Source organism: Pipistrellus hanaki (genome assembly GCF_964339955.1).
Source record: "Pipistrellus hanaki genome assembly, chromosome: 1".
NCBI classification, from domain to species: Eukaryota; Metazoa; Chordata; class Mammalia; order Chiroptera; family Vespertilionidae; genus Pipistrellus; species Pipistrellus hanaki.
In genome coordinates, this window is record NC_140503.1 from 10,444,664 (window position 1) to 11,014,277 (window position 569,614).

The following is a 569,614-nucleotide window of genomic DNA, read 5'->3' on the forward strand; positions in this document are numbered from 1 at the left end:
TTTATAGAAAGACAAAAAATTCCATACACAAAGCAATGTAATGTTTATAATCACAATAAAATGTTACTAGATATTCTAAAAAGCAGGGAGATATAATTCATAACAGGAGAAAAATTAATCAATAGATACAGATCCAGAAATGATAGAAATAATGGAATTATCAAACAAGAACTTTAAAACAGCTCTTATAAATATTCTCAAAAAAGCATGATTATCATGAGATAAATACAATTTATAAAAAAGAAAGGAATGGAATTACAATATAACCAAATGAAGTGAAAAGATTTGCAGGATATATTTAACAAGAGTTTAGATACCACAGAAGAAAAGATGAGTAAACTTGGAGAAACTAGGAAAAAAAAAAAAAAAAAACCTATTTAGACTGAAACATACAGAAAAATAAAATATGTAAGAATTCCAGTGGCCTGTGGGGCAAGATCAAGTGATCTAATGTATAATATATGAAATGGAAGACCCAGAAAAGGGAGGACAGAAAATCTATTTGAAGAAATAATGGCCAAAATTTTCTCAAATTTAATGAAAACTATAAAGTATAGACCCAAGAGATTTAATAAATCACAAGCAGAGAAAAAAAAATACAAACAAAAACATATTACTAGACCTCAAAATAAAATTGCTGAAAACAAGTGATAGAAATGTCCTTACAAGTAGCCAGAGAAGGAAAGACCATTACATTACAAAAACAAGAATTTCAACAGACTTCTTGTCAGGAACAATGAAAGTCAGAAGACAATAAAAATGCACTGTCATAGTGTTGGAGGAAAAAAATTGTCTAAGTAAGTTCTATATCCAAAAAAATATAACCTTCAAAAATGAAAACAAAATAAGACTTTTCATCCAGGAAACCTACTTTGCAAGGAATGTTAAAGAAAGCTTTATAGGCTGCGGGAAAATGAAACGTGGATCTACACAAAGTAAAAAAACAGTGAAAGTGTGTGTATAAATATGAATTATATTTCCCTAATTTAAATGTTCTTTTTAAAAATAATTGAACGTTAAAGGAAAAAATAACACTATTGTGGAGTTTATTATATATGTAGAAATAAAGTGTATAGCAACAATTGTATAAAGGGCCTAAGGGGAGAAATGGAAGTATACTATTGTAAGGTTCTTAGGTGATATATTAAGAAGTATATTCTGATTTGAAAGTAGACTATGATGTTAATGATGCATATTATAAAATCTATAATCTACTCTACCAAAAAAAAATAGCGCAGGAGATATAGATAATAAGCCAGTAGAAGAAAAATAGAATCTAAAAATACTCAATCCAAAAGAAAACATGAAAAGAGAAGAAAAATAATAGAGAACCACATAGGAAACAAAATGTAAGTTGGTAGAATTAAATCCAAACATATCAGTAATTACATTAAATAAAATTTTAATTAAAAGCCAGAGACTTAATTAAAGTCAGACTGGATAAGAAAGCAAGATGCAATTAAATGTTGCCTACAAGAAGTCTAATTTAAATATAAAGGTACAGAGAGGTTAAAATAAAGGAATGGAAGGAGATATACATTCATTACAAGAAAGCTGAAGTGGCTATATTTAACATGAGACAAGATAAATTTTAGGGTAAAGAATGTAACCAGGAATAAAGAGGGACAATTCACAATGATAAAAGGATCAATTCATTAAGAAAATATAACAGTCCTAAATGTGTATGTACCTAGTCATAGAACTTCAAAATACACAGACAATGAAATAACTAGGAAAAGATTTAAAAATTCACAGGGATGAGTGATTTCAAAACGAAATATGTTTGTTTTTTTTCTTTCAACAAATGGTGCTGGTGAAACTGGATATGCAAAACATGCAAAACAACCAAGTTAGACCCTTATCTTACACTACATACAAAAATTAATTCAAAATGGATCAAAGGCCTCAACATAAGTGCTAAAACTATAAAACTCTTTGAAGAAAACTGAGAGAGAAAAAAAATTCCTGACACTGGATTTGGTGATGATTTTATGGATATGACACCTAAAGCACAGGCAACAGTAAAAAATAAATTGGTCTACATCAGAATTTCAAAATTTTGTTCATGAAAGGACACTATTTACAGAGTGAAAAGACAACCCATGAGATGGGAGAAAATACTTGCTAATCATACATCTGATGAGGAATTAATATCCAGAATATATAAAGAACTCTTAGAACTCAGCAGTAAAAAAACCAAAACACCAGGTTAAAAATGAGCAAAGGACTTGAAAATGGGCAAAAAAAGATATACAAATGATTCAATAAACACATGAAAAGATGTTCAACACTACTAGTCATTAGGGAAATGCAAATGAAAATCATAATAACATACCACTTTACGCTCATTAACATGGGTTATTTAACATTATTTACAAAAAACGAACAGAAAAGAACACATTTTGGTGAAGATGTAGAGAAATTGGAATCATTGTGCATCACTGGTGGGAAAGTAAAGTGGTATAGCTGCTGTGGAAAACAGTATAATGATTCCCCAAATAATTAAACACAGAATTATCAGCAATTCCACTTCTAGGTATACAGGTAAAAGAATTGAAAGCTGTCAGTCAAACAGATATTTGCACATCCACGTTTATAGGAGCATTGGTCACAGTAGCCAAAACATGGAAGCAACCTAAGTGTCCACAAACAGATGAATGGATAATTACAATGTCATACGTGCATACATACATACAATGGGATATTACTCAGCCTAAAAAAAGAAGGAAATTCTGAAACATGTCCCAACGTGGATGAACCTGGAAGATATTGTGATAAGTGAAATTAGCCAGTGACAAAAGGATAAATACTGTATTATTCCTATAATAAGAGATTCCTGGAGTAATCAAATACATAGAGACAGAAAGTAGAATGGTGTTTGTCAGGGGATGGGTGGGGGAGGGGGAGAATGAGGCGTTGTTATTTAATGGGTATAATAGGATTTCAGAGGAGAAAGATAAAGGTTCTGGGATGATGGTGGTGATAGTTACACAATAATGTGATGTGCTCAATGCCACTGAATTTTGTTATGCTTTAAAATGATTACTATGGTAAATCTTACATTATGTATATGTTACCATAATAAAAGGGGGGGGGAGGAAGAGGAGGAGGAAGAAGAGAAAAATAAAGAGTTTGAGAGAAAAACTTCAATATGTTTTGACTAAGATGATTGCATTTCTTTTTCTTTCTTTTTTTTCACATCGCACTGACATTCTTATATTGCAGTCTGGCCCAGTTCCCCTCTGAGAGAGCTGTGTGCTAGAAATCTGTGGCCAAGTGGGCCTGTGGGGGTGTGTGCTGGTATGTCAACTAGTTTTTTCTTAACTTCCCAGTTTAATTTAGGGGAAGGCACTTCACCAAAGTGCTTAAACAGGAAGGAAAAATTACCAACACTGTTATTTTCTCTTAACACAGCTTCAAGATTCTAGCTAAAGCTACCATTATCCTTTTCTCTCAGTTCCTCTAAAAATACCCATTTCCCTAGTGGGTTCCACAGAGAATGGAGCTTCGGCTAGTCCTGCAGGGGCAGGTGGAGCCCTTGACCTGGCGCTCCTTATAGGCTATTGCTGTGATAAAGGACCTTGTCCTCTGAGGCCTCTAGTTTATCCTTGGGCGCTCCTTTTGAATTCAGGTGTCAGGCCAGATCCCAGACTTAGATATAGACTTTTCAGATGATTGAATAAGTGATTAATATATCCAGTAACTAATAGACCCCTTGGATAGTTCATTAAACATGGTAGCAATTCAAATCCAACGTGGTGCCTTCCCATTGAGCAATAGGACTCCGGCATTGATGTAGTAATTTTTAAAATGGGAATGACAGTTGGGCAACTTTTCACGTGTTGGTTTATTTAATTCTCACAATAATGCTATCAGGCAGGTTTTATGATTATCTCCATTTCACAGATGAGAAAACTTTCCCAGTCACACGCTCAGCCATAAATGTTTTGTTTCTCTTGACAACTACTTTCACCATGAGATGTTCCACTGAGAAGCAGACCAGTTTGGGAATTGCTCTGTGTTGCTGTATTACTCAAATATTTTTGCTAGCAAACCACAGGAAGCCAACCGAAAATTTGCTGAAGTAAGTCTGGGAATTTATTACTATTATAACCAAGACAACTGAGTGAATCCTAGCTATATCCAAGGAACCAAATGGTGGCTCTGTCTTATGGGCTTATCTTGAGTTGCCCAGTATCATTAAGCCAATCATTGTGGTTAAGTGGAAGGAAATCTCGGATTGGCCCTGGCTGAGCCTATTGCCCATCTTCATGTCTGGTGTGGGGGAGGGGTTTACCTCCACCTAACTGGTGGGAATCAAGAGCAACAGAGGCAAATTGAGTTGCTGTTACCCCAAAAAGGAAGATTACATATGCAGGCAAACAGAAATAACTGACATTCGTTGCTGCTGCCCCTGGCGGACACTGGATAATATCTGACCTCAAGGTGGAGTACTGGGAATCTCTGTGTCCTTAGATTGGATGTCCAGTAGCCTGTTCATTGTTTTTTTCCTACAAAGCTTGCTGGCCAAAGTCCTTTTAAAGATTTTTAACAGCTTTGAATTCATGACTCATGCATCACTCAAGAAACTGAGTCGCTGCCATATTTTTACTTTTATTTTGCTATTCATTTATTCAACAAATACTAATGGAAATCTAAGGATATGTGAGGACCTTGCAGTACAGAAGTGAGTCATTGTCATGGCCCTGGCTCACCTTCCAGAGCGGGTTAATGTCTGTGGCCATTTAATGTAGATTTGCTTAAATATGTAAATCACATGAAGCTCTTACATAAAAGGTTGGATTTTTCTATAACACCATGGACAGAATTTCAAAAAGTAGCAAGTAGTCAATGTATGTTTGCTGGTTGATTGTTTGATGGTAAAGCTTCATCCTTCTGTATCGTTATTTTCTCTCTACTTATCTGCTCCTCACCCAATCATATCATGAGTGATGGAAGCCGTGTTTCCAAGAATAGTGATGTAACGCTATTTCTTATATGTGGTGGAAATGGAATTCTTTGCAGTGGGAACCCAACATAATTAATCATTTGTATGGTGGTAATCGTGTGTGGAAATGGGAAATCTTAAAACTGCTTTTTTTCCCTTTCTGTGTTTTTGCTACCTTTGATCTGGAATTTTAATTGTATTGGGTTATTTCTGATGAGATGTTCACAGACTTTCAAGTATCTCTGACTTTTTTTGGACGTTAGCTTTTTTGCGGTGTGTTTTTTCCTAATTATTCCAAATGTTGTATAAGGAGCATGGAAACAGAAAAAAAAGAATGTCATATTCTTGAATTTGATTTCGTATTCAGGGCTTCCACTTAGTACCGCTTTTGTTATTATGTACATTTCAATGTCATTTCTCAAACTCTTTAGCTCTATGCCCTACGGTGCACTTGGGTTTCTTTCTAGCTCTATTGTTCTACAACTTGATCCCTTTTCCTGTCCCTCCAAGAAATTCAAATTTTTCCTGAATTTAAGGGTTTTAGCAATTTAGATTTCTAAGAAAGACGGTTTATTAGGAAACCTTGTGTTTACTCAAGCATACAGCAAATCCCACTTGGCCAGCAGGCTAAATGTGATTCCTTGAAATTCGGTTCTAAGCATGAGCTCTGGGGAGCTAAAGTTAACATTTAGTCATCAATAGGATAATTTAGGTTCATTCTTTCTACTTAGCTTCTTAAGAATGGATTGGGGTTCATGCTGGTATTCTCTGAAAAGCAGAACGACCTCCCTGCCCCGTAGAGGTGTGTTATTATTGAAAGAGCCACCCATTTCCTGTGTTGGCTTCCTCTATGTGTTTGGATTTAGGCATCGTGTCTTTTCAGACGTGCTGACTTTTTATGGCTTCAGCAAGGTAATGGTGTATAAATGCCGTTGGCCGTTTACCATTTGGGATTCAGCTCCATGTCTGGATCTTGTTATGTAGGCATTTTCAGAGCATTACTGCTCAGCTGTGAAAGCACTCTGGCTTAAAGCGAAAACGCAGTAGAACCTTGCTAATCTAACAACTTAATAACACTTGCCACCCCTTCACAGCAAGGACTTAATAGTAAGACTCAAAGTGAGTCTTCATTGTTTCAGAATGCACCAGAACTCATTCCACTGGTGACTGTGTTATCATAAGTAATTTCTAACTTTGCCTTTATTAGAGCAAATGAAGCAACATTACCTTACCGCCCTGCGATCCTTTTAATTCAGCCATCAAGGACGGTGACATTCTGGCTTATGCTTTGCATTCTATCCTTCAGAACCAAGACTCACTGAAAAATGTGTTGTGGTGCTAGGGCAGTGGTCAGCAAACTGCGGCTCTCGAGCCACATGCAGCTCTTTGGCTCCTTGAGTGTGGTTCTTCCACAAAATACCACGGCCTGGGCGAGTCTATTTTGAAGCAGTGGCGTTAGAAGAAGTTTAAGTTTAAAAAATGTGGCTCTCAAAATAAATTTCAATCCTTGTACTGTTGATACTTGGCTCTGTTGACTAATGAGTTTGCTGACCACTGTCCTAAGGCATTGGGTTTCTTCTGGTGCCTAAAGACAATCTTTAGAGGAATGTTTTAAGCACAGTTTAGACACAGAAATACGTATTAGATTATTTCTTTTACTAAGGGCTTGAGTCCCACATATAGAATTCTAATTATTTGACCAGAATAGGTTAGTCCATTTTCTCTCCTTGTGGTGTGAGAGTGAGGGAAGCTTTTGTATTCATCCTAAAGTTGTTTCTAGTTATCTCTAGATGATTCCATGGCATATACTACTTAAATTTTTTATTTATTTGCCATCTCCCTCTTTCATAAAACAGAAGACAGACTGAAAAGGTCTGTGTTATTTTTTAAATGTAACTGATCTCTTGTAAAATTTTACTAGCTGTAATCAGGACATTAGAGTTGAAAGTGTGTGTGTGTGTGTGTGTGTGTGTGTGTGCATGTGTGTGTGTGTGTGTGTGTGTGTGTGTGTGTGTGTGTTATTGTTATAGTATTCTTTTGTATGAGGAAACTATGTACAGATACTGGAAGGCAGCTCTCAGTAGCGATTACTTAAATTACTACAGACCAAATCATCAAAACCTTTTCTTCGAGAAAAGGGTGTTCTTCCATTTATGCAAATTGAACTAGGTGTTTCTCTTGTCTTAAATTCAGCATCATGGAATGTGGTAGGAGAAACCGCAGCAGTAACCCAGTATTCCAAATACTTCTTAGTTGATATCAACCTACAAGGGAAGGAATCCTTGAAAGTCAGTGAGAATAACCTCTGAGGCCTGCATCTTAACTGTTCCAAGAAACTTTTCTAGGTTTCATGATCACTATGATCCTTTGCATTGAGTTCTTGGGAGTATACAGAATATCTGTTGTAAATTTTATAATTATCTGTTAAAAGCTTATGTGAGATTTACCTCCCTGCGTTGCCCAAGACACTCCTATGAATTCCTATGACATTCAGAGGAAAATTCAGTCCTGGCCATGCTCCCAAGGTTCCTCATGAGCTGGCCTCTGCCGCAGCCTGTGGCACCCATACCCTCCCTGATGGGCGTGGCCTGTTTGGTACTCCCACCTGGAACCTGTGCACTCAGGGTTTGCCCTACGGTAAGTCCTCTTCCCCAGATGACTCAGCCTTGGCCATGACCCGTTCCCTCCTCCAGGTCTCTCCTCAGCTTTCTCCCCTGATCAGACAGCCCTTCCTGCCCCCTGTTGTGGCTGAATTGTGCTCCACATCCCTGCCAATTCATATGTTGACACTCCCATCCTCAGTATCTCAGAATGTGGCTGTATTTAAGGGTCTTTAAGGAGGTGGTTGTTAAAATGGACTTGTTAGGGTGGCCCCTAGACCAATATTACTAGTGTCCTTATAAGGATAGATTCACATAGAAAGAGACACCAGATATATGCATGTACACAGAGACAACCACATGAACACATAGCAAGCATATGGCCACCTGCTTGGGACAGAGACCTCAGAAGAAATCGTACCTGCTGACACCTTTAAAAAAAAAATATATATATATATATATTATTGATTTTGTACAGAGAGGAAGGGAGAGAGATAGAGAGTTAGAAACATCGATGAGAGAGTCATCGATCAGCTGCCTCTTGCACACCCCCTACTGGGGATATGCCCGCAACCAAGGTACATGCCCTTGACCGGAATCGAACCCGGAACCCTTCAGTCCCCAAGCCGACGCTCTATCCATTGAGCCATACCGGTCTCGGCCCTGCTGACACCTTGAACTTAGACTTCTAGTCTCTGGAACTGAGAATATTAATTTCTGTTGTTCAAGCTGCCTTGTCTGTGGTATTTTGTTATGGCAGCCTGAACAGACGAATACACCCTCCAATCTAAAAGTTCTTCCCCGACTCTACCCTATACGCTGCTTTATGTCTCTTCAAAACACATTAATATGAACTGTTTACTTACACATTTATTGTCTTTCTCTCCCGTATAATGAAAACTCCTCGAAAGTGGGAACTTTTTGTTTGGTGCTGTATTTCTGATGCCTTGACGTAGTACCTGACACAGCGTAAGTGTTTGATAAATATTTGATTAGAAAAGTAATCAATATGTTAAATAATGCACAGTAGCCCAGCTTCAGGTATAAATAACAATGAGGTTTCTGTCCCCAAGACCCAGTTCAACAGGTAGTATTGCAGCCTTGCCAGCTCCAGCTGGTGGCAGGTTTGGGCTTTTTAGAGGATACTCTACTCAGAGGAACTGCTTGCTGCTCAGATGGGCCAGCAGAAAGGTTCAAGACGAGAGAAAGAGCAGCAAGGAAGTGAGCCGCCAAAGCCCCCACAATGAGGAAAGGGGGCTTATGGAGCCCACAGCCTTCAGCTTTAGTCTTCCTGGCTCGGGGGATTTGAGCATGGCCACTGGAATCAGCTCTGCCACTCGCTGCCACCGTGGTCAGGTTTCCAGCTGGTGCTGCAGGGCTCAGAAAATACAGGCTATCTTCTGCACTGCTGTGAGACTAATTTCCAAAAGCACAGCTTCGAACCCATCCTTCTGCTGCTCAGAAATGGCTGTGGCTCCCAGCTGCTCAGTGGAGTCTGTCCACTGCAGGCTTTGGAGACTGAGTGAGTTAGGGAACCCTCCACACCTCACTCTCTTCTATGAAGTAAGGATGATAATAGTCACTGTCTGTGCTGGGATAGGGTACAGGCTTTCAATTATTGCTCAATGAATAAGCCCTCACAAGCGTTGTATACCTGATGGTGGCAGAGATAACTGGCTTATTCATTAGAAGTTGAGCTGGAAATAGACCTTAGGACTTGTGTTAGTTCAGAGGTCCATGCCCAAGCCCTTGACAGAAGCCACCTGTCCACAGGGTCTTAGGAGAGCCTGTCACCCTCTCTAGAGTTCTCTTTCATGGCCTATAAAATTAGGAGTTTAGACCAGATGACCTGTGTTGTATCTTCCAGCTCTCACATCTTCAATTCAGTAACACCATCCAGATAGTGACCAAACACCAGGATATGGAGTGTAGAATTCATAGTGATAAAAGGAGACTCAGGGAAAGATGCAGCTTGACTGCCATTCCTTCTCTACTTGATTTCAGAACAATTGCCTCTCAGAGAGATGAGACCAGATGAACAATGCTTTGCCATCCTAGGATCTCATTATCCTATCTAATAAAAGAGTAATATGCAAATTGTCATTCCAAGACACAAGATGGCTGCTCTCAGTGGTCAAAAATGGCTGCCCCCATGTGGACACAAGATGGCCACCACAAGATGGCCTGCAGGGGAAAGCAGTTGTGGACAGTTAAGGGTGACCAGGCCAACAGAGGAGGGCTATTGGGGGTGACCAGGCCAGCAAGGGAGGCCAGTTGTGGAGGACCCAGGACTGGAGGGGAGGGAATTTGGGGGGGACCAGGCCTGCAGGGGAGGGTAGTTGGAGTGGGATCAGGCCAGCAGGGGAAGGAAGTTGTGGACAATCAAGCAAGCAGGGAGGACAGTTAGGGGTGAATGGGCCAACAGAGGATAGTTGGGAGAGACCAGGTCAGCAGGAGAGGGCAGTTGGGGGAGACCAGTACTGCAGGGGAGAGCAGCTGGGGGCAGGGGACCAGGCTTGTAGGGGAGGGCACTTGGGGGAGACTAGGCCTGCAGGGTTTAAGTTAATTTTCTGTGGCAGCCCTAGGAAGCCAATACAACCTCCGTATCTTAGACTCTCTTTCATTTCATTCTTGTTTCCTGGCTTCCGTGGTGAGCCATTGAAGGCCTTTTTAGCAAACCTTGGAAGTCACTTCTGGTAAGTGGGGTCAGGACTACTTCAGTTTCCTGAACAAGAATGTCACTGGAGTATTTCCCCGAGTAAGAACTACGTGGTGTACAAATTGGGTCCCCTGACTCTCAAACTTCCGACTGATAACAGCAGTTGAAGACTATATGGAACCCCAGGAGTGATTTATAGCTTTATCAAGTATTTAGACCAAATCTCATCAGAATCTTCAAAATGAAAATAGAGCCATGACTTCATCAGGCACCAGTTTTAAAGTCGCTGGATCCAAATAGGAGCACACCTACGAGTAAATTACTGTCTCATCTTTTCTCTTTGGTCGGACTGTTGCTGCTGCTGCTAATATCGAGGAGATACCACAGGCAACAGTGTCCACCGCAGGGAGAGAATTCTGTTCTAAATAAAAATCAATTTTGCTCATAGCACTACATTTGAGAAGAGTTCTTTAGATCTTCTTAGCTATTTTTCTCTCCTGAACTAGCACCAGATGAAGCAAATCTTGCTGTATTTCCCCTTCTTTTCATTATCATGCTAGTAGGAAGAAAATGCATGTTACCCTTTCTAGGAAAATTTGTGAGGGAGGGTGAGAGGCACATCCTCTGTGTGGGCTTTTTCCCATATGATGAGGGGCGTGGGGTGGGTCTGTACAAGTTGAAAACAGATTGATTTGGAGGCAGTAGTGGAGGCATTTGAGAAACTTATTTTAAAATGTGTGCTTTAAATTACAGAAATAGATTCCATGCGGTTTAAATTTTCAAAGTTAATTTAATTTTGTTTTCAGGAAATTTTCTATTGTGCTAATAGCTTTGATTTTACTTAAAATGTCATTCATTTTGGAATGAAATTTACACACTGTACTAATTGCAATGTAGATCCCAAGCAGAGACATGAAGGTTACAGGAAGTAATGAGAATATTTACTAAAGAGAGTTTTTTAAAATTGATTCAGAGAAGGTGGGGGAGAGAGATGGAGAGAGATAGGAACATCAATGATGAAAGAGATTCACTAATTGGCTGCCTCCTGCACACCCTACACTGGAAATTGAGCCTGCAGCTCGGGCTTGTGCCCTGACCGGGAATCAAACCGTGACCTCCTGGTTCATAGGTCGATGCTCAACCACTGAGCCATGCTGGCAGGGCAGATTTTTGTTGTTTAGTTTCTCCTGTGAACCAGGCCCCTTTGCTGGGTGTTTAAAGTTTGACCCCCCAGGACCTCACAGGCCAGGAGGAGGAGAAGGGACAATGCTAATGAAGTGGGACTTTGGTGGGGTGGCATCCAACCTCAGGGCTTCCCTGACTTCAGAGGCTGCAACATTTCAGTGGGAATCTGAAGACTAGGTCAAGGCCAGGGGCTGGGAAAGGAAGGGTCAAGACAGAGGGAATGGCCGAGACCGGTTTGGCTCAATGGATAGAGCGTCGGCTTGGGGACTGAAGGGTCCCCAGTTCGATTCTGGTCAAGGGCATGTACCTTGGTTTCGGGCATATCCCTAGTAGGGGGTGTGCAAGAGACAGCTGATCCATGACTCTCTCTTATCGATGTATCGATGTTTCTAACTCTCTATCTCTCTCCCTTCCTCTCTGTACAAAATCAATAGAATATATTAAAAAAAAAAAAAAAAAAAAAAAAAAAAAGACAGAGGGAATGGCATATGCAAAGGCCTAGGACTTTGGAGATCATGGAAAATGTGAGAAATCAAGAATAGAGCCGAAGGACAAAAATATGGAGGCTGGGGAGTGGGGAAAACCTTTGAGAGTCTGGTGACAAAAGCCTTGAGACCAAGAAGTGTGCTCTTTGTCTTGAGGGGACCAAGAGAGTCAGTAAAACATTCTCAGCAGAGTGGGATGTGACTAGATTTGTGTAGCACATCTGGGATGGCAGTAAAAGAAAGGTTAAGGAAGGAAAGCTCAGAGGCACCAGGCTTATTAGGGAGCAAAATGTACTCCCTCAAAAGGTAGAGTCCACTTTTATTTGTTTTGTTTTGTTAATCTTCACCTGAGGATATTTTTCCATCAAGTTTTAGAAAGAGTGGAAGGGAGGGGGAGGAGACAGGGAGAAACATCGATATGAGAGAGACACATCAATTGGTTGCCTCCCACATGTGCCCCAACCAGGGCCTGGGATAGAGCCTGCAATTGAGGTCCGTGCCCTTGACAGGCAGTGAACCCAGGACCCTTCAGTCTGTAGGCCAAAGTTCTATCCATGGAGCCAAACTGGCTAGGGCTAGTCCACTTTTATTAAGTAAAGAATGACCACATTGCTAATGGAACTCTCCCATACACATTTTGTCTGTGTTAAGAAAGCAAAACCACTTGATCATAAAATCTCTAAATAAATAATTATTATTTTGAATCTAGTCACTGAAATGAATAAAAACTCAGAAAAGACTTTAGATTTTTTTTTTCCTGACTCTGAAAGCATGGTATGGCTAAAACTCTTGGCTTATACAGGAGCCAGCTTTCATTTCATATACCTTCGTAGGGCAGGCCTAATGAAGGGTGATGTTTGAACATTTCAAACCAAGTTCTCTCAGTGGAGGGTGTTAAGCAACTTGTTATTTTAAGCAATTTGGACAGATATTTGCATATACAAGTGAGCATGTTCTTTGAACCAGCCCATTATATAACATCACTTATCCCTGCAGGTAATAAACTGCTATAAATGGGAAATTAGTTATAACCCAGGGTTCTCTGTGCATACATATGTAGTCAGACCAATCAGAAATAAACACACTGTTAAGAACAATAGCTGCCTTCCACTTCACTTATCTCTTATGAATTATTTCTCCTCTCAATTCCATATCAAGAAAGACACATCATGTTTCCTAACACTCTCAGATAAGCGCCATAGGAGCTAATATTGATGGTAACTATACAGAATGTGTTTGAATGAGACATGTGCATATGCTGGTATAATATCTATTGCTCCCTTTTCTTTTCTCCCCATCCTACTCAAGGTATTTCATTCATTCACTCATCCACTCATTCAACCAGCTTTTTAAGGGTCCTACTATGGACACGTTTTGAATATAAAAGGTGAGATTCCATGTCTAATAAGATATATTCCTGACCCCCAACAGTTAACAACTCCAATTGAGGAGTTGGAATTGTTAATAATGCACCAGAAAAGGACATGTGTGTATGGTATGATTTCGTCTCTTCTCTAAGAAGCAGCACACACTCTCAGGCCAGGCTCTGCAGGGGTGAATCCCAGCACTGTATTCATCAGTGTTGGACCATGGCAAGTTATCCATCCTCTATGAGCCTTATTTTTCTCATCTGAAATGAAAATCCCAATAGACTCTTCTGATGTGATCATTGCCTAGAACAGGGCCTGGCACATGGGAAGGACTCAATCAATTTCTGTTATTATCATAAATGCCTGGAGTTCCTGCCTAGGAATAATTTACTGTGTGACTACTATGTGCAGGGCCTCTCCAGCTGCTGCATGGGGACCCAATGGTGGGCATTGCATTCTGTCGGGTAGATATAACCTGTATATAGGTAAACCATTTATGTATAAGGTAGATGTTCTCAAGCCTACAGGCCAGCTGCAGAATGCTAGTATTATCTATTGCTACAAATGTAGTGGCTGGAAACAACATGCATTCATTATCTCAGAGGTCATTTAGGCCAGGGATCTGGGTGTGAGGGTCTCTCACAGGCTGTTGTTACGGTCTTGGCCAGGGCTGGGTTCTTGTGTAAAGGCTCTGTTGGGAAAGGGTCCTCTTCCAAAGTCATGCTGGCAGAATTGAGTTCCTTGAGGGCTTTTTGGAATCAGGGTCTCAGATCCTTGCTGGCTGTTGGCTAGAGGCCTGCCATGTGAGCCTTTCCAACACAGCAGCTTGCTTTACCAAAGCATGCAATCCAAAAACACAACAGCTAGTCTACCAGCAAGATGGAGGTCACAATCTTATATAACCTGGTCACAGCAGCTAATGATCTGCTCAGGGCAGTGAGGGATGCAAAATGCTCCACACTACCCATCTCTCTGATGCTTTGAGTTCCATGCACTGTGCCCAACACCCCCCTCCCCATGAGGGTCCCCATGTTGGGTTCCCATGAAAGTCAACTTATCTATGTCTCCCTAGTGGTTTTTTCAAAGTTAGATTCTGGAAGGAGGCAGAAGCTCAGCTTAATTTACCATCTTATCAACAACCAGAAGCTCCATGTCAGTTGTTCACTGTTAATCTTGGGTCCTGTAGTAGTTGTGGTACTCTGTCTAGATCCCTGTTATTCTCCCTTATTGGTCCAGTATACCCATCCCCCAGTTTCCACAGCCTTTGCTCCAGAGAGCTCATCTCTATAACTTCCTTCAGGGAGGTACCCTTGGTACCCGAGAACCACTTCACTCAGATGTCCCAGAACCAAAAGAGCCTGGGAACTTACACACACCCATGGTGGCCTGTAGCTAATGGCCAACTGGTACAGAGGTGTGAGAATCTAACTCCCTTACTTTCAGGCAGGATACACTCTGCTGGGTAATTTATTCTTGAAAGCTCCTCAGGAGTTCAGATTGAGTCTGGAACTTGTATCACAACCTTGCCTGGCTAATTTTTGTTCCGTATTCTGGCTTTCCCACTCCCTTATCATTTTTTCCTGGGGTAACTTGCTTAATAAATTACTTAAACACAAATCCTCTCCTCAGGGCCTGCATCTGAGAAACCTGCCAGAGACAGTTGGTGCCACCCGTAGTCCCAGGATGCTGACTTTTAAGATGGGATTCTGGATGCAGCTCATTCACCAGCAAGACAAGAATGGGAATCCCATTCCTGGTGGTAGGTGGCGTCCTGCATTTTCTGTATGTGTTAGAAATTCAGCATATCTTTATTTTATAATAGAGGCCCAGTGCACGAATTCATGCAAGGGTAGGGTTCCTCGGCCTGGTCTGCGATTGGGGCTAATTGGGGGTAAGGGGGAAAAGGGGTTCTCAGCTGGCCTGGGGAGGAACTGTGGGAGGTTGTCTGGCTGCAGGAGGTTGGCTGTGGGAGGTTGGCTGTGGGAGGTTGGCTATGGGAGTGCACTGACCACCAGGGAACAGCTCCTGCCCCCTGGTGGTCAGTGCACATCATAGTGACCAGTCGTTTAGTCGACTGGTCGTAATGGTCACTTAGGCTTTTATATATATAAAGAAAAATTGCATAGAAGAATATCTCATTTTACTTAGATTTAAGAGATATATACAAATAAATCTTTAATTAGTACTGTATGATAAAGCATCAAGGAGGCAGATGTTTTTATGTACCTGGTGTTCATTGTGGGATTCTGTATCTTTGTATCAGTGCAGTTATTAGGACTTTTACTTTTGGTGAACTGTGATAGGATACAAATGGGAGGAGACGCAATAGCTTGTGCAGTATCTCTAGCTTTTGAGAAATACAGAGGAAATCACAATTATAAGGGCTATGTAATTAGGTGAAACTGGACTTGAGCAGGCCTAGAATATATGAGTAAACTGCATCAAATGTGTGGGGGTGTGCAAACCTCTATGTTATTCCCTAACCAATGCACCTACATCAGCTCACAACTGTGGCCTCACAGAGTATCCCCTGTGACCAGCTGACAGAGGAAATATCCCAAGTTTGGTTCACAAATGGATTGATTCAGTATATTGGTGCCAACTAAGAATGAACAGCTGTACACGATAGCCTTTTCCAGAGGTGGCTCTGGAGAGACTAAAAAGGTTACATTGTTGTAATAAGCAGAGCTTTGGGCATTGCACATGGTCATCCACTTTGTTTGGAGAGAGGGGTGGCCCAATATAAGGATATAGACTATCATCAGTAGTAAATAACTCCACTGGATGGTCAAAGGACTGGAAGGAGCATAGTTGGAAGGGGGTTTGGGGAAGAGGGGCTATGGGAGTGAAGATCTTTGTTTTGCACATTGATGCCTACCTGAGAGCAATCACGGCAGAAGAGGCACTAAGCAACCAGATGGACAGGATGATGTCAGCCAGCCTTTGTCTTTAGCTGCCATAATCCTTGTCCAATATGCACAGGCCCATGAATGTAGGAGCTACAGTGACAGACAATTGGAGACTATGCATGAGTCCAAAAGCATAAGCTCCCTCTCACCAGAGCTGATAGCTGCTGGCATTGCTGAGTGTCTCTATCAACAAGAGAGACAAACTCTGAATCCCCAGCATAGTGCCATTCCTTGAGAAGACCAGAGACTTGGTGGCAAGGCTCTTTTGGATATGGCAGCATTTTGTTTTGACTTCAGTTGACCAAATTCTGTGTATGAATTCACCTTGCCTGTCTGTAGTACCTTGGCATGGTCCACTATTTGAGGATACAGAATGTCTGATTTACGGACCTGGAGTCCCACAAGACTATCTTTTGGAAAAGGAATTATGGTAATGGGCATGTGACTGTGGGATCCACTGATCCCACCATTCAGAAGCTTCTATCATCTTATATTATAACCATCTTTTGAAGGTATAGATAAGCACTAGCTTAGAAATGATATCCTGTGAGGTTGGGGCACCATCTTTCAGGATGCAGCATGTGCATTAAACCATTAGCCATTGTATTGTGTTGTTTCTCCAGCAAGTGGAATACATAGGTTTGGGAAGAGGGATGGCCTGGCTTACCATCACTCTCAGTGACTTTCTTGGGAAATGTATCCTTCCCATCTTCACAACTCCAGGCATTGGGTCTAGAGGTTCTAGTTGCAAGAGTGAGAATGCTTCACACAGGGCACATGTGAAGAGTCCTACCAAACTTCCAGCTACAGCTGTAGTTTTTATCATTGTCAAAGCAAGCAGTTACCACAGTGGCAGGGATAACTGACCCTGATCTTCATGGGGAGATAAGGCTGCTGGGAGAAATGTGTTTGGCACTCAGCTAATTCACTGGAGTCTCTTTTACTGTTTTAACTGAAAAGAGGCAATCGCAGCATCCACTACCTGATAAACATGGTAGTAAGACGCTCAGACCCCTCACAGATGAAGACTTGGATTACTCTACCAGGCAAGTGACCTAGACTTGCAAAAGGGCTAGCTGAGAATGAGGGGAATCTAGAATGGAAGAGAGATAATAGGTATTAGTTATAGCCTTAGGACCAACTGCAGCAGCATGGAGCTGTGGTTGGTCCCACTAGATCTGTGACCCATTAGAATCTGGATAAGCTGTGACGACAAGATGAGAATAACAAGAGAGGCATGTGGATCTGCGTGGTGCAAGGGGTGCACTATAGTTGATGCTTTTTGTGCTCTACCCAGATCCTTTCGGATCCCCTTTACTGGTTTATTGTATGTATTCTCTGGCTTCTGGGTGCCTCTCTCCTAATGGCTTACACCTCTAACCTCCTCCAGATAGCTACCCTCCCTTAATCTACAGAAGCTTCTCCACTCAGACTCACCCCAGAACTAGAAGTGCTGGGTATTTATGGCTCCCACCCACTCCAGGAAGGCCTGTAGCCAATGACTGACTGGTGCTGGGGTATAAAAACGTAACTTCCTTGCCTCAAGGTGGGATCAACTCACTGTGCAATTTGTGTTCCAGAACTGCCTTTGGATCAAGCTTGAACACAATCAAGCTTAAATTGTTCCCTTGCTTGTCTTCTTCTCCTGCCCTATTTTGTTTCCTTCACATCTTTGCTAGTTTCTCCCGGAAGCATTTTCTTAATAAACTGCTTGCACACGAATCCTTGGCAACACAAGACAGTTCCCTAGTAGAATACACCCTCTTCGTGAACAGACACCATTCAGACACCGGTTGCTGCGTGTGTGTGTTTTTATTTTAATCTCAGTATCTAGCCCCGCATGGAATAGATAACTAGGGAGTCAATATGGGTTTTTGGCAAAATCTTGGGTTTAGATTCTATTTCTTTAGTAAGAATCTGAGGATCCTAACTGGCGATTGCAATAGGACGTTACAGCCTGGGACATCTGTAAATTATCAGTGATCCAGCATTATAAACAGTATGCCCCAGGTTTTGGGGCAATCCTGATTCCAGTTTTTCAATCCCCTTGCCAGACCATTTCCAGACAGTGCATCCCAGTTGGTGTGGCTGTTTGGACAGCAAATGGGATCATGTGCTAGCCAAGAGGCCGCTGAGGAAGGGCACTCACTTCCTGAAGCATTGTAACCACTCAGAGGCCTTGAAGTTACATAAGCAAGACCGGACCTCAAACCCTTGCTCCACTCCAACCAGCTGTAACACCCTGGCCACATTTTATTGTTCATGTCCAGATGAAGTTATACTAGTTCTTCCTTTACAGAATTGAAAACGAGCTCATGTATGCCACGTACTTAGCGTTGCTCCTAGATATATTGTAGTAAAACTCGAGAAATGGTTCTTTCAGAGTGGGGAGTCTGGGACGTCACTGTCCTTATGGAGCCAGCGCGGGGAAAGGCAGCGCCAGAGGGTGTCCGTTCATTTTCCTTCCAGCGCACAGAGCACAGAGCACAGAGCACAGAGCACAGTCCTTATAAGCCGAAGGGAAGGAGGCCGCCCTCTGGGCCGGAAGAAAGAGCCTGAGATCGCGGGGCCCCCACGTGGCTTCTCGACCGCCCTCCCGACCCTCCCCCACCTCCACTTCCCCCTCCACCGGGGCCGAAGTAGGTGAAGGGTGGAAGCCCAGACAACGCGCCCCGGAGGCGGACGCCCTCGCCAGTTTCCTAGCAACGCCCGCCCCGCCCCGTCCCGCCTGGCGTGACGCGACGGAGCCGGGAAGCGAGGGGCAGGGGGAGGGGCGCCGTTGCCATGGCAGCGGGGCCGCCGCGCCTGACGCCGGCGGCGCCTGCGGGAGCTCGGGCTCCCGGCCGCGCGTGGGTGGTGGGGCGGCGTCCCCGCCTTCGCTCGGGCTCCAGCCGGGGCCGAGGCACCAGCTTGCTTGCTTGGAGCCGGGAGGGGCAGGGCTGGGTCCGTGCGTGGCCGGGCCGCCAGGTCCGCTGGCCCCACTCCCTTCCCCGCCTCCCAGGCCGTTCAAAGGCCTGGAGGCTTTTCATCCTGTCTCCTGGGAAGGAGTTGGTCATTCAGGGCCTGGGCTGGGCTGAGTGAATTGTTTTGGTTTGGGCAATTCGTGGGACCTTTTCCCCTACCTACAAGAGACATGCACACACAACACACACAACACAACACACACACACACACACACACACACACACACACACACACACCCCACAGCGCTTGGCCCAACCTCCTGGCCTGTTCTCTCATGTGTTTCACCAAAGGGTCTTTAATCTTGGAAAGAGAATATGCAGAAAAAAGGATCCCTTTCCAAAATCAGCCTTTCAAAAACAACACTGAAAATAAGTATCCTATTTCTCCAGGGCCATTTTCAATTGAAAACGTCCAAGCCTGGAAGGGTTTTCTGGATTCCGGACTTGCATTTGCATTCTCCTCAATCTCTCTCTGCAATGAACCACCTTTGGAGAATCCAGTTATGAGAGTATTAAATTTAAGCATATACTCCTCTAGCTAGTGTTACGATTACTCTGCTGAAGGGCCCACTGTCAAAAGACAAAGCAACAAGGATCTCAGTCATTCTCTGGCTTGGGAGTATTTTTAACAGAGGCGGAGTCAGTCACGTGTTTGTGAGTTTAATCAAATTGACAAGGGCTCTGAGCGAGAAAAGCTTGCTATCTACTGCGAAGACAGCATTAGGAACGTGGAGGTGCATTCTCTTTGGACTTATTTGAATCAGAGCTTTTCAAATAGAATCTTCTCTTGCATATATTTCTTCTCAATCTGCTGCAACTGGAAAATTTAAATCAAAATCCTATTTCTTATATTCATTTTTATGGTAAATGTGTCTAAGCTGAGATTATGCATTTTCTTGATCAACAAGAAAATGCGCAGCAATCACTGGGAATTGAGCACCTTGCTGATTGAGCAACACTTGAACCTGGAGGCAAGATAGACCATAATCTTAGAAGAGGAGCCCTCCATGGCATTATTTCACAAGCATATTCACAGCTAACCTTTCTCCACTCCAAAGGATCCGTTCACTTGGAACTTTTTTTTATTCTTCACTTTGTCAGAGTATTTAATCTCTTCGAAAACCACTTTCACCTACTTTTTAGTTTGAAAATGTGACTGTGGTTGGACAAGTAATCATTTAATTTATAATATGATAATAAATTATAACGAATATAAATATATATTATTCTCTCACTCCTAGATCATTCCTCCCTCACCCCCAAGTATCAAAACAGAACCTTTAATTTGCAAGCTGGAGAATAGAGGATAAATTCTGAAAGTTAATTGAAGGACCTGAAAATAATAGTCTCATGTTTAGCACTATTGGGGGGGTGGGGGGAAAAGAACTTAAAAACTGATTTGTACCTAATGACATTTTTGTGCATAAGGCAAATCACTAAACTATTCTGCCTCGGATTTGGCAGTTTAAATGTTACAGTAGCAGACATAATAACAATATAGTGTGTATTAATTTTTATCTGGTAATTTTTAAAGTGTCTGTAGTGTCTGATTATTCATTTGTTATTATAAAAGTGTGTGTTTTTTTCACGGATGTTATTAATCAGTATAAGGCCAGACCCACTTGACTGCAAGACATTGATTGGTAAGGGCACACATATGCCTGGCGCAGCAAATATTGTACAACTGACCTGATCAGCTATTTGATAGGTTGTTTTCTGTAGAGAGAGGGTTAGTTGCACACATAAGTTAGCCCAACCTTCATATTTATACTTCATTGACCACTTTGGAGAGTTCAATCAACACCAGAGGAGCCCATAGGATTTATTGCATGTCCTGCTTTATAAATAATATGTGAATGTCGAGAACCTCACTAGAATTTCTGCATAATTTGCTAACCTGGGAATGATCTCCATACAGCTGGTCCATTTAGTTTCCAACTTTACAAGGTTTCTATCTTATCACTTACAGTTGCTGTTTCCTCATGAACCTTATATTTATAAGAACCAGGTTCCTACTTTGCATGCTCACCTTTTCCTCTCTCAAATAATCAGTGACCTTAAACTTTCAGCATCCTATCGTTATTATTGACTACCAGCCGCTTAGCTAATCCTGCATTAAACTCGATTTACTGCTTTATCTATACTATTTTAATCTTTTAGAAGCTTATTCTAATATGCACTCTTAAATGAAATACTGTATCATAGAATAAGCTAACCGAAATTTCTTCATTTTTCCAGATTCCTTTAGTTTTGCTCATTTACTTATATACCTTTATCTTTCTTTAACTATTCATAAGTTTCCCAGTTTCATTTTGTACACAATGAAATAAACCAAAATGCTTATCTTGTTACTACAGAATGATTGTGTTACCTCAATATGTGGAATGCTCTTGTTGAACTCTTAATGACTTATTTAACTCTCCTGAGCTCAGTAAATTATAAATGCTTTTGTTGCTAGAAGACGCCCCCATCCTGAAATCTTAAAATATTATCCCCATCAAGCTGTAAGGCCACCTAATATTCTCATATCATGCCTTTGGATTTGAAGAGGCAATAGAGTATAGTAGTTAGGAGACCAGATTCGGGACTCAGACCAAGATTCTAGTTCTGATTCTAACACTTACTTGCTATGTGACTTTAATCAGAGTTTAAAAAAACAACAAAAAAAACTTCTCAGGGCCTCAGGTTCCTCATCTATAAAATGGAGATAATAGCACTTAACTTACTAGGTTTGGGAATTTTTAAATACCGGTATGTTTTTATTGATTTCAGAGAGAGGGAGAGAAAGAAACATTAATGATGAGAGAGAATCATTGATCAGCTGAGTCCTGACCACCCCATCCCCTGCCCCCTAAGCTGGGAATAGAGCCTGCAACTGGGTATGTGTCCTGACTGGGAATCGAACTGTGAGCTTCTAGTTTAGGGGTGTCGAACTCAATCAGAGAAGGGGCCAAAATCTAAAATCCAGCCTAAATCGCGGGCCGAATGGTTTACTGAACAGTCATAAACTGACAATGTCATAAACTGACAGCGGAGTGCAGTGATGACAGCGCGGTGCAGGCCACATTGCAAGGCCTGGCGGGCTGGATTTGGCCCGCGGGCCTTGTGTTTGACATATGTGTTCTAGTTCATGGGTTGACACTCAACCACTGAGTCAACACTCAATAAATGTCAGCAGTGGCTATCATTATTATTATCAACTAGTCTGAATTAATTTTTTGATTAGACTATCCACAAATAGAGAGGATTCTGACAGGGCATAAAATAGACATTTTAGTTAAAGAGGGGAGGAGGACAATGAGAAGGGAAAAGTCCAGAGCATGAGCCAATGCTTGAGGAGGAATGCACAGAGATATCCTGAAAAGTTAAAGCACAGCATGGGGTCACCAGGCACCTAAGGTAAGAAAGTGAAATTCAAAATAGAGCCCAAAGTAGAATAATGTTCATAAAATTAACCATGACTTTTAAATATATGTAAGGTTGTGAGACCTACCATATAGAAAAAAAAAAAAAAAGACATGAAAAAATTGAGGATTCTGATGCATGACAAAGACATAAGACCTAGATGGGAATAATGAATAGATGGATTATATAGATATAGATATAGATATAGATATAGATATAGATATAGATATAGATATAGATCAGGATACCATGGTAGAAATCAGATCTATTGAAGGGAGTAAAACAGAAAGAAATTTGTTACAGGTGATAAATGGCCTCCAGATTTGTATTAAGGATTGAGGAAAGACTCTAGGTTGAGCTTTAGGACTGACTCTCCATACTCCCACACAGAACAGGGCCATGGCAGGAACTATGCCCATAAAATCCTTTATAAAATATTAGGGGCAAAAAGGGAAATAAAAAGGAAAGTGGAATACACACACACACACACACACACACACACACACACATCCTATATAATAAAAGGCTAATATGCAAATTGATTGAGTGGCAGAATGATCAGTCGCTATGATGCACACTGACCACCAGGGGGCAGATGCTCAATGCAGGAGCTGCCCAACTGGTGGTCATGGTGCTCCCACAGGGGAAGTCCTGCTTAGCCAGAAGCCGGGACTTCTGAGTGAGTGCAGCAGCGGTGGCAGGAACCTCTCCCTGGCACCGCTAAGGATGTCCAATATAAAACACTATCCTGGGTGAGAGACTCTGACAAAAAGATAAGGTTATGAGTAAGAAACTTTAACCAGTTAACTGCCACAATACTTTGAATTTAATTTAAAAAGGTCTGCCGCTTACGTCTACAGACATTTATGGCATACAAATGGTTAGACCCACTCCCCCTAAGCTGTCAGTTGGACATCCCCTGAGGGCTTCTGGACTGTGAGAGGACACAGGCCGGACTGAGGGACCCATCCTGCCTCCTCAGTGTACAAATTTTGTGCACCAGGCCCCTAGGTGTGTATATGTAAGTATATATATGTGTGTGTGTGTGTGTGTGTGTGCATGTATATGTATATGTATATGTATATATGTATGTATATATACTAGAGGCCAAGCGCACAATTAAATAGTGTGCGTGTAGAGTCCCTAGGCCTAATCTGCCATCAGGGCCGTGTCCACCATCCCTCAGAGCTTCACACGCTCTGCAGATGCTGCTGGCAGCTCACGACACTCTTCAGACACTGCCAGTGGCCTGTGATGCTCCAGAAGTCCCACCCATCGCAGCTGCTGTGGGACCCATCAATGCGTCTCCTGGTGAGTCTGGTAGTTAGTCATGATGCCGTGATGGAGGCATGACCACAGGCCTTTTATGACATAGATATGATACATAAAGAGAGCAAGAAAAAAAGCACGAGTAACTACTATACTTCTTGCTATCTGTCACAAGTCTATAGTCAGTATTTGTAGCTTCCTTCCTCTGCTACCCATTCCATGTAGTCTTTGCTTCCAACAGGTTGGTCAGTGGACCAGACTTCTCTGCCTGTTGGCATGATCTAAATCTTTATTCCTGAAGTGTCTGATTTCTGTAGTTGTTGGCTGAATTGTTTTCTAATGTTTTCCAGTGGAATATGGCGGTCCTAGAAGGCACTCAAGAGAATCTACTGGCCCTCACTGCATAGCCACAACCTTAATTTTCCATGATAGTAGGAGCCAAATGATCATAAGAAACCCAGTGACCAAGTGTAAGTCTCAACTTCCACTGTAGTGAGCCATCTGTTCCCTGATGGACTCCACAAACCTCTAAACCAACAAAAACTCTAAGTCACAGAGATGTAAAATAAAGATCTTGCATGTCATCAGACTTAGTAAGGAGAGGTGTCTTTCTCATTTCTATCCTTCGGTTTCTTCTAGTTTATAGAACTGTAAGACAATTAATTTTTTGTTGTTTCAGTCACCCAGGTTGTGGTACTTTGTTATAGCAGCCCTAGCAGACTAATACAGACTTTTTGATCACCTCTTCCTGTAATTTATTGTGGGGCTCAGTATGTCTCCTCAGGATTGCTAAAAAAGTCAAGTCAGTGTCTTCTCTATAACTGATAATTCTGCAAGGAAGTTCCCAAAACCATTTGGGATGACATAATTATTTCTTTAACAAATAGCAGTATTTTAACTCTGAGATGCTATAGAATTTATAAACATTTAAGATGATTCAACCTATAATGTTTATATTCCATGTCAAGAAGGAATTTGTTCATATTTGTATATATAAAAGGCTAATATGCTAAGTGTCCATTCAGGTAATGATGTCACATAGCAATGCCCAGCTTCCTCTAAGGTCCACCAACCTCCTCACAGTTTCTTCAGCCCAAGAACATGACTTGCTTTATAGCCAGGTGCAAACATTTCACACTAACCAAATGTCTTTGAAGCATTTTCCTGTGCCTCATCTCATTTGATCCTCACAGAAGTCCTGGAGTAGTAGATAGGAGACTCAGTGGAATCCTATTTTCTTTTCATTACTAAAAAACAAAGATTTAGAAAGCTTAGAAACTTGACTTGACTGAAAAGAAGTAAGAAATGGTGGACCTTGAAAATGACTTCAGGTTTTCTCACTGTGCAGAATATAGCCAAAAACTGCTGCAGTTAAATATTTTACCCTTTGTTCTTCCTGCATGTTCTACAATAATAATCTATTTCATGCTGAGTGAACCCCTTTCCACTCTCCCCCCCACCCCCCAGTGCACAAATTTTGTGCAGTGTGTCTCTAGTCTTTCTATATTTATACAAAGTACTGGAACATTTAAGAGAGCTTAAGACTCAACATAGTTATAAGATTATAATAGCTGTAAGTTATAAATAACTTATAATCAATATATAAGTATTATATATATGTCATAATCATATAATACCTCAATATAATTATATGTTTATAAATATGGATTTATAAGATCCAACATATTAAATTTACAAGACTAATACAAACACTTGGGAATTTTTTGTTTGTTAAGATATATACTTGACATATTAAAAGTAAATATCTGTATGTTGAATCCAAGACAAGGGTTGGCAACTCTCTCTATAAAGGTCCAGATAGTAAATATCTTAGGATTTATGGGCCCTATTGCACCTGCTTCAACAACTCAAATATGCCAATGTAGCACATAGAAAATATGTAAATAAATAGGTATGGCTATGTTCTAATAAAACTTTATTTACAGCCAAAACTGGTTTGGCTCAGTGGATAGAGCGTTGGCCTGCGAACTGAAGGGTCCCAGGTTTGATTCCGGTCAAGGGCATGTACCTTGGTTGCGGGCACATCCCCGGTAGGGGGTGTGCAGGAGGTGTTGATCAATGTTTTTTCTCATCGATGTTTATAACTCTCTATCCCTCTCCCTTCCTCTCTGTAAAAAATCAATAAAATATATATTTTTTAAAACTTTATTTATAAAAATAAGCATCCAGCCAGATTTGACCTACAGACTGTAGTCTGCCAACCTCTTACCTAAGATATTGAAGATGTTCAAATGCAAGTTTTAAAATATATAATTTCAATAAATCAAATGTTAATTATAAGAACAAACATAATTGCTGACTAATATTTCCTGTGCACAGAAGCCACCTTTAAAAGCATCTAACGTCTCAGACTGTAATGAGCTAGATGATATTGGTAAACAAGTGTTATAGCAGAAAGAAGGTGAATTTTGGAGTTTGAGACCTGGTTTCCAGTTCCAGCTCTTCGACTCAAGTAACTAACTATTTGGAGAAAATCATTTAGCCTCTGATGTTTGTAAAGAAGTTAATATAATCTCCATTGGATCTACACTCATAGGTTTGTGGTGATAGTCAAATAAGCATATTACATCAAGTGTACATTGAAACAAAAAAAAATCTCTTTCAGAAATAGAGTATTATCATCATGAAGTATAAATGCATTTACACAAATTATAGTCCACAAAATATAATAGGTATTTAAAATAATTTCTTATCATATTTATCACTTGAAATTTTTTTTTACCTTGGTTGTAACTAAGCTGTGATGTTTCTCTAATTAGAATTTGAATTAATTTAATAGTCAGAAATTTGTCTCTTTAACATAAAAATATTAACATAAGCATTGTATAATTTCTACAGATTCAACATGGGTTGTTTCCTGATATCAACTTGTGCCCAGTATTTTTTTCATTTTTAAATGTATTTTTATTGTTGGTAGTCCTATAGATATCTCCCATTCCCATACACCCCCCTTTCCTCCTCCTCTCAGCCCCTATTCATCTCCCAGATCTTCACTATGGGCCATAGGGTAGTGCCAAGTATTTAAATTTAATTTATATTTTTGTACCATAGTTTGCTACATTAATCTTAGAGCTAGAAAGAATCTTAAAAATCATTCCATGCAATCCCTAAAACTGTTTACAGATTACAGTCCTGAGGATTTGATGGGCTAAGTGAGCTGCCCAAGAGCACATTAATATGATGTTATGAATTAAAGTACAAAACCAATAATGATAGACCCTTTGTATTCCCAGGGCCTGTTTGCTGTGTACGATCTGAACCTTGCACAAATAAGGTACAACTAGAAAGAGCAGATAAGTGATATACAGCTAAGAATGCATACTACAGTGCTTTCAAAGTCCATAAAAGTGAAATATTTGGAATCACATCTGCAGGGAAAAAAATGATCACTCATTCCTTTGGGTTTTTTATTTTTCTCATTTGTGCTATAATTCCTCTGTAGATTTCCTAGGGTATATTGATAGGAGAAAATAGTAAACAAATCAATTCTCACATTCTTTTTCAGTGTTTGTCCATAGAGGGTTTGCTTATTTAAGTTTACCTCTTTATTTTACTTGGTCTAATCGGGTCCCTGTAAGAAATGCCACTGAGGAAGATTGTCTAAAGGTATTTGTTTTTATGCTGGCATTGAAAAGCGTTAATAGAAGTTAAATGTGGAAATCCCAGCATGCTGAGATAAGTTTACAACAGTAAAATATCATTTCCTCCTAAGTCTTTTCAAATCTAGAAGGTTGAGGATGGCTTGTTAAACTCAAATATTTATGTAGTTTTGAAAGTATCAGAAAAAGGACCTTATTTCCATTTTTTCTTTTGCCTTTGTCTTCTTACAAAGTTTATAACACAATCTATTCAGCTGGGTTTTCCTCAGTTTGGGGGACAGAGGTCTCACATAGATATACATGCACTTGTAAGGCCAGCATGGATGACCGGCATAAGTTGGGAGATCTTTCCCCTCACCAAATTGCTATTCAGAATCTTCTGCATGCACAGGTTTATATGGTCTGGCATAAAATTGGCATTATGCTTATATATTGTTATGTAGCCTGCTTTTGTCACTTAATATGGATGTTTTCTCTGATGATTAAGTGTTCTTTTGCGGCGTGGTATTTAACGGCCACATAGTATTTCATCAGCAAGATGAACCATCATTAATTTGCGCACTCTATTGTTGGACATTTGTGTTTCCAATTTTTCACTCTTATAAATAATGTTGTGATGAATATCCATGTACATAAATCTTTGTGCTCGGTTATGATCATTTTTATAAGATAAATCCCTAGGCATAAAATTGCTGGTCCGAGGAATATGAGTATTTGTGTAAAATTCAATATGTAATGATCACTATAATACCCTTTTTTGGACTCTCTGTACTGGGCATGGTGCTATAAAAATAATCTCATTTAAATTTCATAATAAATGTATAATATAAGCACTGTTAACATCCACATTCTTTCTCCAGAGGAAACTGAGGCTTGTGCCCAGAAAAATGGTTAATACATGAGAGTGGTTGGCCGACCCAGCCTAAGTCTGTCTGACTTCAAGGCTTATTCTTAACGACTTCCATATTGCCAAAATATCTTCCCCCCAAAAAAAATTATTACAATTTAGATTTCTACCAGTGATACATCAGTGTGTCTGTTTCCCTGTACTGTTGAGTATACTTTATGAATGAGGCTGAGCAGATTTTTCTCATGTTTGTTGGCCGATTATGGATTGTCGTGCCCTTGGCATAGAATACATGTCTGAAATCTTTGCTTTTGAGATAGACAGTCCAATGACCTGAGTTCTAATCACAGTTCTGTTCCTGATTAGCTATGCAATGTCAGGAGAGAGAAAAAAGTCACTGCAGAGTTCTGAGTCTCCATTTCCTCTTGTGGAACATTAGGTGGTTAAATTAAATAATCTCATTGGCCATCTTTAAAGTGCTGTGATTCTATCCATCAGTCCACCCACCATCGGTCCTTGTCACTGGGCAATGTGGGAGGAATTAGGAGGTCACCTACGCAGTATATCTTCCTTTATATATTTAAGGAAGGGCCTTTATTCCAGACCATCTCTCCCAGGCCTTGGGAGTCTTTTGAGTTGCTCTCTGCTTGAAGGTTTCTTGTTCTTTGGCTTCCCTTTCTTATGGTTTGCTCCTGCTCAGATTCCTTCTCAGGCTCCTCTTCTTTCCCGCCTGAAATGTTGGCATTCCCCAGGTTTGCCCTTGGCCCACTCCTCCTTTAAACAGATCACTCAGCCACAGCAATCCAGGTGGGGCTCTCGGAACATGTCATGAATCTCTCGCCTCTGAACCCTTGGACGTGCTGTTCCGCCTGCCTGGAAGACTCTTTTCCTTTCTTTACTAAACCGAGTCCCCGTGGGTCTCCTGGAAAGCAGTCTTGCTAAAACGTGTCACCTGGATTTGGAGTCTGTCAAACCCAGGTTCCAAATCTACCACGTACTAAACGTGTGACCTTGGGTACATTGTGTATCCTTCCTTACCTCCATTTCCTCCTGTGTATAATGAAAGTAATGAATGTATCTACCGCTTAAGATTATTATGAGAAGGACACGAGATAATCCAGGCAAAGCCTGGCCCATGATGCTGGATTTTTTTGAGTTTTCATAAGCTCATGTGCATATCTATCAAAGCACTTAACATACTACATTCTGAATATTCGTCTTTATCTCCATGCATTAGCACTGCGTCTGGCACACCAGAAGCACTCTGTGGCCGATTGTTGGAGAAATAAATGAATCACATTGCAAATACCTTTAGGAGACTTTTTTATGGGGTGCTGGTTGTTGTGTGTTTTTGTTTTTTTTTATTATTGTTACTTTGGTTTGTTTATTGATTTGTTTTACTAACACCCGATCAGGAATTGCTTTTCAACAAAATTAATTCCCTGAAATGCTTAGATGGTTGGGGAACAAGAGTGCCCAACCTAGAGAGACAGAATAGCACCAAATAGGGAGGTAACAGAAATTTCCCTAATGACCCTGTGTTTCTCCCTAATTCTGGCAGAACCTTTGGCTGTCTTAGTTCATCATCATGGGCAAGTTCACGTCCATCCATACTTAGACATACCTAATGTTACCTGTTTATCAACACCACCTCATAGAGCAAATGAGCAATAGAATATCTCAAACCAAATATTGTCACTAAAAGTTAAAAAAAAAAAAAAAATAGCATACATGTTTGGAAAATGGTCTGCCTGGGAAGGTGGCCAGAGGCTAGAGATAGCAGAGAAAGCGAGGATAAGTGTATATGGGAAGAGAGAGGCCTAGAGGCTTATTGAAAATTGAGATGTCTTTGGGGGAAGAAAAATCAATATGGGCTATGAATCTTTTAGTATAGACTGATGGTGAAAAGCCTTACAACAGTTTTTTTTTTTTTTTTTTAAGGATTTAAAAATAATTATCCATGCACATTAGCTGGTGTTTCTCTAAGGAAGAGTCACAAGTACTGTATTTCAAGAAGATTTTAAAATAGCAAAATCGCCTCCCATGTGCAAATCAATGCCTGGCCCCTCCCTAAAGTGCTACAAGGGGTTTATCATCAGTTCTGAGAGCCTCAGACACAGGGCTCTCATTAAGATCAGCTCTGGCACTCACTTAACAGCCAATGCCTCGTCAGTTTTAACAAAAACATCTACCTTCCCTCCAAATCCCTTCCCACTTCCCACAAACCCAGCCTTCCTAATGCCGTTAGAGCGCTGGATATATTTTGTGGAGTTCTGCCCTAGAAACGTAATGCTTTTTACTGATTTGTTGCCTTCCCATCTCCCTTGTGGTTTTCATTAGGTCTTCACGGTCAATGACCTTCCAAGACTGCACGTTATGAATGCCCTGAATGACAATTCGAGGCGTTCACATAAGCGGAACAGCAAAGAGAGTGTGGGTGGTAGAGGCAGGTCACTGAGGACACAGGACTAACTTTCTGGCTTGAGAAATTAAAACTCATGGCGAGTCCAGGAATCACTCATGATATAGAAAGATACAGCCCAGCCTTCCTTCCACATACTTACATTCTTTAGGAATGCACGTAGCGTTACATATTCTTTTGACATTTTATAAAAGCATTTTCAAAATACTTTTCTTTTGCTACGTTCTAATGTTTTCCCCTCCATTTCCCCCCATGTTGTATCATTAATTTTTACAAAGGAAAAGAGAATTGGTGTGGGATTAAGGGTGTAAAAGGGACAAGAGGAAATGCTTCTCTTTGCCTCTGCCTAGAATTCCCTCTTCTTACTCATTTGTTTTTATTGAAATATAGTTGACACACAATATTATTTTAGTTTCAGGTGGACAACATAGTGATTTGACATTTTTATACCTTACGATGTGATCACCAGGATAAATGTAGTAACCGTCCAAAGTTGTTAGGATATGTCATTGACTATATTCCCTATGCTGTACATTATACTTCTGTGCTTTTTTTTAAATTTTATAACTGGAAGTTTTTGCCTTTTATTCCCCTTTACCATTTTTACTCCCTCTTCTGTGGCAATCAGCAGTTTGTTCTCTGTGAGTCTGTTTTGTTTGTTCATTTGTTTTCTTTGATTCCACATAAAAGTGAAATCGTACGGTATTTGTCTTTCTCTGTCTGACGTATTTCATTTAGAATAATGCCCTCTAGGTCCATCCATGGTGTAACAAATTATAAGATTTCATTTCCTTTTTATGGCTGAGTAATATTCCATTGTATGTATGTGACACATCTTCTTGATCCATTCATCTATTGATGGATACTTAGGTTACTTCTATGTCTTAACTGTCCTAATATATAAAAAGCCAGGATGGTGACAACTAAAATAACCGGATGGATGACCGAACAACAGGCTGCATTGGGACGAAAAGCCAGCAGGGGGGTTAGTGAGGGACAAACAAACAACTGAACAGCTGGCTGCATAGGGCAACCAGGCCAGCAGGAATGACCAATGACTGAATAGCAGGCTGCATGGCAGCAGGGGCAGTTGGGGGCAACCAGGCCGGCATGGGGGGAAGTTAGGGGTGATCAGGTCGGCAGGAAGCGGTGGTTAGGGGTGATAAGGATGGCAGGGAAGGCAGTTAGGGGTGATCAGGCAGGCAGGCAGGCAGGTGAGCAGTTAGGAGCCAGTTGTCCTGGATTGTGAGAGGGATGTCCAACTGCCAGTTTAGATCCAATCCTCAGGATCAGGCCTAAACCGGCAGTCAGACATTCCCTGAGGGGTCCTGGATTGGAGAGGGTGCAGGCTGAGGGAATCTCCCTCCAGCCCCCACGCATGAACTTCATGCACCAGGCCTCTAGTTATAAATAATGCTGCACGAAATATGGGGCGGGGGGGGGGGGTGGTGCATATATCTTTTTCAATTTGTGTTTTTGTTTTATTTGGATAAATGTGCAAAGTGGAATTTCTGGTTTATATGGTTGTTTCTATTTATTTATTTATTTATTTATTTATTTATTCATTCATTCATTTATTTATTTATTTTTAGGAATTTCCATACTCCTGATGTCATTAGCATCCACTCATCTGAAAGATACAGGTGAGGCACCAGTTTCTCTGAGAATTACTCCTAGACTCAACAATCTCTGCTAGACATTGCTCCTCTGAGGTGCTGGAACCCCCTCCCTATTCCATCATATCATTTCCCCTAGTGAAATGCACAATTCTGTATAGCAAGTACTGGATCTTGCCTATCTCTATCCACAGTGCATAACCTGCCACAGGCTACACCTCAACCAGTATTCGTTAAGTGAACAATTGAATGAATGAATGAATGAGTGAGTGAATAGATACTCAAAGAAGAAAAATTAAAAAGGTTCTAGGTGGTAAGCAGTCTTCATAAAGTAAGAAACAGGAGCGTGAACCCTCACTCTAAAAATTTAAACATGAAGAAGATCTGAAATAAAACCTGTTTTTCAGCTTCCACTGAGAGATCTGTTATACAAATTCTTGCCCAAAGTATAAGTCACTTCTGAGTAAACCACAGTCCCAGTTAAAACTGTGAAATGCAGAAAAGCTGAGAGTCATAGTCAAGCATACAGTTATAGCAATTTGATTTAGATACAGTAAAAGCTGCATTTCCAGAAATTTATTCCAGAAAAAGAGTTCTAGGAAAAATCTATTTCTGTTACTTTAAAATGTAAATATTCAAAAGAGAGCATTAGCCTCCACTGAAGCAAATACATCTAAGTGATCTATACAGTGGAAAAACTTCTGTGAACCCTGAGGGGGGAAAACAACACATGTACCAAGAGGGGTTCTTGGTGGCTAGCTGGGCTCACATGAAAAAGCAGAGCCTAGCAGCCATTTCTCACACAAAGTGTGCTTCAGTGGGCAGAGCCTGCACTGAACTGCCTGCCTGCACAGTGTTTCTGCATCCGAGCCAGGCCTTATAAAGGTTTCCTAGAATCCCGTTTCAACCAATATGATTGAGGCTTTTGCTATCCACTCAGAGCTGTGCAGCTCTGACCAATCAGAGTGGCTCTGTTTTGACAGTGTCTTTTGGGTCAATCCAACTTCCAGGATTCGGAGCCATCATTTGCATGAGGATGGACCAATCAGGGACCAGAGTGGAGACTTCTGTCTGTCTAAGCCAGCTCCTCTCTGGCTCTGGGAGTGCACTTTCCCCTTCCACAGAGTCTCCCTGGCCGAGCTGAAACGCCAAAGGTGTCTCATGACAACAGAGCAGGTCAGCACAGTACAAAGCATGGCGCAGAGCTGAGCTGGCTGGCTGGAGCGGGCCAGGCCCCCTGTTTTCACAGCCCTGCTGTTTTCACAGTTGAGCTGTTTTGCTCTGAATAAAGTTTCCCTTCTTCACCACACCCCAAATTAGGGATTCTTATTGGGGTTGACTTGGTGCTAACAACTGTTGGTTGACACTTGGATGACAAAAGCAAAGGTTGACTTATTTGCTTGGTAGTGCTTTTGGCACCAAATGTTTTCCCTTCCAAAATGTTTACTTTCCCCTTTCCTAGTACTTGAAATTCTCTTTATCAGGAAGCCAGGTTTTTTTAGGCTTGTCATTACATTTCTAGGAACTATTCAATTTAACTGAAGTTTAATTAAATTAACTTAGTGCTTAAGAATAAGGCACTAAGGTAGCCATTGTGATACACAATATACTCCCTTGTACTGATTAGAAGGGAGCAGGTAAGTTTTGCTAAAATAAGATGTGTGAATCACATGATGCATTCTTTACATTGCTACTGGAACTTTCCTCCTAGAATGTAGAGCTGATTGGGTCACCCCCTTGCTACTCCCACAACTCAAATGCCTTTGATGACTTTGTCTCCTACAGAATATCAGATTCCCTAATGTAAAGGATGTTCATCTGGCTTATCCAGACAGAAATGCCCAGGTCCTACCCTAACTTGCCCCAATACTCCATTCTCACCCAACTTAGAAGCTAATTATCTCAAGAATGTTTACCAGGACAAGAACATAGAGACCTGGTTGATTAGATATCCCTTCCTTTAAAATCTGAAAGAGCCCTGGCTAGTGTGGCTCAGTTGCTTGGGTGTTGTCCCAGGCACCAAAAAGCTGCCAATTGGATTCCTAGGCAGGGAGCATGCCCAGGTTTCAGGCTGTAGGGGGTGTGCAGTAGGTAGCTGATCAGTGTTTCTGCTCTCACGTTGATGTTTCTTTCTCTCTCCCCCTCCCTTCCTTTCTCTCTAAGAATCAATGAAAAAAAATTTTTTTTTAATTTTAAAGAGTTCATAAAATCAGAGCAACAAACAAAAGGAATTATTGCAAAATTTCTAAAGAAAAACTATGGTTGATATCAATATATAATTATTGAACAGCATGTTAACAAGCATCCTCTGAAACAAAGCATATTACTGACATGATCTACCTTGTTCTATGTGCAACTGTGGTGTTAACTGCCTGCCTCTCCTCAGTCAGCACCCTCTATTTACAAGGCCATTGTGATAGCTGTCATCATTGTCTGAAGTTTACTTCTGCAAATCTCCCCCTGTCCACATGAGATTCCTCACCCCCTTTGAATTGGTGCTGAGATGTGCCAATTCGTTGAGAGCATTCAAACCCTCTTCTCTGCAGCTTCTCAGACCTGTGCCTTTAAATTCAGTCTTTCTGCCTCCATTAGAGAAGATTAATCAACTACCATTAATAGATCTTTCTAATCCGCTCCTATTTTGTATTGTTCTTGATTCCTGGCAAATCCAACGAAGCAGTGAAACAGGGGATTCTGCCTTACAGGGTCCTGGGAGGACAGGTTCGGTGGAGTCTTTGCAGTTTGACCATTTCATGCCCACCGCATGTGGGTGACGTTAACACGCCTTCAAAGCCCTTCAGTGCTTGACTCTTCCTGCTGTGCTATTCCGTCTCTGTTGCCTCCTTCTTCATCCAGCTGCCTCCAGGCACGTTGGCATGATCATTTTTTCTGTTCCACATGTATATCTAGAATGACAGCTCTTTCTAAGGGCTTAGTGTGTGCCACTTGCTTGCAGGAAGGCCACATGCAGTAGATTTAAACCGAGGTTTAAATTGGGTTCTTGGGCACGTCTTCCGGAGTTCTCAGGTTCACTTCTCAGAGCTTCTACTTCCTTATCTGCAAAATGGCAATAAAAACTACCTCGTGGTCTTGGAATATACAGGATGTCCCCCCAAAAAATGTATACATGTTTTGAATGATTATAAAGTCAGTGTCTATTAACATGTAGTTCATTTTCAAATTTTAAAAGAATCTACAGAAATGAATTAATTTTTTTTTGTCAATGCCTGTTTTCAAACTAATGACCATTCTGGTGCAGGCTCTGCTGATAATTTGAAGCAACGGAATTGCAAATATCAAGAATCATTTCGTTCAGTATTTGTGCACCTTCAATTCGTCCACTGTTACCAGTTTTGTACCATGTATTTTATCTTTTATGTATCTCCATATTAAAAAGTCTAAGTGGCAAATTAGTGTAAATATTCTTTGTTCAAAGCTTAGTCTGGCTTCACCATTATTTCAAGACAATTAAACCTGAAAAAGGAGTGAAAATTGAGTTATCAGTTGTTAAAGTGTGTAGACATTTTTTGGGGACACCTATATGTGTATATATGTATATGTTACATGTTTATAAAATTGTTCATCTCATTCCTTTATGTTTAGTGTTTTTGCTTTTACTGTTTCTTCCTCTTAGAATGCAATGTGCCTCCATCCTCCATCTGTCAAAACCCTGCTCATATTTCAAAGCCCAGTAAAAAATGCCTCCCTTTCTAGGAAGGCTTCCCAGATCTTACAAATCTATGTCCCATGGGCTCTCATAGCTCCCTATTCACACAGTTTGTAACCTGGGCTTTCCAGGTACGTAGACCTGGTATAACAACAGAGCAATCACAACCAGCTTTTCTCCAGTCCTCCCTACCTGCACTGCAGGAACTTCTCCACCCAACTCCCTTTGCCTCAGGAAAGGAATTTTATAACCTCCCCGATGACCTTGATCCTAACCTCTTCATACTTTCCCAATCCTGTACTTTTCCTTCAGAGTGCTTATTCACTGACATAATCATTTATGCAAGAACGAGTTAATACATCTGTTTGCCTCCAGCAGACCATAAACCATTTGAGACAGGGGTCAACGTCTGGGTCATTGTATCTCCAGGGTCTAGTCCAGCGCCCCCCACATGGGTGATGCCCAGGAAATGGTGGGGTCGTAAACGAACACAGGCTCCATGGTTGTCTCAGGTTGTTCACCCTCCTGGATCTCTCATTCCCCACCTTCCCACCCCCGTTCTGCTACCTTTGATGTTACTGTCGCTGTGAGGACAATATTGCTGACACCTGCCTCTGCCAAAGACAAGCCTTTCAAAGGAACTTCTGTCTTCTGAAGCCCCAAGGATGCCATTGATGACCGCAGGGCAGATTCATGCGGTCCTGCCATGCATCTTTTTTTTAATCCAACTTCTGGCTGGACTGTCCAGCTTCTTAAAACTGCGGGTTGTGCCAAGTCCATCTGGGTTCCAACGATAACCCCAATGGGAGATGAAACGACCCCACCAAGGACACAGTGTGACCTTGGGCACTGGATTCTCCCCAGACATGTTATTGATGGGAACATTTTGTCTCCTCAGGCTTCACTGTTAAGACTCAAAGGGGTGGCCGAAGACCATCTTGTGCCCAACCTGTCTCATGACTCCGACTTGGAAGGGCTGGATTTGCATCCATCTAATGCATCCCTACCCTATCTCCCCAGATGATTATTTATTCCCGAAAGGTCTCTCAGTCCATTGGACATACAGATTTCTACAGGCATATCCCATGGGCCTTCTAGACACTCTGAGACACACCCTCTCCTAGGGTGTTTTCCTGCCACACAACCGTAGCCCTGGATCCTCTCAGTATTTTCCTGCAATCTTACCCATCTTCCTTAGATTTTAGGTTCCTTTAAGAAACGTATTGGCCAAAGCCGGTTTGGTTCAGAGAATAGAGCGTTCGTCTGCGGACTGAAAGGTTCCAGGTTCGATTCCGGTCAAGGGCATGTACATTGGTTGCGGTCACATCCCCTGTAGGGGGTGTGCAGGAGGCAGCTGGTCGAGGTTTCTCTCTCATCGACGTTTCTAGCTCTCTATCCCTCTCCCTTCCTCTCTGTAAAAAAAAAATCAATAAGATATATTTTAAAAAAAGAAAGAAAGAAAGAAAGAAAGAAAGAAAGAAAGAAAGAAAGAAAGAAAGAAACTTATTGTATCTAACTTGTCTCTGCATCTTTCTCTCCCTTTCCCCACGAGCTCCTCCCCCAGGTCTTGCACACATTAGTTGTTTCGTAAGTATTTGTTGCATGGATTGGTGAATCAACACCTGAGCAGTTATCAAGGTTAGAACAGGCTCAGCAGAGTTCGTGTGAAATCTCAGAGGAAAAAGGGAGGGCAGAGAGCAAAGGGGCACCTGAGGAGATGCCTCTCTGACCTGGCAGTCATTTCTATGTCAGAATGTTTCCCTCCTTCCTCTTGCTCCCCACGATGAAACGGGAGGAAGGAAGCTATAGATCTGTGCCTTACAGGGCTCCGGCAAAATCAATACTTTCTGTTTACAAATTATTTTCCTTCCATTCATGTATAGGTCTTCCAAAGAGAAAAGGAAGTAAAGAGAAGACAAATAACCAGAGACGTATGGCTGGGGAGAGGTCGACATGAATTAACCAGACCCGCTGGCCAGGTTTCTGGACGAGCTGATGTCCGTCCAATTTCCGAACATCAGGTAACAAGGCTTTTACTCTACTAATGTACCATCCATTTTTCTTTAGGTTGAATTTTTTTTTTTTAAATACATTTGTCTAGCGCATTTTTTTTTATAGTTCTACGTTTGCGTGCACAGTTGTTCTGTTCTAGTAGTTTTCCACCATTAAGCAATGAGTCTTTCACTTCTTCAGAAACACACAGTCTATTTTTACAGTTTCCCCCTCTCTGTGGTGAATGTTAGAGTCCCAGGAGGAGCGTGCAGAGAAAGTACCGATTTATGTACTAGCCACACTCCTGCTCAGAGCTTCCTGGTTTGCTTCCTTCTTCGTAATGTTGCAGGTGACATGGGTGATGGGAACTTATTTACGTTAATCTACGGTAAGTTTTCTCATTTGAACATCTTTGGCTCATTAACGGGGCCATTCTTTATAGCTGAAGGCTTGGATTTCTATACAATATATACAAAATAAATGTGTCCTCTCCACCCCTCCTTTTCTTTTGAATGTTGAAATTAAATTCTCTCCCCCCCGCCCCAACTGGCACTAGCATTGCCCTTGATTAAAATACTTTTAATGCCAAATTCAGAAGTAAGCCTTCTTCTGAAAAATGGACAAACAGTAAGTCTTTGACATCAAGTGTTTTTAATTACTGTGCCGTGTTTCTTAAAACTCGAGAAATGGAAGACCTGAAATTTTAAAATGGCACTGCTTTTAATGAAATATGACTCCTGGTTGACTGAGGGTGCTTACACCTTGGTCTATGCCTTATGGTTCCCCTATGAAAGAAAAGTGCTGGATCCCAAGGTAGGTGTGATCTGACAGATAGTCTCCAGCACAGGAAAGTTCCTTCTCTTGCTGGGTTGGAAATAGGACATACGTATCGGAAGCAGGACTAAACATTCGGCCCTCATTTTTCACAGAACCCTATGGTACCTTCTCAGTGTCATGAGCCAATCCACCAAAGGAAGAAGGTTAGAGAGAAATATAGATTATCCTTGAGATTCAGGTTTACTGCTCCTGGTTTCAACTATTTGGGTGTGTCGCCGTGTCCACCTATGTGACATGCTGGCAATTCGTTGTGCATTTTCCTGACCCTCCAACCCTCGGTGTGGAAGAGGGGGCTGTGTTACAGAGTTTGTCTTACGAGGTCTGCCCAGCTGTGCTCACTTTGCACTTGCCCCTCCCTTTTAAGCCTCTGTACTCTTTTCCTTTCTCAGGATTTCATCATCTAGCTCAGTGGTGACACGTATATATGTCTTGTTAGTTAGGGCCCTTGGCTCTGTTAAAACCTGTTAACCGGGGAGTTCCCTTTTTAATTACGCAACGTACAACGGGCGCATACTCTTTCACTAGGACGTGTCAGTATGTCACGCCCAGTGGACGTAATTTTATATTATTATTTTTTTATTTATACTTAATTAAAATAAATGAAATATATATTTTTTCGTTTATTTATATATAAAGCACAAAGGAAAATACAAAATTACAAACAAATAGAAAAGAATACCAACAAAAAAATGGAAACATCGAATTAAAAAATTATAAATTTTACAAACAATTATAAAGATTACAAAAAATATATACCGTCCCTCTCAGGGCGTAACATATATTTCAAGGACGTATTCGTACATCCTACCCATTCCCAATATTGTTTATGTTTGACGTATTTATAGGTCCCGCTCGGTTAACAGGTTAACTGGTTAACCTTGCTTGTCTCTCTCCTACTCTCTGGCCCACCTAATTGGAGCCATCTCAGAATTTATCTCTTGTCATATGTGTGTCTCATAGGTAATTTGACATTTTCTAATAGCCATCTTAAAAACAGTAAAAAGAAACAGGTGAAATTAATTTTAATAATAATAACATTTAGTAATATATCCAAAAGATTATCATTTCAACATGGAATCAACATATACATTTGAATGAATTTTATGTTCTCTTTTTTACACAAGTTTTGGAAATCCGGTGTGTATTTTATCCTTACAGTGCATCTCGATTCAGACATTTCAGGGTGGGACAGCTGTGGGTGGCTAGTGGTACCTTATTGGACAGCATCGATATAGAATATTTCCATCCCTGCAGAGGTTCTATTCGACGGGGCATATCTAACCATTCATGAGGATTTTTATCTAGAAATTTGTTCTCTGAAGAAGGCATCACCTGTCATCTTCACGTTCTAAGGAGCCTTAGGCAGTGTCTTTCTAGTTAGCAGAATAACAAGAAAGCCCATTTCTGACTATTTGGACCTGCTTTTCCTCCGGGCTCAAACTACACTACCATCCCCTAAAAGCAAAGAAAATCAGTCAAATGCTCTCGCCTACCTGATGCAGCCCCAATGTTACTCCCCCAGGAAACTTCTTTCTGGTGTAAAAGTGAATTTCCAGGTCATTCCTTAAAGCTTTCAAGTCTCATTTTAAAAAGGCTCACCTTTCATCCACCTTCAAAAGTGCTTAAAGAGGCAGTGTGCTTATAAGTGTTGTATACTTCACTCTGAGGATGAAGTCCTGCCTTGTAGCATTTGCCAGCTTCTGTCATGTAAACACTCCTACTATGGTCAATGCTTTCAAGCTACCAACGTGACGTCTCTGAGCACGGAGGTGGGCAGAGATGCCCACAATATGGTAGGAGATGTTGCCAACACATCACTTAGAGAATAGGGAAGTATGTGATCCCTTCTCCATTTTTAGGAACCTATAGCACATACTTCACATACGAAGCAAAACTGTCCCAAGGGCTCCGTGTATTGGGTAAAAGGGATTTTAAGCATATTGAATTTAGTAAAAAGGCTCACAAATTAGCTTAACAAAATATATAGCACAGTATGTATTTATCATGCTTATATTCCATGTCTATACTCTTAACAGTACTGATCTAATCAATTTACTCTGTTTAAATGTGGCTGTGAAAAATGAGATAAATCAGACAGAGAAAGACAAATACTATATGATATCATTTATATGTGGAATCTAAAAAAAACAGAGAATAATGTGGTGACTACCAGGGGATGGGGTGAGTGAAGGATAACTTGGAATGAAGAGTAACTAAGCCATAGAGATCTACTGCATAGTACAATGAAGAGATAATAATACTATACTATAGTTATGCAATATGATAAATGTCACTACATCATATCACAGTAGATAACTGTACCTAACACTAACACATTGTCAATTTTGTTCAATTTTTTTAAAAAGGTAGTTAAAAGTAAGATCAGCTTTCATTAGCACTATATATACTGTGTTTCCCTGAAAATAAGACCTAGCGCATGGAAAGATAAGACATCCCCTGAAAATAAGACCTAGCGCAACTTTGGGAGAAAAAATTAATATAAGACACTGTCTTATTTTCGGGGAAACAGGATATATATATGGTTAGATGACAACTCTACTATCCATTGTTCCATAAAAAGAAATATATATTTTTTTAAATATATTTTATTGATTTTTCACAGAGAGGAAGAGAGAGGAATAGAGAGTTAGAAACGTCGATGAGAGAGAATCATCGACCAGCTGCCTCTTGCACACCCCCTACTGGGGATGTGCCCGCAACCAAGGTACATGCCCTTGACCGGAATCGAACCTGGGACCTTTCAGTCCGCAGACCGACGCTCTACCACTGAGCCAAACCAGTGCTGGCAAAAAGAAATATTAAATACATAAATAATTTGAGAATTCATCTGGATTTCTCATTGATCCATTCTTCCAGAAAAAAAAAGTATGAGCTTTGTGGGGCTGAAATAAATGATGTGAAGGCAAGATAGTCTGTCTTAAATGTGAGATTGTAAATCAGAGTCCTGACTGCCTCTGACAAACCATGAGATCATGGGTAAACCTTTAAAACTACTTAAGGCCTCATTGTCCTCATCTATAAATTAGGGTTGGACTAATTCAGTGTTTTCCAAAATTTGCTCATTCTTACATAACTCTTAATATTTTAGTCATTTTTTAAAATGCTCACCTGAGGATACCTTTTTATTGATTTTAGAGAGAAAGGAAGGGAGGGAGAGAGAAACATCTATCTAAGAGAGAAACATTCGTCAATTGCCTCCAGCGATTGAACCTACAACCTAATTATGTGCCCTGACTTGGAATCAAACCTGCAACCTTTTGGTGCATAGGACAATGCTCTCACCACTGTACCACCAGCCAGGGCTATCTTTGTCATTTTTATATGCCACCTACACTATTCTGTTCTCAATATTTTTCTTTAATCAGCTCATTTCCTTTTACTTAAGTACTGAGCCTTTTCTTAAATAAAACATTTACAAAATCATAGCTTCAATATGCTAGTTGTGTGTTGTTGTTGTTGTTGTTTTTTTCAGGTACACAGTGATACAAACATAACTGTAAATTTAACCAGTGTGTGTACTTCCTAAAATTGTTTACCGCATATGGCTAGCATCCTGCAGATGAGATGATATCTGTGGGTCCACAGAGTTATTGGTTTGAAAGCTGTCATACATAATGTCAGACAGTTTGGTGCTTACTGTGGAAATTTCAGGATTGATTCACATTGCAGGGACACTTGTCAATCAAGGAGATGAGTGAAACTACTGGATCATCTAGCCATACTGTTATTCACGTCTCTCATTACAGATAAATATGGTTTGAGACTAATATGCTTAAATGTATTTGCTCCTATACCAATATAACTTTCTTGCTCCATCAAGCAGCAGAAAAGTCTGATAAAAAATTTAAATGAATGCATTTTGCATATAATACTTTGTCTCATTATTAAGCTCCGTAAATAGGTTGAAATCTGCATATAAATCACTTATATTTGCCTAGTTGTCTCTATGGGGGTTGCAGTGATGGTGCAGTAAATATCATGCAAAATGTTAAGTGATTGCTGAGCATGAGAGAACTATGAAATTATTTTTATTAAAACAATAGGAATTAGAAAGCAAGACTTTCTTTAGAGTTGATGTAGCTTAAATAATTTCAACCAGATGAACCGTTGTCAACAATTTGCATTTAAAATATAATTAATTATGTTAGTCTGCCTGCTGTTATACTAGGAAATTAAGATACCATGCATGTTTGTAATAGGAAATTTCTCAATTGTCTTTTTGAATCCACCACGAAGCTGCACATTTATTTCCACAGGAGGAAAGAAAAACATATTATGCTGCTAACGTAATACCAGTCTTTTTTAGGATTAAGACGCAGTGGATGGTTTGTGGGATTAGTGATTTCTATTCTCAAATGAAAACCAGATGGGCCAAACTGACAGCATAAACAGTTGAGGGGGAAAAAATTGGCAGAAAAAGCCACATTTGATTATTACATTTGTTTTTACACATTCTCTTATTTGAGATAGTCAGAATGTCGGTTTGTAAGATATTGTAACTCCTGAATTATGATTTAACCCAATAAAAGTTCAGACTCTATTTCACATGTGAATTATTAGGTAACAATTTGACAATCAAGTAGTTCTTTTATGAAAATCTTTTTGGCCACAAAAAGATTTCAGAAAATGTTTATTCAATTGTTCATTTAAATGTGTAACAATGAGTTTATATATATATATATATATGTTTATACTTAAAAAATAAACAGATTTAATGTATACCCTCTATTGTAAATGTATTAGCAATACCCATGTAATTACTAACCATGCCTTTTAGTAATATTTGATGTGTTAGCATAAATACAAGGAACTAATTTTAAACTGGAGAGTAGAAACAGTTGTTAATCATGCAATATTTTAGAGAACATGATACTGAAAACATAATGCATAGCTTGCTATTTAATCAGGGCAATTTGTCTAGAATCTCAGATACAGGGGCTCATACATTCACCCACATTCCATGACAGCTTTCCATGAATTGAATCCCATCGTTATCCCCACTTTCTGAAGGAGACTGAGACTCTGAAGGGCTAAGGTGATTGTCTAGGTTTGCCCAGCCAGCATATGGCAGAGCTGGGTTTGTACACAGACACCCCACAGTGGAGTGGTGCTTTGAGTTCCTGCTGGGTGCCAACCCCTGGGCTGAGTTCTGGGGACTCCCAATGAGTAAAGCATGGATGCTGATCTTAGGAATTTTACGCAGCCCTTCACATAGAATCTCCAAAATTGAGAGTTGGAAGACACCATGGAAGTTGCCTGGCCAAACTCCCTTTTCTCACAGATAGGAAAACAGTGGCCTTGCCCTAGCCGGTGGTCAGAGACCTAGAATCAAACCTGCAACCCTTTGCTGCAAGAGATGATGCTCCAGCCAACTGAGCCACATTGGCCAGGGTCAGGATCATATTTCTTTTTCCTAAAAATCTTTCTTTCATATTCTCAGTAAAACATATGTTACTAAAAAAATATATATCTTGTTTGCCTGAAAGTGTTTTCATTTTACTTTCGTTTTTGAGGAATACTTTTTCTGGACATAGAATTCTAGATTGGCAGCTCTTTAAACACTTGGAAGACATAAGCCCACCATTTTTCTGAATTCCATTGTTTATTTTTGTTGAAAAGTCAGATGTAAATTTTATAGATTATTGCTTCATTGAAGCTAATATGTTATTTTTATTCTGGATGTTTTAAGATTAAATCTTTGTCTTTTCTTTTTTACTTTATTGACGAGAGAGAGAGAGAGAGAGAGAGAGAGAGAGAGAGAGAGAGAGAGAGAGAGAGAGAGAAGTGTAGCTGGTTTGGCTCAGTGGATAGAGCTTCCTTCAGCTTGTGGACCGAAGGGTCCCAGGTTCAATTCCGGTCAAGGGCATGTACTTTGGTTGCAGGCTTCTGGGCCCTGGTCAGGGCATGTGCAAGAGGAAACCAATGTATGTGTTTCTCTCACATTGATATTTCTCTCTGTCTTTCCCTGTCTCTTCCACTCTCTCTAAAAAACATAATGGAAAAATATTTTCAGGTGAGGATTTAAAAGAGAGAGAGAGAGAGAAACAGAGAGAAAAACATTGATTTGTTGCTTCACACTTACTCGTGCATTCATAGGTTGATTCTTATAAGTGCCCTGACTGAGTATCAAACCCACAAGCTTGGCACACCGGGACAATGCTCTAACCAACTGAACAACATGACCAGGGCTACATCTTTGTCTTTGATTTTTAGTTGCTTTACTATTAAGCATATGCATCTATATGCATTATGCTTGGGTGTTTATAGCACTTTTTTGAACCTATGAGACCACTAACATCTCTGCTTACCTTCTCATTCTCATAGCACACTCCACTCCAAATACCAGGCTTACCTCTCTTGGATTTTCTTTTATTCATATACTGATCATTCACATTATCTCTACTTTTATACTTATATAGTATCTTCAGAATTTTTGACATATGTATGTTTTAAAATTCTCTCTAGGTCTTCTAATTTTTCTCATAAGGAACATTAGTGTAAACCACCTAATTAGTCACTGCTAGAAGTTTTGATTAATCTTTTAAAAATTTTTACCTAAAATTGAATATCAACATGTGTCTAAATGACCACAAAGTTGTTTACAGTTATCCAGCTTCAGAGAAACACATCGTTAATGGCCTGATAGGGAGAAAAGTAAAGACAATCAAGAACTGATTTGAAACAGACTTTAAGGATTTTATTTTTTTTAAGTTGGTAAAGTGTAATACAATCATGAGTGTGTAATAGAAGCCATTGGAGTTTGTGTGGGGTAAAAAGAGTGAGGGTAGGATTTAGACAGGTTACCCACATGGAAACCGAGAACCCCTGAATTGCCTCTAGGACCCAGGATGGAGAGGGAGACTGAATTTTCTTTTATGAATATGGAGATCAATAGGAATTATATTGATTATGTCACGAACTTCTCCATTTATGAAGAAGTGCCTCTACTATGCTAGTCTCTGTACCAGTAAATGACAGACACGAGGAGTGATAAGGGGCCACATAATTGGATGGCATGAGGTTCAAAGAGGAAGAGAAGACCGCGTGAAGGTAGAGTGATGACTTGAGACGCTTAGAGAATGCCAAGCCCTTCTGGCCCTCACCCCACCTCCACCTCCACCTCCACCTCCACCTCCCTCTCCCTGCCCCACCACACATCTGTCTTGAGAGAATAAACAACTTCTGCTTGACTATAAAGAACATCCATGTCCTCAAAAGAGAGCAGATTTCAGTGATAACTAGGAAGTGGAGGGAATATTTTGTGATGTGATGGATTATGTTAGAAAATTTGCTTAGCATTTAGCAGAGGTTCCAAAGGATGAAATGGAGGACTTGGGAGAGAGACGAGTTCCCCCCAAAAACACTCCTTTGCCATTTGAAGAGTGTGATGATGGAGTTACAGCTGAGATATTCCAGCAATCAATATTGAGGCCAGTGATGTTTATTCATGACAGTGTGAGAGTAAATTGAAAAATGGTTGCTGACAACACGGCATCCTTCAGATAACTTAGAGGCAAAGAGATCTACAGATGGCCCTAACCAAATTAGGAAATGAGTAACATCATAACAAGGCATAGATTTTATAAATTATGTACATGGATAAGAATAACTTGAAGTATAATGATTTACTTGTTTGACTTAAATTGCTATAAAAATAATCCCTTAAAGAAAAAGATGCATATTAGCATTTGGCATTATATAGTGTGCCACTATGGTATTATATGACATATATATAGGGGAGAGCAAAAGTAGGCTAATAATAATAATAAATATAATAATTAATGCATAATAATATAAGAATGAGCTCTGTGTTTTGTGTACTCACAACTGTAAACCTACTTTTATCCCACCCCTGTGTATTGAAGGCAAGTAACAGACCAAGCTAAAAGGAGGAGCAACAGTATTAAAATCATTCTGACTTCTATTGGACACATGGATGACATTTCCATCTTTAGAAAGTAACCAATAGGAAAAGCAAGAAAGGACAAGACCACAAAGAGACTATGAGGACATGGAGAGGAAAGGTTTTAAAAAGCTGTTGTTCAAAGAAAATACAGTGTCAGAGCAAGAGGCACGTCTGGAAAGAGCAATCACTTGTTAGGAAGTTGCTAGTGCATGGGATCCTACTCACGTGGGCATACTCAGGCTTGAAACCACCATTTTGCCTTTGAGAAGCCAAGGGCTAACATGGCACATGTGGCTCATGAATGCAGAAAAGTATAAAGTGTAAGTCATTGTTACATTCCTTCCCTGTCTTTGTTTACAGTCAAAGGGGTCATTTTTATGGTAATAAGTTCATGGTTGAGAGTGGACACAGGGATGGCATATAAAGCCTTTTGCAATAACATTTTACAGCCAGCATATTCTTTGATTTTTTTTTTTTTTAAAGACCAGGCTTTAATCTTTTCTTCCTAAGAATCCCTCCCACCCCCCACCAACTCCCTCATATAAGTTATCTTTAAACAATAAAACCCTTTTTCTGACTGGTATGCACAGCTTGTAATGACTTCAATGAAACATTTAGGTCATTTGGAGCACAGAACTATTTTGTGATTCACCTCGTTACAAACTATTTCCCATTAAGATGATGCACAAGCTGAACCGGAGTTAATGAACCTACATTCTTACAGGATAATTCAAACTTTAAGGGTGATATTAACTTAAACGAAATAGGAGAGGGAAGGAAAATCAGGTTCATTGTACACCAGAGATCGTGATCTTTATCCTCTCAGTTCATAAAAGCTTATCTGCAGCTCAGTTACTCTCAGTCCATTATGAGAGTGGTTGTAGAGCACATATATGTTTATAATTAAGTACCCCTCTGTGGCCATAAAAGGGCTGCATGTGCTTCCGCAGGGAGTGCATGTGGAACTTGATTCATAGGAGAGTGGGTATCTTTAACCTTTATGGAATGCTGCATGAAACTGTGGCCTATCCCCACGTACTAGGCAAAGCAAGGGTCTGAACACTAGATAGCCCATGGCCAAATCCTCACAGCCGATTTTGTAAATAAAGTTTTATTGGAGCACAATCACACCCACTCATTTACATATTGTTTATGGCTCCTTGAAACCCTGTACCAGCAGAGCTGAGTCGCTGCAGCAGAAATGAGATGTCCAAAAAGCCTACAGTGCTTTTTGGATTCAATTTCACAGTGCTTACTACCTGGCTCTTTAAAGAAAAGGTTTACCAACTCCAGACTTAAAGAGAAACCTTTATTCTAAACCTGTTGACAATATACGGAATTGCAAAGTGAGTAAAATCTACATTAAATTAATCAAATCTTATTTCAGAGCACAATATTTACATTATATACAGCGGCAAGGTCCTAGGGTCCCCTGGACCTACTTAGAAACGTGCCTTCTTCAAAAGCCTAGACATGGTATTTTAAACTCTTCTGCTGTCAAAAATGAAATTAATTAATTGCAACAATAGCTACTAGTTTTTAAACCCCCCCTGAAAGACAATGTCTCGTGTTCCCCTCCTGACTCTCTGTGGCAGCTGTTAACTATCAAATACTATTTCTAGAACTGTGCTGACATCAGTCGACGATCATACACAAAGCTGTTTGGCAGGACATACACTGTGTGAGTTGAGGTTGTTAAAATGAAACAGCTCTGTTAAAGTTAACTCTGTTCACATCACAGAGAAAAATATCTAAGTTTGCCAAATCAAATCTTTCCTATATCAGTGGGAAAGAGCCATTTCCCAACCTCTAAAAAAGGTAATTCAGGCACAGGAGGGGGAGAAAAGAGAACCCTCGGAAATTAAAATGATAAAACAAAAATTTGCTTGACAGCAAAAGTACTTCCAAATGTATGAAATTGAATCCAAATCTGAGCCTGCAACAAATTTAACTGACAAGAAAGTCTGCATAATGGACTTGGTTTTATTATTAATGCTAATATGGGTACATTTTTGTTCTATTGTGCTGATGGCAAGAAGATAAATGGCCACCGAAGGCACTAAAATATCTCCACTCTGTTGAAACACTGATTGGAGTTAGAATGCAAACACTTATTCTTCACTTGTGAGGGGAAAAAAGAACTTCTTTAAAGGAAGTGCTACCGTAGAGGCCATTTCAGAATCAGGTATAGCTTTGAAATAGAATTTCTTAAAATAACTAAGTGCAGTATTTAAAAAGCTGTTTCTTTTAGAAATTCAAAATCACGTAGATATAATTTTATCAAAATGATAAATATATTCCTGACATGATTCTTAATGAGAATTTCTTGGGAATGAATAATTCGCCTCACATAGCGGGTGACGTTTACATTCAGGGCACCCAAATCCAGCTCACCTCTCCCTGAAAATCATCGTTGAAAGTCCTCTCATCCCCTGAACCCACGTCTCCTGGGAGGTCAAGCGACGGCCAGACAGGGACTGGGAGAGACTGGGTCTGCGCCCAACGACATCTGGCCATTTTCAGGTTCTGGAGACAGGGACAGAGGATCCACAGTTGTTTGCAGGCTGGAGAGCCAAGGGTCAAGAAGCCAGGGAGTTCGAGCCAAAGCCAGAGTGTGTCAAGCCAGTAGATCAGCTAATCTGAGAAGGAGCAATTGGGTTTTGGAGATCAAGACGAGCAGAAGGTCAGACACTCTGGGAGGTTAGTAACAGTGAGGAAATAGAATAGGCATGTCAGCCCTTAAGCTACCGTCTATTTGTGTTTGCTTTTACGAGTCTTGTGTATACTCCTCCGCGGTTGCATGCAGAGCAGTGGTTACTGCTACTTTGGAGGGAAACTACAATGGATAAATCCGGATCCTGGCTACAGCCGGCCTGCAATTACAAGATAGCTGTTGCAGAACTCGCGCTGTCGAGATTATTTAAATAGCAATGACGCCTGTGCTAATGCAAGCCTGTGCTAATGGTTCCAGATTCTCCTGCCACGTGCCTTCTCTATTAATTTACTTAACCTTTTTCTACTTTCTAGATGAGTTCGGTCTGTGGTAGACAGAATTTTAAGATGGCCCCCAAGATTCCTCGCCCCTTGGTGTACAGATCCTCTAAAATCCCCTTCCCTTGAGGATGGGTGGACCGGTGAGTAGGATGGGGTATCACACCTTCCATTAGGTTAGGCAGCAGAGAGTCCTGAGTTAGTCAAAAAGGTAGTTATCCTGGGTGGCCTGACCTAATCAGGCAGCCCTTTGAAAGCAGGGGAAGCCTCAGAGAGACCATATCCTGAAGACTTCGAGGAACAAAACAACAGCTAATTGCCATGTTGTGAGAGGAAGGGGATATGTGGTAAGGACCTCAAGGTGGCTTCTAGGAGCTGTGGACACGCCCGTGGCCATACAGATACAACAAAATTCTACCAGTCACGTGAGCTTGGACAAATACCCCAGGCTTCAGCAGATCCCAGCTCATACGTTGATGTCAGTCTGGGGAGACCCTGAGCAGAAGACCCTGATCCGCGGAAGCTATGAAATAACGTTTGTGTTGTTTTCACCACTAAGTGTGTGGCAATTTCTTCTGTGGTAATAAGAAACAAACACACTGTTTAATAGAACTTGCAATCACAATGGAAACACCCTATATTAAGTTGCCAGTATGGTAGCCACTAACCACACGGGGCAATTGAGCACTAGCCACATGAGGCTCGTGCAACTGAGGAACTAAATTTTTATTTTATTTTATTTAATGTTAACGCATTTAAACTTGAATAGCTGTATATGGCTAATGGCTACCCTACTGAACAGTGCATTTCTAGATTAATACTAAGGAAGAGAACAATCCTTTGATCTTAGTGTTCTTGATTACAAATGGCTCTCCTCTGAGTTTCATTTTTGAAATTTAATCTTAAACTAATTCTTTATGAAGACCATATGAGAAGCCATGCGTGACCTATCTCCAGCTCATTCCCTTCTCCAAACCACAGGGCTTCTTGTATCAAGTTCTTTCTCCACAGAGGGCTTCCCTCTATCCAGACACTTTCCTTTGTTCTTCATCTGTGTAACACTGATTTAGTATTTACATCTCAGTCCAAGTGTCACTATCTTAGAGAATTCCCTGATGCCCTGCATCTGTCAGCTATTGCTGTGTAACAAATGATGCCAAAATGGCTTCAATAATCATTTTTTACTGTAGTTCATGCAACGATGGGTCAGCTGAGTCATCTGATATAAACTGGTCTCACCCTTGTGAGCTGGAGGCTCTGCTTTAAACTGCTTTGACTAGGTCAGTGGTCGCCAACCTTTTGGACTTCACGGACCACCAGTGGTTGGCGGACAACCGGTTGGCGACTGCTGGACTAGAGCACATCAGCAGGGCCAGGCACTCACCTCCTTGGGCCAGGAGGCTAGCCTGGGCACGTTCATCTCATGGCACTGACAGAAGTAAAATAGGCAAGTGTAAGTCACAGGGACTGGAGGCATAGGCTTAGGACTGATACAACATCACTTTGCCTCGTTCTATCTGTCTAACTGTCCCCAGGCCAAAGCCGGAGTTTAAGGGTGAGAAGTGTACTCTGCTACTTTTGTGGGAGGAACTGCAACACCTCTGTGGCCCAGGGCTCAGATACAGGAAACGTGAAGAATTGGGGTCAGTGATGGGAATCTTTCATATAATATCTCACAGGAAAGGTTTTTCTTTCAAGGCACTTGTTCTTGGTAATTGTACATTTATTTATGAGATTATTTGTTTACTGATATTCTCCCCCATAATGCTGAGTGAGCTCAGTGAGGTCAGAAATTACATTTATTTTATTCACTTCTGTGTCACCAGAAACTGTGACGCTCAATTATTTATTGAATAAATGAATAATCAAAATGTCTAAAGAACATTTTAAAAGCTAAATATGTTCTGATAAGCAGGATCTGAGAATAGATAGTTAAAGTTTGAGCAAAATTTGGTAGCTATTATCAGAGCATGAGGAGGCATCATTTAACAAGCTGATATATGAATGTCAAGGGAAGTAACTGAAAAATAGGACAGTGTGTGTGTTTGTATATATAAAAGCAAGAGAGTCGGAAGGAAGGAAAGAAGGAAGGAAGGAAGGAAGGAAAGAAGGAAGGAAGGAAGGAAGGAAGGAAGGAAGGAAAGGAAGAATTGATAGGTATTAGCAATCACAGACAAGGTATAGCTATCCTTGGAACTATAATATAAAAATTCTGCAATAGTCAATGAGTAATCAACCAGAATATGCTTCACATAGGAACCAATAGTATAATGATGGAGGCACTATAGCATCTGGTTTGCATGTGAAAATGCTGCTTTTTAGGTGTCTCTCCAGAGGCAAGTTAGGACAAATAGTTCTAAGATCCATAAAGTCTGCTTTTTACTTACAACCATATCAGATGATCTAATAGAATCTATTTTTCCTTCCCCCCCAAACCCCCATCCCCGTCTAGGCAGAATCACCAAAATTTATAAATCCCTCCATCTCCTATCACCATACTCAATTATTTTTTATTGATTTTAGAGGAAAGGAGAGAGAAAAAAACATTGATGTGACAAAGAAACATCAACCAGCTGCCTCTTGTATGTGCCCTGACTGGGGATCGAACCCGCCACCTTTCAGTGTACAGGACAACACTCCAACCAACTGAGCCACACCAGCCAGGGCAATTATTTGGTTATTTGGGAATACTCAGCAATGTTCTCAGCAGTGTTACTTGGGAGTTATCCTGTTGTTTGTGTTTTTTGGAAATTCATAAAAGGCATATGGAAAGAATCACTGAAATATAGCTGCCCTTGCTTGGATGCTGCATTGCTGGGATGAATGTGGAACCATCTCTGATTTTCACTGAACCATACGGAATTTCAAACACCACACAAATTTTGGGTTGAAGTTCATCTAGTCAGTCTTAGGTTCCAGTAAAGATTTCCTGTGTTTCTTTATTTTCCTTGCAGGCATGGTGTATACATGTCCTTTTTCATCAGAATCACAAATAGCTGCAGGGTGTTAATGACATTGCTTTCTTTGCTGCAAGCAGCATCTTGAATTCTGAGTCACGGCCAAATATCTAATCGTAGTGATGCAAGCCAGTAAGCTGCAGGGTTTCTAACTGCCTTAAAGACAGCGTCTTTTGAAAGTTGTCCATTTGCATATGGTGTGAGAAAGTGATCTGGTTTCATTTGTTCCCATGGAGCTGTACAGTTTTCCCAACACCATTACTTGATCCCAACACCATTACTTGAAAACACTGTCTTTACCCCACTATATAGTCTTACCTCCTTCATCATAGATTAATTGACCCTATAGGCGTGAGTTTATTTATGAGCTCTCTATTCTGTTCCATTGATCTGTACATCTGTTTTTATGCCAGTGCCATGCTGTTTTGATTACTATTGTCTTGCAGTATAGTTTGATATCAGGTAGCATGACACCTCCAACTCTGTTCTTCTTTCTTACGATTGCCTTGGCTATTCAGGGTCTTTTGTGATTCCATATAAATTTTAGGATTATTTGTTCTAGTTCCGTGAAAAATGCCATTGATATTTTGGTAGGGATTGCTTTGGCTAGTATGGCCATTTAATAATGCTAGTAGGTGTATAAAAATGCAACTGATTGCTGAATATTTCTAATACTTTACTAAATTCATTTATTCTAATAGTTCTATTTTGGTAGAATCTTCAGGGTTCTCTATATATTATCATGTCAACTGTAAATAATGACAGTTTTATTTCTTCCTTCCTGATTCGGATTTGCTATTTATAACTGATGTGAAAGCATGCAGAAATACTTATTGAGCACCTCCTATCTTATGCTAGAAACACTAAGATGGATGACCCTATCCCATTTTCTTAGGGTACATAATCTAGGGTGTGAGGCACATGTGTGTAAACAAAAGACTCCAAAGAATGTGTACAAAGTCGACAGCACATTCAAGATGAACTGATTCACTTTATCTGGAGAGCATTCTGAGATGGGGGGGATGCTTAGGCTTCAGATGAGTGGGAATTTGGCAAGTGGGCAAAAGGCAAACAAGGCAGGAGAGAAAATCTGAGAGATGCCAGGGTCTAGACCATCTCTGGTCAGAGCGCATACAAAACCTGAGAGATGTCAAGGGTTGTTATAAGAAGTCTGGGCTTTCCCCTCTAGGCCAAAGGTTCTCCATGTGTGGTCCCCAGACCAGCACCAGCGCCCTTACCTGGTAACTTGTTAGAAACGCAGATCCTTGGCCCCCACCTCAGACTTCTTGAGGCAGAAACTCTGGGATTGGAGCTCCATCATTCAACCTTCAAGTGAGCCTGATGCATGCTCCAGTGTGAGAACCACCGCTCTTGGCGATGAGGCCATGAATATGTTAGTGGCTGGATCAGCTGTAGACTTTCTGAAAGGTATTCCTGGCCAGAATGAAGGGGGTAAATTAGAACTGGGATAGGAAGTGAGGGTGAGTGGAGGCCGTGAGACCAGTTAGGAAGCTGTGGAGAGCATCAGTGGCAGCCGTGATACATAACTGGGGATCCAGAGAGAGGACCTTGCATTTGCTCGGATTAAGATGCAGAGACCTTTAAGGCAAAGACCTTAAAGACCAGGTCATTGAGAGGCTTCACACTCCATTAATGAAAAGAGGAGCCCTGCAGCCACGGAGAATTACTCGCTCGTGAACCCATAGACCCAAGGTCAGCAAACTGCGGCTCGAGAGCCACATGTGGCTCTTTGGCTCCTTGAGTGTGGCTCTTCCACAAAATACCATGGCGTGGGCGAGTCTATTTTGAAGAAGTGGCGTTAGAAGAAGTTTAAGTTTAAAAAAACTTGGCTCTCAAAAGAAATTTCAATCATTGTCCTGTTGATACTTGGCTCTGTTGACTAATGAATTTGCCGACCACTGACCTAGACTTAACCAATCATGGAGCGCACACACAGGGGTGCTGCTGTTCCCAAGAATACACAGTTGTTTGTGAGTAATAATATGCACCTTCATTTAAAATAAATTCCAAATTCTTAGTAACTTGTTGTCATTATGTATGTTTTACATCCATGTTTTACACTAAAATATGGCCACCATTCTATAAGGATTTTAGACATATTATAGGGAGTCCCCCTACTCATAAGAGTTCCCAACCCTAAATGTGGGTCCAGAGTGCCACTTGGTTATACCTATGGGTAACAGAGGCCTGTTACAGCGTTTGACATTCACACTGAGGTGGGCATTTTAATGTGTTGGTTCTCTTTGTGGGGTTGAGTTTGTAAGCCCGGCACTCGGAAGATTGCTTCGTTCCTATTAGTGCTTTGTAGGTGATGAGGGTACCTGCCGCCACCTAAGTGACAATTCTTTCATTGGAACTTCACAGTCTGAAAACCCACGTCTCCCTAAGGTATGATTAGCGGAGAGATTAATTTGCTTTAGCTTCTAATTGTAACTTCTTTTTGCAAAGAGGAAATCTCTTTATTAAAACAGATAGCAAACATTAAAGAGCAACGAAGATAGCCCCACAGAGTCAATTACTAAAAACTATATAACTAGCTAGATTTGCTACATTTCTGGCCCATTCTTAATTTCCTCTCAGATGTTGCTGATCTTAGTTTTATTCTTAAAGCTTTATACAACATTTCTTTTTTAGTCATGGGAGTCTTTATGCTCTCAGTCGAAGCCTCTGTCTGGCCCTGGCTGGGTAGCTCCATTGTTCCAAGGTCGCAGGTTCGATCTCTAGCCATGCCACATACGAGAAGCAACCAATGAATGCATAAATAAGTGGAACAAAAATATCCAATCTCCCTCTCTCTCTCTCTCTCTCTCTCTCTCTCTCTCTCTCTCTCTCTCTCTCTCTTCCTTAAAAATTAATGAATTAAAAAATATTTAAAAAAGAAAGCCTCTGGCTATTCTGTAGCTTTCTCCAAAGCTCCTGGCTCTCAGAATTACTAGGGTGCGATCTGCTTGGATGCAGAACCATTGTAAACAAGGAAGAGTTTTCTCTCCCTCCAAGAGATCCTGAGGAATGCCCTGAGGCCTTAGGTACAGGGTGGTATGACACAGGTGGGAACCCAGGGAGGAGTTGATGCTGAAGTCTGACTCCAAAGGCAGTCTTCTGGCAGAATTCTCTCTCGTTGTGGGACAGCCTTTTCAATTAAGGCCTTCAACTGATTTCACAAGTCCCACCCTTATTATGAAGAGTAATCTGCTTTACTCAAAGTCTACTGTTTCAAATATTAATCTTGACTGCAAAATATCTTCACAGAAATAGCTAAAATAATGTTTTACCAAACATCTGGTTATGGTGGCCTAGCCAAGTTGACACATACTATTAACCATCATAATAATGTTCTTTCTTAATAGGGAAAAAATCCTGTCCTTCCTTCCACCCCCTCCTCCTCCTCTCCTTTCTTTCACTCCTTCTTTTTCTTTCTACAAATATTTCCTGAGAGCCCTCTAGATTCCCAATCCTAGAAGCCTACTGATGAAGTTGAGCTGTCTCCTTGGTAACCATCTCTAACCCGAATGGAATACAAAGTACTTTCAGAACCAGACTATCTTCTTTAAAGGGATCATATATTCCTTTCCAATTTTAAACCCTACCTTACAAGAACACTATTTTGCTATCTCTTTTAAACAGAAAAATAACTGTCTTTAAAAAGAGATTAATGACCGACACCATTGTTTAGCTTGTAGGTGCACTAATTTAGATGCTTCTGATTTAAAATGTCATGCTTTGGTCAGAGATCGGCTCAGAGAGTACTCTTATATCATAGGGTTTGTCATGGAAATGAATGGTTTAAAAATATTTCTGAGGGAAACATGAAACCCACTTTAGGGGAAAAAAAACTGTTTTCAAAGTGATTGAATGTTTAATTAATGAAATATGTAAGTTATACTACATTTAAAAATAGATGTATAAAAGCAAATCCAAAGATGTCTTATTTTTTCAAAACAAACAGGGGAAAAAAACTTTGTAAGTCTCCTCCGAATTAGTATATTGCTCATCAGCTTATTTATCATGGGGGTTGCTTTTCTAAAAATGGGACCGCTGCTCACACCAGTGCTGGAGGAGACTGATGACGCTCCGACCCCATGCAGTGTGTGCCCAGCATTGCCCGTTGCCATGCGGCCAGCCCACGTGTGTTCTCTCCAAATCCCCTGGAAGAGACAAGCCCCCTTCTGCGGTGTTCCCCCACCCCGGGCTGTGGTGATGTTCATGATGCTCTTCATAGCATCAGAGGTTTCCCGCCAAATCTAAATCAGGAGTCCAACATCCCTGAATATTTAAATACTAAAGGCCCAGTGCATGAAATGCTTGCAGTTGGGGGGCGGGAAGGTGTCCCTCAGCTCCGCCTGTGCCCTTTCACAGTCTGGGAGCCCTCCGGATGCTGGCAGTCAGACATCCTTAGCACTGCCATTGAGGTGGGAGAGGCTCCTGTCACCACCAATGCACTCGCAAGGTATGAGCCGGCTCAGGGCTTCTGGCTGAGTGGCGCTCCCGCTGTGGGGGTGCACTGACCACCAGGGGGCAGCTCCTGTGTTTAGTGTCTGCCCTTTGGTGGTCAGTGTGTATCATAGCGACAGGTCCGTTCACTGTTCGGTTAATTTGCATATTAGCCTTTTATTATATAGGATAGTTGTGGGCCACATAAAGATGTTTTCGTCCAGTAACCGCATATATGACCGTGGTATACCATAGAGCCTAGCTGTGTAACAGACTATACCATTTGGTTTGTGGAAATACACTCTATGATGTCCTCAAAAACACGAAATCTCCTAATGATGCATTTCTCAGAACATGTCCCTGTCATTAAGCGGCAGATGACTGTATAACATTCTTTCTTCTCTTTCTTTCCTCCTCTGATTTCTTCTAAAGAGCTGTCCCCCTTCCATTTCATTTCAGTCAAATATACCTTCAAGCATATGGAATTATGTAGATAATTAGTGACTATGCTTTGAGTCATGTGTCCTGTTGATCAGTTTTGTCAGTCCTTCCCCTTTCTTATAATCTGGTTGAAAAATGGCTCTCTTTGATCTACATTTTTAAAAACTGTTCATAAAAGAGAGTCTGTCAGGAGCTGGGTTAAGCAATGGAGAACGCTTTCATTGAAACATACATAGATTTTGTTTTCTGTGAGTATTTGTGTGTGGCATTAAAAGTATATTTGTGTTAAATTCTTTAGTCACCTTAAATTATGTCCATATTTTATATAATCTACCCATCAAGTAGCCAAGAAACACCATCCTTGTCAAATAAAGTGACAAAATCCTTGCATTTCCCAAGGCAGGCATTGGATAGAGGTGGCTGGTCTTTCTAATAGACAGCGAGCCCAGGGCCAGAGAGAGAAGTTGAGCGTGAACCAGGCCTCTCTTGGTTTACTGCAGGCAGAAAGCAAGAGCGGATGGTGATTTTTCTGGCATGCATATTTCCATTACCTCTCTCTTGCCCATGAAGGATATCATTAATCAACGACTACATTCCTTCCTGCTGAGCACACATGTGAGCTCAGAAACTTTCTAAATGTAACACTCCAGGAAGGCACTGTTGGATGATAGGAGTTGGCATACAACAGAAGACCTGCTTACCATCGCTGGTACACAAAGTAAGGTTTAGCATCTGAGACAGTGATTAAAAGATAAGAAGCTGCTCTTATTTTACAATAAAATATCCCTTATGGTCACCTATAGTTCTGAAGGGTAAGGGGGTGGGGAGGAGAGGGGAGAAGGGCAGTAAATAAGATGATAAGATGTTTTGTCCTGGGGCAGGTAAACAAAGGGCAGCATTAAAACCAGATAAAGGCCATTAAATCATTTACAATTTTTTTTTGTCTGTTTTTGTTTTGCTAATCCTCACCCAAATATATTTTCCTTTGATTTTCAGAGACAGTGGAAAGAAGGGAGGGAGAGAGAAAGAGAGAAACAACCATGTGAGAGAGAGAGAGACACTGATTAGTTGCCTCTGGCATATACCCCGACCAGGGCCAGGATTGAACCTGCAACCCAGGTACATATCCTTAGCCTGGAATCGAACCCATGACCCTTTGGTGTGTGGCTGACACTCTAACCACTGAGCCACACCAACCAGGGCACACATTTTTTTAATTAAAAATTTATTGAACAATTAGCAAGAATATAAACATCTGAGCTTTTAGGAGTTTTCTTCCCATTTTCCTGTTCTAAATATTTTACCAGAAGTTTTCATTTTCAAATTTCTTACTATACTTGAAACTACAGAATTTTTAAATAATGGAATCTATTCTGAATAAAGCCATCTCTTCCCCATCCTCTCCATTCAAGAGCACTTGATGTCTCATGAATAAGTTTGACAAATCTATTTATACACCAATTTGTTCTCTGTATATGTAACCCTTCTAGGCATTGTGCTTATTGCTATTGCTTTTGTTTTGCTTGGTTCTTGTTTCTTAATTACAAAGGACATCTAAATTAATATTGGTCCTGCTACTATGAAGTTCATTTACTGTTTATTGACTTTTCAGTGTTATGAGCAAAACAACATTTATTTTCCTATCAGCTGAGCTATTCATATAATGTGACTCACTTTACGTCTTCTTTCCTAGAGTATATTGCTCCACCTTTTTAAAAATGTCTTATTGTTGGGCTTCTTTGTTCTCTTATTTTTAAACAAAGAACCCATTCCACAAAGAAGACAGAATACTGTATTAGCTGCCATTCTTATTCCTTTTAAAGGAAACAGTGCCTTTTTACAGCAGTAACTCATCCACCCAGAGGTCATTTTTCCAATAATGTCAGTCAGAGAGAACACAGCTAGAGGAAAAAGGCCTCTGAGAAGTTGAAATGAATGCCACAGATCTCATTCATTTTATTTTCACCTTCTTACTCTGTCATTCAGCAACTGCCTTCTCCCGTTTTACACACAGTTGTAACCAACCTTGTTACCTAGTTTCTTAGCCCACAGAAGATGAGAAACAACTAGTTAGAAGGAGATCAAAGGCAACATGATGGCTGGTGACAAAGGAGAAGATAGAAAAGGAACCAGACTTAAGGATTCAAAATGTATAGCAACCAGGAGCCCTTATATGATTGTCAGGTAGTCCTCCAGTCTGTAGTCATCTCCACGACACTGGAAATCACGTTCCTAACTCCATCCTGGAGTTGTTGAGTCTGTCTCATGATCAATACTTTCTGTTTAAGAAGAAGTGGGTGTGTGATTTACTTCAGGAGACTCCTGGATGGTGGAGGTAATGTGGTAAAAAGGAAAGAGGACAGACCGGAACAAAAAAAGATCTCTTGGCTTCCTGCCCATTTTTATTTCCTATGGAACCTGACATCTTTTAGCCTCATTTTCTTTGTCTGTAAAATAGAGGAAATAATCAATGAAATACTATTGACAAATAATACCTGCCTGAATAAACATGGGTGCTGGAATCCCAATATAAAGTTTCAAGTCCAAAGGCAGAAGTAGAGAGAAAATAACAGAATCAAATGGGAAGGGTGGGATGAAGGAAAGGTAAGATCAAGTGGTGGTGGGGGGGGGGGGGAAGGGAAGGGGGGTGTTAAGCTATGGGACGGTTTTTAGGTGGGGAGGGAATCTCTAAGGACACTAGCTAGTTTGCGAAATTTTTTAAAACAATCATTTAATTGAGGTCTGGACATGGTGTGGAGACACTGGGTGCTGCATCAGACTCTGTGTTTAAGTTGGGAAAAGGAGTTCAGGAAGCATTTCACCTCATTTCTCTTTTCTGAGTATTATTTAATATATATATAATTTTTAAAATAGACTGTTTTTGAGAGCAGTTTGAAGTTCACAGCAAAATGGAGAGGAAGGTGCAGAGATTTCCCATCTACCCTCTGCCTCCACACCTGCACAGCCTCCCCCATTTGCAGCATCCCCACCAGAGCTGTCCGCTTGTTGCAATCCTACATCCACACATCATCACTCAAAGTCCACACTTTACATTAGGCTTCGTTCTTGGTGCTGTACATTCTTTGATTTGGACAAGTGTATAATGACTGACAGGCTTCCATCATATGTATCCTACAGGGTAGTTTCACTGCCCTAAAAATCCTCTGTGCTCCGCCTATTCTTCCCTCCCTCCTCCCCCACCCCCTGGCAACCACTGATCTTTTGACTGCCTTTTCCAGAATGTCATATACTTAGAATCACACCGTGTGCAGCCTTTCCAGCCTAGCTTCTTTCACTTAGTAATACATATTTAAGTTTCTTTCAGTGGCTTCAGAGCTCATTCTTTTTGAGCACCGAATATCATCCTTTGTCTGAATGTACCACAGTTTATTTTCCCATTTACCTACTGAAGGACATCTTGGTTATTTCCAGGTTTTGGTAATTATGAATAAAGCTGCTACAAATACCCATGTGCAGTTTTTTTTTGTGGACATAAGTTTTTAACTCCGTTGGGTAAATACCAAGGAGCGCAATTGCTGGATCGTATGGTGAGAGCATGTTTAGTTTTGTAAGGAACTGCCAAGCTATCTTCCCGAGTGGTTGAACCATTTCGCATTCCCACCAACAGTGAATGAGAATTCCTGTGGTTACACAGCCTCATCAGCATGTGCTGTTGTCAGTGTTCTAGATTTTGGCCATGCTAATAGGTGTGTATGGTATCTTGTTGGTGTTTTAATGTGTGTGATGTGATACGATGTGTGCCAGCTTGTGAAATTTTTAGGTGAAAAGCAGTTCCTTTCTCCACCCTCAAACCACATATTTCTTCACTACACTATAAGGATCTCTTTTCATTCACGTATTCACTCCGTGTTTAATAAATGTAATGTGCCTACTACATACCAGGTACTGTGCTATTTGCTTGGTATGCAATAGTAGAGTAACTATAGTTGTTTAAATAATAATAATAATAACAATAACAATATAAGGAGTGTTTCCTACTTTACCACTACCAAAATCCTGACAAATATGGAAACTCCCCACTGTAATACTTGGCACTTGTCAAATCTGAGTTGATGTTAAGTTGGGTCAATCCTATCAAGTCCAAAGGCTTCAAATGGCATGTTGGCGATTTCCAAATCTCTGTCTGTAGCCTAGTGTCTCTCTGGAATGGTAGATGCACCAGAGTATGTATTTGTGATCTCCACTTGGACTGTAGGCATTTAACATGACCAAGCAGAATTTCCAGCTCACCCTCCTAGCTTCCAACGTTTTCCTTAATTTTCCTTAGTTTGCCTTAGTTTTCCCAAATCAGTGGGATGGTTTAACTGTCCACCTACTCACTTAAGCCAGAATTCTAGGGGTTGTCCTCAATTTCTCTCTTTCCCCACTAACATCCAGCTATAACTTCAAAAGTTATCCTCAGCCTTTCTACTTTCATTACCCTCATCCAAGCCCTCATCTTCCCTCTCCTGGGGCACTACAATTACAGCCCAACCTGTTCTTTACCTTCTCATCTTGCCTCTCTGCAATCTACTTTCTGCACAGAAGCTAAGTGAGCTTTTAAAAGTACGCATCAGATGCTGCTCCTCTCCCGCTGAAACTCCTCAGTGGCATCTTATCACACTAGGAATAATGCCGAGCTCCTCACTCTGACTTTAAAGCTCCAGATGATCTGGTTGCTGCCTTGTCCACTGCCTCACTTCCTTCACATTCAGCTTCCCCCATTTCACTCCAGCGACTCTGACCTTTCCTTCCCTTTAACATGCCTGTATTCAACAGGGTTCTCCAGAGAAGATCAATAGTATATTTATAGGTATATTCATAAAGACATTTATTTAGTATAAGGAATGGGCTCACATGCTTGTGGAGGGGGCAAGTCCCACAGTCGGCCATCCATAAACTGGAGATGAAGAGAGCCAATGTGGGGATTGCTGTCTGAATCTGCAGGCCTGAGAAGACGAATGTCCCAGCTCAATAGTTGAGGCCCTCAATGGATTGGGTGATGCCCACCCACAGTGGGGAAGGCAATGTGCATTATTCAATCTACTGACTCAAGTGCTAACACCCTCACAGACACACCACCCAGAAAAAATGTCTTAACCAAATATCTGGGCAACCAATACACCATGACCCAGTCAACTTGATGGAGAAATTTAACCATCACACATGCCATCCTAATTCCTTACCTGGGGTCCTTGTGCTAGTTCTCTCTACTTCCTCAAATGCTTTCCCCATCATCACATGGCTGGTTCCTTCTTGAATGACCACCTTGGGAGTTACCTTTCCCCAAAGAATCGTTCCCTAGCCATCCAATGTGGAGTAGCCACCCAAGTTTCATCCACTAATTCTAACTTCGGGATTAAGGTTGAAACTGGAGGAAGGGGAGAACAGTTGAATGGTTTCACAGGATCTTTTTAACCCGAGGGCTTTGAACCCCACAGTTCCCCTGAAATGGTTGCCGTGTTTTATATGTCTTTGTTTATGTATATGGTTGCCTCAAATTCTCAAAAAAAAAAAAAAAAAAAAAAAGTGTGAGATCCACAAACGTTTAAGGGACATTCAGAATGGACCTGGTGGCCCGCTGATTAATGTCCCGTCTCACTTTGCTCCACATCTTCCTTTGTATCTAGAAAATTAGCATTTACATTTTATAAGGCATCACAGGCCATTTCCCCCTCCAGGCCCGCTCCTGCATCCAAGCAGAGAGAGAGTGCCTGTTTCCACTGTGGGCAACAACAACAACGAAGTTCAGTCCCAATCATTCTGCACCAATTATGGGAAGGCACGCACCACTACATTTCTGACAGGCTCTTACAATCGGTTTTATTATTCTGCTCTTACTAAAATGCTAATCCCCTGGGAGGCAAAACTATCTCCGTATGAGTTCTTGAACACAAACAAACATCTTAAAGGAAATGTGAATGAAAAACACCACGTTGACATAATTTCAAAGCTACAGCAGGAGAAGGAATGACCAGAAGCCGTCCATTGGCATTGAGAAGGGGAGGGGCGGGGAAGTAAGCCGCTTATATAAAGTAGGGTGAGCTGAATTGGAAAGTGGGAAGATAGGGGGCCACATGTTCCCAAATCCAGGAGCCGTGTGACAATAGAGTAATCCACCAACGAGAGTTGAGACTGGGACTTTCTAGTGGCATACATTCTAGTGTGATGGCCCAGCAATAATTTTTAGAGCAACGTTCAAGCATATCCACTCAAGGGAGTTAATGTCTCTCTTTTTTTTTGACATTAACGAAAGCAAAGCCCACCTACCACATGATCTAGGCTATATGGTGTCCTGCCAATAAAAAATATAAACACATCCTGGGGTTTAAACCCATAACTACCAGAAATGATGAACTTTTCATTTTTTAATTTCCCCTGGCAATACCAGTAGACCTGCCCTTGGAATTCTGTCCTAGAAATTAAAACAATAGTCTCTATAGCTAATATCAGTGCTTTAATCGGTGCTTCTAAAGGTCCTTGTCTCCACCAAGTTCCCATGAAAAGGAAACATTTACTGAGAGAATGAATGTAAGGCTCTTGTTGTGTGACTCACTGTGTTTCTAACCTCATTTCCCCCTTCCGAAGATACACCCACGGTGATCAATTCCCGTTTTCAGATAGCATGAACCAGGGCATGCAACATGAGAAAGGGTGCCATTTTCATAGTAAAGACATGTTATATGTTTCAGGCAGTTGGCCTTTGGACCTAGAAGAGTATCCACAGCTGCCTGGTTTACCCTCCCTCTGTTCTACTTCAGCCCTAGGATGGGTCACTGTTCACCTCTCTGAATCTCATATTGAGGATCAGAAATAGGGCTCTATCTATCTATCTATCTATCTATCTATCTATCTATCTATCCATCCATCCATCCCCATTATCCAGGGCAGCTGAACACTCTTCAAGCTCGGTGGAGGAAACCAGACAGCCCTCCTGCCCTCTTTCCATCCCCTCCCTCAAACTCAGACCACATGTGCCCAGCTTCCTGGAGGTCTCTTTTGTGGCTCACCCAGACAATAGAGTCTCGGCAATATGAAGATACCCCATTGGGTGACAAAGGCTCCATCGCCCCTGGGCTGAGGTTGAGGACCTTTTCTTAGATTCCCCCATTTGCTAGCACCACTGTAGGGTGGATCGCACTGTAATGTAACTTCCTTTTCCTTCCCCATCCATCTTCCCCAGGGGATTAGGAACTCCTCGAGGGGACAGATTTGTCTTCTTCACTGGAGCTGAGTTGGCCCTTGGTTGGCTCTCAATCAGTGTTGGTTTAACAAATGAATAATCCTGTGTGATCCAAACAAACTGGCTTGAGGAATTACAGGGCAGGATTTCAGGAGGAGAAAAGGCATAGGCACAATTTCAGAGGATGGAAAACCAAGGTCAGTAGCTAGGAGTGGCAAAGGAGAAAGATGAATTTAGGCGAGTGCGTGGAGATACATGGGAGAGAAAAGCCATGAGAGATTATGGGGGTCCTGGATTGCTCAGAGGGGATGTAAACTGTCTGCTGTGTACTCTGTGGATGACGGGGAGTCACCAAAGCTTGGGGGCCAGAAGGTGCAGGAACTAAAGTGGTGCTTAAGGCAACTAAGCTTATGGCCACAACTAAGTAGGAGGCTAGTGGAGGCAGGAAGCGAGTGGAGGCAGGTGGTGGTGTACAGACCCTGGGAGTAGCAAGCGATTGGCTTAGCTGCTGAGAGTAGAGGCAGAGCTTGCTGAGATCTCATCACTCTATCAAGCATCAGAATTGTCCAGGGTCCTGACCCTCCGGGAAGTTTCTGTTCTTTTTCTAGCTCCCATCTGCTTGGAGGCCCAGGTCTGATGGGCTTTTCTCCTTTGGCTACCCAAGCAGCACATGTCATCTCGTCTGAGAATAACTAGGAAGTGGAGTGGAGTTCACGGAGTGGGGGGTGGGGAGTGGCAGAGGTCAAGAGATGGACAGGGGCTGAACCAAGGCATAGGCTGCGGGGATGGAGAGGAGGGGCCTGCTTTGAGAACAGTTTCCAAGGCAGAATCTGTAGACGCAGAGGGAAGGACATACTATGGGTCATTTTGTGGTTTCTGGGCACTGAACGTAGGGACACAGAAAGAAGAATTTTAGAGCAAGAGGATAAATAATTCCATTTCAGACATATTAAATCTGGAGCGACAGCAGAATTCCCAGGTGGAGGAGTCCAGAAGCCTACTGGAGACAGATTTGAAATTCATGAGGGAGCTGGGTGCTGGTTCGGGGTTAGTGCTGATCATTCAGAGGCACAGACATGGATGCGATCACCCAGAGAGAGCACGTGGAAAGAAAAAGAGGCAATGAGCCTGGCCTGTGTAGCTCAGTGGTTGAGCATCATCAACCTATGAACCAGGAGGTCATGGTTCCATTCCCAGTCAGGGCATATGCCCGAGTTGTGGCCTCGATCCCCAACGTGGGGCATGCAGGAGGCAGCTGATCAATGATTCTCTCTCATCATTGATGTTTCTACCACTCTCTCCCTCTCCCTTTCTCTCTGAAGTCAATAAAATCAATAAAAAATACTTTGTTTAAAAAAAAAGAAAAAAGAAAAAGAGGCAATGATAGAACCCCAGCCTTAGAGGAAAGGTGGGGGAGGAGGAGCCAGCGACAGCATCTGGGAAGGACGGGCCAGAAAGGTAGAAGGAAGCAGAGCTGAAGGACGGCAAGAGTTTCAGAAAACGAAAGGAGCAGCCTCACGCAGCGCAGCCAGGTGGAGTAAGCCGTGGGGGATTCATTAGTGTGTGAGGGAGAGCGGTTTCAGTAGGAGCCAGGTTGAGGGAGGCGTGAGAGGACGGAGGTGGAAACCCTGGCCCCACCTTCGCAGCATGTGGGGGATGCTCACCTTCCTCGCTGAGCCTGGGTCTCTGGACCACGGAGCGCAAAGGAATTCAGCATGAGGCAGAGGGCGAGACCTGCCTTTCCTTGAGACCTCCTCCCGGATTCCCTCCCATCTAGCCCGCTTTCATCTGAGACCCTGAGCCTCGGTGCCCGGTCTTGTTCGTGGCTGCTCACAGTGGTGTAAGTGAAAGCCTTAACAATGTTTTTGCTCTCTTGTTTGTAAGAAAATTATTCCACTTCCGCTTTTAACACGCAGGGGGAATAATATGGAAACTTGCCTGCCTGGTTTTCATCAATGAAAGGTCTTATCTTCTGAATCTCTTAAAGAGTCCGTTCTTGGCTCCTTGAGACAAAAGGATTCTGTCTCACGTTGAAAATTCCTGATCGTCAAGTCCAATGTCATCAAGAAGAGTCAGTAGTGGACGGATTATAAGTACCCACCACAAGGTGATTTCTGTAGAACAAAGAGGGAAGCCCGAATAAAGAACTGAATATCGAAACTGTTTCTTCTCTATTAAAGAAAAAAAAACCAAAGCAGCAAAAATTGTGTTTTCTCTACCACGATGGAGGTTTGTTTTACTTTTTGTTTTTGGCCAAAACTCTCATGTATTCCATTCTATAGTGTCATAAAAAGACTCTACCTGGCCTGGGGCATCAGAATCATGTACAGGAGACCCCTCCTTTTCTATGGGGATGCGTTCCAAGACCCTCAGATACCTGAAACCACAGGCAGTACTGAGCCCTATAGAGGCTACGCTTTTCCCTGTGCAGACACACCTTTTCACGCGGGCTTCTCGTGAATTGCCAGCATCACTCTTGTGCTTTGGGGCAATTATTAAGCAAACTGAGGGTTATTTGGACATGCCGCCCCTGTCAATCTGATCACTGAGATGACTACTAAGTGTCTAATGGGTGGGTTTTGTGTATCGGGTGGATATGCTGGGCAAAGGGATGCTTCACATCCGAGTGGGGCGGAGCAGGATGGCTCAAGATTTCACGACGCTACTCAGAACAATATGCAATTTAAAACCAATGCTTTATTTATTTCTGGAATTTTTCTATTTAATCCACTTGGACCACAGTTGACTACAAGTAACCATGGGTACATGAGACTGTGGAAAGCAAGACCATGGATAAGGGGGAAACTACTGGTCATAGCACATTCTCCATTCTGCGCACGCAAACGTGTATCTGCGATTACATTTGCTTACATTGTGGCTGCTCCCCTCTTAGCTGGATCAAGAGGGGCAAACAAGCCTAGCCAATAGGTCTACTAGTATGAGGAGTTTTTGCTTTCTTTCCATAAGGTTCTCTTGTCTTGGTGGGACCTCGTCTTAGTCCCTCAGGGTCTTCCAGGACCCCGTGTCCTTGAGGAGCTACAAGGCTGAGGGTAGGAAAGAGGTGGCTAGAGCTTGTTGGGAGGAAAGTTGAAAGGGGCCAAGTTTCAGGATCAGCTGGCTATTCAAGCTGACCTGGGAACCTGACTCCGGAAGACAAGTTCAGGGTAAGAGGAGGGTCCCAGGCAGAGGGAGCAGAGTAAGAAGTAGAGAGTGGAGGCATGGGTGAGCAGTTAGGGTGCAAGCAATGGAGCTGGGAGCAGCCGAGGGTAACTCGCTAAATCCCCCAGGAGAGCTACTGTCTAATTCTGTGGCCTCAGGCAGCCCTCACCTAGTGTGTGCAGTTATGACAAGAGGAGTCCGGAGAGAGCGGGGGATCCATGCAAACTCAGGGCTGCTGCTCAGAAAGCAATGGCCGGTTGGTATCCAAGAGGGAGCCTCTGGGGCGGGATCCTGATGTCAGCCGATGGAGGCTGACTCTGGTTGATCTAAGTAGAAAGGGCACTTACGTACAGCATGGGGGTAGCCCCCAAGGATTCTCCAGAGGGCTGGGGCACCAGCCACCACGTAATGCAGCCTGGATCAAGGCCCAAACCAGTGCCACAGGCCGATCTGGGGATGACCCTGCAATGTCCCCTGTACTGCTGCTCCCTGCCCTGGGAGCCGAGGCTGCCCCTGTGGCTGCTGAACCTGGTGCCGTCCCCCTCCTTGGTCATGCTCCTCCCCCTCCGCTGCCAGGAAGCCTGGGAACATGGTCTCAGGCTCTCTCTTCCAGTCTTCAATGGGGAAGTGGTTTTGCCTCCTCAGGTTGGGGATTCCCCAGGCACAGGAAGGAGGTCACACCCTGGGCAACCAAAAGGAGTGACAAATGTCACTCTTGTGCTTGAGAACTAGGAATGTATCTTCACCTTCTTGCCGGACCCTGAACCCAGCACAAGGCCCGGAACATGGTGCCAGCAAGACTTTCCGTTACGAATGCTCTGGCTACAGATGTTCAGGAGTGAGTTACAGCTCACAGAGAGCCAATAGCTTAGAGAGCCGGCAATTTGAAGACACCGGTAGTCTTTGCTTTTTGTTTTGTTATTGTTGTTAATCCTCATCCGAGGATATTTTTCCCATTGATTTTTAGAGAAAGGGAGGGAGGTAGGAAGGGAGGAGGAGGGAGAGAAAGCGAGAGAGAGAGAGAGAGAGAGAGAGAGAGAGAGAGAGAGAGAGAGAGAGAGAGAGAAATCGACATGAAAGAGACTCATCAATTGGCTGCCTCCCACACGCACCCCAGTCCGCCCTGAGGATCAAACCTGCAACCTGAATACTTGCTCTTGACCAGGAATTGAACTCAAAACCCGTTGGTGTGCAGGCCAGTGTTCTAACCACTGACCAACACGGGCCAGGGCCATGTTTACTTTTTAAAGTTGTGGCTGTTTTGCCGAACCTGTTGTCATGTGGCCATATTATACTCACGTTCTTTGATGGGATCTATGCCAAAGCCATTAACAATACTCACCCTCCACTCAGTGAAAATCTCTTTCTGCCCCCTCTCCCCGACTCCTTCACACACACACACACACACACACACACACCCCGCTCCCGAGTACATCACAGTTTGCGTGGTATAGGAAATAAGGAAATACAAGTGTTGAAATCCTCTGGTCTCTATTTAAAGTTGGAGAAGGAAAAAGATACCCTTGGCATTTCCAGATGAACATCTCAAAACCTGTACTCAAGGCGGCGAGCGGTCTAATCCACGGTGTTATTTGACAAGATTGTTCTTGCTGGACGCTGCCCACCAAAACGGAAAGCGGGGAGCTGATGGACTGGCCAGCCATCCATTTCCTGTGAAACAGGGAAAGCACCCGGGGCTTAAACGGTAAGGTTATCAAATCTCTCCATCCGAACAGCTACCTGAAAATGACTTCCACACGGGCAACATTTTTTCCCCCTGACAGTAATGTCTGCTGTTTTCACGTACAATACGGTGCCTCGCAGACACTGGAAACTCAATGACTTTTTTTTTTTTCTTTCTTGGAGGTGATAACAACTAGAGATAACATAAATTGCCTCTTATTTTGGTAACAAAAACTTGCTACCTTTTTGGACCCCGAGGGGGTATTTTCGTACAGTATACTAAAAGTACTGGTGAACTGTTAGACCTACTGTGGAGGCCTCACAGACGTGGATGCATTTTAATAAGGTTATTGCTATTGTTAGTTGAGCATTTGTTGCCAAGACAAAATTCTTCCTGCCTACCACTCACCCACAGCTATTTGCCATCATGTTAATATGGCAAATAACTGCGCTACATTTCTCAAAGCCGAGGAATTGACATGGAGACAGCTGACAACTAGACTACAGATCTCATTTGGATCTCTCTTCTCCCCCCCCCCCCCCCCCCCCCATTTCATGTCAATGTCTTCAGTCCTAATTGGAGCTGGAGGGTCCAGCTTGCTATAGAGGAACAATATTAGTTCAGAAGGACTGGGATTAGCTGTAGAGATGGCTCAGGAAGACTATACAACCGACCGTCTTATGTGCCAAACATAAACATGTTTTAAGTTCTGGCCCCCAATATTTTGCGTGTGTGATCTGACTTCATCCTCCTCCCAGAAACCAACGGGGCGATGGCGGATACTGACAGATCCGCTTCACAGCTAAGATGGCAGATTCCGGATTCTGAGCCACGATTGCAAGACAGATCGGCCGGGAAGTGGCAGAGCCAGGATGTGGACTGAAACCTCTCTGATCCCCGAGTCCACACCTGTGCCCGTGAGCACTGCAGTGCCGACTGAGGCCCTGGCACAGGTGGGGTACAGGTCCCCCCCGTCGGTCAGCGCTGTTGCCCAGGCCTCGCCTTCCAAAGGTTGTCGGGATCCACTGTGCCCCCAGGTGGGAGGTTGCCCTGTTCGAGCACAGTGACTCGAAGTGAAAAGGGTTATGTGCGGAATCGTCTCAGCCCCCGACGCCCTGACCTCGCCGGCGGGCAGCGGAAGCCCTCCCTGGCCCCTTCCTCGGCGGGTGAGCCCGCGCCGCCTGCCAGAGCAGCTGAGAGGAGCAGGGCCCGAATGCCGGTCCCCACGTGCCTTTTGCTTTTTCTTTCCTGAGTGTTTCGAGGCTTAATTAACGTGTGTAAAGCGATCTGAAACGCAGAAAGAAAAGGAGCCGGGGAGCTGCAGAGTGCCAACCGCGATTACCTGGGGCGAGGCAGCTGAGAAAGGGAGGCCCGGGGAGACAAAGGGGGTCTGGGGAGACGCAGGGGCCTTCGGCTCAGCAGCCAGCTGGTTGGCCCCGAGCCAGAGCTTCTGGCAGCTTCTGCCCCACGCTTCCCTCCCAAGGCCTACATGGCAGCTCCGCTCGGGAGTCAGACCCCAGGATAAATAACTCCTAAAGCGCTGAACCGGAGCCGAGGAGAACGGGCCTGAGGACGCGCGTGGCAGCCGGTCCTCTCCTGGCCACGTGGAGGCGGCCCTGGGATGTCGCCCATCCTCCTGGCACTGCCCGCGCAGCACGGTCCCCGAAGTGCTGGATTGGGCCAGGGAGAGTCAATGTGATAAATATCAAAGACGGGAACGGAGCTAAGCGAGCTTTGCTCATTCCCTTTGACAAGCCCGGAGTCGCGGCCGTGATGGAGTACTGTCACCCGGGGGAGGTGATAAATCCCGGGAAAGTGGTGGGTAAGGTAATGAAGGCTGGGTCACGTGCCGTCTCACCGGCTCCTGAGCGTGCGTTCCCGAAAGGGCAGGCCTGTTGGTCTCACCGAGAAGCTGAGAGCTCGCGACTCCACAGGTCGGAGGCGGGTGGCATTTGATTGCGGTGGAAAGCCTACAAAGCAGCAAGTGGAAAGATCTTCCTGTCCACCTAACCTGATACAACCGCCTGCATCCGGAAAACGAGCGAGGGAGGATTGCTGTGCCTCTGTGCATGCCCGGTGGCTATGTATACAGCCCAATCTAAACTGTTTACGACAATGGAGGGGGAAAGGTTTATTTGGGTAATCCAACGTTTATATTAGGCTTTCATCCCGGTTTTTTTATCCTGCATGGCCTAATCGGTGGGTTGTTATCCTTCTCCGGAGCCCACAGACGGAGGATGTGGCTGCTGGAAGCCCCCTGCAGCTTGGCAGCCAGGCTGGAAAAAGGCCCCCTTTCCTGGCTTCAGTCAGAGAATTCCGGAGGACACGGAGAGGCCTGGCCTGGGGCCCAGGGCCCACTCAGAGCCAATCCCATGGTCAGCCAGAGAGGGTCTCACCCTAACAGCCCTGCTCCCATTCAACACCAGGGCCATCGTGTGACATGGAAAAATCCCCCAAAGGAGAGGCGGGCAGACAGACACCCCCACTCATGTCTGCTCCCACTGAACAGAGAGGCCAGAAGATGCTCTGGTCCCCAGCTTGCAGGGGACAGGTCCTCCAGTCTGTTTTCTTCTGGACATTGGACTCTGACGAGTCCCTCTTGGACTTGTGTCTGCACATACCTTTGGTGCATGTAACCTCATGTGGCACCCAGAGGTCACTGGGGCACGGGGGGGGGGGGGGGGGTAGTATCTGAAACTGCCGATGATGGCTTCCTTCAGGTCTGCATCTGTTCTTGCCTGAAAGCCTCCTGCCTCTAAATTATCCTCCACAAAGGTCCTAGGAGGATCCTTGTAAAACACAGAGCCCTCTCAATCCTCAGATGGTGAATATATATTTTTAAAAATATATTTTATTGATTTTTTTACAAAGAGGAAGAGAGAGGGATAGAGAGTCAGAAACATCGATGAGAGAGACATCGATCAGCTGCCTCTTGCACCACCCCCACTGAGGATGTCCCCGCAACCAAGGTACATGGCCTTGACCGGAATCGAACCCGGGACCTTTCAGTCCGCAGGCCGATGCTCTATCCACTGAGCCAAACCGGTCTCGGCAGATGGTGGATATTTTAGGAGTGTCAACATGCCTGGGCCACGGAGGGCCCAGATATTTGGTCAAACCTTATGCTGGTATGTCTGGGATGGTGTTCTGGATGAGATACACATTTGAATCTGTAGATGGAATAGAGCAGATTGCCCTCCCTAGTGTGGGTGGGCCTCATCTAATCAGTTGAGGGCCTGAATCGGACAAAAGGTTGAGTAAGGGAGAAGCATCCTGCCTGGCTGCCTGGAGCTGGGACATCCGTTTCTTTCCTGCTTCCCGGGTCTTCGTCTGCTGGTGTTTGGACTGGAACCACAGCATCGGCTCTGGGTCTTACCTTGCTGACTGGCAATCTTAGAGCTTGGCAGCTTCCATAATCAATTGGTTCTGTTTCTCTGAAGAATCCCAACTGGTACAAACACCTTCTTATTTACTAACTTCAGTCATTCATTTGTTTAAAAAAAAAAAAGAGAGAGAGAGAGAGAGCCTTCGAAGGGGCCAGAAACTGTGTTTGGAAATGATCCCTGAACAAAACAAGGATTCCTAGCCTGTGGGACTTTGTTCGTGTGTGTGATATGTGAAGGTGGGGGAGGCGGAGAGGGAGAGAAATAATAATTAGTAATGTATTAGAAGATGATAAGTGCAAGGGAAGAAGGAAAGAAATAGAGCAGGATTGGGAGGATCAAGAGAAGCTGCTCAGGGGATGTTTGAGCAAAGGTTTAAGGGAGATAAAGCGGTTTGCCATGTGGAAAGCAAGATAAAGTTCAGACCGGTGGGCACTGGCCGGGCCTCCTCTCCAGCGGGATCCACGGGCGCTTCCTCGTTGAAACCTCCGTTTTGGCCACGCTGCTCCCCACGCAGCACCCTGACCTGCCTCCAGTTTTCACCCCTCCATGCCTTGCCCTATCCTGGGATGTCCCCTCCATGGGGACCTTCTTCTCCCCACTCTTGTTTACATCCTGCCTCTACTTGTCCTCAAAGATCAATGTCATAGCTTCTGCCAAGCCTCTTTTGTTGTCCAGTGGACTTGGATTTGAGCTGTAATTCTGCCCCTGAATATCGATGCAATTTTGGGTAAGTTTGCTCACTTGTGAAATGGGAATAAAATAGTACCTTGCTTATGAGGAACTAGAAATGAGAAAATGCAGGTAAAATGACTCAGGGACCCTTAGCTGCTATGATTATTGTTCTTCCTCTTCCCCTCCTCCACCTCACGCCCCTTCTCCCCTCTTCCTCTTCTGTCTATGCTCCCAGAGAGCTCAGGGCCAGCCCCTCTCTCACCCCGAGACGTTCTGACTGAGGGTTGAAAGCAGGCTCGAATCTCCCTCCTCAGGCATGGGCCCTAGGCCCTGGCTCCACACCATGGCCGGCTGCCTTGGTTTCCTCAGTCATAGCCCTCTCCCCTGTCCCATCATCCTGGTCCCAGATCCCCCATTCTGGCTTCAGATCCAGGCTTTTTCCCCCGTTTCCCAGAGCGGCCTGATCCCTTGCTGGGATGTTTCTTGACATGCTGACTGTTAAACTTCCTGCTTATCTCCCTGTGAAAAAGCTCGGACCTGCTGGGTCAGGCCTGCCCCGGCTTGGGAAGGGAGGCAACAGGGGTTTCTGCAGGTGGGAAACAAAACCACTTCAAATGTGTACTGTGGAAGGAATTTTTAAAAATAGAATTTTTATATTCACAGAAAAACCGAGAAGATAGTACAAGGCTTCTCACATATCTCACGCTGTTTCCCCTTACTTATTACTGTGTGATATTTTGTTACTCTCCACAAACCCATATTGATACATTATGACTAGGTAAGCCCATGCTAATTCTGAGTTCCTTAGTTTTTGATCCCATACAGCACACCCAACGCATTTATTGGCATGTCTTCTTAAAGCTCCTCTTTGCTGTCCCAGTTTCTCAGCATATCCTTGTTTTTGGTGACTTTGATCGTTTTGCGGAGTCCTGCTGAGGTATTTTGTAAGATGCTCTTCCACTGGAATTCACTGGTGTGCGCAGAAGGGATTTAATACAGGGGATTGCTCCTATGGGTGAGGGAGGATCTGAGATGCAAACGGGAGAAGGCGAAGCTACCCAGAAAGCTTTTCATCAGGAAGCCTTTACCATCCTAAGCTGGAGTATTAGCAGGAAGTGGCAGAGTTACCTAAGCCACGGGCTGGAGTCACTGAGCCTCAGCCGCAGCCACATGCAGCCAATGCTGGGAATGCGAGCAAAGTCAAGAGGGCAGGGGAGAATTTCCTTAGCTTTTCCTTTCCTCTCACCTCCAGTCGGTCTGTAAGAGGCTGCTCCTAGCAATACGGAGCTCAATGAGAATGGCTCTACAGACTAACGGGCCCAGCACTGGGATGGTTGGCATCGAACACACAGCACCTGAGATACGGTTTTGTTGTAGCACTTACCCCACTGCTCTGCAGTTCAACTGTTTGCCTGCCCACAGGCTCCAAGTGATGACTAGTGCTTTGAGGGCAGTATTTATTATTATTATTATTTTTTATAGCTGTAGCCCTTGCTCATAGTATTGTTTTCAATGTTTGAAATATACACAATCAATGAATGAATAAGTGGGTATTTTTTTTTTCTAGCTCTAGCTTTGTGTAATGCTCAACACCAGCATTTCTTTTCAGCTTCATCACCTCGTATTGGTGTTGAGGTTACTTTGAGCCTAGCATTTGCAACATTTGAAAGCCATATGGATGGTGTCACTGTAAAGTAAGTAGACCAGTTTTCTCTTTCTTTCTTTCTTTCTTTCTTTCTTTCTTTCTTTCTTTCTTTTTCTTTCTTTTTTTTTTTTTTTAAGATTTATAAACTGAATTTTAGAGAGAGGATGGGAGAGAGACAGAGAGAGAGGAACATCGATGTGAGAGCACACATTGCTAGGCTGCTTCCTGCTCCTTTCTCCCCCGGGAATCCAACAGCCAGCCTTCGGGTGCCCAGGATGATGCCCAACCAACCATGCCACACCGGCCAGGGCTAGATCAGTTTTCAACAAAGGAATGAAGTGGTGCATCCATCCTCCACGTGCTTCCTGAGGAAGGTCATCCATATCTCCCAGTGAGGCTGCCATGCCTGGCTTCTTCCTTATGAGCCGCACCAAACAATGGAACGACTCATTTTTAAGAATAAAAATGTGTCTGTCTTTACAGCTAAATGTCACCCATCCCTCACCGGGCTGGCACTGAGGTTGGGACACACGGTCGGAGGAGTTACATATCCTTTCGGCGGAGGGGAGGAGGAAGTGGACTGCCACAAGCAGACACGGCTGGTGACTTTCCCACGGACAGCCCGGTAGTCACGAGGTCTAAGCAGGGACATCACGAATGGGCCACCGGGTCTCTGAAACGGGTCTCTTCTGGGGTTTTCCAGGGCTTTCCGTGCTGAGATGGCACCTAGAAAACTAAGTTCCACTTGAGAAAACCTCACTCCTCTGCGTGTCAAGTGGAGGCCCTGATTAGTGTCTGACAAAGAGCAGACAAGTGCCTGGGCGGCAGGCGCATGCTCAGCCCTGCAGCCTGCAGTTTTCTGTCTGCCGGGTGCCCTGTGACCAGCCCCAGGACAGAAAGCTGGCCAGCCGGGCCCTCCCTTGCAATCTTGATCAGCAGAGACTAAGAGATTTTCAAGTAGGTAAATTGCAGCCCTAACACAGAATGACTACAGGAACCTCCTTGCATTTTTGTTTTGTTTTGGAAACCTCGTTTTCCACAGTAGTTGTGGAGAAATAATAGTTTGGAAGCCAGTAGTGCACTAGAAGCAGCAGTGATCTGTTGGAAATATGGTTTTTGGATAAGTCACTTTATCTTTCTATACCTCCACTTTTCTCACTTACAAATTGGGAATTACATGTCTGTCGTATCACAAGGAATGTGATAGAGATCACATGAGATGTATGTGCCAGTACTTTGAAGATCGACAAGTGTAACGTAGTACGGCTAGTCCTTTGCATGGACGTAAGGCAGCAGGAAAGATGCCTTTGATGTTTAATTAATACTAAAAATCCTCCATTACATTTATTTAGCTATCATTGGGAAGGAGGAAGGCAGGACTCATTTCAAAGGGACTTTTTCTGCTCCAAAAATAGGACTCAGAAAACACATATTTGATTTTCCTTTTGGTGTCAAACCACGTACCATTGTTATTAGCAGTTTTACAGAATCGTGACCTTCAAACTTGGGGATATCAAAGATAGACAAGAAAGCTTGCCCAGTCTTAGAGCCCTTCAAACAGGCTTTTGAAACGAAAGCAAGCGCTGTTGTTTCTTATTAAGGGCTAATAGAATTGTCCTCTTAAACGAGCACTTGCGAGTTTAAAAGTTGCCTTTCCAGGTGGGCTGCAGTGAGAAAATGTGCTGAGAGGTCACCGAAAGCCCTTTTGGGGGGCAGCGTGGGTAACCTGTCACAGGGGGTTCACGTAACACCCTTTCCCCAGTTAAAAGAAATGTAGAACTTGTACTTTCCCTAACTGTACACACACCGCTCTGCATTCACATCTAGGATCATAATTTACGTTCAGTTTACGGAATTTGTAAATTTTTGCAATTGTTTTAACTTGTAATTAAGTTTTCTCTACGAGGCACACCATATGCCACCATTAATTCTTCCTTGTTGATTTCTTAGGAGGCACACGAGTGCATGCTTTGATGCAATTTTTGAGGTCTTTTGAAAATCAGGCGACTACGTGTTTAGCCAGATGGGCCGTTGTTATTTAAAATGGCATATGATATTAATAAGAGAAGGCAAAAATGCAAAAGGACCTGTTAGGAAAACAAAAACCCACAAATAATTGAAAAAAAAAAAAAGGTTGTCAACATTGTTAAGTCTTTTTTCTTTCTTTTTTTTTCGTGATATTTTTGAAACCTGTCTTTGTTGACCCCGCACTGTTTCTTGTCTGTGACTATAGTAGTATACGATCACACGTGCACCGGGCAAACATATGGGAACCCTCGGTTTACCTGGGGCTGCAGATATGCACAGCCGCCTTCCCTGAGTCCAGCTGCAGCCGAGCGTTTCTTTCCCATCCTCACGCCAGCGTTTGACGGTGAGCTCCGGCTCCCCCGCACGGAGTCCGGCTTTGAAAGGGGCAGCCAGGCGGGTGTTTGGGTTTTCGCGGGGATTCACGGCTCTCTGAGCAGCCTGCCTGCCGTACGTGCGGGCACAGACCCGGCCCCCGGCCGGCGCGCACTAGGACCCAGCGGGGCTCCGGGCCGGGTAGGAACAGCCGCCGACCCCGGGCGGGCGGGCGCCGGGGCTGGAGCCGGGGTTCCGGCCGCGTTGGGCTGCAGCTCCGCCGGGAGACAGCACGACCCGGCGGCGGGCCACCCGCGAGTCCACCCGCCGCAGCCCCCCAATGTAGCCGCGAGGAGCCGCGGGGGGGCCGGCGATCGAAGGTAACGACAATGGGGCTCATTTCCTGCCGCCTGCTCTGCTGCTCGGGTTCAGCATTGTCACGAGCAGCCTCGCTGCTCAGGCGGCTGCTGCATTTGGGGGCACCCTTTGGCTTTTTTTTTTTTTAAGGTGTCCGCCCCGTGTTTCCACCTGGCTTGGCTGATGGATAGAGCACGCAGCCCATGGGGGAGCGATCCAGGGATGGCAAGTTGCATATTTTCATTAGTTTTGTCTCCAAAGTAAGTTCATTTAAAAAAAAAAAAAGTTTTTCAGGAATTTGTGGCTAGTCGTGTTTTTTTTTAAAGATTTTTTTTTCTTAAAAAAAGCAAATGGATCATTTTTAAAATTCAAATAATTGGGATAATTCCGTTAACGACTTCCTCGGGCTTTACTTTTGTGGGCTCCCCGGGGCGCTACTTTTTTTTATTTTCAAGGAAGCGCGGCCGGGGTGGATGTGGAGTTGGGCTCGGGCAGTTGCCAGCATTGCTGTCGCAACTGTGTTTGCCATCAATTACCCGCGGCGGCCCCCCTCGGGGGGCAGTCCCCGCCTCTGCTCCGAGGCTGTCACTGGCTCCGCCGCCGTGACACTCCGGGCGGAGAGTTCCCTCGGAGGGCAGTCACACTCCTTCTCCTTCTGGAGAAACATTGTTTGCAGGAGAGAAAACCATTGATGCCTGGCGTGGGGGGGAGGCTGGAGAGAGACTGTGTCTCACTCAGGCTTTGTTTATACTCCTGGGATGACATTTGGGGAAGGGTAACACCCCTTCTTCCCGGGCGGCTTTGAAAGGGTGAGGATTCTATTCCTGGATTTCAATGGATTCGTTTCCCCGGGCTGGGGACGCGGAGCCCCTCTGTCACAGGATGTGCTTGAGGTGACGAGTTCGCCAGCAGTTGGGACACATGATCGCCGGTGCACAATGTGCCTCCTCTGCAAGGACCGGGGCTGCCGGGAGCTCCCGCGGGCAGCGGCGGTGGGCAGGGTGCGCCTGGCTCCCGGCGGGGAGAGGGCATCGTCTCCCCCGAGCTGAGGAGGAGAGCCTGTGTGCTGTGCCTTTTGTTCCCTGTTTTTCATTGATCGCCAGCTCTGCCTTCCAGAGGGGAGCGCAGCCCGGAGCTGGCAAAGCTGGGGAGCCTGCACCGAGGGCCAGGGCTCCCTTGAACTCTCACACGGATTGGTCGCGGGTGACCGGAGACTTGGGAACACAGCCACCCCCCCAAAACCTTCTTTTCCAACCACGCTGTCAATTCAGAGGAGCCTCCTCGTGCACAGATTTCCGCCAGGTGGATTGTTGTTAAGTCAGGTGCCCTGTGCTCGAGGTACCTTTAAGTTTAATTTATTTATTTTTTTTGCCTTTATTTCCATGCAGATTAAAGTAGGCCATTTTGGTGGCAAATTTCTTTGCAGATGTCAGCGACTAGCACACATGGAGAGACGTATCACTTTACAGTTTGGTTTTGTGTTTTTTCTAGATCGTTTTTTTCTTCTCAGGAGTTGTAGAATGCTAAGTTATTCAACTTGGGATGATTTTTCGTACGCATTTTTTTTTTTTTTTTTTTTTTTTTAGATTTGAATATTGAAATAGCACCATCCGCGGATGGATGCTTAACTGTATCTTGACTTTGGTCCTGTGTCTGAGCACTGGCGTGGAGCAGGCACTAAGTTTCCGTCTGCAACAGTGAAACATAAAGGCAAAATCGGCTTGCACGCTGTTATAAGAAATTGTGGCATCTGGTTTGAGGAGAATGCATTTCAAGTCTAAGAGAGAAAAAAAAGTCATTCTTTGCCTTCTAAGAATATGGGCTAGTAAATACCGTGGCGTGTCATATCCATAAGAGGAAAAATAGAAGGCCGATGGGGATACCTCCATTTGAGCCTTAAACCACCTCAATTAAAGGAGCAGCGTCCCAGAAGTTGTTAAATGTATAAACACTTTTCTGATTGGCTTAAAAATTTAGACACAGGAAGTGGATGGTATCTAGTAACCATGAGTGGAGACATGGTTGTCATGGAAACTGAGAAGAGTACTCCCCCCCTCCTCCTCCACCATACATACACATACACTCCCATAACCACCACTTTAAAAAAAAAAAATCCTGCATGTCATCACAGATGCCTGGAGAACATGTTGGCCTCTGTAAGCTTTCCCACAGCATCTGTTGAAACCTGAGACTGTGCCTGTCAAATCAAGGTCATTTTACAACAACAAGCAAAAATGCAGGCTCCTAGATTTCATAACTATTTTATTGAAAATGTGAGGGAAGTGGAGGGGGGGGGGGACCTTTAAAGCAAGGATGAACACACGTGCTTAGCTGGCATTTTGCTGCTTCTGAGTTGTGCATGGAAAGGCCAAGAAGGTATGCGGGCGCGTAATTGTGGCGTCCAATTGATTTGTCCCTCTCCTGCTAGAACCAAACTCTTTTTAGAGCCGTGAAGACGAGTAACATAACGCGTTACCTGAGGAGGAAGAGGCGTGTGGGGGACCATGTAATGAGGACCTGCTGTTTGCAGGAGGGTTCGGAGTTGAACTTCTCACCATTGAATTCCAAGAAAGGGGGCATTTTGGAACCTACCCGTGTTTCCCCGAAAATAAGACATCCTCCGAAAATAAGACCTAGTGCAACTTTGGGAGAAAAAATTAATATAAGACACTGTCTTATTTTCGGGGAAACAGGGTAGTGCAGGGGTAAACGGAGAGTGCCTGGGGCTTCGGGGAGGATAAGGGAGGTGTTCTCAGTAGCTGAGCCGGAAGGGGAAACCGAAATTGAAATAAGAATGGTTTCCAAACTGAAACTATGATTATTGGGTGAACTTAGAAAAAGTTTCCTGTTCTTTCGCGAATAGAGAAGAGTGCTTTAGTTCTTAGCATCATTGAGAGGTGCCCCTGAATCAAGTTGGTAAGTATTTTCAGTGTCTTGGTTGGTACTGGTTGCAGGGAGGGGAGTAAAGAAAAGTTTGGCGATCCCCCTTACACCCCCCCCCCCCCCATTTCACTTTGCTAAGTGACAAATACCAAGGAGGCCCTCTCCTGAATGTTGACTCTGGGGATGGACACTGAACCTTCTAAATATAGAGCCAGTACTTTCCTGTGTTTCTCTCATCTTGCCGATGGTAGACTTTTCATGCTAAGTTCTGGATCTTCATTTGTTAATAGCTTCCCATCATGATGATTTAGAGCTTCGGGTTGCTTTATCTTAATTGAAAATGGTCAGTTTTAAATCGCATTTCATTAATACTGATTTTTTTTTTTAAAAAAGCAACAAATGTGCTTTGTTTTCATCAACTAATTGCATTGGGGGAGGGAAAGGTAGAGAGGACCCTAACATTGCGGGGTGATTTAGGTATACTTCATGATCTCAGGTTGTCCTGTAGTTAATGGATTTGGTGAAAAAGGTTAAGTTTCATGGCACAAGGGTTCTCTTTGAGCAAAGGATTTCCTGTAGGGAGCTTTCTTATCTGTGACTGTGTTCATTGGCAGGAAACTTGTCAGTTGCTTGTTTTTACAAACAGAAGGAAATGAATGGGATTTGTTGGTTTCTAGAGTCTGCCTTCATTCTCCATGGCCTGTCAGACCGTTTGCTTAGAACAAAAGTCCTAAAGGGACTTTGAGGAGCACCATGAAGTCCCTTCAAACCTCTGGCATGTCTGTTTACTTAGTTTTTTACTTTGGGATCATTATGCTACCATGTACAACGTCTTTTACCAATACAAGTTAACAAGACACTCACGTTCCAACTCATTTTCAGTTGTCAGACGCACACATACGCACGTTGGCGGGCATTTTTTGATAGCGATGCCCAATTTCTAATAATTAGTCTAGAATACCAACCACACGCCAGTCTTGATTTTGGGTTAACCTGGAGAGGTAAAGGGAGAGAGGAAGCTTCGTTCTCTTTGAGTGTAAGGGTTTCGGAAAATGCGCCAAGACTGCCTGTCAGGTATATGCCTTTTCTTTTCTTTTCATCGATTTAATGGAATTATTTATAATGTTTTTACTTTATTGATTAAGGTATTACATATGTGTCCTTATTGCCCCATTGTGCACCCCTCCTCCCCCCACTCATGCCCTCACCCCCTGTTGTCTGTGTCCATTGGTTAGGCTTGTATGAATGCACACAAGTCCTTTGGTTGATCTCTGATGACAAAAACTTGATGTTGGGGGAGGGTTGGAAATTGGGGGTCGGGGTGGGGTTTTGCGTCCAAGTAAGGAAACAAATCTTAACTTTGAAAAGATTTATTGTGCCACAGTCTGGCTTATTTTTGGATATTGTAAATATACATATATTTGTTTTAATTCATACATGTTTCAAATTCTAGAAGAAGTAGTAGAGTGAGCTTCTTTAAAGGAAAGAAGGATGTAACCTCCGTCTGAAGGGGCAGCCTGGCGAGGGGGTCAGGAGCACCTGAGAGAGAACCATTTGTAGTAGTTTCCATGGTGTTCATGCCCTTTTGAAGGCATCACTTTTTATTTATATTTAGCACCAAATGAAATCTGATGTGAGACTCTAATATATGAGTGGAATGAAAGCAGTTACTTTGAGGGAACCAAGAGCCTGCTCTCTCCGCCTCTGCCTGGGACATGCCCTAGGACCCTAGCCCTGCTCTGGACACAAGTTGAGAAGCTTTTAAAGTGCCCAAAATACCCTCTAAAGAAGGCCGGAGGGGGATGGCTTGCAGAGTCCTGGAACATCTTAGCTGCAGAGGGAAGTTTTGTCTTGACAATTTAAGAGGGTGCTTGTGATCAGAGTGAGCAGGAAAAAGGTCTGCAATACAGTGTGTTAAAATAAGCCAGCAGGTAGATAGTGAAAGACTGGACCAGCCATAAGCATGAAGACAGCCCTGGTCTAGTCTCTAAGGAGGGAAGGACAAAGAATGTCTTATGAGGTTGCGTACAGACCAGGGCCCCCTTTCCTTATGAGGCGCAGAAACATAGCACGGAGGTGTTTGAGATCCGTTGGTTATGATTGTACTCAAATGCAGGGCTCTATTCTCTTACCACCTCAGGATATGTTATGTCCCTGTTATCCTGTCAGTGAAAATTATTTCATATTGTCATTCATGAAAGTTTGCCAAGCCATATAATCTGCCTGGCAGACTCACTGGTGTTTTGAGTGTTGCGTAAAATGATAACACACAGTTGATATTTGCATATCGTCAAATACTAGAGGCCCAGAGCATGGACTCGTGCACTGGTGGGGTCCCTCAGCCTGGTCTGTGGGGATTGGGCTGAAACCAGCTCTCCGACATCCCCCAAGGAGTCCCAGGTTGCGAGAGAGTGGTTCTCGGGTGACGTACCCTGGAATCGGGCTCCCTTCTCTCTGGGTCTGGGGTGCGGGTGAAACAGATTTAGGGTTGACAGGTGCCCCACCAGCAACCTAACCTACGGCCGATTCTGCAAGGAATTGGGCTCCCTCGTCTCTGGGGCTGGGGTGTGGGTGAAGCAGGTTCGGAGCCCATGGTGCCCCAGCAGCAACCTAACCCACTGCGGAATCAGGCTCCCTCCTCCACTGGTCGGAGCATCTGCCCCCCTGGTCGTCATTGCACACCATAGGTACCAGGCAAATGGATGGATGGTCGCGTAGGCTTTTATATATAAAGATTATGTATGCAGATATTCAAATTATCTCTATTATGAGATTGACTAAAATGGCAGTGTTGGGATTGGGCTTGGTTGGTTCTCCTATTTTACATTCCAGAAACTACAACTATTAAGATTTCCAGGGGTGGCAGACAGAGGAATCTCCTCTAGTTCTACTCTTGATTAAAAAAAATATATATTTTTATTGATTTCAAAGGGGAAAGAAGAGGGAGAGAGAGAGAGAAACATCAACGATGAGAAAGAATCAATCAACTGCCTCCTGCTCAGCCCACAACTTAGGCATGTGCTCCGACTGGGAATTGAACCGTGACCTCCTGGTTCATGGGTGGGATGCTCAACCATTGGGCCACCCATTGTTACGGAACTGAGGAGAAGTCCGCAGAGATGGCAGGCAAACCGAGTGGCATTGTGCTTCTCCTGCCAGCCCCCCTGCGTTGTTTCCTGGAATATGTGCAGTTGGGGCATTTGTGGAAATAGAAAATACAGACCCCTCGCTCCATTCTCCTGTTATTTCCACCACCTTTGCCTTGTTTCTGTTGCCTGCGTGGGGTTAGAGATGGCGATGAAATAAGCAATGTCCCAAGAAGCCACAGGTCTCCCGACAACTCGTGCTGGAACTTTTTCTTTTTGAAAGAAAATCTTTCCTCTGCAAAGATGAAACCAGTACAAGCGAAATAGTTGCTTGTGGTAGTGGATGAAAATGATTGTGATTAACTTTTATTTGTTGAATTGTGTTGAATCAGGTTTTCCTGTGTAGCCTGTTGGAAGCTCTCTTATTCCTCCTCCCACCTGAAATAGAAAACCAGCAGAACTGTCCCAGGGTATATTCACGATAATAGACCCGTGGTTCTTCTCGAGTGAGTGTTTAAACTCTGATGTTCCCAGGGACTTTTGTTTTGGAACTCATGCATTCCAGTTACCAGGACATTGCTGAAGCCGCCGATTACTGCAGGATTCCAGATGTTTTACGGAGTTCTTTTCTGGTACCTTCGCAGATGTTATTTTCTTAAGATTCCGATAGTAGCAACTCCTACTTGGATTAGTAGATTATACAAGGTTAGATGTTAGATAACCTCAGATATTTCTCCGCACTCTGAAATTTTCTGATTAGGTGAACTTAAAGTTGTTGTTTTTTTTGCAGCCTTTCAAATGAAAACAATGACCCCTTAATGACTAGTGAATACATGCCCAAATTAGGACAGTCATAGTAGGACTAGATTTAGCATTTAGAATGGTCTCTTGAAACAGATATAAATCTCTCTGGGTAAGTTTGGCAGTGTTGGGTGATCTAGAAATGTCACATCGCACTGGTAAGGGGCTTTCCTATGTCTGGTGCTGCTCCTACATTATTTTAATTGATTCTCATAATAACCTAGTAATAATATACCACTACTACTAAGTAATGATAATATACGTTAGTATCCCATTTTACAGATGAAAAACGCAGGCAACTATGTTCACAGAGCCCCACTCTTTGGTACCAAGTAGTTCTCACCCTGACTCCAAATTCCAGGCGTTATCCACCCCACTGACTCTCATAGCCGTTCCTCTGTTTCTGTCCCAGGGTCCCTGACTGCCCCTTCCAAGCTAAAAATGGAGTCTCCTCTTGGGAAGAATGGCAGTGCTGGGCGGGGAAAATTTGTTGTGATTCTGGCAAGAAATAGGATTATGCTTCTTGTCATTGTGTGCTCTCGGACCATTAGTGATGGGAGGGACTTTTTAGTTCCCTCTCAGTGATTATCTCCCTTAAATCATCTTCATCTTCTGCATTTCCCTTCCTCTGCCTCTGAGCACATTCACCCTTTTGGTCAATGAAAGGCCCTTACCACACGGGTATCTGACTTTCCTGAATTACCCAGATAGTATTACTCGAAGTTTTTCTGTTGGTGGCATCCATAGAAACGGATTTCCTAGACCACATTCAGTTTTATACTTCATATGACCTGCCCAACAAATTCAAGGATGCAAATACAATGACATCTCTTTTATTTCTTTCTAAATAAAAATAAAAAAAATGGGCTTAGGTTGTCAGATTAGCGGGATCCCCACTATCCCCTTTTTGGGTCTCCCTTACCCATAAATCAGGGGTGGGGAACGTCTAGCCCACGGGCCTTGTATCATTTGGTCTGGCCCTGCCAAGGCATTAGGGATGAATTAATCAAATGTTTGACCAAATAAAACAGGCTGATTCTTAAGCTGATAATTTTGTATGGCCTGAGAGTGATATTATAAACATCCAAATGTCCCTTGGCAGAAAAAGGTTCCCCAAATGGCTTTATACAGTCCCAGTGGAGCAGGCCAGGCTGACTTCCTCATCTAAGCGGGGAGCTCTGAGTCGGGGACCCGCTGTGCCTAGGATACGTGGTGTGCAGTGGGCACTGCAGTGGGAACAGGGCAGACATTTTTGGTGAAGTGGGTGCTAGCACTTTCTCAGTCTTTAAAGACTTCAGGTGAGAATGGTCAGAACCTGATGGAACTAATTCATATTTCACATGCATACCGTCACAGATTTCACATGCATGCAATCATCTTAAAGAATTGATCCAGGACGTGAAGCTATTGACATATCTTCACAGTAGGGGAGACAAACCATCCAGCTACTCATTCCGTGAGCAGTTAGTGAGCACCTGTGGTGTACTAGGAGCTGTGCTGTGTGAACTCATTCCGTGAGCAGTTAGTGAGCACCTGTGGCGTCCTAGGAGCTGTTCTCTGTGAACGGGACATAAGGGTGAAGAGATCACTCCGGGATATCCTACTGTCTGCTCCGTAACTCTGATTGGCTTCTTAGTCTGTAAATATTGCTCTTTTAAAAATATTTTTATTTTTATTTTTATTTTTATTCTTGACACCATTACAGATGACCCCATTTCCCCCTAAATACCCCTCTTTTGAAGTTCACATTCGGAGCTGATGTTGAGGGGTGGGAGTCCTCCCTCCCTGAGCTCCTCCCCGAGGTGTGTGCCTTTTGTTTTTGTTTGCAAGCTGACCCTGTGCTGTCTCCAGGACGGGTACTTGGGAGACGATCCCAGGAAGACACCAGTAGGGGGCGCGTGGGAGATGAGGAAGAGGCATCCAATAGTGACTGTGTCTCGCCAATTACCACTGTGCAGGGGCGCTCAGGGTACCGCAGGCGGCCGGGAGCTTGTGTCCAACAGGCCACGTGCCGCTTTCAGTCACAGGTTGATGGATGCTCTCAGGGGACCTGGATTCCCAGCACTCAAGGGTGGTGGGCAAGTTGGCAGAGTGGGCTTTGGCTGAGAAGGTCCTCAGGGGCTTGATGCCGTGGGTTGCTGTTGAAGGCCGGGTGGGTGTGCACTAAGATAGGAAGGCCTCAGAGGTGTGTCACGGCCTCAGCATCTTCTATCGTCTATCTCTACTCTTTAGCTCCTCCCACAGTCTCAGAACTAAGCGTTAGGAGAATTGTTTGACTGGTCCTCCAAACTTCAAAATGAAGGAAGATCTCGGGACAGTGGTCTTTTTCAGTCTGAAAAGTGGGCATAAGAGAAATTGACCTACGTTCAGAGTCTAAACATTCAGGCGGGAGTTTTCGAGGAGGGCATTCATTGTGTTCGTTTGTTTTCCTTTGTTTCAACCATCGTCCTTGTTTTCCAAGTTGGAAAACTTGAGCACCCACTTGTTCTGCATTCCCCCATAACCTAAGACTCAGTAATGTGGAAATCCTGAAGGGATTATTGCAAAGGCTAATCAGAAAGCCCCTGAAAAGCCCTTGGCACAGAGCCTGGCACGTAATTACAGCTTACGTTGTTTTTAGCTATTTTTGTATGTTGTTGTCGTCGTCATGTCTCTATTTGGGACTTATGGTGGCTCCCTGTTGCTCACCTTACCAAGCCTGTCCTCCTCTGCCTAACATTCAAGACCTTCCTTAATCTGGCCCTACCCATTAGTGCTCAGGGAGTGCCCCCACAGCTGGTCAGGGTCTGTTGTCTCTGCGTCTCTGAACCGGCCTCACTCCTTCCGGCTCCTGCCTTTGTTCATCTCATCCCCTGACCACAGCCTTCACCTTCCTCCCTTCACGCATCGTGGAGTCCCCTGTTTCAGCCGCTCTGCAACGCCACTGAGTAGGGAACATGCAGTTTGTTCATTTTTGTCCCCAGCAGATCTTCCTCCCCAGTAAACACCAATGGGTTATCAGGGAAAAGAATCATCGCTTTTGATCCCATCCATTTTAAAACGTAGTTTGATCTGACAATCCAAACAGTTGCTTAAGATAATTGTGTCTTCTGCCAAAACCGGTTTGGCTCAGTGGATAGAGCATCGGTCTGCGGACTGAGAGGTCCCAGGTTCAATTCTGGTCAAGGGCATGTACCTTGGTTGCTGGCACATCCCAGTAGGGGGTGTGCAAGAGGCAGCTGATCGATGATTCTCTCTCATCGATGTTTCTAACTCTATCCCTTTCTCTTCCTCTCTGTAAAAACAATCAATAAAATATATTAATAAAAAAAAGATCATTGTGTCTTCTTGGGAAAACAATGCGCATTCCTTCTTTCATGGTGTCTGCTTTGCCTGTGATGGCATGTGTGGGAAGGGGTGGCGAGCACACTTCTTCCTTTTATTCCGTATGAAGGATGGACAAACTCAGGCCTCTGTTCTCGGGAGCTAGGTTACTGGCCCATTGGTACTTCCTGTTCTATACAGCAGGTTCTTGGATAACACCGTTTTGTTCACAGTCGTTTTGTTGTAACATGATAACATTTTTAATGTTGATGAGATGCTCTAGGAACTTAACTCTTGTTTATATCACTTAGCCTATGGTTAACAGGGTTTTGTTATAACATTTCCCTCTTAAAGTCATAGGATCTATTGATGACATTGAAGACTCACCTGCACCAGCAGTTGAAGGCTGTGGCTTCTCTATTGCATAATCTAGTCTAGTGGTTTTCAAAGACCCACAGTAAGATACACATACGTTGTCGTGAGATTCTAGTAAGCAGACTATAATAATAAAAGGGCAATATGCTAATGAGACCAGATGTCTTCCAGATGTCATTCCGGATGTCCTTCTTGACGAAGCCGGCCTGGGGGAAGCCAGCCCAGGTGCCGGGTGCCTGCTGGTGGCCAGAGGAGGGAAGCAGCCTGAGTCCTGGGTGCCAGAGGGAAGCCAGTGCCAGCAGCTGGGGGAAGGAAGGCCTATCCTTGCATGAATTTTAGTGCATCAGGCCTCTAGAAGGATATATGTAGACATGGACAGGCCACACAAAGTTTTTACTAAGTAACATGTAAAAAAGGAAACATGACTTTCACAATATATTATTATTATTGCTACAGTGGGAAGCACTTTGATCTCATCCATCTATTTTTTTTTTTTAATCCCCACCCAAGGATATGTTTATTGATTTGAGAGAGGGGGGGAGAGATTAAGAGGGAAAGAAATATCAATGCAAGAGAGAAATATCAATTGGTTGCCTCCTATAAGTGCCCTGCCCAGGGATTGAACCCACAACCTAGGTAGGTATGTGCCCTGACTAGGAATTGAACCTGTGACCTTTCTGTGTATGGCATGATGTTCCAACGAACTGAGACCCCAACTCCACAATTAAGGCCCCACATGTTAGACATTTTCATTGTAAAATAGAAATGTTTATTCAGATTTACCCACATGTTTACTACTTTCCTTAAAATACCTTCCCACATCCCTACTCCTCAAATTACTTTTCTTAGATTTCATTTAGTGAGTATCAATTGAGGGAAAATGATTTCAGTTACTATTTGGTGGAAATTTTAATTTTTTTCTATTTCCTTAAAATATAGTTTTGCTAGGTATAAAAATATTTTTTGCTAGGTATAAAATTCTAGTTATTTTCTCTCAGAACATTAAAGATGTCCCTTTGTTTTCTGGATTCTGCTTCTGAGAAACCAGTGTTAAGTCTAATTGTTACTTGACAATGAAGGTATTCTTTTTTCAAGAGTACTCATGGCTGCTTTTTGTCTTTGGTATATTGCAAATTGTCTAGATGTGAATCTCTTTTTTTATTTTTTAATCCTCACCCAAGGATATGTTTTTATTGATTTTTATAGAGAGAGGCAGAAGAGAAACAGAGATAGAGAACTAGAGAACCATTGATGTGAGAAACCTTGCCTCCTGTACGCCCCCTGGGGATAGAACCAGCAACGTAGGTATGTGCTCTGACAGGGAATCAAACCTGTGATCTCACCCTGGCCCAGTTTTTCTCAGTGGTTAAAGTGTGGGCTGATGGACTAAAGGGTCATGGGTTCAATTCCCAGTCATGGGCATGTACCTTAGTTGTAGGTTTGATATCCCGGTCTAGGTCAGGGTGTGTGTGGGAAGCAACCAATCAATGTGTCTCTCTCACATCGATGAGACCTTTTTATGTACAGGATAATGCTCCCACCAAGCCACCCAGCCAGGGCATGAATTTTTATTATTATTATTATTTTTTTAATCTTGGGATATGTGTGTGTGTGTGTGTGTGTGTGTGTGTGTGTGATTTCATGGACTGTTTTTTTCACTACTTTTAGAAGATTCTCAGAATTTGTTCCTGCTTTGTAACTTCTCTTTTACTTTTGACTTTCAGATGAGGTATATGTTAGATTTTAGTTCTCTTTTTTATGTTTTAATCTCTTTTTCATGTTTTCTGTCTTTCTATCTTTATGTGCTATAGTCTAGATAATTTTTTAGACTTCTTCATTTCCTGTACATACTCTGTTTGATCCTGTTTACAATTTATTTATTGTTAATCCTCACCTGAGGACATTTTTTTCCATTGACTTTTAGAGAGAGTAGAAGGGAGGAAGAGAGGAAAGGTGCAGAGAGAGAGAGAGCGGGGAGGGGAGGAGAAACATTGATGTTTGAGATTGATTAGTTGCCTCCTGCTCGTACCCTGACTGGGGATTGAATCCACAACCTGGGTATGTGCCCTGACTAGAAATTGAAACTGCCACCTTTTGGTGTATAGAACAATGCTCCAACCAACTGAACCACACCAGCCAGGGCACAATGTTTCATTTTTAATTTATGTTGCTATTGGGCTTAGTAAATGAGAATGACATATGGAACTGAGTTAAATTGTTGGAATCATGGTTTGTTTTCTTTTTCATCGAGTGGTTTTCTTTCTCTACTACACCGTGTCGTGGATGGGAAAATCCCACAATAGATTACTAACGTCTTAGTAACTAATCTATTATCCACCTGCTCGGATGCAAACACAGTACATGTGGAAAATTACTTTATATGCTGAGAAAGCCCATGTTTTGGAAAAATGTTGTGCTGTTTATATACAAAACATTGTTTTGAATCAAGCCATCTAAAATATGCAGATGAATCACAGGGAGTTGTATCTTGGATAGGATCATCAAAATTCCAGAAATGGCCAGGCTACAAAGTACAAGATGTGGTGAGTCTATATTTAGGTATCGACCATGTTCTGTTTGCGCATCTCCTTGGGCTTGGCTCTGGCATTGGTCAGAGAATAGCTCTCCAGCCGCAGCTTTCACTCTAGATCAGCAGTTTTCAACCTCTTTCATCTCAGGGCACACATAGACTAATTACTGAAATTCTGTGGCACACCAAAACATGTATTTTGGTGATCTGACAAAAATAGGTATAATTTTGATTCATTCACAAGAGATAGCTACTGTTGCGTTGGCTGTTGTCATTTTTTTTTTTTTTTTTTAATCCTCACCCGAGGATATTTTTCCATTGGTTTTAAGAGAGAAGGAAAGACAGAGAGAAACATTAATGTGAGAGAAACACATCTATTGGTTGCCTCCTGCATGAGCCCCAGCCAGGGCCCTGGCCAGAAAAGAGCCTGCAACTGAGGTATGCTCCCTTGATCGGAATTGAACCTGGGACCCTTCGGTCAATAGACTGATGCTCTATCCACTGAGCCAAACTGGCTAGGGCTGTCATTTTTCAATTTGACAACCTAAGGGAAAAGAGGTTAGTGCCCCTGACTAAATAGTCAGGGATAGCATGTTTTAGAAATTCTTGTGCATGCCGGTTGAAAATTGCCGCTCCAGATGATGACTCAGGTGGCCAAACTAGCTCCCTGAGAGCCAAGACAGACAAGCTCTCCACTTGTTATGCTGTTTCCTTCATGGAACAGGGCGTAGGATTTCTGACATGTGAGAGCAGAGCACAGCATTTCTAAGAAAGTAGATCAGGTTCAGGAGGGACAGTACACAGTGCTCTTTTTGGAAATTATGTTTAGTACTTTCTTCTCAACGTGAAGGCATCTCTCTTATCTTTTTAGAAACATTTCTCTCTTGTTTAGAAAACTTTCCAAAAGCTACTCTTTTGTAGGTACCGAGTCTCAGCCAAGGACTTGAACGAGAAACAGAGTTCAGGAACTAGCAGGTTGAGTGGAAGAGTTAACACCCTCTGTTGATACAGTGAGCTACTGAATAGTCTTTCCCCCAGTGAGCAAGGCTCATTCTGCCCTAACTGCCAAATATTCAGTCATTACAAGGGGAAGAGGCAAGACTTCCATGTTCTTGATGTGGCCAAAGTGATTTTGAAGTTAATTTGTATTTTTTAAGCAAAGTATTCCCTGCATTATTATCGCGAAGACCATATAACCCTGACTTGTTTGTGATAGATTTGGTGTATGCCCACTGCTACACTGTTGTTATTCACAGTGAGTGCCTCCTTTCATTTTTCAAGTGTCCTGGTGTGTAAGATAAATGGTCATCACCGCACTTACAATGGTAGTCAATGTGTCTCTCAATAGTGGATCAGCTTTGTTCAGACCCACTGTTGCCAAGAAAAGCTGCATACAACGAAAATGAAAATAAAATGTCAGTTTGGATGCATTGGAGAGGCATCAAGGCAACGAGGAATGGCAGAACCAAGATTCGGGAGGAGGAAAACCCTCACTGGAGGGCCTGGCTTCTGGGTCCTATTCTTGAGATAACTGTCAGCTCGGAAAGTGGTGGCTAAGAAACTTAGCAGAAGTTTCAACAAACCCATGGCAGTGGCAGCGTGGTAATTGTATTCAGGCCCTGCCAAAGAGCAGGAGCCCTAATAAACAATCGAGACTTCCATTTGGAACCCTAAGTCCAGATGAGCCAGAAATAGAAACATCCTCAGAGGGACTGAAGCCAAAAATCAAATATTTTCAGATTAGTGTCCCCAGCTGAAGTGCCTGCCAAAAGCCAAAGTAAAAAGCCTCTTGGGAGAAAAACACATCTTGTTATCACCAGAGTCTTTCACGTACTATATCTGTTACCCAATGAAAATGATGGAAGATGAGTAAAAACAGAGAAAAATGTTGACAAAATGAGATACGCCTTATCAGGATTCAGATGGTGGGTTTAATAATTATATGGTCTCTAAAATAACTGTGGTAAATATACTCAAAGAATTGAAACATAAGGTTTAAAAATTTGCCATAGAACTGAAAATTATAAATAAGAACTAGGTTGGAAAAATACAGACGAACTTTTTAGGATGATGGACATTCTCTAAGACTGCACAATTGAATTAATATATTGAAACCACTGAGTGTACATTTGTAGTAGGTGAATTTTATGAATTTTAATAAAGCTATGAGTTAAATGGAGTTGATGCAGTTAATGATAGAGTTAATGAACTAGAACATAGGACAGAAGAAAATACCCAAAATAAAACATGGAGAGGCTAAATAAAGGATTTTGAAAGACATATAAATATGGTGGAAGGCCGTAATAGACATGTCATTGGAGTTTCAGTAGGAGAGGAGAAAAATGGAACAGGAAAAATAATTGGGAAAAACGGCTGAGAATTTTTCAAAACTAACAAATGACCAAGCTATGCTGTAACCGGTTTGGCTCAGTGGTAGAGCGTCGGTCTGCAGACTGAAAGGCCCCAGGTTCGATTCTGGTCAAAGGCACATCCTCAGTAGGGGGTGTGCAAGAGGCAGCTGGTCGATATGTCTCTCTCATCGATGTTTCTAGCTCTCTATCTCTCTACCTTCCTCTCTGTAAAAAATCAATAATATATATATATATATATATATATATATATATATATATATATATGACCAAGCTACAGAATTAAGAAGTAGGACACCAAGCAGGACAGTATAAAGAAACGTCACCCATAAACAGGATAGTAAGTTTTCTGAAAACAAAAAGAGAAAAGCAGAAAAGCAGTCAAACCTGGAGGAGTGGGTACCTTTGGCCTTCAAAGGAACAACAATAAGGTTGACAACTTACTCTTCAACTCAAATAACAGATGTCCGAAAGAGATGGAAATATCTTCAAATTGCTAAAAGAAAAACTGTTAACTGTGAATTCTATCTCTGCCTAAAAGATAACTCAAAAATGAAGAAAGGCTAAACATTTTTTGTTATCATGAGCAGATTTGTACAAAAGGAAGTATTTTAAGGGCATCATTTGGACAGAAAGAAAAGTATTCCAGATCAAAGCTCAGAGATGTAGGAAGGCATGAAGATTAATAAAAGTAATAATTATATAGTTAAATAGAAATAAATACTGACTGAGTAAAATAATTATCTCCTATGGAGTTTAAAATACATAGGGAATAAAGTATATGTTCAAACTGGAACTTAAGTCTGGAGAGATTAATGAAGTTAAATTATTCTAAAGTCCTTAAATTGTCTAGAAACTAATAAAAAACTAATTTGCATTAGCTATTAATAAGTCAAGGATGCATGTTTTAAACTCTGGAATGAATGAATGTACACACACACACACACACACACTAGAGGCCCGGTGCACGGATTTGTACACTGGTGGGGTCCCTTAGCATAGCCTGCAGGGATTGGGCTGAAACAGGCAGTCCAATACTGCCTGCTGCTCCTGCATGCATGTTGCTCATCCCGGCTTCGCTGAGCCTGCCACCGCCACTGCAATCTCAGGGCTGTGGCAGCCAGGCGAGAGTCCTGTGTCTGGTGCCCATCAGTCAGCTGAGCAGCGCTCCTGCTGTGGGAATGCACTGTCCACCAGGGGGCAGCTCCTGTGTTGAGCATCTGCCCCCTGGTGGTCAGTATGCATTATATTATAGCAACCGGTTGACTGGTCGTTCAGTCAGGCATGCACACACACACAAACATATATATATTATGTTTCAAGATATATTCTCTATTGATTTAGAGAGGGGAGGGGGAGGGAGAGATGGAAGGAGGGAGGGAGTTGGGGAGGAAGAGAGGGGAAGAGAGAGAGAGAGAGAGAGAGAGAGAGAGAGAGAGAGAGATATCAAGGAACTAATTTCCAGCCCAGCTGGTGTGGCTCAGTGGTTGAGCATCCATCTACGAACCAGAAGGTCACAGTTTGATTCCCAGTCAGGGCACATGCCCGGGTTGCAGGCTGAATCCCCAGTAGGAGGCATGTAGGAGTCAACCCATCAAGGATTCTTTCTCATCATTGCTGTTTCTATCCCTCTTCCTCTCTCTGAAATCAATGAAAAACAAAACAACATTTAAAAACAAACAAACAAACAACTGGAAGTTTATACTTCTTAATCCTCTTTGCTTTTCTGCCCATCCCTCTGACAACCATCAGTTTGTTCTCTATCTCTGTGTTTTGTTTGTTTCTGTTTTGTTTGTTTGTGATTTACTTTTTAAAAAGAGCATTCTGGCTACTATGTGGAGAATGTAAACAGACAGACCAGTGGAACAGTATGACAGTGTGTGGGAGAGAAGAGGCTTGTCTAGAGTGGTAACGTGGTATGGTGGGAATAGAAAAATTCAGGATCTGTTTTGGAAATAAAGCTCAAGTATTGAAAGTGGAGGGTGAGGGGGAAAGGAGCAACGGAGAGTTATTCTAGGATTTATAAGGAAGGCAGTGTCATTTCCTGAGACTGGAAAGACGTGGGGTGGGGAGGTGGCGATCAGGAGCTGTGTTTGGAGAGCCTGGCTGAAATGCAGTTTGGGATGTCAGGAGGCAGCTGGGCTGTTTACATCTAGCGTTGGGGTGGGTGAAGAGTCATTGGCACGAAGGTGGTGTCTACTGGTGTCAGTAGGTAAGATTATTCAGACAGAGGGGGCAGGGAAGAGAAGAAGGCCTATGTGAGAGCCCCGAGTACAGTATAGAGACCAGTCCAAGAAAAGATACGCTGGGGAAAACCACTGAGAAGATTTCATTGAAATTAAAGGAGACGTGGGCATGTGGTGTCACAGAAGCCAGAGGAATCTCATTGACCAGCCAACGATGGCCCACAGTAGACACTCAGTGAGCGTTAGTTTTCCCGGAATGTAAACAGTATCATTCATTGATTGTAGATCTTTTAAGGGATGTCATTTATTTTTTTGTCCCAGCATAAATTCAATTGCAATGGCCTTTTATTTTTTTTTTTTATTTATTTATTTATTTATTTTTTACCTGTTTCATAATGTCTTTCAAGGCTGAAATACCGGGGCCCTGAGAGTCATGGGCTGGTCACCCCACCAGCCTGCAGGTCCTCCAAGTGAAGATTTCTCTTTTTCTGCCCTAAGTTCACATGATTTAATTTGCCTGAGTAACCTGCTGTCATAGGTTTCCGTGAGAGTCCTGACATCTAACAGAGTAATTAATGCTTTAGGCTTTTAGGATCTGTTTCAGATTTTTTATTAATCACCATTGTGATTGCACATATGAATTATGAAGGAGTTATTTTTGGGAGTTGGATTTCCTCCTCAGAAAAATTTCCATATTTGTTCCTTATGAACCGATTGCCCGGAGAAGAATAAAAATGGAGACTGTTCAGGGTCCTCCGCAGACATTTCAGATTGCCCAGAGCGAGGCTTCGCGAGGCTTCGCTCGTAGTAAACAGAAGTGGGAGCCGTTCCAGGTTGGTAGCGCCGTGCTTTCTCCTCCCCTCACTGTCAGCGATGCTCTGTCCCTGCCCCGGATATGTGGATTTTGTGAACTGTTTGAAGAGGTGCGAGCCTCAGAAGGAATTTGCAGGAATCTGTAGGTTGTCTGTGATTCCTGCCAGCGGAGGAATCCCTCCGAGGACCTTCATGGCTGGTGTGCTGCTGTTTTGGGAGTTTTCCAGGAGACGAAGGTCTCCAAGTAACTGGGAAGAAATAATTCCTTCTAATTTTTAAAAATATATATATATTGTTTGTTGATTTCAGAGAGGAAGGGAGAGGGAGAAAGAGACAGAAACATCAATGATGAGAGAGAATCATAGATCAGCTGCTTCCTGCACGACCCATGCTGAGGATTGAGCCCCTCAACTCAGGCACCTGCCCAGACAGGGAATCAAACCTTGATCTCCTGGTTCATAGGTCGATGCTCGATCACTGAGCCACACAGGCCGGGCACTTCCTTCTAAATTTATTTAGGGAAGCCATCATGGATTTTCAAATTTACGTGATTTTATTTGAGATCAGTAAAGGGAGAAGGAATGGGATGGGTGGTGTCTAGTCCTTAAAATTCAATCTCAAGTGTAAAAACTACAGCACAATGACTTTTCCTGCTAAAGGCATCCGCTCACCCAGACACTGGCAGGTTCCCTGCATGACTGTGACTGCTGTGCCTGCAGGTGGGTCCTGCCTGCCATTCCCCTTGGCCTGGGTGAAAATGTAGATTTCCCCTGCGTTTATAGGACCTTTTACTCCGTGCCTTTCACTATTCTTTTCATTTTAATGTATTGATTGAGGTTTTACATATTTGTCCTGATCCCCCCATTACCTTCCCAACCCCCTTTCACTTGGACAAGAGACTCGCTGCTTTAGTGGGAGCAGGGCTCTTTGCGATGATGAGAGTGATTTTCTGTGATTCTCCCCGTACTTGGGAGGATTTTGGAGACTACCAATAAAAGACAAAGTGGTTATATCAGCGGATGGATGGAGGCAGCCGCTCCGCTAGCATGCGGTGCCTTGCCTGTTGAGTGAAAATACCTGTTATTGCTCTCACTGCCATTTTTTTACTCTTCCTAAGTGGCCAGTGGGGGACGAGGGGTGGGGAAGGAGCTGGGCTGGGCGGGAAGAAGTGCATTTGCAAAGTCAGTAGCGGAAGTGTTGAGGCAGCGCAGCAGACATTGGATCTGCGTCCTGCATAGATAAAGGGAGGATTTGATACCCAGCAGATGGGCCGCCCTGCTAATGCGAGGGGAGCTTGCTGTGGCAGACTATGCCCTTCTAATCTGATGGTATTTTCATCTTAATTTACTTGCAACCTGCTTTTTTTTTGGTAGGGAACAGCATTTCTGACAAAGGTGATAAATTCGCTAAAGCTTAACATTCAGACTCTTTCCTCATTTGAGTGTTATATAATTCTATATATATATATATATATATATATATATATATATATATATATATATATATATTTGGGCGCAAAGGTCCCAGTCTTAACAAATTCCCTTCGCAGGAGTACCGTTTGAGAGCCCATTCTCTCATTAATTTCATTTGACATTTATGTCAACATTACATTCCTAGCCTAAAAGGAGAAATCACATGTGTACGCAGGGGTGTATTTTAGAGTGGAGTATTTAGTTTGGCAGTGAAAGGCAGCCAGCTAAGTCTGCTAACGCGGAATTTTCTAAATTAGTTGATAGAAAGTGGTCTTAAAGCACGAAATCCAAATGGTGCTACAAAGTACTAAATGCTGGCACACATGGCCGTTTGGATATTTGTCACTGTTTTTCCCCCCCTCCAGGGCTCCCAGAATTAACTTAAAATGGTGTCTGGAAAGTTAACTTGGGGGAGCCATCCGAGGCGAACAAAAGGGACCAGGGATGAGTCGCCGTGTGTCAGTCACTAACGGGAGACCTGGTGCAAAAATCAGCCCTGCTCCCTCTCCTGCTTGCACCGACCTCCGAGCCAGGAGTTGATGGTTATGCACGCAGCGTCCGTTGGTTCCCAGTCCTGCTGACTGAAGAGTGTCAGGAACGCTGCCTTGGTGGTGGGAGGGCCATTGGGAGCACTTCTGAGCATCGTGAACTGCATTACTTCTCTGACCGGGTTGATCGCGTGGCCAAGGCATTGCTTAGCGTTTCCGAAAGGAGACAGAGCGTGGTCTGGGGTCATCAGCCCTGAGCAGGGAACAGCTGTGAGAGAACATCGCTGTCCTCTGAGCTCGGGGTCCAGGTTGAATTTTGAATCGGTGGACGCCTCCAGAGAGAAAAGGAGCTACCCCTAAGCAGTTTCCAAGGGCCTGGACGTGGCAGTTCTGGTTGCGGAATGCTGACTGCCACATACTTTGTGGTTTGTGTGTTCTCGAGCTGGGCTCTGTGCTTGGCTATAGGATGGATTGCAGTCTGGGATTTTTTTTTTTCTTCTTTCCAGAGAGCTCATGAGCATTAGAGAAGACCGGCCTTTGGCATCCCAGCATTCACCCTTCCCCACCATGGCCTCCCAGCTCTGCCAGGGTTCGAACATTCCAGTCCCCTCCATGCTGTCTTCATGGTGACTCTGAAGGGTCAAATGGTTGGTGACCAGCAGGCCTGTGAGCCTGTCTAGATGGCAAGGCCCCTCCAAGGTCCCCGCTGGAGGGATTTTAGCTGGGACCCTCCGGAGTCTCGATCTCCTGGGTCCTCTTAGTGGGCTGGCCACGGCATGTCTCTGAGTTAGGAGTGTTACCAGGGAAGATGGAGCCAAGGACGCTTGCAGTTTACGAAGGAGATACTTTGAGTCTGGGTTGGCCTCCTCATCAGCATCAGCTTGGACAGCTTTGCTCTCCTCACCTCAGTTTGGTTTGGAGGACATTGTGATTTCCTTACTTGCCTCCTCCGTGTACGCTCTGTCTGGCCTTGCGAGGTGCGTTTGTGCACAGAGTAATCTCTGGTGGTGGTGGTGGTGGTGGTGGTGGTGGTGTATGTGTGGGAGGGGGTGTTTTATATCAGAGTTCTGGTATATCCTTTCAGCCCCCTTACAGGCACTAAAAAATTCCTAGTTCCCTGGCTGTCAGGGCAATTCTGGACTTCAGAGGGAAGAGGTTTGGAGAGCGGGAGAGGCCCTGAAGGTCTGGGCCACCTTTGCACAGAGACAAGCCCAGCAAGGTTCTGAGAGCCAGGCTTCCCGACAGCTGCCCAGCCTTCATTTCTCCTTTCAGCTCTGCCCCTGGGATGATGGGGTGGGTGGAAAGGGGGAGGAACACCTTTGCTGAGAGCTGATAAGAGTCATGTTCCAGCACCCTAGGATGGAGGGGATCTTCAGGACTGTGGAGTCTCACCCGGGCCATAGGCCCAGGATGGCAGAGCTGGGACTGGCAGCCAGGTCCCTCCAGCTCTGAGGGCATTGTCCCCTCAAGGCTTTCTGGGGGTAGAAGGTGATTACAGAGACTTATGGCACTCGCCCTCCTTCCTTCCTTCCTTTCCTCCCTCCCTCCCTCATCTCTCTCATCTCTCCCTGCCAAACACCAAACGTATCCATTCCAGGCCTTTCCAACCCCAAAGGAGTGTTGACCGTGGGTCTAGTCTGTACTTGTTGAGTCCATGCCTCCATTTTAAACTTAGTTACGTGCACGACCATTCCCTTAGAAACATCCCATTTTTCTGGAATCTTTGCTGCTGCCTCCTTCTGCCCATGGGGTCTTAGTCCATTCATGCTTCTGTAATAATACCACAGACTGGGTGCTTAGAAACAGCAGAAGATTATTCCTCACCTGGAGGCGGAAGTCTGAGATCAAGGTGCCGGCATGGTGGGCTGAGGGCCCTCTTCCAGGCACAGACCTCTCGTTGAATCCTCACCTGGCAGAAAGGGGTCTCCTTCGTTAGGGCACTAATCCCGTTCATGAGGGCTCCACCCTTGTCACCTAATCACCTTGCGGAGGCCCCACCTCCTAACACCCTCACATTGGGGGTTAGGATCCCAATGTGAGAATATTGAAGGGGACACACATACTTGTACTGCAGTAAGGGTGACACTTTTCAGCCAGGAAGAGGTGAGGGTCTCCTCGAGAGGGGACTGAATGATTGGGTGGGGGCTGCAGGGAGAGTGGTTCAGATCAACATCAGTTGCAATCAGTAACCATGGAGATCTTCCCTCTGCCTCCTGTCCCCTTAAGAACAACTCCTCTTTGCTACTTAAGACCTCGCTTTATACAGATGCCCCCTCCTCCTGACGCCTTCACCCTGGCATGGAGAGCGTGCTGGATGGGTCCGTAGTTCTTGCCCCCCAGTGCCTGTCCGCGTGGCATCTGGCTCATTGCTTGGCCCAGGAATGGTGTGTGGATGTACCCATGCCGTGTGAGGGGGGAGCTCCCGTGCCCCTTTCTTCTCCGGTGCAATTTAGAAACTGCCAGTGGGCTGGCTGGAGGGCCCAGTCGCTTCTCTAACGAAATATTCGGAGAGCAACAAGTGCAGCTGGCTTTCCCTAAATGCAGCTTTATTGGCATCTGGCTCCTCGTAATATACTTTTAATATACTATGGATGCTGTCTCTGAGTAAATCAGCAGGTATGTTTTGAAATTAAATATTTGCTAAGGGCTAGGTCCTCCCGGTGTTCAATTATTGATAACGAATTTCACAGACACTGTCTGAGACTTGATGATATACGATCTTCGAGTGACCTGCCATTTATTAGACTTTATCTGCCCATGAAATCCATTTCCAATTCAGACCATATCTACTGCGGGGATTGCTTGCCAGAAATCTATTCCCAGGTTTCTCCTTATTTCAGTGAAATATCTCTGTCTCAGCACCTTTCCCAAGGTGGCTGATCTAATCGGGGCCCAATCACTTATCGCTCCTCATTTCCTTTGGCAGGTCTGTCAAACTGGGGAGTGTGCCATCTGGAGCCATAGGGACCCGCACCCTTCGCCCTTTGCCTGTAGAGCCGATGGTTGGAAGATAGGAACTCCCCAAACCAGAGCCGCGCTGGGCTCTGGGGCCAGCAACATGCAAGTGGCCACCAGCCTTTCCCTATGTCAGGCACCTTTCCTGGAAGTGCAGGGCTCTGTGACCCTGAGCCCTGAGAGCTCATTTGCAGGGCATGGGAGGCCACCGGGCCCTCGAGCCCGTTTCGGCTCCCCCTTCCTCTCAGCCTTGGAAGCGGACAGGTGTGTGCTTCTGGCTGCTGCCGGGGCCAGCTGGCAGGACCACTCTGACGTGTCATCGCAGAAATAAAACCTGTCACCTCTGTGTTCTCAACCTCCGTTCTTTCATGTTGAACCAGCACTCCGAATCTTTACAAACACATCCCCATTTCTATTTTTGTTTCCTAATTAATTCAGAAAAAGGAGAAGACAACTGCTAATGATAGAAACGAGAGGAGGGGCACAGGTGGGACTGAGGGTGGCTTTTGTTGTTCAGTTACAGGAGGTAATTGAATGAATGCGGGTGCCTACACGTTGAGAAATTACCCCGGGACCTGCCGGCTTAATCCCTGGGTGATTCTTGGGCTGTCCTGGAACAGGTCGGAATTTATGAACATGGCTACATCGATCACATGTGAAGGCAAGCTTTTCTTCTTATACTAATGGGCATTGATACCTCATTTTCCCACTCACCAAGGAGAATAAGAATTTCCACATATGTTATTTTTTTTTAAATTATTTGAAATGTATTCTTTTTAGCACTACCCCTTAAATTAGATTCTCTGAGTACATTAAACCTAATTTCACCTCCGTCTTGATGATTCCAAATCATCCTTATAAATATCTAGAGCTGTGCACTTTCATGATTGCAGAATCTTTAACAGACTCCAGGGTGTAGTGTTTTAATTAAATGAGCATTTCCTCTATCCCATTGTTAGCAAGAAGGCTAACACAATAGGCATGAAATAATGGAAAGAGTTCTAAATTTGGAGTCAAAACTCTGGTTCTCCTTTCAGTGTAGTCATTAACTAGCTGTTTGTCCTTCAGCAAGTCTCTTAACCTCTCTGAGAATTTACTTCTTTGCCTATAAAACTCCAATGTCCTCCAGATTGTTTAGATGGCTAACATTTTATAATTTTACGAAGGGCCACGCTGCTCTGCAATGCCAGTTGACCTGAAGGCTTTGGAGGCTAGGATTGTTTTTTTCTTTATGATGTGGCCCCAGGTTGTTCAGATTTTCTAGATATTGTGTTGGCTTTGAAGTTTTTCCTCTATTACATGGGTTGCACACTATGGTCTCTGGGCCAAATTCAATCCACCTCCTGGTTTTGTGAATAAAGTTTTATTGAAACACAGGCCCACTCATTCGTTTGCATAATGTTGCTGGCTACTTCTGAGCTAAGGTGGCCAAGTGGAGTAATCAGTCCCTTAGAGAAGGTGCGAGTCAGAATGCCTAAGATATTCACTATCTGGTCTCTTTATTTATTTATTTATTTATTTCAGATTTAAACCCTCTGCACAGTGTGCTAGTTTTTAATTTTTTATTTATTGATGAAGGTATTACATATGCCTTATCCCATCCCCACTCATGCCCTCACCCCCTGGTGTCTGTGTCCATTGGTTAGGCCAGTGGTCGGCAAACTCATTAGTCAACAGACCAAAATATCAATAGTACAACGATTGAAATTTCTTTTGAGAGCCAAATTTTTTTAAAACTTAAACTTCTTCTAACGCCACTTCTTCAAAATAGACTCGCCCAGGCCATGGTATTTTGTGGAAGAGCCACACTCAAGGGGCCAAAGAGCCGCATGTGGCCTGTGAGCCGCAGTTTGCCGACCACTGGGTTAGGCTTATATGCACGCATACAAGTCCTTTGGTTGATCTGGTCTCTACCTTTACAGGAAAAGTTTACCAACTCTGCTTTATTTTCATTTATTTATTTTATTCACTCTCAGTCTGTCACTTTTCCAGGAGTCCGTTCTAATGTACCACATCTACCTGGCTGAGACACCAGACACACCGCTCATTAGAATGAAGTTCAAAGGGAGGGTCAGCAGGTCCCGAGCAGAAGTTGGAGGGGACCGTCTTTGACCGCAGTGTCTAGTGCGGGGGCTTTTTTTTTTTTTTTTTAGCTGCTTCGAGGTCCTTCTTTCTCATTTGGGTTTCTGAGTAGCTATTCTATGTATATAGTTGAAGTCTCACCACAACTTGAAATTTCTAGAGACGGTTGCTTTTATCTTGCTGACTGTGGTTACGGATTTGCTAGGAAATCCGCTTCCTGCCACTTCGCACCTGTGGTGTCGCTCTCGGGTTGGGCCGATGCACGGGAGCACGCTGACCTTGAGATGGAAAGAGCTGGGTTTAGGTCCTCTCCGCTGCCCACGTCCCTGTGACCTGAGGCCGTCCCCTTACCGCCCCTGGCCTGTTTCTTCTGTAAAATGGGAGGGCGCTGGAGTCACCACTGGGTGTGCTGCAGGGAGATGCGGTTTCAGCGGCACCTTCAGCTGCCCTTCCGTCACCTGGACCCAGCAGATGTGAAACTGATACGCCAAGTCAGAGAGAATAAAATGGGGCACGAGCCATGGTGGGCAAGATCCCGGTGCCTTTACACTTAACAGGTGACGCCACCATTTCCTCACCATTTCCTGGCCAGGCGAGTGAGTCTTGCCAGAACCCTGCGTTGGCTCAGCCTGTGGCAAAGTCAGACTTGGATTCCTGTTAGGCCCTGTGCCTGTGCACAGCTCCCGGTGGTAAGGGGGGGAGTTTGGGGGAGGGGCAATTGCAGACATTCATGGGACCCTCATCTTAACAGCATCACCCCCAGTTCCTGTCTGTCACAGAGGACGGTGCTGCTCCGGGGGCGTGGATCTGAGACGCCAGTTATGTGCGGTGTAGGTGACTGCCTCTCTCTGGTCTATAAGTTCCTTTAAGGCGGGAACTGTTTTTTAATTTTAGTTCCAAATCTCCACTGATTATAGGGGTGTCGAACTCAATCAGAGAAGGGGCCAAAATCTAAAATCCAGCCTAAATCGCGGGCCGAATGGTTTACTGAACAGTCATAAACTGACAATGTCATAAACTGACAGCAGAGTGCAGTGATGACAGCGCGGTGCGGGCCACATTGCAAGGCCTGGCGGGCTGGATTTGGCCCGTGGGCCTTGTGTTTGACACATGTGGACTAGAACAACGTCTGGCTTCCACGAATGTACGCTGAATTGATTTGTCAGGACCAGTGTTTTCTGGCGGCATACAGGCTTCTTTGAGGTTTCTGTGTTCACTGTGTCTAGGTAGACCTCTGCAGTAGCCATCTATTTAAAATGTGTTCCCTGTGCAGTGCTCAGTGGGAAAACAGCCACCTCAGGCGGGGGGTTGAGGAGAGGGGTGGGGAGAGGTGGGGGGAGTGACCCTTCCTTTAGGATATAGAAATGGAAGGCAGGCAACAGCTGCGGCCACAGTGGAGCGGGGCTGAAATCTCAGTGGGAAATCCCGCGTGAGCCTGCTGCTCACCCCCGGTCACGGCGGCTTTCCACCACCTCCTTCCCCTCTGTGGCCCCGAGGCTGGCCCCCACTTCTCACCTCATCCCTTTTGCCCCCCTGCTGTCGGTGGGTCACATGGGTCAGACGGTGGGAACCCACCACAAGGCCAACATACAGCTCCACTTGAAGCTTATCTGAGAGAGGGCCCATCTGTACAGCATGGCGACTGCAGGGAACAGTGTTGCATTGCACTGACAGTGACTTAGGGAATATGTCTTAAAAGTGTGCATCACCAGAAAAAAAGACTTTTATAGCTATGTATGTTGACGGATTCTAACTAGACTTACTGTGGTGATCGTGTAGCAATATGTACAAATATCACGTCATTATGTTGTGCCCATGAAACTAATATAATGTTATATGTCAATCATACCTCAATTTAAGCCAGAAAGGGCCAACTCATTCCTGATCCAAACCACATATAAAGACTTACACGTGCTCGGGACGTGAATGACAAACACCAGAGTCATTCATTTTAAGAAATACTGAATCTCTGATTTGTGTCAGGCATCATGCTAGTTGCGGGGTAACAGCAGAGAAAAGGACAGAGGAGGTCCTTCCTCCCCCCCCCCCCCCAACAAAAAGGAATTGATATGTAATTAACAAGTAAACAGACAAGTGAAAAACTTGTGATAACAAGCAAGGAAGGACATAAATGTTAGGGGCTAGCCTGAGGAGGTGACAGGTACAGAATCTTAAAAACTGGGAGCTCCTGCCTGGCTGATGGGGCTCCGTGGGTGAGCGTTGGTTGACCCATAAACCAAGAGGTACTTGCTTACAGTAGATGCTCAATAAGTCATTGCTGAGCATCAAGCATCCCTAGCTTGTTTGAGGAGCTCACCTCCAAAGCAGCGAAAAGGAACGGTGGTGAAGAGGCAGATGCAGAGGGTTGTTTATTTTGTGTGTGTTGGTGTTGAGGATGAAATGGCTGTTTTTTCTAAAAAGAAACTTTAGATCAGGGGTGGGGCATGTCTGGCCCGCGGGCCATAGAAGGCCTGAGAAATCATTTGGTCTGGCCCTCCCAAGGCAGCCGCAGGTGGGACTCGGACTTCAATAAATCTAGGGGCTTTTTTTTTTTTATAGCCACATAGATTTACGTTAAGTGTTGTAGTAAGTGAATGATGTTGTCAATATCCACATGGCCCTTGGTAGGAAAACTGTTCACCCCTTCCTCCCCGCCCCTCGCCCCCCCCCCCCCCCCCCCGCTCTAGATTAGGGGTGTCGAACTCAATCAGAGAAGGGGTCAAAATCTAAAATCCAGCCTAAATCGCGGGCCGAATGGTTTACTGAACAGTCATAAACTGACAATGTCATAAACTGACAGCGGAGTGCAGTGATGACAGCGCAGTGCGGGCCACATTGCAAGGCCTGGCGGGCTGGATTTGGCCCGTGGGCCTTGTGTTTGACACATGTGCTCTAGATGATTGAGAGGAAGAAATGCAAGAGAAACTAGTTTTAGGGAACACACCTAGACGTCTGGCCCTTGTGTCACCTTTCTTGACCTCTGTACTTGTAACCTTGAATCCAGTATTGGCTGGAGTCAGGGTCACATAAACACACCTGTCTTCTTTCTCCCTTTTCATTTATCCTCCTCTCTCTGCCCTGCTCTCTTCGCCTACCTTTATCTATCTATCTATCTATCTATCATTATTTATTGATTTCAGAGAGGAAGGGAGAGGGAGAGAAGATAGAAACATCAATGATGAAAGAGAATCAGCTGCCTCCTGCACGGCCCCACACTGGGGATTGAGCTCACAACCCAGGCTTGTTCCCTGACCAAAATCGAACCGTGACCTCGTGGTTCATAGTTTGACACTCAACCACTGAACCAGAACCAGCTGGACTGCCCTGCTCTCTTATTCCCACCTTAGAGGGGGCAAAAGTAAAGGTGATGGGGTGGAGCAGGAGAGCAAAGCCACATGGGATGTCATAGGGGCAGGGGGCATTGTTTGAAATACGTAGCAGCTGCTTTCACACACAAACGTGAATGCGTCATGAATAATTTCATCTCCTGAAAACCAGCGCAGTGAGCACCGTTTCACTCCATGGTCCCCGTGTCCGGGAGGATGGAAGCTGGTCGGAGCGGTACCACTTATTAACTGAAAAGTGCATTTCTGGGATATGTCCTGTGTCCTGAGCTCGTCGTTTCTGACAAAGCCAGATAACAAGGGCAATGTCTTGTGATTTAAAAAAACGAAGCATTTGTTGCATTAAAAAAAAAAAAAAAATCAAGTTATTTCGTCCCCGTCAGAAGGTAAGGAAATCCGTGGTAAAAATAATAATTAAATGCTGACAGTGCTAAGTTTCTACCCAGCATGAACTGGCAGCAGTTTCATATAGAAACATTAGGTCATTTGAAGGGAAAAAATCTGATTAAATGCCTCTGTAGGCTTTTCTGATTAGCCCTTCCGAAAAGCATCCGTGACAGTAATGAAAGGGTGCAGTCTGACAGCCGCAATTTACTCTTGAAAAAAAGGTACAATAGAATCGAGCGGACGTGTGAGGTTTTTACAGGGATTTCTTGCTGGTCTTTACTAGTGGGGCTTGTTTTACTAATCATGAGTTTCTAGCCATCTGAGGAGCCCACCAGCCAGGAAGCAGGTGAGATGGAAGGCACAGGGTCTCCCTGGGCTGAGGGCTGGGGGACAATTTCAGTGCCAGCCTTTCTTTTCTTTCTTTCTTTCTTTCTTCCTTCTTCTCCACGCAGGCGGTTTCTGGGGTTAAACGACCTTGACACGAGCAGGTCTGGGAAGTGAAGGGCAGGTTGCAGGGATCCTCCTCGCATCCTACGGATTAATTTTCTGCGTCTGGCAGCGCCTGGCGTCTCTTTGTATTAACTCGCTATGGCATGAGGGCTGCGGGCCAGATTTGACGTGAAGATGGAGTGATGGTGTGGCATATGGTGAATGCAGCGCCGCTGCTAATGACGCTGGCTTTTCCCTTTCTCCTTGACTTCTGCGGGTCTTCGAGATTCACAAAACTTGGAAGGGTTTTCCTTCTTTTAGCCCCGTGCTTCTCTCACCTTCAGTAGACAGGAGAGCAAGCGACTTTCTTGGCTACGAGGGGATGGAATCGGAGTGTTAAACCAAAGAGAGGACGAGGGCTCATCCAGCCCAGATACCTCACCCGGGAGGATCTGCAGAGCGGAGCCGGGAACCCAGGTCTCCCAAGCTTCAGAGGAGCCTGTGGCTTTCCTTCGCTGTCCCACCTCCCGACGCCGAGGTGGAGCGAGGGTCCGAGAGCTGCTGGAGCAGAGCACTGCCGACCGGGTAGCTCTAAAGCAACATAAACGTACGCTCTCATATGTTCTGGAGGTTACGAATCCAAAACCCAGCCCAGTGGTTTGGCTCAGTGGATAGAGCGTCGGCCCTCGGACTGAAGAGTCCCAGGTTCGATTCCGGTCAAGGGCATGTACCTCGGTTGCAGGTTTGCTCCCTGCCCCTGGTTGAGGTGTGTGCAGGAGTCTAGTCGATGTGTCTCTTACACATCGATGTGTTTTTCTGTTTCTCCCCCTGCCTCCCATTCTCTCCAAAAATCAATGGGGGGGATCGTCAGGTGAGGATTAACAAAACAAAGAAGAAGAAGAAGAAAGTAAATCCAAACTCTAGGCATTGCAGGGCCACACAGACCGTGTGCTCAGCGGGAGAACCTGTCCCGTGCCTGCCTTCCTCGCAGCATCTGCTGCTGCTGGCAGTCCTCGGCCTTCCTCGCTGCGGTGCCATAGCTCCAGTCTCCGCTCCAGCATCGCCTGGTGCCTTCTCTTCCCCGTCTCTGTCAATGTCTATTCCAGTCACTGAGGGCCCACCTTACTCCATCATAACCTCATCTCAACGAATCAATTCTGCAAGATCCTATTTCCAAATAAGGTCACCTTCTGAGGTCCCAGCTGTTAGGACGTCAACATGTCTTTCCTCCCAGGAGTTTTACTTTATTATTTTTTTTTCTGCTACCTCTAGAGTGTCCCCTTGTGTTTCCGTCTGCATTCAGTTTTATTTTGGGTTAGTGCCAGTATATCCTTTCAGAGGGCGGAGTTCACCTGTAGCAGGTGGGGCCGGGCAGGTGTAGATCTGGGAGACGTTTCCCTGCGATGAGTCAGTGTCACCTTCAGAGCGCGCTCTGTCCCGCGCTTCCCCTGTCAAGGGCGGCAGCCTGAGTCCTTGCCATTTATTATTCACGGTGATGTTGTGCAGCTTCACTTTTCAGCAGGGAGTGAGGGCATGTGAGGCAGCGGAGGATCAGCCATAAAAAAAAAAGGATACCGTTAGAAACAGTTCAGAGACCGGATTTGCGTGGTAGACTTTCTTCAGAGATTTCTCCCGGTTCTTTTTCAGGCCTCCGGAAAAGCTCTTTTATTCGGAGAGTTGGTTCTGCTTATCTGTATTTTTGTTCGATGTTTCTCACAGGGGTCCTCAAACTTTTTAAAGTGGGGGCCAGATCACAGTCCCTCAGAGAGCTGGAGGGCCGGACTATATGAACTACTAATTCCTACTGTAACACCTCTGCTGCACTCACTGCCCAAAAAACCTGGTGGGCAGGATCAGACTCCTCTGCGGGCCGCATTTTGAAGACCCCTGTGCAATAATTTACTCTATAATATGTTTTCTGAAATTTATCCAGCCATCACGTTGTCCCTTCTCCTTGACTATTATTTTTTCACTCTCCCTCACTCTCAGCTCGCCTTCTGGAAAGCTTGGCCCTTTTCATGGCTTGGAGCCTCTCATACTCTGCACATAATCTACAGTGGCCCAGGTCCTGCCTTATCTCCTTGCAATTGCCCATGGAGCTTCCCTGCAATCAAAACGGATTTACTGTCTGGTCTCCAAATACACCGTGTACCTGCCTTTGCTCTGTCTCCTCTTGTCCCCTTCCTGCCTCTCTGAATACGACCTGTCCTCAGGGGCTTGTGTCCATCATCCCTCCTTCAAGGATGCTGCCCAAACAGGAAGTGATCTTCCCCTGAGGGAAGAGCTTTGCCAGTTCCTCCTCTGGCCCCCGCAGAACTGACTTTCTATGCCACCGCTTTATGGCAGCAAGTGGACTTGCACCACAGAACCTCCCTCTCCTTGTGTGACTGTGGGACACTGCCCATACTGCTGCCTCCCTGGGGTGCTGTGAGGATCAAGTGAGGTGGATCATTAAAATTATTTTAAGCTCATCCATGAGAAGTACTATTCAGAGATTTCTTACTGAATGTGCCTCAATGTACTCACCTGTGAAATGGACCTATTTTAGTAGTGCCTAGTGAGGATCTATATAATAAAAGCCTAAGCGACTGTTATGGCGGAATAACCAGAATGACCAGTCGCTATGATGTGCACTGACCACCAGGGGGCAGGCACTCAACACAGGAGCTGCCCCGCTGGTGGTCAGTGCGCTCCCACAAGGGAAGCGCTGCTCAGCCAGAAGCCGGGCTCCAGGCTGGCGTGTGCAGCAGTGGTGGCGGGAGCCCCTCCCGCCTCCAAGGCAGTGCTAAGGAGCAGCACGCTGAGCAGTAAAGAGCAGCGAGCAGGCAGGCAGTAAGGAACGAGGGGTCCTGGAATGCAAGAGGGCACAGGCCGAGCCGATGGACTACCCAGCAGTGCATGAATTTCGTGCACTGGGCCTCCGCTTCATTTAAAAAGCACAGAGGATGGTACCTGGCGTATTGTGAGGCATTTCAGTAACAATGAGCCGTGTCACCCTTACCCTCCGCCGCCTCATACCTGGGCAGAGAGGTTGTATATCCTTTTAGGAAAGAGATCGTGGGATCTCCTCCATGCTTAGGGTGGAACCTTAGGCTCGGCTGCTCGGCGAACACTTGCTGGCTACATTGAGAGTTCCATGCTTTTGCTGCGTGCGGTACTTACATTCTCCATTTCCACCCCCATCTTCCTAGACATTAACATTCCCGCTGATCACTCTTTGGCCTGGAAACTTTCAAATGAATAGAAATCAACTCTCTGACAGCAGTGTTGATTTTGCCTCTAAACCCAAATTAGTCTGATAGGTAAATGGCTGGGGTGGTGCCGGAGTCAGCCTCCGAAAGTCGGCCCGACTCATTTTCTTTTGATGCCTCCTCATCAGGATGTAGCGCGGGCGTGTTTTGAAATGGAGCATCCCCTATTAGTGTAATTGTGCATAGTTTTGACAGCGTCAAGGTGTGTGTGATGTCCTCGTAGCAAGCCTTTGAAGGTGTGTGTGTGAGCAGAATTGTTTTACAAACGGGGGACAGAAAATTTCTGTTCCGTGTGTGTATGTAGCTGGTTAAGTCACAGCTAGGGAATGAGAAGAAGCAGGAAAACCTTGTAGCTGACTATCTGGATGTACAATTTTAATATGTTGCTTTAAAAAAAAACAACCTGTCACAATCTGCTTACCACATGCAAAAATTTGTAAATGACAAGCTTTTAGCTATTGACACAGATTTCACATTCTCTTGGAACCCTCCCTCCCCCCAACCCCTGCCTTGGCCATCTTACCAAGACTTTCCACACCAAGTCCAAGGGCACTCGCCCCTATATTTGGGTTGAAAGACAGTCCTTTGGGGGCTAGTGTGAGCGTATTTCTTCTCTGTCCATACTCCAGTCGGATGCCCTGAATGGCACTAATACTCAAAATCTACACAATTGACTCTCTCCTTGGGACATACGATTTGGGTAATTTTACCAAGAATGGATGGTGTGACAGCAAAATGAGTGATGTTGATTTAGGAGCCGTTTTTCCTGTAAGAGGCTGAATGAGGAAATGTCCCAGTCCTACTTCACAGATACAGGTGGAGGATGAGAAGTAGACGCTGCTACTGAGAGGGCCCCGGAGGAGGGAAAGGAGCAAAGGAGAGTCTTGTCGTTTTGATGTGATAGTGGATTAGTATAACAATCACACCCAAGCCCCTATACACACACACACACACACACACACACACACACACACGTTCCTCACGCCAGAGCCTTTCTCGAATTTACCACTGTTCACAATTACAGGGACAACTCCTTCCGAGAGAGAAGCACCCCCTCCTTTGCTGCCACATTTCCCCGATGCCTGTGACCGAGGCATGGCCTTGGAAGGGGTTGCAAAGCCATCGGGGTTACTCCAGGTCACCGAAGCCTCAGCCCTCCTCATGGAAGCCACCTCTTGGCGATGCCCTCCAACCATGACACCTTCTCTTCTCTTCCTCTCCGAGCCTTCCTGGGTCCCACCTCCCGCTCCAGCCCGGGCGGGGAGGTGGGGGGGCGCATTCTACACCCACTCCTCTCCCTTGAGACTGTGCCTCGTGTGCTCCGGAGGTTATCCTTGGGGCTGACTTCCCACTGAAGGCCCTCACCTGGAGTCCGTACCCGTCATGGCCAGCCAGCGTCCTTCCCGTTGGCCGAGGCATGGTGCTGTGTCTTAAGTCTCGAGCCCCTCTTCTGGAAGTTTCTGAGCTGAGGGTATGTGTGGAGGCCGCAGAGCAGAGTCCAGGGGAGACCCAGCTTCCAGTGTCCGCTTGTCCAGCGGTGGGCTGTGTGTCCTCTGGGAGCCGAAAGGGTGTACGTCACGGGCTTGTCTTGGTCGCCGGCACACAGCACACACAGTGGGATGACTGGTTTTTTTGTCCTTTTGAATCTCCTTAGAGATGCCAACAAGGAAATCCCTGGAAAGCAGGTAACACTTGCTGGGTGATGTAATTTTTGGTTCATAACGATAGGTCGTTATGAAGTAATGAGACTTAGGCTTGTAAATGGGCTCTGGGGTGACTTCTGGAATCGGTGACGAGATACACGAGTGTCCATAAAGCCGGCGGGTGCCAGGGCTAGATTCTCATTGGCCAAAGCTCTGTACACGAGCGAGGTAACTCAGGGGCTGGGTATGGCTTCCCTCTCCGTGCAACCAGTCAGGACAGGCTGCACGAGGGGGTGGTCCCCACTTCCTCTCCCCATCCCGTCACCAGTGATCCGGGGGCTACATGGCACCACAGCCCGGCCAGCCCCTCGCCTGCGTTCAGTTGTTTGTTCCGGGAAGACCAACCTGCCCGCCTTCGCTGCCTCCCCAGAGGATGTTTTGGAGCTAGTTTAACGGCCTCTGTCCTCAGCTGTTGCTGCTGGATCTCAGAGCTAAAGAGACTTTACCATGTCCCAACGCCCTCCCCCCTGTCCAAAGGAGAAGTCTGTTGCGTTGGGTTTTAAAAAAAGAAAAGAAAAGAAAAAAAGAGCCCTGTGACTTCGTAATCACACCTTCCTTGTTACTTCTGTAGCACAGTGTCTTCTGGAGAGGGCGAGCGAGAATCGGAAGTGATAAGGTTGACGCTAAGAGAGGCCTGTGCCTGTTCTAATGTGAACAGGTCGCACGAGATCCATTGATCTCAGCCAGGTAATGAAAGTCAAGCTGCGGCCCGCCTTGACCCGTGGTTGCCCCTGCTTCACAGCTGCCTTTCCAGGAACTGCTGCAACCATTGCACCTGCCTGCTTCCCCTCTCGCCCTGCCCTGGGCTCCAGACCTAACCATCTGGGCTCCAGACCTAGCCATCTGGGCTCCAGACCTAGCCATCTGGGCTCCAGACCTTAGCCATCTGGGCTCCAGACCTAACCACCTGGGCTCCCGACCTAACCACCTGGGCTCCTGACCTAACCACCTGGGCTCCAGACCTAACCATCTGGGCTCCAGACCTAGCCATCTTTCCTCTCTGCACATCTGAGGCCAGCCCAGCCTTCCCTGAAGGATGGGGCTTGCCCAAGACCTAGGATAAATCTTGGCCTGAGGCAGTGGTTAGGGAGCTTGATCCTGGAATTCTCCTTGCTTCGTCCAACCTTGACCTTCAGTCTTGGTTCTTTGCATTGGTTCCCCAGGCTGGTCCCGAGGTCCCTACCGTTTCTGAGCCCAAGCTTCCTGTCTTGTTTTGCTGGTTAAGAGCCCAGGAACGAAGGCTGTGCTCAGCCTTCAACACCAGCCCAACCCCTGTCCCCACGGACTGCCTGCCCATCCGCTCTGAGGTTTGCGCTGCTACTTTCCTGGTCTCCCTGCCACGACTTTCTGTGTTCTGACTTCATACAGCTGTTTTCCTGCACCATCCACGTGTTTCTTTACTGCCCTGCCCTTTGTATTCAGAGGACATACCTCATGTAGACTTTAACCACATGCTCTGGGCAAAGATAGATGGATGGATGGATGGATGGATGGATGGGTAGGTAGATGATAGAGAGATATCGTCTGGTGAAGCAGAAGCACGTCTTCAATACTCACAATGCACATTGTGGATTTTTGTGTCTATAAGATTACTTCATTTTAAAGCAGTTTTTAATTTCAAAGTAATTTCGTCTACACTTGTTTATTACCTTCTGTTCTGGCTTTATTTGCTTTCTTGTTTTTTAAAAATCCAGCCTTTACCATATAGGTAAGGTTAGCACTTACTGATTTATTTTTTATTATTTTTGAAAAATATACAGTTTTATTGATTTCAGAGGGGAAGGGAGAGGAAGAGAAATAGAAACATCATTGGTGAGAGAAAATCATTGATCCGCTGCCTCCTGCACACCCCACACTGGGGATCGAGCCCAAGACCCAGGCATATGCCCTGACCAGGAATTGAATGGTGATATAGTAAACACACACACATACACACACACACACGCACACACACACACCCCTTTAGACTAGGAGGTAAACTACATGAGTTCTAGTCCTGACCACAAACATTCAGTGAGCTCCTTGGTCAAATCGGCTGTCCTCTTGCTAAACTTCTGTTTTCAGCGTTATAAAAGAGGAATATTTTTATGTCTCCTGGCTAGCTTATTGTAATTATTAAGTTGAATAATATATGAATCGGCTTAAAAGACTGCAAAGCACTATACAAAAGATCAGTTTGGATATTATTAGTTCGGAAGATTGCTTTTAATAAAAGGAGTTGGTAGAATGTCACCTGGGATATGAAGGTGCAATTGACAGAGAAGGAAATAAGTGGCTCTTAAATGTATGAAAAGATGCTTATTCTCAGTGCTAATAAGAGAAATATAAACTAAAACTTTAAGGGATTGTTCTTACCTGTCAGATTAGTGAAGTTCAAAATAGTTGATAATACTCTGCATTAGCCAAGGTGAGGAGAAGCAGGGACTGATGGGAGTTTAGACTGATCCAGTTTCCAGGAAAAGCACATTGGTAATAGTAATTGAGGTAGAAAATGCATATATCTCCGGGAAGGCCGTTACATTTCTTAAGCTGTATCCTATGGATGTGTTTGCACTTGCACAGATTAAGGCCGCTCTGAATGTGCTGATACAGGATGCTCTCAGAGATGTGGAGTGAAAGTGCAAAGTGCGGGACAGTTCATGCAGACCATTGTGTTTGTGTGTTTTTCCCACAAAAGAAAGAAATGCTAGCATTTGCATAGATTATATCTGAAAGGATACCCCGATTTAGATAATTGTTTTAGTTTTGCTCTTTCTTTTGTTGTATTATTATTTGTTTTTTTCCTTTTTCCTATTTGCTTTTTTAAAAATTTTCCCAGCTGAGGAGTGGAATGGGGTGGCTGGCGTCAGGGGTGACACTTCGCACTGCACGTCCTGTTGATCCTTTTGAATTTTGTACCGTATGCGATATTGCCAATTTTTTTAAAAAAAAAGAAACAAAACAAAAGGAAACCATAACGAAAACATGGAGAAAGCTCCCCCTCTCCTGTTTTCCTCTGGCTAAAACAAAATAAAATGAAATAAGGAAGAAAGTCACGTACGGGAATTATTCAGGTTTTTTTTTTTTTTTTTTTTTTTTTTTTGTGTGTGTGTGTGTGTGTGTGTGTGTTTCTGCCCTTTATCATGCTTGACTTTCAGATGCCTTTTTCTTTGTTAAAGTTAGAATATTTTCCTTTTCCTGTTTGGGAAACGAAGTTGCACGAGATTTTATTTTCGCCGTTCTAATGAGCCAAATCGTCACGTCTGTGCTTTCCCCTCGATCTGCCAGTCTTTACTGCTGAGGTCCCAGGAACCCTGGGACAGCTGTGAGCATCACACCTAACCTAGCGGCCCCTCTCCCTGACTCCCCGGGAGCGGTGGAGTTGACTGGAGAGGTCCCCGGGGGCCTGTGCCCGCCCAGGGATTTCATCTCCACAGTAATTAGGTAGCTGTCTGGGGCTGTGGATCCTGACTGGTATTGAACATTTTGTTAAGTGACTCAAGTTCTGCCTCCCTGCTTTATTAGAAATTACAAGTTGTATCCCGGCCAGTGTGGCTCAGTGGTTAAGGGTCGACCTATGAACCAGGAGGTCACGGTTCGATTCCCGGTCAGGACACATGCCTGGGTTGTGGGCTCGATCCCCAGTGTGGGGCCTGCAGGTGGCAGCCAATCAATGATTCTCTCTCATCATTTGATGATGTTCCTATCTCTCTACACCTCTCCTTTCCTCTCTGAAATCAGTAAAAATATACTTAAAAAAAGAAAAGAAATTGCAAGTTGTATATGTGGGGATCATGCTTCCCGGGGTTTGCATTCTTTAATTTTACTCTTTTCCAGCTTCCCTGTTGTTTAAGCAGAGTGCTCCTTGAGTTAGGCTTGTCTTGTTAAGCCAACTCACAGGCACTACTTTATAGTTCTTCCTTACCGAATTGTCCTCTTTGTGTAATTATGGGGACCACGTGGTCTCATGAGCTGTGAAATCCACATGGAGTCCTGCCCCTCATCAGACAGGTCTCCTCAAGGTTTTCAAAAGAAGAGGCCCCTTGCCGAAACAAGTTTGGCTTAGTGGATAGAGCGTCGGTCTGCAGACTGAAAGGTCCCAGGTTCGATTCTGGTCAAGGGCATGTACATTGGTTGTGGGCACATCCCCGGTGGGGGATGTGCAGGAGGCGGCTGATGAATGTTTCTAGCGCTCTATTCCTCTCCCTTCCTCTCTGTAAAAAATCAATAAAATATATATATTTTTTTAAAAAAGAAGAAGAAGCCGAGACCGGTTTGGCTCAATGGATAGAGCGTCGGCTTGGGGACTGAAGGGTCCCGGGTTCGATTCCGGTCAAGGGCATGTACCTTGGTTGAGGGCATATCACCAGTAGGGGGTGTGCAAGAGGCAGCTGATCGATGACTCTCTCTCATCGATGTTTCTAACTCTCTATCTCTCTCCCTTCCTCTCTGTACAAAATCAATAAAATATATTTAAAAAAAAAAAAAAGAAGAAGAAGAAGAAGAAGAGGTCCCTTCATGCACGGGCACCGCGTGGGGCATTGGAGACAGCCCCTCCCCATTGCCTTCCATCACCTTCCGCTGGGAGGATGCACCACAGCCCACGTGGAGGCAGCTCGGGCCGCGGTACAGAGCTGGTTCCTTGTGACAGAGACTCTGTGAAGGCGAAGGCCAGCTTCTCCCAAGGCCGTGCTTACTCTCCTGCTGTGAACGAAAGCCACTTGTTTGTCTGATGGGGTTCGGCCTGTTTGTATGCCACTCCTACCTGTAAGTCAAAGGTAGTGGGTGTGGTGGTGAACCGCAGGCTCAGATTTGCTGGGAGGGACTTGAGTGTAGCTGATATTTTCCAGCCGTCCTTAAGCCTCGCTTGAGCAAACAAATAGCTGTGTCCCTCACGAAGCACGCACGCAGTTCCGAGGGAAGCTTCAGACAGCCTTGACGGTGATTGGCCCGCTGCTGGTCCTAACCTCGTGCCCCGGAGCAGCCACTCCAAGTTCTTGGAAGGAGAATGATAAATCTCAAGGCAACAGATTTCCTTCTGTTCCCCTTCAAGTGCTTGGCTCCAGGTCAGTAATTAGTTTTGCAGAGATCACCACATCATGACGATGATGATGGCGTTTTATTCCTTTTTCCGGGTGACTCTTAGCAGGTTCCCAGGATCTCTGGGTTCCCAGCTTTTTGGAGTCTCGCCTGAGAACGTTGGTCACACACACCATGAGATCACAACAAAAACAAGTACACAAAACTGCTCTGGCAAGAGGGGGTTCTGATGCCCAAGACTGAATCCTGGGCAAGGCCCTAAAAACAGAGTGTACCCCCCAGAGAGGTAGATACCTGGCAGAAAGGAAAGAAAACCCTGAAAGTGGGGATAACCAGGCCTTTGTTTTATAAGCGTGCCACGAGTACTCACTCCACAGGGCGGGACAAAGGTAGGTTGACAGTTGTTGGTATGGAAAATGATGTAATAATTCATAAAAGAGTCATACAAGAATAAACTGTGCTTAGAGTACTCACAACCGTCAACCTGCTTCCCCCCCCCCCCCCACACACACACACGTTGTCTACTCAACACTGTGCCACCTGGGCGCACGGTGGGCAGGGATGGGGTGGTTGATTAGGTAGCCAGGACCCATCGTAAGGAATAAACACCGGTCTAGATGCCCTAGAGAACTGTGGGAAGAAGCAGTGGGCACAAGGTCCTCAATATTAACACTTTGGATTCTCACTTGAGTGGTCACATTGGGGGGAGCTGGGGTGCCCCCTCTTGTGGGGGGGTAAGATGAGATACGGGGATGTTAGGAGGAAGGATGGGTGTTGGTAGGACTGGGGAAGGTGGAAGCATCAGGGCCTGTTTCTGCTTCCTGGCTTTGACTGGAATCCCACAGAACTGACCTGAGTAGTCGTAGAGACTAAAACTAAAGGAGCTGAACCCCAGGAAGTTTGACCTGAAGCCCCTGACCCCCTTAGCACAGGGGAGAGCCCAGGGAAAGGATGTTTCCCCACCTCATCTCCTCTCATTTGCTGTTTTTAAAAACTGGCCCTTTTGCCTTGTGCTGCAGTGAAAATATTGCCACCATTCTTGGTGAGTAAATGGAGACTTAGAGCTTGAACTTCTGCCCTGGGCAAGGAACCAAAGGATGTCATTGTGTATAGCTTCAAAGGCTGATAAGATGCTTAAGGTCGCTGCCCTTGAAAGAGTTTCTTTCTTTCAAGTCCAGCCAGAAACGTTTGTAGGCACGGCCCACCATTCTCCCGAGGAGAAGCAGAATGTTTCTTTGCTGCTGGTCTGTGGAGGCTCTGGTTGGCATGCCTCTGCCCACAGAGTATATTCTCTCTGTGTCTGCCCCACAATGGTTGCTTTGTGCTTTGGATGCGGGGTGCCCAGTGAGCATAATATTAAAAGCAGGACCTTCTCTGTCCGGAGGAGTCCAAGAAACAGGGTCCCTGTTGCATCATTTCCATGTTTGCATGAAGCAGCCATCCACGAACTGGGGGAATCTGGTTTTTGTTTTCTTTTTAATCCTCACCCAAGGATATGTTTTTATTACCTTTAGAGTGAGAGGGAGAGAAAGAGAGAAAGACAGATCAATGTGAGAGAAAAACATCCACGTGAGAGAGACATCTATCTGTTGCCTCCCATACCTTCCCACATGGGAATCAAACCCGAAACCTGGGTATGTTCCCAGACCGGGAATCGAACCTGCAACCTTTTTGGTGCACATGATGCTGCTCCATCCGACTGAGCCATCTGGCCAGGGAGGGGGCCTTGTTTTTGGTTTTCATTCCTTGGGATGATGACTGGTGTGGTACAAGCTGGTGAAAAATAAGCAAGCTGCTTTCTCACCATCTCTGATCATCCACCACATAGAGTCTCTTGGTGGCAGTTCCACGGGTTTAGTTCAGAGTCTACTGTTTGTCAAGGACACTGCTCTCTGTCTCTTTTTTCAATGTTATCCCGGGGCGATGCAGAATATATTCGTTTCCCTCTGTCGTGAGCAGACAATTTGGCACAGCAGACACCCTTCACCTATGGAGGAAGGGACGGGAGATCTGCAGTAAATTGTCTGGGAAGCAGGGCAGTCCTTGCCGGCTGCTGGGAATGTTTACCGGTGCCTGCCTGCACCTTCCTTCGCATAGAATGTCTCTCGGCCATAATGAGTTTTTAAATTAGTCCGAGTGTGGAACCGAAGGCCTGCTTTCGGTGCTGTCGGGTCTGGGAGGACAAGCTTCGGGACAGAAGGAATGGAGTGCTTGGAGTGATTCATTACCCCGGACGTGGGCGCTGGACCAGAGCATGGTGCTTCCCTGGCCAGAGAGGGTGGCGCCTCCTTTGCATCTCTATTTCATTTTATTTTAAAAAATATATATTTTATTGATTTCCCAGAGGAAGGGAGAGAGAGAGAGAAACATCTATGATGAGAATCACTGATCGGCTGCCTCTTGCACACACCACACTGGGGATGGAGCCCACAACCCGGGCGTGTGCCCTGATGGGGAATCATTCATAGGTCGACACTCTGTGCCTCGCCAGCCGGGCCTCCTCTGTGTCATTAGAGCACAGAGCTTGGAGCGCCCAGGTGCTCAGTAAGTGCCCGTGTGGGGCTCCATGGAAGTATAATTTAGGGTTCTGGTGCTTCCTTTACCCGAATTCCTGGCTCCGAGGATAGAGACACAACTCCCCAGCCCCGCCCTCCCACGCCATCGTGCTTGCTGTCCATCATGGCCACCACATGCTGCCTTCCGTGGAGAGAGCATTCACAGGCCCGCCAGAAAAATGTAACATCAATGAGACTGGGAACCTCACAGGCCCAAGCCCTCTTTCTCGCATTCCAGACTGATGCCCTCAGGCAGACTGGAGATAGCTTAATACAAGCGTATTTGTAACACTCGGGTTCCAACCAGATCAAAGGACGGAGAGCCTTCCTGGGTTGCGGCCGCCAGGATGGAAATGGACCCTGGAAGGCAGCCTGTGTGGCTTGGCTACCCCTTTGAGTCCAGGAAGAAATACCAATTCTGTTATGGATGTTTGAGCCATCAGATGGAGACTTTGAAGTCTCTCTGCCTGTTATAAGTGGGACTCAGGGCCCCCCTTGCCCCCCAGCCTTGACCAGATGAAGCTTGGTGCTTTCTTCTAAAGTGGCGCCTCTAGTTGGGGCCGCTGGGAAACACGGAGTGAGGCCCCCCCCCACACACACACAGGCCACACGGGGCTGGCGTGCGGGTAGCGGGCGGGAGCAGGGCGCTCAGCTCACAGGCTGGATCTCGGGGGATGTTCAGAAGTTACTGTGATGGAGAGGACGCGGAGGAACCAGAGCTATAGGTAAAGCGGAACCTGCTTTCTTTCCTCAGGTAGACTGTAGGAATGCTGGTGTTTTGGTTGCTTTGGATCAGCTTTTTTCCTCCCCCAAACTTTTAGATTCCGTGGATTAATACGATTTCACAAGAAAATGTTCTGATTTATTTATTTATTTATTTATTTAAATTTTTTTTTTTTTGCAAGTATCGGCTTTGAAAAATCATTTCTTTCTTATCATGATAATTTCATGGGACAGTGGACCGTTGAAGAAACCTCCCAAAATCAGTAAGCATTTAATTTCAGAGTAAAAGCAGTCTTTTAAGTATAATACATTTAGCATCATTTTTTTCAAAAGACCACCTTCATCCATTGCAGTGATGTTTGTCATTGTGTCTCTGGCCAGTGAAAACTTTGTCACCGGCCAGTGCTGATGTGTGGAAAGGTATTTGGAAACGATTGTGTTAGCCACATGCGTTCTGTGGTATATTAGACACAGATACATACACATAAATTGGAAAGAAAAATCCTAATGATTATGGTAATAAGTTACATTTACTTGAGGCTTTTAATTACAGAGTACTTTCACATATATTATCCCATATGCTCAGTTAGCGTTTGCCTTTGCAACATAAATTAGTCTTAATAGCTTAAGCTAAATAGAATTAAGAATAGAAGGGAAGTCTAGTGTTTAAGCTGTTAGTGTCCTGGAGTCAAGTAGGAATCATTTTTTCAGTCATCCACTGCTTTGATTTTCCCACATCGCTCTTCCCCTGCTATATTAGGAAGAGCAAATAAACAGAATACTGCGATGATATGCACACATCTTTATAGCCATATGTGCAGCCTACTCATGCACATGCACATATTTCTGGTGGCTTTTTCTGAATAAAAGTTAAATATATATTTTCTGACAAGCAAAAATACACATGTGGGGAATACTATAATTATCTGAAATACAGTATGAGGGAATCTGAGGAATTTGTGGGGCAGGGATTGAGGGTGGGGGAGGGGAGAAAGAGAAGAGTAGGAGAGAGAGAGAGAGAGGGAGGGAGGGAGGGAGGAGGGGAAGAGATGGAAGGGGAACAGAAGGAGGACCTAAGAAAACAGAGCTGCAAGTGAAAGAGAGTTTTTGCTCTAAGTGAATAGGCGTGTTTCTAGTCCCAAACTTACATTTAAAAAACAAATATGTGTTTTGACTTCAACTAGGGCGTCACGAGAGCATGAGTGTAGGTGTGTCTGATTCTGAACGTTGTCTCTGCAGGGCAATGCAGTGCTTTCCCGTTGCCAGCTTCTCCTTTCCGCCCCTGCTCACTCTCGCAGGATCACGGCTCCCCGAGGTGTCCTAAAAGAGGGAGTGAGCTTCGCTCTTCTCTCTGCAAGAGTTTCTCTGGAGCAAAATCGGTTGCCAGACCAGCAGCCTCGTTGCTAAATTGGCAAGTCTTATTTTGAAGGCCCTCAACCAAGCTAGAACCTCAGTTAGGCATTAATTAACCAGTAGATTCGTCGAATCGGGCTTTGGTCATCCAACACGCATTTACTGGGTGCCTCGTTTAGTCAGGGTTAGGTTGGGGCTGGGCAGTGGGGATACTAATGGAGCTAGCTCACAATAACATAGTTTCTCACCTTGGAGAGCTCACAGACCATTGTGGAGAGAGACAGACTAGGAAACGGAAAATTGGGTACAAGTGGTGGTGAGTTCTGGATAGGGAGCAAATGGGGTATTGTTATCAATAAACTTGAAAGAAACAAACCTGCAAACTCATCAGGTAAAGAGAAATTTGACAATTGATAATGTGTGTGTACATATGAAAAGGACAAAAGTTACACGGTACGTTTGTACTGCTTTTATAACATTTAAAAAATATATTGTAGCCCTGGCTAATGTTTCCCAATGGTTAGAGCACCGGCCCTCACACAGAAGGGTCATAGGTTCAATTCCCGATCAAGGGCACCTATCCGGGTTGCAGGTTCAATCCCTGGCTCTGGTAGGAGCCAACCAATTGATGTGCCTCTTTCACATTGATGTTTCTATCTCCCTCCTCTCCCTCCCTTCCACTCTTTGAAAAAATCAATGGAAAAAATATCATTCGGCCCTCCCGACATGGTTCAATGGTTGACCTTCAATGTAGGAACCTGGAGGTCACGGTTCAATTCCCAGTCAGGGCATATGCCCAGGTTGCAGGCTCGATTCCCAGGATGTGCAGGAGGCAGCCAATCGATTATTCTTTCTTATCATTGATGTTTCTTTCTCTCGTTCTCTCTCTTACCCTTTCTCTCTGAAATAAATAAAAGTATATTTTTAAAAATTATCCTTGGGTGAGGATTAACAACAACAAAATATTTTAAGAAAGAAAACCATTAGGGAAAAAAAAATCCTGAACTCCTAGATTTCTCATGGCCTTTATTTCCCAAGTGAGTCCTCTGCAAAGCCACCGCTCCCTGGATTGCTCACGGGGAGCAAAGTGCACGCCAGGAGGCAGGGGAGAGCCAGTTGGCTGACTGACCGCATAGCAGACTCTTCATGGCACAGCTCTGGTGGTTTGACCAGGTAGCTCAGATTAGCCATAAACGAAACAATGCAATTGTTAAATTTGGGGGGCGGGGGGGGGTTGTATTGACACGCCATTTCATCTTCCAATGAAAATGACAATCATATCACATTAACTGAATGTCTCCTAGTACAGCAAATAAGGTCCTGAGCTTGCACTGGGGAGGAGAAGACACCTGGTAGGAGAGAGGATAGTTACATGCAGAGGGTAGATATAACGTAGAAAAGGTGGGGCGCAGGGGGCAGAGCTACAGGTGATAGAGGGAGAGATTAGCTGGCGGAGGGGGACTCTGCAGAGGATTCCTGGGGCGGCACTGAGACTAGATCTTAAAGTGTGGGCAAACGTGGGGACTTGTGGAGAGTGGCAGTGCCACGCACTTGCCTAGCCGCCTCTCCCAGCTCACGGGTGTAGCCATGAAGCCTCTTTTTCGTATTAAAACTAACCACTCTTTGTTTCCCGAGGGCATATGTCTCGTTAGGGAGCGATACTAATATACCAATTTCCATCAAGTTGCATTTTATCATCATAATGGTTATGGAGGAGGCTGCTCTTAGCTCCTGCAGTGCATTTTAATGTGTTGCAAGAAACATGGAAACCGACTAAAGGCATAATGGATCCATAATGGACGAGGAGCGGGCGAGGCCGCAAAGGGGCCGTGCCCTGCCGTGGCTGCTGCAGGAACGCGCATTGCTCGAAGTCATATATGCCTTCCCCGCGTCAGAAGGAGCCGACGGGCACATCTGATTTCACCCTGGTCTCCCAGGAGACGTGTGGGCAGCATTGCTGGTCTGCGTGGCCCGGGCGCAGCCGCCTTCAGCGTGTCCTGTGGCAGCCCACGCCCGCTGACGATGGCAGGTTGGGGACTACATGGGGAGGGAAGCGCCACCGGTGCCAGGGTGGGCAGCGTTCTGAAGAGGCTATTATCGGAGGAGCTGATACATTATGAATGCCGTGGAGGATATTTTCCTAAGGAAAAGTTGGCGATCAAGTGTGAGGGTATTTTGTGGCATTGAGAGCCCTGCTTGACACCAGAACCCTGGGAACAGACGGGCATGGCCTCAAAGCCATCAACCCTGACCATGTCACCTCGGTCAGTGTATCTTAGAGGTGGTTTCATTTATATGTTTTGTTTTACTTTATGTCCTAATAGTAAATGTATTCTACATAAGGCCTGGACAAAGACTTACATTTCTGTATCACACCTACAGCACAGGAATGGGACCTTAGAGCCCTTAGTGAACCCTTGCTGGTTATTATTAATTTTTTAACTAAGATCTGTTTCTACTACTCTAGTAGCATTTTTTTTTTTTTTGAGAGGGAGGAAGGAAGAGGGAGAGAGAGAGAAACATCTATGTGAGAGAGAGAGACATCGATTGGCTGCCTCCTGCATGCCCCCTACTGGGAGTGGAGCCTGCAATCTGGGCATGTGCCCTGACCTGGAATCAAACTGGCAACCTTTTGGTGCAGTGGATGGCACCCAACCAACTGAGCTACCAGCCAGGGCCCTTGCTGATTATTGGCTAAAGTGCTCAGGTGTGTGCAAGAGAAGCCACAAACACCTTTACCAACTCCAGACATAAAGATGGATTTGAATCTAGAACTCATTACCTTGAGGCTACATTTTGTAACACTAATATTTTTCCCAAATATTTTTGGATGCTATTTTCCCCCCATTGCATTGGAATATTCTTGTTAAAACAAAATCACGTGGATACTAGAAGGCACAAGAGATTGGCCAACCCGTAGAATGAACTTTGGCAAGTTCTACTTTTCCTGACAAGTTAGTCTTTTGGTGTGAGTTGGGATATTTTCTCTCTCCCTGATTCCTGAATTTGGAAGCGACCAAGTTACAGTACATTTTGATTCGGGTTTAATCCATCAAAATCAAGTTAGTTATAAGTGATGGAAGAGCTTACTCTGTGTAGTCCAGGCTGCCTGGAGACGTCAGCCACATGCCAAAAGCTTGCTGGTTGCCCGGCAACCTTGCGGGAGGAATAGATTTCCTGCCACTGGCTCCCTTCTCCGTTGAGGTGGAATCTATTACTACCACCATTCGAGCCCGGACAACCGGAGCCAGAATTTAGCTGAAAAGAATGGTCAGAGTTTTTTTGTTTTTGTTTTTGTTTTTTTTTTTTTTACTAACCCAGCACCGTGTTTCTAGCTTCTAAATGCTATTGGTAATTTCATTGACTCCTACCTAAAGACTTCGAGCTTATTAATATTTCTTGACACTGCAGAAGCTAAGGAGGTCCGTCTTGTGCTTGCCTGGCTCCTAAGGAAGCTCATTGTTTAATTTCTGTAGAAATGACCACCCACGGAATGGGTGGCGACCATGAGCATCCACATGGAATGTCTTCCATCTGCCCCCAGACTCGTCTGACTCCTCACCAGGAGCGCTTGTAGGCTCGTGCTTTCTGGAGGCAAACGTACGTCTGGCGGTCGAAGCTGTTATTCAAGTATAAATGGACTAGTTCTGAATGAAAAGCGCCCGTGTATTCCTCCCGCTCATCCTTCAATAAAAAAATAAATAAATCTTTTCTCCTTTTGTAGCTAAATACTTCAACAGGATTGATGGTTCCCATCTACGAGGGGAGTGTGCACTCCTGTCAGCTCCATTGTTTTGCTTATGCTTTTAATGTAATAGCTTTGGGTGGTTGCACGGGAAGACGGTGGCTAAGCCCAGGTCAGGTGGCTGGAGCTATTTGCCTCTGCTGAAATGTAATTTTAATAATGGGCTCCGCGTGTTTTCTTGCCCCTTTGTAAAACAAAGGAAGATCTCCGGGCATTAACCCGTTGGTGGCAGGAAGAATCCAAATGGCCAAGAACTGCTTAATGAAATAGCACTTGCGTGTCAAATTAGAATCTGGCAGCGAGGCTGCAGGAATGCTCTGGGCAGGAGAGGAAGGGCGACTCCTTTTTCTGGGAGTGGGCATCAACCACCTCCTCAGACCCACTCTTTCCGAGGGCAGGGAAGTGAGCCATCTTGGAAAAAAACCACGACAAACTCAATAAGACAATATCGGACGGCATTGTTCCGATTATTCTAAACTCTGTTACGATAACGCAGGTATTTGGATTTATGTTTTCCCAAGTAATCGTAGCTTATCACTGACGCAAGGGACCTTCAAGACATGTTTCAGGCACTCAGATGCACAAAGAAGGAAATCAGAGAGGCATCAACGTTGACTCAAACGTGCAAAGCTATGCGGAGAGTGGCAATGCAGGGACCATAATCCTGGCAGGTTGACTCAATGACAGTACCACCCAAGTGATGTGTTTGAAATGTGACGAGGAAGGAAAAACACGGCTCCGATTCCAGCCAGATACCCAGCAGATGTGTAATGCACACCCACCCTGGGTGTCTAGGTGCTGGGCTAGGTGTGGGGAAAGGCAAGGTCTTTCCCTTCCTGAAATTGTGTGTGGAGGCGGGGGAACCCCATAGTTAGCAATAAAAAAAAAAAAAAAAAAAAGTAAGAAAATGACAGATTGTGATAAGCACTTAGCCGTGCTATAAGGTGAATGCAGGACTGTTGGTGACAATGAGATAACAAAGTGTTGTCTACTCAAGTATTGAACTCTTTGGGAACACCTGCCAACAGAAAATACATTGGATACATGGAAGCCTCTGGAAGTGACTCATTGTCACACACATTATGTTGTGTCACATGGAGGGGTCTGCCTGGTAGGTAGTGAGCTTCCCATGACATGGTGCACAAACCAAAAATCTGAATCAGTACATACCTTAGAACTCTTCCAACCCATAGATACTGCGACACAGCCACTTCGTACGTTCATTTGTTCACTCATTCATTCAATCCCTTCATGTTGCAAATTCTTATTAGACCTTTCCAGCTCACTATTGAAAATCTCTGCTCAGCGGACATGTTTCTAAGACTCAATTCGACACACGTATACTAAGGAATAGTCTATGCAAACTTCTGTTCGCAGCAGTCTGTGGGCATTTTATCGTAATGCAATTTGAGTTTTGAAGTCATACAGCTCATTGTTTTGCTTTCTCACTGGTTGTGTGTGAGGATCACTCCAGTTTTAGGTCTGTACTAGGCAGGTCCCTTTGAGGGCAGCGGAAACCTAATTGACTTGGCCAGGTGAAGCGTCTGTTTTCCAAGTCTCGATCTTATCGAGTTCCACATGGTGGCTTGGTGCTGGCTTTGCCCATACCTCCGTGTGTGCGCTCAGGAATCTCCTGGCTCCTGAGCGCTGATGTAATTTGCCATGGATGGCTGTGGCATTTCCCGCCTCCACCATGCTGCAGGCACCCCTGGGAAGGAGTGGAGGCCAGAAAACAACGAAAGGTATTTGTCTTGCTGTTCTTTGCGTTTCCTTTGTTCTCCTGAAACATTGTGCTATCTGGACATCAGATTTCATAGAAAAGGAGAAACGGCTGAGGGCACTGTTTTTGTAATTTCGTATTAAATTCATTTCCTTGAAGATTTGGCCCCAGAGGGGTTTCCTTCCATGCTGGCGTGTTTCTTTGTTTCCCTGTGACCTGTGGAGCTTTCCGCCCACATTCAAGTTGAGTGGCTTCTCGTTTTAGCATAGGAAGACAGCACAGTGGGCTGACCATGCTCTCTGGGGTCTCTCTCGGCACCCCTGGGTATCTCACGGGATGACTTCCAACCATGAAGTTTTGCTCTGTGCTAGTCACTGCTGGATGGTTTGACTCAAATATTCCCACTCACCCTAGGGTGCAGGTGGTGTCATGATCCCATTTGACTGATGTGGAAACAGAGGCTGAGATAGTTTAGTTCAAAGTCACACAGTGTAAGTGGTGAGCAGGACCCAAAGTTGCATTTATATAATTTTAAAGTCCATCTACTGCTATGAGCACTTGCTATAATGCTCCCTTTATTTCTCTGTTATATGCACTTCTTTTTTTTTTTTATTCAACTGTGCCAGAGTCCTTATAAAAAGAAGGGGAGATGTATGTATCATTTTCACTAGACCAGCATTTTCTATGTGTTTTTCACAATATTAGCCAGCAAGGAGTCTTGGGTTAAATTAATGTGGTCAAAACTGCACATTACATGCTCTTCCAGGAGAGTCTGAATTCACCTTTGCCTATTAACAGGTCTGAGGTGTCCTCCAGCCAAAAAGGAAAAAAAGTATTTTTACTTTTAAATTAAAATTTTTTATTTTATTAAATTTTCCCAAATTTCCACTTGGCCACAGAACCGTCCTCCCACCCCTCACTCCCCGGGGCCTTTAAAGGCACAATCTGGAAAAGCCGTCAACTAAAGGACAAGCCCAGAGGTTGGTGCGTTCCACTGTACGACTGAATGTCAGAGAAAAGAAAACAAGGGTGTTCTCAGGCCCCTACCCTATAGGTCGAGTCTCCTGCTTCACCCATCTCCACTTCAAAAGTGTGCCCTCATTTGTCACCCGGATTCCTGCAAGACAGGAAACTCGAGCCCCTTGATCGTCACCTCCTGCCTTCAGACTCTGCCTGAGTCATAGCAAGGCATCTCGCCGTCTCTGTACTGCTCACCCACCCTGTACGCTAAGCTCCTTGAGGGGAGGAGCTCAGCTGTACCATCTTCGGTCTCTTTGTGGCTCAGTCACCGCTGAGGGAGCACACAGAACCCCTGCATTTCGGATAAAAGAGCCCATGCAGGTCTTTGTGTCGACTCTTTGGGTGACAGTGAGAAATTGGAGAAGCTGCAGTAATTCATTTACATCACTAGGGTTCCATTTGGAATGTGATACTCCCCGTTGTCTAATTTAATTAGTAATTGTGTTTTCTGTTCCAATGGAAGCCTCAGAAGAAAGGATTGCAAGAATCGGTGGTATTTGGTATTATTGTTACCTGATTACATTTGCTATTGTGACAGTTCCAGGTTAAGGCACTTTTCAAGAAGGAACTTGTCCATGTTACCTCGTTGGCGTTTCTCTGTTCATCCCCCACCTCTCACGTACACTGAAGTCCAGGATTAGGTAGGAGCCCCTCTTTTACAGGTATGTAAATGGATGCACATTACTTTGTTATAAATTTTAAAAAGCATGGCCTAAAGTTATATGGCAAGTCGGTTCTGAATACAGAAGTTGAGCTCCAAGTCTTTTCCAAGATGTCACCCCACATCAGCAAAGGTGGCGAGGCCCCAGGGAAGTCAGATGATAGATACGGGGTCTGCTTTGGCTCTGCCATTTCCCTGGTAGTTGGCTTTGGACAGTTCGTTCATTCATTCACTCATTCATTCATTCATTTATCATCAGACACTTATGGTCTACCAGGTATCAGTGCCAGGCTAAGAGGCTAGGATCACAAAGATGAATAAGACGTTGTCCTTGTTCTTAAGAAACTTCCTGTTTAACGTGGGAACAGCCACAAAACCAGTGTGCTCAGGGAAGTGCCATGGGGGCTTCCCTAGAAATGTTCCAGGTGGAGCCCAGAGGTGGGAGGGGCAATACTATCTTCGTGACAGAAATGATTTTGGTTTGCATTTGTGGGGAATATATATATTTTTGGGGGACGGGTGGAGTATATATTTCATATATTACTGAAGAGCTTTAACCGGGGAATTGGCACACCCATTATTGTGTTTTAGAAAGATATGTATGGAGAATGAATTTACTTAATCTCCAGGAGATTTACTTTTCTCATTTGTAAGATGGATACAAATAATACCTACTCTTCTTTCCTCATGAGTTTGTTAGGGTTGCATTTCTTCCTTTAAAATGCAATAAGAATAGCTGACATGCATTCACTACTTTGTAAACAAGATAATTTCCACAACGACGATATGAAGGCATTGTTGCTCTTATTTTAGAGATGGTGATGGATGGTCACGGGCCGAATTCCTGACCTCGGAACACACGCTAGTACTAGGCACAGCCGGGATTTGAACCATGGTCTGCCAGGTTCTGGAGCTCCATTCCCCTCATCACTGTGCAATGCTGTTAAGTCGCTGGCAAGTCTTTCCTCTGCCCCTCATTTCTCACCTGAAACATCTTGGCTGGTGGCTCTATTTTGTCTCTGTTGACCTTAGCAAAAGTATTGATGTATTGGAAAGACTCAAGATCAACACCAAGCAAATGTGCCTTTCTTACAACTATTTAATCTTTGTCTTTGACAATGTGGTCTTCTATTATAAATAGAACCAAATTTATGGAGCAGAATATGTGACTTTAATTCTTTCGTACTAACTGGATAATGCAAACAGTGTATGTTTCTATGGGCACACACATAAATCTTCCTTCCAATGTTAACAGAAAATCGATCGGGACTCTGACTCCATCCTTTTGGGGAGTTCCTCTGAAGATCCATGTTATGAATAGGTAAAAGCAGGATTGAAGAGGATGTAATGAGATAGATTAGGGTAAGGAAAAGACCTTAAATAGGGTAGGCCCATCAAGAGGAGTTGTCAAAGAGCAGAATAGACAAAGGTAAGGCTTGGCAAACTCAGCGAGCTCTGCTTGTTGAAAAGATGGTCTAGATCAGGGGTCTTCAAACTACGGCCCGCGGGCCACATGCGGCTCGCAGAGGAGTCTGATCCGGCCCGCCAGGTTTTTTGGGCAGTGAGCGCAGCCGAGGTGTTACAGTAGGAATTAGTAGTTCATATAGTCCGGCCCTCCAGCTCTCTGAGGGACCGTGATCTGGCCCCCACTTTAAAAAGTTTGAGGACCCTGGTCTAGATGATATTCTAGACGTTCACACACACGGAGCTGCAAATCCAAGGGCAAGCTAACATCATCTCATCGGTATAGAGTTTATTTACTGTATTTCCTCTGTGCTAGGTCACTGAGGGTGAAAGGCTGCTTTATCTGCTGATCATGAATGAGTGTCTTTAGGAATTGCTGCTTGCAGATTCAAGAGGTTCAAGAAGAATTCAAACACAACGTTGCTCCATGTCTTGACCTGTGTTCAGTGTGCCCCAAAATAGCCCCGAAAAATGCCACGATTACACGTTTTGTGGCTTGGGAGGAACGTTTTGATCAGCCTTCAGCTCATAAAAAATAAATACTGCCGTATTCTTATACGGACTGTTTCTTGAAGATCTTTTAGAGTAGATTTTCCAGCTGAAATTTCACCTCAACTGAGAGAGAGAGAGAGAGAGAGAGAGAGAGAGAGAGAGAGAGAGAGAGAGAGAAGCCTGTGCCTTACTTTAAGCATCAGCATGCCTTGCCAGTGGGAAATAATGGAGTCATAAAAAGGAAATGCTCTATGGAGATAACACAGCTGTCCTTTAGTCTAACGGCGAACGTGTAATTCATGTGCTGTTGGTAGGTTATGCGTTAAGGGAAGGGCTATTGAAGGAATGAGAAAGATTCTCTTTATCAAATAGAAGAGCATTCCGAATGTATAGAGAGCCCAGCTGTTTTAGGACAGCAGACTCTGGAACGGGGGTAAAAGTATACGCCCTGAGACCTTAAGACTCTGAGGGCTCGCCGGGAGGAGGACTGGAGTAACCGGAGGCGGCGCAGAGCCACAGATGGAACTGACCTCACAGCGGGGTCAGTGTGAGGGTGTGGGTGTCGTCCCCTCGCTCCTTGGTTCTCACGCTTGGGTGCGCACCGAATCACCTGGGGAGTCTAACTGGGGGGCTGGTTCCACGCTCAGGTTTTCTGACTTTGTTGGTCTGACTTGGTGGCGTGGGCATGGCATGGGCATAGGGGTCTGTAAAAGCTCTGAGAAGATCCTAATGGACAGCAGAGTTTGAGAGCCACTGGCCTGGAAGGTGACTGTGTTCCCTTCCTGTGTAGAGCAGTTTGCGGTAGGGACTTCGTTTGGAAGCCTCCTTCGTGACTCTGGAGCGGAATTCTTCACAGCCAGACGCAGAGAGCACTGGGTCGAGTATTCCGTGCGACAGACACTTCTCTTTAAGGGCTGAAAATGTAAGATTCTAGTCTTCCTTTGAAAACGAGTCCTGAGATTTCTCTCTGATCCCTGAGATAGGAAAAAAGGGGAAAGAGAAAGAGAGCCTTCTCTTTCTCTCAGCACTCCAAATGGGAGGCTAAGCGAGGCGACAGGGACCAGGGTGAGCGGGCAAGTGCGTCTTGACCCTAATTTGCTGCTGTTAAAAAGCAAAGGAGCGGAGCTGCATTCCTGAATATGGGTCAGACGGTCAGAACCACACATCCCAACATAAGCGGGAGCTTTTCTCTGTCCTTTGTGGGATTTCCAGGGACTCTCAGCGTGCGTGACATAAGTAAGGACAAACGTGGTCCTTCGGAGTACTTTGCCAACGATCATCAGCGCTGACCTTCCGTCCCTCACTTAACGTTTGTGAGCCTAGGTGCCCTCAGTCTGTAAAGCAGGAGTAATACAGTCCCTTCTGTCTGCCATTCCAAAATTAGACCCAGTTTGATGAAGGACCTGCAATTCCTTACAAGGAATGCTCTCTCTGACCATTCGTTATCGTGGGCTGATGAGAATAGGTCTCTTCACCTCAACACCTGTCGGAAAGCCAGGGAGTCACAGGTGGTGTCCAGGTGGATCCAGGAGACTGGAAGCGAGCTCGATGAGGGCTTCAAACAGAACATGCCTATGATCTCCTAGAGATGGTAAAATACAGACTCTGGTCCAGCCCATGTAGCTCGGTTGGTTGAGTGTTGACCCATGAACCAAGAAGTCCCCTGTTGGATTCCTGGTCTGGGCACACGCTCAGATCCCAGGCTTGATCCCCAGTAGGGGGTGTGTAGGAGGCAGCTGATCAATGACATTTATCTCATCATTGATGTCCCTCTCTCTCTCTCTCTCTCTCTCTCTCTCGCCCCCCCCTTCTCTTTCTCCCTCCCTCTCCCATCCTCTCTCTCTAAAAAATCAATAAAACCATTTTAAAAATTATAAACTCTGATTCAGAAGCACTTCCGGGCGATGCTGACAACACCGATCCTTGGTCACACGCTGAGGGGCAGGGCACCTCAGAGTCTGCTAGTGTGAATGCTTGCTTAGGATAGCTGGAAGGGAGTGGGCGTGGCCCCAGAAGACTGGTGTGTATGCAGCTGCCCTCCGTGCATGAGATGAACGAAGCACAAACACAACAGTCATGTTTTGGCTTTGAGTTCCTGTGGCCCCAAGCCACTTGATGTGATCAATGCCTATTTATGTTCTCTACTTGCCCCTTTTTATGGATATGCACTTTTATATACTTTCCATTCTCCGCATTTTCCACTTCCATTCTCTACTTCAGGGGAGCCTGAGTATAACAATTTAGTTTTCCTCTATTAATATTTTCCCATTTTTATTGAATTCTGGCATGTCAGCCTCTTGCCTTTCTTCTCTGAGATTCCTTATATAGCTCTCCAGTCTTTGTTACTTACATGGATGGGTAGCTCTCTTTGATATGGTGCCTGCGATAATGATTGTTTAAAAAAATCTCTAGGTGAGTGGCAAAAGAAGCATCTGGTTGACCTCATCCTCAATGGGTTATCAGTGGAGACCCGGGGTTAAAAATCAACCTGCCCACATAATCATAAATAGGACCTAGCTGTATTGTTTGCCCAATGGATAGGTTTTTGTTTTGCCACCGTAAAATAGCTGCGTTGTGCTTCCCTGATCGTTCTGTAATGTTCTCACACATTATTTAAGGCTTGTGAAGTTTAAGAATAGAGGAAGTTGCATGTGTTCTAATTTAAACATAGAGTTTGGAAAGGGAAGAGGGTTTTGAAAAATATGGTTGTGACATGTTTATTATAAACATGTGGAAACAGAGCCCATGATTATGCTGGAGATATATATATATATATATATATATATATATATATATATATATATTACCTTGTCAACAAGAAAGCTTTTATGTTTATATATTTAACTCGATATTTTTTTCTTTTTTAAAAAAATTAGAACTGATGGTGTCTCTGGGAAGACTTAAACATATTGTGGCTTAAAATAGTCCTTTATAACCAGGCTTTTTCTTGAAGTTTCCATGGCTTTCTCCTAGAACGGCAGACCTTCTGAAATTGAGCTGTTTTTTACGATCCGCAGCCAGTTATTCCTCATTCTCTGCGCCAGTGGTTCTCAAATATCAGCCTGCATCAGGATCACCGGGGAGGCTTATTAGCTCACAGTCTGCTGGCCTCCTCCGCCAGGGTTTCTGATTTAGGAAGTCTGGGCGGGGCCTGAGGACTTGCATTTCTCCATATTCCCGGGTGATGCTGACGCTGCTGGTTTAGGTACCACAGGTTCAGAACCGCTGCATTAAAAAAAAAAAAAAAAAAAAAAAAAAAAAAAAAAAAAAAAATTATTCTTACTACTTTTGGGGGAGAGAGGAAGGAAAGGGGATGGAGACATAGAAACATCAATGAGGGAAACATCATCGATTGGCTGCCTCCTGCCTGCCACTTCTGGGGATCAAGCCTGCAACCTGGGCAGGCGCCCCAACTGGGGATCAAACTTGTCGTCTTGGTTCATGGTTTCACACTCAATCACTGAGCCATGTGGGCCAGGCCAGAACCACTGCATTTTAAGCCTTTGTGTAGTCCAGAGCCTGCAGTCTATACACTGTGGGGTAATAATGGGTCTACAGTTGTGAGTAGGTGAAACACAGAGTTTATTCTTGTATTATTATTTATTAATTAGTGTTCCAGTGCATGAGATTCGTGCATGGGGGTGGTGGGGCATCCCTCAGACTGTCCTGCACCCTCTCCAATCTGGGACCCTTGTGGGATCGGGCCTAAACCGGCAGTCGGACATCCCTCTCGCAATTCAGAACCGCTGGCTCCTAATCATTCACCTGCCTGCCTGCCTGATCGCCCCTAAACACTCTACCTGCTGGTCTGATCAGCCCCAACTGTCCCCCTTTCTGGCCTGATCACTCCTAACTGCCCCCCTGCCATACTGATCGCCCCCAACTGTCTCTCCTCCTGCCCCCCCCGGCTGGCCTGCTTGCCTCCAACTACCTCCCTTCCCCGCTGGCCTGCTCACCCCCAACTGCCCTCCCCTCCTGGCCTGATTGCTTCTAAACACCTCTGCCTGGGCCCCACTGCCACATCCGGAAGATCTCCTGGTCTAATTAGCATACTCTCCTTCTATTAGTATAGATCATTATTGTGTATCCTATATGAACAACTGTAAACCTACTGTTGTCCCACCCTGTGTTGTACCTTGCAGTTAGGAGTGATCAGGCCCTGGGAGGTTGTGAGACCGATAGAATTTTTGACTCCAGACCAGACCTCTTGAATCCAAATCTACATTTTAACAAGAGTCCATGGGATTTGTGTGCAAATCCAAGCTTGAGGAGTCTTCCTTTCAGTGACTTGCAACATCACATGTGCTCTGATGATAGCACAGAGATTTCAGAAGCATGGAGGTGGGGGAAAGAGAAAGTCCTAAAGAAATTAGCATACTTACTTAACCTCTCCGACATCGTCTTCCCTGGCAAGCTAAGGTCAATCTGGCTACAGTTGAACTTGCTTAGACGCGTTCAATCCCATACCATACTAAAAAGTAATTTTAAATTATTTTGATAATTTTAGAGACAATGACATGCATTTGTTAAAAACTACTTATGTAGCCCTTGCCAGTGTGGCTCATTTGTTTGGAGCCTTGTCTCGTGCACTGAATGGTCACAGGTTCAATTCCCAGTCAGGGCACATACCCAGGTGTGGGTTCAATCGCTCCCTTTCCCTCTCTAATCAATAAAAAACCATATCCTCAGGTGAGGATTGAAAAACAAACAAACAAAAAAACACACCAAACACCCCCTACTAATGGAAAAGACGTCATAAAAGTACGAATTGTCATAAAGAGCAAGTTTTGTCATTCAGCATAATTATTTTTTAAGATTCATTCATGTATGTAAGATGCATACATACATACATACAGAATCTATTAACCTTTTTACTGCTCAGTAATATTCCATTGCATGGATATATCACAATTTGTTTTTCCATTTACCTTTTGATGGATATTTGAGTTGTTTCTAGTTTGTGGCTCTCAGAAATAAAACTACTGTGCACTTTTGTTTTGGTGATCACATCTATGTGTGATCATCTGTTTTTATTTCTCCATCATTATGAAATTACTCCCTTGGTAGTATTCTTTGATTGAAGACCTACTTTGATATTAATGGAGCCATTGCAGCTCTCTTTAGATTAATGCTAGTGTGGTAAATGTTTTTCCATCCTTTTTACTTTGTGACTTTATATTTAAAGTTATTTCTTGTAAATAACGTGATTGGGTCTCATTTTCTCTCATCTGAAAATTTGTCTCTTAATTGGGATATTCAGACTAATTATATATAATGTGATTATTGACTTGTATGTGTTTAAACTGACCTCTGACTTTGTCATTTGTTTTTCAAATATCCAGTCATCTGTTCTTTATTATCCTTGCCTTCTTTCGGATTGAACATTCTTTTTTTAAAAAAATCTCTTTTGTTTACTTAATAGCTACATTTCTTTATTATTTTAGTCATTGCTTTAGTATGTGTAGCATACATCTTTAACTACTTTCAAGTGATATTATATTAGTTAACATATGGTGTAAGAACCGGAAGAGTACACTGCTACTTGTTTTCTCCTAGCCTTTGTTCTATCGTTATATGTTTTATTTATACGTTTGTTATAAACCTTACCATTCATTGTTATTTTTTTTGCTTTAAACAGTCAGTTGTCTTTTAAAGAAATTATTATAAATAATAAGAAGAATGTATTTTACTAGTATATTAACCTACCTAGTTATCATTTCTGGTACTTTTCATTTTTTCTGTGTGTGTATATATCCAGATTTCTATCTGCTGTCACTTTTTCTCTACCTGAATGACTTCTTCAACATTTTTTATAGTACAGGTCTGCTTGTGATGAATTCTTTTACCTTTTGTATGTCTGCAACAGTATTTCTCTTTGTTTGTAGAAGTTACATTCATTGGGTATAAAATTCTAATTTGACAGGTGTCTTTTCCCTCTTGCAGTGGGAAGCTCCATTGTCTTCTGACTTGCATTGTTTCTGATGAGAAGTCTACTGTCATCTTTATCTTTAGTCTTCTGTACCTAATATGCTTCCCACCCGTTCTGGGTGTACTCATAATGCCTTCTGATTTGGGATTTTAAATCATCCCCCTCGCCCCCCAAAAAAGTTTGACTATGATATGCTTAGGAATGTTTTTCTTTGTATGCATTTTGCTTGGTGTTTACTGATCTTTTTAAAGATGAAAATTTAAGTCCTTAATCAAATTTGGAAAATTGGGGGCATTATATTTTCAAATAATCTTTATGCCTCAATCTTTCTCTTCTGTCTTCCCCTCTTCTTCTCAGACTTTAATTGTGATTGATAGATATATAGATAGAAAAATAGATAGATCAGTTTCATAGGCCCCCACGGTTCTAATTTTTAAGACTTTATTTCTCTCTGTTTTATAGACTGCTTAAGTCTGTTTTGTCTTCATAAATTCTCTTCTCTCTATTCTTCTCTTGAACCCATTTAAGAGATTTTTTTAAATATCAGATTTTTTTTTCTTCATTTGGTTTTTAATTCATTTTGAACATAGTTTTAATAGGGTTGTAAATTTTATAGGCTCTGTTAATTTTAACATCTGGGTCATCATGAGGTCAGTCCTTTTTATTGCTTTTGAACTTAATGTAGAGTATAGCTTATATTTCCTTATTTCTTCATATGTCTAGACATTTTGGATTATAACCTGGGTTTTGTAAAGAATCCTGTTATTCTTTTTTTTTTTTTTTTTTTAAAGAGAGATAGAAACATAAATGATGAAAGAGAATAATTGATTGGCTGCCTCCTGTATGTCCCTCACTGGGGCTTGATTCTATGACGCGGCATGTGCACTGACTGGGAATCAACTTTGACCTCTTGGTTGACACTCTATACCACTGAGCCACACTGGCTGGGAAAATCCTGTTATCCTCATTCAAAAATGGTGATATATCAGTACTTCTGAAAGTCAGCTGTCCTGGCAATTCTTTTTTCAGCCCTTTCTCCATAGCTTTCTAGTTTCCCTGAAGGTAAGGGAGGCAGAAAGAATGAAAGCATGTTATCTCAGCTCCACTCTTGAGTCTTTACTCTCAGTATGCAACACCTTAGAACTTCGGAGAAGTGAAAAAAGCAAAGAAACATGATTTTCCTTCGGCTGTATTGGCATTCTCTGGCTTATAAGCCTGAGCATCTGCAGATCTCCACAGTTGGGCTCAGCCTACCTGTCTTACCTCAGTGTCCACCCACCTCTCCTAATTCACGATTCCCTCTACCTTGGCCCACCCTGCTTTTCAGCAAGCACACTATGCACATTCACTTGTCTGTGGATGAGTGCTTGTGACGAGACGAACTCATTCTTTAAAGCCAAATTCCAATTCCTGTTTTGTTTTTTTTGTTCTTTTTTTTTTTTTTCTTACATGAAGTCTTCCCTGATTGCCAGTTACTGAAAGTCATCTCTCCCTATGCTGGGCTCTTTTATTTGTTTTTAAATTATTTAACATGGTTTCATTACAAATAACAGAGACCCCTTCAGGCAAACTTTTTCTTGGAGAGTGGGAGAATATATTATAAGGAGACTTGGGTATCTAACATGCTGTTTCACAGTCTCTCACTCCTGATTTTATATTCCTGAGAAAGATGATCTGATTGGCCTGGCTTGGGTCAGGTATGTTCCTCTCCTCCAATCAGTCTAAGGCAGGAAAGCAAGGTCACATGATTATAAACATGGCAGCCTGATGTATTGTAAGATGGTTCTAATGATTTTGGGTTGGTCCAAGGAAAAGATGTGACCACAAGGTGGCAGTAGCACACACAAGCTTTATTGGGCAATACTTGGGTAGGTTTGCATGGTGGAACTGAGAAGCCAGTCAGGATAGGAGTCTGTCCAGAGACTATAAGGAGAGCTGAGGGTAGGTACCAAGGAAGGGAGGAGGGTAAGGGAACTCCGGGGAAGAGGGTCATTGGAGAGGGGCATATATGTGTCTAGGTGATGCCATCCAGCATCATGTTGGGGAGTCTCTAGATCAAAGAGTTCCTTGAAAGGCCGGTTGTGACTTAGGCTCTTAAAACCACAGAGCTCTATCTTTTCATTGACTAGCAGATGCTGGGTGTAGTTTTGTGGGGTGTGTAAAGCAGGCAGGCTCTAAACAGCTAAAAATCTGCTTGTTTGGGCTATTTTAAAAAATAATTGGATGTGTAAAAATTTGAGTTTGGTACCAAGCAGGCCGTTGTGCTAGCAGTTCTTAGACTGAAGTGAAGAAATAAACAATGCAGGAGCCAGTATACATGGGCCATCTTCGGCTCATTCATATAACATCCTGACTTATCCCTGTTGATTCTGGTAGCAGGGAGAGGATTTGAAAGGAAAAGGAGACAGTTTCTAAAGAAAGTAGGGACCCCTAGATGTTGGTGTACATGCCAGCTCCTTTAAGTTCATTGGCGGATTTATCTCTGTGTTAACTAAAGTCCCCTTTACCTTATTACACATCATAAATGTGAAATCATGCTTGTTGAATGAATGAATGGGTGGATGGATGGATGGATGAGAGAAAGAAAGAAATGAATGCTCTTCTCTCTGAAAAGCCTGGCATATGTCTAAAATCTCCCTTCTGGTGCTTTCCTGGGCTGGTCTTACTATTTTCTAGGCTCTTCTACAATATATCATTCCTTTGGCACATGACATCTGATGTGGTTACGTTTTTATTCCTATCAAGAATGTAAACTTCTGGAAGGCTTGGGGTAGAGCATCTATTTCTTTAACCTTCCATGGTGTTGGAGTCATGCCCTGCCTGGGGTTGGGGAACACTGACCCACTTGGTTGGGGCGCTTGCCAAGTGGAGGGCCTGGTCCTCCGGTGAGAAGGCCGAGCAGAGTCCGAAACTGCAGCCAGGTTTCAGGAAAGCCTTGGTGGTGGCCAAGAAGACAACCGAGGTGACCGATCCTAGAGAAGCGGTACAAATAGCAAATCAGCTGATAAAGTCACGCTGGGGAGAGTGTGGAGGAGGGCAGGCCCATCTCAGCGGACAGGTCAAGGGCAGCAACTCGGGACTGAGACTGAGAGCATCGACAAGTGGCCAGAGTGTCTTTCCTACAAGGTGTCTGTGCTACAAAGCTCCTGGACGCCTGACACTCACTTGGTGCCTAGCACAGAGCTTCATTGCACTGGGAGGCCATCAGGGATAGTATCTTCCTGCATCCCAGGTGGCACTTAATCCCGGAAGTCAGAACTTAGGCCGCAGCAGGAGGACAGGTTCTTGCGGGGAGGACACTGAGTGTGCGCTCATCCTTGAAATTCTGTTTGCTTATTTACCTCTGCACCTTAGAAGGGTGGAAGCGTCCATTTCCACCTGGTCTGTGTAAGAATATGAAAGATTAAAACAACACAGATGCACAGAGAGGAGAGGAGACACTGTAGCCGGATCCCATTTTTCTCAAGACACCGCAGCATCATCTGCCCAGAGAGCCACTCTGTACGCCCAGAGTCTGCGCACCAATGAAATGCCCTGTGTGTGCCTCACAGACGGCAGTGTTGACGGCTCTGCTTCTCCGCCATGCACAGCTTGCAGAGGGGAAATTTCCTGGAGCAGAACTTTGGTTCTGTGACAATTCGGATGCTTTATTTGGACAACCTGGATGCTGGGGGCCTCTCTCACAGCCATTTCAAGTGGGGTGGCTGGGGTGGCTGTGGTGGAGGTGAGGGGCACACCTGCTCCAGGGCCCCCGGGGCAGTCACCCCGGCACAGTGATGGCCCCTGAGAGGCTCCTTGGGTTCCCGCCGCAACTCAGGACCCTTGCTGTTCACGAGTGGGCAGTCTGAGCAGTGCACCTGGGACTCTCATCACACATTCCAGGTTTTGTCTTTTTCTATTGCCGTTTGCATTCAGCACGACCTGTGTTAGTTTCAGATGAACAGCACAGTGGATAGACAGTCACATCGGCTACAAAATGTCCTTCTGGTGACTCAGGTGCCCACCCGGGGCCGTAGACAGTTTAGTGCTGGTGACTGTGTTCCCTGTGCTTGATCTGTGCTTGTTTTGAAACTACCGATGGGTCCTTCTTCACCCCATCACCATTTGTTACCCCTTCCCCCAACACCACTCCCCTCTGGCCTCCATCCGTTTGCTCTGTGTGTCCATAAGTCTGTTCCTACTCGGTTTGTTCATTTATTTTGTTCCCTGGCTTCCTCATATGAGTGCTGTCTGGTGGTATTTGTCTTTGTCTGGTTTATTTTATGGAGCAGAATACCCTTTGGATCCACAGTAGGCATGTGGATACATACCGACTGGTGGGTCTCTTCCTAAATGGCCTTCACTGGACCTGAAGCGTTTCTGGAAAACAAAACCGAGTACCTTTCTGGATGACAGCGTGCGCCATAAGCGGACAAAGGCGATTGCATTCTTAGTGGTTGCAAACCTTGGAAGAAATTTTTCTCTGCCCTTGCCCAAGTGGATTGTCAATCTAGCGCCGGCCCTTCGGGCGAACGTGGAACACGCTCGGTGTGAATGTTTCGCCATCTCTATGCTGAGGAGATGACAAACAGATGATGATCAATGTAAACGCTTGGGCCTTGCTTCTTTTAAGAGAGAGCCACGGGAAGCACCGAATAAAGTGAAGCTGGTAGAATGGCAGGATGCACAGATGGAGTGGGGACTATAAAATTCCTCGAAAGCGCACGCGGAATGTGTGATGAACTAAAATTAAATCTGGTGGTGCTAGGCGGTGTGAGCAGTGGAAAGAGGGCTGTCCCGACAGCGTAAGCTTGCTCTTAACTTACGTGACCTTGACCAACCTCTTTGGGCCTCAGTTCCTACATTGATAAAGTCTGGTCTTAGTGGATGATGTCCGTTTCTAAGCGCCTGACTCTTAAGATCGTGAGATAAGGGACGTTCCTTGACAATTTAATTATACTTCACTGAGGCAACATTGCTGTAATCTTGGCATGTGATTTACGCAGCTTGGCCCCAGGGAGGAGGTGAGGACAGCCCTGAGCTTATAAACACAGACGCTGAGGTCTCTGGCCTGATTGATGCTGAAGCCCAGGGTGAATGCATTTGCAATAGCCTGCTCCCTGGGAGAGCTGCCTAGTGGAGTCTGAGGGACAGCAGAATGTTGCTCCATCATTCCAGCCCGCGCCCCTCCGCCCGGGGGCTCTCTGACCCTGCTGTTAGGACAGTGTCTATCTCTTCTCCACCCTCCTCTTCCTTCACTCACCGCTTTCCTCTTTTTCCAGTATCTTCTCCTCTGTTCGGGCTTACCTGGGTATTGTCGTGTCTCCCGTGATCAGCATCATGTGCTGGTTCTCCAGAGGCTCTTCCTGGAAGAAACAGGCACAGGGCAATGTCCCCTTCCTTCTAGCTCAGTGGTTGGCAAACTCATTCGTCAACAGAGCCAAATATCAACAGTACAATGATTGAAATTTCTTTTGAGAGCCAAATTTTTTTAACTTAAACTTCTAATGCCACTTGTTCAAAATAGACTCGCCCAGGCCGTGGTATTTTGTGGAAGAGCCACACTCCAGGGGCCAAAGAGCTGCATGTGGCTCGAGAGCCGCAGTTTGCTGACCATTCTTAATCTAGCTCATCTGGAAATGCTACCAATTTTCCTCTCATGTAGGAGAGGGTGTGTGTGTGTGTGGGGGGGGGAGATAATGTAGGAGAGGGTGCGTGTGTGTATGGGAGAGACAGAAAGAGAAAGAGACTGTTGCATTGGGTGAAACGGTGGTTAGGGTTTTGACATGAACAGCAAAACAAACTCGGAAATAGTTGTGCTGGGAACAGCACTGGACACCGTGGAAGCTGCCCTTGGGAGTGGGGTTTGGGGAAGCTGTGGCTGCTTAGTTTCTGTCTTACGTTTCACTCTTCTTACTCAAGATGTGAAAGTCTGCCGTGCCCTCCCAACGCCACCCCCCACCTCCACTTGACAGCCCTCGCATCGGTCCTGACGGGGATCAGAACACGCCGCCCCAAGGCGTGCCGCGTTGGCATATTAGTTATTTTGAGCTGAAGGCACTTGAGAAAGAGCAGATGTAGGAAGTGCTGTCTGCCTTCCTGCTCCTCACCTGAAAGCAGTGCCTACATTTCCTACCAGAAAGGTGCCTTCCCTCTACCAGGAAGAGAACATCCGTTCACGGAGACAGGGAGGTGAAGCTGAGAAGAGTCTAGAATAGGGGTGTCGAACTCAATCAGAGAAGGGGCCAAAATCTAAAATCCAGCCTAAATCGCGGGCCGAATGGTTTACTGAACAGTCATAAACTGACAATGTCATAAACTGACAGCGGAGTGCAGTGATGACAGTGCGGTGCGGGCCACATTGCAAGGCCTGGCGGGCTGGATTTGGCCCGCGGGCCTTGTGTTTGACACATGTGGTCTAGAACAAAGAGACCTCAATAGAATAACCTTGTCTTCCATCAGTTTCCCTCATATATTCCTAGTCACTTTCCAGCAAACCCTCTTCCTGGGTCTTTGTTGCGTCTCCACAGTGTATCACTCTGTTAGGCTGGCATATGAAACCCAGGCTTAACCACTTTGTGTGTGTGTGTGTGTGTGTGTGTGTGTGTGTGGTGGTGGTGGTGGTGGGGGTCACTTTCTCTGAAGCCCCCTGTGCCATGTGAAAATCTTATCGGCATTAAATAAGATTTGTATGTGTTTTCTCCTGTTAAACTGTCTTCTGCCAGTTTGGTTCACAGGCCCCAGGTACAGAACCTGAGGACAGAGGGAAAGTTTTTGCTCTCCTAGAGCTCCCAAGCAGCGGGTGCTGCTGCCCAAGCCCCCTGACCCCTGTATGGCTTCCTGCCGGCCCTGGAGGGATGCAGATACTGTGGTTTGTTCAGCGTTGTGGGCAAATGGCCGAGAATGGGCGTGTCATGCTGAGAAAGCGGCATGCCGTTCCTTCTGCAGAGTCTGCACTGTTCATGCTGCTCATGTCTAGCCTGCAAAACCCCATGCAGCCTGGGCCCGCTTAGGTCCCGTGCGTTAGGGCAGTGGTCGGCAAACTCATTAGTCAACAGAGCCAAATATCAACAGTACACCGACTGAAATCTCTTTTGAGAGCCAAATTTTTTAAATTTAAACTATATAGGTAGATACATTGTTATTAACTTAAATTAGGGTACTCCTAAGCTGGCCTTTGCTAAAAACTCAAGGGGCCAAAGAGCCGCATGTGGCTCGCGAGCCGCACTTTGCCAACCACTGCGTTAGGGGATGACCTCTGGGATTCAGGTCCAGTGGACTCCGAGAGAATGTGAAACAGAAACCAAGCAGGTCTGGGAACCCTGCCCCCGGGATGGTTTGAATGTGGTTGAGGAACCTGCTGGACGCTCTCGATGGCCCCCACGCCCACCCTGGCCAGGTGTGCACATCAGGGCTGATGAAGCAGGAACAGAAGTAGCCTTTGGGGAAAGGCATGGCGGCGAACTTGGTAATTCATTTTAATCTGTGACTTCACAGTTGCCGTCGCCAATCCCCAGGAATACCCTGCCTTTCTGAATGTGACGGTAACTGCCATCGTGGGTTGTCTGGGAGTTGGGGTGCAGCCGCACCTCAACCCCCACACTCCCCCCCCACACACACACTCTGGTCTCCGACATGATTGGAGATGTGCTTTGGTTAAGGTGACCAGATGTCCCGCTTTTGGCGGGACAGTCCCGATTTTCAACAATTTGTCCTGCGTCCCGCGGCATTTTAAAAAAGTCCCCATTTTTGAATCGTCTGGTCACCTCAGCCTTGGTGGGATGCTCAGCCCGTCAGAGGGCAGCATGCGTCCCGGACTTACTGGGACACACAGCTCTACCCGCTCAGCAGCAGCGGCCATGGGTGCATCTGCAGGACCAGCTCCCAGGACCCTTTGACTTTCTCTGGCTCCGAGGGCGATGCCCTGAGGCTTATTCAGGATCCCTGTCCTGGGTCGTGGAGCTGAAGCCGTTCTCCAGCCTGATCCCGGATTCTGTTTATAAAGGAGAAGCCGAATGCAAAGAGTGTTGTGACTTAGGAGGCATGGGTTCGAGTCCCGGCCCTACCACCGGGTGAGACCTCTGCACGCCTCTTCGGTGAGCCTCAGGGTCTTCACGTGCAATTCCCCTCCCTCCCTGCCTTCTAGCTTTTCTCATGTGGCCCCCATTTGTGTGCAGGAGCGGGAGTCCCCGAGTCTGGGGGAGGCCTGCCTGCCAGTTTTGTTCTGCTGCTTGTCTGTGTGGGTCCTGTGAGAGGGAAGGAGGAGGGATCCGCTCAGTGGTGAATGGGAGCTGGAAAACGGGGAATGCAAATCCTAAGCTCCTATTTGCATGACACGATAAAAATAGCTACTACAATCTGTAACAACTGGTCCCTCTGAAATTGCGAAGTAGTGTTTTTTTTTTTTGTTTTTTTTTCCAGATTGAAAAATACCATTTGTATTAGATGTAAGCACACCATCAGCAAAGTCCTTGAGGATGATTGTTGGCACTTTAAAATTTTCATTAAAAATTTAAGTCTTTCTTCGTTCCCCAAATATTTAAGGGCCTATTGTATGCCACACACTGGAGTCCTACTGGCAGTGAGCAAAATAGACCAAAAAAAACCCCCACAAAACCCTAATCTCTTGAGACTGATCTGCTAGTGGGGAGATGTGAAAGGATTAAAATAATAATGTGTATAATTTGCAAATAGTAATAAATGCTGTGGGAAGGATGAAGCATGGGCAGGGGCTGTCACTTTAAATCAGATGGCCAGGGTAGGTTCCCTCGCTGAAGGAGGTGAGAGGTCGTGGCAGGTGGCTGTCTGGAGGAGGAATTCTGCAGGTTGAGGTCCTACAGGGGGTCTGCTCTGGTCCAGGAAAGAGCAAGAGGCCAGGGTGGTTGCAACAGACTGAGTGAGGGAGATCCGTAGGAGATGGGCGTAGATGTCTGATGGTAAAAGCTAATGGGAAGGTTTTGATGGAGGCGAGTGTCAGGGGAGCCGACCTACCTTGCATTCGACACCCTGAGGTAAGCTTTTGACTCCCCCAGAGGTTAACTATAAGAGCCTGTTGTTGACCGGAAGCTTTCCTGATAGCACCAGCAGTATTTTTCATGTTACGTGTTTTATCTACTGTATTCTTACCATAAAGTAAGCTAGAGAACAGAAAATGTTATGAAAGTCACGGGGAAGACGAAATACCTTTACTGCATTTACTGAAAGAAACCTGCGTATGCATGGACCTGCTCAATCCAAACCCATGCTTTAAAAGGGCCAGTTGATGGCAGTTTTTTTTATTTTTTTGCCTTGGCAAGGCCTCTTGTTCGGGTCAGAGGAAAAGCCTAAAATCATACTATCCCAGCCTGTGTGGTGTTCCAGATCCTGCTCCTCAACGTGTGGTCCATGGGCCAGCAGCGTGGGCAACCCCTGAGCGCTTTGAAAGGCAGAACCTCCACCCCACCCCGGCCCCGGAAGTGAGACCCTGCATTTGACAGGGCCTGCGAGGGGTCCATGGGCACCTTCCCGATGGAGAAGCACTGAGCTACAGGGGCCTGCGAGTCTGCTCAGTGCGTGTCCACTGGGGTGTCTCTTCCATGTGCTGAGAGGTCCTCTTTCCTCTTCGCAGAGTGTCCACAGGCACACAGTCTCCACCGGGATGGGAGCAGCAGAGAGTGTGGTGGCTAATCTATAGACCAAGTTCCCGTCATCCTCTGCCAGGTCCCAGGTGGTCCCAGCAGTCCCAGATGCAGGAAGGCTGGCTGCCTTTGAGGGTCCCTGGGAATGTTGCTCCTCATGGCAAGGGCCCATAGTGGGCGGGTCCATCCTAGCATCAGGCTTCAGGTACTCTCTCCCCGCCTCCCCCCCTTCCACACACACACACACACACACACACACACACACACACCCCGCCACCCAGAGACAAAACACATGGCCTAGACTCTTGGTGATTTCATTTTGGTTCGACTGTTAGGAACGTCTGAGGAACTCTGGGCAAATCCCTTCCCATATCTGGGCATCAGGCTGCTTATTGATAAAATGAGGTTATAATCATTCCGACTTCGCAGGCAGGTTACGGACGGCTTCGTTCTATAAATGCTGCTGAGAGCTGTTCTTAAACGTGCGATTTCCAGGCTTGAGTCACCGCACGCTCGCACGCCTTTTTTTAAAAGCGAGTGTGAAATCCTTCCCCTGCCTCTGTTCATCTAATGACTGCCGCGCTGACGGCACATAGTGGCGGATGCCTATTAATGCTACTCACGGGTTATTACGGGTTAAGAAACAAATTAGGCTCTGACCTTTCTTGGCTGTTTCTGAATTAGTCACACTTCCCTTCGTTTGCGGGTGTCAGCAGGATGACCTAAAATAAAGTTCGGGTGAAAACCTTGCAAAATGTGTTTTGGATTCCTCCTTAGTGAAGGCAATCTGACGGAGGCAATCACCAACTAGAAAGGCCTTTTCCGCAAAGCGCGTGCCCGGCCGGGGCGTTGGTATTGAGCGTTAATTTCTGGATGTGGTGGAAAGCTCCAGTTTCTCAAGTGTTTCCTGTCCTGCAGAGGACTCGCGTCGAAAGCAGTCTTCATTTGTCACTGCCGTTTTCCATCGGCGAGGCAGCTCGATAGGGGCCAGTGCCCTGTGTCCCACCTTACCGCCGTGTCCACATCTGCCCACTGCTAGCTGGGGTCGGGAGTGTTCAGATTTCCGCCCTGGAGCTGAGAGATGGCCTTCCGGGCTCACTGGCCAACGCCTCGATCAGCTGCCGTCCTTGCTGAGGAAGGCCGTGTTCCGTTAGTGTGTCATTTTAGGCCACCTCCCGATGAAAGCAAGCGAGCGAGCTACGCAACATTAACAGCCACCACCAAAACGCCTCTGGCCACGTCCGTGTCTCCGATCAAGTTCAGGCCGCGGAGATAAGATTCAACCATTGCTACCTAGCCAGGCGGAAACTGCAGAGGGGCTAAGTCACGGATCACGCGTGCTTCCTTCCTTTGCTGTTCCTTCTAGTCAGAGGATTGCCCTAGACCTCCAGGATACATAGAGGCCTGTGAGGAAGAGAGGGCTTCCTGCCCTGGCTGACTGGGTGGCTCAGTTGGTTGGAGCACCTTCCTGTGCACCAAAAGGTTGTGGGTTTGATTCCCAGTCAAGGAGTGTGCAGGAGGCAACCTATTGACGTTTCTCTCCCCTATCCTTTCTCTCTCTCCCCCTCTCTTTCCCTTCCTGACTAAAAATCAATAAAAACTAGAATGTCAGGTGAGAGGGGAGAGAGAGAGAGAGAGAGAGAGAGAGAGAGAGAGAGAGAGAGAGAGAGCGCACTTCAAGACAAGTTCCTGTCTGGTCCAGAAGCTCCTGGCTCGAGTGGGGACTGGAGCTAAGCACCCGGGTGCCGAGTGTCTGGGAGAGCTCACTGGGATTGAGGAAGTGTAACAACCGATCCTGTGGGCCATAGTGGCCATCTTACAGAACGTGCCATCTTACGGAAAGTTTATACCGGGAAGATCTCTCCAAAGCAATGTGAAGCCATTCCTCAGAGATCCCCCCCAGACCTGGGACTTGGGTTAGGGTTAAGGTTTGGGGCAGCCGGGGAGCCGGGTGGAGACATTGGTGTTGGGCCGGGTTGTTGTGGGCACCCCAACGCTCTCCTCACACGGACACGTGACCCTTCTCCACACTCTTGCCCTCTCTCGTCCCCTGAGAAGAGCACCAGCCTTCATAAAGGGGGCAGATGGAAGGGTCAGCCCACTGGGGGATTCTTCCAGGACAGACCCCGAAGGAATGCTATTGTTTCATTCTCCCAGCATATCAACAAGTCGGTAGAAAGAGCGCTCACTTTCTGTCACAAGCCTTGCCATCCACGTCCCATTTCCAAGTGCAGAGGAATCGGAACTCGCATTGTTTGGGCCCCCTCGTGGCATTGTCGCTGTGCTGCCAACATGCGGGTTGCATTCTCAACACTTGCATTGGGGAGTGAGCGAGCGACGCCAGAGATTTCAGTGTTCTGTTGGGTTGGTATTTGCCGAACGCACCTGAGTGGATTAGTAATGCACTTGGCTAGCGTGTTCCCTTCTTGAGTGACCCAGTTAGAGGCCTGGCTCCGGGACAGGATAGCTGGGCACTGACAGGGAGCCCTCCCAGCAGGGGCACGGGGGCTCCTGCCATCCTAGCCAGGGGTGCAAACAAGTGTGAGAGCGAGGGAGGGTCCCTGCTGTTGGGCTGGCTCGGGGTCATTTTCTTCCTGGCTGTGTAGGAAATTCGACGGGCTGGATGCTAGAGCTTATTTCATGGTGGCGTATATCTGTCTTTGGGAGCAGCCATTGTGAATGGTCTCCTGGTTTCCGTCCAATCGTTAATCAAACTTGGAAGATTTAGGAAGTTCTTTATGTGTTAATACACCCCGCGGAGCAGGGCCCACGCTTATGCCCTCGTCAGTGGCCACGTAGAGCTTTGGAGCGGTCCTGACCCAGGGACAGCCACGTGCCCATCGCTACCCAGGCTGCGCCAGACCCCCGGCCTCGGCTCCGTCTGTCCCACTATTGTCTCTCAGATGGTGAAGTGGCTCGATCCATGAAACGTGTGGTTGCTAGGAGGGACTGTGGTTGGTAAGGAGAACTGGGAACATTCTCATTTCTAGATTACCTTTCAAATATTCAAATCCATGCACCAGGAGCATATGGCTAGAACTTTTACTTTTTCACTCAGATGTCTTCCAATGTGCTTCATTGAATTCCAAATCCACATCAGGTTTGAATTTTGAAAATGCCAACTGTGTGCTCACTGAATGTGAGAAGTGAAGAACACTTTCATAAATGGTCTTAAAAAATAGCGGTGATTAATTTTTCTGTATTCATATAAACCAGCTGTATGGACTCCCTCTTCTTCCCCCTCTCCCCCCAAACACACTTTGGTTCATGTGCATCTTGATAATAATGAGGAAACTGTTACCAGTGTTCTTAGTTAATTTTATTTTTTTAAAATATATTTTTATTGATTTTAGAGAGGAAGGGAGGAGGAGAGAGAAAAACATCAATGATGAGAGAAAATCATTGATTGGCTGCCTCCTGCATGCTCCCCACTGGGGATCAATCCCACAACCCAGGTATTTGCCCCGAACAGAATTTGAACCTGGACCTCCTGGTCCATAGATCGACGTGCATCCACTGAGACACACCGGCTGGGCCTGGTTAATTTTCTGGAAGATGGCTCTGTCGTAGCACATGTCGGACAGCAAAGGAGAGTGGAGCACATGGTCTCTCCTGTCCGCTCTGCTGGCCAGGAACGTGGCTGAGCTGTGAGCAGATGGGACAGTCTTCCTGGTCCTCACCCGCCTTGTCTGCTCTGTCTGCTCGGCCTGCACACAGTGTGGTCCAGGGATTATCTGTTTTCTCCCCCTTCCTGTTGAGTTTAGTTTGTAGGTGCCTTTTCTGTTTTCATCACCTACCAGGTGAGAGTTCGCAAGCACCTTAGAACCAATAAAGAAGGGCTTTTATCTGTTAGGTTTTCCCCAGGCCCAGAGAAAATTATTCCCACTGTGTGTTGTTTTGCATGACCTCAGTCAGAGACTCTATCAGTGAAAAGAACGTCTTCTGGTGGTCAGAAAACTGCCTGACAGAGGGAGCCCAGGCCCGGGGCTCGAAGGGCTTCATAAGGTTTGGGATGCCCACCTGTGGAGGCCTGCCCCCACTCACAAACATAGTCAGATTCACCACGTTCCATTGAAATACAATTTATACATTGTACATCTTCACATTTAAATTAGCATTCATTGTAAAATATAACATTATTTTGTGTATTACTAAGAAAAATGATGCCTAATACAATTTGATGCACTCATTTCATAGGGTTCAAATGTAGAAAAATGTGCATTTTAGAATTGGTGAAATGCACTTTAATTATGAGTTGAGTTGCGTTTGGGTCATTGAGATAGTGCTAAATTGTGTAGGTTTTATGACGATTTATTTCTGACACTAGAGGCCCGATGCATGAAGATTTATGCAAGAATGGGCCTTCCTTCCCCTGGCTGCTGGCACTGCATTTGCTGCAGCCGGAGCCGCCTTTTCACTCTACCCTGGAGCCGCCTTTCGCCTTCCCACGCTGCCCAGAGACCCGGAGCAGCTGAGGTGGTGCAGAATGCCTGTGCCATTGCCATGGCAATGATGCAGGACTCCCACCCCACCTCAACCATCTTTGTTGGGTTAATTTGCGTACCTACTCCTGATTGGCTGGTGGGAATCACGAAAGTACGGTCAATTTGCATCTTACTATTTTATTAGTGTAGATAGGAAAAGCTAAAACACCCTTTGCCCATTACCCAACTTTGGCAGATCTCAACATTTTGCCATATTTTCTTCAAATACAGGAATGGGCAAAAGTAGGCTTACAGTTGCTCATCTGGAAAAAGACATGCAGGTTATGGTTATTACAATAACTATGTTGGCCCTGGCCAGTTTGGCTCAGTGGATAGAGTGTCATCCTTTAAAATGAACAAGCGAACCTTCATGTTCTCTTTGTTCCATGCTTCTGATGAGGGCAGGGACAATTCACGTGATACTGAAAACCATGCAGATGTGGGACAGACACTAGGAAACAGCAGCACAACTAGAGAGAGAGGTCCTGAGTGTCCGCCTTCACGGTACTAGCTGCCCAGCCACCTCCAACCCCTGCTCCACCCTCCGACCATCTACCACCGTGGGCTGTTATGTGAGAAGTAAACTAATAGCCGTCTTTTTATGTAAGTCAGTGTTACAGGCCCCACAATGTTCTAATGTACAGTCTGATTATATACATTACTAGTGACAACTTTTCTATTAACAACTTCCATTTTTATTAAGTGGGGGGAGGGAAGGTTAGGGCAAAACACATTAATGCAATTCACTGTAGGCTTGGATTGAAAAGCAAAAATAAATTGTTTTACAACTTCCCCAATGGCTAGTTATTCATGTCCAATCCTGGAGTGAATGCTTTGAGGTACATGAGTTGAGCTCATTGGTTATCATTCATATACCAGATGTACCGATTAATAATGTGGATTTTATAATTAAAGAAAACACGTTGATTTCAAGAGAAACATCAAAAATGCTTTACTCAAAGTAATGTCCATCACTAGCTACATATTTCCCCCATCTTTCAGGTAATTTGTGGGTACTGTCCCAATAGAACTTTTCCTGTTTTGAGGCAAACCATTCAGAGACCCAATTTTCCACTTTTTCCTATGTTTTGAAGTGCTGCTCAGAACGTGCGTGTGCCATTGATTGGAACAAGTGGTAATTTGAAAGAGCAGGGTCTGGTGAATATGGTGGGTGGGTTAATACTTCCCAGGCAAGATCTTTTAATGTGTCTTTAACTGGTTTTGAATTGTGTGATGGTGCGTTACCATGAAGCAAAATTATTTTGTCTTGTCTTCTGGCACATTCTGGTTGTTTTATGATCAAAGCATGGTTCAAATTGATTATTTGTTGTCAGTAGTGATCAATATAAAGGTTTCACCTCATTTTAGAAGCTCATAATACACCACACCTTCCTGATCCCACCAAACGCAGAGCATTGTCTTCTTTCTGAAGTGATTTGGCCTTGCAGTCAATGTTGATGGTTGACCTGGATCAACCCATGATTTTGTGCATTTGGGATTCTCAAAATAAGTCCACTTTTCATCGCCAGTCACAGTTCGATGCAAAAAAGACTTTCTTTCCTGTCGTTGAAGCAACATTTTACTGATGACTTTTCGGTTTTCTATTTGTTTTTCATTCAGTTGATGTGGCACCCATTTTCCTTCCTTTAGAATCTTTCCCATTGCTTGGAAATTGTTTGCTGAGCAACGTTTAATCTTTCTGCAAGTTGTTTTTGCGTTTGATGTGCATCTTCATCCAATAATGCTTGTAGTTGTTGGTCTTCAAACTTTTCCGGTTGACCTGGACGTTCTTTGTCTTTCACATAGAAATCATCACTTTGAGAGTTTAAACCAGCATTCACAAGTATATTAAGATGGAGCATGTTCACCACAAGCTTCCCAAAGTATTCAGCAGCACTTTTCTTCAAAATAAAAGTCATGAATCAAAACTTCCCGAAAATGCTCTTTTTTTGGCACAAAATTCAACGTTTTTAAGCGTAAAAATATCTATGATGTTAACACCTTCAGCAAATTTGACGTATGAAGTTTTGAAGCTTGCTGTCAATACGACAAAATAGTATACATCTAAAATCGCATATATATCAACATCTGTGTAACTCCATCTATTGAAAAAAATCCTCATTATTAACCAGTAGGAGGTATCCAGATAGAGGAAGTGCGTGCAGGCCAAGGACAGCCCCCTCCTGGAGACGTTTAAAGCAGACCTCACAGTGATCATTTCAGCCTGTAAAGCTCCCCTTCCCAGGAGAACTTTCGTCTCCAACCCTGACTGAGCATCCCTGTGAGCGTCGAGCGTGAGGCCTGCCTGGTTCCTTTCTCTTCTCCAGCAGCTGGCCCCATGGCCCTCACTCCTGCCAGACAAGCAGCAGCATGGCAGCTCCAGGGAAAAGGCCGCCCTGGTGGCTGGTGGGCATCCTCACGGCTCCATGCCAGGGGACCAGGCTGCCTGGAAGACTTGCTTCCTGCAGAGAGCTTAGGTGGCTCCGGGCTCTACCCAGAGGGGCAGTGTCTGTGTCCGAACCCACGGGGGATGATTGGGACATGGGGTGCACAGGGACCATCCTCAGCTCTTTCCTGTCCCCGTGGCAGGCCTGATCCTGCCTGCTTAGGAGCACACCCCGAGCTTGTCCCTAATCTCACAGGTCAGCTTGGCTTCTGGTCTTACTGACAGGCCTGGTGTCCGCTTTCCGTCTAAAGGGCACTGGGAGCAGGGCTCCAAGGCGCCTGGCCTGGCCTTTGGGGCTGGTGCTGTCCGTTCCAGTCATGCTGGACACATCTTGACCTTGGGCCTTCCCCCTTCACGTTAAGAAGTCCTGCTCAGGCTTCTGCAGCCTGGGCGTCGCTTTGATGCAGAAAATCAGAGGTGCCTGTATGCTACCTGTGCCAACATACAAGCATCCAGAACACGTGATGGGGGCTCCTGGAATGAACGGGACGGGGAGCCCTGCTCTGGTGAGACTCAACAAGCTGAGCTTGCTCAACTGTACCCAAGCATTAAGTGCACGGTGGAAAGGAACAAAGCCAAGCCATATGGATTCCTTCCCTCCATTGAGGCCAGAAACACAGCTGTGCCGAGTCCTGTGCGTCAAGAAGACAGAGCGGTGCAGGCAGCCGTGCAGGGCAGACCACGCGTTCCTGCCCGACGGAGCATCCGCTGTCCTGGACAGGCACTGTATCCCGGAAAAGGAAAAGTGGAAGTGAGCACGTCCTTAAAGCCGGTGCCCAGATCGATTGGCCAAGTAACCAGTTCACCGGAAACTTGGTTCTATTTCCAGTGTGTTTTTGCATTCATTGCCTGTGTCTCAAAAAATGTTGAATAAAAAAAAAAGAAAGAAACTAAAATTTAAAAACAAGCTGCATATGTCCTCAGAAGACTTGATTTATAAACCTTATGATTCCAAAGAGATGAAAAAAAGGAAAAAAAGAGGAAAGGACATTGCCATGTAAAAACACTCAAAAAGGTTTTAAATTATAGGCAAATTGCTCATTAGGCGCTTGGCTTTAGGCTAATTGACCTGGAGTCAATGGCATCTGAAAGTTGACACTTCTGTGCTCGGGGATACTTTCCGAGGCCTATTTCATCTTATTTCAGACAAAATGCTAATCAACTCTCTTATTTGGTTTCCCAGCCCCTGGCATATTAGATATGAACCAAAACCGGGAAGGAACAGCGAGGGCCGGGCCACGTTGTTCGGTGGGAAGGCCAGCTGGTACCCCGACAGCCAGAGAGGGGCAGGCGGAGGCCAGAGAAAACGAAAACGTAAATACGAGGCTTAGGAAATCGGGGTGTGGGGCCTGCTCCTGTGTGGGTGACCTCCTCCCCTCCCACCTACGCTCCCATGGCTCCTGAGAACTCGGTATCGTAATGTGCACGGTGCCAGCCCAGTCATGAGAACTAGGACAGGCTAAGCCACGTGCCGTGGACTTTGCCCAATCCATTGTTTTCTTACACAGTCCATTTTGGAAAGTTGTTATCAAAAGGGACCGTCACTGACTTGAGTTGGAGCATTTGCAAGAAGGCACCCCGTTTCCCCCCTTCTTCTGGGAGGTCTCCCCAGAACACTGCCCCTCGGGAAGCCGCCTGCTGCCTCGAACACCTGGAATAAAGGCAGTGTGGGAAAATTCACTTCTCGGAAGTCCTCGTTCCCCAAAACGCAGTGTGACCAAATCCATTTCATCCTTGCTGTTGAGGGAAGCGAAATGAGTCTGATGTTCAACCAGACTAAGAGGTCGTGCGTAACCTGGATCACGACGGAATCCACTTCCGAGTCCTCGCTTCCTCAGGGAAGTGTGTTAGAATTTCCTGGAGAGACATGACTAGTAGGATGTATGTACATCCATGGATGATTGTACATATGTGCATGTATGCACACACAAGCGTACATATGCACACATACCCACATGCATATAGACACACATGCATTCAGACAGACATAATACACACACACACACACACACACACACACACATAAATGCATATATACACATGAAATTAATTATCACAGGATAACTACTTGATTGCTTCTTGTTTCTCCCAGTCCTGCTTTCACCTCCTTTCTCCCAAAAGATCTCCAACCATCTTTCCCTGTGCGACTTCTCCCGAGGAGTGGCCCTCAGGGGCTGGAGTGTCTGGAAAGGAAGGAAGGGGGTTCAGAGCCTTGTGAGCAGGCTGAGATGATCTGCTTTGGGGCCAGTGCTGACCTCAGTCTTAGGCTGGTTCCTCTCCTCCCACCCTTGGGAGAAGAGAGTGGGTGGGCGAGACCAGAGAGGAGCATGAGCTTAACCGGCAGCCATAGTTAACATCTGCACTAATTTATCTGAGACCGTGTATCTGCCCTGTTCTTGTAAGTTATATTTTAAGTTATATTAAGTCGTTTAACAGCCATCTGCATGTGTGAGCAACCTAGAGACGGCGTGGCACACGGCCCGAGCACTAGATCAGGCCATGGGGACATGGTTCTGCCGGGGACACGGGGGCCAGTCACAGAATCTCGGAACCTCGGCCCTCTCTGCCTCGAGATGAGACTGTGGACACTCGCCTCTCGAATTCACAGTGTGACCTGTGATAGTCAGATGGGACGGCCCACATGGAAATGCCCGGGGACACTCGACAAAGGCAGGTACAGAAATGTGCACGGAGCAGTCGCTTCTGTGGCTAGTGCAGGTTGTGATACTGGTCAGGATGGGTCACAGAGTCATCTCCGCCTGCCTGCTCCTGCTCACCCAGCAGGCTTGCTACTAGACCCTCACATCATCTGAGATTGCTTTTCAAAAGTGCGTGATCTCTTTTACCAGTAAGGTTTGTGTACCTCTTTTCTGTTTTGCTTTCTCTTTAGGGATGAGTGCATTATTATCATCATAGTATATAGCCACGCACGGTTCAATTTAGAAAATAATAGGAAAATTTGGCTTAGCTTGGTGGGGTAATTTTGCCATAATTCCCACAAATAAAATAGTGGTTTCTTTAAAAAAAAAAAAAAAAAGAAAAGAAAAAAAAAGCCAGTTGAGAGTGGCAGATCTGCACTTTCACAGCCTACAATTGATGGTTTAGTGCGAAAATTATATTCAAGTGAAGCACATCAGCATGCAGATCTAAAGTGTGGCCATTTTCCTCTGGATGGAATATTATTAACTAGCCCAAGGGATAGGATGTAATTAAGATTTTGAACAGCTTACTTGTGTCTACTGTGCTGAATAACCCCATTATTTAAAGTGGCGTGCCGGTTTGAATAATCGGGAGAGAGCCCAGCGCACTGGTTTCTACACCTTGTGGCTTTTCGGTGTCCTGAGAAAATCTGACATCCCTCCACCATCCAAATACCGTATCCGGTCAAAGCTTTGAGCTTGCAGCACACAAGAGAATGTTCAGGTTTCCTGGAGAAACCGCCTTTCTTTCTGAATGATGTCAGATTTCCATCTTGTCACTCATCCTAATGCCTTCTTCTTTAAGTTTAGAAACAAAGACCCAGTGGGGGCAGGGGAAGCCCTAGTGAGGGTGTATGCTTCCGGCTAATTAAAACTATTGGGCTTACAGCCTGCGCATGCGGCTCTCGTGGGAAGGGAAAAGAACTCTTAGCTTGGATCCACTTCACAAAGTTTGCAAAACCTCCCTCTGCCTTTCACAGAACCGATAAAGGCACGATGCCGAGGGCATTTTCATTCTGGTGCGATTCTGCGATAGCTGTTCTAAGATGAGACCAAGATGCGCACCTCTTTTTTTTTTTTTTTTTTTTGTCCTGCTCATTTTTAAAAAAGGAAAGTTCTCCATCTCTCCCAGGAGAAGTTGGTGGAAGGACCTATTGCCTGGCGGCCCCACCGGAAGCCAGATCCCCAGCCAGCTAGGTTGGACCGGGCTCATTTCAGCCATCTGGATTTTCAGGTGTACCCTGTGCATTTAGTACATCATTTGATAACGCTAAAAAAAAAAAAAAATATATTAAAGCAGTGTGAGACTAAAGGAGAAAGAAGATGAATGTTAGCCTTCCCCTGGGGTTCATGGGTGAAGGAATTAACACAGCGTGGCACTCTACCCTGGCTGTGTTTGTTTCCATGGCAACAGCGACGTACATGTTTCAGACTATCTACAGTGACACAGTTGCAGAAATAGTAGCTTGCAGGTTTCTGATATCGCATCAGTGGACAGGCAGCACACACTATATTAAGTAAGTGTAAAAGAATGTAAAATACGGCTCTGATTCGGCCGAGAGATGCACTGGGGGGGGGGCTTCGGTGTCTCCCCTCCTCACCGCGACAGCAGAATCGGGACAAAGTTGAAAGTTGCAAGATTCCAGTCAAGCAATTGCCCTTGCTTGGGTAAATATCATCCAAGGAAACCAGTGTGAGTTACAAAGGTAAGAAGACGGACCTTGGCAGATGGCATCTTTAAGAAGGATATTGCCAGTGAAGCTAATTTTTTATTTTTATTTTTTGAGGGGGTCGGGGGCATTAGGAATGGGTAAGGAATGAAAGCTCAGGGTGAAGACAGCCGAGTCTTAAAGCAATGCTAACGTGCCACGAAATCTTTTGCTTCTGAGTTTATGGCAACTAAGGTCTTTGAATGTCTCATTGTAGGAATTGCTTTTCTATAAAAATAAAAAATAATGGTCAGGTGAGAGGCAGAGAGGTTGATTGGGTGAGCGGCTCAGGGAGGGAATTCGGGCTCCATTGTCTTTTCCGAATGCTTATGTAAATATCTCTCTCTTTCCCCGGGATGACCCTGGCGTGTCTTTGACATTCGCTGCTACTTTTTGGTGCCATATGCCGGTCTCTGTGTTTGTGTGAGGCTGCCACGCTGTCACCTGATAGAGACTGGAGTGCTGAGAGCCACCGCGTAAAGAGGATCGGCTTTGTAAATGGGTGACTTTGCAATCAAGTCGTGCAGTTAAGTAATTTAGGAGAAGTGTTCGAATGGGTGTTTATTTACATGCCAGACCTCTGCTTTTGAATAGCAAGCCTGGGTATTAGGTTAATAGATTTCAGCGTGCACGGTATGATTGCGGGAGCTTTCAAGTATGTGGTAGTTCAATTTCGACTGAGGTTTTTCATGTCAAAATATTTGTATATGTCCATTATTCCGTGTGAGCCTGCACTTACCTTATAGTTCCGTTAGTCATGCACCAGAGAAAAGAACGGAAAATGGCATGGTAATTTAAGCTAATCTGTTCGATTGAGGAGGATTCGTTTTTTTTTTCTGACCAAAGGTGGACTTTTACAAAAAGCGGCATCCGAGGCACACAACTCTTTTGCGGTGTGTGAGGCTGTGTTTTATGTGCGTGGGGAGCTGCCTGCAGCGTCTACTACATGTTGCCCCTCACCGTAACTGTTGGATTAGATTTTAAGAGAACATGGGGAAGGTGTGTGTTGTCTGGAGCTTCCTACATGCCCGGGTAACATGGAGGGATGGGACAGGTTTTGCATTATAAATCAGGGACCTGAACCCTAGAATAGTTGACGCCCCAGTGGGTAGACACGATTTGCCTTTCTAAATAAGGTGCCCCCAAGTGAAACTAATGTTGAAGCTTCCCGTTTATGCCCCTCTGTAGTCTGAGCCGCCCAGAGATGGGAAGTGAAGTTTGTGTCTTCTAACGGGGATTTTTTAAAATGGTGTCTCACACCAAAGGCCAGTCTTTCTCGGAGTCCCAGCTGCCGACTCCCACACTCCTCCCTGTGGAGTTTGGAGGCTCCAGCCCATCTTTGGGGCCCAGGGGAGGGCAGGCTTGCCTGGCCCGGGCCCTGTGTGTGGCGGTGGCCAGCTTCTCTGTGTGACAGCTGCAGGAAACCACCTGTGCCTGGCCCCCCAAGGCAGAGGAGCCAAATGCCATTGGCATGAGGGTTTACATCACATTCTGCTATTAGCATTTGGGAGGGGCCCTGGAAACCTTGGGCTCTGAAACCGGAAATCAGAAAAGTTTCAATGAACTACTTAAAAAACTGTTTTCAATTTATTGATGAGTTATGTACTACCGTGTTTCCCCGAAAATAAGACCTAGCGCATGGAAAAATAAGACATCCCCTGAAAATAAGACCTAGCGCATCTTTGGGAGCAAAAATTAATATAAGACACTGTCTTATTTTCGGGGAAATGGTACTACATGTAATACTTTAAACAATAAAAAATTTTATTCACGAAAGAGAAAAACATCAGTTTGTTGTTCCACTTATTTTTTTCTCTCTTTAAAAAAAAAATATTTTATTGATTTTTTTACAGAGAGAAACATGGATGAGAGAGAAACATCGAACAGCTGCCTCCTGCACACCTCCTATGGGGGATGTGCCTGCAACCAGCGTACATGCCCTTGATCGGAATTGAACCTGGGACCTTTCAGTCCACAGGCCCACGCTCTATCTACTGAGCCAAACCAGTTAGGGCTGTTGTTCCACTTATTTATGCATTCATTGGTTGATTCTTGTATGTGCCCTAACCAGGAATCGAACCCACAGCCTTGGCACATGGGGATGACACTCTTAACGAACTGAGCAACCCAGCCAGGGCCTCCATGAACTACTTTGGATGACTAGTTCAACGTTTGTCTGTTTGGGAGTATTCGAGCGGGCGGGCCCTTCCAGTAGTCGGGATGTTTGGTGTATATTTCTTCACCACCCAGAAATATTTTCCAGTGTAAAAAAACAAAACAAAACAAAAGCCCACCAGTCTGTGCTGTGTTACTCAGCTGTTTTGTAAGAATAGAATAACCACATACACCTAAGTGCCAAGCCCCAGGCCGAATCAGTCATTCAAATTTAAATCCTGGCGGTGCTTGTAGGAAATTCAATTGCTTCCATTTGAAGGGCCAGGAAATTGATTTGGAAAAAAAAAAAAATAAATAAATGCGAGGGATTCCCAAATAGTGGCAGCATGGAATGAATAAGAGAAAAATGAAGGTACAGACAGATCTTATTACCAGTCCTGAATGGTAACGGAATTGCCAGAATCAACTTCCTGAGGTGTAGCTCATTTGGAGTCTCCGCTGCTCCGGAACTTCTGACGGTTCTCGGTGGGCCCGGGGCACGGGCGAGCCTGCGGCCTGGCGTCCAGGGCTTTCCACCCCGGCTCCAGCCCAGCCTTCCCTCCCACCAGCCCTCTTCCCCTCGAGCATCCTGTGGCTGCCCCAGGGTACCAAATACCGTGTCCTGGGCTGGCCAGGAAGCCCTAGGCCTTGGCTCTCGCTGGTGTGTTTGTCCAACGCCTTCCCCTCCATCTTGGCTTTGTAAGACCCAGCTTCAGTCCCACGTCCTCCATACAACCTTACAGCTCTCCCCTTGTCCCCCTCGTCAGGAGGATTTTTCCAGCTTCCGTGTTCCCATCACAGTTTCTTTGTCTTCCATGACGGCACTTCTTTCACTGTATTCAGATCAGTGGCGTCTCTTCCTAACTGAGATGTGAGTGTATGAGAGAGAAAGGTCTCTGACTTGGGCGTCTTGTAGCTTTTGCCATCCCTAGAACAGTACTCCGAGCTGTCGCTGTATTGCATCATATTCTTAAACATTTGTAAAGCTGTGCAACCTTCCGGTGCTCATGCTCTCTGCTGAAGGAGAGCCTGTTGGGTACTGAGCTTCCCGTGGCTCTGTCTGTCTGGACCGATCCAGCTACTTTCAGAGGCTTCCCAACTTCTGGCTGTTTGGCATCATCTAAACACAGAAACTAAGGGCATGGCTGATTCCCCTCTTCCGCCTCCGCCATATTCATGGTATCACATGATTTTAGAGCCGGAAGGAACCTGATAGAGTAAACTCAAACCACAGAGGAGAGAACTGTGAACCCAAACGAAGTGACTGTTCCAAAGCCCCTCGGGGGTTAGGGACCCAGGTGTGTGGGGAGCCAGTGAGAGCTCTACATGGTCCTGCCTGGATGATGGCTCAGTGGTTGGAGGCAGTCGATCGATGTTTCTCTCTTCTTTCTCTCCCTAGCTCTGTCTATAAAGAAAAAAATCAATAAAAACATCTCATTGGGTGAGGATTTTAAAAAGATAAATCTCCATGGCCCCGTGCACTGCGCCTTCCTGACTGAGGCCTTGGGTTCCACGTGAGATGGCACAGTCAGCTGGTGCCTTCTGACCCGGGTTGCGATTGGCTGGCTTTCTGTATGTAAACACTGTCCCGAGATAACCATCCCATTGACACTCTTTGCTAAAAGCTAATATCATGGGGGTGGAATTAACAAAAGTGGGCTGAGAGCTGACCTGGGGTAGGGAGGCAGGGAGCAGTGCTAACAGGTCATTAGCCATGGCCTGGCTGAGGTTATGGCAGCTGCTGAATTCAGTCAAGTCCAGACCCTTAAAAAGAGTGGAAAAAAGAAAGCACATACTTTCCAGGGCCTGGGCACCGCGCAGCGGGGCCAGCTGGGGGCAGCGACATGGCAAAGGGATCTCTTCGGTCTCGGAAATATGAGCCTGAGCTTGCACACGGGGAGGGGAATGTGGCTGCAACTGGATCTGATTTGGCATTAACGTTTCTGGGCTCACAGTGCCTGCAGTTCTATTAGACTCAGCTCCTGTGGGGAAGCCCATGAGCATCCAAGGAAAGAGCCAGCCCTCCAGGAGGAGCTGCCAGGAGGAGCAAGCTGTGTGTGTGTGTGTGTGTGTGTGTGTGTGTGTGTGTGTGTGTGTGTAAAGGCATGGGAGGTCAGCAGGCTTTGGAAGGGGAACTCTTGGCTTTCTGTATGATTTCTGTGTACGTCCTCTTGTCCAGAGTTAGCCAGTTAGGGAAATAAAGCGCAATTCGGGTTTCCAAGTTGGAAGCCTGATTAATCTCTCTGCCAGTTACATATGGAAATAAATCAGTAAATGGCCCATCTGGGACGACACTACTGCAGAGATGATAAATCATCGCCATCGTATACGTCTGTGCTGCTGAGGACTGAGCTGTGCTCCCCAGGCGCGGCGGAAAGATAACTGGATCCCCCATCGTGGTCAGAGGAATGAAATTAAAGACAAAAATCACAAGTAAAAAATGTGCCGTGAAGGGTTTCATGGGAGAGCGCTTTGGTGGATGCCAAGTTGGCTCCTTAGAAGTGCTTATATCTGAAATATTTAAAAGGAGTCTCAAGGGCATAAGAAACGTTTTATTTCTATATTTTCAAAGGCCAAACACAGTAACAAGTGTTAATTAGTACCCAAATGTCCCAAGGAGTAGGATAATTCTATGCTTCTGTGCAGCATTGCAACTTTATCATTTTCACAGCCACTTCATGTGGATTTTCTTATTTAAATTTCAAAGGAGTTGGGGCAAGCCAGTGCCTCTGTTTCTTGATCAAGGAAACACTGTGGTGTAGGGGGTTGAATGCTTTGCCCATAATGATTCAATGGCCAAATGGCAGAGCTGAGGTGAGCAACCAGGTGTAACCAGTACTGAATCCAGCTTCATTTCCATCAGAGCCCGTGCAACCTCACACGGTATTTCATCATTCATTTGGCAGCATCAGGAAAGAAAGCATTCTATGCATGTTAATTTTCTAGAAGCAAATACCATACCTTCTTTAAAGGAAAATTTTTTTTATTGATTTCAGAAAGGAAGTGAAAAGGCAAGAGGGAGAGAAACAGCAATGATGAGATAGAATCATCGATTGGTTGCCCTGAACCAATGCCCCACACTGGGGATGGTGCCTGAAACCCTGAATGGGATTTGAACTGTGACCTCCTGGTTCATAGGTCAATGCTCAACCACTGAGTCATGCCAGCTGGGCAAGCCATGCCTTCTGGATCATGAAAATTATTTTTTTCTCTAATTGGAGAGCTTTAGTGGCAGTTTAACATTTTTTTAAAACATGATTTCAATATTTTTAAATTGAGGTATAATTGACATGTGACATATATCAGTTTCTGGTGTACGACATAATGATCTGATATTTGTATATACTGCGAGATTATCATAATAAGTCTAGTTAACACTCATTACCTTATGTAGTTACAACATTTTTGTATGTGCTGAGAACTTTAAAGATCTACCCTCTTAGCAACTTTCAAATATGCGATAGAATATTACTAACAAGGGGTCATCAGGCTGTACTTTATATTCCCTTGGCTCAGTGGTTGGCCAACTCTTTAGTCAACAGAGCCAAATATCAACAGTACAACGATTGAAATTTCTTTTGAGAGCCGAAAACCGACTTCTGTGCATGGTTTCAATCCCACGAAATTTCAATCCCACTGTATGTGTGCAACCTCACATAGTATTTTGTGGAAGAGCCACACTCAGGGGGCCAAAGAGCCTCATGTGGCTCATGAGCGGCAGTTTGCCAACCACTGTGTAGGCTTATTTATAACTGGAAGTCTGTATCTTTTGACTACCCTCCTCCATTCCTCCTCTCTAACCCTTTCACTTTTCCCTGTGACTAAGGCACACCACCATTCCCTAGGCGTTGTTTTATGAAGCTAAAACCATGGATGTCCTCGGGGGCTTTTTAGGTCTGGTAAGATTCTGTCCATTTGCAGAATGGCCTGAGGCTATGGTGACATCCAGAGCCCTGTGCCTGCTTTAAAATGTTCTTTTGCGTGTTCCTCCTGGGCAAACCTCCCACAGTTGCTCCTCTAAGCTCCCTTCTAGAAAATGCAGTTACAGCAAGGACAGAAAAGCAGGCTGGGTTCAGAAATCTTGGAGTCCTCTGATTTATTAGATGCCAGTTTCTAAACATAAACAACAGATGCCACAGGCCCCTAGTGTTCACCTGTTTGTACTTGAACGTTTTTTTTTTTTTTTTTTTTGTCTCACCTGGATCACTTTCCACGTGTCTCCAGCGTCAGCCAGACCTGGCTGCCCCATGCACCCGGAATAGCCTTCATGCTTGCTCCTCTCTGGGCCTTCGCTTTAGCTTTTGTTTGGTCCTCCTGGTCAAAATCCTGTTCGCATCTCAAGGCCTATTTTATTGTTATTGTTTTGATGCTTTCTCCTACCTGCCCCGCTCCTCACCTCCGCCAGAAACAAATGTCACCTCCGAAACCTTCTGTTTGTTATAGGAAATAACGCATTCTATCTGTATTTGAGTTGCGTACGTACATGTCTTATCTCCCACAGTGGACAGTATATTTCTCCAAAAGGGCCATTTCATCAGCTTCTCTCTGTGACCCTTCCCTCTTCCTTCCAATCCCCAGCTCACTGTACTTGGATGTGTAACACGCATCAGGGGAGGATAATTTTGGTTTACAACGACAGATTAGATGTCTTTGGATGGGTGGATAAATGGAAGATCTGACATGTATCAGAATCACTTGAAGGGCTTGTTAAAACAGATTGCTGCACCCCACCTCCAAATGTTCAGATTCAGGTGGTCTTTAGTGGGGGCCGAGAATTTGCATTTCCAACAAACTCACAGGGGATGTTCATGCTGCTGTTCCAGGGATCATCATTGGGAGACCACTGACGCAGTGGCTTTATTTCCGAGGATTCTCACACCAACCTCATCGGGTAATGCCATTGTTTTTAGTAGGCAGTTTACCGATCTGTCTTCCTTGAGACGGAGGCCAAAAAACACCACCACCAAACAAACAAAAAATACCTCCCATCAAATTATGATGCAATCCACCCCATGTACCAACTTAACTATTTTGTAAGATTATGGGTTAACTGTGGCTCAAAAGCTTGCAGTCCATGTAGTGAGCTTTAGCTGGATGGGACCTTTTCCCCCTGGAGCAGAGCCGGAGTCATCTTCTCTTACAGCAGCAGGATAGAGAGACCTTGAGTTTGTGCCCGTGGACCTGGCCTACCCAGCGGATGAGGGCCGGTTCCCGTGGTCCAGCACTGGCCTGCCATGCTTGTTGGCGTGCTGATGTCTCTCCTTTATCTACATCACAAATGTCTCAGTCGCAGTTGTAGTAACAGGAGATAATCTCGCAGTGTCCGTGGCATGCGTGTTCACATCTCTGGGGCCTTTTGTGCCCCGCGAGGCAGTTTCAAGAACACTCCATCTGAAAGGCCGGGCGCTTCAATAAACTTTCCTAGCAACAAAGAGGTGCCGTTGCAATCGGCGCTGTCACTGAAGTGTGGCATCTTTTACAGCCCTGTCAGAGATGGTGTTCGCTGTGGCTGAGAGGGTCCTCTCTCCCCTCTGCTCTAATCCCGTCTTCCTTCTGCTCCTCTCCACCAGCCACTAGACGCATCATCTCCCAGAAGACCATGGCTCTGGTGACAATGGAGGCTTCTCTGTCCTTCCCGTGACTGGAGCAATGCTGACCTCGGTTTCCTGGACCCATTCTGACTCAGGTAACCCCCGTCAGTCCTCACCAGCTCGCTTACACATAATAGCGACCGCACGGAATAAATGAAATACTAGCGCTATCCCATATGTAAATGCAGGTGCCAAATTGATCGTCTCTCCATCAACTGGTATCCGACCCTCTTCCTCCCAATCTTCTTAATGATCCACGTATGCAGCTGATCAGACTGGCAATGTGGTCAATCCAATTTAGGCATTAAGATAATGAAAACATCGAATCACATCTTCATTGGGAGTTTGGGTGCGTGTCACAGGCGCACAGAGCGAAGGAAACCTCGCTGGGAATTTTTCGTGTGGAAACTGGATTCTACCGTGGTTCCTCTAAATCATTTTCTCAGCTGACCACATATTACTCGAATTAATCTTTCTTATATTATACCTTTTAATATATAACTACTATTGAGTATGGGTTATGTGTTCTCGGGTCAGATGGGGTAAGATATGTGTTCCTGGGACAGACGTGGGGCTCACCGCTTAGCCACAGACCCAGGGCCCACTCACTCATGAGAGGGCGGCAGATGGTGGTGCCATGTGGGGCTGGGGCTGGGGCTGGGCAGTGATGGTAGCTCTCTGGTGCAGGGAATTGAGAGACTTAGGATTGGAACGGAAGTAACTAGGGAAGAATCCGTGGAAGAGGGAGGGCCTCAGCTTGATCACTGAGGATCCTTAGGCTGGGAGGCGGGGAGAGGAGCAGCTTGGCACCTGGGTGGGAAGATGTGGATGAGCCCGCAGTGAGCCCAGATATCGGGAGCCCTGGCTGGCAGCTTCCTTCGGGGACAGCGGGCATTGTCGCCCCAGCCCTGGCTTTGGCTGCCACTTTGCTGGCCTTTTCTGCTTCTTTGGGTCTGTCCACACCTGGCCTCTGCCTGTCTACCTGATTATTGACTCTTCCCTTACACACCTACACCCCTCCCCTCCAAGCTCTGCCTGGCAGGTGTGGCTTAAAAAGGCCGTGGGATGAACCAGGGACCTTGTGAGGTCAGTTCCTGGTGATTCACAAGGTGCTATTCTGGGCTGAAGAGTAGAATTGAAAGGTAGGGAGCATAAGCCAAGGACGCGTATTTATAAGTTGATGCCAACAGCATATCTAGAGAGTTCCGAAAGCCAGAAGTCAGGGTGGGTCTCAGGGCTGCGTGCAGGGCCACGGTCAGGGACGGGGAGCACATGCCTGATGAACCCTGAGATGGCCAAGTACATGCTGCCCACGCCTCGCTCTTTTCCAGGGTTGCTCTTGGATAAAGCAATGGTGGCTTTCGCTGGCTTGGGTCTTGAAGGTAGTGCTGAGAGTTGTCTTCTGAGGCACCTGCTCTTCCCGTCAGGCCACTGGCCACTGTCCCGCACCCTTGGGTGCTCCTTGCAGCTGAGTCCCACTGACCCCAGAGTTCGGGCCCTCCTGGAGGCAAAGCCTGGATCGCCAGCCACCAGTGTACCTGCCCATAGCCAGTGTTTTGAGGTTCCAAGCTTCTTCCCTCTTGTGACACCTACATCTTCAAACACGGCTCCCTGGCTGCTGCAACATGTGCGGAGAAAGTTGAGAACACACACTCATTCTTAACTGCCTTAGCCTGGAAATGACCCAAACCAGCTCTACATCCACAGCCTATTGGCCAGAATTAGTCACATGACCCTGTCTTGCTGCCCCGAGGCTGAGAAGTAGGGCAGAGCAGAGGAATGCTTGGGACCCCCACGGTCCCTGCAATACTGTGTCACTGTGGGAAAACCCATACTTTCCCTATGCGTGCCATGTGTTTGCTCATTATTAAAGGGTATAATTTTTTCACATAGTTTATTTCATTAAAAAATATTTTTTTATTGATTTCAGAGAAGAAGGTAGAGGGAGAGATAGAAACATCAATGATGAGAGAGAATCGTTGTTCGCTTGCCTCCTGCATGCTCCCAACTGGGGATCAAGCCCACAACCCAGGCATGTGCCCTGACTGGGAATCGAACCATGACCTTCTGGTTCCTAGGTCATGTTTATTAAAGGTGCAAATAAGATGTGTGGAGGCGCTTTGAAAGGTATCATGAGTTGTAAAATATCTTAAGACATAATTGTTATTTAATTTCTTTATCCCATCTTGAAGGCTGGCATCTGGGTAGTCCCACATTCCTAGGACTGTCCTAGCATTCGCCAGTTAACCCAACATAATTATCATACAGCCCTCCCTTTCACACCCAGAAACATCCGGGTGTGGACAGTAAGTTACGTGATCACCCCAGTTTGACCCACTGGTCATCCTTTGAGATTATTACCTCCTGTTTACTAAGCTTTTTCCAAGTGTCAGACTCTGTGCTAAGCTTTTGCCTCTATTGCTTCATTCAATCCCCAAACTTGTGAGGTGGGTATGGGTAATCTATTTTCAGACTAGAGGCCCGGTGCACAAAATTCCTGCACAGGTAGGGTGCCTAGGCCTGGCTGGCGATCAGGGCTGATCAGGTTCCCTGCCTCCCCACCTCCTCCTTCTCTTGCTCCCTCAGCACCCTGCTGCCACCGCCACTGGTCACCCGCCGTGTTCGCACCCCCCTCTGGTGGTCAGTGCACATCATAGTGAGCGATCAGACTCCCTGTCTCTCGGTCGAACTTCCAAAGGGACACTTTGCACATTAGCCTTTTATGATATAGGATGAGGTACCAGAGGCAGAGCGAGTTGAATTGTTGACGATCACACGGCTATCAAGGGACAGCACTCTGTTCTGATTCCAGGCCTGTCTGACGCTGTGCTCTTGGGCCCAAGGTTGAGCCCTTGGCCCTGTGGGGCCCACACTTTCCTGACGCAGGAATCTGTTCCCAGACCACACACTGGTGGAAGGTTACAGCTCCGAGCGGAGAGTTCAGCCTGTTCTGACCCAGACACGCAACAAAGATACCAGACCACCCCGTGCATGTCCAGAGTCGGAAAGGGGCAGGACCGGGTCTGGCGAGCGTGTCTCCTGACTTCCCGCCAGCCCCCTTCGGTCCCCACTCCCCTGCTGTTGAGGGTGCAGCTGGCTTTAACACTGAACATGCGTTGTGCACAGGGAGGAAAGGCTGCATTTTGAAATCTAGGGTGGAGTCGAACTCTAGCCAGTGAAGACTTGCCATGTGCTGTGCAGTTGGTTCAAACAGGCACCTTCCCAACACAAACAGCTGGGGAAAACCAGGCTCTGTTTTCAGGAAGTTTATGCACAAATTTGTTTATTTGAAAAAAAAAAAAAAAAAAGCCGCACCACAACCAAAGACCAGTTGTTGCTTGCAGAATCATAGGAAACAAAAACCCATCGACTCACAAGCTGGTATTAATTTCCCTGGTTCCCGACCTTCCTAATCAGTGTTCAAAACCAAACCGAGGGAATCAAAGGGAACAGACTCTGAAAAATGAACCGAATGTGGCAGACTCATCGATTGCATTGCTTGCTTCAAAAACCCGTCCCCTCTCCAGAGCGTTATAGATGTGGTTTCTAAATGTACAAAGAAAACAAAAACAAGAAAATTTCCATTATAAAAGAGAAAGGAAATTTCTGATTCTATCTCATAAGCAATATAGGAATAACTTTAAAATATTTTGCTTTAAGCATGCATTTAATTTGTGCTCTGGGAACCAAATAATGTTGCTAAGATAAAGCATTCTAATAATGATTTATGTAAATTTATTTGTACAAAGTATAGGTGTAGTTGCCTATAGCAAATTGCTTTGTCCTCTGAATGAATGCAACGGAGAAAATGAGAGTCTCCCGGAAGCGGGGGAAAAATCCATGTTCAATATGGAGTCTGATGCGTCCAGGGGCAGAGTCAGCTGGACAGGGTAGAGGGTATAAGTAGTCAATAAATGCAATTCCATATGTTTTCCTGTGGTGCTCTCATTATTTAAGCCATTTTAAAATCAGAGAGAGAGAGAGAGAGAGAGAGAGAGAGAGAGAGAGGGAATGAGAATGAATGAATGAATGAATGAATGAATGAATGAATGAATATGAGATTCTTAGAAGGCTAGAACCCTTTATCTTATGGATCCTAAACTACTCAGACACCAAAGCTCTTTTTAATGTGTGTGTGTGTGTGTGTGTGTGTGTGTGTGTGTGTGTGTGTAGTTCAGAGAGGAAGGGAGAAGGAGAGAGAGAGAGAGATACATTGAGCCCACAACTGAGGCAGGTGCCCTGACTGGGAATCCAACTCTGACTCCTGCTCTATAAGTCGACACTCAACCACTGAGCCACACCAGCTGGGCTTTTAGACCAGTCAGTGACAGGTCATCGTTCTCATGGTGCCCCGACAGACGGGGCACTGACAACATGGGGTACACAGAGGCCAAATGCCGTTAAAAACTGGGCAGTTCATCTCAGTTCCCAGTTCCTTCGATGCCAAGGAAGTTACGCTTGAGTCATCCATGGAACCCAAATGTTATTAAACACAAAACGAAATAGTCTCCCAAAGCTCCCAAAGACTGATTCATGGGCCCACAGGGCTTTTTCCGATTGGCTGCCCGGTGAGAACCTTTGCTAAGTAAGGGCTCTAGGTGTTTCTGGGAAGCATTTGAGTTGAGTGGAAATCCCCATATATGTAACAGAGAGAGTTTCTGGACCCGACCATGCTCTGCCTTGCCGGTGCCCGGTATTTGCCGTAACCTGTGCTGTTTAGAAAAGGTGGGGTGTGAACACCTTCGTGGCGGAAGGCATCCGTTTTCTCTCGGAATATTTTTACTGTCTCACTTGGTCACGACGGGCACATTGGTGAGGGAGGCTGAGAGTTGGTGTTCTACATACAGGGAGACCGGGGGCCACAGAGGTGACAAAGGGAGAGAGCCAGCGACAGAATTAGGGGGCAGCTCCCGTGTGGCGTTGGTCCCCTTGTCCTCACAGACTGGAGCAGGTGAAAGAACCGTGTGAGTTCTGGAGAGCTCGCTTTAGGTAAAACAAGTTCAGATATTTGGCCCATCAGGAGCCATTTTGGAATGACAGCCACTGTCCTGAGAGAAATGGGTTTGTCTAATTGGACAGAATGACTTTGGGTGGTTAGCTGCAGGGGGCCAAGACCTGAGGGCCAAAGTTCGAGCCCCTGAGAGAGAGAGAGAGGGCAGAAATCCTGGACAGGCCTGGAAAACAAGGGAAGCAACACTGGCTTCAAGGACAGAGGGGGTGACCCAGGTTTTCAGAGCGCAGCCATGCACAGGGCACACCATGGAAGTGGTGGCCTCTGCAGGACCGGTGTTAGCGATGTGGCCCCGGGTCCCTGCGGGAGGCAGTGGATGTTAGGGTGAGAATATAAGCCCTGCTTTCAGGTTCCAGTCCTCCTCCTTTCTAGCTGAGTGACTTTGGGTGTGATTTCTGAGCTGTGGATTCCTAGGCAATAAGGTAAGTGCCTGTGCCTCCATTTCCCCATCTGTAAAATGAGGAGGAGGATGTTTACTTTATAGAGACAGTGTGATAATGAAATAAAATAATCCATATATATATATATATATATATATATATATATATATATATATATATTGATTTCAGAGAGGAAGGGAGAGGAAGAGATAGAAACATCAATGATGAGAGAGAATCCCTGATTGGCTGCCTCCTGTACACCCCCTCCTGGGGATGGAGCCTGCAACCTCGGCATATGCTCCAACTGGGAATCGAACCCTGACCTCCAGGTTCATAGGTCAGTGCTCAATCCCTGAGCCATGCCAGCCTGGCCGAAATAAAATAATTGATATACAATATTTGGCAGAGTGTTTTGGCAGAGAGCGAACACTCTGTTTAGAGTAGCTCTTAAAATGACTCTAATTGTCCTTACTTAGGAGTGTGTGGTCCTGCCCGATAATGGGAAGTGAAATTAAAACCCGTTTTTATTTAATTGAGAATCCATCTGAAACATTTCTGAGTCGGTCTCTGTGTCCTGAAAGATAACATGGTGACTGTGAATTCCTTCGTTTGTCCAGAAGGCCCTTTGCAGAGCTGTTTGTGAGGGCTGAGGAGGCGGGACCCAGAGCACCGGTGGGAAGGGATAAGGAAGATTTCTGCACCTGGCCGATGGCATTGTGCAGGACACGCTAATAGATACGGCCATTGTCTCCCAAGAACTCAGAAATTAAACTCATCTAAATCCTTCGTTGTTGCTGTGAGTCCTGGTTCTGGTCCAGGTCTGCAAATTGCTTTCCTTCAGAACAATCGTCTTGGCTGGCTGTGGAGTAGGTTATGTCAGGATGCATGGTTGGAAAGTCTTTGGTCATTCACTTCTGCAAAAGAAGGCATTCACATTCGTTGCACACGCATTCTTGGCCATTGTAGGTCAGGCCCCTAGGCTGAAAGTGCGAATACTCTTTTGTTAGAATTCATTTCCACGAGTAGTATGTATACTACTATATATATATGTATGTGTATACATATATATATGTATGTGTGTATATATGTATATATATAAAATTGATTTTTTTTACAGAGAAGAAGAGAGAGGGATAGAGAGTTAGAAACATCGATGATAGAGAAACATCAATTAGCGGCCTCTTGCACACCCCCTACGGGGGGGGGGGGGGGTGTGCCCGCAACCAAGGTACATGCCCTTGACCGGAATCGAACCTGGGGACCCTTCAGTCCACAGGCCAACGCTCTATCCATTGAGCCAAGCCGGTTTCGGCATGTATACTACTTTCTTATCAAGGGTTGAAGTGAATCCAGTGTATAAAATGTGTGTTTTGTTTTTGGTGGGCTTTTCTTTTTTAGAGGTCTTCGTAGTTAAGTCACCTTAGAAGGCTGTTTCAGAGAAATTCTCTGAAGGGCGATAAGGAAATGCAAAACATTCTCAAGTGAAATGAGGAAATAAGTGATAATTCTCAGATTCCGGATCCAGTCCGATCTATTCAAGATGCCTCCTGGGTGGAGGGCAGAGGGAGTTCCGAGGTGGGCTGCTTGAGCTCACAGGGTAATGCTGAGGTTGGGGTGAGGGTGCCGATTGGGGGAAACAGACATCTATGCACAAGCAAGTGGTCAAACATGACCTTTCCCCGAGTCCAAGGAGAAGAGGAAAATAAGCACGGGATGGTGAGTTCAGTATCCTTACTTGGCAAAACAAAAAGTTGGCAACCTATGCTTGTCCCCGAAACTATTTTTGAAATTTTATTGCCGTGCAAAATCATCTGGGCACTTGCTGGAGTGGGTTCTCTTACCCTTTCTCCTGGGTTAGTCTCACTCCCTCTGTCTTCCTCACTGCCTCCTCCCACTGTTTACTGGAGGTCCAGCCTGTGGCCTATCCTCCTTATTAAAAAGGAGATTAGCAAGTGTTAAGACCTATCAGCAAATTAAAACTCTTTTCCCTGCCCAGCCATTGTGACTCAGCGGTTGAGGACTCATAGACCACAGATCGTGGTTGGATTCCCTGGTTGTGGGCTCAATCCCCAGGAGGGAGCATGCAGGAGGCAGCCAATTGATGTTTCTATCTCTCTATCCCTCTCCCTTTCTCTCTCTCGAAAAAAAAAATCACCAGAAACCAGTTTGACTCAGTGGATAGAGCGTCAGCCCGCGAACTGAAAGGTCCCAGGTTCGATTCCGGTCAGGGGTATATACCTTGGTTGCGGGCACAGCCCCAGTGGGGGGTGTTCAGGAGGCAGCTGATTGATGTTTCTCTCTCATCTCTCTATTCCTTTCCCTTCCTATCTGTAAAATTCAGTAAATTTATTTTTAAAAAATATGTAAAAGGCATGGTATCACCCCAGCCCTGTCCAGTGGCCTCTAAACAGCTGGGCTTGTACCTGACCCTCCGACCCTCGTAGAAGGTGTGTGTGTTTGGGTGGTGAGCACATCTGATGGCAAATAAGTCACACCCCTCTTCCCCATTCCTTTATTCTTGCTGAAGAGGCCTCACCACCTTTGACATGTTTTTCTGAGTGCCAGAGGATATCATGACCTCACACATAGTACATATTTTTTCCAGGTGAATAAAAGGAGGCAGGAAATAGGTTTACTGGAAGGCCCCAATTGCTCACAGTGGGAGTTAACAGACTGTCCCTGTGATTAGTTTGATCCAGTGAAGGATACCTCTCGTGAATCAGTCTTGGGTGTACAGGTAGAGAAGTGGGCAGTGCTGAGCACTGACTGAGGATGAGTGATTTCCGGAGAGTTCCAGCGGGGCCCTCACAGATAAACAAGGAAATGGCCTGCTTGTTTACAGAATCCTGCGTGGCTAAGTGATAGGTAGGTAGGTACTTGATAAGTGCTTCTAAATAGTGACAGCCTATTATTACTATGGCATTTAATGTTATTCCTCACATGAATGCAAATGGAACATTATCTTATAGTTACAAGAATTTATAGTGTTATCCTATACTAGAGGCCAGGTGCACAAAATTCGTGCACTGGATGGGGGGTGTTCCCTAAGCTCGGCCTGCATCCTCTTGAAGTCCAGAACCACCCCACCCAACAGGGAGGCCTGCCCACCCCGCCAGGATTCTGTGATCAATGTTGTGCAGAGGGAGGCCCCATCCACCCAGCCAGAGTTATGTGATGGGCCTTCCCAGCCATTGTGGTTTTGCCGTGGCCCTCGATGCCGTGGCCTTCGAAGCCGTGGCTTTGTCTGGAAGACATAGGGTCTATCTGGTCTAATTAGCATATTACCCTTTTATTAGTATAGATAATAAAAGACTAACATGCAAATCAACCAAATGGTGAAATCACCGGTCACTATGACACGCACTGACCACCAAGGAGCACACGCTCAAAGCAGGAGCTGTCCCCTGCTGGTCAGTGCGCTCCCACGGGCGGGAGTGCCACTCAGCCAGAAGCCAGGCTCACAGCTGGAGAGCGCAGTGGCGGTGGCGGTGACAGGAGTCTCTCCTGTCTCTGAGACAGTCAGACATCCCCTGAGGGCTCCCGGACTGCGAGAGGACACAGGCCCGGCTGATGACCCACCCCAACCCCGCTCCCTGCCCAGTGTACACATTTCATGCCAGGGGCTCAGTCTTTGAAGCTGCAGTGGCTTACCTTGGCCCTCACAGCCCCAGCTTTGTCCAGAAGGTTATCAGAAAGGACACCCAGAAGTTCGTTCTGCTGTCCGCTGTAATTAGCATATCACGCTTTCATTATTATAGATAAGTGTAGGTAGGTTTATGTGTCTCTGTACATGTATGTATGGATAAATAAATTATTTGATTCTAGGACAATTGATAGAGTTCATTGTTTTCTTAAGATGAGGAAATATCTAAAGTACCCATAGTGTAAGTATTTCCATTTTTTTTCTACTTGGCTTCCACTTATTTTATTTTTTAAGATTTTTATTGTTGACATTATTATAGACATCCCCTATTTTCTCTCCTTTGCTCTCCTCTACCCAGCCCTGCCATCTACCACCCCCACCCATGGCCTTCACCACGCTGTTGTCTGTTCACGGGCTATGTGTATGTGCTCCTTGGCTAATCTCATCTTCTTTCACCCAGTCCCCCCACCCTTCTAAGATCCGTCCGTCTGTCCCATATATGCACCCCTCTGGTTCTATTTTGTCTGTCAGTTTATTTTGTTCTTTAGATTTCACATATTAGTGAGACAATATGATATTTGTCTTTCTCTGGCTGGCTTATTTCACTTAGTATAATGCTCTCCAGCTCTATCCGTGCTGTATCAAAGGGTAAGAATTCCTTCTTTTTTGTAGCCACATGGTATTCTATTGAGTAAATGTACCACTTTTTTTAATCCACTCATCTACGGATGGGCACTTGGGCTGATTTCAGATTTGACTATTGTAAATAACACTGCTATGAGCATAGGGGTGCATATATTCTTTCTGATTGGTGTTTTAGGATTCTTAGGATATATTCCCAGAAGTGGGTTTGCTTGGACAAAAGGCAGTTCCATATTTAATTTTTTGAGGAAACGCCATGATGTTTTCCATAATGGCTCCATCAGTCTGCATTCCCACCAGTTGTGTACTAGGGTTCCCTTTTCTCCACAGCCTCACCAGGGCTTGCTGTTTGTTGATTTATTGACGGTAGCCATTCTGGCAGATGTGAGGTGATACCTCATTGCAGTTTTAATTTGCATCTCTCTGATGATTAGTGACATTGAACATCTTTTCATTTGTCTATTGGCCATCTGCATGTCCTTTTTGGAGAAGTGTCTATTCAGGTCCTTTGCCCATTTTCCACTTCTTTTTTTAGCTCTTCTACCCAGGACACATAAATAGCCTCTGGATGTATGTGTGCTGAACTCGACAAAAGTGTAAACAAGCTGCTATTTACTTTATTAAACAGCTTCAGCAGGGATGTTTGGTCTGATTGCCGGAAATTGTTAGCTTATCACTGAACTGTCCCGATAATTCTTATTATTCAATTTGCATTGCTTATGATAATAATTATTACCACATAAAAGAGCACGATGCTTTTATTTGTATAGTTCTCTCATTAATAATTTAATTGGCGATTACATTCAAGTGGTTCTGCGACACACATCTCCGAGTACTCAGAGACTGGCCCTGGGCACCTGGGGAGGCCGGACTTTAGGAATAAATTGTAAGGCTTGGGGCGAGGATCTGGGTGGCAGGCAGGTGCTGTGGCTTCGACATCCAATTGGTTGGCTGTCCATTTCCCCTCATATTTATTTCTAAACACGTTGTTGATTCATCATCAGGAACTCTGATCTGATCACTTTAACAACCTAAGAAACTCAATCATGGCATAGTTATTTGGGTCACTAAAATGACTAACTGAAACTAATTTGTAAGTTAAAAGGTAATGATGGCTGAAACAATACATCTGACCCAGAAGGGTTGCCTCGGTGGCTTCCTGTATACCTAGTCTGTGTCTGTTCTTTGAAAATGGGAGGATTTAGTCCAGCCGGTGTGCCTTATCAACCCATGAACCAAGAAGTCGCTGGTTTGATTTCCCAGTTGGAGCACATGCCCAGGTTTTGGGCTTGATCCCCGGTGGGGGGGCATGCAGGAGGCAGCCCATTGGTGATGTTTCTCTCTCATTGGTGTTCCCCTTTCTCCCTCTCTCTCTAAAAATCAATTTTAAAAAAAATATTTAAAAGAAAAGAAAAAGGCAGATTTTATCGGTCACAGTTTAGCAATGTTCCTGGACTGCTTTGCAACTGTGGATGACATACATTCTGATACATCTTGCTACAGAAGAACATAATTTGAAGATTTTTTTTAGTGTAGGAGCATGCCATCTTGTCCTCATTCACGTTGTATATGGTAAATAAATGATGCATTGAAATACGCCTCCGGAGGCATGACACATGGGGTTGAAGCCGACTCAGGGCATCAGCCCTTAGTGATGTTCAAGCCACTGCACTTTAAAAGGCTGGATTCAACAGGGAAAATAAAGGCAACAAAGGACTCTGATTGGAGCAGACCAGCCTGACATCTGGAGGAGGAGCCTGTGTGGATCAGGAGTGTCCGGGAGGACGTCTTCCACGTCAGAAACTGGAGTTCATTGAAATGAATGCCGCCTCCTCCAGCAGTGGATGCATATTGGGAGCAGGTCTTAATGTCAGGCCCTTACCTGGAAACGGGTTGACGGGGGCCCAGGACAGGAACGGGGTTGCGGAGGCTATTTGAGAGCATCGTTTTAAAATTTGCCTTTGGAAAGGAGTTTGGTTTCTTGTGATTAAAAATTGTGTCTCACCCTAGCTGTTTGGAGCATCATCCTGCACACGGAAAGGTGGTGGGTTTGATTCCTGTCAGGGCGCATGCTCAGGTTGCAGGTTCCTGCTCAGTTCGGGCTCATGCAGGAGGCAACCAACTGATGTTTCTCTCTCACATCACTTTCTCTCTCTCTCTCTCTCTCTCTCTCTCTCTCTCTCTCTCTCTCTCTCTCTCTCCCCCTCCCTCCCTCTCTTTCTCTCCTTCTTCCTTTCCTTTTCCCTCCCTACCTCCTTATCTCTAAGTTAAATTCTTTTAAAATTTTTATTTATTTTATTTTATTTTATTTTATTTTATTTTATTTTATTTTTTTATTTTTTTTAAATAATAATAACTTTTTTTTTTCTTATTTCTTTTACATCCTTTTACATCTCTTTAGTAGCACCAAGGCTGGGGGGATGGAAGAATTTTGTTTAACTTCTTTTATTATATGTGAATAGATTGTGATAAGTTAAAGGTGTACGTAAACTCGCAGCCAGTCAGACTCTCCGGATCAGGGTCCCTCTTGGTCCTGGCTGGGGATCCCTGATGAATTCCCCCATATATTATGCCCAGACTTCGTGATCCCCAAGGACCACCAGGGAGCCGAGTCCGCTGCAATAAACAAAAGAGCCTTTTCCATGCTAGCATGGGCTCTTCCCACTCACGCCGGCAGCATGGCGGAAGAGAGCTAAATTCTTTTAAAATTTTTAATTGTGTTTACATCTGTGATAAGCAATGGAGTAACTAGTACTGTGAACTCCATGGACATACTATTTTAATACATTTAAACACTGGATAGTAAGTTACCAATTTAGGAGAAAAAGGTCACCTTTTGATGGCTAAGTGGCCCATATATGTCACTCTGGGTAGAACAGGCTTGGGCTTACAGACCTCGTGTAAAACTCATAAAACAATGGGATATAAAACGATGAAGATTCATTTCTTGCTCACTCTACATATCTATTGAGACTGGCTGGGGACGCTCATCCTTATTCTCATTCTCAGATGGAGGCTGAGTTCCCATCTCCGTGGCTGAGAGAGAGGAGAAGAGGGTGTGGAGTACACACTGTCCAGTTGTCACACGTGTCACTTCCACTCACATTTTATTGGCCAAGGCTAGTCACGTGGCCACCCCTAACCTCCAGCATCTGTATTCTTGAAGGAGAGAGAGCTGAAATGCTTATAAACAGCTCTTTGATGTCCACAGTACATACCTTCACTGTTAGAGCCAGAACTCAAAGAGACCTCGCTCAGCTGGAGCCAGTGAGAAACACTTAGGAGAGAATTCTCTCTAACCTTCAGCAGAATGTACCAGTCACCTGAAGTGGGGTTGTCTTATCTCTTCAGTACTGTCTTGCCTAGAGGGGACTCTACCCCAATCCCCCACTCCCCACTCTCCAGCTTACACACAGCTATAAGCCACAAAAACAGTGTGCTTGTGATGCGGGTGCAACAGCACATGGAGTCCCCCACCCATCCTTCTGGGCCACCTCAGCCCAACCCAGTGCCACCTCTGAGCTTGTCCTGCACAGACATTCGGGAGTGGCCACAAGTCCTTGCTTCCCTTCCTGGGTGTTTTCTGTGCAATGTCCCAGTGTTGGAAGTCATCCTTTAGATTTAATTTCCTTTTTTTTATAATATACTAGAGGCCTGGCGCACGGAATTCCTGTGCTAGTATGGTCCTAGGCCTGGCCTGCAATCAGGACCATATTCCCCAGCTGCAAGCAGCTGGCCCCGCTCCCTGCTATCCCCCCTCCCCACTATTTCCACCCACTGCCAATCCCATTCCTGCCACTGGTCCCAATCCCATTTCGCCCTCTGTATGTGGCGAAACCAGTGGGACAGGGACTTTGGCCTGGCGCCGCCCATGTCCCCCACCACCCACCCCTAGTTCCCCATTTGTCATCGGGCAATCAGAACCTGCCAGCTGGGGGAAGAGAACAAGAGGTGGTCAGTGCACCTCATAGTGACTAGTTGAGCTGAGCGGATGTTCTAGTTCTGCCATTAGGGTCAATTTGCATATTACCCTTTTATTATATAGGATTTTTTTTTTTTTCAGAGAGGGAGGGAGGGAGAAAGAGAGAAAGAAATAGCAACATCATGAAAGAGAATCATTGATTGGCTGCCTCCTGCACGCCCCACACTGGGGATCGAACCCACAACTCAGGCATGTGCCCTGACTGGGAATGGAACTGTGACCCCCTGGTTCATAGGTCAACTCTCAACCACTGCACCATGCCAGCCAGGCTAGCTTTCATTTTCTTAAGTGAGCACCTGAAGTTTTCTTTCTAGAGAGATTAAAGTCTGCTTGGTTGGGACATTGGTCTGTGTGTCCAGCTGGCTGCAGGGATGTTGCCCTCACTGGCCAGGGGCTCAGGGACATTCTGTTGTCTTCACCTCCATTCTCTCTGCTCTGCTCCATCCAGCTGTGTCTATGGGGTGCTTGCTCCCTGCTTGGATCAGAGCCCTTGGGTCTGGGCTTGGGTGGTTGGGGTAATGAGTTCCACTGGGGCCTTAATGATGTTCTTTAAGGCCCCCAAGGAATTCATATCCACACCAGAGAGCCTCACGTAGGCAGCAAATTCGGCTACCTGGCATAGAGCCAAGAGTTAGGAAGAAGCCAGAAATATCTCAGAGGACAGGACGGCTTTCTCCAAACCCAGGCGCTAACCTTGAAGCAGATAGGTCCTTGTGAGCGTGGTGTTCTCAAAGCAGCCACACTCATTAACTTGGTTTTCTGATCCCCTTTGCTTTAAAAAAATGTTTATTTCCCCCCTTTTATTTTATTTTTTCCATCCCCTCAGATTCTCTCCCACCTCCACCCACCCTTCTCATTCCCACAATCACCACACTGTGGCCCACGTCTGTGAGTTCTGTCTCCTCCTTGCTCAGTCCCCCAGTTAGGACTGCTTGCTTGCCTGCTCTCTACGATTCTGCCCCTATCTTGCTTGTTAGTTCTGATTCTTTTACTTTCATAGGTGACAAAATGGTTTGCCTGCAGTCTCGGTGCGGTAAGTGGCAGAACAGGTTCTTAGGAGGCCAGACTTAGTCGGATGTCTGAGACGGTGGCAGAGAGATAAGGGAAAAGATGGAACTGAATGTAACTCTCTTCTTGTTTTTAAAGAACGTAGTAGAGAAATATGCAGCGATTGTAGGACGATCCCCTTCGAAATGGCCACCTTGCTTTTCCATCCTAAGGCGCGGGGAGTGTTTGCTGGCCGAGAAGATCCAGTAAGCGGAGCCGTGCTCCCCGGTCCTGCCAGCGAATACGGAGTTCCTGGAGTTCTCGTGGCCGAACATCTCGTTTGGCTGGTTATAAATAGACGCTTATGAAAGAGGTCTTTGCACAATCGAGACGAGGCCTTGGCGCAGCCTGGGTCATGAGGAGCGAGCGGCCTGGCCTGGGCACGCTCGGGCGGGCGGTGGAGGCCGCAGGAGGACCTCGGAGCAGGGCAGGGCCATCGGGGAACAGCTGCTCACCCTGAGCCTTCCCGTCGGAGCAGCGGCCCCAGCTCTGGACACTGCCCGGAGCCTCCATCTGTGGGCGCTTTGGTTTCAACGCACCGGCACGCACACGGTGTCCTCTGCCCAGCACAGTCCCGCGTGCTTGGCAAAGCAGACGCCGGTGTCATTTCCACCCTCCAGGTGAGGACAGCCAGGCTTAGCGGAGGGCACCCCAGGCCACAGGGCCAGTGAGAAGAGGGTTCGAGCCGCCCCCTAGACCAGGTGCCTGCACCTCCAGGGGCATGGATAATACCTGTTCTGCTCCTGCCTGGGAGGGCCCCGAGGGGAATGGAAGGGGCTTCCTTCCCTGCTCCGACCAGCATTCTTTCCCCCACAGAGAAGCCCAGTGCCACAGGGAGGGAGGAATGCGGAGGGCCAGTCACAACACGAACCGCTTCACTCTCAGGCAGAAGAGAGGTTTGCAAGGACGTGAGCAGGAGGAACTCTGAGACCTCGGGCAGTGTGGAGGCCATGCTTGCTTTCTCCGCTCGCTTCGAGCTGCAGCCTTCCTGGGCGGGGGACAGGGCCTAGGCTCCCCTGTCGGGCAGAGGAAACCGGCCTGGGGATGGCACTCACCTCCCCTGGGGCCTCCCTGGCCCGGGTGTGCCCTGTGAACGGGAAGCAGGAGGCCGATTGGCTGCTGGCCGTCAGACTCTCCTTCTTGTGCTGGGGGTCAGCGCATCCTCGGGGCGGTTCTAGACCTGCATCTGGTCCTGATTCATCTCTAGCAATAGCTCAGGGTCCAGTGAGGGCCTACGACCAGCAGGTCTTCCTTTTTCTCACCTGTAACTTAAACATCCCCACTCATCATTTTAGAGGGGCTCAAATCAAAACAACAAGAAGATTCCATTTGTCACTCGTCCACATGGCAAATCCAAAGGAATTTGAGAATATCCAGTTCTGGAAAGAGGTTGGGAGACAGACAGCCCCTCTCAGTGTCCTGACAGGCAGGGTGCACTGACAGAGCAGTGGCAGTATCTATCAAAAGTTATATGCCCAGCCGGTGTGGCTCAATGGTTGAACATTGACCTATGAACCTGGAGGTCATGGTTCGATTCCTGGTCAGGGCGCATGCTGCTCGGGTTTTGGGCTCGATCCCCAGGGTGGGGTGTGCAGGAGGCAGTCAATCAATGATTCTCTCTCTCTCCCTTTCTGAAATCAATAAAAAAATATATTTTTAAAGTTTCATGTACCAACCCTGCAAGTGCACCCTGAGAAATGCCTGCTGTGGGCCTGCCCACCAAAGCAGCAGGAACTGGTGAATGTTGTGTATAATGGCGCCGGAGCACAGAGCTAGCATTCCAATCTCGGGACTTGGTTGCCTCTGTCTTAGTCCGTTCGGGCAGCTGTAGCAAAATGCCCATACTGGGGGGCTTATTTGCCACAGCTCTGGAGGCTGAAGTCCAAGGGCAAGGTGCCAGGGGGCTCACTGAGGAATCTCTTGCAGGTCACAGACCTCTGGTGTCCTACATGGAGGAAGGGGCTGGAGCTCTGTGGGATCCCGTTGATAAGGGCACTGATCCCATGCGTGAGGGCTCTGCCCCTAGGACCCACTTCCCTCCCACAGCCCCACCTCCCCAAACGTCACATTGCGGGTAGGATATCAACATAGGAATTTGGGGGGGACACAAGCATGCAGACCATGCACCTTCATAAGTGGAAAAAATCAAGTTGCAGGAAAGTAGGGTCCTATGTATTTAAAAAAATTAAATCATATATAATGTATTTTAAAAAATTAAATCATGTATAATTAAATCATATAACACACATACACATACATACATGCATGTATGTGCTCAGATTTTCATAACTATTTTTGGTAGGATACACAAGAAAAAAAGTAGGGAGGACAGAGGGTTTCAGGTAGGAGGGAAAGCAACTTTTTGCACATTACATTTTCTCTTTACAGAAAACAAAAAAACAACAAGGGTGCATCTGTCAGTTGTTATATATTTTTTAGAATATATTTTATTGATTTTTTACAGAGAGGAAGGGAGAGAGATAGAGAGCTAGAAACGTCGATGAGAGAGAAACATCGACCAGTTGCCTCTTGCACACCCCCTACCGGGGATGTGCCTGCAACCAAGGTACATGCCCTTGACAGGAATCGAACCCGGGACCTTTCAGTCCGCAGACCGACGCTCTACCACTGAGCCAAATCGGTAGGACTACTATGTTTAGTTGGTGAGACTATTGACCATTTAGCTTAAACAGGTTTTTTCTGTATTTTAAGATTATTTAGTGAGTGATTGCATTTTTTTTTTTTTTTTTGTAATGAAAAGTTGGGATAGGCTCCCGCCCGGCTCCCGGTATTGGTCCCATCCACGTGGTCCTGCCCTGCCCTCCGGAGCGACAGCAACGGGACTGGATTGGGGGCTCCTGTCCGAGGGGACGCAGGAGACCATGGTTGCCAGTGCAGCACCAGCTGTCCGCGAGTCTTGTGAGGGGACCCCATGAGGGGACCCCGTGAGACGGCCGACGGGAGTGCCCCTGGCATGCACTTGAACCCTGCGTTGAAAAATAAAATAAAAATAAAATTTAAAAAAAAAAAAGAAAAGTTGGGATATAACCCTCTTTAAGAGCCCCTTCCAGATGAGGCATTTCCTGACTGTGTTTGTTAGGCATGTGCCCAGCCCTGCCTCCCTCTGCAGCGGGTAATGAAACCACGCGCTCTGCCCACGAGGCACTTAGGGCCGGAGCAGGTGATGGCGGACGGCAGTAAACACACCTGAGCAGGTAAAGTGCCCGGATCGCATCCTTCTCCGCTAGAGGCTGGCCGGTCTTGCTGGGCCAGGACTCATTTCCTTCCCCAGCAGAGGGACGTGTCTGAGTCTGGGAAGGCCAGAGCCATGGAGAGAAGGGGCCAGTGTTGGGCAGTGTCTGTGCTTAGGGGCCCGGGCAGGTCCCAGCCTAGTCTGGATCCTCCGGAATTCCTGGTTATCAGCACCGCCAGGGGCAGTGTACCAGCAGCGAGAACTGGCACATGCTCGGTGCCAGGGGCCGTGGCGATCTCCTTCTGAGTGAGCGTTGTCATTCCTGGCTTTCTCCACGTTCTCTAGATGAAGACTCCGCTGTGCCCCGTGCTGCCGCCTTCGCTTTTCCCATCATGAAACATTGTGCTCCCTACTAGGAGGCTGTATGCTCAGGGGATCCGAGTGGTGGCTGGAAGCCATTGGACTGGGGAAGCCCCCAGAGAAGGGGAAAACTCATACTGGTCCGGGTTCTTGCTCAGCTGCCCAAGCCCCTGGAGTTTCTTGCTCATGTTAGAGGGTTTGCTTTCACTACAGAGGCCGTGTGCCTTGCAAAGCATCGTGATGGTTGGTTCCTACCTTCGTTACAGCGCTTACCACGCTTTATAGCAACTGCTGTGTGGGTGTGTCCTTCGCTGGCTGTGGCGTCCTGGTGGGCATGGTCTCAATTCATCTCGCTGATCCACATCTCACTGTGCCTGCAATTGGCTCTTAATTGGGACTCCAAGAACCTTTCCAACGCGGGCAGCGTTCGTGCTTGTGGCCAAAGCAGTTGTCTGAGCAGTCAGGGGGGACGAGCAAGTGACAAAGAAAACATGTGTCCCCTCCGCTGGCTGTCAGTTGGAAGAGAGATGAAAAAGAGGAGAAGTAAGTGGAGTTGTTTTGGTTTTAGTTTGGAAAAGTCATATTTGGTAGCAAAATAGCTGCCCCGACAGGGCAGGGGTGAGGGGCACTGAATGGATTTCCGTCTCAGTTTGCTTTTAGCAGAGTGCCTCGGTGGCTGAGTTGTGATGTAGGAAGGGGCAGGCGTGAGAGGAAAAGAGATGAGAAGGAGGGAAATCAGAGGAAGTGATGGACCAGCCGTGAGGCTGGAGCACCTGGTTCTGCTAGAGAGATGGGCCGGGCGATTGTGGCTGACTTCTCCCTGCGCCTGTGCTCAGCCGTGTTCACACTGGGCTCATTTGGAGGCAGCTGGTAGAAACTCTGTGTGTGTGTGTGTGTGTGTGTGTGTGTGTGTGTGTGTGTATGTGTGTGTGTGTGTATGAGAGAGAGAGAGAGAGAGAGAGAGAGAGAGAGAGAGAGAGAGAGAGGTGATATTCCTTATTATAAAAAGGAATAAAGCTAATGCAATGAGGACCACCCTAGTATCCTACCCGAATAATCAGCCTTGTAAAAAGAACACTTCATGAAAACCTAAATCCTGGAATAACCATTTCTTTCCGATACGATCCAGCATGACTTCCCATAAGCCTAGGCCATGTGGACAGCTCCAGCGTGAAGATTTCAATGGAAACAATTCCAAGGGAGTCCTTCACCCCAGGCGAGGGCACCCACCAGCCGGTCTTCATCTGCCAGAGGGGACGGAAATGGTCTCTCAGCCCCTTAGGTGATGACCCCTCTGGTTGAAGGTATTAGATCCCTCTTCACATTCCTGGGAGCACTTGGATCTATGGGTCCCGTGGAGCCCCTTTGCATGTGGCCAGTGGTGGAGAGCCCAGCTGGTGTGGGCCTCTGAAGACTTCCTGCCAGATGTTGCGAAGAGTTGAGCTAGAGGGGTGGAGCCACTTGGGAGACTTCTCCGCAAAGGTTTCTGGGAAGAGGGATCACTCTGGCCCTGTGTTGGTGACGCCAGGATTGCTTCTTAGTCGGCAGGGAGGATGACACTGCTGGGCCAGGGTTCTGAGGAAGGCTGTGTGGATAGACACTTGAGCTGCCTTTGAGCTGCAGGCAGTGCAGGAACACCCGGGTCTAGGCGTGGGGCAGGCTGGAAAGCAGGAAGAAGACAGAGGCATCTCTGTGCCTCCCACCCATGGCACTTCCTCATGTGTTGGTGCCCTGTGTGCGCTCCGCTGATGGAATCTGAAGACGGATCTGTTTCATTTCACTGCGGGACAGTGGGTAGGGAGCCTCACCCCTGCAGGGTCTACCAGCAAACCATTAGGGAGCCCTCACTTCTTCTGGCCCCGGAGCAAGGGTGCCTTGTGAGATGGTGTTTAAAAATGTTTGTATTGATTTCAGAGAGAGGACGGGAGAGGCAGATAGAAACATCATTGAAGACAGGGACTCATGGATCGGCTGCTTCATGCACACCCTCTCCTGGGGATCGAGCCTGAAACCTGGGCACGTGCCCTGACCGGGAATCAACCGTGACCTCCTCGTTCACTGAGCCACGGCGGCCGGGACTGTGCGATGGCTTTTGACGGCATTAGCCGTATTCCTTAGCATCCCAGTCTAATGCATTCTACCTTGGAAGCTTTTTCCAGTATTGGGGTCCCTGTGAGGGAGAAAAGGAGGAACTGTCTGTGTGATCAGGAGAGCTCACCCAAGTGGCCCACCCTGCAGTGAGAGGTTTCTCCACGTAAGCACTCAGACCTGTGGAGGCGCAGTCTCCACGCTCCCTGTCGTGTCAGGAAGCGGTCATGAATGGAAATGTCGATGTGGACAGGGTTATCTCACCAGACAGGAGGCTGATGAGCCAGAGCAGAGGCCCCTGTGGGCAGGGCCTGTCTCTCCTTCTCCTGGGCAGCCCAGGCACTGCTCACGCCAGGTCACCGGCTTCCTGAAAGGACAGGTGTGGGCCTGGATGCCTCTGAAGTGTTCTTCCATGTTGGTTCCCATGTTCTGAAACACCCTTCCCCCTTCCCCGCTTACCTCACTTTAAATACAGCCCATCTCTGTGTCTGCCCGGCCAGACTGCCCGCCGGACGCCCATGCTGGCGGCACCGACTCCAGACATCACGTGTGTGCTCCCAAGTCCTTTCCTGTGAGCCCTGGAGAAAGGGCTGTGCTTTGTAAAGGATTGGGTTTTTATTGTTATCTTTCATTAGTAAGGCTTGAAGGCCAACAACACCACTCTCAGCATCTGTTTCTGATACACTTTTGTCATTAATATATTTATTATTCACTCACAAGCTACTCCTTCAGTGTTGTGGGCCAGGAGATGGCCTGGCCCCGGCCAACTCACCTTTCTCGTGGGAGAAGACAGGACAGCCAGAGGCGAGGAGGACCCCTGCTCTGCAGGAGGAAGTAGATAAGTGGGGTGGGGAAGGGCTTGGGGTGCTGGTGTCTGGGGAGAGGTCTCCGAAAGAAGGAAATTTCAGCCAAGACCTGAGGGAAGGGAGGGAGCAGGAGAGAGAGGGTGGGTCGAGTTCCTCACCTGGGAGGGTGGCAGGTGTGCCTACGTGATGGGGCCCTGCAGGGGCAACTAGGATGTCCTGTCCCTCCTTGGTTGAGATTTGGTGCCTTTGGTGTGTGACATATTTGTTGGCGACTCTTTATTTTGAAATAACCATACACTCAGAAATTGCAAAAACAAACAAACAAATAAAAAACAAAGAGTGTAGATAAGACCTTCACCCATTCTTCCTCCAGCTTCCCCACAATGATATCTACCAAGACATGGACATTGGCGCAATACTGTTCACTAGACTGCAATTAGAAGACTTTAATAGTTATTTACTTATTTATTTACTTGTTTATTTATTTTTAATCCTCACCTGAGGGTTCTTTCATTGATTTTTAGGGGGAGTGAAAGAGAGAGGGAAAGACAGAAATATTGATGTGATTGATTGCCTCCCACACTATCCCAGGCCGGGAAGGAGCCTACAACCAAGGCACTTGCTCCTTACGGGAATGAAACCCGGGCCGACGCTCTAGCCACTGAGCCAAACCGGCTAGGGCTTCAATAGCATTTATACGTATTCATTGTATATAGAGGATCTGTGTGTATGTGTGTGTGTGGTACATTTTTAACGTGTACATTTTCATCTTTTTTAAACATACTTGTTCAGTGTTTCAGAAACGTCTGATTATTTATTTAATAAACATCAAATGAACACTTACTACGTATCGGTGTGTGTTGGGTAATTGAGGTGCAGGCAGAGGGTGTCGGGGGCTTGGTGGTGGTCTGAGAAAGCTGCTCAGGGAGGTGTTGGGGAGAAGGTGAGAAAGTCCGGGTGTGAGGAAAGCCGGCCCATCCGGGAAATGCCAAAGAGAGTGGGGGATGGGGGGGGGGCAGGACAGGTGAGCAGGTTGAGCATCCGAGGGGCTGAGTGCCAGGCTGGGGGTTTGGGACTCGGTGCTTCTTGGCAGATTCCTCAATACCTAGCCAAGCTAAGGACTCAGAGCATGGCTGCGATCGCCTGAAAACTACTCAATTTATGTTCTCGCTGGCCCGTCCGTTTGAGCAATAAAGGCAGTGCCTACTGTGTGCACATCTGGTCTGGGAGGGACGCCTGGATGCAGCCTGACCAGGTGCCTCCTCCAGACCCCCCTCCATCATCCACTCGGACACACCGTGTTCCCCGGCGCAGCGCCCAAGTGTGCGTGTCACTGACGTGTTGTACACGAGGAAACTAGGTGTCGGGTGCCAGGTAGATGTTTCCTTCGCGTTTTCTGAGGTGGGAGAGAAACACCTGTCAACCGCTGGATCCACGCAGATTACACAGATCCTCTGTGTATCGGGACCGCATCCACCAGGAAAAGGAATGTCCCCGTTTAATCGAAGCACTTGGCATTTCGCTCTGACCTTTCCAGTGTGTCATTTCGGGGCGGCAGCCTGTTAGATGGCCTGTAGGGCTGTGCCGGAACGCCGAGCCAAACGGTGTAACGAGGATGTTCCTGTCCTTTCCAGCAAAATGCAAGAAAAAGAAGCCCCTCCCTCGCCCCATTCCCCCATCGGGAAGTAGCTTGGTTGTCCGGGAAAGGAAAGTGAGTCGTGGATCCCAGTAAGTGTGCGTGGGCTCTCGGGAGAACTCCAGCCGGGGCCGGGCTGCCCAGTGGGCTCCGTGTTCCTTGGCAGCCGGCGGAGTTTACAGCGTCTTCCCCTCCAGCTGTCAGGCTGACGGTCCCTGAGCCGGACGTCATCCCACGCACACGGGCGCCTCCCTGATCATCCCACGTTCCCTCGGCCACCGGTGGTGGCGTGCAGCCCTGACGAGGAATCTGACACGATGCAGTCATTTACCTTCCTGGCAAAGGGCTCTGGGTCCACGATGCAGGGGATGGACCTGCCTCCCAAATCCACCGGCCCTTCCAGGGACAGGCCCGGCAGTGAGAGCCGTGTGACGTGCGTGTGTGTGTGTGTGTGTGTGTGTGTGTGTGTGTGTGTGTGAGGATGGGCGTGCTGCTGCTGCCCTCTGGCACGGGACCTTCCACTCTGTCCTGCGAAGGAGCTTGAGTGAGAAGTGACTTCCATCAGCAGAAGCACTCCTAGGCCGCCGCTGCCTGGCAGGGCGGTGTGGCGTGCAGCACGCATAGCAAGTGCGAGAGGCGTGAGGACACGCAGTCCAGGCTCTGCACAGCCCAACCACTACGAGTTCTAGGTCAAGCCATTTATCCTTGCTGGACCCCTGCTTTCCCTCTCTGTAGATGGACGGCTTCACACCAGAGAATCCTAAGATGCCTTCCCAAACAAATATGCTGTCACGGTCCACCAAAGGCTAATGGTTTGGGTGCAGATTTCAATTCGTTTTCTTTAAAAGGGGGGTGCTGCTGCTGCTGCTTCTCCTCCTCCTCCTCCTCCTCCTCCTCCTCCTCCTCCTCCCAGTTCCTCTGGAATTATCAAGAAATAGTGCGGCCTTTTAGGAGTTAGTCCCCTTTCTAAGGTTTCCCAAGCCTTTGCTGATCTAAAGTGGCAACTGCGTCATTGTCTCTCTAAGTGACCATAGGTTTGTTTTTTTGTTTGTTTGTTTGTTTTGAATTGCCTTATTGCTTTGTAAAGGGCACATTGTGTACAGAGAGTTTGTGACTCAGAGGCCAACATGTTGAGATTCCCTCCAAGTCAGCACCTGCTCACTTAGCCCTCTGAGGAGGGGAGACGGATGGGCGAAGAGGTGGGGAATCATTACCTTTTCCGGCCCGTTTGGAGAGCTTGCCGACGGAATTTGTTTCCTTTTGTCCGTTTCCACTCAGCAAATACCGACTTGGACTCTTGGCTGTGAAGTGGGGGCTGGCATGAGCGTGGCTAATCTCCAGTTAAGAACTTTATCTCCTCCAGGGCTACACCGGCCCAAACCTGTTGCTGGGCTTGTTGACTGGGAGCCAGAGGGGGTCTGGATGGCTCTGCGCCTGTTAAGGAGCTCCCCGCTCGAGACTAAGTAGCGGGCAGATTGTGGTGGTCAACTGGAAAACTTTTTTGGTAATTGTTTGCTTTCAGGCATGCCAAGGCTGCACTGCACTTGAACCTCCAATTATTCACGAGCATAATAGCCAAGCTCACAGTTATGTTGTATCGCCCTTCTGAGGACAGAAAAAATGGGGTAATTTTCTGAGAAGTCCGTGGGAAAACACTTTGTAAAAGGGCACCAAAGGGGCTGTGGGTGTGCGCGGTGGACCCGCATACTGAGATTTTGAGGAGAGCAGTATACTCATTCCAGGAGGAAAGGAAGTCCCTCAGCAGAGCCCAGGTGGCTGTCTTCAGAAAAGCACCCTGTGCGTTTCTAATATAGGGACAGGTAGAGCTGAGTCTGCAAGGCCCAAAGAGCAAAGGGAAAAGATGCAGAAGGTAAGCGACAAAGGAAATGATGAACATTTTTAAAAAATATTTATTTTATTGATTTTTTACAGAGAGGAAAGGAGAGGGACAGATAGTCAGAAACATCGATCAGAGAGAATCATCGACCAGCTGCCTCCTGTACTCCCCTCACTGGGGATGTGCCCACAACCAAGGCACGTGCCCTTGACCGGAATCGAACCTGGGACCCTTGAGTCCGCAGACCGACGCTCTATCCACTGAGCCAAACCAGTTTTGGCGGAAATGATGGACATTTTAGGAAATATGTTTTCATTGATTTTTGTTTTAGAGAGAGAGGAAGGGGAAGGGATAGAAACACCAATGAGAGAGGACCACCATCAATGGGCTGCCTCCTGCACATCCCTCACTGGGGATCGAGCCTGCAACCCAGGCACGTGCCTTGACCGGCAATCCAACCAGTGACCTCTTGGTTCCTGTGTTGATGCTCAATCACAGAGCTACACTGGCCGGGGAATGATGGATATTTCTTAAAGGGAAGGAGCCTTGACAGCCCAAGTTGCAGAAGTAGTAGGAGCCATAGTCATTTCTGACCTGGTGTTTCACCATGCCACCCCCTTCCTCCAAATCTCCTAGGCACTCTGACAGTGATACTCATGCAGACAAGACCTTCCCATTTTCTTAGGAGCTCACCTGCATCCACTTCTTATTTCTGTGAGTCTCTCTCGGCCGGGGTTCTTGGTATTCGCCATCTCCCACCTTTTCTAAAAGCTGTTTGGAGAAGCAGTGAAGGCCACCGAATGGGGCTTCAGAAAATTTCGGTTCAGGTCTGGACTCTGCAACAACAGTCTCCCCCTTTTGAATATTCCCTCCATGTCTCCATTTGTTTGTGCATGCAGTCTTGTATTCCACACGCTCTTACTGAGCACTTACTATGTTCTGGGCACTATAGGCCTTGAAGATCTGGCTGTGAGCATGACAAATGAGCTCCGGCCCTCATGACGGTCACATGGACTTGTTTATTTTTATGCCTAAGAGATATCACTATATATTTGCTAGCTGGATAAATGGTTCATACCTTCTCTGTTTAATTTAAATGTCCAGTCTCTTCTGTTGGGAAGTGTCCCGACTGAAAAAAAGAAAAGAAAAAGGCAGTCATTACAGAGATTTCTATAAATACAGATTCAAGGCCCTGGTTTCAGAAATGCTAAGAACTTCACTTGCCTTGGTTGGCACTTAGTTGGGTCCAACAGTTGTGACTTAGGAATCAGTCATTCAGTCAGTTATTCAACAGGTGTCTATTGAAGACCCGGATGTGTCAATCACTCTGCTTGTGTTCCTGTTGAGGCAGCCACTGCTCCACCAGCAAATTCTTTCCCCCACACTTCAGAGAGGACCCAGGATGATTGTAGAATTAACATAAATGAAAGACACAGGAGAGAGAGTCTCCCTGGAAGGGATTGCTTCTGCGAGTGTTTGTGCCGATGGGCTGATTGATTTCCATGATTTTCCACAAAGCCAAGAAAAATACAATTGCCTGCCTCCTTTACCCCTTCCTCCTTGAAGGCACTGTTGTTGTTCCCCATTTTTCAGATGAGAAAACTGAGGGTTCAAGCGGTTAATAACTTGCCCAAGGTCATGCAGTTAACAGTGGCGGAGCCAGGATTCAAACCTGGGTACCTGGCTTCTGGTTCTACACTTGCTGCACGCGATTTTCCTACATGAATAGGCTCCGGTATCAGGATGCCAGATCAGAATGAAACCTCAACAGTTGGGGCCTAGGCTGAACTAGAACTGCCCACAGACCTGCCCACGGACTTGCTGGTTGTGGAGACCGTGGACACCTGCAAGTGTTCTGAGAGAGCGGCTTTGCAGGAGATGGGAGGAGCTGGTGTTTGCAGAAAAGCCGCTGCTGTGTTGGTTATTAACTAGTAGCTCCCAAAGGGCAAGTTGACCGAATTGTGTAACTTTTATGTGACACTCGCGATCGCAGGAGCTGCCTGGGCTGCGGTGTGAGTTGGAGTTATTAATAAAGGTGACACAATATCAGTTCCTAATTTTTTTCCCCTTTCAATTTTATTTTGTACTGGGTTCAGGTGTACTAGTCCCCGTTTGCTGAGAACCTACTGTGGACTGGGCAGCTCATCCTTAATCTTCCACGTGCTGGTTACGCCTTCCCCGGAGCCCTGGAAAGGGGGTGTTGTGATTCTGCTTCTCGGATGAAGAACCGAAGGCTCAGAGGTTCAGTGACCTGCCCAGGGCCACACAACTTACAGTCAACCCAGCTCTGACTGCCTATGCAGGGTATGCCCTTTATGCTACATGATTCGTTCATAAAAATAGTTATTGCCACCTGCTATGTGCCAGCCATGGTTCGCAGCGCCAGGGGTTCCGTGGGGGATACGGTAGATTCAGGGGTCTTCAAACTACGGCCCGCTGGCCACATGCAGCCCCCAGGGGAGTCTGATCCTGCCTGCCAGGTTTTTTGGACAGTGAGCGCAGCCAAGGTGTTACAGTAGGGATTAGTAGTTCATATAGTCCGGCCCTCCAGCTCTCTGAGGGACCGTGATCTGGCCCCCACTTTAAAAAGTTTGAAGACCCCTGCGGTAGATGGATCTCTGTTTCCGGGCGTTCACACAAGACAGTGGTGGCCTGTCAGGGCCTGGGACCCCCACTCACACTAGGCAAGGGGGGGAACAGGATGTCAAATGAAGGCCTTGAGTCTGCTGGGTCCAAAGCCCATTTTGTGATTACAACTTGATCAGTAACGTTAGTGATGTGGGGCCTTCAATGAGGTTTAATTATTTATCAGTGTTTGTTAAAGGGAAAGTACAGTGATTATCATGGAAGATCCAGAATGGGCATTTCGGGGTTAGGCAGTTTGCAATCGTGCCTCCTTGCTTTCCTTCGCCACCAGCCCAGCACCCAGCCCTGCCCAGTGCCCAGCCCCGCCCAGCACCCAGCCCCTGCCCAGCCCTTTGTCAGGTAAGGAAGCTGATGGCTGCCTGTCTTGCCAGTGCCCTGTAGTGTTACTTCGTGGGCTGTGCGGATGCAACTGGTGTGGACCTGACCCCCTTGTGGCAACATTAGCACCTGTGCCCCACCCACGAAATGCTGGTGACATCTGCCTTCTTTCTCGTTCTGTGACAACCCAAACATCTCTAAGCACTCAGTTCTCCAGCTGAGAACCTCAAACACGTGCTTGTGTTTTTCCTGCATTGAAACCCTTCTGCCCTCTTCCGTGGGCTCACACACACCAAAGCCGCCGACACGGGGGAGAGGGAGACTTGTCTCAGTGGGTCCCTTCCCCACGGTTTCCCGATCTCAGGCCCTGCCTCTGTCCTCTAGCACCTCAGCAAAGGCCGCCTGAGCACCCCTCCCGTGAGGGCATGGTCAGGGAAGTCCAGGTGCTCAGATGCGAGACTGTCAGATGAGCCTGCAAGCCCTTCGTCTTGCTGATGAGAAAACCGGAATACAGGAGGGAAACTTGCCAAGCTGACCCTCCTGAGTCACAGTCCTGCCGTCTGTCCATCACCGCGGCCACTTGGCCACTTGTCGAGCACAACATGTCTTCAGTGGGAAGGTGCTGGGAGAGCTGGAGTTCGGAGCCACTTATCCAATGGAGGTGATGGGATTAAATACATTAGCCCATGGCCAGTGTTCTCTCCAACACACAAGCACAGTCTTCATTCCCCCGCCAGGACACAGTACGGGACAAGGGCAGTTTAACAGCCTGAAGCCGGAGGAATTTGTTTTTTCCCTTTTATGCTTGCAAGTTATTGTTGAGTGTGAAAAAATAAAGCATTAAAATCCTCACCAATTTAGAAGTGCTTATCATGGAAAGTTTACAGTCCCAGCTGACCCACCCGTCAAAGCCTTCCTGGCATGTATTAACATACCTGATGCTATCCTGCAGACAATACACTTGACTTGAGTTCTGAAGCATGCTCCTCTCTCCAACCTTTCTCCTCCGGTGCCTCACGCTACCTTTTTCTCTTAAAAGCTGCCAATTTCCATTACATGGATGAACCAGGATTTAGCTAACTGATCCCTTTTGGGCGAACACGGCGTTCTTTCCAGTTTTCCGGGGTTATAAATGATGCTGACATAATCCTTGTGCACGTATGTGTTTTTTTTTGCACTGTTGTGTATTTCCGGGCAGTGAGTGCCTAGAAGGAGAATTGCTGGGTCAAAGCCACGGCGTAGTTTAAATTTAATAGGAAGTGTTGAATATGCCTCTAAAAAGAACAGGACATTATTAATAAGGTTCTCATCAACCCTAAGGGTGCCTATTGCTATACACCTTCACCCACAGTGGGTTTTCTTCTTTAACTGACCTTTTAAATCTTGGAGTTTTTCGAGTACCCAGCGTGATCATTTGGTACAATTTAATTGAATGCTGATCTCTGGTGTCATGGTGCAAAGCGTTAAAGGTATGGCGGTTATGTTTTAGATAGGCAATTTCAAAAAGGTTTTCAGTCTGGCTGGTGTGGCTCAGTGGTTAAGCATTAACTTACATACCAGGAAGTTACGGTTCAATTCCTGGTCAGGGCACATGCCTGGGTTGTGGGCTCGATCCCCAGTGTGGGGCATGCAGGAGGCAGCCGATCCATGATTCTCTCTCATCATTGGTGTTCCCATTTCTCTCTTTCTCTCCCTCTCCGAAATCAATAAAAATATATCTAAAAAATAAAAAAGGTTTCCATGCCAGAGTTTTGGAAACCTGAAACTGAAGTCTAGTCCCTTCCCAGCGTTTTTCCCAGTGTTTCCTGTTGGCTCTGACTTGTTTCCTGGACCCCGGCCCGCAGGCTGTTGGATATGGACGCATCGGTCTTCCCCAGCTGCCTGAGGGGAAGAGCCAAGTCCTGAGGCCTCACCTTGTCATGGGACCAGGGCTGAGGAAACTTCTGGGAGCTGGCTGGTTTTTAAGTTAAGCTCCCCTTCCAAACGGCTTCCCCCGCAGGCTCTAGAGCACACACTTCCTACCCCAGATGGCCTGGCCAGCCTGGACACCTGGCTGGGGCAGTGAGCTGGCACCTCCTGTGTCCACATTAGTGCTGCCCCCGTGACGGTGCTGATGGTCTCCGCTGCGCTCCTTCCCGCCCTCCCCCAGGAACGCCGGGAGACGGAGGTGAGCGTGTCCAGGGAGCCTTTCCCAGCTCCGCTCAGGCACCGGGTGAGCCAGGAGGGGACAGATGACCCTTCCTTGGATAATGGCTTGCTCCTCTCTTTAAAACCAGACTGGAAAGAGGTAGGATCATCTCGGCAATACAGTGCCGTGGCCTCGTTTTTCTGGGTGTCACAGCCTGTCCTTTCTGTCTTTTGTCCTCCCTGCCTCTAAGGACGCACCTTGGCAATACACCTCTACACCTCCTGGGGCTCAGGGACCCCCGCTTTCTCCCCAGTCTGCCCCAGGGAGTGACCCCGGTAACGGTTCTTTACACACTAAGTGTAAAGGAATGAAGGGTACTGGATCTTAGACACTAGGCGATAGAGGTGGGGAATGAGCTTCCCGTAGGGGCTTTTTAAGGTGTGTGTGGCTCCTCTTATTCTCTGAGCCTCCTCCAACGAGATGGTCCTCTCCCGTGGGTGTGGTAGATTCAGCGAGGGAGATATGTAGGCGAGGCGGAGGCTGGCCAGGGAATACATCCTCCTCTGCCATCTGAACAATTGCGGAAGCTACGCCGTCCCCAGCCACCCATGCTGGAGTGACGACTCACAGAAATACCCTTTGTGTCTCTGAAAAAGCTCTTTTCATTTGAGCTGTGTAATAATATACACACACAAGGTGTCACTTTTTTTTTTTTTTTTTTTTTTTTTTCCAAATGGGTAGTGAGTGAATACACTCAACGATTAAAAAAAAAAAAGTGAATGGAAAGTGTTGAGACAGGCAGGCCGGGAGTGATGAAGATTTAACCTGCGGACTGTCATGCTCGGGCTCCGGAGAGCCCTGCGGAACCAACCGAGACGTGGCAGCCAGCGTCCCACACATCCTGGCCGGCTCTGGGGCTGACATCTACATAGTGACAGGTTACTGACAGGTAACACAGAGAACGGGAAACATATCAATCTGAAGGCCAGCCAAGGAAAAAACCTTGTGAAGTGATAACAAGGGCCAGAGCCCCGTGTCCGGGCTGTTGGCGGAGGGGTAGGTAGTACGTGTGTGGCCATTTTCAGGGCTCAGGCCCTGGTTTGAAGAATTAACGTGTCCTGGCAACCAGGCATGGCCTGGAGAGCATCCTGAGACTGGGTGATCTTCGCCTCCGCTGATTGTAACTCGTCGCCATTCGGTGCCTTCAGGGATGGGCGGAAGGGAGAGAACCGGCTGGCTCAGCTTTTACCGATATGGACATCATCAACATCCTGGCATCAGGAGCAAAATGAGAGGATGCTGATGTCTGGGCCTGCTTTGGGGGTGTCCGGTCACCCCTGGCCCTTCTCTCTTGCTGCCCTGGCCTTGGCTGGTTTGCCTGAAATTTCTACTTACAGAATCCTGAGCTTGGCCGAAACTGGTTTGGCTCAGTGGATAGAGCGTTGACCTGTGGACTGAAAGGTCCCAGGTTCAATTCCGGTCAAGGGCATGTACCTTAGTTGCGGGCACATCCCCAGTAGGGGGTGTGCAAGAGGCAGCTGATCGATGATTGTTGCTCATCGATGTTTCTAACTCTCTATCCCTCTCTCTTCCTCTCTGTAAAAATCAATAAAATATATTAAAAAAAAAAGAAAAAGAAAAGAAAAGAAAAGAATTTGGCCATCACAAACAGAGCTTATTAAAAAAAAGAATCCTGAGCTGGTCACTCTGAACGAGGCCTTAGGATCCCTGGGTCTGCCCCACCAACTGCAAACAGGAAAGCGGAGACTCAGTCTTTCAACCAGTGGTGGGAGGGTGTGGCCTGCACGCCATGCGATGCCCCCGGGATGCCAGGGAGGAAAGGCTGCCCCTGTGGGACTCCCCTGCCACGCTCCCTGTTCCAGATTCATTTACCAGGCGAGCCTGCAGAGTTATTTCTGTCAGAGGCACCGGGACAGAGTTCTAAGAAGATAAAATAGGGGAATATTCATTTTCTCAGCTGGAAGAAACTTTGGAAAAGAGCTGGTCTTGTCCCTGCTCGTGATGGGAAAAAGACCCTGAAGCGCGATTGGTCCCAGGACTCATTCGAGGGGGCAGAGCTCCAAGGCCCACTGACTGTGGGTTGGGTTGGGCTCTAGGGAATCGAGAAAGTTTGAGCAAAGGGTGCTAACCGAGGCCTGGAGGAAGGAGGAGAAGAGAAGGGAATCCTTTCCGTGGCGCCGTGGGCTCTGACGCCGCTGGGAGACGGTGTATGAGGCCGCTGGGGGCCACAGGAGGGCTTTGCCGGTCGGCAGCTCAGCGGATGGATACTGAAGCAATAAGTACCGATAAGGCTTCCTGCCTGGCCTGCTCCTCCATGAAGCAGTGCATCCTGTTGTACATGTTTCACTAAGTCCTGGTCTGGACACACTTTCCGGAGTTTGGTCTGTCAGGGAGCTCCCATAGGTGGGCGCGGTCAAAGGCCGTTTTCTTGGCGCAGGCTCCTTTTCCTGCCATCCCCTGGCTCAGTAATGCAAGAGTGGGGAGTGTTGGGAGCTGCATGTTATCTGGATATCCCCTCTGCCCCGCTCTGGGTCCAGAGGAATGGCCCTTAAAGGGTAGACAATGGGTGGACAGCCGGCTGGCGTGGCTCAGTGGTTGAACATTGACCTATGAACCAGGAGGTCACGGTTTGATTCCGGTCAGGAGCACATGACTGGGTTGCAGGCTCGATCCCTGTTAGGGGGTGTGTAAGAGGCAGCCAATCAATGATCCTCTCTCTTCATTGATGTTTCTGTCTCTTTCCCTCTCCCTCTCTGATATCAATAAAAAATATTTTTTTTAAAAAGGGGTGGACAGGAGCCATTGGCTTTGCCCCATACCACAAGCAGACCCTCCTGTGAAGGTAGCACTTCAGTGGCTTAGGAACAAGGGGATGTGGTCAGTGTGCCTCTCGTGGCAGGCGTGCCCTTGTGTTGGTCTTCTGCCCTCCCCTCCTTCCCCACCAACTTTCACACCTGACCCTCTTGGTCTATTTCCCTTTGACTCAAGAAATCTTACTCTATAGTCAAATGGGTTTCTTTAGAGGCCGGCTTTCTGGCTCTCCCCATGAGCCCACTGCCCCGAGAGGCCTCCTGGTGGCAAGTTCCCTTGTAGTTGCTGAAGGAAGCAGATAACCATGGCATGGATGCCAGACCCCAAGGGTGAGTTGACTGAATCGTGTGCCCGTGGGGTTGTGGACCTGGCAATGCCACTGCTGCAGAAGAGAATGCAAAATGTCCCTTATCCTGCTCTCCTGCCCCCACAAACGTAGCTCCAAATGTCACCTTGGCATTTTCTTCTCAGATAAATTCCTTCTTGTTCATTTCACAAGAAAACTGGAAACGTGGACTGGGAACTTCGGTGTTTATGTCTCAGTCCTCTGATTAACTTGCTGTGTGGCATGCTGAACTATTAGGGTTACTACTTCGAGGGTAAATGTGAACACGGGCTTTGAGATTTTTATCTATGGAGGACTGGAGTCTTATAGTTTGAGTCAAAAAAAAAAAAAGACTTTGGACTCCATATTGTGTGGTGTGTATGTATATGTTTATAGGAAAAGGTTATAAGGGGAAAAGTAGCTAATGTTAGTTGGTTGTAAAGAGGTATGTTTGTGTTTTTTTTTTAAAGGAAATATCCTTATACCATTGCCATCAGAGACTGGTTTGAGGACAGATTTGAGTGGAAGAGCAGTGTTTGATTAAGTCAAGAAAGCAGAAGTCCTAATAAAGGAAAACATTTCATTTAGAGAGATGCTTTGCCTCTCAGAACACATGAAAGATTTTGATGCTGCCGTTTCTTGTAAATGTCTTGTGAAACACCCAAGAGAGATGTAGAGATCACCCCATTTTGCAGGTGGAGAAGTGAAGGCACAGAAGGTACTGTGGATGCGGTGATTCTGGGACAGGGTTGGGATTTGAATCCAGGCTTTCTTATGTAGGAAACAGAGCTAATTGTTCACCTTTTGCTCTGTCTAGAAAAGGTTTTGGAGGTAAGCTAGATATTACCCTGAGCGGACAACTCAGCATTGTGGGAGGAGAGATGAGAAGGACTGGGAAGGTGAGTGGGGCTGAAGAATCAAGGTCATCATGTCCTATTAGGAGTATTTTTCTTGGCTCACAGATGGGGCTGCAAGGAAGGAAGGCACAGGTGGATGTTGGAGCCTCTTCCTTGATGAGATGCTTCCGAGTGACCGCTGGCCCCAGGGAGTGTGAGAGTGGGGCTTTTGGATCAGGACCTACACAGCTCTTTCCATTTTCACAGGTGACCTCCTTGACCTTGAGGAAGAAAAATCTATTGATAGGTATATTCATTTGGAATTTATTTTTGCTGATTTTTTACATGAGGAAGAACTAAACTTTTTCTAAGAAACTGTTAAAAATGCATTTTTGAGGTTCACAGGGTGTCTTTCACGCATGTGTGCACACAAGAAGACATTTAGAAACCACTGCGGACATTTACTTTGAACTCTGTAGATATTTATAGACAAGTTCAAGCAAACCAGACTTGGTGCCAGGGACCCACACTCGGTGTGGGCCTCTGTTTATATGGAAAGGTTGGCTCTTTGGTGCTGTGGCCTAGGAAACCTAGGGCTCCTGGGGGAGTGGGTGTGTTTCCTAGGATGGCACATATTTATTTGATGGTAGGGAATTGATAATTCTCGTAGCAATGTGAGGTTGACGCGAGTTAGTGTTCAATAGAGAGGCTGGTGAATGTGCAGAGACACTCTGTGCTGTGGGGTTGCTAGATACTGAGTGCCCTTCAAGTCCAGCCTTCACTTCCTCATTACAACACCCACTGAGAGACTCTACAATTCCCCCTTAACTCACATACTCACGCCACGGAGAAAACCTGTGCTTTTCACTCTCCTGCAGCACTGGTGGAGGATGTAAACGAAAATTACCTTTCTGAAGAGCAATTTGGTAGCAAGCATTCAAGGCCTTACAGTGTGAGTACTCTGACCCAGTTATTACCCTTTTAAGAGTTCATCATAAGGACACAGAGCTACATTCAAGATGTATGAATAAGGCTATTTGTCTAACATTGTTTTTGTATTAGCAGAATGCTGACGTCAACTTAAATATCTAACAGAATGAGGATGGCAGAGTCATTGGCTATATATCACATAATATCACGCAGGCATTCACTCACTCCATAACTATTTGTTGAGTGCCTACTGTGTGCCTGGCACATAGTAGGTGTGATATCAAGGCTGACATGGTCTCAATCCCCCTGAAAGTCAAAATTTGTTGTAGAAACAGATCTCTACATTGGGAAGTACAAAGTGTATTTACAGTGTGAGACCTCGTTTTCATTATAGGAATGGAAAAACCGTGGAAGACACTCTGAAGTGTTAATGGGGGTGTAGAAGCTTTGGGCGAGGGGGATAGATACATGCCTTCCCCCCCCCCCCCCGCCCCCTTTTTTTTTTTTTTTACTTTTCCCTCGTTTCCAAGTTTTCCTTAGGAGACCATATGATTTTTAGAATTTTTAAAAATGTGACTTTGAAGAAAGAGAGAAAATGAAACGAGCAGATCTGGGTTCTATATCCAACTCTTCTTTAAGCAGGTGGTGAGATCTTGAGTGAGACAGAGAACCATCCTGAATCTCCTCGAAATGGCAGGATAAAGGCATTGGAGGCCTCCAGCTCTGGGCTTAAGATCTCCTCTGAAGACACTGGGGTGTGTTTGTGGGAGGGAAGGGAGGGGGTGGAGTGGTGGTGGGGGCAGGGTGCTGCAGGACTGGCAGGCTGCAAGCTGTCCTCAGAGACAAGTCAGCCCCAACCCCTGGGCACTTTGGCTCTCTGGGGCTCGGGTCCTCTAGGAATCTGGCGGTATACTCAAATGGGGAAGGGAGTTTCTATATTTGGCATATGAAAATTAAATTAAGGGAGTGCCTCTCACCTGGCCAAAAAAAAAACACAAAAAAAACAAGTTGGACTAACTTGGCCCAGTAGCCCACTGTCACTGCACGCCAGGAAAACAAATGACAGCAGCTCTATCGATTGAGCCTTACCTGGGCGCCAGGCACCGTGCTAAAGAGCACTTTGCAGACATTCTCCTAATTCACACTCAGGAGACCTCTGAAGTAGGCACTCTTCAACCTCATTTTACAGGTGGGGACCTTGAGCTCAGAGGCAGATATCCTGAGCAGGCCCCCTGGGTAGAGAAGGCTGGGATTCAAACCCCCGTTCATCTGCTCTGAAGCAGCTTGTTCACCTCTGCTCTGCTCTGCCTCCCACTTCAAAAGGCAAGCTCTACTGTAGCCATAAAACAGATGTCTCAAGCCAGGGGTGTGGGTGAGGGTGTAGTAATGCATCCAGTGGCTGATGGTTGAGAGCCTGAGGAATGCAGAAGCTTAGAATGGGCAGAATCTTATCTCTGATGAAACCTGATACAGAGAAAGCTGCTCTTAGCTACCTTTCCTGGGAGGTTATAGATGATGAAATTGGGGGTGGGGGTGGGGCTGGGGAGCAGCCACCCTCATGCTCACTGTAATAACCTCATCCCCTGCTGGTGGTTTCAAATCAAAGACCACTCTTCCCCCTCATATACCTGTAGCTCCCCAAAGAGTGGTAGCTTATACCAAGACTTGACTTTTTTTCGTTGGGATACTTTCCTTGCTGGGTTCCAGCTTTTCTTACTTACCAGGTATTAAAAGATTATAAAACATAGAGGAGACACCAGGGACACATGGACAGGAAAATTGAAGCTAAAATGAGGACAAGGAATTGTTTCTTTTCTCCACTCAAAGACCGTCTCCGTATGATAACTACTGTTTCCTGGGTTTCAATGTCAGTTCCTATAGTTCAGTTTCTTCTGATTTATCTTATCTACCATGGCCAGGTTAATCTTTCTACATACCTTCCCGGGAACACCCAGTGGCTCCCCATTGTCTAGGATAAAATATAAACCTGTGGGTTTGGAATGAAGATCCCTCCTTAACCTGGCTTCACCTTTACCTTTCCAGCCATCTTCCGTCCCATGAACTGGTCTATACCAAGGCTCTTTGAAAATATCCTTGGCTTTTCTCACTCTGAGCGTTTGTTATACTGTTCTGTAAAGAACAACTGGGAATGTTTTTCTTTATCTGAGTCCTAACCATTCATTCAGGCAGCTATCTGTGTTTACCTTTTTATTTTAAACCAAGTGTTTTTGCATATCCCAGTTTGGGATTTCTTTTCTTCTCCTTTTTTTTTTTTTACAAATCACAAATCGCCAATAAGTGCTTTGTTTTTTTTTTCTTTTTAACATCCTGTTCTGCAGCTTCCTTGGCTCTTTTTGCTCGGATGCCAAAGAGCCAAGCATTGGCCAAGGCCACACGAAGGCTATACCTCACAGTTCTCCTCCTCTGCCACGACCCTGGTCTTCTTCTTGTAGACTCCCCTATGGGCATGACTGGTCCTGTCAGCGGGATGGCCAACATGAGTTCAGCAGAGCTCTCTCCCTTCTTGGGCGCCGGAGGGCCTCCTGAGGGCGAGCATCACTCCTCTGCCGCTGCCCGTTGGCCTTCAGGGAGTTGGTGGACTTGCTCCTCTTCCTCGGATCTGATAGGATGGGCAGTTAGACAGGTATGAGCAGAGCAGGGGCGATAGGCCAGGTATGGAATGTCCTGAATGACTGACAATGGGCAAAAACTAGAGAAAACAACTATTACAGGATAGGACCTCACCCCCAGGCGACCTTTCCTCCCCGAGCATGTCCTCAGTCCTGTAGGTTAGACCCCTTAGAGGAGGAATAAGGGGCTGGAGAATAGCCTCAGAGGACTCAGACAAGCCCTGGCACCACCACTCCCTCCCACTCCCGTAAGCATTACGCCCTCAGGACAATGGGTTCTGTTCAGCATAAAATCATTTTAGGAATAAAGCCTTGGGTGTGCTGACCCCAGAGACAGACTTTCGGTCAAACTGGAGATAAGATCTAGGTCTCAGTTGTGTCTCAGGTCCAGGCCCAGAAAAGCAGCAAAAGCAGAGGAAGTGATGCTATGGCTGACATCAGGACCAGATGCAATGACTAAGGACCCCAGTGCTGACCTGGCCAATCGGTAGAGACCACGACCCTGAAAGAACACACCTGGAAAGCTGATGAATAGTCTGTGGAGATCCTCTCCCGAGACCTCCCCTGAAATACCCACCTTTAGAAAACAGATTAAAAATCCTTAAGGCAGGGGACCCAGCGTGCTCTCTCTCTGGATCCCACTTGCACCTTTCTACCCTCCTTTCCTGAGGTGCATGTTTCTTTCTTTCTCCTAAGTTCCAAGGGTCCTCCTTTTGCCTCAGTAACTTGTTTCCTGAGTCCACGCCACCCAGCTGGCTCATGTTTCTGTGACTTTCTTTCTAAAAGGGCTATATAAACCTCTTTCACTCGAGTTCTTGGCTCTGAATTCTTTCTTTGCTGAACTCAAGGACTGAGGTCTAACGTCACCACCAACAGATCTACGGAGGTCCCGAGGGCTAGGGCCACCGTTTGGATGCTAGCCTCACCTTACTCCTCCAAGATGGGCCCAGATGTGGGGGGTGTGGCGATGTGGCGCTTTGGTTTGCCAGGCCTTGTGCCTGCAGATCCTTCGTGCCAGCCGGTTAAACCGTGTGACACCGTGCCACTGCCAGTCCTTGAGGAAGTGGGGCTTCAAGATCATGCCATTCCAGCTGGACGCCATGACGGCTGCCTACAGGCCTTCTGGTAGGAGAATGTCCACTGGAAAAGTGCAGTCTGGGATTTTCCTTACACATGCTGTCTTTGGTTGGAGTCCCAGGTCACGTGGGGCTGTGACAAGATCAGTGCACTGCTTATCATAAGGGCTCGGTAAGCCCAGATGAAAACAGTATTTACTGTACAGCTGTCTTAGAAAGGAGTGCTTCCTGTCCCGGCCACAAAATACTGCTCTACCAGAGAGAGGGCCTCTTACTCTCCGAAAACAAACAGCCAATCCTTCCTGTCTTCTGATCAAAATGCATATGGGGTATTAGCTAATGATTTGCCATACATTCGCCAGCCATGACTAATCCTGTTTTATGAATGAAATGGAAGTAGAGAGGTGGTAATACTGGCCCGACTTTGCAGAGCTGAGCCACTGGTAAAAACAGCCCTTAGGCCCATTTCCTTCTGCTATTAAACGAGGAATCAGAGGCCATCAGGAACTTCTGGAAATATTCTGGTGCCTTTTCTCATCCTCTTCTTTTCTCTGAAGGGCCAGATAGTAGATATTTTAAACTTTTCGGGCTATGATGGTTTCTTTGCAACTGCTCATCTCTACTCCTATAGTGGGAAAGCAGCCAGGAGCAGTCCATAAACTAGTGTGTGTGGCTATGTTCCAATAAAACTTTATTTATAAAAACAGGCAGGCAGCAGGCTGGCCTTGGACTGCAGGTTGTAGTTTGCTGATCCTCTATGTTAGAAGGCTTCTTTCTCTCTGTTCTGATGTTGGATTGGAAAGCCATGTTAGCCATAGGAATTTTCAGTTGGAGCAGAACCTGCTGTTGGATATAGGCTAATGTGTCAATTGCATCCACGTCTGGGAAGAGTGGCTTTTCAGGATGAATGTGGGAGGTTGTGGATGTTTAAGAAATGGATTGTGTATGGAATCCGCAGTAGACAGCAGTTGTCCCATGGATGTGGGCATTGGTCTCCAAGGAGGCTGCAGAGCACTCAGGAAGCAACCAGCCTGGTGTCTCCTCCACCGTTGAGAGGCAGAGTTGCATCATCATCACACACACACACACACACACACACACACACACAGCGCCGCACAGCTAGAATGTTCCATCGTGGCCAGAGTCTGCCTACAATCCTCGGGCTGTCCCATTTTTCACATCTGAATGTGACTTCCAGAAAAGTCAGGATTGTGACAACTGCATTACATCGAGCTCCCTGGTCATGTCCGTGTCCGCAGTACTGGGCGTTTCCATGGGCGCAGAGGGCTGTGGTGATGCGGTTACTCTACATGGAGGTGCATCCTAGGGACGTTACAAGAGAGGTCAATACCTGTCCCCCAGGGAACAGGTAGGATTGAAAACCAAAATGTCTCTAAACAAAGTATGCGTTTGACCCCCATCCCCCACTCCTGCCAGGAATGTTCACATTCTTTCCGGACTGCTTCCTAGAAAGGGGCTGGAATCTGAGTGTCTTGTCATTAAGGTCGGGCAAGTTTATTCCAGTTCCCCTTTCCCAGAGCCAGAGCTGTTTGCCCTTTCAACAGAGACAGCTCAGGGTCGGGATCTGGATCAAGACCAGGAAAATTTTTCAGGGTCTTCAAGGAGTTGTGGAAACTATCAGGAAATCCTAATTAACTCCAGGAAGGAATTTCAGTGTTTTTGTGGTTGTTGTTTATTTGTTTTATTATAGTTTAATCTACTATTTATAAGGAAAGAAAGAAGGAAAGCTTTAATTGTTCTGCTTAGGAGAAATCAGACCAGTTTTAGGCAAAATTTATGTAAATAATGAGTACACAATTCTTTCAGTTGGCTCTCAACTCTTGTTCTATTATAAATAAATCTCCTTAGATTTTATATAATGATAGTAAACACTTACCCTGTGGTACTCTACATGTGCCAATTTATTTAATCATCCTAGCAGCCCTATGAAGTAAGTAGATTACACCCCCATTTTACAAGTGAGGACAGCAAGGTGCCAGCAGGTCACATGACTTGCCCATGCCCTCGCAGCTTGACTAGGGCTGCACACAGCCTGTGGGGTTAACAGTGCTGACGTCCAGCCTCTGATCTTTTCAGTGGATGGTGTGGCAGTCAAACGTGTGAGTGTATTCTTTCTGATGCATTTATTGTTTTTTATAGCAGACCGATGGGTCCCTCATTCATCTACTTCCTTGGCGAAGAGTTCTAACACTTAACCATCTGCTGGGCAGGACTCTGCTGTTTAGTTTGCTCAGAAGATAGGGGTGTCCCTAGTGGGTCTTGATAGCCAACAGCAGTGTTGGGGATGCAGAATTCCCTGTGAGACATCATTTCAGCTCAGAGGAGCAGACCTGTGTCCCTAGGGTCCACCTGTTTGTTAACTGATCTCACAGGACACGGGTAGCAAATCAGAAAAGCACATGCACTAATTTACAGTGAGGGATATGACTGCCTGGAAGTGGTTTGGCGAGCTTAGGAATGGGGGAGGGAAGGTTGGATGGTTTGAATGTTGAGTGCCATTGGAAAAGTCAACTGGTCACAGCGCCCTGTGTAACACAGGCCATTGTTGCTGAAACCCCAACCTTAAGGCCAAGGTCAAGGCTGCCTGTGCACTTGGAAGAGGTTTCACCTTTGTGGAATGTGTAGGAGCCTCCAGCATCCTGGCTCTTGCCCACTTCCACCCCCAACCCCTGCTTCAAGGGGAAGCTTTTATTTCTTTACATATGTTAACGCGTCTACAACTCAGTGTGAACTGGGCGGCCCCTCTCTGGAACTTTGCATATCTATACTCCCATCTGGATGGGAGGCCTTTTCTGCTCTGGCTGCTGCAGGACGCCTAGGGCTGAGCGGAGGCTGCGGGCTGGTTCAGAGCTTGGTGCGCTGGTAATCTGGGACTCTTTTCACCGAAAAGTCAAAGGCCTTTGGTCCCACGGGTTCCCTGGGCTCCTCTTGGCTGGGCTGCTCACTGCTCCAAGAAGGTAAGTCACAGATCACCTTGCAATTCATCATTTACAACATAAAATGGAGTGGCCCCAGAATAGACCAGGTCCAGTGCCATGTGCCGGGAGGACGGATGGAAGAGAGTTCAAGAGGGCCCCCGAGGAGAGGCCCACTTCTCAGAAGCAAAATTGAGTCCAGAGTTCCCACACACGGAGCCTTCTGCCGTCAAGTGGACTGGACGATACAGTTGTTACGGTTGTTCTGAACTGAAGGGAGGGATGGCTGAGCCTGGGGTGGGACTGGATTGCGGAGGGAAGAGAGCTGTGTTCTCACACCTAAGTCAAGGCTTCCTGTTCTGCTGTGTGACTGGTGCCCACTCCTCTCTCCCCGAGCTCCTCCCTGAAGCTGCCCGTGTCCAGTCCTCACCGGGGCTTGGACATGTGGACCTAAAAGGTGAGCCTCGGTAGTCGGTTTGAGATGCCCCTTCCCCCAACCCTTCCCGGAAGCTGATGCAGCAGCCGGAGACCAGGAAGGCACCCTCAGAGAGCCGTGGGCAGGCACAGAAGTGGGGCTGGGAAGGCAGGATGGGACCCTGGCTGGGAGCCCTTTGGATCCAGATGCTGAGCTCAGGGCCAGCTCTGCCAATTGTTGGCTGGGTGACCTCTGGCAGGTTGTCTGGGAACACGTGAGGCCCAGACCCTGCACCTGTACAACGGGGACAGGAGAACCCGCCTCACACTGCTGTTGGCAGACAGTCCCGGAAGAGCGATAAGTCTGGCACACAGATGGTAGGTACTAGCTTTTTTTTTTTCTTTTTTTTTTTTAATATATTTTATTGATTTTGTACAGAGAGGAAGGGAGAGAGAGAGTCAGAAATATCGATGAGAGAGAGTCATCGATCAGCTGCCTCTTGCATACCCCCTACTGGGGATATGCCCGCAACCAAGGTACATGCCCTTGACCGGAATCGAACCCGGGACCCTTCAGTCCCCAAGCTGACGCTCTATCCATTGAGCCAAACCGGTCTTGGCTAGGTGCTAGCTTTGTATGGCCTGAAGCCGATTGAGTTTGGGGGAGGGAGTCTTTAAGAAAAGAAATTGCAGATAAAAAATGAAGTATAGCAGGAAGCATTTATTTGAAATGATGAAAGAAAACAGTGTGTCATTCAAAAGCTGGCATCCCAAGCATCACAAAATCCCCCCCAAATAACCTAATATTATTAATCAGCCGTTCCATGTATGTTTGCATTTACCTTTTCCTACATTTTTTGGGCTGTGTACTCTTTGCTCATTTCTTCACGTGATTGTGGAATGTCGTTTTCTCTCGAGAGAATAGCAAGATAATGCACTAATAGTATGATTGGTTGAGATTATTTTTTTTATTTTTGATAGTTTAGGAAAAAAATTTTTAGCTTCATAACTGGTTATTGATAATGTCATGTACATTTTTAACACTGTCAAATTTGGAGAAGCCTTTCTCAAGTTTCTTTCATACAAGGGTTCCGGGCATTTTAAGTGTTTTTATGTGTGTTCAATGTCTTATCTTAAATACTGAAGGTGCTCATTCACATTTCTGGGGTCCTCCCAGTGGAAAGGAAGGGCCTGTGTGAGGGAGGGGGCTGAGGTTTATGCTTCAGTATTTCATGGCACGTTTTCCTGCGAGCACTCAGTAAACATTAACTGGGTCATATTTTATTGTATGTATCGACACTCGTTTTTTAAATTTTATGCTTTTAGAATTGCTAAAGAATGTATTCTCATCGACACTAGATATCATCTAAAATTAGTTAATGTGTGCAAGTCGGTCATCCAATATTCTTTGTTAACTACTTTGGCTCTTTGGAAGCACTTGAGAACGTAAAGCAGATAAAACACAGCTCCCCTAAACAAACAACATTCAGTGGCGTGCGTTTGAAGGTCTCCTTGGCTTTATTAAACGATTCATGAGTCGGGCAGCACCCCATGGAGCACACAGAAGGGAGCTCCAGAAGTTGTACACAGTGGAAGGTTTTCTTAGGCAGAAAGTTACCAGCAAAAGAAAAGGAAGGATTGTTTCAGGCCAGGGCGCCTTTGGGAGAAGGCTGGGGTCTTATCAGGCAGATTGCCTTGCTGGTGGTGATAAGCAAAGTCCAGGTTGGTTTAGTCACATTCCTGGGAGGGGCTGGATTCCCAGTCTGTCTTGGTGGGGTGTCCTGGGGGCAAGGTGGCTCCTCCTGCAGACAGTTTCTTTATCACTGCAATGCAGTCAGTAACATTAAGACCCTATCACCACCCAGTCTGGGGCTGAGGCACCTGGGGACATAAAGCTGGGACATTGTTCCTCCAGTTGCTGGCCAAGCTCTGAGACCTGTGTGAGTCATGTTCTAAGCAGACCCATTAGCCATGATTTCAATACAGTTAAATCCCATTCATCAATAAGACTCTTAAAATTTTTTTTTAATTGACTTGCGAGAGAAAGAGGAAGGGAGAGAGAGACAGAAACATCAATATGAGAGAGAAATTGTTGACCAGTTGCCTCCCATACACCAATCGGGGATCAAACCCGCAACCTGGGTATGTGCCCTGACAGGGAACTGAACCTGCCGCCTTTTGGTGTACAGGATGGTGCTCCAACCAACTGAGCCAGCCAGCCAGGGCAAGAATACACTGCTACTATGGCCGCCTTGACACAGTAAGCCACACTTTTAAAGTGCACAATGACAATATTTACTAACATATTTTTCACCCAAATCTTTTTATTCTTATCAAGTACAGCCACTAACTTTGCTGAAACATGGTTTCTCTGTTTTGTATGGTTAGAGACTGCTCTGGCAGACGCCCCTGGGTAGGCAGTCTAGAAGTTGGATCTGCCAGTAACTCTACGTGGGCATCTGTTGGGATGCTTTGGGTTGCAAGTGACAGAAAAGCCAGTCCAGTGTCGAAACAACAGAGAAATGTGTTGGCTGGTGTACGAAGTCCTGGCTGGACCAGCACCAGCCCAGAGCCTCTGGAGCTGGCGATGGGTCAGTTCCACCTGCACCACAAGGCTGAGACATGCTGAGGGGGCGGGGTGTTGGGAAGGGAGAGGAGAAAAGAAGACGCTGGAGAGGAAACTACCAACACACATTCTGATACGGAGTTCTAAGTCACATCCTGGGCCTCAGCCGCCTCCTTAAATTAGGGCTTTGTCCCACACCATCAGTAAGGCCCTTCCTACGGGTAACCTGTAAGATTTTCTTTTCTTTAAAAAAATATATTTTATTGATTTTTTTACAGAGAGGAAGGGAGAGGGATAGCGAGTTAGAAACATCGATGAGAGAGAAACATTGACCAGCTGTCTCCTGCATACCCTCCGCTGGGGATGTGCCCACAACCAAGGCACATGCCCTTGACCCGGATTGAACCTGGGACCATTCAGTCCACAGGTCGATACTCTATCTACTGAGCTAAACCAGTTAAGGCTTTCTTTTCCTTTTTTAGAGTATTTGGTTTTTGTAGTGAAGAAACAAACCTTTGCTGGCTAGCATTGTCAAACTAAGAATGGAATTAGTGAACAGATAGCTCTGTGGAGATCAGATGATGTCAGGACAGTCAGCCTGCATGCCATTCTGCCTGCTGGTGAGTTGTAGATTTTGATCTAGAAAAAGGAGCAATGGAGGATGTGAGGGAGGAGCCGTGGACAGGCGAATAAAACCCGCTCTGACAACACATGTCGCTGGAAGGTCTGAGCTGGGCTTATTTTTCTTATCATAACCATTCGAGGTTCTGCTATGCTGCCGGTGTCGCTGAGACGCCGGGAGAGGTTTGATTTGGTGTCTCGGGGAGCTGGTGTGGGCAGAAGCCAGAGAGGGACTCAGAAAGGCAGCGGAACCCGATCCCTGTGGACAGCTGAGGGTTTCTCGGGAATGAAACCACAGACCTCAGCTTTCTGCTTTGTCCACTTTGTACGGAGCATTTGGCTAGTTCTCGAGATGAGGAAATCTTTCAAGGAAGCATCTGGGGGTGGGTCACGAGGGAACGGACTCCTTGGCCTTGGTACCCACGTTGGGTTTGGTTGTGCCGTGGGCATTGACATGGGTGCTGGAGGTGGCGGTGAGCTGGGGGAGTCTGTCTCCTCTCCATGGCCAGCACACGGGAAGACTCCGGAGCAGCTGTGGGGTACTAGGCTGTCTTTGTAGGGGAGTTTTCTCCTCCTGTCCACTATATTTTGGGGGAAAGTTAATCAGATTAGCAGTGCAATCGGTATATTCTCACTGAGGCAAATTTTTGAACATATTTATCGAGTTGTCCAAGGTTTGATCTGGGCCCTGACCTAATTCTCTATAATCAAGTTTTTGGAAAATAGTTCTAGTGTGGTGGTCAATGGTGTTTCCGACCTGGCAGACAACCAACTAACTCTGTGGGCAAAGTGTGAAGGAAATACTAGTAGTTTGAAATAGTTTTCTAGTCCGATGTTTGTGCTTTGGAGGCGTTAACTTGAAATGAAACCATAGATCTTTGTCCCTGTGGCTGTAAGGTCGAGGAAGGGTTTCTTTGTTGGGTTGGGGGGTGGAGGTAGTGGGGTGAGGATTGAAGACAGAATAGATGGTTCTGTGGGCCCCTTCAGAGCTGCCTGTTCCTCCAGAGGGTCTGTCCAGATGGGAGATGGTGGGGACAGGCTTGGAGTTCAGGCCTGGCCTCTGGAGTTGCCAACTGTCAAGAGTTCTCCTCACCTCCCGAATCTTTGCTTTACAATTCAGACAGGAGTGCTGGAGTGTGACATTGCCCTGGGTATTTGGGTATTTTGTAAATATGTTTGTTCCTTCAGTCAATGCTGTCCATTTCTGGGTGAGCATCTGGAGCTGAGCCTGTGGGAGTAGAGAGGGTGTCTACAGCTATTGGCCCATTTGAAACATGCTAAGTAAAACCAAGCATAGTCCTGGCTGGGTAGCTCAGTTGGTTAGAGCATTGTCCTGATACACCATGGTTGCATGTTTGATCCCCAGTCAGGGCACATGTAATAATAAACTAATGAATGCATGAATAAGTGGAACAACAAATTTCTCCCCCTCTCTATTTCTCTCAAATTAAGTAAAAAACAACAACACACAGATAAAACTTAAAAAGGTAGATTGTAAGCAGCAAGATCCATCTACGATTTTGGAAATGAATCATGGGGGGGAGGGAAGCATCCTATATAAGAAAAACGTAATATGCTAAGTGTCTGACCCACTCAACCAGTCACTATGATGTGCACTGACCACAAGGGGGCAGATGCTCCGACTGGTAGGTTAGCTTGCTGCTGGGGTCTGGCCAACCAGGACTGGGCCAAAGGGCTGGACACGCTCTGGAGCCATCCCGTGGTCTCTTCCCAGCCGGCCAGCCCCCATTGGCCCCATCGGGATTGGGCGAGAGGGCCCCAATTGCCCGGATCACCAGTCAGGCCGAGGGACCCCACCTGTGCACGAATTTGTGCACCGCACCTCTAGTAAATAGATAGGAGAGGGTAGTGATTAAGAGGGTGGGCTCTGCAGGCTGAGAAGATGTGGGATCTTGACTTTTCATTTCACCTCGGCAAGCACCAGTTGTCGACCGCTGGCAATGACTTCATCTCCTTAAGCCTTCGTGTCCTCATCTGTAAAAGAGGATGACAGCACCTGTGTCCTGGAAGATAGCATGAATAATGCAGGGAAAGCCCTTGGCGAGGTGCCCGGCACAGTGGAAGCCTTGGAGAGCTTTCGCTATAAATGCTTTGTGATTCTTCGGATTGAAGTAAATGGGGTACTCCGTGATCACTGTTTGGTCTGAACCTCTTCCGGCCAGACTGACATTACCTTTGATCATTTCCTCAAGAAAAACGAGGAGAAGGATGGGATTAGGATCATCTTAAAACAAGCCAGGTGCCCCACCCATGAAGGGAGAGGCAGACTCCTGTCTGTCAGGCACATTACTAGGAAGGACCACCATGTGGCTTGGTTTCAAAGCAGTATTTTGTCCACACCCTCCACAGAAAGGAGACCGGGATCTGGTTCATGGGAGTGCCGAGCAGCTGAGACTTACATGGGATATCATTTTAGACTTGTCCCTTTCTTTGTTTGGTGTTGGTTTTTACATGTTGACTGATCTCTCTCTCTCTCTCTCTCTCTCTCTCTCTCTCTCTCTCTCACACACACACACACACACACACACACACACACACACACCTCTGCAAGGACTCTTGCACAGAGGATCGAAAGAATGGCTACTTACTAGATACAGAAATGTGTATTTAAAAAAAATCATGTTAGCCCTCGCTGGTTTGGCTCAGTGGATAGAGCATCAACCTGCAGAATGAAGGATCCCAGGTTCGATTCTGGTCAAGAGCACATGCCCAGGTTGCAGGCTCAATCTCCAGTAGGGGGCGTGCAGGAGGCAGCCGCTAAATGATTCTCTCTCATCATTGATATTTCTGTCTCTCCCCCTGCCTTCCTCTCTCTGAAATCAATAAAAATATATTCAACAACAACAACACAAAAAACATGCTAAGCAGGTGGAGACCAACCAGATTGCTGTTGGTAGGTGGCGAAGCACTCTGCTATAAATATTGCAGGACTCCTCTTTCTCCGCTCAAAGGAGAAATCGCTTTGCGTTTCAGACAGCAGAAAGCGCTGGACACGTCTTTCCCTCGTGTGCGAGACGCTGAAAGAGCACCGTGGAAGGTTTTCCTTAAATGGAGCCAGCGCTTGGCCAGTTGAAGCCCTCCACGCTTCATTTCTCATGTTAGGCACGATCCCAGGCTCAAGACCATTCACTCCCCCCTTAAGTCCCCCCCTCCAATCCCCCCCAATCCTGAGGTGTGTACTGGGCACAATTCAGCCTGAGACCTTTCTGCTTTCACTTTTGGTTACCCAGAACCTCCATCTGGCGGTTTTTTGAACATGAGTGTTTTCTGCCGTTTTTCTGTGGCTCCTTTTCAAAGTATCCAAAGCAGTTTAAATATACGTAATGTTCAGCGATCTGACCGAGAGCGAATGTAAGTACTTCTTCGGGGACTATTTTTGAAGAAGAAGAAGAAGAAGAAGAAGAAGAAGAAGAAGAAGAAGAAGAAGAAGAAGAAGAAGAAGAAGAAGAAGAAGAAGAAGAAGAAGAAGAAGAAGGAAAAAAAAATCTTATCAGATTTGGAAAGTCTTCATTCTCACTCTATCTTAGAAACAGATGAAATCAAGGTCTGAAAACCAGGGGGCTTGTTCCCCGCCGTCCCAGTGCTTTGCGGAGCGGCAGTTGTAGCCGACAGCTCCGTGTATAGACACAGAAGAGGCGCGCTGCTTTATTTAATATTAAACAGGAAACTGCAAAGTGTCGGCAGCAAATGGTGGTGGGTTTTCAACAAACCTGCTGCCGGGCTCGTCTGCCGACATTTCTCATTTTATCCTGCTGCGCTCGCGTGCGTCCACGGAAGCCTTAATGAAAACGTGGGCCTGGGAGGCAGGTCCTGCACGGCGAGGTCTGGAAGCAGCACGTTCTGCGCTGGCACCGAGGGGAGATTTGGAAGCAAAACTGAAAACCCTCCCGAGAGAGGAAAATGCCTTGCACTTGTGTTTCTCCTTTGTCCGGCGCCGCCACCCAGCCGACACGTGCGTCTGCATATTCTTCCCGAAGACCTGGGCTTCGCGTTAAGGTCAGCCTTCCATTTCCAGAGAATATAATTTGCTGCTATTTTTGGAGCATCATGATTGCTCGTAATAACTAATGGGAAAGGAAAAAAAAAAAAAAAAAAAGAACACACAAAAACCCTCCACCGAGAAATAAATGTGTAACAGCTGTGTCTGCTTAAACTTGATTAAAGGCAGTAAAGAAAAAAAAAAAAGTAAACAGAAGAGCGAGTGTGACAATGGGCCGGGGAGAGACCAGGGTCTCCCTCTCTTTGTGGAAAGTTTTACAGACAGAACGCGCGCTCCTCTCCGGAGGAGGCTGCCGCCGCCGCCTGTGTTTAAAGTTTACTTTACTGTTTGTCTTGAGTGGGATCAGTGTTGTCGTGAATAATTTATAGCCAGCATGAATGAGCTCATTAGTCACCTTTTCAGACTTTAAATGAGTTTTGTGGTTGTCATTACGCGAGCCTTCTGTTCAGCCGCGGAGCAAAATGACAGTTTGGCAGTTGGCTCGCCTGGCTGTGGGCAGCCTGCTCCGCTCCAGGTCTGCGTGGCTTTTGTGTTTCATTGAAGTCCCTCCCCTCCTCCCTTTTCTGTCCCCCTGTGGGCCCAGGGATGCTCACATTGCACAGGCCTTTGGCACCCCAAGTTTAAATGAGAAGTTTTTCGGGGATTAAAAAAAACACAAAACAACCTTTCCATTACGTCTGGACTGAGTGAGCTTTTTCGGCAACCGCTGGGTAGGATGCCCTTTGTGTGATATTCAGCTTATTCAGAAGAGGCGAGCTGGGGAGCGTGGCTGAGAGCCCGGCCCTCACGTGGTGGCGGGCATTTCAGACAAGGGGATGGCATGGGGGCTGGGTGCGGGAAGTCTGTGCCAGAGTGGACTTGCATTGCACCCGTCCTGAACATCCATGGAATGTGAGTCTGTGTGTGGATGAAGAAATTTACCCCAGCCAATCTGCCCGGCTAGATTTCCTGGCCAAAGAAGACCTAAAAAGGGGCCGACGAGATGGCTTTTCAGGAGCCCCGCTGACTCAGGGGTCTGGATCACTGAGAACGGCCCATTCTTTCTCTCCCACCTCTAGGTCTTCCCAGTCCAAATCAATCAGAGGCAACAAAATGTTGCAGCTGCCTGCTCACCAGGCCCTTGAAGATTTGCCTGGGAGGCGGTAGGTGGGAAGACGAGCCTGGGCATGCCTACTAGCAGGTGGCATATCTTTGGGACTGATGTCATGAGGTTCATCCTTCCCTTTTAGCGGGGCCTGGGCAGCCTCCGAGGGCTCTCATATCCGCTCTCCGGGACGCAGGCATGCCCACCTTGGCCCGAGGGCAGCCTCTGCTGGCACTCCTGTTGGTGCATGGATGCCTGCCGGGGGCATCTCAGCCAACCGCCTGGACCCCCTGTGCTGGGGGCTCATTGACGTTTGCCGTGAGCAACAGGCACTCGTGGCTGCCTGCTGTCCCCCACGTGGGCAGCACCCCCTTCCGGGATCCATATTGTTAGACAGCTGGCCCAGCACTGTGTGAGGCATGGAGAAAAGATGCTCAGTATTCCTCTCCGTGGAAAGCATGCCAACTTAAAAAGGACGCCTGGTTGTTTGGGGGCCAGAACGTTGAAGCCAGTCAGAGTCACATGTCTGGGTGCAGAGAAGTGAGGTGGTGGCTTGCACCCACAGAAAGACAGCAATCCACTGGGCTACTTCCTTTCCAGCCCCCACACTCTGAGGTAGGGGTGAGAGTAGAGGGTGGGATTGGGGGGGGGGGGGCGGGTCACGGCACTCATGCCTGCACCTGAACCACGGCATTACCTTTAGGCACAAGAGATGCTGGTTTTGGGAGGCATGTGGTTTCAAGATCAAGTGTTGGTGAACGTCACTACCCAACAGAGGAGAAAAGCCCTTCCAGTTCGACTGTTGTCAGAAGCTGAACAAGTGGCTAATGTCCCCCAGAGAACTTGGGACGGCAGGGAAATAGGTGGGTGATATTTTAATCTAGGGAGTTCATCAAACTGGGAGCTTTCGCCTTCTTTTAAAGAGACAGACTTAAAAGAGAAGAACTGATTGTCCCTCTGAGAAAGAAGGAGCAGGGAAGTCACTCCTTGCCCGGTGAAGACTCTGGCCGCTGAGACCCAGCAGACCGTGGTACTGGGTGTGCTCACTGAAGGGAGGACCACAGTAAAAGCTCTTACAGACTCCGGAGGAGGGAAAGGTTGATGCTACTGCTTTTCTTTTTTGACTCCTCTGTACCGTTACAAGAGACCAGATTGGGAGAGGGATGAAAAGAAGCATTTTATTTTCCCATTAAGTGATCCATATTTTTTAAAATTGATTTTTAGAGAGAGGAAGAGAGGGGAGAGAGAGGAACATCGATGTGATAAAGAAACACGCATAGGCTGCCTCCTACAAGCCCTGTGCTGGGGATTGAGCTCACAGTCTAGGCATATGCCTTGACTGGGAATTGAACCGGCAACCTTTTGGTGCACAGGATGATGCCCACTCGACTGAGCCACACCAGCCAAGGCAAAAGTCCATATTTTTTATTACTAATGTATCATATGCCATGAGCAAAAGAGAAATATAAGACAGGGTCCTTGCCTCTCGCGGCACTTAGAGTCTGTTTGACACTCAGTATCTGGATGATTTATTTTTTATTAGAAAGATACACTACACCCTATTGATTATGACATAGAAGCTGAACTTTGCGTTTTGTTTTTGCAAGCAGTACCCTTTCATTCCGTTTAAAAGTCCTCTTCTCCCTCCTCCTCCTTTTTTTCCTGGTCAGCTTTTCCTCCCTGGAGCTCCACTGCCCCTGAACCTCCTGTCCTTGAGCCCCAAGAAGTTCTCTGAGAGGCCAGATGCTCTGGATGGATCTGAACTTCCCTTGGTGACCGCCTGGAGTGCACTCCAAACCCAGACAGCGTGCATCCAAATCCCAGCCCCATCGCTTACCAACGGTGTGCCCGTGGGCAGGGGGCTAAGTCCCTCAGGTTCCTCACTTAAAACATGGACATAATAGCCGAAACCGGTTTGGCTCAGTGGTAGAGCATCGGTCTGCGGACTGAAAGGTCCCAGGTTCGATTCCGGTCAAGGGCATGTATGTTGGTTGCGGGCACATCCCCGGTAGGGGGTGTGCAAGAGGCAGCTGGTAGATGTTTCTCATCGATGTTTCTAGCTCTCTATTTCTCTCCCTACCTCTCTGTAAGAAATCAATAAAATATATTTAAAAACAAAAAACCAAACATGGACATAATAGCCAAAACCAGTTTGGCTGGGTGGATAGAGCATCAGCCTGCGGACTGTAGGGTCCAAGGTTCGATTCCCGTCAAGGGCTTGTGCCTTGGTTGCGGGCACATCCCCAGTGGGGGGTGTGCAAGAAAGAGGCAGCTGATAGATGATTCTCTCTCATCGATGTTTCTAACTTTCTATCCCTCTCTCTTCCTCTCTGTAAAAAATCAATAAAATATATTAAAAATAAACATGGACATCATAATACTTACATTACACGGTTAACACAAGGCTGAAAGGAATGAAGCCGTAGACTACTGACTGGCACTGAACAAGTGTTCTCTAAGTGTCCTTAAATACTGTTGGTCTCATTTGTCACAGATCCCATGTGCAAATTTGCGAATTTGCTGAAAATTTATTTCAACCTCCAGATCAATGCTCGCGGTGCTTTCACAGTCACGTGAAAAAACTTGAGTTGCCCAATTCATCCACATTCCCGGCTGGAATTGAGCAAAGCGATGACCTGGCTTCTTGTTCCGGTCTCACACTGTACACAGGTGTCCTTTTTAAATTCAATTTGTCTTTATTGTTAAAAGTATTACAGCTGTTTCCCTCCCCCCACTCCCCGGAACAGGTGTCCTTTCTGTGGCCTGTACGGTCCATGTTTTGTGCTTTTTGTTGGTGTGACTGTTTACAGGATTCCCGGTCGTAGCGCTAACGTGTTGTTCAGAGTTCCACGCGTGCCCGGGTGGACTGCCTTGTGGGGAACATACACGTGTTAGGTGAGCTTTGTTCCGGTGTGAGTGAGAGGGCTGCTGGCTGCAAGTGCAGAGTTAAAGCCTCCGTGTTTTATGTTAAATACGGTGTCTTTAAATGGAAACGGGAAATACAGTTGTGGATTGATCAGTTCACAGAAATGTTGTGACCGCGGCTCGAGGAATCTAACCCTGTATTTCCTGTAGGAGCCAGGGCCCAGTCCTTGCTAATTCATTGTTTCTCGGGGCCCTAAACACAGCAGATAACGAGGCTTGGCTCTAGGTTAGGGGTGTCGAACTCAATCAGAGAAGGGGCCAAAATCTAAAATCCAGCCTAAATCGCGGGCCGAATGGTTTACTGAACAGTCATAAACTGACAATGTCATAAACTGACAGCGGAGTGCAGTGATGACAGCGCGGTGCGGGCCACATTGCAAGGCCTGGCGGGCTGGATTTGGCCCGAGGGCCTTGTGTTTGACACATGTGCTCTAGGTGAATGGAGTCTGAGAGCTCAGAGTGGGAGCCACTGCCGGGGTAAGCTCCTGATGGCAGGGAGTATCCTCGGGAAGGCAGGAGGAGCAGAAATAGTTCTGGCCAGCCCTAGCTGGTTTGGCTCAATGGATAGAGCTTCAGCCTGTGGACCAAAGGGTCCCAGGTTTGATTCCGGTCAAGGGCACTGACCTTGGTTGCAGGCCCAAGATGTGTTTCTCTCACATCGAATTTTCTCTCTGTCTTTTCCTTTCTCTTCCACTCTCCCTAAAAATTAATGGAAAAAATAGCCTCAGAGAGGATTAAGAAAAAAAGAAAAGAAAATCATTCTGGCCATGTGGAGTGCCTCAGCTGGGCACAGACTTTCCTGTAAGATTTGAAAAAAAGGTAAGATGGAACCATACTTGGTCTCTTAGAAGCATACTTGTTACAGAAGGCAATCTGCACATAGAGAGTAAGTTCCCCTCATCTCCCCCCAAATTCTTAATTCAGGAATATATCCTCTCACCCTTGTACCTATAGACAAGTTTGTAGAGAACATTTGATAACTCAGAACGTATAAATCGGAAGCCTTCCTGCACCAGACAACAGACCCCAAGCGCAGGGTATAGTATTGGCCATACTTAGCAATTCCCGTATGCTCGGAGCACCAGCCTTTTCAGAAAGGGGTCATTTTGTCCCTTCAGATCGAAAAGATCAGGGAATGCTTCAATTTGGTGAAAAGGCTGTGATACCATATTTATCCACCCCCCCCCGCCCCCCCCCCCAACTCTTAACTTTGTGAAGTGTTTGCAATGGTGTTACGCATCATCTATGTGAAAGTGATTCAGAAAAGGGAAGGCTCCACTTAACACGGCTGGAAAATGCTACAGAAGGGGACTCAGGGATGCTAGGGCACGGTGGCCGTCTAATAATACGCCTGTAGCTTCTTATTTCTGCAATTTCCGGTTTTCACCATTTTAAACAGTGTCCCAGCCAACAGCCTCCTAATGTACTATTGCGCCTTTCAGTGCATTCAGTGAGTGCATGCTGAGTGCCAGGCTCCGCCCGGGGGAAGCGCTGTGTGCATGGCTGAATAGAACAGGCGTGTGCCCTGCCTTTGTGGAGCTCGCTGCCCCGTGGGGGTAGGTAGTCTGGTGGGGAAGTTAGCTGGAATCAATTCCTAGAAGTTGGAAGGGGAGGGTCAACGGCTGTGCTCATTTATGTTTTGATTCATTCTGTCGGAGGAGCCGGTGGAAGAGGGGTACCAAGCCCCACGCTTCTTTTTAAGTCCCTGCCAATCGGGTAGAGATGAACTGAGCCAGATCCTAATTGCAATTTGCATCTTTTTGTTTTTACTTAAACGGAGCATCTTTTTATGGGTGTTCTTGCCATTTTTGTTTCTCCTTTTGTGAATTTGCCCTTTTATGGTTAGGGTGATCATTTTTTCCCCCTTCGGTTGAGCTGTAAAGGTTATAAATTTAAACTATTCACTCTTTTCGTAGGTATGGCAACTGTTCCCTCACTTTTGGTTAAACCTGGCTTAATACTGCTGGTACTACAGACACGTTTTAAATTGTTGTGCAGCCAAATATGTCAATTGTTTTTCTTTTGATTTACTTAACAAAAATAGTGCTAAGTGGCAGGGCATTGTGGTATATATATATATATATATTTTTTTTTTTTTTTACCAATATTATTTAAACTCCATATCAATCCTATGTAATGGGTATGGCTCTTAATCTCCCTCCCCTGCCCTTTTTAAGATGAAGAAACTAATGTTAGAAAGAAGTGCCTTGACTAATGTTACCCAGTTAGTAAGTGGTAGAGAATATGAACATAGTCCAGGTTCTGATGCTAGCCACTATGCCACACCATCTCTGGCTGTGGCATTAGGCTCCGTGTGTATGTTTGTAGTTGCTTCGTAAGTGTTCACTGAGTCTCCCCAATCCTTCAGGACAAGTGCCACATCTTTTATTTCTCCGACTTCCTTCCCAGTCCCTTCCTCACAGCAACTGGGCAGGGAGTACCCAGATACTTCATAAATACTTGTTGATTGAATGAATTGACTTAATCTGGATTCTGGATCATCAGCTCGCCCTTGTGTTTACGCTCAAAGAGGAGCTGACAGGTTCTATATTTCCCTTTTGCCTCCGGCAGGCGACTTGATAAGCGCAGGTTTGGCTGGGCACCTGAGCTCATGCACTTCACTCCACTGGTTCAGCCGTACTTTCCTTTCCCACACACCCCTCCTTCCCTCTTCAAATGAACTTCCTGGCTCTATTCCCTGCTGGAGAAATCGGGTAAGCCTTTTCCCAGGCGCCACCCTTCAGGACCTGTCACGCAAACACCAAGAATGCAGGCGAGGAAAACCCCGGGAGAGGAGGACCAGAAACTCCAAGTGTGGCTTGGCCGAGCCTCGGCACTCACCAGGAGGCGGAGGGGCTTCCCGCTGTGGTGCTGGGTCCCTCCTGCAGGAAGGGAAGGAAGTCGGGAGCTTTTTAAGTCCTTACCAAGTGCATTCTCTTGTTATCTCTGAGACTGAGTCCGCCCACGATGACGGACTTATCTTTGACCATCATCGCCCCCTTTCTTCTCGTGTTCAGTCATTGGGCAGAGCCTCTTGGTGCTTCCTTTGAATGTTCTTGTGCACCCATTCCTCCCCGTCTCCCTGGCTAGTTGCTAATCCGGTGGATCTCAAAGTATAGTTCCTGGACCAGTTCTGCAATGCTTTCTGAGTGGTTCTGAGTGGCAGCCATCACCTGGGAGCTTGTCAGGGATATGAATTCTCAGGGCCCAGCCCAGACCTACTGAATCAGAATCTCTGGGGGTGGGGACCAGCGAGCTGGGTTTTAATGGCCCTACAGGTGCTCACCGTAGAAAAATTGGAAACAAGACGAGGATGAACGAAGCAGGCAAACATTTTACGCCATAACTTTACCACTTAGAGGGAACCACTGTTTTAATATTTTAGCATTTTTTTCTAATTAAAATATACGTTAAAAATAAATAATCTTTATTCCCTTTTGTATGGGTTCTGCAACGCTTTCTGAGTGGTTCTGCTTGTTTTGGGTCTTCGTTTCCTCCTTTCCTCTCCAAAATTCATCCTGGGTCCATGGTCCCTTCCACGTTCTTCCCCATCCCCCTCCTCCAAATTGACTTAGACTTGACATAGGGCACTGTGTGTAAGTTTAAGGTGCACAGCCTATTGATTTGGTGTATTTAATATATTGCAATATGATTGTCATCATAGCTTAGCTATCTCCGTTATGTCACATAATTTTTTCTAGTGTTTGGAACAATTAAGAGCTAATCATTGAGCAAGTTTACGGTTTATTATAGTTTTTGCTGTCTATAATCACTGTACTGTGTATTAGGTCTCCAGGACCTGTTTATTTACCAGTTGCAAGCCATTCTTTCTTTCAAACTGCTTGGACTCAAAAATGTTCATTGGTTCCTCTTGTCCTCTGAATTAGTGCATATAAACTGCTTACCTTAGCAGTTCAAGGAGTGTTGCTACAGGATAGTTCCACTCTTACCCACTAATACCCATGCTCCATAAAGAAACTATCTCTGGCACCTAACACAGTTCCATGTACTTGGTAGGCACTCAGTAAATATTCAGTGAACAAATGCATCTTCTAATACAGTCAAGTCATATTTGATAAATATGTTTGTGCCATTCATTTCTCCTACCTGGAACAGCAGTGTGTGCTTTGTGGTGCTTTCTCAGAATGCACATGCCTGGGACCCGTCCTAGGAGATTCTGACCTTTTGGGGCGGGGCCCTGGGTATCCCTAGTAGAGAACCTCAGGTCTGTAATACCCCTCCCCCAATTCCACGGGTCAAACAATCATCCACCTGTATTAGATATCCTATTTCCAAAGTCATCTCCCTCCCCTCCCTAGTCCTGTTGTACCAGGTGGTTCCACCATGCCCCCTGTCTCAGCTGTTTGGAGGGGGCAAGCGGAAGGGAGGAGTCACCTGACTCAGGCTAAGCCAATCAGATGATTTCCCTGAGAATTTGAGCTCTTGTGGAAGAAGGAGGCAGTCTGAAGGTGGTGGGTGCTAAAGTCAGAAGGTCCTCAGGACTTGGTGAGCGAGCAGAGGAAGTGTGGAGCAGCTGGTGAAAGAGAGAGATGGAGACAAAGATAACCTGATGATGACCTCTCAGTTCCGCACAGCCCAGCTGTGCTGTGTGCCCTGGGCTGACCCAAGTCTCCTCTTATCAGGAGACTGACTTCTAGGCCAGGAGACGGACTTCCCAGACCTGCCTCAGATTCAGGCCTTCTCACCAGCAGCAAGTGCTCTCACTCACCACCCATCTACCCAGTTGTTACTGCCTGGAGCAGGATCACCGGGCTTTCCACGGAACCATTCCATAAATAATCATATTGGCCACATAGTCAGCGATGGGGGAGGGGCTTAATGTCCCAGGGCAGAGAAGTGTGTTGGAGCCGAAGGCACAACACGTGAGAGGGAGAGGAATTCCTCTCCAGGCTGGGATCCGGGTGCTCCCTCTTCATCCCATGCCCAGAGGGGACTGCAAAATGGTCCCACCCGGTCCTCAGCCAGGAATTAAGGGTTGCCCACAGTGAGTTCTGGGGCACGCTTATAATCCTGCTGTCAAAGGTGTTTTTAAACTGTTCCACTTGTTTCTGGAGGTTTCTAAGGACCCAAGGCACAAGGGTGCTTTTTGAAAGTTCAAGAGGGGAATTAAGGAGGTTGTTCCTAAATGAATTTGGCCCCTGCCCCCTTTTGTCAGGGAGCATGTCCCCGAGCCAGGATTCTATGGAAATATTAGGTAAAAAAGCCACACTACGCCTGCCTTTGGCTTTCAGTCAAGGGCTGGATCCCCCATTTCAGGCAGACAGGCCGACATGTGTACACTCTGCCCTCCAAATCAGGCCTGGCTGGTCCACACTTCAGGCCACATTTGTAACAACAGAGAGAGAACTCAAGAAATATGCTAGAAACAAACCAAAAACAAAAAAACAAACACCGCCCAGAAGAAGGCGGCGAGCTAATAAAAGGCAGCTTACCTCACCACACTCCACCCTCTGCTTGTGGCTTCTCCCGGCCCAGGGCTTGCTCGTCGTGTAAGATTTTGTTCACCTGGGATGGCTGGTTCAGGCACTGGAGGCTTACAGCTTGCACGGAAAGAATGACACGTGCATTGACCTTCAGATCACATCCTCTGGGTTTGAACTCTGAGAAAGAAGGAACGTGTTGGGGTGGAAATGACACGCCACCTCTACTTACTGAAAAGAGATCTCTGGCTATATGGTGTGCGTGTGGCCGCGGGCTGGGGGGCCTCCTAGCTGACTATTCCAGTACCGGCTGGTCAGGTGTGAGGACAAAGGTCTCTCCCCCTCCCCCGGGGCTGCTTTGATGGGAGATTCAGCCCTCCACTGATATGCTGATGAGGGGTGGGGCCTGCACTGAGGCCGAGCTCCGGTCCTGGCTGTGCTACCAGTTCTGACTTCAGAGATGATCTAGTTTGTCTCTCTGACCTCACACCTTTGCTTCTTGGCTCGGGGTAAGTCACATCCAGGGCTCGGTAATGCAGGGGGTGGGGCTGGATGAACTCGGGCTGCCCTTCGGCCTCCACCTCTGAATCATCTGGTGGTTGAGATTTGCCATGCATGGTACTGGTAAGTAAGGAGGCCTGTGGGGAGAGTCCTCGCTGAAGACTTGCCACCCACCATCTTACGGGGAGTGACTCTTAGGTTGATTGGGAGGTTCCTTCTTTTTTGAAATAAGAAAACTAAAAACCTTCTGATGCCCCGTGGGACTTGTCTCCCCCATTGGCCAGGTTATAAAGTACTGCAAGCCGGAGAGGTTTCTGAGGGAGGTCGCTCAGGCCTTCTTACTGGTGGTTCTGCAATTTTCAGATGGCTCCTGCGGGTTCAGGCAGGGGTGGCAGAAGTGACCCGGACTCCTCTTCTGTGTTGCAACCTGCTGATTTGGCTACGTGGGCGCGTGGTGCAAACATATTTTTATTTATGTCACCACCAGGGTGTCCTGTGGGACTCTCCTCTCCAAGGCTGTACTTACTAGGTGTGACTTGAGCAGCGGGTGGCCATGCTTTAAGGGAGGAACCTTAAGACTTGGAGTGGTTGCCGAGCTCTTTGCTGGGTGCCCCATGTGACTCGTGGGGCTCTTGAGAGCTCAGACTATGAAGGAGAGGGAGCTTTTCGCTGGAGGTTTGGAAGTGGGTCGGGCGATGAGCACAACCCACTGGAGAGGCTCTCCCGGCGTGGCCTTTGGGATGGGGCCCTTGCGCTGTAATCCGTAATGGCCACCCTTCCTCCCCTGGCAGAAAGGCTTCTGCACTCGCCCCCGGGGAGCCGGCCACCTGGGCCTGAGACCGCGGTGCTTTTGTGCCTTTTCTCTTGGGGCGCGAGGTGGGGCGGCGGCGGGGGAGCTCCGGGGAAGGCCCCGGGAGTCCCGCCAGGACGCCTTAGTTGGGGAGAAGTGGAATCTCTCTTATCCCCCCTTGCAAGCCTCGCCCGCCTCGTAATTCTTTTTATTTTTACTTTCGAGCCATGTAAGGTATGCGGATGGGGTAGCGGCGTTCCGGAGACACGTAGCCAGCGGCGCAGAGCCGGCCCGCCTGCCCGCGTGGCTGAGCCCGGGAGAGAGCCAGGCCGTGCGCCTCCGGCCGCACCAGCCACGCCGCCCGCGGCCCGGGCTGCCCCGGGTCGTGGAACCCCGAGCCGGTCGCCCGCGCTCCGCGGGGCCGCGGGAGACGACTCCGTGCGGCCCAGCCCGGCCTGGTTCCCGGCGGCGACCTGGGGGCGCCCGGGCGAGGGCCCGATCGCGGGGCGCGGGGCGCGGGGCGCGGGCAGGGCTGGCCCGGCGGGGTCCGCACCCCGCGCGCCCCAAACCGCCCGCGGCCCGGCCCACGTTTTCCCTCTCTCCCGCTCCCTCCGCCCCCTGCGCTCCGGCCCTCCCCTTCGCTCCCCTCCCTCCTCCCTCCCCGCGCTCCCCCTCCTCCTGCCTGGTCATGTGTCGCCTTTTTTTGTTTGCAGTGGAAACAATTTCTCGCCGCTCGCTCGCTCGACGCGCCCCGGCCCGACGCGCCGCGGCGGCGGAGGCGAGCGGGAGGCGGGACGGGGCGGGGAGAGCGGCGGCCGGCGGCGGGAGGAGGAGGAGCAGGAGGAGGACGCGCCGCGCGCCGGCTGGCCGCCCAGGTCCCATGCCGCGCCGCGACCCCCGCGCCCCCGCCGCCCGCGCCCACCCGCGGCCGCCCCCCGCCGCCCGCCGCCCCGGGCTCGCCGCGCCGCGCCCGCGCGCCCTCAGCCGGGCCCCCGAGCCATGCCCACCGGGCGCCCGCCAAAGTTTGTGGGCTCCTCCCGCTGAAGGGCAGCGGCGCCCCCGCGCCCCCGCACCCCGCTCCGGCCAGGTGAGTGGGCTCCGCGCTCCGGCCGGCGCCGGGGCGGCACTGGGCGGCCCGGGGCGGAGGCGCTTGTTCGCCGCGGTCCCGGAGGCGCCCGCTCCCGGCCGGCGGGGGACTCCGAGCGCGGCTCTTGGGGGAGAGCGCGGGGCGGGCGGGGAGACCGGAGCCCCCCGAGCCGGGAAGTTGCCGGGTCCGTAGAGTTTCCTGCCCCGACGTGTGGGCTCTTCCCCGCTGCCTCGGTCTCCAAAAAAGACGCCCCAAAAGGAACGGAGTTGGTATTGTCCGCGGAGGACAAGCAAGATCCCCGCCGTGCCGGGCGGCGGAGCGGGGGAGAGGGTACCGATCCAGAGGACAGACACCCCAAGATGAGGAACAGGCTGCTAACAAAGATACCCTCCCCCACAAACTGTGCAGGCTTGGCACTGGCGGGGAGCGTCCCCCGAGACTCCCCGAGGCCCGACCCCTCCCCACCCCGGCCCTCTTTGGAAGCCTCCTCGGGTCCTGGAGAAGTTGGGGGGACGGCGGGCTTTTATTGATGTGTTTTGTAAGGTTCGCAGCGGTGCAGCCAATCAAAGGTTTATGACATCTGACCAGCAGTGAAGGTATGCGAGCTCCCAATTGCCGTGTCTGCGGGGAGAAGAGCAGTTTCCCCCGTTGCCTGGCAACGGCCGCTGATGGACGCGGGCCGCAGCCAATCGCCGCGCCCGCAGGTCCCCTTGAAATGTTTTTGACAAGTACAGTAGAGGAGCGGAGCGGAGCGCGTGCGTGTGCGCGCGTGCGCGCGGAGGAAGGAGGGAGGGTTTGGGTGTCCCGTCCTCCCCCCCCCTCCCCCCCAACTCGCGACTGCCGGGTTAGGCTCGGGGAAGATTTCTCAACTTTTTTTTTAAAGTTCACTTCGAACATCTGTGCAGAGCTGGGCCAGTAATGGCTTTGTCAGTTATTTGGAGACATTCTGAGAGCGGGCAAAGAAACTACTTTCCTGCTGCATTTTTGTCCATTGAAAAGCAAAAAAAGATAACGAGACCCAAGTCATAAAACAAACAAACAAAAACTGAGAAGGTGTGTGTGTGCGTGTGTGTTGGGGGAATGCAACCAATAGCAAACCGAGCCGTTGTAAGGAGGTCACTAGTGAGTAACTATGTGAGTATATGATGGAGCAACCTTTTTGGCAGCAGATTCAAGATGTTTGTCTCACTGCAGATTCACATGATCCTGGATTTCCCTCAACCCCCTCCCCCCCCTCCTAAAATTGGGTGGAAAAGATTTGGCGTATTATGTAGTTTGAGTATAATAATGGAAAACTCAGCTGTGGTTTCTGGGAACTTTTTAAAAATGGAACTGGAGTGATCAGCAGCTCTGGCTGCTGTTGCTTTAGAACACGGGCTTGTAGGGATGCCTTCACCGTTGGAGGGCACGGGCAGGGGACAGACAAAAACGGGCAGATGATCCAAGGGAACTGGACCCTGTGACCCTGCTTTCTTAACCGTTTTCCCAGGAAAACGGTATTGCTGTCAGTGTTTGTTTAAAACAAAAGGAAACATGGAGAATAGCATGTTAGTTCCTTTGGGAAGCTACTGACAAACTAAAAGGAAAGAGAGCAGCATGTTGTCATAGCAACAATGCAATTAAATTACTGTCAGCCATGATATAATTTTCCTGTTTGGAAGCTCGGGAGACGAAAAACTTTCGTCTAGAGCTAAAGTTGACTTCAGTGGCTGGGTAGTAGTTCTCTTTTGTACTCTGCTGTGTGGATATTCCTAGTTATCCAAAAATTCGTGTGTTGTTTTTTTTTTTATTGGGATCTGAGGAAACTTTGAGAGAGACAAACCCAGTTTTGATTGTTTCATAAAGAAGGCAAAAGCATTATCAGCCTGGTCTCTGTAAACCCCCACGCCTCAAGATACGAGCTTATTCTTTAAAATGTGTCATGTGCTATTCAGGTTAGTACACGACAGAAAGAAATACTAACTTGGATGAACCTGAGGTATGCAAACTGCCCTGTCCCATGGGACTTCGATGCCCATGGAAGTTTCTTTGTAATTGGTCATCTCATAGCAGTTCCAGAGAGTTCCCCCCAGGCCTTCAGTCAGCTGGTTCTGTTTGTCCGCTTTTTGGCAGAGGGAGGGTGCACCCGGGGTTGGTTCTGGGACTCCTGGGGTTCGCTTTCTAGAATCCCATTCTAGAGCATCCCCAGCTGAAGGGCAGTTGTTTTCCTAGTGTCAGTGGACATTTCCAGCCGTAATCATATTCTTTGCTTTTGATGTATTTTTTTCCCCCCTTGGATGGATTGCTTGATCTTCTCCCTCGTGGGGGGGGGGGGGGGGGAAACATAAAACAGACACGTGTCTTACACCACGCACATTGTTTGAGCGCTGCAGACGGAGAGAGGGAGACCTCGCTTCATTATCTCCGCTGTCCTTTATGTCTTACACAGAGTGCCAGGGGGTCGGGCAGCTTTGGATCTGCCCGGGCCATTCTATTTGTGGACTCGCCACCTCCTCAGTGTCTTCTCTCATCAGATATTTTACTCCCTGTTCTAGGTCATTGACAAAAGTGGGGGCGGCAGCAGAAGAGAATCCTGGAGCCACTTTTGTTGAATTTGCCTTCCTGCCTCGACGCTGCCCTTTTGCTCTCCTGACTTTTTCCCACCAATCTTCATCTCAGCGCATGGCTTTGTTTGCGTGGTGTCTGCCCTCCTCGCTTTTCCGTTCAGAGTGTAGTGTCCCTATACAATTAAATGCATTTATTGCTCCAGTTCGAACCCACAGAATTCAATGTAATTAAAGATAAATATAATTAAGTGTTTGATCATGACTTGTGGATCAGGGGTGGAAGGGAGAGAATCAAGTAAAACATATCAAATTGATGCTTGTGGCCACAGTTTTAATTCGGGGGTCATTGTGATGGATGGTCTTTGTATGGAAACTCTGAAAATACTGGCCTTAAACTTTTTTTTTTTTTTTTTTTGAGAATGACCCGAAGCGACAGAGCGGGGTTGTGCGTTGAGCTTATTAGGTAGAGTGTAATCACGAGGCTTGAAATATTTTTACTTGTGCATGTATGTTCCTGTGTAATATAGGAACGGAGGCAGCAAGAAATAACTGATTTTCCCAGGGTCCCAGGGAGAGTGTTCGTAGATCCAGGGAGAAGGCACGTGGACTTTCCCGTTCTTTTTCTGGTGCCTTTGCACATTCAAGGTGCTGTAGACATTTCCGGTATTGATGTGTTGAGGGCGTGAGAGTCTCTGGGCTGTATGCACGATAGACCGATCTTACTTCCTGCGCTTCTCTGTGGGGCAGAATTGTGGGTTCGCATCCCTTGGGGTAGGAGCCGGGAGGCGTGTTCCTGTGTGGGAGGAGGGGGTCCATCGAGGAGGCGGCGGCGGGGGTGGGGACCAGAGGACTCCGGTGTACGTGTCACTGACTCTTCTCTGTGGATGTGTTTATACCAGGAGCCTTCACGTAAATGGGTCCAGTCATGCCTCCCAGCAAGAAGCCGGAAAGCTCAGGAATTAGCGTCTCCCGTGGGCTGAGCCAGTGTTACCGGGGCAGCGGCTTCTCCAAGGCCCTCCAGGAAGACGATGACCTCGACTTCTCCCTGCCCGACATCCGACTAGAAGAGGGGGCCATGGAAGATGAGGAGCTGACCAACCTGAACTGGCTGCACGAGAGCAAGAACCTGCTGAAGAGCTTCGGGGAGTCGGTGCTCCGGAGCGTCAGCCCCGTCCAAGACCCGGACGACGACACTCCCCCGTCCCCCGCCCACTCCGACCTGCCCTACGATGCCAGGCAGAACCCCAACTGCAAGCCCCCCTACTCCTTCAGCTGCCTCATATTTATGGCCATCGAGGACTCCCCGACCAAGCGCCTGCCGGTGAAGGATATCTACAACTGGATCTTGGAACATTTCCCGTATTTTGCAAACGCACCGACTGGGTGGAAAAACTCAGTGAGACACAATCTGTCGTTGAATAAGTGTTTTAAGAAGGTGGACAAAGAGAGGAGTCAGGTAAGTCTCCGCGTTCTGGAACTCGAGCGTTTCCTTTCTCTCCCTAAAGCTTTTCAGTTTCTCTCCATTCACAGATGGTTAAGGATCGTCACGTCCCCACTCGGGAAGTGGCGTTTCATTCATTTAGTTGTAAAGTTTCTCTCCCTTATGACGCACGTTAATTAAATACTGTTTCTCCGTGTTTGTGCCGGCTTGAGGTTTTCCCACCGTGGCATCTGAACAGAATCACAAAGCAGCGGTGTGCACACTGCCCGCTCTTCCCTCAGTGCGGACCGGCCAGCTTGGGTTTACGGTACAAAGGGGCAGCCATTAACCAGGAGATGTATGAATGTATTTTTTGAGGAAAATTGCCAGGAAGAACGAGAGAAAAATGGCATCGGTGTTCTTCCTGCATTTGAACTTGGGGAAGGGCGGTCTCTCTGGGACCCTGGGACACGTGGACAGTGATGGACATTGGGAGGTGTCACACTTGAGCATCACATTACGCACCAAAGACAGACGTGAATTGCCCAGGTGACCTTTTGTTTTATTTAGTTGATACTCACCAGAGGATATTTTTAGAGAGGGTAGAAGGGAGGAGGAGAGACAGAGAGAAACATCTATGTGTCTCTCACATCGATTGGCCGCCTCCCGCACACGGGCTCAGTGCCCCTGCAATCCAGGTGTGCCCTTGACCGGAATTGAACCCCGAGACCCTTCCGTCCAAGGGCTGATGCTCTATCCACTGAGCCAAACCTGCTAAGGCCCAGGTGACTTTTGAAATCCGGTGTTTACCTAAGTGTTTGGCAGCTTTGGAAAAACTAGTGCAGGGTAAAGTTCCCACTGGAGACCGACTTAAAAAAAAAAAAAAGGTTGAAGTTTGATTTTTAAAGCTTTTGAGCTTCGTGGCCCAGGAGAAGGAAACAGCTTTCATGGTCTGCTTTGCCTTTCTCATAACGCGATAGCAGGTCCGAGAGAAAGCAGGCCAGCGGTTCTGAAAGGTAACGCTGCCACAATCAAAACGAGCGGCCAGACAGCACACTCTCCACCGTTTCCCAGCTTTGTTTTTCGTTAACGGTGCATTCCCCTTTTTGAAGTTCAGGTTCAGACACAGGACCGCTGTGGTGTGGGGTGAGCGCTGCTGTGCAGGGCTGGGACCTTCACTTTCTTTCTCTCCAGAATCATGTTGCTGTTTCCGTTAGAATCTCGAGCCTGAGAAAATTCTACTTGTCGTGGCATGGTGATTACGGATAAGGAGGTGGTGGGGCCATTTTTCTCCTCGTTCAGGCTGGGGCACGGGCAGTGTGCAGGGTGTGAGGAGGGCAGTGCCTGGGAGGGGCAGAGGTGGACATGGTGGCTTTGCCGTTAGTCCCGGCGCAGGTGAGGCCTCAGTGCCGTGTTCTTGTATAAGCATTCCTGCGTTCTGGGCCCGTCTTCACCAGGGCCTTATTTGTACACACCTGTCAACTCCCTGTAAAGTTGTCGGGTGCTGGCATCGTCCCCAGGTGTCCATGGCGTCCACTTCTCTTCCTCCTCCCTCGCCCATCTCCGGACGGGCGTTTGAAGACCAACCTCTACACTTGGCTCTGTTGAGTGGTTTTTGTTTTTTTTTAAATTAATTTTAGAGAGGAAGGGAGAGGGAGAGAGAGAGAAACATTAGTGATTGAGAGAGAATCATTGATTGGCTTGACTGCCTCTGCACTCCCCCTGTTTGGGATTGAGCCTTCAACTTGGGCACATGCCCTTGACCGGAATCCAACCTGGGACCCTTCAGTCCGCAGGCTGACACTCTATCCACTGAGCCAGGCCGGCCAGGGCACTCCTTTGAGGGTTTTAAGACCATTCTTTGAACTTAGAGGAAATCTGCTGCTTTCCTGTAAAGCGCCAAGTCTGGTATTGAAAGCTCCCGCAGAGGTGGGTCCTGGGGATGAGAAAGGGAAAGTCCTAGAAAGCAGTTTCAGGGTTTCAGAACGTGGAGAAGAAAGTGGTGTTCAGTCCCCTCCCCCAAAGCCACATGTCACCGTTTAGGTTGGGAACAGGGCTTTTAGTTTGGTGAGAAACGATTGTGCAAGTTGCCACACGCCCGGGTCTCGCTGTTTGCAGTCCTGCTGGCAGTTCCGCAAACACCCTGACAGGTTCACGGAGTGGCTCTGGGGCGGGCGGGGCCTGGTGGCTGCTTCTCCGGCCGCGGGGGTTGCAGGCGGGCAGAGGGTGGTCTGTCCCAGGGAACCCTCTCCCAGATGCTCCCTCCAGGGCTGAAGGCCATTCTTCTCAATAAATGCAGCTGTCGCCTGTTGAAAGGAATGGGCTCGAAGGGAAGATTGTGAATCTCAGGAAATGTGGAGTTCTGGCTTCCCAGCCACGCCGCTGACCTGCACGGACACGTTTCTGGTCAGATGCCATCGGTTTTGCCCTGAGAGTTTGTTTCCGGCTTTATGGTGCTCTGAGAACAACACAAGGAGTATGGGTTTTCTCTCCCCCTTTTCTCCTCTTTTCCGGGGTTGCCCTGGGGGTGGCCGGGGGGCCATTCTGGGGTGCCCAGCCTGCTAGGGATGTCCTGTCCTCTGGTGAGCTGAGCAGAGCCGGAGGCATTCCCCCTGACACTCTGCCCAGTGCATCCTCCTTTGCCTCTCCAGGTAAACTTGTTTTTTCCCCAGGGGATTTTACTTGGCGGCAGCTCCCACACTGGGGTTCGACTGCAGCCCAGTGACAGGGACTCAGTGCACTCGGATATTGGTGGGAAACAGGGTAGGCAAAGGGGAGCATGGGAGCCTTGCACGTTGTATACACAGACGTAGTAGGCATTGCTCTTTTTTTTTTTTTTTTTTTTTAAATAAGCTTAAAGCCTTTTTTTTTTAAATTTTTAATATATATATTTTATTGATTTTTTTACAGAGAGGAAGAGAGAGGGATAGAGAGTTAGAAACATCGATGAGAGAGAATCATCGATGAGCTGCCTCTTGCACACTCCCTACTGGGGATGTGCCCACAACCAAGGTACATGCCCTTGACCGGAATCGAACCCGGGACCCTTCAGTCCACAGGCCAGTGCTCTATCCACTGAGCCTGGTTTCGGCGGCATTGCTCTTTTTCAAAAATTTAAAAGGTTTTAAATTTGCTGTGACTGGGAGAACACAGAATGCCATGGGATCCTGGTCCCTGAGGGTTGGAACATGGACCCTTCCGGACACGTGTGTTGCGGGTTGGGGAAATTCGGGGTCCCAGTAAGCTGTTTTCACGCGTGATTCTGACTTGTAGCCAGATTTGAGAATCCCTCAACTAGAAGGTTTTGGGTTCTTTCCAGTGCCGAGATTCCATCAAGAACATATTCTCATGAATGAGCAAGTCAGAGAGAATAAATGGTTTTGCTTCTGTTTTATCTCTGTCTCTCGAAGGAACTTAAGAGAGTTTTATTTTTATTTTTTTTAACCATGGAATTGAGGACCTTTGCCCAAATCAATCAAGTTAGAATTTCAGAGTTGGAGGTTAAATCTCATACCTCTTTAAAAAGGAACTTAGTTAGGACTATAAGATTAGCAAGTACTACCCTCTCTGACTACTTATAAATGACAGTAAAGGGCAGTTATTTTACTTTATTTTTTTTTATCAACTGAATAATAAATGGTTCAGGTATGTGTGTTTTTACCTGTGCTTTTTCTCAACTTCCCTCTTGCCACTTTAACAAACATACACACACATTGCTCTCTGTCCGGCCAGTGTGGCTCCATGGTTGAGCGCTGACCTATGAACCAGGACAAGCATGTCAAACTCACCATCTGCCAGCTGTGTTTGACATGCTTGAACCATGGTTCGATTCTTGATCAGGGCACATCCCCAGGTTGCAGGCTCCATCCCCAGTGTGGGACATGCAGGAGGCAGCCAATCAACGAGTCTCTCTCATCATTGATATTTCTCTATCTTTCCTTTCTTCCTGAAATCAATAAAGATATATTTTCTTTCGAAAGGGAAAGACTGTGCGGTCTGGTGTTGATGAGCAAATCCCTAAAGCTCAGGGTAATGTTGGATGGTAGGGCATGCAGAAACGGGATGAGGCGTGTGAGAGTGGTCTCTGGGGCAAGTGATGATCCTGTTTCTTCCCTGAGCTGGTTCTTCTGGGTCCAAGGCCCTCATTGATGTATCTGTCCAGTCTCTCCCCACATTAACGGCTCAGAAAATGTTCATTCTCTTGGGCAGGGCTTTGTGGTACCTGGGTGAGTCTGTGAGTAGCTTCTTCATTGATGTACTGCCTGCATACCTGACCAGCAAGAAACTGGTCTCAGCACCTCCCCTGCTGAGCTGAAGAGGCTTTGGGATTTCCCTTGGAAATCACTAGCTGCAGGACAGTTCTCTGCAGTAAATAACATGGGAAGTTGGCGCACAGATCTCCTATTTGAAAGTCATGAGTTTTGCTTCTTTCACAAATAGCGATGGGTCCTTTGGATTATGCCACTCTCTCTCACGGAGCCCTTGGTCGTCTTAATGTTCTTCTTCAACGATGGCAGGTTTTATATTTTATAGGAAATTCCACGGCCTTCCCAATGGACAATGGACACAGAAGATAGGTATATTTGAAAGCCTAATGTAATATTTGTTTTGATGATACTGTGCTTATTGGGCAGGCAGGCCTTTTGTGTTTACCGATTTTGGTTTCAGGTACCCTTCAAGGGTTTTATTCTTATTCCCACCTTGTCATTTTTAACTTACTTGCTGCTTTCCAGTGAGTACTGTCCCTGTAATAGCTGATCCCTTTCCTACATTTGTTTCCACACCAACTGGAAGTTTCTCGACTTAGGCTGTTCCTGTGGAATGCCTCCATATTAGTAGGCCTTCAGGATCTCACTCCTTACCGTCTTGGGGACTTCAAGCACCCTCTGCTTATTCTTCAATAGGATAATTTGGTGATGCCCAAGGTTCAAATAAAAAGGGAGATCTGGCTCTTGCCTTTTAGGAGCTTACATTCCAGGGAAACAGGAAACATGACACAAAATAAAAAGCCTAAGCCACCGCACGTACAGGAAGCAGATCAGTAAGTGGTGGGTGTCGTCAGGTTTGTCAGGGAAGCTTCCCTTCCCCGAAGAGGGCCATTTGCAGCCGAGATGAAAGACAGCAAGGAGCAGGCTTTGAATATTCCTTTTGGGGGAGCACGTGAGTAAATTGCTAACAGATTTCTTCTGCTTTGGGAATGAGCTGGAGATCAAGAAGGGACTAGTGAGGGTGACATTTGACTGTTGTAGAAAAATCTACGTAATAGTGAGTTAAACATCAAGCGCATTACACAAAGGAGGTCTTGGTCAACAGAGACCCACCACTTCCCATCCATCATTCCACCCAACTGTTCTTCCTTCCTCAGGCCTTCTCACGGCCCAAGGTGGCCTCCGCTAGTTTGTTCCCATTATAGGAAGCAGGAAAGAGAACGCAGAAAAGACACACACATACACACAAAAAAGGTTTTATTTTATTTTTTATTTTTTGCAGTGGTAAGGAGTTTTTCCAGAAACACACACACTCCGCACTTATCTCTTTGGCTAGAGTTTGGTCACATGACTCCCCTTAGCTTCAAGGAAGTCTGGGAAAGGTAGTCTTCTACCTGGGCCCATAACAATCCCAGATACAGTGTTGGTTCTGTTACTAAGCATGCATGGGGTTTTCTGCCACGGAGGTTTGGGTACTTGGGAGGTGAATGTTGCTGGACCCCAGGGATGTACTGGAACAGGGTCAGAGACGAGGGCAGGTGAGAGATGAGGACTGGGATGTTATGTAAATAATGAGTATGCGGAGTTGCTGGGGGAAACTGAGATAGGAAGGGGAAGAACTTTAAATTGCTCTAGTAACTCAACTAAAGCAGACCCATTTTTTTTTTTTTTTAAACATTTCAGTTAAGGTTTTGCCTCGAGATATTTTGGTTAAATTGCATTTAAAAATCTTCAAAAGCAATAGCTTGATAGAGGTGATGATGTATTCTGTGCCACATATGATAAGAAAAGAAAATATATGGTTGAAGATAGAGAGGGATGTAAAGTTGTTCTTTTAATAAGAACCTGGTGGTTTGCTGTGTGAGATTACACAGGTCCAGGGACAGAATGAAGTCTTGGGCGGGGGGCGGGGAGGAGAGTGCTCCAGGCACGCTTGTTTGAGTACCTTTGCTTGTGAACCCAGCAGGAGGCCAGTAAATAGGGCAGAGTGACTGCTGTCCTGGGGGGGAGCGGCTCTCCAGTTACCCTCCTTCTTTGCTTTGCTCCCTCTGGGCCTGGTGGGGTCGAGTTGAGTTCAGTGCTGCCTTCCGTTTGTTGGAGCTCTGGGAAGTGCCTCCCGGAAGGCTGTGACTGAAGGTCCTCCTCCGGGGACAGGGCCCACAGGTGACTGAACGCATGTCATTAGGCAGAAACAGTCGGCTAGCAGCACGCTTGTATGTACTTTGTATTTAGAAGGATGGGAGAGGCCAGGTCACGTGTGCACTGACCACAGTCATGGCTGTTGTGGACGGGCGGGGTGGGGAGGGGCACACCCAGAGTCCCCCGGAACCAGAGCACAGGCAGTGTGGCAGAACTGGGGTGCGGAGTCACACTCAGCACTCCTGGGATACTTCACGGAATGCTGAGTTCCTTCCAGAATCTTCCATAGATGCAGTTAAGCTAAGAACCTCTGTGCATAGCCATGACTCTGAGAGCCTATGCAGAAGCTTTAGTTTTGCAGAGTAAAAACCAGACTCTGCACGAACAGAACGAAGTAGCTGCAGTCGTTAGAGAGGCGTTTTCAGCGGTGGTTCATCCTCGCCACACACGCCTGCGGAATGCTGGGCTGGGGATGCAGTTCTGACCTGTGCCAGTTCCCTGGCTGTTCCCCTATCCGTGGGGGCCAAGGGTGGGCGAGAGGAGGCCCATGTAGAACAGTAGATTCCTATATGTATCAGATAGTGGTGATGCATGAATGAAGAAAGTAAAACAAGGTCATGTACTAGAGAGGGGTGGGGGAAGGTTACCCAGAGTGGGTGGCGGGCTCCGTCTTTAAGGACGAAAGGGGTGCAGCCATGCAAAGACCTCGGTCAGAGGAAACAGCACGTGCAAAGGCCCTGAGTGGCAATAGCTTGAAATGCCCGAGAACCTGCAGGAAGTGAATTACAGAGAGGAGCATGAGACGGTTAAAGGGACAGAAGGGAAAAACACCTGTTTGGGGGCTCGTTTCCGTGGTAGGTTTGAGGTGATGGAAACGACTGGTTTTGACCGGGATTGGGGTTTGCAGAGGAAGGTGTGTGGGTAGAAGTGGATTGGGAAGTGGGGTGGAGGTCAGGGCAAACGGTCCCTTTTGACCGTGTTAAATCTGAGATGGCTTTTGAACATCTCAAGTTGGAAGTTTAATATGTGAGTTTCAAGCTCCGTAGACAAGTCTGGGGTGCGGTGCATCAATGCTCAGAGGGTAAAAACTAAAAAGTATTTCTGGATTAAGCCTCCATCAGAAAAGAGGTGAGATCAGACTTCTGTTTCAGTTCTTTTATATTTCCACTGGTGTTTGACTAGAGAATTCATTCTGGGGTATTTTAACATGGCAAATGAAGTCAAAAGAGGTTTATGTGTAGAGGAAGAGATTCAGAATCATTGAAAAAATAACGTAACCTGTAGTTATTGTAGTTCCGCCCGTAGTGTTTTGCAAACAGAGGAGAACAAACCTTTGCTTTTGGTAAGGAGGGTGTAACTTCTAAAAGCGCTCAGGGCCCGCAGCATCTCTGGTGTGATGAGAGAAATGCACTCCAGGAATCGTCCCGGTTAGCAAAGCCCCCTACCTAACCCGTGACTTCTCTGCGAGTTCCCTGCCATCTGGTCCCTGGCTGGAGAGAGGAATTTTTCTTGTATATGCGTCTCCATGGCAACGAGCTTGCCGTTGATATGGAAAGTAAGCAGTTGCCTTAGCAACGGAGTTGCTGATGTGGTGGCTTCCCTGCTTTCAGGGAATGGATAAGCTGACCAAACTAGTTTAGATGCATCACGTAGGGCGGGCGGGTGCCGGCCCTGCCTGTGTAAGATCAGCCCCGCTTTCAAAGAGATCGAAGGCCCGCCCTTTCCCCTGAAGGCAGGGCTCACCGAGGTAATAAATCAGACCAAAGCAGCTGCTGTCAGCTGAAATAGATTACAAGAGGGATCTCCTGGTGGAATTTATTTAGTATCAGGACGTATTTGATTGCGAGGAAAAGAAAAAGCCCCTCGCATGGGCATAAGGAAAAGAGTGCTTGTCCCAAGCACAGGATACCCAGTCCCGGGGACCAGCGGTGAGGGGCAGAGCACGCCTCGGGTCCATGGTGATTGCAGTTGCTGCCTCCACCCCTCTGCGGCCACATGGATGCGCATCCCTGCCCTTCGCTGGGAACCTGGTCCGGTCCCCTCTCTGCAGACTGGCTTCCCCTGGGTGGCTCCTAACCTCTGCTACCTCACGCCCTTGGCTTGCTGTGATGGAGTGTTGGTGCCATTTGTCGTAGTTACAGACACACCTACCTCTGGATTAGATGTTCAGCCCTGGTCCCCCAGGGGCATGGTCCCCAGATCAAGACAGCTCCTAGGACTGTCCCTTTGTCTGGAATAGGGTTTGAGCTTGAAACATGCCTGTACTGAAATGTTTCCTGGAAAGCGTTGGGTCTTTCAGACACATTTTTTCACGATGAAAATAAAAATAAGAAGGAACGTGGGAGCGTTTCTCTTTGTGTCCCCACAGGACATCTCTCACGGTGACAGAGATGAGGGTCCCAGAGGTCTCTGGGACCGTCCTGAGCCCCTTTCCTGCCGCTTGATTGTCTCTGTGATGACTTCATCCTCCTTGCATTTCATATCCATGAATTTGGGGCTGCTGGTTCCCAAAACTAGCAAGGTTTTTCTTCGGTGGCTACTTCTTCCTGCAAGCTGCCCTCAAATTGCCTGTAATCATAGGGTTGGGTGATCACCAAAAATTACGAACTCCAGCCCCCTGTTGTAGACCGGCCTACACGCCAGCTATCCAGTGCAAGCGTCCTGGTTTTCAGGATTAAGGAATTGGCTAATGGTCTTGTTAACCGCCACGTACCAGCCCGGGTCACTGCACTGAGATTTTCAACATGGGGCAAATGTGATTCTTCTCTGCTGGGACTGGAGATACATATACAGAGATCACAGGACTCTGGCTGGAGGAGTTGGGGCAAAGATAAAGAGAGACCAGGAAGGTTAAGAGTGGCATTTGCCAGTTGTCAGGGGATGGACCTCTAGCCCCATTACATGGTTTGGGACTCCAAAGGAGAAGACCCCTAAAGGTTAGCAGAAATCAGGAACCCTGGAGCGGAGACAGAATTTCATGAGCTGTGGCCAGGAGGGGACTGGTGACGGGAGAGAGGAGGAGGTCACCGGGGTCAGGTTGGACTTGGGTGTGGAGATGCAGATGGGGGAAGACTGAGTGTGGAAATGGGAACGTTTGGAATTGTGTGAGGCGTTTGTGTCTGTGATTTTGCCGCTTCCCAAACACGGTAAAGCAGTCAGCATGTTCTTTTTGCAGGTGGGGAAACTGAGGCCCAGAGAAATTCCGTGGCTAGCCAAGGTGACACAGTCAGATGTTGAATCAAGATCTGAGCCACACTGGCCAGGCACATCTTGTCCATTTTTGTGTCAACACGTTGCCTGGCATTTAGTAGGTACCCTTAAAATACCTTATGAGAGAATGGATAGGCCGTAAGTCACCAATTCAAGGATCTTATAGTAAACTTAGGCTCAGCTTTTAGGGAACACTTGAGTGTTTACTGTTACTAAGGTTTGCTGTCCTCTTTGAGTAGCTTTCTCTTATTAGGATGAGTTGGGTCTCTAATTGTTTTCAGTTCACTATGATATTGTGGGTTTGCCAAGATACCTGCCTTTGCCTACCTTCCCTGGCCAACAGCTTGCCTCCTTCCTTCCCATGTTGCCATTACTACCACACTCTTATCAAGAAATACAAAAGGGCCGAAACCGGTTTGGCTCAGTGGATAGAGCGTTGGCCTGTGGACTGAAAGGTCCCAGGTTCAATTCCGGTCAAGGGCATGTACCTTGGTTGTGGGCACATCCCTAATGGGGGTGTGCAGGAGGCAGCTGATCGATGTTTCTCTCTCATCGATGTTTCTAACTCTTTATCTCTCTCCCTTCCTCTCTGTAAAAAAATCAATAAAATATATATTTTTAAAAAAGAAAAACAAAAGAAAGAGAGGAAATCCAAGTCTTAGTACCCAGTGTGCTGACCAAATAATGTCTTACAGTTGCTGGAGAAAAAGGTGGCTCCAGTGAAACAGGAATCAATGCCCTGTGGAATTGACTCCCTTGTAGGTAATACCCAAAGGTATTGAGCTCAGCAGATGCTCATTTGTGGACGGGGTTCAGCAATCTCTTCACTGGGGTCCTAGGAGATGTGTGGCTTTCTAGATGAGGCATCTGAGGTCCAATTAGTGCACGTGACTTGCTCAAATCCCGTCTGTCCGGTCAGAGAGCCCACTCTGCTGCCTCTTGTCTGATGCTTTTCTCCCTGTGTCATCTCACTGCTTTCTACCCTCAAGGATTCTGATTGGCCGGAGACAACGTGGACTGCGGCCGTCGACATGGGGTCTCTTTTCTTTCATGTGTGTTACTGTGAGTCACTGGATGTAGTACCTCTTTTTATAAGCGATGTATCAATTCTGTTTGTGACCTTTGAAAATACGTTCCACTCTAACAAATGTTTGTCTTAGTAAGTACTCACGGTGTTCTTGAATTTTAGTCTCTGAATGAGTCTGTGGATGCTATTTTGAGTTACCTGCTCATTAGGACTGTAACCATTGATGCCACACAGCTCCTTCCTGGCGAGCAAAGGCCCCCGTTCTGTTTGTTGACATGGATGTTATGTGTGGAGAATGCAGATTGCCCAGCAGTGGTGACAAGTGTACAGACAGTCCTTGAGTTACATTGGACCTGACCATCGTTTCATGGTTACGTCACCATCTTCCATTTATTTATTAAAAAAAAAAAAAGTTCTGTCATGTTGACTCAGGAATTGTTTTTTGTAAATTTTTTTTTTTACTGTTTCACTTCATTATCACTGAGTATGTGCTCCATGGGAGTGACGTAGGTGCCTATGTAGGTGGGTTCTGCTCTCCGACATAACCTGAGGATCTACTGTAATCGGACGACCGTTGTGAGATTCCTTACTCAAGGATCTGTCTTGATGAAGTCTACATTCATTGTCTCTGGTTCTTCGACTTGTTGTAAAGGTTTTTCTCCCCATCCTCTCCACTCCTGTGCAGTGCCTGGGACTTCCTCATAACTCATTCATTCACGCAGCAGGTGTTGTGCGCATGCTTATAAGCAGCCTTTGTGCTAGGCAGCAGGAAAACAGGATGGTTCCAGCCTAGTGGGAGAGAGAGGCTTCAGCACACATGCAACATGACTTAGAATGCCTAGGCACGGTGCTGTGGGCGGGGAGAGGTGACTGGCTCCTGGTTTTTGTGTGCGTTGATTGACAGGGCATCTGTTGCACAGAGAGGGTTAATAGAGAAAGCCGGGGAGGTGCACAGCGGGCTGAGGTTGATGTTAGGAATCTGGGTGTTAGAGCTAACCTGGTCACCAACCAGCTCTGTGACCTTGGGCACGTTCCTGGGTCTCTCGGAGCCTTTGATTTCTTCCCTCAGTTCAGTAAACTTTCTGTGTGGGCCCGTTGTGTTTATTCACTGAGTTTATTCACTCGTTAATCTGTACGCCGAGTGAGCCTAGAGCTGGCCTAGATTCCCGGTCCCCAAACTCCTGACCACAGAAATAGTATCCTCCTCGCTCCGTGCTTTTGTCAGACATGTGGGATGACCATTAGGTCCAGGTCCAGATCAGCATCAGACAGCCGGAGTGCCGAGAACGTCTCTTCCTGAAGCACGGGACTGGCTGTGGCAGCTCACACAGCGGTGCTGTGCGTAAACCTGCGATTCACAAAAGGCTTTGGGCGGGAGCGAGAAGGAAGACCCATCCTCTCAGCACTAACTCCACAGAAGACCCTTTCCATCTGGGAGCCACGGGACTGTGTTGGGAGTGACCTGCGCTGTGATTAGCACTATGAACCAGCCAGTGTGGCTCAGTGGTTGAGCAGCAACCCAGGAACCAACAGGTCATGGTTTGATTCCCGGTCAGGGCACATGCCCGGGTTGTGGGCTTGATCCTCAGTAGGAGGCAGCTTATCAATTACTTTTCTCTCTCATCAGTGTTTCTATCTCTCTATCCCTCTCCCTTCCCCTCTCTATAAAAACAAATGAAAACAACCAAAAAGAAAAAATATCAATGAAAACATATTTTTAAAAAACTGTGAAGTCGTATAGGTAGGGACTCACTAGCTGTGCCTACATTGGATCTTGGGGCTCCCTGGGGCCCCCTGGGTCTTGTTCTCACCTGTGTCCTGTAGTCAGCAGTTTGGACCCAGCTCTTCTGAGCGCGCTCTCAGTGCTCACCGGACCCCGGGTTTGAGACCAGCAGCACTAAGTAAGCATCCTATCCCTGGGGAACGGGGATTGTAGGTGTGTGCGTGGCCCTGCGGGCACCGTTGGCACACACGTGTACCTGGCCGGATTGCTTAGGCAAGGCCTGTCCACCTTGGGCCGTTGGTTTCTTTCTCTCTGTACGTTTCTCTTGACCGTGTTGTTCTTTGACCAGAAAGCATTTAATTTCCAGCCAAGTGGGCGCTATGAAGGGCATGTGCGATTTTCCTCTACTTCCTCCCCAGGTCCCTCCTGCACAGGCAGGCCAGGCCACACCTGACTTCACTTTTGCTCCTCCGTCCCCACCATTCCAGACAAGCCTGCCGTCTGTGCAGACTTGATTTATTGCCAGGTGGTTATTTTCTTAGCAGTGGCTGAGTTTTATGGCATGTAATCCTAGTTGGTCTGTCTTTTTTTTCTCTGTGCAAACTTATTTGCTTGGCACGCTTGGCACCGTCTGTTTACCCCGGTGTGGGGGTGTGCGGGTGAGGTGAGTTGTTCATGCCTGTCACCTGGCCACGGCTGCCTGAGGTGTGGGTTACCCTCGGCGAGTCAGAGACAGCCAGGGAGGTTTTCAGATAAATCTGTTCAGAGATGGCGGTTTATCCACGCAGCGTCAGTGTGTTGGATTCCTCATGGCGTCCTGCGTTCGCCTGTCTAAGCATGCGCTTGCTGTTGAGCTGTGTATCCCAAAAATATGCGGAAGTCCCAACCCTCGGCACCTGTGGATGTGGCCTTATTTGGAAATAGGGTCTTTGTTAAGGTGACCAGAGGTCCCGCTTTTGGCGGGACAGTCCCGATTCTGAACAGTTTGTCCCGCATCCCGCTGCGTTTTAAAGAAGTCCCGAATCGGTCACCTTAGTCTTTGTAGACAGGATCAAGTTGTGATGAAGGTATACAGGACCAGGGGCTTAGATCAGCACAATCAGTGTCCTTACGGGAGAGACGCAAACACGCTTATGGGGAGGACACCGTGGGAACGTGGAGGCAGAGGTCTGAGGGATGGTGGACAAGCCAAGAAGCTCCAGGACTGCTGGCGGCAAGGAGCTGGGAGAGGGTGTGGAGCACCTGCTCTTCCAGAACCTTCAGAGGAAACTGACCCTGCGACAACTGGAATTTGGACTTCCAGCCAGAACTGTGAGAGAATCAATGTCTACTGTTGGAAGCCACCGGTGTGTTTTTTTTTGTGTGTGTGTGTGTGTGTGTGTGTTTTTTGGCACTTTTTTACCCGAACCCTAGAACCCTGTTACAGCAACAGAACAAAGCAGCAGTGAGTTCCTTCCTCCACAGAAGACTTTAGGATAAAGTCTGAACAAAAGGACTTGGGATGTGCAGGGGGACTGTGTTCTTCTGCCCAGGAGGGGCCTGAGCTCAGCCTGCACAGGCACTGTGGCCGCACGGGGAGCTGGTGATGGACAAGGATCCTGCATCCTCCCCTCCCGAGGTTAGATCTTCCCCACTCCTAACACCCCGGATGCAGTCCATGAGAGACCTGGCCAATTTAGAGGGCAAATGGCTGGTTTTCCTCTTCAGATTTCTAATATATATGTATGTATTTTATTGATTTCAGAAAGGAAGGGAGAGGGAGATAGAAACATCAATGATGAGAGAGAATCATTGATCGGCTGCCTCGTGCACGCCCCCTACTGGCGATCGAACCCACAACCCTGGGCATGTGCCCTGACCAGGAATCGAACTGTGACCTCCTGGTTCATAGGTTGATGCTCAGCCACTGAGCCGCCATGGCCAGGCTCCTCTTCAGTTGTTGACAGCGAATGAGACCATAGATCCTGATGACAAAATGAGATTTTAAAGGGTTTTGGTTGTATATTTGCTACACAACAGCACAGACCACCGAAAAACACAGATATTTACATTAGGATTCGTAACAGTAGCAAAATTACAGTTATAAAGTAGCAACGAAAATAATCTTATGGTTGGGGGTCACCACACCATGAGGAACTGTATTAAAGGGACTCGGCATTAGAAAGGTTGAGAACCACTGCTCTTAAATGAAGGCGTTTTATAAAAGGCTCTCTCATTGCTGCTCTTCCGAGAAGGTGTGTATGGGTGATGGAGCAGGAGGAAGGCTTAGCTTCTTCGGTTTATTTGAAAATCCTCTTTTAAACTCAGGACATTCATCTCACCTTCTCAAAACCTACCGTATTTTCTGGAAGGCGCTCTTCCTGATAGAATTGCCTTTTTTGGCTCATGCTCCCTGCTTGAGGTGTGCACAGTCCTATCTCAGCCATCTCCCTCGTCCTTCTCTGTCTCACTTGCTATTCACACCTTTACATGCATTGTACCTGCAGGTGGTTCTTACCACCTAGAGATCATTGGCACAACCAGGTGCCCTGCCTGCCCAACATTTCTTTTTTTAAATATTCTTTTTTTTTAAATATATATTTTATTAATTTTTTTACAGAGAGGAAGGGAGAGAGAGAGAGAGAGCTAGAAACATCGATGAGAGAGAGACATCGACCAGTTGCCTCTTGCACACCCCCCACCGGGGATGTGCCCGCAACCAATGTACATGCCCTTGACCGGAATCGAACCTGGGACCTTTCAGTCCGCAGACGGAAGCTCTACCACAGAGCAAAACCAGTTTCGGCATGCCCAACATTTCTACTCTTAGTCGATCTAAACCTTGGCCCTGGAGGGACCCTTGTTTGGAATAACGTGTGCTTGAGCTTTGGATGGAAACCTGAAATCCCGAAACTCGGTGTACAACTGTGAGTGCTCACGTCACACGTGCTTCTGGTACAGAAGCGGACGGGCTGGCTGGATCCGATTGTTAATGCATCGGCTGTTCCGTTCCCAGGGACTCCGTGTTTGTACGACCCCGTTTTTCTAAGCATCTGAGGGCACTTTTGTCGAGTGTCTTCCATTTGTCTGTTATGACAGCGTTTTATGTCTGAGCGGCGGCCATGCCCTTTCGCCGGGCTGCTGCTGGCGGAGGAGGACTCGCCGGCCGCCCTTGAAAGCCGAGGTCAGCCTGGGCTGGCCGTGGGCGGCCACGCTGCTCCCCGGGTTCAAGGTGATTCTCGCCCCCGGAGTCCTCACCCTCCGTAATTGGCTCCAGGAGGCCAAACGTAAATAAGCAAATGCAGTTAGTTCCCTGCGTGCCAGTCCTCTGGATGGCGCAGGGATGAATTGCTGTTACGCTCAGCCGTCAGAGAGAGAACTTTCTGGAGAGACTGCCTGGGGACACTGTCATCTCACCCGTTCCGAAGCTTTGAGCTTCTTTTCTTTTCTTTAAAAAAAAAAAAATAAATAAAAAAAAAAAAGTATATATATATATATATATATATATATATATATATATATATATATATATTATTTGATTTTTTTACAGAGCGGAAGGGAGAGGGATAGAGAGTTAGAAACATAAATAAGAGAGAATCGTTGATCAGCTGCCTCCTGCACACCCTCTACCGGGGATGTGCCCACAATCCAGGCACATGCCCCTGACCGGAATCGAACCTGGGACCCTTCAGTCCGCAGCCTGATGCTCTATCCACTGAGCCACACCGGCTTCGGCTGAGCTGCTTTTCTTTCGTCAGGGACCCCCTGTCCCCAAAACTGCTCAGGGCAGGGACTCTGGCGAGGAACTGGACTGGATGTGAGCCTGGGCTGTGCCCTGCAGCTGGCTATCCCTCCGGCTGCGAGGACTTTGGGGGAAATTGGGGGCGGTGCCGCTCAGGGCATCTCTGGGAATGGCGGGAACTTCAGTGTCTGGAGATTTGGGCCATCCCTGTGGATTCAGTTACTTTGGAACCTCCTTGTGCCGTGTTTATTTTCTGTAATACTGTGAGTATTATTTTGCTAGGCTTTCCCCCCGCTAGAATAAAGGCACATTCAATAATAAGAATTCTCTGGTATCCAATACAAAATGATAGTGTTGTCAGTTTGAAGAAAAAGCAAATTGTCTGCTGTGTGGGTTGGGATTTCCTCTTTAAAAAAAAAAAAAAAAAAAAAAAAAAAAAAAAAAAAAAAGCAGCTTAGAGAAAATCCCTGAACATAGTCTCCTGATTGAAAAATATATTAGTGGATTTCACGGCTTTATCATTTTCTTAAAGTAACAGAATTTTGTGTTTTTGGTTTTGTTTTTTTAATACTTTTAAAACATTGTGTGTATATGTATTTGCTATTCAAACATATGGCTGGGAAGCATTCCCAGTGCAAAATTTGTTATGGTTTACAAAACTGAAAAAAAGTCTTTATTTCATAAAATTGTCTAGTTGGAAAAAACCTTATTATTTCTTAGGTCTAACCCTGTGCCGAGGGCCAAAGGGCAGGGGTCCCCTGTGTAGCCATGACTAGCCGGGTCATTTCTGGGAGACCTCTGTGATGGGCTTGCTGACATCACGTGCGGACACCTGCAGACCACCCTCTGGATGCGAATTTCCCTTCCCTCGCATCATCACGAGAATCATCGATCAGCTGCCTCCTGCACACCCCCTACTGGAGATATGCCTGCAACCGAGGCACATGCCCTTGACCGGAATCGAACCTGGGACCTTTCAGTCCGCAGGCCGATGCTCTATCCACTGAGCCAAACCGGTTTCGGCTGTTGTTGGTGTACTTTGCCCTTATTTTATAAAAATCACAAATTGAAGAGGTTAATAGTAAGCGTTAGGAAGAGCATAATTCTCCTAAACACACCCAGTGAGAAAGAGCTGGGTCTCTTTGGATGTATCTCCTGGGCCTTGATTGGGTAACTGGGGAGTCCTGGGTCCTGGAGGGAGAGAGGGAAGTTAGAGGGCGTGTGTGAAATGACGGAGGGAGGAGCTGTGGAGTCAGAAAGGGTAGGTCTCTTTAGGGATTTCATAATCGTCCTGCCCTTGTTTCTTTAATTTTAATTTTTATTTTAAGCCCTCTGAGAAGGAACACACCTTTATGCTTGTGAGGTATGTTTTGTAACACATTTTTTTTTTGTTTGTTTTACTTTTTCTGCATTTTACTTGCAAACTCATTTTGAGGAAAGCACCACAGATGGGAAAGGGTTGTTATGGGAACCCTGCAGGTCTGTAAGTTTCCCCTCTGCTGCTGTCCTGCCCACTGGAATGTCCCTGGTAAAAGTTGCTCAGCGTCCTTGAGGTCAGCCCTGAGGCACCCTGGTCCCCCTCCCAGGGCCTCCGATGTCCAGCTTCTCTGGATTTTCTCGTTCTGGGTCCCCTGACTTTGAACTCGCCTTTGTGGATGCCCCCTGGCATCAGAGGGCAGTCCCGGGCCAGCACGCTGCGGCCCCGAGCCACCCTGAGAGCCCGATTTCTGCTGTCTGAAACCCATCCTGCTTCATACTGTCCTCGCCCCAAGGCTTTGCCATAGTCTCTTAGGCATCTCAGTGTCGGTTATCCTGCTTCTCACCTGACCTGCCACCTTCCCAGCTTTAATGATGCCTCTTCCGAGAGGTCTTCCTTAAGCGCTCCTGCTGGGCTCCATCAGCGCCCTGCCTCCCCGGCACCTAGACATCCATTTGTTCCTTGTTTACCACCTGTGTCCTCCAAACGGAGGACAGTCCCTCACACAGGAAACTCCCAAAGTTCTGCTGAATGGGTGAGTGGCACCGCTGTCCTCTGGTTCCCTTGGTGCTGCGCCTGGCACTTGGCTTTGATTCCTTCTGTCCTTGGTCATCCCTCTACTGAGAACCCAGAAAGAGCAGAGCCCAGCACCGGCCCTCTGGACCTCGCCCAACTGGTTCCGCAGCTTGCCGAGGCCCCACCCTCCCTCGGTGAGTTGATGGTGCAGCTTTTCCTGTCTCTGGGTTCTGTCCCCGGTGGCCCAAGTATTGTCACCACCGCATCCTCTGCGCAGGGTCCTTCTTGGTTGCTGCCACCCATGGAAGTAAGTTCCCATCTCCACTCCGACTTTCTGGACCCTTCAGAGTCTTCACCCATTGAACTCTCAATCTTTTTTTTCCTTTTTATATTTTATTGATTTTTTTACAGAGAGGGAGAGGGATAGAGAGCTAGAAACATCAATGAGAGAGAAACATAGACCAGCTGCTTCCTGCACCGCCCCCCCCCAACCGGGGATGTGCCCACAACCAAGGTATATGCCCTTGACCAGAATCGAACCCGGGGCCCTTCAGTCCACTGACACTCTATCTGCTGAGCCAAACTGGTTTCAACTTAACTCTCAACTTTATATTGTTCTCCCCACCCGCCCACCTCCGGAGGCAGGCGGGTCTTTCTCTCTCTCTCTCTCTCTCTCTCTCTCTCTCTCTCTCTCTCTCTCTCTCTCTCTCTCTCTCCCACACACACACACACACACACACACAGGCCCACTAAGGACAGGCCCTGTGAGGATGCAGTGTGATAGTGGCCATCTCTAGGCCAGGAAGAGAGACCTGACCAGGCAGCATTTTGATCTGGACCCGTGGGAAATAAATGTGTGCTGGTGAAGCCACCCAGGCTATGGCGTTTTGAGGAAACAGCTTGGGCTGACTAATACAGTTGGCTTTCCCTCTAATGAGATAACGATTTGTTGAGCTGACGTTAATTGAGCGCTTATTATGCATCAGACAGTTTCTCATTTAACCTCACAGGTCTAATCTCCGAGCTCATGACCACCTAGGCAGATTGGTTAAGCAGCTTGCTGAGGGTCCCATGTCTCCCAGCACCAGGATGAGACCGGCTACTACACGTGTGGCCTTGGTGAGGCGGTGCCTCCTGGAGGTGTGCAGTGGGAGCCCCATGACCTTCGTGGTGACCCCGTCAGGTGACCATGTCTCTGACTCCAGATGATGAGTTCCTTGATGTCGAGCAGTGCCTTGTATTTTGTCTCCAGGGGCACTTAAGAAACATTACGTGCACAGGAAGCAACTCAAAAATAAATTTCAGTTGGCTAATTTTCCCCCAATAGATCTACTTATGGAGAAAAGAGTGAGATTTTCACCTTAACTATTTTGGCTCAGTGCATAGAGCATCGGCCCGAGGACTGAAGGGTCCTGGGCATGTACCTTAGTTGGGGCTCGATCCCCAGTAGAGGGCCTGCAGGAGGCAGCTGATCGATGTTTCTCTCTCATTGATGTTTCTAACTCTATCCCTCTCCCTTCCTCTCTATAAAATCAATAAAACATATATATATTTTAAAAAGAGTGAGATTTTCCTCCTACCCCGGGTCCCCCTGTGTGCCCTGAGCAGTTGCTGTCAGCAGGCATTGGAGTGCTGAGGGGGAGCTCACTGAACTAGCTGAGCCAAGCAGAGGAAGGGAGGACCTTCAGCGGCTGATAGGAAACCTTTGTTAAGTCGGAACCCTCTGTTCTTTCATTCTCTCTGTGAGAAGATGAGTGTGAGAACGGTCCTCACGGATGTGACTTGGCACGTTGGTTCTAAAAGTGGTTCTCGTCTTGTTTTCCTCCTTTGTTTTCTTCTTCCTTTGGTCTGAACTAACTATAAGAGATCAGAAGGAAGGTCCACAAACTCTCTCTTTCTCTCCCTCTTTTTTTTCTTTGCCTTAGTTGTTATTATTCTGAAATAAATGTGCTTCATTCCTCAGGATCCAGATGGCTTTGCTAGTAATTAATGAATCCCTCTCTTCTTAGAAGTTGATGAGTTTCTGAAAAGTTGAGCCACATGAAGCCGAAACTGTTTTTGGCTCAGTGGATAGAGCGTTGGCCTGCGGACTGAAGGGTCCCGGGTTTGATTCCGGACAAGGGCATGTTCCTTGGTTGCGGGCACATCCCCAGTGGGGGGTATGCAAGAGGCAGTTAGCTGACCGATGTTTCTCTCTCATCGATGTTTCTGACTCTCTATCCCTCTCTCTTCCTCTCTGTAAAAAAATCAATTTAAAAAAAAAAAAAAAAAGATGAGCCACATGAGGTCTAACAGGTTCAGAATCTTAGGGTTGTAGCTTGTAGTTTTGCAGGCCCCTGTGCACAGACAATGACACACATTCCTTATTAGCACGTTTGTCACCTATACCCTCTTCCCTTTAGTGAGGATTACGTAGACATATGACGTGTTACAAGAAGGTTGTTAAAGTAAAACTGGAATATGGACAAGCCCTTCAGAGCAGCAGTGTGGAGCCTTTCTTCTGTCGAAGGCCATTGGGAATATTGATGACATCATTCGCGGGCCATACAAAAGGATCACCTTAAAAATGAGCCTGCTGCATTTGGTCAGACATTTAATCGACTCACCTAATGCCTTGGCAGGCCAGACGTCCTCTACCCCTGCTGGAGAGAGAGAGAGAGAGAGAGAGAGAGAGAGAGAGAGAGAGAGAGAGAGAGAGAGAGAGCGCGCCAAGATTTCTCATTCTTAGGCTGGTATATTTGCTGTGGTTGAGAGACCTGAGAGCCAAGGTGAACATGGAAACTGAGCACATTACATAATTCTGCTTCCCTGGCAAAATGCCCATTCCAGAGGGAGCCCTAATTCTCAGGTGCTCGTTTCTCAAAAGAATAATGCAGTGCGGGGCTCTTCCTCCCAGGGATAGAAAACCACCTAATTTACAACGGATGCAGGAACCCTCGCTGTGGTGTATAAGACGTGATCGGGGCTCTTGCTCATGCTGTGGGTTATGACCCTACCCTTTGCCCCTGAATACCTCCTGTGAATCCTTTAGACTTTGAAAGGAATCGCCTCCTCCAAGAAGTCTTCCATGCTGCTCTCTGTCCAGGCCGGCTGAGTCCCTCTCCTCAGTGGAACCGTAATACCGTGGGTCTATCTTCATCTCTCCACCTCCATGCTGCTTTCATGTGGCCTCTCACAGCGAGGCCAGGTGTTCCTCGGACTCATTCCTGGGATTGTGGAAGGTGTGTGGCTCTGTGTAAGGACCATTCCCTGTGTGCACTCCCTTTCACACTCGTACGTCCCTCCTCAGCTCTGGAGAAGGCCGGCGTGTCCGAAGATGCCTTCGGTTATGCTGTGTGTGGTGAGAAGACCCAGGCCATTTCTCTGGCTATTCACAACGACTTAGACATTGATAAAAGTTCCATTTCCCAATTAATAGGTGAAAGCATATGAATTGCTTTATATTTTTGTGGGACATATGCTCAGTTCAGACTCCCTGAGGTCTTATTCAAATTACCGAAAACCTGGCCTCTGCAGTGTAACTCACAGATGGTACTGGCTGCAGCCAAAAGAGAAAAAGACGGGGGAAAACAAGCCCTCCTGTCAAAACACAGGGCTGCTCCAGGGCTCTGAGCAGTAGGGTGTCAGGGAATGGAGTCGGGCTGGGCCTGCCCCCACTTCCACCCAGCTGGACCCTCTGGGCGGGAGACGCTTCCCTGTCCTTTTACCTGCAAGCTTTTTTTTTTTTTTTTTAACTTTTAAAAAAATATATTTTATTGATTTTTTTTTACAGAGAGGAAGAGAGAGGGATAGAGAGTTAGAAACATCAATGAGAGAGAGTCATCGATCAGCTGCCTCTTGCAGCACACCCCCTACTGGGGATGTACCCGCAACTAAGGTACATGCCCTTGACCGGAATCGAACCTGGGACCTTTCAATCTGCAGGCCGACACACTATTCACTGAGCCAAACCGGTTTTGGCTTACCTGCAAGCTTTTGTCCCTGTTTCCCCTGCCTTGAATACTACCCTTTCTTTTTTTTTTTTTTTTTTTTTTTTAAGTACTGTATTTTTATTGACTTTTAGAGGGAGAGAGAGAGAGCAAAGCATGGATTGGCTGCCTCCAGCCAGATGTGTGACTGTGCATGGGTGAAGCTCTGGAGATAGTTGAGAGGATCAAGCAAAAGGCCTGGGGTCAGCTTCACATTCATTTATGGGAATGTTGACTGGGCACTAGACTTGGCCGGTGCTCTCAGGGCCGGGGGTTTGGGTGTGGAGTTAGTTGGGGGCGGGGGGGGGGGGGGGAGTGGTAGGATCATGCTCTCCCCACCCCCTCCATGTTGTGGCCAGATTCCAGTACTGGCCCTCTGTCCTCAAAACCAGGTGTGATTCCTGTAATGTGGGAAAAGAGATTCAATTCTTAGCCTTTCTTAATAGTTTTTATCTGCGTTCCTTTGTTCCCAAGAAGGTAAAAGTTGAGTAATATTAAATACATATTTTAAATGTCCTCTTATTTTAATACTTAGGAACCATTTTAAACATGAGAATGTTTCTTTTTAAACATTTAAAAAAATATATATATATTTTATTGATTTTTACAGAGAGGAGGGAGAGAGATAGTTAGAAACATCAATGAGAGAGAAACATTGACCAGCTGCCTCCTGCACACCCCCCACTGGGGACATGCCCTCAACCAAGGCACATGCCCTTGTCGGGAATTGAACCTGGGACCCTTCATGACGGGAATTGAACCTGGGATCCTTCAGTCTTTAGGCCGACGCTCTATCCACTGAGCCAAACTGGCTTCGACACATTTTTTTCTTTTTTAAAATTGGTTTTTAGAGAGAGGAAGGCAGAGAGAGGGGGAAATATTGGTGCGAGAGAGAAACAATTGGTTGTCTCCCAAACGTACTCAGACCAGGCCTTGACCCTGCAGCCTCGGTATGTGCCCTGACGGGGAATCGAACCAGCCACCTTCTGGTATATGGGATAACACTCCAGCCAAAGGAGCCACATCAGCCAGGGCGAGAATGTTCCTTTTATTCAAAAAAGACATGGCTTGACTCTGTGTGACACACCCCTGCTCAGTGGTGGACATTCGATAGCAGACGGACGTGTGCAGTGCAAGCGTCTCTCCCAGGGTACACCCAGGCGGCAGGGATCTCCCCAGACGGCTCTGGCTGTGCGAGAAGGTGTGTCCTGGGAATACGCAGGCACCGCGATTCCAGGGCGTCTGGGTAATCCCCAGCCGACGCGGTAGACATGAAGTCATCCCGGAGAGCTCTCGCAGCTCCCACCCTCCTGCTCGCACGCACACGCACTCACATGCACACGCGGTATCCTGGGAGCACTTGATTTTCTGTATCAGTAAATGGATAATGTGCAGGAGCAGCAGGAGCTGTGTCCTCCGGAAGCCTTCCCTGTGTGTTAGTCAGCTGGGGCTGCCGGAACAAGACGCACAGCCTTGGGGCTTACACACAGACAGGTGCTGTCTCCAGCGCTGGAGGCTGGAGGTCTGAGGTTGAGGTGTTGGCAGGGTTGGTTTCTTCTGAGGCCTCTGTTCTTGGCTTGTGGACCGCAGTCTTCTCCCTGTGTCTTCCCTCGGTGTGTGCCTGGCCAGGTTTCCTCTGCTTTCAAGGACATGCGCCGTAGATGAGATCAGAGCCCACCGTGACAACCTCATTTAGCTTAATTACTTCTGTGAAGATCCTATCTCCAAGTGCAGTCACTTTCTGCGACGGGTGAGGGCGTCGGAACGCGAATTTTTGGGGCGGGGAGCACACCTCAGCCCCGTGGATGTGTGGAGTACTGATTCTCTCAAGACTTCACCCATGGTGAAAAGGTCACCTCTGCTTCCTTTTCCCTCCTTTTCGTATTCTTCTTATTAAAACATTCAGACCTATACAAAAAGTGCAAGCATAGTATAGTCACCACCTATCCACCCTACTCCCTAGAGTCAGTAATTGTTAACATGTTATATGCGCGTCATCTTTATGTAGAGGTACGAACCAATTAAAAGGAAGTTGTAGGCTCTCACCCTTTAAAATGTCAGCACGCGTCCCTTAGGAACAAAGACATTCTCCCGTGTAACCTCCACACCATTACCGCACCAAGAAAAGTTAAAAGAATTCCTACAGCATCAGATAGGCGGTCCTCTATTCAGATTCTCCAGTTGTCCCTCCGAGTCTTTCGTGACTGTTTTGTGTTTTGTTAAAACTGGACCTCATGAAGGTACAGGCATGGCAACTGGATTTTTTTTTTTTTTTTTTTTTTTTATCTCTTTAGTTTCTTCAGTCTGGAATGATCCTACCAAACCCCATCCTTTTTTTATTTTTTTGAGACGATCGGGCAGGTTGTGTAGGGCAGTGGTTGGCAAACTCATTAGTCAACAGAGCTAAATATCAACGGTACAACAATTGAAATTTCTCTTGAGAGCCAATTTTTTTTAAACTTAAATGTCTTCTAACACCACTTGTTCAAAATAGACTCTCCCGGGCCGTGGTATTTTGTGGAAGAGCCACACTCAAGGGGCCAAAGAGCCGCATGTGGCTCACATGCTGCAGTTTGCCGACCCCAGGTTTAGGGGATGGATGCCTCCCATCCTGGATTTGGCCGAATATTTCCTAGTGACGGCGTTCAACTTGTCTCTGTGTCCCCTGGAGGGAGCCCCAGATTCAGGCTTGTTTCAGGTGATAGTTGCCAGGTGACACTGGGCGCTTCTTAAAATCAGGTCTGACCAGGGTGTCTCACTGCCAGTGATGCTAAGTTCGGACCCTGGCCACTTCCCTCCAATGGATGATACATTTTTTCCCCTTTTGCAATTAGCCCATAATCTAAGGGGGATCTCCTGTCACTGCCTGCGTACTCATTGATGATTCTTGCCTGAATTATTTCACTGGAGGGTTCCAAAATGGTGGGGTTTTTTGTTTTTGTTTTTTCCTTCAAATGTTATCACTAGTTCTGTGTTACAGTTGCAACTATAACGGCTGTATTATAGAGAAAATGATGGGTGTGATTCATCATCTCTAATGGTGGCAACTAAGTCTCTGTGAGTATCGCTGTGGACTCCTGGGATTTCATGTAGTCAGCGTTTTGTAATCAGTTGTAGCCATTGTTTGGATGTCCCTTTTCTGCTGTTTTGTTAATGTTCTTGGAACCTTCCCCTTTTAGTCTTTGGCTACTTTCTTGCTTTTTTTTTGCACAGAACTCTCCTAGGCTCCTCTTAGACTCCCCATTTGCTGACTGGGCGTCATCTGTTTCTCCTGAAGTCCCCGATTCCTCTTAGTGGAAAAGGGTGCGTAGAAACCAAATGTGGGTGCGGGGAGTGTGCGTTGTGGCTGGGGTGCTAACAATCAGGGCTTGCCGTCCACAGAACGAAGGACGAGGAGACCCGGGGGTTTATTGATCTCTCCACGTCACATTGAACATCCCTGGGCATGGCTTTACATCTTCGATTTTGTGCTCAGAGCTCTTTGCTTGGCTCCTGGTTCTGTTAATAATGCCCTCAACACATCCCTCTTCGTTTTTTTACTCTGCAGGATAGGTAAAATTGTTTCAAAACTGTTGTTACTGTTAACAGTAATTCTGATTAAAACACAGCATTCTTTTGTAGATCATTTTGTCCTTTGTATGTACATCCCACTAGGTTGAGTCAGTATTGGGTTATAATGCTACATGAAAGGATTCTTTTCTCTGTGAGGTGAGGCTGCCAATTAATCCTCTATCTAGGTTATTTTGTTGGCCTTACATTTTTTTTATTTTTATTTTAAATACTATGCCTTGCTCTTTTTTTTTTTTTTTTTTTAATTAAAAAAAATCAACCTTATTGAGACATAGTTCAATACATTTATAATAAACTACAGGTCTGGTGCATGGAGATGTGCACTGATGGGGTCCCTCAGCCTGGCCTGCACCCTCTCGCATTCTGGGACCCTCCGGGAATGTCAGGCTGCTGGGATCGGGCCAGAACCGGCAGTCTGATGGTCCCCAAGGGATGTAGTAGTGTGGAGTGGCAGGCGGCCAGGGAGGAGTCCTGGCTGGGCTCCGTGACACTCCTGCTCATCCTGGCCCCACTCTGTGTGCTGTGCCGCTGCCACTCAATAGTGCTGCCAGGGAGGCAGCAGAGGCTCACGCAGCTGCTGAGCGTCTGCCCCCGGTGGTCGGTGTGTGTCATAGTGACGGTCAAATGGTCGACTGGTCGCTTAGGGTTTCGTATATAGAGATGCACCATTGAAGGTGTTTTTTGATTAATGTGCCTATTCCTATGTAACCGACAGCTACAGTGGAGAACAGAATGATTTCAGCACCACACGTTGCCCCTGTGATCCTTTGAGTGGGTCTCCTCTCTCTCCACCCAGACCCTCAGGCAACTAACTACTGATCTATTTTTTCCTCTCAGTAGAGTCATTTTACCTTTCCTAAAATTTCATGTGACTGAAATCAGAGGAATAGTAGACTTTTATTTCTAGCTTCTTTTACCCGACTGAATGTTTTTGAGAATCATAAATATTGTGTGTATCAATAATACGTTCCCTTTTATTGCGGAGCTGTACTCCATTTTGTGGGGAAGTCATAATTTGTTTATCCTGTCACCCGCTGATAGAGGGTGGGTGGTTGGCTGGTTTTGGGGATGAATAACGCTGCTCTGAATTGTCTCACACAAGCCTCTGTGCAGATGTGTGGGTTCATTTCTCTCAGGTAGGCTTCTAGGAGTGGGATTGCGGGGCCCCGGGGTAAGTGTATGGTTCATCTGATAGGAAAACGCCAAACTGCTTTCCAAATTAGTCGTGGCTCCCATCCCTCCCAGGGATTTGTGGGGTCGCGCTTCAGTAGCTCCCCATCCTGACCAGCACTTAGTGTTGTCAGTGGTTTCAGTGTTAGCCATCCCAGTGGGCATGTGGTCACCTCTCTTGATTTTAATTGTGTTGCTCTCCTTTGGATTGCACGGCTTCTTAGTTCCCTCATCGACACTCTATGAAAAAGGATGGTTAGTGAGGTTTTAAACATATTTTTTTCTCAATCCCACTCTCACAGGTGTGGGTTCAAGGACTGGCCAATCTGTTGAGCTCCGTGTTGTCAACTGGGTCTTGAACCAACATAGCATAGTCCCCGCCTTTATGGAGCTTACATATTAGAGGGAGAGGAGACAGACATGAATCCAATGGCCTCCTAAGTAAATGTAAAAATCATGACTTTGCCGTGTGCTCTGGATAGAGCGGGCTGGGGCTGCTGTGTCTGTATTTCATCACGGGTTCTCCAGGAAAATAAATCGTCTTGTGTGCTCCCTTTCTTAATACTTAATGCAAAATTTCCAAAATGCTGTTTGTTACTCTGGGGCCTGTCGTGACAGGTTCAAGCCTGGGAAAGTAACCAGCACCCTGTGGTTGGAACCCACTCTGCGGATACACCGTGATGAGCTTCCCATGACCATTTGGCTTCAGAGCAGGGGTCTTCAAACTACGGCCCGCGGGCCACATGCGGCCCGCAGAGGAGTCTGATCCGGCCCGCCAGGTTTTTTGGGCAGTGAGCGCAGCCGAGGTGTTACAGTAGGAATTAGTAGTTCATATAGTCCGGCCCTCCAGCTCTCTGATCTGGCCCCCACTTTAAAAAGTTTGAGGACCCCTGCTTCAGAGGAAGCCGGATACCCACCTGTTCCTCACACAGCCCCGGCTGAAACACACTTTCAGTGTCTTTGAAACTATGCCGGTAGTGCGTGGTTTACACTTAATGGTGTTAACTGCCTTTTTAAAATTTTGTTTTTAACATTGTGGATACGCTAGATTTGAATCATTCCTCAGTGATTAAAGAATGTCAGTGCATGTTACCAGTGTTTTGGTTTTTAAAAATTACATCTTATAAATTTGTCTAGAAGCCTGTTGCAGGAAGATTCCTGCAATAGGGCTTCCTGCGGTGATCTGCTTCCCTCCCTTCTCCCCCGCCCTGCTTGCTTGCTTCTCTGCAGCTTCGCTCCCTTCTTCAGTGCTTGGCTTCCTTCTATACTGTCTTCAGTCTTTGCTCTGCTCTGTGCCTGGATATGCAAATTAACCACCATCTTTGTCGTGCTAATTTGCATGCTCACTCCTGACTGGCTCATGGGCGTGGCTTGTGGGCATAGCGGAGGTACCATCAATTTGCATGTTTCTTTTTTATTAGATAGGATGGGAGATTTCTCACCACCCCTTCCACCCATGAAACAGCTCATAGCTTTTATTTAGATTTGAAACTGGTTTATGTTTTAATTTCCTGGAGATAAGCCTGACATAGTACAAAACACCAATGGCCTGTCTTCGTGATGAGGTTGACTGTTAGCGTCCTAAATGTTTAGAAACTTTATTAGACTCAGTGTTGTTTCAGTAATTGCACTCATGCCATGTTGCTATTACGTGCCCTTATAAAGTGTTTAAGAGGTTGTTTGAATCAGCTCTTCTAAAACTGGAAACTTCACTGACACTTGTACTATTTGTGATTTTTTTATGCAGTTACTGTGAGTTTGAAGCATAATAGTAATCATGGTTCACTTACAGAGAACATTTTTAGTAACTAGACCTTTCTAATACTGCAGTCGAGCATTCATGTTTGAAAGCTTCACCTTTTAAGAAGACAAGTTCTCTTACAAAGTATACAGCAGAGCTCATTGTTCTGGAAGTATTGGTGATATACCCCCCCCCCCCCCCACACCCCCCATCTCCCTGTTGGCTGTCCTCTGTGACTTGGAGAAATTGCAAGGGAATTACGATGTACATATTGTGGCATGTGGATTCCAACAGTGAAATTCTAGGGTGATGAAATATAGACACAACAGCCCTAGCCCGCTCTTTCCACAGCACACGGCAAAGTCATGATGTTACATTTATTTTTGAGGCCGTTGGATTCACATCCGTTTCCTCTCTCTCTAATATGTAAGCTTCATGAAGGCGGGGACTGTGTCCATGTTGGTTCATGACCCAGTTGACAAAATAAACATTTCGGTATTTATTTTGCCAGTCACGGTCCTGGCAGGACAGATGGCGCACTCAAACCGGAGTAACCGAGGAACACTTCGTGAAGGGTTGGCTCCAGCAGTGAGCAGGGACACAAGAAGCCAGCGTCCCCTGTCCTGAACATCTCCCATGTACACGTGGGAGAGGGTGTGGCTCCTGGTGGGCCACGATGGGAGGATTAAAAATATCTAAGGATCTTCCCTTGATAAAATATCTAACCCTAACCCCACACTCTTCAGTGAGGTTCTAATAGTCTTCATTTTCAAGCACTTGACAGTTACATCCCCGCCACTGGGAGACGCCACAGAGTCTGGGGAGGTTTCTCCCAGCGAAGGGCCTTCCTTCCCTGCAGAAGGGGAGTGCCCAGGGTGGGGCTGGCCTCTCTGAGAGCACAGGGTACACCGCCCTACAGGCCAGGGTGGGGCTGGCCTCTCTGAGAGCACAGGGTACACCGCCCTAAGGCTCTTCTGCACGTGAGAGTGGGACCTGGGGTTTCCTCGCAGGTTCACCACGGCTTAAATGGCCAGGTGAGCTACCGTTCCTGAGTGCCCCGCAGGCTGGACGCTATCCTTGGGGCCGGCACCCGGGGGGGGGGGGGGGGGGGACGTGCATGCTGCTGAGATGCATGCACTGTTTCATTGTTGTTTGGAGGAACAGCCACACAGTTGAAATACCCCAAAGCCCAACTCTTCTTTCTGTTGTCTTAGAGGGTAGATAAGAGTGTCTTATATATGCACTTTAAATCCTTGTTATGTACTTGGATGACACACTTCCAGCAGGCTGGGCTTTCTTACGGAAGCAGCATGGTTTGGTGGGAAGGTGGAGGCAGCTCAGAAGACTGAGGTTCGAATCCTGACTCGGCTGCTGGCTGATAATGATCTAGCCCAGTGGTCGGCAAACTCATTAGTCCACAGAGCCAAATATCGACAGTACAATATTTGAAAGCTCTTTTGAGAGCCAAAATTTTTAAACTTAAACTTCTAACACCACTTCTTCAAAATAGACTCGCCCAGGCGAGTGGAAGAGCCACACTCAAGGGGCCAAAGAGCCGCATGTGGCTCACAAGCCGCTGTTTGCCGACCACGGATCTAGGGCAAGCCCCTGTCATTTTGGAGCTTGTTTTCTTGGCTATAAATGAACTAATCTTCCCGGATCCTTCACCGAGTTGTTCAGGGCCACCTGAGGTATTTGATCGCCCTTTGAAATTTGCTATACAAACGGCTAAACTGATGCTTTGCTTGCTCTTGGTCAGGTGCCAGCAATGCAAATATACTAGACTCATAATAATCATGGTAACTTTTGACTTTGTTTTCCATTGGACACGAATGGTTAGAGAGAGAGAGAGAGAGAGAGAGAGAGAGAGAGAGAGTGAGTGTGTGTATGTAAGAAAGCATTTGTATGCATGCTCCCATGTAAGGATGTACATTATTTAGTATAGGTCCGTGATCCGCAATCTGTGACTCGAGAGCCACATGCGACTGGCCCCTTGAGTGTGGCTCTTCCACAAAATACCACGGCCTGGGCGAGTCTATTTTGAAGAAGTGGCGTTAGAAGAAGTTTAAGTTTAAAAATTTGGCTCTCAAAAGAAATTTCAATGGTTGTACTGTTGATATTTGGCTCTGTGGACGAATGAGTTTGCCGACCACTGATCTAGGGTGATTCAGGAATCATTGGTGATTTGACTTGGAGAGTGGTGTGGTTTTATGCAGTTGGCTGCCTGCCTGATAATGGTGTTTGTCACAGACTCGTGTTTTGATGGTGAGGGTTAGAGGTTCCTGAGCCAAGACTGATTGCATTTGATCTTAGGCAAGTTCCTTAACCTGTGTGAACATTAACTGCCTTATCTGTAGGGTCAGAATACTACCTACCTGCTGGGTTTGTTGGGAGAATGAAACGAAACAATGCCCGAAGGATGGCTAGGCTAGTGCCCAGCCCCGGCTCGGGTCTCAGTTAATGTTAATGGCTATGGCTATTGCCTCTGTTAACGTCTCTACTACCATGTCTGTGTGCACCCTGAGTTCCCAGCGGGACTGACTTAGGCCAGGTGACTCAGCTCTATGGTACTGAGTTGAAATGTCTTGTGTGTAGGGTTTCCATGGATCATTGAGCTGGCTGTGCTTGGAAACCGGAATTAATCATGGGGCTGGGTCTGTGAGTGTGGTTGGTACGTATCCGCACGCATTCCTGGACCACGCACCCACATTTCCTGCCTGTCCCTCCCCTGAGGGGAGATCGGAATACCGGCTCCGTGGTTCAGACCGAGATCCGGTTCAGGGCTAATGAAACGCCGGTGAGGGCGCTTTTACACATCGGCTGGACGCGCAGGGTAACGTGTTGTTAACGTGTTAACAACCCCCCCCCCCACCCGCCGCCGCACCATGTAATCAGGTAACGCGTCACCCTTGGCAGGCTCTCGCTCTGGCAGTCAGTCTTCTTGTTTGCTGTCGTGTCGCCATGTGTAATTGTCGGTTATTAATCAACCCGGGGAGGTTCTGGTTGACTCCCTGGAGGAGTGCTCTTTGTGTCCTGCGCCTCGGGTTGCAAGGAGCTCTCAGGTGAGCTGAGAAGTGTCCGGCCACGGATGTGTTGTCTCTGGGGCCCTGTGGCCCAGTTACTAACTTCTGGGGCACTGGGCCTGTGGCTCTGGTGAACCCCCTTAGTGAACAGTGCTCCACGGTGGCACTGGCCTTCCCAGGTGGCACACATCACATTGTCATTCACGCTCAGCAGTCTGCTGGATGGATGGATGTGCAATTTCTGAAACTCCCCCACCTCCCATTTGCAGGACCACACAGAAACCATTTGTAATGATGAGGTGGACGACTAATGTAAATTGCCTTTTTTAAAAATTGTTAATTGAGTATCAAAAAAAAAAATTTTAGAGAGAGAGAAAGGAAGGGAGAAGGAGAGAAACATTGATGTGAGAGTGAACTATCAATTGGCCTCCTCCTGCATGCCCCTTACCAGGGATCAAGCCCACAATCCAGGCATGGGACAATGCTCAACCACTCACCCACACTGGCCAGGGCTAAATTGCCTTTTAAACACTCTGAAAGGAGTATTTAAGGGCCTCCAGGAGAGTCAGTGTGGGGCCAGGAGGGGAGGGCTTAGTCGCCATGGTGCCAAGGCTGTAGGCAGCTGCTGGAGTCACTCAGTCTCCCACCGGGGTTGCCTGTGTTCTCACGTGTCCTAGGGTTCGGGCCAATTAGTCTTTTTGGGTAGACTGTTCACTTGAACTTGCCCTCGGCCTCCTTAGCGTCTTGTGTGGCTTCCCCAGGTCAGGGATGGTTTCAGGCTTGTCTTTGTAGCAGGAGCACCAGCCCCAGGGTCCAGGCCTTGCTCAAACCCCATCTGTGGAAAGGTCTCCTTTGCTGCTGGAACACTTGTGCTGACTGTGGAGGTACCATAAAGGCACTTTCTCCCAGCGAGGGGCTCCCGCTGGTTACAGCCAGAGGCTGGGGGAGTCCCACACCAGGGCCTGCAGGGGGAGTGGGTGACTGCGGGTCCCATGGCCAATGGTGCAAGTCAACAGCCCCACTGTGCATGCTGTACTGAGAGAGAGGGTCTTTGTGATTTTTTTTTTTTTTTAATTAAATGGCCATAACTCTGGCTCAGTATGCTCACACCTTGTACCTGTAACTTTTACCTGGCCACCAACTTTGAGTTATGGAAATAAGGTGATCACATGATGTGTGCCATTTAGATAAGATCCTATTGGGACATTTAAAAATAGATGAGTAACTGCGGACAACCAGCAGATAAAGTGGCAGGAGGTGGGCCAGTGGTAATCCAGCCAAGGCCGCCTCTGCCTTCAGACCACAGGCGCTTATTACCCTCCATAAAACGATATTGAACCAATTATCACGGAGGCATTTGAACCTAAAGGAAGTGGAGGGACTGAGGAGGGAGGCTCAGTCCAGAGCCCAAGCTGCCAGGCCCCTTTCGCCTCTCGCTTCCTTTACTGTGTTTGTAAAAGTCCTCTCCTGGGCCTTGGACTTGTAAGATAACTGAGTTTTTATTTCTGACAACGTAAGGAATGTTGAATTTTGTCTTCTCTCATGTCTAGGAGCTTTCAGTCAGTTTGCTTTTTGAACTGAAAAAAAAAAAAGGAAGAAAAAAAGAAAAAGTATGTAAGAGGTGATTTAATACATGTCTTTCATTCTACCGTGTGTCCTTGAAATTTGCTTAATGCAATTTTAACTTTAAGGCTGTTATTAAAACATTTCAAAAAAGGATTATATCCACATTCCCGACAACTTTATCACATCATTGTACGTTCCTCTTTCATGGATGATAAATAAAACCGTTTAAATTTGCATATCTTGGTTTCTGTAATAAAGTTATTGGCAGTTAAGTGGTCACGGAGGATTTATTTTCCAATCCATATATCCTGTGGGAGGGCAGGGGGGTTGCCATGCCATGGCTTGAATTCATCTGAGAAATGCAGCTCTCAGACCATGGCTGGTAGGCGAGGTGCATAAAAGCACCCCGTTTCTTGCACTTCCTGGGTGCGCAGTGAGTGTCCGGGAACATTTTAAACATCTGCAAACCTGAACTGGGAGAATCCAGGTTGGATACGTGCCCTGATTTCAGAGACGCCAACTCTTTGGCCTTCAGACTCGGAGGAGGAGGGCACGGGCGCATCTCTGTGTGAGTTCCGTTGCTTTATTAGCACTTATCAGTGTGGCGCTTGACAAGATTTGTAAGTAAATACATTTTAGCTGTTTGATTATTTTATTATCGATCGTTGGGAGCGCACTAGCCCTTGACCCACTTGGGCAGTTGGAGAACAGCAGTCCAGAGCAGCCGCCACCAACTGCTGGTCTGTGGCCCACTGGTGGTCCCTGAGGCCCGAAAGGTTGGCGACCGCTGGGTACATAAAAGAACTCATTTCAACCCAAACAAATAATACTGGCTCCTGAGTTGATGTGCTTCAGACTTGGGGCCCTAGCCCCAATCCCATGGAAATCACAACATCCGGGCCTGCTGGAGGGCAGAGGCAGAACAGGGCTGAGGCAAATAGGGGGCACACACACACACACAGTAACTAATGAACTGGTTTCCCCTCGCATTCCCCTCCCCCAGCCTTACCAGGCCAGGTTCCTCCCAGAGGTCAAGTTGGGGCTGCTTTGGTTTTGTTTAGGTATTCATGTAAGGAAGTGATTGACTCTTTGCACATTGATTAAAACCTTCCCCCATGGATCCCCCCGTCACACACACAGAGCTCCAGCTGCCACGCTCCTGGGCCTTCCCCGCGGTCCCACCTGCGTCCCCTTGCCCCGTAGTCACAGGCCGCAGAGGAGGGAGGGGTGTTCAGAGACAGCTGAGGGGCTGTCACGTCCTCACGGAGCTCGCGTGCCTGGATATCGTACCCGTGACATGCTCATCACGATGGCCACCTTTATCCCTGCTGGAACACAGCTGTGAAAGAATAGCAAGACGTATCGGATGTTCCGAGGACCCGTTGGGAGTGAGCTGGAAACCCCAGGGGCTGGTTTTCGGGGGCTTTGTACCCAGAGAACTGCAGCCTGTCCTCCTCCTGCCTGCAGCCCCCCCCCCCCCCCCCCCCCCCCCGCAGCTGGTGGTAGACTGAGGCACACTGGGCCAGGTCCGAGAGACATTTCTGCCTGGACCAGGGGTAGGATTTCTCTTTTCCATCCCTCTGGCTACTTTTGGGGGAGTGGGGGGGGGGGGGCGTCTGTAAGAGCAGAGGGGGACATTCATTTAAAACACTGCAAATGGTTGGTAGGAACTTCCAACTGTCCGGAGTGTCTTCTTTTTAAACCGTTCTTTTTGGAGTAACTGTCTATTTTGTTCTGGAAAATGGACATGGATGAGGTTAGAAGAACATTCTTTGTACAGTGGTGCCTCGCATAACGAACGCCTCGCACAGCGAACTTTGGACAGGTTTTTCATGAAACCATCGGCCAAAAAGCAGAAAATGGATGAAGATGTGCAAGATTCGGTAGACTCTACTTAGTCTGTCTTAAAATTAAAAAAATGTGTGTTTGTTTTTAAAAAAAATTATGTTTTTAGATGTATCTAAATAAAAATATGTCATCTTAGCATATTTTTTTTATGTCATCTTAGCATATTTTATGCTACAGAACGAATTATTTTTTTTAACATGTATTGTTATGGGAAAACGCGTTTCACATAACGAACTTTTCGCATAACAAGCTTGCTCCTGGAACGAATTAAGTTCGTTGTGTGAGGCACCACTGTAATCAGTTTATTTTTCCCCCCCTCCTCTTTCCTGTACTTGGCTATTCTTCAGGTCATTTCTTAATGTTTTTAAAATTTAAAAATTCCCCCTGATAACTTTAGACTATAAATTACAGGATGTTAGACAAAAAGGGCCTTGAGGAATCACTCACCTGCCAAGTATTTTGTAGCTGTAGGATGCCATGGTCATCCATTAGATAATTTGTTGTTGTTCTATGTTGGTTCTCTCATCCCCCCCCCCAATACTCCCCCCCCCCCCCCTTCCCCCAGGTATCACCCAATTTCTCATGTGACTTCTTTTGACAAAGGAGAATTAAATGGCTCAGCTGCCTTTTAGATGCTGGGCATGGTGCTAGACGCGTTCTGTACACGATCACACTTAAGCCCAACGTGACGTGGACACGGTAGTGTGACCTCCAGCATGCAGTGAAGGGGCTGCTGGGCAGCTGTGTAGACAAGGGCCATTCAGGTTGGTCCCCTTGTTGCTTGGGAGCCACATGTGGGGACGCATCCTGGGATTCGGGGACGCATTCTGGAATCCTCCTTGGGAGAGCCCCGGCGCTGCTTCTGGCCCCTGTCTTGGGCACCGCTGCCTCTCGCCAACTGGAGAGGCCCAGGGAGCAGGAGCCTCAGGGAACGAGACTGTAGAGGGGGTTTGGCGGGAAGGTGAGAGGAGGTGCAGTGGGAACACGCCTGGGAGGCTGTGTATTCCCGCAGGGCATGCCCAGGTGGGCGCTGGCGGGTGCCCTGAACTAGGGGGTGGTGGTAAGGGGGGGCAATGCATGTGCCCACAATAAGTGCGTGTGGAGCGCATGCATGCGTAGCCTCAACTCCTTGCTGTTCGTCTCTTCCCTCCTCTTTTTCCTGTGGCCTTTTGGCCAGCTCGTGCAATCACTTGCAGTTGTTTATTGCTTGTCTTCCTCTGGAGGTTCTGCACCCTAAAAAACAGACCCTCCTTTGTGTCCTGATGGCCCGCCAGCACCCCATACTCCTTTAGGCCCTACGAGTGTTATGACAGGTGTTGTTAAATACTTGCTTCAGAGTGGGGCCCAAGGACGGGTGATTGTCTGGGTTCTTGCCTTGTCTGGGGGCTGACTCTGAGTTTTGTGGGAATGGCAGAACCTGGGGGCCTGCGCTCTCAGCCCTGGACCACCCCTCCTCTATCCCCCCATTCCTCTTCCTCTTCCTCTCTCTCTCCTCTTTGCCAGCTTGGGCCTGAGGAGCCAGCTCACACAGAGGAGGAGCCCGCCGCGGGGTGGGCAGCCTTGGGAGCAGAAAGTAGGCAGGACCGGGTGTGGGGGTGCAGCAGGGCGCCTGTCGGGGACTAGCTAGGTATCCATAGCGGAACAAACCCCGGCTGTTTCCGGGAGACTTAGCCTGCCTTCCAGATCCTGGGAAAGCCTGTGTGTTGGCTAGAAAGGCAGCTGCAAAATCAGCAGCTCTGGGGCCTCCTGTCTGCACAGCTACAGAGTCTTGGTGCTGAGTGACTGGACGTTACTCCAGTTCCACGTGAGCCCCCGGGTCCCCAGGGAACAGAGAGGGGCCTCAGAGGGCAGCCCTCTCCCCTCCAGGACTCTTTCTTCCCTAAGGCTGCTCCTTCTGCCTGACCAGCTCTGCCCCCAGCGCTGCCACCCCAATTCATTCTTCTCCCGTCCTGCCCCAGGGCAGCGGGGAGGCCGCCTCTCCTCTTAGGAAAGGGGTGGCAGGGACCACAGGGCCCTGGGCCCCCAGGAGGCCTTGATGCTAGAAGTGACTCCAAGCACGGCTTCCTCAAAGTCTCTCATCCCTCCTGGCTTCACTCAAGGGACCAGGTGTTGCTTTGTTTTATTCTCATCCTTCCATGTTCACCTCCATCTCAGCGTATCCCATACAAAACGCTTCCTTCGGACCAAGGAGAGTAGCACCAGGCAATGGCAAACAAAAGTTGTACGTGGTTCTTTTTTTTCTTTTTTTCTTTTTTTCCGATGAAATCTGCATCATTTCACAGTGTGGCAAGTACTGCTGCTACAGGGCAGGGGCTGCCTGGCTGGAGCTCAGTGTTAAGGAAAGCCGGCTGTTCCATATTTTTATCTTCACCATAAAGAGAGCAGTGTTTGTTAAGCTCCTGACCCGTGTGTGCCGAGGACTGTATTATCTGATTTAATCCTCACAACAATCCTATGAAGCAGGTAGCATTATATTCCCGCCCTTCCCCCCCCCCCCCCATGGGGAGACTGAGGCTCAGAGCAGGTAAGTAACTCGCCCAAGGTGGCACAGCTGGGAAATTGAAACAAGGCTTGGTCCCAGGTCTCCCCGACTCCAGTGTCCATGCCAACCTATTAAGGGCTGTCCCTGGAAAGCTCAGTTCACCGCCCTTACAGACGCGTCGAACTGGCCAAGAACAGGAAAACGGCAGTGTGGGGGAGCTCGGAGGGCGCTGGGAAAATGCAGGCTCGTGAATACCAATTAAACCTATGGTAACATGCGCAAAGCCTAGAGTTCAGAGCCTGTGGGATGATTTAGTCTAATCCCCTAATTTATAGATGAGGAAGCAGACCCAGAGGGGTCGATGAACTCACATACACCGTGGTTCCAGAAGGCAATGACATGAGGTTAGCTCAGCTCATCATCCACTCTTATCACCGACAACGGGCTCACTTAGTCCATTCTGCGTCTCTACCTCCTGTGTATCCCCCAGCCCCCCCTGCGGTCCCCTGTTCCTGCCTTCAAGCTCTTACTTAGATCACCATTGGCACCTTCTTGCAAATCCCACAGGACCAAGCCCCACTCTCCCAGCCCCTGCACACCCCTCACCTGGTTTTAGGGCCCCAGCACGGCAGAAGCTCTGAGTCTGAACTCTGGGTTTGCGTGTGGAAGCTGTAGGACAGGGGCAGGGAAGGCTGGACTGTGGTTTTGTAAATGCAGTGTACGGAAGCACAGCCTTGACTATTCGTTTATGTTTGTGGCTGCTTTTGTGCTCCAGGGCAGAGCTGAGTGGTCAAGACAGAGACCGTGTGGCCCACGGAATCGAAAGTATTTACTCTGACCCTTTAAGAAAAAGTTTACCAGCTGATGTTAAACCTCTGAAGCCAGACCCCCTTAGACCTCCCTCCATACGCTCACGAGCTTTCCCGGTACAGGTGGGGATGGCCAAGGGCACAGCTGAGGGGAGAGAGGTGGATGTCCAGAAAGTTCTCTCAAGTTCCTGGATCAGTCAGTCATTCTTCTTCTTGTTAATCTTCCCCTGAGGATTTTTCTCCATTGATTTTTTTATTTTATTTTTATTTTTTAAGAGAGAGTGGAAGGGAGAGACAGAGAGAAACATCGATGTGAGAGAGACACATTGTTTGGTTGCCTCCATCACATGCCCCGATGGGGAGGGGGGATCTCACCTGCAACCGAGGTACGTGCCCTTGACCAGAATTGAACTTGAGACCCTTCAGTCTGTGGGCTGACACGCTATCCACTGAGCCATACCGGCCAGGGCCCTCCGCCATTCTTAATACATGAGCGCCTCAAAGCTTACATGTTCCAATGAGCCCTGGATTTCCCCCTCTCCCAATCTTTGATCTGTTGCGTTGCTCAAACCAAAGACTTATTTTGTTTCTTTTTCTTTACCTGCCACTTTTTCTTTAACTTCCAATCCATCACCGGCTCCCGCTGGCTCTCCAGAGCCCACCCCGAAGCTGTCCTCTCTCCTCCATCTCCACTGCTCGGACGCGGCCAGCATGGCTAGACGGAGGCCTCAGCTCCTAACAGCTCCTGTCTTGTCGCCCCCTTCTTTTTCTTCACAGAAGCCGTATTTACTCTTCTCTTCCCCCTCCAGAATCCAGGCTTCAGGAGAGTGGACCCTGTTTGCCCTCTTCTGCATTCACCAATGTGTCCCCGCGTTGCCTGGCTTACCCTGGGTACCTTATGGATGAGGGGAGGGAAGGATGAGGGGGTTGGTGGGGGACACACCCTCAGGAATGACATGTGAGAAACATCAAAAGGGATGGTCTCAGGTTTGCCACGATCATGTGTCCAGCTCCCTACACCATTTTGATGTGGGTCCTGCCCCCTTTTCCCCCTTCCCCTCACACAGCCCCTTCCTGCATGGGGTGTCACATTGAGAGAGCCCTTCATTATTGCTGGACGTGGGCCATACCCCCCACAAGTGACAAAAGAAAAAACATGGGAGCCACTGTCCTAGGCCAGTGTTTTTATCACACTTTGGAACCCAGATTCCTCGAAGTGTTTGTTACCTCGTGATCCGTATGCATGTGTGCACATGAGTACACACCAACACGTTTCACAGAGTACCACTGGCTCCAGGCATTTTCTAGTCGAGTCTGTTCGGTTCGGTTCTGTTCCATTGAAACAACGCTGGCTGTTAACCCATGACATGGATTTCATGACCCATTCACGTGTCATAGTCCCCAGGTTGTGAACGGTGTTTCAGACCCGGTCAGAGCTCACAACCTGGTGGAGACCCCGGACGGAGACAATGCCAGGCAAACCGCCAGGTGCCGCCCTCCGGTCCCTGAGCTGCGGGGGATGGCCCCTGGGTCTAGTGCTCTCAGGGAAAGTTACTATAGAGGTTAGGTTGAGGATTTAATGTAGTTGTTCTTCTCTCTCTCTCTCTCTCTCTCTCTCTCTCTCTCTCTCTCTCTCTCTCTTTAATATATTTTATTGATTTTTACAGAGAAGAAAGGAGAGGGTTAGAGAGTTAGAAACATCGATCAGCTGCCTCCTGCACACCTCCTGCTGGGGATGTGCCCGCAACCAAGGTACATGCCCTTGACCGGAATCGAACCTGGGACCTTTCAGTCTGCAGGCTGACTCTCTTTCCACTGAACCAAACTGGTTACGACAATCTCTCTTTTTTAAAACATTTCTCACTAATCAGTTCCACAATATCGGCTCTTCATGTGTGTGTGTCTGCTATTCCCCAGGTGCTTTTTAATTAAAAAACAAAGGTTGGCTCCTTCATATCTTTTTACTCATTTCCCCCTTTACTCTTTACATTAGTTTTTTTTTTTCCTTCAAACTGTGTGTGTGTGTTATATATATATTTAATGTGAAAGTGTATCTTTGAATGAACATGTTTCTTCCCTTATAATTTTGAATTCCTTAACATTCAATGAAACATGACCCATACAGTTATTATGGTAAAAAACACACACCGCCCATATTATTTAGATAAGACACAGATACCTCTAAAAGCTCTTACTCTCAAACATACTGCACAGCGATAATAAAATTACAACCTTCTCCCCTCCATTAAATGTAATTTCTCCTGACCTAAGAAATGAGCACTCTCTCCTGCATGCTTCCATCTGAAATGTTTCCAAATCAACCCTCTTTACAATTTTGAACCCTAACACGAAACCAAGGAGAAGGCTTGCAAATAAGACCCGGTTATTCCGTCTTCCAAGCTCTCTGCCCAGCGCTCTGCACTGTCAGGCCATTGGCAGGACTAACGAGATTGGCCGTGTCGCGCTGTCTCGGCGGGCGTGTCCTGGAGAGGCGCTGCTTTTGTTCATTGTTGGCTCTTTGGAAATTCTTAGATACTGAAACTCGTGTCTGGTCTCTAAAGAGGTTTCCTGGCCCCTCTCACTGTAAAATGCAGGACTGACCAGGGTGGGCACCATCATGATCCAAAGCCCAGACCGATGGCTGCAGCCAATGAATGAACTGTGACTATGCGCTGAACCTCAGCTTGATGATCACTGTGCAAAGATTGGGCCAAAGAAGACTTCCAGCAGCTAGGTTACTGTGAGCCAGACTGGCTTCCTGAGCAAGGGAGAAGGTGCAGCAGAGGAGACACGGAGTGAGGGGTGCAGAGAAGGCTGATGGAATAATGGGGGGGGGGGGGGGGGGGCAGGCAGATCTGAGAAGAGGAGGCAAGATCCTCCAAGTGAATTTGTTAAACTGCATCCATGAGTGCACTGTTGCCTTCTCCCGCCACCAGCTTGCTGGAGGCTCTGCCCACTGCCCCTAACAGAATGTGGTGCCGAAATCAGTGTGGCTCAGTGGATGGAGCGTTGGCCTGCGGACTGAAGAGTCCTGAGTTCAGCCGAGACCGGTTTGGCTCAATGGATAGAGCATCGGCTTGGGGACTGAATGGTCCCGGGTTCGATTCCAGTCAAGGGCATGTACCTTGGTTGCGGGCATATCCCCAGTAGGGGGTGTGCAAGAGGCAGCTGGTCGATAACTCTCTCTCTCATCGATGTTTCTAGCTCTCTATCTCTCTCCCTTCCTCTCTGTACAAAATCAATAAAATATATTTTAAAAAAAATAAAATAAAATAAAATAGGAATTTAAAAAAAAAAAAGAGTTCTGAGTTCAGTTCCGGTCAAGGACATGTACCTTGGTTGCGGGCACGTCCCCAGTGGGGGGTGTGCAGGAGGTAGCTGAATCGATGTTTCTCTATCATTGATGTTTCTAACTTTCTATTTCTCTCTCTTCTTCTCTGTAAAAAATCAATAAAATATATTTAAGAAAAAGAATGTGGTGCTGCTTTCAGGATGGACAGTTTTGGGGTACTCGGAGGTGATGTAATGAGAGGCATTGCACAGCCACCTCTGCTCTCCTTCTGTCGGAAAGGAGAAGTTCATGGCCTCGTCAGCATTTACTGGGACCTGCAGGTGCTGCCCCTCTTCTAGGCGTTTCACAGGCCATCGCTGGCCTCCACCAGTCTCTCGGACCTTTGTGTTGCCAATGAGGAAGCCAAGACTTTCCTCGGGACCCTGGCTTGCCCAGGGCCGCACAGGGAATGTTGAGCTCCAGAATTTGGGGAACTGACTGAAATACACATATTTTTAAGCTTCTTTAAGCTTCTGTTTTTATCTTAACCCTGCCCGCTTCTTGCACCTAGGTCAGTTACCCTGTGAAACCTCATTCCCACCCCCAACCCACCCCCCATCCTGTGGCCTTTCCCTTTAGTTTGTAAATTGTATGGTGATAGAGCAAACAAGCTGTTTAGGCCAGGATTAGGAGAAACCGCATTCTTGGTCTATTGTTACTTCCCTGGGAGGGTCCATAGTCCTTCCTTGCTTGGTCGTGTTTCTTCCCTGTAAGATTAGCCCCGGAAGCCACCTGGATGAAAACATAAGCCACTAGGCTCCCAGGGCTCAGATCCTCTCTCTGCAGAAATGGTTGGGCTGCCCGTGAGCCCGGGCCCTCCAGGCAGCTGGCTTGGGGCCTTGTGTTCAAGTGGATCGGAAAGGCAGGTCCTACTGGGTCTTGGATGCGGTCAGGGCAGGTCCCCTCTGCGCAGGAGTTGCTGGCTCTTGGGGCTTTTGTGCTTCGCTTAACATTATTCAGATTCAGTCGTTATGGTCTACTCTGACCCCTCCCCTTCCTCCCCATCCCTTAGCTTTTCGCTTTCTTCTAAAAACTGAGTTGAGCGTGTCTTTTCAAAGGAAAGAACAGAGGGTCCACCGTAGATCATTTGGGTGGCCTAACTGCTTCACCCATAATGTCTCCTCAGTCAAGCATGTCAGACCTGTGACTGGCGGGCCCCATGCCTTGTTTGTGGCCCACCCGCTGTGAGTTTGACATGCACGCTCTGGGCTTGGAAATGGACACAGGAAGGAAAAGGCCACAAAGGGGTGTTGGGTTTTCTCAAGTTGAAATCTTATTAAACAGTGGGGGAATTAAGCTGGGAACTTGGGTCTGAGCGACCTGCGTTTGGGGTCAGGGCTGTGCCGGGGAGCCTGTGACTGGGGTGAGGGGCTCTTGCCTCTGACTTTGGCCTTGAGCAGTTCTCCTTAGCAACCAGCAAGCCTTAATGGCAGTCCCCCTGCCTGCTGACGGTGCTGCTAGAAAAGAATTCTAATGCCTTCTGTGAATGAGTTTGTAAGTCAGTGATTTGGGGAACTGACTGAAATACACATATTTTTAAGCTTCTTTAAAGATTTTCAGACTCACTTATTTTCCTGAGAGATTTTCTCGGGCTCCCGTACCCACTCCCCAGTAAGAGTTAAGCGGTTTTCTTGTTTGCTCTCTAAATCTTCCCGGAGCACAATAGTTCTGGAAATAAGAGAGTCCGTTGGCTGGAAGCACGGGGTGGGCATGGGTTGATGAATTTGACTTCTTTTCTCTCCAAATCAGTAAATATTTACAAACGACCTTATCAAACAACCCGGGTACATTCGGTCACTTGAAAGCAGTTGAAGCAGCGACTGCCCGTCGGCCAGCTGCCAGTCCCGTGGGCCTCGCGGGAGAGGTTTTTTTTTGTGGTTTTTTTTGTTGTTGTTTTTTTTAATAAAACGCCATCTGCAGACCAAAAGCCTCCCCCAGAAAGTGGGCCTCAGCAAGTCTTCCTCAGTCCATGGAAACAGTTTTATAAAATTTGCATTTTAACGTTGGACTCTAAAGACAACCCCGTTAGGCCTGGAGCCGAGCGCTGGGGACAGAGGAACGGGAAGAAAAGTGCGGGCTGGCTTAGGGTCACCGCGGCCCCAGCGCTTCTGGTTCTCGCGGGAGAATTACGGAACTCCACCTCCAGCTTACAGGTCATACTTTTATGAGTTAGTAGGAAAAAGAAGCAGATTACTTTCCTGGGTTTGCAAAGTGGTACCACTGTAACGGGGTTTAAAAAACAACAATAATTCTTGTTTTTCTTGCACTATTTCAAATCTGACATTTAAAATTCATTTTTAGCCGAAACCGGTTTGGCTCAGTGGATAGACGCAGGGGTCCTCAAACTTTTTAAAGTGGGGGCCAGATCACAGTCCCTCAGAGAGCTGGAGGGCCGGACTATATGAACTACTAATTCCTACTGTAACACCTCGGCTGCGCTCACTGCCCAAAAAACCTGGCGGGCCGGATCTGACTCCTCTGCGGGCCGCATGTGGCCCGCGGTCCGTAGTTTGAAGACCCCTGGATAGAGTGTCAGTCTGCGGACTGAAAGGTCCCAGGTTCGATTCCGGTCAAGGGCATGTACATTGGTTGTGGGCACATCCCCAGTGTGCAAGAGGCAGCTGGTCGATGTTTCTCTCTCGTCTTCGTTTCTAGTTCTCTATCTCTCTCCCTTCCTCCTCTCTGTAAAATATCAATAAAATATAGTAAATAAATAAATAAATAAATAAATAAAACTCATTTTTAGAAGGGAATACATGTTCTTCAAAGTTGACACGGAAAAATAGTAAAGGAATCTAAGTGTTTGTGGCCATTAAGATAGGAACATAACAATGTTCTTGCCTCAGCCTCACCTGGTAATAACGTGTTTCTCTTGTCTGCCAGGCTTCACACGAGTTCAAGGAAGTGCAGGTTCTGGTTCCTGTTGTCCGAGCATAACGTTACGTTATTTACGGCTGGCAAACAGTTGACAAATGAGTGAGAGGCTTTCAAAAAAAAAATAGTGACTAATAGTAGCTATCATCTACTTCATGCAAAATAGTATTTTCTGTGCTACTCACTTTTGTATTTTCCTTTTCTTAAATAAGTAACTGTGATACCAGCTACTCACCTACTTCATGCAGAACAATACTTTCTGTACTAACCACCGTCGTCTTTTCATTTTCTCTGCAGAGCATTGGGAAAGGGTCGTTGTGGTGCATAGACCCAGAGTACAGACAAAATCTAATTCAGGCTCTGAAAAAGACACCTTATCACCCGCACCCTCACGTGTTCACCACACCGCCCGCCTCTCCTCAGGCATATCAAAGGTAAGCAGTTCACCTTTACTTTTTCTTCTTGTCTGCAGAAGTTGCCTTATCGTAGCAGAGACCGGTGCTGAGACTAATTTAATAGACTGCGCGCTTTTTAAAATAGGTAAATGAGAAAGAAAGGAAGGAAGTCTTATCAGAGGGACCTCCGCTGGGGTGGTTCTTGCAAACCTTACCGCTCCTGCTGCTTTGGCGGGACGGGTTTTCCGAAGGCTTCGGGGCGGGTGGGAGACCGCCTTCCAGGGTGGAAACGTGAACCAGGAATAGTTGACGGCTCTGACTTCTCAGCGTGCCTTGGTTTGTTGCAATAAAAGTACAGATGAGGTGCGTAAGGGGTCTGACTCCTGTCCTCCGACCCGGAGTGCCGACGCTGGCCACTACAGGACTCTCCCCGCTGTTGTCCTTCTGGTCCCCGTGTGGACGGCTCCTGAGGGACCGTTTTGTTGTGGTTACTTGGTGTTTGGCTCTTCAAAGCCAGGCGCAGAGAACCATGGAGACTTCTGTTCCCCTGCACACGCCCGTTTGGGTTGTGGCAGGGAGGTCCCCGGAGCCCTCTTTACAAAGTAACTATGAGAGAGTTTAGTGGAGCAGAGGATGTGTAGCTTGTTACTTTTCAAACATGTGTTATTCGTGTTAAGATTTTTTTTTTTTTTTTAAGCCAGATAGAACAGAACCAACTTTTAAAATTGATTTTATCTTGCCTAGTGCTTGGCTTTGAAATAGAGCCCTCAATCCTACAAAAAAGAATTAATCTACTTATTTTTATTCTCACCCGAGGATATTTTCCCATTGATATTTAGAGAGAGTGGAAGAGAGAGGGAAAGACAGAGAGAAGCATCGATGTGAGAGCAACACACTGATTGGCTGCCTTCCACATGAGCCCCGACCAGGGCCCGGGCTGGGGAGGATCCTTGACCGGAATCAAACCCGGGACCCTTCAGTCCGCAGGCTGACACTATCCACTGAGCCAAACCAGCTAGGGCAGTGGTCGGCACTCTGCGGCTCTCGAGCCACATGCAGCTCTTTGGCCCCTTGAGTGTGGCTCTTCCACAAAATACCACGGCCTGGGCGAGTCTATTTTGAAGAAGTGGCGTTCGAAGAAGTTGAAGTTGAAAAAATTTGGCTCTCAAAAGGAATTTCAATCGTCGTCCTGTTGATACTTGGCTCTGTGGACCACTGAGTTTGCCGACCACTGAGCTAGGGTAAAAGCCTAATTTTTCACGTCTGGTAATGTTTCTGTTGTGACCACCCAGTGAAGAGCAGTTGTCCTCGGACTGCAGGTGTGTGTCGGTGAGACACGGTGTGACTTATAGGTTTCAGCAGTGTTGTGGTCCCCGGCGCTGCAGCTCCTGCCCCTGGCCTTGTGCTCTGCGGAGAGGAGCAGAGGGATGCTCGGGGAGGGCGTTGATGAAGTTCCTGCACATCCCAGCGGAGAGCACCATCACAGGGGTAGACAATCAGTCTTCGGCGAGAGACGGGGAGGAACAGCTGGGCTCTCCGAGAAGACCGCTGTATGTCTGCCTCTGCTAGGCGATTAGCGTGATGGTAGCCATAGCAACCAGAGCCGTCTCCATAGCAACGCGTAGCCGAGACAGGTGCAGTTGCATCACAAGGCTGTTTGTTGCCTGGCAAAAGGACAGGCCATTAGTACTTAGATATACGCCGTTGCCTTAGAAACAAATAACCTCACATAGCAACTACAGTAGGTTTGAAAGATCGGGCAGGGGGAAGAAATGGTTGTAGCCGCTTTTGTCTATGTTCATAAAAGTCGGCGGAGGCATGCGTGATTGGAAATGACAACTTGAGGTCACAGAGCTGTCGGAGACGAGACGGAATGGGATTTTCCAGAGCAGCCCAGCCAAGCGTTGTGGAGACGTCCAGAAGGACAGAGCCGTCCAGAAGGACAGGGCCATACGCCTGGTTCTCTTCTGGTGGCCGTAGCCCCTCCGGAAACCCGGAAGGGAACGAGGATCAGAGTGGAGAATTGCCGACAGGCAGGGCTGGTCGGGGAGGAGATGACACCAGTGATGGGACTGTTTCCCAGATTCTCTCGCTCCTTTGTCATTCTGCTGACCCCCTACCCTCCAGACCCCGCAGAATACCCCTTCCTGTATCCCCCACCTTGGACCTCGGAAGTGTTTCACGTCCTTCTGCTGCCGGGGGAGGTTAAGAACATTAAGTGTTATTCACTGGGTCACAGCGTCGGTTCGTTTAGACCAGTGTTTTGTTGCCAAGCGTGACCCAAGGGAGACGTGGTAATTATTTAATAATTTGAGGGATTATAGCAGAGCTCTGGGGCTTGCAGGAGGGACGCACACTCAGGTGAGGCTTGCCGCGCTGGCCCGGTCGTAATGACTTCATTAGATTTTTAACGTGGGCATAAAAACGCAGACGAGCCAGAGCCCGGGTAATGAAAACGACTTCCACACAGTTACTCCAGTCCTGTGCTGCCGCCGCCAGTGCCTCGTCCCCAGGTTGACGGAGGAAAGAACAAAGTTCCCATATGGACCCACCTGGGGGCTTGGACTTCACCCCCAGGAAGGTCCCTGGATGTGGTGTGAAGTGCCAGATCAGATGCTAGCCGTCCTCTCCCATGTCTTACCTCTGTAAGAGCAAGTCCCTTTCTCTCCTCTCGGAGAGCGGAGGGTACTGAATACTAGGTGACTGTCTGATATTCATATGGCTTCTAATGGCGTGGTATTCGGCTCCATTCTAAGCCTCGGGCCCCTTGTGGACGTGTCTGAGGGAGGATGGAAGTGGGGCAGAGTGAGTCGTTAAGCAGGGACCAGAAATGCCAACCTGACACACGCCACGGCTGGGTCTCCGGTGTCAGCTCCGTGCAGGCTTGCTGTGCGGGGCACCTGGGGACGCTCAGCTCCCACGGAGCCGGCACTTGGCATGTTGAAGACGGTGATTACGCTAGATGGGTGGTTATTGCTTGTCCTCGCAGGTGCGCCTGGCAGGGAGCGCTCTGAGCTGCGCTGCAGGTGGCCGAACGTTCTGCAGGGAAAAGGGGGATCTGGAAACGCTGCCCCCAGGCTCTGTGCGTGCCCGACGTGCGTGCCCTGACTGCCAGTGTGCTCGTAGGTGTTGGATAGGACGTTGTTGCTGCTTTGGATACCACACTTACGAATTGTTTTTCGTGGGAATGTGGAGTTCCGTGGCATTAGCTCCTCACTACCCTGTTTCCCCGAAAATAAGACAGTGTCTTATGTTAAATTTTTCTCCCAAAGTTGCGCTAGGTCTTATCTTTCCATGCGCTAGGTCTTATTTTCGGAGTATATCTTATTTTCGAGGAAACTCGGTAGTTTGCAGAGGCTGCCATGGCAGAGCAACAGCTGAGGAACAGCAGGAATTCATTTTCTTTCCCTCCTGGAGGCTGGAAGGTCAAGATCAAGGTGTCAGCAGGGTTGACTCCGTCTGAGGGCTGTCACCTGGCTCTCGCCGCACATCTGCTGTTTTGCTGGCATTTCTTGACATTCGTTGGCCCGAAGAAGCATCGCCTGGATGTCACATGGTGCTCTGTGGGTGTGCTCTCGGTGCCCAGATCCCCATCTTTCTATAAGGACGCTGTTCGTATTGAACGAGGGGCCCATTCTACCCCAGACTGACCTCATTTTAGTAATTACATCTCCAATGACTCTGCTTCAAATCAGGTCACATTCTCAGGTGGGGGTGGCCAGAACTTGAACATGGCTTGGAGGAGATGGGACACAATTCAGCCCATAACAGCCATTTTTTTTTTTTTTCAAAGTAAGGCATTTTTTTTGCCGACAAAAAACATGGAGGAGAAGAAAGTAACAAAAGGATGGGTGGGGCGTGTCGGAGGGATACTGGAGCCAACCTGAAATTGGTCCCAATGGCCAGAACCAGGACAAGAAAACAAATAACATAGCGTTGGGTTGTAACCCAGAATCCTCCTATATCATAATAAAAGGCTGATATGCAAAGCGTCCACTCGGGAGTTCGACCGGGAGACCGGGAGTTTGATCGCTCGCTCCGATGTGCGCTGCTGTAGGTAAATGACTGCATGGATGGCTGTAGAGACAAATTTCCCCTACAGAAAAACGTCCGATGAGTTAGGTGGGCCCTCCTCCATTCCAGGAGTTAGAGCTTAGCATTTACAGTACTAGATCAACGCCCTGTGAATGCCGTGTTTCCCCGAAAATAAGACATCCTCCGAAAATAAGACCTAGCACATGGAAAGATAATACATCCCCTGAAAGTAAGACCTAGCGCAACTTTGGGAGAAAAAATTAATATAAGACACTGTCTTATTTTCGGGGAAACAAGGTAGCAGATATTCCATACCGATCGTCATGACAACAGATTGCTTTAAAAAGTTACGTATGTGCATCGTATGTGATACCTCCCTTCTCTGTTTATAGGCACAGATCCAAAATCAGTTTATTGAAAAAGCACTTTAATTATCTCTCGGCACAGGTGGTAGCAGGTTTTACAAATTAATCAAACAGCAGGGCCTGTCGTTTCCAGGATGGTCAGTTTTCAGAGAAGGAAAATGTAATAAAAGCCATCTGATTTGGGAGACGGCCCAGCACCTCAGAAGCCTCTGGTCTGTGTGAGGGGCGGGCCACGATGGGACTCTAGAGGAACACAAGCCCCGATTGAGGGACACCCCCCCCCCCTTTGAACCTTCCGTTTGTTGTTTCAATATCCTCCCCCTAATAATGACAGACCATTTTATAGTTTGTGTAAAGTATAGTGGCCTGACCTGTACGAAGTTCGAGAAATCCAGAAGACTGTTATTTGATCATCTGGACCTAAAAATTTACTTCTTGGATGACTTCAAAGTTTGCCAGATCAAAACATTTCAAGGCCGAAACCGGTTTGGCTCAGTGGATAGAGCGTCGGCCTGCGGACTGGAGGGTCCCGGGTTCGATTCTGGTCAAGGGCATGTGCCTTGGTTGCGGGCACATCCCCAGTGGGGGGTATGCAGGAGGCGGCTGATCCGATGATTCTCTCTCATCGATGTTTCTAACTCTCCCTCTCCCTTCCTCTCTGTAAAAAAAATCAATAAAATATATTAATAAAAAAAAACATTTCAAGAAAGTTTCGGTTGCTCTCACTTTTATTTATTTTCTGGTAAAGAAATTTTGGACATTTAAAGTTATCATTTAGCTCTTTATGCCTCTCTTTGCTCCTTCTGAGCTATTTAATGGCCTCAAAAATAAAGAAAGAAATGAGTAAGTAAGTAAGTAAATAACCACCTCTCCAAAGATTTGGCCTTTCAGATATGCAAAGTGTCCACTCGGGAGTTCGACCGGGAGACTGGGAGTTTGATCGCTCTCTATGATGTATGCTGCTGTAGATAAATGACTGGTTGGAAAGGGCTGATTTTAGTGCTGACTCAGCAAAAGATTCCATTTTATCCCGCTTGCTTTCCTGTTCATGAGCTGTGAGTTTATTCTTTAACATATTAAGCGCCCAGTTAGTCACCAATGACTGACACTATACTTTCTATCCAGAAGACAAAATAGTATTAAAACTCTTCCAATGCCTGTGTAGCAGAGTAATACCACTAAGAAGGTAGCAGTTGTAGAGTGGTCAGTATAAGGTTGAATTCATGACATCATCAGATTCCTCAGCGGGTAACTAAGCTTTGGCCCTAGGAGTGAACTGATAATGGCGATGGGGGGTGGGGGCCGGGTGTTGGGAGGAGGTAGGGAAGGTGGGGTGTGTAGGGAGCTCATCCTTTTACAATTAGACAATTAGAAAGTCCTCAGAATGTTAAGCTTGTTAACCACCCCCCCCCACCCCCCCCCCCCCACTAAAATGCTGAGTTTGCACACAGCATGAAATCTGTTGCTTGGGTAACATGGAGTGATTTTTTTTTTTTTTTTTTACCTTTTAAGACATCTGTCATTTCAGTTCTTCAAAGTGGCGTGCATTTAATAGTTGCCAGAAAAACTGCAAAGCCATGGAAAGTCGGTGTTTACTTGCGTTGAAGGAGTTTGTTAGATTGTTGTGTCACTTCAAGTTTTCATTCAGCCAAGCATAAAGGACTGTGAGGATTTAGGCTAGTTGCTTCATTATTACACTATTTATATTTACTTGTAAGCAACAGATTTGATTGAAACTGTAAGTAGTTTTTTAAAATGTATTTTTAAAACATATTTTATTGATTTCTTACAGAGAGGAAGGGAGAGAGATAGAGTTAGAAACATCGATGAGAGTGAGTCATCGATCAGCTGCCTCTTGCACACCCCCTACTGGGGATATGCCCGCAACCAAGGTACATGCCCTTGACTGGAATCAAACCCGGGACCCTTCAGTCCCCAAGCCGACGCTCTATCCATTGAGCCAAACCGGTTTCAGCTGGAAGTAGTTTTTATAAATGAGTCTCATGTTCATTACACTTACTTGTGTAAGTTTAATTAAAAAGAATGAGGCAGCACTGGCAGGATGCTTGGTGGTTGGAGTGTCATCCTGTAGATCAAACAGTTGCAGGTTCGATTTCCAGTCAGAGCACATAGCTAATTTGCAGGGTTCTATCCTCTGTCAGGAAAGGTATGGGAGGCAACCGATCAATGTTTCTCTCTCTCTCTCTCTCTCTCCCCCTTCCTCTTTTGCAAAAATCAATAAAACATATCCTCAGGTGAGTATTTAAAATTAATTAATTAATTAAAAATGGTGAGGTATTAGGTATTTTGAAGAGTATGCTTGAGCTGCTAGAATAATTTTGCTTCGAATAATTTTTTAAAAAAGTATATTTTATTGATTTTTACCCAGAGAGGAATTGAGAGGGATAGAGAGTTAGAAACGTCGATGAGAGAGATACATTGACCAGCTGCCTCTTGCACACCCCCTTCTGGGGATGTGCCCGAAACCAAGGTACGTGCCCTTGACCGGAATCGAACCTGGGACCTTTCAGTCCGCAGGCCGACACTCTATCCACTGAGCCAAACCGGTTTCGGCCAAATAATTTTTTAAAGAATGTTAACTTTAAAAAAAAAAATCATATGAAGCTGCATTACACTCAATATGGAGAGGGAAGCGCTAAATTAATGTGGTAAAATGGATGTGGGATTGAATGCCAAGATTTTCTAAAGTACTTGCAAATATAAACTTAATTTTGTTAAAAAAAAAAGGGGGGGGGGCGGGGAGACAGATAATGGAAAAGACTTAAAATTGTTAGAGGGCTGTCACTCCTATAACAAACCAAGCTCATTCACAGTGTGAGCTTTAAAAACCCATTAGCTGGCTATAATTTGATTTGCATTTTAAATTATACTAGAGGCCCGATGCATGAAGATTCTTGCAATAGGCCTTCCTTCCCCTAGCTGTGGTCACTGGCTTCCCTTCAGCACCTGCACCTGGGCTACTGACACCAGCTTCCTCCTGCGCCCAGGACTCAAGCTGGCTTCCCTCTGGCCCCGGCTTTGTCAGGAAGGACGTCCAGAATGACGTCTGGTCTAATTAGCATCATATCACCCCACCCCACCCCTTTTTTTTTTTTTTTACTAGAGATTAAGTGGAAAACTGTCCCTGCTATCTTGGAGCACTCATGTACTAGGCATATCATAGGAATACTGTGCCCAGTCATCCAAGTTTATTCTGTTTCATACTCACTTTGGAAGCTGACTGTTTAAACAGCCAGGCTGATTTTATCTATTTTGCTCAGGTGCTGAGTAAAGCCCATGGCCCAGAGAGCCACGCGGAGTGACCTTCTCATCCTCTGACCTGCAGGGGCTCCCGCCTTGTACTCACATAGCGGAAGGGTTAGGTTCTCCTCAGATTTACTACCTGTGAGTTTCTGTCGCTGGCTTCCAAGATGATGGACAACAAAGAGGGCCTGTGTCCCCGGTTTTCCTGGTTAGAAAGTTGAAGTGTCGATGGATCAGTGGGAGTCTGGGGTCTTGGCCAATTTGTCTCCTGTTTAGTAGTTGGTTCTCCAAATAGCCAGCAAAGGACCTGGCAGATTCCTGCTCAGAGCCTCTTAGGTATTGTGAGAGGCAGGAAGTGTCTGCTGGGTGGGGCTGACCTGCATTCTTCCCAGAGGTGGGAGGGGGTTGATCTCCATGTTAGGAGTGCGAAAGAACTGTCAAAAACGCACCAGATCCACGATGGGCAGCGAACACAGCAGGGCAGTGTGTTGTTTTGCGGTGGTGTGAAAGAGGCCAATTTTTCACCTCAGCAGAACACAAAAACCTATCACTGCCGTGTCCGAGCTTCTCGTTACACTAAATGGGTCTGGATTTATAGCTTGGGCGGGAGGGGCTGTAAGAAATCGAGGTGTAATATAATTAGATTGGACGGTGGAATCCATCCTTCATAGAAGATTTGAGGGAGAAAGAATGGGGGAAGGATTAGTTTACTCAGCAGTGAACACGATTGGTCAAAAGGCAGTCTTTGGTAATGTTAATAAATGATGTGTATTTGAACAAGTTGATAGAGTGACCAGTAATTTCCACCTCAGTGAGGATCAGACCTCACCGGAAAGCTTCTGTCCAGATGGGAGGAGCACTTTGAGATAATGAAGGAAGCCATCAGCTGGCGAGGGGGTTGGTGTGTTATCACCAAGGAACTGGGGATGTGTAACTTGGAGAACAACAGGTCAGCATGCCAGCCATCAGTGAGGAGGGGTTTCGGTCTAATGGGTAGACATTATTGAAAGAAAGATTGGGTCTTTTTTTTTTTTTATATAACATTTTTTAAAGTTGATTTTAGAGAGAGAGGAAGGGAGCGGAATAGAGGGAAACATTGATGAGAGAGAAACATCAATCAGCTGCGTTCTGCAGGCCCCCTACTTGGGGATGGAGCCCAAAACCAGGACTGTGCCCTGACCAGGATCCGAACCCTTGGCCTCTTGGTTCATGCTCAACCACTGAGCCACACCGGCTGAGTCTTCAAGAAAGATCTCTCCAGGAGAATGGCATCAAGAACTGTGCCAGGCACCTAACAGGGGGAGCTGGGTACCCATGGGGATGCTGGTCAAAGCTGGACAACCAGCTGCCAAGATCCTTCAAAGAGATTTCATTTTTTTTTTTCGGGGAGAATTTCACGTAATCCCTTCCCAAATCTGGAGTGTTTTAAGTCTGTTGAGTTGCAAGGGCAGGAGAAGGATGGGCTGTGGCTCCCTGCACAGTGTTTGTCATTCTCTCAGCACACACCGTGGAGGCTGGAGACAAACATTGAGGAAAATATGCGTGGTTTTGTTACTCAGAAATGAAAGGTCGGATTCGTCTCCTGAAATTGAAAAGTCCAGATTTCAAGACCGAGATGGGGCTGATTTAGTTACTCCCTGCTCGGTGCCATCCAGCTTTTCGATTCATGCCCTGCAATTACCTCCCTTGTTTTAGTGACACTTCTTTGCATTTCCTCCGAGGGAGTAAAATTATCGCCGCGGTGGCTTGCCAGGCAGAAGATCATTTCCAAAAGCTGTCCGTCAAACGCGCTGGACCTTCCCCCTATTGTTTACCCACTGAATTAGCGAGAGCGAGCCCCCGCCTTTGTGTAGATCTCCGTGGGACAGCCAAGCTGGTGTCCTTGCCCTGTGCAGTCACATGTTTCTGGCCAGAGTCTTTGATCACATTCTTAACCTTTTGTTGCTGTTTTTTTGCATGAGGTCCGTGTGGCATTGTTTGTGTAAACCGTCTTTAAGATCCTGCCCTATAGGTGAAACTTGCAGCAGAAAGCGTGTGAGAATCTTCAAATTCCACATTAATTGCCAACTTGTGATTCTTAAGTCATCCGGAGAAAACATCCATAAGCCATCGAGACACGTTTTTTTAATCTTTATTTTTTTTAGTTTGAGTTGCTTAATCACAATAGAGTCCAAGTTGAGACATGTTCACTGTGTGTTTATCTGCTTTTAAATGGAAAAGTTTCGGTCAAAGTCTGTTTACTAGCTTGCTTAATCCACCCATATCTCTAACAGACTTAGTACCCCTCACCCAACTCACTCACTCACGCTCGCGCTCTCTCTCTCTCTCTCTCTCTCTCTCTCTCTCTCTCTCTCCCCCCCCCCCCCATCTGGTTTGGCAAAAATAAAAGTGAATGGGGAAAAAACACATTCAGAGGAAAAGACTGAAAGAACTTTTGCAGCTTTTTCTATCCCCTTTTCCCTCTCTTCCTCTTCCTCCTCCTCTTCCTCCACCACCACCACCACCACCACCACCCCAACCTCCTCTTCTCTCCCTCTTCCCTCTGCAACTGGGGCTTGTGAATGAAATAATTTATTTTTAAACAATAAGAGCAAAGTTTCTTAGGGTTCTTCTGAGTTAGGAATGAGCACACCCCCTTTTTGCTTATGGAGACATTGAGGCACATAGAGTATCCCCCTTACCTCTTCCAACTTTCCTGCCCAGGCGCCCCCTGGAGGTGGGTGTTCTGGCCCCGTGGTGAGTTTCTCAGCCCCCCCACCCCTGTCCAGCCGTAGTCCACCTGCACTCGCTGTGGAGTGGACCCCGCTGAGCAGAAGGATACACACAGCAGCTGTGACGTCCTCGGGAGGAAGGGGCGAGTCTGGGGAAGCAGTGAGGACGCAGAAAAATACTCAAGATGTGAAGCTCCAAGCTCTCAGAGTGTGGCCCTGGCTTCCCCAGCTCTCCCGGCCTCCCTGGCTATCGGGTCCGCCTTCTGTGATCTAACGTCGCACTGGGGCTCTATCCTGCACCGTCTCCCAGGGACTTGGTTGACTTTGTATAGATGGGTTTGCATGATAAGGTATTTTTTAATGCTTTATGCTATGTGGTTCCGATAAGATTTAAGATCGGTGAAAGCCAGGACTGAGGTCTCCATCCCTGTGCTTAAACCAGAGGCCGCCAGTCAGTGGTCCAAGGGTCACTGGTGGTCTGTGAGGTCCGAAAGGTTGGCGACCATGGCTTTCAACAGAACCTGCATACAGCCGAAACCGGTTTGGCTCAATGGATAGAGCATCGGCTTGGGGACTGAAAGGTCCCGGGTTCGATTCCTGTCAAGGGCATGTACCTTGGTTGTGGACATATCCCCAGTAGGGGGTGTGCAGGAGGCAGCTGATCGATGGCTCTCTCTCATCGATGTTTCTAGCTCTCTATCTCTCTCCCTTCCTCTCTGTACAATATCAATAAAATATATTTAAAAAAAAAAAAAAAGAACCTGCATACAGGTGAGATTTACTGACGATTCCTCTTAGAAAGCACAGCACAGGTTAAGAAAAGAGTGCAAAAAAAATTTCCTTCTACTCGCTCAGGAATGCCAGAGTAATGGGCTATATCCCCTCCTCCCTTCGCTGTCCAGAGACAAGGGCCGGTGGAGGGGAGGGGGACCCTCTGCGCTCTGAAGGCACCTGAGCGCTTTTGCAGTGTCGGTGCTTCTGGCCTTGCGGCCCCTCCCCCACCCACCCGCCAAGGCCCCGTGGCACCTCTGGGCATCACACATTTGTACGGGGTCATCCCTGAAGCCCCAGAGACCCATCACGCTCCTCTGGGCGGGAAAGTTATAAATCCCAGGCGGTTGATTCCAAGGCGCCAGATCCTGTCCGAGGACTAAACATCCTGCAGCTGCCACAGGAAATGCAAATGTGCCTAAGGTGGCTCTGTCTCACTTGCTCTTCCTTCGAAAAGTAGCCTCCTCTCAGCAAAGAAGCCTCCTCTGCCCCCTCCCTGCACCGCGGAGCACTGGAAGGTAAGGCCGCTCTGCCTGCCCTGCTGGCGATGGGGAAAGTTCTCACCGCGGGCCGGCCACACAGCCGATGTGCTCCTTCTCCAGCAGATACATGATCCGGGTTTAAACCTCTTGGCAGTCACTCATCACGCCCCCCCCCCCCTTCTTTCCTTTGAGGAGAACAAAGGCCATCTCCTCCCTGCTCTGCATCTTGCTGCTTTCTCGCTCTCCCTGTTCCAGATCCCACCATCTCCCTTTCATCGCCCAACATTTCCCTTCCCCACCTGCTAGAAGGAGATCTCGATTCTTTGTATGTTAAAGTCTGTGCGCAGAGCTCACAGGCAGGTGGTGCCCAGGCCCCGGGCTCTGCGGAAAGGATGCTGGTGATAATGGCGTGGCCCAGCCAGCTGAGGACCCTTTGCTCAGCAGCCCCCCCCCCCCCCCCTCCAGCTCTGGAAGGGGCTGTGCTTGAGAAAGGAAGGATGGGACACAGGGTGACTCCGGTAGGATTTTATTCTGATTAAAGTCCTTTGAAGTTCTCTCTATCTCTCTCCCCCCTCCCCCGACACCACTTCCTCCCCACCCTCACCTCTCAGATGTGGCACATTCTGTCATCGGAATGGTTGAAGTCACAGTTACAGGAAAACCAAACTGTATTTCTGTGAAATAACTCTTTGATGCAGAGTCAAACAAAAAATCCATTTTTACCCAATATTCTAGACTTCTAAGAAATAAACTACGCGTGTAAGCTCTTTAGCCCTGTAGGGTCGTAAAGAACTGTACATTTAGTTTCCCCTGCTTTGGACCCTAAAGCATACTGATGATGGGGTGGGAGGCAAGAAAGCCAAGCATTCATTCATTCATTCATTCATTTATTTATTTATTTATTTATTTATTTATTTATTTATGTTTAAAACAAGGATTGTTTTTATTTTATTATTTTTAAAGTGTATTTTATTGATTTTTTTTACAGAGAGGAAGAGAGAGGGATAGAGAGTCAGAAACATCAATGAGAGAGTCATCGATCAGCTGCCTCTTGCACACCCCCTACTGGAGATGTGCCTGCAACCAAGGTACATGCCCTTGACCAGAATCGAACCTGGGACCTTTCAGTCCGCAGGCAGACGCTCTATCCACTGAGCCAAACTGATTTTGGCTCAAGCATTTATTGAACACCTACTTTGTGCGAGGCTTGGTTTAACAGACACTGTATAGGCAGTGGTTTAATTCTTACAAGAGTCTGAGGAGACTGATTTTAGCGCTGTTTTACATCTGAGAGAACTGAGGCTGAGAGAGGCCGTCACGTGCCTGCGATGGCAGATCGCGCGGCTCGAAAATGGCTGAGCTGGGACCTGAGCCAGATGGTCTCCCTATTCCAGGGGTCCTCAAACTTTTTAAAGTGGGGGCCAGATCACAGTCCCTCAGAGAGCTGGAGGGCCGGACTATATGAACTACTAATTCCTACTGTAACACCTCGGCTGCGCTCACTGCCCAAAAAACCTGGCGGGCCGGATCAGACTCCTCTGCGGGCCGCATGTGGCCCGCGGGCCGTAGTTTGAAGACCCCTGCCCTATTCTGACTCCAGAAATTGAGCTCTTCCCACCGTAATTGGGCACTGTGTGGTCCCTGCCTTCTCTGGAAATATTTATTCTCCGGGATCCGATCGCCAAAGAGGTGAGCGTGGAGAAGGAAGAACGGCTTACTGCTTTTTAAAAGGCAGGCTTTGTAGTGTAATGAGGATGGCACTAATGGAGGTGAGACCCTTTAGGAGGGCTCCGCGATAGATCAAGTCAAGTCGGTGGAGGTGAAGGTCTGAACCTGGGGATGGAGCGGAGGGAACCAAGACAATTGGAGGGAGGTCTTGGGACTTGGTGGAGGAGGGATCAGAGGAAGATTAGGGGGGTCTGATTTGTGAGGATAGAGGAAGGCACTGTGAGGGAACTGACTAAGGAACGTGCGTGTGTGTGAGTGTGTGTGTGTGTGTACGCACAAAGAAGGCTCACTTCTATTTTAGACAAAATAGAAAAGTAGATAAGGAGTGGGGAGAATCATATATTTTTCTCAAACTTGTGATTTGAGTTTTATGATTTTGGAGATTATTTATACTGACTGTTTAATAAGAAAAACAAATTCAAAGTTTGTAGAATTAAAGAGCTTGCCTTGTCCATGAATGTCACTCTTAAAGTTAATTAGGATTTTGGTGGTTTTTTGTTTGTTTGTTTGTTTGTTTCTCGGCCTGCTTGAACACACTGTCATTCTTGGGAATCTGTGGTCATATTTCAACATACTTTCTCATCATTTCTATGTGTCGTTTTTATTTATTTGTTAATATGTCTTCAGGGAAAACTGACAAGGGCTTTACCAACTTTTGAAGCTTGGGTGTGCTTTGTGGCCATTGCTAAAGTAACATATTTTGTTTACATTCTTTTTTTTTTTTTAAACTTTATAACCATGGGCAGAGAACTCCCAATATGTACACACTCAGTTTTTGTGACTTAAAAAATGAATAAATGTAATTAGCATCCTTTATTTGACGTTGAAGTCACAAAATGGATTAAAGACACAAATGTTTGTTAAGGAATAAGCCATGAAGAGTCCAGAAAATGCCTAATTCTGGTTGACCTGATCCTGAGTGTATAAAAATTCAGCTCTTAATCGCTATCGAAATGGTGCTCTGAAATCGCATATTTACTCTGGTGGCACTTAGGTCGGAGGAAATGGATACACCGCTGGCCACTTTGGCTTGTATGTGTCCTGTTGGATGGACCACTTGGGTGACAAAATGCAACTCGTGAGGATGTTTGCTGTCATCTGAAAAGGTGTAGGAATGATTACTAACTTTGAGAGAACCAACTGAAATTGGTATGCTAGACTAGACCATTGAACTATTTTGCAATTAGTCTAGGAAAATTTGCTTTTAACAGTCTCTAGATCAGCATTAAGGGGACAATGGGTAGGGTATTAGAATCACTTTGAAGAGCTTTTAACAACTATAAAGGATGTCGACGGGGGAAGAGGCTGTGTCTATTGGATACTTCCCATTCAAGTTGCTGTGTACCTGATTTCTTAAAAATAGAGTCTATCGTTTTCTTTTAAATTTTTATTAGTTTTACAATTTTCATATATAGTCATATATATGTATTTATCATAGATATAGTCTGATATAGTGTTTAAATCACTGCCTCGGCTGAGCCACAGCCATGGCGGCGGAGGAGGTTGGGGGGGTATTTGCTCCCCTCTGTAGTGTTGAGAATTACTGTCCTATAGCACAGAATGTTGGAGCCGAAAAGAACCTACTGTAGTGTTCTAGACAAAATAGAAAAGTAGATAAGGAGTCTGGAGAATCATCTGTAGTGTTCCCCAGATGGCTGCTACAGTGAGCAGTTTCCAGAGACGTTAAGACTGCTTGTGAGTATGCGTGAAGTTTTCCATGGTCAGTAAGTTTTGTGATATGCAGCTCATTAACTTTTTTGTCGTGAGCTAATTCAGATGTTTCCCACACTTTATGAAAGACACCTTTTTGGGGGGGTGCAAAGGGGACACACACAATGTATTTAAAGGAAGACCAATTTGGGAGAAAGTAATCCTATATAATAAAAGTCTAAAATGCTAAGTGTCCAGTCATCCATTAGGTTGTTCAACCAGTCAAAGTATATGCTAATGATATACTAAGCACGCTCAAGTGCTCGCCATGACATGCACTGACCACCAGGGGGCAGACAGTTGACCAGTTGCTATGACGTGCACTGACCACCAGAGGGCAGATGCTCCGACCCGTAGGTTAGCTTGGAGTCTGGCCGATTGGGACTGAGCTAGACAGGCTGGGTACACCCTGGAGCCCTCCCACGGTCCCTATCCCATCTGGCCAACCTTCCATGTCCCTTCCCAGCCCCGATCGTGCACCCTCTCACAATCCGGGACTCCCCGGGGGATGTTGGAGAGCTGGTTTCGGCCTGATTACCATAGGGCAGGCCTAGGGACCCTACTGGTGCAGGCACCGGGCCTATAGTGTAATAATAAGTTCAGATACAGGTTGCAATGTTGCTAAGCCTTGAAGACATTATGCCATGAGACATAAGCCAGATCCAAAAAGGACAGGAATTCTATGAGTCCACTTAACATGAGGTTCCTTGAATAGGCTAACCCATAGTGAAGGAAAGTAGGCTAAAGGTTACCAGGGGCTGAGAAGAGATGAGAACTGAGAGTTCATGTTTGTCTAATGGGTACAGAGTTTCTGTTTGGAGTGATGAAAACGTTCTGGAAATAGATAGTGGTGATGGGTTGCCCAACATAGGAATGCACTCAATGCCACTGAACTGTGCACTTTTTAAAAAAGTGGCCAAGCCCTAACCAGTTTAGCTCAGTGGCTAAAGCATCGGCCCATGGACTAAAGCAGGGGTCCTCAAACTTTTTAAAGTGGGGGCCAGATCAAGGTCCCTCAGAGAGCTGGAGGGCCGGACTATATGAACTACTAATTCCTACTGTAACACCTCGGCTGCGCTCACTGCCCGAAAAACCTGGCGGGCCGGATCAGACTCCTCTGCGGGCCGCATGTGGCCCGCGGGCCGCAGTTTGAAGACCCCTGGACTAAATAAAGGGTCTCAGGTTCAATTCTGGTCAAGGGCACATGCACATACTTTAGTTGCAGGCTCAGTTTCCAGCCCTGGTCTAGGCAGCCAATTGATGTGTTTCTCTGACATTGATGTTTCTCACCCTCCCTCCCTCCTTCCACCCTCTCTAAAAACCAATGGAAAAAAAATAGCATCAGGTGACGATTAACAACAGCATCAAAAGGCCAAAATGGCAAAGTTAGGTTATGTGTGTTTTATCACATAATTTAAAAAAAAAAAAAAAAATCCAGCCACAGAAGAATAGAAATATTTTTCACTACAAGCAACAGTGTTTCTTTTATATTTATAACTCATTGTTTTCTTCATCTTTGTTTGTGTAAGTGTGAGTGTGTGTGTATTTATAACACAGTGTTCCTTTTCGACTTTGTTTTCTGTTCTAACATCATTCACTTCTTTGGGCCTCCCCCTGCGGGGGCTGGGCCCAGGCGCTGAGGATTCGGAGGCCCCCCCTGCCGTGAGGGATCCTGTGAGCAGCGCGTGGCCATGGTGTGGCCTTAATCCCAGACCCCCTGGCAGGCGCTCGCAGCCACAGGTGATGCGTTTTACTGCCGCGAATCACACTCCGCGTATGACCTTTTCTGTGCTAATAGCGCCGATTTCCCAACATTTGCAGCGTTTGGATAAACTAACAACTTGCTTTTTTTTTGAAAGGCCAAGCAGAAACATATTTCATGGTTTTTCTCTTGGTTTCGCCCTTTCATCCGTTGGTCCTTAGCCCCGACCTGAAGACAAATAGCCTTTTCTCGCTCGCCTCTCCCTCTCTCTCTTCGCCAGGCAGCCGGCTGGAGGTAAAGAGCAATTGGAATGAAATGCCGCCACCCACAAGGTGGTCATTTCCCTCCGTCCCCGTTCTCTGCCCTGGCTTCACATGTGTGGGTCTGAGAGTCAGGGATCTGGTGGCCAGAAGTGAGGGCAGGGGCGGCTGGGTGGAGGAAAGTGGGGGCGTGTGTGGAGCTGACGGAGGTTTTTGAAGCTCCCGGTACAAGGCAGTCTCTGCCCATAAAAGCTGCAGCCAATGGGAGGGGCCCATGGGCCCCCCCGTTTGAGGACGGTGGGGGTTTCTCGCTGGCAGGCGGGGGCACCCTTTTGCTTCCGACACCCAGCAGGCCTGTGCCTGCAGCTGCCCTGTTGGCATCTCTGTGGGCGCACCAGGAGAAAACGCCACTAGCTCAACCAGGAAAGACATTTAGCTTGGTCTATCCTGGGAGCTAAGGGAGTGCTTCGGAAATAGTTTATTTCTCGTGACATTGAAATTTGCCCTGAACCAGGGGGAGGTAGGATCTTCCTGATTTGGGGCAACATCTCATAACATGGACCTCAACATTCGTAGTGTAACCTTACAAATTCGTCAGGCACTGTTGACAGACATTTGAGACCAGGTAATTCTTAGATGGGGACAGGAGGGCCTGTCCTGTGCATTGTGAGATGCTTAACAACATCCCTGGCCTCTTCCCAGCACCCCAGTGATGACCAAAAATGCCTCCAGATATTGCCAGATGTTTCATGAAGGGCCAGCATCGCCCTGACTGAGAACGATGGGTGAGCTTCTGCATTGTAGGCATCGAGGACGTTGTCGGTTGTTATTCTGGAAATAACGGGAAAAGGCCTGGGTTTTACCTTTGGCTGGTTGGTTTGAGTTGAGTCCTGCTGTATTAGCACAAACTCAAATCTATATTCAGGTGTGTATAAAGTGTCGTCGGCTGGAAAAGATGAGTGCCTGAGCACTGGTGTGCTATGGCTTCCTTACAGATGTAACCGGCTGGGTCTGTGGTGGGCGTTCGGGTAAGGTTTGAAGCTGAAGGTCAGCTTGCTATCCAGTTTAAACCTTGCGACACCTGTCCCTTCTGGATCGATCCTGTGCCCTCCGCCGCAGCGTTCCAGGGCTGCCAGTGACCTCAGCTACGGCTGTGGCCACACCCGTGGTGAGGGCTGCCCCGTCCGGGGTGATGCCATCGATGGTCCTACAGATGCCTTCTAGTAACGGGAGAGGAATATTCAGAGCATTCCTTTCCCTTTCTCCAAGAAACTTAGCCTGCCTGTTAACGTTTCAGCCGTTGTCTTGTAGGTAAATCTCACCTTCGCAGGGAAAACATCACGTGATCTCCCCCTGTGCCTTAGAAGGAATGTCCTGAATCACCTGGACGATACGTGGCCGCTGCTGCCTGACGGCGGGGTCCTGTGTGAGCCCGTGCTTTTTGCGGTCACCCGAGAGACGTGTTGCATGCAATCACCTGGAAGGACCCCCGTGGCGCAGGTCGGGCTGTGCTTGCGTGCTGGGTACCCAGTCCATCCCGGCGGAATGAATGGCTGGGTCGCAGTGTCAGACGCCGGGAAGCACTCCATAGATAGTTATAGAATGGGAGCGAATTGTCAGTGTTTTAATATTTCACAATCCTCTGCCCTTGCTGCTCAGTGCCATTGGCTGCGCGTTAGAAAGTGAGATGGAATTGTGTGCCCGCACTAAGGAACGTGAGGGCTTGCTGGTTGCTGGAGCGCCGTGGAGCTTTTAGCTGTGTGATAGCTCTGAGCCTGTTTTTTTTTAGTTTTTTTTTTTAAAGCAGTGTTTACTATTTCTGCCCGTTATGTACACCAACATAAAAATTTAATTAGACCCTTTCTTTTTAATTAATTACTGCAGCCCTGCTTGTTTGCGCTCTCGACAGAGCCGACATTATGAGAACAAGAGAGATCAATTTTTTATCACGGAATTCATTACTTTTGACTAAAGCCCAGTGCGTCGGTGAGTGTGCTCACGCCTCCCGGTGGCGTCCGGCGGGCGGAGGACGGTGGGCTGTGAGACGGGCAAGCATTCCCGTGGAGAGAGGATCCTGCTGAGGCAGGAGGAGGGCTGCTTTGCTCCCTGTCCTCCTCAGAGCGGCACAGGCAGAAAGATGCAGCTCCGAACACCTCCGGAGACTAGCAATGCCCACCTGTCTCCCTCATTCTTCTTCATCTTGTTTTTTTATCAGCATCTAGAGCACATGTGTCAAACACAAGGCCCGCGGGCCAAATCCAGCCCGCCAGGCCTTGCAATGTGGCCCGCACCGCGCTGTCATCACTGCACTCCGCTGTCAGTTTATGACATTGTCAGTTTATGACTGTTCAGTAAACCATTCGGCCCGCGATTTAGGCTGGATTTTAGATTTTGGCCCCTTCTCTGATTGAGTTCGACACCCCTAATCTAGAGAGTAGGACCCAGGTCTAGACTGTGCTCTGGCTCTGGCCAGGAAAGGTGCCTTCTCTGACAGCACCTGTCAAAGGCGGTGAGCGATCCAGGAGGACAGGGCCTCTAGTTTTGACTTCTTTATGTCCAGGGCCCACGCAGCGCCTGGCGCACGGTAGGTGTCCCAGGGGTACCTGTTGACTGAGAATCCACGAGGTATGCAGCCTGTTTTGCGTTTCATCACCGATCACAGCGCTTCCTGGACTAAAGGCTCTCTGTGCCCCTGTCTCTGAGTCTCCACAAATCATGCCTGGGTGCAGCCACTTTTCAGCCTTGGGAGGTGACCCCACACCTGACCTGTTGGGGTGTGTTTGTGTGCACACGTGTGCACATGTGTGTTGTGTGTGCATGTGTAGGTGTGTGTGTTGGGGTTAGGGTGTGTTGGGGTTGGTGTGTGTATGTGTGTGTGTAGGTGTGTGTGGTGTGGTTGGGGTGTGTGGGGGGGTTGGGGTGTGGATTGGTGTGTGTGTGTGTGTGGGTGTGTGTGTGGGGGTTGGGGTTGGGATGTGTGTGTGTGTAGGTGTGTGTGTTGGGGTTGGGGTGTGGGGGGGTTGGGGTGTGGGTTGGTGTGTGTGTGTAGGGTTTGGGGTGTTGGTTGGTGTGTGTGTGTATGTGCTGGGTGTGTGTGTGTTTGTGTGTGTAGGTGTGTGTATTGGGGTTGGGGTGTGTGTGTGGGGTGTGTGCGTGTGTGTTGGGGTTGGGGTGTGGGTTGGAGTGTGTGTAGGTGTGTATATTGGGGTTGGGATGTTTGTGTATGTGTGTGTGAGGGTGCACTTGTGTGTGCGTGTGCGTGTGTGTGTGTGTGTGTGTGTGTGTGTGTTGGTTGGGGTTGGGGTGTGGGGTGTGTGTGTGGGGGTGTGTGTGTGTGTGTGTTGGGGTTGGGGTGTGGGTGTGTGTGTGGGTGTGTACATTGGGGTTGGGGTGTGGGGGGTGTGTGTGTGGGTGTGTGTGTGTGTGTTGGGGTTGGGGTGTGGGGTGTGTGTGTGGGTGTGTGTGTGTGTGCTGGGTGGATGAGGGAACCGGAGCTCCAGGACCAGTGCTGCCCAATGATGGTGGACCGCGCTCCCTGCCTGTGCTTCCAGCGCAGGGCCCGCACCGCCTGGGGCCGGGGAGCACTTGCCGCGTGGCCAGGCTCCTGTGGAGCCGGAGTTGAATTCCGTTATTTCCTGTGAGTGTAAGCGGCCAGCGCCGTGACAGCCGGGCCGGCTCCCGGGCGGCAGCGGCCCACACCCGGGAGCTGTGAGATGTGCGGAATCCGGACGTCACCCCGCCTGCTGGCTCAGGACTCGTTTTAACAAGGTCCCAGGGAGGTTGGGTGCACCCGGGGGATGAGAAACGCTGGGCGGGTGTCCGTTCTCCCCGTGGACCCGTGCAGAGGGGGTGCTGGCGGCGTGGACCTGGGAGCGCAGGCCTCTGGCGGCTGCTCGCCCTCCCGCTGTGGCTTCCAGGGACCTGTGTGCGCGTCTCTGTGCGCCCTGTGGACAAGGCAGGGAAGAACAAGTTAGGTTAAAAAAAAAAAAAAAAAAGGAATAAAAAAGAACAAGTTACGTAGCTTTGGGCTCAGGATTAAATGCTTTTTGCTTATGCCTCCTCATACATTTCTTCATGTCTGTATTCTCCCCAGAAGGTTGCTCTCCTTTTATCGTCCCATTCCTTCCACTGTAGCTTTGTTTTTCCTTTCCTGCTGGTAAAGATGTGGCTGTGCATGCACACACATACCCACACATGCTCACACACACACACACACACACACACACACACTTTTTAGAGGTTTCTAACTACATCGGCCGTTCAGGTTGTGGTTATCTTAATGCTCTCACTCTGGCTGGTGATAAATATTTCAGCAGCGTAGATAGCATTTGCTCTGCAAGTGAAATTAGAGAAATCTCTCCCACCACTCCGAAAGTATTTATCATTTCCCTCCTGTATGGTGCTGCTCTAACCGATGGGAACAGCAGACCTTCGCGGGGCTCTCTGACCCCGTCGGCCCGATCCCCTGGCTCACGCTGAGTGGTTCTTGTTGATGTGAGTCAGCCAGAGCTGGGGGTTTGACTCTGTTTATTTTCACGGAGACTTCTCATTTTGTCCTCTTTTAAGTCTTGCCTGGCTCACAGACATCCTGTGATGATGTCTCCATACCAGATGTTGCTCCAGTGGGTTTGCAGGCCTTTTCGGTCTACACCCGGGGATCTGCCTAGGGCACCGTGAGGAAACGGGGGGACGGGGGGCAGCATGCTAAAAGGGACACTAGCCTGAGGTTCTGGACCCTCTCGTGTGTCCCTCAAACATACCCCAGGTCACGGGGCCAGTGCCTGGTGGAGCTGAGGTCTGACCCCTGGCAGTTCAGTTCCCAGGTGTGCACAGTCCGTGTGTATCGGCACCAGCACCTGCCTCTGCTCTCCGCCCGGAGCGGGCTCCATGGTCACTGTGCTCGCTCCTTCCGGCTGTCGCTGCCATTGCTTCAGGCCTCTTCTCTTTCAGGATTTTTTTTTTAAATATATTTTATTGATTTTACACAGAGAGGAACTGAGGGGGATAGAGAGTTAGAAATGCCAATGAGAGAGATACATCAATCAGCTGCCTCTTGCATACCCCCCACTCAGGATGTACCCTTCAACCAAGGTACATGCCCTTGACTGGAATCGAACCCGGGGCCTTTCAGTCCGCAGGCCGACGCTCTATCCACTGAGCCAAACCGGTTTCGGCCATCCTTCAGGTCTTTTCACAGATGTCGCCTTCCCCAGCTGCTCCATCAAGAATAGTGCACACACACTCACACACAGGCATGCACACACAGAAAATGCAATCATTCTCTGTTCCCATTGCCCTTTCTCTTTCTCTTTAGCCCTTATTATCACCTGCATCCTACATATGTATCTGTCTGTATGTCCCTTGAGAGCAGGGACTGTACTGTTCACTGCTATATCCGCCAGGTCCAGAACACTTTCCGATAAAAGCACTAGATACGCGTTTGACTGAACCAATGAATGAATGAGTGAATGAATGAGTGTAACCTGGATAGCCGCTGTCACCTCTCACTTGGTCTCTTTCTTGCCTGGGGTGCTCTCCACAGAGGCCCAAGGGATCCCCCTCTGTACCTCCTTCCTGCCCCTGACATTGCTTCCAACTTGGTCCTCAGCTGTTTTTATGGCTCCCGACTGCCTCTCTTAGTCCCCTTCTCCTCAGCCTTCCCGAATCTCCTCCACTTTTGGACTCTGCCGCACCACACCTCTTCTCTCTGTCCTTCCAAGCTCCGTGACCCCTCATGTGGCTCGAGCCTCGTCTGCCTGGCTCTCACACTCCACAGCCACCTCTTCCTCAGTCCACTATGAGTTTTGCGAGGACAGGAACCGTCTCTGTCTCGCTCCCTTCACCCCACTCCCCGCTTCAGGCTCAGCAGAGTAGGCACGTATGAGCTGTGTGTTGGAGGGTGAAGGAGGCCAGGTAATTCCGTGGGTAGATCCACTGAGTTTGTTGGAAGCAAGTCTCACTTCTCCAGAATTAAATGTTTCTTTGGTCTTACTGTTCAAACCATAAGGTTTAAAGGCAGAGTGCTTCCTGCTAATTATTAGCTGTTCCCCTGTAAGAATGGGGCCACTGTGGGGCCCTGAGCCCTGGCGGGCTGCCCCCCGTCCAGTCGCGCGCAGTGCCTCTGAGCGGGGAGCGGCCACAGAGGCAGCCGCGGCCCTGGGAGCCCTCAGATTACCCAAAGCGGATTGCAGTCTTGGGGCCAAAAGAGTAGGGAGTGGATGAAAGGCTTTGCAATGAGATTATAGGACCTACAAGCTCTTTGCTTTTTATCCAGGGAATAATGTGCCAGTTTTCTTCCAGGCGGCGAGACAGTCCAGTTTCGGGCTGGGAGTGGTGGATCAGTATCCCGAGGCTCTTCAGACACAAAGTTAGTTGAGCCCAGCCGGTGTGGCTCAGTGGTTGGCTGGTCCTGGTATCTATTCCCTGTTGGGGCTCAGTTACCAGGGTGTGTGTGGGGGGGTGTTTGAGGCAGCTGATCAACGATTCTCTCTCATCATTGATGTTTCTCTCTCCCTCTCCCTTCTTCTCTAAAATCAGTAAAAATACGTTTAAAAAAAGATGAAAATTGTAAAAATACATTAAACAAGTAAAAGTAAGTTGATCTGTCGTTGTACTTATTGGGCTTCTTTGTTTTTTAAAAAAAAATGGAAGAAGAAAGAGGAATAGAAAGAAACAAGAAGAGCTCATGAAAGTTCTCCAAACAAATAACATTGAACCTGTGATCTGTTCAGAGCGTACAAACACGGCCTCTGTTTGTCAGGGCGCCCTCCAGCCCAAGTCTGGAACGTGATCAGAATGCAGCTCCTTTGAGCCGAAACCGGTTTGGCTCAGTGGATAGAGCGTCGGCCTGCGGACTGAAAGGTCCCGGGTTCGATTCCGGTCAAGGGCATGTACCTTGGTTGCGGACACATCCCCAGGTGGGGGTGTGCAAGAGGCAGCTGATCGATGACTCTCTCTCATCGATGTTTCTAACTCTCTACCTCTCTCTCTTCCTCTCTGTAAAAAATCAATAAAAATATATTTAAAAAAGAAAAAAAAGAATGCAGCTCCTTTGTTTGGACCTCGGAGCAGAGGGGCCGCTTTCCCCATGGACCCCGGGGCCCCCCATGTGAACCCGTTCACCCGCACCCCGCCGGCCTGGTCGGGGCCGAGTAGACCCGGCGGCGTCCTCTCTCCCACGGTGGCAGGCAGGGTTTATAGCCGTCATACGTCTAATGCTTTCAAGCCCTGTTCACCTCTGCTGCTTCCCGGAGGTGTGTTTTGCTTGGCTCCTGGCCCAGGTGCCTCTTAGAACCCTAAATCTCCGTCAGCCTCCTCCTGTCCTCTTCCTGGCATGGGCGGCCTCCCTGTCTTATCGGGGTTTTTATGGCTGGGACGTGGCTGTTTGCCAATAGGAGAGGGAGCTTGCTTCGACCTCCGAGTACCCTGAGGGGGGCTCCCGGGGGATCTGTCTCCCTGCTGCTGATACCCGAGCCCGACCTTGGCGACCCTGGCGTGGTGGGAGGGGTGAGGTGTGCGAAAGAATGCCAGGGGTGTCTTGAGACGCACCCCCGAAGCCTAAGGGAGCAGGGGGTGAGTGATTCCGAAGAAAACGTTGGAGGGGTTCCTCGGAACCCCGGGGGACACGAACTTTGGGAAACGGGCTACAGAGCGAAACCTTGTGTTTGAACTGCTGTTGTTAACTATGTATTCTGAACCTGTGGGACCCCTCTCTCCCTGTTTCCGTTAGGACGTTCTGAATGAAGACGCGATGTGTAGGAGGATGCGGTGTCTTGCCCTCGCGTGTCCCCTCTGTAGCCGTGTTGACGTGAAATGTGCATCCACTCTGGAGAGGCCGCGGGACGGGGTGGTTTTGCATGAATCCCGGGTAGGAGCTGCTGACTCGCCCCCTTCCCAGGGAAATCACCTCCATCCCCCATTCCCCCCCCCCCCCACGCCTGTCAGTGTGTTTTATTGGAGGATGAGGGCTAGTTGGGTTTGAGTTAATTAAGGTTTTAATTGTGTTTGAATCTACAGCAGACCTGATGTGTATTTACCTAAACGATGACGTGCAAGTGCCAGCCTCTGGAGCTCACTGCCTTCCGGGCAGCAGGCAGAGGAGAAGCAGGCTCAAAACCCACCAGCCTCCCTGGCAGTTTGCATTTGCTTTTTGTTTTGTTTTGTTTTCTTTGGGGGGGGGGGGGGTGTTACTATTCATAGCTGAGAAAAGGCCTGATTTAGACGTCGTCATCTGAACATTACTTACGCAAGGCACTGCTGTCTAACATTTGAGCCCTTGCGTGTTAGATATAAAACATAGCTTTGGCCAGTGTGGTTCAGTGGTTAGAGTGTTGGCCTGCACACCCAAGGGTCTTGGGTTTGTTTTCCAGGGCATGTACCTGGGTTACAGGTTTGAGCCCAGGCCCCAGTCAGGGCGTGTGCAGGAGGCAACCAATTGATGTGTCTTTCTCTCTCAATGATTTCTCTCTTTTCCTTCCTCTCTCTCATTCCTCCTCCTCTTCCTCCTCCTCTCCCCTCCCTTTCAAGTATACTCAGGTGAGGATTTAAAAAAAACAACAAAACATCCCCTGTCCTTGTCCTTCTGTGCAGAGAAGAGTCAGCAGAGCAGGCGTGAGACGGTTCTCCTTAAAGCAGCGGTGGCCAACCTTTCAGACCTCATGGCCCACCGGTTGGCGACCGCCGCCTTAGAGAGTCCTGGTTGTAAGCGTGGCCCTCGGCTAGTCGTATCCGGAGACTTGGGTTTCCAGAGGGTTCCCACCACTCTCAGAGCAGGTAGATGGTCAGAACGGCTCGGTGGGCCCGAACCGCTTGAAGAAACGAGGCAGAAAGTGGGAGAAATCTGGAATTTGGGGATGCGCTGGGCCGAGCGTGCCCGGTGGCAGTCTTGTCGCCAACACTTGGAGTGGCATCACCGCTGGAGGACGGAGGCACGCCCCGTGGCCCCCGGGGAGGACTCCCGGAGGCCAGGCCTGCTCTCCTCCCCGGTTCGCCCCGCGTGTGCCGAGGGCACCGTGTCCTCGCTGAAACCCATTATGGCCGTGAGCACGTCTGTGCTCTGTGCTCAGGCCTGAGAGTGAGAGAGCCAGCCCATCGGGGGCTTGTCTCCGCGACCTCAGCGCATCTTCCACCCTGCTGTGCCTCTGGGACTTTCCTCTCGGCAGGTCTTTCAACCCCGTACCCGTAGTCAGAAACCCCAGGATCATCTTTGATTCTTCCCTCGAATCCGCCACCAGATCCTGTTTTTGCCACGGAAGTGCCTTGACCCCAGCCTTCCTGTGGCTCTTGCCACAGGCCTGGTCCCGGGGTCACCGCCTGGCCTGGACTTCACGCAGCAGCTTCCCCGTCCTGCTTTTCGGCCTCATGCTCCACACCAGCCTGTCTTTCTGTCACTTGACTGCGAAACGTAGGCTGAGCTGCTGTTACCCCGGAAATGAAACACAGATGCCTCAGGTCGGCCTCCAGGGCCCCGGGTCCCTTCCCCTGGCTCTGGCTGCCAGTGCTCAGCTCCACACGCACCTGCTCTGCACAGGTGGGTATGGCCTCTGTGTGCAGCAGTGTCCTTATCTGGGTGTGAGGATAAAAGCAATCCCGTCTCATAGGATTGGGCCAAGGGGTACATGAGTTCATGTTTAAAATCCTTAGGCCAGTGCCTGACACACACACAAAACAGGTGTTGGTTCAATAACTGTTAGCTGTGCTTATTTTGTATTTTTTTTAAATATATATATTTTATTGATTTTTAACAGAGAGAAAGGGAGAGAGATAGAGAGTTAGAAACGTCGATGAGAGAGAAACATCGACCAGCTGCCTCTTGCACACTCCCTACCGGGGATGTGCCCGCAACCAAGGTACATGCCCCTGACAGGAGTCGAACCTGGGACCTTTCAGTCCGCAGACCGACGCTCTACCACTGAGCCAAACTGGTTTCGGCTTATTTTGTATTTTATTCTTCCCTCCAGGCTGTGAGCTGCCCACTGACATTGTGCCTGGCTGTGGCTCTTTAATAATCAATTGGTGAATGAATGAATGAATGAATGAATGAATGAATGAAAGAAAGAAAGAATATGGCTCTTTAATAATCAATTGGTGAATTAATGAATGGATGAGAAAGGGTGGCAGGAGGGAAAGTTGGTTAAGACATGGTTTGTGTTCTAACCGTTTGGCTCAGCAGTTAGAGCGTTGGCCCATGGACGGAAGGGTCCCAGGTTTGATTCTGGTCTAGGGCACGTACAATAGATCCTGGCCCCTGTCTGGGTAGGTGCATGAGGCAACCAATCGATGTCTCTCTCTCACACTGTTGTTTTTCTCTCTCTGTCTCTCCCCCTCCCTTGCACTCTCTCCAAATGGAAAAATATATATATCCTCAGGTGAGGATTAGCAACAACAAAGACGTGGTCTGTGCTCTCAGGAGCTGATTAGGTAGCTGGGGGATATAAGGTGCACTCATAGATGACGCTAATGGCGCTAGAGGAATAGGAGTCAGTTATAAAGGATTCAGAGGAGGGAAGGGTCTGTGTGGGGTGGGAAAGAAGGCAAACCAAACTGTGTAAGCCAAGTTACCAAACGCATGCTTTGGCACCATTTCTGCAGAGAGAGAGAGAGAGAGAGAGAGAGAGAGAGAGAGAGAGAGAGAGAGAGAGAGAGAGAGAGGAATGCCACGATTTGGTGTGCTTCGAAGAAACACTCATAAAAGCGCAGCCTTCCTGCGGGACTCTTAGAGGCTACCCCTGCTGGAGCTTCTCTTTCTCTGGGGCGACATTGTGAGCTACCTAACGGGGTGTGCTCACTTCCAGGAGCGCAGTCCCTGCCTCGTGATCCCCGAGCACTCCTCCCCGGGGTGTCCGGTTCCCTCCGGGCTCTCTGAGGGGGAGGAGACAGGGACGTGTGTCCCCACCAGCGCTGCCCCGGGCCCCTGGCCCCGAGAGCCTGGTGAGGACGTGGCTGCTGTCTCGGGTCCTGCATCCCTGAGCTGGGGGAAGGATGGGGTGTACATCAGTGGCTGTGCCCTGTGGAGCAGCGCCCGGGAGCGTGCTCAGGAACTGCTGGCGGCCAGAGCGCAGAAAGTGGTATGGACATTGCTGTTCCTGCGCGGCCAGTTAGGCTCGGTGGTTGGGAAGTTGACCCGAGGACTGAAAGGTCATGGGTTCGATTTCTGGTCCCCGGCCCCTGTCTGGGCACGAGCGGGAGGCAACCAATCCATGTGTCTCTTTCACATCGATGTTTCTTTCTCAGTCTCTCTCTCCCCCTCCTCCCCCCCTTCCACTCTCTCTAAAAAATCAATGGGGGTATATCCTTGGGTAAAGATTAAAAAAAATGAAATTGCTGTTCCTGCTTTATGTTTTGTGCAGGAGGCACCCAGTAATGGCACCACAGGGAGCCACGTCTGGGAGTCACGGTTTGTGGAGCGGGTTCTGTTGGGCAGCACTTCGTATCCTTTAACTCAGGGGTCTTCAAACTACGGCCTGCGGGCCACATGCGGCCCGCAGAGGAGTCTGATCCGGCCCGCCAGGTTTTTTGGGCAGTGAGCACAGCCGAGGTGTTACAGTAGGAATTAGTAGTCATATAGTCCGGCCCTCTAGCTCTCTGAGGGACCGTGATCTGGCCCCCACTTTAAAAAGTTTGAGGACCCCTGCAACTTCTGCTGCGTAACAGATGCCCCAAACTCAGCGGCTCAGAAGAAGAATCATTTCTTTGCTCAGCGTTCTTCTGAGTGTCGGCAGTTTGGGAGGGCTGGGACAGCTCCCTCTTTGGGGGGTCTCACATCCTCTGGCCCAGTGGTCGGCACACTCATGAGTCCACAGAGCCAAGTATCAACAGTGCAACGATTGACATTTCTTTGGAGAGCCACATTTTTTAAACTTCAACTTCTCCTAATGCCACTTCTTCAACATAGACTGGCCCAGGCCGAGGTATCTTGTGGAAGAGCCACACTCAGGGGGCCAAAGAGCCGCAGGTGGCTCGCGAGCCGCAGTGTGCCGACCACGGGGCTGGGAAACGAATCCAAGCTTATTCACGTGGTGGCAGAAGGGTTTCCAGCAGCCAGAGAGAACAAGCCTCGTGATGCAAGCCCTTTCCCAGCTTCTGCTTGTGTCCTGGTTCCTAAGGCCCCGTTGGCCCCGGCAAGCGAGGAGGCCAGGCCAGAGTCATTGCTGGCAGGGCCCGCTGAGGGTGTGGACGCGGGGGTGCGTGATCGTTGGAGGCTGTAATTACAGTCGGTCATCTTCGTCAGGGAGTTCATCTCGTCAGAAAGGAAAGCAGCCGTGTTGCCAGCTCTCTCTGCCTTTCTCCTTCAGACAGTCGCCCGGGACGGGCACAGTCAGTGGATTAGACCCTCCGCTCCCCGGTCCGCGTGGACCTCCCTCGCTCTGCTTCTCTCTGTGACCAGCGACTCTGCAGAGGCTTACGCCATCTGGCTCACAGACTGACGGGCACTCCCCATCCCAGAGGACCCACCGGGAGCGTGTGGCTGGATCAGCACAAATCTGGAGTTAATGCCACAAAAGGAACTCCACGCCGTTAGCAGATACAGCCCACGCCGATGGTTCCGACAACATGACATCTGAAATCCCCCTGCGCCGTGTTTGCAGCCTGCCCTGACCCGGCCCTGCCCTCCCTCCGTTCTTGAGCGTCTCTGGGGAAATACCAGTTGCTGTCAGTGTGCCTGGCAGTACACGGCTGGCACCGAGGACAGCAGAGCTGTGGGGGAGAGTCTGGGGCCGGGAGAAAGAGACTTGGCTGGGGCACTGGGCGCACGGATTCTTTAATGGGGTTTGCTGCTAGGTGACTGCTCTTGGGTGTGTGGAGGGGTGTGCTTGGGGACTAGATGGCGTCTGCTTTCATCTCAATTCTAATCTGATTTTTTTAATAAAATAAATTTTTATTGATTTCAGAGAGGAAGGGAGAGATAGAAACAGCAATGATGAGAGAATCACGCTGGGGATCGAGCTCACACGCTGGGCATATGCCCTGACCAGGAATCGAACCAGGACATCCTGGTCCATAGGTTGACGCTCAACCACTGAGCCGCTCTGGCCGGGCCTGAACATCTGGTTTTAAGATGTGTATATTTGCCGAAACCGGTTTAGCTCAGCGGTAGAGCGTCGGTCTGCGAACTGAGAGGTCCCAGGTTCGATTCCGGTCAGGGCATGTACGTTGGTGGCGGGCCCATCCCCGGTAGGGGGTGTGCAAGAAGCAGCTGGTCAATGTTTCTCTCTCATCGACGTTTCTAGCTCTCTCTATCTCTCTCCCTTCCTCTCTGTAAGAAAAATAAATAAAATATATTAAAAAAAATAAAAAATAAATAAAAAGATGTGTATATTTTTAGGGTTATGCTGATGTGTTAGGGGATGTATTAAGCAAATATAATCGAAATACTGCTCTGTGATGCACCCAGCAGCAAGAATCGGGGTGGGGGCGGGGGGGATTTTGAGATCAGTGTTTTCATGTAGAGCTGGATGGGGGGCGGGGCTGGGGGATACGAAGGATGGATGGTCTTCGGGTTGTAGAATGAGACTGAGTCCTGGAACGGAAGACATATCACCTCTCTCCTTGTTCGGCTGAGTCAGCTGAGGCCTGCGTAGGGCTGGGCAGGTATCAGAGCACTTCCACCAAGGCCATGAGTAGGCTTCTAAGGCATGGCTTACTGGGTGGATGACTTCTGCTGCCACAGGGAAGGATTCATTGGAGCAAGAGTGAATTTTTTCTGTTCCTTTGGTCTGAGATTGTGATGGTATTTTAGGTGGAACAAACTCAACTTGTGGGAACTGTGACGGTTCTAGGTTAGCTGATTTCAATATCTTGGAATGTGAGAGACGTCTTGAGTGACTCTGTGTGTGTGTGTTTGTGTGTGTGTGTGTGTGTGTGTGTGTGTGTGTGTAATGTGCACACGTAGCCAAATATGGAAACACAGTGGAGCGCCATACCAACCTGTGTCCTCACATCTGCCTTCCCACTTGTGGTCTCAGCTGGGGAGCCAGGAACTGAGCTCACCCCGGCCAGCATTGTGTCTCCAAGGCTCTGCGTGTTGCCAGGCACCTATTAAGCACTTAAGCAACATTTTTTGAATAAACGAATCAAGAAAAGCTGGAAGGGGATTTTTTTTTTTTTTAAAGCATCTTTACGCGGTAATTTTTACAGAATTAACCCTGGATGTTTTAATCAGTCCCAGAACAATGCCTGTTGATGTCTTTTCAGCGTTTTTGGTAGCAGTGAGATAAGAAATGAAAGGAAGCTGACAAAACAAGTGACCAGAGTTAAATTCAGGCACCATTAAAAACAAACACATGAGCAGCTGAAAACCCCAAAACCTTATTTAGATTTCCAGCCTAATGTTGGAGGAAACACACTATTTTTTTTTTCAGTGTATTTCTGTTTCCAGGATTAAAATAGCTTTATTGTATTTCCTGATTATTGAATAAATACATACTTCTGTAGAATATAGAAGAACAAGTCAATATAAAGAATTCAATTAAAAACACTCTCATTTCCAGGCTGTTAACAGTCATGAAAAAATTTTTTATATTGTGGTAAAAGACATACAATGTAGAATTTATTGTCTTAGCAGTTTTTAAGGTGTCGGGTTCAGTGACAATAAGTCGTTCACATTGTACAATCATTCCTCGGAACTTTTTCATCTTGTAAAACTAACACTGCAGACTCATTCAACAGCTCCTGTTTCATCCTCCCTCGGATCCTGACAACCTCCCTCTACTTTCTGTTTGTATGAAATGACTCCTCTAGGTGCCTCATGAAGAGTATGTGTATGTGTGTGTGTGTGTGTGTGTGTGATAATACCTTTGAGTTTTACCCATGTTGTATCATACAGAGTTTTCTTCTATATGATACTTCATTATATATACCTATTATTTATCACTAGAGGCCTGGTTCACAACATTTGTGCACTGGGAAGCAAGGGGCGTCTCCCTCAGCCCAGCCTGTGCCCTTGAGCAGTCGGGGAGCCCTCAGGGGATGTCTGACTGATGACCCATAGGTAGTGGGCCTAAGCCGCAGTCAGACATCCTTAGCATTGCCATGGAGGCGGGAGGCTCCTGCCACCACCACCGTGCAGTGCTCACTGGCCTTCAGCCCTGCTTGTGGCTGAGCAGCGCTCACCCCTATGGGAGTACACTGACCACCGGGGGCAGCACCTGTGTTGAGCATCTGCCCCCTGGTGGTCAGTGCATGTCATAGCAAACGGTCGTTCCATTTGGTTGATTTGCATATTACCCTTTTATTACATAGGACTCTTCTTCCGTGAACCACCTACCATGTTTCCACTTCTTGGCTCTTGTGAATAATGCTGCTGTGGATGTGGGTGTTGAACACCTTTGAACGCGTCCTTTACTCACACCATCATCATTATTTGCAAATTGTATCATACTCTGTCCTGCTTTGTCATGTGCATTTTCTTTTTTTTCTTTTTTTAAATATATTTTATTGATTTTTTTACAGAGAGAAATAGAGAGGGACAGGGAGTTAGAAACATGGATGAGAGAGAAATATCCATCAGCTGCCTCTTGCACACCCCTTACTAGGGATATTCCCGCAACCAAGATACATGCCCTTGACCGGAATCGAACCCGGGACCTTTCAGTCCGCAGGCCGACACTCTAACTACTGAGTCAAACTGGTTTCGGTTGTCATATGCATTTTCACCTAACACTCTGCCAGGTACACCTTCTCTTGTCAATTAATATTAACATCAGCACTCTTTCTTATTATGTTCCTAGCGTATGTGCCCTTGAGTGGATTTATCTGCTTGTGGTTGGCCATGTAGGTTGTTTTTCATTTCTGATTGCTGTAACTGTGCCATAGTAAACATGCAGAGGCCCATCCCTTTGGCCCCTTGCCTGGTAATAAAAACCATACTATTTGGGTCTTAGGTTGGATTCTGCGGAAGCTGAGCCTGAGCTAGGGATTTGGGTGCGCGTGATTTACTGAAGGGGTGTTCTCAGGAGAAGAGGCGTGAGAGAGGCAGGATGTGGGGAGAGGCTGAGCAGAGAAGTCCTGACGTCCAGCCTCAGCCTTATTGGAGCAGATCACACTGGCAGAGTGGTTATCCTTGGGTCACGGGGGCCTGTCGGCCTCCCAGGGGCCTCCGTCAAGGGCGGTTCTGGAGAATGTGCTGGGTGTGAGCTGGCAGTGCAGCCTCTGGCACTGAGGCTGTGGGTGGGACACCACCACCAGTGATGGTAACATCTGTGGTGCCTTCTATTGCTGGCAACAGAGCTTAGTACCGTAATGCAGTTAACAGCCTGGTGCTTGTATGTCTCCAGTTAACAGGCGAAGAACTGACGTTGAGAGAAGGTAAATAGCTTTCCTGGTGTTTCCCGGCTAGTATAGTGTTTCCCTGGTGAAGCTGGAAGGCAGACTCAGGCCGGTCCCATGCTGGATCCCAGACTCCTTATTGGGAGACTTAGAACCTAACGATGAACTCCTAGAAGCGAAACAGCTGGGCCACAGGGAAGAGACATTTTAGGTAAACATATAGACCCAAGTTTCCCTCCCCCCCAGTGTGTGCTGTTTAATCTCCACGGATTTTGGCATTTTCCACCCTCTGGAGAGTGAGTCCTGCAGCAGTGCTGAGCAATCATTCAGTTTTGTACTGAAATGGCAGCTGAGAACTCGCCTCGCTTACTAAATAGATGAGAAGCCCACTCACCTCTGCCGAAGGCCACTGGCGGCCTCGACGACGTCCAGAAGGCCCACAGTCACCGCGTTACTTACACCAGGAGGTTCCCTTGTCCTCAAGTCACCAGTCCTGGGGCAAGCCCGGTTCTCTGAAAACAGTTCGTGCTCCAAGCTTCACATGGTGACGGTTAAACATCACCGAGGCCCATTCCTCCGATGTGAGCACTTGCGCATTCACTCTGCACATGGCCACCCGGCCGGCACCCATTCCCTCTTCTTCCGGTGCCAGCTTCCCCCGTGTTCCTCTGGGTGCCGCTCTCCCCAAGAACAAGGCTGGCCTGAGTCTAAAAGCACGCCACGAGTCTTCAGGACGGTGGAAGTCAGGCTCCCATTTGGGGGTAAGAGATCCTGTCTTTTTCCACGAGATTTGACCTTCGATGGCTCACATGCCAGAATGGGCTGCCATTGTGCCGCCGGGAGGCGAAAGCTTGCCTAAGAACGGAGCCAACCAGAAAGAGATGCCCCATAGATGGGAAGGTAGAAACTAAAGACTTTATTCGAGTCATGGAACAAGGTTCGCCTGAGGTAGATCCACTCTTGGGCGTTGTAGTTAGGGAAAGCGAAGCAGATCTTGTTAGTGTCTTAGCCACTCGGGGCCTGATTTTCTCGCAATTGCAGATGTAATACTAACTGGTAGACTGGTAATTCGTATGAAGACTAATAAGCTCAAAGTTACCTCTCCCATTATTTTTAAGTATTACAGACAGGGCTGACAAAAGAAGTAATGGCTTCACTCAAGACCAGTAGCTACCAGCACTCGATCATCATATTTACCACGATTAGCTGTTAATTAAAGAGTTTTGCCTATTCTTATTTGGGACTGGGCAGTACAAGACCAGCATTACTTACCAACATAGATGCAGAAATCCTCAACAAAAGACGGGCACACCGAATCTAACAAATGTATAAAAATAATGATACATTATTACTCGTAGCTGCCACATTTGAGGTCTGAGGAATGGAGATGGCATTAGGGTTTATTGTAAGTGGTCCTGGGAGGCGTGGAAAATGGCACTTGTCAGTGGAGTCGGGAAAGGTGGTGAGGACCACAGTTATGCCAAAAGGTGGGCTGTCAAACAAGACAAAACGTGTCTCTGAGGCATAAGCAGAGGAGCAGGCTCCCAGGGACCTTCCAGGAAGTACCCAGGTGTGGTAAATGGAGAACCAGCCCTGGGGAGAGGGGAGCAAAGGCAGAGACGCTGGCCTGGTGCAGCCTTCAGGGGGAGCACGTCCAGATGCTCCTCTGGATCAGCCCTTTCCTCAGAAAGCCCGTGGCCGGGCAGCATGTCTGGTGGGCGGGCTCCTTTACCAGCACACACACCATGTAATTGATTCCATGTTGCTGTCTGACCTGAAAACAACACCCACGTTTGCTTTTCATAACAAATTGTACTTCCGCTTAGAAAATGGTGCGGACTTACAGAGTTGTGGGATAGGTTTCTCCGATTGTCCTGCTAATGACAGGATAGAGGAGAAACAATCTAAGAGAAACATTTCCAGGATGGAGGGAGAAAAGAGAGAGAGGAGAGGGAGGAAGGATTGCTTAGCTGAAATCCGGAAGATTCCAAGTACTGGTTATTAAATTGAATACCAATTAAATTAGCCTCCCACGGGGACTGTTTTTCTGGAAATCTTGCTAGTGCGTTCGCCAAACAGCCCCGACTCAAGGCCATTTGGTGGGAAATGTCTCCGTGGCTTTTGTTTTGGCCATGGTTAAAGTTAATCCCAAATCGATTGCTTTTTCAAGAACAAAAACATCCCCAGTCGTTATTTCGCTCCGGAGATCTGCAGACTTTTATGGTTTAGGGCCAACATCTGTATATATAAAAGGCTAAGTGACCAGCTGTCCAGCTGGACAGTTCTACCTGAACCCATTTTCAGACATGCTCAGTTGTATGTTGCTTTCTCTCGAGTTCTAAGAGTGTGTGATATCAAAGTTAAAGTCGTAAGTACTTCATCACAAGGAAAATTAGCCAAGCACTAGAAAGTGTTTTTACTCTTAATGTGGTATACAGGGAGATAGTAGAATAAATTTAATCAGTTTATCAGTCATTGTTTTCACCAATGTTTTTACATCTTGTTTTTGTTTTTATATCAGGTTTTTGTTGTCTTTATATCCTATTTTTGTTTTGTCATGTCTTTGATGTTATATCTTGTTACTCTTTATTTATTACTTTATATATTATTTTCATATACATTTTATTAATTTTCTTTCATCTCTGACACTTCTATTATAGAGAAATGGGGAATAGCATATTAAAATATTTCTTCTAATTAATTTCCTTTCAGTGCGCATGAATCCATGCACCAGGCCACTAGTACTAAATATTTAGCATGAAATAGACATATCCATAAATGAAGGAGCATATTTGGATCCTAATAAGATTGTATTTATGTACATACCCTTGGATTTTCCATAATTTTCACATGTCATGAAATATTCTCTTTCTTCTGACTTTTTTTTATTTATTTATTTCAACCGCTTAAAAAATGTAGAAGTTCTTATCTCTGACTGAGTCGGTATAGTTTGGCCAGGTTCTTACTCTACCTGTGTAGTTAGTGTCTTTTGGGAGAGCATATTCCTACCTTTGCATACGAAAGGGGGCCAAACTGGTGTGTGTGTGTGTGTGTGTGTGTGTGTGTGTGTATGTGTATGTGTGTGTTGCGGTTGTCCCCTGCTCCTTCAGCCACCCCTCTGGGTCTCAGACTTTTAGAACTTCGAGTGCTCAGGACTGTCCCCAGCACCAGGCAGCAGGGAGGTCAGCCTCTTGGGTGCTGGAAAAATTCTGGACTCATTGTCCACCCAGTGGATTCTGAGTGACTCCTCGAAGAGAGGCAACTGGGAATGCAGACCAGGTAGAAGCTTGAGAGTCTAGCAGATGAGCTTTTCTGTAAGAGTTGTGAAAATGGTCGCGATGGTCTCAGGATTTCTTTGCAAATATCTGTCTCTTAAAAGGCTTAGGCGTCTGTGGTGCTCCTTTTCATCCTTGTTCCAGAGAAGGCGGCAGAAGACATGCTTCTTCTACAAAACGTAAGCGCATGGTTTTGTTTAGCGCACTCTTGAGGGAAATGACAAAAGTTGCCCAAACATCCAGTTTTCCTCAGATGATCTGCATAGTGTGTGACCGTGAAACGACGACAGGTACGCTATGTATTCAGCGAACTCGGTTGCATAGGAATCACTCTTATTAGGATGCCCCCCACCTCCCCCTCCAGATCCTTAATAAACGTGAAGCTTTGAATATTTGGCCCCTTTTGTAATTGGTCTAGATTTAGCGGTGGCTCTTCCTGATTTGGGAGGAAGCATGCTTGACTGTTGCCAGGCAACGGCTAATCGCGGCATTAGCTGCCAGCAAGCCCTTGGCAGTCACTGTAAATTCTTTTGTCTTGTTAACAAAAAAATGAGTGTTAAAGATGTCGCAGTATATAAAGCCTGTTCTCTTGTTCAAGTAGCTATAACTTAGGCGGTCCATCCCTGCCCTGACGTGACCTTGCTGTGCCGCTGAGATGTCCGGGGGCTTTGGAGAGCCCGTGCGTCCCCGTGCGTGAGTCACATGCCGTCTGCGCGGCCCATGGAACTTTTTTTCTCAAGGTCTGCAGAAAAGAAACAGAGGGTTTTGAGTTGCGGGTTGTGGCGTGCATGCAGACCCCCTCTCAGCACTGTCCCCGAGAGAGGATGCTGGTTCCGGAGCTGGGGCCCCCGATGCACCATCCAGACCTCGGTGGCCATCTCTCCGAGGCCCAGCGCTCCCAGGCGGTGCGGCGAGGCCCCACGCAGTCACAGCCACCCCCTGTCCCTCCCCGCCTCCTGCTCAGCCAGGCTCCCTGCGAGTTTTCTAGGGCAGAGCCTCATAAAACTCATTCTCACCTCGTCAGCAAACGTGGTGTGAGTCATCCTTTGGACACACAGAGGTAAGAGAGGAGAAGAAAACACTTTGTTTGGTTGGCCTTTTTTTTTTTTTTTTTTTTTTTTTTTTTTTTTTTTTTAAATGAAACTACACTGGAGCCCAGACCGCTGTCAGCACTCTCCCTCCGGGGTGCATGTTTCTGAAGGGCGCTGCTGCTCGTGAAGGGGTCACACACTCACTCCATCGGGCACCTGGGCTCACACGCTGTCACCGAAGCCTCGTCCCTTGGGCCCCAGACAGACACGGCGGGTCCCTCTGGCCAGAAGGAGCTGGGATGAAAGTCGCCGTTGCCTGTGTCTCCCAAGCCCCAGGCTCTGCCATTTGCGTGGATTAGGCCTGGTTTCCAGAAGACACCCCGAGGGGTCCGTTTGCCCAGTGAACCGGTAGAAGGCACCCAGGGATTGGCCAAGACGCTGAATATATTTCATTCTTCGTTTCCTTGATTTCTAAAAACAGCTCATAGATGGTCTTAAAGTGAAAAAAACGAAATCCCCTTTTCTGTCTTACCATTCTCTTTGCCTCCTGTCTTCCTCCTCCCGTTCACACCTCTCTCTCTCTCTCTCTCTCTCTCTCTCTCTCTCTCTCTCTCTCTCTCTCTCTCTCTCATCTTCCGCACAGTGTGCTGTCACTTTCCCCTCCAAGCTGGGCCTTTGGGGTTTCCCCAGCCAGGCTCCCTGATCTTCCCCGGGCTCCCGCTGGGCGGCAAGCATTGTCCCAGAGGCAGCACACCCGTCTCTGTGCCTTTCTTTAAAACGACGCGCCAAGAGCTCGTCCACATTGTGTAAACACGCCGGAGCGCGTGCACAGCTGCCTCTCGCTCAGAGTTGAGCAGGCTCGGCGCTGAGAGGGGACCCGCTCTCAGGTTCCGCTCAAGTTCGCCTGTGACAGCACCAAGGCTATTTTTAGCGGCGCGATCACCAGCGAGAAGCGGAGCACGGCCGCTTTCAGCTGCAAACAGTGGAAAGAAAGGATCATTGATGCCCGGCTGCTGCTCCCCAGTCCGTTTAAGCGGGAGACAAAGGGGCGTGTAAATCGCTTCTTTAAAGTGACGCGGGCGTCTTGTGCCTGCTCCGAGTCCGGGCCTCTCGGGGGAAGAGCGATGCTGATTTAGCGCTTGGCAGCCCGGGCCTGGGTTCAACGCGATCGCCGATGATAGCGAGGGAAGGGGCTGCCCTCTGGGTGCCCGTCGTGAAAGGAAGGGAGTGTTGGGATGCATAGAAGCATCCAGGAAACTTCCCTTCCCGGCAGATCACAGCACTCCTGAGACAGCAGGAAATGAGAGGTGGGCTGTATGAACTTCCTGGTGCAGCGGGAGTGGCCCGATCACTACTGTGTAGGACCCCGTGACCTTGCCTTTCGGAATGAGGTGTTCTGAGCTGCAAAGCAAGGGTCCTGATACTGGCCCTTTCTAAGGCCGCTGTTGTTGTTGTCTGTGGGTATCTATTGGCCGCCTGCTCCGTGAGAACTCCAATAGGACTCGGCGGTGGTCCTCCGGGAGCTCACAGCCTCGCCCCATAATCCGTGTGTCCCATGTCAGCACCGTACAGAGCGGCGCCTAGAGAGGCCACATCCGCTCTGGGCACTGAGGGAGGCAGGCAGAAAGAGCAGACTTGTGAAAAATGCTTGAGTTTGCAAAGAGAAGAAGAGAGAGAGGGAGGGAGGTCCCCCTGGGTCAGCCTAGCGAGTGAAGACAGAGGAAGAGGCTGTGTCTAGGGGCCCATGACCAACCTGGGGTGGCCAGACAAGACTTGGGGTGGCCGGGGGTGAAGCTGGAGCCAGGGGAGCCTTGCTCAGGGCGAAGGATCCTGGACATGGCACAGGCCCTGGGGAGCCAGGGAGTGGTTTTGAACAAAGATCACAGAGGAGCTCGGAAAGGCGCTGCCTAGTCAGATACGAAACGGTCGAGGTTTGACGCGAGCGTTGTAAGCAAAAGCCCTAAACCTCCGTCTCCCCAGGAAAGGCCAAGGCCTGGCCAGCAGTCTCAGGCCTGGATGGCGGCGTGGCCTTTGGGGAGGGTGGGGTGGGTGGAAGGGGCAGAGGCAGCGTGCTGGGAAGACCTTCTCAAGCCCCATTGAGTGCTGGGCTCTGCAGGCCAGTGGGAGGGGGACTGTGTCCTCCTTTAGGTGCTCTGAGCTGGCCAGCCCTGCCCCTCCGTGAGTGGAATAAACCAACCAGGCGCCAGGAGGAACCTCTGTATGTGGGAGCTCGCTGCCCCCAGCGGTTTTGGGAAGCTAAGGTTTTCCTGGAGAGGCTTAACGCTTCAATTATGTGGCAAATCTTCTGTGCCCTAGAGATGCAAAGAAGAGGGACATGCAGAACAGAACGCAGCAGAACAAAAGGCCTCGCGCACACAGCTGCCCTGACTGTTTATACCCGGGAAGAGTGTTCTAAAGAGTCTCGTCTGGTACCAGATCATGTTTGCACAACTCATGTCCAAAGCTACTGCTCAGAAGTAACGCTGCTTGATTGCGATGATGTTTCTTTTTGAACTGAATCCTGTCCAGGAAGTTTAGCAAAATTATTTGCTTCGTTTTCCTTTCCGGAGAGGGGTGACTGTTTGTGTAAGTTTTCGAGAAGAATCCAGTTGCTGTAAGGGTTAGGCGTGTAAGAGTGCATGCATGGGCCTGGCCCATTTTACAGTTAACCATTTTACTGCACCTTTGGTGTTCCCAGCCATTCCCTCCGTGCTCTTCCTCAGCAGGCTCCGGGTACATACGGGGAAGTTTGTGGCTGGAGTAAGTCACGGGCAGGCATGGCCTTTGGTACAGGTGAGGGGAGGGGGAAGTGGCGGGGAGAGGAAGGGGTGGAGGGAGCATCTTTGGGGTAGGGTCAGCTCTCTATGCTCAGTCAGAAGTACCAGGACAAAGACATACTGTAGGTGCTAGTGCCAGCCACAATATTTGTTGCCTTGGCAGACATAAGGGATTACTTTCTGGAAACGGGAAATTTGCTTTTTTATCACTTCAAAACCAACTCGAAATAGATCCGGTAAATCATAGGAAACATGTCTCATAAAAACAAAAATGAACTTTGGCCTTGGCTGGGAGGCTCACGTGGTTAGAGCATTATCCCCTACACCCATGGTCGGCAAACGGCGGCTCGAGAGCCACCTACGGCTCTTTGGCCCCTGGAGTGTGGCTCTTCCACAAAATACCACGGCCTGGGCGAGTCTGTTTTTGAAGAAGTGGCGTTAGAAGTTGTTTAAGTTTAAAAAATGTGGCTCTTAAAAGAAATTTCAATCGTCGTACTGTTGATATTTGGCTCTGTTGGTCAATGAGTTTGCCGACCTCTGGCCTACACCAAGAAAGAAAAAGGTTGCAGGTTTGGTTCCCAGACAGAGCACATACCTCGGTTTTGGGTTTGATCTATGGGAGGCAAGCAATCAGTGTTTCTCTCTTACATTGTGTGTCTGTCTGTCTGTCTGGTCCCTCTCTCTCTCTCTTCTCCTCCTCCCTTCCTTTCTCTCTAAAATCAATAAAACATCCCAAGTGAGGATTAAAACAAACAAAACAAAAATAAGCAAACAACTTCCGTGCTGTTACAATCACCTTGGGCCTGGATTTGCTGCCCTGGATGTAAAGCGTCAGCTTTTCAGAATCAGCATTTATTTCCCGTCCTTGTGCTGGGGTGTGGGACAGGGCTGACTCTCAGAATGAGGACATGAATCACCCAGGTAACTCAGTTTTCCCACCAGTAGGTCCTTTTCCTGTCTGACTGGTTTTTGGCTTACAGGAAGTACCAGGGAACAACGAACTTGTCAGAACTTGGGTCAATGTTTGCGTCTCCTCTTCTCTGCCAGCCTGAAGGGTAAACAGGTCCTGCTCGGTAACCTTTGTCTGCATTGCTGAGGTTTTTCTCTGGAAGTCCTGTTAGTTCAGCGAAATCGCGAGAGGTGACGGTTTTTGTATTGTCTGTGGTGTGTGGCTGTTTGTCGCAGCCGCAAAACCATGTCCCATCTTGGGATACGGGGTGTGCGTGTGGGGTTCCTCCCTGCTTCTCGGTGATGGGGGATGGCCCAAGGATTTATGAAACCTGCCATTGAGAGCAAGGCGAAATGATGTTCTCACTCAAGAGGTGTTTCTTCCTAAAGCTGTCAATTTTTAAATATATATGTGTTTATATATATATATATATATATATATATATATATATATATATTAAAATATTTGTTTATATATATTTTTATGTTTATATATTTAAATAAACGTATATATAAATAAACATATATATAAACATATATATATATTAAAATATATATTTATTTCAGAGAGGAAGGGGAGAGAGAGAGAGAAAGAGAGAGAGAGAGAGAATATCATCTGCATCCTGCACACCCCCTACTGGGGATTATGCCCTTAACCCCGGGCAGGTGCCTTGACTTGGGAATCCAACCTTGACCTCCTGGATGATGCTCAACCATCCGAGCCTCACGGGCCGGGCTATCTCTAAGTTCGTGATTTCAGTTCTGTTGGGTGTACCTCCAGAACAGAAGCCACTGGATCGTACGGTAATCCTGTGTGTAATCTTTTGAGGAACCACCCTCCTGTTTTCCACAGCGATGGCACCGTTTTAAGGGAATGCCTCAGTTCCTTAATGTCTCATATGTGTCTTTCCTCTGTGCGCTTTACAAACACAATCCTCCCTTCTGCTCCAGTTGTGTCTTTTGAACCAGACCAGAGGCTGGCCCTGCGGCCTTGAGGAGGCCGAAGGGCCACATTGCACCGTCAGCCCAGATCCCCCGGCTTCCTCCCAAGCTCTCCCAGCCATAGTTCAGTTTTATGATATTTTGGGAAAGTTCACTCAATCCCCTTGGCCTCTAGGCAAGTGTCCTCTGGAAGCCCTAGGCTGCTCCGGAGATTCCCCTAGAGCCCATGGGCTCCTGGAACAGCTGCTCTGTTCTCCTCCATTCCACCATTTTAGTCGTGATTAGTAGGTTCATTTGCATCTAAAAGGAGCCGTTTTCTTATCAGCGCCATTGAGTTGGGAACCAGTGTGCTCCATTTATATAGAGTGGCCCGTTTTAATAGGGCCCATTAGGCAGTAAAAGTAAATGTGGGTGGTTTACAAATGCAAATATATCATGCAAATAATGTACTTTATGCTGAATGACGCCTTGGTTTTCATATGTAAAATTAGAAACTGCAGCACAAAGATAATGATAAACACCTTTGCATCTGTTCTTAAGACGTAGTGAGCTGGATGCATCTAAAATGGTAGCTGAGGCTCCCGGCAGGATTTTCTCAGCACACCCAAACATGCATCCCATATTATCAAAAATATACATGTGCTTATCTAGTTATTTATATATTCCTAAGTAATCAAGAAATCACAGAAGAGAGTAATCCAAATTACCCAAGCTCTTGCTTACCATCCATGATGAGATTTATAATTTTGTTTCCTTTTTTAAAGATTTTCCAGTTTTTATCCCAACTGATGATAGTGAAGAATAACTGTTACTCTTTAGCCTAGTTCCATTCTAAGAGACGTATGTCTATAAGATGTATTTTTTTAATCCTTAGTGTTTGAGAAAAAAAAATCTGTTTTATGATACGCAGATAACTATTTTATAAAATCATTTAGTAGATTAATGTCAACCCTCTTCTGTGAGCTTCGAACTCTCAGCCAAGCTTGAGGGGGGTGGGGGGTGGGGTGGTGACGGCCATGTCAGGATGCAGCCAGATACCTCCCAGGGTCTGGAGCCAAGGTCAGCCAGAGATACAAAATTCGAGAAGCTAGGTTCTCTAAGAGCCCACAAACTCTCCTAGGAAAGGAATATTGAGTAGAAAAGAAGAGAGGCTAATGCTCTAGGAATGCCTCTAGTTGTGGGGTCAAGGCTGGACCAAGAGCTAGCGGGATGTTTAGAACAGAGATTGGGAGTAGGTGGGAGAACCAAGCTAGAAGGCTATTTTGAGGCTAAAATTTGAAAGGATCTTAAAGAGATAATGTCAGAAGTTATAGAAACTTTACGTAATCAGAAAATAAAAGCATGTGAGCCCATGAGGGAGGTGGGGGGGGGGAGAGGGGGGGAATGGACGGGACCGTAGGGCTGTTGCAGGCCGCAGGAATGGCCCCAGGTGTCTAATCGGTGCGTCAGACCAAACCTGGGTCAGCAACCTCGGTACTCGGGTTCCGCCCAGGAAAGAATTCAGAGTCCAGACCCAGACTGTAAGGGAATATTTATTGGGTAAGTCACAGAGGAGAAGAGGAATTCCTAGAAGAAATGGGCACAGACAACACGTTATGGGGGTAAAGGAAGGGCCTTGGAGCTTGGGAGTGAGGAAGCTAATGGTTCTCTGCCTGGGGGCGGGGGAGGGGGGCCTGGCAGGCACAGGCGTGGTTCCCGAGGGAGAGCCCACTGGGTCCTCCATCGGAGGCTTCTAAGGCGGAGATGCTAGGGGGGCCCCAGGGGACGAGCTTCATGGAATGTTCAGGAGCCTTCCAGGCGTGTCCTTTCCGGGCGGTGGTCTCGGCGGCCTGGCTGGTGGCACCAGGGCCGGGGTCATTGTTCCCTGCAGCCGGTCCTGCCGCCAGCCTTGGCTGGTTTGGTGGCTCCTGTGGGTCTGGAGCTGAAATATAGCAGAGGCCTAGATGTCACCTCTAGGGAGGGAAGGTCAGGGGTCCAAACCTCAGGACCGGCCACATGCTGGGTGGCGGGGTCTCACCCTACAACTGATTGTCCTTCGCTGGGCACCTGGGGCTTTCCATCCCGGTGACCTTCGGTACCTGGCCCGGCGTCCCCGCTCTGCCCCTGTCCGCTAACTGCCTCCAACAGCGCCATCCACACACTCCGGGTGTATTCTTTAGAAGTTTTACAAAATGTCCCTGAGAATTCGGAACTCCCAGCTTCGGAACTCTTTAGTGATGCTTCTCAAGTTCCGAGTGATCTTTTGTGAAACTGGAGACCACCTCACGCATGTCTCTGCCAGACGGCGCTGACTCCTAAATTCCAAACTTCTAGGACTTGCGTCCTGTCCTTCAGGAGGCTGGGCCCGTGTGTGGTGGTATAGGCCATAGTTGTTTTTCTCTTATTTCCTGGTGATGAACCCCCAGTTAGAATTAAAGCTATAGAATGCCAAATACTTACTTAGGAATTCCCCCTTCATTACAACTGCCTTGAGGAAACACCATCAGATTGGTAGATGTCTCAATATCTAAAGGGATTGCCTTCACACGGTTTTCAGGATAAGTGGCAGGAAGGTGCTCTGATGCCTGAAGCAGAGCGAGCAAGTTCTGGCCTCCGTAGGAACCAGATCGGGGCGGGCTGGTCTCGCTGTGTCCCTTCTCCCGGTCAGGTTTCAGGGTGTGTGCTTTGGACCCTTCTAGCAGCGGGGCCGACTGCAGGGGCCTCTCAGAACTATGGCGCGGAGTTCCGCCCTTCAGTGCCCCGAACTCTTTAGACTTTGATTTGCATTTTTTCCAGAATCTGTCTTATATACATTCCTTCCATCATTTTATATTTTAAAAAGTGTTTAGCCTAGCTGATGTGGCTGAGTGGTTGAGTGGCAACCTATGAACCAGGATGTCCAGGTTTGATTCCGGTCTGGGCACTCCGTCCTCAGTACGAGGTGTATTCATTTATGTGTTGTTGTTTTCCCTCTCTCTTTCTCTCTCCCCCTCTTCCTTCCTCTCTCTGAAATCAATTAAAAAAAAAACAAAAAAACCCACACATATTTTTAAAAATGTTTTGTTGTGGTAAACTAGGTGCACTATAAAAAATACAGCATCTTAACCATTTTATAGTTAACCAGTTTAACCACTGGATGGATCAGTAGTATTAAGCACATGCATATAGCTGTGTAGCCAGTTCCTGGCAAAACTGAAGCGCTGAACCCATTAAACAATGACTTCCCCCTCCTTCTGGTCTCTTTTTATTTTCTCTCTCTGTGAACCTGACTCCTCCAGGGACCTCATGGAAGTAAATCATATGTGTAGGATTTGTCCTTTTGTGCCTGGCTTATTTTACTTAGCGCAGTGTCTTTGAGGTTCATCCATGTTGTATCCTGTTCTTCCTTTTAGGTATACCTATCCACATTTGCTAGCTTAGAAGAAAAGTACTTTTCTTAATTTGCTTTTTTCCCAAAAAATATATATATATTTTTTTTATTGATTTCAGAGAGGAAGGAAGAGGGAGAGAAAGAGAGATAGAAACATCAATGATGAAAGAATTGTTGGCCGGCTGCCTCCTGCATATGCCCTACTGGGGATTGAGCCCGCAACCCATGCATGTGCCCTTGACCAGAACCGAACCCAGGGCCCTATTTAGTCTGCAGGCCAGTGTTCTCTCCACCGAGCCAAACTGGCTAGGGCCTTAATTTGCTTTTCATTGGACTTAGAGAAACTGCAGGCTGGTGAGTGTACAGGTGTGGGTTGTGCCAGAGTCTCCCAGGGTCTTGGTTTACAGTCCAGCCGATTCTCTCCATGGTGAGAAAGCTCACGGGTGTAGGGAAAACACGTGACAGATCACATCACTATGCCAAGAGCCACCTTTAGGGGTCCACGCCCTGTTGAGTCGCGGTGTCCCATTGGGAGTTCAAAGCCATGCAGCCGAGAGCGTGCGGCCCAGGGAGCGGTGGAGGACCGGGAGCCTCTGGCATCGCTGGGTGTGCTGGTCAGGACGATACCGCTCATCTCTCGGGATTTGCAGGCTCAGCTCTGGTCTTAATGATCCCCCGGATCGATGTTCTCAAATGCCAGTTCACAAATGCCTCTCTGGCAGCCGCGGCCCTCTGCTCCTGTTGGTTGGCTTCCTTTGTCACAAGGCAGGGTTGGCTTACAGTTGCTGAAGGTCATGGGATTTTGTCAGCACCTCATTGAAATGAGACATTTGTGACCCCGCGTTGTATTGTTTCTGCTGATAGGAGCCCAGGGCCGCATTCACATATGGTTAGCTCAATTACTTTTCCTAATGTGGGATATATATATGAAAGTAATGTTTTTATTGATTTCAGAGACAAAGAGGAGAGAGAGAGAGAGAGAGAGAGAGAGAGAGAGAGAGAGAGAGAGAGAGAGGAGAGAGAAATGATTCAATGATAGTAGAGAATCATTGATCCATTGCCCCCGGCATGCCCCCTACTGGGGATTGAGCCCACAACCTGGGCATGTGCCCTGACTGGGAATCGTACCCTGACCTCCTGGTTCATAGGTTGATGCTCAACCACTCGGCCACACTGGCTGGGCAGCCTTGGAGAGAGTCTCAGTGAAATTCCGTCCACAGCCTTTTTTCCATGCAGAGGGACAGCTAGGAGTTCAGAGCGGGGGAGACTGGAAGAGGAACGCCGGGAGGTGCGGAATGAAGTTGGCCCGTTGATGTGTTTGTGTCGGGACAGTGGGCTGGCCCCACAGGCCCCGGTCCCATCTTGGGCTGCTCACCAGATGACTTGGGTGATCCCTTCCCCTCTCAGGCCCTCTATCTTCTTGTGTACAGAAGGGGGGAGGGGAGTCCTGCCAGCGTACCCTTCACAGGATTGGAGGGTTCGCTGGAAAAGTACTGGTGGCTTACTCTGTAAACAGTCATTTGCAGCCGAAACCGGTTTGGCTCAATGGATAGAGCGTCAGCTTGGGGACTGAAGGGTCCCAGGTTCGATTCCGGTCAAGGGCATGTACCTTGGTTGTGGGCATATCCCCAGTGGGGGGTGTGCAAGAGGCAGCTGATCGATGACTCTCTCTCATCGATATGTCTCTCTATCTCTCTCTCCCTTCCTCTCTGTACAAAATCAATAAAATATATATATTTTTAAAAACAGTCATTTGCTGTCCCAGCTTCGAGCAACATGAGCACCATGTATGGCAATGAACACCCACTTTGGTAGACTGAAGAGGACTAGCACCTAGTGCTGAGGGGAGAGTGCCCACCTCCGCTCTTGGTCTGCCCCATGAATGGGTGACTCACGTTCTCCCACAAAGACCTTCACCCACAGCGCCTTCTCTGAGCTCCTGGGGTTGACACACACTTTTAAGTCATTTCACATCATGTTGTTAAGCTCACTTTGAACTTTGAAGTCCAGTGAACCAGAAACAGCTCCACATCAGGGAGAAAATGTCAGCTTGCAGCCTCTCCAACCTGCAGCCACAAGGACTGTAACCATTGACCTTTCCATGGGCATTTCCTGTCCCTTCGAATCCTAGGAGGTTGGAGCTAGGTACGTATGTCAACAAAACTCCTGGAGGCCGTGAAAGGTGCCGTAAAGCCCCCTCCTTCACTTCCTGCATCCTTCCGAACACCCGGCACAGTTCTCAGTAAGCAGTTAATACACCCTTGAATCTGCTAATAGATGTGATGTCGTTTTGAGGGACCGTCCAAAAATAAAAAATAAAAAGAATGTAGAATATGGGGCCAGTGAAGCTCCAAAGCTTTGTAATGAGAGTGATGTGAACCAGTTTACCTTGAGCTAGAAAGACCACAGGTGACTTCTTCAGTCACGTGGGGGCCAGGCCAGAGCAGGTGGGTGGCCAGTTAAATCTCCCTCCATTACTCGGCTATAGATTACACTGACCACACAGCAGGGCGGCAGCAATAGTGGTCGGAGACTTAGCTACGTGAAAAGGAAACCTTTAAGTAGATTTTATGGTGTAGGGAATTTTCCTTATCGAAACCTGTGGATTTACCCACCCTCGCTTCCCCGTCTACCCCATCGCTGGCATCTGCTCGGTGCTCAGCCAAATCCAGGTCAGGATAAAGAGGCGATTTGGATGGCAGAAAGCTAGATAGGCTCCTGCAGTAATACTCAATTACTGGATTCTCTTGAAGCACCAGCTCCTCTATAATGAAGTCCTCAGTTTTTAAATATCTTTAGAAATCAGGTGATTGAGTATTGGCAACAGCCAGCTTGCTGCTTCCCGCTCTCTTACGGCAAAATCCCAGGAGCTGGCTGGGGTTGTTAAAAGATAATCTTAAGCCTTTTAGTGCATATTATTCTTCATTCAACTTTGAGCTGCAAAGCCTCCGAACGGAATAGGCCAGGAATGAGACAGAAGAGAAATCAGCTTGCTGCCATCATCCCACAGCCCTGCGACCCCAGCCAGAGCTGCTGTTGCCCTGGGCAACTCCTGGCCTCCCAGGGGCCACCATAGCCAGAGCTGGGGGGGGGGGGGGGGGTGTGAGGGTGGCAGGAAAAGCCATTGCAGGTACGGGTTATTCCTGCTCGGTCTGAACACAGTGGCTCCAAATCGCAGTAAAACAAAAGGTCAGTGTACATCGCGGCTCACAGTGTGTTTTCCCGCACAGTTGACATCGTTGGCTTGCTTTGGTGAACTTGGACTTGAATAGTACCTTTGCGCTGTCGCTCTTTTCTTCCTTCTACTTCCCTGTCATGGAACGTGTCCGTGGACCCGCGATGCTGTTTGTACCTCTGGTAATGATGTGCCCGTCGGCAGCACGTGTCCCCGGCATTTCTCCTTTTGTTAACAGTATTACGTTACTGGGGACCCTGGATGTCAGGGAAGCAGTCATCAGTCGTATAGCCCTTCAGATTCTCACTCTCCCTGCGTGTGTCCGTCTGCCCAATTACACGTGTGTTATTTGCACCAACTTTTTTATCTTTTCATTGTTGAAAGGTGATGGATGACGTGTAAACCAGTATTGTTTGCCATGGACTATTTTGGTGAAAGTAGCTTATGCTGCCTCTTGGGCTGGATGTAGTAATATATATATATATATATATATATATATATATATATATATATATATATATAATTTTTTTTTTACTAAGTGCTTTCTAACATTCAATGCTTGATTTAGAATAACCTGCTTTCCACTCCAAGGATATTTCACTCAGGCAGGCTCGGTTATAAAGTTTTTCACTGGGTATTTTAAAACAGTGAACATGCTTGTCTATAAAGGCAGTAAAGTGTCTTTGTGATATATTGATCTTCCTTATTTTCTTGCCTCTCTTGTTACCAGACTGTGGGTGGTGACATTTGAAAAATGTATTATAGGGGATGGAGTGCAACATTTTAAGCCAAGAAATTGAAAACAGGATGCGAAACAAGAAGGGAGGGGAGGGAGAGAGTCGATCAAGGTCATGTCTGTATATTAAGGATTTGATGGCGGGAGAGCCAAGAGAGGCAGGCTTGCATTTATAAATAGGCAGGTGGCTCCGGGAAGTGTTGGGAAAGCCCACCTGGTCTCAGGCAGGGATAGAAGGTCTTTGCCACGGAAAATCATAAAGCCAAGAACAGCCAAAGGACTTATATGCATGCATATAAGCCTAATTGACACAGACAACAGGGTGGTAAGGGCATGAATGGGAAGGGGTCGGGGGTTAAGGGGGAATAAGGACACATATGTAATACCTCAATCAATAAAGAAGTTTAAGAAAAGAAAAAATAAAACCAGGAACAAGTTAGCAAAAGTTATAAGCTGTGGCATTGAACTGGGGGAATTTGCCATTTTGTTTATCTGCAAGTAATCCCAAAGCCCAGAAGGGAGCAGGGTCCAGATGGTAACCCCAATTCCACATGGACTGTTTCTGCACTGTGAGAGATGAAGCCCATTCATCATTAAGCAAAAGTAATGGTTTTTAAAGTTGCATCTTCAGAGGTTATACATTTATTTATATAAAAACCTAAGCGACCATTAAGACTGAATGACTGGATCGACCAGTCGCTATGATGTGCACTGACCACCAGGGGGCAGACACTCAACGCAGGAGCTGCCCCCTGGTGGTCAGGGCACTCCCCCAGCAAACCTCCCCCAGCCTCTCCCCCTGGCCTATCAACCTCCCATAGCTCCTTCCTCCCCCCCCCCCCCCGCCCCCACACACCCCACCCAGACAACCTTCCGCAGTCCCTCTCCCCTGCCAACAGCCGGGCGCCACCCCCCTCCCCCCCCATAGCCCTGATTAGGAGGGCAACCGGCCAACCTCCTGGGGTCCCTCCCTGTGGGCGGCCGGCCCCTCCTGCCTACCCCCCATAGGCCTCATTCGCCACCCTACCCGAGCACAAACTCGTGCACCAGGCGTCTAGTGATACATAACAGGGAATGCGTTTTGAGGCCATTTTGAGTGACGTGTTCAGAGCACGGGTTTCTCCTAGTACAGTGGTGCCTCACACAACGAACTTAATTCGTTCCAGGAGCAAGCTTGTTATGCGAAAAGTTCGTTATGTGAAACGCGTTTTCCCATAACAATACATGTTAAAAAAAATAATTCGTTCTGTAGCATAAAATATGCTAAGATGACATTAAAAAAAATATGCTAAGATGACATATTTTTATTTAGATACATCTAAAAACATAATTTTTTTTTTTAAAAAAAAACACACATTTTTTTAATTTTAAGACAGACTAAGTAGAGTCTACCGAATCTTGCACATCTTCATCCATTTTCTGCTTTTTGGCCGATGGTTTCATGAAAAACCTGTCCAAAGTTCGCTGTGCGAGGCGTTCGTTATGCGAGGCACCACTGTATACGGAGTGCGTGTAAATGAGCCCATCCTTACGCTGCTTTCTCTTCTGTTTCAGCACATCAGGTCCACCCATTTGGCCGGGCAGTACCTTATTCAAGAGAAATGGAGCCCTTCTACAAGGTAGGTCTCTCCAAGCACCCGTTCCCCTCGCCCTTCCCCGCCTTCTCTTCTGGTGCCAGCCAGCAGAGCTGTCCTGTGGAGGAGTGGGCACTGGAGAGGTGTGACTGCTGTGGTTCGGGTCTGTCATTTCTTCCTGCTCACATCTTCCGGCTGCTGTGAATTGCTCGTCTGAAACCAGGACTGCTCCTTTTGGTCTGTTGCTACTGGTCCTGGTCTAGGCGTGTTTGGCTTGCTTTGGTGAACTCGGACCCCTGCAGCAGTTAGGATGTGGCAAGAGCATCAACCAGGCGAGTCAAAAACAAACCCCCCTGCGTGTTTTCAATGCGCCGGATGTTTGGGGCGTCTGTTGACAATTTGTTCACCGTGGAGGGCCACGTATTTCTGGCTGACCCCTGACATCCACATGTGCCTGAATGGGTGACTGTGGTTAGTTCTGAGGCTCAGAGTTCAGACACCTCTCCCTTGTCCCTGCAAGCCTCATTTGTGGGCGGTGACATCCTTCCTGCGGTCCAGCCCACGTCAGCTGCTGTGCCCAAGTTCCTATGCAGCGTGCTCGAGGAATTCAAACTGTCTTTCACCTCCACTTTTGCCATTACATTTCTTTGGAAATAGCCAAAGTTATAGAAGAATAAATGGTTTAAAATAGCAATAAGATGCACGCTAAATACTTTTAGAAAGCTAAAGTATAGCTGCGTTATAGCTGGATAGCTGCTCGATAGATCAGCTGGAATTGGCTGGCTCCTCAGGCCCCAGTGACTGGCCAGATGTCAGAGTGGTACAACGGGCCACCCTCAGGTGGGCTGGGTTAAACCAAGAAGTTTAGAACTGTACTGGCTTAAGGTGAGGCATTTCAGTGCATTTTGGTTGTTTTAGACCTGTTTGGTTGGTTTAAGCCTCTTTTCCTTAAACGTACTACACACGAGGGCTGGCCATGTGGGTGAATATGAATGTGGCTAAGAAAAGTGATGTCTATTTTCAGGTTTCTGGAGTAGCTCAAACAGTTTTGAATGATGTCGCATGTTTGTCATTGTGTTACGGGCCATGCAATTGCATATTGCCGTTCTAATAGCCTGTGAGATTGGGAACCTGAGAATGTCTTTGCATTTTTGCTCGGTACAGGGTGAAATATAGGCAGGCAGGTTTGAGTTATGCTAATTTTAACAACCACCCTAGACATCCTAATTATTAAGGAAAAAAGGGAACTCCCTCTGCTTTCAGAAATTAATACACGATTTTTAAAAGATCTACTCTATTCCCCCTTTAGGTGGTATATATGGAAATAAACCTTGATGAGCCTTTGGCTTTCTTCCAGGGAATTCCAGAGGGCTGTGTGGCCCCACTTTCCCTCTAGATCCATCGAGATGAATATCACTGGTGTCTGAGTTATTTTCAGCAAAGGGATTTTATTTACGTAGAGAATTTTCTTACAGGATTTTTATTCATTGAGTTTTACATTAGGTAAGATTTGCTCTAAACACCTTACTTTTGGGTTGTTTCAGGCAAAAGCCTGAGGGGAGACATTGGTAAGTTTTCTGACGTTGAGTGGTTTGGCTGTGAGAGTCTGTCTCGTGGGTGGGAGACCTTTTTTCTCGTCGTGATAGGGTTAACAATCCTCCTAATTACTCAGGGCATTGAGAATGAAATGATGACATATGTCAGATGCTCATTGAGGCCAATTCGGTGCAGCCCATTTATTTCTTTGTACGTGTGAAAACCAGAAGGATCTTAGAGAGACTTTGGGAGTGTGGGCCGGGATTTGTCAACTTTGTTTTTCTGTGCTATTTCTTCATTTGCTAGATCTGACTATGGAGTTCTCCAGACACTTACTGTGACAAGGATTTTCGAACTATCCTAATTAATATTTCTATGTTTCTTTGGTGGGTGGCACTGGCTCATCAAGAACTTGCTGAAGCCCACAAGCAAAAGTTTTGCAAAAAGGTAACGGTGGCCGTAACCGGTTTGGCTCAGTGGATAGAGCACATGTGTCAAACACAAGGCCAAATCCAGCCCGCCAGGCCTTGCAATGTGGCCCGCACCGCGCTGTCATCACTGCACTCCGCTGTCAGTTTATGACATTGTCAGTTTATGACTGTTCAGTAAACCATTCGGCCCGCGATTTAGGCTGGATTTTAGATTTTGGCCCCTTCTCTGATTGAGTTCGACAACCCTAGGATAGAGCGTCGGTCTGCGGACAGAAAGGTGCCAGGTTCGATTCCCGTCAAGGGCATGTACCTTGGTTGCGGGCACATCCCCAGTAGGGGGTGTGCAAGAGGCAGCTGGTCGATGTTTCTCTCTCATCGATGTTTCTAACTCTCTATCCCTCTCCCTTCTTCTCTTAAAAAAATCAATAAAATATATTAAATTAAAAAAAAAAAGTAATGGTGTATGAAGAAGGGGGCTGCCCTGTCCTACCAGCAGGAGTCAGATTAGACGCGGGTAGACGAAAACGCCTTGACTCACGCTTGCTTTCTCATCTTTGTACTTTTCATTTTAAAAATAGGCGCACATACCTTCTTTTCCCCTGGAACAAGCAGGAGGACATTTTTCTAGGCATCAGACTCTAGGCAAGAACTCTGCTACCAGGTTCCGGCCACAGGGAGTGGGTTCCACGTGAGCAGGCCCCCTGAAGAGCCCAGTTTGGGGAAGTGGGTAGAAGATGAAGCTTCTATCGGTGATACAGGCCCAGGGACCAGCCGGCAGAGCCCAGCCTGGCTGTGGGCCCCGTTGGAGCAGAGCTGGCTGAGCCAGCTGCTGGGCGGAGTGGCTCTGAGGCTGAGGCTACAAGAACGCAGAGCAGCGAAGAAAGCAGACGAGTCACACTGTGTAGAGGACCCTTTGCTTTTGTCAGGGGGATGGAGCAGAGGGGCTCTCACTTCTTGGGAGAGTTGACGCTTGAGGGAAGTCTTAAAAAATGGGTGGCCCTGACCTGTTTGGCTCAGTCGATGGAGCGTCGGCCTGAGGACTCAAAGGTCCCAGGTTCCATTCCGGACAAGGGCATGTATCTTGGTTGAGGGCACATCCCCAGGTTGGGGTTTGCAGGAGGCAGCTGATCGATGTTTCTCTCTCATCGATGTTTCTAACTCTCTAACCCTCTCCTGTCCTCTCTGTAAAAAAATCAATGAAATATATATTTTTTGAAAATGGGTGGATGGGACCTTGGAAAAAGGCGTTGCAAGAAAGGGCCACAGCAAGAGTCCGTGGGCACGAGAGGATCCCGAGAGCGTAGCCATGGGGATGTCACAGGGCAGGTGCGGATAATGAGAGACTCGGGCACTTTGGGGTGATGACGTCAGAGAGATGTTTAAGGAGAATAACGGGATGCAGAGAAGAGGGAATAATGGCATGAGTGGGACAAAGTGACACAACGATGGCCGTGTTGTCTGGCAGTTGGGTGGTGTGTATGGTTATTTTTTTATTTTATTTTTTTCGGCATAAAAACCAATCGCAAGAATTAACTCAAGTGCTCGCGGTCCTCCTGGAGGGCGGCCTGTGTGTTTTGGTTCTTGCAGAGTCTCTGGCAGGAGGGCCTGCTGAGTCACCTCTCCGTTTTGAGGATAATGGGGTAAGATTTGGTTTGGATTACACCAGGCATGGGTAGTTAACATAATTGGCCATTTCATCAATTCCCAGCACTTATTGTAAATGCCATTTAGGCTGCGAGAGACAATTGTAGATGTGAGCAGTTCCCCTCGACTGGAGAGCACTTCAGCTCGTGTTCGAGGGAGGCAGCTTAGTGCCGGAGGGGACACCATTGTCTCAGGCGGACCCGGGACGGGCTCACCGGAGAGGAGTGGGGCTCACCCGGGGTCCCCTCTGCGTGTCTCCATGTGTCTCCATTTTGGTTTCTGTGTGTTTGAAATACATGTTTGTTAATGTTATTAATTAATGCTGTTTCTAATCTTCCTCATTAGAAAGTGACGTGTTTTGTACCTTTTCCAAACTCCCTAGCCCTCCTCCCTCCTCCCCATAATTCATTCACCAATCCAACTTAAAATTAGGTGACTTTAAACATCCCCCGCAGGTGAATTATTCTAACGATCAGTGAGTGATTCCTCATTGAAGACATGTCACACCCCTAGTCTGACCCTTCATCTGGTCCCCGGAGGTCTCCCCCAGAGCCGCAGATGGCATCGCTGGCCGTGTTCGAGCCGTGCTTCTGCTGGAAGTGGCTGCACACTGCCCGGTCCCATCGTCCACTTCTTTCCTGCCGGCCTCACAGGCGCTGCCGGCCTCGGCCCCCTGCGGAGTTTTGTTCCAAGACAAGCTGCTGCCCTTGCAGCTCTGTGCCAGCTGACCGCTTGGACCCACCTGTCTCATTTCCAGCTCTTCCCCTGAGCAGGTGTTCCCCGCTCACCCACACTACCCCCCTACCCCCCAAGCCCTTCCTTACTGCCCATCTCTGTGCCAGGCACTGGCTGAGGCCGGCGTTCCCGGGAAGCCCAGGGTCTGCCTCATGCACCCCGTACAGCCTCCTGTGCTGGGGTCAGACCCCATGCCTCCGCCCTTCGCAGTCACTAATACTCTGCCGGCCTTCCTGGCTCTCCCTCCACTTCCTTTCCCCCGTCACCCCAGGATCGGCCCCCTTGTTGTTACTAAATCCATTTCTATAGGACCCAGTAGTGGGATTAAATTCCATCAAACACAGCACAGATTTTATTTCCATTAGATTCTGACAACCCACGGGATGAGCTAATGAGACGGGAAGGGGAGCTTCGAGGCGTGTCTGGCACCCAGAGCAGGTGACACTGCTGCGGGCCCATCCCCCCCCCCCCCCCCCCCAGCTGGAAGGAGCCTCATTCTCCCGTCGTGAGATGAACATTGGCCTGAGAGCACGCTGAGTGCCTGCTGGGTGGACCGTGCACAGGGCGATGAGGACGGAGAGGACTTGCTCTGGGGAATGCCCGTGTCCCGAGTTCTAGGCAGTTTCGTGTACTCACTGTCTTGGGAGATCGGTTGTGTGCTGCCACTCACACCGCCCTGACTCTGCCATCGCTGTGCCAGGCGTCTGTACTGCTGGCATGTATGCGTGCCTCTCTTCGGCTGTATTCCATGCAGTGGAAGTCTCCAGAGCAAGTCCTAGGAAAGCAGGAACACCCGGGAGCGGAGAGCGTGCACACGTCCAGGAAGGGCCCGCGGTTCTGGCTCCAGCACCGCCACGCGGCGAACGTTGTGACCTTGGGCGGGCCACGTGCCATCCCGAGTCTCCGCCGTCTGACCTGGGCATTGAGGCATGGGCCTCAGGGACCGCAGGCTGTCAGAGGTTTCCTGCGGAGTGCCCGCTCTGTCCCATTCCAGCCACTTCCCTAAAAGTAGGTCGGCATGGATTTTGAGGCAGAGCGCTCCCTCCAGCAGCTGCGTCTGCAGTGCCCGGGGGGGGGGGGGGGGGGGGGCAGGCTGGCCGGAGGTCTCCATCCTCCAACAGGGCGCATCTCAGCTCTCCTGGGTCTTCGGGGGCCAGCGAATTATCAATGTGGGCAACCTGGAAGCGGACCCTGCCTGGTCTCCATCCTCCAACAGGGTACGTCTCAGCTCTCCTGGGTCTTCGGGGGCCAGCGAATTATCAATGTGGGCAACCTGGAAGCGGACCCTGCCTTGGCTTCTGGGGCAACCGGCTTAGCCTCTCTGTGGGGATAATAATAATAATAACAACAACAATGCTTGTCTGTCTTAAGGGTTTTGTGAGGATTTGGTACAATCGCATTAGTAAACCATTCAGAGCATGCCAAATTCCCAACCAGAGTTAGTTATCGTAACATTTGCCAAAACGGTGACCTTGGCAGAATAAAGCAGGGCCGAAGTCCTCTGGCCGTGGCTTCCCTGCATCCGGCAAAGCCTTCCCTTCTGGTCGAGCTGGCGGGCCAGGCGCCTGGATTTGCCCCGAATCCCGTGGGATTTAAACATAGATCTGAAAACCCGTTGGTGCATCTCTTTATCTCTGACTTCGTACAAATAGGACTGCTTCTTTGAAAGGTCAAGAGAGGATGTGTGGAGAGCAGGCAGAAGAGCAGAGATTTTCCAGCTGCATTGACCCGGGTTTGAATTCCTCCAACTCTGGGCGCCCGCTGTCTGACTGGGGCCTCAGGTTTGATCATCTGTAAAATGGGGCTTTGAGCCGCGTCTCCCAGAATCCTCGGGGAGGTTAGAGGATGTGAGTGCAGAGACATCCATGCAACCCACAGCCTGGCACCTCCAGAATGCAGAGTGAAGGTGTCAGCAGCGTTGACGCTGTCTCTTGCCTTAGGTTTCTGGTCATGAATTCTGGCCGGTAGATTCGAAGTGGAAACCTCAAAACCTCTCCGAGGAAGGGTTCCACCAAACTCCTCTTTGCACGGTTGCCCTTCTCTCTACCTGCTCTGCCCGCGTGTCTTCCAGTTGAACCAGGATGGTGCCGCGGACGCCAGGGACCACGGTCTCTGGTCTCAGGCACTTGTCTCCATGCAGACCCATGGATCCAGCTTCTGTCAGGCTACCCCGCTTCCCCCCATTCTTCTGCCTTCACATTTGGTGGCAGCCCCAGGCTCTTTGGCTTCTTTTGTATAATCTGCTCTACCAGCTGACTCTTTTGTGCATTTTGAAAATGAGGGCATCTACCTAATGGATAAGTCTTCGGATTCTCGCCCTCAGGCACACCAGTTTAAAAAAAAAACAAAAAGCACAACAGCAAAAAACAAACAAACAAACAAAAAAACACCCACCTAATAATAGAAAGGGGGAAAGAACTCTCTCTGTATTTCCCATCCTAATTGCCTCCTGTCCTCCTCAGCCTAGAAGCACTTTGGAGTTGAGGAGGGGCCTCTCCTTGGCATCGCTGGTCCTATTGTTCTGACTGAGCCGTTAGTACACACATTTATGTAATACAGCGATGCAGGCAGCTGGCTGGTGGGGTCTGCCATCAGGTGCCCCTAAAGGGGTGCTGCTCAGCTCCTCCACTCAGCCAAGCTCTAGGTGGTCACCGAGAGCATGTTTGTACGTCTGTCTAAAAAATATAAGGAAAAGCAATCGTAAAAGAAGCTGCTGGTCAGTTCTGTCCTTGGCCGTCCCTTGGGAATGCAGGTCCGCACAATCTGCAGGTCCCCAGCTGCCTGTGTCTGCAGCCTGCGTGGGCTGGCCAGCAGCCCATGTTTTCCTTAATTTCAGCTGATTTCTCTCTCTCTCTCTCTCTCTCTCTCTCTCTCTCTCTCTCTCTCTCTCTCTCTCCCCCCCCCCCCCTTTTTCTCTACCTCTCCCTTCTACCCCTACCTCCTCTACCTCTACCAGCCGTTTGCATGAAAAGCCAGTGTTGCACCTGAGACTGGCAGCCCTGTGAACAGAGATGGGAAGTCAGAGTTGCCGGTTCCTCTGGGGACATGGCTCTGAGAGCTTCCTCTGGGCCAGCGCCCTGAGCAAGGGAGCATCCCCGAAAGCAGTCACTCCCCTGAGTCTTGCCACAATGCCAGCTTATATTAGGGGAGACTTCGAGTCCCATGCAGGTGCACACAGAGAGGGCAGCAAGCGAGCCAGTGTCTGGTATGAAGTCCTGGCCACATTTGTAGGTTGAGACATGGGCTTCGGTCTCAAGCCAGGCGCCTGCAGTGCTGCAGTGTCAGGTAGAGAGGAAGTCGGCAGGGCTCCTAGCATGATCCGAGGTACAGCCCAGCTCAAGCATTGGGTGGTCAGAGCTCCGAGTTCTTATAGCCTCAGGGGTGGAGATCTCACTCAGATTCATGTCCAGGTGGAGTCCTTTTCCCGGTGTTCACACTTGTGGTTTTGGGTGTCCCAGGCTCCTTCTACGGGCATTCCTATTATACCCCATCCCCTCAGGCTTGACACAGCTGTCATGGCTGACAGGACTCCATTCTGGATTGTCCAGGAAGTCCTCCCTGCCCTAAAGCTGAGCACCTGCCGGGCGGGTCTGGGTGACCTGACCCCTGCTATTCAGAGGTAGACACTGAGGCCTGAGTTCAGGGGAGGGAAGCTAGGGAGGGAGAGGGAGCTTGGAAGGTGTGAATCCAGAAATGACCGTTGAAGTTATGTGCATGGATGAGGCTCTCGGGGGATAGAGAATGAAAAGAGGGAAAAGATCCACATTGAAGACCCAGATTTAAGATAGAAAGAGCTTAGTCAGAACAACAAAGAAACTGCTTAGTCAGAAATGCGGTCACTGAATGGAGGGCACAGACTTTCAGGCGGGAAGTGCAGGAACCCCTGCTGCGCAGAGAAGCCAGGGGGTGGGACCCCTGAAAACCCATCACCAGACTCTGATGGTTAAAGTGGAACCCGGGCCTTCAGTGTGCAACCGCCAATCTGTCTGTCTCTGTGGACCCGCCTGCTCTGGACATTCATGTAAGAGGAGTCGTATAGAATGTGACCCCGTGTGTCTGGCTGCATATATTCTCTACATTGTTCTCTTATGAGCCTGATGCATTAGGCGTCATTACTCCTCTTTTGTAGAGGGAAAAATGAGGCCTGAAACAGTTTTCCTGCTTAAGGTTGGAAACCTGGACTGATTGTCGGTTCAAAGGGGCGTAAATAGTCCTAAACAGTTTTCCACTGTAGATGTGTAGATGTTCTCCAGCGTTTTGAGGAGAATCCTGTGATATTGCTTAAAAGCACTTTGTGATGAAATGACAAGACAAAAAGATGGGAATGGATGTTACGTTGTCTTCTTTCATTCAAGTATTTAAGGTGCTTCATTTCCCTTTTTGTCTCCATTCAGACTTTTGTAAACAGCCAACTGTAAGGTGCACTAGGGACTAGATAAAGAAAAACGGAAATCCTGAAATTCATCATTCAGAGATTAATACCAAGAGAGGAACCACCCGTTAACAGAACGGGGATTTTATTTGAGTCTACCTGAATTTTATACTACTAGACATAGCTATAGATATTTTATACCCATTATCATTCATCAACAGGGATATTTCCTTATAGTTTAATTCTTGAGCATGTAGAATGTGTCATTGTCTATGAAGTTAAGTTAGATTATAATGTAGAGATTATGCAACCTTGGATCATGTACCGTAAAGCCTGCTTTTATCAAAGCGCTCCGTCTTCAGATACAACTGGAAAACCATTCCCCTTGGAGTCCTGGGTAGCCGTGCTTACATGGAAGTCTAGAAGTACTTTTATACAATCGCCAAGAGGTTATGATGAAGAAGAATTTGTTAGAATATACTCTGATCGAGCTGTTCACCTTAACAGCTTCAGAAGTGAACTTGAAAAGCTCCACCTGTCAATGGCAAGAGGTCAAGTTTGTGTTCTTGTTTGGTTCCCTTGACGACTGAAAGGTGTGGCTGAGAACTGGGCAGTATGTGCCACGGTCTGTGATAGGTTAGGAGTGTATGCATGCTTGTGTGTGTGTGTGTGTGTGTGTGTGTGTGTGTGTGTGGCCCGTGCACTCTGGCATTTACCACTGCTTGTTGTGAGTCTGCAAGAATGAATCTCTCCCTGTCTGCTTCTCTTTCTCTGGTGTCTCCATACCCAGCTGTCCTGTTGGCATTAAGATAAAAGACCCCAGTTTTTCAAATCACAGATACCTGGATCCATTCCCTGCCTTGCTACCTAATTGCTGTCGACTTGGGAAAAGTTATGCAAAATATTGGGAACTACTTTACAATTCAAGAAGACCAGTCTTGCAGGAATTATGTAATCACTGAGAGGATTGGATGATAATCTGTTTGGCGTCCATGACACTTAGTCGGTGTCCCACGTGCAGGTGTCACCGTGTGCCAGGGAGAGAGGAGTACAGACCTTGGAGCTGGCCAGGCTTGGGTGCAGAGGCCAGCCTCTGCCTCCAGCAAATCGGATGTGTTTGAGCCGCTCCTTCCAAGCCAGTCAGATAGGCGTACTTCGTGGCATTCTGTGAGAAGGGAGATAGCATGTGTACCGGGGCTGGCACAGTGCCTGGTGACGGTTGAGTGTTCGATAAACAGAATCATTACATTTACGATAGCATTTCTGCACTTTCCTAAAGGTTTTGATAGCTTCCCTCCCTACGCAGCAATGAGGTAAACGTCCTTCCCCAGCTGAACGGAAGGTATGCCTTCAGGAGTGTTTAGGACTGTTTTCAGCCTCCGAAGCTCCGTCTGCATTAAGTCAGATGCCCAGGAGACACGCGGCAGAGGAGGAGGAGGAGGAGGAGGAGGAGGCGAGTCCTCGCCAGCTGTTCTCTGACACTTTGACGAAGATCTGGCGGAAATGTGACACGGGGAAAGAGGCTTCCCTGGGGGTCCGGTGGAATGGCTTTTGATCCATTTCCCCGTTTCTTCCTCCTCTTAGAGTCTCTGAGCCAGAATACAAACTATTTGCAAAAATTCTGGACCGAGATGGGAGGGAGGGGAGGAGGAAGGACAGACCTGCTTGCGGTGAGAAAGGACTTCAGAGAATTGTGAAAAGGATCATGCTGAACTTGCCCCAGCTGGTGGTCCCCATGGCACCCTGGGTTGCTCCCTCTTTGGGCTGTGATTGTGTGTGTGTGTCCTAACCTTCGAGCAGGACTGGGAGGGCATCCTCACAAGAAGCAGGTGCCATGTGAAAAGGCCAGTCCTGAGTTTGTCCTGTGTGAGCAGTATTTCTCAGACTCCGGGAGACTTCCTTCTTGAAGCTTTGTCATTGGTAGGAATTGAAGTAAGAAGTTAAGGAAGTTTTCATGTTTAAACGTCTGCAGCTGCAGTAGGTCCCAGTTGGGGTGCTTACAGGGATGAGATGGGTGCCAACAGCTCTATCAGGGCATCTTCCTCCACCCCTCACCCTCAACTTCCAACACATATTCCATTGGGAGGTGCCAGACTCGTATAGGAGCTCCTTGGCCTCGGTGGTTGGTTACGGGACCCCCATCCAGGCAGAGTGCCACCTAATGCTTCTTAGCACAGGTCCGGAGGCTCTAACCAGGGGGTGGGGAACCTTTTCCTGCCAATGACCCTTTGGATATTTCTAACATTATTCGAAGGCGACGCAAAATGATCACCTTACAAATTAGCCTGCTGTATTTGGTCAGATGTTTAATTAACTCACCCCTAATGCCTTGGCAGGGCCAGACCAAATGATTTTGTGGGTCCTTTTATATCACCTTACAAATTAGCCTGCTGTATTTGATCAGATGTTTAATTAACTCACCCCTACTGCCCCGGCCAGACATTCCCACCCCTGAGCCAGAGAATGTTTTGGCACCCACAGGCCTGTGGTGTATGATCAGCCAGAGTCCCATAAGTGGCACCAAGGCAAAGAGGCAGCCATGAGGAGCCACCACCGCCCTCCCGGGGTTGGACTGCATGAGCTCATAAACCCCCCTTTTACTGAACTCAGCTTGATCTGTGTTTGTATTTGGGGGAGAGGGGGGTGTATATCCAAGTATCCTGACTAACACGGACTCTCTAAATGAATAGCATCAGTTACACTAAATACAGATCACCGATGGTTTCTGTGTGTCAGCGAATTCCAACCTCGCTATTGTCTAAGAGGCCCACTTTGTGGTCTGGCTGCCACTTGGAAGAATGTAAGATGAGCTGGCAGCGCTGTTCAGAGACGGTGGCTTGACTTAGGCAAACAAAGTGGGATCGCGGTAATGACAGCCCCCGTTCGCCTGTCCCCCAGCTCAGCTGTGCCTCTGGCAGACATAGGCTCGGAGAGGCTCACATGGAACTTACAAAGTGGCTGTAACCTCTTGTGCTACAGACACCAGCCTTGAATCGGGCGTTTCCCCCGTGATCCCAGAAAGCATTCCGAGCATCACTAGCATGACCACCTGGATCATGTGACCACCCAGAGCCATGGCTCTGACCGGAGGGATAGGAGGGGTTGGAACCATCACTTGGAAGCGTGTGGGGCAGGGGTTGGGAGATCGAATGTTCTCCAGGTGCAAGTCAAGGTCATTTTCAAAGAAGGGAAAAGGAAACGTATACAACAGCCCAGTCATTTGAAAACCACAATCAATGGTGCAAACACGTTAGGGTCCATGTGCAAGTATATGTAGCTAGTAAGTGGAAGGTCTAGGGCCAGAATGCAGGTCTTCCCATTTGAGACTCTTCCAGCTTCCTTTTCGTGACAATGACCATCACCCATGGGTGTGCAAGACCTCGGAGGTTTCGGGGCATGTGGGGTGTCAGTCACTGTAATTTCCCAGAGGCTCAGAAGTTGAGTTAATGATGATGGGGCGGGGATTCCTGAAATGATTGCCTTAACTAGACTTGCCTCATGGGTGAAAAAGAAGAGAGGGAAAATGGGATAAACTTCCCTTTACTGAGGATTAACTTTGAGCAGCCCACCTTGGGGTCTTGGTGAACTTGCCTTAGCAGCCAGTGCCCATCCCCAGAGCCTCAACTTTGGAACGCATCTGGGATAGCTGGGGCTGCATAACACAGTGCCACAGGCAGTTACTTCTCCGGAGGCCGGAAGTCCAAGTTGAAGGAGTTGGCAATTTTCGTTTCTCCTGGGCCTCTCTTTTGGCTTGCAGGTGGCCGCCTTCTCACCACGTCCACACGTGGCTTTTTCTGTGTGTGAGCCTGTGAGTGCGCTTCCTTTGGTCTCTCCTAAGAAGACACCAGTCCTATTGAGAGCCCCACCCTTATGCCCTCATTCAGCCTGAACTACCTCTTCAGATGCTCTGTATCCAACTCCAGTCACAGTGGGGGTTAGCGTTTCAACATGTGCATTGTGGACGGGACACAGATCTGTCCATAGCGGTGAATTACATGCGTGTATTTCACAAACAGGCCTTGCTTTCCTGCAGTGTGCTAGGTACCCTTCAGGTGGTGGCATGGAGGCCAGGAGACCTCCAGCCTCAAGGAGTCAGCGTCCAGCTGGGGGACAGAATCACCAAAGAGCCTTGATGTTTCACAGAAAGGCTTCGATTTGGGGTGAGAGAGGACGTTGTTGCTTGTTGCTGGCTCTGTGGCTTCTAAACCTGCTCTCCCTCCGCCTGCCCCCCTCCCCTAACTGTTCAGCATGGTCAACTGTGTGATCCTCAGTCACAGCGTTGTTCCAGGCACTGATACAGAAGAGGAGCCGTTATGTTTGCAGCAATGGCCAAAGCATTCATTTAGCCAAGCTCACAAAACGACGAAGCCCACGCCAGAGGCACAGGCCACGAACAAGAGCGCACGCAGTGCTGTTGGCTGTGTGATGTGTGTGTATCCGAGAGCAAAGGAGGAATGTGGTGTGGCAGGGTGGAGAGGGGACAAGTCGCCATGTCCCTTTTGGGTAGCTTACCTTACTCCTCCCAGTTAAGAAGACGAGAAGATGAAAGAAAAGTGTTCCAGCCAGAATTGGAGGGAGGTTCTGATAAGGCTGACTCTGAGAAGACCAGGATGGCTAGATAATGGGGATTAGGTGGCACAATTCAAATCTTATGCTGAACGTGGCCAGCATGGCTCAGTGGTTTGAGCATCGACCTATGAACCAGGTGGTCATGGTTTGATCCTTTTTTCTTTTCCTTTTTTTAAAAATATATTTTATTGATCTTTTACAGAGAGGAAGAGAGAGGGATAGAGAGTTAGATGAGAGAGAAACATCGATCAGCTGCCTCTTGCACCACCCCTACTGGGGATGTGCCCGCAACCAAGGTACATGTCTTTGACCGGAATCGAACCCGGGACCTTTCAGTCCGCAGGCCGACACTCTATCCACTGAGTCAAACCGGTGTCGGCGTGGTTTGATTCTTGGTCAGGGCACATGCCCAGGTTATGAGCTCAATACTCTATAGTGTGGGAGGCAGCTGATCAATGGTTCTCTTATCTTAGATGTTTCTCTCTCTCCCTCTCTCCCTTCATCTCTGAAATCAATAAAAATATATATATATTTTAAAAAGTTTTACGTTGAAGTTGGCCTATAAGGGAGGGTGAAGAATGAAGAGCTGGTGGACATGAACACGGGTAACTGCTGCAGGCGGAGGGCCTGGTCTCACATGGGCACAGTGCACGGTGCTCAGGGTCATGTGAACAGTAGTGGTCATAGCCGGCTGAACCTGGAAGGAGGTGTGAGCAGCTGAGCTGATCAGGGGTGCCGAGAGGGCAGAGTGGGGCGTCACTTTGGGTGGAGGTGAGGGTGGCGGGGGGACAGGGCAGGTGGGGCAGGTGTTAGAGCCTCAGATACCATTAGTCCAGGATGCCTTTGCATTTCTCCATTACCCCATCTATTTGGGGAGTGAGGGGGGTGGTCACATCTTAAATCCGTGTAAATTAAAGAGAAATGAAAATCCAGCTCAGAACCAAAGGTGCAGCTCCTTCAATCTCACTTGCTAGTTCCCAACTTAATTTTTAAAATTAAGACACCTCTTAACGAGACTCAAAATTGTTCACAATCCAAAATGTAGTGAGGGGAGATAAGATGCTAAATGAGAAAATGGGTTCTATTTCAAAAATGATCAGTGTGTGTGTGTGTGTGTGTGTGTGTGTGTGTGTGTGTTGGGGAGGTCAGGAGGTGGGGTAGTTCTTTTCTGTATAAGGCCGTTTAACTATAAATGGAGTTTGTTAGACATGTGAGTCAGTGAACTTGGAGGAAAACGGCATTGCTGAAAATCGCTTTTGAGCTATAGAAATGAGTTTGGCGTTAGAGGGACCTGGCTTTGAATCCTGACTCTTAACATGCATGCATTTATTCTCATTCATTCTCCCTCCTCCCTCCCCTCCCCCTCCCCGAGTGGGCATACACACACACATTCATTTGCACATTTATGCCTCATAGCTTGGTCAAATGCTAGACCCCGTCTTCTGTGTCTTCATCTGTACGACCAGGATGCCACCTGCCTCTCGAAAAATAAATGAAGTCACCCGCAGGCCAGCGCTCTGTGGCTCTGACGGGGTGGTCACGTGACTCTGTGTTGCCCCCAGCCAGAGTGCAGGGGGACAGTGTGCCAAGAGAAATCAAGGTTGTGGTTACCCTTGGGGTGTCAGATGGTGACTAGAGGAGGGACAGGGGGCTCCTAGGGAGCTGGCTGAACTGTGAAAACGGGCTGACTGTACGTGGACATGGGCTTTCCCGGGTGTATGTCACTTCAGTCAAAAGTTTCAGGAATGATTGGGCACCAGAAATTTCATTACACCTACGGGATTTCATATTTCCATTATGCACATGTACTGAGCCTCAGAGTTCTGACATGATTGAAAAAGAGATTGTCATTGATTTTATTAAATCAGTGCTGGGGGACACACCACAGAGCAGGAGTTGCTCTCACAGTTCCAGCGTGCGTTGTGCAGGCCGCCGGTCACGCTTGTTCCTGGGATTGTTGGTACGGCACGTGGGTTCCGTGTGGAACCTGCCGCTGGCAGAGGTGGCCAAAACATCAGTCTCTCCTGAAAGTGGGTTTGTTGTTGTTTTTAACATTCACACCCAGGGAGTTGGGTTCACAGATGTACCAGAAGGTTCAGATGAATTTATGTGACTGTAAGTGCAATTAGGGGGGAAAATGAAACCTCTTTAATAAAACGATGAGGTCTATTATTATTTTTTTCCCCAAAATATATAGGAAACTTGTACAGACTTTAAAATTTTACCTAAATAAAATGGTGTGTTTTTTTTTTTTATTCCATTATCATATCTTGATGAATAGTTGTGTTGGTAAAGTAATTGATTTGGAAATCATTATTTAAAGCTTGAAACTTCGTAGCAAGCATTTTGTTAGATTCTGGGAGAATCCGTACACTGGGCTTTCCATTTGCGGTTGGTTGCTCAGGGTTCCTTTTTGTCTCTTCCCCGACCTTTTCTTTCCTTTCCCCCTCCTCCTCGTTCTTCTTCACCAAAACCTTCCACCAAGAGGAACTAGGCTAAAATATGAAACCAGAACTCTTCTGGTTGAATTAAGGGGTGTGGGGACCAAGAGTCCTCTGGCTCAGGGCCCCCACCCCCACCCCTCCCCATCCCCTACCCCTGACCCTATTGTCACCCCCAGAGAAGAGTCATGGAAATACCGCTGCACCAACAAGTCACTGCCGCCCTAGGCAGTGCCCTCGGCACGTTGGTAATGTGGCTCTGAGCCCCATTCCTCGTGGCTCCAGCCCGTGTGTGTGTGTGTGTGTGTGTGTGTGTGTGTGTGTGTGTCTGTCTTTGTGTCTTTGTGTCTGTATGTATGTTCCAGTTTTCAATCAAGAGACAGATGGTTGTGTAAGAAATACACTCATGAGTCAAAAAAAATTTTTAATGGACATGGAGACACAAAGTACTGTACAGTGAAAGCCAGGCCTTTAATGCCGTTCTTGCAAGGTCAGGTGTGTGGTGGGCAGGCACACCCAGAGCGGTTAATCAGCATTGTATTCCCTAGTGCGCAGGCCCCTCCCCCGGCTCCTCATTGGCTGAGTACTGTGGGGTGTACAATCTTCCCGACATCGCCTACATTTCATTATTAGGGGATTCTTCCTCTCCCCTTCCCAGTTTAAGTTCCTCTGTCAGTTGGCCGCTCCCCAACCTCTTATTTGCCCCTCGGAGTCTCCAGGTGTGTGAACTCGGTCACGTTCCCAGGCCGCTGTGCAAGCAGACAACCCCTAATTCTCCATCCGGAGTTAAATGCGCAGCCTTGAAAATGGACCACCGCTGACTTTATTTCTAACAAACTGGCTCCTCTTTTTTTCTTTTTACTTTTACTGGTCGTATGTTCATTCTTGTGTCTTCTGCTTTTCAAACTGCTCTGGAACCTGTTGACTTTCCTCCTCCTAGGGGAGTGAGTCTAATGTGGTTTCTAATAATAGCAAATTATTTGGCTGATCGGTCCCGGGCATCCGTTACTTAAAGCCTGCCTCCACCAGTCGCTGCGCTGAGCTCCTCACACAGGGGATGATACAGCACCCTACCAGGATCAGGACTCCTACTATGACCATGAGAGAGGAGACGATCGCGGCCATCCAGTCTTTCCATTTTCCAAACCACCCTCCCAGCCATCCGGAGAAGGGGTCCTCATTCGTGCCGGAATTTTCAGCCAGTTCGATAGCCAGAGTCGTCAGTCCTTGGAGTGCCTTTGTGATGGTGCCATCGGGAGCTGTGTTGTTGGGAATAAAGGTGCAACACTTTTTCCCCAGCATGACACAAACCCCCCCTTTCTCGGCCAGGATCATGTCCAGCGCTATCCTGTTTTCCCAAGTCATCTGGCTGGTGGCGTCCAACTGACTGGCGACGCCCTGAAGAGCATCCCGGGTGTAATTGATAAACCTCTGCTGATTATAATAGATGTAGTTGATCCAGGCCACGTTCTTATTGATAGTGACCCAGTGGAATAAAGACTCAAATCCAGCGGCCACCTGGTGGCGGGCCTTAAATTCATCAGGGACTCCCCTGGGGACCCCTATTGCGTCAAAGTAGACATTGGAGTCAAAGGACCCTCCGATGGCTCTCCGTGCCCGGTGATTGCTTTCGCCCTGCTTGGGTCCCTTGTGGAACGCCAGGGTGAATGGGACGACCAGTTGAACGAGGGCGCAGGTCCCGGTCCAGTTGGACGGCAGGACGCTACGAAGGTTCCTTTTCCCGCAGTACCACCAGACGTCGGCCCGGGGTACTGGGAGAGCTGAGTAGTTGCCCACGCCTGACCCAACGTTTAAGACACGGGTGCAGGTCATCACTTCTCCCATGGGTCTGGTGAATTTTGCACCCCCCTGCCTAGAGAGGCAAGAGGAATAGTTCATGCTCCCTACAGAGAACGAGGGGATTGCCTTGGGGTCTGATGTTTGCAGCGCGGGAAAGAGCAAAGACAGACTCTTGCAGGTCTCGTTCCCCCAGGCGTCCCTGTGTTGGTACAGGGCCAGCATGCAGTGCATTCCCCGGGGGTCGGTGTCCCACCCGAGGGGAAACGGAACCACCTGCGCCTGCGGCCGTCCGGCGGCACATGCGAAGCAGTCGCTCTTGTTAAGAGCATGCACCGTATATTTGACCCACTCAACCCAGGCATTCGTGTCACCGTACCCCGTTTCTATTTCTAGGGTCTGCCTTAAGTCTTTTACCTCAACTACCTCCACCCTTTTGGGGTCATTCCTAGATGTTAGTTCCGGGTCAGAAATCATATCCTTTTCTCCTTTAGGAGGGTTCTTAATTTCTATCCTAAACCTACCCTTTGGATCTCTCCCAATAAGATCTACCCCAAACCCATAAGTTCTGTTAACCTCTCTGTCTGAAACCTTTATGGTCAGAAGGATAGGGTTGCATTCTAGGTTTTCACAGTTTGGGTCTGGGGCCCCTTTAAACATATGCAATTTTGACTTCAGAGGCTGTCTCTTCGCATCGGGGGCAGTCCAGCCTTGATACTGAGTAGTCCACCAGACATTGCTCCAGTCTGGGCACGGGGGCTCCGTGTACCGAGGACCAGAAGAGGTTTGCTGCTCAGGGCATAGATATTTTTCAGACCTGCTTAAGGCTCTCTGGTTCCTTAAATTCCCACAAGATATAATTTGGCAGGCATCAAACTTAATGGTTTGGGGTACCGAAGTCTTAGTTACATTGATCACTAGTTTGACTGGGTACCTAGCGTTTGCGCTTTGCGTAACAACACATCCGAGCCAAAGGAATCTGGCGAGAGTAAGCCAGGCCATGGCTGGGGGCAGGATTAATGAGTCTTTCTTTTCCGGACCACCTTTAGTGGTTTTTTTGTTTGTTTTTTGTTTTTGTTTTTTGTTTTTGTCTCTCTTGCCAGTCCCTTGACTTGAGTGTGATGAGTCCACTCCTTTTCAGCTGTTCGTATGGCCGTTTCGATAGTCAGGAGTATACGGGATAGGGACAGCTGATCAGGGCCAGGTCACCAGGCTGGAGATGATGAGCCGTGAGGCAGGGTCTGGGCGAGGAGTCCTTTCGACCTGCGGGATGGCAGGGAGGAGGATATGGTCGGTATGTAGCTTCTCAAAAATCGATCTTTGGTTTCCATGGTAGGGAGATCTGTAGCCCTGCCCAGGTATGGGAGCCCATCTACCATCTCATAAGGGGACGGTCCCACATCTTTCCTTGCAGCTGCCCGAACCCTGAGGAAGGCTGTATGGAGGAAGATATTTTGTCCAAGATCCTTTGGTTTCTAAGCGTATTTTGGTAATTTGCCTCCTAAGGCAAATTCCTTCTTTCCACCCCTCCCGAAGATGGGGGATGCCAGGGGATATGATAGTCCCAGTTAATATCCAATCCTCCCATCATTCCCCTCGGCACCCTGGGTCTGATTTGCTCCAAGATTATGTTAATGACACTCCCTGTGGCGGCCACAGGGGAAAGGCCTCCACCCACCCAGAGAAGGTGTCTCTGTCATCCCACCCAAGACATCTCTGTGAAGTCCACCGGAATGCTCCGAAGTGGTCTCAACCTGGATGGTCTTCCCCCTCTCCTCTGTCTCCTACCACCTTTTTGTTCCTTCTTTGGCAAGTCACACACCCCCACACACCTGTTTAGCAATGTGATGGATAACCACACACCCATAATTCCTAAGTATGACATCACACATGGCTTGGGGACCCCGGTGACTCCCTCTACGCAGTATGAATGTCAGCTCCCTCATCGTGGGCTTGTTTAGCATTTCTCTCCCCATCACGGAGCACCCATCTCCCATCTCCTGTTTTAACTGCTCCTACTTTATCCAATTCCTTTGCTTCCTCTTTAGTCAACTGGGGCCTTGCTGTTCCCTTTGGAAGACTTGGGATCAAGCTAGAGAGTCTGCTTCCTGCCTCCAGATTCCTGCCTAACAGTTCTGCGAGTCTGTTACCTACAGCCTCCATAGAGCCTCCCTTTTGGCATCCTCAGCCTCCTCTGTTGGGCGTAAAAGACTTTCTAAGACCGACCTGATTCGTTCTTCCTGGATACATTACTTCCCCTTGCTGTTTATGAGACTCAGTTCTGTCCAGTTTTCCCCCCAGAAGTGTGCACTACTCCATAAGCATATTTTGAGCGGGTGTATGTAGTGCCTTCTTGGCCTTTGAGCAGTGTTAAGGCTTGGTTAAGAATATATAATTCACTTAGGGAGCCTACCTCCCTCACACAAGGAATGTTTGGTTCCATCAGTGACAGCATAGCCATTATGTCTCCTTCTATTACCGGGATGACCCATCAGCCAACAGGTTGGCCCAATCATGCAGTGGGACCTCACCCAGGTCTGGCCTGACCTCAGTTTGATATTCTGTGATGACCAGGCAGTTGATCATCACAGAATATTAATCACAGAATATCAATCCCTTCCCACAAAGACTTTCTGAGCTTCTCTTAATAATTCTCCTGTTGGTTTTTCATCCCAACCCTCCGTCTTTTGCAATGTTTGGTAATGTCGGGCCAGCTCTTGGTCACAGAAGTGACCTTCTAAAGGCCCTGCCGGGTCCAGGCCAGAGTATTTCCTCATCTGATCTCTGATTTCTGATCTCGGAGTCTTTAAGAAGGCCCAAGGGGTTTCCTCCTTCCTTTATTGGACCTCAAATGCTGTAGACACATTTTGAGACCTAGGAGCAGACGCTTTTACCCCCTTAATTGTAAGTTCCCTGAGGTCCTGCATGTGCACTTGGCCCCTGGGGTCATTGCTATCCCAGTTGGGGTTGACATTTGGGAATTTCTGTCCCTCTGGCAAGACCCCCTGCCCATGCGGATGTTGTCTCTCCCAAATGGCCGTAGCTGCCCTTCCGATCACTCCTCTCTCTTCTCCTGTAAATAAGATTTTCATAATGGGCAGCATCTCAGCCCAGAGATAGAAATTGGGTCCTAAGAACTGGTCCATCAGTTCTGCTAAACCCAGGGGATCTTCTAAAAGGGGTTTCATCTCTTCCTTAAAATTCCTAACCTCTGTACTTGTGAAGGGAGCATTCAGAAATCCAGTTTCCCCTTTTCCCCTGGGGACCCCTGGGAGAGGAAACATAGGCTGCTTAGAAGGGATCGGAAGTTTTCATTCCTACATCGCTCTAATTCTCTTCTTATATTCGGCTAAGGAGCTCCCCCACAATCTTTAGTCCCCGTCTCTTCTGGCTCCTTGGTCGCCCTCTGTTCCTCCTGCTCCCCAGTCTGTGGGATATAAGGAGAGGGTAAGCAGGATAAGGGGTCCCAGGGTTTTTTCCTTGAAGCACTCCTTCTTCTTTGAGAGGAAGCATATGGGCCTGACCCTGTAACCGACAGAGGGTGTGGAGGAGAAGGATTCATTCACATAAATAACTAGAGTTTGGCACACCCAGTTTTTTCCTGAGCCAAACTTGGACCAAAAGACAGAAGGTCTACGAATTGGGTCTTTAGGCCGCGTGAAACAACTCTATTCGATCATCTTTTGTTTCTTCTTGCCTTTGATTTGGGGGCTGTCTTCCCAGAACCTCATCTTTCTCCCCAGTGGATTAACTGGGGGAATGTCTAAGGGAGCCTCCTTGGCTTCACTTCCCTTGGTTTCCCTAGGCCTAGGCAGGTCCCCGTGGCTGGCCTGTGCACTCGGCCATCTGTACCGGAGGTGTCTTACACGCTCCAACACTCACTTCACCCGCCTCTGGCCATTTCCCCCGAGAGAGAGCAAGTCTGTAGACCAGGACTCCGCACTCCTTTGTGTCTAGGACACATCCCAGTCACACACACTCGACCTCTGGAAATACCTGAACACCAGTCCCATTTCCTACCTTGTCTAGTGCAAGAGGTTGCTTGGTTGCTGCGGTGCCTGCTTTTTCTCCCGTGTTGCCCTCTCCGTCTTCCGAAGAAGCCTCAGGCTTGTCTATGGCTTCCGTGGAGAAACGGGGCATCCAGGCAGAGCAGGCCACCCAAAATTGGGTGGGACCTGTCTCCCCCTCCACTGGGGCTCCGCTCCGCACAGGCGCGGAGGTCCCCGACAAGCCCCCAAAATTGCGAGAAACACACTCACCAGCCCAACATTTTTTAAAGAATGGACCTGGAGAGACAACGAACGGTAAAAGCTAGGCCTTCCATGTCGGTCTTGCAAGATGGGGTGGCTGGTGGGCAGGCACACCCAAAGCTACAACCAGCATTTTATCCCCCTGATGCACCTGTCCCTCCCACCGTTCCTCATTGGCTGAGTACTATGGGATGTACTGTCTTCCCAGACGTCACCGAAGTTTCATTCTTTCCTTAGGGTATTCTTTCTTTCCCCTTCCCAATTTAAGTTCCTTTGTCATTTGGCTCCTCCCCAACATCCTCTTTGCCCAGGGACTGGATGAACTCGTTGACATCGGTAGGCTGCTTTGCAAGCAGACTACCAGCGATTTTGCCTTGAAAATGGACCACCACTGACTTTATTTCTAACAGTTGGATGGTTGTTTCTATTTCATTGTTTAGGATACCCCATTTACTTTTACACATTAGAAAAACAAATAGGAGGAAGTTTCTGTTATGCTGTTAGGATACGATGCCCAAGTTTGGGCAAAAATACCCACTCTGCTGTCTTTCCATCTGTGTATTCTGAAGAAGTCCTGCCCTCAAAAGTGCCCGCATGCACCCTGATTGTTAGTTGTTCCTAATGCTGAGGTTAAAGATCAGCCCCAGATCTGGGACCAATGGCACCTCACACCAGAGCCTCCGCCAGAAACCAGCCAAAAGTGTTCCAAACGTTTTGTGGTGAAAATTCAACCTGGTGGGGAAGCCAGAGGGATTTTGAGAGATTTTTCTCAACTCGGTAGTATCGGATTATGCCCAAATTGGTGCTCACGGGTGGTAATTAGTCCTGTTCTTAAAAGATTTCTCCCGAGGATAATTTTACCACTTTGTTCAATAGTAGGTTTCAGCCTGACTTTCTGGGGGGAACTTCTTCCCCCACTTCCATTTGAGCTTCTCTTCTTGGGGTTTCCATATAATTTCCTTTGCTTCCATGCTGTGTGAAGGAAAAACGGACAACACCTAGAGAATGCCACCCTCCCCATGGAACACAGACACCCACGGGGCACACGGAACGACGGGGCACACGGAACGACTCAGCCTCTAGAGTGGAACAGATCTGTGTCCGCGGGCCCATGCCGGTCAGCAGAGGCACGGGCAGCGGTGATGATCGGAGGCCGCCTTCTGCCTGCCTGCCCCGGAGACCCTCGCCACAGATCTGCGGGATGGATGTTTCTGTTTTCCAACTCAACCTTGGAGTTTTTCTCCAATCAAAGATAGCTAATTGATTTATGCAGAGATCCAATCTGTGGTCTTGAAGTCATTATCTCCATGTGCTTTTTGACCGAGCTCACCTGGCGCTCACACAGAAAACCGTCTGCTTACAGAAGAGCAGGTCTGAAATGAATAACACGACGTGTCTGAATTACGCCGCTCGCTCTTCATAGGTTCTGATTCTTTGAAAAGAAGAGCTCACAGAGGTCCCACCTGCTCAGGCGCCTGTTGGCAGGATATCAGCCCCGGTCTCGGCACCAGGTTTTCCCTGAATAATGAATGAGCCAGTATCACGGAAATCAGGAATGGAAATCAATAACGCTAAATCCCACCCGCGAGAAGCAGCGGGGTGACGGAGAGTGCGGAGGCCGGGGGGTTCCAAACACAGGGACACACATCCTTAACCTCTCGCACATCAGGGAAAGAGGAGAACAAAATCTGTGACTTGGGAGGAGTCGTAAGCGATGGGAAGTTGAGGATCTGCCCCACTCGCTGGGAATCGGGAGGGATGGGCAGACCGTCCATGTTCAGCTTCTTCCAGGCGGAAGAGCGGCCCGTTTGATGCACAAACCGCCTTTGGCCAGGTGCCAGACATCTTCATAAGTCCCGTGTCTGCAGCTGTGAGGCAGAAAGAGATGCCCACACGGCCTGGCTTTGTGGAGCATAGCAGGACCCGGAGGTCCGAGAGGCACTCCTGCCCCAGTGTCCCTCAGGACTAAGCTTCCCAGCAACCATCTGCTCATGTTTAATGTCCTATGTGTCTCCCCGCCACCCTCTCCCACATGCCCCCTGGCGTAGATCACTGGAGACAACATATAACTGATTGATTGATTGATTGATTTTTATTTTAGTTTGAGGGAGATTGAAGCACTTTGTGTTTTTTAACACCAAACTACTCATCCCCCTTTGTTAACAGCAACAGGCATCCTTAGGAAGGCAGAGCAGTGTGGGGTGGGGGACAGGAAGGCTGGGGACAGGCCACACACTGATTCTTAGTCTTTTCATTAGGGACCTTGGCACGTGTCCCTTGGGTGAGTGTTCGGACCCACCTCCACCCTGCCCTCCAGACTTCTTGTGAATCTCCAGCACCCAGGGCGAGGGGTCTCGTCGCTGAGGGCCAGTGGGACATTACAGAGGAGAAGCATGAGAACCGATCGGGAATGTTCTGGAAGGGTGGTGGGAGGCGTCCCTGTGCAGAGGTTCCTGGTGGATTCTCACGAGCGCTTTTTCCTTGAGGGCCTTGATGAGTATCAGGTGTCCCCGAAGGTCACTGTGTGCTGATGTCGGAGGCTGATGTCAGGCCTTGTTGACGGTTTGGTTGGAATCCTGTTTAGAATGTGTGCGGGGACTTCCGGTCCTGTCTTTGTCCCACTCGGTCATAGTCAGACGGACAAGGTTGTGCTCAGCTCTTGTCTCTCATCGTCGGGATGGACGTGTTGGGTGGGATCATTTCTTGAGGTCCCGTCGAGCCTTTGGCAAGCGGAGCTTGCAGGAATAACCTTCTCCATGTTGCTCACACCTGTTCTTGCAGTTCCCCGAGCCTAGGACTGTGTCTGACATGGAGTGAACCGGTCGGTGCGTGGTGAACGAGGACGAAAGGGAGGGAGGGGATACAGGCCAATAGGAGCTTGTCTTGTGGGCAGCCTGTGCCTGAGCTAAGGATGGAGAGCCTGGGTTCCTTGTGTGTGACTCGAGTCTGCAGAGCTGGGGATCGGGGCTGCACGGGCTCATGGCTGGTGGAACTAGAAGTGCTGGCATCACTAGGAGCTTCTCCGGAAAGACATGGCACAGCGTGCTGTGTGCCACCGTCAGAAGGAGGCGCCAGTGCCCGGCTCCACTCTCCCCGTGGGCCCGGAGTCTCGGAGCAGGCCCTGGCCTGGGGGAACTTAGCCTCTAAGATGCTTGGCGCTGCCGAAGATGTGCTGTGTTCAGGAAATCCAAGTGGAGGAATAAGAAAAGCTCTGAATCGATACCGGGGTGTCATTAGAGCACTTAGCTCTCCTGCGGATCATCACTAAGTGCCTCTAATGCATCGTTGGGGCGAGGGGAGGGGGGGAGGAAAGGAGTCAACAGAAGGCCAGGGGTTTGGGCGGCAGCCAGGAGGGTGTGGTCCGAGAAGGAGGCCTTGAGGGTCCGGGTCTCGGGAGATGAGAAGGCCAGGCAGCCCATCTGGGGCCCCTGGGAAGGCCCCGTGGAAGCACAGTTTGTAAGTGACACCCCCCCCCCCCCCCCACCTTGCAGAGGCCCAGGCTGATGGCGGGGAGGTGGAGGGAGGCGGGGCTGGAACACGGGTACACGGGGGTTGAAAATTTGAACCCAGTGCTTAGAATAAGGGCATTTGACATCGATACCTTGATTTCTGGCTTCTCTAGACGACTGGGAGATGGGCCGGCCTCGCCACGTAGGGGCAGCAGCTGGCTGGACCCGAGCGGCCTCCCTCCGCACTGTAAGGTGCAGGGTTCTGACCACCACCACCCCACACACTCCCTCTGCCCCCCTCCACTTCATCAGGCACTTGACTTGGAGCCTCTGGTTAGAGAGCCAGCTTCCTGCTTCTGTTGGGAGGTTTGGGCAGTTAAAGCAGCCCTGCAAAAGGTGCATAGGATGGTGGGCGTGGGCCCGGGGATGGGGATGGGGGTGGGGATGCTGGCAGCTGAAGCACAGAATTGCTCACTGCGTGCAGCCCCCGTTCTGAATGCTCTGCTTGCTTCGATTCATTCACCCCCACGGCACCCTGTGCCGGCAGGTGCCCTGTGACCCCTGTGTTGAGTACACACTGGGAAACGGGGGCACAGGTTTCTTCATTAGAAGTAACTGCCCAAGGGCGTGCCGCTTGTAAGCAGAGAAGAGAGGATGTTTGGCCAGGCCACTGGCCCCAGGGTCTGTGCACGACCAGTGATGAACAAGAGCCATCGCTGAGCACTGGTGTGGACTAGAGCTGGCTCTTCGCACTGTGCGTGCCGTTGGGGCACCTGCTCTGTGCGGATGAGGGCACGGATGGGACCCTGGGAAGGATGGGATGTCCTCAGGGACACAGCTGGAAGCCTGAATGAGGGCACAGAACCAGGAAATCCTGGGGGATTTCAAGAAGGAAATCGGGGGCTCGGAAAGCACAAGGATGGCAAGTGACCAGGGATAGAGATTGGAAGGAGGGAGGAGGCAAAACGGTTATTATAAGGACCCAGGTGGCCCTGACCGGTTTGGCTCAGTGGATAGTTTGTATGTCGTCCCCCCCACCCCCCAGCAGAGGCCTGTGCTGATGACGGGGAGGTGGAGGGAGGCAGGGCTGGAACACGGGCCTGCAGACTGAAAGGTCTCAGGTTCGATTCCCGTCAAGGGCATGTACCTTGGTTGTAGGTACATCCCCAGTAGGGGGTGTGCAGGAGGCAGCTGATCAAAGATTCTCTCTCATCGATATTTCTAACTCTCTATCCCTCTCCCTTCCTCTGTGTAAAAAACCAAGAAAATATATATATTTTTTAAAAAGACCCAGGCAAACATGCCCGTCGTTCCCTGCTTTGGAAACAGCATGGGATTGTGGTTCTCTTCTGTGTACTTGGCTTACGTTTCTTGCTGCCCCAGCCCAAAGGAATTTGCTCCCACCAGCCAAACTTTGGCCTCCAGTAACGGCTCTGGGATGAAGTAAGGTCTGATCCTGTCTGTGCTCTGCAGCCCCGTCTCCTTCATGGGAAAGAGCCTTTGATCTCCCTCGCGGACAGCATTTCAGGGCAAACTGGAGGGACCACGCCTAATCGGAGCCATGAAAACTGGAATGGAATCTCCACTTCAAAGCTGTGCAGGGATGCCGGCCGGAGCCGTGTTCCCTGGGGAACGCCTGGGATTCCTGCTTCCAGAGCCTTCGGGTCCCAGCACAGAATTCCAGGCCCCTGCAGAGGCCCTTTCTCCACCCTCCTGTGACCACGGCAAGGGGATGCCCCCACATGCACGCTCCCTCTGTTTCGGGGCCCCCTCCGGCCAGACCATCTCACATGATGCCTTGGTGAGCACTGACAGCCTGGGGCAGGGGGGTGCCATTTATAGCTGAGCTGTGGTGGCCGTGGCCGCAGGCTGACCGATTCAGCGTGGCACACGCTTCTCCGTGGCGCAGTTCACACGGAGACCAGACCCCGGACACTCCGTGCCCTTGGCAACCCCCTTCCAAGCTCTGTCTGACCTTGCCGTCTGTCTCTCGGGCGGTTCCCACAGTCCTACACCGACCTGCACTTTGGGACAGCACCTTCTCCGCTGTGTTTCCCACAACCTTAATGGGAAGAACCTCTGCAGGTTTTATGTTCTATTTTATGCTTTATCAGAGCGTCTGTTAATATGGTAATGTGGTCGCTTACTATTAACTATCTCCGAATTGTCACATAACATCGAGGCTCAGATACGATGTGTCTTGTCCATTTCTGCTTCCCAAATATCCTCACTCCCTTCTGGAGAAACTCATGTGATAAAAGTGTGATCCCAAGCTCCTTAGCCTTGTTTTGGTTTGTTCTTAACCTCTCTTTTCTCATCTGTTAAATGGGTATAAGAATCACTACTTTGTAAGGTTGTTATAAGGATTGAAGGTGATTCTTTAAACGACTAAGACAGTTTCAACCAAACCATGCAGCCTGAACGTTTAGCTAGTCTACTACACAACTACTTTATGCCTTTGGATGATCTAACTGTGTTTTTGCATAGATTACGTTGTCCCCGTTTTTGTAAATGCTTCGAAGTCAAGGGCTAGGTACTAAGACCAGTTTGCATTTCTCATAGCACGTCGCTGGTATTCTGTATGTTACGTCATTTGTGTAAAGAAGTGATTCCATGGGCCTAACGCAGCCTGCTCTATCAGGGTACAAAGAAAATAACTTAAAAGAAGTATTTCCTACGGAGCATAACCTCTGAGTGGGACCCTTACAGACAAGGAGAACAGGGCATCTTGGGTCCTTGGTTAGCTCTGAGCACCTGGAATATGTGGAGGCCCCACCCTGTGGAGCCAATGAGCTGGAGTCACTAAACATCGTTGTGTGTAAGTTAGGTTGGAGTTGAGTTCTTGGCTGGTTGATGGTGGTATTTCTACAGACATTCATTTATTTCAGATTTGCAAGGTGCGCCTGGAGCTCATTTGTTTTTCAGATCTCGTGATTTCATAGCCTCCCCCCACCCCCCCAAAGCTCAGAGACCCTAAAGCACTGAATGAGGACCTGGTGGGTCACAGGCCAGGCCAGGGAGAGGGTGGAGTGGGAGGGGGAGAGGGGGAAGTGTGGGGGTGTGGCATGGGAATAAACTCAGCCCAGGGTGTGTTCCGGGACCCGGCTCCCTTGGGTGACAGGGCTGGAGCAGGTGCCTAGGAGAAATGTATTATACGTAGAGGGACTGAGGGCTGATAAGGAGGAAATGGTGAGTTCTAGACACCATTATGGTTCATGTGTAGGGTTGTTTTGTTGGGGGAAAACTATAAATCTGGCACTTTCAGATCCTTTTTCTTTTTCTTCAGATCGTTCTCAGTAAAGATCTTCCCCCGCCCCCAGCCCACTGGGTGGAATATAAACGAGATTGGGGGCAGCAGAGGCATGCTTTCTTGATGGTGCCGTCCCCGGGGTTTCACAGAGAAACTTGATTTCTCGGGGTCCAGTTCCTCCTCTGCAAAATGTGAGAGCCGGCCGAGGAGACAGAGTCTGCTTTCCATTAAAACTGACAGGCAGTGTTACGGATCCCTCCACACTGTCCCATTGCTAACTGCACCCAGTGAACGGGAGGCAGAGGCTTACTTAGCCGTCTTGCTTTACAAAACAAAGCTGGCACCCTCAGTCCTGCGCAGTTGCATGGTTCCAGGGGCGGATAGTCAGCACCACTCAGCAACAGCTTCCCACCTCCCCTGTGGGTGGGGACACCGAAATTTGAATCTCGCATAACATTTGTGAGTCACAAAACATTACTTTTTAAAAAATAATTTTAAAAACATACAAAAGATTGTTGGCTGACAAGCCTTCTGTGCTGAAAACAGGCAAGTCTGGCCCATGGGCTGTAGTTAGCTGACTTTTGAGTTAGTCTGTTCCTCCTCTGTGGCCATAAGAGCTTATCCAGGTTCCCATTGGGTCCGGACCGCCGCTGTGCCTTTCGTGGCGCTGTGCCATCATTGGACTGTGTCTCTTTCTCCCAAGCATCTTATGAGCAGGGACTGAGACCTCCCTCCACAGCCACAGTCCCCTGCGCATAGTAGGTGCTTGCCGAATGCTTTCCAAATGAATGATGTAGTCATTCTACCACTTGCAGGACAACTGTGTGCGTGAAACTTTGGGAAACTGTAGCTTCACTTCTAGACTGGGACATCTGTGTGGCTAGGTCCCTATGAGATCCATGGAGCGCTTCCCCAGTGCTGCCTGCACAGTGGAGTTGCCCTCCAGCGTTTCGAAGGCTGCCATGCCTGTAAATCACCTCTCCTTATCTGTCACCTCCGTTCGAAGAGTTACTCAGCCGAGGAGCCCGGCATCTGTGACTGAGTGAGTGGCGATGTTGTCAGGTGGCAGGGAAAAGGGCTTGGGAGAAGAGGATGGAGAAGAGACAGGGGGGACAGCCGCCTTGACTGCCACAGATGTTCCGTGCATATGCCACGTGGTCCACAGGAATGTCTAGAATCCTTCCTCTCCCGTTGGCAAGCTTCGGAGAGTACAAGCTTTCTGTGGAGCCAGTCTCTCAAGAGGCTTCTTTGAGTGAGCCCCTGAAATATTTATTTTATCCCTTGTTTGGCATTTTAAGGTAAGAGCTTTATCGTTTCAGCTAGGAATGATGGCTGGTGTTCAGGTATTGGGGTGTGTGTGTGTGTGTGCTGGCATCCTCACTCCCATGAGAGATGTGTGGCACTCGGGGAAGAGAGCCGTGTGCGGGCTGTATATCCGGGCAGTCCAATGCCAGGATGCACAAAGAAGAAATTACGGCCATTTACCTGTGTGTTATTTTCTCAATTTGAAGCACTTGAATTCCAGAGCTCTTAAATCAAGAGGTTGAATTTCTGGCATTTGAAAGCAGACCACTTGAATAAGCTGCTTAAACCATTAGAACGGCTTTTTTTAAAAACCCACCCGCTTCTTGGATCATTTGCTCTTAAGATTTACTTAATTGAAGTTGTTGCCTTTTCATTTTCCTTCCAATGGAAATGATTTCTATAGTTAAGGAAGTTTTCGTTTTATTCCTGCGGGCATGAGTGTAGATTTCTTACTTCAGTCTCTTCCCAACAGGTGACATCAGGCAGTTCTGCACAAACACACAAACTTAGGATCTTAACTCAACACACACACACACACCATCCTATTTGTAGATACAACATTGCCACATTTTCAGGGTTTCAGGCCCATATCAGCTCAAAACAGTCTTTGCCTAAACCAGGCATCAGGCAAGAGAGAAGACGGGGTTGGGAAAATATTATAATGAAGTTACGAGGTTGTCCTGCCAGACATTCGTTATAGAGCATTTGCTTCTGTTGATGGAAAGCAAAATGGCACTAAAACGCACAAATATGGAGGGTGGAACTAAAATCACAATCATCTATTTGCGTAAAATGACTGTATCCATCCGTCCCTACATCGGGTCTTGAGGAAACAGCGGTGAATAAGTTGCAAACAGCAATGAATAAGTAATGAGATCTCTGCCCCTGTCGGCCCTGTGGCATTTATATCTTAGTGGGAAGGCAGAGCGCAAACAGGCGGAGGAACAGCTATGTAATGTGATGGGAATGTGGTACGTGCCAGCGAAGGATAAAACCAGGTGAGGGCTGAAGGTGGCCGGAGCGTCCTGTTTTAGGCCATGTGGCCAGAAGAGGCCTTTCTGAAGAACTGATGTCAGGACCAGGACGATGAGAAGGTATCGGTCACGTCACCATTAGGGAAGAGCTTTCTAAACAGAGTTCAAGGGCAGAGGCCCTTCAGTGGGAGCAACCCGGTTTGGTGAGAGGACAGCAATCAGTAAGGCTGGAGAGGAACTGGAGGTTTCTTCTTTCTCAAATGAGGGCCCTGGTGAATGGAACAACCTTCACCTTCATTTCACAGTGGATTCTTTAACCCTGAGACCGAGGGGCTCCATATTAAACACACACACACACACACACACACACACAGACAGTGAGAAGCCAAGCGCCTGTTTCTGTCTGTCTTGTTTTCCTCTCCATGCCGTTTTGAAGGGCTGTAAGGCCAGGGAGTTTTGAGATAAGAAACCTCCTGTGAATGTTTTTTCTCACTTTGAAAACATTTCTTGCCGGAGGGTGTTTTGTGCCCAGCAACTCTGTTTTGATATTTCAGGTTTCAGGATGAGGCATTCCAGCCTGTGGTCAGCAGACGAGTGCAGGTCGTTGAGACGGGAAGAACCCTGACCAGTGCCTACCTTTCTATCTGTTGCACGTGCTTCCGGAAGTAGGACGCGTGCTCATCATTCTCAGGTTCTCTTGCCTTTATTAGCGCGTTAGTAGTCCTTTGCTGCACAAGAACTTAGAGTCCAAAACTATCCATTTCTGCTACTGCCTTCCAGCGAGCTGTGTGATGGATGCTTCTGTTTGCTGGTCTGTAAGTCGGTGAGCAGCACCTGCCCTCATCCCATCGCACATCCATCCTCCTGACAATCCAGGTCTCTGCTTGTTTCTGTCTCTTCATCGCGCCCAGAGTAGCAACTCCTAAAAAAGGGGCTCTCCTCCCTGCATCGCCGCGTGCCGGCATGTGGAGCCGTGCTGGACATGTGGTGGGGGCTTGGTTCATATTTGCTGGAGGAAATGAACATGCAAGGAGCTAAGTGAAGTCGGGAAGTGGGGCTTTGGGTGACTCGGAAGGGCTCCTCTCGCTTTAAGATTTGATCATCCACCCCGGAAGCTGTCTCTGGAAATTGTTCTGGCACATTTTTGTGTGCGTATACAGGATACCTGGGTTCTCACATCCCCCATCTTACCTTTTGGAATGTTTCCTTTCTCTGTAATCTTTAGAAGAAAATTAAGTCTGGGCATAGTCATTCTTGTAGCTACGGGAAGACAAGGTAAAAGGGTTTTGTGTTGTGTTTTTTCTTGTTGTTTTCTTTGAAGTGAAATTCTTACTCACATTTCACTCTGAAGGGCAAACACACACACACACACACACACACACACACACACACACAACAGCTTACATATTAACACATGTCCAGAGCCCATGGGAAGTCAGATAGTGGACCTAAAAGAAGTCTGAAAGCTTTGCCTTAATATTCCCTTCTCAATAGTTCATAGATGGACACATTTGGCCATCGGCAGATTCCCGTGTCTCTATGCTTGCAGAAGAGATAAGAAAAGGACTTGTAGATGACGTTTGTAGGTGAAGTTTAGACAAGGGATTATTTTGGAAGCTTGCCTTGGATTGCATTTATATTACAAGGTCAAGTTTAAGGTTAGGAAAGGCCATTAGCAGCAGACTGCATCTGTGCCAAAGAAAATAGTGTCTTTTTGCAGAAACTTGATTCCATATCGGCTTGGTTTCTTGGGGTGATTTTGCCTCAATTCTATTTAAAAAGGATTTCTTGTCACCTCGTGTTACGATAAACTGCATGCCTCTGCTAGTTCAGTATTCAGCAAGCCGCGGCTCGCGAGCCACATGCGGCTCTTTGGCCCCTTGAGTGTGGCTCTTCTACAAAATACCACGTGCCGGTGCGCATGTACAGTGCGATTGAAACTTCGTGGCCCATGCGCAGAAGTTGGTTTTCGGCTCTCAAAAGAAATGTCAGTCATTGTACTGTTGATGTTTGTCTCTGTTGACTATGAGTTTGCCGACCACCGTACTAGTTGACTGTGAGTTGGGTTTTTCGGGTTGGTTTGTGGTAACTCTTTTCTCCGAGTGTCTCTCTTGGCATCCATGCAGGGAGAATGTCATACGTAGTCAGGGCTGAATATAGCTTTTTATTGTTTCCATTCTCCTGCGAGATGGGGCTTAGGGAAGCCTTATGTGAGCAGATGCGTCCTGGAGAGAATGCTCACGTGGTTCCGCTGGCGGCCGCCATGCAGACGGGGCTGCATTCAGAGTCTTGCCTCCGAGTTCCCAGGAGCTCCTTCCTGGCGCTCCTGCACCTCCATGGTCATAGCAAAAATGGCCAGAATGGGATTGTCGAGCTAATTTTTTCAGACATGATTACTGTGGCTGACACTGATCACTTGCCACTCCCACTGAAGGCCACGATGTCAGATCTCCTAACATTTACCTGCAGAAGAAGGGAACAAACCCTTTTGGCAAAGAAGAGGGCGTTTTACTTTGTGTCCGTGAGGTCGTCCTGTGGCCCTTTGGTCCATCGTCGCAGCCATCAGGATGCGTCCTCACAAAGTGACGCAGCCAGGCCGACGCTCAGAGGCTCTGAAAGAGAGCGCACGTGGGTTGGGTTGTCAAAACAGCATCTAGGTTAAAACACTAGCTGTCCTCTCAGCCCTCCTGGAAAGAGGGTACTTATACTACAGTGCTGGTGTTTGTGCTGCTTGCCTCGGATGCAGCCTGAACGAAGCATCGGCTCCCAAAAAAGAGCGTTGAAAACAAAACCCATGTGGTAGGAATCCGGCTTGGCGGCCAGAAGAGTTGTAAATGCTGCTCGTTTCCTAAGGCTGCTCAGCTGCTTCCTCTCAGTTGTGAGATATGTCGGCCTGGCACCTGGGCTTTATTTTTCCTTTTTTTTTTTTTTTTTTTATGTTCTGGTTTTGAAAATGCATCCATACTGCCTGACAACCATTTGGCAGGCTCTCAGGGGATGTGAGCCCGGGCTCCTAGGAGGGGATTGTCTCCTTCCCTTTCTCGGCTGACCTTACCCCGACCTGTGGCCCCATCGGGTGCTGGCTCCCAGCTCCGGCCATTCTAGCCTTCTTAGGCCTTTTCCCCATCAGGAGGCAAAGTTGGTTGAAGAAACTCATATGTAAAGAAAGTATAAATTATACCTTGCCTAAACTGGTATGGCTCAGTGGATAGAGCGTCGGCCTGTGGACTGAAAGGTCCCAGGTTCGATTCCGGTCAAGGGCATATATCTTGGTTGCGGGCACTCCCCCAGTAGGGGGTGTGTAGGAGGCAGCTGATCGATGTTTCTCTCACATCAATGTTTCTAACTTTCTATCCCTATCTCTTCTTCTCTGTAAAAAAATCAATAAAATATATATTTTTAAAATTATACCTCAATAATGCTGGTTGCAAAAAAACCAACAACACACACACACACACACACACACACACACACACACACCCTGATTAATGGACTATGCCACCGTTGTGTGAATACTCTAAGTGGTTTTTAAAAATAGCTCTTTGCTAGACTGTTTTGGTTGGGGGGGGGGTAACTTGGATTGTTTTTGTAATTTTTTATGCATAGCATTGATAGGAAAATGCAGAAACGCCTACAGTAATGCATGCGGTGTTTAGATTGGTACCCTCCCTCCTCCCCCGCGCCGATTTCCTGGCTTCCTCCGTGGCTTCTCCTCGGTGCTGGAGCAGCGAGTCTCCCGCATTTCCCAATGTAATTGTTGATGAAGTGTTGCATATCCCGTGATGATTATGAGCAGATTACTGTATTCAGCTTTTAATCTTGTGAGTGTCAAATATTTTGCCTTGATGGTATCTTTATTATTATTATTCATAGCTCTTTTCTGTTTGAGTAATGCAATCAGGCAAAATAAAGGTAATGCCACAAATTCAGTGTTTTTAGAGTAATTCTTTGTCTCAGAATGGAAAGTACCCTCTAAGGGGCCATTCTCAGATGCTGATTGGGATTGGCGACGAGGGGATCAGGAATATTTTAGACCCCTTTGGTTGCACACATCAGAAAGCAGCTAGCTTAAGCATGGAACAGGCTAACAAATCTCAGAGGGAAGGGGGTGAGAGGGGTGGGAAGAGAGTCACCAAAGAACTTCTGTGCACATATGCATCACCCATGGACACAGACAATAGTCTGAAGGTCTAGGGGAGGGTGGGTACAGGGTAGAGGAGGTCACTGTGGGGAAAGGTGACAAGAAGAAGAAATAGAGACAGGGAGAGACCTGTTAGAGGCACAACTGAGGGTCTCCCAGGGCCCAAGGCCAGGTGTGTAACCAGGAGTCATCGGACTGGGAAAGGGAAGGCTGCCGGGATGCGGACAGCACCCACGCCTTCTCTGCTCCTTTCTCTGTGTCTTCTGCGTCTTCTCGAACGCTGCACATGGTCTGCGATCAGCTGTAACTTTCAGGCTATGTGTCCTCTGCTGACAAGAGTGGCCCAGGTGGGAGCCGCTGGAATCCGACTGGTGGAACAGAACTCATGTGTCCACTCTGGTCCACCGGCTGGCCCGGGAGCCCAGTGCCAGGAAGTGCACGCATGGTGACCGAGCGAAGAGGCAGCTCCTGGGGAAGGCAGGCCTCCATGCCTGTTAGCGCTCTGCCTGTGTTCTCTGGTGGGAAGGACAGCGTCCCCAGCCCCATCCAGCCTTCAGCGATGGCCCCACCCTTCTCTAGGAGCCCAAACGCCGATCCCAGGACGCCCATTCTGAGGGCGAGAGGAAGGGATCTCAAGAGATAATGATGGGCAACTATCTACTGCTTAGCTGGGTGAAGGGAGCAGCACTCTGAATAGCTCCAGTTCCTGTGTCCACAGGTCCAGCAGACTTTCTGGTTCTTTGCTTAGGTACCGAAGGCTCCGCAGTATAGGTGAGGAAACTGAGGTGGGAGGGAAATATATGTATTACCTGATGTCATGCAGGCAGAAAGCCAGCCCACCTCTTCTGGTTGACTCCTGAGTGCAGACCCCTGGCTGCCCGCTCCAGCCGCCGTGGGGGGTGAGTCTCACATTCCCACGGGCCCACAGCGGCCGCCCCCAGGGTGTGTCTGGAGAGCAGCAGGTGGTTGATAAGGGCGTGGATGGGTAGATGCTTGGCCCAAAGTAGAACATTTCCTGGGGACAGTCACAAACTCAATAGTGTTTGTGCACATGATGAGGACTTGACCTTGGCGTGAACTCTCGACACAGAGGCCTAATGTCCACCCACACGTTTTGGCGGGGCACGTGTGGTGTGGTGGTTTCACTCCGCGTGGAATGTCACAGGGATGGAGTTCTGGCTGGCCCAGCCTCTGTCCTTCCCTACTTGTCACTCAGAGGACCCCGCTGTCAGGGGTGTGGGGGTGGCACTAATTGGGAAATTGAGGCTTATCAGAGTCAGAGCTAACGAAGGGAGTCACGGAGCCAGGAAGGTCGCTGCCGTTTCTCTGGGAGGGATTACTGGAGGCAGGTATTGATGAGTGAGGCAAGAGACTTGAGCTGTCGGTGTGGATGCTGCTATGGGAGCAGAGGAGCTGGGAGCCGGGGCCCTGGGAGCCAGGCCAGCCCCTGCGCTGACCATCCGTGGGCCCCAGGCAGGTCCCTGCCACTGCACACTCAGGCTCCTTTCTCCTTTTCTTTTTATTATGTCCTGGGAAACATCAAAAAGTACATAAACATGTAATGAAAAGAAAGCCATCCTCCTGTCAAAGGAGCCCCCTCGTCCTCCCCACAGAAGTACCCAGCATGCCAGCTTCTGATGTGCCGTTTGAGAGCTGATGCCTTTGTATGCCTGAGTGTGTTTGCGTGTATATTTGTGCAAATGGACACATCCCATGTACGTTATTCTTTTCAGAGAGGAAGGGACGGGGGGGAGGGGTGCGGGGGGAGGGGGGAGAAAGAGAGGCACGTCAGTGATGAGAATCATACACCGGCTATCCCCTCCACGCCCCACAGTGAGGATCAAGCCCGCATGTGCCCTGACTAGGAATCGAACTATGACCTCGGTTCATAGGTCGACACTATTATTGAGCCATGCCAGTCGGTTCCATGTATATTATTCTGATCATGACTGCATTCTGTATTGGTGCCTATAGACCTGCCCTCCTTTCTGTGGGCTCCAGAGTATTTCACTGTGTGGATGCAGCCCCGGTTGTTTGGCATTCTACAGAGTTGCCAAGTGATATTTGTTATTCCTTAATTTGAGTGAGTGCAAAGGCCATTTGTATTGCTTTTCTGTGTATTTCCTGCTCGGGCCCACTGCTCATTTCCCCCTCCCTATTGAATTGTATTTTTCTTATTTCACCTCCTTTCCCAAAGAGATAGTGATCCAAATGCCAATCAGTCTTGCGGTTAGAAATATTTTTGTTTAGGGAGAGGGATCTGATGGCTGGGTGGTATTTGCTGAGAAGTCGGGGTGCCTAGGAAACACCCCGCCCCAGCTCAGTTTACCCGGTTCTCTCCTCACCCCCGGCTGAGGGCAGGTCATGCCGAGTTCCTCAGCAAGCCTGGACTTGGCCTTTGGATACTTAGCGAAGGGGGACGTCCAGATCACACAGAGCAGGGCCTGACCAGTTTTTCCTGGTTGAACCACAGAGAAAGAGCGTGGCATTCTCGGGCAAGGTTGTCTGGGGGTCAGCTAGTTCTCTAGACTTTGACCTGGGTTCAAATTCTCTTAGCTCTAGCCCGGTGACCTTCTTTGGACTTCAGATTTCCTCACCTCTAAAATGAGAACAAGAAGAATAACAGTAATAATAATAATACTGTTGTTGCAGAGTTGTTTTGAGCGATAGAAGGAACATACGGAAGTACCTGGCTTATGGTAAGTTTTCAGTAACTGATGGCTTCTAGCATTAGTATCATCATCATCATCATCACTGTTCTTGTCATCACCATAAGCCAGACGAGTGACAGCAGGGGCCTGGGCCAGGGCTAAACAATGGGACCACGAGGCAGCCTTCGACTTCATGAACCTGCTCCTGACAGCGCAGTCCTGCCCTCGCCTCTGCAGTAAAACTCAATTTGCACCGACGTCTACTTCATTTGTCTTGTGACTCGCTCACTCACCTACGGGCCTTGTGCTCCTGTTGCTAGAGACATAGTACATAAATACATGCCCCTCCGGTTTTCTGGCCCTGAAAAGAGAGAGTGACTTGCAAGTATTCTGCTTGCATGCTAAGTGGGAAAGATGTTAAAACGCTTCTCCTCATCCCCACCCCACTCCCAAGAAGTTGAGGGACAGAAGGAAAAAAAAAAAAAGGGGGGTAGATCTTTCTCTCTGCTTAACCCCAGTTTATGAAATTAACAGAGGCAGATGGGTGGGCTGGAATAAGTCTCCCCGAGAAGAGATGGGCGCCTCCTAATTGTTTCCACAAAGCTGCAGGTGATTGACAGTCAGGACCGCCGCCGGCCGGGAGACACCGGTTCAGCTCTCTGGTGCCAGGGGCTGACGGGGAGACCCTGGCTGCGCCCGGCTGGAAATGCCCCCGGGAGGAGGGGAGCGGAGTGAGTTACATCTGACTGTTTATCAGCATCTCCTTCGCAGATTTCTGCCCTTTCCCCCCGTTGATCATTGGCCGTCTCTTTTTTAGTCTATAACTGTTGGTTTTAAATGTTCGTGTTGGCTAGAGCTGGTGTGTGTTAATTACTGGCCGTGTGTCATTACGTTGTCTGTTTGTCATTGCTGGGGCCGCCAGGGTAGTAAGGTAGAAGTCTGCCAGCAGCCAGAATTTTAATGTGTAAATCTCCCTCGATCCGTTTAGAAATGGATACGTTTCACTCGCGCCCTTGATGTAGTTCAGGAAATGACATGTTATTGATAATTCATTATCAGGTTTTAAGCTTGGAACACTCTCACTTAAAAAAATTTGGATTTATTCATTTATCCCGCCACCACTTACTTGGCATCTGCCGTATACCAGGTACTGAGGATATCTCTGAGTAGAACAGACGAACGTAAAATAACTCTGCTTTCTGTGGGTAACTGACGGACCCGCCCAGGTGACCCCGATTCCACCGTCCCGCTGGTGGCACTAAGCGTGTGTCCTCTCGGCTGCTGAACACGTGTCCGTTGCCAGCACTGTAATAACGAGGAATGGGGTAAGAAATTAGAAGCCACTGACCTCATTAAAGTTATTATTTCACATTAAAGTCGCCCTGTATGATATTGGCAGCTGAGGCATAGTAGGGAAACACAGTCATTTAAAGATGATCAGATTAGTTCCAGCCATCCCCGGGATCTGTGTGCAAATTAAATTAGAGGCATATCAGGCTGTTTCAGAGAGAAGGCACAGGCCTGGGAGTTAGGAGGCGTGTTCCCGCCCTGGGGGCCAGGTAAACAGCTGGTGACACCGCCTGAGGCCACAGTCCTCGCTGGAAATGGATTCCTGGGACCGGTTCCCAGGGCCGGGCTGTTCTGGTGCCTGCAGCGTAAGATGTGCCGAGGGCGAAGGGTTCAGCAAAAATGGAGTGAGAGAGGTGTTGTGGGTGGTGACTGCGGAAGAGCAGCTCAGGAAAGGATTTCAGGGGAGCCAAAGCCGGTTTGGCTCAGTGGTAGAGCGTCGGTCTGCGGACTAAAAGGTCCCAGGTTCTATTCCGGTCAAGGACATGTACCTGGGTTGCGGGCACATCCCCAGTAGGGGGTGTGCAAGAGGCAGCTGGTCGATGTTTCTCTCTCATCAACGTTTCTAGCTCTCTATCTCTCTCCCTTTCTCTCTGTAAAAAATCAATAAAATATATATATTTTTAAAAACAGAATTTCAGGGGAGTCAGGCCGTTGGAAATGCTCCATCTATCAGGCCCTGTGATTGGGTTCCTCACATTCATGTAGCAGTTTTTCTTAGCGTCTGTCTGATGTGCTGGCGGCCCTGCCCATTGGGGGACTTACATTTCACTGGGGTGGCAAGACAGACAAGACGGACCGATGGACAGAGGGGATGTAATACAATGTCATGTACAGTTAGTTATAAAAAATAATTATAGAGCAGGGTTATATAAAGCAGTTGAGTTTGATGCAAGTTTAAGGCCTAATGCATCTTTCTGGACTTGGGTGACTGAGCAAGCAGCACCTGGCCTCATTGGAGCCCTGCGGTTGTAATTTTTGCCCAAGAAACTAAGGCTTTCAACAAGAGACCCGTTCTCCCGAAGAACCACATGGACAGGGAAGTGAGCATACACAGACCCCCACTTTGTAATGGAACCCAGTGTAACGCCCTCGATCGTGTCTGTCCGTGGCTACAGGTAGTGCGATAATTTCTCACCATTTGTCAATCTCGAGCCTCTTCATTTTCTTGCCAAGGAGACGGACTTCTACATTGAGATTGAGGACTCTCAGACAAAAGACTCCCTCACCTGCGGGGGCTCCAGTGTCTCCATCGGAGGGAGTAGGTGACCTCTGTCTTTTTTCTATAACAAAGAACCACACTTGGCAGCTTCAGCCCTACACATTTCTTGATTTTTTTACAGAGAGGAAGGGAGAGGGATAGAGAGCTAGAAACATCGATGAGAGAGAAACATCGATCAGCTGCCTCCTGCACACCTCCCACTAGGGATGTGCCCGCAACCAATGTACATGCCCTTGATCGGAATCGAACCCGGGACCCTTCAGTCCGCAGGCTGATGCTCTCTCTATCCACTGAGCCAAACCGGTCAGGGCCCTACGCATTTCTTATCTTACAGCGCTGAAGGTCAGAGGTCCACCACCGGGGTCTGGTGGGGCTAGAACCCAGGGCTTTCCTGGGTGTTCTTCCTTTGGAGCCTCCAGGGGAGAGTCTGTTTGTCACCTTTCCCAGCTCCTAGGGGTCACCCGCGTTCCTCCACCTGCCAAGCCAGCAGAGCGAGTCCAGCTCTTCTCATGTGAGGTCCCTCTGCCCCGCCTCTTCCGCTTCTAGGACCTTGGTGATCCCCTTGGGCCCCACACAGCAGATCCAGGAGCTGCCCCCTCCCAGGACCTTCATCTGCACCCTGCACCCTCCGTTCCTTATGTGATAAAGGGAACGTGCTTGAGGTTCAAGATGAGGACGTGATCACCTTGAGGGGAGGGGTGGAAAGGCATTATTCTGCCTGTGGTGCTCTCTAGGCCCCCTTTCAACTCAGTTCCAAGTGTTGGCCCCTTCCGGAAACATCCAAGGTCACGGCCCAAGAGTGGCCATGCCGGTGGCATCATTACAAGCCCTTTGCACGAGCACGCGCGCGCTCTTTCTTTAAATGGTTAGCTTATCTTTCGGGCTTGCGTATGATTTCCAAGAAATCTATCATGGGAGTAGAGGTCACGGGGATTTGGTGAGAGAATCAATAGGCCACAGGTTTCAACAGCCCCTGCTTTCAAAGGTCTCTCTCTCTCTCTCTCTCTCTCTCTCTCTCTCTCTCTCTCTCTCTCTCTCAAAACAACAGATATTTATTTCCTCATTTTCCTCCTCATATCTTCCTGCTGGTTTATTTTAGCAAACGTGTGCAAGTACCTACTGTGGGGGCAGTGACAGAGGGAGAAGCAACCCATGCTCGCAAGGCAAAGGGAGTAAAGAGACCAAGTTCAGGTGTTACCAAGGAGCAGACCAAGAGCCGCCAGAGGTCAGAGGCAGGTGCACTTCTGATGTTGGTTGGAGCTGGAGCTTCAAGAAGGAGGATGGCTGGGATAGCTCAGTTGGTTGAGCATCATCCACACACCAAGTGGTCGCCGTTTGGATTCCTGGTCAGGGCGCATGCCCACGTTGTAGGATCAGTTCCTAGTGTGGGGCATGCTGGAGGCAGCCGATCAGGGATTCTCTGTCGTCGTTGATGTTTCTCCCTCTGCCTCTCTCCCTCTCCCTTCTTCTCTAAAATCAATAAAGAGGTATTTAAAGTCTGCGGTTTGGATTTCGGAAAGTTTTCTGTGTGGGACACAGAATTTTAATGTATGCCTTTCGACTGTCCTGTATTTACTGGGGTTGGGGGCAGGGGTATGGAGCGGAGGGCTTTTAAAAGAGAAAAAGCAGAAAGGGGAACATGTTGACCTTCAGGAAAGGGATTTGAAAGAGTACGCTTATGTGGCTTCAAAAAAAAAGTCCCATGACCGTTTAGTTTTATTATGTGTCATTACAAAATAAAATGAAACACGAAATCCACCCTCCTTTCCCAGCCTCCAGGGACTGGGAAAGCCCAGCTCCCAGCTGCACTCGTTGGTGTGGGCCTGATCGAGTCAGCAGCTGTGATGTGACCCCAGGCACCACCAAGTAGCCCTTCTGGCCTCGTTCCGACGTTCCTGTCCTGCAGGGTGACGCACAGCCGCTAACGTGGTCTGGATCGATTGCAGCGTCCCAGGCTGGCTGTAACTCCGGAGCGTGGAGGGAGAGAGGGTAGGTGCCCTGTGGCAGCGGCAGTGCACACTGGGCATCTCGGAGGCTGTAAACCGGTACCTCCCGAAGGTGCGGAGGAACGGCATAGGTGGGATGCCCGGCCTGCCGAGCAGCCTTTGTTTTGGGTGCCCTCAAATGAAGCTTCTGCCCGTCCGACATAAAGGAGACGAGACGGACTCTTTTGCCTGGCAGCACACAGTCAAAGGAAGGGGCGGTGGGGCTGTGATTTTTTGTTGTTACCGCTATTGTTTCTTGGGTCCCTCCAACAAAGAGATGCCGGGTGGCTTTCAAAAGTCCATGCAGATGCTTCCCGTCACAAGCCATCAGCGTCCTGCCATCGGACGCGTCGGAAGCAGTGGCTTCGGCGGCCCTTACACCGTTAGCCTTGCCGTGCCTCTCGGAGACATTGGTGCCCATGGCTGGTGCGCCGTCACTTTAACAAACTGTCACCCTACGGGGGGGTGGGGGGTGGGGGGGGCTCATCCGATGGTGTGGAAAACCAAGGTCCGGAGAGCAGAGACTTTTGTGACTAAGGGGGATTAGTTAAACCAATATTGGAAAACCAATATTGGAAAACAGTTTGCAGCTGAAACCAGTTTGGCTCAGTGGATAGAGCGTCGGCCTGCAGACTGAAAGGTCCCAGGTTCGATTCCGGTCAAGGCCATGTACCTTGGTTGCGGGCACATCCCCGGTGGGGGGTGTGCAAGAGGCAGCTGATCGATGTTTCTCTCCCATCGATGCCTCTAACTCTCTATCCCTCTCTCTTCCTCTCTGTAAAAACTCAATAAATTATATTTAAAACAAAACAAAACAACGATTTGCACAACTCGGGGCGGCTCGTTGGTGAGATGTGAGCGTGGGGCCCTCCCTGGCACGGACACAGAGTTGCATCAGGACCTTTGTTAGTAATCCTTCCCGCTTGTGTGAGTAAAGGTCCTGGTTTTTCTCATCCCGGTCGGTCGGTTTGCATCACCCGGGGAAGAAGCTAGCCGCGAGCCGTAGTCCCCTGGAATCGCCACGGCAGGGATCTCATCGGTAAAGTGCACCAGGGTCTCTTGGTTGTCGGTGATGCCCGAGCAGGGTGCACTGTCTGTGGGAAGAGTTTGTGTTTGAGGAATGGGAAATGAGCTGCAGACGCGTACATTGCCCTCCAGATGATCAGCTTGAAGGAAATGACCTCCGTACTCTGGTCTATAGAACCTCTCGGTGTCTGCTTGTGTCTCTAGCTGCTAAGAAACGTGAAGTGGTGACCATTGTGGCCACCAGGAGCTGGCTCCTACGAGCAGGCCCACACCCTGCAGCACCTGGTGGGAGGGGCAGCGGGTGTAGCTGGGAGCTGGGCTCTCCCGGCCCCTGGAGGCTGGGGCAGGCGGGTGGTTTTGTGTTTTATTTTATTTTGTAATGACACATAATAAAACTAAATGGTCATGGGACTTTTTTTTTGACGCCACATAAGCGTACTCTTTCAGTTGGGAGACATGACCACCTAAGGGCAGGTGGGGTTCCTGAGGCTCAGACCTACACCTTCCTGCCCTGGTGAGCGGACCTTCCTCTGAAGTGGCTGGTAGCTCCCGCTGGCGTCCTGCCCCCCCCCCCCCCCCCCAGCTCTTCCAGGTGTAAACTCAGAAGCTACAGCTCCCCGTTTCCTCAGCCAGTCAGAAATGCATTCTTCATTCGTCCCTCTCCCCCTCCATCTGCCTCGTCCGGAAGGATGTAGAATAGGCAAGGAGGGTCCAGAAAAGCAGCATCAGGCAGGGCAGCCATGCTCTTACGTGGCCTTCTGTCTTCAGACGCCAGGGTTCTGTCTGTCTCTTCCAGGGCCCTGGTACCCCACCTCTGTGGCTGTGACCTGAAGGTCCCTGGTGCTCAGGTGTCCACGTCCTGCTCTGACCAAACTCTGGTTAGCAGAATGGCAGGGGCACCCTCTTCCCTCTGCCCCTTCACAACGTGGCCAACTGCCCTCTGCTTCATCCCCAGCCGCCCTCCCTCCAGGCCGGGACTGTTCCTGCCTCCCAGAATTCCCTGCAGCCGGGGAGGCCAGGAAGTCATGCTAACATCTTTCTAAAAAACAGTTCTGTGTTTTGCTGCAAATAAGACCAGTTCTAATATGAAATGGGGCTGTGGGTAATTTCAATTTTCTTCTCTATATTCTTCTTGTCTTTTTATCAGATTTTTTATGATGAACACACACCACTTTTTTTTTAACTAGAAAGAAAATAAAATTATTTTAAAGTGCCAGTTTGGGAGATAGGAAATAAAAGCAAGTCATCTTTTTTGTTTCGTGGAGAAAGCACAGCGACAGAAACAGCCAAGGTAAATGGATGCAGGCATGTGAGGCGGGCTCGCTCCTCCTCATCAGGTAACAAATGGCCTTTCCCAGGTGAGGTGGGGTGGCACATTGGCATCATTATCACTGGCCTCGAGTCCTGGCGTTTTTGCAGAGCTGCCGGCTGGTGCTGCTCTGAGATACAGACCCCCTGGGGACATAGGGCAGGGTGGTTGGGAGGCTCCAATGAGAAAATGGATGTGAAAGCACTTTATAAATGGAAGCTATTATTTTCAACCAAAAATGGAGAACTTGCATCTACATTGGGAGACAAGACAGAACATTGTGAGGATGTTTAGGCAACTTAAAGACAGAGAAAGATGTGGCCTCCGCCATCTAAGAACTCAGGTTTATCTGTTCCTCTAACCCAGTGGTCGGCAAACTCATTAGTCAACAGAGCCCAATATCAACAGTGCAACGATTGAAGTTTCTTTGGAGAGCCAAATGTTTTAAACTTAAACTCTTCTAACGCCAATTCTTCAAAATAGATTTTCCCAGGCCGTGGTTTTTTGTAGAAGAGCCACACTCAAGGGGCCAGAGAGCCTCATGTGGCTCGCGAGCTGCAGTTTGCTGACCACTGATTTAATACATGTTTATCGGGGTTGACCAGGTACCTGCGATTCATCTGTGAGGAAAACAGGCATAAATCCTTATCCTTGCGGAGGGAGCCTTGTGAAGGAGGCAGAAGAGAAACGATAAATGTAATACATGAAAAAGAAGTATTCATCAAAATAGTAACAGTTGCTAACACTTGAAGAGGGCACACTTGTGCCAGGCGTGGTTCTAAAGCCCTTTCCGTGTACTTAGTTCCCAACACCCCGTGAAGTAGATCCTCAACTTACGAGAGGGTGACTTCCCAATGAATACATCATAAGTTAGAAACGTCATTCGTCAGACATGCATTTGACGCACCTAGCCTACTGAACATAACAGTTTTCAAGTTTAGACTGCCTTGAGAGTGCCAAGGACATTTGTGTTAGCCTTCCGTTGAGCAAAAACCATTTTACCGCTGCCATCACATAAGAGAATACTGAACCTCATATCGCTGGTGTGGGAAAAGATCACATTTAAAATCTGAAATCTGGTTTCTACTGAGTGCTTATCACTTTCTCATCATTATAATGTCAAAAAGTCACAAGTGGAACCAACATCAGTCGGAGACCATCGGTATTATTTACTCCACTGCTGGGAAGGACACCCACACGGAGGTGATGGGACCTCTGCAGGGTCACAGAGTCCAGATGCCGGGGCTGGAATTTAATCTCAGCAGCCCAGCCTGTATCGCAGAGGATGTCAGCAGGTAATGAGCAGGTGGAAAAGAAGCAGAGCAGAAGGCATCATCCATCCATTTGGCAGATTCCCCGAGGGCTCTGTGTCTGGCATGGTGTTGGGTGCCTGGGATACAGAAAGCAGGGGCCTTATGGTGGAGGGACTCATGGTCCCCTGGAGGAGACGGAGGGGTACACAGACACGTTAGCAGACCATGTGATAACATGGTAGGATGCATCTTGGTTTCGTAGGCCAGCAGAGATTCCATGTTGGAAATCGTTGGTTTCCATGACACTTTTGTTTTGGACCAGTGACTTCTTGGCTTCGGCTGCCTCACCTTTTCCCATTGATCAGGGGCGGTCTTCCCTCTCTCTCTGCAGAGCTTCTGGGGGCAGGAGGCTGATCAAGTGAGTAGCTACTCTGATTAGACTCCCGGCCACAAAGCCAAGGGCCGATGTCCCATCTGCATCCGTAGGGCCGGTTGCGTTACCTGTGACCTCCTTCCGATCTGTACCTGTGCTGGTAGCTGCGTTTGATCCTTTGGTCCTCCTGCCTCCTTTCATCTCGTTGGCCTCAGTGAGTGTCACACAGAGGGCCACCTTTGGCATCCTCCTGCTGGCACCCAGCCCTGCACGTGGTCCCCCTTCCCAAGACGGGCAGAGGGCCCGCGGGGGAGAGCGCGTGCCTCCTGAAGAAAGCCCTGGAGTTTATTTCCTGCCGCTGAGCGGCCAGTGGTCCCGTCTGGCTCCTGCCCAGACAGCAGCATGTTTGCTCTCAGGGCCCGTCTTCCTTCTGCAGCGCGGGTGGCATTGCAGTGTGTGCCTGGCAGGGTGGGTCCACCTGCCCCTTTCTCTTACACTTCTGAGATCCCACAGCCACCAGGGTCTTCTGCCTGCTGAGCTACCATAATCCTGTGCTCAGAGCCGAGAGTCACAGAGCTTAATAAATACTCGTGTGCTGTGAGTTTTTTATTTGTTTCGGGATTTTGTTTATTTCTCTACTGCTTTTGTCTGGCAAAGTCCCAGACTGAGTCCGAATTGTCTTTGCTGTCACTCAGGATTCCTGAGGTTAGTATTGTCAGAGGGGAAGTTCCCCCTTATGTCTCTCTCTCTCTCCCTCTCTCTCTCTCTCTCTCTCTCTCTCTCTCTCTCTCTCTCTATATATATATATATATATATATATATATATATATATATTTTTTTTTTTATAGTATTACAGATGGTCTCCTATCCCCCCTCTCCACCCAGCCCCTACAGCCTCCCCCACCCCCAGGCCTTTACTACTACGCTATCATCTGTGTCTGTCCATATCTATACTAATAAAAGGGTAATATGCTAATTAGACCAGGAGACCTTCCAGACATCCTTTTGGACAAAGCCACTGTGGTGGGGTCGAGGCAGAGGCAGTTAGGGTTCAGGCCGGCAGGGGAGAGCAGTTAGGGGGATCAGGCCAGCAGGGGAAAGCAGTTGGGGGTGATCTGGCCAGCAGGGGAGGTCAGTTGGGGGCGATCAGGCCGTCAGGCGAGCGGTTAGGAGCCAGTGGTCCCGGATTGCGAGAGGTATGTCTGACTTCCAGTTTAAACTGGCAGTCGGACATCTCCCAAGTGATCCTAGATTGGAGAGAGTGCAGTCCCCGCCCTCACCATGCACGAATTTCGTGCACCTGGCCTCTAGTAAGTATATAAGTTCTTCGCTTTATCTCTTCTCACCTGCCCCCCCGCCACCCCCCCCACACACACACACACATACACACTACACACATCAGCCCCTTATCTCTTCATCCCCAGGGCAACCGTTCTTATCTCTTTTCCCGTAGATATTTGTGCAGGTGACTGTCAGGTTTAACTTCCGTTCCCCTCTTCGGGGCAGTTGAAAGAAATCCCTTCGTTGGGCCTGTGGCTGTGTTTCGATAGCTTATTACAAGGCCAGGCACGGTGCAGGGCTCTTTCTGTAAGGATTACTTCGTCCAGTTCTCAGAATAACCCATTTTATGGTTGGGAAAACTCGGATTCAGAGAAAAAGTAACTTCCTCCCAGGCACACAGCTAGCAAGTAGTTCAACAAGGAACTAAGATGAGATTTTAAAATTTTCAGTTTGTTTTCTTTCCAATAGGTCGTCCCAAAGGACGTTTGTATTACAACGTAAGTTCCTTCCAGGTGTTACTATGTTAGTTCGGAACAAGTCCTCTTTTGTGGGGAAGTGAACTGAGCCGGTCTTCTTAAGCATGTCCTTTTAAACACACTTAACCCCGCTGGCCGGTGTGGCTCAGTGATTAGTGTCGACCTATGAACCAGGAGGTCATGGTTCGATTCCCGAAGGTCAGGACACATGCCTGGGTTGCAGCGGATCAGTGATTCTCTGTCATCATTGATGTTTCTATCTTTCCTGCTTCCTTTCTCTGAAATCAATAATATATATATATTTTAACATTATAGGTTCTTAAAGCTATGTGTGTGGGTATTTGGGAGGGAGGTGGAGGGATTATCCCTATAATTTAATCTCAAAAAGGCAAGTTTGAGGACTTTCTCCTAATAACATAAGAAATGGTCTTTTCTTCAAGTCTGTGTTTTCCTGTTTCTCTAAGCTAGTTGAATAGTGACTCATACAGATGAAGAATGAAACAAATGATTTAAATTCACATTTCAAACTACAAAAATGGGCTAGCAGGCGATCCTTGGGTACTGTGACCTTGTCAGTTTCCCGGACGTTATCAAGCTTGGCAGTAGATTTTATTGACTGGACAGAAAGAAGGGTTCCTGACCTGGTGTCCAAGAGCACCTTGGGGGCTCACTGATGAGTTGTAGAGCCCAGACAGACCCCTGAAATTATATTCAAAGCATGCGCCTCGCTAAGCTTTCCCAATTAGAGATTCCTTCTTTTCCCTCAGAGGACATCATCATCACTGTATCAATTTCCTCTGCTGCGTAACCAATTACCACAGACGGCGGCGTCAAACAGCACCTACTTACCATCTCACCGTTGCCTTGGGTCAGGCGTTCACTGCTCAGCTGGGTCATAACTGGTGGAAAACAAAAGTTGGGGCCCGGGGTTCTTTCTGGAGCTCGGGTCCTCATTCAGGCTCCTACGGTTGTTGCCAGAATTCAGATCCTTGTGGTTAAGGATGGCTGTCAGGTGGGGTCCGCGCTCAGCTGCTAGAGACCCCGATGGTCCCTGTCACATGGCATCCTCCTGAGCCCTCGCAACCATGGCAGCTGACTTCCAGGCCAGCGAGGGCACCTCCTGTTCTGGTCTGCTACGCCAGCCTTGTGGGATGAGACATCGCCCCGGGAGTGACTGCCCACCGCCTTTGCTTTATTTCAGTGGTTCTCAACCTTTCTAAGGCCTCAGCCCTTTAATCCAGTTCCTCGTGTTGCTGCGACCCTTGAATGCAGTTCCTGATTTTCATTGCTACTTCATAACTATAATTTTGCTACTGTTATGAATAGTAGCATAAATACCTGTTTTCCGATGGTTTTAGGCTCTACAGCAGCGGTTCTCAACCTGTGGGTCGCGACAGGTTGAGAACCCCTAGCAGGGTCGCCTAAGACCATCGGAAAACACAGATGTTTACATTACGATTCATTAACAGTAGCAAAATTACAGTTACAAGGTAGCAACGAAAATAAGGAACTGTATTAAAGGGCCGCGGCATTAGAAAGGTTGAGAACCACTGCCTTATTTCATTACTGGAAGCAAGTAGCAGATTCCGCCTGTACTCAGAGGAAGGGAGATCACACAAGGTCATGGCCCATGGAGGGGAGGGAGTGGGAGGCCCTCGGTGTTTGTCTGCCACCGTCACCTCCTGAGAGCTCAGGAGAGCCACCGCTCTGGGGCCTTGGAGCACCTAACTACGTGACTGACACCCTACACACATTTTGTTAGTTCGTTGACTGGTTATAGTACCTCCAGAGGCAGAAACCCGAGGTGACTGGATGGGAAGAATCCATCAGTCCTATTTATCTAGACCAGAGATGGGGAACCCCTTTTCTGCCAAGGGCCATTTGGATATTTATAATATCATTTGTGGGCCATACCGAATTATCAACCGAGAAATTAGCCTGTTAACACATTTGGTCAAACATGTAATTACCTCACCCACAATGCCTTGGCAGGGCCAGACCACATGACTATACGGCCCGTGGGCTGGACGTTCCCCACCCCTGATCGAGACGGGGTGCGTGCAGTGAAGGGAGCACAGCTGGTGACGTATTAGGTGAGAGAAAAGAGCTTATTCAGGGCAGCGAGGAAGAGCCACGGCAAGCACTGTCTTACAGTGTATGTCAGTTCTGCAGCCACATTAGCTCTATTTTTTTTTTTTTCCGAGACAGAAAATCGTGGTTTGGACCAATGGGAGGCAGCCAGACTCAGGACAGCTTACAACGCCTTTTCCTGGGTGCGGAGGGGTGGCGGCTCTAGTTTTCCTTGGCATCTAAGTCGGGATTAATGAAAAAACGTTGGACATTGAATGTGAGCTGGTCTGTGGTAGAATTTAATGGGTTGCTCCCAACGTTGCTTTTTCTCCTGGCTCTGTTGACTTTCGTATATTAGTTTTCTAGGGCCGCCTTAAAAGAACCACAAACTTGGCTGCTTAAGCAGCAGGCACTGATGCTCCCGCAGCTCCGGAGGCGGGAGGCTGAGGTCTGGGTGTCTGCAGGGCCATGCCCCCTGGGAAGGCTCCGGGGAGGCTGGGTCCCAGGCCGTCTTCCCAGGCATTTCCCCTGTGCGCCTGCTCTGTCTGTCCTCTGTCTGTGAGGACATCCACCCACCTTATTCTAGTGTGACCTCATCTTAGCTGATTTTATCTGTCCTGATGCCATTTCCAATCCCTGGTAGGATGGCAACATAGGAATTTGGGTTTGGGGAGTGGATACCATTCAACCCATCACACTTAATGAGAAATAGCTTAACATTTTCCTGGAAGTCCTACTATTCTAGCGGGTAAATAAACGTCACTGGGTAGATGGACAATCAGACTTAACAAGAATGCCTCCTCTTCCCCATTCGGGAATTTGCTACCTTCTCATTAGAATGGCATCTTGCCTTTGGACTTAATTTTGGAAGTGAAGCTGTTCTCATTATGCACCTAAAATTGCTTGGTCATACACCTATTTCTGGTCGTAGGAGAGGTCAATTATCTGGCAGCTTCACCGGCCAGTTGGGTGGAGAATGAAGGATCAACTTTACAAAGAAAATGGGGCAAATTCATTTCTTTGTAAATGTCGCAACCTTCATAAAATACACCCCTTTCTAGGAGAGTCCTGAGAACTTTTACTCCTATCCTATGAACCTTTACTTTACACACAATTCTAGCAAACTTTTAAAACCTGAGTTTCCAATTCACAGGGCAGTAGAGGCATGAATATGGGTGCCGGGCAAACTCGGGGCCGCAAGGCATTCGAATCTTACAAACCTTAAAAAGAAAATTGCAGACCCAGTCCAGTTCTAATACGACTTCCATTCTGATGCCTTCGTGGCTCTCTTTCCCTGCATTTTATCTAGCATCTCTTTATACCTTCCTCCATCAGTTGTCACCTGTCTTGAATATAATATTTATTTCTAAGCATATTTTAACCTCCCCCGCCAGATAATTAGAAGCACCAGGACATACTCCGCTGTGCCTAGCACCGTAGTCTGCAAACTGCGGCTCGAGAGCCACATGCGGCTCTTTGGCCCCTTGAGTGTGGCTCTTCCACAAAATACCACAGCCTGGGCAAGTCTATTTTGAAGAAGTGGTGTTAGGAGAAGTTTAAGTTTAAAAAATTTGGCTCTCAAAAGAAATTTCAGTCGTTGTACTGTTGATATTTGGCTCTCTGGACTAATGAGTTTGCCAACCACTTGCCTACTAGCACAATACTGGACCCGTGGTAGGTGCATTTGTTAAATGTTCTTGAAGACAGAATAACTAAAAAGATAATTCTGTAGAGTCCAGGGTGGAGCTTCAACATATTTTGAGCAGAAAAGCTTATCCTGATACTAACTTTTAAAATTCATTTTTATTCAAGTTAAAACATCTTAACACAGTGCCTGCCTTTAGGCTTTTAAGAGCTGTTCTAAGAGTTCATTATTGTATTTATAAGCCCAAATGATTTTTAACAATTACTTTTAAGGGGGCCTTTTATTAATGGTTGGTCTGATTTGCAAACTTATTTAATTAAACTCCCTTAAACATTTTAAACTGCATTTGTAAAGGAAATCGAACATATTAAATTTATAAGTACTCAATTGCCTGACCCAACAAACAAGCCTACCCAAGCACTTAAGCAATTCTTATAAATCTAATTAAGCGTATAAGTATATTACACCCTACGGTCTCTTAAGTTTTCTTCTGCTGTGTATGATTTTGGTGACACTTTGGCTTCAAGTCCGTCTAAATGAGTTACTCAGTTCCACATTTTCGGTTGGTGTTAAAAAGCTGGTCTGCTATTCTTAGAGGTTGGTTGTCGCAATTGCAGCAAACATTTACCAGCAAAATATTAGACCTGCTTTGATTTCTTATTTTTGAAAACCATTGGTACAGATGTGATTTTGCTAAACATTCCTGTGCTTTATTCTAAATCTCCTCCAGGTTAAAAGGTGCTCACACATGTCGTCCAGGCCTCCTAGTCATCAGGAGTCTTTGGCAACTCCTGATCACCTGCACCCAGCAGTGCCCACCCCCACCCTATCCAGGACTGTGGAACGGGATAGCTGCCACACATCCCCATCGGAGGTTTTTTGTAGGCACTGGCAGGTGTCTTTGGCAGCTTTGAAGTTGTCCAAACAATTTGAGGCCTCTGGAAGCTACCAGAAGCACAGCTCAGTGGCCAGGCTTTCTGAACTTCCCTTACCCTAAAGTTCACCAGAGGGACAAGGGACAGACCACACACAGACACACACACACACACACACACACACACACTCTCTCTCTCTGCTGGGGAGCATCAGCTACCAGTGCCCAGATGTCTCCCAAGAGATCCTCCTGTCTACTCATGTATCCCCTACCCTCTGGCTGTCTCTACAATAGAATGCCTTTTGAATATTCTAGATTTAATATATGTAGATGTCTTTCCAAAGACCTTGAGACTTCGTGGATTGTGCATGATCTTCATCTCATGCTCAATGCTGAAAGGGGCCCATGGAGCCTCCCCTTTGACAGGCCAGGGCTCCCAACCCTTCCCCCTCTCCCCCTCCCCCGCCCCGCCCCACCAGCTACTCTGCAAGTGACATCAGCCCCGGGGAGGATCATGCATTACGGTAATGCCCAGTAATGGGTTTCCATGGTGACGGCTAAGTCCTCGGGAAGAGGTTGTGTAACAGGGACCTATAGGATATGATTTTTAAGTTTCCTTAAAATATTGAACAGGAAAACAAAAGGTTTTTCAAGAGGCAGTGCTTCGTGTCCCGGAAACTTCTGTGGCAGGAATGCTTTATTTCCCAAGTATGTGGCTGGGTTATCACTGCGTGAGACAAGCATTTGTAAAAGTCTTGATCCAACGAGGAAGTCGGTTAAAAGCAAGTTCTCTGTAACAGCGTTGAAGGAAAAAAACACACACACACACACACACACACACACAGAATAATACAGTTTGGTTATCATTTATTTGTTACGAAATGCTAAAGCATTTGCAAGGCTTCCTGGCTTTTGCTACATGTTATGAATCTGACTGTAACCAGCGGTTGTGTATATAATATGTTGTGGTGAACAATGCATGGGGAGTGATAGCAGACGTTAAAAGAGAGAGGAGGGAGGTGGCTTTTAAGTACCGTATGGCATTTCCTGCCTGCCATGGCGATACATGATACAGTGCTCCGTGGTGTGCAGGATGCTACTGGTTGTCATAGCAATGGAACACCATCCCCAAGAAAGGAGGAAAGGCTAGCGTACGACGCTTCCCTTCGCTAGGATGGAGCCGCAGTTATAACAACGCGATCATTGTTAGCGCCGTCTTTATCTTCAAATAGTAAAATCCTTGCTACATTTTTTTTTTTTTTTTTTTTTTTTGCCTCTTAGTGATCCTTCTGAGTGGCCCCGACGCCATCCTAGGACAAGTTATCACACACACAGTCTGCTGCCGCCGTGTGAGAATGTTGTACCTATTGCCTCTGCTCCGCGTCAGTGTAAAAATGGGTTACGATTTCAGTGCCTCCATGAGCTCACTTTCAGCCGCTGGCCTAGCTCCCCACGCTTCAAAGTTCGCACACCTTCCCCGTAGGTCTCTGCAGGTCATGTCTGTGTTCCGCCTGGCCGTCCGCATCGCCTCCCCTCCATCTTTCCTCAGCCACGGCGGCATCAGGTTAGCCCTGAGGGGACCGCTCTTCCGGGAGAACCAGCTAAACTGAAGCGCATCTCTGCTGAGGGTTCTCGGTCTTCTCGGGGGGAGTCTCCAATGTGTCGGTCCAGTCTTAAAACCTGCCCAGCCAGCATGGCTCAGTGGTTGAACATTGACCTATGAACCAGGAGGTCACGGTTCGATTACCAGTCAGGGCACATGCCCAGGTTGCGGGCTCGATCCCGAGTGGAGGGGGGGGGGGGGGCAGCCAATGAATGATTCTCTCCCCTCATTGATAAAAACCAAATCCACACCTGGGCTTGCATACAGTGGATGGAAATTCCTCTGATATTCATTTGTCTTGGTGGGTTAACTCCAGAGAACTGCTAGGGGGCCCAGGCAGAAGTACCATTTGGGTCCAGATCAGTGTCTCTGCCACAGTCATGGCAGCAGCCCTCCTCCTAGTCCTCCAGCCCATGAATACACATTCTGGGCCCTACGCGGTGGGGGCAGGTGGTGTGAAAGGGTCAGCGTGTCCATCGCAGCATCTGAAAACACACCTCGCACTGCTGGTCCTCACGACACCATTTTGGTCTGATGATGGTAGAGCACTTACCAAGTGTCAGGCACTTTGCTACATGCTTTATACATGTGAGCTTGTGTGATCCTCCCCATCCCATTTTACAGATAAGGAAACTGAGGCACACGGGTGAGTGAGTGTCTGGACTGAGATCACACTGGTAAGGGCTGGAACTGTCTCCAGAGCTGTGTTTTCCCAACTGCGCTGCTGCGTCCTGAGATCTGAATCGGAACCAAGCGAGGTCCCAGGAGCATCCGAGAACTTGGCTCCTGGGAGAACCGCTGGGTCCGTGGTGCAGAGGGAAGAAGAGAATGTGGTGGAAGGAAAGGAGGAAGGGGCTTGGGAACTAAGCAAGAAAGTGTTACTTGCAAAAAGTAGAGTAAAGCAGACTGAGAGAAACAAAAAAAATCCTGCTCACACGTTATCAACATGGAATGGTACCTCCTTACAATAAAAAGGATAGTAAACCTCAAGCGATTATTAGTGCTGAGAGTGGCCAGGGCCCTGCCATTTTCCTGTCTTACAGCTTCTAGCGTACCTGACTCCACGTGATCCCAGCACTGCACCCAGCAGTGTAAGGAGTGCCCCCGAATACATTATCCCATTGATCCAAAGGAATAGCAGACTTACAAGTTATCATGGTAACTAATAGCAACTAACCTTAGCTGCCCATTTCTACGTACGAGGCATTGTTCTCAGGACGTTGCATGCATACCTTGTTTGATCCCCACAGCAACCCTGGAAGGGAGGGAGGGCTATTATTGCACTTTCCAGTTGAGGAAACTGAGGCACGGGGAGGTTAGTAAAGCCACCCTGCCCCAGGCTGCACTGCCAGTGCTTGGCCCGGGTAGCAGTCCTGCACTGGCCAGGTGTGTGCTGAGAACCCACCGCGTGTGGGACCCTGCCTCCGGCGCCTGGGACTTGGTGCTAAGCAAGCACACACGGCCCCCTCTCCGTGAGACTGACCTTCACACGTGCACGCAGGGTATGAGCTCTGAGCATCTCTGTCGAGTATTAAAGGCTGAAGAAGGACGTTTACAAAGATCCAGGATCCGGAGGGATGATGTGTCAGGCAAACGCAGAAAGTACAGATCCAGGAGCTCCGATGGAGGAAGACCTGGGAGCATAAGGAGGGGCCCCGCTGAGGGCCGGGCTGGGAATAGGTTTGTGTGTCGAGGTGCAGCCTTCGTACGCGGCCCGGCCAGCACAGTGCGTCGGTCGGTTCCGTCCTCTCGTTCTGTGGATCGAGAAGCCCAGAAAGTTCCTTGGAGACATTTGCTGCAAGAGCAGCCCCACGTGTGTTTATTTGCTCTCGCTTTCCTAATAAAAAGCCAACATTGGGAACGCCCTAACTGTACCTCTACAGCCAGGGAAACGTTGGAATAAACCGTGCATCGGTGAAAAGGTCGAGAGGCCAGGACTTCCTGTTGAATGGAGTGGGGGGGAAAGAAACAAGTTGCAGAGCGTGAGTCTGTCTTCACGGGAGAGCGCAGCACCATCTGATTGTGAGAGATCCGGTTCCTGTCTGCTGGTCTGCAGAGACACGGCTCTGGCCAGATACACATCAAGCTTGTGGGAAGGTTACCTTCAGAGAAGGGGCAAGGCGATCGGATCCCTTGACCTTTCTGTAATGACCTACGTTTTAAAATGAGCTACCGTATCCTTGTACCAGTCAGATGGTTAGGAATTAAGTTAAAGAAGAAAGATCCATTGACCTGTCCAATTGTGCACCTAGAGTTGGTTGGAAAGGCAAGTCTAGGCCACTCGATCGCCACGCAAGCCCCCCAGTATTCCAGCACAGAGGAGTGAGGTAGAGGGGACTCAGGAGCTTCGTCACTGGCCGTGCATTCGTGGCCACGGAGTCCCAGGAACCATACACATGTCAATGAGTTAAATAGGGTTTCGCTAAATGAGTGTGTGTTTTTCAAAAAAAAAAAAAAAAAAAAAAAAAAAAGACTCCAGCGTCTAATGGCATTAGTATTCCAAGCAGCTGAATCCCAGGCTGGAGAAAGGTACAAATGATGATTGCTCGTTAGCAAATAGAATACAGATGTTAGCTTCATTCTGCCTGAGTGCGTTGGCACCGTGGGGAGCCGCCAGCAGCGTGAGCCAGGCCCAGCAGCTAGGCTGCGGGCCCTGCACAGGGGTGGGCTCTGCCAAGGGAAGGGACACCCCTCCCCCCTCACCCCCCCAAAGCTGACGGGGCTGGACTTCATCCATCTCGTCTGCGGGTTTGTTGGAACTGATTGGCGGGAGTGGGACATTCGTGTTTCTAAACCAAATATTTTTTTTTTTTTTTAATTTAAAGGTAGTTTTATTTTACAATTTTTTAACAAGCACCCTATGAACTAGAGTACCTGGTTCTCTTTGGAAAGGATCCTGAGGCTCAGAAAGGTGAAGTGACTTGCCCAAAGTCACACAGCAGCTGGATGAGGAACTTGAACCCAGACTTTCTGGTGCCCTTCTCAAGAGGAATGTGGACAAAACCGGTTTGGCTCAGTGGCTAGAGCGTCAGCCTGCGAACGGAAAGGTCCCGGGTTCGATTCCGATCGGGGGCATGTACCTTGGTTGCGGGCACATCCCCCATAGGGGGTGTGCAAGAGGCAGCTGATCGATGATTCTCTCTCATCGATGTTTTTAACTCTCTATCCCTCTCTCTTCCTCTCTGTAAAAAACAAACAAACAAAACAACAACAAACAGGTTTCTTTCTTAAAAAACAAAAAGAAGAGGAGTGTGGGTAAGAGAGGCAGACACATCCTCAAAGCATGTCGAGAGTTCACTCTGTCATCCTTTTCCTGAGTCACCTGCTCCTGGCATGTGCCCTGACCTGGAATCGAACCGTGACCTCATGACTCCTGGCTCAATGCTCAGCCACCGAGGCATACTGGCTGGGCGATTGTGAAAGGTTTTGATGACAGCGCCACACAGTGAGGACCACGTGCGGGCGTTGGGTTTTCACTAGGGATGGGTGCGGTTTCCCTAGGAGGAAGGGATGGGGAAGGAGCTCCAGGGTGTCGGTGATGTGGAGGAAAATGCCCCCGGAGAGTCAGGGCTGGCCGAGATGCCCGAGAGGCTGGCTGGAGGGTCAGGATGGCTCCAGAGTTTGGAATGCCAGATGGGGAGGTTGGGCCATGCTTGTGGGGTGGAGAAGTGGCAGAGGCTTAGAAGGAAAGGGGTTCCCATGGACAGTGGTTTAGCAGGGACACCTGTTTGAAGGGACAGTAGGCCTTCCAATAACATTTTGTGGCAGCATTGATGAAAAATGCCATAGGAACTTGACCCTTTGCTCAAGCCCTTTGGCCTGTGGTAAAATTATTCCATCTGGGTTTGTTATACATGGTTTGACTTAAAGTCACAGAACCTGTTGATGATGTTCGTTAAGCAGAGGCTGACTGTGGTTTCAGGGGCTCCGGCTCCAGGGGTGAGCTCTGAGGTTAGGGGGGTAGCTGGTGGCCTGCATGGATTCTAACGCATTTGTGGTGTGTTTGTTAGAAACTCCTTATCTGCCAAGACATTTTCCCCTTGACCTCTAAGGCAGTACAATATTCTGCCTTAGGTAAAATGGGATGGGGGCGGGGGCGGGGGGGGGGGGGGGAGGCTTAAAGATGTTTTTTGGTGGTTGTTGTATTTTAATCCATCAGTGATGTCAGAAAGTTCATATCTGATGAGGGCAAATACCTTTTACTCGAGTGTGTCTCCTCCCTACCTCCCCACCCCCCACCCATCTACTGTCTGTTCACCCTGAGTCCTAGAATTGCCCAAGAACCTACTCTGCAATCAGCAGACTTTTTTTCCCTGGCCGGTGTGGCTCAGTTGGTTGGGCATCATCCCATGCACCAAAAGGTTGCCAGTTCAATTCCTGGTCGGGGCACATGCCAGGGTTGCAGACTCCGTCCATGTTTCTCTCCCACACCAAATTTTCTCTCCCTTCCCCACTCTCTCTAAAAATATTTGGCGACGGGGAGGGAAACCTGACTTTGTCAGCCCCGGTGCCTGTGTGATTTGAACTACACTTGCTGCCCGTGACCCGGCCCGGCCAGGCCTTCGCGCTGCTCACTCACACCTTGCTCCTCGGCGAAAGTGTCCCATGTCTCACTTCTAACTTTTGACGGGATGAGGCGGGCATGCCTCTCAGCAAGATCATACGTTCTGTCAAGGGTCCTCGGGTTCTTTGGTGAGAAGATCTGATCTGTGTCTATGGTGAAACGAAGAGTTTCAGGTCCAGGAAGCCCTGTTCTTCCTCCATCCGCATCTGCCCAGCTGTTCGAGTTCCGAGACAGCAGAGCCATCAGGTTTTTTCCACCGTCTCGCAGCCACCGCCAGGCACACATATCGAATGTCGCTGGAGGGGGCCCGGTCCAGCACATTCTCCTGACGGCCGCGGGACAGGGGTGGCACCAAGAAGCCACTTTGCTTCTGCATTTGGGCCCGTGGGGACACGCAGCTTGGGGAAGGTGACCAGACGTCCCACTTTTGGCGGGACAGTCCCGATTTTTAACAAGTTGTCCCGCGTCCCGCGGCGATTTTTAAAAAATGCCTCGGGTCAAATTGTTAAAAATTGGGACTTCTGGTTACCTTAAGCTGGGGGCACGTCCTACGGAGAAACAAAACCGAGCTTCCGGGCACCGCTGGCCGCAGCGTCTCCGTCCGGCCTGGGAGGCTCTGCTGTCGCTTTCAGTAAGTGCTCGAGCAACAACCTTTTCCACCTTATTGAACGGGTAGAATTCGGTGTGGTCCGATGCACGCTGCCTCGGGGGCATAATATTAATTTAGAAGCAGCATTCTAAATGACAGGAGCCTTTTCCATAATGATGTGAAAACTGTTCTGCTTCTGAAAATCAGAATCAAACACGAAACAGTGTGTGTCTCTGAAAAGGAGTCCGATAGCAGTGCCCAGGTATTACCATGGCCCTCTGCCAAAAAATAAAAAAATTATTTCTCCTCTGACTCTGAAGAAATGAAGCAAAAAGGTATTTGAGGCAGGAAAGAGGGGGGCGTGATTATTGTATGCCCCAGACAAGGAGCCAGATTTGCAAAGCAGCACTTTTTTTTTTTTTTAACTCTAATCCAGACAAGAAAAACTGGGCGCCTTCCCTCAGAGGGCAGGCTCTGTGCACGGTACCCGGTGGGAGCCTGAATAACCAGTTTGGATTTTGAAAGACAGAAGCCCCTGCCCACTGCTGATGACTGCGGTTTAATTACGTGATTAACCCACCGATCCTGTTCTTATCTGGTTTACGGTAACTTGCAACACATCCCGTGAGAGAGACTGCCTCTGCCCCGCTCACGTCGTCCCTGTTTCTTGGTAAACCATCTGGAGGTAAATTCTTCTCGTAATTCCTGCTTTGTTAGAGGGCTTGTCTTGCCTCGCCTCCCCCCGGGTAAACACTTTTACAGTCGGAGGCAGCGTCTGGCCCTCTGATCCCATCAGAAAATGGAATTGTGTGCTCCCGATGTGTTGGCAGTAGCCTGCAGGTTTTTTTCTTCTTTTTAAAGTACTCTGCTCAGATAGAGGGTGTCCACATTACCAGGTCCCCGCCGGGCTGAGAGAGAGAGAGAGAGAAAAAAAAAAAAATCTGATGAAATGCGGAAAATATGGTTCGATCCCCTCCAAGTGGAAGCGCCTGGGGAGGGAGGGGGGTGGATTCCGTGAAAGGGGTCGTGGCAGGTGGGTCAGCGCCAAGTGCCCCCGCCCTGGAGAGGGGTCCTGGGCCTCGCTCCCTCTTTTCACAGCCGTGATTGAGTGAAGAATGTCCCCGACGTGACTTGCAGAGGCTGCCGCGTGCTCCCTGCCGGTGTCCCAAAGCCAACAGAACGGGCAGGTTCCCAGTTTGGAGCGGAGGGCACGACGCCCAGGCCTTTGTTTGCTGTGGAGTTGTCCGGGGCAGCAGAGCAAATAGATGTGAAGAGATTAACCAAACAAGAAGGCCCCGCCCCGGCGGCCCTTTCTGTCCTGCCCGCGAGTGCGGCCACCAGCCAGCCAGCCAGCCGCAGGGTGGGCAAGGCGGGGCCCTGGGCCTGGGCAGGGACCTTCACGGACAAACCAAACCCTGTCCTGTTGCAACCCTGGTGGGCGCCTAGGATTGGGCTGGCTTCATAGTGGATAGAATGGATTTTTAGCAACCGAGTCCAATACCCTTATTTTACAGATAAACTCCCACATTTAATAGATATTACGGAGACAGAGGCCATTTGTGCTAAGTAACGTGCCTGAGACTAGTTGGTGGCTAAAAAGAAGACAGCGCCTCGAGGTTGAGAGTGTGTACCCTGACTTACTTGTTCATCTCGGGGAATTTTCTGAATCCTTAGCCAGTGTCTTGCTCCTTTTCGTGTAGCGCTGAGAGACTGCATGTTTCCGTCTTCAAGGATTCCGGAGAAGGCTTATTGAGCCAAGACCCGTGAGTTAACTGAGTGCCCTGAGTGTACCGTCTCTTTCTCTGATGCCGTCAGAGTGAGTGTGTAGCAGTGAGAGGAAGCGAGAGCCTAACAAATTATGAGTTATGCCCTTGAGCAACTGCACCACCATGTTGGTATCGCATGCTTTTTTCTAGAAACACACTGGTCAGATTTCCTCTGGAGGGGTCTTAGCTATTATTCCTCTTCAGTTGTCGCCACTTAGGTGAGCTGGAGGGTCATAGCCTCAAATCAGTAGCCTGCCCTAGACAAAGGGTTTATTTTACTTTTCTATATATCTCTCTCTCTCTCCAAAAAAAAAGGAGGAGGAGAAGGAGGAGGAGGAGAAGGAGGAGGAGGGAGGTGACTTATGATAAAAGCGGGGGGAGAGAAGGAAATTACTCTCTCTTTCTCTCTCCTTCTCTTTCTCTCTCTCTCCCTCTCTCTCTCTTCCAATTCTTATGAAGCCACTAATTCCCTCATGAGGACCCCACCCACATGTCACAGTCTAATTCTAACTCCCTCCCTAAGGCCCTATCTCCAATACCTTCACCTGGGGGGGGGGGGGGGGGGGCTTAGAGGGCTTCAACATGAAGCATGGAGGCATACAGACATTCAGTTCTTAACAGAAATCAGCTTTCTTGGCATTGCCAAGATTTCCAGCTCATGTCAGACCAAAGCAGCATAGAGCCTTACTTCAGCAACTGGAAGGGCATTGGTCCTGTTGTGATGATGCAGTGTCGGGTTGACTCGCTCTCTGATAAGTGAGGGGAAAGCCAGTGATTCTCACCCTTCTTGGTATAATCCTCCCCTGAGAGGGCTGGTCATAAATGCGATGGGCTCTCTCCAGACGCGTGCACAAGGCCCCCGTGTTTGTGGGCAGGTGCTCTCTGCAGGCTCCGTGTAAGTCACCCCACGGACTGGCCACCCACGCCCACCCCTCTCTCAGGTCCGTTTCCTGCTCTGTCTTCGGTGTGAGCAGCTCTGTCCTTCCTCACCGCCTGCTTTTGTTGGGTGGTCATCAGGAAACGAAGGGACAGATGGTCAGGTCCCCGGGCACCAGTGAGACGCAGCGGCTGGAGGTGAGCACCGTCCGCCCGCATGGAGAGAATTGGCTTGTGCAGCTGCGTCCACGGGGGCTCCGATTCGCATCTTTCCTATTACCGTTAGTTAATAAACACGACCGAGATGGCCGGGCCACTTTGGAAAATGAAGATGGTGATAAAAAATGAATTTACGTGGGAAGCTTAATCTCCAAAATAGCTTCAAGTTTGGGGCGCTCATCTCTGCAGTTCTGAAAACAGCAGAGAGAGGGAGAGACGCGGAGTGACCTCAGCCGGCCTGGTGGGACGTGTCTAGTCCTGGTTAAATGTACTCAAAGAAAGAATTGGATAAATTAACAATTTGGTGTGAAACGAGATCGGTAAATATAGTCCACTTTGGATTCATTAGCTCTCTTTTTGGGGTTTTGTCAGTGTGTGTGTGTGTGTGTGTGTGTGTTCTTCAAAAGGCTTCGATGGAGAAGATAGGCGGCTGGAGAATGTGAAGAAATGTAAAAATTGTGTTCTGTCCAAATGGTGGCGTTTCTTTTGAGAATAAAACGAAGCAAAACGGAGTGAGCAGATTTGCTGTTCAGGAGATGCCAGGATTTTATGATGGAGAAGGCATGTTTTACTTTTTTTTTTTTTAAATATATATTTTATTGATTTTTTACAGAGAGGAAGGGAGAGAGATAGAGAGCTAGAAACGTCGATGAGAGAGAAACATCGACCAGCTGCCTCTTACACACCCTCCACCGGAGATATGCCCGCAACCAACGTACATGCCCTTGACCGGAATTGAACCTGGGACCTTTCAGTCCGCAGACCGACGCTCTACCACTGAACCAAACCGGTTTCGGCTTACTTTTAAACCTGTTCAATTTTAAACCCACAGGAAGGGGCTGACCTAATAGCTCCCCACCTCCACCCCAACCCCGATTTTAACCCTTTCCGTCACCAGGTGTCCAGGCCGCCCTGCCGCCGTGGCCAGCAAATAGCTAAGTGACAGGTGCGTTCCAGAAGCAGAAGTTAGATGCGACGGGAAAAGATGGGGTTCGATTTGTGGCTGGTTTGTGTAAATGAACGCAGCACTCGGGGATCAGTATCTTAGACCCCGGCTTACGAAGCAGCAAAGCGGAGCCTTTTACGTTCACAGGATCTGCCTGAGGGCAGTACCCCGGCGCGGTGCTGTGTCAGGGCTCAGTTCCAGAACCGGGACCTACAGGCGTGCACTTTGCAAAACCCTTGTGACACGTGAGATCGGAGTTCTGGGCCGGGCAAGTCCATGAAGTGTTCCAATAAATAGTGTGATCTCGAGGAATTTACCACTGATGAATATGAAGCCACTAATTCGTACAGTCACTGGGCCACTGTCAGGAATATGGGGTCCTCATGAGGGAATTAGTGGCTTCATATTAGTGGCCAGTATTCCTGGCGGTGGCCCAGTGACTGTACGCAGGCATTTGAGTTTGTGTATCAGCTGCCTTCGTGTACCACGCTGGGACTTCCCTTTGAGATGCAAATGGCCTGGTCTCACTTAAATACCTTCGCTGTGATGTATTCGGACCTGCTCCTCCGACTTCTTTTACTGGACCCAATGGAAGTCGTAGCAAAGTACTATTTCTTAGTAGCGACACGCCTATGAAAGCAGGAAGGCAGTTATTTTTTTATGTAAACTCTCGTTTTGGACACCCCTGAATAGTAGCAAAAGCTTTTCTTTTCTGACTAGAGGAGCTTTTACAAACTCAGCGAACCATTCACTCCCAGGCTGTTCTCCTCAAGAAGAGGACCCTGGTTAAGAAAGAGAGGGTGGCGTATTTCTCGGAGCCGTTTTATTCGAGCCTCCGGCGGAATGTAAGTGTTGGGACCTGACATTGTCTCATCCGTTTGAAACTACCGATGCCAGACTTTGGGGTTTTCAGTCCCTCTTCTCAGCCAGGAAGAGGTGAGCTGGTGCCGCAAACATCTCTCTTCCCGGCGTCGCCGGCATTGGCGGGGGGGTCTGAAACACAGTGGGGAAGGAGATGGCCATTTGTCAGGGTTGCTGAATGGCTGCTGGTGCGGAGGCAGGTGTTCCGAAGGGAAGGGCCGTGAGAGACGGATGAGCTGCTGGGCCTGGTGTCGGAATCGGAACTAGAATTGACGTGGCCACCAAGTGAGGTGCTCACCACAGCTGATCGTAAACTGCCTCTGCGAGGGCCTCGGCCCATCATTTTCTGCCGTCGCCTCTGTGTTCCCCTCTGTCTGGGCCTGCCTCAGGCATTTCCTCTGGGAGATGGTTTCAGAGGGTCTCAGCTCGAACATTCTGTCATTCCGTGATTAGAACTGAAAGCAGTCTGGCTCTATGAAAATCCAGGTGGGCTTTATTTCCTGGCAGAATGGTTCATTCCGTATAATGATTTAGACTATATAAGATGGAAATATTGTCCGGCCGGTGTGGCTCAGTAGTTGACCCTTGTCCCAAGCACCAAGAGATCACGGGTTCCATTCCCAGTGAGGGCACATGCCTGGTTTACAAGATCAATTCCTCCATAGGGGCATGCAGAAGGCAGCTGAATGATGTTTCTCTCTCTCTCTCTCTCTCTCTCTCTCTCTCTCTCTCTCTCTCTCTCTCCTCTCAATCAATCAATCAATGAAAACATTTTAAAAAGAAATATTGCGAGGAGAGGTCAATGGGAGGGGAAGGAGACATATGTAATACTTTAAACAATAAAGAATTGCATTTTTTTTAAAAAGAAACATTGCTAGGTGACGCCAGTTGTGAATGGGGTGTAATAAAATAACAATCAGAATTTTTTTAATGATGTGGAGGCTCTGTAGCAACTTTACAAAACATTGAAGTGGAACAGCGATCGGGAATTTTTCTTTTCAGCTTTCAAGGGTCAACTACACGGATGCTTGGGCAGTAGATTCACACAACTACTGGCATGTTAACGTGAGGGCTTGCTTTTGCCCTTTACCACGGTCAGAAAGACTGGTAAGCTGTGTCTATTTAAAGAAGTCAAATGTTTCTCTGTGAAGAATGATAATTACCCCACCCCGAACAGATCCCAGTTCTTTGGGAAGCAAGCACGGACTCCTGACCTCAGAAATGGGGGGACTCGGGCTGCCCACCATCGTGACGCTGACGGGGCGGGCCTGGCCCCCCCTTTCATGTCCTTCCCAGCGTGGAGGCAACACGGCCACAAGAGGTCGATTTGGCCAGTGTGGTCACGTTTTAAAAAGAGAACCGTAATTATGACCTCTAATTATGTACAGTTATGCCCGCTGAGTTAAAGATAATGGCGCCTCCTGCCTGGAAGTGTAAGTTAATTGCTTACAGGGGTCAGGAGGGTGGTGACCCCTCTCGCCTCCCTGCACGCACTCCCCCAACCCACACCAGGCAGGCCCCATAAGACAAACTAAACGGGGCCTGCTGTGCTTTGTCATGTTGCGTAAGCCTCGGGTTTAACCCTTGTTTAGCCCTCATTCCAGCAGAAAAGCCAAACGTAACTCATGTTCAAGAGGGAAATGCAACTTCAGTGAGCCCAGATCTAGCAAGGGTCCCCAGATGGCCTTCTCTGGACCGGTTTCATTTGGAGTTCTGGGATATGGGCCCTGTTTTTATGGATAAAGAGCATATTCTGCATCTGGTACAGTTAGTCTGGTATATTTTGCCACCATTTTTTCTAATTAATAAAGCTTTGTATTATGGAACATTTCAGTACACTGCAAAGAATATATTATATCTATATGGCTAATACGCAAAGTGTCCCCTCTGGAGTTCGATCGCTTGCTATGACGTGCGCTGACCACCAGGGGGCAGCACGGAATATGGCGGGCAACCAGCGTTGGTGGTGCTGGCTGAGGGAGCAAGGGAAGGAGGGAGCGGGGAGGTGGGGGGAAACCACACAGTGGCAGCAAGGGAAGGAGGAGGCTGGGAACCTGATCAGCCGTGATCTCCAGCCAGTCCTAAGGACCCTACTGTGCACAAATTTTGTGCACCAGGCCTCTAGTAGAATAATAAACTCTTATTATCTTTCATCCAAAGCTGGCCAGTCTGTTTCATCCGTAGCCCTCTCACTTCCCACCACATTCCACCCTCCAGTAATGAGGGTTTTGGAGCAAATCCCCAGATTTCATAGAATTTCTAATGTATCTCAAAAATATAGAAACTTTTTTTTTTTTTAGTGCAGCCAATAATACGCCTTAAAAAACAACAAAACATAATTCCTTAGTAATTTGTCAGTTTTTACTTTTTCCCGATTGCTTATTGTGTTTATTTTTTAATGATTTGTTTTTTGAACCAGGAAGCAAGCTTTATACATAGAAATTGACATATCCCTTAATCTATAGGTTTCCTTCCATAATTATCTAGCCACCTCTGTCTTTTATTCTTGCTGCTGCTGTTGAGGTTGAGTTGTTTGTTCTGCAGTTTTTCCCACAGTCTGAATTCTGGTTCATCCTGTGTGATCATTTAACATGTTCCTCTGTCCTGGATTTTCTGTAAACTGGTGGTTAGATCAGCAGCAGGGTTTTTGGCACTTACTGTTTTGGGCCAGAAAATTCTTTGCTGTGTGTGCATTGCAGGATGTTTTGCAGTATCCCTGGGCTATGCACACGTACACACACATGCACACACACCACCCATGTCCTTCCCGCCTCTCTACCCGTGGGCTCTCGCACTTGGGGGTCTCCTGCCCTCAGCAATGCCCCCTTCTCCACGGGGTCTCCTTCAGAATCGGGCTGGGGTGGGCACCTTCTCATTTCCCTCCTGTAGCACAGTGTTACACCCAACTCTTGTTGGGTGGAAGACTTAATCCTATTATTTCCGTAGTATCTTTATTTATAGTCTGAATCTTGAATCTCTGTTTCCACACATTTCCATATTTGTGTCTAAAATGTATTGCTGGCGAACAGTTTGACGCTATTGTTTATTATGCTCAGGGACAGGTGGAGGGTGCCGACGTCCCCGTATGAAGCTGAGTGTGCACTCCCCCATGAGTGTGCGCTGTGTGGCCTCCCCCTTGTATCTCGAACCCAGCAGCCTCAGTGTGGGGCGGGCGTCCCGGAGGCAGGAGGCAGGAGGCAGGAGGCAGACCGGCTCGAGGGGAAGGGCCTGGATCTGATCAAGGAAAACAAGTGCTCTGTGGGTGCATTATTTCTGTTTTTTGATGGAATATTTCACGATGTATGTTGTTTCGGGGAACTGCTCAAAAGTTAAAAAAATGTATCAAGCGACAGATTTGTTTTTGTTTTTCCTAATGTATTTCTGTGGGGGAAGGATTAGCCTAGAAAACGTAAAAAGCTGCGCATTCAAACTGAAGGCCCAGTAATCCTGTTGCAGAGCAGTGTGGGGCCTGCCATGTGGGGCCTGTGGGCAAAAGCGGGAATCGGATAGACCAGTGGTTGGCAAACTCATTAGTCAACAGAGCCAAATACCAAAAAGTACGATTGACATTTCTTTTGAGAGCCACATTTTTTAAACTTCAACTATCTAGGTAGGTACGTTGTTATTAACTTAATTAGGGAGCTCCTAAGCTGGCCTTTGCTAAAAACTCAAGGGGCCAAAGAGCCACAGATTTGCCGACCACTGGGATAGAGCTCCAGGTCCCTGGTGGGAAATGTGTTCACCTGCTTTGGGTCCTCTTTGTATCTCCGCTCAGGCGTCTCCCTGGGGGAAAGGCGGGCTTTCCAAGAAGCACCGGATGGCGTGGTGTCTGTGTGTGCCCTTGGGTGTGCCTGTGTGAGAGCAGGCAGGGCCCTGGTTGTTCCGGGTTTCCTTCGGGCCTTTGCTTTCTTGGCGATAACACCAGCCACCAGACGTCCCTTCGCTGGCACACTACCAGTCAGCTTCCTGAGTGTGCGGGGACCTGGGACCGGCCTGAGGGAAACCGGAGATCGTGGGGGCCCTCGGTGATTCCGCCTTGCCCTGCCCCTCCCTGTCCTGCCCCCACAGCCCAGCCCTGGCGCTGCCAGTGTGTCTGCCTGCCCCGTGGTATTAACCGAATATCGGGGTCCCACAGCAGCCCTTCCCGATCACACTCACCCTCCGTGCATTGCCCCGGGGGTGTGCTTTGCTATCCCAGCTTTCATACACATACGTACACACACATGCACACACACACACACACACACACACACACACACACACCTGGGCCCGCAGACAAGCACAGTGGAGGGAGAGCCGATCTGGGCCTCGGTAGACAGATGGGCATCATCCCAGATAACACGCTCCACTTTCATTCAGAAGTCGGTGGTGGCAAAGCAAAGGGATTCTGTGACACGTGCCTGACCTCAAATCCCAGTGGATCGGGCACCCGGGGTCAAGGTCTCATTCCTCTGACGTCCCTTCCCCTCCACACCTTGTCTGGTGGTAATCCCTACCTACTGGATTCTCGGGGTGCCCCTCTCTGGAGATGCTGTAATGGGTTTTCTGGTGGTCTGTCCACGGATGAGTTACTTTAATTTGTCCTCACTCCGCCCACGTCCTCTGACTTCAGATGGGTTCTTAAAATACGCTCTGGCATGCCTTGAAGCAACCAAAGGAAAAGGCCAGGCGCCCCTCCAGTTGGAGAGCATGATGCTGCCCACACCGCGGCATCTCGCCGCCACGGCTTCCGCCCGGGGACATGGAGGTTCGGGCTCCGGAGGGCAGTGGTCGCCCCTTCCAGGCGTTTGAGGAGCAGCCCTCTAGTAAGGACTAGATTTCCTTGCAGGAAAACCCCTTTTCAGGGTAGAGATCATTGCAGCAGAATCATCTTCCTAGGACAGGACCACAGAGAGGCTGGTGCGGGACAGTGGGATTCTGTGTGGCGGGCCCTAGTTGAATGAGGCAGAGCTCATTGAAGATGCAGAAAGCACAGAGTGGGCTTCGTTCTAATGGCGTCTGGTGACACGTGGCTCTCAGATCTGGGCGAGTCCGTGGTTCTGTGATCCCCTGAGTCCATAGGTAATGCCTCTGTTCCCGAGTGTTTGGTTCTTCGTCACCTGAGTGCAGGGAGGGAAGACCCTGGGGAGCCGGCAGGCAGTGCCAATGGGTGCCTGGGAGCGCTGGTGTCCAGGCTCTGAGCGCTGTGGACGCTCCCTCCCTGACACACCTGCCCGTGTCACTCCGGGACGGAATCTTCACTTCTGGAAAAGAGGCTTTGCACGTCTGCCCGGCTCAAGACAGAGCTAATTGAGGATGCCAAGCAAATGGAAATATTCGATTGTCAGCACCCACGAGGGTTGCATTGCCTGGTGGGGCCACCCTGAGGACAGCTGGAGCGGGGAGTCTGCAGGGGTGGCCAGCTCCCTGGCCGCTTTGCTACAGGTGGAAGCGGCTTCCCGGGTGAGGACGAGGCCGGAGGAGCTGATCTCCCAGTGGAGGGGAGCAGTTATCTTTGGGGAAGATGCTAACCGTGTGGACAGGGAAAGGAGAGACTACAGGTAGGTGTCCTGGAGGTCCCCCAGCCGTCTGGTGCTCTGGCTCCTCTACCCGACGTCTCCCGGCCTGGTTCTGTCTCTGGCTTCTGGACTTGGCACATCCTTCCTCTGAGACATCGGTGTGGCCAGGCCCCCCAGCTCTCAGGGCTCCCCTGGGCATCCCCATTCCTGTTCCTACCTCATGGCAACACCTCGCACCCAGGGCCAGCTTTCTGCTCCCTGCTGGGTGGCTGGTGGCCTTGGTTGATGCATCGGTTGATGCGTCGGTGGTTGAAGAAGCCAGGAGCAAGCAGAGACTAGAAGGCTCCAGCATTTATTCCCTCCCCTTCTTCCTCCCAGTGTCAGAATCCCCTCCATGGGATCTCCCAAGTGCCCCAAAGAAACAAAAATGAGAGAATGCAGTAAATACATTTACAGCTGAATGAGGTGCGAAGGGGAAGCCATTCTGAGGAATGTACCTTTTCTCAGGCACCTGCAAGAAGTTAAAAAGAATGATTGTTTAGTCACTGCGGACAGCAGCTGCAAGTATAGCTCAACGAGCCAAACAGTCAACCCAGTACCAGGACGCCTTGCCTTCTAAGTAATGGCTGCAGACCATAACCTGCTCTGGGTCTCCTGTCACCTTAGCCCTAGAATTCAGGTTCCAGGATTTGAGATCCCTTTGCATTGTCCGTCTCAGTCCACACGGCTCCTTCCCGATCGCTCCCAGGGGCTGGAGAGGTCTTCCGTTCTTAGGAAAATGGCGAGTGCCAGGTAACAGGTGTGGGCAGGTGAGCGTGCCTTGGCTGAGAGGAGGGGGATGGGTCCTACCACAGCTCACTATCGGGTGGTCTAAGACTTCTTTCCATAGAAACGGGCCTGACCAACTTCTCTTGGGTTGCCTGATGTCCCCCGCCATCCTGCAGCTAGTGCGGACCCTCTGGTGTTGGTCTGCACAATTCTGGCAGTTCTGTGCTTAGCCCATTTTCACCGGGTAAAGGCAGGGATCTGGTTGGTTACTTGCTTTTTCATTTGCCTATAAGTCTGGGTGTTGAACCAAGATAACATTATATTTGACATACTAACAAAGAGAATAAAAGATACCGCAACCTCTGGGAGTCAGCCAAGTTTTCTTAGTTGGGACTCATAAAAAATGGACAAATTGGACTTCCCAGTGATTAAAAACTTCTGCTTATTCAAAGGCACTAATAAGAAACTGAACACACAAGACGTGGACTGGGAAAAACTACCTCACAAAGGACTTCTCTCTGAAAGGTTCAAGGAGACCTTCTAATAGAAAGAAGTTGAGCAGTTCAGTTTAAAGAATGGGCACAAACTTGAACAGGCTCTTCTCAAAAGAAGAGACTAGTTAGTACGCAAATGACCACTGCTAGTAAGTACATGAAAGGGTGCTCAGCATTAAAACCGCCATGAAATACCACTACACATCTACAAGAAGGTCTAAAATTAAAAATATTGGCAATTACATCTAATGACAAAAATGTGGAGCAACTGGAACTCTTGCACATGGTGCCTCGTAGGAAAAAAGAGCCTGTCAGTCCCTAGAACAGTGATTTTCAACCTTCTTCATCCCAGGACACACATAGCTAATTACTAAAATTCTGCACCACACCCCAAAAATATATTTTTTGCCAGTTTGACAAAATTAGATATACCTTTGATTGATTTACTTTTAAAAAGTTGATGAGAGTAATTACCTACTCTTTTTGCTCCAAAGTGACTTTTTAAAAAACCAGGTGCCTATCCTGTATAATAAAAGCCTAATATGCAAATTGATTAAACCGTGGCAGTGGGCAGAGGAGGGGGCTGGGCGGCCGGCAGGCGGCACCAGGCCAGCCTTCCAGCGTGGGCCCGCCGGTCGCAGATTGGCTCTGATCACCGGCCAGGCCTAGGGACCCTACCGTGCATTAATTTCATGCACCAGGCCTCTAGTACTTGTGTATAAGGACTTCTGGTTCCAAAAATTAACCAATCAGATGCAACTTTATTATGCGATGTACCCAATAAGATGCTGCTTTATTATATGACATATATATATATATATATATATATATATATATATATATATATATATATATATATGGTTCAAGACAGGGCATTGACACCAGATGGCTTTTTCTAATTTTTTTTTTAATTTGGCAGTCTAAGGGAAAAGAGGTCAGTGCCCCTGACTAAATAGTCAAGTATTGCATGTTTTAAAAATTCTGCAGCACTCTGGTTGAAAATCATTGCCCTAAAAAGTTAAACATTGACTTACCAGAAATTACACAAGGGAAATGAAAACGTGTGTTCATAAACGATTGGTACAAAAGTTCATAGCAGCTTTTCCTTTTTTTTTTTTTTTTTTAATCCCAAACTGGAAGCAATACAAATGTCCACCTGCAGGTGGACAGATAAACCAATTGGAGCTTAGCCACACAGTGGAACACCACTCAGTAGTAGCAGTCATCAGGAATTCATCCACATCATGGATGAATACCAGCGCCAATCTAGTAGCTGCCCAGGGCAAGGGTAGGGATGTCTGCCCCCCAGGGGCTCAGGGAACTTTGGGGTTATAAAAATCTGCCTCTCAGTTTTGTGCTGTGTCTTGGTGATGGCCATGCTAGCACTGGAGTGGAATTGATCGGAACTCCATAAGCTACACTCCAAGGCTGGCTTCGCGGTGTCCCTGGGAGGGCTGCCCCTGCAGTGCCAGTGCACGCACACTGTGTAAATACATAAGCACGTTTTCTCCGACCATGTGCCGTTCTCAAGTTTGCCAATCCGCCTGCCAACCAGTTGGGGGGCTGGGCATCCTGTGCCTTGCCCACCATTCCGTTCTGCGCATAGCTTTTGTATGAAAGCTTAAGTCCCCCAGGAACTGACCTGTCCAGGATGCAGTGGGGCTGTGGGGATTGATTATGAATGAGCTCCTGGGAAGACTGGGCTCTGGGCCTGGAGGCCAAGGGCGTGGCGAGTCTGGATGGAAGGAAGGAATGGGGGACTTGTCCTAAAGCGTCGTTTTTGCCTCGTTCGCGTGTTCAATTGGCTTGGGTGGGGTCGTGGGTGGGTATTACGTGGGTCTGAAATACTCCCCACGTTGTCCTTTAGGTTCTGCGAAATTCATGGGAGTGTCGATCATGTTCTTTTCGCTGAAGGTCTCTTTCTCTTCCTTCTTTCTCGTTTATTTCATTATACCTTTTGCACCTTCCTCCTGAGGCCCACGGTGACGTTGAAGGATATGAAGTGCTTTCTTTCATTTCCTGGAAAAATAAATCCTGGCTCCTTTAGCTGTGTTTTGCTCTTGTTCTGCCCCCTTCGGAACGCCCGGTGGCTCAGGAAAGCTCCGGGTTAAGAGTCACCTGGGGAGATGGGGACACGGGGAGGGCACGCTGTGGCCTGCTGCGCGCGGCCCTGGCATTCTCACAGGTGGCACAGAGCCTGCCTTGCTGAGAACAAACAGGTGTGTGTTCTCAGGAAAGGGCCCTTTCCAGAAAGAGGGAGCAGAAAGGGGAAGCGTCAGCCCCCATGGTTTGTGGGGTGCCAGCAATACCCCGAAACTACAAATTCCGCGTCTTGGCCACTGGCCCTGTGGGAAATCAAGAGGGCGGGGCAGCGGGACCCCTGGGAGCCGTGAGTGGAACTGTGTACGTTTTTCAGTTCATCCTTCAGCTGATAGATATTTTAAGATCCGTGGGACCCATGACTGTTTTAGGAATTTCACCCCAGGAATTGCTAAACAAGTTCATTTACCTGACTCTCATGCAATGTACCTATTGAGATAAACTCTTACTCCATTGTGGAGTGTAAATAACGGGCCTCCCGCAGACAAAATAGAAAAGGGCTTGCAGAGTAAAAGCTCCTTTAGTGTTTTTTTTTGTTTGTTTGTTTTGGGTTTTTTTTCCCCTTTTGAGACATTGTCTTCTGGAACCAGCATCATCTCTATTATTAATCACTTGTGGGGCTTTCTACTGCTTCCCATTGCTCCCTTGGAATTAAACTGCACCTATAAAATATGAAAAATGTACATTTTAAACAGTAAAAAAAAAAAAAAAAGTCATTTTCTAGCATAATACCCCAAATAAAGTGCCATGGAGCCATTAGCAGTAAATGGAATTCTTTGGTGTGTCCTTTGTACAAACACTGACAGGTGCGGTCCCCGCTCTCCCCTACCCCCCCACCCCCCCACTCATCATCGGGTCCCGCAGACACAGAGGCAGCGATCTGCAAGGACAAGCGCTCTGATGTCATCTTCAATCGCACACTCCACTTACCGGGCCGGTGGTCACCGGCGTTGGCGGCTTCTGTCCCGCAGTGCCACCACCGCACCATTAGCGAACCTCGCCCCGGGGCAGCTGGGACACTGGGCTGGGGCAGATGTTCTTTTCAGCCTATTCACTGACCATTCTTGGGGGTTGTTTACTGTTGCCATGGTGACTTTCATTTCCATAGCAGCCACGCCGCTGCTTCTCAGAGGAAAATGAATTTAGTTATAAAAGGATAATATTTTTTTCTCTTTCTCCGGATAACCTGCCATCTGTCGACTGGTGGATCAGTCAGGATTCAGAAACCTATTAAGAATTACAGCAATGAAGTGATAGCTTTTTTTTTTTTTTTTTTTTTTTTTTTGGTCCCATATTAAAAGCAATCCTGGGACAGACATTGTGCCCTCAACATCAAAACTTTGATTTTTTTAATACCTGTTTAAGTGTGTGTGTTTTCAGTGCCTTCACCGCTACTGTATACACACACACACACACACACACACACACACATCTCTCTCTCTCTCTCTCTCTCTCTCTCTCTCTCTCTCTCTCTCATAAATGCAACTTATATTCTATTGATGAGTGGAAATGACTAGTCGTCGTGTGTGCACTGGACTAGATGCAGGTGTATGTAATGTGTTCTCTTCCTGGTGCTGTGACATTCAAGTTCATTCAAGATTCCTGTGGCTGACCTTCCTGTTGTCGCCCCACTCTCCTGCACCCGCACCCAGGGAACAAGCTGTCGGGGTGCATGGATCAGCCCTGTCATCAGGAACATACAGTGCAAATCCTGACAGTAGCAAAAGGAGACGAGAGAACATGCTCTGTTTTAAAAACATAGGGACCTGCCCCTTCCATCTCTTTCTAGAACACCTTTCTTTCTCCCTCTCCAATCCAAGTGGGAAGCAAGTCACCTTGGGGAGCTAGCTCATCCAGTTTCTGGGCTCCCCCCCCCCCCTTTCTTTCTCTCTCTGTTGCATTCATAAGCTGACGTGCAGGGGGAAAAGCCACGCCCGCACACTGGCCCCGTTGTAAATAATGTTATTTATTGGTTGACTTTTCCAGATCCTGACATTGATGCTGCCAGTGCCATGATGCTTTTGAATACTCCCCCTGAGATACAAGCAGGTTGTGAGTAGCTATTTCTATAGCCTTCAGCGCCATAGTTTGTGAACTTAACCCTCTCGTGTACACACCAGGCCGTAGGGAGAACTAATGCTCCAGGAGAACCTCCCCGTAGAGTCACTTTAAGACGACCTTCGTGCGTGATGACACGCACACGCATATGCACACGCGGCCGTGCATATGTGTGAATGGAGGTGTAGGCGTGTCTCCACACAGGGCAGAGTTATCGCAGTGCAGAGCTCTGGGCTCGGGGGAAGGGAAGTGGGGCCTGTAATGAGTCCCCGCGGAGCGGCCCTCTCTGCGCCCGCAGGGACGCTCTGCCAAGACGCTCGGTGGGGCCAGCTGAGCAGGCCTGCCGCTGAGCGGTGCCCATTTTTAGAAACCCCTTCTCCCTCTGGGATCTCATTAATAGCAGGCTGCCATCGTGTAGGTGGAGAGAGAGGAGAGGGTCGTCTGGCTGAGGTGGGTGTCATGCAGGAGCTTGGATGAACCTTGAAATGGGCCCCCCGTGGCGCCCCAGAGTCATCGGCACCAGCCTTTCCGGGTGCCGAGGGCAGGAGGGCAGGCCTGATTAGCCAACCGGAGCTCCTGTCCTCACCTTCTGCTGGCCGTTGAGCAATATTAGGCTGGAGACAACTCTTCTTCTTTGAGCTTCTTTTCTATCCACCTCCTTACGTGGTTTTCCCCCTGCCCCCTACATCTGGAGCTAGACTGCCCTGGTCTTACCAAGGGATGAAAAATGGCCTTGCTCGGAGATGTCTGTACCCTGGTCCTTCTGGCTTGAGATGAGTTCCTCTGCCCACGTCCCGCCCCCAGCCAGAAACCTGCCCAGCGGACAGCCGGCTGGTCCGCCAGGGTCTGCTCAGCTCGTGGGCAGGACATGGCTGCGCCGCAGCCTCCTGCTGGGGAGACGCAGGCGTGGAGGTGACACGGTGAATGCAGACCCGGCCGGGACACCGGGAGCTGGCGCCCACCTGGCTCGTTTTTATGGCCGGGCCCTCCCCGCTGCGGGGGCTCTGGCTCCCGAGCGATCGCATGGCCTCCTGAGCAGAGGGACTCCCCCACTTTTGGAGTCAGTAGTGCTCCCCGCAGAAGAGCCTCCGGCCTCAGACTCGCAGCAGGCGGCCTCGGTTATGAGTGGGCCAATGGGGCGTCCCCAGCTGCCCTTCCCAGCCCTGCATTGTTCACAGCCTGCCACCAGCTTGAGGAAGTTGGACTCCATCCTTTCTTACTTGTTCCTGTTTTTAAAAAAAAAAAAAAAAAAAAAAAAAAAGATTCAAAATATATAGCCCAGCTTTCTCAGGAAGGACTTGCCCTCCATCAGGGGCCGCCCGTCCCTGCCGTTGAAGGCACAGAACTCTCAGTCTCTCTTTGCTAAACTCGGACTGTTCTCCAGGCTGCCCTCTCCTCCGAGCAGCGGACACACTGGCCAGGGCGTGGGTAACTGGCACACTCCTGTCACTGGCAGTTGACCTGTAGTGTGGCTTCTGAGCAGATGGGTGAGGTTACAGGAGAGTGTTAGCACAAAACACCTCCGTTCTCAGAGGACGTTGCAGAAAGAGTACAGACCGCACTGCAGCCGAGTGACGGCCTGAAATGGTTTCCAAGATCAAGTCACATAACTCCTCACGGGGGACACATGCTGACTTCACCGGAACTGTGAACTTCTGGCACCTTCCTTAGCACCCCGCCACTGGTCATTGGTTTAAAATGAATGCGCTTGCTGAACTGGAGGAATGAGGTGAAGAGGGAAAAGGCGCGGGGCTGGCCATTGGCAGGTCCTCCGAAGCTTCCCTCAGGCCCCACAGGAAGAGCAGGAAAAAGGCTTCTTTCTTTATAAGTTGGCAAGTGAATGGCTTTTAATGTTTTCATGACTAAATGAACTTGTCCCCTCTCTTTCACTATAACCCTCAAGCTGTAAATAGTTATTTTTTTTCCCAAGATAGCCATAGCCTCACCTTGAAATGCTGAATTTGAGTTTTCAGAGCTCGGCGTCCATGTGTTGGCTCTCGGCTCATTTTCAGAGGCTTCCCTGCCTCTCTCTCTCCACTGTGAGCCGCCCAGCACACCTTCATGGAGGCCTCACACCACACAGGGACTCCGGGTCCCGGAAGGAGGAGCCACAATGCCCACAGGAGCCGAGGAAGGAGCAGCAGAGGAATAATCGGAAGTCTGGGCAGCGGGCGGGGCACCAGCTGTGTGCTCACCTTCCCCTCCGGCCCCGAGCCCCGAGATGTCCCCTGGGGATCAGGATAGAGCAGTTGTGAGTGGGCTGGGAAGCCCCAGAGATTGGAGCCTTGAGGTCTGCCCCGGGCACTGGGGAGCCAGGCTGGCTGCTCCTCTGCCTCCTGTACCCACAGTCTGCACATCGGCTCAGTAGCTCTTCTCTGCCTCGCTCTCCCTTTGCCTCCCTTTATGTTCATGCTGCGTTGCATACTGTTTCTGACCTGGGACGTGATCCATACGGTACCCTGCCTCCCAGAAGGAGAAGCGTTAGAGACATATCACGATGATGCCTCCGACCCCCACCCAGCCAGCTGCGCCCGAGGCCTCGGAAAGCGAGAAGGGATTCCTTGACAGAACGGGCCAGAGGCAGCAGCCACCGGCCAGCCTGCTGGAGTGCGGGCAGCCCGCCTCCTCTGTGTGTGTGTGTGTGTGTGTGTGTGTGTGAGTGGGGCTCTTGACTGGACAGCGCCTGCCTGCAGTCTTACCGGGCTGGTCTGGGCCCAGCTCTGTTTATGGAGCCTCCTTATGTGCCATTATTTATAGCCTCTTGTTTTCACCTCCTAGCTGTCCCATGCTCCTGTGCGAATGCGACCATCAACTTGGTCTGTCTGCCGCTGTCACTCCCAGCCGTAGGAGGCTGGCCTGGGCAGCCTGAAAGCCTTTCCCTTTCTCATTGTACTTGGGCCACCGGACAGCAGCCACTCAGCACCTGCAAAGGCTGGCAGACAGGCCACAGCCCAGCACCTGAGCTGAGTACCGTATTTTCCAGCGTATAAGACGACCCCCTAATTTTACAGTTAAAACATAGGTTTAGGCCTATATTCCCTGTATAAGACTACCCCCCACTTCTGAGGCAACACCAGTTCTTTTTTTAATAGACCGCCTCTCTGACTCTGGCCAATCTGAGCAGGCTTTTTACTAGAACACAGTGTCATCTTATATGCCGGAAAATACGGTAGGTCATAGAAAGTAAATGACTCCAGAAGCTGGAGAGAGCCCAGTCAGCAAGCCCCTTGATCTCTGGGGAGTCCCTCACAGCCCCGGGGAGCTCCGTGTGCTGGACCCCCCGTGGGTCCCTCGGCCTCTCATTGCAGCCAGTGCTTCCCTTTCGAGGAGACAGCCATGCCGCTCATTAACACCTCAGGCCCCAGCATGGCCTCGTGGGCCGTTCCCACCAGCAACACCAGCGGTGACACTGTCTTTTCTGTGCATTGCCAGTTGGCAGCTGAGTAACATTCTGCAAGGAGGCTGCCCTGTCTCCCATGCTGGATAGGACACTCGAGAGGACTCGCCTTCCCCCAAAATCAGGGCAGAACATTGCTGCAGCACCATCTCTTCCCCTCTGGGTTATGCTTCTAGGCCAGTGGTCGGCAAACTCATTAGTCAGCAGAGCCATAAACTCATTAGTCAACAGAGCCAAACTTAACAGAGCCATATATCAAAAGTACAACGATTGAAATTTCTTTTTGAGAGCCAGATTTTTTAAACTTCTTCTAACGCCACTTCTTCAAAATAGACTTGCCCAGTCCGTGGTATTTTGTGGAAGAGCCACCCTTAAGGGGCCAAAGAGCTGCATATGGCTCGAGAGCTGTGAGTTGCCACCCATTGTTCTAGGCAAACCCATCCAAACATCACCCCAAAATGGCTCTGTGGACTAACCCCAGCTCCTAGAGTCTGCTAAGCCCCGGTATGGCTGCTCACCTGGAACCCCGTGAGTCACCTGGAACCCCGCTTGGGGAACTGTTGGAAGCCAGGAATCAGGTCACCATTACTCATCCTCAAAGCCTTACCTAATCCCGGTGGGAACGTTCCCAGAGAGGAAGTCCAGAGAATAAACACAACAGCCATGCGCATGCCTCCAGCTCCCTGCCTGAAGCCGGAACATACCGGGCCCACCGGGCACCGGGAAAGAGAGACAGCCAGGAAGTCAGCGCCCCTCGCAGGCTCCTCCCCGTGTCCTTCCTTCCAAGTGAGCAGGTGGAGGCTTCCGGAAAAGGGAGGACTGTGATCACCTGGCCGCTCGGCTTGTGGCCTCGGGGGGCAGCGTTCGCCAGGGCTGCCCTCCAAAGGCGGCAGCGGGAGCGCAGGTTAATTTTAGAAGCTGTGAGAGCCAAGGAAGCTAATCATCAGGGGGACCAGGAAGTGGGGGGGTAGGGGGCAGCTAGGAGGGAATCTGTCTTGTGCCACAGACTTTTTTTTTTTTAATCAAGATGATCACATTCCACATGCTGCTGCTTGATGTCCTCTCGTTTGGGTGTGACCGTTGCTTTCCTGCTGGTTAAAAATAAGGAAGTTCAGGTGAAACTGGTTTGGCTCAGTGGATAGAGCGTCGGTCTGCGGACTGAAAGGTCCCAGGTTCGATTCCGGTCAGGGGCATGTACATTGGTTGCGGGCACATTCTCAGTGGGGGGTGTGCAAGAGGCAGCTGATCGATGATTCTCTCTCTCATCTAACTCTCTCTTCCTCTCTGTAAAAAAAATCAATAAAATATGTTTTAAAGAATTATAAATAAAATAAAAATCAGACAGTTCAGAGCCAGTCTGTTAACGTAAGAGAAAGGGGCGGATTGGCCCAGGTGCTGATGTCGTTGGCACCCGGTTCCCGCAGGTTGAGAGTCTCCAGGTGTGTGCATCTTCTCACCCGTAAACGCAGAACGATGTAGCGAAAGGGATGGTGCTGAAGCCTGTCTCCTCCAGCGAGAACCACGGATCCAAGCTGGCCATTCCCGGTGATTTTAAATGTCCATTTTCTATTTCCTCTTCTCCAGCGGCAGCCTCGGCGTCACTCAGGTCACTGGGCGGGTGCACTGACCAGAAAGGGCTTTCCGTGTTTTGATGGACTTTGAGGGAAACACAGAGTAAAAGGAGCAGAAAGCTAGACATGCTGAGAGAGAGATGAGAGAGAGAGAGAGAGAGAGAGAGAGAGAGAGAGAGAGAGAGAGCCGAGGATTGGGCCTCGTGCTCCTTTAGGATCCCAGAATCAAACACAGGCCTCCGGACGCCTTTCTCTCACCTTGACCTTAACCTGCCTGGGATCCGTCTTCAGAAGCCATGTTCCTGACACCGGGGATGAGGACAGAAAGGAGAAGCGATGGGGAACAGTTCTGTGTCACAGCTGGTCTCTGGCAGTCAGAGAGCAAATGGGAACAGATCCGCCATCCGGCCGCCAGGAACCTGCCAGGGATGGGGACTGGGCGATGCCGGGGTTGGCAGGGGCCACCGCAATCCCTTGCAGCTCATTTGCGAACGAGCTCGGGACTCAGAGAGCCCGGCTTCCATGCCAGGAGTCCCGGGAGGTTCAGGAAGTAGCTGAGGGGAAGCCTTTTGATGCTGTGGGGTAGCTGTGTCCTGAGATTCTCTTTGAAGCGAACGAGGTTCATTAAACAGGAGGGTGTTTTAAGGGGTGCATGCAGAGGAGGGGGTGACTACAAACAGCATGAGAGGCTGACCGGATGTCCCCTGTCCTGACCCGGGCAGGCCCTGGGCCTTACAGATCGTTGATAAGAGGATGTGAAAGAGGTGAGATGGGATGGCGGGACGAGGTGATGATAGGATGGGCCAGCCTCGGAGCTAAGCCATTTATGTAACTTGTCTTACTTAATCCTCAGAACAGTCCCGTGAGGCATGTTTGTGCATGTTTGCAGTGGGGAAACTGAGGCTCAGAAAGGGTGAGGCACTTGCCCGAGGCCACAGAGCTCGTGCTGGGGCAAGACTTTGGGCAGAGGCCCTGCTGCCCAGAGTGTCCACCTGCCGATGCGGGACCCTTCATCCATGAAGCAGCTTCCTCAGTTCCCTCCCTGTTGGGTGTGCCCCTGGTGCCTCAAGGCCTGGACACTCGGACAGAGGATTCTGGGCACGGGCACCGTTCTCGGGGCTGCTTTTCTCTCCTTCAACTGGCAGGTGATTCAGTGGTTACGCCCGAGTGCCTGAGAGGCTCCCCACCTGCTCTCTCTCCGTTCCAGGCTCCCCAGTCCTTGTCCCCAGGTGACAGGATATGGACAGGGGACAGAAGCCACATAAGAGTTGTTGCTCTTTCATTTTAGAGATTTTTTTGTTGTGGGTGTGTGTGTTTTTTTATCCCCATCCTGAAGATATGTTTTCATTGATTTGAGAGAGAGAGACAGAGAGAGAGAGAGAGAGAGAGAGAGAACATTGATGTGAGAGAGAAACATCGATCGATTGCCTCCATACATGCCCCAGCCAAGGAGGGGACCCACAATCCAGTATGTGCCCTGACCAGGAATTGAACCCACAACCTTGTGGTGTACAGGACGATGCTGCAACCAACTGAGCCATCGTCCAGGACTTGTTTTGCTCTTAACGGGCTTTCGGCTCACAATCGGTCGCTTCAGGATCACTCTGTGGGTGTTGGTGATAACAATAATACTGATAACCCGTGATTTTCTAAAGAACAGTGTCTGTATTAACTCAGTTAAATCTCCAAATACTCTGTGAGATAAATACCAAATTTTGGCCCCATCCTAAGTAGTTTTTTCAGGGACCCAGGCAGTAAATGGCAGAGATGGGATGTGCATACCCAAAGTTGTCCGACACCAGAATCAGTCTCTCGGCCACAGTGTGTAAGACCACCCTCCTCCTCGGGACACTGTGATGGGTTTCACAGGATCTGGGGGATAAAATCCATTCCTGCCATTACTGGCTGCTTGAGCAAAATTACTTTTTCATTCCTGCGCACAGTGTGCTTTTTATCACTCCCAGGCCTTGTATGTGTTATTCCTCCACCTATAGGAAGTCTTCCCAGATACCCCTTACTCTGGATTAGGTGTCTCCTTCTTTCATGTCTTAGCGTATTTTCATTGCCTCTAATTCTCTTTCCGTCCCACATAAACTGCAGTCCCGCTTTCCTCTTCGCCTAATACATAGGCAGGTACTTGTAAAAGATTGAATGTATTAATTGCTATGATCTGTATATGGAACTGGAATAATTTTTACTCTCAAGAATGCTAACTGTGCAGGCTCTTAAAAGTATTTATCGGGTGCCGGGACCGGTTTGGCTCAGTGGATAGAGCGTCGGCCTGCGGACTGAAAGGTCCCGGGTTCGATTCCGGTCAAGGGCATGTACCTTGGTTGCGGGCACATCCCCAGTGGGGGGTGTGCAGGAGGCAGCTGGTCGATGTTTCTCTCTCATCGACGTTTCTAACTCTCTGTCCCTATCAATTCCTCTCTGTAAAATCAATAAAATATATTTAAAAAAAAAAAAAAAGTATTTATCGGGTGGTCTATTCTGTCAGACTCCTGCTCTTGATGAGGTATGAGGCAGTATTATCAGAATTAGACTGTGTCTGTGGTTATCTGTGCCATACAGCAAAATATTATGAAACCCGTTCCCTCTGTCTGCAAAACCCAGAGTTCTGCTGGTTTTGCATGTCTTTCCTTGAGAACTCTTAGTATTTTTCCCTATACTTTCTTCTCGAAGTCATAGGATATAGTTCTTACATTTAGGTTTATGGTTCGTTTCTAAATAACTTTCACGTATGGTAAGAGGTTAAGATTAAAGTTATCTTTTTCCCCAAAAGGCTCTTCGATTGTTCTGATTCTCCTTTCCCCCATGGTGTTGTCTTGATGCTTTTGTCAAAAACTAGTTGACCAGTCTGGCTCAGAGGTTCAGTGTCAACCTGTGAACCAGGAGGTCATGGTTCGATTCCCGGTCAGGGCATATGCCCAGGTTGTGTGCTCGATCCCTAAGAGGGGGTGTGCAGGTGGCAGCCAATTGATGATTATCTCTCATCATTGATGTTTCCTTCTACCTCTTCCTCTCTGAAATCAACAAAATCACATTTAGAAAACAAAAAACTCCAGTTCACCACATGCATGTGGATCTAGTTGTGGAATCCAGTTTGTTGCATTGTTTTCAATGATTATACATAGGCCAATACCACACTGCCTTGTAGCGTTATAGGAAGTCATGAAATCAGAGCATATAAATCAAGTAACATAAATTTTAGCCACTCTTTCTTATAGAGAACTCATCAACCAAGCAATTTATGGTAATTAGCTGTAGTATCACGTTGTAACCGGTTTCAAGCTTTGAAAATACTTGCTGAGTTTCCTGCTTTAGATGTTCTGTTATCTGAAATCTGGCTAATAGAAAGGAACAGGTAGGAGTTCTTGGTCTGGTTAAGCCTAATGTCACAATTAAATATGGTAAGAAACAGCACTGGTTTTAATGTTATCTCCCTCCCCACCTTTTATAAAAATTAGTAACCGGAGCCGTATGCACCTGGCAGGCTTGGCTCCGTTGGTTGGGTGTCATCCCATGCACCAAAAGGTCGCCAGTTTGATTCCCTGTCGGGGCACACGCCCAGGTTGCAGGCTCAATTTCCATTGGGGGGGCATGTAGGAGGCAGCAGATTGATGTTTTTCTCTCTCTCTCTCTCTCTCTCTCTCTTCCTCTTCCTCTTCCTCTTCCTCTTCCTCTTAAAATTTTTTAAAAAGACAAATTTTAGAAGGAGAGCCTATGCACACCTGTAGGATAAATGGCAGAAATACTAGCAAGACCTCCAGAATGCCCAGGGAATCAGTCTATAATGTTACTCCATATTCAATAGTGGAAATTCATCCTACCTGGTTAAAGGTTTAGAATACTCATGTGCACCTGTTCTTAGAGACCTAAAATTTAAATAAGTGAAAAGTATGTTCGTGTTTTGTAGAAAGTGATTGTTCTATACAAATAATATTGGCTTTAGCAACTTAATATCCAGAGTGGTTTCCATTTTGGAATGTGTAATTTTTCAGGGGTTTTTGGGTGGGGTAAGGGCTTTGAGAAAGCACAGCCACTCACCTTGGCCTGAGACTGCGCCAGGGGCTCCAGGGACCCTTCGGATGCTGACGGCGGAAGGGCTCCTGGCGGGCACCGTTCAGAGAGGGAAAGAGACTGGGATGTGCACTGGGTCCCACAGGAAGAGCTAACAGAAGGCCCAGGCGTGCCAGTGTCCTCTTGTGAAGCACACCTGGCACCGTAGGTCCATGGAAGGTGCTGGTAGGTGCCGTGAGAACATTAGCCTGAGCCAGATGAAGCTGCCGTTGGGTGGTCAGGAAAAAGTCAGATGTCAGGGATTCCCTGTGTTACCCTGTGAGGTAAGCCCTCGGACACAATCAGGTGGGAGGCCACTGTGAGTGTGTTTGGAAAATGGGCAGGATCCGATGGCTGCTGGCGGGGTTGGCTGGGTTGGTTGGAGAAGGTGGACTGTTGAGAGGCCCCAGGAGGTTTGCCTGGGGAAGAAGCCTCGGGAAGGACCAGGTGGGGCCCTCGGAGAGGGCTCCGGGCGCCTGTGGCAGAAGCCAGAGCCCGGCCCTCAGCCCCGAGTTCCAGTGACAGCCCGGGCAGCGGGGATGAGCTATGCTGTGAGTGCCCAGGTGCCTCATAGAATCTGCTTTGCAGTTATTTCTGTCTGTTCCCTTGTTGCACTGAGGACAGGAAGGTGTTCTCGGCCTCTGTGCAGGGCGGGAGAGGCTCTTGTTGGGCACCTGCATTCCGTGTCCTGAGACCTTGTTAGGGCCTGGCTGGAGTGAAAGCTTGTATTTAGTAAATGCAAGGGAATAATGCCTGAAGCCCACTCTCCGAAACGCCTCTCCTCACAAGGCATCCGTGATTGGGCCATAAGATGCTGGTCTCACCTGGCTGACAAGTCTTTTCTTGGGGCGTGCTGTCTTTCTGTCGCACACTCTCTTGGTGTCTGTGCTTTTTTCTTGGCCTCTGCTTGCTCTCTATGCTCTTAACTAATATCTCTCTTTCTCTCTCTCTGTCTGTCTCCCCATCCAAAACTTCTGACTCAGAATGAAATCTTCCCAGTTGACCTCACCTGTGGTGTCTTCTTGTCGCCCTTGCAGTTCCGCCAGGAGTGATACAGAACGGAGCGCGGGTTCTGAGCCGAGGGCTGTTCCCCGGGGTCCGGCCATTGCCAATCACGCCCATCGGGATGACGGCCGCTGTGAGGTAAGGGGCGCTGGCTGGGCAGAGCCTGCCTGGGGCGTGGGAACGGCATCGTGGGTCTTGCGGGGCCACTCGGTGGGATGGAGAGAAACAGCCCCAAAGTAGCAAAGACAACAAACCTGGTTTGGGTGTTTCAAAAAGTAACTTAAAGTGACTCCCAGTGACCCCAATCCAAACGCCAGCCTCCCCTTCACAGTCTGTCAGATCCTGGTCTCCGTGCAGATGAGATGAAGACAGAACAATCGAGTGGGAGTTTTTATTCTAAGAAAGCAGAGTAAGGTGGGTAGAGGGAAATGGTGAGCAATTGGTTCGAGATCCCGGCTGGCAGGCCTGGCTGTGGATGTCTGCGCCAGCGTGGCTGTCTGCTCCAATTGGCTCTGCTGCCTCCCTGCCCACTCCCTCCACCCAGACACCACCAGCCATCGGCAGAACCTTCCAGGTCTCCCACCACATCACCCAACACCCACCCCGTCCTCCCGTCTCCTGGAGCCAGATTTGTTCCCCAGAGGTGTCCAGGTTTTGCCCATCTTATTCAAGCTGTGTCCTCCGTGTAGGTTTCCCGCAGCCTCCACACACAGGACATGATCTCTTCACAAGCCCTCTCTGAACACGGCGTCCACTACAGGAATTAGAGACGAAGAGGCGTTAGGATGATAGAGGAACACCAAGCGCACTGGGAGGGGATCTCTCTTCTTCCTCCACCCCTTCCCGGTGTCTCTGTGGCACCCCCTCTTGAACAAGCCTCATATGGAGCAGGTGGCACAGCAGAAATGTGGCTGCCACAGCCCAGCCCTGGCCCCTCTGCAGGAAGCACTGCAGAAGGGTGGCTTTGGGCTGAGTGACAATAGCTTCCTCAAAGCCTGCCCACAACCAAAGCACCATGGTCTAAGAGTGCCCTTCCTGAACTCATAGGAGTTTAGAGCAGAATCGTTTCGGTATCCAACCACAATTTGCAGAAACTGGACAAGTTTCCATTGCCATGGAGGTAACCAGTTAAAGAAAACCATCATCCCACCCCAGTTTTAAGATAAACTGGGCAGAGATGTATTGCAAGCTCTGTAAGATCAAGGACCCTTGCTCTCTTTATGTCCCCAATGCCTGGCAAATAAGCACTGAGATGCTTTGGGAGAAAACACACACATAAATATACGTAGATATTTGCAGAATCGGTGTCTGGGTAAAACTCATTAAGAAGGGTTTGGGGGAGTCCTGGCCCAGGTGGCTCAGTTGGTTGCAGTATCATTCTCTCCTGATGCCGCCAGATTGCTGGTTCAATTCCCGTCAGGGCAGAAGCCCGTGTTGTGGGCTTGATCCCCAGTAGAAGGGTGCAGGAGGCAGCTGTGCATTCTCACATCGATGTTTCTCTCTCCCTCTAACCCTTCTCTCTACAAAAACTCAGTAAACTATTCTTTAAAAAGAAAAAGTGTGTGAGGGAGAAAATCTTCTCTGTTTTGTCCTTTCACATTCGTTATAATTTAAATTTCGTTTTGGTTTGGCCAGGTCTCCATAGAACCAGACTCGGCTGAGGTTGAAAGGAAAACAGCTAGCTGAAACCGGTTTGGCTCAGTGGGTAGAGCGTCGGCCTGGGGACTGAAGGGTCCCTGATTCGATTCCGGTCAAGGGCATGTACCTTGGTAGTGGGCACATTCCCAGTGGGAGGTGTGCAGGAGGCAGCTGATCGGTGTTTCTCTCTCATCGATGTTTCTAACCCTCTATCGCTTTCCTTTCCTCTCTCTAAAAAATCAATAGAGTATTTTTTTTTTTTTTTCAAAAAAAGGAAAACAGCTAAGCGGGAGTAAAACAACCGCAGACGTTCTCTGCCACATCACGTGGCGGTGACCAGATGTGGGCGCCGGGGGGCGCAGATGTTTGCTCGGGTCGTGGGCCACTGTCCCTGTCAGCCCAGCTGCGGCCGAAGGGAGACCAGGGAGTCGTTAGCACTCACTAAAGACCGATTTTCCCCCTCTGCTTCGTGTGACAGCTCTTCTGTGTGAGCCTAAGAGACTTATCCTTAAGTGAAAATATTTATCTTTCAGGGATTTTTTTTCCCCTCCACTGAGTGGCAAAGGCCATGTTTGTCTTAACTCCGAAACCATTATTGACTTAGATGAAGTGTTACTTTTATTAGCTGATCATTACACAGCTTATATTTGCTGGGTTCCCTTGCATATAATTATGATGTGAAATCTCCTTGTAAGAGTATCTGTCAATAGTGTAATTGACTTTACAGTGTTGACTTTTTACTCAATAACCTCAGAGATTGGCCCATCCGTACACGTTGGAATCCTGCTTGTTTTTAAATCTGCCTGGGCGTAGAGTCCTCAAGACACATGATCCTCAAAATAACTGCTCACACGTCTTAAAGTTTTATGCCTGTGTCTTCTGGTGCTTTCCCGGTGGGGTTTCTTTACAGAGAATGCACTGAATGCAAGAAACAGCTACCGCCCTAGAGGAACTGTTTCTGGCCCTCTTGAGAGACGGGAACCCCAGATTCCTTCCATTAATAGCATTATGGGCTGCCTCCCCGGTAGGGTCCCTGGATCTGGGCATGTCCAGGGCTTGCCAGAGGAATTGGAGACACCTGATGGGAGTGAGGTTCTTCATAGGACAACAAAGCCCAGAAATTGCACGCGTGAGCTTGGGAAACCAGTTTCCTGGGTTCATATCCTGTGACCTAGGGCAAGTGGGCCTGGCAGAATCAGCACCTGCCTCAGGGTTAACACTGATGTGCCTGGCACGGACCATGCGTTATGCAGGTGCTTGATAAATAAGGTGGAAAAACAGCCCGATTCAGAAATGGGCAAAGAACTTGAATAGACATTTCTCCAGAGAAGATGCACAAAGGGTCAGTAAGCAGCATGCACATGAGGAGATGCTCAGCATCTCTGTTCACCAGGGAAATACAAACCAGAACTCCAGGGAGATACCATTTCACACCCATTAGCAGGGTTCCTATCAAAAAAACAACCAGAAAATAGCAAGTGTTGACAGGGAATCCTTATGCACTGTTGGTGGGAATGGAAAATGGTGCAGCCACTGTGGAAAATAGAATGGCCACATGATCCAGCAATTCCACTTCTGGTTACATACCCAAAAGAATTGAAAGCAGGGTCATAAGGAGATGTTTGTACATCCATGTTCATAGCAGCATTATTCACAAGGGCTAACATGTACATTCGACCCACGTGTCCATTAACAGATGAATGAATAAGCAAAATGTGGTATATCCACTCATGGAATATTATTTAACCTTCTAGGAAGGAAGTTCTAACATAGGCCACAACATGGATGTACGTTGAGGATATTAAATTGAGTGAAGCCAGTCACAACAAGGCAAATAGTGAGTAGTCAGAATTATAGAAAGTAGAATGATGGTTGGCAGGGACTGGGAGGAGGAGAGAGAAACAGAGTTATTGTTTTAATGGGTACAGAGTTAGAAATTTCCATGAAAAGTTCTGGAGATGGATGATGGTGATGGTAGCATAGGATTATGAGTGTATGGACGTTTGTGGGGGAGGGAGTAAAATTAATGTGGAGGGGTTCATGGATTTATCTAGCCTGCCCTCCATAGGCCTTCCCAGGTCTCTTTTCTGAGAACCCCAAACTCCAGGAGAAGGCATGTGCTACCTTCAGAACTGCACATTTGGGGTGAAACCATTAGTCTTGAGGGATGATAGCAGCAGGCAGGACCACAAGTCTAAACCATAGCATGTTACAAAATTAGAAGGCCTATTTAAGGTGCTTCATTTTAATTGAGTCGCTTAGACCTCAGTTGAAACTTCAATTTCCATGGACCGTGAAGCAAGTCAGGGATTGATGGTCCTGTTATAAGACAAAATACTAACATTTAAGGTCCTGTCCAAATAGTCGTCAGGAAAACCAAGGCAACTCTCTTAGTCCTTCCCCTTGAGAAGATGTTTGTAAAAGGTGTGGAAAGCCTGTAGCCTTCTGTTCTCAGATGGGATGTGGTCTGACTATGCAGCTTACGGAAAAATTTGCCACTGGTCCTTTGTTGTGTTGTGTTGTGTTGTGTTGTGTTGTGTATTTATAGATCAAACATCTGTCAGCTTTTGTCTTCTGAAATCGTGGTCTTTGAAGCCACGTCTGAACCTCAGGATTAGATTATGCTGAGTTTGTGCTGGGAGGGAGAGGAGGAAATACTAAAGGGAAAGAGATTAAAGGCAACGAGAAAAGAAACACCAGGAGGACACAGCACGCACTTGAGTTCTCACTGAACCCCCTGTCTCTGCTTCTTGTCTCTGCTTTCAGCTCCTCTGGGCCAGAAATCTAAGCATGTGAAATTTGATCATTCTAGGGTTGCTTTTCATATTTTAAATCAATGGCATTGGTTAAAGTGTCCTGCTGGCTTTTTCTGTTGTATCTGAAAATGCTCAGAGCCCCTCGTCATTCTGGGCTGTGCCATGTACAAAACAATAGATGGAGGAGAGTCTTAGAATGATTTTGTGTGTGTGTGTGTGTGTGTGTGTGTGTGTGTGTGTTCTGTGATCTAATGTAGAGAGGGAGTCACAATTATCTCAGTGGTTTAGGGGACCATATGCAGCTCATGGGAGAAAATTGTGCCCCGAATCCCAACCTGGAGCTGACCACTGAGGCAGAACTGGCATTGTGGAACTTGTGTTTCCTCTGGAAGTGCTAACCAGCATATAGCCCATGAACCTGCTCACATTACACTATTCTTGTAATTATAAAACACTCACGAACTCACCGCCCAACTGAAAAACCTAGGAAGAGGTGGGCATTTTTGGTTTTTAGTTACCTCTTCAACATTGATCACTCACTACCGTGCACTGTGGTCAGAGAATTGATCTGTAAGATACTGCTGCTTTGAAATTTTTGGAGTGATGATCAGTTTTTATAAGTTCTGGGTGCTTCAAAATGAATATGCCTTCTCCATTATTAGTGCATGCTCTATGTATGTTCATTAGAGCAAATCGTCTGTATCCTAGTACTCATTGTATGTATGAGTGGGGAGAAGCTAATCAATTGGAAAGAGAGAATAATGTTTTAAAATCGGCTGTGGATTAGACTATTTCTCCTTGTAACTCTTTCAATTTGGGATGTTTACCGTTTCAAGCTACCTTATTGGAGCTATTCATGTTTAGAACTGTTTTTATCTTCCTGGTAAATTGAACCTTTATGAATATTTAATGACTGTTTATGTGTAGAACAATTTTTTTAAACTTTAAAATCCTGTATTATGTTAATATAGCTATAGGAACATGGCACGATACAGTGTTTTCCATTACTTTGTGTTGACCTTTCTTTGTATGGGTTAGCTTTGTCTCTTGTAACCAGCAGTTGGCTTTTGGGGGGCTGTGGATTTGTGTTAATGATCTTTACCTTTTAACAAAGATTTTTAGCCAATTTTTAATGACGTATTTTTTTTTTCTCTCCCATTTATTCTGCATTTCTGTCCCACTTTTTCCAGATGCTTTTTTTCTTTCTAGCATTACTAGAAATTGATCAAGAATCTTTCACTCCTCGTTTCCTTTCTCTTTTTCTTTCCCTTTCTAATGGTTTGGAAGTTGTACATTTTGTTTCTCTTCTTTCAGTGTTGATCCTGGAACTTTTGACATGAATATTTTTAAATGTTTAAAGTTAATCAATATCTCTAGCCTCCTGATCAATACAGGGCCCTTAGAATATTTTCACTTCTGTTCTCTACCTCCCAGATAAAATGCTATATTTGACCAATACTTGGTTCTGTTTTAGTTTCTTTTTGTTTTATTGTGCTGTTCAGTCAATACTTAATTACATTTTCTTTGCTTAGCTTCTTCTCTTATTGCATCTCAAAACTCCTTTTTGTGGGTCATTTTCCTTTTTCCTGAAATATATTTTTAAAAACTTCCCCTAGTGAGTATCTGCACTCACTTAAAACCCTGAAAATACATTTCTTTTGCCCTTATTCTTAGAAGAGAGTGTTACCAGACACACATTCTAGATTGACGGTTATTTTTTCTGTCTCACACTTTGGAAGCAACGTTGTGCTTTTACCTGTTTCGCTGCTTCATGTTACCGTTCACCTCATTAGGTGTATGTTTTGCTTCTGTGGCTTTTTTAATGCTGTACAGTTTGTGATGTGTCTAGACATGGATTTCATTTTATTTATTCTCCCTGGGTTTTGTTAGCTTTCTGAATCTGAGGATTGCTACCCTCATCCAAACTAGAAAATGCTCAGCCATTTTTTATTCGGATATTGGGTCTTCTCCATTTTCTTTCCCCTCTAGAACTCCAGGTTAGAGGGGTAGCTTATTATAGTCCATGTTCTCTTTCATATTTTTCATCCCTTTGCCTCTCTATGCTGCATTTCATATATATATATATATATATATATATATATATATATATATATATATATATATATATATATATAATAAAATCTTCAGACCCGTCTTCTAATGCACTAATTTTTCTCTTCTGGCTCCCACGGAATTCTTTCATTTTAGGGATTCTATTTTTCAGCTTTAGAAACTACCTAATGCCTCCCAGAATCTGTCTGCCTGGCTTTAATCATCTATTCTTCCTTTCCAGTGTGTTCCAGTCCCTTCCCTTTTATTTCATTATGCATTTTTATCTTCTGTACCTAGTTATAGTTACTTCAACATTTGTAGACTCACAGTTCAGAATCTATAGTTTTGTGTGTGTGTGTGTGTGTGTTCCTGTTGTCTCTTGCTTACAGTGGCTTCTTTCTTTTATGTTTAATGGGTTTTGGATTATGAACCTGTGTTTCTTAAAATGTTATCCATGGGAATTCTCTGTGGTCTGCGTTTCAAGTTGGGTCCTTCCAGAAAGGAGGGTTTATGTGTGTGTGTTTTCCAACAGTAGGCACCGATGGGCACTTGAAACTAAATTTAGCTTGCGGTCTCTGGTCCACACAGTAGAACTCTGGCTTCATACCCACAAGGCTTCAGGCTTGTGGTTAAAAATCCTCAGGGGAGGCTCTTCTTGTCTCTGGTCCCCTCTGGAGCTGGGGCTGGGGCTGGGCTGACTTTATCTGCACCGGCCGCCTGTGCAGGCCGTGACCTCTCCCCGGGAGCCCGTCGAGGGTCCCATCGTTCTCGTGCCCTGGCCGGTTACAAGCATCTTTACATTTACATGTTCCCGGTGGCCTGTTTGCTGACATGTTTGGTGATTTTAGGTTATGAGCTTCTTTTCCAATATCTGCTTGAACTTAATCTGTGGAAATCCTCGTGGCCTAAATTTGGGGTCCTTTCTCCAGGAGAGGATTTGCTTTTTAAAACTTCAGCTGGGCCTGGCTGCCGTGGCTTAGTGGTTGAGCAGGGACCAATGAACCAGGAGGTCACAGGCCGATTCTCGGTCAGGGCATATGCCCAGGTTGTGAGCTTGATCCCCCAGTAGGGGGCGTGCAGGAGGCAGGTGATTGATGTTCCTCACATCAATATTTCACTCCTTCTCCCTCCCATTCTCTCTAAAATCAATAAAAACATTTTAAAAACCTGCTTTTTAAACCCGTGCGAAGAGAAGGGAAAAGCATGATAAACACCATATGCCTTTCCCCCAGATTCTCTGAGAACTAGATTTTTGCAGCACTTACCTTATTTCCTACTCTTCTGCACTCACAATTCCCTCCCTCTCCACAGATGTTCAGGGAGGTATCATAGCCTGCATAGTGAGGTAGTAAAGTGAGTCATAAGCCCCATATTATTAAAAGGCAAGGCCTCGGGATTGAATTGGCTTTTCTAAAAGCCTGGAAGAAAGCCCCGTTCGCCACCCAAGTGTAGTTGAGTTCACCCCAAAACTGTTTTCTTGCTTAGTTTGGCGGACTCATTCCTGAATTAATTTTTTAGATTCAACAGTAGTTACCTGAAACATCAAAGACCGAGAGAGCCATTCTGGGAGATTCTGTTTTCATTTGCCTATTAATAGCTGTCTGTGCAATTAGGTGCGTGAACAGAGCTTCCTGTGTGGTAGTACCTCGCAGGCATCCTCTCCCGGCCACTTTTATGTTCCCCAAGGCAGCCAGAAGCAGGAAGTCTGCAGAACGCAGATACGCAGACGCCATTCCCCACAGCTCAGGGCCGTGTGGACGGCCAAGCCCCTGAAGCATTTCTTCCCTCGGGCCTCTTTGCTCCTACTTTGTGCTGCTTCCCCATGCGGCTCCCGAGCCAGAGTAGACAGAAAAGGCACCGCTCGGGGCAAGCACGGTGCAGCAGCGAGCAATCTGACATGAGGGAAGGCCAAGTCAGAATTCTCCTGTGCCCACTGAGAGACAGGAGATCGGACTTTTCATCTGTCACCCTGCCCTGGGAGGCAGAGGGGCGCGCTGAAGGTCACAAGTAAACTTGCTGGGTGACTGACTGTCTGTCTGTCTTACAAGCCAGGTTCTTTCTATAAGTACTTGGAGGGGAAGGGTCGCATGGATCTGGGATCCTAGAGAACAGGTCAACCTGGGGTCCTTCTGGAACCTGCTGCGACGTCCTTGTGCAGATGCACACGTTGTGATTGGTGAGGCTGGTCATGAGGTCTTGAGGCGTCTGGCAGAGGCTGAGTCCTAATCCTGGCCCTCGTGTATTCTGCTGGTGTGCATTGCTAGGCTGGTGCGTGCCACCACCTGGTGCATGTTCCCACCAGCTTAAATTTAGGAGGGCACCGAAGGGAGGGAGACCTTTGACCTCACTCCCTGCTATACACCATTTGCCAGAGGGACTCGCCTCCTTTTCAGCTGCTGTTGGGGCTGCAGCCAGAGTCTTGCTGAGCCCTTAGGCACCCCCCAGTTGGCAAGAGAGAAAGGGGCGGCGGGACTCACAGCTCATCTGTGGGCCTGACCCCTGCGCCTTTCCAGGGCCTTATCCTTAGGGAGTGTCCGATAAGGCGTGTTGGTGGAAGTCCCCAGTCATCTTCCCAGACTTCCTGCAGCACACACAGCGCAACCCCCTAGGGAGGTACCAGTGACGGGCCCTGCCTTACGGAGCTGACGCTGCAACGGGAAGCAGAGACCGGGAGCAGGTCACCACGTGGTGACATGGGGACTCCTCTCTGTGGAGGACCTGGACTTGGGGTTCTGCAGGAAGGAAAAGTGGGCTCTTGTCGCCCAGATTGCCTAGAAATATATCATCAGGTGAATGAGCTTACAAGACACAGAGCCGCTCCTCCCTGCCCCTAGCCTTCATCCCTCGCCTGCGGCTTCAGAAGCCGTCTCTGCCGCAGACCTTTTGCTTGCGGCCTCCTCTGCCCCCTCCACTCCAAGTAGCCCTTCCCTTCCTCGAGGACTTACCTCTCTGATCACCCAGCCTCCTGAGCACCTGCTGGGCCAGGCACCATCGTATCACAGTGGCCATGGAAACGGGATCAGTGCCCACCCCAAGGAGTGTGCGGCCTCACCGGGACTTGGCGCCACAGCCCTGGCACTGACAGCAGGCGCTGGTCCAGACTCCTGGCGGCATTCGCTCACGTCCCGGGCCCATGACCCCGTGGGGTGGGTACAGTCTCTGTTCCCACTCGGCTGCTGAGGAAGCACAGAGGAGGTCTGCTCATTGCTAGACATGACGAGGCGATAAAATGATCAGGCTTGGCAGGTGTTATCGGGCTCTGAGGGGGATGTAGGACGGGGAACTGAGTCATGGGGCATCAGAAAAGAGCGAAGCAGGTCTGATGGGGTAGCTAAGCGCTCGATCGTGGCTCTGCTGCTTGTGAGCTGTGGGGCTCTTAAATCCCTAAACGTCAGGTCCTCCTCGTGGCACCTGTAGGGTTAGGATGCTCACACCCGCTCTGGAGTTCAATGCCGCTTCATCTTTGCAGATCCTCAGGCACCTGGCGGGCGCGCCCTCTTCTGTGGTCTGTCACCTGTCGGCGTCTGTGTGGCAATGTCTGTACCTGATCCCACCCAGGACCCTCCCAGGGCCATGTGTTCGTGGGGGGCGCTCAGCGAATATCTGCAGGATGAGGGGGGGAGGGAGGGAAGCCCGGGTAGATAACGGTCCCCACACGGCAGGCACCTCTGTCCCCTGCAGACTGGCTTCCCTCTTCCTAACGCAGCAGCGCCAGCGGGGCACGCATTTTTCCGTGAAAGTACCCAGTCTGACCCTCCGTGCTGGCGGGTCTGCAAAGCCCAGCTCAGCTCCATCCTTGGGGTTTCAGATGGAGACCCCGTTCCCATCGCCGCCGCCTCTGAAGGGTGTTGCTGGGGCGCATCAGCCGCACACCCTGAGCGAACATGCCGGCGGCGCCTGGCCAGCCTGCGTGCGCCTCCAGGGGCTTGCAGCCTGAGCGCCGCGGGGAGGTGGGGTCCGCGGGGGGGGCCCCCTCGCCCGGTCTCACCCGTGTCCTCTCTGTCTCCCCCCCCCCCACCCCGTGTCCCCGCCCGCAGGAACGGCCTGGGCAGCGGCAGGACGCGGACCGAGAGCGAGCCGTCGTGCGGCTCCCCGGTGGTCAGCGGGGACCCCAAGGAGGACCACAACTACAGCAGTGCCAAGGCGGCCGCCGCCCGGAGCACCTCGCCCGCCAGCGACTCGGTGTCGTCTTCCTCCGCCGAGGACCACGACGAGCTCTCCGCGGCGGCCAAGGGGGGCCCGGAGGGCAGCGAGGGCGGCGCGCAGGGCCGCGGGGGCCACAGCGGGAGCCCCAGCGAGGCCGAGGAGGACAAGCATGGCCCCCGGGAGGCGCCCCCCGACGCCCCGCACAAGAAGCGCCAGCACCTCGCCAAGGCCCGGCGGGTCCCCAGCGACTCGCTGCCCCTCAAAAAGAGACGCACCGAGAAGCCCCCCGAGAGCGATGACGAGGAGATGAAGGAAGCGGCGGGGTCGCTCCTGCACTTGGCAGGGATCCGGTCCTGTTTGAACAACATCACCAATCGGACGGCAAAGGGGCAGAAAGAGCAGAAGGAGACCACGAAAAATTAAAAAAAAAAAACAAAAAACAAAAAAACCAACCACCACAAAAACAAGTCACTGATTTGTTTTGAACTGAACGGCCATTTGGTTTCAGCATGTCAGGAGATTTCTAATGATTTGTGGCAATATCAGCAATTTCTTTATTTTTTTTTTTTCTCTTTGTTTTGGGTTTGGTTTTCTTTTCTTTCTTTCTTTTTTTTTTTTTTTTTTTTTGGCTTCCCTTTCTTCTCTAAGTTGCCCCCTCTCCCCCACCTCCTTTGTTTTGGACCCTTGAGAATTTTATGTTTAAAGGAGATTGAAGCCATAGACTCATTGACATTCAGCTGTTTTTACAAACGCCTCTCATTATCTGAAGACAAAACCGAAAAAGCCAAAATTGATATCATTGCTTCCTCCCGCCGGCCCGAGGCCGGGGCTGGGTCCGCAGGGGTGCCAGGAGGAGGATATGCGGCAGAAGGCCCGTGTCTGGCACCTACGAGGCAGAGTCACCATCGGTCAGGCCCAACCGTTAGGCTTCCCAGGTCAGGGTGTCCTCCCCGCAGTGGGGTTCGCTGAGCGAATGCGCGTGAGGCCCCCGGGGAGAAAGGAATTGCCCCTCGCTCCCCAGGCAGCCTGCTGTGCCAGGAAATCCTGGGTGCTGCCACTCAGCATGCAGGGCTGGGGATTCGGGGTCGCCGGGCCTCGGTGCTCCTTAATCCTGAAGCCTCCAGGTGTCCCGCGCTGGACACCGGACCATTCGCGGACACTGGTGTCAATGACGTAGGAAAGGAAATGGGGTCAGTTTTTAGTGATGTTCCTAATCAATGAATTCTGTTCTATCTTCAATTCAGAGAATGTTCCACAAGCCATAAGCCTGAAGGGTTGGCCCTGCACACACACACATATCTCACACACACACACACACACACACACACACACACACGAGAGTGAGAGAAAAGCCACAAACAGGCTGTTTTTCTTAACTGCCCAAGTGAAAATCAAGTCCAGGAAATTACAATGGCTGTCAAGGAAGGAAATAATGGTACAAATCTTTTCCCTGTCTGTCAGGACTATTTGATCCGAGCGAAAACAAACAAGCAGAAAGCTATGGAGCCTGCCATTAGTATGGCGGTCTGTTTTTGAAAGATGAAAGGCACATTGATGGATACACACACACAAAAAAAAAAAAAAGAAAAGAAAAATGTGGCAAAAAGGCAAAAGTAAACTCCTCTACTGCCCTCAAAATGGAGTTTGCAAATAACATCAGGGTCCACCTTTGCAAAAATCAGTGATTTCCACAGTCAGCCCCTTGTAGCCAGCAGAAATTTCTGATCCACGATGCATGGATTCCTTCTAAGAGAAAAAGGAAAAAAAATATATAAAAACACAAAACTTTTTTTTATTCGAAAATAAAGTTCTTGTAAGGTAAATAACGTATTTAGCATGAAGCATGAATTATTTTCATATAAATATAGAAACTAGAGACAAGGCTCTGCCTCTCATGTTGAAGCCCTTAGGCTTAGAGGTTCTTTGGGTTTTTCTTTTGTTTTTTTCCTTTTGTTTTTGTTTTTTTTCCCCCCAGTTATTTTGTTTTGGGTTTTTTTGAAGCAGGTGTTTAAGGTTTAACCTTCTTCAGGGACAAATTCTGACTGTTGGGGAACTAACTCTGCAATATAAAACTATCTTTGCGTTCCGGTAGGGCCTGCCTTGTCTGCACCTCAGCCCCAACCCCCTCTGCCTCTCTGTGGAAAGGGTCCTCTCCTGTCTGGACATGTGTATCACGATGCAATAATTTGAGGGCAAATTTCTTCATAGCGAGTGTGTATGAGAGGATCGAGAGAATGAGGGGACACTGGCTGGGGGGAACCACCACCACAATTCGGTCCTAGGGAAGAGGCAGTGGATAATTATGCAAATTCGCCAGGAGAAGGGAAGCACGCTGACGGGCCTTAGGAGAGGAGGGTGTGAGTGAGGGGTCATGCGAAGGGGGAAGCGACACAGGTGTCAGAAGGGCCGGCCCCGCCGTGTTCCTGTGACTGCCTGTCACCATGGAAAGGAGGGGCCGGCCGTCTCTACCACCTCCGCACACAAACCAGCCTGGAAGTCAGCCCATCTAGATTGTGGGAGCGACATATAGACCACAGGGCGATGCCCTGCAGCCCAGAGACTCCGGTTCTCTCTGCCTAGACACAACTGGGGAGCCCCAAAGAGAAACCTCCAGAGAATATGATCTTCCACCCGAATGGAGGGAAGTGGTAAAACACCTTCAAAAACACCACTGTGGCTCAGGATAGGAGGGGGAGGGATGGAAGTGAGTCATGTTGATTTTTTAAAAAACAGAGCCCAGGACCTCAGTCCGCGGGGTGAAGGGCAGGGAACTCTGTACCTCCCGAAGTCCACCAGGTCGACTTCGTTGTCTGAACCTGAACTCTTCCAGCATCTTTGGTCAGGGGGCAGGAGGGAGTCAGGATGTAGCATCTCACCCAACATCGGACACCCCAAAAGCCATGCACAGCTCTGAAACCAGAGGGACACGGATTTGTGTTGTCACATGATCAAGCCCAGGAAACACCACCACCCCCAGGTAAAATGCAGACTTCCCTCCAGCAAGGCAGATACAGGTTCAGGACTGTTTCTGGCGAGGGATTGGGGGCGGTTCTTCCAGTTCAAACCCCCTCGCGGTGGGCTGTCTCCCCTCGTTTCATTTTTCTAAAGGAGCAAAGGCCTCCTTTAGAAAAGAATAAAATGCAATGTGTGTGATTTACTTTTCTGATCTCTTTTGAGAATTAGATAACTCTCTTATTACAAAAGTGCGTTCTCAACTCCAGAACCACTCTTTTTGCATAAATACCTCATTGGGCAGCTTTCTAAGTGTTATTTTCCTGAGCTCCCTCGGCCCCTCCGCGGGGGCCGCCGGGGGGACTTGCAGGGAAGACTTTAGTGAGGGTACTTTTTTCTATTTTCCTTCTGTTTTGGGGGGCATACGCATTATGCATAACCAAAACAATGGCTCAATTGTGTTTCAACTTCGTATTTTCGATTGTTTGGGGGGGGGGCGGGGGGAATAACGTGTATGTGGCCGTTTGTAGTGAGTTCATTGCCGAAGGAAGCTGTCCACGCCCTCACCATTGGGGGGGAGGGAGGGACAGGAGCGCCCCTCCCGCCCCTCCTCCCTCCCGGAGCAGCAGAGAATTTAAGCACAAGCCTATTTGTGAAAGAGTATTTTGCTTGCGTGTCCTTCACTTTTAGTCTCGGAATTCCTTCCCACACGTCCGGTGTCCTGTAGCTTCCACACTAGCCTGTGTATCCATCCGTCCAACCTGTCGCCCGGGCTCCATTCGAGGGGTGGTGCGGCGGTTTGGCTTTCGTGGCGTTTTCATGTGTCATTCATTCCAGTATCTCACCTACTCACGGGGTTTGGGGAGGGGGGTGGGGGGGAACTATAGCAATATTTCCAGATGCTCGGGAAAGCAGTGAACACTTCAGCACCGAGGCATCTGCCGTTACTTGCTGTTGGCCCTTGGACACATTTAAGAGAAAGAGGCCGTCGCTCTTTTTCCTTAAATGACATACACATAGACAGTTATTTTTATGCTACAACGGTGGTCTTTTATCTCTACCTACTAGTACTCTGTGGAAAGGCTTTGTCTACGTCATAGATTTCCCCCTCCCCCCCCAGCCTTATACTCTACCATAAGCTCCTATGTCCCCACCCCCGCCTCAAGTCCGTATCTGGAGAGTTCTTTGGTCAAGTTGTCTTACCTGAAGGTGGCCCAGGCCCACGTGGAGAGGGTGGTTTGGAGACAGCTGTGGCCGAGACCGCTGCGGCTGCCGAGTGTGTGTGAAGGCGCATTGTCAGAGGCCTTTTCCAAGAACTGGCTTTCCTTGGAGAAGCACTGGGCCTGGGCCCAGCTGTTCCTTCCAGGGGGCATCCTGCAAAAGAGCATTGTTCCTGCCTGAGGGGCAGCATCTGGCTGTGGGCTCTGCAGAGTGGGTGCCGCCTGGTTGGCTCCTGTGCCCGGCTCCTCCCTGGCACACCCCCGGACTGCTCAGCCTGCAGGCCCGGAGCCTCTGGCAGGAGGGCTCTTGGAGAAGGAGGCAGAGTTGCGGACGAGTGACCTACACGGGAGGGTCTTCCCGATGGGACTGGATGGGTTCCATGCGACTTCTCTTTCCCTTTAAACTTGATTCAGGTGGGGAGTCCTTCCTGGTGGATCACAGCTGCCCAGATGTTGCGATTTAGTTTCCTGTTTCTGTAGTGTTTTTTCTTCATCTTCAGGATTTTTTTTATTTTTTTTTTTTTGCCACCAAAAAGAACACATATGAACTCTGTGTTGTTGTTCCCCCCCCCCCCCCACATACCCCCAATTGTGACTTACCAGTGTTGACAGTTAAATCCTTAGTGTCATAGGTCCCGGCCCTCCAATACTATATCAAACACTGTTATGCACATAATGCAGCACTGTGATCTAATTTAAATAATACTTTTTTATTATTTATACTACTATATATAATATACATCCACACTTTTTGCTATATAACCGACGTGGATAACCCTCTCTTAGTTACCTGCCAAACTCGGGACTTTGGTTTCTATTGCAGTTAATGCAGTTACACAGTTGTAATGGTGTCCTCTCTTTTTCCCTTTGTAATGGAATGTGTAAATCAAAGTGTATACGTTGTGTGGTGTTCCTGTTTCCGGAGTCTCACGAGGATTTACACACGGCATTCAGTGTTCTGTATAGACCCGACCACCTTTGTGAAATTCACCTGTCAGCCCCTCTCCCTTCGAGAGAGCACCCATCCACCCTGGTTTCCCCTCTCTCCTACTGGTCATCCTTGAATCAAGCACAGACTCATCAGCTCGGTTGCTTTATCATGGAGGAAAAAAAAAAAAAAAAAAGCGTGTGACCTTGCCATTCTTCCACAGTTCTACAAACAAGTGCTAGCTTCACCGACCAAAAAAAAAAAAAAAAAAAAAAAAAAATTTAGGAGGGAAAAATCCGATTTTTAAAAAACCATCCATCTTTCCACAGCCGAAACCGATGTGTGTATGGTGCTGTATCCTTTTGAAGTCAGACCTAGGCAAACAAGCACTTCTAACCAACCATGATGTGCTCCCAAGTCCCCGTCTTGTTCGTTTCGTTAGCGTTGAAATCAAGAGTATTTATTGGGGATATACACAACAGTGTTTTCCACTGTGTTTCGTTTGCAAAAGCGGAGAACTGCCTTCCCTGCGTTTGCAAATAATATTCCATATTGGATTCTCGACGACTTCGATATGGCGAACCTATCAAACCTAGACATTGTATTCCATCCTTTCATGACTGTGGCCTGAGTTCCCCAACACCCCCCCCCCTTTTTTTTTATTTTAAGATGAAACTTAGCACCATTTTAGTTCTGTAAACATTCAGCTTCTCCTGCAAATGTACATTGAGGCCATCCAAGCTCATAGCCAGTTCAGTAACCAGTTCCATGCCGTGTCGTTCACACTCACTACTTTCACTGCCATGGTGACAATGTGGAGGAGACAGTATCCGTGTGTGTCTGGGAAGCATTCTACACTTGTACCATTTCCCCTCCCCCCCCCAAAAAAAAAAAATACATATATATACTCTTGATTCTGTAACACTTCTGAGGTGTGTTTTTGTTTTGCAGAAAAAAAATAACAGTGATAAAGCAATCAGAAGACCCAGAGGTTTACTCTCAAGGCTTAGGGTCGACCTTCTGACCTTTGCTGGCCAATAGACCTACATGGCCAAATTAATGTGTTAGAGTCATACGTGTTCAAACGCCAATTTTCTCTTCTGTATTTTCTGTATGAAACTGCCAATGTCATGACTAGGAAGGGAGAGCCGCAGAGGAGATGGAAGGTGGCATTCCGGTTGCGTCCGCGTTCCGCGCAGCAGGGAGGAGGCAGGCTCGATGGGCCGAACTTGAGGGACCTGATGGTGTTGCTTTGGAGGTATCCATCCTTGCGTTTCGCATTCTTCATATGTAATCATATTGCCAAAGACAAACTATTTCATCATTTATTGTAAATAACACTTTCCCCCAGACCTACCATAAAGTTTCTGTGATGTATTGTCTTCCAGTTGCAATAAAAATTACTGAGTTGCATCAATTGACGAGAAACGGCCTCGTGGTGTTGTGGGCGTTGCATCTCCGCGTGCAAGTGCTGCTGGGTAGCGAGTGCGTGTCTGCTGCTCACCTGCACTGGGAGGGCGGGGCGCTGTGTTTTCTGAGTCTGGCGTTTGGGTCTCAGCTGCACTAGTGGTGCCCGTCTTCACGCATGCTTTCCCTTTGGTGGGAAATCACACCAAAATACACAAGCAGGCAGCCTGAACCTGGGCTCCCCTGCGGGTCCCGGGAATCCCAGCACTCGTCTGCAGACTTACTGGGCAGCAGGCCTTCCATCCAGGGCCTGGAACTTGTAGGTAAGATGGATCCACCTCTGTGGTTTTTTCCCCCCTTCATTTGTCCCCTGAGATTGAGAGACAGACAGACATCCGGTGCTCCTGTACATGCCCTGACCAAAATCAAACCCACAATCTCTTACTGCACAGTGTGACCCACCAATGAACCAAGCCACCAGGCCAGATCGAGCCTTCCATTTTTAAAAATATATTTTAGTGCTTTTTTACAGAGAGGAAGGGAGAGGGATAAAGAGCTAGAAACATCTATGAGAGAAACATCAATGAGAGAGAAACATCGATCAGCTGCCTCCTACACACTCCCTACTGGGGATGTGCCCACAACCAAGGTACATGCCCTGGACCGGAATCGAACCTGGGACCCTTTAGTCTGCAGGCTGACGCACTATCCATGAGCCAAACCGGTCAGGGCGAGCCCTCCAAAGTGAGCAAAGGCTTAGGAAAGTCATCACAAGAAACCCTCAGCCTTAGTCTCACTTTCCAGGACCTTTCCATCACCACTGAAATGCCCTCCCCGCCCAACATGCACACCAAGAGCCAGCAAGGAGCCGAAGGGGACGGGGAGTGGCTGGGACAAGTGCTAGGTCACAGGGCACTATCCCCAGCAGGACGGTACGGAGATGTTTCACAGAGCTTTGCTGGTTCCTGCTGTGGTCGTTCTGTGTGCCCGTGTGCTTGGATGATCTGCAGGAACCCCAGGGGAGCAAGGCTTAGCCACGACCCATCTGCTTGGCCCCATTCGCTGGTGTCCAGGATGCCAGGCAGAGCTCCTGTGGTTGGGATGTTACCGTGAGGTCAGTGGCCACCTGGAGACCCCCCCATGTCTGCCAGCAGTCCTGCCCATTCCATTTCCATTTCCACTGTTGGAACCACCTTCAAAAGGGTGGTGTGTCCTCCTAGATCAGGGGTGGGGAACCTTTTTCTGCCAAGAGCCATTTGGATATTTATAACATCACTCGAAGGCCATACAAAATCATCAGCTTAAAATTGAGTCTGCTCTATTTGGTCAAACATTTGATTAACACACCCCTAATGCTTTGGCAGGCCAGACCCAATGGTTCCGTGGGCCTTCTATGGCCTGCGGGTGGACATTCCCCACCCCTGTAAAATCTCAGTGGCTATACAGGAGACACCATTTAGAGGATCATCAGATACATCTAAGGGAACTCAGTCAAAATGGAACACCTCCAAAATTCTGATCTAACCTCTTGGGTACCTTGACCATCCCACCGAAAGGAGCAAAAATCTGATCCTGGCTTGTTACCCGCAGGGAAAGCCTTAAGGGAGGGAAATGCAGCTTACGTGGGGAAGGAGACAGGTGAGAAAGAGAGAATTGAATTAACACTGCATGACAAGAGAAAACACTGCCACCAAGGTCAAGTCCGTTGTGTTAGCTGTTGCAGATGCTTTCCATGAATGATTCCAACGCTACCCTCAGGAGACAGTTCACATGCTTAATTCAAGAAGCATTCATTCAGCAGCAGCCCCCTCCCAGGGACTGCCGGGTGATGGTGACACTGGACCAGTCTTCAAGGGCCTGGAAAGCTGATGGGAGAGGAGCCTGGAGTTGCCCTGGGAGGCACGTGTTTAGGTCTCTAACTGGCAGCCCAGACGGGGTGGGGCCAGGCTTTCTGGAGCAGAGCTTCCTAAGGGCTGGGCAATAAGTTCCGGGTTCTGCCAGGTGACTGATGGGAAAGGACGACACTCGGTGTGTCTCTAGCTGTTTCTGTGCTTGTTCAATCACTGTGTATTCATGTGCCTCCCCTACCAGGTCCTCTGCCCTCATCCAAAGGCACGCCAGCCACTGCCTCCTCCCTCACGTCACACTCAATTCTTCCCTGAAAAGAAGAAAACGAAGCAATGACCAGTGTCTTCATTTTATTAAAAACAGTTGGGTATAAATGCAAAGAAGGGGGTGGGGGAGGAATCAAAAGTACTAATAAGCTCACGCTCATCAGATGCCATGGTTTTCGTCCCAGCACGTGGACTCCTGTGGGATGCATTAGGTGGGGAACTGTGTGTCTGAAGTCCTGTGTTTCCTTCCGGCCAAACTCAAGCTCTGGACTCTGCCTTGAAGATGTAATTGTTTGCTGGAGAGGTGCCTCATTTGCATATTTAAATAATCTTAGTGTTCTCTACAGTTTAAATCATCTAGAGGTAGGTGATCAATCCCTGTATTTTTAAATTTTTTCCTGGGTGATTCTAAATGGATTGCTTTCTGAAAGGAGCAGACAACACTGTCTCTAAAAGTTGCATGAATTCTCAGGGCGGTGAGCCCTGCCCCCAGCAGGTACCTCAGGTGCATGTGGATGCTGTGCTGGTGGGATGGATGGAGGTGAAGGTGCCACTACCCCTGACCAATTTCTCCTCTTGACTGCTCTGCCTGATGCAAGAACATTCTTTTAGAAAGTTCTGAACAAATGATCGCAGTTTTAGAGGGAGTCTGGCATGACTAGAGGGCTTTTGTTTACGAGCTGAAAGCTCAGGTCTCACCCTGCTTCTCAGATGCCCTGGGAGTTAGTGGCCCTACATATATACAGACATACATGTTCTGACCACTTTCTTCCCATTGGGATACAAAACCAGGGGTACAGAAAAGTTGTTGTTTTAAAATATATTTGATTAATTTTTTACAGAGAGAAAGGGAAAGGGATAGAGAGTTAGAAACATCGAGGAGAGAGAAACATCGATCAGCTGCCTTCTGCACACTCCCTACTGGGTATGTGCCCACAACCAAGGTACATGCCCTTGACCAGAGTCGAACCTGGGATCCTTGAGTCCACAGGCCAATGATCTATCCACTGAGCCAAACTGGTTAGGGCTGTTGTTTTTGTTTAGCTCAAATTTAAGTGAATAAATCCATTTATTAAATAGTCATCTCTTCCCTTTGTTTTGTGTGCCTGAATGAGCCTTCTCAGAACAGTGCCTTTAAATAATGCTACTAGCAGGAGTACCTTGATTTGAAGTCATTCCTGGACATTTGGGGATAAAGTACTCAAATGACTGGAGAACTGTTTTATGTCACTCCATAATCAAGTGCTTAAGGAGCATGTGGCTAAACCCGCTGCAACCTACAGCCGGGTATTGAGAGGGGTCGAGGAATGCTACTTCTTTTTATTTGTCTCTCATTTCAAAACTGGCTTCTAAACATCTATCATGTAGAAGAAGTACAGTGTGATGGGGGAATCTGAAAATAAGACAGTGGCTGATTCCTAATCCCCGTGGGATACAGTTTATGAAATTGGGTCATTCTATCCACATCCTAAACCTGGAAGGGACCACTGAATCCCAAAGTTGAAGTGATCTTCCCAGCATGACGCAGGTCTGGACGTAAAAAGAGGGAATTTCCCTTCTTTTTATGGAATTGTAGTCATCACAGCTATAGACTTTTGTGGTTGGCAATCTCTCATTCACACACACTTAGCCTTGTGTCCTATGCATTTCCTATAGCGACAGTGAAGGTGACTGTCTTTTAAGGTGACACATAACATTCCATTGAGTGGTGGCCTGTCCTCTTCCGCAGTTACTTTTCCATTGTCTCCATTGTTCCCGGGTTCTCTCTGTTTGTTTTTAGTAATACCACGCCGAACATCAATCCTGTGGACATTTGCATATTGTCACCTCCTCTTCTGGTTCAATAGCCTATCTGACTATTGGAACAAAAGTATCATCAGTGTTATAGCTCTTTGCACTCAGGCTTTCCAAAAGGTATCCATGCCAACAGTGATGCATGGAATCACCTATTTCATGGTACCCTGACCAGCGCTGGAATTTATTTTTCTCTTTAATTTTTGCTAGCAGGCAAACACGAGTGCTCTGTTGCTGTTTGAATTTTTGTTTAAGGACTGGCAAAGGTACATTTTCCCCATGCATTTGCTGGCCGTTTACTTTTCCCTTTCCTGAATCAGCTGTAACTGGCTCCCCAAGAGTTCAAAAGAGAAGGAATGAGATTTGTCATCTCCTCTCTACCAGGTTCCGAGGTTCCGGATGAGCGCTAAATGGTGCCAGGATGAGCCAACACATCGCCTGGCCTCAGGCGGTCCTTTCATCTTCAGACCCTCTGATTGTCCTCATATGGAGACAAAATCCCAATTCCTAAAGCTCTTACCTGCAGATCCACGGAAAGCCACAAAAGTGCAAAACTTAAAAGCCTCTTGCATGTGGCAACCATTGATATGTTTGAAACCAAGAATAATTTCCTCCCTCAGTCTTTTCTAGAACACAGATGCCCAAGCTCTGTCTACGGACATGTTCCTCTTCTGGGCGTGTTCCAGTTTGTGCTCAGTGCTGAGAGCTGGAAATAGGTACAGTCTGACAGTGGGCAACTCTCGCTTCCTCCTTTCTAGATCCTCCGTTTCTACTCATGTAACCAAAGACTAAATTCATTTTTATGGAAGTCTCGTCACACCACTGATTCACATTGAACTTGCCATTAACCACCCATGACTAAGCTGCAGCTGTTGATGTACTTCCAGATATTCATTTTGGATCAAAGTGCAAGACATTATACACTGAGTGACCAGATTATTATGATCTTTGAATGCATAATAATCTGGCCACTCAGTGTATAGCCTATATAATAAAAGGCTAATATGCAAATTGTCCCCTCGACCAGGAGTTCAAGCAGCAGGCAGGCCGGCCAACCACCTATGTCCCCTCCCCCTGGCCAGGCTGGCCGGACCCCACCATTGCACGAATTCATGCACAGGGCCTCTAATATATATACCGAGTGGCCAGATTATTATGCATTCAGAGTTCATAATAATCTGGCCACTCAGTGTATTTATCACTATTAAAGTCACCTTCTTAGATGCAGCCCACTGTTCAAGGCCAGCTGAGATTAGCAGAGAAGAGAGGGTAGGAGGATCCTGATTTTGTCATCCGAAACACTTTCTTTCCCTCCAGGTATCATGGGATCACAAATCAAAATGTCTTTTGTACATTGATTAAGGCAAAGCTGGAGCAAGGCAGCATGGTTCTGGAGACCCTCTTGTAGGACCGCATCCTTTGAGGAGAATCACTCAACTCATTACCCATGCACCTGTCGTTATGAAACCGGAGCCTGCATTTCTCCATCCAATCAAAGCTTGTCAAAGACATCTTGATCTCTGGGTATAAGTCCATAACCCTCCTTTATAAAAAATAAAATAGAGACATACTTTCTGCTAATATGAATTATGCAAATTTGAAATAAAGCAATGGAAAAAAAATAAGGTTTCACTCAACGTACAAAACTTAAAAATAATGTAAATCCTACTTTATTTCTACGGGGAAATTCATCTTCACTTGTGCATATTTTAAATGATGGGAGGTCTTAAGAAACATATCCGTCACATAAAAAAAAAAAAAACAGCCACAATTTATTCAGGTATTCCATTCATTCATTCACTTACTATATCTTTTGTGTGTTTTTTTATTGAATTATTGGGGCGACTTTGGTTAATAGAATTATATAGGTTTCAGGTATATTCACTCACTAAATCTTCATGTGCCCACACTGGCTTCCTTGCCAGGAGCTTACAAACTATTCTTATAATAATCCCTACAGGAGCTTCGTCCAGAGTGGCATTGAGGCTGGATCTAGTTTGTTCTGTTTGCAACCAGGAACATTCAGCATAAAGCTTCAGTGGTATTTCTTTGCTCTGTGTGCATGCCTAACTCCAGATCCAGCATGGAGTTAGTCTCTAAATATGGTCAAATGCATTTAAAATAATGGGATTCCTGAAAAAACACACACAAAAAAAAACAAAAAAACACACACACACACAAAAAAAAAAAAACCACTCCAACACCTCAGAAGTTGAATTTGGTACGTACTTTGAAATATTTGACACCTTACCCAACAGGGCATACACTATATTTTCCAGAATTTCTACAGTGTGAAAGGCTATCCCAAAACATGAAAGGATCGAGGAGAAATGAAAGAAGAAATGGGTTTCACAAGTTTACAAATAGAATCTCTCCTTCGTACTCCTGGTCAACCTGCACTTGTTTTTGAGCATCAGCCACATGCCAAACATGGCAAGTGCCGGGGACGCAGATGAGAAGTCTGGCTCACCTCTGGCATCCAGCTGTGGTGATGAACGGGTAATTGGTATAACTGGCAGCAGTGGGTAGTCCTTCCCAGGACATACAAACACTGGTGGCAACCATCCGCCTCTCCCTCCTCTCCTCTTCTCACCTCTGTGTGCTGGTGAGAAGACAGATAAGAACTCTGTGCTTCCTGCAGACACAGCCCTCCCTCCCAGGGGTGAATGATTTCTTACTGAACGAATCCTTGTTTCTTTCTCTTCTGCCCAATGTTTGAGGTTCTCAACTTCTAAACAAGCCTTTATTCCCCCCACCCCTCCCCGTCGCCCCCTCCCTGCTTTCTCCCCACCCCGGCTAAACCCAAATCACTTCTTTCTGGACTTCCTATTTTGTTCATATCACTACATTCCTCCCCGGCTCTCAGGGGTCAGCCCACAGGTCAATGCCAGCCTCAGTTTTGGTAAATGATGTTTTGGGGTAAATGAGTAGCCATACTCATTCCTTTATAATGTCGTCTGGGCCTACGTTTGAACCATAGCAGCAAAGCTGAGCATTTGCAACAGAGACCCTATGACTCACAAAGTCTAAAATATTTACTATTCGGCCTTTCAATCATCCACCTGACACTTCCCCTTGCTCCGTGAGCTCTGGCTAAGGTCCCGGATCCTAACCATGACACATGAGCCCTTCACCTGTCCCTCCCTCCCCCAAGCCCCTGCCTGATCTCCCGCCCCCTCCCGTGTCCCCTCTGAGCTCCAGCTGCGTGGTGAGCCGCAGTGTCTGAGATGTCCCCTGCAGCCCCTGTCCCTGTGTCCCATCCTCACCACCTTTCTGGAATGTCCTCTCATCCCGCAAAACTCAGTCTTGGTGCCTCCCCTCTGTGTTCAGCTTCCGTACTCTCTGCCGCCAAGGTAACGTGTTAAAATTCCTGTATTCCATCACTTTCCGTGTTGTCTTGTAGCTATTGATTTCCCCGGCTGCCCGTGTCATGTTCTCCGAAAGGGCAGGCCTTTGCTCTGTGCGCTTCCCTCTCCCTGGGGCCATGGTCACTTGGGCCAGCGTTTCCTGGATGGATGGATGGATGGATGGATGGACGGACGGACAGATGGACGGACTGCTGGAGGCGCACAGTTGTTGCCTGGGTCCCAGCCCGGATCCTGGGGGCGGGCATGTGCACTCCCGTCACCATGGCAGAAGCAGGATGAAGGCAGGGCTGCAGGTGCACCCAGGAGCCCTTGGGAACAGTGCCACCTCCCCCCTAGGACAGCCCGGGCTTGGCCTCGCCTCGCTCACTCCTGTGTGGGTGGCAGGGTGAGTTGGGGGTGTTCAGCGTGGCTTGTCCAGGCCATGTCCATGGCCAGGCTCTCCATCTTCAGATGACGCTGCAGCTGTAGCCAGCTGAGCGAGGGCCCACCCTCCCCCGACAGAGCCCCAGACACCAAACGTCACAGCTCCAAGGTCTCCTAGAGCATCCGGCCAAACAGAACCCGGCAGGAGGAGAGCCCCACAACACACACACACACACAGGACCCCAGGGCCTCTCCCACCTGCAGCCCAGCCTCCTCCTGTGGCCTGGGAAGCAGGCACAGAGAGGAGGAGGTGGGCACAGCCCGAGCCACCCCGCCCCTTGGCCAGGCCTTGGCTTCCTGCTTCCTTGGCACTGACGGGCCCCACGAGAGCCCATTTCCACGTGAAAAATCACATCACGGCGTCTCTGCACCGTCACGCTTGTCGCGCTCGGCAAGGCTAAGTCAGATCCTCACATCATCACTGGGGACAATCGATGCTCTTGTCCAGCTCCTAATGACAATCAATTCTCTCTCTGGCTCTTGGCTAAGTACGTGTCATTGAGAACAATTGCATTTTGTGAACCTGGTGGCCAGCCTTGCATTTGCTGCTTCCTCCAGCTGATGAGAGTCAGAGCATCTTGTTACCGCTCTGTTCCCAGTCAGTCACACAGTGTGCTCAGCGGTACAATTAATGTGCTTTCCGGTCTGTTTTTTCAGTCAACCTGGCAGCTCCATTCATCAGAAAGGGAAGTCCTCCCACAGGTGCAGGCTCTAAGGGATGGATCGGGGAAGACCTGGGTGAGGTCTGACCCTAAGTAAATGAGGCAGAGGGGCTGGTGACAGACAGACTAGATTTCCAGTCCCAGCTCTGCTGCTTACCAGCTGTGTGACCTTGGGCAAATCACTCACCCTCTCTGAGGCTCTGTTTCAGCATTTATCACTTGGGATAATAATAGTACTGACCATGGAGGGCTGGTAAGAGGAATAAATGAGGTGATACATGAGAAAGGGGGTTCCTATAACACATGTCACATCTAAGAAGCTCAATAAATTATCGTTATTGCTATTGTTATTCTTTTCTCCTTCGGAGTCCCAGAACTGCGTAGTCCAGACTGTCTGCCTGTGCTGACACTGACCAGTCCAGGAGCCACTCGCCATAGGTGGCCGCTGTGGAGAGGTTGAAATGTCAAATCCAAATGAAGATGTGCTCTACGTAACCTGGACTTCGGAGATTTAATTTGAAAAGGAAAGTGTAAAGTATCTCATTAGTACCTTTTTAACAAGTACTTTAAAATATTGATTATGTCTATAATAATAAAAGCGTACTATGCTAATTAGACCAGACAACCAAACAACCTTCCGGACATCCTTCTGGATGACCTTCCGGATGAAGCCAGGGCTGTGAGGGCCGAGGCAAGCCACTGTGGCTGTCAGGGCTGAGCCCCTTGCACAAATGTTGTGCATCGGGCCTCTAGTGTTATAATAATATTTAGACATATTGGGTTAAACAAAGTATATTATTAAAATTAATAGCACCGGCTTCTTTTTACTTTTTTTTTTTTAAGTGCCTACTCCTAGAAAATTCTCAATGGCATATGTGGCTCAATTTCTCTTTCTCTTGCACAGCTCTGTTTAATATGAGTCGCTTCCATAGAAGTCCTATCAACTAGACAAGAGTCAACAGTAACAACAGAAAGCAAGCAACAAACAAACCCTCAGGAATTCCAATTTTTAATGTGTATCTCTTTAAACAAAACCACAAACAAGCAAAATACATGCATTGTTAATGCTCCTCATATTGCCTTTCCTCTCCTAATTTTCTCTCCTCCTCAAGTCCTTAGTTTGTTGTTACTTCCACACCCCCAGCCAAGTACAGACAAACGGCCTCCTCATCCTCCCACACGCCCTTTCCTCTGTCCACCTCTTCACCAGCTCCACTATCGCCCTCTCTGTATTCTTCCCCCCTCCCGCCTCTCAGGCCTTGTCTTCTCCTTTCTGTTCTCTGAATTAGCATCTCTGAGGAACTGGTCTCTGGGTTTGGCAGCTGCTCCCAAAGAGACTTCAGTGGGGCAGAGCAGACGGACTCACATTAACCCAGGTCACAAAAGATTGATGGGTAAACCAGATTGTTAACAGGTTCATTCATAAGCCCCTGCAGTCGGGGAATCCTGGCCCCGGGTCCATATTGTAGGACATGTGGGGTGTGTGTTGCACAACACGTGGGGACAGCATATACACAAAGTCTGTTGTGAGGTGACACGTGCAATTTGGAGGTTGCTGGGAGTAGGGTCCCTGAGACAGTGGATGAGTCAGTTTGGCGAGCTCGATATTAGGGCCAAGAAGGTCTCGAGGGAGAGTTCATCAAAGCCATGGAAAGCAGAGTGGAACTACACGGAGGCCAGAGGGCCCGGGTCCCCAGGTTTGCCAACTCTGCTCTTGGCCAGAGCTGGATAAACACGACACATTCTGGTTCTCCTTCTCCAGCCTCTAGGAGAATCTTGCTGTTCTGATGGTAAGGGTCCCTCTGTCCTGGACACAAGACATTTGATAGGTTTCAGCTCAGTGATATATCAGTTTTTCCTCCTCAGAGTACAGCCAGATTTCAGGGTTCACCCATGTCTTTGGTCACAGTTATGGATTGAATGACGTTCCCCCAAAATCCATCCACCGAAGTCCTAACCCCCAGTGGTTCAGAATGTGACCTGATTTGGATCTGCTCCAAGTCCAGAACCACCCCCACCCCCTCTGCCCCCGTCCACACCATGTAATCCTGAGCCATTGAAGTGAGTAGAAAACTAGAGTTTCTTTCTTACAATGTCTTTGAGGATTACATGAGATAGTTCTGTGAAGAGTTAGCACAGACCAGCCCTTCCATGAATGTTAGCTGCTATTCATCTTCTGTTTCTTCCAAATACCCCTCAGTCCTGTGCCCTGTGAGTCTCCAAACACCTAGGCCCGTGGTCTGCAAACTGCGGCTCATGAGCCACATGCGGCTCTTTGGCCCCTTGAGTGTGGCTCTTCCACAAAATACCACGGCCTGGGCGAGTCTATTTTGAAGAAGTGGTGTTAGAAGAAGTTTTAAGTTTATAAAATGTGGCTCTCAAAAGAAATTTCAATCGCTGTACTGTTGATATTTGGCTCTGAGTTTGCAGACCACTGACCAAGGTCATGCAGGAATGGTGGCATAAAGCTTCAGCATGGACTCCGGATTTGAAGGGAAAGCAAAGGGCTCGGATTCAGCTTTGCCACCAGCTGAGGACACTGAACCTTAGTTTTCTTATCTGTGAAATGGAAACATAAACGCCAGTCCTGCGTGGCTGTCATAAAGAAGAAATTAATCTGTAGACAGACCTGGCAATGAACCTGTATGCAGTGGGTGCTCAGCAAATATTTGCTGAAGCAATTCAAGAGGGAACGGTGTTTGGAACAACCTGCTGGGGCTGGGGCACCTCTCCCTAACCTGGGCACGACCCCAGCATGACTCATCACTGTGAAACCTCAAACTTGAGTCTGGCCCATTGGCACAGCCCCCGGCAGCGGTCACCCCAGGGCCACCTAGGTCTGAGCAAACAGGAAGAGTCAACAGGCGGAAAGGCGACTGGCCTCATGCCACCCAGAATGAGGCTCAGCTCCTTATTCCATGCCCAGCCAGGAACCAGTACTCTTCCATGAGCCAAAACGTTACCCTGGGCAAGGCCAGCAGGGACCCTGGGGCACTGTCGTTCTTTGTGAGAGGCTGGGCGGAACTGTCGGGTGGACCAGAATGAGGGATTGTATTGCACACAAAGGTGTGTTCTCCAGGGATTTCTCCCACCCTGAAGAAGAGAGGAAGGTTTTCCACGGAGAGAGAGAGAGAGAAAGAGAGAGAGAGAGAAAAAAGGAGAGAGAGAGAGAGAGAGAGAGAGAGAGAGAGAGAGAGAGAGAGAGAGAGAGAGAGAGAGAGAGAGAGAGCAGACAGACTGGCTGCCGCAGAAATGAAATTCAACCTTATCATCAGCTGGGCAGGCCTCAGACTCCCCAGGAGAAGCTGTGTTCTTGGAATGGGCTGCAACATTTAAACTATAATAGACCAGTCATGTTGGTAGGCTGCTTTAATTTTACGATGGGTTTGTTATTGATAAGCTTATTTTATCCTGTAAAACAGCCCATGAAACTGCCTGGGACATAGTATCCCTATTTGATAGGCGCAAGAAGCCGAGGTCGGGAAAGGCAAATAATTGACTCCAGTCATTTGCTAGAGGCAGAAACAGAGGAGTCCTACACTGAGTGGCCAGATTATAATGATCTGTGAACACATGATAATCTGGCCACTCAGTGTATGTGTCAGAGGCCTGAGCGAAGGCCTGGGTCCTGGGTGCCAGGGGAAAACTAGGGCTGGAAGCCAAGCCAATCTCTTCATGCAATGGGCCTCCACTCAGCACCCGGACTGTTTCCTTTTCCATGATGGATGCGGAAAAGAGAGATACACCCCCTACAACATGGCTTTCACTGGTCTGTAAGGACTTCTGCTGGAAGGCTATTTCATGACATTTAGAAATCAGCTCCAGTCCATGAGTGCAGGAGCCCATTCACCCACATACCAGAGGACCACGGGGCTCGGGGCCAGACCCATCTCTGAGTGACAGAGTGTCTTTCATCTCTGAGCCAGGACAGATCCAGAGAGGCACTCCATCCTCGAGGTGCTGTGCACAGCAAGGGTGTACTAGGAGTCTGTATGTGTATGGCGTTGGTGGGACCCCGAGACCACAAGGCATAGTCAGCCCCTTGGAGTCCAATGTCAGCTTCATTTACATCAGTGGCTTATCTTAAACTGCAATTACAAATCTCCTGAAATCCCGGCGAACTTCTTACCAGCTCCACATGGGCACGTCAGCAGCCATTGATCCAGCACAACAGGGATTCTTGTCGGCAAGGAGGTCATTCCTTTATGTACGTGAATGAAATCAAGGCTCTTGTCTCAGGAATACTCTGGTGGCCTCTTTGCAAAGGCTGTGGGTCCCTTACTCCTGGCCTTTCTCAAGAAAACCCTAGAAGCGCACACCTCTGTATGGTTCCAATTTGTGTCAAATGCACCTTAAGAATCACAAGCCAGTTTAATTATTGATAGTTGTTTCTCACTAGCAACGTATAAATGCTTGGGGCACTTGGTAGATGAGTTTTTTACCAATGGGAGTGTCAAGGCCACGGGACATCGACTCTCTCATAGCCTCTTCCATCCCAGCCTCCACTTTGGAGGCCACACACCTCCTCCCAAAGTTTTCCCATGAGTCTCTGCTCACTCCTGAGGTGGCTGTCCTCACACTGTGAGAGCCCCCTCAGCCCTTGAGGGCCATTTTGCTTTCTTGTCTTTGTTTCCCTCCTGTCTGGGGAAATGTAACCAAACACTCTCAGAAATAAAAACGTGCAGCCTTTCTCACCACTGCTTCGCCTTCCAACGGTCAGTTTTGTGGCATCCAAACCATGGTTAGTATTTTTCTACAATGGAGTACAAATTTGGCATAAAATCCAACCTCAATAGATCCAGTGAATTAAGGACTATTCATTTGGTAAAATAATGATTTTTCTTTCTTTCTTTCTTTCTTTTTTTTTTTTTTCCAAACAGGTCTGGGAGTGGGCAGTTCTGGGAACTCAACTTCTCGGAGGAAATGAGGATCCATTTCCCTCTGCACATTGGTTGCAGCTGGGAGTGCAGGATGAGCTGCTGACACCTGGGGAGCTGATGGGGAATGTGAGGGGGCGGGGGAGCCTTCACTCTGAGGGCATCTCTCCTCTGATGGTCAGAGTGAAGCAACAGCAAATATGGCAGCCACACCCACAGTTATGGAAGGGAAGCAACCTGGAGACAGTGGCGTTCCCAGCACTCGGGACCCCAAGATCAAGTCCAGCTTCACGGGTAAGTGACCTGTGCAGTCACACAGGGTCCCCATTCAGAAGGGCGCCAGCCAACCTTGGCTTAATGCTCCACTGCCGCCACCCTAACATTCTTAATCATTTTTGAACGAGGGACACATGAAATTATATCGTCAGTCCTGCCTGGAGCAGATCATTGCTGAACCCCTCAGTAATGAGCATGACAGGAAATGAACAATGGCCAGGAGAGAAATGTAGACATTAAATTAAAATTTTAAAATATATGTGTATTGATTTAAGAGAGAAAGATAGAAACATCAATGATGAGAGAGAATCATGGATTAGCTGCCTCCTGCATACCCCACACTGGGGACAGACCCCGCAATCAGGCATGTGCCCTGACCAGGAATTGAACCATGACCTCCTGGTTCATAGGTTGACACTCAACCACTGAGCCATGCCAGCCGGGCAAGCCATCACAAATTTAATCATGAAATGAATCTGAGGAGCCGCCCCACCTGTTCCAGACTGGGGTCACCTGCATGACGGAGAGTTCTCTAAACTAACTCTCATGCAGAATACAATTTCTATTAAAGAATGAGTTTTTAAAAATGCACCAATGTTGTTAAGGTCACATACGGCTTATGAAACTCAACATGAACTGCAATAGTTTGGTAATGAGACCAGAAAAGGACAGCCTTTCGGGAGTGTTTATCACCCGTAGTGTTTATCACTATTGACACATGGTGCTGACCAAAAGCAGCCCAACCTGAGTGCACTTGGTGATGTTGAAGTTCTCTGCGGAGTACCTCCTGACTGTCACACCTGAGCAGGTGTGCCGCTGCCGGGAGCGGCCCTTCTTATTTTGCCATCAACAGGGATAAACTTAAAAAAAAAAATTGTAATAATTGTATTACCAAGGGTTCAGGGCTACCAATTTTGAGGCAGGAAACTATGGCAAAACGTCCTTTGACCTAGAAACTGTGCTTCAAGGATTTTAGTCTAAATAGATCGCGGGTGTATTTAAAGATTTAGCAGTAAAAAATATTCATCACAGTGCTGGGTATAATCATGACACTGGAAATAAATTGGTTGAATAAATCACAGCACCTCTATGCATTTGAATACGTGGCAGCCTCTTTAAAATTGTTGCCTCAAAAGATTTAATGTTACGGGAAATTTCCCATAACATAGTCTTAAGTGAAACCATCAGTTTATAAAGCACAATGTATTCTCCTTCCCTTTTTTTTTTTTTTTTATGTAGCAATATGCACATTATTAGCACATGCATCCCCACTTCCCAGCTGGAGCACACATTAAGTTTATATTTCCTTTTATATCCAAATGATCATGCATCCTGACTCTCCACCCCAGAGATCACAGGAGACCCATTCCCGTCCAAGGTCATTCTGGGAAGGGCTGGGGAATGTGCTGGTTTCACCAATCCCACCTGCAGCTCAGAGGCCTGCCGGTCCCTCCGGCAGCTGTTTTGGGGAGTAGCTCTCTTTCCTAGGCCTCTGGCTTCTCGCGGGGCCCCATTCCTTAGCTGCCTCAACTGCCCACGTCCAAGTTCAGGTATTTAGCATCGCTTTGCTAAAGGCTTGGGGGAATAACCCAGAGTCAAAAGCATCTGATGCCTTGGCAGCTAGTCTTGTACATCTCTTTGGGACTCACAGGCCCAAAGCCACCCTCAGGGAGCCCGGGAGGCTCAGAGCCTGGCAGGCCCCACAGGGCAGGCACCCACCCAGCCCTCCTCCATCCCTGCTGAGCTGAGGCGGCCCCTCCCTGGTGCCAGAGCCGGCTCTCCTGCCCGCCCCGATCTCCAGGGGGGACACCCCACCCACAGGCACACAGGGCTTTCCTAACCTCTGTGATTTAGAAAAAGCAAAAGCAATTGTCAGCGCCGTTCCCAGAGTCAGTTATGTAACTGGAAACGACACAACCCGGATTTTCACTTAGATCCTTGTTTCTCCAGCTCATTAAGGGCAGTGTCGGGCTGCAGAAGCACCCCGTTTCCCTTAGTAACCAGGACACACCGCACAGCCGCCGTCGTATTTATGGCGACTCTGCCATTCTCAATAACCTAGGGAAGCCGTTCACATGTGTGTAACTCAAGAGCCCAGACTGGGACTTTTTCTAAAGAGCTTTAGAAATTTTCTCCAAAGGAGAAATAAGGTCTCCACCAGCAGAAACACAACAATTGTCAACACATTTCAAACGTTCTCACTCACGTTACCGACGTCCATGGGGAAGGAAGCAACCCCAGCAGTCACCCCGCTACCAGGTGTGTGTACACGTGTGTGCATGTGTGTGCATGTGTGCGGTGTGAACATGCACGCGTGTGTTCTATGTTATCTGTTAAAGACTATTAGCACATGTACAAAATCACAAATGGTGGCTCCTAGGAAGTCAAAGCGACGAGATTGTGGACAATATTAATTTCTCTTTGTTTTGGGGGTTTCTTTTTGTTTGAATTTTAAGGTGAGCCAAAAGCCCACACGCAAAGCTACGCTTTTTAGGTTTCTGTTGGTTTTAAGCCCTTAATACTTCGTTTTCTCTTCCCCTGATTCCTTTTCCTGAAAAAGCAAAGCCCCACATGTCTGATGCATGGCCATTTTCAGCTACTCAGGTTTTATTAGGTATTTGGCACGTTTTAGAGACAACCGTCTTTGTGCTGGCCGGATGGACAGGGGTAGACGGGCCCTTGTGGCCACAGAGAGGAGCCCCGGGGAAGAGCAGACCCAGTATGTGTTCATGCAAATCAGTGTGACTCAGAATCGGAAGAGTCTGTTTTAAAAACATTCATTTCAGCAAAGGGGAAGCTGAAATTAGTGATATTTACTTAAAAACGACACAATGAGTCTTAAAACCACAGGGGCACCTTGATGATCTTGTCAGTAGCTCACTTTTTGGACTCAAATCTGATTTTTTAAAAAATATATTAATTTTAAAGCAATTGTTTTTCTCTACGCTTGAGCAGTCTTCCACCTGTCAGGTGGCAAATGGGCTGATGCTTTCCAAAACACCTTTTTATTTCAAATTACCAAAGTGATACATATTCATTGGTGGAAATATGATCCTAAATAATGAAACCCTAATATGCAAATTGACCAAATGGCAGGATGACTAGCTTGGAGAGGGTGCAGGCTGGGCTAAGGGACATATCCCCCCTCCCCCCTGCTGCCACACCAGTGCACGAATTTCTCCCCAGGCCTCTAGTAACAGAATAAAGTTTTGTGTGTCCCTTGGCTCTGGCTTTGACAGTGGTAGCAAGAGATGCTTTATGGAAGAGACTTTAGTGAAGTCAATTTCTAAAGGTTAGGGCTGTGAGCCTTTTTGACTTGCCCCTTAATAACTCATTCTGGCTCTATCATTCTTGGGAGCTCCTCTAGGCCCTTCTGGAACTTATTTATCCTTTCGGCCTTTATTGGATTCCAAATGATGGAGCAAGCCCTGAGACTTGTGGTTGAGTCCTGGCCCCATCCATCAGCTGTGAACTGCCATATCGAAGTAATGTGTTGTGCAGGAAATTGTCTTTCCTTGGCTCTGCCTCTTAAACAGCTATGACCCTGAGCAAAGCCTTTCAGTCTCTCTGAGTGCAGGTTTCCCATTCTAGAAAAGAAAAGCAGGAACATCTGACAATCCCTGGTTCATGGGGTGGTTGTATTGTGTACTCTATTCATTGCATCCCCAGAGCCCAATCCGATCCCTGTCACATCACTATTGAGTGAATAGCTCTCAAATGAAATAGATGAAAGAAAAAAAAAACATTAACTGGTGAATAACCAGTTGGAATTCTTGGTGGCAAATGACAGAAACCAACTCAAACTAGCTTAAGCAAACACAAAGAGTTTCCACTTCACATAACCAGGTGGTGTGCTGGCCAAGTTAGTTTCAGGCATGACTAGATTCCAAGGGCTCTAGGAAGCCATGAGAGCACAAACCATAAGAGGAGGAGGAGGAGGAGGAGGAGGAGGAGGAGGAGGAGGAGGAGGAGGAGGAAGAACAAGAACAAGAAGAAGAACAACAAGAAGAACAAGAAGAACAACAACAACAACAAGAACAAGAAGAACAAGAAGAACAAGAACAAGAAGAAAGTACTTGTTTGGAGCCCACACTTCTGCAGGGGTGGAAAGAGGTAAAGTTTCAGTATCAAAAGTACCTGGATTTTTTCATCCCACCCTGCTCCTTCCAAGGTACTTGAGCTTGGATGAGTCACTTTTATTTTTATTTTTTTCTAAGTCCTGGCTTCTGACTTTCTAAAATGGGGATAACAGTATTTGCTTTGCATGGAGTGACTGAAAGTTCAGGAGAGGTGAGAATGTGAAACGTGATTACTAGCCTTAAGATGTAATTTAAATGCAAGATGGGTGGCATGTATATTGTTGGTTTAAGTAAGCGTGAAAGCCTAATTTCCTTTGCAGGAATTGATTTTAGGAAGTATGTTCAGGACGCCTCTGTATGTAAGTTTATTTCTGTGCTGATTTTGACCTTGTATTCATGGAGTATTTTACATGGATTATCTTGTTTAATCCTTACCTAACTCTGTGTGGTAGGCACTTTCCATTTGAAAGATGAGGAAACTTGAGGCTTTATGCCTATAAGGAAGTCTGCCAAAGAACATGGAGGTGGGAGACTAAGACTCAGGTCTGACTGAGGATCCATCATGTGTCACACCTGGGACTGTTACATCTTTTCTTGAGGGTCTCCTTGCCTTACAGGGCATATTAGTTCTGGATGGGACTCAGAGAATGGAGGATCCCAATGTCCCATCTTACTGGGGCTCAGTAGAGCCAGAACTTAGCCTCAGCTTTTTCACTGCCATTCTGCCTCTGCCAGAACTTCTAAGAAAAAAAAAAACAAAACCACAGAATGCAAACCAAAGGAGTGCATTGAGGGAGAGCTTACAGAATTTGGCTGGAGAAATTGGAGACCCAGGCTAATGTCATGTCTGCAGGAGCCATGCCCAGGAAGACACCACCTCCACCATTGCCCTGCAACAGACATTGCAGTTGGTAGCACCAAAACCACTAGCACGAGTCGTAACCGGTTTGGCTCAGTGGATAGAGCATCGGCCTGTGACGGAAGGGTCCCAGGTTTGATTCCGGTCAAGGGTATGTATCTTGGTTGCAGGCACATCCCCAGTAGGGAGTGTGCAGGAGGCAGCTAATCAATGTTTCTCTCTCATTGATGTTTCTAACTCTCTATTCCTCTCCCTTCCTCTCTGAAAAAAAAAAAAAAATCAATAAAACATATTAAAAAAAACAAAAAACAAAAAACTACTAGCACTGAACATTACCCATAGCCTCTGGCTGATGTCACTCTTTTTCCCCTCTCTTCCCTATAATGCCATCTTTCTGCATATTCTACTCTTCTCGCTTTCTTATTTTGTTAATCTGGGATTCAAGTCTAGTAAGGGACATGTGATGGGTGGAGCCTATATCATGTGCCCATGAACCTAGCTGCAAGGGAGGCTGAAAAGCAAGTGTCTGGCCATTTTAGCTTTTAGGGTGAGATGTATCGGTACCATCCACCAATACTCATAGAGGTGGTGAGTATCCCAGACTTCAAAAGGAGATTTGGATATTTGATGGCCAAAACCAGTGTTCTTGAAACTCTGAATGAGAGCAAATGGGGTCTCAGGAAATGCTGGTCTGGTCCCCAATCCCTCACCCTAGGCACCAAAAAGCAAATGCCTCCCGGGAATTGGGACACATGCCCTCCCCAGAGTTTGCTGAAGCCTGTAGTTGTCAGCTCCTCTCGAGGCTGATTGCAGCCTCGGCATGGCAGCCTCTCTGCTGGGTCTGATTCACGGGCATATGGTGCTGAGTCACATTGTTGTAACATAAATAAAAATATTTTACATAGAAACTGAAGGGATGGCAGCTCTGGAGCCCCAAACCCTATCAGGAGCCTCAAGCTGTGAAGGGAAAGACGCTTGGTGTCCAGACCGCCTGGTGGGAAGCTGGCGAGGGAGGGAGGCTTGTTTAGGTCTTTCTCCTCTAACTCTCCTCCTCCCCATCCCAGACCCCCAGGCAACTGGGCGTGGCTTCCACAGGAAAAGGCAGAGGCTCCCTGGGGCTGAGCCGTGTACTTGCTGGGAATCTGGGAGGAGAGAGGGCCTAGCATGGAGAAAGCCACGCTGTTCAAGGATCAAGGGTACTTCTCGAGCATCAGCCTGTCTTTTGACTCTGCCGTGGCCCGAGCCCGGGATGGACAAACTGTGACAGCTTAGCGAGTTTCCTGCGCCTTTAAAGGATGTGAGCTTCTGGCCCACCTGATTTACACATTTTAAATAGATCCCCTCTGACTTTTGACACGTCAGAGGCCCCCCTCACCTGACATCTCATTTGCTGCTGTCACAGAGTTATTGTCCTTGTTGTAAGTGGATAAAGTGACAGAGCGGGAAAACAATGCCCCAACACTTGGCTGTTTGTGTGTGTGTGTGTGTGTGTGTGTGTGTGTGTGTGTGTGTGTTTGGCAGCACAAAGATGAGAACCCAAGTTGCCTGGCTCCCACACCAGAGTCACTGTAGTTAAATTTGTCGGTAAACTCATTAGTCAACAGAGCCACAATTTGCAGACCACTGCTCTAGGTGAAAGGTTTTGAGTAGGAAGCGGTGTTGGGATCTCCCTCATGTTATAACTTAGAAAATTATGGCCCAGGTTGATTAAATGACTTGGCAAACGATCGCACAGGTAGTGGCTGAATGGGGACCAGAAGTGGCACAGAGTATGGCTTGGAGAACCAAACAAATCCAGGTTCAGATTCTGCCTTTGCCTCATTCCTAACCAGCCCCAGCCCCACCCCTGGGAAATGGGCAGTCTCATTGCTTTGTATGGCAGTGTTTCAGAGCATTGCTTTAACAGTTAAACTAGAGCCGTGGCTAGCACACAGTAGGCATACAGCACACATCCCTTCCTCTCTTCCCCTCCAGTCTGGACTCCTCGTCCAGCGCTCCCGCTGCTGACTTGGCCTTGTTGTCCCCGATATTAGAGACACTGCCGGTCTCTGCCTGTGGGGGGCAGGCTGCCCGCCTCCTCATCAGCCACAATACCTCTGCCAGCCTGTCATCCTAAACATGTCCCTTTGTTGGGACCTGATAGAATCCCCAGTCCCAATCCAGGAAACCGCCCTCGGAACAGCCAGGTGACTGAGACTTCCAGTCTGGTTCACGGGGGCTTTATTAGCAGTGATTGTCATCTTTATTTTCTCTAACTTCTCATTTTCAGGGATTATTTATGCGTATCCTGCCCGTGCGTTCCCCTGCCTTCCCTGGGCGGAGATGTGAGTGGATGTCCCTCCTGCTCTCTCCCGCCCTGATTCTTGGCTCTGTGATATCTCGTTATATTCTAAAGAGCCGTCACGAGGCAGGACACCACGGATGCAATTAAATCGGCTTCTGTAGCAACGCTGCTCTTAAGCAAAATATATTGATCGCCGAAGCTTCGGACCCACTTTAATCAAGTAATCTAAACAGGGCTTAAGCTTCAAAAGCCGAGCCGTGTGCCCCGCTTCAAAGCGCTTACTTCCACTGAATTAATTTCCCTGGATGGACTAATGCTCCCCGAAACCCTGTGGATTATAATGTTAGAGGTTGCCATCGGGGCTCTGATAATATCCCCAAAGCCCGGCCTCTATTGATGGTCAGAGGAAAAGACACAAAGGAGAGTGGGTGCAGAGGAGGAGGGAACAGAGGGATTGGGTTTGATTGAGTGAGACTGAACCATCACTGTCTGCTGCTGGCTCTGCCTGGGCCCCCAGGGCTGGTTTTGGGGCGGGGCAGAGGCATTACCTTAACAGGTGCTGCTCCAACTGTGATTCTGAGGGAAGCCAAAGCGCGGTGTGTGTGTGTGTGTGTGTGTGTGTGAAACTGGGCATCTACTGTTCTGGGGGCCAAGCTGCCATCACCCTCCTGCCAGGTGATACCCCTTCCCACTAGTTTAGTCCTGGGACTGCTTCTCCTTGACCCCAATCCTGGCTTTCGAGTGGGGCTCCACCCAGCCCCCGGATCTGGATGTGGAGGTCTGAGACCTTGTTTTTCATTCATTGAGAACTTGCTACGCGCTAGGCATTATTGTAGGTCGGGGAGGGGGGTCCGGGTCCAGCAGAGAGCAGGATAGAGGAAAATCCTTGGCCTCCTGGGATTCCCCTTCCCCTGGGGTGCGATGGGAAGACTAGCACCCTGTTTTTTACCTTATTTATGTGATGATGGAGAAAATAAGGCAGGAGCCAGGGATAGGGAGCATGTAGGGGTGTGTGTGTAGGTGGTACTGTATCAGTGTGAGTTCAGTTTTAAAATCCGTGGTCCTCATTGGCAAGGTGACATATGAGCGGACCTGAAGATGGTGTGGGAGGGAGACACCACAGACTTCTGGGGAAGGGTGCTCCAGGCAGAGGGAAGAGCATGTGCAAAGGCCCTGAGGTAGAGCATGTCTGATGTGTTTGAGGGGCAACCAGGAGGCCAAGGTGGCCAGGACAGATCAGGCAAGAGAAAAAGTGTGACATGAAGCCAGAGGTGAGACAGGGCCAGATGAAGGCCAAAGCCAACCGTGTATTTACTTTCCTTGGCCACAGGGGTCTAAGTGACATCAGGGATGGATCAGTGACATAAACCGTGAAGGACAGGGGCGGAGTCGTCAGCCGCTATCTCATCACCACGTGCAGCCTGAGGAGGAAGCCGACAGGGAGGACAGTGAAGCCAGAGATGGGTGACATTGTTTGAGTTTCTGGAAACTCCACAAGACTTGGCTTTTTGAAATGTGTGGGAGCCAGTAAATCTCCTTTTTTTTGCCCGAACCATTGTGAATTGTCTTTCTAAATGAATCTCGTAGCCCAAGAATCCCACCTCGTGAAACTAACGTCAGAGACAGAGCATCTGTTTCTCCCTGCATCACGCTGAGGGCCCGGTCTGGCCCTCCTCTCTCCTCCGCGGTAGGAAGGTCCTCTGTGCCTCCTTCCATGGCAGTAAGAGAGGACACCCTCTACCCACACGGTCAGAGAGACCCCACGGGGCAGTGAGCAGGGCCTGGGCTGCGAGGTGAGACCTAGATGCTCTGGATGCCTAGAGCCCTGAGTTCCGGCTGTGTACCCTCTCCGGGAGGGGATTGCCCTGGTGACATCGCAGGATGGAGGGGAAGTCTGAGAGAAGGTCCGTAAAACTCTGCATGCACCTGTGAGCCTGCCAGAGCCTGGCAGGAGACAGATGGCTGGTCCAGCTGGGCGATTGGAGAGAGCATCATAAACAGGCAATTTACAGGCGTGTGGCAGGGATGGGGAGACTAACAAGGGGCAGCGAGTACCTGTTAGCCAAGTTGTAGCCTGAGAGGGAGAGGAGGGAGCAGGAGCGGAGCCAGAAGCCATGCTACACCTGACGACAAGACGCAGAGCGCCATCCACCAGGAAAGGTGGCCCACTGAGACCCAGGCCACCAACCCCAACTTGGTGGCATCTTTAGGGGGAGCGAGCTAGGGAATAGACACCCTGACCTTCTCCTCCCACTGTCCTAACTCCTGTCTCTGCCTCCCCCTGGACACTCTGCCCTGGGAAGCACCGGCAAAGGGGGCCCTCAATGCCAGCCCTCCACTGCCCCAGGCTCAGAGGAACAAGGAGAACCTGGGCCCAAAGACTATGTCTCCTCTCTCCCTCCCCCACTTTGACACTGCAGATGGAAACTGCCCGACTACAGGAGCACATTTAAAAAAAAACAGGATTGATCGTTTCTGGATGTAACTGCAAATGAGAAGGCCACGTGCTTCTTCCGGGGCGCCACTTAACCGGAAAGTGGGCCTCCCGGTCCCAGCGGGCAGGTCTGGTCTCACCTGGAGCAGAGAGGATGAGCAGGCGGCTCTTTCCCGCTGGCCTCCTGCCAGAGCCTCCTGCACCCCCTCATTCCTCCTTCTCCCCCGTCCCTGCCTAAGAAGCCGCCATCTGGCCGCAGCCGCCCACGGGAGGGATGGGTGAGTTGAGGGCCTGGGGTATGTCCCCCGCTGCCTTTGGAGATGATTAGTGGCTGCTTTTCGGCAGATGCAGCTCCCTGGCATTTTCATATCCCATCGTTGCCCCCACCCGCACGAGGAGGCCGGGACTGTTGAAGGCGTTTCACACAGAGAGCGGTGATTGCCACAGCAGTCATTGCCTTCAACGGCCATTAAACACTTGGGGATGCGTTTTAGAAAAGACAAAGAAGAGGAAAGAGAGTGTGTGTTCGGGGGCTGGGGGTGGACAGGAGCTCTTCTTCCCGTGTTGCTGGCCAGTGGCTGTGTTCCCAGAGGGAACTTCAATGGGACGGGGCTTTGCTATTAGCGTGTTTGTGGTTGTTAGCTCATGGTCCGGGCCCATCTTTCATCCTCACCTCAGCCTCCAGATCAGGGGGATGCATGGACATGTGGAGGGTGCATGGACATGTGGAGGGTGCATGGAGATATGGGGATATATGGAGGTGTGGGGGACCACGCCCAGGTGGAGCCTGGCTTTCTTTGAGATGAGGCATGCCTGGGCTGCTCAGTGGTAAGCTCCGGTCCAGACAGATGTTGTGTCGGGTCTTAATTAGCACCTGCACCTTCTCTGTTCAGCGCCTTCACTCAGCACAGCAGCAGGTTCCTGGTCAGGGCCTGTGCTCCGCCCTGGAGTCCATTTACTGAGAGGGATGGTTGTGCTTTCATTCATGGACTCAACAAATACTAGGGAGGGTCTGCCAGTGCCCGGGTGGCCCCACATGCTGGGGTTGCGTCACAGCCCCAGTGATGACGAGCTAGGACAGAAGTGAGTCAGGGGCTGGAGCAGGTACCGGGAGCCCCGGGGGCCAGGCAGAAATCCATTAAGCGATGGGTCTGGGTCGTAGGGAGGCAGGGAAGCCTGGGAAAGATGAGACAGTGAGAAGAGGGGGAGGGGAGGAGAGCGGTGTGTGGGGGGCATTGGGCCTCAGGGCAGCGGCTGTTAACTGTTTGGAAGTATTTCATGGTCTTGCCCATTGGGCCAGTCCCGCTTGCTGTCTGTGCCGCTGAAAACACGCAGTGGCTCCCATATGGAGTTTGCTTGCTTGCAGTCAGCTTGCCTTTTCCATGCTTATGGCAAGGATATTGTTTTAAAATCTTGCCAAGGAGTGTGGGCAATTCCATCTTCTGTGCTGGGCCTATGTTGGCTCTCCAAAGTGATGACCCAGAAGTGTCAGCCCACCGAGGCCCAGGAGCTGCTCAGGTGAAGCTTTGGCGTCTGTTCCAGGCACGATGGGATGAGCGTGAAGCATGTCCTCTCTGTCTCTGCTGGAGGTGCTGTCCCCAGGCCCGTCTGCCGCCCCACAGAGCACAGAGTGAGCGCGGAGGAGTTCACCCACATACCTAGGTACACAGGACAACTGCTTCAAAAGAAAGACGTATTCTGTTTCTCTTGTCGCCTCTCTTAGGACCCAGATGATGGGCCTTGGTGACATTGAACCACCACTTCTTTTATTGATTTCAGAGAGGAAAGAGAGGAGGAGAGAGAGATGGAAACATCAATGATGAGAGAGAAGCATTGATCGGCTGCCTCTTGCACATCCCCCACTGGGGATCAAGCCCACAACCCAGGCATGTACCCTGACCGGGAATCAAACCGTGACCTCCTGGTACATAGGTCAGTGCTCAACCACTGAGCCACGCCATTTGGGTCAACCATCACTTCTGATGTCATTTGCAACATAGAGGAGCTGACTCTGTCTACTGGACATAGAGCCATAGGGATCCTCACTTTGGAGCAATGGCCTCAGATTGAGAGTCCAGTTTGCCTCATGGAAAGTAAGAGCTCTACTGTGGTCACCGGTGACATCTCTTGTCCATAAAAGCGGACCCGCAGGCACTTTGCAGAGCCATCATCCACTCATCCACCCTGGCTTGCTGGCCACCCTCTGCTCTGAAGGTTGCTAATGCTACCGAGTCAGCAGAAATGCCAAGAAAAGACAGCAGGGCACAGACAATGCAGTTTACCATCTACAAAGAGAGACACAGTGGCCTGATTATTCTTCAGAATCACCCAAAGGGAGAAGAGGTGCCATCTACGCTTGTCTGGTTACTCTGAGGTCAAGTCTGTCAAAAAGTTGCCTTAAAATCTGTGTTTGCTGGCATGCTAGTAAAAAGCAAGTTACAGAGCAGCAAGGAAAGTGTATTTCCATTGGCATCAAAGGAAGGTTTATACAAACGCATGTCAATCACACAGGAAGATGTGCACACACTCAACTGTGCAGGAATTGTTGGAAGAATACACACTTTGCCAATTTTCCTTCAGACTCCAGGGGCAGAAAAGGCTTTTTTAAATTTTTGAGACAATGCATATTACAAAACTCATCAGCTTTCCCTTTTTGCTTCAGCTGCTGGGAAGCTCCGATTTAAATTTGTATTCTCATTTTAATAATGGTAGGCTCCACCTGGGAACAGTGGTTCTCAACCTCTTGGTTACAGGTTAGAATCTCTTGGGTAGCTTTCTTAAATCCTGATTGGGGGGAGGGGGGGGACACCCAGCCTTTTTGTAAAGGTCCCTGAGTAAATTTAATGCACAGCTGGATGTCTGAATTTTCCCTTTCCCTTGTAAAAAAAAAAAAAAAAAAAGTTGCTCTCCTTTATTTACATTTTCCTCGGATCTGATTTTTATTTCCGTGTAATTTTTCAATTCAATTTTGTGTATTTTTGTAAATAGCCTCCAGTCCTCTGTGGAACAAGATAACATGTAGACAACAATGATGAGCTTGTGTTGAAGCCACGTGGCAAGCAGCCCCGCGCTGTGCGATTTCCGTTGGGAGATCAGACTCTCCAGGAGGGGCCCCCGGAGGGAGGAAGGGTCCTGAATCCCATCAAGCTCCTGCGTGTGGGCTGAGTATGCCCTAAACAAGAGTCCTGTCTCCGGGACACCCTTTGGATCACCAGCTGCACTGATAGACACCCTCTTTGTAAGGGGCAGCAAGCTAGGGATGGAGAATTGGAATTCTGTAGGAAATAGGTTCCAGAGCATGCCTGTATACTTCTTCCTGGTTATCTGAGGAACACTTGACTTGCTGAATAAAGCTTGTGCGTGGGCCCAAGGAGCGGAGAAAAGACGCATCCAGCCCAGCCAGTGTGGCTCAATGGTTGAACGTCAATGTATAAACTAGGAAGTCACGGTTGGATTCCCCGTCAGGGCACATGCCCAGGTTGTAGGCTTGATCTCCAGTGGGGAGCATGAAAGAGACAGTCAATTAATGATTCTTTCTCATCACTGATGTTTCTATCTCTCTCTCCCTCTCCCTTCCTTTCTGAAATCAATATATATATACACACACACACTGAGTGGCCAGATTGTTATGATCTCTGAACACATAACAATCTGGCTACTTAGTGTATATCCTATATAATAAAAGCCCAATATGAAAATTGTCCCCTTGACCAGGAGTTCGACCAGCATGCAGGCAGGCTGGCCAACCACCCGTTTCTTCCCCCTGGCCAGGCTGGCCGGACCCCACTCATGCACGAATTCATACACTGAGTGGCCAGATTATTATGTGTTCAGTGGCCATAATAATCTGGCCACTCAGTGTGTGTGTGTGTGTGTGTGTGTGTGTGTGTGTACATTTAAGACAGATCCAGGTCCCTCCCTAAGGGAATTTCTCCATCACAACTTGTGAAAACAGAGCCGATTGGGGCCATTATCTCCTGTTGGCATTATAGTCACTGCTTCTGGGTGGGAGGCAGGTGGGGCTAGTCTGGACTAGGGAAGAAGGGGACCATTCTCTCCTCCCACCCTGACTGTCCCTGTTTGAATTTTCACCCTATAAGTCTGCTCCTGGTGACCTTTAACCAACCCATTGCCCGTGTAGAGGGTGCCAGGAGGGTTGGCTATAGCTTTAAACTCCAATTGCAAATTCAAATGCCTGCTAAGCGAGAGGATGGGCAACAGAGAAGCAGACGAGTGAGCTGTCTCAGGGAGTGGTGGGGACTGATGAAACGCATCGGGCAGCATTGGAGGGACATGCAACCTTGTACGAAAATGGGGGGTGAGGGAGAGGGGGCCGTTTGAGGGCAACAAGTAGGGCTCACACTGGTGAGAGCAGAAGCTTCCAGAACCTGTGGGCCTCATGTGAGCCGGCTTATTGCCCAGGAGACTATACTAGAGAACTTAAAAATAGCATCTTCTATAATTGCTTGAGTCTCTGGGTGTTTAGTAACCATGTCTGGCAGTCTGTACCCAAGGCAGGCTGGCTGTGGGAAAGCCATTGTTAAAATAAAATCATTAGCTTAATAGGCTTGATGAAAAGGGTGGCGAGATGGGAATTTCCTCCTGCAATATGTTCTCCACTCAAAACAGTCCCTGAAACCAGTGGGCTAAGTTAATTATTGACTAGAATGCCCCAATATCTCTCAAGCTGTCTTTTTTCCCCTTTTCTTTTCTTATAGATCTGACAAACATTTCTTCTGAAAACAGCTTACCGTCCCAGAATTTGCAGCATCAATAGGACTAGAGGTCACCTAACTCCTTTCTTTTCCTGATTTATTTATCATTTGTTTTGTTTCCTGGGACTATGCGTGTGCACATGCAAACACACACACACACACACACACACACACACACGAATATGTTTTGCCATTTTCAAAGGAAAAGAAATGTCAGCTAATGACCCTGAACAAATGGAGGCGGGAAAGGAAGTTAGCAAGGCCAAGTGCTCAATGATGTCTATATGCTAAAGAAGACCAAGCCAAGAATAAGAATGCAACCCAAGCCTGGCCAGTGTGGCTCAGTGGTTGTGTGCCAAACTATGAACCAGGAGGTCATGGTTTGATTCTCAGTCAGGGCACATTCCCAGGTTATGGGCTTGATCCCCATTGAGAGGTATGCGGGAGGCAGACAATCAATGATTCTCTCTCATCATTTATGTTTCTGTCTCTCCCTCTGCCTTCCTCTCTGAAATATATATATTGCAACCCAAGAGTACTGTGCCCAAGCTAAAAGGACCAGGATTAGGTGAAAAGCCACTCCATCTGAATCTACCTGGCGAGAATGAAAGATGGCCGGGAAGTCCCTGTCTCTCTCCCCCTGCCCATCGAGAAGTGGAGTTTATTTCCCCTCTGGCTGGTCATAGGGCTGCTCTAGTCAAGTGAATCTCTGTTCCACCCCTGAGTCCTCAGCCGGTCCAGAAGCTCCCCCTTTGTGCTTTTTGGGAGCCCTGAACTGTCAGGTAAGAAGTCTGACTGCCTTGCTGGAGGGGCCAGATGGGAAGGAAAGCCTCTGAGACTCCATGGAGAGGGAGAGATGCCCAGTGTTCCACCGCTAAGCATCCGATGACTCCAGACCCGGATTGTAAACACATGCACACACCACACGCCACCAGCAGAAGGGCCACCTGGTCAACCCACGGAACCGAGAGAGATAAAAGTGATTGTTATTGTTCTAAGCTGCTAAAGTTGGGGGTGGTTCATTACGTAGAAAGAGATCATCACATCACTGCCCAAGCCGACGCATTGGGTACCCGTGCTAAGGTCCAGCCACTGCTGCTCTGATGTCCGCTGTGCCGTCCTTGTTTTTCTAACCATTACCGCTTCCCAGTCAATGGAATTAGCCGCAGTGAGACAGGTGTCAGGCCCAGGAGGAAAGGCCTCTTTTTCAAAATTGCCATCAGTTTAGATTAATGGGTGGCACATCTGTTCCTCTGAAGGGAGGCCTGCAGGCCATCGACATGGGTGGCCATCAAATGCAGTGGCAGGCAGGTAGGCAAAATATGTGAGTCCTGATTTTAAAAAAAGGCAAGAGGGGGTCTTTATGAGGCAGGGGAGATGAAGGAGCCAGATCCTAATCAAACAGGCCCGGGGCATTTGGGAACACAGATGGTTGTTTGACTGTCTCAAATCAGAATGATGTGGCCAGAATCCCAGCTCCTCTTTGGAGGGAAAGGAGAATGGCTTGGACCAACATTTGGGGCAGGGACTTGTATGCCAAGCCATGGGCCAGGCACTCTGCCATTCGCTGTCTCCTCCATGCTCCGGGGACTGGGTCACCCCGGCTGGCTCCGGGGTTCTTCAAAGCCTTCCTATCTATTTATAGTTATCAACTTGAGCCTTGAGTCTCATGTTATATTTATTTTAAGTTAGTCCCTTTTTAACTCAGGATCAAAAGAATATGGCAAAAGGAATACAAGGGAAACAGTCAGAAAATGCACTTGTAGTATTTGTTACTTTGATCGAAGTGGAAATGTAGCCACATAAATGTTTGAGCAGTGCCTTTTCCATCTTCAAATATAAATGCGCCGAGAGACCTTTCAAATGTCCTCGCCCCTTGATTTTCCGATTCACATTTCCCCCTGACATCTGGGCAGTTTCAGCGCAAGATCACAGTAAACCATTTCCTCCTTATTTAATAAGTCGGGTTTGAGGCATCAATTATATTTGAACACACTAAAAGCTGAGAGAGAGAGAGAGAGAGAGAGAGAGAGAGAGAGAGAGAGAGAGAGAGAGAGAGAGAGAGAGAGAGGCTTTAAGTACTTGGTTACTGTTGATCTACAGAAGTAACCGGCTCCTGTCAATCACGACATACATAAAGGTGATTCAAAGGAAAAGTTCGTGGTAGGAATGACCTGTTGTTTTCTGAGTCTGCTGACAAAGGCCACTGAGAGATGAAAGGACTTCTCGTCACTGAGAACCGTTCAGCTCCAGAACCAGCTTGAGGGGTAATGACAGGTTTTCTAGAATGGTTTAAGAAAGGCGATGTTTGAAGCAGGAAGTCACTTACAGCTTTGTTGTTCCTGCTGCACTTATTAATGAGTCACAATTCATTTATTTTTAAAGGAAGCTATAAATAGAACCAGGGCATACTTCCAGCATTGTTTTTGATTGAAAGATTAAATTGCAATTGGGGGGGATTACTATGGCAATTGAATATAAAATATTTTATATTCAATGGAGGCCATATATCAGAATGCCCCTCAGCTCAGGATCTGACTAACTTTAAATAATTATCTTTAGAAGCCAATATGGTTGGTATGAAATATATACACTGAGTGGCCAGATGATGATGATCTCTGAACGCATAATAATCTGGCCACTCAGTGTATATCCTATATAATAAAAGGCTAATATGCAAATTGTCCCCTCAACCAGGAGTTCTACCAGCAGGCAGGCAGGCCAACTGCCCAAGTCCCCTCCCTCTGGCCAGCCTGGTTATATTAAAGGCCTGGTGCATGAATTCATGCATGGGTGGGGTCCAGCCAGTCTGGCCAGGGGGAGGAGACCGGGCCTCATATATATATATGTATATTAAAGGCCTGGTGCATGAATATATATACACACACATATACACAGAGTGGCCAGATTATTATGCATTCAGAGATCATAATAATCTGGCCACTCAGTGTATATTGACTGACTGCCACTGATTGTCCATGGGGGGCCTGATGAGGGTGATCAAGTGTCTCCCACTCAGGACAGGAACCCCTTTTTGAGGCTCATGCTGTCATGGACCATAACCAAGGGTGGATGAGGACCAGTGGCCCCTGAGGACACTGTAAATAGAGCCTCAGCTGGGATCAGGGTAGGTGGGGTGCTCCCTGGCTTGATGGCGACCTCAGACAGAGAGGGAACCAGAATCCAGGACCGTTAGGGATGCTTCCTGCCCTGGAATACTTGGCCAGGTGATTGATGAGGTAACTTCCCTGTCACCTGGCACTCAAATGTCAATCCTTAAAGATAATAATCATCATCAATATTTTAGGACAAAGTGAAGAAAATTTCCAGATATGGATGTGGTAGACTGCCCTATTTTTTTCATAGTTCTTTGAAAAGAACGTCCCAGGTAGCGGCTGATCTTATAGTCTAGGTCCTGGAAAAAGATAGATGAGATGTAGACTTGGATTGGACCTTAAGCCTGAAGTCAAGCCAGGATAGCCAACTCACAAACCATTGAGTGAGCAATAAATACTTGCTGTTGGAAGTCTAAGATTTTGGGGGTTGTTTGTTACACAGCGTTAACTCAGCCATCGTTGTCTATTGGCAGAGTTCTCTGATGATTTTTTAAATTTATTTCATTTTTATATGTATTTTTAATTTCTCGACAATTAACAAATGTTATTCAATTTATTCAGTCGGTAGTTATATATGGAGCACCTATGGCATGCCCCTGTGCCAGACGTTAAGAATAAAGTGGTGGAAAACAAACAGTTGATATACCTGCCCCCATGGAACTTGGATTCTCATGGAGAGCCAGGCACTTGTCACCACACACATAGTTGTAAAACAGCACCCGGGACAGGTACCCCAAACAGGAAGTGTGTGGGGGGCTGGAGGTAGGTAGGGGACAGAAACGTGGCTTAGGCAGAAGTACCAGCCAGGGCTTCGCCGCGGATGTGACAGCTGAGCTGAGTTGTAAAGAATGACCAGGAATTAACCAGACGACATGGTGTGATTTTTTTAAAAAATAGCTTTTAGGAAAATAGCTCCGCTTTATTTTTTCAGGTTCTGCCTGACTGCCATAATATGAACAGGTAATATTTCGCCCGAGGTCCAAATTACCGTTGAGCTCACTAGCCATAGCCTCTGTACGTAGCACGGGCAGGGACCCAGCTGTCCATCAAAATCCACAGCCTCCCTCCCATAGTGTAGGGTTACTATTGGGAAGTGGCTGCTCCCCCAGAGACTCACTCCCTAGACCCCCCTTTGTGTCCAGATGCCATTGTTCTTGCCAGTGGAATTGAGCCCAAATGATGAGCCTCATTTCTGGGCCCGGACAGTGAGGGGGCAAGTGTGCCTTCTCCACATCGTGTGCCTTTGCCCTTCCCCCAGAGGATGAGGCTGGCAACAAGGTGAATGATCACTAGAAAGAACGCTGCCCACCAACCAGAAACACCTGCCTCGGACACACTCCCTCACTGTCACGTGGGCAAGAAATAAACGATTATGTCAAGCTGCTGAAATCAGGGGTTGGGAGGGGGGGCTATTTGTTACAGCAGCTGTGTTACACTGATGAATAGAACATATATTTTAAAAACGGAGTCTGTGTTTTCCCAATTCACACATGCACCTAGCCACCCTTTTAACGGGGTGGAATATTTGTTTTGTGAGACATGAACTTTAGGCTCAATTTTCTTTCCCCTCCATCCGGTAGGACCTTTGCCGTGTGGGTGCTGCGTGTCACACCTGACTGGCGGGTTTGGTGGAGCTGCTTGCTTTGATATACTCTTAATTGGATTGCTTCTCCCCTTTCATGAGTTCTTACGGGCAGTGCTGACATTTGCAGCATGAAGAATGTTCCACACCAATCAGAGGGGCTCCGCCGGAGCCTGAGGCACACTGCCTAGGAAGAAATGCCGCCTCGACTCGCATGAATCTAAAAGGCCACGTTTCGGGGGGCGGATGCCAGACCCAGCAGCCTGATTTGGGAGGCACTGGGGAGCCGTTCGTGGCAAGTTCTCCAGCAGGGAATGATATGACTGAAGAGGTGTCTAGAGGCAGGAGAATCTGAGAGCAGTGCACAGAAGAAATGAGGGGGAAAGTAGCTCAGAGGCACGGGAGCCAAATGTTGCAACAATCCAGGGGTGACCTAACGGGGCCTGGCCTGGGACGGAGCCCGTGGGAATGGAGAGAAACAGGTGACTAGGTGAATGAAAGAGCAATTGTCCCCAGCTCATCAGCTGCTCTTACCAAACGCCAAAGGTCCCCTATACCAGTTGACTTCTATGGCCCCACCGGCCCCATCTTCTCTATAAAAATAATAACACATACAGGATTATTAAAGGGACTAGAGGCCCGGTGAACGAAAATTCGTGCACTTGGGGGGTCCCTCAGCATCCTCTCACAGTCTGGGACCCCTAGAGGGATGCCCACCTGCTGGCTTAGGCCCACTCCCCTGGGGATCGGGCCTAAGCTGTTAGTCAGACATCCCTCTGGCAGCCCAGGAGTCCTTGGGGGATGTCTGACTGTGTCTTAGGTCCACTCACCTGCAGCCACTTCTGCGGAAGGGAGAGGTGGGGTGCGGGGACAGGCCTATGCCGCCATCTCTGTGGGAGGAGGCAGGGGCCAGGACCTCCATGGCTGGCCTGGTGGTGCAGGCTTGATGACCCCGCCCCCTGTCCACTGGTCATTCCGGCAGGTCATTCTGCTATCCAGTCTAATTAGTATATTAGCTCTTTATTATATAGGATGGTATTGTTTTCTTTAAAGGAATGTTCATAAGGAAGGGGGGGGGGGAGTAATTGCTTCACTAATTAGAAAGGAGGCAAATGAACTATTTTCCAAAATCATTTCTAGTAGCTGACTATTCTCTAGAGATGAGAGGATTGCACATCTTAGCTGGAGGGACATATTCCTTAAACACGTTTTTATTCTCTGGAAAAATAAAATAAGCCAAAGGCTTGGAGAGACTAGCATGAGAGGAAAGAGAACGTCTGGACAATTTTTTTTGGTTTGCTGTTTGTTTTTTGAAGCACTGGAGAGTTCTGTGTGTGCTTCGCTGGAGTAAAAGTCCGACTGCCAGGGTTGAGGCATGGCTCTGCCTTCCTCCCCGCCCTCCTCCCTGACCTCCGCTCCCACCACTCTCCCAGGCCCACTGGGCAGAAAGAACAGGTCCTCTCCCTGTTCCCCAAACACATAACTCACCCTCACCTTGGGGTCCTCACCCAGCTCTCCGCTGTGTCTGCAATGCTCTTCCCACCGGCTTCTTATTGCTGTTACAATTCACCTTAAACAGCACCTCGGAGAGTCTGTCCAGCCTACCCAAGCGAATGCAGCCACCCCCCTGCCACTACCTCTCTCAGGCCTCCTTCGTCTAATTCTCTCTGAGCCTCACTTCTCTCCTTGTTTGTTTGATGACAGCCTCTACTGCTAGAACGTAAGCCCCTCCCAGCCTGTTTCCACACGGTATCTAGAACAGTCCACACCTTTAAGAGGAGCTCAGAAAGCACGTGTTCTTCCCTGAATTGCCAAGCTAAGGACCAGCGATGAAAACACCTCATAAGTTACCCCCTCAGATAAGCTCTGCCCTCAGAGGAGTGTCTTCAATGAAAGGTTCCTCTCCGCCACTCCCCGCTGTGGTTAAGAAATATATTTCCCCAATCATGACTGAAGTTTTCCAATCTGTATTTCATATCAGACAATAGGCTCTAGGAAAATGTAACGTTTCTAATCAACAAGCGGAGGGGGGGAACCCAAACATGTTTAAAATTTTCTCTGGAGGAAGTATAACCCTAAATGTAAGTCATGAATTTTATGCCAGGTCTTCTCCGCTAATTAGCCTTCTCCCTCTGCTTAAAGTTACAGCAACCTCTTGGTAGTGCCTACCATGGGGCTATGAGCACATTCAAAAGCCAGAAAATAGTGAGTCCAGGCAGAGGAGTCAGTGTTTGCCATCGGAGGGCTTGGGTTCTTATCTCTGGGAAGCCTTTTCTGAGTCTCCCAGGTAGAACTGAACTTTTTCTGCTCTCATAACACTATTCATTTGACTCTATAATCACCCTAGTGTTCAACACCAGGGAGACACTTAATAGGCACTCAATTAAATGGATGCATAAATGAATAAAATTAAAATTATATAAGGAAAAAACACACGAAGACCTGGGGCAGGCTTTAGAAATCACCAGGGCAGTGTTTCCCAGCATTCAATCGTTTCATCTCCCATCACAATTGTTGGCATGCTATTTATTTTTACTTATTTCTTCACATCAATTTTTCCTACTACCTAAATACATTTTCTAATACCTAAATACTAAGAAAATTTTGCATCATAATCATAGATGGAAAGCTGGTGTAGCTTGCCACAAGTAGAAAGCAACCCCCAACAGCTACTGAAAGCTCACATCTGTCCTAAAGCTAAATAATATCCTTAAAATCTAGCTTGGTATTATTGGCTGGATTGTGATCCCCGCACCACATTCCTATATTGAAGTCTTAACCTCCAGACCTTAAAATGTGACTATATGTTAAGATAGGACCTTAAAGGTAATTAAGTTAAATTCAGGTTCTTAGGGTGAACCCTAAACCAATATGACTAGTGTCCTTATCAGAAGAAGGTATTAGGAAGCAGGGGAGAAAGAAAGAAAGAGAGAGAGAGAGAGAGAGAGAGAGAGAGAGAGAGAGAGAGAGAGAGAGAGAGAGAGAGAGAGAGAGAGAGAGAGAGGAGAAAGAGAGAGAGAGAGAGAGAGAGAGAGAGAGAGAGGGAGAGAGAGAGAGAAAACATATGCACACACAGAGAGATAGCCAGTTCAACCCATAGAAAGAAGCCAAGTCAAGAAGAGAGGGCTCAGAAGACACCAAACCAACCAACACTGTGATCTTGAACTCCTAGACTCCAGAACTATGAGAAAATAAATTTCTATGTTCAAACCCCCTCATCTGTGATAGTTTGTTATGGCAGCGCTAGCAGACTAATACACTGGGAATTATTGCCTGCTAAAGGTACCGAGCCCAAAGTCTGCTCTCATTTAGTTGAACACTGAGATTATTGGAGTAAGAGAAGTGTTAAAAACCTACTATCATTGACAGTCGTTTTCCTTGACAAAATCAGAAGTATTAAGTAGAATAGAAAACGAAATGACTTTTTCACTATGTGATTTCTATCAGTTAGGCTGAAATATGCTCTATTAAAAGTAACCTCTGGCAGAAACCGGTTTGGCTCAGTGGATGGAGCGTTGGCTTGCGGGCTGGAGGGTCTCAGGTTCGATTCTGGTCAAGGGCATATACCTTGGTTGTGGGCACATCCACTGTGGAAGGTGTGCAGGAGGCAGCTGATCGGTGTTTCTCTCTCATCGATGTTTCTAGTTCTCTATCCCTCTCCCGTCCTCTTTTAAAAAAAAAAAAATCAATAAAATATATATATTTTTTAAAAGTAACCTCTGTTCTAAAACACATTTCTCACTCGTGCTGTGTCCCACACAGGTTAGCCGGGGCTCTCCTCCACCCAGTCACTCAGGGCTCTAGGCTAATGAAGGCACCCCTTCCTTGGAGCGGTATCACCTGGCGCCCTCTGCCATCACGTATGGGAAGGAGAATTTAGAAACTTGTTAACGGGCTTCCCACATCTCTGACAGGAAGTGACCCACATAATTTCTGCTCACATGTCATTGGCCAGGGCTAGTCACATGGCCCCATCTAATAACAAGAGGATCGGGAAATGTAAGCAAATAAATAGATTCTTTAGGGTGTGTTTCGGTCCCTTCCACAAGACCTGATGCTATTTAATATCATATTTCTGTCCTTAAAAAAAAAATCACCTCAAGTATATCTTAAGGATGCATCCCATAATTGGGAGAGAAAAAAAAGATCTAGGACAACCTCTGAATTGCATAACTGAAGGCCACAATGTAAGCATTTATTTGCTATTACGCACCCTCTGAAAGGTGGATTTGCAGCCAGATCTCTCGTCTCTTCAGACCTATACTTAAGCTCTTTCCACTCAACCCTGCCAGCAGAAAATGGTTGTAACTAGAACAATTGGGATGTCTATTTTTGGTGCAGGAACCTCTCATTGTTCGAGTAAGATCTTAAGGGGAAACATTCTGAAGGCCGATACTTATGCGGAGAACACGAGGCCACCGTGTCCCAGTTAGCATTTCATCCGGAACATGCAGAGACTTTTCCCCACACATGCTCGAGGAGAATACATCTGCAGAATCAATGAGGACCTGTGATTGCTCAGTGTTGTCTGGTTGTCCACTCGTGTACAGTGTGTTTATTTTAAATTTAGAAGACGCACACAAGAGATTTTCAGGAACAAAACGAGAAGAAATTGGCAGCGCACTGAATGGAAAAAATTAATGACTTGAATTATACAGCCTGCGAATCGAGGCCAACAAGAGGGGGCGAAGGGGGAGGAAAGAGGGTGCAGACATTCACACTGTCCTCTGCCCACAGTCCTGAGCGGTGCTTGCAAAGTGGTCACCTTCCACGCAGCCGCCACATCCTCTGTCTTCATGGTGAGGCCAGGCTTTGGGGGTCACAAATGTTCAAGGTTTCAGGAGAGCAAAAGCAATGCCCGCCCCTCCCCCACCCCCCCAAAGAGCAGGTTCCTTTTGGAAAGTAGATTCAACTCCAGGTTTTAGTGTAGTCTCTTTGGGGTTGGATTTGAAGGGCGGGAGCCATTGTAAAGAGCTGGGACATTGTTTGAGGACAAAAAGGCTCCATCTAAATAGACAAGTGGTGTCAACTGCTTCACCTGTGAGAAGCCCACTCCCCCCCCCCCCACCCCACCCCCACCCCTCAACTGCCAGGAGGGGTGGATGAAAAGAGGCTCACCTGGAGGCAGGATTGTGTTTGACCAGGAGGTGGTGTTGGACCTGAGCCCCACCTCCCAATCCCGCCCGCTGACAGGGACCCCACAAAGCGGCCTACAAGGCAATGAATTTGCTGGAAACCAAGACCAAAGGGTCCTCCCCAGGACGCATTTGCTCAGGGGATCCCACTGGTATCTATCCCCCAACGCTGTTTGGTCTGCAGCCCTCCAAAATAAACCCCCATCTGACCTTTCTGTGTTGCTGGAGCCCTCCCCCTCCATTGGGAAGTCTGACCCCTGATGGCCGCTTGCTCCCCAGCGGCCTGGCTTGGCCTCTCGGAGGCGGGGAGTCTGGGAAAGGGAGTCGGTCCTGCCTCATGGGGATGGAGGCAGCTGCTGGGCCACGTTGCCTCCGCGTTGCTTATTCTGCGTTTTTGGGTGAGACGTTTTTTGTTTAATGTAAGCAGAGCAAATGCATCCATAGCAAAATCAGAGAAAATAACTTGTTGATGTGTAAACCAGGATGTCACAAATAACCCTGTTTGTTTAATTATAGCATCCAGAGCGCTGTGAGCCGGGAAGGGCGGGGGGGGGGGGGGGGGGTGTGCTGCTGACTGGGGTGCAGGTTCAGGATGCCATTGCCTGGCCCTGGCGGCCTGCGGATGAGACTGTGAGAACGTGCGAGTGCCCGGAGCCACGCGGGCAAACTGGGGCGCATATGGTGCATGAGTCAAGCTCAACTGAGTGGGTAGATGGCTTTCGGTGCTAATGGGAGCTTGCTGTGGAGTCGCTAGACAGAAAAATTAAATCGTAGGTGAAAGGATTAAATAGGTATGTGGAAATAGTAAGGCTGTGAATGCGGGAAATTTCAGCTTTATGAGTCATTGCTTTATAAGAAGTCTGTTCTTCTCCATGGAATGAGGTCTAGGGCAGAGGACAACGGGCAGGGGAAGAGGGGTGTCCCCACCCCACTTACCACTGCCTCCTCTTCCATATCAGAAACCAGGACTTCAGAAAAGCTACAAGCCATGCAGGGTAGCATTGAGATCGTGGCTTTGGATCTAGGTAGGCCTGGGTTCAAGTTTGGGTCTAAGTCTCCCGTCTTTCCTGTGTGACTGGAAGTTTGCTCACCCCTTGGTGCCTTAGCAGGTCCTGGGGTGTTTGAACACCATCCTAAAAACCCCATTTTAACTTCTCGCCTCTTTAAAGGCCCAGTCCCCAAATAACATCGCATTGTGAGGGACTGGTGGTTAGGACTTCTTATGATGTTGGCAGTGGTTGGGAAGGTGGGGGGTGGGGAGAAGTTCAGCTCATAATACTGCTATTGTAGGATTCGCAGGGGGGAAACAATATCTTTTTTGAGGAAGGCCTCTTTTTATCCGATCCTATTTATGCCATAGCAGACAAACCAGACAGTTTCATATGGATGTTAGCTAACTTGTTTAATTGAATCCTGTGATGACATATGCAGTTGTCCTTTTCCCCCTAGTTCTTTCTATTATGAACAGTCTGGGTGATCAATTTCTCGTGGTTAAGTACAGGATTATAATTATTTCCTCCAATACAAGTTTTCATAATTCAAAAAATTGATAGAACGTGGTAGATGGATTAAGGAAAAATACATGCATCCTAGGGATCTCTGTTGGGTACAATCCAAACACCTTGTGAGAAGTAGTACCAGCGTGAAGAGAAGACTCTGGAATGAGCAAGGTGGGGGGTGGGAGTGCTTGATGTTGGTGCTGGCGACATGGCTATGGCTAGCTGGTGAAAATGCACGGAGCTATGCACTTAAGATCCATGCATTTTTCTGCATTACTAGTATTTTTCAATAAAGATTAAAAGAGAGAGAACCTGCCAAAACCAGTTTGGCTCAGTGGATAGAGCATCTGCCTGTGGACTGAAAGGTCTCGGGTTTGATTCCGGTCAAGGGCATGTACCTTGGTTGCGGGCACATCCGCGATAGGGGGTGTGCAAGAGGCAGCTGATCGATGTCTCTCTCTCATAGATGTTTCTAACTCTCTATCCCTCTCTCGCTTCCTCTCTGTGAAAAATCAATAAAATATATTAAAAGAGAGAGAACCTGATGAGCTGGCCACAGAAGAACACGGAGTACTGTCGCTCTGTTGGCATCGGATTTTTTAAAGACAGTATGAATCATCTGCTGTGTGGCAATTCATTTCAATGGTCTGGTGATTCTGAACTCTGGCTGCACATTAAAATCCTCTGAGGATTTGTGTTCAAAATACTGCTGTCTGGCCCGGCTCCCGATCCACTAAATCAGAACCTCAGGGGTGGGGCTTTTGGGTGATCCCAGCGTGCGGCCAGATTTGAGCAAAGGTGGTCTTGAAAGGGGGTTGTTTTGATCACTTGTGTTCTGTTCAGATTTTCTTAGTGATTTCAGATATTTTTGTTGTTGTTGTTGTTACAGATCAACTGCTTCATTTTACAATAATATAAACGCACATGCTGTGGAGTTAAAAACATACTTTATTACCAACATTCCTACAGGGAAAAACACCTTTTTACTGCGAATGCGAATTTAGTACCCACCCACCTCCTTTTTCTTTGAAACCACTGAAACAACGTCTTTGATAAAGCAGTGTTTGTAGACTCAGGAATGTGATTGTGTTGGGTGGGAAGGATTTCCTTAGGATGCATTCTTGGAACTAAAGTTGTTGGTTCCAACGGGTGTTGAATCTCACAGCTTCTGGTATTGCTGAGCTGCCGGCTAAGATGCCCACTACAGGAGGAGTGAGCTTGCTGCTCCCTAGCCTCGCTGCCTTCCCAACCTCACTTTAAAAAAAAAAAAAATTTTTTTTATGAAAAATGTGTTCATTAGAAAAATCCTAATTATATATAAAATATTCAGGAGAAAGTTAAGCCTGAAGTTCTACCATCATAACCATCCTTAGCTTGTTATTGTCCCGTTATCTCAGACCTAACATGCAGGTAGTACAATGAACTGAGTGTCTCCTCCTCCCTGTCCACCATCCTCCCTGGCCCACTGCGGTGGCCTGAGCCTGGCGCCAAGCTTATCATGATTATTTGTAAAGAATAAGAATATAACCATTTTAGAAGAAATATATGCCAGTACATACATACATCTATAATAAACAAGCACAATATTTTTCTTGGAGATATAATTGACATAGAACACTGATTTAGTTGTAGTTGTACATAATACATCACTACCACAGTCAATTTAGTCAGCATCCATCATCTCACATAGTTACAAATATTTTTTTAAAAATATTTTTTATTGATTTCAGAGAAGAAGGAAGAGGAGAGAGATAGAAACATCAATGATGAGAGAGAGTCATTGATCGCTGCCCTCTGCATGCCTCACACTGGGGATTGAGACCACAAGCCAGGCATGTGCCCTTGACTAGAATCAAACCTTGGACCCTTCAGTCTCCAGGCCGACACTTTATCCACTGAGCCAGACTGGCTAGGGCACACATATTTCTCTTGTGATTTACTCTCTCAGCAACTTTCAAGTAGGTAATAGAGTATTGTTAACTTTTGTCGCCAGGCTATACATGATATCCCAGAACAATGTTGTTTTCTTACAGATTCAACTGGGTGGTCTTTGAAAATAAAAATGCATTCTAGATGCATTCTTTGCTTCCCTTGGAAGAATAGAGGGGAGAAAGTTAGGTTTTAAATATAGAATCTTACTGTTCCCATTAACATTTAGGGATTATTTACTTGTGCAAATATTTACTGAGCACCTGCTATGTGCCAGCTGCACTTCTCAGCCCCTGGGGATACGGTGGAGTACAAATCAAACCAACTCAGCCCTGGTCTCATGGAGCTGGCATTCTGATTGGGGGAGCAGACAGAAAATCCACTTCACATATAATGCCTCAGGAGACAGTGAGTAGAAGCTGAGGGATAGAGGCTGGTGTTGAGCACTGGGGCAGGCTGCATTTAGAGATAGTCAGGGAGGGCACTCTGTGAAGGTGACATAGGAGCAGAGACCTGAAGGAGGTGAGGGGTTAAGCCATAAACATCTACAGGGTCAGTGGTTGAGCTTTGAGCCAGAAACCAAGAGGCCACAGGTTCAATTCTGGGTCAGGACACATGCCTGAGTTACTAGCTCGATCCCCTACTGGGGGTGTGCAGGAGGCAGCTGATCGATGGTGCTTCTTTCTCATAGATGTATCTATCTCTCTATCCCTCTTCCTTCCTCTATCTCTGAAAAATCAATAAAATGTACATATATATTTTTAAAAATCTACAGGGAAGGGAGTTCCGGGAGAGGAAAAAGACCAGTGCAAATGCCTGGAGAGATGTGAGTTCGGTTGGCTTGGCGAATAGCCAGCCAGTAGGCACACTCAGTAAGCTGCACTGGAGAGTTTAGCTGGTAACCACTCTAGCAGTAAACAGAGGGAAAACATTCAAAGGAAGGATTTTTTTCTGAGTGATATTTGACCTCAGGGACACTCAGTTAAGGGTGCCTTCTCCCAGTGGAAGATAGGAGAGCTCTGTGATTGCTGAGAATTCTTTCCGAAGTAGGAAGAAATGCACAAACATTGATAGGCTGTGCTGACTAAACCAATGAACAATCCGGAAGTCAAGATGGGACTTGGTTTTTAGGCAAATGTGAAGGAATAATGACTTTACTCAATGAAAGAAGTGGGGTGGAGCAAAAAAAGAAAGAAAAAGAGAGAAAGAACTCATGGACACAATAGTGTGGTGATTGCGGGGATAGGAAGGTGGTGGGAAGAGGGTGTAGGGGAGGATAAATGGTTACGAGGAAAAGAAAAAAGAAAAAGAAAAACAGAAGTGGGATGGAGTTGGTTGAATGTTTTGTTGGATTTTTATTGTGTTTGCTTTCAGTATTTTATCACTGAGCCTCAGGACTGTGTTCCCAACTTCCCTATTTGATGGTCAGTAATGACTCATAACTAGGGGTTTAAGACAGACACAGGCACTGGAAGTTTAACCGGGAAAGTGCGGAGTGTGACCAGGAAAGACTCCATCCAAGCCAGCCATCGATCCCAGGCAGGCTGGTCCTCAGGATCCGGGGGAGAGTGCCATTAAACACCCAGCCCTGGAGGGCTGGCCGCGTAGAAATGAGATTCCTGGGGCCCGGTCCCCGAAATGCTGTTAGGAAGCTTGTGCCCAGCAATTTGAAGGCAATAAGATTCTGATTCAATTCCACAAATGGAGACGACTGAGCAGCAGGGAGGGTGGTAATAGAGAGGTTGGCTCGGAGCAGGACAGACCTGGGCTGGAATTTCAGTCCCTCTGTCCCTCCATGACCTCACTGTCTGTATTGGGGTGAGCAGTATTCTCCCAAAACCCGTGTCTGCTTGGACCTCAGAACGTGCTGGGTGAGTCTGAGTGGGGTGGAGGCTGCCACAGAGGATGTGAGGATATTTGTCACTACCCACCTAAAACTCCTAAAACTGAACCATGAGAAGGAGCCATCTTTTGACACTTTTAAAGGGAATCCATTAAATATGCAAGTTAATGGAGAGACAGTTGACATGTTTATAATATTAGTTTTTTTCTAGCCAAAAATAGGACAAGTTTTTTTTGTTTGTTTTTTGTTTTAATTCAGACTTCTTTCATGTTAAGGGACAGTTTTGTTTTCTGGGTTTTGTTTGTCGTGTTTTAATTTTTAGTGATGAACTAATTCATCGAAGATAAATAAAATAAGCATGTACCACCCACAGATACCCCCTTGCAGGCCCCTCTTACATATCAAAGACCCTGCCTCCTGTTTCTGGGAGAGTTGGGGAGGGCCACTCCCTGAAAACTGTGTTGATGATACCTTTGTCTTCATTGTAAGTTTACGCATGTCTGTGTACACCTGAGTAATAGATTGACTACTTTAGCTCGCTTTTGAACTTCCTGTAAATGGAATCCCGCCATATGCTTTCTTTAGACATTTGCTTCCTTCGATCAACATCAAGTTGAGGAGATGCATCCATGCTGTGGAGGCGGCTGCAGCTCATTCTCCCGGTGACTGGCATTATCTTGAGTGACCATTCGGCAGTTGACAAATCTATTCTTTCTCTGGCGGCAATTTGGGTTGCATGTGACTCTTGGTGCACAAGTGTAAGTGTTCTCCCAGGACATTTATCTAGATGTAGGATGACTGGCTGGTAAAGTGTGTGCATCTTCCAGTGTAAAGATACTGCCAAACCGTTTTCCCAAAGTCATTGAAATAATTGATATTTTCACTAGAGGCGCATGAAGTGCCCTGGGGTTCACATCTTTGCCAACACTTGGCATTGTCAGTTATTTTTCTACCAGAGTCCCGGTGCAGGAAATTCATGCACAGGGGGAGGGGAGGATTCCTCAGCTGACCTGCATCCCTCTCGCAATCTGGGACCACTGGCTCATAACTGCTCACGTGCCTGACTACCTGATTGCTCCTAACCACTCTGCCTACCAGTCTGATCACCCCTAACTGCCTCTGTCTTGGCCCCCACCGCCGTGGCTTTGTCCAGAGGAAAGTCAGATCTATCCTGTGTAGTTAGCACATAACACTTTTATTAGTATAGATTCACTTGGGTCAGTGTGGGCATTACATGGTAGCTCCTTGTTTTAGCATTTTTCCATTTAATAAGGTTGACCTTCTTTTCACACATTTCCCCCTCCCCTTTGGGGCCATTATATTGTCTTCTGTGAAATGTCTTTTATTGTCTTGTCCATGGAAAATTTGAATTGTTTTCCTTTTACATATTGATTTGTGGGAGATTTTAGATACTCTGGATTTTAATACTTTGTTAAATAGATGAGGCAGGTATCTTCTCCCAGTTTGTGGAATATCTTAGTTTCTTTATAGTATATTTGATTAGAAAATTTTACCATTCTAATATAGTCAAATTTATAATTCTTTCCCTTTATGTTTACTTTTGTCTTATGTAAGAAATCCTTCTCTACACCGAGGTCATGCAGATATGTAGATACCTGTACATAGTATGGATTTTTATAATTTTTATATCACGGGCCCTTTGCATGGTTTCAAATAAAACTTAGAGGATTACAAAAAAAAAAAAAAAAAAACAACAACAACAACAAAAAACCACAAGTATACTGAAATACAGGTATCAAAATAGTTAAAATTATGATCTATAATAATAAAAGCAGAATATGCTAATTAGACCAGACAGCCCAATGACCTCCCAGACAAAGCAGGGCTGCAAGGTCCCAAGACCTTGCATGAATTTCGTTCACCGAGCCTCTAGTTTATAATAAATGTGCTTCTTTCTAATGCTGTAAGTAAGAAGAGTGAGTAGAAAATCTAATAGCTATTATAAATTTTTAAGTACTGATGAGCCTAAATAATATTTTGGGATACCTGCAACAATTATAATATTAAAATAGTATTCTTATTAATGACAAAGTCAAAAGTACTACAAGACTACTCTGATCTGTTGTTTATGTTCAAAATTGAACCTCTAAATTTTAGTTAGAGGTTAGGGAAAATAAATATCAATGTTCATGAATTAACTGGATTCTACCCACCAACCCATTGAGGGTCTGTTGGACCTGGGCAAGAACCCCTGTATAGTATTTTCTAAAAATATTAGTTTTATCTTTCATGTTTTTTATCAATTAAAAATTTTAAAATATTTTACATAATTTTTCCTTTTTCATTGATTAATCTATTAATTTAGTGATTATATAATTAACTGATTGATTATTCTTCCCCTTTGTTCTACAATGTCAATGCTGGCTTAAATCAAGTTTCCTTATAATGGGTCCATCTTTTCTAGGTCATTGATTCTGTTCTACTGATCTAGTTATTGATCTATGTAAATGCTACATTGCCGTAATTACTATCACCCTGAACAAAGTTTGAAATTAATAAGGCAAGTTTCTCCCCCCTGTGTGTTGGCTTCTCTCAGTCCTTCGCCTTTCTATGTAAATTTTAGAAACAACTTGTCAAATTTCATTATTGGGATGTTGATTAGAGCTTCATTGAGTCTACAGAACATTTATTCGGACCTTTGAATAATATTTCATATTTTTCCCATGAAAGACTAGGGCATCTTTTATTACATTGCTCTCTTCGTGTGCTGGTGTTACAGTTTTGAAAATTTTGTTTTTTAATTATATTTTCTCCCTTGCTGATGCATAGAAAATCAATTGCTCTTGAATATTGCTCTTTTAAGCCCACCTTATTAAACCTGCTTATTAAATTTAATTATTTATAGAATTTTGAGTTTTCTATGAAAATAATCGTATCACCTTCAATTAATGTCTGTTTTGTTTCTTTGATTCCAAACCTCATATCTTTTATTTCTTTTTCTTATTAAATTTGCTAGTATCTTCAATACAGTATTGAATAAAAGCAATGATTTTTCTTAACTTAACCTTTAAGAGTGATGTTTACTATGGCTTTTGGTAGATGTTCTTTGTGCTACATAAATTTATTTTTTTTTAAATAATTCTTCAATTTTATTTTAAAAGCATAAGTAGATGTTGTTTGGTTTTTGTTTGGTTTTATTTTTGTTAATCCTTACTGGAGAATATTTGGTTTTTAGAGAGAGTGGAAGGGAGGGGAGAGACAGACAGAGAGAAACATTGATGTGAGAGAGATACATCGACTGGTTGCCTCCCACATGGGCCCTGACTAGGGTCAGGAATTAAACCTGCAACCAAGGTACATGTCCTTGAATGGAATCTAACCTGGGACCCTTCAGTCTGTGGGCCAACACTCTATCCACTGGGTCAAACCTGCGAGGACTGGTTTTACTTTTTTTAAGGCAACAGATACCAGAATGCATGTGTTCTCAATGGAAGAGGCCCACTAAAAAGAAACAAATTTAGTATGCAAACTTAGTGGAGATATCCTGAAAGGATATTCTTGAAAGGCTGAGGGTGGATTTTTATATATACATACATATTTTTATGTATATGAAGTTCTTAATATAATGTCTGGTCTATTAGCTATCTATTGCATCTGCAACAAACACCACAAAATTGATTACTTAAAACAACACACATTTGCCCTGGCCAGTGTGGTTCAGTTGGTTGGGCTTGTTGTCCCATGCCCTGGAAGGTCATGAGTTTGATTTCTGGATAAATACACATAACTTGGGTTGTGGGTTCTACCCCTGGTTGGGGCTCATCAGGGAGGCAATTGATAGATGTTTCTCTCTTGCATCAATGTTTCTCTTTCTCTCCATTTTCCCCTCTCTAAAATCAATAATAAATAAATAAATCCTATATAATAAAGATATAATATGCAAATTAACTATCACTCCAACACACAAGATGGCAGCCCCCATGTGGTCAAAGATGGCCACACTCATGTGGACACAAGATGGCCACCACAAGATGGCCAGCAGGAGAGGGCAGTTGGAGGTGACCAGGCCTGCATGGGAGGACAATTTGGGAGGACCAGTCCTGCAGGGAAGGGTAGTTGGGGGAACTGGGTCTGCAGGGAGGGTAGCTGCGGGGAGGGGGGGGGGCGGGGGGGAGGGGGAGACCAGGTCTGTAGGGGAGGGCAGTTAGGGGCAGGCAATTAGGCTAGCAGGAGAGCAGTTAGGTATCAATCAGGCTGGCAGGGGAGTGGTTAGGGGGTGATCAGGCTGGCAGGCAGAAGCAGTTAGGGGCAATCAGGAAGGCAGGCAGGCAAGCAGTTGGGAGCCAATAGTCCTGGATTGTGAGAGGAATGTCTGACTGCCTGTTTAGGCCCAATCCCTGGATTGGGTCCCAAATTGGAGAGGGTGCAGGCTGAGCTGAGGGACATACACCCCCATGCACGAATTTCATGCACTGGGCCTCTAGTAAATAAATATTAAACAACACACATTTATTCTCTTATAGCTCAGAATTTGAAATTGCTTTCACTTCTGGAGGCTCCATGGAGAATGTGCTTCTTACTTCTTTAGCTTTCAGAGGCTGCCAGCCATCCTTGGCTTGTGGCATCTTCCTCCATCTTCAAAGCCAGTGGCATAGCATCTTCACATCTCTCTCTTCTTTCATTGTCTTTCTTCTGTAAAAGGATCCTTCTTGTCAATGACTGGGCCACCCTGACAATCCAGGGTAATCTCCCCACCTCAAAATCCTTAACGGAATGACACCTGCACAGACCCTTTTGCCACAGAAGGTAATATTGGCAGGCTCCAGGGACTGGAATAGGCACATCTTTGGGGTTCTTTATTTAGCTTACAAATCCTGGCATGTATTTAATGTTTAAAAATGGTTGAATATTGGCAATTCTATGTAATTCAACCTAAAGATTCTCAATACATAGGAGTTACTGTTAAGACTAAAAATAAAAGGGGGGATTATTTTACCCTAAATAGCGGCTCCAGGCCTGTCCCTGTTGTCTCAGGAATAGTTGGGCAACTTGCGGATCTTTAGTCCTTCCTGGGCCACTGCCCCAGAAGCACAGGTAGGTCTCCTTCCCACTGCCTCCTCGTGATTTTGGAGGAGGCCTGCTTCCCGCAGAGTAGGGGATCCCTCTGTCCAGCTACCAGGTCCTCTACCCCACAGCATAAGCGTTCTTTTGAGGACAAAGCAGCTTCAAACGACTTCCATGTTGTAAGCGTGTGTGAGGCAGGAGCAGAGTCTGTGGTGTCCGAGGTCACGGGAAAAAACTCAGTGGTATCGATCCCATTTTTGTTTATGTTTTTGTTTTGTTTTGTTTTTTTGTGTTGTTTTTTTAAAAAAATATATCTTATTGATTTTTTACAGAGAGGAAGAGAGAAGGATAGAGAGTTAAAAACATCAATAAGAGAGAAGCTGCCTCCTGCACACCCCCTACTGGGGATGTGCCCGCAACCAAGGTGCATGCCCTTGACCCGAATTGAACCTGGGATCTTTCAGTCCGCAGGCTGAGCCAAACGGGTTTCAGCTTTGTTTACATTTTTTTAAAAAATATTTTTAAATTTATTTCAGAGAGGAAGGATAGAAACATTGCATCAGTGTTTCAGAGAGAGGGATAGAAACATCAATGATGAGAGAGAATCATTGATTGGCTGCCTCCTGCATGCCCCCTACTGGGGATCGAGCCCATAACCCAGGCATGTGCCCTGACTGGGAATCAAACCCTGACCTCCTGGTTCATAGGTCGATGCTCAACCGCTGGACCATGCCAGCCAGGCTGTTTGCATTTTTGACACCTTATTTGCCATCGATCCTTTTGGCATCCATTTAGATTTTTAAAAATATTGCATTAAAATGTTACTTATCTTAATGACTGATATTTTGGGGCAACCCCTCCACTTTTTTACCCTCTCTTCACTTTAGTCTCCACTCTGGTCTGTGGGTCTGTATTTGTAGCTATTTTTTTTCTAATGTAGCTTTGGACACTCCCAGCAAAAGTTCAAGCCTTCTCTGTTGAAAAAACACTCAAAGGTTAGGATTTAGTGCGATAACAGGGGAGGAAGGCCTCTTCTGAACCTCTAACCCGCCGGTTGTCCGAGGGTCTCTCTTGGCCGCCAATCGCCTCCTCCACGTGAGAGAGAATAAACTAATCCCATCTCTATTCAGTCCAATCAAGCTCATTGCACCGTCTCTACCTCCAGCAATAAGAGACAGGGACAGTTCATTTTCCATCGCTAAGCAACGGCCAACACAGTGCGCAGCATCTGCACCCTGCCCGACGGGCTGATAGGGATCAGTGTCTACAGCTCTTGTTTGCATTTTGAAGTCAACAGTAATTGCGGTTGTCTATTAGGGTTCATTAAGTTGGTTTATGGCTGGACCCACTCCAGTCTCCACTTGGTGGTTTGAAAGCGTGGTCCTCCCAGGCAAAAGAACTCTTTGGCAATAAAAACCCTGGGCTGATTTCCTCATCTCATTTCCCCTCCACGGGGCAGGGAAAGCTAGGGTCACCATCCGCAGGGCTCTGGCCTTGGAGAACAAGGGCTCTGTGGAAGGTTCTGGAAGAGCCGGGTGGACAGCAGGGCGAGGGGGAGGCTCTGTGTCTCCCAGCTGGCCTCCTTCCGTTCCTTGCTGAAAGTAGGCCATTGGAGCAGAATTCTATTATGTGAGCCCAGCCGGGGAGGGGCGTGCTCGCTGCCCCTTTCCCCATGCCAGCCCAGCCAGCGCCCAAGTTGGAAAAGAGCCCTCTGAGCCTCTATGCAGGGCCTGGGGCCAGAGGGAGGCACTACCCAGGCACAGGATGGACTCCCGCCTCCCTGGCCTGGGAACGGGGCAAACAGTGGCCTCAGTGTAACAGCAGGAAGTTCAGCCAGCTTGAAAGAGCCTCCCTTGGATGCCATTTCCCAGGTGTTGACTCACCGGGCAGGCGGGCAGGCGGCGGAGAGGCTGCCAGGCCCGGCTGGGGGGCTTTGGCCCCGGTTCTCGGGAGCTAGGTCTGCCCTGAAAATACAAACCAGGGAACAGCTTCCAGCAATTACTGAGGCTGTTGTTCTCCTTTCTAGACCCGCTTCCAACACAGCCTTCCACGCTCAGCACTTTCCAGACCTAGTCCTCGTCTTCTCTCTCCTTGGCTGGTGAGATCTTTATTTATTTTTACTTTTATTTTTTATGTTTTTAGGGCCGAGCTAGATAACAAGCCTGCTTGCACCCCCTAGTGTACAAGGAGCCCCGCACCATTCATGGTTGTGTCTGGGTGAAGCCAGCGGGCAGCTGGGATGGCAGGTATTTATTACGGGGATTGGGGCAGGCAGGTCTGAATCCAAGGGTCAGGAAGAGGGGACCACGCTTACACTCCTGATGCAGTGCACTCTTCTCGAGCGTTTTCTCCCAGGCTTTCCTCTGACTCACTGGCTATGACGCCAGAAGCTGTTTGTGGCCCGTTACTGAGGGGAAGTGAGGTTCAAGTATTCAAAACGCTGTAATGTTATAGAGAACTATAGAGTAGCCCTGTCTTAGAGTTGTCAGGGGCAGAAGCCCAATCGTTGTGAACTAGAAAACTCTGAAAGTCCAACATCATTGTTCTTGCTCCCGTTAAAGTGTGTGCTCGCTTCCGTTGGGCACAGAGACACACATGGGCAATGAGTGCCAAACAACGGACAAGCTGTGGGAGGGCGAGAAGCTCAGAACAGCAAGTTCCTTGCATCCTCGAACTCCGTGGAGATCTTTCTCCGAAAAGAAGGCAGGAGAGAGTTTAGATAAATATGAAAAGGAAACCGTTGTCAGGACGAACCAATGCAGGGTGGGTACCAGAGTATGAGATGGGGGATCAAGAACCATGGGCATCTTTCAAAGAAGATTTGACGACCACCTACCTAGGATCACTAGGAGGCTTACCTACCGAAAAGCGTGGGACCTCCGCCAAATGGTTACTTAAAGAATCTCTCCACGCTGGTTATTTTGATTGAAAATTCAAGAACAAGGATGGCAAATAGGTTTACTATTACATACCAACTTTCATCAACTGAAATACTATATGGAGAGTATTCCTGAAGGTTCAGTTTGAGGAAAAGCATCATGATTGATTAGTGATGTCTGCCATGAGCACAGGACAAAGGTAGGTGGTATATGTGCCCACTAGGCCAGAAGGAAAAAAAAAAAAAAAAAAGGAGGCACAAAATCCTAAATTTACGCTCTCCTGAGTGTAAATACACTTGATCCGCAAGAGGCAATTAGAGACCAGTTTGTTGCCTGCACGCCACAATCTCAGAAGAAACAGAAGAGAAAGGGGTGGGCAGAAAGCAAGGCAGCCAGCCATCTCTCTGACCCTGAAGACCCTCATGCAGCCGTGGACCGGAAGGAGAGCTGCTGAGGTCTGGCTCAGCTCTGAAGCTGTGCACCGTGTCCAGAGGCCCCCACAGGCGGCCACAGGGCACCAAGGAGTCCTGGTGAGCTCCTTCCAAAATGCACCTTGAACTTTCCACTTCTCTTCGTCCCTGCTGCTCCCATTCCCATTCTGGCCTTGGCCACACCTCCCTGGCCAATGCATTGGCCTCCTCACAGCTCTCTCTGCTTCTCTCCCCTCCCCTCAGTCCACCCTCAGAACGACAGTGAGTGGCATTCTAACACAAATATGGCACTCTCATCACATGCTTACTCCTCCCTCGGGGCTTCCTCTTTTCTTCCTAGATACTGCACTATGGAGCCACAACCTTCCCTCCAACCCACAGTCCCTTCGTCCCGCTCCCCTTTGTTCTTACCCGTTAGCCACAGCCTTTTAATTGACGACCAACACAGTGCCTAAACATAAAGTGCCATGGACAGCTGCTATTATTATTATTTATTATTATTATTATTATTATTAATTTCCTTTTACCAATAGACAGTGACGCTTTCTAAGAGAAACAGGACTCATCTGGGGTAGCCTTGTCACTTTGGGGCTTGTGTGTTTGCTTGGAGGACTCGCAGTTTGGGAGGAGATTGAAAAGATCTGGCCTTGACCTCCAAAGAGAGGTGGTATATGTGCAAGAAGATTCTGGATGAGTTGGGCCAGCCTTGCAGGCACTGGGGCACTCTGGACTTGCTTTTCTGGCTTTTAAGTGAAGCCACAGCCTCTAACCCTCTCTGACACCTGGCTTAATAATGTTCTGAGTTAAACTGCCCGTTTTAAGGCAGGAACCATAGGATTCCGTCAGGGACAATTACCTGGGGGCCCCAGAGGTCCTAAAACGGTGCTTTCACTAGCTGACGCACGGGGGAAGGGGAATAAAAAATGCAAAATGTTGCGCTCACACCCTGTGCCCTTGAGCTCAAACCTTCCCCCGACAAGTGACGGAAGTGTTTTTCACCCTTTGAACAGCATCTGGCCGGGCGTCAGCCATGTCCACCCCCACACGCCTCCTAAATGCCGGCGGGGCCCTGGGGCAGAGAGAAATAGAGAGAGGAGTGGCCAGCAGGCGGGACCTTGGGTGCTCTTGGGAGAGCAGGCCCATTGTGCGGCGCTGCTTTGGAAATCCTCAGTCTTGATCTGGATCTGTGCACTCAAGGGGATCTTTTCTGCACCCTGCACGGGCTCCGCCACAGAAAGCAGAGCAAAGGATGCCACCTGGGCAGCCAGGGATACCATGGAGAGAGGAAACAAAAAAAAAAAACGGTGGCTGAGAAGGAATTCACAGGGACCACCCACAGGCACAGCTTGAGGGCTCTCAGGTGACAGACTCCTTCCCCTGGGGACAGGGACGGTGGCTTGAGTGTGAGCCCGTCCTGGCAGCGACAGGGCGGGGTCTCCCGCTGCACAGCTGGTGTTTCCACGCTGCCCTGAATGGCGCCTGAAGACCAGCCAGGCTCATTTGCGGGCACGTGATGTTCTCCTGACTGGAGGGATGGGTGCCAGCAGAAAACAACCTGCCTTGTTGTTTTCTGTGGCATAAGGTGTGCCGCCCCCTATCGATTGCCCCAAGCAAACGCACCTTGCTCGCCCCGGCAACGTGCAGCCCAAGAAAGCGTTTTAAAACGCATCGGCCTGCGCTGCCCTGTCCAGACTGACGCGTCCGGGAAGCAGAAGGGGGCTCCCGGGAGGGCGATGTCGGGTCTGGCATTCGAATAATTAGTGGGCGAGTAATTGCTGTAATAATTAATTTCCGTCACTTAATCCAGTGATCAGGCATGTCACTTTACACATGGGAAATGTCGGTCCCTGTAGGGGCGTGCGTGTGCGTGCGTGCGTGCGTGTGCGTGTGTGTGTGTGTGTGTGTGTGCGTGCGTACAGTTGCTGTTTAGTTAGGATTTGGAGATCAGTCTGTGGAATACTTAAGATGCTTTTAGTTTGGTTTATAGCCACAGGTTTGGGAGAGAAACAGCAAGGTGGACAAAGAGAGACAAAATGACATGCTCCCAGCCTCGAATGCCACAGTGGGCCTGGGTCACACGTCACCGTTCGCAGCTTGGGAACGGGCACCCCGACAGCGGGTCCTCCGGGCTCGCCAAGGCCCCGCTGCCCGACAGAAACACCCCGAAGCCACACAGGTAACCTTCCATGTCCTAACAGCCATGTTTTTAAAAAGTAAGAGACGGTGAAGTTATTTTAAAAAAAATATTTTTATTGAATTCAAAGAGGAAGGGAGAAGAAGAGAGAGACAGAAACATCAATGAGTTTTCCTCCAGGCCCGTGGGCCAGACCCCGTCCTCCTCCCCTTCCTCCTCCTCCGGGACCTACCATGGTGCCCCCCCCCCCTCCACCCGCTCCACGGCCATCAGGAGCGCGGGCCGTGCCTGTCTTCACGGAGGGACCCCCTCTCCATGGCCACCTACGATTAGGAGCTTCCTCAGGCAGGACAGACCCGCCTCTAGTCCACGCCACGGTCCATGCCCTCCTGATGGCCGTGGAGCGGGTGGAGGCGGGGGCACCATGGTAGGTCCCGGAGGAGGAGGAAGGGGAGGAGGACGGGGTCTGGCCCACGGGCTGGAGGAAAACTGCGGCTCAGAAGGCATGAGGGTCTTGGTTGAGCTGAATCTGCTGCCTGGAGCACCCCTTCCTCACTGCCCTGCCTCCCAAGCTGCCCTCGCAGACCTGTCCTCAGCCAGCTTTCACTCCCTGAGGGGGCAGCAGGTCAGCCACCTGACAAACAGCTCTCGGGGCTCCTCTGTGCGAATCTGAAGGGTGTAAACCTGCGCTGGCTGCAGACCTGCCCTTAGGAGTGCCGTCCAGTGTGGGAGAGAGACAAGCAAGACTCAACGTTGTGAGGTCTGAAGAGCTAAGACGGACAGTCCAGAGTGGATGACCACAGAGGAGGAGCCTCGCCCTCAGCCTGAGCAGTCAGGGAGGGCTTCCCGGAGGAGGTGAGGCAGCAGCCACTGGGCAGCGTTAGGGAGAGGCAGTCCGGGCTGAGGCAGGAAGGAGCACAGGAGTGAAGGAGAGCGAGCGGAGCAGGTCCATTCTGGGAAGGCTGAGGGGCTGGGCAGGGGCTGCACGGGGTGCTGTGGGCAAGCAGAGGGACATCAGACTGACATGGAGAGGGCAGGGCCCAGCCACCAAGGGCCCGGTAACCATGGCGATGGGGATGAGCGCGGGCTAGCAAAGAGAAGCGGCAGAGATGTAAGCCGAGGAAGACCTTGATCGGATTTGTATGTGGTTGGGAGGACAAAGACGGGATTTTGTGAGCTGGCCAGACAGGAAGAGGACCTTTCTGAGGGTTTTTTTGGTGCGGTGGTGTGTTTGTTTGTGTTAAGCAAAATTTCCCCCTAGCACAGGTGATATGAAGACAGGCCCTGGGACAGGGGACAGAAGGAGGGAGCAGGGCAGTGGGATGACTTTTTTTTTTTAATGATTCAGGGCACTTGGTTTTAATTCTGGATGAGGGACCATGGAGCAATGGGAGGAGTGGAATGGTGAAGAGAGAGACACCACAGGATCTGAGGAAGCCGAGCTCAGAGAAGGCAGGAGGAGAGAGAAGGGGGTAGAAGGAGAGAGAAGGGGGCTAGGAGGTGAGAGGAGATGACTGGGAGGTGCACAGCCCATTGGCTCAGACCTCACAGATGCACGCTGGTGGGAGAAGAGGAGAAACCAGAAATGAGGTCCCGGCTCAACAGCATCACCTGCCTTCAATTCTGTCACCATGAAAAAGGCGAGGGTGGATTTTGGTCCCTGTGCCATGGAACCCTTCCTGAAGGCTCTTGTTAAAGGGGCTCAGAAGGACAGAGAGCTGGACCCTCCCAAGAACAGGCAGAGCCTAGTTCATGTGCCTATCCTACATCACAAAGAGCTAATATGTTAATTAGCCCGGAGGTCAGAACGACCTCTGGAATGACCAGTGGGCGGGGCTGCAGGGCTTTGAGAGCGGGGCTGCAGGGACCAAGCCCCTTGCGTGGATTTCGTGCACCGGGCCTCCAGTCTATCACCTAGCATATGTGGGAGTGGCGGCATTTGGTCCTGGGCTTGCTTTCCTTATAACGTGCTTGATGGCGAGGCCGTGGAGGAGACCCGGCTCTGGCAAAGGTGGGGTAGACAGCGACAACGCCATCTCAGACCTGCCCTCTGACAGCCTGGCCAGGCGGCTCACGGGGAACCACCGTCCTCCTGCACCTTTGCTCGGCCTGGACGTTGGCCCGGTGCACAGACAGCTCTCCACTGACTCCATAGCTGGAAGAGCCCAGCCCGCAGGATGACGACCGCGGTTTTCAAGTTGAAACCATTGGCCCACCAGGGAGAGGCGGCCTCCTTCCAGCAGATCGTAAAGAAAGATGCACAGAGAGAAAGGCAGAGGAGAAAAGACACGGGGTAGCCTAACAACAGAAGAGGAGGGGCTCACACGCAGGATGAGTGTTATGTTCAGTTACAGGTGTGTGTGTGGGTGTCGGTCCCGGTCAGAAGACAAAGCAGGCGTGAGCCCCGGGACGCAGGGGGCGGGGTCTGCGGCAGGAAGTTCGCAGGCCAGGCAGCAGCCCCTCCCGGGCCTGACACCTCCTCTGAGTGGTGTGGCTTTGGCCAATACTGAGCCTCCTTTTCTCCCATGTGACACGGGTTAAGACAGGGAAGGGGGTAAATCCCTGTGGGCCCTTTCCTGCCGCTTCCCAGCATCCCTTTTGCCTTTTAGGACAGGGACTTGGCTTGCCTAAGGCTTTGCAGTTGAGACAAAAGCCAGAATTCCTCCTTCCGGGGCCTCAGTTTCCCCGCTGTGAAGGAAGGCACGTTTACCTAGAAAAGCGGTTGGCAAACTCGTTAGTCAATGCAGCCAAATATCAACAGTACAATGATTGAAATCTCTTTTGAGCCGAAACCGGTTTGGCTCAGTGCATAGAGCATGGGCCTGTGGACTGAAGGTCCCAGGTTCGATTCTGGTCAAGGGCATGTACCTTGGTTGCGGGCACATCCCCAGTGGGGGGGGGGGGGGGGGTGCAGGAGGCAGCTGATTGATGTTTCTCTCTCATCGATGTTTCTAACTCTCTATCCCTCTCCCTTCCTCTCTGTAAAAAAAAAAAAAAATCAATAAAATACATATTTTAAAATAAATAAATAAAAATTTTATTTGAGAGCCAAATTTTTTAAACTTAAACTTATTCTAATGCCACTTCTTCAAAATAGACTCTCCCAGACCGTGGTGTTTTGTGGAAGAGCCACACTCAAGGGGCCAAAGAGCCGCATGTGGCTCTGGAGCCGCGGTTTGCCGACCACTGGCCTAGAAGGCGTGTCAGGGGCTCAGCCTTGGGGTCTGTGTCCAGAAGGTGCGTACACGAGGGGCTGGAGGTGGGGGAGGTGAGGAGATGGTGAAGTGGCCCTAAAGTTGTCTTGGGCCCTGCAGACTCTCTTGGGTCTGGCAAGGTCAGGGGAAAGCGCCCGTCGTCGCCAGGACAGGCTCCCTGCACCCGGGGCGCCCCCATCCCGCCCCTCTGCCAGCGGGCGGTGCGGCAGCGCCACCGTGTGGCCGCGCGACATCAAAGCGCCGCCGTTCGAGGGCTCCTGGGTCCATCGCAGCCCGGCTGGGAGGGAGGGCGATGGCTCTCTTGCACATCCCCCCTCGCGGAGCTGTTGGCACCCCCAGGTGCAGAGTGGACGAAGCAGGGGCGGTGCCCCCTCCCTGAGCTTGTAGGGCCGGCGAGCGCTGGTGCACAGGGCACCTCGGGCATGCCTGGTCCCCTCCCCGCTGAGCCCGACGGAGGGCACCTGGAGAAGGACGGGGCCCGGGCACCACGGGCCAGCGCCCAGCTCCTTCTCTCAGGGTCGGAACGCGCTGGTCCGGTTCCCGGGGTCACGGGTTCCAGTCTCGCTGGGTCCCGCCCACATTTGCTCTCCTTCGTCCCCGGCGAGCATCGCGCCCCCTCCCGGGCCCACGTTCTGCGTTTACTCTGGGGTCCCTCAGGGGAAGGAGGGTGCCCGTGGGTGTGGTTGGAGGGGAAGGGCAGACAGGCAGGCAGCACAGCCTCCCAGGTCCCTGGGGGCACCTAGTCCCAGCCTGTGGTTCTGAGCATCATCCAGGGGGCTCTGCCCCAGCCTAACACCACGACCAGGGAGGTTCCCGCGCTCTGCCTGTGAGCTCAGGGATGATGCCAGAGAAGGAGGCTTCCATGGCCAGGAGCACCTCTCATCACCATGAGAACGCTCCCTCTCCCCAACCCCACTGTAGGCTTTTATTTATTGGGGCTCACCCTGGGTCAGTCATTGTGCTAAATTCCCCGAAGAGAGGGAGGAGAATGAGGCCAAGGAAAGACTAAAGAACTCTCCCAAGGTCACCCCATTCATAAACAACAGCCGGGAGGATTCAGGCCGGTCTGCCAGTCTCCCAAGCCCGCCAGCCTGAGAAGCGGGGCCCCCTTTTGCCCTTCCACCCCCAGTCTTGGGGGTTGTAGTGTAGGTGGGGGATGCGAGGACCCCTTTATGGAGCCAGGCCAGGGAAGCCTGGGGTTTGGGAAGAGAACCCAATTGTGAGGAGGATGGGTCTCCCATCGGCTCCCTCAGCCCCAGGCCCCCGGAGGAGCCCCTAACAGCCCCTCCTCTGTGAAATGGGCACTCAGAGGGCGCCCCCCACCTGTCCTGCCACACCTCCTTCCTTCCCACAGCTTTCCATCTTTTTTAAAAATATATATTTTATTGATTTTTTTTACAGAGAGGAAGGGAAAGGGAGAGCTAGAAACATCGATGAGAGAGAATCATCGATCAGCTGCCTCTTGCACACCCCCTACTGGGGATGTGCCCGCAACCAAGGCACATGCCCTTGACCGGAATCGAACCTAAGACCCTTCAGTCTGCAGGCTGATGCTCCATCCACTGAGCCAAACCAGTTTCGGCAACAGCTTTCCATCTTGACTGTTTCAACTCTCACACGCAAAGGCAAAGAGGCAGAGGTGGGGTGTCCATCGAGAGCCAAGGTTAGTCATCTGGCCTGCTGGGGGGGGGGTCTGGGGGCCCCACGTGGGGTCAGTGATTGTGGTTAAATCCGGACTTGGTGCACGTGGCTTCCAAGTGTCGGAATCCGCTTTCCCTCGGGACTGCTAATCCCAGCGACTGCCCTGACAGCGCGCCTGACAGCACACCGAATGTGAATGAACAATTAATGCTAATTCCGTTTTAAGTGGTATCAGCGGCTTCGATGTCTGTACAAGGAAGTGGAGGCCCAGAGACGTTAAATATTTTGCCTCGCGTCACCAGGAGAGCAGGTCTCAGAGTCAGGGTTCAAAGCCAACCTCCTGCGCCCCAGCGCCGCTGGCGGTGCGGCTGCCGCGGCCCCGGAGCCTCTCCAGGGCTTTCTGTAGCTGGAGAACAAGGCCGTCCCTCGAGCACACTGTCTGTGCACCTGTTCTCCCCGAGTCCTCGGTGTGTACAACCAGGAGGTTTTGTTCACATCACTCAAGAGAAAAGGAGCCTTAAAAACCGAGTTCTCCCTTGTGCCTCTGGCTGAGAATTCTCTATGGGAGGACAATCATTCTCTGTGTCCGCAGCGATATGTTTTTATCCTACACAAAGACCACAGCAAAATCCCTATTATACCTCCCAAACACTTCATCTTTAATTATTTCTAATTTCTAACTTTCCTTTTTTTTTTTTAATTGATTTCAGAGAGGAAGGGAAAGGGAGAGAGGGAGAGAGGGAGAGAGGGAGAGAGGAGAGAGAGAGAGAGAGAGAGAGAGAGAGAGAGAGAGAGAGAGAGAGAGAGAGAGAGAGAGACATCAATGATGAGAATTATTGATTAGCTGCCTCCTGCATGCCCCACTTGGGGATTGAGCCTGCAACCTGGGCATGTGCCCTTGACCAGAATCGAACCCAGGACCCTTCCATTTGCAGGCCGATGCTCTATCCACTAAGCCAAACCAGCGAGGGCCACTTCATTCTTTTTATTCTGCATGAGTTATATTGGGGTCTTGAAAAGAAAAATCCCCACCCCTTTACAGCTCTTAAACCAACAGCAAATAAACTACATGTCTGTGAATTTTTGTACACTATACCACGGTTAGGTTGGGTGGCAGATTATAAATTCCAAAAGTGGCCACCCCAATACATCCCATCCCATAGGCTCTTAAGATATAACTGTGACACTCTCTTGCACCGGGGCAGGCCTGAACCGACTTCCCTGTGTCCCCTCTCCTTGCTCTGGGGTGGACTTTCCGTGGCAGAAGTGATGGTAGACGTCTTCCAGGATGGATCATCACGTTGCTATGCTCTCCTGGGACACCTGCTCCTGGGATTGGCCGCCATGCTGCTAGAGGCCTCAGGTAGTGCTCCTGCTGACAGCTCCAGCTGCGATCCCGGATGTGCGAGTGAGCAAGTCTCCAGAGGAGTCTAGCCCCCAGCTTTCCAGCCGCCCCAGCTGATGCCACATGTACAAACCCTGCCAAGCACTGCCCAAGTCGAAGATTCGTGAACAGAATAAGAGATCATTGTTGTTTTAAGCCACTAAATCCGGGAGGGTTGTTACACAGCAGTAAGTAAAGGACCACACCTCTTCCCTTCTGTGACCGGTTCTGCAGTGAAATCCTTTAGGCCATGGTCGGCACACAGCGGCTGGAGAGCAACATGCGGCTCTTTGGCCCCTTGAGTGTACCTCAATCAGATTGAGGATGTTTTTTAGCAAAAGCCAGCTTAGGAGCACCCTAATTAAGTTAATAACAATGTACCTACCTATATAGTTTAAGTTTTAAAAATTTGGCTCCCAAAAGAAATTTCTATTGTTGTACTGTTGATATTTGGCTCTGTTGACTAATGAGTTTGCCGATCACTACTTTAGGCCAAGCATGTCAAACGCAAAGGCTCACACAGGCCAGTTAAACAAGGCTGAAGTGTATGTGGGCCTCAACAAAACAAAACCTTCAATTTTCATAGAAACATGGGTTTATTTCGATAGAGCCATGCTGAATACAAAGGGCTGAAATAAACATAAAGTCATCGTTAACATAAAGTAATAGAACATTTTCATAAAAATTAACATTTCTTCTTGAACATTAACTTACCAGACACTGAATAACTGTACAAATTAACAGGCATAACACAAATAAACCTATTTTTCTTGTTCTCCGAAAGCGAAATATTTCCTGTTGCGCACACCAAACAAGTCAGTCCAAGACTAATGACGTGGCCATCGGCTACTAAAATATTTGCTACTGGTATAAGTGGAGAGAAATAGTGTGCCTGCGCGTAAAGAATCTAAGGGAAATGAATACAATTATAGTAATCAATGATTAGTGAACATTGTAGTTCATTATTAGTAATTATGTATAACAGGATATTATAAAAATTAAGTTTCGAAATTTTTATTGAAACATTTCTTATGTACTGTCATATTGGCTGGGCCGCAAAAATATTCATTGCGAGCCGCATGCAGCCAGTGGGCCGTGAGTTTGACACGCTTGCTTTAAGCCCATTACTTTATACCTATACCAGGAGGTTTTCTAGGGAGACATCTAGAAGCAGCATGGCTGGGCCAAAGTATAAACCTCAAAGCGAATATTATGAGCAGTGAAATGAAGCACCTGCATCTATGTCTCACAGCTTGGGGCCATCTTGAAAACAATGTCAAGTGAAACACACACGTTGGGAAATGATACAGCATGGTTTCACTTATGTAAATATCTAAGGACACTTAGAACAAGGCTATATTTTGTTCGTGGAACTATACATATACTGAAAGTGAAAACATATGAGAGTGAGACATATCGATGAGCCTTAGTACTAGATTTTATTTCTTAACAAAACAACATTGAAGTACTACAATGTTGACATCTGTTAAGTCTGGATGTGGGGCTGTACTGTATTCTTATTGTAAAATTTCCTTTACATTTCTTATAGATGTTATGTATTGATGTTATGGTATTTATAGTTAGAAATGTGACTCGTTAATGGAAATGTGTTAAAAAAAAATCTCAGTTCAAGATAAAATTATGGTGATTTTGTCCCTTGTGATTTTCTGTTTTATATGTTTGATCACAAAACTGATCAAAGCAAAACCTTTGGCTTTGATCGGCTTATTATTCAACTGAGATACCGCACCCTCCCTACCACACCCCCTTTATCCTGACCATGGCCCGGGGCTCTCACTTTAAGAAATGGCCAGCGCCCCTTTAGCTTTCCTGCCTTTACCCGAGTTAGGCCCTGTGCCTGGAGCAATAATCCCAGAGATGTAGTTTCAGGAATCATTCTGACACTTTGTCCCATTCAACCCTCACCAGCTTTCCATGATGGCAGTAACAGTGCCATTTCCAGGGGGCCTCATATGCTAAGCATAGTGTCATATGCTTTATATGGGTCTTCTTTTTATTTTTATTTTTTATTTTTTAAAAATATATTTTATTGATTTTCAGAGAAAGGAAGGGAGAGGGATAGATAGCTAGAAACATAGATGAGAGAGAATCATCAACCAGCTGCCTCTTGCACACCCCCTACTGGGGATGTGCCCGCAACCAATGTACATGCCCTTGACTGGAATCGAACCTGGGACCCTTCAGTCAGCAGACTTACGCTCTATCCATTGAGCCAAACCGGTTTTGGCTTCTTTTTAACGTAGTTTTGGTTATTGTTATCCTTTGTTGCAGACAATAAAATTTTCTTTAAGCCTTCGGTACTATTGTTATTTCAAGGCCAGACCTGCTCAGAGTTCACACCGTGGCCATTTGAGTCTGGCCTCCTGTGAGGATGCTGTTCTTTTTATTCTCAGACTAGAGGCCAGGTGCATGAAATTCATTCAGGGTGTGTGTGTGTGTGTGTGTGTGTGTGTGTCCCTCACCCCAGCCTGCACCCTCTCCAATCTGGGATCCCTCTCAAAATCCAGAACTGCTGGCTCCCAACTGCTCACCTGCCTCCCTTCCTGATTGCCCCTAACCTCTTCTGCCTGCCAGCCTGATAACCCCCTAACCATTCCTCTGCCAGCCTGATTGATGCCTAACTATTTCCTTGCTGGCCCGATTGTCCCTAACTGCCCTCCCCTGCCAGCCTGGTTACCCCTAACTACCCTCCCCCTGTCGGCCTGATCGCCCACAACTGCCCTCCCCTGAGGCCATCTTTTGGCAGCCATCTTAGACCACATGGGGGCAGCCATCTTGTGTGTTGGAGTGATGGTCAATTTGCATATTAGTCTTTTATTAGATAGGATTACAAAGAAACAGGTTCTGAGAGTGTTTCTCTCCCTGCCTGCCTGATGAATCATGCAGCCTTCTGGATGCACGGGAGCATTGCCCCGTTGGGAAGCTCTCCTCTGGCTGGTCCCTCCCCAGAGCCGTCCACCCTGGTCCACCCAGGAAGGCTGTTAACATCCAGCCTTCTCCTCACTGCTGGTTGGTGAGCTCCTTAAAGGCAGAGGCTGGCCTCGGCACATCTGTGTTCTCAGCACTGAGAGCAGCACCTGATGCATTATGGGTATCCATCTTTCCTGAAATGAATATCGATTAGCACCTGCCTTGCCCAGTCCCTGAGCTACACACATGCCCATCAACTCTGCTGAGCATCTCATCTCACCTGTGCGCGCTGCACACAGTTTGTGCAAAGTGGCTCACCACCATCTTAGTTCTTTCTCATAAACAAACAAACAAACAAACAAACAAACAGAAATCCCTGTCTATTTTTGCTGGAGAAGCCCAGCCCAAAGGACTGCCCCACTAGGGAACTTAAATTCATAGACAGATCCCTGAACACTCCCCAGGAAGAAGAATAGAACAAGACGAAGGTGTATGAGACAACTAGCATGTCCCCGGGTCTGTGCTGGGTCACAGACATAGCTCTAACTTTTGGAAATACAATGAACGGTGGCTTTCCTTTGCTCTGTCAGCAGTGTGCTCTGTTTTCTATGTCTGTGACAGCCCACTTCGGAATTTGCAGGGGAACGTTTGAGGGAGAGGAGGGGATGTCTTCACTCAGAGCCGTGTCTTGTTATCTTCTCCGGTGAGAAGACACCCAGCCGTGCGGCTGCTCTGAGCTGCGGGTGGCATTTGTCATCTCGGGTGGCATTTGTCACCTCCCTGGGGCACGTGTGGCAGTGCCACTTAGTGATGCCATCATGCCATGCTTGTCAATATCTCCTTTCAAACTGCATTGGGGAGTGACAGGCAATCCTGCGTGGAATCGTCTGCATTGTGACATTAGATCACAATGAAGTCTCTTTTATTGGCCTCGCTTTTCTCCGGAAGTTTGGAAAGACTGTTGGCCTGGCTCTGTGTCTTCTCTTTCTCTCTTTTTTTTTTCTTCTTCTTCTTTTTTTTTTAAAAAATATATATTTTATTGATTTTCACAGAGAGGAAGAGTTGGAAACATCGATCAGCTGCCTCCTGCACACCCCGTACTGGGGATGTGCCTGCAACCATGGCACATGCCCCTGACCCGAATCGAACCTGGGACCCTGGAGTCCGTAAGCCTACGCTCTATCCACTGAGCCAAACCAGCCAGGGCTGTGTCTTCTCTTTCGACCCCGCATCCCCTTCACTCTGGTAAGCCCTCCTGGGGTGATGTGCACAGGGAGCTGGGGGCCACAGGACACTGAGACCAGCGCTCAGGGACCTTGGGGCTCAGGGCTCTGCCTCCCCTCTGATCTGAGTGTGGAGTCACCCTCCTCTCTGTGGCTCAGCACCCTCTCAGCCTGGGAATGCGATGGGGAACAGGCCGACATTCACACCCGACAGTGCTGCCGAACGGCAGAGGCTAACGAGGAGGCTGTGCTGAGCAAGTCTGTGCTCCGTGACTACCGTGTTACCTGGTTCTGTGAACGGTTCTAGGGAAACGCAAGGCTTGGTCTCCGCCCTCAGAGAGGGTACTGCCTGACTGCACGAGCGAAATAGAAACCTGCGCAAAACCTAGAGAACAGTTGAGTCCAGAGTATATTTTACGCTGATGTTCAAAAGTCCCTGAGTAAAAACTAAGGTTTGGTCAAAATGAAAGAAAAAAAGCAATTTCTCATTTTAACCCCATGTTCCCTTTTGTAGGACAGGGGAAGACTCTGATTTGATTGTCATGCAACGTAACTCTTCTTTAAAATATATTTGTATTGGTTTCAGAGAGGAAGGGAGAGGGGAAGAGAGATAGAGAAACCAATGATGAGAGAGAATCATTGATTGGCTGTCTCCTACACGCCCCACACTGGGGATGGAGCCTGCAACCTGGGCATGCGCCCTGACAGGGAATTGAACTGTGACCTCCTGGTTCATAGTTCAATGACCAACCATGAGCCACACCAGCCGGGCTGTGCAATTCATTCTTTTTATTTTTATTTTTTTAAATATATTTTATTGATTTTTTACAGAGAGGAAGAGAAAGGGATAGAGAGTTAGAAACATCGATGAGAGAGAATCATGGATCAGCTGCCTCTTGCACACCCCCTACTGAGAATGTGCTCACAACCAAGGTACATGCCCTTGACCAGAATCAAACCTGTGACCTTTTAGTCCGCAGGCCGAGGCTCTATCCACTGAGCCAAAACGGTTTCGGCTACAATTCATTCTTGAGCTTGGTATGTGAAACTTTGCTTTCAAACATTTTTTAGCGAAAATGTCATAGAATTCATGTAGCCAAGTTAAATCACTCCCCAAGGGTGCCCATTATGTTTCCTTTGAGGCTCTGTATTATCATAAGGTTCAGATCTGGCTGCGGGGGCTCCCTGAGGAAAGGGGAGGAAGTAAATTGCTGAGCAAATAAATAAACTCCATCGCAAACAAAGCCCTTTGGGGCAGATGAGTTGTGGAAGGTGCCTGTGGTTTGCTCAATTGAAGCCCACCGTGGCCATTTTTATTTTTCTTTGTTTTTCATCTTGGCCATTTTATTTTATTTTTAAAATCTATTTTTATTGATTTCACGGGGGAAGGGACAGGGAGAGAGAGATAGAAACATCAATGACAAGAGAATCATTGATTGCCTGCCTCCTTCAGGCCCCCTACCCCCTCCCCTCTCACTGGCGATCGAGCCGGCAACCCAGGCATGTGCCCTTGACCAGAATCAAACCTGGGACCCTTCAGTCCACAGGCTCTATCCACTGAGCCAAACAGCTAGGGCTATCTTGGCCATTTTAGATGTTAAGAATATCCGTCCCCCATCTCCCACTCCACCTACTCAATTTCTTGGGCCTGGCTTACCAATTCCTGCTCCAGGCCACTCAGGTGTGAGTTCTTAGGGAAGTTTGCTGCCTCCACCTATGAGATTCTCCCTCCCCCCAACTGGTGGACGGAGTTATGACATTTCTAGCATCTACCACAGAGACTTCCCCAAGACATTGAACCACCAATCAGCGAGTGCCAAAATGCCTTGGAGCCCACCCCTTCCTGTTCCACCCTGGGTCCAACCCTTTCCTGTTCCTCCCCTTAAAAAGACCCCCAGACCATCCACGTGTTGCTTCTCTCCATCGCCATCTATGGAGGCAGCCCGACTGGGTCCTTTCTCCCCTCCTCACTCCTTCAATTCTGATTTCTCTACCTCTGTGATGAGTCGCACTCATTTCGGGGGAATAAACTTTACTTTAACATGTCTTGGTGGTCAGTTTTCTGCACCTCAAACCTTACACCGCCACCTGTTAGGGTAACCCCAGCTCCTCCGCATCTCCTCCCAGGGAAGTGGATCAGGCCCGGATGACAGCGTAATTATCGCACCATCAGAAACCTCGTCTGTGCCTTAGCTTAATCCACCTTGACAATCCGGTGGTTTGTCACTTCCAGGCCTTTAATTGGCTGCGTGATTGACAGAGTGTGGGGGGCTTTTATTTTAAGAATTGAGGAGAGCCTGTGCCTTCAAAAGGAGAGCTCTGTTATCCAAAGCCAGAGACCTAGTTTGCACCCAACGTGGGCTAGAATTTGGTATTTGCAGTCACTCTGATTCCAGGAGACTAGCTAGAATGACAGGGAGCGAAAACCAAGCAACTTCCTGTGTTTATTTCCCTTTCACCAAAGGTGTCCTCAGCCCTGGGGTGACATGACACCCCCTTGCAATAGCCTGATGGAAAAGACTGCTATGGTCTGACTGTGTGTGTCCCCTCAACATTCATGCTTTGGTTGCAAGCAACAGAAATCTAATTGTTACTTCGTTGTTCATCTAATCTAGAAGTCCAAGAGTTGAGCTGCTTGAAGTCACGGCTAGATTTGGACAGGACTTGGTCATTCAGTTCTGCCTTCCTTCTGGGGTGGGAAGGAGGGCCTTGCCAGTGCCGGCCTTACCAGATCCTTATGGTCCACTCTCCCAGAGAAGAGCACACCTTTCTCTCAGGATCATATTTGCATAAACATTCAGGGAAGGCTCTGATTGGTCCTGCCTGGGTCATGCCCCTTGTCTTGGATCAATCACTGGGAGCAGGAGAATGGAGTTCTATGATTGGCCAGACACTTGTCATGTGACCAGGTGGAGGAAGGCATGTGATTGGAAGTCTCATCAGAACCACATGAAATAGGGGACTGGCTTTCCCATTGACAGAGGGGTCTGGGCCAGAGCAAGCAAACAAAAATCCTCCACAGACGTTAGAACTGAAACTACTTCAAATCGAGTTGTCCTGGTCGGTCCCCCATCTCCACTCTTTCCTGTCTGACAGCCTCGCCTGTTATGATAACCGGTATGGAAAGCTAAAAAGCCTCTGCTTTTTCAGGGTCTGGTGCTGGCAAAAGGGGCCAGAAGAGTCTTGCCTCACAAGAAGATGGCAGTGGCTGGGACTCCTGGAACAGGAGCGGATAAACACAAGGAGGAAGCAGTGGCTTCATGGCCCCCCACGCCCTGTGGTCCTTGGCAATTTGGCTGCACTGAGTCTAATCCAAGGCTCTGATAGCCTGGTGGTTTTCTCCTATCGGTCTTTAATAAGCTCCCAAGAGAACATTTCCTCGTTGGGTTTTCTCCTCCATCTCTGCCCGGGGATTTAATGGGCTCTCTAAACTGGAGAAGGAGGACAAAAAAACCTTTGAAAGCTTGTTTTCAAGGGAAACTGGCCCTTATTTATTGCTGCCTGCTGCAGTTATAAAAACTTGAAAGAACATCAAGTCCTTGGTCACTGAAAGTTTCTTATCTGTGCTTTACAGTTTCTGGTAGAAAGCCTGGGAGACATTGTCTGGTCCATTTCTCCACTTCAGACCGAAGTCCCTGCCCGATTATCAAGAGGTCATTGAAATATCAGCTTAGATACCTCACAGGATGAGGAGCTCATTCTTGGGTCTGCTGATGCTGTCGCTGAACATCTCCAGGAGTTACCACGCTCTTCTTTATTATGCTCGTTTGGCCTAAGTCTGACAGACAGATTTGTCTCACCTGCTTCTACAGCCATTTAAATAATGGAAGCCTGCCTTTGTGTCCCCTTTCCTCTCTCTTAGCTAATGTTTATTGAACATGTACTTTGTCTAGTGTTGTGCTGTGCTAACCGCTTGTATGCATAGGCTGCTCATGATCCACCCTTGAAACAGCCTATGACACAGGCAGCATTAGGGTGCCCATTTTGTAAGTGAGGAAACTGAGGCCCAGGAGTCACCAGGCTGACCTGTCAGATTGGTCTGATGCCAGAGCTCATACTTATAACTTCAGGGGTTCCCCAACTTTTTAAAAACAAAATAAATGACATTGATTCAATATGCTGAGTAATCTGTTATCATTCCAGATGGTGTTTCAAATCTCCAGAGGCCTTGAGGGAGAGGACACGCTTTATTTACGAGCAGTGTGTGTGTGTGGGGGAGGGGATAAGGAGGCCAAACCCAGCTGGAGCCCTCCTGGCACCTGGGACTCTACTACCTGGGTGAAGCTGACTTGTTAGGGCCCGGGAAAAAGTCATCATACAGATCAGAGAGGCTCAGGAAGCCTGATTTTTTTAAATATATATTTTTAATATATTTTATTGATTTTTTACAGAGAGGAAGGGAGAGGAGAGAGATAGAGAGCTAGAAACATCGATGAGAGAGAGACATCGACCAGCTGCCTCTTGCACACCTCACACCAGGGATGTGTCCGCAACCAATGTACATGACCTTGACAGGAATCGAACCTGGGACCTTTCGGTCTGCAGACCGATGTTCTATCCACTGAGCCAAACAGGTTTCGGCAGGAGGCCTGGCTTTTAGCCTGGGCTGTGCTAAAGCAGTACCACCCCTTGGTTTCAGCATCTGAGAAAGGAAGATACCTTTCCGGTCCTTTCCCATTCCTGAAAAGTTATAGGAAATGGATCAGCTAATACAAGATGAGTTTGGAAGCCCTTGGGGGAAAAGAGTGGTCATAGAAAAATCCAACTTCACTTTTAGATAATGAGTCCACATCGGCCTGTTGCTGATGGCAACGTCCATTTCTCTGAAGACTTGCAAAGAGCCAGCCAGAAACCTGTGGCGTGACGAGTCCGTTTTTAGGATGCAGTCTGTAAGCTGCTCATCTCCCACGAGGCAGCGATGGTGATGGGCTGAAGGGAAGGATCATTGTGTCTAATGAAAACACCTCCTTCTCTCCATATTTGTGTAAATAAATGTGTCTCGCGCTTAATGGCTTCTTTGAGGATTCTCTGAGAGTCAATTTGAGGACAGTTTGTGACTTAATCTATGTGGCTGGGACACTTACTGTCTGGGCTCATTACTCTATTTGTTCTCTCTCCTCCCACTGGGAAAATTTAGCTTGCCTTAATCTCACCGCTCAGCACAGTGTGCACACAGATTAATCTTTCCCAAGCGTTCCTTTCATCCTGGTATTCCAGTGGTTTTTACCTGCAGGATAAAGTCTAACCCCACTAAAATATGCGGGCCATAAGCGTGTCTTATTCACTTTGGTATCCACAGCTCCTAAAACAGTGTCTAGTGCATTGCAGGCACTGAGTATATATATATATATATATATATATATATATATATATATATATATATATATATTTTTTTTTTTTAAATAAATAAGCAAGGTGCTTAGAATGAGGCAAGGAGGAAGGCACGAAGAGAAAGGTGTGCATCAAAAACCACAGTGATAAAGGCGTGCAGTGTCATCTACTGGAAAGAGTTCCGGTTCTAGACTCATTCACTACCCTTTAACAGGCAAGTTATTTGTAATCGGTAACACTATCAGTTTAGCTGCTCTACAAAAGGCTACAATGGTGACAACTTAAACAATACAATCATTTGTTATTCTTACTTAGAAGTCCAAGGAGGTCTGGGGCTGACGTGATAGCTCCACAATCCTGAGGGACCCAGGCTCCTTCCATCTTGTCGCTCTGCCATCTTCAAATGGGGCTTCCAACTTGTGGCCCCAAAAAAGTGCTCTGCATCCTCTCATGTCTACATCTCAGACAGCAAAGAGGAGGATGAGGAAGAAGAGGGCCAGACCCTTCCTTTAAGCGCTGGACTCAGAAGTTACACTCGTCACCCCTATTCATATTCCGTTGGGTATAACTTAGTCATATGGACACACTTGACTGCAAAGGAGTCTGGTAAATTAGTTTTTAGCTAATTTTTTTTTTTTTACCACCACTCTACCCCTTGTCTTCACCACTGTCCAGTTTCCTCATTTGTAAAACATTGTGCCTCACTGTGCTACAATCAGATGAGATGAGTTATTTGGAAGTATCTCATAAGCTCCAAAGTTCGCTTTATACAGAAGTTAATAATTGTGAATAAAGAATATCAACAAAGGGCCTTTGGAATCATAGAACAAGGGAGATTCATTTTAGCTGAAATGATAGAGGAGTTTATGGAGCAGGTAGTTTTTAAAGCTGAGCGCTGAAATATTGACCGGCATTTATTAAGGAGGGAAATAAAGCCAGGGAAGCATGAAAAACATTCCAAGTGAAGGAGAAGTAAGATCAAAAGTGATAAGGTGGGAATGTGCATGCATGTTGGAGACGGTATGTGAGGTACAGTCAGAGGAAGTAAAAGGACAGGAGAAGGAAGCTAGACCGCAGTGGGCATGCACAGGAGTTGGGAGGGCTTTAGACAGGAAGTGGGAAGCCAGTGTTAGTCTCTGACTAGCGGGAGGACACAATCTCCACAGTGGCACTTGTGGTCTGAAGGAACATGGCCTTGGAAATCTGGAGGCCATTGAGGAGACTCTTAGGAGAGTCTCGATAAGACGGTCAAAGGCCCGAACTAGACTTGTGAGAATGGAAAGGTAAGGATGGATTCGGGAACTATTGCCCAGGGAGAATCAGCAGCAAATCAGACGGAGAGAAGAGTGGGCACTGAGGGGGAGTTTTGCCGGGTACCATTGACTGGAAGGGCAAACTCAGGAGGAGGAATGTCATTGTGGAGTGTCCAGTGTTCGTCTGAGCACCTCCCAGCGATGGGGAATTTGAGATCTGCTAATAAGATTGATGACAGTGAACTATAGAATTTACCAAAACTATAAAGATGCTTTAAAAGAAACAGTCCAGAGATGGAAGACGCTGAGGACGCCTTGTCATACTAGCACTCAGCAGCTGTGCATCCCTGCAGGTTGCCCAGGACCAAACCAGAGAGGGTTGGACCTGCATTAACACCATTTGTGCACCATCCAGAACTGAAATATCATTGCTGACATGTACACATAAGGAACTGTTTGACATTGAAATTGGGACTCAAAAGAGCTGTTGGCCCAGAAAGAAACTCACTACAGACTGATTCATTTGCCTCTCAGCATAACCATTATTGCTTGTCTCATTTTCGATTCTTATAAAGGTACTTCTTGTATCACATGATATCACTCATCTAGGGGAAATAATGAACAACATAAACTGATGAACAAAAACAGACCCAGAGACAGGGAAGCATCAATCAGACTGTCAAACCTCAGAGGGAAGGTGAAGGAGGGTGCAATCAGACTGTCAAACCTCAGAGGGAAGGTGAAGGAGGGTGGAGAAAGGAGGAGAGAGATCAACCAAAGGACTTGTGTGCAGGCATATAAGCCAAACCAGTGGTCACAGACAACAGGAGGGTGGGGGCATGCATGGGGAGGGGTTTGGGATAGGAATGGGTTGATGAGGACAAATATGTGATACCTTAATCAATAAAGAATTTTTTTTTTTTTAAAGATGCTTTATCAACCGCTCTGCTGCCTCTTAGAGTATGATCTAATGTCTGACAGCTCAGGCAGCACAATTAAAATTCAGTCTTGGGGAGTAACTTCCTTCCCTCCTTCAGCCTGAGCTTCTGTCCCTCACTCTGTATGCACACCTGAGGCCGGGCAGTGTCCTTACTTGATGCTGGATGACAGTGCCGAGCCCTGCAGGGTGAGGCGTGCAGCTCAGCAGAGGCCGGGGAAACATTTGTTTTCCTCACAAACTTCCGCCTTTGGACTGAAGACATCCAGACTTGGATCCTCAGTCCGGCTGCGAGAAAACCTTTCTGATTCTTGTTCCCAGTGGCAGGTGAAAAACACCATCTTGAGTTGAGTTGTGGATCAAAAATGTAAACAGGGCAGCAGGATTTTGAGGGTTCTTTTCCTTTCAAAATGTTCCATCATTGCCATACAGTTATGATAAAAAGTGCAAGCTGTTTTGTTTAAACATTCCCTTGAGAGTTCACCTGAACATTGGAAGGTCCCAGACCGACGTGGAGATATCTCCTCAGTCACCCATGGTGATTGGCTGCATCATTTCACCCTGCCAAACTCACAGTGACTGTCCCTTCATTCTGGCTAATTCATCTCTTCTTGTAGATCTGACCTTGAACATCCTGAGCTGGGAGGCAGAATTTATCAACCTCTCTTGCTATTGTGATGATGATTTCCCAATATATTTGGACATCCATGCGGGGTCCAAGGCTAACAACAGTGTTATATTCATTATCCAAAAACACAAAAGTAATTAAAATGTAACTAAAACCCTCTATTTGCATCTCCTAAGAGAGCATCCAAGATTGAACTCGATTATAATCTATTACAATGCTTCATATGCTCTCTCCCCACTCCCCATATTCCCACGTGGCTTTTCTATTGCTCTCTCCCCAGCATCTCTTTGCATCTCATTACAGAATTCATCTGGCCTCTCTTTTAACGAGGAAAGTACTTCCGTTTTAGGGAGCAGTGAGCGAATTCAGGGATTCATAGGCCAGGAGAGGAGAGCTGGGAACTATCACACTTAGAATAATGTTTCCTGCCACTTATATATCGTGCAATTCATTATTTATATTACTAATGTAAAATGAATACTGGTAAACAACGTTTATAGTGTTTTGTAATTCCCAAAGTGCTTCTATATCCATCACTCCTTTACTGCACACACCAGGAAAAGCAGGGTGATTATCACTCCTGTTTCACAGATGAGGAAACTGGGGTATGGAAATTCAGAATACATTTTCCCAAGTCACGAAGCCGGCAAAGAGAACCGTGATTCCAGTCTGGGTTCTATGGCTCGGTGACACACTCCAGGGTCCTCATTGTCTTCCAGTCTCCCCCTACTGGACCTGGCTTCAGAAGCTCTGCTTCTCAGAGGTCCCGGGAGTTCTGTCCACCTTCCGGCTGGGCTGCAGAGCTGGGATGGGGCTGAGGCAGGTGAGGTGCCCACACACATAGTTAAAGGAGGTGCTTGCTCATGCTCAGGGTTCTGCAAGTGCACAGTCCTCACACTTTGCACCCTTGGCCTCTCACTTGCCTCATGGTAGTGACACTGCTACTGGGCTCCTCCAGGAAGAAGGGACAAACCTCAGGCACATCACCCTCCTCTCCACAGCAGTTACAACCTACCTTTTAAAACAGAGAGCGAAAGGAGAGCAGCACCTTGTCAACCGCCACAAGCAGACAGGAGGCTTCGGTCACGGTCATGGGCTCTCGGCAGCTGCAGGATGCTGAGGAAGGGAAAGCAGGTGCGGCTGACTTCATTGAACATAGAATAGATGTTTGCGGTGCCATCTAAAATGTTTAACAAAATGTGGGAGCTCATTGGTGGCCACGATTGTGTGTGTGTGTGTGTGTCTCAGTACTTTGTAAAGGTTCATGATTCAAGTTCCTAATCTCCCTGAGGCAGGAGACTGATTTCAGGCTCAATATTCAAAAACTGAGACAGACTGTGGCTACTGCTAATGCTTTTAAAAGAAAACTAGAGGCCCAATGCACAAAATACATGCAAGGGGCTTGACCCTCGAAGCCATGGCAGCCTGCCTCAGCCCGTGAAGCCTGGCTTTGTCCTGAAGGTTGTTTGGCTGTCCAGTCTAATTAGCATATTACAATTTTATTATCCCATCTAATAAAGAGGGAATATGCAAATTGACCATCATGCTGTCACAAAGATGGCAGTGCCCATAGCCACAAGATGGTGGCACCCAGTCCCCTCAGCCCCGCCAGAGTTCCCCAATGCTTTCAGCCCAGCCGAGGAAGGGGTGGGGTGGGGGCAACAGGCACACAGTGCTGCCAGACCTGCCCTCAGCCCCCTGTGAAGCTAGGGCCGGCCCAAGACACAGACAAGCTTCAAATGGTGTCTGCCCAGCCACCCAGGGCCTCCCGAGGCTCAGGTAACCAGGGCCAGCGAAGGCTTGCACTGCTGGCAGTGGCAGCAGCAGAAGTGTGATGAGAGCATTGCCTTCTCCTGATTGCTGAGTTGCCTCCTGCCCCTGAGGGCTCCATTCTGTGAGAAGGGGCAGGCCAGGCTGAGGGACCCCCCCCCCCCCAATCCAGTGCATGGGCCTCTAGTTATAGATAACAGCCTCCTTCCCCTTTCCCCCCACCCCATTTTCTTTCCTTTCTCTTTTTTGGCCTGTGACCTTGCCACTGTGGCCTAAGCCAGTGTTCCCCTCTTCATTTGATGGTAGAGAAAGTAGAGAAATACTACCTCAGACAAGAATAAGGTCCCCAATGTACAAATGCCTCTGACTTAGGGTGAGAGGTGAGTTTAAAGCTCTAAATCCCAAAGGGTGAGGCCAGGTGACAGACCTATTATCTACAAGTATACTTTGAGTGATGGAGTGGGAAAATCTAGGTGTCTAGGCTGATTCTGCCAATATTGGGTAATCTTAAGCAAATTCCTGGATCTTTGTTACCCTGATTACAGAAAACGAGAGATTTGGGCTGGCGTAGAGATGGCCAGTAGACATTGTAAATAGCCTTGGGCTTCTCCTTGATGTGCTGTGCCAGGCAGCTATTATTCATCAGTTAGAGCCGCATGTGGATTGACAGCATAGTGTGCTGGTAACAACTGGCTCTCTGTGGGGGGAAAAAAAGCCATGTTTGTTGTATTTGCCAATTTCTATGGTGCAAATATTCCCCCTGTGGCCGATTTCAAGCCTCCATGGTGAAGTCACTAAACACACTCTTGGGAAGAGATGGGCATGATGGGCTTTCTTCAGCTCCAGCACATCATTGCTTCTTGGCCTTTTCCCATCTGGCTTAGATGAACTCCAATGTGGGGTTCATTTCCAATCGTCTATTAATTCTGAATCAAACTTTGGTCTGCAACAGCTCTTAAAAATTGCACTCCCTCAAGTCACTGCCTTTTGAGTTCCTCCAAAAGCAGATTTGTGTGAGGAGTGTTTTGAGGACGTGAGAGTCCGGGGAGCAGAAGTGAAGAATGGGAGGATGAGAAGCAGGGAGGAGGAAGAAGCCAAGTGAGGATGCATTAAAGGTGACTGGCTGCCCCACCCCACCAGACTGCCTGAGGAGTCACAGGCAGTGCACCTCTGAGATTAGCTGGAGGGAGGAAGAGAATGCCTATGTCTATTTGCCTCCCCCACATGGGTCAAATGCTGGGTTGTGGGCTTTAACTCTCTTATGCTTCCAAGCTGAGATTGAAAGGACCCAAGGCCAACAGGAAAGCCATAGGGCAGGAAGAAGGAGGCACAGGCTTGAGTGACAGGTTGTGAGGTGGCCCCTGTACAGAGCTGGCTGGAGCTTGTGAAGAGCCAGTCACCTAGTGATGTTGGGATGAGACCAGTGAGCAGGAGGATCTGAGATAGAGTGCCTAAAGGGTGTCTGAAACGCCCTTGTGAAAAGATAGGCAGGGGCTCCTTAGTTGTCCCTGATACTCTGACCTTTATGACAGTTCTTCCTTCTCTCTCCCCAACCCCCTGCCTGCATTCAAACACTGGCTCTGTTGCTAATCAGCTCCATGACCTTGGGAAAATCACTTACTTTCTCTGTGCTTCCATTTTCCCATCTGTAAATTACACTTTCTCATCTGTAAATTTGACACTCAAAAACACCTAGCCCAATGGATTGTTGGCAGGATTAAAGGAGTTACTACCAGTAAAGTGCTTTAACACTGTTCTTGACATATAGTAAGTGCTCGATTAAAGTTAGCTTTTATTAGTGTTACATATATTTGGAAGAAATTTGGGCAAGACCTATTTGTCAGTACCTGTAGCAAGTTATATTTTCCAAAAAATGGTCATCACAGTATTTCTGGCCCCAGGCATTTCATGCCACTCTACCCACTGAGTGATAGAGAGTCTATGTCCCTTTCTTTGAATCTGGGCAGGGATTTGTTCTGTTTAATGGAATATGGCAGAAATGATGGTGCATGACTTCTGAGCTAGGTCATTAAAAGGATACAGCTTCTATCTTGTCTGTCTCTCTGTCTCTGTCTTTCTCAATAGTTGCCCTGGCAACTCACCATGTTGTGAGGAAGCCCAGGCCACTTGAAGAAGCCATGTATAGGTGTTCCAGCCAATCATTCATACGGGGGTCTCTGCCAGCAGCCAGCACCAACCTCTGGCCATGTGAGTAGACAAACCTTTAGATGATTCCAGCCACCATCAAGCTGAGGCCTCAGACATCATGGATTAGGGACAAACTGTTCCATTGTGCTCTGCTGGAATTCTTGACCTCATCCCACTCCACCCAAATGTAAGATAATAAATGTTGTTTTAAACCATTAATTTTTGCAGTCATTAGTTTTACAGCTACACATAACTACTAACGCATCACATTTTCATCCTCGTCCCGTTTTAGCCTTTGTTTTCCAGATGGAAGAGTCCTCACTTGTGAAATCTGTCTTCATACAGGTTAGTACCCTACCCTGGAATTCTGGTGTCACGTGATTTGACTTGTTTGGCAAGACCAGTTCTAGCAGAGTCCTGAGGACCATGACAGGATATGTGAGGCCTGTGGGAACACCCCTATGTTTGTGGCAGAAGCTCAGAGTGGATGGGGGTCTTGGAAAGGAGAAAGAGAAGAAATGGAGGAGAAGAAATGAGCTAGAAAGAGAAAAAGAGGGAGCAGGTAATAGAAGAGAGAGGCATATAGCTGAGGTGGCTGATGGCCTCCGATTGCCCAGTAGTCTTGCTGACTCACTTCCAGGGATGTCCTGAATGACCCTTTCTCTGCAGGGAACGAATGAATCATACACACAGCCAGACAGAGCATGGGAGAGTGTCTGCCTTCCCGCCTCAGGCTGGGCTCTGGGGACACCAGCTGGCATTGTTCAGTCCTACTGATTGAACCACCACTTCCTGTCAGGCCCTGTGCTCAGCTCTGGGACATGAGGTACTCCAAGTCCCTGCCCTCAAGGATTCAGAGTTCAGTCCCTGCTCAGTGTTTCTTCCCAGGGAGACCTCAGCTAACATGTAGGTGGAAGTTCTGGAACACTACGGGAGCAGGGCATAGGAAGAAGGAATCTGATTGCATGGATTTATTTAAAACAAAAATTCTGCCTTTTATTTTGAAAGCAGTTGGCTGATGTTAACCAGCTGGGATGGATTTGACAGTTGACTCTGGAGACTTTGGTAAAGAAAATGAAAAAAATATATATTTTCAAATTGAGTATCTTTTAAGTGTGATGATTGCTCTTTAGTTGGGTACTTTTGAAGAGACTGAAAACCACTCAATTGGCTTGAGTAAAAAGGGAGTTTATTGGAAGTTGTAACTGAGAAGCCCAACTCTGGATGCAGACCCAGGTAGAGTTCATGTTCAGGCACATTCATGGAGACTCGGTTTTTCTCTGTCCAGCACGTTGGCTTCACCCTCATGTTCCCCAAGGTGGTTCTAACTTCTCCAAGCTCTCCCCTCCTGGTGGCAAGACTGCTGCACAGTTCTGAAGCCTTCTTTTATCGGAAAGAAGAATATGACCTCTAGCCCCTCATGCTCTCAGAGCCACCCTCTCCTAGCCCAGCATGCTCCGTAGAAGTCTGTGGTTGAATCATGTGCCCAACTCTGAAACCTTCCCTGTGGCTGGGGTGGGACCAATTGACCAGCTCAGGCCTGCATCATGAGCCCAACCATGAAGGTGGGGAGTCCAACCAAACTACATGACCTAGAGTTAGGGAGGTTTGGATCTCCACACAAAAAACTGGGTAGTTGCATCTGAAAGAAGGGAATAAGTGCTGGGCAACAAAATGAAGTGTCCTTACAATGGCCCAGAAACAGACATTTCACGGGTGGAAGGCAGCTCAACACATGAGGGGAGTCAGGCCAATATGGCTTGGAGTCAAATTCAAATTGGCATCTACTAATGTAGAGGCTGATCACCAAATTATTTACACACACACACACACACACACACACACACACACACACACTGCCCTTTCCATTGTAGAGTGTTTGTGACAGTCATGAGGTGTATTACTCATAGCTATAAAAAAATAAAATAACAGCCAGTTGGCTACAAGGAGTGCAATTCATTCTGGAGCTAAAGCCGTGCTCTTCCAAGGCACCTCCCAGCCAGTGAGCTGGGGGAGGGGCACTAGAGCTGGCCATGCCCATGCAGGACTCCTCTAACTGGCAATCTTTGTTCCGGATCTCCCTGTCAAGCTGACTGCGGACTTTGTCAAATCTGTTTAGCTGTGGAATTAGTCAGGATAGGCTAGGTATGATACAGTAACACAGGAGTCCCCAAAGCCCAGTGGCTTTACTCAATGAATTTCATCGCTCACTGAGGCTTGATCCCTGAATCACTGTGTTCCTTGCATGCACCAGGGGAAAAGGGAGCTCTTTGGAGCCCCTTTTATAAGGGCACTAATCCCACTCAGGAGGGCTCCACCTCCATGACCTAAGGCCCCACCTCCAAATACCATCACCCTGGGGATTCAGTTTCAACATATGAATGTTGGGGAGACACAAACATTCCATCTACAGTAGCTGAGTGATTGCCAATAACAAATGTTTTAAATAATGTTTTCATAGGAATGGGACACATATATGGAAAGGTGCACAAAACATAAAGGCACAAGATCAATGAATTATTACAGAGCAAAACACCCCTGTACTCACCATCCAGGCCAAGAAGAAGCATGTTCTCCTCCTAGCTATCCCCTGCCTCCCCCACCACACACCACTCTCAACATTCTTGACAGGGTTCACATTGGAAGTTTAATAGAGGAAGCAGGTTTGTCCAACCCCTTTAGTCAAAGGTAGAGAGAAACTTCCTTTTAATGATTTTGTTTGTTGGTTTCCAGCTTGAAGAGCAAGTTTTACCTTTAAAATGTTTTCTTAAAATCCCAGAACACTGTCAGGCATTGGATAAGGGAAGAGGGGAGGAGGAGAGAGAGAGTTAAATTCTGTTCTATCCTTGTCCAGGAGTCTGATCTTGATAAGCAAAGAATATAATTAAAATGGATTACAGACTACCAAACGCAAACAAGAACAACATGATTGCAGCATGTGCAAGCCAGTAATTAAAGCTTTAAAAGAGGAAAAAGTCACCATCCCTTAAAATGTTTATTTGTCAAGGTTGTAACAAATATTGACATGAGGGCTCTTTCCCCATTTTCTCTTCTTAGCATCGGGCTCTCAGCAATTAGTGCGTATTCCAGAATCAATATGGCCTCAGGTCTGAGGCAGCGAGATCCATACATTTTGAAATTAGTTGGCATAATAGCCGACTGGCTCCATAAAGCAGGCCTGCTGGTAGCATCATTCGATTAAGTGCTCATTAGAAGACAAAGGGAAGCATGTCAGGAGCGGCATCGCCTGAAATTGGTTTCGTCTCAAAGAGGTTCTGATGATGACCATTAGGAAGAGACTTCTTAATGGCAAGGGCGTTTCTAGTTTATCTTTGCCAATGAAAGCATTTAACCCATAAAATGGAATGGTTCTTAAAAATACAGTGCAGGGATGAAAAGCATGGGCTGTGGGGCCAGATGGCCTGGATTGAAATCATTCCTAACTGTGTGACTTTGGGCAAGTTGTTCACCCTCTCTGTCTCAGTTTCCTCATCTGTAAAATGACAATAATAATAATTATATCTACTGTATAAGGTACTGTAAACAGTAAATGAGATATTATATTCAAAGGTCTTGGCATGCAGTCTTAGCTGTGGAATTAGTCAGGATAGGCTAGGTATGATGCAGTAACAAGTGGGTCTCCAAATCCCAGTGTCTTTACTCGACGAACTTCATCTCACTCAAGCTATGTCCCCACCATGGGTCATGCGGGGAGATGGCGAGAGAAAGGGCTTTGCTGTAGGTAGCCACTAAAGGACCCACCTCTCCATAACTATACCAAGTAGGAGAAGACAGACAATAGAAATTCATCACGAGGAGACACACATGACTTATGTAACATGTCTCACTATTCAGAATTAGTCTACTGAGTTCCTAGGAGCCTGGAAAATGTCAGGGGCAGGTAGAATGTTTAGTGAGTCTCTGCCATATGTGTTATTGTTATTGTCCTCATTGTTGATGTTATAGGTTCCAACCAGAATTTTACTGTATGAAATTTGGAGTATCCAGTTTGATCTGTCATAGGATTGAATCCCCAGATAATTTATTCATTCGACAGCTATTTATTGATAACTATGATGAGGTTTTAGGTGTGAGACAAAGGGATGAATTTGATCAGATAAGGACCCTTTCCCATGAACCTTCCAGTACAAAAATGACTCGGCCAAGTACATAAATTGGATCATATGTGATAGTATTAGGTTCTGGCACTGGGGTAAGTGCATGGTGGGGTGAGAGCAGTGGTATTTGTGCTGAGATCTGAAGGACAAGAAGGACCCAGCCAGAAGGACGCCCAGAGTAAGAGTTTTCCAGGCAGAGGGAAATCAGTAAGTCTCAAGAGTTGTAAACAAGGTCAGTGTTGCTGGAGGACAGAGCAAGGCAGAGGTGACAGTAGAGGAAGTGACAGAGGAAGCAGGAGCTAACAGTTTACAGACCTGGAGGCTTGTTCTCACACAAGCGACTTGCCCATCCAACCAGTAAGACACCTGTAAGTTTGAGCTCATACAAGGTTATAAATAAGCTCCCGTCTCCAGGGCCAGAGTGAGGATTAATGAGGTTTAAAGCCTTTAAGGTCTTGCCAAGCAGGGGTCAGGCAAGCAGGAGCTTCTATGAATCACCAAACAGATCGTGTTCGTCAGGGTTGATATCTTTGGAGCATCAGGGCAAAGGGCAGCAGCGTGGCTCTGCCCCGAGACGAGAATGCTGAGATGTGGTGGCTGAAGCCCAGAGTCATTGGATGTGCAGAGGAAGGGTGCTGACCGGGGCTACCCAGGGCTGCTGGTCAGGCCAAGGCCAGGCCAGAAGGTGGGTTGCAGTCAGGAAAGAAGGAAGTGAGCTGCATTCATCAATTCCACAATAGCACCAACAGCTCAGGCTCTTTCCACATTTCTGCTCCCACATCCCCAGGATCTTTTGCCTTTGCCTTTAGGCTTGCTTCCTCACGCTCACCAGGTGGCGGCCACAGTTCCAGGCATTGCGTGTAGATGTGACAATGTCTGGCAAAAGAAACATTTTTTCTCCTTCGTCACATGTTCCTGAGGAGGAAAACCCCAGAAGTCTCCAACAGGCTTCTCCTTGGGTCTCATTGGCTAACATGGGGATCACCTGATCTAGCTGCAAGAGAGCCTGAGGAGGCAGGTTTCCGGCGTTTTCAGCCTTTACAATAACAGGTAGCTGTGCAGCCCAAAAGGAGGGGGCTGGGTTAGGGCTCTGGCGGAGACCACAAAGAGGTCTATTAAGGTACCTTATAGTGTGCTTGCCACACACAGAGCTCAGCACATGTTAGTGGCTTTTGCCCTTGATCCTCTCATCCCACCATTATCAACCCCCTCTTACCCCCCATCATCCCTTTACCCTCAGTAGTTCTAACTTCCAGCCTGGAACTGGCTCCTCTCCTGAGACTGAAGATACAGCGTGGCTGAACAGATACTTACCACCCACAGGAGGAGGTCTTCTTTGGACCCAGAAGGGGGGAAGGGGGCCTTACTCTGGCTATGAATACCTGCAGGTGTTTGGGTTCTTCTCTCTCATTGGGTGAGGCTAAGCGTTAGGGAATAATGCTAGGTACCTTCACATCAATAAAAAATGTCCAGACCTCGCTGGTCTCCCAGCACTGAGCTGTAATACATGTTTATAATGCACACTCCCCAGGGCAGACTGGCCATCTGGAGAATTCCCACCTGCCAGCGTCACTATTGTGCTCACAATGGAAACCCCACAGAGCAGTAATGAACCATTCCCCAGGTAGGTCACGGCCCCAAATTAACAACATCTATGTCAAGTTCCATTAGGGCAACTCCAGGGCACCTGTCAAAACCTTTTGTTAACAAGGAAACCATTTCCTTTAGAATACAGTCTGAAACCAGCCAGCTGCAGGCTGAGAATTAAAACGTTATGCTTGGTGGACTTTCAAACCACACTTGTTAAAGTTACAAAATGATAGCATCACATTACGGAAACTTTGGGAAATAGAGAAAAGATGCATAGAACCACCGATAATTCCACCACACGAACAACACAAACACAACCACTATTGCCATGTGGGTGCAATTCCTTCTCAATGTGTTTCTTTCGATGAAGTGTTTTTACATATTTATAATCATAGCATGCATGTTATTTTTATTCTATTTTTTTCAACTTAAATTTAAGAAATATTCACTGTGTATCTTTTGGCGCCAAGCTCAGGGTTAGATGGTAAGTGTTCAGTGAAGTACAAGAGAGGCAATGACAGACAATGAAGACTATGAGATATGATAAGTAAATGCAGTGTATGTCAGGAGTTATGAAAACCCTAGAGCAGTGGTTTTCATAACCTCGTGAGCCACATGCAGCTTGAGAGCTGCAGTTTGCCGCTCTGTTGACTAATGAGTTTGCCAACCACTGGGATAGGGGCTTAATCACAAGGAACAACAACAGCCTGTAATTATTGGAATAGGGAGTCAAGGTCAGTGGTCAGCAAACTCATTTGTCTTCGGAGCAGAAACTGTGGCTCTCGAGAGCCGCAGTTTGCCAACCACTGCCCTAGAGGAACCCTCATACTAGACTTGTAGATGGTGCTCCAGGAAGGCTTCCTGGAGGAAGTCCTCTGTAATCTGAGATCCAAGGATGCTTAGGAGGGAGCTTAGTTAAGAGAAACTGGGAGTAGTAATCCCTGAAGAAGGAAGAGTGTTTTTCTCAGCGTGGGTAAGACCCAGGTGGGTGAAGTACATAGTGTTTGGAGACATGTTTTGAGAGTAATTCAGCATGGTGGGGGCTTGGACTCACGGGCTTAATTGTGTCCCTCCACCCTGCTCCGAATTCGAATGCTGAAACCTAATCCCCAATCTGACCATTTGTGGTGAAAGGGTCATTAAGGTGAAATGATGTCAGTAAATCTGGAAGCCAGGACGAAAGGAAGAGATTTATTGTAAGGAATTGGCTCATGTGATTATAGAAGCTGGTAAGTCCAAAATCTGCAGAGCTGATGTCCCAGTGTGAAAGCTGTCGGGCAGAATTCTATCTTACCCTGGGGAGGACCATCTTTTCTTCAATTCAAGCCTTCAACTGATTGGATGAGACCCACCCACAACAGGGAGGGCAATCTGCTTTACTCAGTCCACTTTAAATGTTAATCTCATTCGAAAACACCCTTATGGATGCACCCAAAATAATGTTTGCCCATCTACACGGCGTCCCCTGGCTCAGTTCACTTGACAAATAGCATTAACCTCACAGACTCCATGATGTGGCAAAGCAAGAGAAGAGGGTAGGGCGTTTGGTAAGGGACAGAGGTCATTGTGAGCTTCCCTGTTAGCCAAAAGAAGGCTTTTGTACTTGATTCTGACATCAAAGGGGAGGCACTGAATGGTTTTAATCAAGAAATGTTATGTTCTGAGTGTTCATTTAAAGAGCTAGAGGCCTGAAGTATGAAATTCATGCAAGGGGCTCAGCCCTTGCGGCCCCAGCTTGATCCAGAAAATTATCCAGAAGGATATCTGGAAGGTCATTCACTGTCCAGTTTAATTAGCATGTTATGCTTTTATTATTATAGACTAGAGGTCTAGTGCATGAAATTCATGCACTGGGGTGTGGGGGCATTCCCTCAGCCCAGCCTGCACCCTCTCCAATCTGAAACCCCTCAGGGGATGTCTGACTGCCGGTTTAGGGCCTAAACTATCAGATGGACATCCCTCTCACAATCCAGGACTGCTGGCTCCCAACTGCTCACCTGCCTGCCTGCCTGATTGCTCCTAATTGCTTCTGCCTGCCAGCATGATCACTCCCTAACCACTCCCCTGCCAGCCTGTTTGCCCCCACTGCCCTCCCCTGCTGGCCTGATTGCCCACAACTGCTCTCCCTGCTGGCCATCTTGTGACCACATGGGGTGGTCATCTTGTGCAAGGGTGTGATGGTCAATTTGCATATTACCTCTTTATTATATAGGATAAGGATGAGGCTGCAGTGCAAGGACCACATTAGGATGGCTCTGCACAGATGGGTGGGTTAGGTAGTATGCTACTCAGGTGTAGGCACCTTCCCACTCTGTTCTATGGCAACAGCACCTCCTCAAGTTGTGTGGGGTGAATATAATGGCTCTGAACACGCTTGACAGGGCAAGACTGGAGGCAAGGAACCCAGATGGGAGGCAATGGCAGTACTGTAGGCACAAGGTTTTCAAATGTTGCCCATAATCATGAATTTGACAGCTTTCCCTTTAGAGATAAGCCATGATTTTCTTAGCCATTTTCCTGACATTGTTTCTAAACATGGTGCTGGCATAGCAGTGTGAGATGTAAGCATATCTGCTCTGCATTCAATGCCCCTCTATGACCATATAATTTATCATCTCACTGAGACACTTTTGAAAGCAAAGGGGCCATAAGGGATTCCACAGGGAGAACTGGCATAATCTATGGCTGCCTTGGGCACACCAGAATGAATGACGACCTTTTCTCTTGCTTCTCTCTCTGAATATCAAGCCTTCTGTCCAGGGAGTTTCCTTTCTGGGAGAATCAGAAGCCCACTGCACATAATGTACTAACGAGTGTCAGAAAACTTCACTGTTTTTTTCCCCCCTGTAGATTGAAACCCTGTAATTTTTGTGCTTCATTCTATGCTTATTTATATTCCCTTCACATCTTCAGTAGCAAGAGATAGCTGAGAACATTTCATTCTCCTCCCACTAAGTTGCTATGATTTCCCAAATGTGTCTTTTCTATTTAATTTTTGTTTTTGTTGACTCAGTAATCCTCCTCCCAGCAGTAAAAGATGTGTTCTCTGACTCCAACGGAGTTATCCAGAAAAGAATTCAGGGGCTTCAGTTGGTTGGCCATTCTCATATTAGGGTTCCTTTTTAAATTTGAATAGATCACTAAAAGGCACTCTACCTTGGAGTAGAGGGAAACTACCCCTAGAAGAATGTGGCAGAGACTGATAGAGTTCACCAGCATCCATGTTCTACACTATTTTGCTATACTGTATTTCCCATCCACCCTTGAAGTTAGGTGTGACCATGTGACCAAATTCTGGCCAATAATAGTATGTGTGCCAAAATGATGACCACCACTTTTAAGCATAATCCATATAAACCTCCCACAAGCAATCCTTGCTCCCTTTCTCCACCTGCCTGCTGAAGGGAGGAGACTCTGAGATTGGACAGGTGGATGGAGCCACAAGATGTAAGTAGCCTGGTTCCCTAAATGATTGCATGGAGTAGAGCACCCCCTACCTGATTCACACTGGAGCATGTCAGTGAGAAATGAACTTACTGTGTTGAGTAACTAAAATGTGGGGAGATGTGTGTTGCACAGAGAGAGGCCCTACTAAGATGAACAAATAACCCAGGCACCTCAACCCTGTTAACTCAGCCAAATAGATCTATTGAACAATGACAGCAAAGAGATTTGATTTGCAAGAGTGAATATTTATGGGCATGTCTCCATGTACCCATTTGGCTACCCATCAGAAAAGAGTGACTTAACAGAGAAGATTTCAACCACATTGCCTACAGTCACATCTGCTTCCTTAAGGGAAAGGCATGATTTCCCTCCAGACTAGAAGGTGTTTATTTGGCAGAATTCTCCGTGAGCCGTTTGGTGGTAAAAGCACAGTCCTCAGCATACAACCCCAAAATCATAACATAGAGAACTAACATTCTTTTTCATAATAAAAAATATATATATAAATTGAGGGTTTAGGAAGAGAATGAGTTGAGAGAGAAATGGCACCGAGCAAGATGGCAGGGACTGGCTGAGAAAGGAGAGGCCATTTTGGATGATGCTATCATGGATCATTTTTCAGGTTATCAGCCATGTCTGCACAAGCCCCTGCTCCTGTTCACCCCTCCTAGAGTCCCTGTGTCACTGGGAAAGGACAGAGGGGAGCTCCAGCCAAGTGAGCAGAGGCCTGAAGTGGGATGCCGGTGTTGGAGAGAAGAGACATGGCTCGACCCAGGATGGACATGAGACAAACATCTTCCCCTACATGTACCAGAGAAAGAGTGACTCCCAGGATGGGTGGAGGCCACAAGGACCCAAGAAAAAAGAAGTCAAGTTACTTAGCATCTGGGTAAGAAGCCCCTTCTTCCTACAAAACCATTCTATCAATAGATAGAAGAGTTGACAGCATACCGGCCTGAGCTGTAGGAAGGGAGGGCCCCTGAAAGGCACAGAGGTAAGTGGAATGGAATCCCCAAGGCCAAGGTCACTGTTGGCCAGGTGTCAAAGAAACCCTACAAGGTTGAAAAGCAAGTGTGTGTGTGTGTGTGTGTGTGTGTGTGTGTGTGTGTGTGTTGCACTCCTACATGTTCCTGAGCCAGTGTGGGGCATCCTTGAGAGCAATGACCTTCAGATGGGAGGAGGGGAGAGTGGAGCTCAGGCTGTCTGCTGATCTTGTCACGAGGAGGTGGAGGACACCATCTTGATTGAAATTAAATAAAGCCTTTCCATTCCTGCCCCACTGCGGAGGCTGGGCGTGAACTTGGCCAAAGTGCTAATGCAATTAGGGCAGCGAGCTGGTGCCCAGCCACCCTCCCCTGCTCTGACTCACTGGCTGCAGTGCCCTCCAGGCGACCCCTCCGCACTCACTCTGGATGTCCGCAGCTCTCTCCCTTGGCACTTCTCCAGCTTGAGAGGAAAATTCCAAGGATTGTCAGTTAAAAGAGCTCAAAACTCATAAGGAACAAGAGCCCCTGAATGCAGTATTTTTCCTGCTCCATTTGGGACATGGTAAGTGCCCATGACCTCCTGGAGAAGCTGTCAGCTCAGCGAACATCCACAGAGCCCCCAGCACAGCACCTGGCATTTGGTGTGTCATACACACATCGTATCTTCTCTTCTCCTTCTTATCACTTTGCTATTACTACCCCTGTTACCATTACTAATCAATATCAAACTTTCCAGGACCGGGCCTACCTCCCTACTGCCATGAAGACTTGGATGTCTTGGCTGGGCCTCTTACCCTCCTGCCTTTCTCCTGCCAATGCATTTTAGCCCCGAAGAGAGCCAGGTGCCTTCAGAATGGCCAGGATGCCCAAGTGATGCCTGATGCAATAATATGGCTCAGACAATCTGGGAAACAGAGCCCCTAGAGGAGACAGCCTATGCTGCTCATCGTTAGACACAGATAGTGGACAGCTCTACCGAGTCACAGAGCAGCCCTTGTAATCAAGAGTCTGTCTTATTTGTTAGAACATTATCGCTCGTTTTTCCATAGCTCCTCCCTCATCTGCCTCCCACGAGGGAGGCTGGGAAGCCATCTGTCCAGGCCGGAGCAAGGGCATCTGCTGCGTTAAGAAGTGGTGGGAAGGGGCAGGAGCCTAGCTTTGCCCCAGCTCTGGTCAGGCCTCAGGTGGTGTCTAACAAACGCCTCGCTGAAGTAGAAGTCATAATGATGGGGTAATGACAGTTTAGGGTTTACTAAACTCAAGCAGAAATGATTCCATCTAACCCATGAGATGCTGACCACCTGACAAATGGTAGTGCCAAGATAAGAAATGTATCTGCCAGATAGTCTAGGATACCCAAGTCCTGCAGCATCTTTTCCATGGAAGGGACTCCTACGGGTCTGCACGGGAGCTTGGTGGGTGTGCAAATCCCTGCAAAGGGTGTCAATGGTTCTTAATAGGGAATAATAACAAGCCATTTCATAGCCCAAATCCACCATCTCCATTGCAGGGAGAAAGACATGGTGTGAGCAGCCAGTGCTGGACAGACGGACAAGGGCCCTTTTCTCACTGTGTTTTATTCTGGACTCTGTGGAGACCCTGCTCTTCCACAGGTGCATCCTTCCTTCAGTCTGTCCCGCCACCACCTAGCTGATGAGTGGCAGCCTGGTTCAATGACATCTCATCCTCAGAATACTCCCAGGCCACGCCACCTGGACAGGTTGCTTCCAGACCTCCTGGGCAGCACAACAGACTGGACCTTGAGGTGAGCAGTCTTCTGCAGGTGGCTGTGATCATCTGTTTGAGGTTGGCTTTTAGGACTTTTTTTCTCACAAGTAAACCTTTTATTCCCTTGGAGCCCAAGTTCTATGGGCTCCTGACTCTAGAGCTGCATACTGGATGCAGATTATTCTCATCCTTTTGATGTGGAGGCTGTTTGTTGCCACGGGAAGGAGGTGGAGGGAGGTGCTGGATGCTAAGGAATTGGGCCTTTGACCCTCTTCCCCTTTTATGCCATGCGCTCTCTGTTTTAAACACCTTTGGGGTTTTGTCTGCCATCTTTGACTCCAGAATCTCTGTCTCTAGATGGCTTGGATGTACTCACAAAGGTGGATTAATAATATTTAGGAAATTTACAAGCTGCCTCTTAAAGCCATTGGTAACTTGAAATCAGCCACATTTATACCATGGAAATGGGCAAATGCTACAAAGCAGGGTGTTTTCATTTAGAGAACAGGTTTACCAGAAGACCACAAGATTATTTCCCTCCTAAACTTCAGAATAGCCAACTGCCTAGTGGACATCTCTACATATTCTTGTTCCTGTGGCTTCACAGGATATTTCCTAAATCCATCCAGTTCTCCCCCCCCCCACCCCACCCCATCTCAGGCTCTTATCTCACATTTTGCAGCTGCAGCAGCTTCCTGCTAGTCTCCCGGCTTCAAGTTTGCCTGCCTCAACCCCTCCCTGCTGCTGCCAAAATGGTCTTTTGCAGCTGACACCCTGTGCAAGGATTTGCACACCCACTAAGCTCCCTTGTAGACTCATAGGATCCCCTGCCCTGGAAAAGATGCTGAAGGACTTGGAGATTCCTGCCCAGGCTGTTTGCAAGACTCCAGCTCATCAACTCCCACTCCACCCTTTCTACTCTGAACACTAAATTCCCCATGCTCTGCACTGTCTACAGTGTATGCCCTCCTGTACCCATTGGGCTCAATTTACTACTCATTCAGATTCTGCATCCTTCCCTCCAGGAAAGCTTCCTCCAGTCAGACAAGCTCCCTCCTCTCTACTCAGTGCTCCAAAAACTCCCAATGCATGCCCCCGTTGGGCATTTCTTATATGTTCTGAAATACCCATTTTATTCATCACTGTGGACATTTGTCTTTCTTATTGGCCACCTAACATCTGAACTTCCTATGTATGGATCACCCCCTATTTCTTATATGTCTTCTTCCCACTCCATTAAAAAAAATGCCAGATACTCCTTTTCCTAGTCTTACTTTTAGCAAAGTGAAGGCTCCTGCCCTAGCTGGTTTTGCTCAATGGATAGAGCATCAGCCTGTGGACTGAAGGGTCCCAGGTTTGATTCCAGCCAAGGGCACATGCCTTGGTTGAGGGCTCAATCCCCAATAGGGGAAATGCAGGAGGCAGCCAATCAATGATTCTCTTTCATCACTGATGTTTCTATCTCTCTCTCCCTCTCCCTTCCTCTCTGAAATCAATAAAATATATTTTAAAATAAAGTGAGGGCTCCTTACTGGTCTCCTTCAGTCAGGTTCCCTTCCCCAGGCTTGACCCAGAAAGTTGTGGCACAGAGTGGGTGCCTGCAATCCTGGCAGCGGTTCCAGTGCCCATGTCTGGGGTCCTGTGTTGGTGGTACCAGGGGTGCAAGCTGGGACCTAACTTCAAGCTTTTATCCTATTCTGTGCCCCACTTGGCAAGCTCTCTAATGTCCTTTTAATCAATGCTGGTCCTGCTTACCTTGGGCAGACCTGGGGTCTGTGCCACCACAAGCCCTGACTATGTTCTCCCCGTTGAGACTGTGAGCTTCCCAATGGCAGGGATATTTTCATTACCTTTGTATCCACAGTCCCAGCATGCAGTGGGCGCTCAGTAATTGCTGCATTTGTGCATAGACTGCCAATTATGTCCAGGCCCAACTCAAGCAGACTCTATGCATTTTAGCATTTTCATCCTTTTGCTTCCAAGGAGGCAAGAATGAAAGAAGAGAATCATTCTCTGTGTCTAGCATGCACAGATGTCCCCCTGCTCAAGGAAATGTCTATGCCCATCACCTCCATTCTCCCACCCCTGCCTCCTCTGCTAAGCTGAAGGCTTTTTGTCTGTATGATCCACTGTCAGCAGCAGCCAACAGGTAATCTCTTGCCTCGGCTACAGCATCTTCCCCCTTTCTCTGTTTACCTGGGGTAGGAAGGTTGAGATGCCCTTCCTTGCTGGCGCTGGCTAATGTATCCCATGCAATATTTATGTTCTGCACGTCCCTGAACTTCCCAAGCTGTGCTCTGTTTATGCATTCGTGAGGAGGTGCACACGATAATGTCATCTCATCAAATGGAGCTGAACCATGGCTCCATTTTAGGAGGTATTACAGGCTGGTGTTTCTTTATTTGTAAATGTGCCAGCCTTTTTTTTAAAAAATGCTGTGTTTTGTCAGAGACAGCTGATTAAACACCTCTGAGTGTCTGTCCGTGCAAACGGCAAGATCATTCATTTGTGCTGTAAAAAGAATGGCTGGGGAAGCGTGACTGAGACTGGCGTTCCTTTCCCCATTTGGAACAAATAACGTTTACATCTTGGGGAAGAATTTTATGAAACGTCACCCCAGTGGATCAATGTTTTCCAGGGTGACATCATTGGTGTCATTTTGGCGCTCACTTATTTAAAGCCTCAGAGTGGATATTTTAGTCTGAAGCAGCAGGTGTCCTGATATGGAAAAGCTCCTAAATCGCCTTGGGTTTGAGACTCTTTTGATGTTTTGTCACCATTGCCTTCTCCTTCTTCCTTCTTGTTTCCTAATCACCTGCCATGGTCTCACCATTTCTACATAGTTTTGAAATAATTTCTGCATCTTGTTAATATCTTGGCCTGGATTTGGAGATCAAACTCTTGCTTCTGCTGGAGGAGTTTGCCTGGTGGCTTTGTTCTGAATGCTGGATTTCAAAGGAGTGTTAACTGGTGGCTTTTCAAACAAATAGAAAAGATAGGAGCCGACAATCTTCCTTCTGGAGGTGTAGCGGTTGCTTTTATTCAGCTGAAGTGGCACATGTTTATACCATTTTAATTATGCATGTTTTACACCATCTCATGATAAAATGTTTAATTTTAAATGTACCTCATGAATCCTTCTCTTTCAACATAGAATCCCGGTTTTTCTTGCAGCCCCAAACACATTTCTATGGACTCCGCAGTATATTCTGCTGCACACAAATAAGCACAGAGACTAGCCAGTTTGCATCATTATTATACAACAAACAACTCAGTGATCTCATCTGATTCTCACAATAACCCTCTGAAGAAAACAAGACCCTGTTTTGCATGTGAGTGAGGAAGCATCTCAGACATGTCTGGGAGGACTGGCTCAGGACTGCACAGAATCTGTAAGTGGTTTTGTTCAATACACAGTCACCTTGCAGGTTGTACTCAGAGCTAAGGATACCAAAAGGAATTAAATGTAATGTCTGCTTTAAAGTTCAAGATCTACCCATTGTGAAGCTAGGAACTAAACCCAGATCTTCTGATAGCAACTCCTTATTTCTCTTTGCTGCCTCAGATCTAAGGTTGGGACCCTCTCTTGGGCAAAATCATTATGTTTTAGAAATTTGCTTTAACTAAGCAACCTACTCCCTTCTTAAACCTCCTTTCTCCTCAAACACCTAACATCCTCATGCTTTCCAAAGCTCTCTCTCAAATTTGCCTCCCAAATTCCCAGGAGTATACCTCCCTCCTCTCCTCACCCAGGCAGGCTGGGTTTTACTCTTGCTATGTTGACATTCAGCTACCCAACTTTAGAATCATTTTCTGACTTTTTGACCATGATCCATAGTAACAGGGCCACTGATAGCCATAGGGTTTCTGTGAGAGAGAGAGCTTTTAAAAGGTGCTCCTTCCCCAGGGGAGTCACAGTCCTGCACTGGGTTGCAAAGCTTAACACTAGAGCCAACTCTCACCCCTTTAGCCAAGCACTCTTATGCAAGACACAACCCACAGGGCAATACAGGGCAGTTGCACAGTCCACAGTCTGAAATGTACTTTGCATTGCCATGGGGACAGAAGGTGGCGGCACTCTAAGGAGCACCGCAGCAGCTGTCCATGGTCCTGAACAAGCACTGCTTCTGAGGACATTATGTCTACCTCTGGGCCCCAATGATTCTTGTAGAATGCTCCCACTGCCTGTAGACTTTCCTGATTTTATTTTATTTCATTTTCATTTATGTACCTATTTTAGAGAGATAAAGGGAGGGAGGGATGCAGGATGGGAGGGAGAAAGGGAGAGAAACATCCATGTGTCCATTTATTTATGCACTCATTGATTGATTCTTACATGTGTCCTGACCAAGGATTGGACCCACGACCTTGGTGTATCAGGATTATGCTCTAACCAACTGAACTACCTGGTTGTGACTTATTTTTTATCTTGATGGAAAATTTGTCCCCTTTTTAAAAACTTTTGAGTAATAATCTTTTCTTTCTCACCTTTATTTTATTTTATTTTATTTTATTTTATTCCATCACCATTTATCCTTCCTATATCCTCTTCTCCATGCCCCCTCTATTCATCACACAATCACCATATTTTTCTTTTTATTCTGTCACAACACGAACAGGATCCATGACTATGAGATGCAATTTATAAAGAAGCGTGGATTTAGGTGTCTGGATTTGAATGTCACACCCACCATTTATTTGCTAGTGAGAGTTTGAGGGAACTAGTCAGCTTTTTCTGAACTACAATCTCTAAAAATAACAAATAGCCAATAGGTTTGCTTTGAGGATTAAATGTGATAATGTATGCAAAGTGTTTTTGAGAGTGTGTTGCTTGTAGGAAAAAGTCAACAAATGTTTTACAGAAGTAATCAAAGAAATAGTTTTGAATGTAATATTGAATGCCATTGTAGAAGTCATGTCACCTTTTCCATAGGACACTTCCTTGTCACCCAGACGTGGAGAAGTATATGCTCCTTCTCTACCTGTAACAGTCAGCGTTGAGTCAGGAAAACAGAAACCATACTCATTCTTTTAACAGAGAATATAATATAAATTTATTGAACAGATGTTGAAGGAAGGATAGAGATAAAAGAGAATACTGAGGTAATACAGAGATAGTAACAGCAGGAAGCAGCTACCAACCAAAAGGGCTGGAGCAACAAAGAAGAGAGGTTGGGCCTTCAGAGCCTGGACGGTTGGAAGAGGGACACCTCTATGCTACATGATGCTATTGATACCTAATAAGAAATTAATAACTGCCAATAACTTGGTAAATTATCAGTTTAGTTGACCAAGAAAGAAGAGCCTTCTATATGACTTGAACCACTATCTCCTCTATACTATGCAATGTATCTTGTAGTACTCTATGTTACATAAGAAAAATTATTTAAAACTTGGAGAAAAGACAAAGAATGTTGCATGCCCTTTAATGTCATATTGGGGACAATGTCTAATAGATACTCCCAAAGATTACCTAATTCTCTAGGAAAATGTAACTTTAATTTGCTATTTACTATTAATTAGGGTCTAGCCTGTGCAAAGTTCAGTGTTAGCTTGAGAAAGATTGATAAGTTGCAAATAATTTTGTTCAGTAGAGATGAAAATGATCTCTGTTTGGGTATAAAAGATAGCCCCAAAGATTACAGCTTTGTTGCCCTATAGAACATTCAATAATTTTATGTCTAACTTAGCAGTTTTATTTCAACATTTCTTTCCTGGCAGGCTAAGTATATGTTTCTAAATATTTTGAATAAATATCTGTTTGTGGATGCTCTTGGACCTAGCTTTACCCTCCTGTAGGCTTCCTCCTTAGTAAGTGTGTTAGAGTTCTTCAAGGAAACAAAATAAATAGTATATATATATATATATATATATGGAAGAATAAAGTGTATTATAAGGAACTGGCTCATGTGACTATGGAGGCTTAGAAGTCACATGACCTATCATCTGCAAGCTATAGACCCAAGACAGCCAGTGGTACAGTCTGAAGGCCGGAGAGCTGGAAAGCCAGTATTGGATTCCAGTCTGAGTAGGAACACCTGTGAACCAGGGGCTCCAAGGGCAAAAGATCAATGCCCAATTCAACCAGTCAGGCAGCCAGAGAGAAAATGAGCCCTCTCTTCCTCCAGGGTTTTGTTCCATTCCACCCCTCAGTGGATGGGATGAAATCCACCCATAAAAGAGAGGGCAATTTGCTTTACCCAGCTCATCAACTCAAATGCTAATCTCTTCTGGGAACATCCTCACAGACACACCCAGAAAAATGCTTAGCCAGATAGCTGAGTGTCCCATGATCCAGTCAACTAGACACATAGAATTAACTATAAAATGAGTTTTAAAAGCTTTCATATATATATTCACTATATATTTGCATGAGAATAATATTTTTTAAAATTTCATTTTGACAAGAACTAAAATGAGAGAGAATAATGTACTAGTATTTGCCCAAAGTCATACAGTTAGAAAGTAGTCGAGTCACTTAAGTCTGATTGATTCCAAAGTTCACATCATGATCTTTCGGTGTCTTTACTCCAAACAAGATCTGTTTAATAGAGAAATTGTACAAGGAATTGCTGCTCAGCCCTTGCTAAAGTTTAACAAAATCTGGAATCAGCTGGAATGATAAACCAGTCTAACATACCCAGGGTGGATTTACAGAATGAGATAGGACAGAAAAGGTCAAGTGCTTATGTAAAACAGGGAAGATAATGAAAATGGTAATGAGATTCTGAGAAGGACCAGTAGCTATGTTGACACAGACACCAGGCTCCGGCTGTTTGAGACCTGGGCATTGCTCTCCCTGGCAGACAACCACCACCCCCCCTCCCTTTCTCACCCCGTGGTGGCTCCCAAGGGTCACATAGGCAGGAAAGGCAAGGCAGCTCAACTGAGCTCTCTCTGATAAATTCTTAAGGCATTTCATGCAGAGTCAAGCAGAAAGGAGATATTTGGAAATAAAAAAAAGAAATGGCAATAGCCATGCAGGGAGCCAAAGCAAACTTACACATTTTATTAAAAATTTAGCACCCAGAATTTAGCTTTCAGTCAACTTTACAAATATATGAAGAATTCCCAGGTACAAGGCACTGGGGGAAATGAAAAAAGAGGAAGAAGAAAGAGGAGAAGGAGGAGGAAGAGGAGGAGGAAGAGGAGGAGCAGGGGGGGGGGGGAAGAGGAAGAAGAAAGAAAAGACTCTTTTTTAAAAATATATATATTTTATTGATTTTTCTTACAGAGAGGGAAGGAGAGAGGTAGAGAGCTAGAAACGTCGATGAGAGAGAAACATCGACCAGCTGTCTCTTGCACACCCCCTACCTAGCTGCCTCTTGCACACCCACCAGGGATGTGCCCGCAACCAATGTACATGCCCTTGACCGTAATCAAACCTGGGACCTTTCAGTCTGCAGACCGACGCTCTACTGCTGATGAGCCAAACCGGTTTTGGCGAAAGAAAAGACTCTTGAAAGGAATCTTAGAGAGCTCCATGTCTAAGATGTCAATCTTTCCTCCCAGTTATCAGTCAACGCAGCAGAGAACAAGAGCTATAAGGTACTTGCACTCATGGGACTCATCAACTAGTGAGAGACATAGATATTGATGTATAGTGATACCATTCTAATTAACCTAGTTATAAGTAACAGGAACGGAGCAAAGGGAAGGCCCAGTGGTATAGGCATGCCATTTAGGAGCTCTGCCAGGAAGCTGCGGTGTAACACTCCCCAGGTAAGTCAGTGGCCTACTCCCTGCAGAGCAGATAGATCACTGGGGAAAGGGCCCAGACATGGGAGAACAGACACGACCCCAGCAAAGTCTGGGTGAAATAGGGAAGGTACTTGTCTGCCAGTCACACCTGGGAGCAGGTCATTGGCCAGAGTAGGTGTGGCCACTGCAAACACAGGAAGATTTGAGATATTTAATTCCCTAAATAAAGAACTTGTCTTCCTTGGCTCCTGGCTCTCTTGGTCCTCACTCTTTTGGCTCCCCACATAGTGGACTAATGGACTGCAACTAGCCTAATGCAGAACCTAGTGTTGGACTCAGTTCCAACAAGGAACAGAAACTCTGGACACTGGCTTTGTTTTAGCTCACTGAATCCCCAGCTGCACTGCTTCCAGGACTGGACTAAGGGATATCGGACTTTGGAAACTCAGGGATGTAATTCCACTAGCTAGGGCCACTTTATTATTATTTTTTTAAATCTCTCTCTATGCTCTTCCTCACTGATTTATCCATCGAGGAGCTTTAGTTACAACCTATATGGTAATAATTCCCAAACTTATCCAAGAGCTAGTTGTCTATTAAAGTCACTTTTCTTTCTTTCATGACAATAAAATTTTGTATTCAGTATATAGAAGTCTGGGAAGAATGGGAACGCATCCAACGCATGCTCAAAAAAAGTCTGGTCACTGAGCAAGCTCCAGTCAAAGGCAAAACTAAAGTTAATTATCTGAAGAAGGCAGACGTTTGTCATCCACTCAGCAATATGGGTGACAAAGTTGACAAGGACACCACCCTTGCTTTTGGTGTCCTCCTCTCTCCCTGCAGGGATAGTTTTCATAATTGAATTGGGTATTGATCATAAGGTCGGTGAATTAAGAAACACAATTTGCATTACCTGGATTGGCATTGGAAACAACAGGCTTGTCACTGGGGATTAGTCCTTGATGAGCAGGATTACAGGCCCTCAGAACCAAGGGCCGGGAGGCACAGAGGTGTGTCTCTTCCTTGGCCCACCTGTTAATTCTGTGCTCTTGTTTCCTGTGTGTGATGAATTGCGCTGCCAGCAAAGGTGCCAGGTCAAGGCCAAGATGATTGAGGTTTGGAAGACACATGAGTGTATTGTTTATGAGGCAAATGAGATGTTTTGGGCTCACTTTTTTTACTTTCTTGATCAAGCAACTTGATATTTTAGCTTTCAATTAAACACTCTAATAGCGATACCCCTTTACTATTGAAAATCCTGCAGGAGAACGAATTCTGTTTTGCAAGCCTCAAACACCCTGACCTCAACCTCCTTTATCTCCCATGATTCCATTGGTTTGGTAAATAAATTTTGACAACGTACATTTTCTTAGGAACCTAATGATCTTTTTGTAGTATATTAGGCTGTATAAAAATACAATGCAGGGACTGCTACAGCAGAAGAATGAATGAAAGAGATGGGAACCCAAAATAATTCTGCCTTGGGGGGTGTGGGTGGGGAGAGGGAGGCTATGAAAATGAGGTGACATTTGAGTTAGAGACTTAAGAATAAGTACCAATTTCCCAAGTGGATGGAATGAGAAAGGCTGTTCCTGGTGAAGAGAACGGCCCGAATTCCCCATTGCAAATTCCCCATTGAGAGGTGTAAACGTGTCAAATGCAAAAGCCAGTGGCTGGTTAGCATTTGCTGGACTAACATAATGGATTGCATAGCGGGTGCAGTACTAGGCCATGGCCTCTGGCTGCAAAGAACAGCGCTGGCCTGGAATGGCAGGCGGGAGCCAGGAGAAAGCTGGGAGACCTCCTGCACCATTGCTCTAGAGTTCGCATTGATTTCTGAGTTCATTGTGGTTTTTAAGCAAAGGAGTGGAGTGATGAGAGCCAAGTACAGAGAAAAAAGGCAAACAGGATGAAACGGGATGAATTTAAGAGAGGAGTGACGGCAAAGATACATAGTCATTCAGATGGATTGATCGCCTATTGATCAGGAGTGATGTGCGGTTTCAGGAGGCCTCGTTGATATAGCTGTCCCCATTTCCCCAGCTTCCCAACTCTTTTTATTAGCAACTGCTCTAATTTGTAAGGAATTAAGAAAAAAAAAAAATCCACAACCTAGGAAGCTAAATTAGCTCACTCAGAGCTAAAATTACTTTGCAAAGATAATGGCTTCTTGCTGCTTGCAGGGTCTCATTGTCTCTCCTACAGGTTAAAAATAGAAAACAGATTAAAATCCTGAGTACATATCCTAAAAAGGCTGTCTGCTCCCTCCCTGTGGGGTGATAGATTTAAAGGGCCATGGGATCCAGAGATGGCATGGGAGACAAGCTTCTGCTGCCAGCGGTCTTTTTTTTAGTTGAGCCAATAATCCGAGACATGTCCACGTACCCTTTACAGAAGCCATCCTTGGCGTGAAGCAGGTTCATTCCGTTGTGCATAGCAGACCTGCTGCCAATGGCGTCTGTTAGTATTTCAGGTCAGGGGAGGGGGTGGGGGAGGCGGAGATAGTGAGAAAGGAGAGAGGGGAAGCCTATTTTAGCCTTTGCTTCAAAAATTAACTTGGTTCCCCATGAAGATGTCCATTCTATTAGCGTCCCTCCCTCGGGGCGTGCCCAGAACAGTAGCATCTCCTTTCACTCCCTCCGATGTCCCACTGCCTGCCATTGCAACCTGCTTTGTGCGGCTGCCCACCCGGCAGGACCCCGCTCTGGATCGCCCACAGGCCACCACACTCCCAGGGAGCCCCTGGCTGGGAGCTGTAAGCGAGCCTTTAGGATCTCATTGGGCAAGCGGACTAATCTGGCCTGGGAATAATGAAACTCATCCAAAAATCTCTCCTAAACCTTCTTAGCCCTGGACCCAGGGATATTAACTGTGGACTGAGGGTGGGGGAGAGGGGCATCCGAGGCTCTGGACCGGCAGCCTCAGTGGTTACATAAGTCAGAAAGCCAATCTGGCACACACCAATGTGGGGAGGGGGAAACGGGCTAGCGGGCAGCGGGTGGGTGGATGGCGGCCCTGGTTCCTCCGCCTCCTCATGAGAAATATTAGCTCCGCTGGAGATGACAAGGCACATGCCGGCCTGTGAAAGTCTCCCCCTTCACTCTTTCTGAGATAGCTGATAAAATCACAAGTTGTCACTCATTGTCTGTTATCTGGAAAGGTGTTATTTTAAAAATAAGTTACCACTCACTTCCCTTTCCAAAACTCTTCTGAGGTTATTATTATTATTATTATTATTATTCAAGCCCAGAGGCAATTTTTTAAAATTATGCCTTCAGGACCAAAGATGGGTAGAGGCAGATGTGTGGGGGTTTATATCAAAGCCGAATGGACTAAAACAAGGATTAACGGTGGCCACAGCTTTCCTGATTTCCCTCTCATTAAGAGAAGGGTCTGTGTCCCTTTCCCTGGACCAATAGGATGAGCAGAACATGTGATGCTGTGCCGGTTTCGAGGCTTGAAGGGTTGGCATCTGTGCTGTTGGAGCCCTGAGCGTGGATGTAAGATATCAGACTGTTCTGCTGGAGAGACCACGTGAGAGGGACAGAGATCACATGGGAAGAGACGGTGATCCAGCTGTGCCCCCCAAGGTCCCAGGCACATCAGTGACGACTTCTTGGACCCTCTAGGCCACCATACACCAGCTCAATACTACATTGAGCAGGAGATGCACCCAAATTCCTGCATCCATCATGAACGTAAGAAAATGGTTGTTATTTAAGTTTTGTGCCAGAGCAATTGAATAACCAGAATAGAGCATCACCAGACAACTAGGCTTTTATGGAGAAAGGAGCAGAGAGGGGCCCTCTGAGGAGTGTCTTATTTGAGAGCAGGACGTCAACATCATTCTCCTCCTCCTTGGAATAAGTCACAGAACCAAAAGGCTGCAGGGAAGGTATAATTAGAGGCCTCCCCACCTCCCACCCTCCCACCAAGCAACGCAGAGTAATTGGGAGGAAGCCTGAGAGCAGGTGTCCCGGACATGAGTGTGTCAGCACGTGGGCTGCGTGAACTTCTCTTGTCATTTTGAAAAGGCCTTCTCCCCAACCTGAGGCTTCTGTCATCCTATGAGCTCAGCTGGAGCCTCTGAAAAATAGGATGACTCCCCTGCAAACCACCCCCCCCCCCCACCTCCCACAGCCTGCAGCAGGAATGCTTAGGGGTAGGCAAGAGAAGGCCCTGGGTGGGACAGGCCTCCTCTTAGCATTCACAAGAAGAGAAGTCCTCTTCCCAGAGAGGAGGTGGATTTTGACATAGAGAGTGCTTTGGAATTCTCGGGCAAAGATGAGAAAGCAATATACTTCCTACAAGGCTGTCAACGTGCATAATTATTCCTTCCTTCCACAAGGATGAACTGAGCCAGGACAGGGGCTTATCAGCTCCCAGGCGACTATGGGAAGTAGACGTGTGGCAACACAGTGCTGGCTTTGAGATGGAAGAGGGTAATGAACTGAGGCGGTGTGGTCTGGAAAGTAACTAACCTTTCCTGGAAAGAAAGCACGAGGCTTCGAGGAGAAGCCATTTGGCATTGGGTTGTGAAGGATGAGTAGGAGTTCAATTAGCTGCTCCCAGGTGAGCATTCCAGGAAGAGGGAGCAGGATGTGCAAAAGCACGGGGAGATGCGGCAAGTTACCAACTCAGGGACAGGGTTTGAGGACAGTGGGTGAAGGACCTACAGAAATGTGAGCTTTAGCAAATCTTCGAAGACGTAAAGTCCCCTATTTTTCCAAGTAGGGGGAAAAGGACTGAACTTGTGTTTTGGAAAGATTAATCAGGCCCAAGTTTGGAAGCTGGATTGGAGGTGGAGTGAGCCCAGAGGCAGGGAGAGCACTGGGGGGGGGGGGGGGGGGGGCAGGGAGGAGCATCGTAATGGTCAAGGCTTGAAATGGAAACATTCTTTCACCAAGACATTGGTAATGGAGGCAAGAGCCAGGATGTGTGAGGGCCTCTTAAGATGTACGGTCAGTAGGACTTGGTGGCTGAATTGAGATAAGGCTTCTGACTGAGCCGCCGGTGAATGGTGGTCCCATTGGCCGAGGTGCAGGAGCGCGGGCTCTGCAGTGACCGGCTGCTTCTCTGGCCACTGGAGGAGCCTCCTGGACCACACGCATCCCATGAAGGTGAGCATCATTTCTTTCTCATCTTTGTAGAACTCCACATTAGCCAGGGCAAAAGCACATATAGTAGGGCTGTGCACGGAGGGTGGTGTGTGGGGGGCTGGGGGGGGGGGAGGTTGCAATCTCTCATCATTGATGTTTCTCTCTCTCTCCATTCCGCTCTGAAATCAATAAAAATATTTTCTTTAAAGGGACCTAATATAAGGTTGTCTTGGTCCTGCATTCACCTTGGAAATGTGTGGGGATTGTCTCCTTGAACCTTCTGGCTTTGGAGTTATTGTTGTTTGGACCTGCTCTGAGCAATCTATTTAAGCCTTGAATGCAGTGACAATATTCTCCTAACCCAATTCAAATACACAGTCTGACAAATATGAGGACAACAAGATGGTTGCTGGTTGCTCCGGGTGTCCACTCCAAGTTAGCTGGGAAAACATTCACCATTTGAGTCTTGACCCTCACCAATGGCATGTACAGGGAGAAGGGCTGGCATTAGCTCACCACATCATTCCCAGCCTTGCCCGCCTCTGGTATCCTGCCGTGAGTCCAATTTCCCTCAACCATTTGGAAAAATGGCATATTATAGGGAACAAATGTCCCTTCCAGCAGAAGGAGAGAATCTTGCCTAATGAGTCGGCAGATGGCACGATTGGAGAAACCAAGGAGGAAGAACCTGGAGTTGCTTGTCCTGATAAGCAATTGGTGCCAGAGCATCTTCCCCCTCTGTAATCCTGCTGGGCTGGTCCACATGGCTTTCCACGCAAATGTAGGTCATTTAAAATGCTGTCAGCAAACTGCTGTTTATTGCCAAGACCCTGGAAAACCTGGAGTAACTAGGAGAAATCACTTCCAAGCTGCTGCTTTTCACTTAAAACAGAGAATCCAGACTTTTAAAGCTGCATTCTGTACCCAGAACCATTATTATCATTCCATGTTGCTCCAGTAGCCGCTGCCTTTATGTGTATGTTGCGGGGTGGAAATGAAGGTGGGGGGGGGGGGGGGAGGAAAGACAGTGGGAGGCCTATTTTTAAAGGCATAATTATAATTTTGTAATGTACTCTTGAAGGTATTTAAAAACATACTCACTTATAGAAGGAATAAAAATGTCATCACTTATACCAAGATTTGAATATTAATTTGGCCCTTGGTTTGGCTGAGGAAGAAAAATATCTGTTCTACTGATTAAACTTACCATTTTGCGAAAGTACCTCTGTTTAATTCATGAAATTTAATCACGGCCATGCTGAGATTTATTGCTTCTCATTAATGCTTCCTTTGAAGATGAGTGAAAAGACCTAGGGTCGAGAGGAAAGAAATATTCTTTCCCAAGTACTATAAGGCTTAATTTGGATTTTATTAAAGCTCATTAGTTCACTAATACAAAATTTATGACACTTTGGATGGAGAGTGGGCTGATATTTATCTTGGTTTAATCTGTGAAAAAGTGATTTTTCCTCTGTAGGTAAATGATATCAATAAGTCTTATGGGAATGTTCTATATCCTTGATAAAATATTCATTAGATGCTTTCTTTTATATAATAGTACAAGTACTGTGCTAATTTCAATTTTTAAAAATATTTTCATTAAAGAAGATGGGTGAAGGCTACCACTTAACAATACTTTCATACTTTGGTTTATTGCTGTCACTTATTTATAACTCTACCTCCTCCCAAAAATATTTTTATCCCGCCTACAACAAAAGTTATAATTACACAGGTGAAATGAAATGTTTGTCTAATAACTACATCATACAAAAATCTTGAGACAGATTTTCACTAAATTTGGAGGATATTTTTGGGGTGGTATGTCTTAAAAAATAGGGTAAGTTTGAAATTCATTTTTGAAGAGTTCTGGGAAGTGCTGCAAAGAAAGATAGTGTAACAATTTTATTAGGAAAAAAACAACAAAATAAAAGTGACTTCAACAAATTAAAGTTTAATTATGACTCACCTAAGAAAAACCTATAGCCAGGCAGGCCAGTGTTGCTAAGGGGACTTTCTAAGTGTCAGAGACCCAGGACCTATATATATACATACATACATATATATATATATATATATATACATATATATATATACATTTTTTAATTGATTTTAGGGAGAGAGAGATGGAAACATCAATAATGAGAGAGAATTATTGATCAGCTGCCTCCTTCATGCTCCACTCTGGGGATTGAGCCCACTTCCTGGGCATGTGCCCTAACTGGGAATTGAATCATGACTTCCTGGTTCATAAATTGATGCTCAACCACTGAGCTACAATGGCTGGGCCCAGGACCCATCTTCTTGTTCCATCATCCTAGTGCTGGCTTCCATCCCTTGGGGGACCTCATGGTCCACGGTGGCTCCTGGAGTACTAGGGAAACCACCCAGTCAACAGATAGGATGAAGAGAGGAAAGACAAAAGAGTCCCCTTCCAGTAGGTGGGCAGCATCCTTTAAGCAGCCTTTCTGGAAATCCCACACTGAATTTATACTTACAGCTCATGGCCACATGGAAGGGAGCTTTTGTTAATATGGAAAAGCTGGGAAGTGGATATGGGGTGGAACGAACCAGTCCCTGTCATGAATAGATTAATGAACCATCCTTCTGGAGCAGCTAAAATTGTGGTATAATTCAAGGGGAGAACTAGAAAACTAGGAGCAATAAAAGTAAAATAAAAAAATTATTGCAGTTACTATGACTAAATAACAACTTTAACATTGAGTTTTTAATATCCAGGACAAAAAGGAAATAATTATTTTCACTAAAAAAGTGAATATATCAGTTCTCTGTCTGAGGCAAAATGTATTCCAGAATCGTCTTCTATTATGTTTCTCTCACTGGCACCATTTGTAAGCATAGGAGCCACATGTTCTGAATTTTTAAAATGAAACTTGTTATTAAATATTCCACCCCATTGTTCTCTGTACACAGACTCACCCATGCATGTCCAATTTCTGTGCTGGAAAACATGGTCACCACGGGTATTGGAAACAGTGACAGGCATAATTGAATGTTCTTGATAAGTTTTGCCAGGAGTGTGACAAGTGATTCTGTGGGGCTCAGTAGAAGGGATGAACCAGAAATGTCAGAGTGGTGTCATCCATGTCAGGTCTTTGTTTTATAGGCTGAGCCTCAGCAATGCCGGGGGGGACTGGAAGACAGCTCAGCCTAACTGCAGTGCAGGAGAGATGGAGACAAGGTCCAACAGCAAGGAAAATCATTGGTGCAAAGACCAAGAGTGCCTTTGCTGGCACCGTGTATGCATTCTGTCCCTCTATCGAAGGTACCTGGGAAGCCACCCTTTGGATCTGTCATGGAAAATCTCTCTTCTATGGGTCAGAATTACTCAAAACCCCAACAATTAGTTCCTTTTCTTCCATGGGCAGATCTACACGAAAATCCAAAGGTTGCTTTGAAGACAAGGAATTAGGAGATGCTAATGGACACCCTAAACATTTAATGGCATCAAGACCAGCTGTTACCACATACATGTGGTAGTTTGGTGGTAGAGATAAAAAAATCACGTGGCCAAGATGCTTCTCTCCTAGACTGAGCCTGAACAGAGACGCGTGGCCAACATTGGCCCCTTTGTTCTTGTTCTTTAAGGCTCTCATGGCTGTCCAAACCCACCTTGGGTGATAGCATCTTACCTAGTAATAGACAAACATGTAAATTGACTGTACCTTCGCTACGCTTGATTGCCTCCCACAAAGGAAGTCTGAGACCAGATGCCAGCACTGGTCCTGGGTGTGCAAATAACTCTGTGAGACCCTGCTTTCAATTTTTGGGGGGTATATACCCAGAAATAAAATTGGTGGGTCATATGGCAATTATACATATATTTAAATATATTTTATTGATTTTTTTACAGAGAGGAAGGGAGAGGAATAGAGAGTTAGAAACATTGATGAGAGAGAAACATCGGTTAGCTGCCTCCTGCATACCCCCTACTGGGGATGTTCCCACAACCAAGGTACATGCCCTTGATTGGAATCAAACCTGAGACCCTTCAGTCCACAGGCCGACACTCTATCCACTGAGCCAAACCAGTCAGGGCAGTAATTATATTTTTTAACTTTATTTTTATTGTTGACACTATTACAGATGTCCCTACCTTTCCCCAGCCCCTGCTCCCCCTTCCCTCTGGCCATCATCACGTTATTGTCTGTGACTATGGGTTAAGCTCCATTCTGTTTCCACAGCAGCTGCCCTATTTTACATTCCCGCCAACAGGGCACAAGGAGAACTCAATTGGATTCAGTAGAATTATGCAGGGATCTGGGCTAGACCTGAGGGGACCAAAGAGATGGAGAGGACACAGCACTTCATCCTAAAGAGTATGCAAATGTACCTTAGTAATTAAATTAACGGAGAGAAGTCAGTTTAAACTTCTAAATGTTAAAAGGCTACGTGTTTAGAGAAAACATGCAATTAAAATACTTTTAAAAGAAAATATACAGAGCATGACCATCTGGTCACCTGCTTCCCCCAATCATGGGCGCAGCACACCAGCACTGGGAAACATCTTCTGAGAGAGAAATCTAGAACATTTTTCTACTTCTTCTTCCATCTTCAGCGGCCATCTGAGACAGGTGGTATTTCAGAAAAGGAGATGTAGACAAATACTATATCTACCCCTTGAGGCATTGTAAGTTTTCATTGGGCTGGGTCAGACCACTAAGCTGGAGGGCATAATTCTACCTCATTAATTGTGCCCTTGCATAGATGTCTTCATGGAGAGGAAAGAACATTAAGAACGTTTTTGGGAGTTTGGTTGCAAAGGGGCTCTCATTCCAGCTGCTTGGCCTGCTGGCTGTATAGTCCTGAGTGATGAAACCCCGTGCCTCCTGTTAAAACATCCCTGAGTCCTGACTCACCTGGAAATGAATTGTGCTCTCCTCTGTGTTACTCCATTATACAAATTTTTACTTTTACAGTCTTTTACCGTATCCCCAAGACACACCACAGAGCCTGGCACCTGGTGGAGTTGCCTACAGCCGAAGTGCTGCAGAAGCTGTTGCAATTGTTGGGCAACACTGCTCCTGACCCACATAACTCTTCCTCTGATGTGGCCTCTGATAGTATCACCCTGTATTTAGAGAACAAAGTAATGAGGGGATTTATGAATCAGAACCAGATTTTAGCCTCAACCCCATTATTCTGTCTTTTCTTTAGCTCACCTATGATGTTCTTCTCCATGCTGGCCCCTTCTTGGTTCCTCCAAAAAGGAAGTAGTCCTGGACAGGAGTCTAACTGTACACCAGAGGATTATAGAAACAAGAAATGCACTTTTTATTGTTCTCTTCTATATCTTAACAGCAAGAGAATGTTACAAGTTTGGAGGCAAGAGCTTCATGTGAGGCTATGCCTATTTTAAGGTTGATAGCCTCTAGGCTCATTCTCTACAGAATAGGTACTATCCTTCACATCCTTACCCCTATGCATGTTTCTAAGTGTTCTGGAACAAAACCCAGCCTCTATGTAGTGGCTTGAATAATGGCCCTCCAAAAACATATGTCCCAACTCCCGGAACCTGTGAAAGTGACCATATTTAGAAAATGGGTCTTTCCAATGTAATTAAATTATGGATCTTGAGATTAGGTCATTCTGGATTACTTGGGTGGACTCTAAATCCAATGACAAGTATCCTTAGAAGACAGGGGAGAAGACACACAGGGGAGAAGGTGATGCAAAGATGGAAGGAGAGATTGGAATGGTGCAGCCACACCGGAAGCTGAAAGAGGCAAGGGATGAATTCCCCCCTAGAGCTTTGGAGTGATTGTAGCCCTGCCAACACCTTGATTTTGGACTCTGGCCTCCAGAACTGTGAGAGGATACATTCCTTTGTTTTAAAACACCAGGTTGGTGGTAATTTGTCATGGCGGGGAATGAATATACTTTGCATACAATTTGCATATTTCAGTAAGATAGAATAGTAATATTTCCCACCACATTTACTGCATGATTTAATAAGAAACTATAAGTAAAATTGCTCATATCAGTGGATGACACAATAGGCCTCAATAAATGGTCATCACTAGACTCTTATACTATGCTCTTTACATTTATGGAAAATCATTTGAAAACCTGTACTGGACAATACAATGCCCTCCACAAGAATCTGATTGCCCTCTCATAGTTAGTTTGAAAGAGAAATACTTGATAAAAAAAAAAAAAAAAAAAAAAAAAAAAAAGATGTGAAAGGTCACCTGAAAGAGAAATTATATTCTCAGGTACGAAGAACATGAGCTACACTGATTAATTGTAAGAGTATTATTTAAGAACTAGGGGCCCAGTGCACAAAATCTGTGCACTGGGGGTGGGGGGTCCCTCAGCCCAACCTGCCCCCTCTCACATACTGGGAGCCCTCAGGGGATGTCCTACTGACGGCTTAGACCTGTGCCCCATGGGGAGCAGGCCCAAGCCACAGTCTGGCCTTCCTTTGTGGGAGGCAACCTGGCTGATCAGCATGTAGATGAGACCTCCCAGACCCCACAATCTCATCAGCTTTTTGCATGAATCCAGCAGCTGCCAAAGCGTTGGGTGAGAGGGAGCTGCTGCCCATTCACAGAAAGGCTTGCTCTTAGGTCATTAAAAAGGAAACTGCAGAATGTCTTTGACATGAAAAAAATTTCCTTAGTAGGTCGTTCAATGAAAAAGGAGTTAAAAATATGCATAGTATAATGCCATTTGTGTAAAAAATAAACATTACACTAAAAAAATAAGTGGTGGGAATATAAATGACTTTTATTTCCTTCTTGGTATTTTTCATGTGTTCTTATATGTCTACAATAAATACTTTGTGGAAAAAATTACAATAAAGGTACATTTTTGGTTTAGAGAAAATACATACCCGAAATCAGGACCCGAGAGAGAGGGAGAAGAGGACAGGGAAGGATGGTTGAGGCTAGTGTACAGCCTGGGGAGCCCAGGGAGACAGGGATGGGCCACCCTGGGCCAGTGGCTTTCTCCCCAACCCTGGGCACTTCAGGTGTTCAGAAAGCGTTTGCTGATTGGTTCCTTTTCCACTGCATTTGCTCTCGGATCTGGGGTTGACTGGGCACAGCTGGGCAGCAATCACTTAGGATGTCTCATGCAATGACAGCCAGATGGCCACAGGGTTGGGGTCATCTCAAGGACTTCTTCACTCACTGTCTGGCTCCTGGGCTGGAAGTTGGAATAGCTGGGGCTCCTTGGGCATCTCTTCCTCCTCCTCCTCCTCCTCCTTTTCCTTCTCCTCTTCCTCCCTTTACTCCTCCCTTTTGCCCTCCCTTCTTGTACAGGTACCTGGATTTACCTGGCACCTGAATGGCCTGAGAGATTTGTACCAGCTGCATGGCCTTTTCTAGTCCAGCCTCGTAAGAGACACAGTGTCCTCCTGAAATTTATAGAGGCCGTTACCATGGCCCTCCCAGGTTCAGGAGAAGGGGACATAGTCTCCATCTCTTGATGAGAAGAATGTTGAAAAATGTGTGGCTGTGTTTCAAAACGAGCAGCTCCCTGTGTCTGCCACACTCCCAGCTATCTATGCAATGAGGGGAGGGGGGGGGGGCGACACTGACACAGACCTATTCACCTACAGCTGAAATTTTGTGTCCTAATAGCATCCTCACCCATTCCCCCCACTCCCCAGCCCGTCTGTGGCTTCTTGGGCGCTCCAAGGACAGAGCTGAGTGGTTGCGATGGAAACCATCTGTCCCACAAAGCCGAAAATATTTCCAATCTGGCCCTTTCCAGGGAAAGTGTGCCAGCCCCTCTCCTAGACTCTCCAGAGATTGCTGTTGACTGGCGACTAAATGATTGGATAAATGGTCTCTGGTGCTCACACAGCTAAGCTGCCTGGTGCTAGTAGCTATTTTTGTATGTGAGATCCTGAGGGCAGGGATGGAGCTTTATTTTCCTTTTTTGGCTCCTGCACAGGGTCAGCAGGTCTTAAAAAAAAATGTTGATGCTGATTTGCTGCCTCGGACATCAGAGAGTGAAGACATGTGAGAAAGGTTCTGAGCTCTGTGCTCCTTTGTGGCAGCACCGGGGGAGCCCTGTACCCTCGAGGCCGGACCTTCAGATGCTCAGGGGGTGTCCCCGCAGCGGGAGGGCCATCTCTCCACACATGGCGGCAGGGGACAGGAGGCCGGCACACCTGCTCACCGTAGGGGGGAACGTGGCCAAGTTAGCAGGTGAACATAGAGTCTGACTTTCAGGTAAAAACCAAACACAGGGCACCGAGGAGGAAGTGTGGACTTCAGCTACTGACAGGGCTGCATTTAAACCTGTCTGCGATCCCTGCTCGTTCTGTGGCTTTAACACCAGCTGCTCAACCGCTGTTTTCTTGTCTGACAGTGGAGACAGTAAGCCCCTCCTGCCCAAAGAGCTAAGGAAGACAATACCCGTGTGTAAAAGGATGTTAAGAGTTTCCCTGTGTGTCAGGAATTAGAACCAATCCTCAGTCAATTAGCCAGTAAATATTTATTAAATATCTGTTGTACATCAGACACTGTCCTACACTTGTGGGCTGTGTCAGTGAACAAAACACAGAAAGACCCTCTCCTCAAGTGCTTATATGTTGGCAGAAATGTATAATAAACATAAAAACAGAAAATAAAACAATAGGACAAAATAAAACATAAAATACATATAAATTATTTATATATATATATATATATATATATATATATATATATATATATATATATATATTAGCAATAAGCATAAACAGAAAATAACCCAATGCCCACCAAAGGATGAATTGAGAAAGGAGATGTGGTGGATATACCATGGAATATTAGTCAGCCCTGAGAACTAAGGAAATCCTGCCATTTGTGACAATATGAATAGACCTCGAGGGTACTGTGCTGAGTGAAATAAAGCAGGGAAAGCAAACAGTGCACGGTATCACTGATATTTGGAATCTAAAGAAAAAAATCCGAAGTCATAGAAATGGAGAGTAGGAAAGTGGTTGCTGCAAGCTGAGGTCGGGGGAGCAGGTTGAGGTTGGTAAAAGGGCACACACTCTCAGCTCTGAGATGAATGAGGTCTGAGGACCAAATGAAAACATGGTGACTACAGCTGATAACACTGTGTTGCCTGATGGGAATTTGCTAAGAGGATAGGATTTCAATGTTCCCACACACACCAAAGGGGAGGTGATGGATGTGTTAATTAACCAGACAGGGGAAGTCCTTTCAAAATGTGCATTTACATCAAATCACCACATTGTACACTTTAAGTAGAGTGTCATTTTATTTGTCAACTACACCTCAATAAAACTGAAATATAAAGAGAGAGAAAAAAGAAAAGGCACAGGGCATTGCTTTACGTACAATGAACTCATTAGAAATTTTAAAACAAACGGAAAATAAACACGAAACATAAAACACATAAATTACATAGTGTATCAGCAGCCAATAAATACTATGGAAAAAAGAAAGAAGTGGGGCAGGTTATGAGGGTCTGGGAGTGCCTCAGTTTGATGCAATTTGCAATATGAAATACAGTGATCAGCTGAAACTGGTTTGGCTCAGTGGATAGAGCGTCGGCCTGAGGACTGAAAGGTCCCAGGTTCAATTCCGGTCAAGGGGCATGTACCTTGGTTGCGGGCACATCCCCAGTAGGGGGTGTGCAAGAGGCAGCTGATCGATGATTCTCTCTCATCAATGTTTCTAACTCTCTATCCCCCTCTCTTCCTCTCTGTGAAAAATCAATAAAATATATTTTTTTAAATACAGTGATGGGGGCGGGCCTCGTGGAGAAGGGGAGATTTGAGCAAACACTTGGGAAATCAGGAATATGTCTCTGGAATGAAGAAGTGCTTGTCCCTGGGCAAGTCATGTACAGGCACCGAGCCTCCCTTGCTTTGTCTGAAGTTATAAAAGCTGATTCTCAGGATTGTGGTGAGTTTTACAGGAAATGGCATTCGTGCAAGCACAAAGCTTGGCAGATCACAGGAGCCCAATATAATAAATGCATGTTACAGGGAAGCAGTGGTGATGTTGCTTTTTGGTGCAGGGTTGCTCATTAAATCAAGATGCATGAGAAAGTAGGAGATCCCCAGTACCTCAGGGGGAAGCCTCTGGGGCACAGGCATGTCTCACAGAAATATCCCTGTGGCCCCATGGACCTGCATGATGTGCCAGACACTGGAGATGCCAGACTCCTTTACAAATGTTACCCAACCTGAAGACTTGGCTCGTGCGTGTGTGTGTGTGTGTGTGTGTGTGTGTGTGTGTGGCTGATGTGATGAGAAAGTGGGTTGGATGTGTTGTCTATTAAGAGTTTTTGGGTCACAGTCACCCCCTATGCAGAGCTGGCTACATGATTTGTGGGGCCTATGCAAAATAAAAACGTGGGACCCCTCTTCAAAAAGCAGGGGAAAGTACGATTAAAAGTACTAAAATATAAAGCATTTGTTTCTTTCTTTTACAGTTTACTCTCTCAAGTTGTCATGGTGTCTCTCTTTTTTTAAATATATTTTATTGATTTTTTTAATTTAAAGTTTTTGGTTTTTTTACAGAGAGGAAGGGAGAAGGAGAATAATAGCGAGGACTTGAGACAGAGTTAGAAACATCAATGAGAGAGAAACACCAATTCAGCTGCCTCCTGCACACTCCCCACTGGGAATGTGCCCACAACCAACGTACAAGCCCTTGACTAGAATCAAACCTGGGACCCTTCAGTCCGCAGGCCAATGCTCTATCCACCGAGCCAAACCAGTTAGGGCTGTCATGGTGTCTTATTCACTGTTCAATATCTTTGTACATACTACAAATACAAAAGAAAACAAGATTTTAGCAGGAATTTTAACATTCATCTTTACCCTGTGCAATGCTAGTTTTAAAGGCAAACAGGGTATTTAACTCTCAAGGAAACAGTCACTCCCTTAAAGTGCAGATAACTCTTCGTGTACTTTGTGGCATTATTTGCAGTCTCTAAACATGGAAACAACCTAAGTGTCTATTGGCGGATGGATAAAATAATGGTGGTATATATATACTAGGGAATACTATTCAGCCATAAAAAGGAATTCCTGCCATTGGCAACAACACGGATGGCACTGTGCTCTGGATAAAGAAACACTTTATAGAGTGAGAGACAGGGTGGGAGGTGAGATACAGAAAGAAGGGCTGAGAAGCACGTCACATATGCTCTGGGGGCCACGGTGTGGGCATCTTTGATGGGAGGGGGCATTCATTATCCACCTTTCCACGCTGGCCTATTCCAACGCCTCCATGGGAGCTCCCAGTTTTGCTCTGGAGCCGACGGAGCCAGATAAAATGAGCTAAACCACTGCTCATCAGGTGACAGCGATCAATTAAACAGCTTGGTATACCCCCGACTGATCTGCAAATGACACCCTGCCTCCTGCTTCAGACTTCGGGAAATGGACCTGGCGAGACACAGCTGCGAGCTGCGAGGTCGTTTGTTGACGTTCGGAAGAAAGCTCCCTACACGTTCGGCTTCATGGCTTCTCTGACAACAAGAGAATATTTACTTGAACTGCGAAACATTTTCTTTTGAAGCACTTCTTAAAGTAGTGTTTTTTAGAGTCACACATGCACACGGGGAAGCTTTCACACAGTACAAATAGGAACACGGGCTACGAGAAGACTCTCTCCTGCTCCGGACCACCCATCAGTCCCTCCGTCACTCTCCCGTGGCCGACAGAACAGCAATCACAGCAACAACAATAATAACGAGGACTTGCTGAGCTTGTACCGGGCACCCAGTGGCGTCTTGGTGCTCCACATATGTCATCCCAGGGGGTCTCATGACCCCAGCAGGCCAGTACCTGTGGTGGGTCTGCATCTCCACTTGGTGAAAGGAGGACCTCTGTTTTCCAGCATCTCCTCTCCTGCATGGTCCCAGGTTAGAGCCAGCCAACTTGTGTGAGATTTAGACGGTGGGAGTGAACTCCAGCCATTGTTATCTGGACAGCTCTGAGACCGTGCCAAACAGAGGGCTGAGCAGGTTTCAGCTGCTCCTTGCGGTCCCCACTGTACGGCCAGCTCTCCCTGCCAACTGCAGGTTCTGCTCACCCAGGTCAGCACCAGCCTGAGGACCACGGTGGAGGCTCCCCATTCCTTCCCTCTGTGGTCCCTCTCAGGCAGCAGGACAAACCTGGCTTCTCCGATTTCCCTGCAAGCTCTAGCTTGTGCACTGGCCCCGATGCTTCTGGAAGGCAGGTGAGTGCCATTCCTTCTGGTCCAACTCCTCCTTCCAAACCTTCATGCTTCCTTTTCCCAGGTTCTCCCGCTGTGTGAGGTCTCATTCCTATAGGCAATCAATCCCTAAACCCTACCCCTTGTGCAAGTTCTGCTTTCCTAGGTGAACACTATTGTTATGGTCACCTACATTTTATTTTATCCTATATGGTAAAGATGTAATATGCAAATGGTAGTTACCCCATGAAGTGTAAAGACCGACCGCATAACGACCAGATCACGGATCAGCAGGAGGGTGGGGCAGTGAGCTACAAGTGGGTGGCAGAGAGCTACAGGAGTGGGCAGGGCAGAAAGCCTTGGGGGGGGGGGGCGGGCTGGGGAGGGCAGAGGGAGCCACAGGAGTGCGGGGCAGTGGGTGGAGAGTTACTGGAGGGCTACTAGTGTATATATATATATATATATATCTCCATTGACTTCAGAAAGGAGAGAGAAATAGAACTATCAATGATGAGAGAGAATCATTGATTGGCTGCCCCCTGCATACCCCACACTGGGGATTGAGCCCAAAACCCAGCCATGTGCCCTGAAGGAAATTAAACCATGACTTCCTGGTTCATAGGTCCACACTCAACCACTGAGCCAAGCTAGCTGGGCTGTCACGTACATTTTATAAATCAGGAAATGGGGGTACAGAGAGGTTACTAGTATACAATTAGTTCACGCTTTCGCTACTGTGGAGTGGTAAGAGCAAAACTGGAACCTGGGCAGCTCTGACTCCTGGCCCAGGTCCCAGGGTCACTGGGGGAATTGGATGAAATCACGTCTGTGAAAAGACCAGCACACAGCAGCAGGGATGGAGGAAGTCCAAGGCAAGAGACACCCATTTTATAGATGCAGAACTCTATGTTCCAACCTGTTCCTTACACACTATATTCAAGGATGGGAGAGAGTCTCTTCCCGGAGCTTTTTTAGAGTAAAAGAAATCTTAAACTTTAATGGTTACAACTGGGTCACACACTAAGTGCTGGTAAAAGGGACAGAATCATACGATTGGCTTAATCTAACCAAAACGTACCATTTGCATCTTCAGAGGGGCCTACAGCACAAAGCATTGGAAGGAGAGGGCCATTGCTCTTGGGTAGGCAGTCAGGAGTGTCGGCCACCACTCCTCACCCTCACAAGCTCCTTCTCTGGACTACTGATTCTGCCCAAAGCCTCTCAGTCACTCAGACCCCGGGTCACCCACAGGCTGTCATTCTCGTGGCAGTTTGGAATCTCAAGGGAAAAAGTCTCAACTGCAAAGGTCTAAACGCAAATGGAAGTCCAAAGCAACTGGAAAATCTTGACGAGGCAGGGCGCTCCGAGGAGTGTCAGATTACCAAAAACAACTCTCCTTGAACCATATGCAGAAAACGGGCTTTCCAAAAGAGCCACATGCCAGTCCTAACCTAATCCTTAGGCTCCAAGGTTTTTCATGCGACTCAGGTGCTGTTGGTTTGTGGAAGGCTCTCCTGGCACTATCGTGGTGTCATTTCCTGGCACATCACAGAGAAAGCCTGTCTCGCCTGTAAACACTGTTTTCATAAATATGACCCATCTCTTCGGCGGCGGGCCAGTTGGAAGGTAATTGATTTATACGGGCTCTTCGGAGATGTGGTGCGGTTATTCAGGAAGATGAAAGGGAAGACAGAGCCCCATTCTTCTAAAAATGATAGGTGTAGGCGAGCAGCTGAGCGAAATTGCATTGCGGCTTCCAACGCTTGCAGCTCCTTCCTTCCCAATGCCCCCGGGGAGGGGTGCCGAGGCCTTCCGCATCAATTGCTATCACTGCCTGGTTGACCCGGAATCGAAAAGAAACAATTTTCTCCTGGAATAAAACACCATCTGATTGAGCAGAAACAATGAGCAACATTTTACCACCAGGGACATGTTTTTATTTTGGAGATTGGCAGCTATATCATTCCGTTAAAACCCTTCGAGGTTTGTTCGAACGGTATTAATGCCAGCAAGAGGGGGTGGGGGGGGAGATGATTAAAAGCTGGACTGGCTAGATAGTTAGCAATTAGTCAGCTTGGATGCAGACTGACTCCAAGGGAGTAAATTAACAAAATCCATTCAGTGACTCAGAGTTCTTCTAGGTGGCCAGAGTGAATATGGATTCCACCCTCGGGCTTTTGTTACCATCTCACATGCTGATAAGGTGTCATTAGCAGCCCCGGTCTTGGCCTCACACTGATGTGCTGGCATTTGAAATTAGGAATTAGGAAACAGAAGGAAATGTCTTCCCACCGCAGGATAGGCCCTTGGCCTTGCTTGAACCTTGGTTCTTGATCGCTTAACCCACTCAGGGTTCTAGAGCAGTGACAAGGGGAATGACTTATTGCCAAGCTGGTGGGAGGTACACTGGTGGTGTTTTAAAATGATGACATTTATTAACTGCCTGGGATGTGCTATCGACTGTGTTAGCTCTTCCGGATACTACGACAAATAAATTAAGATAAGGTCCCTCCTCCTATAGGTCTTACGGTATAGTGAGGAGATAAGCATTAGTTTAAAAAATGCACAACTAAATGTGAAACTCCAACTGTAATAAGACTTCTTCCTTGGAAGAGGAAAATGGTGTGGGAAAGCAAGTAATAAGAGAATTAAACCTATCTGAGGAGGTCAGGGAAGGTTCCCTGAGGAAGAGGCATCAAGCTGAGATCTGAAGGAAGAAAAAGAACTAATCATGTAAAAGGGTAGAGGGAGAATGTCCTGGTGGTGGTGGAGGAGGACATACAGAGAAAAGCCCAAAAGATATATAATGCTCATAGTAGTTAAGGTTGATGCTACATTGCTATGTCAAAATACCCCCAAAACATAACTCAAATGAGAGCAATTTCTTTATTTTTCACTGTAATAACCATCTAGGATGAATAGGCAGCTCTGTTCCATGAGATCATTCACAGACCCAAGTTCCCTTCCATCTTGTTGCTCAGCCATCCCCCTTCGAACCCAAGGTGTTTTACTTATCCACATAATCAAAGCTGGATCACCATGAAAAACCAAATCAGCATTTCAGCCCAAACGAAAGGAGAAATCAGAAGCAAGCACCATTAGAGAGAACTTAATTATAGAGCTACTCATAAATCCAGCTGCATGGGAGGCTGGGAAATGTGGCCTCCAGATGGCCATGTGCTCTGACTAACCTTATTTGAGAGTGGGAAATAGCTCTCCGCTATAAGGGGGAAGGGAAGAATGGGCATCCTATATAATAAAAGCCTAATATGCATATTGTCCCCTCAGGCAGTTGTTCAACCTGGAGTTTGACCCCTCACTATGATGTATGCTAACCACCAGGAGGCAGTGTGGAACATGGCGGGCATCAGTGATGCAGCAGTGGAGGTGCTGCTGGCCCCAATGGGGCCCTATGAGAACAGGATGTGGTGGGAAGGTGAGTGGGCAGCACCAGGCCAAGGCGGGTGCAAGCGGGGCCCAATCGCCGTGCCAATCACCCTGCAGATGGCAACCAGAGGGGTTGGCGGGTGGGGGAGCCAGGCAGGAGGCCGGCCTGATCAATTGCCCTGTGGGCAGGATGGTGAAGCAGGTGAGGAGGCGGCACCAGGCCAATGTGGTGTGCCAGGTGGAGCTGCAGGACTGCAAATCTGGGGGTGCAAGCTGGGGCCCCAATCCTCGCAGGCCACCCTGAGGGATGCCACCTGTGCATGAATTCGTGCACTGGGCCTCTCTCTAGTTAGGATATAATAGCCTCTGCTACAAAGCAAAAGCACTCTCAGCTTGTAATTATATCATCATTGAACTAACAAATACAGATGAATGTCAGCGCTTGCCTTGGTTCAGTTGGAAGGATAATCATATAAAAATCATTTCATAATTCTATGAGCTTCCTGGAAATGTGTTTGTTGCAGCTTCCTATCTGTGCAGATCGTGAATGAAGCACTGATCTGGGGGAGAAACTCCCCCCAAATTCTACCATATATGGAGTGCTTACGGTGCTGGGGACTGTTCTATGTGCTTTGCACACTTTGTCTCAAATGAACCTTATAGCAACCCATCCACAGATGATCAAACTGAGGCAGAGAGAAATGAACATCACATTAGGTCACATAATAGGCATATGATGGATTAGAACTCAGATGTGACTCTAAATTCCATGTTTTTAACAGGCATACTATAGGGCTGCTTCTAGAAATTACAACTCTGGTAGGAAGACTTGAAGAACTAATGGAATGTTATTAACATGTCACCCCAAAAACTTAGTAATAAATAGAACTAATGCATAATGTATATCTAAAGGAAATGGTTATATACTATATCAAAAGAGATATTTGTAGCCCCATGTTCATTGCACCATTATTTCCACAGAATTGCCAAGACACGGAAACTACCTAAATGTCCATTGATGGATGAATGGATAAAGTACATGTGGCATATAATGCAATGGAATATTTTATTCAGCCATAAAATAGAAGAAAATTCTGCTATTTGTGACACGTATGGATCTTGAGGGCATTATGCTAAGTGAAGTAAGGCAGGCAGAAAAAAATAAATATTGCATGATCTCACTTATATGAGAAATTTAAAAATACTGAAATCATAGGAACAGAGAACAGATTGGTAGTTTTTAGAGGCAGGGAACAGAGATGAGGAAAGTGGGTGAAGGTGAACAAAAGGTAGAAACTTCCAGTTATAAGATTAATAAGTTCTGAGAATTTAATGTATGCATGGTGATGGTAGTTTATATTGTATTTCATATTTGAGTGTTGCCAAGGGAGTAGATGTTAAAAGATCTCATCACAAGAAAAAACTGTAACTATATGAGGTGATGGATGTGCACTAAACTTGCTGTGGCAATTATTCCGCTTGCATATATATCAACTCATGCCGTATGCCCTACACTAACGGATTGTTATACATCAATTACATCTCAATAAAACTGGGGGTGGAACACAAATTGAGATATAACTTGGCAGAGAACAATATATATATATATATATATATATATATATATATATATATATATATATATATATCTGGTTAAATACTTTCTTTTTTATGTCCTTAGGAACATTCTGGAATATTAAATACCTTGCTTTTGTTTCTTTCCTTCCTTCCTCATTCATGATTAAGCCTTCCATTGATTATCATCTAAGGGACTAGTTTACAATGGACACAGCATCCTGATTTTCCAAAGAGCGAAACTCTCAGAACAGATTATTCTAATTTATAGTAGGGAATTCTGCTTTTTTTTTTTTTTTTCTATTCAAAGTTCTCAATTTTACTCATTCAACAAACATTTCCTTATCACCTACTCTCTCGGCCCAGTGTCAGGATATATGAAGATGAATATGACCCAGACCATTCCCTCCAGAAGTTCTCAGTTTCAAGGTAAAGACAAACACACAATTGAGTCTTGGAGCAGGACTGGCATGAAGCAACAGTAAGGACATTAAAGACTGTGTGGGGAACAGAGAAGTTGTTGAGGGCAGGAAAAGCTTCATAAGCATGATGATATCTAGGAGGAGTCGTGAAGGTAAGAAAGACTCCAGTAATAGACAAGGGCAAGGAAGGCAGATGGAAACACAGAAATGTCAGATCTATGGACACCTGATTTACAACAGAAGCCCTTCGGCGATCCAGTAGAGAAGAGATGGTCTCAGTCACTGTTGCTGGGTCAATGGGATATTCAAGTGGGGAGAAAATAAATGTTGATCTCCCACCATACACAGAGCTTAAGTTATGATAGATCATAGAACTAAATGTGAAAGTAAAATCAATAAAGCACGTAGACACAAAGTAGGAACATGTCTCCATGACCTTGATATAAGCAAAGATTTCTTCATTAAAACACGAGAAAGCACAAGCATTTTTTAAAGATGGTAAATTGAATTGAATTTTAAAAACTTTGGCAAAACAAAACAAAAAAGTAAAGAGTAAAAAGGCAAGGCACTGAATGGAAGACAGATCCATCTAATAAAGAACTTGTATCCCGATTGAATTAAGAACTCCTCAGAATCAATGAGAAATACACAGAATGGGCAAAAGAAGTGATAGGCACTTCACAATAAAAAGAGTATCGACATGTCCAATGAAATGTGAAGAGGTGTTGACATCATTAGTCACCACAGAAGTACACATTCAAATCACAGAGAGACACCACTGCACTTTTAAGCGGCCAACCTTTAAGACGAGCAACATCACATGTGGGTGGGAAGGTGGGACAACTGGAACTTTCTTTTGTTCCTGCTGGGAGTGGACATTGGAGCAACCGACTTAGAAAATTCTGGACAGGACCCAGGAAACCTAAACATATATACGTTCTATGACCCAGAAATCCCATTGCTGGGTGTACAACCAACAGAAATGAGCGCTATACCCACCAAAAGATTAGCATGATAATGGAAACTTTATTCATGGTAAACGCTAACGGGAAACAACCCAGATGTCAATCAACAGAAGAATGAATAAATAAATTGTGGCGCAGTCATAGAATGAAATAGGACTCGGCAATCAAAAAAGTATAAACTACCGACACCAGTACACAATGTTGAGAGAAAAATTTAAGACACAAAAGAATATATGCCGGATGATTGCATTTCTATCGAGGTCAAAAGCACGCCCAACTCACCTGTGGTGATAGAGGTCAGCATAGTGATTATCCTTAGGAGGACTGTCAGAGGGAGATAAAGAACTTTCGGAAATGGAAAAGCTCTCTGTCTCAATCTGGATGGATACATATGCATGCGTAGACATGTGGAAATATTTATCAAGCTGCACAATTTACACGTGTGCACGCTACCTGAAGTTATTCCTCAATTTAAAAAGCATTCTTAAGTGCAGGGGTGGTGAAACTGCCTGACAGGTTGGGGGTTGCCATTGCTCCGGACTTACTAGAGTGTGTGGTATTGAAGGTGGAACGAGAGGAGATTCATTCATTTCAAAAGTCCTAGGTGTGAAGCTTACTGTGAGGCACGTGTTGTCTCCACTCAGGAATACTGCCCTCGTGGGTGACTGCATTTCCATGCAGGAGACAGCACTAATGAAAAAAAAAAAAAGACAACAAAGATGTAATTTCAGGTCTGGTGGAAAATCCACTGCAGCAAGGTAAAAGGATAAGAGTGAAAAGAGTTGCTATTTTCATAAAGAGAGGTCTGAGAAGACCTCGCTAGCATTTGGCCCTTAACCTGAGGGGCTGAAGTAGTGAGCCAGGCATGTGGATATCCAGGGAAAAGAGATCTCCAGGTCCAGGAAGTGCAAAGGCCCTGAGGTGAGCTTAGGACAGTGCAGAAGCCTGAACCAGAATGGCTGGAGGAGAGAGAGAGATGACAGTAAGAAATGACAGAGCAACTGCAAGGGGCTCATTGAAAAGGCTCTCCTGCATTCATGGAAGGCAAGGACTGGCACTTCATTCTGCCGGCGTGGGACGCCATGAGGGTGGGTGGGGCAGGAGGTCTGAGCAAGGGAGGAGTGGTGTGATCCAGTTGGGCTTCTTCACAGCATGTGGAAGCAGGAAGACATGTGAGTATGTGACAGGAAAGATCAGGAGGGGTTTGCTCAGAAAAGACCTTCTGGGGAACCAGCTGAAGCCAGGATGTGACTTGCTCAGATTCATCTTCTAGAAAGGTCCCTGGTGGCTGTGGAGAGTGAGTGACCTTGAGGTGAAGAGGGGGGTGGGAGCAGATCGTTGTCAAGGAGGCCAGGTGAGTGACCACTGGATTGGCATTCTAAGCGTCTGTGAGTAGTTATTCTAGATGCTGAACAGAATGTCCAATGCATGCCAGAGAGCTTTCTCCATAGACATCTCATGACAGCCTCCTCCTCCATGTTTCCCCTAAATAGACTCCCCCCCCCCCCCCCAATTTTTCTTTAAACAAAATGGCAACCAGGACAGAGAACAGCAGAACCGTGAGAGTTCGCCTGCTATTTTTGGTGTAGCCCAGTTTCCCGCTAATAGTCACCGCCGTGTTGCCAAGAAGAGCTGGTTTATGGGCACATAAATGAAGCCCAGCTGGGAGGGAGGCTAAGGAAGAAAGGGTCATTATCATGGCATCGCATCTGAATTTCGCTGTAGCATGACCAAACAACTGAGGGAAATTGGGAGATTAAACTCATTGGGAGCCACGTGGGACTTCCTTACTTGCAAAGAGAATCTATGTTCCACTGAAACTGCTCGTTGGAAATATCCCAGAGGCCTGGGGACATAAGGCCATTTTCAAATACCACCATTAGCGAAAGAAATACAGGGTCACCGCTCACAGGAATGTAGCAGGAATGCTTCTCTTATGCTTTAACTAATGAGCAATTATAACTGAACTAGACTATTGCCGTCACAGTTCACAGCTGTAGGAATAATAAGAAAACCAGCCCCTTTCCTTTGAGAATCAGGGAGCGGGGGTGGGGATGGGGGGAGGGGTTATAAGGAGATTTTGAGTTGGACAGGTTTAGGTTCAAATCCCAGCTCCACCACTTATCAGCTGAATGACATTTGGAATTTTTTTTTAAACCTCTCTGAGTACTGTTTTCTTTCTGTAAAATAGGAATAAAATGCTTATATTTCAGATTTGTTGCAAATATTAAACTAAAAAGTGCCCATAGGCCCAGCTGGCATGGCTCAGTAGTTGGGCATTAAACTATGAACCAGGAGGTCACGGTTCGATTCCCGGTCAGGCCATATGCCCAAGTTGTGGGCTCGACCCCTGGGTGGGTCATGCAGGAGGCAGCCAATCTATGATTTTCTCTCATCATTGATGCTTCTATCTCTCTTCCCTTCCTCTCTGAAATATACGTATATTTAATGCCAATAAAAAATCAGACACATAGTAGGCACTCAATAAAGAAAAAATATTTAAATAATATGTTACTATTTACATAATACCTTCATATATGTAATTAATAAAAAGTATATTGGAAACATCGAGTAAACGGGTCATCTTGAATGTTTGACCTGGTGCTTCAAGGATCCATTATTACAGGACCTCCCTCTGTGCTAGACTTCAGACCAACCCAGGAGAAATTCCCAGGCACCCCAAGTCCCCAAAGGTCTTCAAAAGAAATAATGAGTTCCTGGGAGCTATCATTGGCATTTCAAGAAAAGGCCAACAGTTTTCTCTGTATAAACCTGTGCAGACATCTCAAAGGTCAAGTGCAGGTGCTTTTGTCTGGAATTAAGTCTGACCAGGTGTTAAATCATGTTCAGCAGGAGTTCAGGTTCTTTGCTGTATATGTCTCTCTGGTGATTAAAAATGGACAAAATATGCATTTCTGCTCGAATTATCTTAGTATGTATGTTCAGATGACTATAACAAAATACCGCAACTGGGTGGCTTATAAACAACAAACAGCTCAAGACCATGGTGCTGGCAGATTCAGTGTCTGGCCAGGTCTCTTCCTAATCTTTTCTCTGTCCTCTCACCTAAAGTAAGGGGCAAGGGAGCTCTACGGAGCCTTTTTTTTTTTTTTTTTAAATAAGGCACTTGCTGAAACCAGTTTGGCTCAGTGGATAGAGTATCAGCCTGCAGACTGGAAGGTCCCAGGTTCAATTCTGGTCAAGGGCATGTACCTTGGTTGCAGGCACATCCCCAATAGGGAGTATGCAGGAGGCAGCTGATGGATGATTCTCTCTCACTGATGTTTCTGGCTCTTTATCCCTCTCTCTTCCTCTCTGTAAAAAAATCAATATATATATATATATATATATATATATATATATATATATATATATATATATATATATATATATATATTGGCACTAATAATATTCACCTCCCAAAGGCCCCGCCTCCTACTACCATCACCCTTGGGAGACAGGATTTCAACATATGAATTTGGGAGGATGCAAACATTCAGAGCACAGCACAGGTGAAATTTTTCTCATGAAAACTAGGGGTCAGCTGGGGTCTCCCTGCTCCTCTGAGAGCTGAGAAAACTTGGCTCAATTCTCTTCATTCTGTAGTTTGAGGAGGTGTCTGCATAGCTTTGGGGCTTTTGTTCCCATGGCGACCTCCCCTCCCCACCACCTCCCACCTCCCACCCCTACCCACTCCTGAGCTGCTTTCTCTCTGACTCCACTTCAATCTGATCTGTGGCTGTGTTGCTACACACACACACACACACACACACACACACACACACACACACACATACACACAAATGTATTTCGTGGATTTAGTTGACTTCACTAAAATTTGAGGTTCCCAAGGATGGAGTTCACAGGAGTTCACCCTCCTCCTACTGACTTCACACTGTCACCCCCTTTCTTCTCTGTCCCCGTCTCCCCGCTATCCCTTTGCCATTTCTTGCCTGGTCTCAGCCAAGCAGTCTAGCCAACATCTTTTGTAGCTACAGCATTGTGCTCCTTTTCCCTCCACAAAACATAGCTCTCTTTTTCTGATGAATAGCAATGAATAAAAAACTTCCCACTTCATTAAACTTCATGTAAATTTCTTTGAGAAATATCATCAGGAAAAGGAGTCTTTGCTAACAAAAGTACAGGAACCATTCATTGAGAGCAGTGGTCCTCAAAGTCTGGCCCCTACACTGGGCAAGGGCCTCACTGGGACTTGTTAGAATGCTATCTCTTTGACCCCACACCAAACCTTTGGTTTCGGGCAGATCCCCAATAGTGAGATCCAGCAAATTATTTATTTCAGAGAGGAAGAGAGAGGGAGAGAGAGAGATAGAGATAGAAACATCAATGATGAAAGAGAATCATTAACTGTATACCTCCTGCGTGTCCCCTATTGTGGATCAAGCACACTACCCAGGCATGTGCTCTGACTGGGAATCAAACCATTACCTCCTGGTTCTTAGGTCGTCACTCAACCACAGAGCCTCACCTGCAGGGCCAGCAGGCCCTCCAGACAACTTGCATGTGTACTAATGTTTGAGAAGCATTGATCTAGAAGGAGGTCTTTGGCCACAACTTGATGGGTGTTCCACACCCACATGCCCATAGGGACCAGGCAATTATATAAAGAGGATAAGCAGAAGGACGTGTGGTGGAGAAATTGAGGGGACTGTGCTGATTTTTGCCCCATGGGGGAAAAAAAAAATTCAGGATGGCTGGTTGTCTAAATGTTTAACAGAAATGTGAATTTTTGGGTGCAATCTACAGATGTTTAAATGTTAGCAACCGACGTGTTTTGTCCCTCTCGGTTATTTCAAAGGCTTGCAGACGCTGCCTACATCATCACCCCATTTATATGGAGAATCACAGGTTTCCTGGTTCGGCTACTCGCTGCAATATTTAAAGCACAATTAGGAACGGAGAAGAAAAAAGAAGTGGAGACCTTCATTTAACATGGATTTTGTGCCAAACATTAAAATGGGTTTTTAAGTTAATAGAGGGCTATAGAATAGAGAACCTATAAAAAGGCAGTGAAATGGCGGTTGGACTAATGTGAGATATTGTTTCTGGGCAGCCTTTTATTCCCATCTGTATTTTCTCAGAAAGTCACCAGGGAATCCGTTTTATTCCCCGCACCGTGCTTAAACCTGGGCCTATAGAACATATGCAGTGCTCTGCCGTTGCCATGGCGACCATTATCTTCTCCCTAATTCCCTTTCTTTTTTCCAAAAATAAAGTGCCCTTTCTCAAAGTATCTATTTCTGGTTTGTTTAATTTAAATCTCACTTTCTGCAGTGGTTCCATCTCCCTTTGACCTGAATGTTACTTTTGTTTTGCTGGAGAAGAGACCGTGATAACACACATTCTGGACCCGCCAGCCACCTCCAGGTGTTCAATTAGAGGACTAATGAGAGTTCCAGACACAAGGGCTACAGAACATCCCCAGTGATTTCATAGATGGGGGTCACAGTCACGTTCCTACAGCACAGATTCTACTCGGAACAGGATTTCTCCAGCCCATTATTTCATCTGCTGTTTCCAAAGAACTGTATTCCCAGGACATGAAAGAACAGTCAGAGACAAAGAGATGGGCTGAGGGCCCAAAGCCCGGTGGCCTGATGAAGGATGGAGCCTTGGGCTCGCACTCCTTTGATCCATAACTAGATGGTCCCCTTTCCCTGGTCCCTTGTCCCTGTCACAGGCTTTTCATTGCCTGCAGAGAATCTTGATGATCCCCTTCTGAGGTGTTAGAAGAGATGGAGAGAAAGGAGGTGCTGAGCATCAGCCCAAACTCTGCAGTTTTTGCACATCAAAGACCAGGCCTTGATCAAGACATTCACTAAAAGCGATCGCTTGGACTTCTGAACCCAAAGGAAGTCAATCTATAGTCTGTCCTTTCTGGGGACCATCAGCCTTGCTGTGATGCTACAGAGACACTACAAACATTGGGTCTTGTCAGGAGACAGAATGAAAAAAACCTGCCCAAGATTATGTAAGACAAAGGTGTGGTCCCTGCCTTCTAACTTAACATAGGTTATGGAGTAAAGAGCCTCTACCTGAATCAGGAGGCCACAGTCATGTGATCAAGCAAATGACATCCATAAAATAAAATCCTGCAGGCATCCCTGGTGCTCAGGAAGAATGTGTACTTGGAGATATCTCCATGTGTGGGCCAGACATCCACACTCCTCCCTCTCTACCCCTAACCATGGCCAGCCTGCTCCTTGACAATCAAGCTTCTCTGTTAAGTCGTGATGATGAAAAAGGTGTTTTCCTTCCTTCCAAGCTAAATGGCCAAGGCAAGAATGAGAGAAGCATGACTATGGCTCATAGGTACCCCAAAGAGCTGTGTTTGGGAGACTATGTCTACTGAGGATAGCAGGGTGGGGGTGGGGGATGTGTCTATTATAGATAATACAGGGTTAAGTGAAATCATTATTTTTTTTTCTTTTCCTCTTGTAATTTCAAGGGCTAGTTCTGACCAACATTCTTTTCTACTATAATGTTGTTTGTTTGGATGGTGACCCCTTGGCTTTGCTAACATGACACCTGATATTTTTACTGACTGTCACTTCCTAGGACCCAAACTGTGTACCATGGCTGGTGGCCAGGCTGGATGTGATGGGTCAGCCACTTGGGGCTGAAAATGATTATCAAGAATTGGCCTTCTGAACCAGGCTGCAGCCGTGAAGTCCAGGACAGCAACTGGGATTCTAGATCATATCTCCAGATGGACAAGTTGCTCACAGCAGAGAGTGCTGAACTAGGATTAGAGGCAATGGACGGGCCACTAGCAAAGAAAGTCCATGCGTGGGGACTGCACTGTTGGGAGGTAGGGAGCCAGCACAGAAAGAAGGAAGGAGCCATGCTCTGCCCACTTCGCCCATGGTCTGATCCCTATAGGTTCAATCACATACTCATCTGCCTGACCTTGGTTTTCACAAGGCCTTCTTTGAGGTCTCATTATAGGCTTAATTATCTTCATGTTAATGCTTGACCCAAAAGAATGGAAAGCAGGGACTCAAACAGATATTTGTACATCCATGTTCATAGCAACATTCATTGCGATTGTTAACAGGCAAAGCAACCCAAGTGTTGATTCATTGATAGATGAATGCATAAACAAAATGTGTCGGTCCATACAATGGGATGTTATCCAGCCTTACAAAGGAAGGAAATGCTAACACATATTACAACATGGATGAACCTCAGAGACATGATACTAAGTGAAATAAGCCAGTCATTAAAAGACAAGTACTGTATGATTCCACTTACATGAGGTACTTAGAGTAAGAAAGAAAATAGAATGGTGGCTTCGAGAAGATGGGGCAGTGCAGTGTAGAGAGTTATTATTTAACTAGTGCCCTGTGCATGAAATTTATGCATGGGGAGGGGAGTCCCTCAGCCTGGCCTGCACCCTCTCCAACCTGGGACCCCTTGGGGGATGTCTGACTGCCGGGCGACCATAGGGATCAGGCCTAAACTGGCAGTCGGACATCCCTCTCTCAATCTGGGACTGCTGGCTCCTAACGGCTCACCTGCCTGCCTGCCTGATCACTCCTAACCACTCTGCCTGCCAGCCTGCTCGCTCCCAACTGCCCCCCCCCCAGCCATTCTGCTTGCCCCCAAGTGGCGCCCCCCTGTTGGCCTATTCGCCTCCAACTCCCTCCTTCCCCCCCCCCAACCCCGACCAGCCTAATCATTCCCAACTGCTCTCCCCTCCTGGCCTGATCACCCCTAACCACCTCTGCCTCAGCCCCTCTGCCATGGCTTTGTCCAGAAGAATGTCTGAAAGGTCTCCTGGTCTAATTAGCATATTACCCTTTTATTAGTATAGATGAATGCAGTTTCCATTTTGCAAGATTAAAAGAGCTCTGGAGACTGGTTCCACAACCACATAAACATACATGGACACTACTGAGTTGTGGACTTAGAAATGGTGAAGATGGTAACTTTTATGTGTATTTTACCTCAATAAAAGCAAACACACACTCTTAGCACTGTGTGGCCTTACACTTGTCATTTAAGCTCTCTGCACTTCCGTTTCTTCAACTTTAAAATGAAGGTGATGATAATCACACCCACCCCACAGGTTTGTTGTAAGGATTAAATGAATCTTTATTCACAGAGTGAGTAGAGTGGCCTTGGCACATAGAAAGCGCTGTATAAATATTTGTTAAATGAGGCCCAGGAAGGATTTCAACCCCATATCTATTCCCTGGCTTCTCCGTTTAGTCTTCTCTTCCCCGTTCCTTCTGTCATCTTCATTCCTTCCCTGAGTGACAAGAGTATTTACTGCCCACGCATGCCCTGACCACAAACAGAAATCTTTTAGACCGGATTCCTGGCTGCTAATAAAACTGACTTTCCGACTTCATTTTCTAGTTAGTTGCCTAATTTAGAGACCTTGTCAACTTGCATTACCTGGAAATAATGCAATGCCATTTCAAAGCCGCTGGAACCCTGCCCCGCAGCCCAGAGCGCCAAATGGCCAAAGTGCGTTGCAACAATTGTCAATTATTCCCCTGCATGAACCTTCTCCCTGGCCAATTCGCTCATGATCCTGGGCACGGACACCTTTGGAGGTAACTGCCCAGAAACAGATGGCCCCAAATGTGCCGTTTCCTGCCCATAGAGGAAAGTTGAGTGAAATGAAATGTTTCATCACCATGACTAGGGTTCTTCTGTTGTTGCTGCAGCCCTTGTTCATTTATTCTCTTTCTCCTTCTTCTGTTCTTAGTTTTAATCTAATAAATCCCTGTTCTAGTTTTAGATAAAATAATTCAAATGCATCAACGCAACCTGCACTCACATTTTTTTTTCAGCTTGGTGGTTTCCTCTTTATTGATGTGCCTCTTACCTTCCCCCAACCCCCACAATTTCATCCCCTTCCATCTACCCCACAAGAAAATAGTGAAAGGGAACCAGTATTGGGGTTCTGAGCTCCATGGGCAGTTAGAAAAGGAACAGAAACCAAAACAATCACTGGATGTGACAGAGATTGACAATCAAGAAGTCTAAAGCAGAGTGGGAAAGGTGGTAGAAAGGAGAAGGCAGGAGAAAGGAGAGGTACCAGAGGCCATCACCCCCATTAACCCCCCTGCTGGAGGTTCTGGAGAAGAGCCTCAAACATTAGGAAGTACAGGTCCTGAAGGAAGAAGTCAGGGAAGGGGGGGGGCCATCTCTCTCTATGTAGAATGGGACCCCCCCACCACAGGCGCAGCAGCTTTACAGGCCATAGACACTTTTGTCACATTAGGCAATGTATAGAAAGAAGTCTTCCTCATGTGTTCCTGGTATAGCTGACCCATCGTGGCACTGGTGGGTGGAATGACATTGTTGACAAAGAAAAACAAGGCATCCTCAGCTCGGAGGAGAATTCGCTCCCGGATCTAGAAATAGAACTGCCCAACTGTGAGATCAGAAGGCACCAGGTATTTATTTTTGTCCAAGTCCCCTATCCGAGCTTTGGGAGCCTTTTCTACTATCCCCGGGACCCGGTCCGGATATTTCTTTCTGCTCTTCTCGCCCTCAGAACGACGCCTCTCGAACGGATGCTCTTCTTTATACACAAACTTCATCTTCCCGGAACCGGGCTGGACTGGACTGGGCTGAGGGAACCCAGAGAGGGGGCTGCACTCATTTTTTAATATGTATTCTATTGGTTTTTTACAGAGAGGGATAGAGAGTTAGAAACATTGGTCATACACTCCCCACTTGGAGGTACATGGTACATGCCTTTGGTACAACCCAAGGTACATGCCCTTGACCGGAATCGAACCTGGGACCCTTCAGTCCGCAGCCCGACGCTTTATCCACTGAGCCAAATCAGTTAAGGTTGCACTCACATTTTTGAAAAGAACATCACAAGCCCACTAAGAGCCCCATCATGACTCCTCATGGTCACTCCTCCTCATCTCCTAAGCATGACCTTACATCTAAGTTTCACTGTTTTGATACTTTACTCACGCATGGAAGCTTACAGAATGTATGGATCTGTGTCTGTTTTCACTGGACATCAGGTTTGCAAGATTCACCCACTTGGTTGCTGCATGAAAGAGTAGCTGGTTCACAGTCACTGCTGCAAGGTACAACACTGGGTGATTACACCACCGTTTACTCGTGCATCCCATCAGTTAGACGTTTATAGAGTTTCCAGTTAGGAGCTATTTTAATAATGCTGCAAGGAGCCTTCTAGTCCTTCGGTAAATGTGTACAATCTGTTTTGTTTGGTACCTCTGTTTCATCTCCTCCCTTTTCTAACCAGCCTCTCTCGCCTTGTCACAGTGAGGCAGGGTAACCCAGGGTAGAAGGTAGGGAAGGGAAGGGAAGGGAAGGGAAGGGAAGGGAAGGGAAGGGAAGGGAAGGGAAGGGAAGGGAAGGGAAGGGAAGGGAAGGGAAGGGAAGGGAAGGGAAGGGAAGGGAAGGGAAGGGAAGGGAAGGGAAAGGAATCCTGGCTGCCTGACTTTCTACCCCACCTACCTTTGTCCCCAACCATCTTCCTCCACCCCTCTACCCCGCTTCAGACCTAGGCCCTGTTCTTCCTTAGAGGGTGGCTGTCCTCCTACCACGTGCTTTCCTGTGACCTCCCCCTCTGAGCTCCAGCTCCTGTGCTGAGATGCTGCCACGCCCTCCTTCACCAGCCTGCAGGTCAGAGTTCCTGGGACCTCAGGTGAGCCCTCTGAATGTGGCCTTCTAACCTTGACTGACAGCTCTGGCTGTCCCAGGCTTCATCAGCTGCCATGACTCCCCCGCGATGCCAAACTTCCTTCGGTCCCTGAGAGCTGTGTCTTCTAGGCTTGTCGCCTCAGGACATTTTTCTTAACCACGTTTAGTAGTTATAAGTGTGGGATTTGAGGGCAGGAAACCTAGGTTTGAACTTTTGTTCTGTGGTCTAGTTGTGTGACTCTGGCAATTGATGTAATCTCTCTGGGTCTCGATTTCTGCAGTCATAGTGATAATGGACACTGAACTCATCACAAGCTTCTGAGTTAAATGAGATAATGCATGCATTATTCTGGCAGTCATGATTATATGTGCTCTGTGTTATGCATGTCTCTTTTTGCCTTCTAAAGAGAAATCGCTGTTATTATTTTTTTAACCTACCAAGTCAACCAGTTCTCATAAAAAAAATTACTTTGAAGAATGCTGTCTAGAAGTAATCATAAAAGCCTGGTTCCTTTGCTACTTTTTGAATATGTAAAGATAGAGAGATTTGGAAATATTCACAATATACTGCCACATTAAAAAGAGGTGGGATAATAAATTCTACATACACATCTCCTTTCACATTTTAGAAAAATTACAGAAATAGAGAAAGACTGCAGAGAAAGATATTAAAAGGATAACAGTATTTCCTTCTGGATGTTGGGGTTCTGGGTGATTTGTATGGTACTCCTTATATTTTTCTAGGGCCTCTGTTCTATGTAGACACGCATACACAAATACATGTGCATGCATACACTTTTGTATACATTCAATTATCAATAACCAGAATTTTTAAATAAACCTATATTGGGCAAGGGAAAGGAAACCAAATTAATGGGCTGGTTATCTCCGAGAATAGTTGAATATTAGCTTCCTGCATCTCACGTGCCTTTTTTCTGTGCAGAACCACATCGCTGCTACTCGTTTGTGAGCCAGGAGTACATACATAAAGCTTTAGGTACTATTTTTTGTAACAAGGCCCTTCACCGAAGGGTTTGGGTTCCACAAAGACAGGGCCAAGGAAATCATGTAAGCTGATCAGATAATGGGCTGCTCTGAAGAAGAAAATGAAAACTCAGTGACTGACCAGCACATACTTACTACAGACTTTTTTGTTTTGTTTTGTTTTGTTAATCCTCACCCAAGGATATTTTTCCATTGATTTTTTTTTTAAGTGAGTAGAAGGAAGAGGGTGATGGAGAGACACAGAAAGAGAAACTTGGATGTGAGAGAGACACAACAATTGGTTGCCTCCCACACATTCACCAACCAGGGCTGAGGATGGAGCCTGCAACCAAGGTGCGTGCCCTTAACCAGAATTAAACCAGGGACCTCCAGTCCACCATCAGTCACTCTATTCACTGAGCCGAACCAGCTAGGGCCAGACTTTTTCACTTTGCTTTGGAGATTCACTTGCCATCATTAAATACACTTAGGTATTTATTTAATATGAACCTGGAGTTTTCAACAGAGAGATACCTCCATGGCAGATTGCTAGACTGTAAAACAAGTCTTATAATTTACAGTCTTGGCCCTCATGACCTTTTCTTGATTTGGGATTCATACGTGAAACCACTATTCATTTCTGTCTGTCATTTTACCTCACCTTCAGCCATTCATCCATACACATACATACTCTTGGGACTTCCCAAACGTAATTTTTAACCAAGCAAGATCAATATTTAATCTCCAAATTGTGAAAAATCTCTCCAACTTTCCACATGATGAAATAACAAGCACAAGAAAACAGGTAGCTGCAAGTTGCTTTATGGATAGCAATAGATCCTGTGCAATAAAAGGACCACTTTTTCTGGGTAAAAGCCAGCCTGACATTACATCTGGCTTTGTCTTAATTCCTGCTCACTCAGCTGCACGTGAGGAAGAGACAGGAAGCCAATAGCTACAATTCTATCCCATTCCACAATCCATCGCCACTATCACTTACATCCCCAGCTCATGTTTCCGGCAGTGAAGTGCTGTAATCTTACTCCATTTAAAGGCAGCACTGGAAGAAAGCGTGGCACTGACAATGCTTGGAATGAGCTTGCTGCCTTCCATTCCAACAGTACGAACAGAGAATGAAACGGAAGAAATGCTGGGCTTGGAGATGCAGTCTCTTCTGTTTCTGGTTATGAGCAAATCACCTCACCTTTCAGAGGTTCAATGACATCACCTGTAACTGGGAAGAATGATAACCACAATGCAAATGTTTTGTGAAGTTCGAGCCAAATAAAGTATGTGAAAGTGCTAATGTTTGTTAGAGCAGAGCTTCTGAGATGATGTGTATACAAAAACGTGGGAGCGAAATACAGATTCTGATTCTGTTTGTCAAATACAGAATCTTAGGTGGAGCCTAAGGTTCTGAATTCCTCCCAAGCTCCCAGGTAAGGCCAAGCTGTTGGTCCATAGACCATAACTTGAGTGACAAGCTATTGATTGTGTTGTCCATTATGATAGCCACTGGCCACATATGACCATTTAGACTTGGATTAATTTAAATTGATTCTAAAATCCAGTTTATTAACCGCAATAGCCACATTTCAAGTGCGCCATAGCCACCTGTGGCTAGTGACTACCATCTTGAATAGCACATACATAGAACATTTCACTCATTGCAGAAAGTTCTGTTGGACTGTGCTGTGTTAGAGATAGATGCTGGAAAGCCATCAGCAACACTCAAACAGTATGAGCACCTTCCATGTACCAGACAATTTTCTAGGCACCCTAACCACTTCTGCCTGCCAACCTGATCACCCCTAACCACTCTCCTGCCAGCCTGATTGATGCCTAACTGTTCCCCTGCCAGCCTGATTGCCCCTAACTGCCCTCCCCTGCAGGCCTGGTTCCCCCCCCTGCTAGCCATCTTGTGGCAGCCATCTTGTGTCCACATGGGGATAGCCATCTTGTGTGTTAGAGTGATGGCCAATTTGCATATTACTCTTTTATTAGATAGGTTAGAGGCCTGGGGCATGGGTGGGGACCAGCTGGTTTACCCTGAAGGGTGTACCAGATCAGGGTGGGAGTTCTTTTGGGGCATGGTGTGGCCTGGGCAAGGGGGGTGGACATTGCACTTCCCCCAATGTCAACCCTCCTTCTTCCCCCCCACCCCCTACTGACCCAAGCTGAGGCCCTGGAATCTGGGATTTATTTATCTTTTATAATTGAAACTTTGTAGCCTTGAGTGGATGCTAAGGCAGGCCAGGGTGTGCAGAAAGGTTGGCTTCCTCCATCACTGGGAGCAACTCAAGCCTTCTGCTCTCTCCAGCTCTGTGGCTGTCACCATTTTTGTTGGGATTTATTTATCTTCCATAATGGAAACTTTGTAGCCTTGAGTGGAGGCCTGGGCCGGCCAGGGTGTACAGAAAGCTTGGCTTCCTCCATTGCCAGAGAAACCCAAGCCTCCTGCTCACTCTGTGGCTGCAGCCATCTTGGTTGGATTAATTTTCATACTTGCTTCTGATTAGCTGGTGGGTGTGGCTTATGGTATAGTGAAGTGATGATTAATTTACATATCACTCTTTTATTAGATAGGATGCTGTTGGTAATTATTAAGGACTGAAGGTGTGCATTCCCCCAAAATTCATATGTTGAAATCCTAACCTCCAATGTAATGGTATTTGGAAGTGGGGGTCTCTGGGAGATGACTAAGTCACATGGATGAAGCCCTGTGAATGGATTAGTGCCTTTGTAAAAGAGACCTCAGAGAGTTCTCTTGGTTCCTCTCTTTCTACCATGTGAGGATACAGCGAAAAGTCTGAATCTGCAACTCAGGACTCAACCGGGCTAGAACCCTGATCTCAGCCTTCCAGCCTCTAGAACTGCGAGAAATTTATGTTGTCTTAGCCGCCCCGTCTCTGCTTTTGTTCGAGCAGCCTGGACAGACTAAGACAGTGGTCTACTGCATTTATTTCACAACCCAAGTGCTTGGGCAAGTAACATCAGCTTCCCGAGTTTCATTTCCATCATCTGTAAAATGTGAGAAGTAATATTTCCTTTATAGGATTATTGATTAAGTAAGGATTCACTGAAGCTCTGGGTTTAGCCCAGGATTGATACTAGCTTTATCTGAGAACCCAACTAGTGGAACTAGATCATACCTAGTACCATGATTACATTAAATATATATATAAAGAACAGGATATGAAAACAGTCCCAGGGTGTGTGTGTGGGGGGGGGGGGGGGGAGTAGGGGGTGGACATTGGGGGAACTGCATTATTTATAATACAAGAATACCAGCTCTGCCAAGTAGTTCAAAACCTCCCTTTCAGTTGCCAGAAACTCAATGTAGAAACACCCCCTTAGCATTATACATACTTGGGGGGTCTGAGGGTAAATGGAAAACAGTTTATTTTGGAAAAGGATGCAATACCATCAGGCAGTGTGTCAGTTTCAACGTTAAGTGAGAGAGTGGCCTTAGTTTACATGCCTATTCAGTGTCCCACTGGGGTGCTTTTCAGTCAAAATGTCTTTATAAATCTCTAGTTGCCAAATACCTACCTTCCATTTTAAAGCAATGTTATTTCAATAGTTTTGCTCTCCAAGAGGTGGTGAGCAAATTGGATTTTTGTAAATCAGCTATCATGCTCCCACTGGCTTAAATTATAACTTGCAGAGGTTTTGTTTTTAATTCCTGATTCGTTTTCCACCCTAAGGCTTAATTGAAAGTGTCCCTGCTTCCTCCACCCTGCCTGCATCAGTCAGAGTTCTTAGTGGAGAAAAATAGAATGCATTCTAGCAATTTACACAGAAGTGGAATTTATTAAAGGACATGAGGTCACTTACAGAAATTCCTGGAGGGCTAGAGACAGAATAGGAGTAAATGAACATGCAAGCCAAGCTGCAGGGCAGCTCCAGCAAAGGCAGGTTCTGTCACTGGGTACAGACCCTGTGGCTCCCGCTGCTGACCCCGGGTTCCGGATGCCAGAACTCTCCCTCCTCTGCCATTGAAAGCTGAATGTCTCACTTCTCCGTTATCTGGAAATTGGATTCTACAATAGGAAACAGCTCTTTCCTTTTCACTTTCTTCCAAATTAAAGTAGCACATAGGTGCCTCTGATCAGAGAAGTCAAGATCACTTGTCTGCACCCAAGCTGCATGGGAAGCTGGGAAAGAAATTCTTGGCTTCTACCTTGGTCAGTGGGGGGTGAAGTTGGGGCGATTTTTGTCTTGGGAAATTCCCCCCAAAATACTATGCACCGTCTTTATACAATCCCTCTCAGTGTAAGCAAAAATCTTCAAAGTGAAAAGACCTACCATGAAGCCAGACATGTGTTCGGTGCTTTATGGAAGTTGACATGTGTAGAAAAAGTCATTCCATACATAAAACCTACTTTTGAAGGAGTTTATAATTTAGTTGAAAAATAGATAACCAGATAACTAAGAATGGTAAGTGACAGTAATGGAGACCTTTGACATTCAAGAGGACAATATCAGAGACCTTTGGAGACCCAAATTTGCAAATATGGAAAGTGTGTTCATTGAGAACATGTTTCCTATGCATATCCTCATTGCCTTTTCAATTGTATTTTCTCTTTAAACAAAGAAACAGAGTTAGTTTCATTTTCTAAAAATACATGAAATAATAATAACCTTTTATCCACAAAGCAAGTTGAGATGAGAATGCTGAGTGGCCAGCTAGGTGTATTCAGTAGTAGAATCACTCAGGATCAAATTATTGTGCTTAAAGAATTAGTGAAAGAAGGTCAGGGAAGGTTCAATAGAGGAAGCAAATAATCCAAACTCTTTTTTATAGATTATTTTAAAAATATATGATCTATCCCATATCAATTCTCTGACCTCATCTATATTATTCTCCCCTTCATTTTCTGTACTTCAGCCACTCTGGGCTTCTCTTTGTTCTTCTAGTATACCAACTTTTCCTGCCTATGGCCTTAGCACTTGCTGTTCCCTCTATATAGAATAACCTTCCTCCCTGATCTTTGCATGGCTAGTTTCTCCTCTCATTTGGGTCTCAGATCAAATGGCACATTCTCTGAGAGAACATTTCTCTGAACACCAGGGTAAGTGGCCACTCCCTCTCTCTGCTTTCTAGCACATATTGTTTTATTTCTTTAAAAATACTTCATTTAGCCCTAGTTGGTTTGGTTCAGTGGATAGAGTGTTTGCCTTCAGACTGAAGGGTCCCAGGTTCAATTCTGGTCAAGGGCAGATACCTAGGTTGCAGGCACATCCCCAGTGGGGGATGTGTAAGAGGCAGCTGATCAATATTTCTCTCTCATCAATATTTCTGACCCTCTGTCCTTCTTCCTTCCTCTCTGTAAAAAATCAATAAAATATATATTTTTTAAAAATAAAAGTACTTCATTTATTCATTTCCAATTAATTGTTGATCTTCTCCTTCTTGAACATAAGATCTATGAGCAGGGATCTTATCTGACCAGCTCTCTGCATCCAAGACAGTGTGTGGCATACATTAGGTACTCAGTGGTTATGGAAAATTAATGAGTTATTCAAGGAATGTTTAAGGACAGGCATTCTAGTTGAAAGAATAGAAGAGCACATATAATTGGCACTGAGGCATAAAACAGCTTGACACTCTGTGGAGGTCAAATGTAAGCAGGCACAGGTAGGGAAAGCCACCTGTGCCATGCTTCAGAGAGGAAACTTATTCCTTCAGAGAGCGAGTAGCGATTGAAAAGGTCTAACCAAAGGTGAAAGGAAATATACTAGATGGGAGCATGATGTAGGTAGAGTAACCTAGGGAGATGAAGATGATGACAGTAGGGGAGCTTAACATCAGGGTGAAGACCTGATGTTGGATCTGCTAGCTACAGACACGTTTTAAAAGCCAGGTCATTAGATGGGTTTGGCAAACACTGTGTAAGATGAACTGGAGTATAAAGAAACTAGAGTCAGGGAGACTAATTAGGAGTCTTAAATAGCCCAGATGTCACCAGGGACTAAACAAAGAGCATAATTAGCAATGACAAATGAGGGGCCAAGAGACATTGTAAAGTATCAAAAGGATTTGACCCAAATTGACTATTGGGGGGAAGGGGTTTAAACAAATTGGTCAGTTTCTGCTGAGAGCCCTCTTCCAGATTGCAGACTGATAACTTCTGATTGTACCCTCACAGGGCAGAAAGAGGATGGGAGAGCTCTCTGAGGTCTCTTTTATCCAATTCATCAAGGCTCTACCCTCACCCCCTAATGACCTCCCAAAGACACCCTCCCAATACCATTGCATTGGAGTTAGGCTTTGAACCTAACTGGGGGGACACAAACATTTAGTCCATTGCATTGGCCTTGACCTTCTTTTCCTCCCCTGGCTCCCACCTGTCCTTAGGGCCTGGCTCTCCAGCCATCTCACCATTTCTGTGGTCTTGTTCCCATCCTTTTGGCCAGACTTGATGTCTATTCTGCTTAACCAACAATCCTATTGGCTTAGCACCTAATAAACTAAAGAGTCTTACAAAACAAGATTAAAAACAAAGATATTTGACTACTACTTGAAGTAGTGGAAATAAAGAGATAAATTTTCTTTCAAGTGTAGAGTAGTTTCAACCACACTTCCAATGGCTCCCCAGCAGAAATCTCTGTATTCGAAAGGGATGTGAAAAGAAAACAGCTGGAATGATAGTAGGATGCCAATCCATCCCCAGCCCATCCTGCTCCAATAATCCCAATATGCCTGTACTTTAACCCACAGCAACACTCTCCAATCATTGTGTAGAGTGGATATGGACATATACCCAGGAAATTGCTGAGATTTAATTCAAAAGTCTTCAAAGGCCTCCAGAGATCAAAGCTGGGCTGTTACATAGCAGTTACAGGAGACAAATTGCTACAGAACACAGAGCAAAAACAATTTAAGGTCTTCATTGGTGCAGCCTGCCATGGATCATGTCCTTCAGGATTTAATAAAATTTAGATTATCCAAATCAAATGGCGAGGACATTTGCAAAATCAAGTTACTAGATAGTACTTTTAAATGACTCATGTTACCAGGAAGCTCTACATACCTAACGGTGACCTGCATTATCCCTGAAGGGTATTCTGCCACTCTGGAGGCTAAGCTCCTGGAAAACCAATCACATTTTACCTAATAAAAGAGAAACATGCAAATTAACCATCACATCACTATCCCCACAGCCAATCACAGTGAGTATGCAAATTAACACAACAAAGATGGAGGTTCATTTGCATATGCAGGCTGGGAGTGGCCTGGAGGGGTGGGATACTTGCTATGAGGGAAAGCAGGGCAGCGAAGGGAACTACAGGAGCAGGGCTCGGGACAGAAGTGAGGACTTCCAGCTCCCAGGCAACAGGAGTGAAACCAGGGGAAGGAAGGCCTATTCTTGCATGAATATCATGCAATCGGCCTCTAGTGTTAAATATAAAATTTCAGTTTGTGGTGGCACCTCTGGGTGCAGGGGGTGGCAGGGTAGAGGGAAGAAAATTAATAAACATTAAAAAAAAAAAAAAAAAAAAAAAAAAAAAGCAGATGGAGGTGGAAGATGGCTATAACCTTTTGCCCTAGAATCTGACCACTTCTGGTCACAGTAAATTTCAAGTTTCTAAAATTCTAAGCCTCTGAGCAATACAAAGGTTTGGGTGCAGACAAAATGCATGGAAGGAACTGGAAAGGCAGGATTCCTCCCTTAGCCACAAACTGTGGAAATACTTGATGGGATTGAAGGATGATGATGAAAGCAGCGTCTGGTGAATTCTGGAGAGTGAAATCTATGCTTTCTCTCACAGATAGAGCCCCGGGGAGCCCCAAGACCCCTGAGGAGGGCTGCCTGCCTACTGTACCCACGCAGAGAGGACCCAAGTAGCATCTCAGAGAGGTAACACCCCGAGAGGAGACAGCGCAATGGATGGATGGGACCAAAGACGGCCGCCTGGACAGAAAGAAGGGAAGTGTCCCCTCCCCAAACCTGGCAGTATGTGGCCAACCCTCCCCCAAAACCTTCACACCTCCCCGAGGGGGCGGGAAGGATTAGAGTGATCCCTCAAAAGGGTTTAATTTTTCCCACCACCCCACTGAGATAAAGGTAGACATTATAGCTAAGTTATGTAAAAATGAAATTCTACTTTCTGTATGCCAAAGTTCCAACCTGCATCCTTTTTATTTTATGTCAAAACAACCACTAATGTTTTAAGAAACAGAATGAATTTCAAAGACATGTTGGTCAGGTCCCAGGCAGAGACGAACTTGGACCCCAGGAGTCTGGGACAGGCACTGTGTATCCTCGGCTGACCTTGTGTTTGCTTCTGTAGGGAAATTAGAGGAGCCTCAGGCAACTGCGCACAGCTAGTAATTGCCATGGCAACCAAAGGCCCAATCAGCCGCGCTTTATCCCAAACTGCTTTATCAGGAGTGAACTGCAGACAGTCTCAGAAAATGAAAGATGAAAAATTCATATTCTCTTTCCTTCTCCTGCTTTCTCTGGACGTAGCTCATCCTCTTTCTCCCTAAAATTATTCTGAATGCCTTTTCTTTCTTTCTCTGATGTGTGGTCTGATTCATGGACCCTCCTGCTTGATGAGGTGAGGGTTTGGACAGAATTAGCACAGAGCGGTTCCCTCGGGGGTCAAACCCCCCCCCCCCCCCCCCCCGCCATGACACACATTGGCAAGAATGGCGGTGTGTCCCTGAAGAGGCCACCCTGAGGCAGGCACATCTCTGGGCTGTTGAAGGGGATCCATGACCCTGTCACTCTGTTGTCGGGAGGGGACCTACACCGAGATGGAAAAGTTGTCATGCCAGGCTGTTTCTGGACTTAGAGCTGTGCTAATAAATAAACGATGGCTTTCTAATCTGACCTTTGTCAGTTTCCTTTTTTCTTTTTTCTCTGATCTATCACTTAAAGTAGAAGACAGTAAACATAAAATTATGTGGCATACAGTTCAGGTGATGAGTTCTCTGGTTTCTATGGCAATTATTCTGCCAGAAGTCAATATGTCCTCTAAAAGCACGTGTGCCACCTAATTCCCTCCCAAAGGCCTTCCCTCCAAATACCACCATGTCGGAGGTTAGGTCTTCAACGTATGAATTGGATGGGAGGAGCGGCGGGAGCACAAACATTCCGTCCATAATGAAGGCCTTGCAGAAAGGGCGTTCGATGTGGCTCCCAAGAGCTGGTTCCCTGACGAGGGGGGATGTAGGACCAGGCCTTTTATTAAGCATCCTGGGCAAGTTCCTCCTCTGAGACCCAAAAGGGAAGGATTGAACACTGTGCTTAAAAATGTGGTTTTAAAATGCTGTGACTTGCCCTAACCGGTATGGCTCAGTGAATTAGAGCATCGGCCTGCAGACTGAAAGGTCCCAGGTTCGATTCCGGTCAAGGGCATATACCTTGGTTGCGGGCACATCCCCAGTAGGAGGTGTGTCGGAGGCAGCTGATCGATGTTTCCTCTCTCATCGGATGTTTCCAACTCTTTATCCCTTTCCCTTCCTCTCTGTAAAAATCAATAAAATACATAATTTAAAAAAAATTAAAATGCTGTGACTCCACCATCATCTGATTCCTGGCTTTCGTGGGCACCCCAAAAATGTGGCTCAATGAATGAATGGATACATGGGTTGGGTGCCTATGGGGAGAAAGAAATCCCCTGGCCTCTATGTGCTTCCTAGACCCTTTATCAAAAGACACACTTTTGAAATGAAAGAAATCAGCCAGGTGAGAAGCACAACTATGGCCATCCAGTTGTTTGAGTGGAAGATGTTCCAATGTTCTTCCTTTTAGTACAGGGGTCCTCAAACTTTTTAAAGTGGGGGCCAGATCACGGTCCCTCAGAGAGCTGGAGGGCCGGACTATATGAACTACTAATTCCTACTGTAACACCTCGGCTGCGCTCACTGCCCAAAAAACCTGGCGGGCCGGATCAGACTCCTCTGCGGGCCGCATGTGGCCCGCGGGCCGTAGTTTGAAGACCCCTGTTTTAGTAGTTGTTTTTTACATAAGCCCAAAGGCAATACCATTTCCTGAGTATCTGGCAAGGCTTACTGTTTCCTTTCTCTTGACCTTTCTACAGCACCTACTGTGCCCTGTGACTCTGGCTAAGGAATCACCTTAGGTTAGGAGAGTTGAGTGTCATGTGGATCTTGTCTGACACTCTGATCCTACAAACCCTGACATTTTTAACTGTGAGCCCCATGCCTAGTTATCTTATATCAATTACTCCCTGCTTTAGGTAAGCCCACTTGAAGCAATGCTATGTTGTTTTCAGGCGCTTTCCCACATTTTTGGAGAAAATAACCATAAGTAATATGCCTAGATGTGGTATTAGAGTTATTCGATGGGTAGACACACAAGCTTACACAGTGCCTGGTACAGAGCCTGCCTTTTGTGAGGGTTTGTTGAATGAATAAATGACTGCCATCTAAAGATTCTTCCCAAGACAAACCTTTCCCTCTAACAACCCTTTGCTTGCCAGTCACTCTGCCCTAGATTCTCGGGTCCATGTGTTCACCACAGACAAAGGCGTGGGCCCGGATTCTACACGAATTCTGCCATGAACATCACAGCCCTATTCCTCCATGCAGGCTGTGACTCCCATGTGCACTT

At 47.5% G+C, this 569,614-nt stretch overlaps 1 protein-coding gene, 2 long non-coding RNA genes and 1 pseudogene across 9 annotated transcripts; 1 reads left to right on the forward strand and 3 right to left on the reverse strand.

Annotated features, from left to right (window-relative positions):
* Positions 1-77,861: 77,861 nt before the first annotated feature.
* FOXN3 (forkhead box N3) lies at positions 77,862-428,291 on the forward strand. Of its 5 annotated transcripts, XM_084884254.1 has the most exons (9): positions 77,867-78,011; positions 78,139-78,248; positions 165,785-165,900; positions 229,983-230,539; positions 275,204-275,340; positions 326,383-326,447; positions 401,079-401,144; positions 411,215-411,320; positions 421,666-428,291. In XM_084884254.1, the coding sequence occupies exons 4-9, from the start codon at positions 229,997-229,999 to the stop codon at positions 422,195-422,197; spliced, it is 1,449 nt and encodes a 482-aa protein (XP_084740380.1). In that variant the 5' UTR covers positions 77,867-78,011; positions 78,139-78,248; positions 165,785-165,900; positions 229,983-229,996; the 3' UTR covers positions 422,198-428,291. The 5 variants fall into 5 exon arrangements, with proteins under 5 accessions (XP_084740379.1, XP_084740382.1, XP_084740383.1 ...); XM_084884253.1 differs by lacking the exon at positions 78,139-78,248 and having other exon boundaries at positions 77,862-78,011; XM_084884256.1 differs by lacking the exon at positions 78,139-78,248 and having other exon boundaries at positions 77,862-78,011; positions 401,079-401,141.
* On the reverse strand, positions 218,754-226,220 carry LOC311622924. 2 transcript variants are annotated; one of them, XR_014795065.1, is made up of 3 exons: positions 226,133-226,220; positions 224,172-224,339; positions 218,754-219,417 (listed from the first exon to the last, which is right to left on the reverse strand). It is a non-coding gene; the product is annotated as an uncharacterized lncRNA (long non-coding RNA). The 2 variants fall into 2 exon arrangements; XR_014795066.1 differs by lacking the exon at positions 218,754-219,417 and adding an exon at positions 220,931-223,252.
* LOC311622932 lies at positions 264,199-265,875 on the reverse strand. Its single transcript, XR_014795069.1, has 3 exons — positions 265,700-265,875; positions 264,745-265,332; positions 264,199-264,466 (listed from the first exon to the last, which is right to left on the reverse strand). It is a non-coding gene; the product is annotated as an uncharacterized lncRNA (long non-coding RNA).
* A 127,895-nt stretch (positions 428,292-556,186) lies between the features above and the next one.
* Positions 556,187-556,956, reverse strand: LOC311633080 (gamma-aminobutyric acid receptor-associated protein-like; annotated as a pseudogene). Its single transcript has one exon. The product of its transcript is annotated as a gamma-aminobutyric acid receptor-associated protein-like (transcript).
* Positions 556,957-569,614: the final 12,658 nt, after the last annotated feature.

Excerpts from the sequence above, each read along its gene's own strand:
- FOXN3 (XM_084884253.1), top strand. The coding sequence starts at position 229,997 with ATGGGTCCAGTCATGCCTCCCAGCAAGAAGCCGGAAAGCTCAGGAATT. Across the intron at positions 326,448-401,078 it reads AAATGGAGCCCTTCTACAAG|ATCCTGACATTGATGCTGCC; the intron begins GTAGGTCTCTCC and ends TGACTTTTCCAG. Across the intron at positions 401,145-411,214 it reads CCCTGAGATACAAGCAGGTT|TTCCGCCAGGAGTGATACAG; the intron begins GTGAGTAGCTAT and ends TCGCCCTTGCAG.